The sequence below is a fragment of the Phyllobates terribilis genome, unplaced genomic scaffold (assembly GCF_046119375.1).
Source record: "Phyllobates terribilis strain yellow unplaced genomic scaffold, ASM4611937v1 Scaffold_7__3_contigs__length_470593459, whole genome shotgun sequence".
Classification (NCBI taxonomy): Eukaryota; Metazoa; Chordata; class Amphibia; order Anura; family Dendrobatidae; genus Phyllobates; species Phyllobates terribilis.
Window position 1 is genome coordinate 141655572 of NW_027362767.1, and position 576716 is coordinate 142232287.

Below are 576716 nucleotides of genomic sequence, written 5' to 3' on the forward strand. Positions count from 1 at the left end.
TGCCCAGGTAACTGGAAGTATTATCTGCTATCCAATTAATAACCTGTTCACACTGATCAGTTCGCAATACTGGTGTTGTTCTGTGCTTCCCTAGTAATTCGGTCAAGAAGTGGGAGCGAGAAGATGTGGCTGTTGGTTGTGGCACATTTTCACCTTGGCCACGGCCCCGTCCTCTGCACGCACCATCACCAGAACGTCCAGTTCCACGTCCCTTGCCACGCGCCTTGCCCATTGTAAAGGAAGTAAAATAGCTTACACTCGCACTGTCAATGGAATAAGGGTAATAAAAAGTAGATTAAAACCGTGGAAGAAGAAAACCACAGTTCTATTTCTCTGGCCTACACCCGACTCTTTTAAACAATCAGAACAATCAAGGAGAAACTATTACTGTTTTTCTTTGCGGAAAAAATACCAAAACCTGAATAATAGAGATTTTTTACCGTGGAACAGCAAAACCACAGCTGTTGTTTACTGGGGTATACCACACTTTTTAAAATATATAGATTTGCGGCTGAACAGTGAGCGACACACTCAAACTGTTTTTTTTTTAGATACCAAAGGCCCAAAACTGGATACTACAGAGATTTTACCCATAGAACTGGAAAACCACACTGGGATTTGTCAGGCGTACACCAGACTATTTTCAACAAATATATTTTTGTGTCAGAACACTCAGGAGACACTACTGTTTTTTTTACTGCAAAAAATGCGAAAAGCAGGATAATAGAGATTTTTTACCGTGGAACAGCAAAACCACAGTTTTAATTTACTGGTGTATATACCAGACTTTTTTAAATATATATATTTGCAGCTGAACAGTGAGCGACACACTCAAACTGTTTTTTTTAGATACAAATGGCCCAAAAGTGGATAATAGAGAGGTCTGAACCGTGGAACTGAAAAACCACACTTCTGTTTCTCTGGCCTACACCAGACTATTTTCAACAGATATATTTGTGTCTGAACTGTCACAGACACACTTTTTTTTTTTGGGGGTGGGACACCAAAAGGTTAATAAGACAGGTATTTGTACAGTGTGAAGGAGGAAAAAAAAAGAGGATTTAGATGAAAAAAAAAGGATTTTTCCTGGCCCCCGGGACCTGGAGCTTAGTCCAGCAATTTCAGCAACAGGAGCACACAGGACTGTAATGCAGCGTTTGCTGGTATAACCACTGCGTCTCCTATACAGCCTACCTGCCTGCCTTCCTGATATCTGGGATGGATATTAGTCCTGAGAAGGACTGTTTGTTTGATCTGGCAGCCTTTACAGACCCTACACTAACTATTTCGCAGGATATATCTCTCCCTAAATCAGCAGCGCTGTCCCTACACTGTCTGATCCGGAGCGACTGTGTCCAAGATGGCGGCGCCCAGTTTTAAATACTCGAGGTGACGCTGTGCGGCCAGCCAATCACTGTAATGCCCACAAACAACATGGCTGCGGCATTACAGTGACTGGCTGGCAATCCCTGCATGTTCATTGGCTCTGTAAAGAGCGCCAAACATGTAGGGTGGAGACCCGAGCTCCCGCCCGAGTAACCCGGAAATGCTCGGTGCTCGCCGAACATCCCGAGTAGCGTGATGCTCGGGCGAGTACCGAGCAGTGTCGAGCATGTTCGCTCAACACTAGTTGGCACCTTTCAAATTGTTTCAGAAAAATTTTCCCAGAAAATTATGGCAATGACATATGTTTTGCTATACACGTGTTTGTTCCATTTGTTTGTGTTTGACTAACACAAAAAAACAGTGTAAAAAAGGAAAATTGGACAGAATTTCACACAAAGCCCCCAAAAAGTACTGGACAAAATTGTTTGCAACTTTCCAAAATTGTGGGTAAACAACTTTGTTTCAAGCATGTGATGCTCGTTCAAACTCACCTGTGGCAAGTAACAGGTGTGGGCAATATGAGAATCACACCTGAAACCAGATAAAAAAGGGAGCAGTTGACTCCATCTTTGCATTGTGTGTCTGTGTGCCACACAAAGCATGGAGAACACAAAGAAAAGAAGAGAACTGTCTGTGGACTTGAGAACCAAAATTGTTAAAAAAATCAGCAATCTCATGGTTAAAAGTCCATCTTCAGAGATCTTGATATTCCTTTGTCCACGGTGCGCAACATAATCAAGAAGTTTACAACCCATGGCATTGTAGCTAATCTCCCTGGATGTGGATGGCAGAGAAAAATTAATGAAAGGTTGCAACACAGGATAGTTTGCATTGTGGATAAGCAGCCCCAATTAAGTTCCAAAGAAATTCAAGCTGTCCTGCAGGCTCAGGTTGCATCAGTGTCAGCGTGAACTATGCATCTGTAGCACCCTGAGGATTCGGCTGCTACAGGGGTATTGCACCTCAACCCAGAGGTGTGATATTCCACTCCCGGGTAAGGATGGAGTGTGGAACTGAGCTCGGTAGGCTGCATGCACTACACACATCCCATTTCCGAGGAGCAGACCGACGGTACTCCCACTTAGAAATGTGCAGGTACGACCGAGTCTGTTCCTGGCTGGAGTGGGAGGGGGGTGGTACATCCCAAGTAGTGTAGGGGCAGATAGGGGGAGCAGCCTGGGTAAAGATAGGAGCTCATTGGGTGCTGGTCACCTGAGCTCACACATAGAGGGTGTATATAAGGTGGGCACCAACTAAGAACAGGGTCAGTTGCAGAGAGGAAGTCAGCGAGCAGAGGAGAAGAGAGACCCAGAGTGAGAGAGGAGAGAGAGAGACCCAGAGGGGGCAACAGAAGAAAAGGACTCCAAGACCCCAAACTAAATCCCCGGGTGAAGAGTCGGCACAGGGTACCGGAACCCAAGCTGGTGGGGGCAAAAACACTCCCCAGCCAGAGACCGGAGACCGTGGGCAGCGTTTGCCACGGTCACCCACCACATCCACCACGAAGGCATACCACGAGGAGGGTCAGGGAACCCAAGGCCAAGGGTCTCCCAACAGAAGGCCCGAGGGAGCTGGACCTGGGTGGATCAATAGTGGGGACGGCCAGAGAAAGGACAGAAGGAGAGCTCAGGGTCACGCTCCGGACTTATTTGGGAGTTGGCTGGATCCAGAACCTGGTGGACGCAGCACGGCTCGGGAGGTCACTCGAAGCTGGAGTGACCAGAACATCAGCAGTGAGTAAACATCCTAAACTGCATAACCCGACTCTGTCTCTGATTGCCGTCTACACTGCATCACCACAACTCCCATCCTCTGCACCTGATCCCCCTGAGGCTATACCCCACCCGTTGGGGGTGATATCACCAAAGCTGCACCTACACCACCAGCCTCAGCGGACCCTGCTGCAGCGGCGGCCACAGTGACCGCAACACAACGGGTGGCGTAGTCGACATTAAGAACTTAGTAACATCTGTAGGACTGCCACATACAACTGAGTTTGACACCCTGGGCACGGACCGGGTCACAGCCACTCGGAGACTACAACCCCCATCTGATCCGGCTCCGGATATTCCCATAAAGAATATGGCCCAGGGGGCGCGTCAACTTTGGCGTAGTCGGCAGGATTACGTGCCCGCAACACCCGGGTACTGCGTGCCTGAAGGAAAGTGCAAGTTTACCTCAAGAAGAAGTCTCCTGCCGGTTCCGGAGGGTCCCCGCCATCGGACCCCATCACCAGTCGATTCCAGCTGGTTGTCCACCATTAACAGCTTTTTCCCGCCATCTGCAGAGTTTCCCGCCACTGGGAAGCGATTCCCGCCATTTCCTAAGGTTTCCCGCCTTGGAAGAGCGGACGCCATTATGGGCGTGCCAGAGGGTGGCGAGAGGCCACCTCCCATCGTGGGCCAGGACCGAAAATGGCGCCAAAAGTGGAAACCGCCCCCACCAACAGAGACTGTGATTCTAGAGGTGTCTGTCAGCGTGAAAGAACCGCCCCTGGAGCTGACAGTCACCCAGTGGCCCCGGGACCGCCCTCGAAGTGGGAGGAGACGAGAGAAAAGAACGAAGATGGGTGCCGCCTGGAGCAGTCTGGAGCGAGCGCACCCGGAGGCAGGAAGCCTGGAGAAGAGTAGCAGAGAAGCTCACCCGGAGATGGCGAGAGAGCAGAGCAGCACCGGCCCGCTGGCCAGGAGCCTGCTGGAAGAAGAGCAGAGCAGCACCGACCCGCTGGTCAGGAGCCTGCTGGAAACCACGACCCCACTAGGCTTAGTGGAGGTCCTCGCACAGCTCCCCCGAGACCGGGAGTGTGCACAGACTGCCCTGGAGGGCCTCGCACGGAGGATGGCCCGGGTACAGCGAGAGACATTGGCGGAGTGGAGCCGAGAGATGGCCCAGCAAACCAAGACCCGGAGCACGCCAGCCAAGATGAGGAGACAGACCGCCTCTGAGGACGGCGCGGGAGGACCCAAGGCCGGAGACGGCGCCGAGAAGGGAGCCGAACACATGGAGGCAGGTAAAGGGGACGTCTATACCCCAAACCAGGACACCGCTTACCTGCCCCAGCTCCCCGTCGCAGAGCCCGAAAGTCCCCCTGCTGTGCCCGAAAACGCCATGTCACCGACGCAGACTAGGCCCCAACCGGAAGCCGCCGCCGCGACCCCTGTGACGCCATGCGCACCGACCCCGAGCGTGGCAAAACAGGAAGTAACACCAGCCTGGTCGCAGGGCCTAGAATTCCCGGGCGTCGCAGTACCAACAGCGCCCCCTACCTCCGCGGAGCCTCCGGCCTGGCCGCAAGGCCAGGTAGCCCAGGGCGCCGCCGTCCTAACGGTGCCCTTCACCTTCCAGGTGCCTCAGGCCTGGCCGCAAGGCCTGGGCAACCCGGGCGCCACCACCACCGCGCCCGCACCCGTAAAACCAAGGGTGCCGCGTCTGGGAGAGGACTTGTTTGCCCAGCACACGTGGCCGGACGGGCAGCCTTTCATCTGGCCCCAGAGATATTATGAACTGGAGCACCAGAGGAGAGTTGGGGCCATGTGTGCACCCCTGATTCCGGCTCCGAAGCCCGTGATAAGGATCTCGCCCCCGCTTGAAGAGACCCAATTTAAGTGGGACCCCACCGGAGAAGACCTAATGGGGTTCACTCAGGAAACCAGGGCAGCTGCAGCGGAGCGTGCTGAGTGTTGCCGACAGCAGCTCGAGGAGTTTGCGAGGGAGCGGAGAGAGAGGCGGGTCCGGGAACAACAGGCCCAAATAACGAGCGCCGAGCAGAAGAGCCGAACCAGGAGGGATCCCCGTGCAGCGCACAGTCCCCGCACCACCGGGACTGTAATTAAGTTCAATATGCAGCATGGGTGGGGCTTCATCAGAGACCACAACACCCCCGGCGACGTCTTTGTCACGCGCAGAGATGTGGAGTCCCATCTGCCGGAGGGGCACAGAGGTCGTGACCTTTATATCGGGGACGAGGTCACCTTTACCCGGCACAAGTGTGCCAAAGGACCTTACGCCCTCCATGTGCATCGCCTGACAGAGGAGGAGCTGCGATGTGAGGAGGAAGAGCAAGAGGATCCGGACGGGTCTGAAGCTGAGATCCCCAAAGAAGGAGCAGGAGGAAGACGCTGTTGAGTACAGCGGAGCAGGTGCTGTAAATAGTTACCCGATCGGGGTATAAAGAAACTGTTACTGCAAATATAGTCCCCGTTGGGACCAGCTGATGTGAACTGTTCACCCGTTTACCCTTAATCCCACAGGCTGAGGACTGTGAGCAGCCATTCCCTTTCCCTCCTTACCTGGCCGAGGACTGAGAGCGGCCATACCCTTGTATATAGTTGCGCTTCCTAAAGCGCCCCCTACCGGTTTTATAGGAAAACCATTTTTCTAGAAAGACTGTCGCACTGTACCCGGTCACACGTTGCACAGTGACCGGAGGAGGAGCCAGAGGCGACGAGAAAGTTTTATATATATAATGTTTTATATATTTTATATGTTTATGAAAAATTTTGTATGTTATGTGATGTTTTTGTCTTACAGCCCGAGGACGTGCTGTGATTTACCAGGGGGGAATGTAGCACCCTGAGGATTCGGCTGCTACAGGGGTATTGCACCTCAACCCAGAGGTGTGATATTCCACTCCCGGGTAAGGATGGAGTGTGGAACTGAGCTCGGTAGGCTGCATGCACTACACACATCCCATTTCCGAGGAGCAGACCGACGGTACTCCCACTTAGAAATGTGCAGGTACGACCGAGTCTGTTCCTGGCTGGAGTGGGAGGGGGGTGGTACATCCCAAGTAGTGTAGGGGCAGATAGGGGGAGCAGCCTGGGTAAAGATAGGAGCTCATTGGGTGCTGGTCACCTGAGCTCACACATAGAGGGTGTATATAAGGTGGGCACCAACTAAGAACAGGGTCAGTTGCAGAGAGGAAGTCAGCGAGCAGAGGAGAAGAGAGACCCAGAGTGAGAGAGGAGAGAGAGAGACCCAGAGGGGGCAACAGAAGAAAAGGACTCCAAGACCCCAAACTAAATCCCCGGGTGAAGAGTCGGCACAGGGTACCGGAACCCAAGCTGGTGGGGGCAAAAACACTCCCCAGCCAGAGACCGGAGACCGTGGGCAGCGTTTGCCACGGTCACCCACCACATCCACCACGAAGGCATACCACGAGGAGGGTCAGGGAACCCAAGGCCAAGGGTCTCCCAACAGAAGGCCCGAGGGAGCTGGACCTGGGTGGATCAATAGTGGGGACGGCCAGAGAAAGGACAGAAGGAGAGCTCAGGGTCACGCTCCGGACTTATTTGGGAGTTGGCTGGATCCAGAACCTGGTGGACGCAGCACGGCTCGGGAGGTCACTCGAAGCTGGAGTGACCAGAACATCAGCAGTGAGTAAACATCCTAAACTGCATAACCCGACTCTGTCTCTGATTGCCGTCTACACTGCATCACCACAACTCCCATCCTCTGCACCTGATCCCCCTGAGGCTATACCCCACCCGTTGGGGGTGATATCACCAAAGCTGCACCTACACCACCAGCCTCAGCGGACCCTGCTGCAGCGGCGGCCACAGTGACCGCAACACAACGGGTGGCGTAGTCGACATTAAGAACTTAGTAACATCTGTAGGACTGCCACATACAACTGAGTTTGACACCCTGGGCACGGACCGGGTCACAGCCACTCGGAGACTACAACCCCCATCTGATCCGGCTCCGGATATTCCCATAAAGAATATGGCCCAGGGGGCGCGTCAACTTTGGCGTAGTCGGCAGGATTACGTGCCCGCAACACCCGGGTACTGCGTGCCTGAAGGAAAGTGCAAATTTACCTCAAGAAGAAGTCTCCTGCCGGTTCCGGAGGGTCCCCGCCATCGGACCCCATCACCAGTCGATTCCAGCTGGTTGTCCACCATTAACAGCTTTTTCCCGCCATCTGCAGAGTTTCCCGCCACTGGGAAGCGATTCCCGCCATTTCCTAAGGTTTCCCGCCTTGGAAGAGCGGACGCCATTATGGGCGTGCCAGAGGGTGGCGAGAGGCCACCTCCCATCGTGGGCCAGGACCGAAAATGGCGCCAAAAGTGGAAACCGCCCCCACCAACAGAGACTGTGATTCTAGAGGTGTCTGTCAGCGTGAAAGAACCGCCCCTGGAGCTGACAGTCACCCAGTGGCCCCGGGACCGCCCTCGAAGTGGGAGGAGACGAGAGAAAAGAACGAAGATGGGTGCCGCCTGGAGCAGTCTGGAGCGAGCGCACCCGGAGGCAGGAAGCCTGGAGAAGAGTAGCAGAGAAGCTCACCCGGAGATGGCGAGAGAGCAGAGCAGCACCGGCCCGCTGGCCAGGAGCCTGCTGGAAGAAGAGCAGAGCAGCACCGACCCGCTGGTCAGGAGCCTGCTGGAAACCACGACCCCACTAGGCTTAGTGGAGGTCCTCGCACAGCTCCCCCGAGACCGGGAGTGTGCACAGACTGCCCTGGAGGGCCTCGCACGGAGGATGGCCCGGGTACAGCGAGAGACATTGGCGGAGTGGAGCCGAGAGATGGCCCAGCAAACCAAGACCCGGAGCACGCCAGCCAAGATGAGGAGACAGACCGCCTCTGAGGACGGCGCGGGAGGACCCAAGGCCGGAGACGGCGCCGAGAAGGGAGCCGAACACATGGAGGCAGGTAAAGGGGACGTCTATACCCCAAACCAGGACACCGCTTACCTGCCCCAGCTCCCCGTCGCAGAGCCCGAAAGTCCCCCTGCTGTGCCCGAAAACGCCATGTCACCGACGCAGACTAGGCCCCAACCGGAAGCCGCCGCCGCGACCCCTGTGACGCCATGCGCACCGACCCCGAGCGTGGCAAAACAGGAAGTAACACCAGCCTGGTCGCAGGGCCTAGAATTCCCGGGCGTCGCAGTACCAACAGCGCCCCCTACCTCCGCGGAGCCTCCGGCCTGGCCGCAAGGCCAGGTAGCCCAGGGCGCCGCCGTCCTAACGGTGCCCTTCACCTTCCAGGTGCCTCAGGCCTGGCCGCAAGGCCTGGGCAACCCGGGCGCCACCACCACCGCGCCCGCACCCGTAAAACCAAGGGTGCCGCGTCTGGGAGAGGACTTGTTTGCCCAGCACACGTGGCCGGACGGGCAGCCTTTCATCTGGCCCCAGAGATATTATGAACTGGAGCACCAGAGGAGAGTTGGGGCCATGTGTGCACCCCTGATTCCGGCTCCGAAGCCCGTGATAAGGATCTCGCCCCCGCTTGAAGAGACCCAATTTAAGTGGGACCCCACCGGAGAAGACCTAATGGGGTTCACTCAGGAAACCAGGGCAGCTGCAGCGGAGCGTGCTGAGTGTTGCCGACAGCAGCTCGAGGAGTTTGCGAGGGAGCGGAGAGAGAGGCGGGTCCGGGAACAACAGGCCCAAATAAGGAGCGCCGAGCAGAAGAGCCGAACCAGGAGGGATCCCCGTGCAGCGCACAGTCCCCGCACCACCGGGACTGTAATTAAGTTCAATATGCAGCATGGGTGGGGCTTCATCAGAGACCACAACACCCCCGGCGACGTCTTTGTCACGCGCAGAGATGTGGAGTCCCATCTGCCGGAGGGGCACAGAGGTCGTGACCTTTATATCGGGGACGAGGTCACCTTTACCCGGCACAAGTGTGCCAAAGGACCTTACGCCCTCCATGTGCATCGCCTGACAGAGGAGGAGCTGCGATGTGAGGAGGAAGAGCAAGAGGATCCGGACGGGTCTGAAGCTGAGATCCCCAAAGAAGGAGCAGGAGGAAGACGCTGTTGAGTACAGCGGAGCAGGTGCTGTAAATAGTTACCCGATCGGGGTATAAAGAAACTGTTACTGCAAATATAGTCCCCGTTGGGACCAGCTGATGTGAACTGTTCACCCGTTTACCCTTAATCCCACAGGCTGAGGACTGTGAGCAGCCATTCCCTTTCCCTCCTTACCTGGCCGAGGACTGAGAGCGGCCATACCCTTGTATATAGTTGCGCTTCCTAAAGCGCCCCCTACCGGTTTTATAGGAAAACCATTTTTCTAGAAAGACTGTCGCACTGTACCCGGTCACACGTTGCACAGTGACCGGAGGAGGAGCCAGAGGCGACGAGAAAGTTTTATATATATAATGTTTTATATATTTTATATGTTTATGAAAAATTTTGTATGTTATGTGATGTTTTTGTCTTACAGCCCGAGGACGTGCTGTGATTTACCAGGGGGGAATGTAGCACCCTGAGGATTCGGCTGCTACAGGGGTATTGCACCTCAACCCAGAGGTGTGATATTCCACTCCCGGGTAAGGATGGAGTGTGGAACTGAGCTCGGTAGGCTGCATGCACTACACACATCCCATTTCCGAGGAGCAGACCGACGGTACTCCCACTTAGAAATGTGCAGGTACGACCGAGTCTGTTCCTGGCTGGAGTGGGAGGGGGGTGGTACATCCCAAGTAGTGTAGGGGCAGATAGGGGGAGCAGCCTGGGTAAAGATAGGAGCTCATTGGGTGCTGGTCACCTGAGCTCACACATAGAGGGTGTATATAAGGTGGGCACCAACTAAGAACAGGGTCAGTTGCAGAGAGGAAGTCAGCGAGCAGAGGAGAAGAGAGACCCAGAGTGAGAGAGGAGAGAGAGAGACCCAGAGGGGGCAACAGAAGAAAAGGACTCCAAGACCCCAAACTAAATCCCCGGGTGAAGAGTCGGCACAGGGTACCGGAACCCAAGCTGGTGGGGGCAAAAACACTCCCCAGCCAGAGACCGGAGACCGTGGGCAGCGTTTGCCACGGTCACCCACCACATCCACCACGAAGGCATACCACGAGGAGGGTCAGGGAACCCAAGGCCAAGGGTCTCCCAACAGAAGGCCCGAGGGAGCTGGACCTGGGTGGATCAATAGTGGGGACGGCCAGAGAAAGGACAGAAGGAGAGCTCAGGGTCACGCTCCGGACTTATTTGGGAGTTGGCTGGATCCAGAACCTGGTGGACGCAGCACGGCTCGGGAGGTCACTCGAAGCTGGAGTGACCAGAACATCAGCAGTGAGTAAACATCCTAAACTGCATAACCCGACTCTGTCTCTGATTGCCGTCTACACTGCATCACCACAACTCCCATCCTCTGCACCTGATCCCCCTGAGGCTATACCCCACCCGTTGGGGGTGATATCACCAAAGCTGCACCTACACCACCAGCCTCAGCGGACCCTGCTGCAGCGGCGGCCACAGTGACCGCAACACAACGGGTGGCGTAGTCGACATTAAGAACTTAGTAACATCTGTAGGACTGCCACATACAACTGAGTTTGACACCCTGGGCACGGACCGGGTCACAGCCACTCGGAGACTACAACCCCCATCTGATCCGGCTCCGGATATTCCCATAAAGAATATGGCCCAGGGGGCGCGTCACATCGACATTTGAATAAAATAAAAAGCTATGGCAGGAAATCCAGGAGGACCCCACTGCTGACACAGAGACATAAAAAATCTGGACTGCAGTTTGCCAAAATGAACATAAAGTAAGCCAAAATCCTTCTAGGAAAGCATCTTGCGGACAGATGAGACCAAGACAGAGCTTATTTGTAAAGCATATCATTTTACTATTTACCGAAAACAGAATAAGGCCTACAAAAAAAAGAACACAGTACCTACAGTCAAATATGGTGGAAGTTCAAATATGTTTTGGCTTTTTTTTCTGCCTCTGGCACTGGGTGCCTTGACTGTGTGCAAAGCATAATGAAATCTGAAGATTACCAAAAAAAGCGCTGGACAATTCTGAAGTGGCCAGCAATGAGTCCGGATCTAAATCCCATTGAACACCTGTGGAGAGAATTTAAAATTGCTGTTGGGAGAAGTCGCCTTCAAATATGAGAGACCTGGAGCAAAAGTTTGCAAAAGAAGAGTGCAAGATTCCAGTTGAGCGGTGTAAGAAGCTCGTTGATGGTTATAGGAAGCGATTGATTGCAGTTATTATTCCAAAGTGTGTGCAACCAAATATTAAGTTGAGGGTGTCAACAATTTTGTCCGGCCCATTTTTGGGGTTTTGTGTGAAATTATGTCCAATTTGCCTTTTTGTCTGTTATTTTTTGTTTTGTTCCAAAGCACAGAAAGGAAACAAACATGTGTATAACAAAACACGTGTAACTGCAATAATTTTCTGGGAGAAATAATTCATTTTCTGGAACACTTTAAAGGGTGCCAACACTTTCGGCATGACTGTAATGTTAATGCCGTTATTGAAGGACCGGCATTAACGGAATTGTCCAAGGTTGAAGGTGTTTTCGACTACCTAGTTACCCCCCACCAATCTGATGCTGATGACTAAGCTAAAGAAAATATGATCGATATCATAGTAGTGCCCATTGTTATGTCAGAGCTCTGGTTCTTCTGGATGCTGCTGTGTTCAAGTGCACAAGTTTTTGGAACAGAAACTTATGAAAACTCTCCAATTACTTCCCCAAATCTCAAAACTTTGAGTCTCCACTCAGTATCCGCTTGGAAAATTCAGCAAAAGACTCAGTGTGCACATAGCCTTAGTAAATTTTAATTTTAAGATTTTCAGAATGTGAAAATAATTATCTATCAATAAACATAAAACCTGATCATTTAATAAAAAGGTTGTCATTAATTATTTGGCCCTCAAACTGTGAACAGGTCGCACGTGTGTAGAAGGAATGGGACTCTACTCATAATAAGACCAATAATTTACCGATATGTAAAAGCAAACTGGTTTCCTTCGAGCTCATTCACACGTCGTTTTTTCTCAAATGAGTACTATCACTATTTTTCACTGATAGAACTCATACCTATGAAAGTCTATGGGGCTGTCATGATTTTTCTGAGGACTTAGAGGGCTCTTTCTTGACCCGATCTAGGAAATCTTCTGGCAGGTTACTTTCCTGGTAGCATTTACTTCCAATAGACCGGTCCCCGGCTGGGCGCTCTCTCCAGTTACTCTCCATTTCTTGTACCTCTCCAGGACAAGGTGGTCTTCATCCAGTACCTTCCTTCTCCCTAAGGTAACTTCCAACCTTAATGAGATCATTCTACGTTCCTTCTGTCTTTCTCTCATCTGTCTGTTAAATCCTTATGGTCTGTGCACCCATTAAGGATTTGGTGAAGAAATTTCTCCACCATTTCTGCATCTCTTGGCAGAAAACCACAGCGGCAAAAATTGCATGTTTTTGCTGCGTTTTTACTTGCATTTTTGCTGAAGATTTTCCCCCACTCATTAGTATGGAAGAAATCTGCAGCAACAACGCTGAAAGAATTGACATGCGGCAGATTTATATGCGCCAAATCTGCAAGTCACAAATAAGCAAATTCAGGCGTCTCATTCATTTTGCTGCCATCAGGAATCCATTCAGGTTTTGTAACAAATCTGCACTATAAAAACGCAGAAAAAATGCAATGTGTGCACACAGTCTTAATCAAATTGGACTTACTCAGAGCAGTGTGTCAGTACCTGTCAGTGATGGTCTCATTCAGATGTTCATACTGTCTGATTGTTCTTCTAGAAGGATCTTGTCAAGGGCTCTCTATCTCCAAGCTTCCATCTCTCGGTTATTTTGGAAGTTTATAAGGTTTAGGACAGAGTGCCTCTGCCAGGGGTTAAGGCTCACTGCACCCAGGCAATGGGGGACTTCTGGATTGTTCGACCATCAGGCTTCTGTTCTGCAGCTCTGTAAGTCTGTGACCTGGTCCTCCATCCGTGCATTCTCAAACTTTTACAGAATTGTTACCTTTGCATCCGCTGCCTTGAGTCAGGGTAGATAAGTGCTGCAAGAGTCAAGCACCCAGATTACGGCCTGAGGGATCTGTCTGACTATCCCATTACCTTGTTGGTCTGGCATTTTTTTCTGTTTCCTATCCTAAAACAGCTTTGTGGCATCCCATGGCTTCCTGTGTCCAGGGCCGGCTCCAAGTTTTTGTGGGACGTGGGCGAAAGAGTCTCAGTGGGCCCCTTTAACACATACCACGATTCATGATGCCCAGATACCACAGAGAAATATATATATATATATATATATTTATATATGTAACACCTGCACAGGGAACTGTCAAAGCAGCTACTGGTATACTGAGACTTACAGTCACTAAGAAGAGCTTTGCAGCTGCTGTTAAACAGGGACCTACAGACATTAACAGTTTTTCCCCTGAGCTGCAGTTGACTACAATTCCCAGGGACCCTTGTTTCAGTCAGATGACACAGCCTGGAAGGATAGAAGGAGAGAGAGTGGAGTGGATGAGGAGGGACTTGGGGGAAGGAGCTGGGGAGGAAGTGAAAGCGAAAGTGCAGAGGGAGAGGAGTGTGCCAACTTGCTGTGAAGGACTGAGCACTGCAGATCTGCATTCCTCTATGCTGCAGAGTGTCGCTGTCCCGTCTGATATAACCACGCTGCTGGAGAGAGCGCAGTCTTGTCACCCTCTGAAGCAAGTTACATCAAGGATTCGGAGGGTTCTACCGGCACTCCCACCGTATAAAGGCCTGAATCCTGCCACCCCCAGCTGGTGTCCAGAGAACCATCTGACCGTTTGAGACACACAGTGAGCGCTCTTCTGAGACTTGTGGTTCTACCAGCGCTATTTACAGTGAGTACACTACAACCTAGACTATTGACATTAATATTCATCTAAGTGCACCAACAGTTCTAACTTACGCGCCAACATCCGTGGCAACTGGGCCCCAACGTTTGGACTGAGTTAAAACAAAAAGGAAAACCTGCTATGTTTTCTTTGCAGGGTCGGAGTAGAAATAGATTGTGATGTGTATAGGACTTTTACAGAGCATAGTTACTTGTATTGTATGTTATTCCTTTTAAACCCACCTAAGTTTTGCTGCATAGCAATAAACCTGTTAAACGGTTCTACTCCTGTTCCCTGTGAGTGTGTACTGAGCTGTGGCAGGGGCTTCCTGAATCAGCCCCTGGCAGAAGATAACAATCCTTCTGCAGTCCCACAGAGAGAGCTCCAATCAAGATTCGGGTGGAGGCACTTCACCCTAGAGAGGTGAGACCCCCCCCCCCATAACACCCAGTGTACCGTGGTAGCTCTAAAGGGGTGTTAAAAAAATATATATATATATTAGTACAATGCCAAAGATTTCACTTCTTACCTTACATGAGTGATATCTATTGTAAATTCTACAATAGCTCAGAAACTGGTGAATCCTCGCAGTGCACAGTGCACAGTATAGTCCTCCATACACTATCATGGGCCCCATATATTGCTCCATACAGAATAATGGCCCCACATAGTCTTCCATACAGAATAATGACCCCACATAGTCCTCCATGAATGGAATGACATTTTGACGGGATGTTCCCTTAATCTTATGGAGCTCCTTATAGATTATGAACAAAAAAAAGTGAAAGAGCTGGATCTAAAAATCAAAGAAATAGAAAATTCTTTGACATAATTTTTAGACAATGCCACATATAAGAAGCTGAGGTCTGACATTATGGACAGAATGGAAAAATTAGAGGATACTATTGTTGAGAATAAACAAAAAAAATATGAAAGAGAAGTTAAAGATTATGAGACCGGACATGTGTATGACTGGCGACCCCCGCAAAGACCCTATAGAAATCCTAGATCTCCAAAGAAACCAAAATCCATTTTAAAAGGTGAAAGTGGCAATAAGATCTCAGGAGGTGGAGGGACACCACGAGTCACTTTTAGCTCCTCTGAACCTGAAACGACAGATGGGGACACGGAAGAAGATGAAAATGATTGTTATGGTTTAGGAGAAGGATCTAGTGGGGCAAAAACTGGTGTAGCTCCAAATCCGGATCCAAACCAAAATCCTGCAGGAGAGCGGGGCGTAAGCACAGATCTAAAACACAGGAAACACAATTACAGGACGAGATACCGCAAATAAATCAGTTTACAGTCCTAAATCAATCTGCATGTATCCTTACGAACAATGAATTGAAAATATTGCGCAAAGGGCTTAACTTTGTGCCAAAGGACAATGGTGACTTTTTTTCTACAATCTTGGATGTCAACAAATTTGTGAGAAGACTGACTATCAGGAAACATTTTTTTGACCAGGATCAATCAGCTGCTGAAACTAATCCTTCTTTTTTGCCAGTTAATGAGTATGCAGGACTTTCGGTTAAAGAACAAGTTACCCTGACAGAACTTAATTCCTTATCTGATTTTTCACAAAGGGACAATCTTCTTGGTGATAACAGTGTTGTTTCTAAAGTGCCAAACATAGATTTTTATCCCTTACAATCAAGAGCCCCCATTATGGATGAGTTTCAGCTTTCTGTGGAACGGGAATTAAAATCTGTATTTTCTAATTGTAATAAGGGGGATAATCTATCTAAGGGAGAAAGACAAGCACTAAAAAATATACAAAACAACCCAAACATTGTAGTGAAGAATGCTGATAAGGGGGGATCAGTGGTAATATTGGATAAGACCCTATATGTAAGAGAGGTTAATAATATTCTAAATGACAGCCACTCATACAGAAAAATTGATGGGGATCCAACCCGAACTATAGAGGAAAAATTGGGGAAAATTCTACAAGAAGGGGTAGCTTTAGGTATTCTTAATTTAAAACAAAAAGAATTCCTATTACCAGAAAATCCCAAAATTCCTATTTTTCATGCCCTACCAAAAACTCATAAAGGGCTTTTTCCTCCTCCATTTAGGCCTATAGTGTCGGGTGTGGATTCACTATTGGAAAGACTAGGTTCCTGGCTAGATGAGAGACTGCAACCATTGGTAGTTATGTCACCCAGCTATCTGGAAGACAGCAAACATGTACTATCAGTAATGCTAAATCAGAACTGGGATGATAATCTCATGTGGATTACCTGTGATGTAAAAACATTATATTCTTGCATTCCACATGGTTTAGCTATGCAAGCATTGACAGATCAACTAAACACATATTCCAATTATTCTGATGTAATGAAAGAATTTATTCTGGATGTCACTCTATTTTTGCTTCAGAACAATTACTTTATATTCTCCCACCAGTTCTATGTCCAGTGTCAGGGATGCTCCATGGGAGCCAAATTCTCCCCGTCCCTGGCTAATCTGTACATGAACTGGTGGGAGTCCAAATTCATCTACTCTCAATCTAACCCTTATTCACACTGCATAGAACAATACCTGCGGTTTATAGATGACATCTTGATAGTGTGGAAAGGATCAGATGATTTAGTCCCTGGTTTTAATGATTACATTAATGATAATGATTTAAATCTGTCTTTTACAGTAGATACCAATAGGGATACGATTTCCTTTCTGGATATACAGCTGAGTGGAGATAGTTTGAATAGGAAAGTAGACTGTCAGCTTTTCCGCAAAAAAATCTCAGGAAATTCTATTTTGCCTCCAGTCAACACCCACAACATGTAATCAGGAATATCCCCACCGGGGAATCTATCAGAGCTCGAGGTGTTGTACTGATGACAGAAAATATAAGGAGGAATGTGACAACATTAAAAAGAGACTCCAGCATAGGGGCTATAATCATAAAACCATTGAAAAAGCTGAAATTAAAGCTAATGAAAAAAGCAGAGATCAGTATCTACTCCAGACAAAAAAATCACAGGAAAGATTTCTCTAAAGAAATGATCTTCTCCACCACATATCATAGCAATTATTATAAAGCAATTAATGTTGTTCGAAAACATCTACCATTATTAACCACTGACAGTACCCTTAGAGAAATTCTAAAAAATGGTTGTAAATTTGTTCCAAAAAAAATCCCTGACAATAGGAAATGTGACCTCCGAGAAAATCCAGGTAAGATAGGTCGCACATGGTTGTCCGCTAAGGGCTCATTCAGATGCGGGCAGAAGTCATGCGGTTTATGCAAATTCATGATAAATAATAACAAGTCTGTCATAAGTAATGAGGGTCAAGTATTTAATCTGAAGACTTTCGTGAACTGTGCTACTGACCACTGTGTCTATATCATTTTTTGCACAATATGCAGAAAACAATATGTGGGATCTACAAGCCGTAGTATAAGAAAAAGACTGTCGGAGCACATTTATGACATTAACAATGTCACTACCCGCCGTCTTTCGGGGGCTTCCAAACATTTTTTGTATGAACACAAGGGGGATTTAAGTAGCCTGCGAGTAAGTGCTTTGGAATTTGTTTCTGCTCCCCGGCGAGGTGGAGATAGGGTTAAATTACTCCAGATGACTGAAGCTCGATGGATCCTAAAACTAAACACCAGACACCCAGCAGGACTAAACCTAAAACATGAATTGATGTATCTATATTAATAAAATTGGGACAAATTGAGGCATTTAATAAATGGAAATAATTTTTTTTATTTTTTTTTTCTCCAAAAAGGAGAGGGAGAAAAGAAGAAAAAAAAAAAAGAACGAGGAAATTTTTTTTTTATTTTTGTTATCAATCTAAGGGACTCTATAATCAATGGTATACAAAACAAAACATGCTTATTACGTTTTGTAATAATTTCCAGCCATTTTCATATGGTTTTAAAGTGGAGAGTTTTTTTTTTTTGGAAAAGTATGCCCTTGAAATCAAATGTTAGAACAATAATTTTTAGAAAATAGGTAATGATATCTTTAGAAGCTCTTATTGTTACATATATATTTAAATAGTACATCAATTGTTTATTCAATGAATTCACATATATAAAAAACTTGGGTAAAAAGTGATCAAATAATTAGTGCATTACTAAGTGACAGTTCACATTGTAATATGTTTGTAGAGGATGGATGTACTATAGGGTTAAACTAGTGTTGGGATCACTGCTAGTCTTGAATTAGTGACTCTGATATCACAGCTGATTTTGGTGGGTGTTACCCTTGGCAGCTTTCCTTGACTGTTTTCCTTGAAAAGTGCAACATTTATTCAGTACTTTATGCTATGACTAAGGGTCAAATATGATCCGAAACGCGTAAGCCTACACACGCTTTTATCTCTGTTGGAATTGTATTTTTTTAACGATGGGTTAAATAAAGACTTTTTGTAATTTTTCTACATCGTGTGCTGGAAAACTATTTTTTACTTTCACATAGTCCTCCATACAGTATTATGGGCACCACATAGTCCTCCATACAGTATTATGGGCACCACATAGTCCTCCATACAGTATTATGGGCCCCATATATTGCGCCATACAGAATACTGGTCCCCATATAACGCTCCATGAAGAATACTGGTCCCCATATAACGCTCCATGCAGAATACTGGTCCCCATATAACGCTCCATGCAGAATACTGGTCCCCATATAACGCTCCATGCAGAATACTGGTCTCCATATAATGCTCCATACAGGATACTGGTCCAATATAACGCTCCATACAGAATACTGGCCCCCACATAATGCCCCATGCAGGCTGTGCCCCCACATAATGCCCCATGCAGGATGTCACTCCCCCCCCATATAATGCCCATGCAGGATGTCACTTCCTCCCCATATAATGCCCCATGCAAGATGTCACCTCTCCCCCATATTTTGCCCCATGCAGGATGTCACCTCTCCCACCCCCATATAATGCCTCATGCAGGATGTCACCTCTCCCCCCCCCCCCATATAATGCCCCATACAGAATACTGGCCCCCACATAATGCCCCATGCAGGCTGTGCCCCCACATAATGCCCCATGCAGGATGTCACTCCCCCCCCATATAATGCCCATGCAGGATGTCACTTCCTCCCCATATAATGCCCCATGCAGGATGTCACCTCTCCCCCATATTTTGCCCCATGCAGGATGTCACCTCTCCCCCCCCCCCCCCGTATAATGCCTCATGCAGGATGTCACCTCTCCCCCCCCATATAATGCCCCATACAGGATGTCACCTCTCCTCCCCATATAATGCCCCTTGCAGGATGTCACCTCTCCTCCCATATAATTCCCCATGCAGGATGCCAGTTGTCCCCCCCCCCCCCCATATAATGCCCCATGCAGGATGTCACCTCTCCCCCCCCTCATATAATGCCCCATGCAGGATGTAACTTGTCCCCCCCATGTAATTCCCCATGCAGGATGTCACCTCTCCCCCCATATAATGCCACATGTAGTATGTCACCTCTCCCCCCATATAATGCCACATGTAGTATGTCACCTCTCCCCCCATATAATGCCCCATGCAGGATGTCACCTCTCCCCACCATGTAATGCCCCATGCAGGATGTCACCTCTCCTCCCATATAATGCGCCATGCAGGATGTCACTTCTCCCCCCCCCCCCCCTTATAATTCCCCATGCAGGATGCCAGCTGTACCTCCCCCCCCATATAATGCCCCATGCAGGATGTCACCTCTCCCCCCCCATATAATGCCCCATGCATGATGTCACTTGTCCCCCTCATATAATGCCCCATGCAGGATGTCACCTCTCCCCCCCCCCCCCCCCCATATAATGCCCCATGCAGGATGTCACTTGTCCCCCCCCATATAATGCCCCATGCAGGATGTCACCTCTCCCCCCATATAATGCCACATGTAGTATGTCACCTCTCCCCCCCCCCCCATATAATGCCCCATGCAGGATGTCGCCTCTCCCCCCCCCCCCCCATATAATGCCCCATGCAGGATGTCGCCTCTCCCCCCCCCCCCCCCATATAATGCCCCATGCAGGATGTCGCCTCTCCCCCCCCCCCATATAATGCCCCATGCAGGATGTCACCTCCCCCCATATAATGCCACATGCAGTATGTCACCTCTCCCCCCCCCCATATAATGCCCCATGCAGGATGTCACCTCTCCCCCCTCATATAATGCCCCATGCAGGATGTCACCTCTCCCCCCCCCCCCCCCCATATAATGCCCCATGCAGGATGTCACCTCCCCCCCTCATATAATGCCCCATGCAGGATGTCACCTCTCCTCCCATATAATGCCCCATGCAGGATGTCACCTCTCCTCCCATATAATGCGCCATGCAGGATGTCACTTCTCCCCCCTTATAATTCCCCATGCAGGATGCCAGTTGTCCCCCCCCCCCCCTCATATAATGCCCCATGCAGGATGTCACCTCTCCCCCCTCATATAATGCCCCATGCAGGATGTCACCTCTCCCCCCCCCCCCCCATATAATGCCCCATGCAGGATGTCACCTCCCCCCCTCATATAATGCCCCATGCAGGATGTCACCTCTCCTCCCATATAATGCCCCATGCAGGATGTCACCTCTCCTCCCATATAATGCGCCATGCAGGATGTCACTTCTCCCCCCTTATAATTCCCCATGCAGGATGCCAGTTGTCCCCCCCCCCCCCCCATATAATGCCCCATGCAGGATGTCACTTGTCCGTCCCCCCATGTAATTCCCCATGCAGGATGTCGCCTCTCCCCCCATATAATGCTCCATGTAGTATGTCACCTCTCCCCCCCATATAATGCCCCATGCAGGATGTCACCTCCCCCCCTCATATAATGCCCCATGCAGGATGTCACCTCTCCCCCCCCATATAATGCCTCATGCAGGATGTCACCTCTCCCTCCCCCCCTCATATAATGCATGCCCCATGCAGGATGTCACCTCTCCATCCTCTCATATAATGCCCCATGCAGGATGTCACTTGTCCCCCCATATAATGCCCCATGCAGGATGTCACCTCTCCCCCCCCCCCCATATAATGCCCCATGCAGGATGTCACCTCCCCCCCTCATATAATGCCCCATGCAGGATGTCACCTCTCCCCCCCATATAATGCCTCATGCAGGATGTCACCTCCCCCCCCCCCCCCCCTCATATAATGCATTCCCCATGCAGGATGTCACCTCTCCATCCTCTCATATAATGCCCCATGCAGGATGTCACTTGTCCCCCCCATATAATGCCCCATGCCTCTATACATATACAGTATATGAATAAAAAAAATCAATACTTACCTCACTTCTCACCTGCTGCCGCTGCTCCAGACTCCTCAGTGTTGCTGGCATCTTCCAGTTCTGCGCTGCCTGTGACAGATCTAGAAAAGAGAGAGCGGTGGAAAGACATCACCGCACCCTCTGACCTGAGACGTCACAGTGCAGCTGCTGCGGAAGAGACCGGAGCTGCTGTGGCGGCTCAAGGAGAGGTGTAACATTCCTGGCGGCGTGCTTGCATGGTGCACCACCTCCCACCACGCAAGACTGCAATCTTACCTGTCAGTCCATGCTGCACTCTTTGTTTCAGTTCCTGCTGTGTCCATGTCTCTTGTTTGATTGCTTAGGGCGTCGGCGCGGCTTTCTGCTTGTTTCTTATAGCTACCTTGTGCACAGTCCTAATGCGTCCCCAGCCTATTGTTGTGAGTCACTGGATACTTAAACCCCCTCCGCCCAGTAGGAGGTGCCTGAGCAACACCTTCACTCAGTTTGTCTTTGCAACTGAATTGCCAGGTCCTGTCCTGTATCTAGTCTGTTTCTGCCACCCTGGGCGCTGTATACCCAGGCCTGTTACCTGTACTTGTGACTTTAGTCAGTTTCCGCCACCCTGGGGGCTGAGTTCCCAGGCTCGTACCTGTATCTTGTTCCTGGTTCAGATCCTGTCTGAACAGTGTCCTAGTCCGTTACCTGTTTGTCTCTGTCTGTACCTTTCCCTTTTCCTGCAGTATCTGAACCTGCACCTAACTCCAACTCGTTGTCTCTGTACTTCTGTTTGTGAGTTTTGAGTCCACTCGCTACTTCATTGCAAGTACTTTGTGTGTATCTGGTTCTGCTCGTTCTGTTTCCCTGCCTCTGTATCTAACTCCTGTATTCCAGCTATCTTCTTGTGTTCTCCAGTCTGTTCCATGTGACCAGAGCCCTGTTCTGTCTACCGCATCTGCGGGTTTTGCTTTGCTGTGCTTGCTCACCCCACCTGCGTTTTTGCTCTGCTTTGCTTGTTCACCGCATCTGCGGGTTTTGCTCTGCTTTGCTTGTTCACCGCATCTGCGGGTTCTGCTCTGCTTTGCTTGTTCACCGCATCTGCGGGTTCTGCTCTGCTTTGCTTGTTCACCGCATCTGCGGGTTCTGCTCTGCTTTGCTTGTTCACCGCATCTGCGGGTTCTGCTCTGCTTTGCTTGTTCACCGCATCTGCGGGTTCTGCTCTGCTTTGCTTGTTCACCGCATCTGCGGGTTCTGCTCTGCTTTGCTTGTTCACCGCATCTGCGGTTTTACTCTGCTTTGCTTGTTCACCACATCTGCGGTTATGCTCTGCTTTGCTTGTTCACCACATCTGCGGGTTTTGCTCTGCTTTGCTTGTTCACCGCATCTGCGGGTTTTGCTCTGCTTTGCTTGTTCACCACATCTGCGGTTTTGCTCTGCTTTGCTTGTTCACCGCATCTGCGGATTTTGCTTCGCTCTGCTTGTCTACCGCACCTGCGGCTGTGTTCCTGTATCCCAGTCTGTACTGGTCCCTATCCTGCCTGCGTTTCTACCTGCCAGTACCCGCCTCTCTGCATGTCAGCCGTGCCTGCCTGTGTCCACCTGTCTGCACGCCAGGCGTGCCTGCCAGTGCCCACCTGTCTGCATACCAGCTGTGCCTGTCAATATCCACCTGTCTGCATGCCAGCCGTGTTTGCCAGTACCCACCTGCCTACATGCCAGTCTAACCTGCCTGTTCCTGCATTCCCCGGTGTGGGTCAACAGCTGTTACCGGGGTCTGACCTGGAGTAGCACCAGGTCCCTCTGCTCGTTTCCTCCCTGGTTCATGGAGTCGACTGAGCCGCCGTGCTACCTTGGATGGGTTGATACTTAGTTACGCCCCTCCAGGCACTCCTCGGTTCATGGTACAGTGGGATCACTAATTACGCTCACGCCAGTCAGTCCGGGCGCGAGCGTAACAAGAGGTAAGTATTGTGCCGGGGGTGGAGGGCGCTGGCACCGGCACCGCACCGCTCATGGGTCCCATAGCACACCAGGGTGCCCGATGGTGAGTGGGCTCCCCCCCCTCCTGCTCAGGGCCCCGGCACTTGCCCGGGTGCTGACGCCAGGCCTGCCTGTGTCATCCAGTAAAACAACCAAGAAAAGAGGATTTTTGTACTTACCTAAAATCCCTTCTCTTAGCCTTCATTGGGGCACACAGCACCCACCCTTATTTCTTTTTGGGATCCCTTTCTCTGTTTTACTGCTCCATTCTTAGTTAATCTATAGCTTGTCCTATGGATTTCTCACTAACTGGTTTAGTCCGGTGTCTGCAGGTTTTTGTAGTCTACAGGAGAGAGGCCGACTTCTTCTTAAAGTGTAATTCTTAGTCTCAGCCTCCAGGTGGCAGCAGTGAACACAAATGGATTCCTATTTCCCCCAGTGAGTGATGGCTTAAAGAAAAGGATTTCATGGTGAGAACCAAAAATCCTCTCTTAATAATAATAATAATAATAATAATATTTTTATTTATATAGCACTAACATATTCCGCAGCACTTTACAATTCAGACAATTTACAGACATTATGGGCACTCTCCCCATTGGGGCTCACAATCCTATCCTAATTCCCTATCAAAATGTTTTTGGAGTGTGGGAGGAAACCGGAGGACCCGGGGGCAACCCACGCAAATACGGGGAGAACATACAAACTCCTTGCAGATGTTGTCCTTGGTGGGATTTGATCCCAGGACCATAGCGCTGCAAGGCTGCAGTGCTAACCACTTTTGTGGTTTCTTATCCGAGAAAAACTGATGAAATATTGATCAAACGCTGATTAAAAACTAAGAATCCATACGTATTTGACATGCATAATTAAGACTTTTTACGCAACAAAACCTAAAAACTGATAGTAAAATTAAAGTATTTTTCACTTGTTCAAAGTCTTGGCTTTAGCAGCACTAGAGTAGTTTCTGTTAGTATTTTTGCTCATGTTACACATTTTATTGTTCTATGGTAGTGTCAGGGATTCACAGGGACGACACCGAGGAGATCACACCATATCCCAGCGCTGCCGTCACTCTGTCAGGATTGAGCAGGAATTCGCACGCACACGAGCTCGATTACTCACTACGTAGGTATCGGCAAGCGCACACTGAGGGTATGGCGTACACACCTCCTGATTCCAACGCATGGAATATGTGTATACGCCCCAGTACGGTCACTGCCAGCTTCACGATAGCCCACTTATTATTATTCGCATCTACCACCAACCAAATTTGAAATATAATACAGGCCTGGTCGGACGCCTGCGTTCTGGTAGCGTACGGCTTCAGGGGAGGAAACAATTACAGAGCTAAAGAAACAGAACTATTAAATTTTATAGTTAATCCAAAATGGAGGAAGTGTTTATGAAAAACATACGAAAGGTTTCACAAAATGAGGCATTACAATACAGAATATACAGTTACACATATAAAATAAACAGGGATTAAAGAAGACTTGCTATAAAAGATCACAGAGACGATTCAGTATAGCTGGAGGGGAGGCACTCCAATTTGATTTGACCGTTATCGAACGTGATCCTTTGCTTATAGAATCTATACCCCCTGCAATGAATGCTGACCCCCCCCCTTCGGCTGTGTCTTTTATGCCGAAGGGGGAGACCTACCCACACACCCTCTGTGATGACATCACGTGGGCTGGGCTCCAGCCTTCATATTTTTATTAGAATCTCTAACTTCTGGGATAACTTATTGCTGGTTGATCGCAGAAGTTGGCAAGTGACGCCATATTTTCCATAATAAATTTACCTTTTTTTAGAGACCACACATGACATACCTGTGGTCTGTTATTTTGTACTTTTGCATTACCGCTCACTGGGGGGAGCATACAGCTATGGAAAATTGTGCATATTGTTCCTCAGCTGACCCTGCCACTAAAAATATGGGTCCCATTATTATCGGAAGTATAGAACTTTAGATATTCCATATTTCGTTTCGGTGCTGGACAGACTACAGATTTCTGTTAAGCACAAAGATTTTGCAAATGAGAGTGACCCTGCTATAGTGTGGAGTGTGACAGAGTTCCTTTGAAGCCCAAGAGCTGTATTCTCTGTCTTTCAATCTCTGGCCCATCTGCTCAAAGGTGTTTATTTATCACAGGTCAGTGCTAAGAGGAACTGCATTCCTATGTTAAGTAGAATGGCCTATTGAGCTTTTTATACTGCTATTTGCATACAGACAGCCCAGTAGATTTTCAGCTCTTCTCCTGTGACAAATGGTAGATTGGAGGGGGAATGCGGGGTTTCAGGGGGAGAGAGAAATCCTTAATATTTTCTTAATATTTTTATGGCAACTCCCCCTCTTTGAGGCAGCGTAGGGGCCAATTTACAGATCACCCCTTAAGCCTACCTCCCGGCCCACCTTTCCTGCTGATCCAACAAGCCGTGGACCCAACTCGCCAACCACTCTGACCGACTGGGGACCCAGCTTTCTGATTACCCTGACCCATTCGGGGTACATTCTACCCCCCCCCCCCATTGTTACCTGGGGAGCTGAGCTAACTATGGGGCAGCCATGACCGGCCATGTCACAGTCCGTCGTGACACTGGTCGGCAGAACGGGACCACGTTCCCTATGATCCCCGTGTATCTCCCCATCCTTTTTCCTTACCTCTGGAGCCGTGCTAGTCATGGGGCAGCTACCACCAACCATATTACCATCTGGCGAGACACTTGTCACCTGCACGGGGCGACCTACTTCCTGGTGTCCATGCCTGCTCCCATCACCCATAGCACTTATACTGGCTCTCTTTAGGGGATCCTCAGCAGCATCACCCCACGGTGTGAGGTGGCTGAGTTCCCCTTTACCACAACACACATTTTTATTATACATGACATTGACATGATTGACAGTGGCATTACATGACATGTCATATCTGGGAGGGTTGTCAGGAATGTATTTGGCAACCAACCGTCCCAGATCAATTCCCAATAGCATATTAGTGGGGAGATTCTCTGATACCCCCACTTCCCTTAACCCCCTCCATGCACCCCAGTCAAGGACACCTCGGGCCATCGGTATGGGACAGCGAACACCCCAAACCTGGTGACAGTCAGGGTCTTCCCAGGAATGAGTTCTTCTGGTAACACAAACTCAGGGCGGATGAGGGTACGTTCTGAGCCAGTGTCCTTAAGGCCAACAGTAACGGTGTTGCCCACAGTAACTGGTTGTAAGCTCTCATTGGCCCTTCCAATCGCCCCACCCGCAAAAAGAATGGCTGCAGTATGCCCTGAGGTCTCAGGTGTGGTGTTCATCTTCTGCCTCTCTGGGCAGACATGGCTGATGTGACCCGTTTGGTCACAAATATAACATGGGAGTCAAATGCAGGCCGGGTGTTGGAAGATGAGGCAGAACCCGCTGAGGGCCGGCTGGCTAGAGCACTGGGGGTGGTTGTAGGCTTAACCCCGCTCCAGTGGGCGACGGCTTACTTCCACACCTCCGGGGTGTGGATGGCATCATAGGCATCCGCGATCTGGGCAGCTTTGGCGGCTTCCTTCGGCTCCCGGTCCAGCACAAACTGTTGCACTTACACTGGGCAAAGACAAACAAACTGGTCCTTCACCATTAGATCCTTCAGGTCCTCGAAGGTGGTGACTGACAGTCCTTGGACCCACTGCTCAAAGTTGGTTCTGAGCCCATCCACCACATCACTGTAGCTATAATGTGGTCCACGTTGGAAGGGCTCTGAACATTTTCTGGTAAACCTCTGGAGTCAGCTGGTACTTTTTATCAGGGCCTGCTTAATGGCCTCATAGTCATTATGGTTTCGAGGGAGAGAAGCAAAGACCTCCAGAGCTTTTCCTCTGAGCCCTGGAGTTAAGTATCTGGCCCACTGTTCCGCGGGCAGCTTGTACTGTCTGCAGGCTTTTTCAAATCCTCGCAGAAATATGTCCAAGTCCCCATCCTTTTCCCTCACAGGAAAATGCTCAAGATGGGTTTAAAGCAGTTGGCACTGTTGGACTCATGGATCTGCAGGGTGGATCGCTCCTTTTGAATCCGGGCTATGTCCAGCTGGTACAGACACTCGTCTTGCCACTCTCGCCTGGCTCGGTCCGCTAGGGCCCGTTGCTCTGCTCACTCCTGGAATTTTAGGATCAGCTGCAGTCGTGTGTCATGATCGTCATCAGCGAGCTGCTCCAAGGCCATCTGCAGGTGGGGGTCCACACTACCCTGGCTGCGGGTCTGGCTGGCAGTCACAGGTGGGACCCCTGCAGCAGCGCTATCCGGGCCTTGGCTAGTCGCTCCATCATTGGGGCTCTGCTGTCGGACAGGCTCTGCAGCATCTTGCAACTGTTCAGCAATCAGTTGGGCCTTGGTTTTGCCCTTGGGGTCGATCTGTCTCAGCTCACAGAGGGCAGTGATAGTGTCCTTTGACTGCTGGTGATACCATGGCTCTCCACGTGTAGCCATCATTGCCAAACAAAAGATAGGACAGTAAAACAAGAGAAGGGGGGGATGCAACTGCTACACATACAGTAATGTCCCAGATAAAAAAATATTAAAACACTGAGTCTGATTTTTTAAAACTCTGCACAGAATTCTCGCAAGAACCATGCAAGTTTTCAGTGACGGGAGTGATTGCCCAATCCGGCCACTGATGTACTGTGGTATCCCAATGCTTGCCCCCAATTTGTCAAGGAATCACAGGGATGACACCGGAGAGATCACACAATATCTCACCGCTACCATTACTCTGTCAAGATTGAGCAGGGATTTGCGTGCACACGACCCCGATTACTCACTACGTAGGTATCGGCAAGCACACAGTGAGGGTACGACGTACACACCTCCGGATTTCAACAAATCGAATTCAACGTATGCACATGTATACGCCCAAGTACGGTCACTGCCAGCTTCACGATAGCCCACTTATTCGCTGCCATTTCCGACCAAATTTGAAATATAATACAGGCCTGGTCGGACGCCTGCGTTCTGGTAGCATATGGCTTCGGGGGAGGGAACGATTACAGAGCTAAAGAAACCGAACTATTAAATTTTATAGTTAATCCAAAAGGGAGGAAGTGTTTATGAAACATATACAAAATGTTTTACAAAAGGAGACGTTACACATACAGTATAAAATAAACAGGGATTAAAGAAGACTTACTATAAAGATCACAGAGACGATTCAGTACAGCTGGAGGGGAGGCGCTCCAATTTGATTTGACCGTTATCGAACGTGATCCTTTGGTTATAGAATCTATACCCACTGGCAATGAATACTGACCCCCCTTCAGCTGTGTCTTTTATACCGAAGGGGGAAACCTGCCCACACACCCCCTGTGATGACCTCATGAGGGCTTGGCTCCATCCTTCATATTTTTATTAGAATCTCTAACTTCTGGGATAACTTATTGCTGATTGATCGCAGAAGTTTCCAAGTGACGCCATATTTTCCTTTATGAATTTACCTTCTTTTAGAGACCACACATGACAAAGCGGCGGTCTGTTATTTTGTACTTTTGCATTGCCACTCACTGGGGGGGCATACAGCTATGGAAGATTATGCATATTGTTCCTCAGCTGACCCTGCCATTAAAAATATGGGTCCCATTATTATTGGAAGTATAGAACTTTAGATATTCCATATTTCGTGTCGGTGCCGGACAAACTACAGATTTCTGTTTCGCACAAGGATTTTTTTCAATGAGGGTGACCCTGCTATTGTGTGGAGTGTGACAGCGTTCCTTTGAAGCCCAAGAGTTGTATCCTCTGTCTTTCAATCTCTGGCCCATCCGCTCAAAGGTGTCCATTTATCACAGGTTGGTGCTAAGAGGAACTGCATTCGTATGTTAAGGAGAATGGCTTATTGAGCTTCTTGTACTGCTATTTGCATACAGACAGCTCAGTAGATTGTCAGCTCTTCTCCTGTGACAAATGGTAGATTGGAGGGGGAATGCGGGGTTTCAGGGGGAGAGAGAAATCTTTAATATTTTCTTAATATTTTTATGACAGGTAGGTTATCTGTTTTTTTTTTCTAGGGACATAAAAGTTTTCTGCTTTGTCTCATAACATTATTCCATCAAGCCTAGAGATGAGCAGCGGTATTTAAATGGAACCCGCACCTGTGCCTGTGTGCATCTGGTCACACCGGCCCTCTGCGACACTATTGTGGTGGGCTGATGGTTTACTATGACAGCCAGAGGTCTGCTGTCATCTTGGTCCTCCGATGAAGCTTAGCTGTAGGCTAAGATTTTCACTATATATAATACTAAGTAGTAAGTAAGTAAGGTAAGTAAGGGATACTAAGTAGTAAGGAGTAGGGGGACCCGCATCTCTAACTATAGCCCTATCCATATCTCCATTCACATTATTCTTATTCTTAATTCTAGTCCTATCTTTATTAGTGTTGAGCCACCCCCGTAGTGTTCGGGTTCGGTTCGGTTCGTCGAACACCGGGATGTTCGAGGAACTGTTCGTCGACCTGTTCGTCGAACACCTTAGAACACCGTCGAACACCGTTAAAACCAATGGCAGGCAAACAAAAACACATAGAAACACATAGAAAACACCTGCAAAGGTGTCCAAAAGCTGACAAAATGCTCAGAAGACACTCTCTTTAAAAAAGCCGGCCGGCAAATTCAGCAGCGGCATACACCGGTACCCGACAATTTAGACAAGAAGGAATAGAGCATCACACATAGATTAGATAGATAGAAACATGTCAGTCACACATATAAGAAGCACAGTGACAGTGTTGGTTACTGCACTTGTCATTTAGTGTAAAGGATTTATTAAAAAAAATATTAGTGTTTTCATGCACCGTCTCTTTAAAAAAGCCGGCCGGCAATTCAGCATCTGTACCCGACAATTTAGAACAGAAAGATAGAGCATCACACATAGATTAGATAGATAAAAACATGTCAGTCACATATATATGAAGTACAGTGATAGTGTTGGTTACTGTACTTGTCATTTAGTATTAAAATAAAGGATTTATTATTAAAAAAATTGGCGTAGGGTTCCCCTTAATTTTAGGCTCTAGCGGAGGTTAAGCAGACGGCTGGGGCAGATGTTTGAAGCCTGGGAAGGGGGTAATACCCACGGAGCTTCCCAGGCTACTAATATCAGCCCCCAGCTGAATACATAGCCTTTACTAGCTATTAAAATGGGGGACCCCCCAAAAAAAATGACGTGGGGTCCCCCCTAATTTAATAGCTAGCAAAGGCTAGGCAGACAGCTGGGGGCTGATATTAATAGCCCAGGAAGGGAGCCATGAATATTGGCCCCCTCCCAGGCTAGAAACACCAGCCGTCAGCCGCCCCAGAAATGGCGCATTCATAGGATGCGCCAATTCTGGCACTTAGCCTCGCTCTTCCACGCTGCCATGGTGCGGTGGCAGGGGGTAATAGGGTTGGGGTTGATGTCAGCTTATAATGCCAGCTGACATCAAGCCCAGGTTAGTAATGGAGAGGCGTCTATAAGACACCCCCATTACTAACCCCATAGTCAAAGTTAAAAAAAACACAAACACCCAGAATAAAGTCCTTTAATTGAAATAAAGACACAATCCTTTATTGTTCTAAATTAAACCATACTTACCATCACGCCCATTCCAGCTGAAGCCAACGATCTCCTGCAATAAAAGAAAAATAATAAAGCAACCTCATCCTTACCTTTCCATGGTTCCCACGACAGCTTCAGCTCTGCTACATCGAGATGACAGGCTGGACCGCAGCAGAACGCTGCCATCCAGCCTGTCATCCCGCAGACACTGAGAAGCGCAGGCTTGCTTGCGCTGCTCAGCGTCTCTCTGTGACGACATCCAGATGAGCCGAGTTCATGTCCAATGAACTCGGCTCACCTCATGCACGTCACTGACAGCGTGGGAAAATTCTCCTGCACTCAGCGCTTCAGCGTGGGAGAATTCTCACACTGAAGCGCTGAGTGCAGGAGAATTCTCCCACGCTGTCAGTGACGTGCAGGAGGTGAGCTGAGTTCATTGGACATGAGCTCACCTTATGCACGTCACTGACAGCGTGGGAAAATTCTCCTGCACTCAGCGCTTCAGCGTGGGAGAATTCTCACGCTGAAGCGCTGAGTGCAGGAGAATTTTCCCACGCTGTCAGTGACGTGCAGGAGGTGAGCTGAGTTCATTGGACATGAGCTCACCTTATGCACGTCACTGACAGCGTGGGAGAATTCTCCTGCACTCACTGCTTCAGCGTGAGAATTTTCCCACGCTGTCAGTGACGTGCATGAGGTGAGCCGAGTTCATTGGACATGAACTCGGCTCATCTGGATGTCGTCACAGAGAGACGCTGAGCAGCGCAAGCAAGCCTGCGCTTCTCAGTGTCTGCGGGATGACAGGCTGGATGGCAGCGTTCTGCTGCGGTCCAGCCTGTCATCTCGATGTAGCAGAGCTGAAGCTGTCGTGGGAACCATGGAAAGGTAAGGATGAGGTTGCTTTATTATTTTTCTTTTATTGCAGGAGATTGTTGGCTTCAGCTGGAATGGGCGTGACGGTAAGTATGGTTTAATTTAGAACAATAAAGGATTGTGTCTTTATTTCAATTAAAGGACTTTATTCTGGTTGTTTGTGTTTTTTTTTAACTTTGACTATGGGGTTAGTAATGGGGGTGTCTTATAGACGCCTCTCCATTACTAACCTGGGCTTGATGTCAGCTGGCATTATAAGCTGACATCAACCCCAACCCTATTACCCCCTGCCACCGCACCAGGGCAGCGTGGAAGAGCGAGGCTAAGTGCCAGAATTGGCGCATCCTATGAATGCGCCATTTCTGGGGCGGCTGACGGCTGGTGTTTCTAGCCTGGGAGGGGGCCAATATTCATGGCTCCCTTCCTGGGCTATTAATATCAGCCCCCAGCTGTCTGCCTAGCCTTTGCTAGCTATTAAATTAGGGGGGACCCCACGTCATTTTTTTGGGGGGGTCCCCCATTTTAATAGCTAGTAAAGGCTATGTATTCAGCTGGGGGCTGATATTAGTAGCCTGGGAAGCTCCGTGGGTATTACCCCCTTCCCAGGCTTCAAACATCTGCCCCAGCTGTCTGCTTAACCTCCGCTAGAGACTAAAATTAAGGGGAACCCCACGCCAATTTTTTTAATAATAAATCCTTTATTTTAATACTAAATGACAAGTACAGTAACCAACACTATCACTGTACTTCATATATATGTGACTGACATGTTTCTATCTATCTAATCTATGTGTGAAGCTCTATTCTGTCTGTTATAAATTGTCGGGTACCGCTGCTGAATTGCCGGCCGGCTTTTTTAAAGAGACGGTGCATGAAAACACTAATATTTGTTTTAATAAATCCTTTACGCTAAATGACAAGTACAGTAAGCAACACTGTCACTGTACTTCATATATATGTGACTGACATGTTTATATCTATCTAATCTATGTGTGAAGCTCTATTCTTTCGGTTCTAAATTGCCGGGTACAGGTGTATGCCGCTGCTGAATTGCCGGCTTTTCATGTTTCACTGTTGGCACTGTTCCCATCGATTTCGGCAATCACTGTAATGCCACAACCACCATGGCTGTGGCATTACAGTGAGTGGCAGACAATCCCTGCATGATTGGTGCTCTAAATAGCACCAGACATGCAGGACACGCTTTTGGTGCACGAACAGTTATCGAACATAACCTCGAACAGCCGAATTTTTTGCAAATCGTTCGGGTTCGTCGAACAACTCGAACACCGCCCAAAACAGCTCGAATTTGAGATTGGCGAACAGTTCTAGTCGAACACCGCTCATCTCTAATCTTTATACCCTCTATCCAGAACCACTGTCCCAAACCTTTCCTAACCCCTATCCCTAACCTTAGTTCTAACCATATCATTAACCTAGTCCTAAAACTATTTCTCACAACAGCCCAGTTTTTAAGCTGTATCCATAATCGTATACCATTCTCTGTCCCTCACCATAGACCTATCATTAAGCGTATATATAATGTTGCTGCTAACCCTATCTCTCAACATAGCTATATCCCTAGCCAAAGTAAAAATATGCCAAATCCTATTCCTAACCTAGCCTGTAAAAAAAGGAGATACTATTTAGCCCTTTAAACAGAATAAATCTTCTATTATTAGTGCAGACTATACCTCACAGCTAACGCTTCTGTCTGCCACGCTACAGGTCATGAGTTTAAATCCTGCGACTGACTAAATTTCACAAAAGGATGACAATTAATTAAATTCTTATGAAAACACTTTCTCCCAAAATTCATGACAAAGAAAAAATGTACAGAAGAATAAAATCATTACTGGAGCATCTGACAAACCTATAGTATAGCTTGTCTCTAATTTGGCATGGGACCCTATCCTAATAGTATCATTTTATACTAACCCTATTCTTAAACCTAACCTTTAATAGTAGCCAACTAGCCATGAAACTAGACGGCTTTAGTGAGAGGTTTGATGATTGTATCTTTTCAATAGGTAGCACTTTGCTTCATTCTGTGAAGGTCTTCTCTCAACAATTTACAGATTAAAAGGTGTCAATCTGAAAGCAGGCCAATAATTACATGAATTAAAATATATACAGTTGTGCTCAAAAGTTTATGTACCCCGGTAGAATTTTTGCTTTCTTGGCCTTGTTTCAGAGAATAAATTTTTCTCCACTCATGGTTATTGGTTGGGTGAAGCCATTTATTGTCAAACTACTGTGTTTTCTCTTTTTAAATCTTAACCAAAAACATCCAAATGACCATGATCAAAAGTTCACATACCCTGGTGATTTTGGCCGGATAACATGCACAGAATTTGACACAAATGGGTTTGAATGGCTACTAAAGGTAACATCCTCCCCTGTGACCTGTTTGCTTGTAATCAGTATGTGTGTGAACCGCCCCTTGGGCCGTGGGGTACCCGGTGCCGGGCCGGTCGTTGCTGGGGGATGTCACAGTGGCGGTGATCTGGTCCGTGACCCAGGGCAGTCAATAAAAAGGGGAATATTTACAGGGGATTATAGTTTATAAAGTTCGTGACGCCACCTGTGGTATGCGGCCAAAGGAGCCGCCGCTGCGGAGCAGGTCCTCTGGAGCTGTTGTTGCTGCAGCAGGGATGGTGTGGCTCTCCACAGGTAGAGCTAGCTCCAGGGCAGAGTAGATGTTATAGGTTGTGCTGGGCGTTGTAGTGCAGGGTTTGATGGCGCAGACAATAATCACAGAGTGCAGTCTTCCGAGTTTACTCACAGTTGTTAAGTTCCTCAGGTTGCACTGGCCAGCTTACAGCCTCCCACGTCACGCTGTGTTCACCAAGCAGGGGTTCAGCAATCCCCCAGATAATTCAGGAGCACTTAACGAGACCCCTTTCTGTGTGCCTTTCTCAGTCGTCTTCCTGCGCTGGCTCTCACCCTCCTGCCCTGTGCCTCGCAACCAGTGTCCCAATCCAGTAGCCTCGGGTCTTGTCGGGCGACCTGCAGTCCCCTGGACCCTCTGTGGCCACCTTCTCGGCGATATACAGTACAGACCAAAAGTTTGGACACACCTTCTCATTTAAAGATTTTTCTGTATTTTCATGACTATAAAAATTGTACATTCACACTGAAGGCATCAAAACTATGAATTAACACATGTGGAATTATATACTTAACAAAAAAGTGTGAAACAACTGAAAATATGTCTTATATTCTAGGTTCTTCAAAGTAGCCACCTTTTGCTTTGATGAGTGCTTTGCACACTCTTGGCATTCTCTTGATGAGCTTCAAGAGGTAGTCACCGGAAATGGTTTTCACCTCACAGGTGTGCCCTGTCAGGTTTAATAAGTGGGATTTCTTGCCTTATAAATGGGGTTGGGACCATCAGTTGTGTTGTGCAGAAGTCTGGTGGATACACAGCTGATAGTCCTACTGAATAGACTGTTAGAATTTGTATTATGGCAAGAAAAAAGCAGGTAAGTAAAGAAAAACGATTGGCCATCATTACTTTAAGAAATGAAGGTCAGTCAGTGCGAAGAATTGGGCAAACTTTGAAAGTGTCCCCAAGTACAGTTGCAAAAACCATCAAGCGCTACAAAGAAACTGGCTCACATGAGGACCGCCCCAGGAAAGGAAGACCAAGAGTCACCTCTGCTTCTGAGGATAAGTTTATCAGAGTAACCAGCCTCAGAAATCGCAGGTTAACAGCAGCTCAGATTAGAGACCAGGTCAATGCCACACAGAGTTCGAGCAGCAGACACATCTCTTCAACAACTGTTAAGAGGAGACTTTGTGCAGCAGGCCTTCATGGTAAAATAGCTGCTAGGAAACCACTGCTAAGGACAGGCAACAAGCAGAAGAGACTTGTTTGGGCTAAAGAACACAAGGAATGAACATTAGACCAGTAGAAATCTGTGCTTTGGTCTGATGAGTCCAAATTTGAGATCTTTGGTTCCAACCACCGTGTCTTTGTGCGACGCAGAAAAGGTGAACGGATGGACTCTACATGCCTGGTTCCCACTGTGAAGCATGGAGGAGGAGGTGTGATGGTGTGGGGGTGCTTTGCTGGTGACACTGTTGGGGATTTATTCAAAATTGAAGGCATACTGAACCAGCATGGCTACCACAGCATCTTGCAGCGGCATGCTATTCCATCCAGTTTGCGTTTAGTTGGACCATCATTTAATTTTCAACAGGTCAATGACCCCAAACACACCTCCAGGCTGTGTAAGGGCTATTTGACCAAGAAGGAGAGTGATGGGGTGCTACGTCAGATGACCTGGCCTCCACAGTCACCAGACCTGAACCCAATCGAGATGGTTTGGGGTGAGCTGGACCGCAGAGTGAAGGCAAAAGGGCCAACAAGTGCAAAGCATCTCTGGGAACTCCTTCAAGGTTGTTGGAAGACCATTTCCAGTGACTACCTCTTGAAACTCATCAAGAGAATGCCAAGAGTGTGCAAAGCAGTCATCAAAGCAAAAGGTGGCTACTTTGAAGAACCTAGAATATAAGACATATTTTCAGTTGTTTCACACTTTTTTGTTAAGTATATAATTCCACGTGTGTTAATTCATAGTTTTGATGCCTTCAGTGTGAATGTACAATTTTCATAGTTATGAAAATACAGAAAAATCTTTAAATGAGAAGGTGTGTCCAAACTTTTGGTCTGTACTGTAGTTGCAGATGTGGCCACTGCACCTTGCAAGTACAGCAGCCTCCGGTTTCTAGCTGAGCCTTGTAGTTCTCCACTAGTTAAGGGGCCGGTCCCCTCTGCGGCTTGATCCCTCCACCTCCTGGCAGATTCGGGCGTACGAGTGGCCTCCAGCACTTCCCGTACCCCTGGGATCCCTTCTATTCCTGGAGCCCTTCTCCTGCTCCCTCTCCTCTTTCAGTCCTGGGCCTCTCACTAGGCCCGCCTCCAGAGCAGAGCTCCTGCAGAGCCCCTGCTCCCCTCACTTTCCTCCTCTGACTGGCTTGTCTTTCTAAGATGGCTCCCCTTTTTATACAGCTACTGAAGTGCTCCCCTGATCTACGTCCTCCACCCACACCCACTACATGGTTCCCCCTCACTAGGTTCCCCCCCACTCCAGCCAGGGAAGGGGCTCAGCAGGACCAGAGGCACGCTGGCCTGGAGTGGTGTGTTGGATGCAGGTGTTAGGGTCCCGGGCAGTACTCCATCCTTACCTGAGAGTGAGATACCACACCTCTGGGTGAGATGCAGTACCTCTGTGGCGACTGAACCCTCAGGGGCGCCACATACCCCCTTGGTAAAACACAGCACGTCTGCAGGCTGGAACAGAGTAAAAAACAGGGTATGTTAGTCATGCAAATTTTTAGATGCATCACATATAAGATCATAAACATAACATCTTTTCTTCCCTTTATGGGAGGCACTTTTCTTGAACGTTACTGCTTGCATTTTTTTTTTCAAAACATTACAAGACTTTAAAGAACATTTTTCTTCATACATATAAAACATTTCTTCATATAAAACATTTTTCAAGCAAATAGGACATTTCTCATCTCAAACATTTTTAATCAACTGCAGTGAAATTTATAGCCAGATGTCCGTTTCACTGGTAAAGATGCAACATGAGCAGCATGAGGGACCCGTCTGAAAACCCTCAACGTAGGCCCTGGTCGTGGCTGCAGGGCATAGGTGATCCAGGTGTTGGACCACGTCTTTGGCCACGCCAAACGGGTTTTTGTTCTGAGGTCATTCGTTGCATAAAACCAATAAGGGGCACTTTAAGAAGTGCAACTATTTACAAGGTCAGTTCTTGGCTGCTCACAGTCCTCAGCCTGTCAGTCTTTGGTACCCTTACCGGGTAATTATGGAAACACACTCATAACTTTTTCCAGTTCACACCAACATTGCTGTAACCTTACGGGTAACTAACTATATACAGTACAGTTCAAAGGAAGCAGTTCAATAGTGGTGCTCCCTCCTGGGAAGCACCTGTCCACAATAGGCTGGCCCAGCCGGGTCTTCAGCTCTAGATGGCGAGGGTTCACTCTCCTCCACCACCCTGTGGACGTTCAGGGCATACCAACCCCGCTCACCTCTGTGCCTGGTGTAGGTGACTCGGTCACCAGGGTACAGTTCTCGGTCAGGATGTCCTTGCTGAAGGTGGGACTCCACGTCCCTCCAATTAACAAATAAATCCGTCGCGACCTGTGGCTCTAGCAGGGGGCCCAGGAGCAGGTCTGCCTCACCAGCGCCCGGGGTTAATGGTTCCAGGCCCAGGAGCAGATCTGAGGCGTGAGCTCCTGGGGACAGAGGTTCCTGCAGGGGGACCAGGGATGGAGCAGCGCCAGCCGCGTCCGGGACAGGGACTTCACTCCTACCTGCTCCCGCGACCGCTTCAGTTCGGCCTGACACCTCCCGGTCCATGAGCAGCTCCGCTGGGGCTGGGGCGCAAACGGTAGCATGCAGCACTGGCTGCTGCCTGGTCACCATCTTCTCCAGCATCTCCTCCTTCCAGCTGGCGATGGCTGCCTGCTGGGCCTTCTCCATCCACCGACCCAGTTCTTGCATCTTGGAGTGGATGAACTCCGCATCCTCCAGAGATAACTTGGAAACTACCTCCTCCAAGGTGAGGGGTGTCTCTGGCTGCTGCAGGCTACGGGCGGGAGCTCAGTCCTGACTCCCGTTCACGCTGCCTGTCGGGTGCTTTCTGTCTGGACTCCTGGAGACTCCGCACTGTCTCCCAGGTTTCTTTTCTCCTCTCCCCTTTCGGGGGCGGTTCCATGGCAACTTGCTGTCGGACACAATTTGGGGCGGCCCCCCCAGCTTGACAGACACATCCACATACATGGTTACTGTTGCTCGGGGTGGGCCTTGCTTTTGGCGCCATTCTGGAACCCGGCCCACGATGGGAGGCGGTCTCTGGTTGTCTTTTGGTTCGCACATAATGGCGCCCGTTCTTCTGGGGCGGGCGCCACATTTAGTAGAAAACACAGTCTTTAGGCGCACAATACCCGATGATAACGGGTGGGTTCATATCCTGTTCGTGACGCCAAGTATGACGCGCCCCCTGGGCCGTGGGGTAACCATTGCCGGGCCGGTCATTGCTGGGGGATGTCACAGTTGCGGTGATCCGGTCTGTGACCCAGGGCGGTCAATAAAAAGGGGAATATTTACAGGGGATTATAGTTTATAAAGTTCGTGACGCCACCTGTGGTATGCGGCCAAGGGAGCCACCGCTGCGGAGCAGATCCTCTGGAGCTGATGTTACTGCAGCAGGGATGGTGTGGCTCTCCACAGGTAGAGCTTAGCTCCAGAGCAGTGTATATGTTACAGGTTGTGCTGGGAGTTGTAGTGCAGGAGGTGATGGCGCAGACAATAATCACAGAGACAGTGGGGTGCAGTCTTCCGAGTTTACTCACAGTTGTTAATGACGCACCCCCTGGGCCGTGGGGTACCCAGAGCCGGGCCGGTAGACGCTGGGGGTTGTAATCACCGTGGCGGTGACCCGGTCCGTGACCCAGGGCGGTCAATCCAAGGGTTAGTATTTGTATATGAATGTAAATGTCCGACTACGCCACCTGTGGAATGTGGTCAATAGGAACCGCCACTGCGGAACAGTCCTCTGAAGCTGATGTTTTGCAGTAAGGGTGGTATAACTCCCCACAGGTAGAGTGTAGCTTCAGGGCAGTGTGGATGATGGTGGTTGTGCAGGGTGTCGCGGTGCAGAAATAATCACAAAGTCCGTATAGTGCAATCCCAGGGTCTTTACTGGTGGCAATGATATAGGCCCAAATGGGAGTACTGGCTAGTGATGAGGGCCTGGTCAGTCTGGGAGCAATCATAGAGCCCTTCTGGCCAGGTGGAGTTGTAGGCCTGCCGTTCTGACTATACTCTTTTGGCTATTCTGCTTGCAGCTGTGTTGTAGCCCACTTCCCTGAGTGTAACGTGCTGTGCTCACCCGTATGGCTGGCAACTCAGGCCTTGTGGATTCCTCGCTCCTCTGTGGCGGTACTGGTCCCTTGGTGCTGCTGAGCCTCCGGGCTTCTGATGGGGCCAGGAGACCTGCAATCTCCTGCCCTACGGTATCTGCTGCTGGGTATGCAATCCCCACAGCCTCGGACTCCGGTGTCCGGTTCTCCGTGTATGCTCTGGCTAGGACGAGCTATCTTCAGCTCCAGTCCTCAGCCCTTGCTCCTGGGTGTCTACTCCTCGACTCTGACACTAGACTCTGACTAACCTAACCCCGCCTCCGGACCCAGTTATAAAGGGCAGGATCTTCCCCTTTCTGGTCTGGAGCAGGAGGTGTTGCATGCACTGTGTCCCTGACCAGGAAACCCCTGTTTGCTCTCAGACATGGCATTACTACCACTGTGGCAACCAGACCCTCTGGGGTGCCACATTCCCCCCTAGTAAATTTCAGTACTCCGGGACTGAACACATTTTTCAAAATAACAGGTAACAACAACAATAAGGATACATTAGAAATATTTACAAGGCATTATAGTCATTAGAGGTCACGGCATAATCCGTAACCAGGTGTCCATTCCACTGAAATGAGGTGTAATTTGAGGGACCCGTCCCAAACCCTCCACGGAGGCCCTGGGGTGGCTGCAGGGCATTGATGATCCTGATGCTGGACCACGTCTTCAGCCACCTCCACGGGTTTTTGTTCTGTGGTCTGTCACAAAAGGGGGCACTTTAACAAGTGCAACTATTTACAGGGTAAGTTTTTGGTTATCCACTGTCCATAACCTGAAAGTCTTTGAACCCTGTCGGGTAACTGGAAAAATATATTTAGTACGCACATGTAAACATTTCAACATTTGCAATAATACAGTTATACATTACACTTTAAATACTCCATCGAGCAGGGATCTGACCTCTGGTAATTTTGGTAGACCACACTGTCTGTCTGTGTTCTACCTTGGTCCCCTGTATCTACCCCTGGTGTGGCGGGTTCAGCGTGAACTGCGCTACAGGTACTTTGAGGTGACACTGGTAGGTTGAGCAACTTCCTACGGATTCTTTGGCTTACCATGGGTACGACAGGTGCACTACTAGCAGAGGGTGGATTCTCCTGGTCTGCTGATGAGGAATCTTCTGCCTCCGGGGCCAACTGTTCATCCAACTCTACTGGGACATCTGCAGTTTCCTGAGGGGCTGGTTGGAGAAATGTAAGGACTGGCACAACTATTGCATTATTCACTTGTGTCCATGACCGGGGAAATTCTCCGAGTACCGTGCTGACCATTTCTTCCACTTCCTCTGCGGGTTGAGGGCTATCTTGGTCTTCTTTAGGATGTTGCAGCTGCTCGGGACATTTCTTCAGGTGGTTTCTGGAAACTGTTGTTGATGTTTCCCCTCCATCCTTACTAATGAGGCACACCTTGGTGTTATCATGGCTGGAGGGTAGAATGGTGTATGGCTCTTCCTCCCACTGGTCATCCAACTTGTGGAGTCGCCTTTTCCTCTTTAGGACTTGCTCTCCAGGTGACAAGGGGACAGCAGGCGCGTGTTGATTGTAAGTCTTCTCTTGTCTTTGTCTTGCTTGAGACAGACTTCTTTCAACACTTTCCTGTACCTTGTGGTATTGTACTTGCCACTCAGTATCCCAATCTGCGTCTGGTGAGGCCGTCTCTGGTGTTAGGACTCCCATATCCAGGTCGATGGGCAGCTTACCAGGTCTGGCTCGCATCAGGTAAGCAGGTGTGCAGTTGGTGGAATTCACTGGGATGTGGTTGTATAGGTCCACCAGGTCTGGCAACTTCTCTGGCCACAGGCTGAGTTCTTCCAGGGGCAACGTCTTCAACAGGTCTATCACCACCTGGTTCATCTTCTCACACAGCCTGTTGGTCTGGGGTGATAAGGCGTTGTCCTGATTTTCTTGCAGCCGTACAGGTTGCAGAATTCCTGGAACACCTCCACTTCGAAGGCTGGACCTTGGTCAGTTAACACACGTTCTGGGTAACCATGCGGGCGGCAGAAGTGCTGCTGGAAAGCTCTGGCTGCTGTCAGAGCCATCTGGTCCTTTACTGGCACTACTACCAGGAACCGGGAATAGTGGTCTACGATGGTGAGGGCGTAGACATAGGCTGACCTACTTGGGGCTAGCTTCACGTGGTCCAAGGCTACCAGTTTGAGTGGCTGTTTGGTGGTGATGGGCTGCAGGGGAGCCCTCTGGCTGTCACGGTCTTTTCTTCTCAGGTTGCATGGTCCGCATTCTCAACACCACCTCTCGACTGCTTTCCTCATGCCAGCCCAATAGAACCGTTCACGTAGCAGGACTTCCAGCTTCTTCCATCCGAAATGTCCTGCTCCATCGTGGTACGCTTCCAAGACCATTGACGCATCCCGCCTCTGGACTACCACCTGCCAGACCAGCTCATGTGTCCGAGAGTTGATGGCTCTTCGACACAGCTGCTTGGTCTCCTCAGGAGCATCTGGATCAGGGTGCACATCAGCTTGTGTCAGCAACTCTTTAACTAGGCGGACAGCCGGGTCACTATCTTGTGTTTCTGCCCATCCATGGTGGGGCAATGGATTAAATGTGGCCTCCCTGTTGGCAGAGCACCTGTTCTTCACACAATGGGAGCACTGAGTTATCCCATGGCGGTGGAAAGCGGGGATCTCTATCTCTTCCAGCTCCTCCGGGTCTTCTGCCCCATCTGGCAAGTTAGGCATCCTGGACAGCGCATCTGCGTTTGCATTCTTGTGCCCAGCCCAGTACTTGATGGTGAATTCATAATTAGACAGGTGGGCCATCCATCTTTGCTCCAGGGCACCAAGTTTTGCAGTGTCCAGGTGTGTCAGCGGGTTGTTATCTGTGAAGACGGTGAATTTGGAGGAGGCAAGATAATGCTTGAAGCGCTCTGTCACAGCCCAGACTATGGCGAGGAATTCCAACTTAAAGGAGCTGTAGTTCTCGGGGTTTCTTTCTGTAGGCCAGAGCTTCCTGCTGGCGTAGGCAATTACTCTCTCCCTGCCTTGCTGGATCTGGGACAGCACCGCTCCTAGTCCCATGTTGCTCGTGTCCGTATGGAGGATGAAGAGTTGACCATAGTCGGGGTAGGCCAGGATCTCTTCTCCTGTGAGGGCCATCTTCAGTCTGGTAAAGGATTCATCTTCTAGCTTGTCCCACTTGAATGGAGGCTTCAGGTTTTTAGCCTTCCTGGACTGTCCTACTATGAGGTCCTGCATGTGTGCTGCCATCTTGGTGAAGCCTGGGATAAATCTTCGGTAGTAGCCCACCAACCCGAGGAACTGCCGCACTTCCTTGATAGTGGAGGGTCTTGGCCAGTCCTTTATTACTGTGACCTTGTCAGGGTCTGGTGCTACACCTTCAGCGCTTACCACATGACCTAGGTACTGTACCTTGGGCTTCAACAGGTGGCATTTTGACGGCTTCACCTTTAGGCCAAAACCAGCTAGGGCTTCAAACACCTCTGCCAGGTGCTTCAGGTGATCTTCATAGGACTTGGAGTATACTATGACGTCATCCAGGTACAGCAGGACTGTCTCGAAGTTCTTATGTCCTAGACAGCACTCCATCAACCGCTGGAAGGTTCCTGGGGCGTTGCAAAGCCCGAATGGTATGCAGTTGAACTCGCTGAGGCCCATCGGGGTTGTGAATGCGGTCTTTTCTTTTTCCGCCTCTGCCACAGGATCCTGCCAATACCCACTAGTGAGATCCAAAGTAGAGAAATAATTAGCAGATTTTAATGCAGCTAGTGACTCCTCAATCCTGGGTAGCGGGTATGCATGTTTGTGTGTGATGCGGTTAATTTGCCTGTAGTCTACACACATTCTCATTGTGCCATCCTTTTTCTTTACAAGAACTAATGGAGCTGCCCAGGGGCTACAACTGTCTCTTATTACCCCAGCCTCCTTCATCTCTCGTAACATCCCTTTGGCATTTTGGTAGTGTGCAGGGGGTACAGGCCGGTATCGCTCTTTAATGGGTGGATGGTCTCCCGTGGGGTTATGGTGTTGAACCCCTTTCACCTGCCCGAAATCGAGCGGGTGTTTGCTGAAGACCCTTTCATACTCCTGGACCACCCGGTATACTCCATGTTTTTGGTGTTGAGGGGTGGAGTCAGTGCCCACTTGTAGCTTCTGACACCAGTCCTCCATCTGTCCCTTGGAGCCATTATCCTCCGCCTGTTTGTATGGAGGCAAGGGTTCCACTGTCTTTATAGAATTGTTGCTGATGGTGAATAGCTTGGCTAGGGTGGCATACCGGGGCAAATGGACTTCTTTTTCCCCAATATTCAGGATGCGGACGGGCACCCTCCCATGGCGAACATCAACTACCCCCCTGGCTGTCAAAATGGTGGGCCTACTGTCAGAGTAGACGGTCTCTACCAGGGCCTGGTAATCTCTACCCCTGAGACCGATTGCTGCCCGGCACCATATCAGCATTTCACTTCTTGGGGGCATAGCAATAGGGAATGGGTCACTCATCCTGACACTGCCAATTTCACCACCAGACAGTTCTACCTGTTGTTGTCTCATCAGTGCTCTGATCTCTCTCTGCAGAACCCGCTGCTGACTGGAACTGGCGGTTTCCGCAACCTGCTGTAACAAGACAATAATTTCTGAAAGACAATTTTCAATGACATTAGTGCCTAAGGTTATCATGGGATGACTTTCTCGGCGATCAATGTCAACAATTATCATTCCCTGCGCCGGCAATTTCACTTGGCCAACCTTGATGGTCACTTCTTTATACCCCACTTGAGGTACTGACCATTGCTGGCGTAAATGCTCAAATGTTCATCTGGACGGCGGGTAATGTCTGAGTCAGTCCAGTATCACTTGTAAAGAATGTAGGGGATAGTGGTCACCTGTGATCCAGTGTCCAGCAATGTTTTCATTGGGATGCCATCAAGCACGACTGGTAGGACCGGTCGTCCTCCCACGTACTTGTCTCGCCAGCTGCGTGGGCCTGGTGATCTTATGCCTGGGGGTTGGCCCTCTGCCCCAGGTTTTGCTCGTTTAAATTACAGTACCTTGCATAATGTCCTGGCTGGCTGGTTACAGCGGCGGCAGATGGGATGTCCGTCCTGGTCATAGCGGTCGCTGTTCCTCCCTCTGGATGGTGGAATCCTCTTCTGTCGGTGCCACGGGACATCCTCTGGACTGGAAGCCAGCTGGATCTTTCCTTTGGGAGACACCTGCAAGGACTGCACAGTTTTGGTTAGCGCAGCTACACTTTTAGTCAGTTCTTGGACCTGATGGTGTAGGTTTGTAGACGGGGCATTGTCCAGAGTCTGTTCATCAGCTCCTATAGGCTCTGGGGAAAAGGGTGCCACCTCCTGGTGGTAGGTGATAGCTGGGCACCGGTGAGATATGGCGCCTCCTGGTGTTGATTCCCGCAGCACCCGGATGGCTCTGTCCTTGAATTATGCAAAGTCCAGATCAGGGTTTTGCAGAGCCATTATGCGCAGCTGTGTCCGGTGAGCGCTGGACAGGAGCCCCTCAATAAACTGCTCAGTTAACAGTCTGTTCTTATCATGCACACTGTCGGGGTCTACCTGTTTTGATGGCCCTCAGCACCTCCTGCAGGTTTAAAGCATAGTCCCGTACACTGTCCTGCACCCGTTGTTTGCGCCCGTAAAACTTCATTTTTATCTCAGCTGTAGTGCGGGTGTCAAAAGTGTCCTTTAGGCGGGCCAGTATCTCTTTCACAGTCCCTTTTGTCCTTTGTTGACCAGGACTTTACTTCTCTCTGGGCTGCACCAATCAACTGGCCTATAAGGATGCTCACTTTCTGCTCCTCGGACAGGGGATACACCTTTAAATAAGCTTCTCAGTCTTTCTTTAAAGTCACTCAGGATGTGTGACTCTCCTGAGTACTGGGGCAACCACGCCGCCCCCGGTAAATATGGCATGGAGAATGGCATTACCGCGGCAGCGGCCGCGCCTGCGGCTGAAGCTCCCTCCATATTGGGCGTCTGCTTCCCCCTTAGTGAACCGTGGCCTACCTTCTTTCACTTTTCTTCCGTAGGCCACAGTTCCGCAGCTGATGGTCTCCTTGTAGGACCTGGCGTCGCACGCGTCTGACGTCAGCGCTCGCTGGGGCTCCTTCCAGGACCTGGCGCTGCGTCGGTGCGTGAGGCGGGGCTTGGGCTTCGCGCGCTTCCAGCGGTTACGCCCCTCTTCTTCCCGCGCGGCGACCCGAAAATGGCGGACAATGGCGGGAAACAGCGGCAATTGGCGGGAAAACTTCACCACGGTAAGCGACAAAGTTCTTTAAGGCGCACAGTACCCGGTGGCAGCGGGCACGAAATCCTGCCAACTACGCCAAATTTGACGCACCCCCTGGGCCGTGGGGTACCCGGAGCCGGGCCGGTAGACGCTGGGGGTTGTAGTCACCGTGGCGGTGACCCGGTCCATGACCCAGGGCGGTCAATCCAAGGGGTAGTATTTGTATATGAATGTAAATGTACGACTACACCACCTGTGGAATGCAGTCAATAGGAACCGCCACTGTGGAACAGTCCTCTGAAGCTGATGTTTTGCAGTAAGGGTGGTATAACTCCCCACAGGTAGAGTGTAGCTTCAGGGCAGTGTGGATGATGGTGGTTGTGCAGGGTGTCGCGGTGCAGAAATAATCACAAAGTCCGTATAGTGCAATCCCAGGGTCTTTACTGGTGGCAATGATATAGGCCCAAATGGGAGTACTGGCTAATGATGAGGGCCTGGTCAGTCTGGGAGCAATCATAGAGCCCTTCTGGCCAGGTGGAGTTGTAGGCCTGCCGTTCTGACTATACTCTTTTGGCTATTCTGCTTGCAGCTGTGTTGTAGCCCACTTCCCTGAGTGTAACGTGCTGTGCTCACCCGTATGGCTGGCAACTCAGGCCTTGTGGATTCCTCGCTCCTCTGTGGCGGTACTGGTCCCTTGGTGCTGCTGAGCCTCCGGGCTTCTGATGGGGCCAGGAGACCTGCAATCTCCTGCCCTACTGTATCTGCTGCTGGGTATGCAATCCCCACAGCCTCAGCCTCCGGTGTCTGGTTCTCCGTGTATGCTCTGGCTAGGACAAGCTATCTCCAGCTCCAGTTCTCAGCTACCTTGCTCCTGGGTGTCTACTCCTCGACTCTGACACTAGACTCTGACTAACCTAACCCCGCCTCCGGACCCAGTTATAAAAGGCAGGATCCTCCTCTTTCTGGTCTGGAGCAGGAGGTGTTGCATGCACTGTGTCCCTGACCAGGAAACCCCTGTTTGCTCTCAGACATGGCATTACTACCACTGTGGCAACCAGACCCTCTGGGGTGCCACATTAAGTTCCTCAGGTTGCACTGTCCAGCTTACAGCATCCCACATCGCGCTGCGTTCACCAAGCAAGGGTTCAGCAATCCCCCAGATAATTCAGGAGCACTTAACGGGACCCCTTTCTGTGTGCCTTTCTCAGTCATCCTCCTGCGCTGGCTCTCACCCTCCTGCCCTGCGCCTCGCAACCAGTGTCCCAATCCGGTAGCTTTGGGTCTTGTCGGGCGACCTGCAATCCCTTGGACCCTCTGTGGCCACCTTCTCGGCGATATAGTTGCGGATGTGGCCACTGCACCTTGCAAGTACAGCAGCCTCCGGTTCCTAGCTGAGCCTTGTAGTTCTCCACTAGTTAAGGGGCCGGTCCCCTCTGCGGCTTGATCCCTCCACCTCCTTGCAGATTCGGGTGTACGGGTGGCCTCCAGCACTTCCCGTACCCCTGGGATCCCTTCTGTTCCTGGAGCCCTTCCCCTGCTCCCTCTCCTCTTTCAGCCCTGGGCCTCTCACTAGGCCCGCCTCCGGAGCAGAGCTCCTGCAGAGCCCCTGCTCCCCTCACTTTCCTCCTCTGACTGGCTTGTCTTTCTAAGATGGCTCCCCTTTTTATGCAGCTACTGAAGTGCTCCCCTGATCTACGTCCTCCACCCACACTCACTACATGGTTCCCCCTCACTAGGTTCCCCCCACTCCAGCCAGGGAAGGGGCTCAGCAGGACCAGAGGCATCTTGCCCCCCCCCCCCCTGCTGGCCTGGAGTGGTGTGTTGGATGAAGGTGTTAGGGTCCCGGGCAGTACTCCATCCTTACCTGAGAGTGAGATACCACACCTCTGGGTGAGATGCAGTACCTCTGTGGCGACTGAACCCTCAGGGGCGCCACATGTGCATAAAAGCTGAGTGAGTTTCTGGGATCCAGACAGACTCTTCCATCTTTCATCCCGCCACTGATATTTCTGGATTGAGAGTCATGCGGAAAGCAAAAGAATTGTCAACGGATCTACGGGAAAAGGTAGTTGAACTGTATTACACAGGAAAGGGATACAAAAAGATATCCAAGGAATTGATAATGCCAGTCAGTAGCGTTCAAACTGTGATTAACAAATGGAAAATCAGGGGTTCTGTAAAAACCAAACCACGGTCAGGTAGACCAACAAAAATTTTGGCCACAGCTGCCAAGAAAATTGTTCCGCATGCAAAGAAAAACCCACAAATAACATCAGCTGAAATTCAGGACTCTCTGAAAACTAGCAGTGTGGCTGTTTCAAGATGCACAATAAGGAGGCACTTAAAGCCAGAAGAAAGCCATTACTGCGCAAATGCCACAAAGTATTTTGCCTACAATACGCCAAACAGCACAGAGACAAGCCTCAAAAATTCTGGAACAAGGTAATTTGGAGTGATGAGACCAAAATTGAACTTTTTGGCCACAACCATAAACGTTACATTTTGGAGAGAGGTCAAGAATGCCTATGATGAAAGGAACACCATTCCTACAGTAAAGCATGGAGGTGGATCGCTGATGTTTTGGGGATGTGTGAGCTACAAAGGCACAGGAAACTTGGTAAAAGTTGAAGGAAAGATGAATGCAGCACGTTATCAGCAAATATTGGAGGCAAATTTGCACTCATCAGCCCGGAAGCTGCGCATGGGACGTACTTGGACGTTCCAACATGACGATTCAAAACACAAGGCCAAGTTGACCTGTCATTGATTACAGCAGAACAAAGTGAAGGTTCTGGAGTGGCCATCTCAGTCTCCTGATCTAAATATCATTGAGTCACTCTGGGGAGATCTCATGCTAGACAGCCTAGGAATTTACAGGAACTGGAGACTTTTTGCCAAGAAGAATGGGCAGCTTTACCATATGAGAAAATTAAGAACCTCATCCACAACTACCACAAAAGACTTCAAGCTGTCATTGATGTTAGAGGGGGCAATACACGGTATTAAGAACTGGGGTATGTGAACTTTTGATCAGGGACATTTGGATGTTTTTGGTTGTCATTAAGATTTAAAAAGAGAAAACACAGTAGTTTGACAATAAATGGCTTCACCCAACCAATAACCATGAGTGGAGAAAAAGTTTTTTTTGTTATCATTCATATTCTCTGAAACAAGGCCAAGAAAGCAAAAATTCCGCCGGGGTATGTAAACTTTTGAGCACAACTGTATATTTGTTTGCAGACATTAAGGACAGTCATTTTATTAACGTTTCAAATATTTCCATATTATTTACACTCATTTAACATGGAGACTTCGTAGATGAGTAGTATATTTGTGGCTTTCCTGTGCTTAGATTCTGGATTCAAATCCCACGAAGAACAGATCTGAAACTTTTCTTCCCTTATCCGCAGGATCGGAGAACTCTGCAAAAAGATCAGTGTCCCTTTATAGTGAAAGAGATTTGAGAATTATAATGGAGATCAGGGAGTGTTAATTCAAATAAAGTGTTTTTTTCTGTGTGTGTTTTTTATTTTTGATTACTGGGTTAGTAATGGGGGTGTCTGATAGACATCTGACCTCTCCATTACTAACATCAGGGCTTGATGTCAGCTGTGTTTTTGGACAATTGACATTAGACCTCAACCCCAAGCCCCATTACCCTGATTGCTAACACACCAAAGCAATCATGAAGAGCGAAGGCGAATTGCCAGAATTCTGGCATCTCATGTGATGCGCCACTTCTGGGGTGGCTGCAGGCTGGTATTTTTAGGCTTAGAAGGGCCCAATAACCAGGGACGTTCCCAGCCTGATAATATCAGCTCACAGCTGTATGCTTTATCTTTGCTGGATCCATAAAATAGGGGGTGATCCCCATTTAACTTATTTATTAGGCTAAACAATGCTAAAAGCTGTAGAATACACTCCACTTGAAAAGCACTAAAGGGTGAAAGTTTTTAATATGTAGGGGGCTTGTGAATTTATATATCTGCAGAATATCTATTTTATCTATCTATCATCTATTCTCAGGGTTCTGGCTGTGAACTTCATTTGCTTGGCTAATGATTTTTGTGGTTCCTTTGAAATGTCTGCATAAAACTCAGAAAGCATACGCATGGTGCGTATACCGTAAGATTTTTTTTTCGCACTTATTGACTTGCATAAGCGAGTTACGTCCAATATACGCGGCCATACGCAGCATGCTGCGATTTTTTTCTCAGCCCGATTACAGCTGAGGAAAAAGTTGCAGATCAGCACTGACTTAATAAATAACATTGGTCAGAGTGCAATGTGATTTTTTTTTTTTTCTCACATTGCACTCGTCCAATTTATATGCTAATGTGAGCGAGCCCTAAGTCAGCCTCGTTCTGAATCTCATAAGATTGCATTGAAAAAAACACAAGTGACCTCAGCTATGCACAGCAGACTCTGGGAGATCAGGTCACAAATGTAGTCATGTGACTCAGGAGGGCTTCTGAAAATGGCAATAGATTGTCAGCGGTGAATATGTTATTGTTATTATACATACATGGGGGATAAATGAAATCCCCAGAGCAGTCCTTTTACTCACTTATGGCTCTTTCACACGTCCTGATATTTCTGGTACCGGAATAACCAGTCCTGGAGATATCCGTGTTCCGTGTGCACCTGTGTGGCATATGTGTGCGGTTAGTGCTGTTCCCAAGCGCCGGGTGCTGAATGCTGCCCTCATAATTCTTCCCTGCTGGTGATGCGATCAGCACCATCAGGGGACAATATTGAAAGTAGTATTCTGCTTCCGGTTTCTCCACCTGTAAAAATAAGAATAAAATTAAAAAATCTTTATACTCTCCTGTCCTAAGTGTTCCCCGCTGTAATCTATGCGACTGTTCACACGAAGGACCCGGGGGGAATGACTGCTGCAGCGAGCGGCCTTGGACCTGCGCTATGCTCAGTGAGTGACAGGGCACAGCTCGTTGAGCGCAGCTCTGGGGCCCGCTCGCTGGAGCGAGTCATTCTCCCTGGCTCCACTGCGTGAGCAGTTGCATGGATTACAGCGGGGAACACTTAGGACAAGTGAGTATAAGGATTTTTTGTTTTATTCTTATTTTTACATGTGCAGACTACTACTCTCATCACTGTTCCTACTGGTGCTGATCACAGTGCCGGCAGGGGACTATGATGAGGGCAGCGTTCAGCACCCAGCGCTTGGGAATAGCGCTAACTGTACCGCTGATTCCCAGGCACCAGTACGTGTCACACGGATGGCATCCATTTGCGGTATGTGTTTACACGGACCCATTGACTTGAATGGGTCCGTGTGATCCATGCTGCCGGACAAAAATGGACATTTCTACGTGTGGATCCCACGGACACACGGTCCATGAAAACACACTGACATGTGCGCAGACCCATTCATTTGAATGGGCCTGCGCATGTGTCAGTGTCTCCGGTACGTGTGGAAACTGTCACCACATGTACCGGAAATACTGACGTGTGAAAGAGCCCTTATATAGCATCATTAATTCCACAGCGCTTTACAAACACAATCACTGTCGCCATTGGGGCTCAAAATATACAATTCCTATCAGTATGTCTTTGGAGTGTGGGAGGAGATTGGAGAACCCGGAGGAAACTCGCGCAGTCACTGGGAGAACATAAAAAGTCCTTGCAGGCATTGCCCTTGGAATTTGAACCCAGGACACCAGCGTTGCAAAATTACAGTGATAACTACTGACCATTAATGGCCAAGATGGTAAATATATCTTCTAGGTTCTAGCACCAAAGTCGAGATTATGAAAACAGCTGTTAGCAGCTACACTGCCCTTTTATAGTAACTCTCAAATTGCAGAAAAAGCATAGCTCACTCTGCTACACTCTTTCTGAAATTCCCTAATAATTTATATGTATGTGATGTGGGCATAAAGCCATATGTCTGCCACAAACTCATGACATCCTGTCGAGGGGGCAGAGCAGTAAACTGGAGGATGCCAGGACCTTCTGTGTCTGGTTGATGTGGTGTATTCACAAAAGGGATTTTAAGGACAAGTGACTTCATTCCATAAGACCCGAAGAAGGAGACATTTACACAAATGTAAGTGTGATACAAATTTGAAGAAGGGATATTATGTTTGCGTAACTCCCATAGAAATGACAAGGGAATTAAAGAAATAACATAGCAGAGATAGCTATAAATTATCATTTAAAGGCGCCCTATGCACATTACATTCATAAACCAAGCAACGGAAGATGCTGCTGTGGTCACTGCTTTCTGGTTCTTCTATCCTTTAGTATACAGGCCCGGAGAGAATAAGACACAAGACAGGTAGTATGTGTCAACAGACTCTAACTTTATTACAAAGCATAGGGTTTATATACACCCTGGAGGCACAAACGGATTTACCATATATGGTCCGATCATACAATTTAGCTGTGCAAACAAAAGCTGATTTCTGTTCTCGTGACGCCTAGGTTTGTAGTTGAAACATTTAATCAGACACATTTAATCAGACACTTCTGATGACTAGCAAGGACACGTTAGTCTCTATTGATACAAGGAAGGAACATTTAGTTGTTGTTTTTGACCTAAGGTAACCGTCAGACTTATACAGCATAGATGGGATCTTTGCCTTGAGGGACCTCATCTTCTGCTATAACATTCCGTCCTTTTGTTCCTTCATTTATCAATATGAATCTCTATTTTTTCTTTTTCTTTTAGTACAACGCTGAATACACATTAAAAAAAGCTTAAAAATCAAATAAACCGCAGACACATTAGCAAAACCTGAAAAATAGCTTGCACTATACCAGCCAACCACCCACCGATACCTTTAAACCAATTGGCGGGATTCAGAAAGGGAATTATTGGTCCAAGTATCTGAACAGTTCACCCAAAAGTTTATCTCTTCCCATGAGACTGGGACAGCGAGAAAGGGTATGTTAGTGGACGTCACAGGGGCATGTGTACATATCCAACAATTAGCAATAGTCTGGTTTCGCTCCTTTAGTCCATCGATTAGAGCAAGATGGTGTTTAATGAATCTATTGTCATCTCCATCTGTGGTGCCTAACGTAGTCCATGCACCTGTAGTCGCAAGGATGCAGGTAAGTATAAACAATGTCTTCATTCTTTGTCCTCTGGGTCGCGTGGATCCAGGCCTCTTTTCCCTCTAGCTTAACGGCTGTGCTTGTGGTCAGCAGAACTTGAAAGGGTCCGTCAAACCGTGGATCTAGGCTTTTCCTCACGTGTCTTTTTATAACCACCCAGTCTCCAGGTTGCAGCATATGGCTGCTAGAGTCTTGATCTGGATCTGGAAGAGAACTGAAAACATTATCATGTATTTGCTTGATCTTTTTGTGTAAAGCCCTCACATAGGAACTTAGCACATGGTTGTTCATTTCTAATGCTTGCGGATAGAAACACCCTAGGCTGGGTACGTTGCCAAACAATATCTCATATGGAGAGAGTCCAGTCTTTTTATTGGGCGTGTATCTTACTGAAAACAGAGCAAGCGGTAAACAATCCGGCCATGGTTTTCCTGTCTCAGGCATGGCTTTCTGAATTTTTAATTTCAATGTCCCATTCAGTCTTTCCACTTTACCACTACTTTGTGGGTGATATGGGGTATGAGATCACATAGTCTTGATTCCATGTAAAAAGGGAATAATTATACCGGCTAACACAAAAAACCCTTTGTCTATTTATCTTAAAAGGTAATCTTTAATAGTCATACTTGACACATATAACATAAAACAAGTGCCCATAAAGTGCCCATAAAAAGTGACCTAGTGCAGGTAGAACTGTTCATTTATCATGATTATTTTTATGATTATTTTTTCTCTTTTTACACACCTTATTGCTGACGACGATAGTCTTCCACTACTGGATATATAATTTTATAAGTGTGAACTTGAGCAAAAACAGCCTATACACAACAAGTCACTAAACTTAAAAATAGCAGGAGAAGGTTGTTGTAGATGGGGCTTATGAATGCATATCTATTATTTCCCAAGCTACATCAATATATCACATATATATATCAAGGGTGCAACCTTATACCAGTAGTCCTTAATCAGATATATTCACATATTCTAGTATAATATTCCTATAGTTAGCAATGCTAAACCCACTCACAATTTGCATTTATGTGGTAAACTGATATTCCATTCCAAATACTTTTTCATGATAATAACATGATCAAAAAATAGGACTTATCTTATATAAGTATTCAGGTTGCCCCCATCATTCCTCCAAACTCCTCGAAGCGTTTCCCCGTTGTTTGATGGTTCATCAGGAGAAGATCATCCTACAGAGAGCGATAAATGAACAGTTCTACCTGCACTAGGTCACTTTTTATGGGCACTTTATGGGCACTTGTTGTATGTTATACTGTATGTGTCAAGTATGACTATTAAAGATTACCTTTTAAGATAAATAGACAAAGGTTTTTTTGTGTTAGCCGTGATATGGGGTATGGAATGCTTGTTGAATTCCTAGAGCTGACATGACTTCATTCATTATTTCACCCGTGAAGTGTGTACCTCTGTCACTCTCAATTACCTCTGGTACCCCATACCTGCAGACCACCTCCGCAAGCAGTTTCTTTGCGGTTGCCACAGCCGTGGCTTTGGCAATCGGGAAAGCCTCTGGCCATCCTGAGGACAAATCAATACAGACCAACACATATTCCCATGATCCTGACTTCGGCAGCTGAATATAATAAATTTGCAGTCTCTGGAATGGATCGAGGGGCCGGGGGGTGTGTTTGGGTGGTGTTTTAACTACTCTACCCTGATTATGTGTAGCACATATCATGCACACTTGTATCAGGCTTTCTATACAGGTGAAGAATCCTGGTGCCACCCAATATTTCTGCATCACATTCATCACAGCCGTTTTAGATTGGTGTAGTGGCCCATGTAGCATCTGGGCAGCCGCTGGGTACAGTGCCCTTGAAAGGCATCGTCGTGTCCCTTTCCCCCATACCCCATTTGCTTCATTCAGGCATGCACCTTCCTTTAACCACTTAACAACCTCCTCTTTCAGAGCCTGAGCCTGCATTTGGGATAAGATGTCCTCCGACACAAAGGGGTTTTTAGGGGCACTTAACTGACGTACTGTTGGCCCTTGTTGCGGCTTGCAGGCTGCTGTTTTTGCCGCTGCATGTGCCATTGCATTACCTCTGCTTACCTGGTCGGTGCGTCTGGTATGTGCTCTTAACTTTATGATAGCTGGGTAATTGTAGCGCATCAATTAACTGCGGGACCGCATCAGCATTCTTTATGGGGTGTCCTGCTGCCATCAGGAAACCTCTTGATTTCCATATTGGACCAAAATCATGCATTATACCGAATGCGTACCTAGAATCCATGTAAATGTTAACAACACTACCATCTGCTAATGTGATGCCTCTCAAGCCCTGCCCTGGGAAGATGGGGTACTTGGATCCGGGTCAGATGTTGAGAACGGGGGATGCAGTCATGGCCTCGACCCGTTCCGTGCCCAGGGCCGTCACATTAAAAATGATGTTAGGGCTATCCGGGTTGAGTGGTAATTGTCGACTACGCCACCTGTGGTGTCTGGTGATGCGCCACCAGCACCGCTACAGTCCGCTGAGGCCCGATGTCATGGCGGCTAAAGTTCTCGCTGCTCCCCACAGACGGAGCGCGGCCTCAGGGCAGGCAAGGCGGGATGAAGGGAGTAGTAGTGTGGGAGAGGGGACGTGGCGTCGCACTGTATGGCGCGTAATGAACAGTCCGAAGGACATAGGAATGAGTTTCCAAGGCTTTACTCACAGTTCTCATAAGCAGCGCAAGGCTTCTCCCTGCTCCTCGCGGAGTCCTGCGGCCACCAGGGACGGGGGTCCGACTACCTCCGAGGAAGTCCAGTGTTCGGTAGCGTCCCTACACAAGAGTGTTCCTGCACTACAGACTTTACCCTTTCCCGTCTGTGCGTGTGTAGATAGGCCGGGTCTCCCTCTGAGCTCCTCTCAGTTATGGGGCTCGGGTGGCAATTCCTTTCCAGCCGAGGCCCGCTGGGATTCTCAGGGCCTAACCGGGCTTTCCCGTCCTGGACATGGAGTACGAGGTCGGGTGTTGGGGGCCGGTACCCCTCTTGCAGCCGGAATCCCTCTGAATAGATCAGGTAGAAGAGGACAGGTGGCGAGCTCCGCTCCGTCTGCATCCTCCCCGGGACCGATTTGCTAGGGAGCCAGACTCTAAAGCTCCCGGGCCTTCTTGATCCTGGTCCTTGGTCGGGTTGAGACATTCCTTGTCTGCAACCTCCCTCTCGTCCCATGGATTGGGGAACGAGGGCTGTGTCCCATGCCGGTGCAGGCCCACACAGGATCTGCGCTCCCGGAGGGAAGTCACTTAACACACAGTATTTTGACAGCACAGTACGACCACTTGACAGACACACTGTCCGAGACCACACAGGTCTAAAGGGCTGAACAGGTCCACACAGGACCAGAGCAGAACCAAGATCAAAGGACTGAAGGACCAAGATCAAAGATGGCATTCTAATATATATCAAATTAGAAGTGTCACTGACTAACTGTTCCTCCACCCACACCCACTAACTGGTTCCTACCACTCTGTGTTCCCCTGTCTCCCTGTAACCAGGGGAGCAGCACTAGTGCATACTAGCTCCCTCTGGTGGAAATGTGTGGTGTTGGATGCGAAAGCAGGTAGCTACCATAGCACCGGACTTACCTCAGAGGAGGAACACCACACTCCATTAAAGAAGTGCAACATTCCTGTGGCGGCCGAACCCTCAGGGGCGCCACACTAATTTACAGGCCTCGGTTAGGGCCCTAAGTTCGGCCTCTTGAGCCGATTGGTGTGGGAGCATTGGTTCTGCCTTGATTACTGCATTGAGGGAGACAACTGCATATCCAGTATGGAAAGTACCTGAATCGTCCTGATGACGGGATCCATCTACAAAAAATTCAAAATCTGCATTTTCTAATTCATGTTCAAATACAGTAGGTAAACCTGCCGTTTCTTGTGCCATCTTTTGTACACAGTCATGAGGAACATCCTCTCTTGGACCTTCTTTAGGGTATGTGCACACGATGCTGAAATGAAGCAGAAAATTTCTGCAGCATTTCTGCATCTCCCTGGCAGAAAAAACGCATGCGGATTGTACATGCGTTTTTCCTGCGGAATACATGCGGATTCACATGCGTTTCCGCATGCGGATTGACAAGTGCTTTCCAGGCGATTTTAGCATCACCTGGAAAGTGCTTGACAACTAGGTCACACTATATAAATCCATGCAAACAGCATGGATTTATATAGTGTGACCCGAGAGAGTGGTAAAAATAAAAAATAAATGTATACTTTACCCTCCGATGGTCCGCGCTGTCCTGCTCACTCCGTTCTCCCTTGCTGGCAACTTTGAATTGAAAGACCTGCCGACGTCAGCATCATGTGACCCGTCACATGACTCTGACGTCAGCGCAGGTCCTTCAACTCACTGCAAAGTGCCGGGAACCAAGCAGGAGCGCTGCGCGGGCCGACAGAAGGTAAGTATACATTTATTTTTTATTTTATTCTTTTTTTACAGATTTTTTAATGGTACCTGGGTGTGGATGAGACTCTCCTCTCCTCCACACCCGGGTACCATCCGCACATTAGAACGCGCCAATTACGCAAGTACAGATGCAGGCTTGCGGAATTGGCGCGTTCTAATGCAAGTCAATGGCGGCGAAAACGCAGCGTTTCCACAAAATTAATGGACATGCTGCGGATTTTTGAGTGCAGCTTTTACGCTGCGGAAAAATCCGCATCATGGGCACAGCACATGCGGATTTCAATTGGGGAACATTGCTGCCCTTCTACCATGCGTTTTTAATGCGTTTCCGCGGCGTTTACGCAGCTTCAAAAACGCAGCGGAAGCGCATTAAAAACGCATCGTGTGAACTCAGCCTTAAAAAGCACAGTACCTGACCCCTCCTTCAGATCCGAGAGAGGTAACAAAGTTGCTGGGTTCAAAGTAGTACACCTCTGTAAAGAAACATTGGGAGGCATTAACAGTGCACATTGTAACCTGAGATGACGTGCTGCTGAGAGGTGAGCGGGTTGCACCTGATTCAATATAGTATATGTGGCACCCCAGGGGTCCGGTTGCCACAGTAATAGAAATATTATGTCTGAGAGCAAGTGGGAGGTTTCTCTGGTCAGGAGCCCTAAGCATGCAACACGGCCCACCCAGACCTGGGAGGGGAGGAATCTGCCCTTATAAACTGGGTCTGGGGCGGGATTAGGAGTGAAGTCCCAGACAGAGACGCAGTCTGGTCTGGAGGACAGCAGACACAGGGAAAGCAAGAACTAGGAGCTCTGTAGGAGCAGGAGCAGAAGACCAGGGGCTGGAAGCAGAGATATAGCTCGCCCTGGGAGAGCAACTTAGTAACCGGACACCGGAGTCCGAGGCTGTGGGGACTGATATACACCCAGCAGCAGAAACCAGCCGGCAGGGGATTCCAGGTCCTCTGGCCATAGAAGCCCAGAGGCTCAGTCACAAAGAAGGGACCAGCGCCGCCATCCAGGAGCGGAGGCTAACAGAAGGCCCCAAGTCACCAGCCATACGGGTGAGCACCACACGGTATACTCAGGGACGTGGGCTACTTGTAACCGCTTACAGCAAGGTAGCCAGGAAGAGTGCAGATAGACGGGGAGGCCTACAACTCCGCCTGGCCAGGGGAGATCCTGCTTGCTCACAGACTGTCCAGGCCCCTTATACTAGCCAGTACTCCTGGGAGGGTCTGCCTTTTAACATCAGTAAAGACCCTGAACTGCAACCACACGTCTCTGTGTTTCATCGCCGCACCAGCACCATTAGTACTGGGACGCTCCCACCATCACTACCATTATTCACTCTAGCTGCCCTGAGGCAATACTTCTCCCATGGGGAGTCATCCCATTCTTGGCTCCGCATATAACATCAGCCTCGGCGGTCTGCAGCGCAGCGGCGGTCCCCACTGACCGCAATCCACGGGTGGCGTAGTCGGACAATTACAATACCAATAGACTGCCACTGGTTTGACCACCCTGAGCCACGGACCGGGTCACCGCCACACGGAGACTACAACCCCCAGCATCCTACAACAGGCCCGGTTCCGGGATCCCAGCACAGGCCCAGGGGGCGAGTCAACTTTGGCGTAGTCGGCAGGATTTCGTGCCCGCAACCACCGGGTACTGCGTGCCTGAAAAAGACTTTTGTAACTTACCTGTGGCGAACTTTCCCACCGTCCGGAGCCGATTCCCGCCATCAGACGCCATCTTGGACCGTTTCCCGCCGTCTTCTGCCGTCTTCCCGCCATCCGCAGCTGCTTCCCACCATCGGACGCCATCTTCAGGACGCCGAGCAGGAAGAAGAGGGGCGTGGACGCCGAAAGCGCGTGAGACCCAAAGCTCCGCCCCACGCACCGACGCTGCGCAAGGTCCTGGAAGGTAGGAAGAGTGACGCTGACGTCATCGGAGCGCGACGCCAGGTCCTCTACCCCGACGATTGACTGCGGAGCTGCGGCCTACGGAGGAAGAACATCGCAAGGTAGGCCACGGTCCACTAGGGGGGAGGAGGATGCCGGATACCGAGGGGAGCTCCACTGCCACAGCCACCGCCAGCGCAACCGCTGCAGCAGTCATGCCATTCACCATGCCCTATATCCCGAGGGCAACCTGGCTACCCCAGTACTCAGGGGAGTCACATACGCTAAGTGACTTTAGGGAAAGACTGGATAGCCTCTTCCAGGTATACCCCCTCACGGAAGAGCAAAAAGTGAGCATCCTGGTGGCCCAGTTAATTGGGGCAGCCCAAAGGGAGGTAAAGTCCTGGTCACCTGGGAAGAAGAGAACTGTCAGAGAAATACTAACCCGGCTGAAAGACACATTTGACACCCGCACCTCAGCCGAAATAAAGCTCAGATTTTACGGGTGCAAACAGCGGGCACATGAAAGTATAAGGGACTATGCTCTAAACTTACAAGAGGCCCGGAGAGCCATTAAACAGGCAGACCCTGACAGCGTGGGAAATGAAGACAAGCTGTTGACCGAACAATTTATTGAGGGTCTACTGTGCAATGCCCACCGAACCCAGTTGCGCGCAATGGCCTTACAGGACCCTGACCTGGACTTTGCACATTTCAAGGACAGAGCCATCTGGGTGCTCCGAGAACCGGCACCAGGTGGCGCTGTGACCCACAGGCGCCCTGCTATCACTTATCACCAGGAGACGGCGCCCTTGGCTGCAGGGCCTGTGGGAGCTGATGCGCAGGCTTTGAACAATAACCCGGCTACAGACCTGCACCATCAGGTCCAAGAGCTGACTAAGAGCGTTGCCGCACTAACCAGAACTGTGCAGTCTTTGCAGGTCTCTTCTCCAGGAAAGATCCAGCTGGCATCCGGACCAGAGGACGTCCCGTGGCATCGACAGAGGAGGACCCCACCGGCCAGAGGAAGACCCAGCGACAGATACAACGAGGACGGACGACCCATCTGCCGCCGCTGCAATCAACCCGGACATATGGCAAGGTACTGTCATTTAAACGGGCACAACCTGGGGTAGAGGGCCAACCCCCAGGCTTAAGATCATCAGGCCCATCGAACTGGCGTGACAAATACGTAGGGGGACGTCCGGTCTTGCCTGTGGTACTGGACGGCATTCCTATGAGTGCCCTACTGGACACCGGGTCACAGGTCACCACCATCCCGTACGTGCTCTTCCAGCAGTACTGGAATGACTCGGACATAACCCGCTACCCAGATGACGACCTGAGCATTATCGCCAGCAATGGTCAGCCCGTGCCACAGATTGGATTTAAGGAGGTGACCATCAAGGTCGGTAAAGTTGAACTGCCGGCACAAGGACTGATCATTGTGGACATTGACCGTCGCGAGAGTCACCCAAAAATAACCCTAGGTACTAACGTAATAGAAAACTGTCTTGCAGAGGTGATTCTTATTTTGCAACAGGTTGCCAAGAACGCCAGTTCCAGCCAGCAGCGTGTGCTCCAAAAAGAGATCCGGGCACTGATGAAGCGGCAACAAGTGGAACTATCTGGTGGTGAGATAGGTAGCGTGAGAATGTGTGACCTGTTCCCTATTGCCATGCCCCCGAAAAGTGAAATGATGATTTGGTGCCGGGCAGCTATTGGTCTAAAAGGTAGAGACTACCAAGCAATGGTAGAACCCGTCTACTCAGACAGTAGGCCCACCATTTTGACAGCACGGGGGGTGGTCGATGTACGCCATGGGAGGGTGCCCATCCGCATCATAAATATCGGGGAGAGAGAAGTATACCTGCCCCGGTATGCCACGTTAGCCAAATTGTTCACCATCAACCAGAACTCCGTACAGGCCGTAGAACCCTTGCCTCCATCTCAACCAGAGGAAGGTAACGGCTCTAAGAAACCAATGGAGGACTGGTGTCAGCAACTACATTTGGGTACTGACTCCACTCTCACACCAAAAACAGGGAGTCTATCGGGTGGTTCAAGAGTACGAGAGAGTGTTAAGTAAACACTCGCTGGACTTCGGCGAGTAAAGGGGGTAGAACATCACATCCCCACGGGAGACCATCCTCCCATAAAGGAGAGATACCGACCCGTACCCCCGGCACACTACCAACACGCCAAGGGGATGCTTAGAGACATGAAGGAGGCTGGGGTAATCAGGGACAGCTGTAGCCCCTGGGCAGCTCCACTAGTCTTAGTAAAAAAGAAAGACAACACCATGAGAATGTGTGTAGACTACAGGAAGGTCAACCGTATCTCACACACAGATGCGTACCCGTTACCAAGGATAGAAGAGTCCTTAGCTGCATTAAAATCTGCTAACTTCTTCTCTACTTTGGATCTCACTAGCGGGTACTGGCAGGTTCCTGTAGCAGAGGCGGACCGGGAGAAGACCGCATTCACCACCCCAATGGGACTCAGCGAATTTAACTGTATGCGGTTCGGGCTCTGCAACGCACCAGGAACCTTCCAACGGTTGATGGAATGCTGTCTGGGACACCGGAACTTCGAGACGGTCCTGTTATACCTGGACGATGTCATTGTCTATTCCAAGACCTACGAGGACCACCTGAAACACCTGGCAGAAGTGTTTGAAGCTCTGGCAAACTACGGCTTAAAGGTGAAACCATCAAAGTGTCATCTACTGAAACCAAAGGTGCAGTACCTGGGACACGTGGTGAGTACTGACGGAGTGGCTCCCGACCCTGATAAGATCACCGTGATTAAGGACTGGCCAAGACCCTCCAGCATAAAGGAAGTGCGGCAGTTCCTCGGGTTGGTGGGCTACTACCGAAGATTCATTCCCGGTTTCAACAAAATGGCAGCCCCTATGCAGGACCTCCTGATAGGTCAATCTCGGAAAGCCAAAAACCAGAAGCCGCCCTTCAGGTGGGAAAGGCTAGAAGAGGAGTCCTTCTGCCAGCTGAAGATGGCCCTCACGGGGGATGAAATCCTGGCATATCCAGAGTACAGCCAGCCCTTTATCCTCCACACGGACGCAAGCAACATCGGGCTAGGAGCCGTACTGTCACAGATCCAGCAGGGGAAAGAACGGGTAATCGCTTACGCCACCAGAAAGCTACGGCCTACGGAGAGGAACCCTGAGAATTATAGCTCATTCAAGCTGGAGTTCCTGGCAGTAGTGTGGGCAGTGACCGAACGTTTCAAGCATTACCTTGCCTCCTCCAAATTCACCGTGTACACGGATAACAACCCATTGACACACCTGGACACTGCAAGGCTCGGTGCTCTGGAACAGAGATGGATGGCCCGCCTGTCCAACTTTGAATTTACCATCAAATACCGGGCGGGACGCTCCAATGCCAACGCGGATGCCCTGTCTAGAATGCCGAACTTACCGGACGTAGGGGAAGATCCAGAAGATCTGGAAGAAGTCGAGCTCCCTGCGTTCCACCGTCATGGGATTACCCTGTATTCCCACCGTGTGAAGGACAGGCGCTCCGTGACGTTCAATCCCTTGCCCCACTACAACTGGGCGGAAACACAAGACAGTGATCCCGCAGTCCGTTTGGTGAAGGAAATGCTGACCCAGGCCGATGCCCGTCTTGACCCAGATGCTCCGGAGGAGACCAAGCAACTGTGGAAGGAGAAAAGTAAGCTGTTCCTCTACAGGGAGAAGCTGTGCCGGAGAATGGTTAACTCTCGAACACATGAGGTGACCTGGCAGGTAGTGGTCCCAAGACGAGACGCGGCTATGGTTCTGGAGGCATACCACAACGGAGCAGGGCATTTCAGATGGAAGAAGCTGGAGTTCTTGTTGCGTGAACGGCTCTACTGGGTAGGCATGAGAGGAGCCATCGAGAGGTGGTGCAGAGACTGTGGCCCGTGCCACCTGAGAAGAAAAGACCGTGCCAGCCAGAAGACTCCCCTGCAGCCCATCATCACCAGACAACCACTGGAACTGGTAGCCCTGGACCATGTGAAACTGGCTCCGAGCAGATCTGGGTATGTCTACGCCCTCACAATCGTAGATCATTACTCCCGGTTCCTGGTGGTGGTCCCGGTCAAGGACTTAACGGCTCAAACAGCAGCTAGAGCCTTCCAGCAGCACTTCTGCCGTACACACGGGTACCCGGACCAAGTGTTGACAGACCAAGGACCAGCCTTCGAAGCGGAGGTCTTCCAGGAGTTCTGCAACCTATATGGCTGCAAGAAGATAAGAACAACACCCTATCACCCTCAAACCAATGGACTCTGCGAGAAGATGAGCCAGGTGGTGATAGATCTGCTAAAAACATTGCCCCTGGAAGAACGCAGTTTGTGGCCTGAGAAACTGCCCGATCTGGTGGACCTGTATAACCACATCCCTGCAGGTTCCACCAACTGTACCTCGGCTTACCTAATGAGAGCAAGACCTGGTAAGCTGCCTGTTGACCTGGATATGGGAGTCCTGACACCTGAGGACACCTCGCCAGAGGCAGACTGGGATACAGAACGGCAGCAGCAGTATCGGAAAGTACAGGAGAGCATCGAGCGAAGTCTGTCTCAAGCTAGAGAAAGGCAAGAGAAGGCTTATAACCAGTATGCTCCCGCTGTTCCCCTGGTACCTGGAGAGCAGGTCTTGAAGAGGAAGAGGCGGCTCCACAAGTTGGACGACCAGTGGGATAAGGACCCGTACACCGTACTGCCCTCAAGCCATGAGAACCCAAAAATCTGTGTAATCAGTAAGGATGGAGGAGAAACCACAGCCATTGTCTCCAGAGACCACCTGAAGAAGTGTCCCGAGCAGCTGCAAAGCCCTGAAGAAGATCAAGAAAACCCTCAACCCGCAGAGGAAAGGGAAGAAATGATCAGTACCGTACTCGGAGACTTCCCCCGGTCTTGGACACAAGTAAACGGCGCTGTCGTGGTGCCCGTCCTCACCTTTCTCCAGCCAGCCCCGCAAGTGCCTACAGAGGAACCGGTAGAGCTGGGAGAGCAGCCGGCCCAAGAGGCAGAAGAGTCCACACCAGCAGTCCAGGAGGATCAACCCTCTGCTAGTAGTGAGCCTGCCGTGCCCCTAGTGAGCCAAAGAGTGCGCAGACAGCTGCCCAGCTTACCTACAACCTCCCCTACACCCTGTAGTGCAGAACCAGTTGGTGAGCTCCGTAGGTCCACTAGGGTCACTAGAGGTCAGATGCCCGCTCGCTGGAGAATATAACTAATGCACTGCGAATTTATCTGTTAACTGTTTATGGTTTTTGTTGTTGCCTGATACTAATTATGTTTCTCAGCTACCCTGCAGATTTATTTGGACTAACAGGTTATGGACGCTGGATAACCGGAACAGTTTTGTAGATAGTTGCACTTTGGTGACTCTTGCGAAGACGACCGCGGAAGAGAGAACCTGTCTGGCGTGGCCTCCTTGCAGCCCAAGGCAAGGGGTTTGCTTTGGACAGGCCCCCTACTTCGCTTAAAGTCTCACCTTGGGTGACATGGACACCCCCTTGTTTCACAAACTTCACTTTGGGTGATAAGGACACCCGGTTACGGACACGCCGTGACCTTTCAAGAACTAAAGCTTCTTGTAAATATGTTGTCTTGTTATTGTTTATACCCTTGTATTTATGTTTCTTTAAAAATGTGTTTAGTCCCGGAGTACTAAAATTTACTAGGGGGGAATGTGGCACCCCAGGGGTCTGGTTGCCACAGTAATAGAAATATTATGTCTGAGAGCAAGTGGGAGGTTTCTCTGGTCAGGAGCCCTAAGCATGCAACACGGCCCACCCAGACCTGGGAGGGGAGGAATCTGCCCTTATAAACTGGGTCTGGGGCGGGATTAGGAGTGAAGTCCCAGACAGAGACGCAGTCTGGTCTGGAGGACAGCAGACACAGGGAAAGCAAGAACTAGGAGCTATGCAGGAGCAGGAGCAGAAAACCAGGGGCTGGAAGCAGAGATATAGCTCGCCCTGGGAGAGCAACTTAGTAACCGGACACCGGAGTCCGAGGCTGTGGGGACTGATATACACCCAGCAGCAGAAACCAGCCAGCAGGGGATTCCAGGTCCTCTGGCCATAGAAGCCCGGAGGCTCAGTCACAAAGAAGGGACCAGCGCCGCCATCCAGGAGCGGAGGCTAACAGAAGGCCCCAAGTCACCAGCCATACGGGTGAGCACCACACGGTATACTCAGGGACGTGGGCTACTTGTAACCGCTTACAGCAAGGTAGCCAGGAAGAGTGCAGATAGACGGGGAGGCCTACAACTCCGCCTGGCCAGGGGAGATCCTGCTTGCTCACAGACTGTCCAGGCCCCTTATACTAGCCAGTACTCCCGGGAGGGTCTGCCTTTTAACATCAGTAAAGACCCTGAACTGCAACCACACGTCTCTGTGTTTCATCGCCGCACCAGCACCATTAGTGCTGGGATGCTCCCACCATCACTACCATTATTCACTCTAGCTGCCCTGAGGCAATACTTCTCCCATGGGGAGTCATCCCATTCTTGGCTCCGCATATAACATCAGCCTCGGCGGTCTGCAGCGCAGCAGCGGTCCCCACTGACCGCAATCCACGGGTGGCGTAGTCGGACAATTACAATACCAATAGACTGCCACTGGTTTGACCACCCTGAGCCACGGACCGGGTCACCGCCACACAGTACTACAACCCCCAGCATCCTACAACAGGCCCGGTTCCGGGTTCCCAGCACAGGCCCAGGGGGCGAGTCATATAGACATCATGAGGTGTTAGCACGGTGAGCGGATGATCTAGAACAATGTCTGCAGATTTGTGGAGTAGCAGTCCAACAGCATGCAGAGCACGTACACAGGATGGTGCACCTCTGGCTACCGCGTCTAATCTGCCACTAAAATAGGCAACAGGTCTCTGATTGTCACCGTGTGTTTGAGTTAAAACTCCTGCTACATGTCCAGCTTGCTCGTGAAGGTATAGAGTAAATGGGAGCTCATAGTTAGGTGTACCCAAAGCTGGAGCGGCCAAAATACGGTTTTTGAGAGAATAAAAACAGTCTATTGCCTCTGGTGTTAGTACAAAAGGTGTTGGAGTAAGACAGTCATAGAGGGGCTGCATCAAAACAGAGACGGCATGAATCCACTGTCTGCAATAGGAGACCAGTCCAAGAAAAGTTCTGAGGGCTGCAACATTAATGGGGACGGTGAATGCCTGTACTGCTAGTTTACGTGCATTTGTCAAATGGCGGGCCCTGGTGTAATGCAATGTCCCAAAAAGGTGACTGAAGATTTACAAAACTGAAGCTTATCTTTCGATGCCTTGCAGCCAGCGTGATAGAGAAACAACATAAGTGATATAGTTGCGTTATGACATTGTTTCCTGGAGGGGGCACAAATGAGCAGGTCATCGACATATTGCAGAACAACGATATGTGGTTCAGACCATCCCTCCAGTATTTCCTGCAGACTGGCAGTGTACATTGTGGGTGAATTCTGGTCACCCTGTGGCAGTACTGTCCATGTATATTGACTGCCCTGGAACGTGAAAGCAAACAGGTACTGGCAGTCAGGATGTAATGGTACACTGAAAAATGCATTTGCCAAATCGACCACTGAAAAACAAAGAGAGTTAGAAGGTATCTGTGACAGAAGAGTATGAGGGTTGGGCACAACTGGTGTTAGAAGTTCTGTGGCTTTGTTAACCAACCGGAGGTCATGGACCATTCTATATGCGGCTGGTTGTCCTGGCACGCTCTCTTTCTTTACTGGGAACAGGGGAGTGTTGCAAGGGGACTGGGTTTTGACTAGGACTCACCTGTGTAGTAATTTTTGGACTTGCTGGGCTATGGCATTCTCCTGAGCCGAGCTAAGGGGATACTGCTTCTGTTGAGGCAAGATGGCTCCTGGTTTTAGATTCACAATTACTGGTTGAACTCTTAATCTACCAACATCTGTGTTATCTGAGGCCCAAAAGTTGTAGGGCACAGCATGCTCCAATATCAGGGGAAAATCGTTTGTCTCTTCTATGCTGGCAATATCTAGTGACATAATTTTGCAAAGGGTGCTTGGTTTTAAACCTGGGGTCATGGTGACGGTGCCATCAGGATGATATTCGATATGTGCTTGTAATTGAGACAATACATCGTTTCCCAAAAGGTTACATTGGCCTCGGGGCGATACCATGAGCTGGCTATGTACAGTAGCTCCTTGAATTTGCAGGGGAATTTTTTTAGTGACAGGGAGCAGGACAGACGGGGAATTGAAAGGGGTGGCAATGACATGATGTGAAAAATCAGTGTCAGTGTATGGCCAATCACCTCGCGTAATTAATGAATTGTCGGCCCCCGTATCTACTTGGAAATCGATTTCATGTCCCCCTGGTAGGTTCACCTGCACTATACAACTGGGAGTTGGGGGTAAGGAGATGAGGGTGTTCATGTGCAAGCTACCCTCATCCTATGGCGGCGTTGTTTGGTTGGCTGGAGGACCCGTACTCTGAGCATCTGGATACGGGTTGGTCCTACAGTCCTTTCTAAAATGTCCTGGCTTTTTACATCCGTAGCATAGTCTCTGTTCCCCTCCTGCAGTCCGTCCTTTGCCTCTGTTGTTTCTGAGGGTCGTCTCTACTATATTTATTCTGGCAGCTCTCTTTGCCTGTATTATGTCATGCTGTGCCCCCTGAGCTATCCTGGCCAAATCCTCTGCCTTCACTGATCTCCAGTCTGGTCTACTTGCTTTTACATTTTCTGCAATCTCTTTCTTTAGTCCGTTCATGAAAGCACTTGCTAATACCCTCTCACTAGTCTTATTTTCAAGAATGATCCCCATTTCCGACCAAGTCTTCCTTAGAGCCCAAAAGTAGTCTTTGGGGTCCTCTTCCTTACCCTGAACTCGGTCTTCTAGTGTAACTTGCCTTTCTCCCTGCCTGTCTCTACATGCCTTTACCAATGCTGTTGTGAACAGGACTCCGGCCGCTGCATTATTGGGTTCTGCGGCTTCGGGTCCGGTCCTATTGTCATACTGCTTGTACGTTTCGTCTGTCAGCCTATCGTAGCGGGCTTCATCTGCCAATTTTCCCTTAATTACCCCTTGTAAATCCAACCTAGTTGCATTGTACGTATCCTGTATGGTTCTTATCATTCTGGCAAAACCCATCGGGGACTGGGATGGATCTGGCAACTGGGAAATCAACGCCAATTGTTCTGAGGGACTCCATGGTCTATACATTAACATTGTACGGGCTTCTTGACCTGGAACAACTGCGTCCCCCCCCCGCTGCTGCTGCTGCTGCTGCTCCCGGTGCTCCTGGCACAACTACCGTCCTCATTGGGAATAGTCTAGCTGGGTGGGGTCTTGGTCCTCCGCATGTCACACAGATATCTACAGTCAAGGGATTCTGCTGTCCACATCTGGGGCAAACCCAGCAATTGGGTTCCTGGGAATTCTGGTACTGGGGTGGGGGTGACGTCGGGGGGCAGATAGGGAGGAAAATCTGTCATTCCGGTTTTTGTCAGTCTGTAACATCCGTTTCCTAATTCTTCAATTCTTCCTTCAAAATGAGCGCATGCATTCATCCATACATCCACTGTCTCCAACAGACCCTTATCTTTCAGCCATCCATGATAGGAGTTAAAAAAGGATTTCCATTTCTCTCCGTTCATCTCTCCATTTTCATTCATTCCCGCCTTACACAATATTTTGTCAATTCCAATCAGTGCCTGTTTCCCTTCTCTGCGTACTACTAAGTCTTTGGCTGTAATGCCTTCTTTGGCATTTTGGTTCCCCATTCTTTCGGTTCTTCTCACTCAGAGTAGACTCCTCAGTCACTTAGACAATGGGCCACAAAGATTTCTGAACCACACCACTACTTGCCCTTCAGGACTTATACGCCAACCAGAAAAACAGACCAAAAACACCGATCCCGAGACACACCCACAACACAATCATCGGATCCATACTGTCATTCTTAATTCTCCAAAGGATAGAAGGCAGGACTGACAATTTATCTGAGGGGATTCTACTGGTTCAAAGGGACCTGAGCCAGACAACAATCTGTGAATTACCTGGGAGCCGACCGCTCGGGGGTGAGGGAGTCTCTTCTATGTAGTGATATAATTTAGGTAGAATATAACAGTTATTGTTACCTCAGCGCTTTATATATCACTAACAGAGAGCTTCGCTCGTCCCACGTCTCGGACCGGTCGAGCACCCCTGGGCAGATTAACTCAGGTCCCTGTTCGGGCGCCAGCTGTGGTCACTGCTTTCTGGTTCTTCTATCCTTTAGTATACAGGCCCAGAGAGAATAAGACACAAGACAGGTAGTATGTGTCAACAGACTCTAACTTTATTACAAAGCATAGGGTTTATATACACCCTGGAGGCAGAAACGGATTTACCATATATGGTCCGATCATACAATTTAGCTGTGCAAACAAAAGCTGATTTCTGTTCTCGTGACGCCTAGGTTTGTAGTTGAAACATTTAATCAGACACTTCTGATGACTAGCAAGGACACGTTAGTCTCTATTGATACAAGGAAGGAACATTTAGTTGTTGTTGTTGTTGTTTTTGACCTAAGGTAACCGTCAGACTTATACAGCATAGATGGGGTCTTTGCCTTTAGGGACCTCATCTTCTGCTATAACACTGCTGTGCATGCAATCTGTAAGGAATTGCCCTCAGTACCTTCCCACATCCACCTTTTATCTAACAGTGAACCCACCTGCAGCCAAAAGTGTATGTTCTCCAATGCAAGGTGAGCTGAGTAGGCAATATGGGTAATATTAACATTTTTATTTTTAGACATTTTTACCAAAACAGAGTCCCTTTAATTGTTCACTTAACTGTAAGTCTAATAATTCTACTAATAATGCTTTAATGAGAAATTACAGGCAGGGGTATTCTCAAGTTGTTCCTTGAGCTTCTCACAACTCTCCAGTTTCCTTATTGCCTGGTTGCTCGAGGCTGGGTGGGGAGGAAAGAGGGTGTTACTCCTTGTTGACAGTTCTCGTTAGTAGATTCCTCCTGCTGCAACACTTTTATGGTCTGAAATTGTTCTGAAGTCTACAGTATTATCATTATATTTACACATGGAGATTTTGGTGCCGTTGAACCAGCAAACGGCTAAGGAAAGAGAAAGCTGTTATAAAGATAACTCATTTTCTCATCTGAGCAATATTATAGAAATACTGAAAACATGACCTATGAGGGGCCGTGAGGACTGGAGTTTGGGAAACATAGGTATAGAGACTGGGAAGTAAAGGGGGGCACAATGTATGTGGACAGTGTGAAGAGGGGGCCCAGTATGGAAATCATTGGCATACCTCTAATAGAGGCAAACCACAAAGTCACTATGGGGCCTGGTTCTGGCAATGCTAGTCCTCCTCCCCTGGCTCACACTCTCAACGGTATGAGCATTATAGATGCAGATACAGTTGAACAACACTATGGAGCAGGGAACCAACAGCTCCCTGTCCCATTATTCTCCCTGTGAATGTGAACAAAGGACGCAATAAAGTCATTACTTTTGCACCCACTGTGTGGAAGTTGAGACCACATGTTGTAGAGATCGGTGGAAAAGGGCTCTGTGAGTAGTTTTATTTTTATCAATGAGTACTTGTATTGAGCTGTCATTTATTCTGTGTGTGGGAAGCTTTGGGGGCCATCATCTGTGTGTGAGGGGCACTAATTCCATGTAAATTGGAGCGGCTGTCTGGGAGCTGCCATATCATGTAGGGGGCTATTGTTAGAACCCTCCTGTTTGTTTTTTTTTCCATCTTGTGTTTTGCGGTCACGTGACCATCTGGCTTTATATTCCAGCTCCGCCCTTTTGGCTATGCTGGATTTCAGTGCTTGACTGTTTCTCTAGTCAGGTGCTTCGTTGCCTTTCTCTATCAGTTCACTTGGTCCTTCTGGGACCTCTAGTACCTTTTTGTCAGTTAGTCTTTTTGTGTTCTGCAACAACTTCTCTGTTTAGGAGGTGTCCCTTTTTTGTCCCAGTCCTTAGTTCTTTTAGGGACCCCTCCCCTTATGCTATAGGTCTTCGTTCAGACTAGCCGAGGACACAGGTGGGTCTCTTCGCTAAGAACAGGCAGCCCGCTACATCGTAGGGATACAGCTTAGTCTTACTGTAGGGACAGCTTTCCCCCTTCTTTCCTTAGTATATGTTGCAGATCATAACAGTAAGTCCAGCCCAAAAAACTAAAAGGAAAGAAATTCGGGGATCAGTATGGTTTCCGTCCAGGATTTGGCTCAACGCCTGCAGGGATTGTCTCTGGAGGTGGCCGAGCTACAGCAACACGTGAGTAGCTGTTCTGGAGCGCATTTTGTGGAACCCAAGGTAGGACAGCCTGATGTTTTTTTATGATAAACAGCAAGATTTTTTTTCCTTTAAAAATGCTTGTTTGTTATATTTTCATTTGAGACCAAGATCCTCTGGGAATGAATCACAGCTCATTGGTTTTATTATGTCACTTTTGCGCAATGAACCACATGGGTGGGCCTTTTCTCTCCAACCTAATGATCCATGCTTAAGGTCTGTAGAAGAATTTTTTTCTGCTATGGGTCTATTATATGACGATCCTGATCGAATCTCATCTGCTGAGGCAGAACTCAGGTGTTTGAATCAGGGGTCAGGTGATGTTGAAAATTATTGCACACACTTCAGAAGATGGGCTTCAGAAGTCTTATGGAATGATCCTACTTTGAAATGTTTATTTCTTGCTGGTCTGAGTGAAAGGGTTAGGGATCTACTAATTTCATTCCATGCACCTGAGACTCCGCAGGATGCCATGCAATTAGCTGTTCATGTGGACAGGAGGCTGAGGTTCAGGCTGAATGAGGTAAAGACTCCTGTAATGTCAGGTCCTAGTCCCCAGAAAATCTGCTCAGATGGCGGAGAACCTATGGAGGTTGGGGCGATGTCACTCTGCTCTCAGGAAAGAGACCGGAGGTTCGCTGAGGGATTGTGTAAATAAAGATTCCGGCACACCAAATAATATGGAAAAAGTCTCATATAGGTGATGAAATAATAGATGCTTTATTTCTCCAACATCAACTGGTTCAAATAATAATCAGTGTACAGTTGCCTGCCCAACGTTTCAACCTCAACGGGGTTTTCCTCAGGGGCATCAAAGGAGCTTGAAAACCAGAAAATAAACAAAATAAAGACATAAGTGTGACATAAAATAAAAGACAATACAATGAGTAATATACAACAAAATAGGCATATGTGAACGGAACAAGGCAAAGGGGAGAGAAGAGGAGTAGGGGGGGAAAAAAAGCGAGGGAAGAAAAAAGCGGGGGGGGGGGAATAGGGGAGAACAATGGGAGCAAAAGGAAGAGGGAACAATATACATACAGAGCAAAAGAACGGATCGATGTAAAAATAAAAGGAAAAAGGATACCTAGTTGCTATGCGCTGATTGATATCTGGGAGAAAATCCTAGTGGTAGTAGAGAAACTCAGGGGAAAAATAAAGAGAACCAGTCTTGGTAGTGGTAAGGGAAAAAAGGGGATCAGCCGGCAAAATAGCTGTAAACAGACGGCAAAGGGAAAATGAGACACCAGTAACAGACTAAAACCAGTATCCAACCAGAAGAGATGACTTGCCTTAAGTGAAAGAAGGTCAAAATGCAGAAGTCTGAGGGAATAGCCAAGGAGACCTGCCCACGGGGTAAGGTAGGTAGACCTGAGGGTAAAGAAAGGGGGTAAAAAACCGGAGAATATGGGGACATATAGGATGCCAAGCATAGAGGGCTCTTACCTATGTGTGGTAAAGGAACAAAAGTCCGGCCGTTGGTGGTGTAGTGTCTAGAGCGTTGGCGGTGTTATAAGCGCTATGAGGCTTCCTGCTTCCGGAGTGCGAGGACGCAACTTCCGGTTTGGTGGAACGCAACATCCGGTAGCGTGGAACGCATAAACGCGCATGCGCGCGGCCAAAAGGGAGAGAAATACAGAAAGGAATAAAGGCACAGCGGTTCGTGCGCGGGATATGTATAAAGGAGCTAGGGGACCACAAGGAGGAAATAAGAGACAGGGGGAGCAGAGGCACCAAAAGGATGGGGGTAAAATGGATAAGGGGGAGGAGAAAAATAAGGGAAGAGAAGACCAAAACTATGTAAAGAAAAGGGGCAAGACAGATGAATAAAAGTAATAATAAGAAATAAAAAATAATAAGAGGGGAAGGCAGGGGAGACTATGACGGTACCTGTAGGGAGAAGGGGAAAGAGAAAGGGGGGAGGGGGGAATGGATATATAGAATTATAGAAATATATACATATCGCAATGTGAAAGGAAGACAGGGGAAATGTATGTTATACAAAGTACATGTCATATAACATCTGAAATATCATAAGTGATCCGGTGCAATATGGAAATTATTATATACGGTGACAAAAAGGATATATCCGGTTCAAATATGTAGGGTCTGTGAAAGAAGTAAAAATATAATATAAGAAATACAGACAAAGCGAAAATCATGGGCAATAAATAAAATTAACCCAATCTACCTGTATAAACCTCAGGAAGAGCAAAGGAACCACATTGGTAAGATAATAAAAGAGAAGGTATCTCAAACGTGAACCTCATATTCTCGGTTGAGGCCATGAGGTTCCAATGTCTTAAGGGTAAAGATCCAGAATGCCTCCCTTTCTTTGAGCCTCTGGATCCTATTGCCCCCTGAGGGATTGTGTCTTTATTGTGGTAAAGCTGACCATTTGATTAAGTATTGTGAGCTTCGTTTAAGTAAAGAAAAAAAAAAGGTCAGGTATGCCCGTATAGCTTGTTTACGCTCTGCAGGAGTATTTCTTTCTGGGAGTACTACTTTGCAGGGAGATTTGATTGAATTTCAGGTATTTGTGGATTGTGGTTCAACACTTAATGTGATTGATAAAGGGTTTTTGGAAAACCTTAAATTGAAATCCAAACCTTTGTCATCACCTATTTCTGTGATTGCAATTGATAACACTCCCTTGAAATGTATTACTCACAAGGTTGCTGCATTTCCCCTCACTATCAATGAAGTTCACCAAGAAATTTTGGACTTGGTTGTATTAGATAATTTACCCTCTCCGGTTGTTCTAGGATTGCCTTGGTTAAAACTGCACAATCCTTTACTGGACTGGTCTACTAATGTGATTAAGTCTTGGAGTCCGAAGTGCTATGATAAATGTTGTAATGGTCGCATTGCGGCTGTGGAAAATGGGGAATTACCGGTACCTATTCAAGATTTTTGGAGGTTTTTTTCGGAGGAGGAGTCGCAAGTTTTACCTCCTCATAGGGATTATGATTGTGCCATTGAGTTCGTTCCGGGAGCTACTCTTCCCAAGAGTCGCTTGTTTAATCTGACTATCCCTAAAAGAAAGGCCTTGGAGGAATACATACAGACTAGCCTGGCTGCTGGTCACATTAGACCTTCTAAGTCGCCTGTGGCAGTTGGATTTTTCTTTGTTAAAAAAAAGGACGGGCGTTTACGTCCAAGTCTGGATTTTCGTGAAATTAATAAGATTACCGTACGCAATTCCTACCCATTGCTGTTAATTCCTGACTTGTTTAACCACTTAGTGGGGGCCAAGTGGTTCTCTAAAATTGATCTCCGGGGGCATGCAATTTGTTACGAGTGAAGGAGGGTGATGAATGGAAAACTGCTTTTAACACTCCGGTAGGTCATTTTGAGAATCTGGTGATGCCTTTTGGTCTTACCAATGCACCTGCATTTATTCATAACCTTATTAATGACATCCTGAGACCTTTGATTGGTAAGAATATGGTTGTGTGTTTGGATGACATTTTGATTTATTCATCAGATCTAGAGTCCCATTGGCAGAGTGTACGTGAAGTTTTGCAGTTATTGAGTGAAAATTCACTCTTTGCTAAGCTGGAGAAATGTGAGTTCGCTGTGCAGAAAATTAGTTTTTTGGGCTACATTGTATCCAGCAAGGGCTTTGAGATGGACCATGTGAAGGTTCAGGCTGTGCAGGAAAGGCCTAGGCCTATTGGTTTGAAATCTATACAGAGATTTTGGGGTTTTGCCAATTATTACAGGAAATTCATTAAGAATTTTTCTGTAATTGTTAAACCTCTAACCGATCTCACCAGGAAAGGTATGAATATGGCCCAGTGGACTACTGAGGCCATTGAAGCGTTTAAGTATCTCAAAGAGAGGTTCAGTTCTGCCCCTATCCTTATGCAGCCTGATGAGACCAAGCCTTTTTTGGTCGAGGTTGATGCTTCATCGGTGGGGGTCAGAGCAGTTTTGTCTCAGGAGAACAGGGATGGAGTACATCCTTGCGCCTTCTTTTCGAAAAAAATTTCGGAAACCGAACTGAATTATGATGTTGGAAATCGGGAGTTGCTGGCTATTAAGCTTGTGTTTGAACACTGGCGTCATTTTTTGGAAGGCGCTAGATTTCCTATTTAGGTTTTCACAGATCATAAGAATTTGATCTATCTGGATGCTGCCAAGCGCTTGAATGCCCGTTAAGCTAGGTGGGCACGTTTTTTTTCTCGGTTTCATTTTTCTGTTACCTATATCCCTGGTACTAAGAATGTTAAAGCCGATGCTTTATCGCGCAGCTTCTCTCCTACGGTCGGTGCCGAGGAGGAGAGTATTTTAGGAGGAGTTGTGGTGGCGACATTGCACTCCGTTTTGGAGGATGGGATTCTGAGAGCTCAAGATGATGCCCCATCTAACACTCCCCATGGGAGGTTGTTCGTGCCTAGAACCTTTAGGAGAGATTTGTTTGTGGAGTGTCATGAGTCTCGGTTGGCAGGTCATCCAGGAATTTCTGAGACTAAGACTTATCAGTCGCAGTTTTTGGTGGCCTGGATGGCAGAAAGTTATCAAGTGGGTGCGTCAATGTACTGTGTGTGCTAGGTCAAAGGCTTCACATACTCCTGCTGCGGAGTTGCTTTGCCCTCTGGAAGTTCCTATAGCGCCTTGGACGCATCTCACAATGGATTTTATTACTGATCTTCCTGTGTCCGAGGGTTTTACTGTCACCTGGGTGGTCGTGGACCATTTTAGTAAGATGTGTCATTTGGTTCCATTCATTAAGTTTCCTTGCGCCAAGACACTCGCTAAGGCATTTGTTAAGGAGATTGTCAAGCTTCATGGCATTCCCACGGACATTGTTTCTGATAGAGGACCTCAGTTTATGGCTCGCTTTTGGCGTGCTTTTTGTAACAGGTTGGGAGTCCCATTTGTCATTTTCGTCTGGGTATCATCCTGAGTCTAATGGACAGATTGAAAGAAAGAACCAGGATGTAGAACAGTTTTTGCATTGTTTTGTGGCGGACAATCAAGAGGTGTGGTCTGAGTTTCTGCCTCTCGCGGAATTTGCTCTTAACAATCATACATCCTCCTCTACTGGGTGTTCTCCTTTTTTTGTTGTACTGGGAGACATCCGTCTTTTGGTTCGTTCTCCAAATTGGGGTCGGCGGTGCCGGAGGAGGAGGATTTTTACGGTGATTTGGAGAGAGTTTGGACTAATGTACGTTGCAACCTTCAAGAGGCTAACAAGAAGTCCAAAAAGTATTTTGACAGGAAACGTTAAGAGGTTTTGTTTACTGTGGGTGACATGGTTTGGTTGTCCTCAAAGAACCTGCGGTTGAGGATTCCCTCTAAAAAACTGGGTCCTAAGTTTGTGTGTCCATTTAAAGTACTTCAGGTTGTTAACCCATCTGCTGTTAGGTTGGATGTCCCTACTTCCTGGAAGATTAATCCTGTGTTTCATGTTTCCTTGTTGGAAAAGGCTGATATGTCAGATAGGGATTCCACTGTCACAGTTCCTCCTGTGGTGGAAGACAGCGAATATGAAATTTCTTGTATTTTGAATTCTAGATGGCATAGAGGGAGATTACAGTATCTTGTCTCCTGGAAGGGTTTCGGTCCTGGAAGGGTTTCGGTCCCGAAGACAACTCCTGGGTAAGGACGGATGATGTCTCTGCTCCTAGGCTTGTTAAAGCTTTCCATAAGAGGTTTCCGGATAGGCCTGGGCCTGGAGGATCCGGAGGATTCTCATAAAAGAGGGGGTACTGTTGGAACCCTCCTGTTTGTTTTTTTTTCCATCTTGTGTTTTGCGGTCACATGACCATCTGCCTGTATATTCCAGCTCCGCCCTTTTGGCTGTGCTGGACTTCAGTGTTTGACTGTTTCTCTAGCCACTTGCTTCGGTGCCTTTCTCTGTCAGTTCGCTTGGTCCTTCTGGGACCTCTAGTACCTTTTTTGTCAGTTAGTCTTTTTGTGTTCTGCAACAACTTCTCTGTTTAGGAGGTGTCCCTTTTTTGTCTCAGTCCTTAGTTCTTATAGAGACCCCTCCCCTTATGCTATAGGTCTTTGTTCACACTAGCCGAGGACAAAGGCGGGTCTGTTCGCTAGGAACAGGCAGCCCGCTACATCGTAGGGATTCAGCTTAGTGCAGGCACTGGCACCACCCCCTGTGCTTTAAACTGTTTGCAATATTCAATATTTACCTCTCCTTATATATGGGGACTATACTGTATGGAGCATTATATGGGGCCCATACTGTATGGAACAATATATGGGACTCATTCTGTATGGAGCATTATATGAGGCCCATACTGTACGGAGCAATATATGAGGCTAATTATACTGTATGACACTATATATGGGGCCAATTATTCTGTATGGAGCAATATATGGGGCCCATTATACTGTATGGAGCAATATATGGGGCTCATTTTAATGTATAGAGAAATATATGGGGCTCATTATACTGGATGGAGTAATATATGGGGCCCATTATTCTGCATATGTGGCCTATTATACAGTATGGAACAATATATGGGGCTCATTATACTGTATGGAACAATATATGGGGCCTATTATACTGTATGGAGCAATGTATGGGCAGCATGGTGGCTCAGTGGTTAGCACTGTAGCCTTGCAGCGCTGGGGTCCTGGGTTCAAATCCCACCAAGGATAACATCTGCAAGGAGTTTGTATGTTCTCCCTGTGTTTGCGTGGGCAATATATGGGATCCATTGTTCTGTATGAAGCAATATATGGGGCTCATTGTACTGTATGGAGGACAATGTGATGCCCATAATACTGTATGGAGGACTATGTGGTGCCCATTATACTGTATGGAGGAGTATGTGGTGCCCATTATACTGTATGGAGGACTATATTGTCCCGTCTGCACGGTGCGCCGCGAGGATTCGCCGGTTTCTGAGCTATTGTAGAATTTACAATAGATATCACTCATGTAATGACAATATAACAACAGCTTGAAAAATGTTTTTAAAATCCGAAATGTTGGCCTACTGTATGTTCAGTAAATCCCCTCAATACTTGGTTGGGCTCCTATGGCATCAATTACTGCATCAGTGGCAATGTGGCATGGAGGCGATCAGCCTGTGGCACTGCTGAAGTGTTAAGGAAGCCCAGGTTGCTTTGATAGCAGCCTTCAGCTCGTCTGCATTGTTGGGTCTGGTGTCTCTCCTCTTCCTCTTGACAATACCCCATAGATTCTCTATAATAGATTCTCTATGGGGTTAAGGTCAGGCGAGTTTGCTGCCAATCAAACACAGTAATGCTGTTGTTTTTACACCAGGTATTGGTACTTTTGGCAGTGTGGACAGGTGCCAAGTCCTGCTGGAGAATGACAATTCCATCTCCAAAAAGCTTGTCGGCAGAGGGAAGCATGAAGTGCTGTAAAATGTCCTGGTAGATGGCTGTGCTGACTTTGGTCTTGATAAAACACAGTGGACCTGCACCAGCAGACGACATGGCTCCCCAAACCATCACTGATTGTGGAAACTTCACACTAGACCTCAAGCTGCTTGAATTGTGGCCTCTCCACTCTTCCTCCAGACTCTGGGACCTTGTGGAGTGTGTCAATGACTGCCTTCTGGACATCTGTCAAGTCAGCAGGATTCCCCATGATTGTGGAGCTTACTGAAACAGACTAAAGGACCTTTTTAAATGCTTAGGAAGCCTTTGCAGGTGTTTTTTGTTATTATTTTAATTTACTGAGATAATGACTTTTGTGTTTTCATTGACTGTAAGCCATAATCATCAACATTAACAGAAATAAACACTTGAAATAGATCACTCTGTGTGTAATGACTCTATATAATATATGAGTTTCACTTTTTGTATTGAAGAACTGAAATAAATTAACTTTTTGATGATATTCTAATTTAATGAGATGCACCTGTACATGACACTCCAATACTTATTACTGGTACTGTTATTTTTTATCTTTTACCTAACATTTTTTGATCAATTCATTTCAGAAAGGATTTAATTGTGTTATTAAAATACAAAAGACAAGTACGTAAAATAATACTCATTTAACTCTGACTGCCTCACAAAGTGTGCGAACCACACAAACAGTACTGATGTTTTTGAACATATGTTTATTAGTTTAATTTAATGTATGTACATTCCACACCAATAGTTTTGCCTAAGGCTTGTTGCCCCAATTTCTTTTGGAATGGGACATTTATCTAGCTCGTTTTTTTGGTGTAATTCTCCTCATCCTTGTATTCTTCTAACTGTAATGAAGGTGTTTCACCTTTCAGGGATTTTACTTTTCCAATGGACTTGAAAATGAGTGCGAGATACATGGCTGGTAAGGATCTCTTCTCCTCTTCCTTCTTAACAATAAACCATTTTTTACTGTATTTGGTAAATGATTCTAAAATTTACTGTATGCACAATTCATATTCTTGATAAGGAACAGATCTAATTACGTATGGTCTTATTAGTGAATGCTGAGATAATGCTGTTTTCTTTTCCTAGGTTATTTGAGTCATTACATTTATAACCAAATCTAAGACAGTAAACCTGTTGGCTATTTGCAACAAAAGATTTGTGGGTTCTGTGTTCGCAATTAGCTATTTCAGGAGTTCTGCATCCCTTTGTAAGACTTCTAATAATTTTTTACTTTTCAGAATCAATAGTGATTGGTGCATTCAGAAGGCTAGGAAGGCAATCCCTCTCTCACACCATTGGCACCCTTGTGACACAATCGCAGGGAGCTGATGGTTGTCATAGTACTGGAGATCTAACAATGATGGTGGCCTATTAAACCTTGCCATAAGCAGAGTATTAAAGGCGTTCTGCCAGACTGTCACTGACATTGCAGTGCATTACATCAGCAATCAAGCTACTTGGTATTCAATACCCACAGAGGGACTCAGTAAAAAAAGTGAAAAAAAGTGAAAAAAAAACCCCTCAAATTAGGAAACTTAAAAAAAAATAGCAGAAAAATATTTCGCCTTAAGAAATGCATTTCTTAGATAAAAGCAAAAATGAAAAGAAGAAAAGTACACATATTTGGTATTGCCATGTCCATAATGACTAGTGATGAGTAGTGTTGAGCGATACCTTCCGATATCGGGAAATATCGGATCGGATTGGATCGGACCGATACCGAAAAAGTATCGGATATCGCCGATTCCGATACCGGAAACCAATGCAAGTCAATGGGACATAAATATCGGAATTAAAATAAACCCTTTCTTTCCTTGTAGATTAATTCTACATGAAGGAAAACAACTAAGAATAATGTAGAATGTATTGGGGGAGGTGGGGGAGACAATAAAGGCATAGAGGTTTAGCCCAATCAAATGGAATAGCAGGAATTACTATTTTTTTAAGATGTTCTGAGTTACGGAAATATTAACTATGTTAAGTATTTTTATATTTTGTCAGATATTTGTTTCACTACTTCCATGCTCTTCACCTTCTTTTTTACTTCTCCCACACTTTCTCCTTCATCATCCTCAGCATCTTTTTCATCCACTTCTTCTTCACCTTCTTCTTCTTCACCTTCTTCGTATTATTCTTTTTTTTACATTCTTCATATTCTACTTCTTCATCTTCTTCATATTCTTCTTCTTCATCATATTCTTATTTGTGACAGGCATTCCTGTAGTTGTTATCTATAAAAGGTTGGACATTACACCTTTCGTTCTGCCCGTCACAAAAGATTCACAACAGGATTTGTCCACGTTCAGTTTGGCCTGCAGCAGCAGGTCTTTTCCAGGGGCACCACGAGGAGGAACGGACTCACCCCCATACACTGCTTTGTCATATTCTGCTTATAATTTAGATATTATCTTTTGCTCTGAATTTTAATCTTATGCTTAATGTTCTTCCGCTTTTTGTTCTGCAGCTTCTTGTATTTCTGCTTCTTGCTTTTCTGTCTCTTGTTCTTCTGTATCTTGGTACTTGTCTTCTCTTCTTTGTCCTCTTGGTCAACTTCTTCAGGGTCATCTTCTTGGTCTTCTTCAGGGTGGTCTTCAGGGTGGTCGTCTTCCGGGTCCTCGTCTTCGGGGTCCTCGTCTTCTTCGGGTTGGTCTTCTGGGTCCTCGTCTTCGGGGTCCTCGTCTTCTTCGGGGTGGTCTTCAGGGTCCTCGTCTTCTTCGGGGTGGTCTTCAGGGTCCTCGTCTTCAGGGTCCTCGTCTTCAGGGTCCTCGTCTTCAGGGTCCTCGTCTTCAGGGTCCTCGTCTTCAGGGTCCTCGTCTTCAGGGTCCTCGTCTTCAGGGTCCTCGTCTTCAGGGTCCTCGTCTTCAGGGTCCTCGTCTTCTTCGGGGTGGTCTTCAGGGTCCTCGTCTTCTTCGGGTTGGTCTTCAGGGTCCTCGTCTTCAGGGTCCTCGTCAGGGAGATCCAGAGTGATTACCAAGAACCATTTCAAAAAGCTTGAACTTGGAAATGTAGCAGAAAGTACAAGAAGACTGAGGAGCTACCGAGGACCAGCTGACGGTACTGGAACCCGGATGGGTAGCAGAAGGTACAAGAGCCAATGGAACTACCGAGGACCAGCTGATGTTACTGGAACTCGGTTACTAAGCAGGAGGTACCTGTGCCAGAAAGCACTACCAAGGACCAGCAGACGTTGGTGGAACTTGGATACCGAGAAGGAGGCACCTAATCCAAAGGCACTGCCAAGAACCAGCTGACGGTACTGGAACCCGGATGGGTAGCAGAAGGTACCCATGTAAAAAAAAGTTCAAGTCCGCGAGCCGGCCGCAGTTACCAAAACCCACAGTCCTAGAGGGGGTGCTTGTCCTATTGGCACTATGGAACCAGCCTTCATTGCCAGATCCCGCAGCCCACATAGGAGTCACCTAAACTGCAGGCACCATAGAGTCGGCTAACCCGACCGCAACACGACAGGACAACGCATTGGAGGCAAAGTGACGTTGACACTACCCGGAAACAGCTGGCGTGCTGGAACCAGGCTGGGCAGGAGGGAGTACCCGTGCCAAAGACACTGCCGAGAACCAGCTGGCTGTGCTGGAACCCAGGGTAAATAATAAAAACAGAGTGGAGTCAGAGGCCTAATTGGAGCAAGTTTTAAATAAGTAGCACAGTGAATGTGGACAGAGCAGGAGAAATTGCCGTGAACGCAGCAGGGGAACAGCTGACGTTACTGAACCCCAATAACACCGCAGCAAGTGTTGACTGTGCAGACGGCACTTCTGAGCGCCAACTGGCGGTGCTGGAGCCCAGGGATAAGAATAAAAACAGAGGAGCCAGAGGTGTAATTGGAGCAACTTTAAAATGTGTAGTACAGTGGATGTGGACAAAGCAGGAGAAATTGCCGTGAACACAGCAGGGGAACAGCTGACGTTACTGAACCCCAATAACACGGCAGCAAGTGTTGACTGTGCAGACGGCACTTCCGAGCGCCAACTGGCGGTGTTGTAGCTCAGGGATAATACTGAAAACAGAGGAGCCAGAGGTGTAATTGGAGAAACTTTCAAATCTGTAGTAGTGAGAATGTGGACAGAGCAGGAGAAATTGCCGTCCGCACAGCAGGGGAACAGCTGACGTTACTGAACCCCAATAACACGGCAGCAAGTGTTGACTGTGCAGACGGCACTTCCGAGCGCCAACTGGCTGTGTTGTAGCTCAGGGATAATACTGAAAACAGAGGAGCCAGAGGTGTAATTGGAGAAACTTTCAAATCTGTAGTAGTGAGAATGTGGACAGAGCAGGAGAAATTGCCGTCCGCACAGCAGGGGAACAGCTGACGTTACTGAACCCCAATAACAAGGCAGCAAGTGTTGACTGTGCAGACAGCACTTCCGAGCGCCAACTGGCGGTGTTGGATCTCAGGGATTACAGTTCAGGTGGTAGAAACATGAACACAACAGGAGACCTGGATACTGTTGCCAATCAATTATTTATTCTGGAAGAGGACTGGCAAATTCATGAGAGATCCAGGCCTTGTTCATTTTGAGAAAAGTAAGCCGGTCAACGTTATCGGAGGATAGTCGCATGCGACGGTCTGTTAGTACACCACCTGCGGCACTAAAGACGCGTTCCGATAATACACTAGCAGCAGGGCAAGCTAGCACCTCCAATGCATACTGACTAAGCTCTGGCCATGTATCCAGCTTACAGACCCAAAACTTGAAAGGAGAAGAGCCGTCTGGGAGTACACTAAGAGGGCAAGACATATAGTCTGTCACCATCTGACGGAAACGTTGCCTCCTGCTGACTGGAGCCGTCTGTGATGGTGTAGACATTTGTGGCGGCGGGGACACAAAACTTTGCCACATTTCGGCCATACTGGTCTTGCCTTGTGCTGAGGCGCTGCTTCTGCTCCCTCTTTGTGCAGAGCTTCCTCCACTGCCTCGACGCACTGAGCTGCTTTGTAAAGCACTAGCATCACTGCTCTCGGTTGGAATGGAGAACATGATGGAATGCACCAGTGCGTCTTGGTACTCCCGCATTTTACGCTCCCGGTTCAACGGTGTTATGAGGCTTTGTAAGTTGTCCCGGTAGCGAGGATCTAGGAGGGTGGACACCCAATAATCAGCCGTGTTGAGAATGTGGGCGATGCGGCGGTCGTTTCTCAGGCACTGCAGCATGAAATCAACCATGTGCTGCAGACTGCCAACTGGCCAAGAAACGCTGTCCCCTGCTTGAGGCGTGATCTCTGCCTGCTCTGCATCACCCCACCCTCGCTCTAGATACTGACTACTAGAGCATTGTGTACCTCCCTCCTCTGGACAGATGTCTTCCTCATCCATTGACTCCTCCTCATCCTCCTCACAAAGTGTCCCCTGCCTAGGCCTTTGTGAGGAACCACGTTGCGCAGACTGTAGAGAAGCAGATGGCATTTGTGACTCCTCATCCTCCACCTCTTCCAAAACCTCGTCCCTTAGTGCTTGCAGTGTTTTTTCAAGCAGGCAGATAAGGGGGATAGTCATGCTGACTAGTGCATCATCTGCACTCGCCATCCGCGTGGAATAATCGAAGGCACGCAAAACGTGGCAAATGTCCTTCATAGAGGCCCACTCAGTGGTGGTGAAGTGTGAACGGCGCGCACTGCGACTTGTTTGCGCCTGCTGCAGCTGGTACTCCATTACTGCTGCCTGCTGCTCACACAACCTCTCCAACATATGTAACGTTGAATTCCACCTAGTGGGTAGGTCACATATGATGCGATGTTCCGGAAGACGTAATCGGCGCTGCAGAGCTGCAATGCGTGATCTTGCATTGCTGGAACGCCGCAAGTGAGCGCACTATGCATGCGGACCTTGTGAAGCAGTGCATCAAGATCCGGTTAGTCCCTCAAAAAACTCTGCACGACCAAGTTGAGCACATGTGCCAGACATGGGATGTGAGTGAGGTTGCCTAGGCCCAGAGCTGCCACCAGATTTCGGCCATTGTCACACACTACCATGCCTGGCTGGAGATTCGCTGGCACAAACCACACGTCGCTCTGCTGCTTGATGGCATTCCAGAGCTCCTGCGCTGTGTGGCTTCGATTCCCCAAAGAAATTAATTTTAATACGGCCTGTTGACGTTTGGCCACGGCTGTGCTCATATCGGTCATCATAACAGGTAACCGTTCACGGGTCGATGTGGAGGTAGACCGTGACAGCTCCTGCAGCGCTGATTCAGAGGAACTGGAGCATGAGGAGGAGTCAATGTGTACAGACTGGATTCCTGCAATCCTTGGAGTTGGCAGAACACGTACAGCGCCACTCTCAAGATTTGTACCCGGCTCCACAACATTTACCCAATGGGCAGTGAGGGAAAGGTATCGTCCCTGTCCATGCTTACTGGTCCACGCATCGGTGGTCAGGTGGACCTTGCTACTGACGGCGTTTTGTAGCGCATGTTTAATTTTTCCCTCCACATGATGTTGCAGGGCAGGGACGGCTTGCCTGCTGAAATAAAAGCGGCTGGGCACGTTGTATTGTGGGACTGCCAATGCCATAAAGTTACGGAATGTGTCAGTCTCCACCAGCCTGAATGATAGCATTTCAAGGGCCAGTAGTTTAGCAATGCCAGCATTCAGAGCCTGTGCTCGGGGGTGGTTTGCCGAGTATGGGCGCCTTTTCTCCCATGCCTGTGCTAACGATGGCTGTAGACTGGCCTGGGAGTGTGAGGATGACTGGGAAAGTGGTGCTGTGGGTGGAATTACACTGTGTCTCTGTACAACAGTGCCAGAGATTCTTCCATGGCGATCCTGTGAGGAAGCCGAACCAGCTGTGTGTGAGCTGGAGGAAGAGGCTACAACACGAGCTGAAGAGGTGGTAGGTGGCGCTGTAGGTTGGCCTAGGTCTTCAGTGTGTTTTTGTAACTCCACCACGTGCTTGGTCCGCACATGTTTCCACATATTTGTGGTATTGAGGTTGCTGACACTTTTCCCTCTTTTCACCTTCTGATTACACAGCTTGCATTTGACAAAGCAAATGTCATCTGCAACTGTGTCAAAAAAGGACCAGGCACTGCAAGTCTTGGGAGCGCCCGCTTTGGATTTTGGAAGAGCCATGCTCCTAATGGGTGCCGAAGTGGAGGCTACAGGCAACCAAGTCTGCCCCCTCCCTCTCCCTCCTTTTTGGGCCGTTCGGGGAATCTCTTCCTCAGAGCTGCTCCCACCACCTTCCTGTCCCTCACGCCATGATGGGTCAAGGACCTCATCATCTACACCACCCTCTTCAAACAACTGCTTCTCCTGGGTAGTCTCGACAGCACAGTACGCACCAGAAAGTGGCACCTGAGTCTCATCATCAGATGCGTACTGAGGTGTGCTGCTGACTAGAGATGAGCGGTGTTCGACTAGAACTGTTCGCCAATCTCAAATTCGAGCTGTTTTGGGTGGTGTTCGAGTTGTTCGACGAACCCGAACGATTTGCAAAAAATTCGGCTGTTCGAGGTTATGTTCGATAACTGTTCGTGCACCAAAAGCGTGTCCTGCATGTCTGGTGCTATTTAGAGCACCAATCATGCAGGGATTGTCTGACACTCACTGTAATGCCACAGCCATGGTGGTTGTGGCATTACAGTGATTGCCGAAATCGATGGGAACAGTGCCAACAGTGAAACATGAAAAGCCGGCAATTCAGCAGCGGCATACACCGGTACCCGACAATTTAGAACCGAAAGAATAGAGCTTCACACATAGATTAGATAGATATAAACATGTCAGCCACATATATACGAAGTACAGTGAAAGTGCTGCTTACTGTACTTGTCATTTAGTGTAAAGGATTTATTAAAAAAAATAATAGTGTTTTCATGCACCGTCTCTTTAAGAAAGCCGGCCGGCAATTCAGCATCTATACCCGACAATTTAGAATAGAAGGAATAGAGAATCACACATAGATTAGATAGATAGAAACATGTCAGTCACATATATATGAAGTACAGTGACAGTGTTGCTTACTGTACTTGTCATTTAGTATTAAAATAAAGGATTTATTATTAAAAATATTGGCGTGGGGTTCCCCTTAATTTTAGGCTCTAGCGGAGGTTAAGCAGACAGCTGGGGCAGATGTTTGAAGCCTGGGAAGGGGGTAATACCCACGGAGCTTCCCAGGCTACTAATATCAGCCCCCAGCTGAATACATAGCCTTTACTAGCTATTAAAATGGGGGACCCCCCCAAAAAAATGACGTGGGGTCCCCCCTAATTTAATAGCTAGCAAAGGCTAGGCAGACAGCTGGGGGCTGATATTAATAGTCCAGGAAGGGAGCCATGAATATTGGCCCCCTCCCAGGCTAGAAACACCAGCCGTCAGCCGCCCCAGAAATGACGCATCCATAGGATGCGCCAACTCTGGCACTTAGCCTCGCTCTTCCACGCTGCCCTGGTGCGGTGGCAGGGGGTAATAGGGCTGGGGTTGATGTCAGCTTATAATGCCAGATGACATCAAGCCCAGGTTAGTAATGGAGAGGCGTCTATAAGACACCCCCATTACTAACCCCATAGTCAAAGTTAAAAAAAACACAAACACCCAGAATAAAGTCCTTTAATTGAAATAAAGACACAATTCTTTATTGTTCTAAATTAAACCATACTTACCATCACACCCATTCCAGCTGAAGCCAACGATCTCCTGTAATAAAAATAAAATAATAAAGCAACCTCATCCTTACCTTTCCATGGTTCCCACGACAGCTTCAGCTCTGCTACATCGAGATGACAGGCTGGACCGCAGCAGAACGCCGCCATCCAGCCTGTCATCCCGCAGACGCTGAGAAGCGCAGGCTTGCTTGCGCTCTGCAGTGTCTGGCTGTGACGGCATAAAGATGAGACGAGTTCATGTCCAATGAACTCAGCTCACCTCCTGCACGTCACTGACAGCGTGGGAGAATTCTCCTGCACTCAGCGCTTCAGCGTGGGAGAATTCTCACACTGAAGCGCTGAGTGCAGGAGAATTCTCCCACGCTGTCAGTGACGTGCAGGAGGTGAGCTGAGTTCATTGGACATGAGCTCACCTTATGCACGTCACTGACAGCGTGGGAAAATTCTCCTGCACTCAGCGCTTCAGCGTGGGAGAATTCTCACGCTGAAGCGCTGAGTGCAGGAGAATTCTCCCACGCTGTCTGTGACGTGCAGGAGGTGAGCTGAGTTCATTGGACATGAACTCGTCTCATCTTTATGCCGTCACAGCCAGACACTGCAGAGCGCAAGCAAGCCTGCGCTTCTCAGTGTCTGCGGGATGACAGGCTGGATGGCGGCGTTCTGCTGCGGTCCAGCCTGTCATCTCGATGTAGCAGAGCTGAAGCTGTCGTGGGAACCATGGAAAGGTAAGGATGAGGTTGCTTTATTATTTTTCTTTTATTGCAGGAGATCGTTGGCTTCAGCTGGAATGGGCGTGATGGTAAGTATGGTTTAATTTAGAACAATAAAGGATTGTGTCTTTATTTCAATTAAAGGACTTTATTCTGGGTGTTTGTGTTTTCTTTTAACTTTGACTATGGGGTTAGTAATGGGGGTGTCTTATAGACGCCTCTCCATTACTAACCTGGGCTTGATGTCAGCTGGCATTATAAGCTGACATCAACCCCAGCCCTATTACCCCCTGCCACCGCTACAGGGCAGCGTGGAAGAGCGAGGCTAAGTGCCAGAATTGGCGCATCCTATGAATGCGCCATTTCTGGGGCGGCTGACGGCTGGTGTTTCTAGCCTGGGAGGGGGCCAATATTCATGGCACCCTTCCTGGGCTATTAATATCAGCCCCCAGCTGTCTGCCTAGCCTTTGCTAGCTATTAAATTAGGGGGGACCCCACGTCATTTTTTTGGGGGGGTCCCCCATTTTAATAGCTAGTAAAGGCTATGTATTCAGCTGGGGGCTCATATTAGTAGCCTGGGAAGCTCCGTGGGTATTACCCCCTTCCCAGGCTTCAAACATCTGCCCCAGCTGTCTGCTTAACCTCCGCTAGAGACTAAAATTAAGGGGAACCCCACGCCAATTTTCTTTTAATAATAAATCCTTTATTTTAATACTAAATGACAAGTACAGTAATTAACACTATCACTGTACTTCATATATATGTGACTGACATGTTTCTATCTATCTAATCTATGTGTGAAGCTCTATTCTGTCTGTTATAAATTGTCGGGTACAGATGCTGAATTGCCGGCCGGCTTTTTTAAAGGGACGGTGCATGAAAACACTATTTTTTTTTTAATAAATCCTTTACACTAAATGACAAGTACAGTAAGCAACATTGTCACTGTACTTCATATATATGTGACTGACATGTTTCTATCTATCTAATCTATGTGTGAAGCTCTATTCTGTCTGTTATAAATTGTCGGGTACAGATGCTGAATTGCCGGCCGGCTTTTTTAAAGGGACGGTGCATGAAAACACTATTATTTTTTTTAATAAATCCTTTACACTAAATGACAAGTACAGTAAGCAACATTGTCACTGTACTTCATATATATGTGACTGACATGTTTCTATCTATCTAATCTATGTGTGAAGCTCTATTCTGTCTGTTATAAATTGTCGGGTACAGATGCTGAATTGCCGGCCGGCTTTTTTAAAGGGACGGTGCATGAAAACACTATTATTTTTTTTAATAAATCCTTTACACTAAATGACAAGTACAGTAAGCAACATTGTCACTGTACTTCATATATATGTGACTGACATGTTTCTATCTATCTAATCTATGTGTGAGGCTCTATTCCTTCTTGTCTAAATTGTCGGGTACCGGTGTATGCCGCTGCTGAATTGCCAGCCGGCTTTTTAAAGAAAGCGTCTTCTGAGCAGTTTGTCAGCTTTTGGACACCTTTGAAGGTGTTTTCTATGTGTTTCTATGTGTTTTTGTTTGCCTGCCATTGGTTTTAACGGTGTTCGACGGTGTTCTAAGGTGTTCGACGAACAGTTCGACGAACAGTTCCTCGAACATCCCGGTGTTCGACGAACCAAACCGAACCCGAACACTACGGGGGTGGCTCAACACTACTGCTGACCATAGGTACTGGCCCACCCGCCTCTTCAGATTCAGAGAGACAAAATAGTTGCGCATCACTGCATACTACCTCTTCTTCAAATTCTAGAATTCTGCTTGGCTGGCCCCCTCTTTCCAAGCCAAGAGATTCAGAGAACAGAAGTAGAGATGGCTCCTGTCCAGGGCTCTCTGACTGCCTGGGCAATTTGGCAGGTGGTGAAGAAACAGATGGGTGCTCTTCAGTGCTCAGGACCTGAGAGGATCTGTAACTAATTGAAGTCGATGCGTTAGCTGCCATCCATCCGACAACGGCTTCAATTTGGTCCTCGCGCAGCAGTGGGGTACGGCTAGCTCCTACAAAGCTGCGCATAAAGGACTGTTCCCTGGTAAAACTGGGGGATGCTGAGTCACTGGTGCCCGCAGCAGGCACAGAATCCTCACGTCCTCTCCCTGCAGAAACTCCACGCCCACGCACACGCCCACGACCACATGCCTTACTCCCTGCCTTCTTCATCTTGGTAGACTGATAAAGATAGGCAGAAAAGTACTAAGGGCTTAGTGTGCTTATTCCTGAACAGCTGCTAACAGGTATAAGAAACACTAATTTTATAAAGTGTGGACTAGACTTTAATATGAGCTAATGTGGCCTACACAACTGTAAAGTGGAGTGTTTGGTGAACTTTATTTAGGTTTTTTTTTGTCACAAAAAGACACTGGATGTGCCTAAAGATGTAATAACTATAGTATCACAAACTTTTTGTAGCTATTACAATGTAGGAAGGTAACCTACAATGCAATAGATGAGGCTGCAAAAAATAGGCTAATACTAATCTGGCTGGGGCTGCAGGGCCCAATGCTGCAGAAAGGCTCCTCTATCTACTCCTATATAGTGTGTTTGGAACCAATTTAGCTGAATACGGATGGAACCACCACACTAATAGGAGATATCAGGAAAAATTATGAATTGGCAATAAAGGACAATGTATGAGGCAGTGACACACACTGAGTGCACTACAACCAGACGGGGTTGAAGCACACACTACAGGGTGAGCTGCACTCACACACCAGACCTTGCAGACAGCGGTGAACAGTGCAGATGCAGAGCACTGTGCACTAGCGCTGCAAGACGGAAAAAAATTTCTCTTGCAGACAGCGGTGAACAGCACAGGGAACTGTGCACTAGCGCTGCAAGGCACAGTGATTTAGAAAGTAGCTTGGGTAAAGCAGTATAGAGCAAATAGGTAGCTAAAACTGTCCCTCAGAACAACAGCGTCCTATCCCTAACTGAATTCACAGCAGAGTGAGCTCAAAATGGCGGCGGCGGCTTTTATAGTGCATCATGACATCATTTCAGCAGCCAATCACAGCCATGCCATTAGTTAAGATGCCTACATGCCTAACAGGATGTGCCCACACTTGTTAGGATCCTCATTGGCTGAATAAAATGAAAATGGCTCATTGCATTATGGGAACTTCCGATTCCGGTATACGATATTGCAAAAGTATCGGAATTCCGATACCGCGAATATCGGCCGATACCCGATATTTCAGTATCGGAATGCTCAACACTAGTGATGAGCGAACGTGCTCGCCACTACTCGGTACTCGCCCGAGCATCATGGTGCTTGACCAGCTCGGCGCTCGACGAGTATTTCCGGATTGCTCAGGCGGGAACTCGGGTCCCCTCTCTGCATATTTGGTGCTCTTTAGAGAGCCAATGAACATGCAGGGATTGCCTGCCATGCACTGTAATGCCGTAGCCATGTTGGTTGTGGGCATTACAGTGATTGGCTGGCCGCACAGCGTCATCAGTAGAGATGAGCGGTGTTCGACTCGAACTGTTCGCCAATCTCAAATTCGAGCTGTTTTGGGCGGTGTTCGAGCCGTTCGACGAACCCGAACGATTTGCAAAAAATCCGGCTGTTCGAGGTTATGTTCGATAACTGTTCGTGCACCAAAATCGTAACTGGATTTTTTCACAGTAATACTGTTAATCAATGTTAATAGACAGTTTCAGTGTAGAGTGGGCGGGGGGAGGGGCAGGGGATGGATCTCTGCAGAAATAATGCCGATCTCCATTTCTTTTTTCTTTCCCGCATTTACAGTGGGGAGGTGCAGTCTGTCAGCCTATCAGCAGCGCACACACGCAGCGAAGTGCTTTTTTTTCACACAAGCAAGGGCATGTGTCATTGGCTGTGTATGTCACATGTCCTTGCCCTATAAGACCCAGCTATTTTCCCCGTCACCACTATTTTCTCACTGCTGCAGCTGAGTGTTAGACGGCACCGCTGCTGCTGTGGGAGCTATACTTCGTAACTGTGTGAATTGCAAGCGAATTTGCTCTTAAATAGACAGGTTTAGGGAGTAGGGACTAGTTGTAATTGCAGCCCTTTTGAGGGCTAGGTTACATCAGTTCCTAGCACTTTTTGCCAGGCAGGTCTGTGCCAGTGCTGTGCAAGTGTTTTTCACAGCATTTGGCTAAATCTAGCTAAGCCAATCCTTTTGGGCCTCTAGCAGTGTGTGTTAGTCAGCGGAGTAGCCTATCTGTGTTGCAAGCTACACCACCTGTGTATCTAATACCAATTTTTTACTGCATCTAGCCAAGTAAAACTTTTTGGGCATAGTAGCAGTGTCTGTTACTCATTGTAGTGGCCCATCTGTACCAAGCTACACCACCTTTGTATTTAATAACAATTTTTTACTGCATCTAGCCCAGTAAATCCTTTTGGGCCTGTAGCAGTGTCTGTTACTCATTGGAGTAGCCCATCTGTACCAAGCTACACCACTTTTGTATTTAATAACAATTTTTTACTGCATCTAGCCAAGTAAATACTTTTGGGCATAGTAGCAGTGTCTGTTACTCATTGTAGTGGCCCATCTGTACCAAGCTACACCACCTTTGTATTTAATAACAATTTTTTACTGCTTCTAGCCAAGTAAAACCTTTTGGGCATAGTAGCAGTGTCTGTTACTTATTGGAGTAGCCCATCTGTACCAAGCTACACCGCCTGTGTATCTAATAAAATTGTTTTACTGCATGTAACCCAGCCAATCCTTTTGGGCTAGTACCACAGTTTGGCCACTCAGCTCTGCTCGGTTTCCATCCATTGTTTTTTGTGCAAACAACTACAGAGCTGTCAATTAGTTAACCACCAAAATGAGTGGAAAAAGGCCTACTGCTGGTGGAAAGGGGAATAGGCATGTTGGAAAGGGAAAAAAAGGTTGTGTCCGTGGGGTAGGTGTTAAAGCAACAGTAACATCTGCAGAAGAAAGACCATCTTCCAGCCAAACTAAGATGTCTACTTCTTTTCGTGGACAATGTGATACGATCCCTTTCTTACGGACATGCCCATCGCTACAAATTCCAGATGAGGCACAAAGACAGCCGGTACTTCAACGGATATCAAGTGCTCCTTTAAGTGGGCTCTCCTCCACCTCAACTTAAACATCACAAATAGTCCTCAGAGGTGTCACCTCAATCGCACTTGCTTCATCACAGCTCCCAAGTCTCCAGCTGCCCGTCTGTGTATGGGGTAGAACAGATGGTTGAGTCTGCAGAGCTGTTTACTCATACTATAGCCTGGGAAACGGAGGTCTGCTCCAGAGCTACTGTTAATCCAGACGAGGAAATAATCTGCACTGATGCCCAGAATGTTTGAGTCGGATCCAGGACCAGATAAAGAAGGTTCTGAGCATAATGTAGACCCTCGTTCCCAAACTGTAACTCCTGTTGGTGGAGACAATGATGAAGACTATGATGAGACTAAAATACCTGATTGGAGTGACAACTTGACTTTTCGGTCAGGCAGGAAGAGGTTGGCTCTGAGGACGACGGGTGTGAAACACACACAGTGATGATGACGAGGTTGGAGATCCCACTTACTGTCAACGCACAGTCAGACAGTCGATGAGGTCAGCAGAGGAGGTGGAGGAGGATGCTATTGACGACGAGGTTAGGTTGCGCCTTCCTGGACAGAGACGGAGTACTGGAAGCACGTCAACAGCTGCATCCTCAACCACAACTCTGCCTCTGACCACAAGTCGTGGTGGCTCTTCAGGTAGCATGGGCTCTAAGCCTTGCATAGCCTGGGCATTTTTTCAGATCGATAAGGATGACCCAACTCGTGTTATCTGTAATATTTGTCACCAAAAGCTAAGTAGAGGCCAAAAAATCCATAGTTTGAGTACTTCATGCATGAACCGTCACATGGATATGAAGCATAAGTTGCAGTGGGCAGCTCACTGTGCTACAATGCGGCCTAGCGGGCCAGGCCAACCACCGTCTGCCCCATCTTGTGCATCCGCGGCCTCTTCATCCTCTGTGACTGGGGAGACAGCAGTCACACATGTTTTTGGACGCAGACCTGCCACCTCTTTACCCGCTACAGCCAGTGTGATTGGCAGGTCATCATTTCATTTGGAAGTGGAAACACCAGCTGGTGTTGAGCGCTCTCCGACATTGAGAGCACCACCTTTGGATCAAGGCAGCCTAACTATTCTGCCTGCATCTTCCTCACAGACCGGCAGTTTGCCGGGGACACCCTACTCAACCCCGTCTAAGCACAACAGCCAGCCCTTGGTCCCTCAGATGTGGACAAGTAAAAGACCATTTCCTCCTAGCCATGACAAAGCTAAGAAGTGCTGCCTTTCCGCCTGGTGGACACAGAGGATTTTCGAGACCTTATGTCCGTCGCAGTGCCCCAGTACCAGATGCCCAGTCGGCACTACTTCTCAAAGAAAGGTGTGCCTGCGCTACACCAGCATGTCACACACAACATCACCGCTTCTTTGAGAAACTCTGTGTGTGACAGGGTGCATTTCACCACAGACACTTGGACGAGTAGGCATGGACAGGGGCGTTACATGTCGCTGACTGGGCACTGGGTAACTATTGTGACAGCGGGACAAGGGGCTGCTGTCCAAGTCTTGCCGTCCCCATGAGTTGTGCGTCAATCCTCTTTATCTAGAAGTTCCTCAACTGCTTCTGCCTCCTCAACCTCCTCTCGGTCCTCCTCTCGTTCCTCCACCTGCACCCAAGCCTGTCTGGTAATGCCACCCGCTTTCTAACTGCGCAGAAGGAATCCTGCACACCACCTTACTATGCTGGCAGCAGGGCTCAACGGCATCAGGCGGTGTTTACTTTGAAATGTCTGGGAAATGTGAGTCACACAGCTGAGGAGTTGTGGTCAGCTCTGGAGACCCAGTTTCATGAATGGTTGTCTCCACTGGACCTGAAACCAGGGAAGGCCATGTGCGACAATGCTGCAAACCTGGGTGTGGCCCTTCGCCGGGGCAATGTCACACACGTACCTTGTATGGCTCACATGTTGAACCTGGTTGAACCACTATCCCTGACTAGATGGCCTTCTGCAGAGGGCACGGTCGCTGTGTGCTCACTTCCGCCGTTCGCATCCCGCAGCTCAACGACTTCCATCTCTACAGAAGTCGTTGGGCCTGCCAGTTCACCGGCTGAAATGCGATGTGCCGATGCGGTGGAATTCAGCTCTGCACATGTTGCAGCGACTGTGGCAGCACCAACAAGCCCTGGTGCAATACGTTCTGACGTATAGCCTGGGCCAACGAGATCCAGAGGTGGGGCAAATCACGCTGGAGGAGTGGTCTCAGACCATGGACCTATGCACCCTTCTGCACAGTTTTGAAATGGCGACGAAGATGTTTAGTGCTGACGATGCCATTATCAGCATGACTATTCCGGTGATTTACATGCTGGAGCACACGTTAAACAGAATTTGGAGTCAGGTGGTGGGACAAGAGGAGGTGGAGGAAGTAGAGGAGGAGTCTTATGCGGAAGGGATAACATCTCCAAGGTCCAGACGGTCGGCAGCACCAAGGCGGCAGGCATAGGAGGGTAGGGGAGAAGAATTAACCAGGGCGCATAGTAGCAGCCAAACTGTTGAGGAAGGTGCAGGAGCCGAGGAAGAAGTGGAGGACGAAGTGGCGATGGGCATGGAAGACTCATCAGATGAGGGAGACCTTGATCACATTTCTGTTGTGCGAGGTTGGGGGGAGAGGGCAGAGGACGGAAGCATGATTCGTACCTCGCTACCAACACAACAAGGACTTGGTCCTCCTGGATGCGCGAGACACATGAGTGCCTTCTTGCTGCACTTTCTGCAACATGACCCTCGGATTGTCAAAATTCGAAGTAATCCCGACTACTGGGTTGCCACACTCTTAGATCCCTGGTACAAAAGTAAATTTGCCGAAATAATTCCTGCCATAGAAAGGGATTCACGCATGCAGGAGTATCAGCAGAGGCTGTTGCAGAATCTTACATGTGCTTTTCCACAAAACACCAGTGGTGCACGTAGTGAATCTCACAGTTCTACCTTGCCAACCGTGGGACTGTCGAGTCTTCTTCACTCAAACCGTAACAGTAACACAGTATCTGCTGGTAACAGCAATTTTGTGGAATCGTTTCACCACTTTTTTAGACCATCCTTTGCAAGGCCACAGGAGACAAGAAATCTGATACATAATCAACGCCTAGAGAGAATGGTACAGGAGTATCTCCAAGTGAACATCGAAGCCATGACTGTGTCACTGGACCCTTGCTCATTTTGGGCTTCCAATCTGGAAAAATGGCAGGAGCTCGCCACTCACGCCTTGGAGATCTTGTCATGCCCTGCAGCCAGCATTCTCTCTGAACGTGTGTTCAGCGCTGCTGGTGGTGTGCTGACAGATAAGCGCACGCGGCTGTCCACTGAGAATGTAGACAGACTCACTTTCCTAAAGATGATCAAATCATGGATTCGCAAGGACTTTTCTACCCCTGTGTCATCCTGGGGAGACTAAAAGCTTGCGGATTTGGTAAAATCACCTCACCAACTGTTTTAAGCAACTCTGGGGCAATTGATGCCACTTAAGTGGTGTCTGTGCCACAATTTTTGGAAAAAATGGAGACTCTTTTTGGAGTCCCCTTGCTGTGTTTTACGTGACTTTGGCATCGTCAATTCCAGGTGGGTTGGGTCGCTCCCCCCCACCTTTTAACCTTAAGAAACTACATACACTATGGCTTGGGGTATCACAGATGGTTGAGTCTGAAGAGCTGTTTACTCAGAGGTCTGCTCCAAAGCTTCAGTGTCTGCTAGTCAGCGTAGTAGCCCAGCTCTGAAGCAAGCTACACCGCCTGTGTATCTAATAAGAATTTTTAACTGCATCTAGCCTAGGCAATACTTTGGGCGTAGTAGCCCAGCTGCGAAGCAAGCTGCACCGCCTGTGTATCTAATAAGAATTTTTAAATGCATATAGCCTAGGCAGACTGTGGGGACCCCCAACCAAACCCAGACGCTCAGCCCCCCTACCACCGGAAAGTTGGCCAACAAGTGTAACTCTCCAACATGTCCTTTCTATTTCCAGGCCACGGAGGATCCTGCGTACTCGTATGCAGGACTCTGACCCCCATCCATCACTCTTAACACTTGTTCCACTCCGTCCTGGAGTCCTGACAGGAATATGTCCAGTCCAATATCCATTAAGTGAACACCGTCGGGCCGTATGAGGCCTGCTTTATCTCCTTCCAGTTGTCGGTGTCGTATCACTACACCGCCTCTGTCTCTTCTAAATTTTGCCATCCGAATATTTATTACCCGCCTTGTCCGTTCGATGGCCGTGATGTCTCGCGCACCTTGCCATACCGCTATTGGCACAATCTCTGACCATACTAAAGTTAGTTTTGTGAAAAATTCTCTGAAGCGCTCAGTGTCTAGTTTCATTATTGCCATTAGTTATGCGCTCTTGTGATGACCTAGGTCGTTTCCCCCGGCCTGTATAACTAAGATGACTGGACCTCTTGCCTCTCTCCCTACCTTGATTTCCTCCATTAGTACCTGTGACCATTGCAGGCTTCTAATACCTCTCCAGTTGAAATATGTGTTATGAAACTCTAATTTCCTCCCGCCTGGGCGGACTTTCGCCCTTTTTTCTGCCCAATATATATACGAGTGGCCTATCACCCACACTGTTGGCTTAGCGTCACCTGTAAAAGAAACAAACCACATTAGGATAACAAGTCCGGTCTTATGTATCTCGCCAAACACGTGGATCACCATCTCCCTATCCTCTGAACTTCCGTTTCTGACAGTCCTGCTCTTGCTGCTTCCGTGGCAGCTCCTATGCGGAATGAGTGTGTCCCGTAATCTTTGGGGTGGTTCCCTGCCGATGTTAGGCATTTATTAAATATACCTTGGAACTGGTATCTTGATAATGGCGTTCCATCAATGTGTGATAGGAAGAAATTACTTTGTGATCTGATGGTTATATATGTTTTTACTATTGTTACCCGACTCAGTGTACCATTTGTGGGTTGTAGAAGTACCCAAGTGCCCCTGCCCGCTGGAACCGTTTTCAATTTGCGTATGGGTAGATGTATTGCATTATTGGCTATGACTACGTCCTGGTGTAATAAGCCTCCACTGGTGTTAATTTTGGATTGAGGGACTAATTCGCTTATGCATAGCGCCCCAAAGAAGGCAATCGCAAATGCAGTAGACAGTAGTGTAGCTTCAAATTGTGAGTGTCATGTTAATGGTGTTAGGGATATGATGTGAGAAATCAGATTTAGTGACATGGAACGGGACGTCTACACTCCTGACTTGGCTGACCCCTTTTCCACCCTTTTATGGATTGTCTGATGATGAATCTCTTTGTCACATCTCCCCAATTCAGTAGTTGGAAGTGAAATGCTACTCCGGTCAGACACCACTGCGCTGACGCCCCTGATATGCCCCTCATCATTAGCTGGTGGAGAAATTCTATGGTGACTTGTAATCTGGCTTGTTCACATTGGTCAACCCGTCTGCCTGCTACTAGTCGTGTTCACTCTTCCCATGCCTTACCGTATGCTTGCCACGTCGACGGGGCAACTGACGCTCTGATTAATGGCATCAACTATTCGCCACTAGATCCCATAGGGAGGGTGGGCAGCTGTTTCCCGATGGGTGGGCGTTGGGGAGGAGCTCTGTGAAAATATGGCAATTGAATTGTGATAAAGCGTTAGCAGCAGCGTTAGACCCCTCAGCATCGTGGCTAGCGCGGACGCATACATTGTGTTTTAGGCACAGGAATGCTAGCCGGCGTAGTATGCCTAGCACTGGGAGAGACGATGATGCCATCTTATTAATGCAGTGCGCTAGGCTGGTGTTTTTTGTTATGAAGTGTATATTTTTGTTAGCCAGGCGCGCGCCCCATATTTCTATTGCTACCACTATTGGGAAGAGTTCCAGGAGTGTCTGTTTTTTTGTCAGCACTTGTTCTGCCCAATACGGAGGCCATAAGCTTGTGCACCATTGGTTATTTAGTATCGCTGCATATCCGCCTGATTCTGCCGCCCCGGTGAATAATCTCAGTTCAATGTTGGACTGTTCTGCTGACATAAATAACGTGTGACCGTTGAATGATAAGAGGGTTTTCCACACCTCTAAGTCTGCCCGTAGCTGTCTGCTGATTCTGATTCTATGACTCGGTTTTGATGCCCCTTTTGTTGCGGGCGATAAATGATGAGAAAAAACCCTTCCGACTGGCATCACCCGGCTCGCAAACACGAGGAGACCTAGTAATACTTGCATCTGCTGTAGTGTTACTTTCCATACTGCGCAAAAACCCTCGATCAGGTGTAATGTTTTGGTATTTTTTCCCATGGGAGGCGGAACAACCTTGCTGTGGTGTCGATTTCGATGCCTAAGAACGATAGCTTTGTTGTGGGGCCTATGGTTTTTGTTGGGCATAATGGGACTCCAAACCAACGGGAGATGTTTGTGAATTCGTTGAGTAAGGGGCAGCGAAAGGGGATGACCAATCGCCACGGCCCGCGGAGGGGCCACCACAGTCAGTGACTCCTTCCTTATTTAGTATAGAGTCTACCAATACGTTGGGCGTAGTAGCCCAGCTGTGATGCAAGCTACACCGCCTGTGTATCTAATAAGATTTTTTAACTGCATCTAGCCCAGGCAATATTTTGGGCGTAGTAGCCCAGCTGTGAAGCAAGCTGCACGGCCTGTGTATCTAATAACAATTTTTTACTGCATCTAACCCAGCCAATCATTTGCTAGTATTGCTAGTATCAGTGTCGCATGGGCTCTAAACCTTGCATAGCCTGGACCCAACTCATGTTATCTGTAACATTTGTCACCAAAAGCTAAGTAGAGGCCAAAAAAACAATAGTTTGAGTACTTTGTGCTTGAACCGTCACATGGATATGAAGCATAAGTTGCAGTGCGAAGGTCACTGTGCTACAATGCGGCCTAGCGGGCCGGGCCAACCACCATCTACCCCACCTGTGTCATCCTGGGGAGATTAAAGCTTGAGGATTTTGGAAAATCACCTCACCAACCATTTTAAGCAACTCTAGGTCAATTGATGCCACTTAAGTGGTGTCTGTGCCACAATTTTTGGAAAAAAATGGAGACTCTTTTTGGAGTCCCCTTGCTGTGTTTTACATGATGTTGCCATCATCAATTCCAGGTGGGTTGGGTCACTCCCCCCCACCCCCCGCCCCTTTAACCGTAAGAAACTACATACACTATGGTTTGGGGTAACACAGATGGTTGAGTCTGAAGAGCTGTTTACTCATACTATAGCCTGGGAATCAGAGGTCTGCTCCAAAGCTTCAGTGTCTGCTAGTCAACGGAGTAGTCACCGCCTGTAGATCTAATTACAAATTTTTAACTGCATCTAGCCCAGGCAATACTTTGGGCCTAGTAGCAGTGTCTGCTAGTCAGCGGAGTATCCCAGCTGTTAAGCAAGCTACACCACTTGTGGTTTGGACACTTAATTTTTTCAAAGGAAATGCCTTGGGCCCCCGGGACACTCAGTGAAGAGCATTGGGGAGGGACCCCAAGGCAAATGGGCTGGGACTGGCGGTAGCATGCCTTGCGGTGGACCGCCAAGCTCGATCCTTATAAAAGCTTTTTAACTGCAGCAGCTTTAGTGGACGCTACTGGAGCTGGAATTACCACGGCTGCTGGCATCAGACTTGCCCTCCAATAGATCCTTGTAAAAGGATTTAAAGTGTATTCATTCAAATTACAGAGCCAATTTAAATTACAGAGCTTAGACCTGCCTCCACCGCGGGGGGGCTCGACCCACCAGCGGACAGGCACCAGTATTGGGAGAGGGGGGCTGGCCGTCAGGGTCCACCGCGGCTCTGGCACAAACCCGGCGACACGGAGGTCGCACGGGCAGGAACGGACTGGCCGTGTCGGCTTCGCACTCCAGCGTAGTCCCTCTGCCTGCTCGCGCCCGTAACCTCAAAGGGATGCGCAAGCGGCTTTTCTTCCCAGGGCTGTTCCCCGCCCAGCAGGAACGTGGGAGAGCTCAGGTCGGCCTTCCACTGTACTCCCTTACCTCCTTTGCCCTCTTTCCTTCTTCCGTTCTCCATCTAACCCCTCGGCTCTGTGGTGTCCGCTCTCCATCCAGCTCTCTCCTTCTCACAGGTGGACTACCGCGTGTATTCACACTGTGGCGAATCTTTTGGGCCCAGGCATAAGAAGTTGTCGAGGTAATGGATAATATGTGCCCCCTTAGAAACGTCCATTACAACCCATTCGAGGAAGCAACTAAACCTCTCAAATAGTGAGCAAGATCTGGACCACCCCATGGGCAAACAGCGATCTATATAGTATGCTCCTTCCCAGAAGCAGCCCAATAGGTGGACACTATTCGGAGGCACAGGTAGTAAGTAACCGGAATGCCGCATCAATGTCTGTTTTGGCCATTAGAGTGACCCTTCCCAACTTCTTGATCCGCCTGATTGCCTTGTCAAAGGATGTACAGTATATACTACTGTACTTGGTTCCGCGTCGATGTTGTCGTTTACTGACCTGCCCCTTGAATATGACAAATGGTGGATTAGTCCGAATGTATTGGGTTCCATTTTTGGCACAACTCACAACGGGGATACCACTACTTCTTGTAAGGAAAGTGTTCTGAATGGAACCGCCATTCTACCTAAAGATATTTCTTTTTTTAATTTTCTTGTCACGACGTATGGGTGTTGGTAGGCTGATTTTAGATTTTTACTCCAGCCTTTCTTGATTTTAGAAAGGCATGACATTCCTATATCTGTGTCTCCCCCTCCTTTTACTCCTCCACCTCTTTTCTTTTCGCATGACTATATGTACTTGTCACTTTTCCATGTGTTAGTTGTGTCTTCTGAGCAGTTTGCCAGCTTTTGGACACCTTTGAAGGTGTTTTCTATGTGTTTCTATGTGTTTTTGTTTGTCTGCCATTGGTTTTAATGGTGTTCGACGAACAGTTCAACGAACAGTTCGGCGAACACACAGGTGTTTGACGAACCGAACCGAACCCGAACACTACGGGGGTGGCTCAACTCTAGTCATCAGGTCTATATCAGACCTGGCGCTGCCATGCTCGTCACAGTCACTCCGGATCAGACAGTGTAGGGATAGCTGCTGCTGTGTCAGGGAGAGATTTGCTTGTGTATTAGGTAGTGTAGGGAGAAAAACCGTACATTACACATATCCATCTTAACAAACAGTCCTTTTGAGGACTAACTAATCCATCTGCAGAGATATCAGGCAGGCAGGGTGTATAGGCAGGCAGTGTATATAGCAGACTGCAGTGCACATAGCACAAGAGGCTCCATTCCAGTTCTGTCGGCTGCTGCTGTTAGATATTTCTGGAAATAGGCCCAGGTCTCAGGGGCCAGGAATATTTTTTTTTGCATCTTAATCCTCATTATTTGCTTAAAAAGCAATCCAGAGAGCACGGTTTTTCTGCGCCATTTGTTTGTTGGCCCTGCAGAATACAGCCAGGTCCTTTCCATATTACAACGCTTAAAAACCAGTTATTTAAAATGTCAGGGTAAAAGAGAATATATATATTTTTGTAACTTTTATACTTTTGTAACTTTTATATGCTTTTTTGCTAATGTACTAACCACCATTTTGTGTCTTATAACAATAAGCTTTCCTTGCTACGTATTACTCAAATCGAAACTTAAACTAAGACAGTTCCAGTGTTGCCAAGACTTATTTCAGAGAAACGAAACAAGATTTTAAGCTGACGGCTGCAATATCTGCCCAGAGACTGAGATAAGGAGATGTGGACCAATCAGGAGTGGCCAGACACTGGACTTTCATGGCTTACCCCGCCCCGGACAACCCCTTTCCCCTCCCCATTATGTAGTGTATTTAGGTTTGTGTATGTAGGAATAAACACAGAACATTGCTGAGAACGTTGTCTGTAGTAGTCTTTTGAGCGTGCTCTGAGTTTGAACCAGCTTGTTGTCTGACTCATTCTTTGAATGGTTGACCCATGCTCATAGCCTTAATTTGGAGTGACTGGAGGACGAGTGGAATGTCATCACGACCCCGACAAATGGCGCTCAACGTGCGGCGTGGCTAGCGGTACGCCGCCCTCCCGGACCCATATTGCTGATTTCCCTGGTGGTGACCGCGGTGGCTGAATTTGAGGCCTGATCAACCTCCATCGAACACTGTAAGTTGAGATGTATTTTATATGTCTCACTTGCCTGTGTGTCAGCCGCAGCGGTTCCTGTTGGGTTGTCAGGTTGGATCTGGGTGGGTGATCGGTCGAGTGGTGAGACCTCAGGCGTCCCGCACCACGTCCTGAACCAGCAAGTGTTAAAACGAGTGACGTCGCATGCCTGCGCGTGCTCGTGTGAACACCATCTCCTCCTCCTCCGGTCACTGAACTCTCTTTAGATAGCTGCCTCCCGTAACTGATAGTCGAGGTTTCAAAGCATTCCTGAATTGTAGTGTAAGGGAGAAAGAATCTGTGACGAATTGAGGTGTACTCTTCGTCTTATACAGAGAAACCTCATAAGGAGGTGTTGTGCTGTCAGAATCTGTGACGAATTGAGGAGTGCTCTTCGTCTAACACAGAGACTGCTGTAAAGTCAAGGTTAGGAAACAGTGTATTGAGGTGTCTCTACACTGTCGGGTGGTGCCGTGGTAGGAAAGGAGATAGATTGAGGCGTCTCTCTATCTCATCAGTGTATTGAGGTGTCTCTACACTGACGGGTGGTGACCTGTAGTCAGGGTGCCGTGGTGAGTCGCACTGTAAAGTCGCCATTCAAGGCTAGGAAAGGAGTTAGATTGAGGTGTCTCTCTATCTCATCAGTGTATTGAGGTGTGCTCTACACTGAGGAGTGGCGACCTGTGGACTGCACCAGTGATCTGAGTCGCGACAGATCATTGCATTCTATAAGAAAATGTTGCGTATATTCAAATTTGAAAGATCTCGTAAGTTGCGGAATGCTGCTGTGGGAGTTAAGCCAATTAGTGGAGTTACGGGAAGGCAAGAAGGCAAGAAGAATGTTAGGAATTTGTATAACATGATAAGCTTATCCAGTACAGGCAGGCTTTAGTTTTCAGTGTAGAAAGAATATGTTACACAGAAATTGGGAAAGCTGGGTGAGGACTTCTGCACCAGGCTCAAGCACATCTTAAAGTAGCGAGTGATTTGAAGTCTGAAGGCTGGAAAGAGGTAGATGGTGTGGGGGGGAAAGAGAATGCCGAGCCTTTGTTCGGATACATGAAAGCTGCAGACTGTGATTTGTTATGTGCCCCCAAAATGGCCGTTGCACCTTTGATGCCTGTCACTACACCGAGCCCTCAGCCACCGCCCTATAATGGTGCCAACAACAAATCACCGGAGGGGTGGACGTGTCGGGTGTGTGGAGAGCAAAACCCACCTTGGGCGGAGTTCTGCTGTGTCTCTGGGGCGGGCCGCCCATGGCACGATGCCCAGCCTGCCTCCAAGAACAATCCCACTTCCACTCTAACTCCTCCCTCCCACGGCCATCTTGCTACACCTCTTACTTGTTGTGAGAGGCCCGGAAAGCCCCAATCCGGCCTATATCCACTACTAGATCCGTCCGGTGCATATTACCAGCCACCAGCACAGGTGGAAAAGCCCGCAGTCCCAGAGCACCCATCTGAAACTAATGTGACACCCTCTGCTCCAGTCCACGATGCTGAGACGCTTCCCCTGTTTCCTATGGGAGTCACCCACAACCCTGGGGATATCCTCCTCAACTCCCCAGAATTTCAGGCCAGACTGCTCTCCCTCCGCCAACATACTGTTACTCAAGACGATACGGAGCCAGATGAGGGATGGGCTCAAGATACTCCAGCGCCCCCCCCCCTTTACCCCATACGTCTCCTATGGCATCCTCCACCCCACATTCATTGCCCATACTCCGGCCCTTGCTCCAAGCAACTGCTGAAAGAGCACCACCCCCCAGCCCCTCAGAAGTCTGTGACCCCTGCCGCTCCCGGAACCTAGTAGACCCATCAGGACGCCCCGTCACTCTGTCAATAGGCTATGGTGACATCCTTACACATCGGGTGGGGGCCATAATCAACCCTGCAAACACCCATATGAGCCATGCTGGAGGATTGGCTCATAAAATTGCCCTTGCTGCTGGTTCCACTCTGGCTGCAGAATGCCAGGCTCACTTAGCCGAAAACAGAGAGCTTTCAAAAGGCCATGGATTCCACAAAAGCAGGATCCCTTAGTACGTATGAATCCGGCCTAGAATACATGAAACAGTTAAAAGCCTGGGCTCAGAATCGCTTGTCAGATCAAGCTGGGTCTGTACAAGATGTTCAACAAGACCCTGATGAATCTGTGGAAAGATATGCTGCAAGACTCAGCATGCATTTTGAGGATCTCGGATACAGTCCTCACGTCAAGACGCAGGCCGCCCTGTTGGTTCAGGCCCTAGTAGATGGCCTACAAGACGCCCTCAGAGATGAGGTTCTGAGGGTACGCCCTGAGATCCGTTCTTCTTCTTTTAACGACGCGGTGGACATTGTCAAAGCTTTCCAAAAAGCCATGCTAAAAATGGAAAAGGATACTAAGCCAAAGAAGAAAGCCGCTCCTGCCATGGTATATCAAGCTCAAGAAAGCTACCCACCCCCTGGCAACCAACATGGAATCAAGTGGGTAATGGTTAAAGGCACAGGTGATGATACTCCTCCCACATATAGAAAACAAGACAGAAGAAATGACAGGGGGCCACCTAGAGACAAGAGATAATCTCGTGATTCTGAAGGACGCATACTGTGTTGGGAATGTGGTAGCCCTAATCACATTCTCAGAGACTGTCCAACCCGCAGACAGTACCATGACCGCTCGTTTCATGACGGTCCACACAACCATGGACCTTCCCGTGAACCATCTCATCCACGCCAATGACGGCTCGGTCAACCAGTGTCCACTTTCCCGGCTACGCATCTCACGGCCGCCTGTGGGACTGTCACTTTACAGGTGGACCATCAACCACTGGAGTTCCTGGTGGACACTGGGGCGGCCACATCTGTCATTTCCTCTGCACAGCTCCCTCCTTCTGTATCCCTATCACCGGATACCCTCACCTGTGTTGGGGTGGAAGGCCAACATATTTCCTCTCCACTCACAGTCCCTGTGTCTGCAGGACCGTTCACCGGAGTACTCACAAGATTCTTGGTCTCTGAAACTTGCCCTGTCAATCTGTTGGGAGCCGATCTCTTAGAGCGGATGAAGGCAACAATTACCTTCGGAAACCATGGTATGGAGCTTCTTTTGCGGGACCCTCATTCCGAACAAGGGACTGAAGACCGCTGTGTTCTTAAAGCCTTCCCTCTCATGATGATGACCATACAACCTCACACTCTTCTTGATATCTCACAGTTCCCTCACTCTCTGTGGTCCAGTGGGCCAGAGGACGTCGGCCTCCTGCAGGTTCCCCCGGTCCGAGTACACCTCAAGCCTGGACACAGGTACCCACGGTTGCCACAATACCCCCTCAAGGCTGCACAAGAACAAAGCTTGGGTACCCAAATCGCTTCCCTCCTGGAGTCAGGAGTCCTTGTCAGATGTGTATCTCCATGCAATACACCCCTCTTTCCTGTAAAAAAAAAAAAAGAAAACCGCTCCGGGAGAGTCTCCAAGATACCGGTTGGTTCAGGATCTCAGAGCCGTCAATGCAGCTACCATTTTAGAAACTCCGGTGGTACCCAACCCAAACACCCTCTTGTCTCAGGTGCCTCCAACGGCCACCTTGTTTACGGTGTTAGATCTGGCCAACGCCTTCTTCAGTATACCCTTACATGAAGATTCGTGGTTTCTTTCTGCCTTCACCTTTCAAGGAGCACAGCTTACATGGACCAGGACTCCGCAAAGAGCCCACAACTCTCCTAACCAATTCACTCATTCTATGAAGTCTATTCTGGAGCCATGGGTTCAAGAGAACCCTCAGGTCACCCTTCTACAGTATGTGGATAATCTTTTACTCTGTGGCACTGAAGAAAATTTGCCGGAGATGTCAGCATCCCTATTCTGGTTTCTTCACTCAGCTAACTGTAAAGTCTTGAAAGGCGAAGTCCAATGGTGTCTGCCCAAGGTCATTTTCCTCGGACATTGTATATCACAAGGTGCTAGACATCTGACTGAAGAAAGAAAACAAGCCATCATGGATATCACCTTCCCAACCACCTACTCCGCTATGCAGACTTTCCTTGGCCTCATCACTTACTGCAGGCAATGGATCCCTGATGCCTCAAAGCTCATGCAACCTCTATACGACTGTCTCAAGGATGAAGGCTCAGTTTGGCTTCATGCTGAAGATCCACGTGTTTCTCATCAACACAGACTATGTTTTGACCGCCTTAAACAGGCTGTTGTCTCTGCCCAGGCCTTGGGCTTACCAGACTATACTCAGCCATTTCACCTCTTTGTCTCTGAATCGGAAGGTCATGCCTCTGGAGTTCTAGCACAACGCTATGATCATAAGTATCGGCCTTTGGGCTACTACTCAGCCCGCCTGGACCCTGTCGCCCGAACTGCCCCCCACGTGCCTTAAGGCGGTCCACGCTGCTCACATCCTCCTTGACAAGTCAGCTGATATCGTCCTTGGACATGATCTAGTTACACAGGCCGGCCATGATCTCTCAGCTGTTCTGCAACAAACATCTCCGAAACATCTAACAAACCAAAGACACCTGCGGCTGCAGTGTTTCCTATTGTTGCCCTCCAATATAACATCTACCAGATGTCTGACTTTCAATCCTGCCACTTTGCTTCCACCTTCTAGGGGGGAAGGTGAAGAGGGTGAAGGTCCATTGGTGGAACCTCATGATTGTATAAAAAATTTTCAGGAAGAGACTTCTGCTCCAGAGAATATGGTGGCACATCCGCTCGCAGACCCTGCCTTGCACCTATGGACTGATGGATCCCGTCTCGCAGACCCTCAAGGGAAGTTCCACACGGGATATGCTGTCACAACGGACCTAACAGTCCTCAAGGCTGAAGCTCTACCACCATACATGTCTGCACAAGAAGCTGAACTTGTGGCTCTCACAGAGGCCTGCCACCTGGCAGCAGGAACAAAGGCGAATATATATATACCGATTCCAGGTATGGACATGGAATTTGCAATGATTCTGGACTCTTGTGGAAGTCTAGAGGATTCATCACAGCTGCAGGTACACCAGTGAAACATGTCTCATGGATTAAGGCCCTAATGAAGGCCCTGGAACTACCCATTCAGGTTGCTGTTATCAAGGTCAAGGCTCATGGAAGACTAGAATCCAGAGAAGCCAGGGGCAACCACCTAGCTGACCAAGCAGCCAAGACTGCAGCAGTGGAGAATGTGTCATCAAAGTGGCAGGAAAAGGAAGAAGAGATGGGGGAGACCCTGCAAACCGTAGCTGTGGCGCTCACTAGAGCAAGAGCCAAAGAACAGCCGGCGGAAGACCATACAAGTCCAGCGGAGACACGAGTGGAATCCAGGGGGTCAGGATGCCTGAAGAAAAATTGTGTGAGGAACAAAGGAAGACCCCCACTGAAGAAGTCAAGCAATGGAAAGCGGCGGGAGCCGTGCTGGCAGGTCGCAAAGATTTAAAGGTCGACTCAGCTCTTTATCAAGTGGACGGAAAACCTTGCTTGCCCAGGCACATGTACTCAGCCGTGGCAGCATGGGCTCACGGGCCTACACACAGAGGAAAGAATCAAGCCTTGGCATGTATCAAGAAACTGTACTTTGCACCTGGAATCTCTTCCACTGTGACTGCATACTCAAAATCCTGCTCTGTCTGCGCTACCTGTAACCCAACGTGTACGGCACGGGTCCCTCTCCAACACCTGGCTAAACCAGACTACCCTTGGCAGAGAATACAAGTCAACCATATCCAAAAGCAGGAAAATATGAGTACGTTTTGGTAGCCGTGGATATGTTCTCAGCCTGGCCCGAGGCCTACCCGGTTGTCAACATGACTGCTAAAGTCACAGCCAAGAAACTGATCACTGAAATTGCCTGCAGATTTGGAGTTCCCCAAGTCATAGAATCGGATCAAGGACCAGCTTTCACAGTAAATATCTACGAAGAACTCTGGAACATGTTGGGAACAGATTTGGGCCTCCACACTCCATACCATCCTGCCAGTTCAGGCAAAGTGGAGAGAATGAATTCCACACTCAAGACCCAGCTCTTGAAAATGACCTAAGATCATCCCCTCCCCTGGCCCGACCTACTCCCCATAGTATTGTATCATATCACACACACTCCTCAGGCCAAACATGGGCTGACTCCCTATAAAATTTTGTTTGGGACCCCACCCAAGATAGGAGAGATTAGGCCCCAAGAGTTGTCTGAAACACATGATAGAGTGGTAAAATTTGTGATTGCCTTGTCTAGAGAATTGACTAACACCCGCTCTCCAGTATCTGCTTCTCTCCCAGAATCTACAGGTGATGCAGTACATGATTTCATCCCAGGCGATCTAGTGTATGTGAAGAAGTTTGTCCGGAAAGACTGCCTCCAGCCGCGGTTCGAGGGACCGTACACTGTGCTTCTCACCACCCCGACGGCTCTGAAGCTTGAGGGCAAGAGAACCTGGATTCACGCCTCCCACTGCAAGAGAGACAGAACGAGTCTATAAAAGATGACTACCTTCTTCTATATCCTTTCCATATGCTTACTGTCTGTCCCAGGGTGGACAGCTACCACACAGGGGTAGATACCTCCTTCTTCTCAGGTTGGTTGGGAGGGCTCAAGGGATTCCTCCAACAAGTTTGTCTAGTAATGGGAGGTCTACTAGTATTGGGCCTGGTGGTCCTGTGCTGCATAGTCCCCTTATACAGGAAAGCTATAACCAATGCTGTCCCAACCTCCGGGACCTTTCTGAATCAAGAGAAGATATGGAGAAATACACTCCTTTGAACAAGCCTGACCAGCCCCCCCATGACAAAGTCCAATTGAGAGATTTAGTTTAGGGACAGTTGGGAGAACTCCATGTGTCACCCAGGATAGGGCTCGATTGTCTGGGGGCGTCCCATAAGGGGGCAGCTTCTAAGATGATTGGGTGAAGAAATCCACCTCCCCTCTCCCCACACATGGACAGTCTCAAAGGCCCCGAAGCAAAGGAAAGCTTAGTGTTTAGGGGGGAATGTCGGGGTAAAAGAGAATATATATATTTTTGTAACTTTTATACTTTTGTAACTTTTATACGCTTTTTTGCTAATGTACTAACCACCATTTTGTGTCTTATAACAATAAGCTTTCCTTGCTACGTATTACTCAAATCGAAACTTAAACTAAGACAGTTCCAGTGTTGCCAAGACTTATTTCAGAGAAACGAAACAAGATTTTAAGCTGACGGCTGCAATATCTGCCCAGAGACTGAGATAAGGAGATGTGGACCAATCAGGAGTGGCCAGACACTGGACTTTCATGGCTTACCCCGCCCCGGACAACCCCTTTCCCCTCCCCATTATGTAGTGTATTTAGGTTTGTGTATGTAGGAATAAACACAGAACATTGCTGAGAACGTTGTCTGTAGTAGTCTTTTGAGCGTGCTCTGAGTTTGAACCAGCTTGTTGTCTGACTCATTCTTTGAATGGTTGACCCATGCTCATAGCCTTAATTTGGAGTGACTGGAGGACGAGTGGAATGTCATCACGACCCTGACAAAAATGTGTTTTCTCCGTCACACGGATCACATATATGTTTTTAGAAAATACTCCATTAATTTTTTTTTCAGTGTGTCAGCAAAGTTTTTGCCACTGGTTTGCTGTTCAAAACAGTTACCTATAGGCCAGGTATCTAAAACTGTGTTTTCTCCGTCACACAGATTACATATATGTTTTCAGAAAATACTGCCATTTCTGGCCTCCATTAAAAATTTTTTTTTTCAGTGTGTCAGTGAAGCAAGTCACAGCAGTTTGCTGTTCAAACTACTTACCTACAGGCCAGGTATTTAAAACTCTGTTTTCTCCGTCACACGGATCTCATATAAATTCGCTCCAAACTCAGTCATTTGTAGTGAGCGTGGAAGATACTGTCCTCCATTTAAAATGGGTAAGGCATGTGGCAAGGGACGGGGAACTGGACGTGATGGAAATGGTGCATGCAGAGGCCGAGGACAAGGCCGTGGGCAAGCCGAAATTGTGCCACAACAAACACCCACATCTTCTCGCCTGACCTTCCTGTCCCAATTTCTAGGGGACCGCAGCACACCATTATTGAACCCAGACCAGTGTCAAAAGGTTGTTGGTTGGATAGCGGATAATGCTTCCAGTCACTTAGCCACCACCACCCTGTCTTCCACACGGTCAAGTCTCAGTAGCCGTGAGTCTGGAATGCATATTCCTCACCCTGATCCTCCTTCCTCCCACCATGCCGAGTACCCAGAGACAACTGATCCCACACTTGGACACTCTGAAGAGCTGTTCACTTTTCCATTTATAGATTCGGGCCTCTCGCCCGGTCCACTTGAAGCGGGGCAAGAGGAGATCGCTTGTAGCGATGCCCAACTATTTGAGCAGCCACGGTCACACGAAGGAGACGGTGGGAAAGTGTCACAAGAGGTGGACGATGATGAGACACAATTGCCAGAAAGTCAGGAGGAGGACCAGGGTGTGGAAGTGGAAGACTAGGTGGTGGATGATATAGTAACTGACCCAACCTGGCAGGAGGACATGCAGAGCGAGGACAGCAGAACACAGGGGGAGGGAGGCAGAGCACCCCAACAGGCAGGAAGAAGCAGTGTGGTGGCCGCAGACAGAAGGCAGGCAACCATTCCCCGTAACACCAACACGAAGGAAGTTACCAGTACAACTGTTAGGTCTTCCCGAGTCTGGTTGTTTTATAAATACTCTGCCGATAACCCCAAAAAAGGCCATTTGCAACACCTGCCAGGCCAGCATCAGCAGGGGTGGCAAAACTACCAGCCTGACCACCACCAGCATGATCAGGCACATGGCAGCAAAGCACCCGACTTTGTGGGCCGAACCCCAGGGTCCAGGAACAGCATCTGCGGGTGGCACCATTGCTTCTTCTGCTGTTGTGCATGCAAGCCAATCCCCTGTCCATGGTGCATGCGAAGATGCCTCCTGCCCTGCACCTGTCATTGCACACTCTCAAGTAGCAGCATCAGGAAGCACGTCCATGTCCTTGTCCCAGTGCAGCGTTCAGTTGTCCATACCCGGGTCCTTGGAACTCAAGCGCAAATATGCAGCCAACGCCCCACAGGCCACACTACTAAATTCTCACATTTCACGACTGCTTGCGCTCGAAATGTTGCCTTTTAGGCTCGTGGAGACTGAAGCATTCCGCAACCTGATGGCGGCGGCCGTCCCTTGGTACTCGGTCCCCAGCCACTACTATTTCAAGTGTCAAGTGTCCCAAAACATTAGCCGTGCTCTCAACAACCCAGTTACCGGTAAAGTTCACCTAACCACGGACACGTAGAAAAGTGCTTGTGGGCAGGGACGGTACATCTCGCTGACGGCACACTGGGTTAATATATTGGAATCCGGGACCCAGTCGGACCTTGGGACGGAACACGTCCTCCCGACGCCAAGGATTGCGGGCCTAGGTCAATCAGGGTTGCCCCCACGGTCTACAGCTCCTGCACCTCATCCTCCTCAGCCTCCTCCTCCTCTTCAGCCTCTATCTCCGAAATGACCACATCAGTCACAAGCTGGAAGCACTGCAGCACTGCCTTGGCCAAGCGGCAACAGGCTGTGCTGAAGCTAATATGCTTAGGTGAAAAACCACACAATGCTGAAGAGTTGTGGACAGCTCTGAAAGAGCAGACAGATCTGTGGCTCACACTGCTGAACCTACAGCCAGGCATGGTCGTGTGTGACAATGGCCGGAACCTGGTGGCGGCTCTGATCCGAGGCGAGCTCACACACGTACCATGCTTGCCCCATGTGCTTAACCTCATGGTTCAGTGGTTTCTCAAATCCTACCCGGAGCTGCCGGATCTGCTTGTTAAAGTACGCCGCCTGTGTGCCCATTTTAGAAAGTCAGCTACAGCTTTCGCCGCCCTTGCCGTGTTTCAGCAGCGTTTGCAGCTTCTGGCTTACAGACTGGTGTGTGATGTCCCCACGCGTTGGAACTCTACACTGCAGATGTTAGGAAGGATTTGTGAGCAGAAGAGGGCAGTTGTTGAGTACCAGCATCAACAAGGCCGTCGGTATTCAGTTCAGACTCCACACATAATACCTCAGGAGTGGACATGGATGTCAGACATATGTACCATCCTCCAAAACTTTGAGGACTCCACCAAGATGGTGAGTGGCGATGACCCCATAATTAGCATCACCATCCCGCTTCTCTGTCTTCTGAAACGCTCTCTGCTCACAATCAAAGAGAGTGCATTGCAGGCGGAGCACGATGAGATGGAGCAAGAAACCATACAGGGTGATTACACATAGCCAAGCCTCATCTCATCCCAACGTGGATTGGGTGACAATGAGGAAGAGGAGGAGGAGGAGGAAGGACAGGAGCTAGTTTCATGCACTTTAGACGGTACTACCTGCACAACTGTCATACCGTCTGTTTAGCGTGGATGGCCAGAGGACAGAGAGGAGGAGGAGGAGGAGAGCATGGTTAGTCATCCTCTTGGTGAGGACACGGAAGTCTTGCCTGTTAGTAGTCTGGCACGCATGGCCGAGTTTATGTTACGCTGCCTTTCCCATGACCCTCGCGTTCTCAAAATTTTGGGTGACAGTCATTACTGGTTGGTGACACTTCCAGACCCATGCTACAAGGAGAACTTTATATCTCTTATTCCTGAGGCGGACAGGTCTACAAAAATGGGGCTGTACCAGAAGGCCCTTGTTGCGGAACTATTAAAAAAATTCCCATCTGAAAACGCTGGCGGTAGAGGGCACACTTCAGTGGACAACCAAGGAGTACAGGCGAGAGAGACACAACTTCAATCCAGCAGAGGCAGGGGAACACTGTCAAAGTTCTGGGAGAGTTTTCTCAGACCCTCCCATCAGACAGGCCCTGAGGCGCGGGGTACTCTCACAAGGAGTACAAAGTTTGGGAAGATACTGAGGGAGTACCTTGCCGACTGTACCAACGTCCTCCGTGATTCCTTTGTGCCTTATAATTATTGGGTATCCAAGCTGGATACATGGAATGAACTGGCTCTCTATGCCTTGGAGGTCCTGGCCTGCCCTGCCACCAGTGTTTTATCAGAGCGGGTTTTTAGTGCCGCTGGTGGAATTATAACTGATAAGCACATCCGCCTGTCAACTGAAAATGCTGACAGGCTGACTCTTATAAAAATGAACAAGGGCTGGATTGGGCCAGACTTCTCAACACCACCGAATGATAGCAGTGTAACATAAACTCCAGTCCAGTGTCTTTTCTTGGGAGGTGTATTCCCATGCACCTTTTCACACCCACACATGGGTATTGTTAGAACTCTCCTGTTAGGTTTTTTTCTATTTTGCTGGTCACATGACCTTTTTGCCTATTTAATCCTGCTCCGCCCTTCTGGCCTTGCTGGACTTCATTGTAATTTCTACTCTTAAGCTAGCCAGGTGCTTTGTTACCTTTCTCAGTCAGTTTAGCTTGGTCTTTTGACCTCTATGTTCTATGTTGTTTGTTTGTCTTTTCTGCTACAATTTCTGCTAGGAGGTGTCCATCTTTCTCCCAGTCCCTAGTTCTTGTAGGGATCCCTCCCTCACATCTATAGGTCTTCGTTCAGACTAGCTGAGGACTTTAGCGGGTCTGATCGCAGGATCAGGTTCCCCGTTACATCGTAGGGATCTAGCGTAGTTCTATTGTAGGGACAGATCTCCTGTCTTTCCTTAGTGCTTGTAGCAGATCATAACAGTAAGTCCAGCCCAAAAATATCTCTAAGGAAAGACCTCCAGTTTCTATCATGGTGTCGGTTCAGGATTTGGCTCAACGCCTGCAGGGACTCTCTCTGGAGGTGGCCGAGCTCCAACAACACGTGAGTAGCTGTTCTGGAGCGCATTTTGTGGAGCCAAAGGTACGATTGCCTGATTTATTTTTTGATGAACAACAAGATTTTTTTTCCTTTAAAAATGCTTGTTTATTGTATTTTCGTTTGAGACCGAGATCCTCTGGTGATGAATCACAGCGCATAGGGTTCATAATGTCACTTTTGCGCAAAGAACCTCAGGGATGGGCCTTTTCTCTCCAACCTAGTAATCCGTGCTTTAGATCAGTGGATAGTTTTTTTCTGCTTTGAGGTTGTTGTATGATGATCCTGATCGTGTCTCATCAGCTGAGACGGAATTGAGACTTTTGAGGCAGGGATCAGGTAATGTGGAAAATTATTGTACTCACTTCCGTCGGTGGTCTGCTCAGGTGGGGTGGAACGATTCCGCTCTGAAAAGTTTGTTTCTTGCTGGATTAGGTGAAAGGGTTAAGGATCTGCTGATTGCTTATCCTACACCTGGAAACTTGCAGGAGGCAATGCAATTAGCTATACGGGTGGACAGGAGACTGCGTGCAAGGGTTAATGAGAGTAAATCCTTTGCCATGTCAGCTCCGAGTCTTGAGAGGGTCTGTACTGACATTGGAGAGCCGATGGAGATTGGGGCGATGTCACCCCGTTCTCAGGAAAAAGACCACAGGTTTTCTGAAGGTTTGTGCTTTTATTGCGGAAAATCTGACCATTTCATTAAGAACTGTGTGCTTCGTATGAACAAAGAAAAAAAAAAAGGTCAGTTACGCCCGTATAGCCTGTTTAAACACTAAGGGGGTATTTCTTTCTGCTACTACTGCAGCTCAGGAAGAATTAATTGAATTTCGGGTATTTGTGGATTGTGGTTCAACTCTGAATGTGATTGATGGGGGATTCTTGGGAAAACTTAAACTAATACCCAAACCTTTGTCATCCCCTATTGCCGTGGTTTCTGTCGATGGCTCTCCCTTGAAATGTGTTACTCACAAGGTTTATGAATTTCCCCTCACTATTAATGGTATTCACCAAGAAAATTTGGATTTGATGGTATTAAATAATTTGCCTTCTCCAGTAGTTTTGGGGTTACCCTGGTTAAAATTGCACAATCCTGTACTGGATTGGTCTACTAATGAAATTAAGTCCTGGAGCCCTAAGTGTTATGACAAGTGTTGTAACGGGCGCATTGCTGCTGTGGATAAAGGGGAATTACCTGTACCTATTCAGGATTTTTGGAGAGTTTTTTCTGAGGAGGAGTCGCAAATTTTGCCTCCCCATAGAGACTATGATTGTACCATTGAATTTGTCCCTGGAGTGACTCTTCCTAAAAGTCGTTTATTTAATCTTACTATTCCTGAGAGAAAGGCTTTGGAGGAATACATACACACGAGCTTGGCCGCCGGTCATATCAGACCCTCTAAGTCACCTGTGGCTGTTGGATTTTTTTTTTGTTAAAAAAAAAGGACGGCGGTTTACGTCCTTGTCTGGACTTTCGCGAAATTACTAAAATTACCTTACGCAATTCCTACCCACTGCCATTAATTCCTGACTTGTTCAACCAGTTAGTGGGGGCCAAGTGGTTCTCTAAAATTGATCTCCGGGGGGCATACAATTTGTTACGAATGAAGGAAGGTGATGAATGGAAAACTGCTTTTAACACACCTGTGGGTCATTTTGAGAATCTGGTTATGCCTTTTGGTCTTACCAATGCACCTGCATTTTTTCAGAATCTTATTAATGACATCCTTAGACCTTTGATCGGCAAAAATGTGGTTGTGTATTTGGATGACATTTTGATTTATTCGCCTGATCTGGAGTCTCATTGGCGGAGCGTACGTGAGGTATTACAGTTATTAATTGACAATTCGCTTTTTGCTAAGCTAGAGAAATGTGAGTTCGCTGTACAGAGAATTCGTTTTTTGGGCTACATTATCTCCAGCGAGGGTTTTGAGATGCACCCGGTTAAAAGTTCAAGCTGTGCAGGAATGGCCTAGGCCTATTGGTTTGAAATCGATACAGAGGTTTTTGGGTTTCGCCAATTATTACAGAAAATTCATTAAAAAATGTTCTATTATTGTTAAACCACTGACCGATCTCACCAGGAAAGGTGCTAATACGGTTCAGTGGACTACTGAGGCCATTGAAGCTTTTGTGTTTCTAAAGGAGAGGTTCAGCTCTGCCCCCATCCTTATGCAGCCTGATGTGACTAAGCCGTTTTTGGTTGAGGTTGATGCTTCTTCTGTGGGGGTCGGTGCGGTGTTGTCTCAAGAAAACAAGGATGGAGCACATCCCTGTGCCTTTTTTTCAAAAAAATTTTCTGAGACTGAACTTAATTACGATATTGGTAATCGGGAATTGCTGGCTATTAAACTCGCATTTGAACACTGGCGTCATCTCTTGGAAGGTGCTGAATTTCCCATTCAGGTTTTCACTGATCATAACAATTTGATCTATCTTGATGCTGCCAAGCGCTTGAATGCCCGTCAGGCTAGGTGGGCACTTTTTTTTCGTGGTTTAATTTTTCCGTTACTTACATCCCGGGTACCAAGAATGTTAAAGCTGATGCTTTGTCTCGCAGCTTTTCTCCCATGGTCGGTGCTGAGCAGGAGGAGAGCATTTTACAAGAAGGTGTTGTGATTGCTGCATTGGACTCCGTTTTGGAAGATGAGATTCTTAAAGCACAGGAGAATGCCCCATCTAACACTCCCCATGGGAGGTTGTTTGTGCCTAGGACCTTTAGGAGAGATTTGTTTGTTGAGTGTCATGAGTCTCGGTTGGCAGGTCATCCAGGAATTTCTGAGACCAAGAGACTTGTGGGTCGCAGTTTTTGGTGGCCTGGATGGCAGAAGGAAGTCATTAAGTGGGTATGTCAATGTACTGTGTGTGCTAGATCGAAGTCTTCTCATACTCCTGCTGCGGGGTTGCTTTGCCCTCTGGAGGTTCCTAGTGCTCCTTGGACACATCTGGCTATGGACTTTATTACTGACCTTCCCTCCTCTGAGGGTTTCACGGTTATCTGGGTAGTCGTGGACCGTTTTAGCAAGATGTGTCACTTGGTTCCCTTCATCAAACTGCCCTGCGCTAAGACACTCGCTAAGGCCTTTGTTAAGGAAATTGTCAGACTCCATGGTGTTCCTACTGACATTGTTTCTGATAGGGGACCTCAGTTCGTGGCTCGTTTTTGGCGTGCCTTTTGTGACAGGTTGGGAGTTCATTTGTCGTTTTCATCTGGATATCATCCTGAGTCTAATGGCCAGACAGAAAGGAAGAATCAGGATGTTGAGCAGTTCTTGCGTTGTTTTGTGGAAGACAATCAAGAGGGGTGGTCTGAGTTTCTGCTGCTTGCTGAATTTGCTCTTGACAACCATACATCCTCTTCTGCTGGGTGTTCGACTTTTTTTTGTTGTTCTGGGAGACATCCGTCTTTTGGGTCATTCTCCAAATTGGTATCGGCTGTGCCTGAGGAGGAGAGTTTTTCCGGTGATTTGGAGAGAGTTTGGGCGGATGTGCGTGGTAATCTTCAGGAGGCTAACAAAAAATCTAAGAGGTACTTTGACAGGAAACGTCAAGAGGTTTTGTTTACGGTTGGTGACATGGTTTGGTTGTCCTCTAAGAATCTGCGGTTGAGGATTCCTTCTAAAAAATTGGGTCCCAAGTTTGTAGGGCCCTTTAAGGTGCTTCAGGTTGTTAACCAATGTGCTGTTAGGTTGGAGATTCCCACCTCCTGGAAGATTAATCCGGTGTTTCATATTTCTCTTTTGAAAAAAGCTGATGTATCAGATAGAGACGCCACTGCCACTGTTCCTCCGGTGGTGGAGGATGGGGAATATGAGATTTCCCGCATCCTTAATTCTAGACGGTATAGGGGGAGTTTGCAGTATCTCGTCGCTTGGAAGGGTTTCGGTCCCGAGGATAACTCATGGGTGAGGGCGGATGATGTTTCTGCTTCCAGACTTGTCAGAGCATTTCACAAGAGGTTTCCTGATGAGCCTGGGCCTAGGGGATCCAGAGGATCCTCATAGAAGAGGGGGTACTGTTAGAACTCTCCTGTTAGGTTTTTTCTATTTTGCTGGTCACATGACCTTTTTGCCTATTTAATCCTGCTCTGCCCATCTGGCCTTGCTGGACTTCATTGTAATTTCTACTCTTAAGCTAGCCAGGTGCTTTGTTACCTTTCTCAGTCAGTTTAGCTTGGTCTTTTGACCTCTATGTTCTATGTTGTTTGTTTGTCTTTTCTGCTACAATTTCTGCTAGGAGGTGTCCATCTTTCTCCCAGTCCCTAGTTCTTGTAGGGATCCCTCCCTCACATCTATAGGTCTTCGTTCAGACTAGCTGAGGACTTTAGCGGGTCTGACCGCAGGATCAGGTTCCCCGTTACATCGTAGGGATCTAGCGTAGTTCTATTGTAGGGACAGATCTCCTGTCTTTCCTTAGTGCTTGTAGCAGATCATAACAGGTATGCGCTTCCTGATGTTGGCTATTTGCTCTTGGCCTCCTCCTTCTCCTCATCCTTCACCACCATATCACCAGGGTGACCGTGGTCTGTGATGCAACAACCACCTAATTTTTTTAAAGGGTGTTTATGATGCCCGTAAAAAAAAATTTTTGATACAGTATGTTCATGTATACCCCCAGGGGTAAATGTTTGTCAGCCCATACACTTAGTGCATGGGCATTACAAGTATAGGAGGCCCCCTCCTTTCTAATGGGAACATTTTTTTATGAGGCCCTCCTCCACGTCTCTTCCAAGGGTCATTGGAGTGCCTCCAAATTTTTGGCAGCCCTTGCATTCACTGCATAGGCCAACACTATGGGAGACTCTCTCCTTTCTAATGGGAATTTGTTGTTACTGTGGCCCTGCTCTGTGTTTCTTTAAATTCTTAGTGGGGTTTTTCCTAAAATTGGTCAGCCGTTGGACTCACTGCATACCCTATAACTGTATAGCAGACCCTCTCCTTTCTAATAGGAACTTGTTGTACCTTGTTACTGTGACCCTGCTCTGTGTGTCTTTAAATTCTTAGTGGGGTTTTTCCTAAAATTGTCAGCCGTTGGACTCCCTGCATACCCTATAACTGTATAGCAGACTCTCTCCTTTCTAATGGGAACATGTCGTACTTGTTACTGTGGCCCTGCTTCCATGTGTCTTTAAATTCTTAGTGGTGTTTTTACTAAAATTGGTCAGCCGTTGGACTCACTACATACTCTAACTGTATAGCAGACTCTCTCCTTTCTAAATGAAATTTGTCGCTACTGTGGCCCTGCTCTATGTGTCTTTAAATTCTTAGTGGGGTTTTTCCCAAATTTGGGCAGCCCTTGCAGTCACAGCATGGGCATTACCACTATAGGAGACCCGCTCCTTTATAATGGGAACATTTTTTTTACTGAGACCCTCCTCTATGTCTCTTCAAAGGGGTATTGGGTTGCATCCAAATTTTTGGCAGCCCTTGCAGTCACTGGATACGCAATAACAGTATAGGAGACCCACTTGTAAATAATGGGAACAACAAATCATAACCGGCTGATGGCTCTCTAACAATAGCTAGGGCCGACTGCTGGTCTTTTAAGAATAGTAAGGGCCGTCTGATGTCCCTATAAAAATAGGCTTCATGACTTTCAGAGTCCCTCCATCATAAATAAAACAGGATGTGTCTGATGATGTGTCACACACCACATTGCCAGATAAGGTTGTAAAATGTTAAAATGACATTTCCCGGTGAATGCATTTGTCTTAAAAAAAAAAAACGTAAAAAAAACAAAACAATAGGATCTTTCTTTAGTATAAAAAACAGCGTCACCAATTTAACAACAATGTAATCACATTGTTCAGCTCATGCACCTCCTCCTCCATCTCCGAAATGACTATGTTACGCTCGCGCCCGAACTGACTGGTGTGAGCTTGATTAGTGATCCCACTGTACCATGAACCGAGGAGTGCCTGGAGGGGCGTAACTAAGTATCAACCCGATCCGACCAAGGTCACACGGCGGCTCAGTCGACTCCGTGAACCAGGGAGGAATCGAGCAGAGGGACCAGGTGCTACTCCAGGGTAGACCCCGGTCACAACTGTTGACCCACACCGGGGAATGCAGGAACCGGCAGGTTAGCTGGCATGCAGACAGGTGGGCACTGGCAGGCATGGCTGGTATGAAGGCAGGTGGGTACTAGCAGGCACGGCTGGTATGAAGGCAGGCAGATAATGGCAGGTATGAACGCAGGCTGGATAGGGATCAGTACAGACTGGGATACAGGAACAGAGCCGCAGGTGCGGTGGACTAGCAGAGCAAAACCGCAGGTGCGGTGAACAAGCAGAGCGGAGCAAAACCGCAGGTGCGGTGAACAAGCAGAGCGGAGCAAAACCGCAGGTGCGGTGAACAAGCAGAGCGGAGCAAAACCGCAGGTGCGGTGAACAAGCAGAGCGGCGCAAAACCGCAGGTGCGGTGAACAAGCAGAGCGGCGCAAAACCGCAGGTGCGGTGAACAAGCAGAGCGGCGCAAAACTGCAGGTGCGGTGAACAAGCAGAGCAGAGCGGAACCGCAGGTGCGGTAAACAAGCAGAGCAGAGCGGAACCGCCGGAGCGGTGAGCAAGCAGAGCAGAACAGAGCAGAAGGTGAAGGCAGACAGGACAGGGCTCTGTTCACATGGAACAGACTGGAAGATACAGGAAGATAGCTAGAACACAGGAGGTAAATACGGAGGCAGGGAAACAGAACGAGCAGAACCAGATACACACAAGGTACTTACAATGAAGTAGCGAGTGGACACAAAACTCACAAACAGAAGTACAGAGACATCGAGTTGGAGTTAGGTGCAGGTTCAGACACTGCAGGAAAAGGGAAGGTACAAACATGGAAACAAACAAGACACGGGCTAGGACACTGTTCAGACAGGAACTGAGACAGAAACAAGATACAGAAACGAGCCTGGGAACTCAGCCCGCGGGGTGGCGAAAACAGACAGGTAACAGGCCTGGGTATACAGCCCCCAGGGTGGCAGAACAGACAGGTAACAGGCCTGGGTATACAGCCCCCAGGGTGGCGGAACAGACTAGATACAGGACAGGACCTGGCAATTCAGTTGCAAAGGACAAACTGAGAGAAAGTTTTGCTCAGGCACCTCCTACTGGGTGGAGGGGATTTAAGTATCCAGTGACTCACAGCAATAGGCTGGGGACGCATTAGGACTATGCACACAGTAGCTGTAAGAAACAAGCAGAAAGCCGCACCGACGCCCTAAGCAATCAGGCAAGAGACATGGACAGAGCAGGTACTGGAGCAAAGAGTGCAACATGGACTGACAGGTAAGATTGCGGTCTTGCATGGTGGGAGGTGGTGCACCATGCAAGCACGCCGCCAGGGATGTTACAGTACCCCCTCCTTTAGGCCCCCTCTTCTTCCAGCCAGCAAAGATTTTCTGCAGAGAATTTGGAGGCCGATCCTTCTCCTCAAGAAGATTTCCTCTTCTGTCCACTAGAGGGAACAAAGCTGGTCTCATCATCTTGGTAACTAGGATGCTTCCTTCCATTGGGCCATCCTCAGCAACAGATGAAGTGGGCGAGGTACCAGGAACAGGACACAGGAAAGTCTCTCTCCACTTATTAATATCGGGTAGCACCCCAAAGGATTCACGGGACAACTGGAGATCCTCCACCGGGTTGGAGGGGTGCAAAGACTCGGGGGAAACCACCGCTTTAACGTACACTTTGCCAAGCTTACTGGATGAAGTAGGCAAAGTACCAGGTACAGGGTGCAGAAAAGTCTCTCTCCATTTGTTATCGGGTAGCACCCCGGAGGATTCAGGAGACAACTGGAAGTCCTCCGCCTGGTTGGAGGGGTGCAGAGACTCGGGGGTAACCACCGCCTTGACAGACACTTTGCCGCTTACTGGATGAAGTGGGCGAAGTACCAGGTACAGGGTGCTGAAAAGTCTCTCTCCATTTGTTATCAGGTAGCACCCCGGAGGATTCAGGAGACAACTGGAGGTCCTCCGCCTGGTTGGAGGGGTGCAGAGACTTGGAGGTAGCCACCGCCTTGATGGACTTATTGCCATATTTGTTAGAGATGGAGGATCCTTGCTTAGGGACCAACTTCAGTCTGGTTTCTGAGATGACACGTCTGCGAGGCGGGGCGGTACCTGAAGTCAGATCATTGGTACAATCGTCGAGACTGTGTGGGGACAATGCCTCCGCTTCCCTTCCTTCGGAGACTTCAGTTCACGGCGAGTCAGCGAATAGCAGATCTGGTGAAGAAGAAACTGCTGACTGTCCTGCAGATATGGGGACTGGACACCCCTTGCACCTCAGCAGTCCCCCAGGAAATACCATGCAGGATCTCCAGACCTGAGCGGGCACTAGATCTCTCGGCTCTGGACAACCTGTGGGTAAACAAGACAGCACCTGGAATGTGAACTTCATGTGTAATGCTCCAATCTGGAGCTTAATTTGTATAGACATATTTTGACTGTTTTTGAGTAGGGCTCGTCCTTCCACAGAAAATGTTATGATCTGCTACAGAGACTAAGGAAAGACAGGAGATCTGTCCCTACAATAGAACTAAACTAGATCCCTACGATGTAACGGGGAACCTGATCCTGCGATCAGACCCGCTAAAGTCCTCGGCTAGTCTGTACGAAGACCTATAGATGTGAGGGAGGTATCCCTACAAGAACTAGGGACTGGGATAAGTTGGACACCTCCTAGCAGAAATAGTAGCAGTCAAAGACAAACACACAACAAAAAGCATAGAGGTCAGAAGACCTAGCAAAACTAACAGAGAACGGCAACAGAGCACCAAGCTAGCTCAAGAGTAGTAAATACAATGAAGTCCAGCAAGGCAAGGAGGGCGGAGCCGGATTAAATAGGCAAAAATGGTCATGTGACCAGCAAACTCAAAAAAACCTAACAGGAGAGTTCTAACAGTACCCCCTCTTCTAAGAGGATCCTCCGGATCCCCTAGGCCCAGGCTTACCAGGAAACCTCCTGTGAAACGCTCTGACAAGTCTGGAAGCAGAAACATCATCCGCCCTCACCCATGAGTTATCCTCAGGTCCGAAACCCTTCCAAGCGACGAGATACTGCAAACTCCCTCTATACCGTCTAGAATTTAGGATGCGGGAAATTTCATATTCCCCGTCCTCCACCACCGGAGGAACAGTGGCAGAGGCGTCACCATCCGACACATCAGCTTTTTTCAATAGAGAAACATGAAACACCGGGTTAATCTTCCAGGACGTAGGAACCTCCAACCTAACAGCAGATTGGTTAACTATCTGAAGCACCTTAAAGGGCCCTACGAACTTGGGACCCAATTTTTTAGAAGGAATCCTCAATCGCAGATTCTTAGAGGACAACCAAACCATGTCACCAACAGCAAACAAAACCTCTTGCCATTTCCTATCAAAGTACCTCTTAGATTTTTTGTTAGCCTCCTGAAGATTACCACGCACATCCGTCCAAACTCTCTCCAAATCACCGGAAAAACTCTCCTCCTCAGGCACAGCCAAAACCAATTTGGAGAATGACCCAAAAGACGGATGTCTCCCAGAACAACAAAAAAAAGTCGAACACCCAGCAGAAGAGGATGTATGGTTGTTAAGAGCAAATTCAGCAAGTGGCAGAAACTCAGACCACCCCTCTTGATTGTCTGCCACAAAACAACGCAAGAACTGCTCAACATCCTGGTTCTTCCTTTCTGTCTGGCCATTAGACTCAGGATGATATCCGGATGAAAACGACAAATGAACTCCCAACCTGTCACAAAAGGCACGCCAAAAACGAGCCACGAACTGAGGTCCCCTATCAGAAACAATGTCAGTAGGAACACCATGTAGTCTGACAATTTCCTTGACAAAGGCCTTAACGAGTGTCTTAGCGCAGGGCAGTTTGATGAAGGGAACCAAGTGACACATCTTGCTAAAACGGTCCACGACCACCCAGATGACCGTGAAACCTTCAGAGGGGGGAAGGTCAGTAATAAAGTCCATAGCCAGATGTGTCCAAGGTGCACTAGGAACCTCCAGAGGGCAAAGCAACCCCGCAGCAGGAGCATGCGAAGACTTGGATCTTGCACACACAGTACATTGACGCACCCACTTAATGACTTCCTTCTGCCATCCAGGCCACCAAAAACTGCGACCCACAAGTCTCTTGGTCTCAGAATTTCCTGGATGACCTGCCAACCGAGACTCATGACACTCAACAAACAAATCTCTCCTAAAGGTCTTAGGCACAAACAACCTCCCATGGGGAGTGTTAGATGGGGCATTCTCCTGAGCTTTAAGAATCTCATCCTCCAAAACGGAGTCCAAAGCAGCAATCACAACACCTTCTTGTAAAATGGTCTCCTCTTCCTCCTCAACACCGACCATGGGAGAAAAGCTGCGAGACAAAGCATCCGCTTTAACATTCTTGGTACCCGGGATGTAAGTAACGGAAAAATTAAACCGCGAGAAAAAAAGTGCCCACCTAGCCTGACGGGCATTCAAGCGCTTGGCAGCATCAAGATAGATCAGATTGTTATGATCAGTGAAAACCTGAATGGGAAATTCAACACCTTCCAAGAGGTGACGCCAGTGTTCAAATGCGAGTTTAATCGCCAGCAATTCCCGATTACCAATATCGTAATTAAGTTCAGTCTCAGAAAATTTCTTTGAAAAAAAGGCACAGGGATGTGCTCCATCCTTGTTTTCCTGAGACAACACCGCACCGACCCCACCGAAGAAGCATCAACCTCAACCAAAAACGGCTTAGTCACATCAGGCTGCATAAGGATGGGAGCAGAGGTGAACCTCTCCTTTAGAAACACAAAAGCTTCAATGTCCTCAGAAGTCCACTGAACCGCATTAGCACCTTTCCTGGTGAGATCGGTCAGCGGTTTGACAATAATAGAAAAATTCTTTATGAATTTTCTGTAATAATTGGCGAAACCCAAAAACCTCTGTATCGATTTCAAACCAATAGGCCTAGGCCATTCCTGCACAGCTTGAACTTTTAACCGGGTCCATCTCAAAACCCTCACTGGAGACAATGTAGCCCAAAAAACTAATTCTCTGTACAGCGAACTCACATTTCTCCAGCTTAGCAAAAAGCGAATTGTCCATTAATAACTGTAATACCTCACGTACGCTCCGCCAATGAGACTCCAGATCAGGCGAATAAATCAGAATGTCATCCAAATACACAACCACATTTTTGCCGATCAAAGGTCTAAGGATGTCATTAATAAGATTCTGAAAAAATGCTGGAGCATTGGTAAGACCACAAGGCATCACCAGATTCTCAAAATGACCCACAGGAGTGTTAAAAGCAGTCTTCCATTCATCACCCTCCTTCATGCGCAACAAATTGTATGCCCCCCGGAGATCAATTTTAGAGAACCACTTGGCCCCCACTAACTGGTTAAATAAATCAGGAATCAATGGCAGTGGGTAAGGATTGCGTACAGTAATTTCATTAATCTCACGAAAGTCCAGACAAGGACGTAAACCGCCATCTTTCTTTTTTACAAAAAAAAATCCAACAGCCACAGGAGACTTGGAAGGCCTAATGTGACCGACGGCCAAGCTTGTCTGTATGTATTCCTCCAAAGCCTTTCTCTCAGGAATAGTCAGATTAAATAAACGACTTTTAGGAAGAGTCGCTCCAGGGGCAAACTCAATGGTACAATCATAGTCTCTATGGGGAGGCAAAATTTGCGACTCCTCCTCAGAAAAAACTCTCCAAAAATCCTGAATAGGTACAGGTAATTCCCCTTTTTCCACAGCAGCAATGCGCCCGTTACAACACTTGTCATAACACTTAGGGCTCCAGGACTTAATTTCATTGGTGGACCAATCCAATACAGGATTGTGCAATTTTAACCAGGGTAACCCCAATATTACTGGAGAAGGCAAATTATCCAATACCACCAAATCCAAATTCTCTTGATGAATACCATTAATAATGAGGGGAAATTCACAGACCTTGTGAGTAACACTCTTCAAGGGAGAGCCATCAACAGAAACCACAGAAATAGGGGATGACAACGTTTTAGGTTCTAATCTAAGTTTTTCCAAGAATCCCCCATCAATCACATTCAGAGTAGAACCACAATCCAAAAATACCCGAAATTCAATTAATTCATCCTGAGCAGCAGTAGTGGCAGATAGGAATACTCCCTTAGAATTTAAACAGGCAATACGGGCATGACTGACCATTTTTTTTTTTTCTTCATACGAAGCACACAGCTCTTAATAAAATGACCAGAATTTCCGCAATAGAAGCACAAGCCTTCAGAAAGACTGCGGTCTTTTTCCTGAGAGCGGGGTGCCATCGCCCCAATCTCCATCGGCTCTCCATTGTCAGCACAGACCCTCTCAAGACTCGGAGCTGACATAGCAGAGGATTTGCTCTCATTAATCCTTGCACGCAGTCTCCTGTCCACCCGTATAGCTAATTGCATTGCCTCCTGCAAGTTTCCAGGTGTGGGATAAGCAATCAGTAAATCCTTAACCCTTTCACCTAGCCCTGCAAGAAACAACCTTTTCAAAGCTGAATCGTTCCACCCCACCTGGGCAGACCACCGACGGAAGTGAGTACAATATTTTTCCACATTACCCGATCCCTGCCTCAAACGTCTTAATTCAGACTCAGCAGATGAGACACGATCAGGATCATCGTACAACAAACCCAAAGCAGAAAAAAAAAACTATCCACTGATATAAAGCACGGATCACTAGGTTGGAGAGAGAAGGCCCATCCCTGAGGATATTTGTGCAAAAGTGACATTATGAACCCTATGCGCTGTGATTCATCACCAGAGGATCCGGGTCTCAAACGAAAATACAATAAACAAGCATTTTTAAAAGAAAAAAAATCTTGTTCGCCAAAAAATAAATCAGGCAGACGTACCTTTGGTTCAACAAAATGTGCTCCAGGACAGCTACTCACGTGTTGTTGGAGCTTGACCACCTCCAGAGAGAGTCCCTGCAAGTGTTGAGCCAAATATTGAACCGAGACTATGATGGAAAACTGGAGGTCTTTCCTTAGAGAAATTTTTTTTTTTTTTTCTTTTAGGGCTGGACTTACTGTTATGATCTGCTACAGAGACTAAGGAAAGACAGGAGATCTGTCCCTACAATAGAACTAAACTAGATCCCTACGATGTAACGGGGAACCTGATCCTGCGATCAGACCCGCTAAAGTCCTCGGCTAGTCTGTACGAAGACCTATAGATGTGAGGGAGGTATCCCTACAAGAACTAGGGACTGGGATAAGTTGGACACCTCCTAGCAGAAATAGTAGCAGTCAAAGACAAACACACAACAAAAAGCATAGAGGTCAGAAGACCTAGCAAAACTAACAGAGAACGGCAACAGAGCACCAAGCTAGCTCAAGAGTAGTAAATACAATGAAGTCCAGCAAGGCAAGGAGGGTGGAGCCGGATTAAATAGGCAAAAATGGTCATGTGACCAGCAAACTCAAAAAAACCTAACAGGAGAGTTCTAACAGAAAATGCCCAAACCGGCTTCTGGAGTTGTCGGACGGGAATCAGACACTGACTCTTCAAGGCTTTACGCCCGAAACTTCCGGTTAATCCGAGGCCTTCACTTGCCACGGAGATAGTCATGGTCATCTGTGGAGAGGAAACACTAACGCCAAGGGCATTCTCCAACCTTCGCTGGACAAAGACCATCAGGGGGTCCCAAACAACCGCAGCGGGACCGCAATCCGATTTTGTGACTGAGTTCTGGCCTCTGCTTTGCTTGACGAACATAGTCATACTTCAAGGATTCCGTGCGGAGAGCTGCCTCTACAGGCTGGGGAACAGGAGGTCTTTGGGAGGACAGAACCTGGCTTGACGGTTTACCTCTATGCCTTGCACGTCTGGAATGCCTCTTGAGGTTGGGAAGGGAAGTATTCTGTGGAGCATTGTCATCCTGTGTGGATTCTGTGTGGGCAGCAGTCTCTTCAGGCTGGAGAACTGGTAGGCTACCTACACACATTACCCATCGGGGATGCGCAAGGATATTGGAAAGGGAAGCTTTAGCAGAAGCTTCAGGATTAGGGTCATCGAAGACCATTAGAAGGCCACCAGGAAGGCATGCAGGTCAGAGACAATAGGATCCCATGCTTCCCTTAGGGGAATGATCCATTTCAAGGCATCACCCGCTAGGTAGGACATCATGAATGCTACTTTAACCCGATCAGTAGGAAAATAGTGAGCATAGAACTTGAAATGCAGCATGCATTGCTCCATAAATGCACGGCTTCATTTTGGATCCCCATAGTACCGTGCTGGATCCGCAGGAACGAGTGCTGATAGATCCATTTGGGCTGGTGCGTATATCGCCTGGGCCACACCTTGAGAAAAAATTTTTTCTTGGTGCACGTATTCACCAGACAAGGATTCAAAATGTCTCTGAGAGTGAAGGGCCGTGGGGCTCAACGGGAACCATGGCCTGAGCAAACTGTTATGCTCGCGCCCGGACTGACTGGTGTGAGCGTGATTAGTGATCCCGCTCTACCATGAACCGAGGAGTGCCTGGAGGGGCGTAACTAAGTATCAACCCAATCCGACCAAGGTCACACTGTGGCTCATCGACTCCGTGAACCAGGGAAGAACCAAGCAGAGGGACCAGGTGCTACTACAGGTCAGACTCCGGTCACAGCTGTTGACCCACACCGGGGAATGCAGGAACAGGCAGGTTAGCTGGCATGCAGACAGGTGGGCACTGGCAGGCACGGCTAGTATGAAGGCACGTGGGTACTAGCAGGCACGGCTGGTATGAAGGCAGGCGGGTGCTGACAGGCACGGCTGGAATGCAGACAGGCAGATACTGGCAGGTATGAACGCAGGCTGGATAAGGACCAGTACAGACTGGGATACAGGAACAGAGCCGCAGGTGCGGTGGACTAGCAGAGCAAAACAGCAGGAGCGGTGAACAAGCAGAGTGGAGCAAAACCGCAGGTGCGGTGAACAAGAAGAGCGGAGCAAAATCGCAGGGGCGGTGAACAAGAAGAGCGGAGCAAAACTGCAGGTGCGGTGAACAAGCAGAGCGGAGCGGAACCGCAGGTGCGGTAAACAAGCGGAGCAGTGCGGAACCGCCGGAGCGGTGAACAAGCAGAGCAGAGCGGAACCGCAGGTGTGGTAACCAAGCAGAGCAGAGCGGAACCGCAGGTGTGGTAAACAAGCAGAGCAGAGCGGAACCGCAGGTGCGGTAAACAAGAGCAGAGCAGAACCGCAGGTGCGGTAAACAAGCAGAGCAGGGCGGAACCGCAGGGGCGGTAAACAAGCAGAGCAGAGGTGCGGTAAACAAGCGGAGCAGAGCGGAACCACCGGAGCGGTAAACAAGCAGAGCAGAGCGGAACCGCAGGTGCGGTGAACAAGCAGAGCGGAGCAAAACTGCTGGTGCGGTGAACAAGCAGAGCGGAGCAAAATCGCAGGTGCGGTGAACAAGCAGAGCAGAGCGGAACCGCAGGTGTGGTAAACAAGCGGAGCAGTGCGCAACCACCGGAGCGGTGAAGAAGCAGAGCAGAGCGGAACCGCAGGGGCGGTAAACAAGCAGAGCAGAGGTGCGGTAAACAAACGGAGCGGAGCTAAACCGCCGAAGCGGTGAGCAAGCAGAGCAGAAGGTGAAGGCAGACAGGACAGGGCTCTGTTCACATGGAACAGACTGGGATTGTAGGGAGAGAAAATAGGAAGCGCAGGCTTCTAAGTGTAGTAGTTAGATTCCAAGGGTATATACTCGGTATAAATCCACTCACCTATTTGGTATCTTGAGGTAAAGCATGTAAATCCAATCAGTGGATCACTCCATTCCTCTTTCCATTCAGTTTGCTGCAGAAATCTGGGAGCTGATGAGAGCACTGGACAGAGCTTTCATAGGCAATACCACTTTGTAAATGTTTTTTCCCAGCAATATTCGGATTCAAAGAATTTTTATTTCAAAATAAAGTATTTTAGTTTGAAATAAAAATTCTTTGAATCCGAATATCAAGTTCCATCATCATCCTTCAGGAGCGCATATTGCTGGGAAAAAACATTTACAAAATGGAACAGACTGGAAGATACAGGAAGATAGCTAGAACACAGGAGGTAAATACGGAGGCAGGGAAACAGAACGAGCAGAACCAGATACACACAAGGTACTTACAATGAAGTAGCGAGTGGACACAAAACTCACAAACAGAAGTACAGAGACAACGAGTTGGAGTTAGGTGCAGGTTCAGACACTGCAGGAAAAGGGAAGGAACAAACAAGAAACGGGCTAGGACACTGTTCAGACAGGAACTGAAACTGAAACAGGATACAGAAATGAGCCTGGGAACTCAGCCCCCAGGGTGGCGGAAACAGACAGGTAACAGGCCTGGGTATACAGCCCCCAGGGTGGCGGAACAGACTAGATACAGGACAGGACCTGGCAATTCAGTTGCAAAGGACAAACTGAGAGAAAGTGTTGCTCAGGCACCTCCTACTGGGTGGAGGGGATTTAAGTATCCAGTGACTCACAGCAATAGGCTGGGGACGCATTAGGACTGTGCACACAGTAGCTATAAGAAACAAGCAGAAAGCCGCGCTGACGCCCTAAGCAATCAGGCAAGAGACATGGACAGAGCAGGTACTGGAGCAAAGAGTGCAGCATGGACTGACAGGTAAGATTGCGGTCTTGCATGGTGGGAGGTGGTGCACCATGCAAGCACGCCGCCAGGGATGTTACAGACCACATCATTCACAAGCTGACAGCACTGCAGAACTGCCTTGGCCAAGCGGCAACAGACTGTGCTGAAGATAACATGCTTAATTGACAAACCGCCCAGCGCTGCAGAGTTGTTGTAAGCTGTAACACAGCAGCCTGATCTGTGGCTCTCACCGCTGAACATACAGCTAGGCATGGTCATGTGTGACAATGGGCGGAACCTGGTGACGGAGAAATGACAGCCGGGGTAGATACGGTTTCCCTCTATGCCAGTCCTTTCACCAAGCTAAAGAATATGGCTGTGGTGAAATACATCTCCCACTGAAAAGCTGTTTCAGAATGAAAAGCATTGTGCCCACCAGAGGATTTGATTCTGAGGGCTAACCTTTCTCCCCCGCTCAAGAGCACCATAGCAGCTGCAAAGTTAGCGCTATCATGAACGCTCCTGGGGTAGAAGCCAAGGCACACCAGAGGATTCTCTGGTGGGACCGTCCAACCCTGCCAAGAAGCAGTCCTGGCTAAGAAAAGTGTGTGGAAAGGTTCCCGGACACTCTATGGCTGCTTTTTTACTGAGGAGGAAACACACGAAAACACGGGGAGAACATACAAAGTCCTTGCAGATGTTGTTCTTGCTGGGATTTGAACCCAGGATCCCAGCACTGCAAGTCTTCAGTGCTAACCACTGATCCAATGTGCTGCTGTTCACCTTCTAATATCTATCAGGCTGGAGAAACTTGTACCTACTGCCACTCTATCTTCAGCTCCTTTGTGAGAAAATGTATTTGGGCAGCCACTCAGTCTACCAAATAAAATTCCTGAGAAGGAAATTGGGGATGGCTTCGCTACTGGTATTGGGGGCAGTGCTAATACCATGGCGTCGTACCATAGTTTGCTGGAAATATTCCAGTCTGGTAGGAGGCAAGCAAATTCCCAAAGAAAAGTACCAGCAGTAATGTTCAGGGACCCGTGCTTGTAGAAGATGGAGACAACACCGGGAGAAATAGTGACGGCTGGGGACCGAGTATGGACAGGAGGCATGAGGCATGTGGTTGTGAAAAGCTTCCACCTCCACGAGCCTAAAAGGCCACATTTCAAGTGAAAGCAGCTTTGCAGGACTTCCTGTGAGAAATGACACGCAGGGTATATAGGGTTTCTCTTTATGCCAGTCCTTTCACCAAGCTAAATACAACTGTCAGCAAAAAAAGTTGTGGACTGGCTCCGTACCGTCCCTGGCCACATTCACCTGTCCACGTGTTTGTGGTTAGGCGGTCCTTCCCAGTAAGTGCAATGGGGAGTGCACGGGTAATGTTGTGGGACCCGTGCTTGTGGAAGGCGGAGGCGATACCGGGAAATATAGTGGCGGCTGGGGACCGAGTATGGACACCCGGCTGCCACCGGCATGAGGTTATGAAAAGCTTCCGCCTCCACGAGCCTAAAAGGTCACATTTCAAGTGCAAGCAGCTGTCAAAAATTTGGCAGTATAGTATTGCAGCCTGTGGGTCGGTGGCTGCCTACATACTTGCACTTGCATTCCAAGGAATGGGGTAGGGACAACTGAACGCTGCAGTGGGACAAGGACATGGACGGTGATTGTTGCAAGTCTGCAACGACAGGTTCATGGCGGGAGGCATCTTCGCATGCGCAAAGGATCAATTATGCTTATGATGGGCACACTTTTAGGCAGTGACCTGGGAGTCAGAGATGCTTCCAGAGGTCTTCCTCATGCTGTTCCCATGTCTTTTCAGCATTGTATGCATGTGTCTGATGATGGTCAGATAAGGTTGTAAAATGTTAAAATGAAATTTCCTGGTGAATGCATTTGTCTTGGTTGAAAGCAATGCAAAAGTGCAAAAACGCATCAAAAACGCTACGTGTGAACATAGCCCAAGGTGTGGAGGAGTATTTTTGCTTTTGGTTATTTATTTTGCTTTATATACAAGTCATTATCCTGGAAAGGATGTTCCTTAACATATTTCCCAGGAAAATCCATTTTGGTTTCGTTTTGGTATGTTTTATTGTGAGTCTGTAAAAGTGGCGTAATACCTCTGACAATGTTGTTGACAGAAGTGACTTGGGAGACAGAGATGCTTCCAGGGGTCTTCCCCATGCTGTTCCCATGTCATTTGAGCACTGTTCCCATCGATTTGGGCAATTTTTAGGCTCTCTGCAGACCACCGGGGGGAGCCGCCTGAAAAATGCTCGGGTTTCCCATAGACTTACATTGGGCTCGTTGCTTGGGTCGAGCACTCGAGTGTTCCAATTTGCTCGACCCGAGCAACGAGTACCCAAGCATTTTAGTGCTCGCTCATCACTAATTATGACCTGATCTAATCTAAAACTGGCACTTTATTTAACCCCTACAGTAAAAACCATTAACAAAATATACAAAAACCATGGCAAAAGCTGTCTTTTTCATCATACTTCCACACATAAAAATGGAATAACAGTAGATCAAAAAGTTAAATACAGAAAACAATGGTATCACTGAAAACATCATCTGTAAAAATACAAGCCCTCACCTTACTCTGTTGGTGAAAAAATAAAAAAGTTGCAGCTCTCAAAATATGGTGAGGCAAAAAATAGTTTTTTTTGTAAGTAATATTGTTGAAGTGTGCAAAACAAAAAAAGTATATGAATTTGGTATTGCTGTAATCATACTCTATGTGACTGCAGACTGGTGAATCCTCAGATCGCGCACTGCCCAGTATAAGGATTTTCTGGTACCGGCACCAGGCACGTGAGCACCAGGCACGTGACTGTAAGTATGTGATTTGCATACACTGAGTCATGTGCCGACTAGATGGGCACAGCCTCGCTCAATGCTAGTGAATTTAGTGAGGCCGGATACAGTCTAGTGGGAATGTGGCCGTACGTATGCAAATCATATACCTGCAGTCACGCACCCGGCTTTCCTCCTCTAACATCAGAGAATCATGGCCTTCCTCTGTCCATATTATAGTAACAAACAGCAAGAATTTCTTTACACAACAAGACAGAAAAACGAAATGACATAATTTGGTTGAGAAACTTTTTGAGAAACTTTATGTTAGAAGAGAACCGAGGATTCTACCTTAAGTAGTTATTGATACTACCCCAGTGCCACAAAGCCAGATCTTACAGTTGTGCTTCATTGTGTGCGAGTGTATGTATGTGTGCATACAGCGAGTGAAATAAGTATTAAACAAGTCACCAGTTTCTAAGTAAATCTATTTCTAAAGGTGCTATTGACATGAAATTCTCACCAGATGTCGATGACAACCCATCCAATCCACGCAGGCAAAGAAATCCCCATAGATATCCATAAATTAAGTTATGTGTAATAATGAGAAATGACACAGGAAAAGAAAAATTGAACACGCTTGCTGAAATTTATTTAATTTTTCATGCAAATGCCTTTGTTGGTAATGACAGCTTCAAGATGCCTCCTGTATGGAGAAACTAGTCACAGACATTGCTCAGGTGTGATTTTGGCCCATTCTTCCACACAAACACTCTTCTCATCCTGAAGGTCCCGTGGGCTCCTTCTATGGACTCTGAGCTTTAGTTGGTGATTGTCTGGGATATTCTAAAAGCTTTATTTTCTTTCTCTGATATCCCATGCCCTGTAAAAAAATGTTTTTATGAAACCAGACAGGAGTATTCTACATGAAATACTGATTTCATTCTTGTGTCTTTTTCATTTCCCAGGTGATGATGATTATACTGTGTGTGATCTTGAGGATCTTGCTCCTATTGTTCTCAATGATCATTTTCATGATGATCATCATGATTATACCGATACTGTTAAGACCCAGGAGTTTCACCGGCAGCTTTGTCAGTATGAAGACCATGCAGTGAGGATGATGTATGAGTATTTCCGGGACGATCTGCTCCACATTGTGGAAAACCTGAATGCTCAATTACTTCTCAGTGAGCTGCATTCCCAAAATATCCCAGATGTTCAGGTAAGAGACATGGAACATAATAAGATTGAAATTGGCACACCCGAGGTTACAAAATTTATATAGGCCTTTATATAATACTAAATGTAAATACCAATGTAACCAACATTCTGGTAATTTTATGTGACCTACAGGAATCATCCCATAATATACAGATGAAATTCTCAATTCCCACCTAAGGCTAGTGCCATTTCCTATTATAAGTTGAATGTAGAATATTCAGAGCACAATAAAAAGAGCTGTCATTGAGCCGAGATCTCATTCGGCGCATGCGACACCTCCGGAGCCATTGTTCTGAAGACCGTCAGACGTCGATCTGCTCTTGCGCCGGCGCCATTTTCATGAAGACAGCCACCAGTGAGAGCGATGCCCACAGCTATAACGGCACCAGACTAAAATTTAAACGAATGCAACAGATGGGCTATGGCTGAGCCCTCTGAGCCGAAGAGCCTATCCACAGTCCCACCCCAAAGCACGAAGCAACGAGGAAAACTAAATTTATTATGATTTAACGAAAACCAGGCTGCAGATTTTTACACTAAAGGTATGTATTAAATCAGTATGACAGCGCCATACTGCCCATACCTTTAGTTTAACACAGATGATCCTGCTGACAGGTTTCCTTTAAGTAGGAGTAGAAAGTCTACAAAGAACTCCTCAATAGATAATCACAGTCTGAATGGTCATAAAAAAGCTGTTGGTCTATAGGTGTTTTATAACATCATTCAGACTATGATAGTGTTGAGTGGCCATAATCCCATTATTTTATTTTGCGTATTGTAGTTGCCTGTAATGACAAAATTACAGTAATAAATACAACTGAGTAGTAACAGATACCAAGGAGATAACCTTAAGTATTAAATATACATGTGCCAACACATGATGTTCATGACGAATAAAGTGATTCCAACAAGAAAATATCAACAGTGTGTGGCACCCCAGGGGTCTGGTTGCCACAGTAATTGAAATATTACGTCTGAGAGCAAGTGGGAGGTTTCCTCATCAGGGGCTCTTAAACATGCAACATCTCCTGCCCAGACCTGGGAGGGGAGGAATCTGCCCTTATAAACTAGGTCTGGGGCGGGGTTAGGAGAGAACAAGCAGACACAGGGAAAGAAACAGCAGGAGCTCTGTAGGAGCAGGAGCTGAAGACCAGGGGCTGGAGCTGAGCAGAGCTCGCCCTGGCAGAAGAATCTAAGAACCGGACACCGGAGTCCGAGGCTGCAAGGATCTTTTAAGTCCAGCAGCAGAACCCAGCTGGCAGGGGATTCCAGGTCCTCTGGCCATAGAAGCCCGGAGGCTCAGTCACAAGCAAGGGACCAGCACCGCCATCAAGGAGCAGAGGCTAACAGAAGGCCCCAAGTCACCAGCCATACGGGTGAGCACTACACGGTACACTCAGGGACGTGGGCTACTATCACCCGCTTATAGCAAGGTAGCCAGGAAGAGTGCAGACAGACGGGGAGGCCTACAACTCCACCTGGCCATGGGAGCTCCCGCTTGGTCACAGACTGACCAGGCCTCTTATGCTAGCCAGTACTCCCGGGAGGGTCTGCCTTATTATCATCAGTAAAGACCCTGAACTGCACTGCAAAGACTCTGAATCGTTCCTGTTGCGCTCGTGCACCATCACTCCCATCATCCACACTCATTGCCCTGAGGCTATACTCCTCCCGTGGGGAGTCATCCCATTCTCTGCTGCGCATACAACACCAGCCTCAGTGGTCTGCCTCGCAGCGGCGGTACACCCTGACCGCAATCCACGGTGGCGTAGTCGGACAATTAACCTAAAACCTATAAAGGACTGCCACTGGCTTGACAACCCTGAGCCACGGGACCGGGTCGCCGCCACGGAGACTACAACCCCCAGAGACCCGGCTCTGGGTAACCCACACACGTGCACACACTCGGCCCAGGGGGCGCGTCAAGTGCAACAATACATAAATCAGTGGTCAGTGCAGGAGTAGGCTGACCATTTAACTTGGCTGTCCCTTGCTTTCCATAACATTAAATCTCTGTCCTTATAGTGAAGGATCTGAATGAGGACCAGTCTTGGAGGTCTACACACTAGGCCTAGTGTTGCGGGGATGCTGGAGGCATTTTTCAATGCGGATGTCAGGGCATTCTTCCACTTTTTTGCCCACTTTGCGTAAACGTTTTCGACTCTGCTGATTCTTGAAGTTATCCGCCTTTGCCCAGAGGGCCGTGTCTGTCTGTGGGTGAGCCTGTATGTTTCGACCCACTGGTGTGGAAGCATCTTAGAGGTCACAAAGTCTGCCCTCTACATCCATAATAGGTTTGGCAAGTTTTTGTAGATCATGGTGCATTGTAGAAATTACCTCTTGCACGTGCTTAACCAGACCAGTGAGAGTAGTCAGTGTGGTGTTGTATTTTTTATTTATTTTTTTTAACGCTTTCAGTACAGTGAGTAGGGAAGACCTTTCTATTGAGAAGACCACTTTAGCTTCTTGCTCTCTTCTACAGGCCTAATTTTCCTCTTCTAGGGGGCTGTGCATGTAATTTATTTCATTTGCTTCTTGACCCCCCTTATCTTGTCTAAACACTATGATGCCGGACCCCAATGACTCAGGTGACATGGGGAGTAACCTTCCCTGAGAAGCACTTGGTGCATTCAACCGTGGCCATCTCTAGATTTATTTCTTTGCTTTTTACCTCTTCCATCCATGCAGGCATCATCTTAGATTTCTGCAGTTTTCTCATACTCACCTCTACTTGTCTTTCTGCTAAGTTTCATAGTCCTCCGACTCCTTTTCCTGTAGTCTTCTGCTGGTAGTCTCCCTAAGGAAAGCTTGGTGTCTGCTCTGGAGCACATACATGTGGTCTCTATTTTCTGCTTTTTAAGATACTTTCAGGATGAGTGGAGTGGAAGCTCAACATGTCTATATATATATATATACATATACATACAATTAGGCCATTCCCCCAATGTTTTCTAGCATTTCCCTTATGTTTCTACTTAAAAGTCACTTGCCTTTCAAAATATGTCTAATTATGTGAGAAGTTTTTGTTTTCTCAACCTAAAACATCAATGATTGCCTGGCTATTTAGTTAGCTGACAATGGTTAGATCATTGTCAATTGTAGCTATAGTTTGGTGGTATGTGCCTTGTTCTCTGGTGCTCTGCTATTCTGATGTTTTGCTGCCCGACCTTAGACCTTGCCTTGGACTATCCATTTGCCTAGACCCCTTCGTCTCGATCCACTACCTCTCCGGAATTCTGACCTTGGACTGTGAACTGTTTAATCCTTTGTCTTGCCTCTCTATTTATGACAAACTTTTTTGGTATTTGACCCTGAACCTACCGACTTCCCTGCCTGATGGCTTGTCCATGAGAAGTGACATTTACAAGTGTCACAGTAAGTCGTTCTTTCATGATCCAAAAGCTTATTAATGATAACTTTTTGTGACATGCAGAAGTAGTGCTGTTGCAGAGTGTGACATGCAGAAGTAGTGCTGTTGCAGAGTGTGACATGCAGAAGTAGTGCTGTTGCAGAGTGTGACATGCAGAAGTAGTGCTGTTGCAGAGTGTGACATGCAGAAGTAGTGCTGTTGCTTTAAAAACATTCAGCAACTATTAGAAATAGCACAAGCACATGAGACAGAAAGTGTTGTGCTCCAGAAGCATCCAGCAACTAGAGGGGTTAACACAGTCACAGGAAAAGGGGAGTGTTTTAGCAGAGCCCCTGGGGGATTGTGGGGAAGTTGTTTACTGTCTGGCTGGAGCCAAAGAGAAAGGTGGTGTGTGTGTTCTGTATCTCACAGAAGCGCCCCTGCAAGTGAAAAGGATTCATGTCAGGAGTAAAACTAAGCACAGGTCAGGTAGAGTTCCTGAACTAGCAGTGAAGAGTATTGTCAGGCAGAAAGATAAGGACTGGAAGAAATTGTGTCACAGGGATCATCTCCCTCAGCAAACCCTCCCCCCTCCTCCATCTCACTGTGCTGTAAAGAATGCTATGTTCATTAATATGCCTTTGCATTAGAACGATGCTGTCCTGTACTACTGTGAAGACTGTGAACAGCTGTGCTGCTAAGGAAACTGCACTGTTTGTCACTTTAGCCTGTTGCTCATAAGACCTAACTTGCACTGGCTGTGCGGCTTCTTATTAAATGATAATGTTCTACCGTTTATGAGGACTCTTTTCAAGTGTGACTGGTCAGCAAGTAAAACAACCTACGTGTATGTGCCTGAGGGTCAATGCCCCTATGTGCCTGAGAGAAGCTGCAGCATATGGTCTATGGTCACCCTGAGTAACGGTTCCCCCAGGATTCCAAAGAATTCATGTAACCTGTCTCGCCCCTATCTGAACCTATCAGCGTGCGTGTAACATTGGTGGCCCGTACGGGGAATCCTGAGTGGGAATTAGCGTGTAGAGGGAGAAGAGTTAAAGTGTCTGGAAAAACACAGCAGCACAGCACCTCAACTCAACTCTGCTACACCAGTTAATGGGGACCAGCCCTAAAGAAAACTCACTAGCAGCAATGGATGTGAAAATAAAAATGGACAGAATTAGTGAGCTGCTTCTTCAGTTAACCTGTGAAGAATTGAGAACAGTAGCAGAACATATAGATATGTCAGAAGAACAGATTTCTAAAGCGCACAACCGCAGGCAACTGTTAGCTGCCATTAATGTAAAAATGGATAAGCTGGGGGAGATAGAAGCTGAAGACATCATGGGGACATTCCTCTAGGAGCTAACACAGTTTCTAAACAGGTTGAAGTTGGAGGATGGAGAGGCGGCACCAGTTACCAAAAGCGGGAATCTCTGTCTGCAGACAGAACTACAGGAATTGAAAGAACAATTCAAAGCCCTAACAACAGCCCTGCAGGAATCAACCAAAACCTCTGAACGAGTGACAGACTCAGACAAAACATTTACCCTGCTCAGGTTAGATAAATCAGGAAGACAGTCCTCTCGAACACCACAAATCACCATAAGGAAAGAGTTCAAGATCCTGAGACAGATTGGAAAGTGTGAACAGAAAGAGAGACTGTCTTATATGAACTTGTTGCACCAGATCGATGCAGGCTTACAGAAAGGCTACCAGTCAGATGATATCGTTGAGGGGGTGGTGAAAGCGATTAGCACAGGACTGAACCTCCTTAGTATGCTAGAAATGAAGAGTCAATTGACCTTTCAACAGCTGAAGATGATTTTCAAAGGGTACTTTAAAGAAGAGAGTACTTCAGAATTGTTCCACCGACTTATTAACCGCTCACAGAAAAATAATGACTCACCCCAAAGTTTCTTGTTCAGAGCAATTGAACTGAAGGATAGACTGTTGTTTGCATCCAGAGATGTAGAAGTGGAAGAGATGTTTGATGCTAGACTAGTCCAGAAGAAGTTCTTGACGACATTGGGAACGGGGTTAATCAGCAAAGACATCAAGTTGCAGCTGAAACTACCTAGAAGATCCTGGAATTCTGGACGAAGTCCTAATTTAAAAAATTAATGAGGCAAATAGTTTAGAGTCGGAGAGCAAACAGAAGTTAAAGAAAGGCTCTGCTCTTAAAATCACCAAAATGAGTAAGCTGAAGTTGGAGACTCCCAATGGCCAGTCCGAAGATCATCATGGAGACCCTCCAGTGTCACCTCCAAGAGGTTTACCTTAAATCACCAACAAAAGAGAGGAACGCCAGTGCTGATTGGGAGGAAGTAATAGGAGAACTGAGAGCGGAGTTGATTGAGAGGAAAACGTTGATTCGTACCAGGGCAGAACCTGTCTCCCTCAGAACAAGGAGTGGGTTCCAAAACAAGATACCCAGCTTGTGTGCTGTTCATCAAATCAGAGTACGGTGTGTGTCCACTGTCTAAGATGTGGTGAGGAAGGACATTATGCCAAGGAATGCCAATGGTTACGGTCATTTGGGTTAAAAGACAGGAGGTTGCCAGTGCAACGCGACTGGTAAGCGTGACACGGAGGAGGCCCCAGAAGCAAATCAAAATCTCACCAAACCCCAGAACGGCGCATGAGGTAAAACGGCTGCGTCAGTACTATCCCCAGATGTGTTCCCATCTACAACATCTGCAAGACAGGCAGGAGCATCAGTTACTTAATGCCCAGTGCGGAGGTCAAACGATGTACTCCGGGGAGGAGAATTGCTGGGGCAGTAAAGATAACATCATCAGCCTAATCGGTGAAAGGTGCTTTATACAGTGCCAGCTAGATGGACTCCTGGTAAAAGCACTGTGGGACACAGGAACCCAAGCTAACCTTTTAAATGAAGAATGGAGAAGGCGCTACCTGCCACATACCTGCCTTCAGTCGCTAAAAGAACTCTTAGGACCAGTGGAACTCCACGGCAAAGCTGTCAACCAGACCGAAATCCCTTTAATAGGTTGGGTGGAATTAACTTTCCGACTGAGGGCCATGAATAACAGCAACACCATTGAGCTCTTGGTAGCTTTTCTCGTGACCAGTGATCAGAACGTGGCAGAGGATCCTATCCTGGGTTATAATGTAATCAGTGAGGTCATCACGAAACTCAAGTCAGGGACACTGGTGGTAGATGCAATAGCCACATCGCCTGCCATATCCAACGCCGTGGCGGAATTCATAGAGTAAAGAAAGCACAGAATACAATGGACCTAAAATAAGTCAAAGGTAGGCTGATGACAACCATCATCCCTGCAAACCAAATGGTGGGCGTTGTTACGGGTCCGGGTGGTGGAATCTCTGTGCTTCGGTGCAAGGAGGGACCAGAGGGGCGTGACTAAGTGCCTACTCGGACTGACCAAGGTCGCATGGCGGCTCAATCGACTCCGTGAACCAGGGTGGGACCGAGCAGGTGGACCAGGTGCCACTCTGGGACCGACCTTGTGTGAGAGCAGGTGACTCCCACGGGTCAGATGGAAGGAAATGACTGGTACATCGGATGAGCATGGCAGGAAGGCTGACGGGTGGTCCGGGTGGATAAGCAGGCAGATTAGGCTGATAGCCAGATGGGTGCTTCGGGTAGGCAAGCTGGTGGGCACAACAGGTAACAGGCAGGTGCTCCAGGTAGGTAGGCTGGCGGGCACGGCAGGTAACTGGCAGGTGCTCCAGGTAGGCAAGCTGGTGGGCATGGCAGGTAACAGGCAGGTGCTTCCAGGTAAGTAGGCTGGCAGGCAGAACAATAGACATACTGGCGGGCTGGACTGTAGACAGACTGGTGGGCTGGAGTGACAGGCAGCGGGACCTGGGGGCTGAAGCAAGTGTTAGCACACGGAACAACCACCTTGCACAGGCACCTCCATTTTGGAGGAGGTGCCTTATATAGGGGAAGTCCTCCGGCCATTGGCCGGGGACTCTATAGGACGGCGAGCGTGGCCCCTTTAAGAGGGAGGGAGCGCGAGCGCGCCCTAAGCACAGAGCCTGGGAAGCTGCGCGTGGCGTGCGCCACAGCAGCAGGGCAGCGGGAGGACGCTGGACCAGGACCACTGCGGTGAGGGGAACGGCGTCTCTGCCCAGCAGGAGGCAGAGACGCAGATGCTACAGGGGTAAGGTAGGGAGTCCGAGTAGAACCGGGAAGAAAAGTCCAGAAAAGACTGTTTGTGCCAAAAGACTCCTCAGAACTTCCAGAAGGCCTAGTTCAAGGTGAGACTGTGTTTACGATTTCTACTGGTGGGTTTGCTCGAGTGACAGTACCTGTGATGAATACAATGAGACACGAAATTAGACTGGATCCAAATACGGTATTTCCAGCCAGTGTGAGACCCGCCCAGGGGTCTACAGTGAATTCAGCCTCCCCAACAAGGAACAGGAGTTGCGCAGAGGAAGAAATTGCACAACCTACCTCGGGGTCTTGGGATCCCCCAGGACCCCTTGAACACTTGTGTGCTGAAGATCGAGCAGCAGCAAAACAGATGCTGAGAGAAGAGTGTCATGCATTCTCCAAAGATGACTCTGATATAGGCTGTATCCTGTCATTGCAGTTGAAAATCAATTTGAAAGACACGACCCCAGTAACCAGAAGTTACATGTCTGTGCCGAAACCATTACACCGTGAAGTGAAAAAGTATTTACAAGACTTAATCAACAGAGGTTGGGTCCAAAAGTCGAAGTCATCTTATTCCACTCCTATTGTTTGTGTTAGGAAGAAGGACGGTACGTTGAGACTCTGCTGTGATTACCGGGAACTAAACCGAAAGTCAGTACCTGATCGACACCCGATACCAAGGATCCAAGATATGCTGGATAGCCTATCAGGAAGTACCTGGTTCTCTGTCCTCGATCAGGGTAAAGCATACCATCAAGGGTTTGTTGAAGAGTCCAGTAGACCTTTGACAGCATTCATCACACCGTGGGGGTTATACGAGTGGATCCACAATACCGTTTGGGCTCAGTTCAGCTCCAGCAGAATTCCAGAGGAGCATGGAGACATGTTTAGATGGATTGAGGGACGATATCTGCTAGCCGTACTTGGATGACAATGTGGTACACAGCAAAACCATCCGGGAGCATGTTGAACACGTGAGGACCGTACTCCAGCGGGATCAACAACATGACGTTAAGTTGACCCCAAAGAAGTGTGAACTGTTCAAAAGGCAAGTCTGATTCCTAGGGAAAATTGTGTCTGGAGAAGCCATGGACCCAGCAGAAATCGCTCCGGTACTGGCCTTAAAAAAATAAGCGGCCCTCTACTGTCGGGGAGTTGAGTCAGATCTTGGGATTCCTCTCCTACTATCATACTTACGTATGGAACTTCTCTAGGATTGCCGCCCCACTATACCTCCTCTTGGGGTGGACCACAGAGTCAACAACACCCATGGAGATAAAGAAGAACACGGGCAGGACCGGGCTGAAAAGAAACTATGCCGTTTCGTCCCAACAGTCCATTCTCTGGACAGCAGATCATCAGGAGGTATTGGAAGAACTAGTAGATTACCTGGTTAAACCACCCATTTTGGGATATCCTGATTTCAATTTACCATTTGTTCTTCATTGTGATGCTTCTCAAGTTGGACTGGGAGATGCCGTGTATCAGCAAAAAGATGGAAAATTGAGAGTCATCGGATATGGTTCTAGAACGTTGACAGACGCCGAGAAGAATTACCATCTACATTCCGGAAAATTGGAGTTACTGGCATTGAAATGGGCTATCTGTGAACGATTTAGAGAATATCTCTATTACAGCAAAGAGTTTGAGATATACACTGACAACAACCCTGAGACCTATGTCCTCACTACAGCCAAACTGAATGCAACGGGTCAGAGATGGGTCATTGAACTAGCTGACTTCAATTTCAGTATCAAGTACAGGCCAGGAAAATGCAATGTAGATACTGACGGATTGTCAAGAATGCCACTAGAGCCTGAGGAGTTCATGCAAGAATGCTCGGAGGAAGTCAGTGTGGAAGCAATTGAGAGCACTAGCCAAGCAGTACAAGCTTAATAGGAGGAAGACACACCATTGTGGTGTCCGTTGACGGTGGAAACCACCATAAGAGCAAGAGAACAAGATCACCCCCTGTCTATTCAACAACTACCAAAAGGGAAAATTCATAGAGCACAGCGGGAAGATCAGATAATTGGTAGAATACTACTTTATTTGGACCAAAATTGGTTTCCAAGTAAACGGGAGAGAGACAAAGAGTCACCAGCAGTATCTATTTTAATTAAAGAATGGATGAAGCTCTACCTCAGTGAAGACTGTATCCTGTATTGTAAAGGAGGACAAAACCAGCAGTTGTTACTACCCAGAGTATTCCATAGGTTGGACTTCAAAGAACTCCATGAAAACATAGGATACCTGGGAGTGGAAGATGTTGCCTGGTGGAAAGACTTGTTTTCATGCTTTGATTTTCCTTAAAAGACTTTGTAGAAACAAAGAACTGTTAAAGCATAGAGAGAGAGCTGGTTGAAGACTTACGAAAAGCTCCAGCTGAAGACATGCTGATTGTTTTGTGTTAATTGTTTATTTCTTATAGGCTTCCTACAAGAAAAAGGTTGTAAGATTAGGTTGTTAACAATGTTTATGAACGTTTTACCAATTTGACAATGCCAATTTTTATATAAAATTATCCAACTTTCACTACTGTCTCAGAATTGGTCAGATTGAACAATTAAGACGAATGTCGAGGACAACATTCAAAAAAGAGGGAAGAATGTGACATGCAGAAGTAGTGCTGTTGCTTTAAAAGCATTTGGCAACTATTAGAAGTAACACAAGCACAGGAGACAGGAAGTGTTGTGCTCCAGAAGCATCCAGCAACTAGAATGGTTTACACAGTCACAGGAGAAGGGGAGTGTTTTAGCAGAGCCCCAGGGGGATTGTGGGGAAGTTGTTTACTGTCTGGCTGGAGCCGAAGAGAAAGGTGGTGTGTGTGTTCTGTGCAAGGCGGAGCAGAGAGGTACCGCCGGAGCGGTGAGCAAGGCAGAGCAGGCAGGAACTGCCGGAGCGGTGAGCAAGGCAGAGCAGGCAGGAACCGCCGGAGCGGTGAGCAAGGCAGAGCAGGCAGGAACCGCCGGAGCGGTAAGCAAGTCAGAGCAGGCAGGAACCGCCGGAGCGGTGAGCAAGGCAGAGCAGGCAGGAACCGCCGGAGCGGTGAGCAAGGCAGAGTCGGCAGAAACCGCCGGAGCGGTGAGCAAGGCAGAGCCGGCAGAAACCGCCGGAGCGGTGAGCAAGGCAGAGTGGGCAGAAACAGTCGGAGCAGTGAGCAAGACAGAGCAGAGGGGACAGGGCTCTGTTCACATGGAACAGACTGGAAGGGAAAGGCCGAACCAGATACACACAAGATACTTGCAATGAAGTAGCGAGTGGACTCTAAACTCACAAACGGAAGTATAGCGACAACGAGTAGGAGTTAGGTGCAGGTTCAGACTCTGCAGAAAAAGGGAAGGTACGGACATAGAGAAAAACAGGTAACAGACTAGGAGAGTGTTCAGACAGGAACTGAGTGTTCAAACAGGAACTGACACTGCAGCGAGATACAGGAGACGAACAGGCTAGGAGCGTGTTCAGGCTGGCCTGGAAATACAGCCTCCAGGAAGGCGGACAGACAACAGGCTAGGAGATAGTTCAGACAGACCTGGGAATACAGCCCCCAGGTTGGCAGACAGGCAAGAACAGAACAGGACCTGGCACATTCAGAGTCAAGGAGCACACTGAATGTTAGAGTTGCTCAGGCACCAGCTTCCAGGTGGAGCTGGTTTAAATATCCAGTGACAGACAGCAATAGGCTGAGGACGCATTAGTGGTGTGCCCACAGCAGCTACAAGAAACAGGAAGTAACCGGGCCGCCTCCCTAAGCAGTCAGAACAGAGACAAACAGACAGCATGAATAGAAGCCAGGCTAGCAGACTGGACTGAAGATCAAGTTTGCGATCTTGCATAGTGAGAGATGGTGCACCATGCAAGCCCGTCACCAGGTATGTTACAATGTCCCTCAGTAAACTCTCCCCCCCGTCCTCCATCTCACTGTGCTGTAATGAATTCTGTTTTCATTAATGTGCCTTTGCATTAGAACTGTGCATTCCTGCAACCTAAGAGGAATGATCTGCCGGTGTTATGAACAGGTTACCCAAGTCACTACACTGTGAGGAGCTGTGGTGCTCCAGCTGTAAAAAAAATATTTCTTTCTGTATAATTTTTTCTATCGAGGACTTCTCAAAGTATCAATATCAAGATATTCTTATAAAAAAATATATCTATTTATTCTCGGGTTGTCCATTAAAAAGAATGATTGCAGAAGGTACATACAATAATTAGTTACAAAGTGATTGTCCATTTGTCCGTAATTAGCTTAATTGTTGAGATTCACCATCTTTCCCTGGGATACTGCATGGTAGATTGCATCTGTCTGTGTCTAGCACGTGTGTCAGGATGACACCATGTGTCCCTTGGGCCTACATCAGCAGCTGTTTCACACACAGATCCTTGTCCTGTGTCCTGTGGAATAGCAAGCGCCCCCCTGTCTCTAACATGGGCTTTTATAGCACCTGTTATTCCGCATATGGTAGTGAACTAAAATACACACACAAATAGCTCATGTCATCTAGAAACCCTAGCATGAGGCTGATGCAATCTTATGCAATGTATGGTACAGAATTCAGAATTAAGAATAAAATGAATATCCATAATTAGTATTTAATACCAGCTCCATGGACTATGTACTGTACTTCCAACTGCTTTGGGACAAGGAATCAGTTGATTAATGTTTTTTTGGATCCCCACTGATCTGACTTTGATTACTTATCTTAAATGTAGGCCATCGGTATCATCCCTACACAAGTCCAATGAGCAACAACAAGTAGCTCCCAGATGACTGGTCGGTTAAAGGCCCTTGTGATGAGATAGAAAAGGCAAGGTCTGAGGAGAGTGGTCATTGGGCGCTCAGATACTACAGATACTACTCCTTTATGTAATCTCAGTTTATGTGTCTATATAATTACATATTAGGTAGTTTGTTAACAATAAATGATGCTATGCTGTGTATTACTTCTGTCTATGTTCCCATAGTGCATCAAGTGTACTGTGTCAAGGATTGCTCATGTACGGGGAATGAGGCCCATTCTTACACAGGGGGCCCATTGGGGAAGTCATCTGTTCGCATGTGGGCCAGTATGAGCCTAAATATCTTGGCACAATGACCCTTGTGTTCACGTTCTTGTTTTTTTAGAAATACCAGAGTCTTAAAGCTGACAGAAAGACCTTAGCCCGGACTTTACTGCGGGATATTTTTGACAAAGGAAGAAAAGCCGTGATCGGATTGTGGATCAGCCTTTATGTCTTACAGTGGAGACATAATTTCTCTGGCCTGAACGCTGTACTGGAGGAGCTCCGTCAAAGAGGTAACATTATGTATGAGATGTGTCAGTCACGCGCCACCAAATAGTGGTTTTCATACCTTACATTGATCATAATAAACTCAGTGGTTACGATTTCTCACTATGGAGGCTACCAGCTAGCATAGGCAATACTTCTGATCTGGCAATACTCCATGGAGAAAAAAGTAAGCAAATTGCCTCATCTCTCCATCTTGGGGTACATTGTAGGTTTCTTGTCCCTCATCAGTACTGATTGTCTAGGTGATGGGCCTATGATGTAAGTCAAAGGGTTACTACTTAAAGACACCACCAATCGACATAGCAGATATTAAAATTAGCTTTACTCCAAAACTGTTTTTCCTTAAAATAGTTCAGGTGTTACTTTTTTAGCTTGTGGTGGCTTCCACAAATAAGTACCTAAACAAAGACTTACACTAAAGGCCTCTCACCTAGCCAACCAGTACCCTACTTTGTACTGTTTAGGGGCAAGAAGCTTGAAACAGCTGTCAGCAGATAAGACTCTGGTTTAACTAATATCTTTATTTTTATTGCAAGGGCTATGTTTACACGTAGCGTTTTTGATGCGTTTTTGCACTTTTACATTGCTTTCAACGGTGAAAAATATATTCACCGGTAAATGTAATTTTAACATTTTACTACCTTATCTGGCCATGTGGTGTGTGAGATATGATCAAGACACATTATTTTTATTATTATTTATTCTTATAGTGCCATTTATTCCATGGAGCTTTACATGTGAAAAAGGGGTATAATACAAGGACAATTACAATAATCTTGAACAAAATGAGTCAGCGACTGGTACAGGAGAAGCGAGGACCCTGCCCAAAAGGGCTCACAATCTACAAGGGATGGGCGAGGATACAGTAGGTGAGGGTAGAGCTGGTTGTGCAGTGGTATAGTGGAGCGGTGGTTACTGCAGGTTGTCGGCTTGTCAGAAGAGGTGGGTCTTTTGAAGGTTTCCACGGTAGGGGAGAGTCTGATATGTTGGGGTAGAAAGTTCCAGAGTAGGGGGGATGCACAGGAGAAATCTTGTACGCGATTGTGGGAAGAGGAGATAAGACGGGACACATCCTGTTTCATTTATGAAGGAGGGACTCTGAAAGTCATAAGCCTATTTTTACAAGACCATCAGGTGGCCCTTTTTAGAGGGCCAGCAGTCGTCCCTCACTATTGTTAGAGGGCCATCAGCTGGCTATGCTTTGTTGTTCCCAATATAAAGGAGTGGGTCTCCTATACCGTTATTGGGTATGCAGTGACTGCAAGGGCTGCCCAAAATTAGGACACACTCCAATACCCTTTGAAAAGATGTAGAGGAGGGCCTTATTAAAAAAAAAACGTTCCCATCATAAAGGAGTGGGTCTCTGCCTGCTCTGTTACAGATCTGCTTGCTCTGTTACAGCTGTCCACAACTCTGCAGGGGTGTGCGGTTTGTCCCTTAATCATATTACCTTCAGCACAGCCTGTTGCCGCTTGGCCGAGGCAGTGCTGCAGTGCTTCCAGCTTCCCAGTGATGTGGTCATTTCGGAAATGTGGCTGAAGGGGAGGAGGAGGTGCAGCAGCTGTAGATTGTGGGGGCAACCCTGACTGACCCAGGGACTGCAATCCTCTGCGTCAGGAGGACGTGTTCCGTCCCAGAGTCCGACTGGGTCCCGGCTTCTACTATATTAACCCAGCGTGCCATCAGTGAGATGTACCGTCCCAGGCCACAAGCACTTGTTCATGTGTCCGTGGTTAGGTGGACCTTCCCAGTAACTGCGTTGCTTAGGGCACTGGTAATGTTCTGGGACACATGCTTTGGTAAGGCGGGGACGGCACACTGGGAGAAATCGTGGTGGTGGGGGCTGAGTTCTGAGGGACGGCCACCGCAATGAGGTTGTGGAAAGATTCCATCTCCACAAGCCTTAAAAGCAAGATTTCAAGTGCAAACAGTTAAATAATGTGGAAGTTTAGTGCTGTGGCCTGTGGGGCGCTGGCTGTGCATTTGCGCTTGTGTTAAAAGGACTCGAGTAGGGACAACTGAATGCAGCGCTGGGACAAGAATGGGGTTGGTTGCTGATGGTGGTGGTTGCAAGTGTGCAATGACACGTGCAGGGCGGGAGGCATCTATTCCTGTATCATGGACAGGGGATTGGCGTGCATGCAAAACATCAGAAGAGGCAGTGGTATCACCCGCAGACACTGTTTCTGGACCCTGCAGTTTGACCTAACTAGTCGGGTGCTTTGCTGTCATGTGCCTGAGAATGCTGGTGGTGGTCAGGTTGGTAGTTTTGCTGACTCTGCTGATGCTGGCATGGCAGATGTTGCAAATGGCCTTTTTGGGGTTAACTGGACAGTCTAAAAGAGAGCCAGACTCTGGTAGACCTAACAGTTGGACTGGCAACTTCCCTCGTGTTGGTGTACAGGGGAACAGTTGCCCGACTTGTGTCTGTGGCCACCACACTGCTTGTTCCTGCCTGTTGTGGTGCTACGACTCCCTCGCCCTTTGTACTGCTGTCCTCGCTATGCATGTCACCATGCCAGGTTGGGTCAGTGGGTGACTTCACCGTCCACCACCTCGTCTTCCACGTAAGCACCCTGGGCCTCCTCCTGACTTGCTGGCAATTATGTCTCATCATCATCATCCACCTCTTGCAACAGTAATTGCACTTTCCCACCTTCATGTGACCGTGGCTGCTGAAATATTTGGGCATCGCTCACTGGAAGCATACTGACTGCAAGCATTATCTGCTATCCAACCAAACCAACAACCTTTTGAAACTGCTCTGGCTTCAAGAGTGGTGTTCTGCAGCCCCCTAGAAATTGGGACAGTAAGGTAGTTCGACATGATGTGGGTGTTTATTGTGCTCCCTCAGCAGGCATAGTTTCATCTTGCCCATGGCCTCGGCCTCTGCGTGGACCATCAGCATCACGTCCACTTCCCCGTCCCATGCCATGCGCCTTGCCCATTTTAAATGGAGTGTAATATTTGCCACACTCCAAAAATTGTGACAATAATTACTGCAGTAATATCGTATCACGTCTGATGACCATGTGTAACGGGTCTGGGAGGCGGAACCTCTGAGCTACTATACAAGGGGGCGGTCCTTGTAAGGGAGCGGGTGGCGACCAGGGAAGACGGGCAGGCAGTCACAGCAGGTGACCGGGGCAGTCTCTGGATGACCGGGCAGGAGGTCACGGCAAGTGACCGGGGCAGTCTCTGGATGAACGGGCAGGAGGTCACGGCAAGTGACCGGGGCAGTCTCTGGATAAAGGGTAGGTACGACCTGTGATGGCTGAGCCTCCAGGTAGGCTAGCAGGCAGATGGTAGATGTGTGCTCCCAGGTGAGCAAGCGAGAGTCTCTGGATAAACGGGTGGTCACAGCATGTGACGGCGGATCCTCCAGGTAGGCTAACAGGCAGGTAGCAGATGAGCGCTCCCAGGTGAGCGGGCAAGAGTCTCTGGAATAGCAGGTGGTCACAGCACGTGACGGCGGAGCCTCCAGGTAGGCCAACAGGCAGGTAGCAGATGAGCGCTCCCAGGTGAGCGGGCAGGAGTCTCTGGAATGGCAGGTGGTCACAGCACGTGACGGTGGAGCCTCCAGGTAGGCCAACAGGCAGGCAACAGATGAGCGCTCCCAGGTGAGCGGGCAGGAGTCTCTGGAATGGCAGGTGGTCACAGCACGTGACGGCAGAGCCTCCAGGTAGGCTAGCAGGCAGGTAGCAGATGTGTGCTCCCAGGTGAGCGGGCAAGCTGGTCCATAGACAGACTGACAGGAGTAGGAAGGCAGACCGTCGGACCTCAGGCTAGCAAGCAGGTAGGAGGAATATCAGGCAGGAATCAGACAGCAAACTGGCAGGAATCTGGCAGGTAACTGGCAGGTAACTGGCAACGGGACCTGAGGGCTGAAGCAGAGTAGTGAACAGTGCAACAACATTGCTCGGGCACCTCCATTTTGGAGGAGGTGCCTTATATATGGTGAAGTCCTCCGGCCATTGGCCGGGGACTCCTTAGGACGGCGCGCGCGGCCCCTTTAAGAGGGAGGGAGCGCGCGCGCCCTAAGCACAGTGGCCGGGAAGGAGCGCGCGCTGCCAGCAGAGCGGGAGGAGGACGCCGGGCTCGGAGCAGAGGGGTGAGGGGAACAGCGTCCCTGCCTAGCAGAGGGCAGGGACGCCGGCGCTACAGTACCCCCCCCTTTAGGCCCCCCCTTTTTTAGGCCAGAGAGAAATTTAGCTAGGATGAGAGGGGCATGGATGTTCTACCGGGGCTCCCACGTTCTCTCTTCAGGACCAAACCCCTTCCAATCTACTAGAAAAAAGGTCTTCCCTCTTACCCTTTTGGTGGCCAGAATGTTCTCTACCTCAAATTCGTTTTCAGCGGAAACCGGGGCAGGAGGCGTACCTGTAGACTTGGAAAAAGAGTTAAGTACCACAGGTTTGAGGAGAGAAACATGGAAGGAGTTAGGGATCCGCAAGTTGGCCGGGAGTTTCAATTTATAGGCCACCGGGTTGATCTGACGGATGACCTCCAGAGGACCGATGAACCGAGGCCCTAACTTATAGGAAGGAATCTTGAGCCGGACATACTTGGACGAGAGCCAGACCTTATCCCCTGGACGGAATTGAGGAGGATCCAGACGTTTTTTGTCAGCATGTCTTTTCATACGCTCGGATGACAGAAGGAGTGCGGACCGGGTACTCTCCCATATGGAGGAAAATTTGTTAACAAGAGATTCCGCAGCCGGATTGTCCACCGAAGTGGAGACGGGAAATGGGATCCGAGGATGCTGACCGAAGACTACAAAAAACGGGGATTTGGAGGAAGATTCGCTCTCGTGATTGTTGTAAGAAAATTCGGCCCATGGCAGGAGATCCACCCAGTCTGAATGGTGGGCATTAACGAAGTGCCGGAGGTAACTGGTCAGGTTCTGATTGATCCGCTCCACTTGACCATTAGACTGTGGGTGGTAAGCGGAGGAGAAGTCCAGGGTGACGTCTAGCAGTTTACAAGTGGCTCTCCAGAAGCGTGAGGTGAACTGTACCCCATGATCCGACACTATGTGGAGGGGCAGTCCATGAAGACGGAAGATGTGGCGGATAAAGTCTTTAGCCAGCTCGGGTGCAGACGGGAGGCCTGGCAGGGGAACGAAATGAGCCATCTTGGAAAAGCGGTCAGCGACCACCCAAATGACCGTACAACCGGCAGAGACGGGGAGATCAGTTATAAAGTCCATTGCTATATGCTGCCAGGGGGCAGCAGGTACTGGAAGCGGAAGGAGGCGACCGGCTGGCAGATGTCTCGGAACCTTGTTGCGGGCGCAGGACACACAGGCAGAAACAAAGTCTATTACGTCCTTGTGCAGGGTAGGCCACCAGTAGTGCCGGGTAATAAGCTGGAGGGTCTTTTTCTGACCGGCGTGGCCAGCTAGTTTAGACGAGTGACCCCAGTGTACGATCTTCTCCCGATCAGGTACTGATACGAACGTCTTACCGGGAGGGATACGATTTAGACTCACGGGAGCCACCTGCATTACTCTGGCGGGATCGATGATGTGTTTCGGTTCTTCCTCGAGATCAGACACCAGAAAGGATCGGGACAAGGCGTCCGCCTTGATGTTTTTGTCAGCCGGGCGAAAATGAAGAATAAAATCAAAGCGAGCAAAAAACAAGGACCACCGAGCTTGGCGCAGGTTAAGTCTCTGGGCATGCTGGAGGTAAGCCAAGTTCTTGTGGTCAGTGTAAATTATTACCGGGTGAAGAGCCCCTTCGAGCAGGTAACGCCACTCCTCCAATGCCAGCTTGATGGCCAATAACTCTCGATCTCCTATGGAATAGTTGCGCTCAGAAGAGGAGAAGAGTTTGGAGAAGAAGCCACAAGGTACCATTCTCCCGGAAGATGATTTTTGGGTAAGTACCGCTCCGGCTCCAGAGGAGGAGGCGTCAACCTCCAGGAAGAACTGCTTGTTGCCATCTGGGCGATGCAGCACCGGGGCGGAAGAGCAGGCCTGTTTTAAGGAAAGAAAGGCCTCCTCTGCTTCAGGCGGCCACTCTCTGGGATTAGTGCCCTTACGGGTGAGCGCGGAAATTGGGGAAGTCCGGGAAGAGAAGTGCGGTATGAAGAGACGGTAGTAGTTGGCTAAGCCCAGGAACCGCTGAATGACCTTCAACCCCTCCGGTCGGGGCCATTTCTCGATGGCAGACAGTTTCTCTGGATCCATTCGTAGGCCGGTCTGAGAAATAATGTAGCCCAAAAACGGAAGCGAGGTCTGCTCAAAGAGGCACTTCTCATATTTAGCGAAGAGGTGATTCTGCCTGAGCCTGAGCAGGACCTGAGGAACGTCCCTCCGGTGAGTCTGGAGATCCGGAGAGAAGACCAAAATGTCGTCCAGGTACACCACTACGCAGGAGTAGAGAAGGTCCCGGAAGATGTCATTGACCAACTCTTGAAAGACGGCAGGAGCGTTACAGAGACCAAAGGGCATTACCAGATATTCATAGTGGCCGTTCCGGGTGTTGAATGCAGTCTTCCATTCATCCCCTTGACGGATACGGACCAGGTTGTACTCCCCACGGAGGTCCAGTTTGGTGAAGATTCTAGCCCCCCTCAGACGATCAAATAATTCTGGAATGAGCGGAAGGGGGTACTTATTCTTCACCGTGATCTGGTTAAGGCCTCTATAGTCTATACAGGGACGGAGAGAGCCGTCCTTCTTTTTTACGAAAAAGAAGCCTGCTCCCGCCGGGGAGGTAGATTTCCGGATGAATCCCCTGGCCAAATTCTCCTCAATATATTCGGACATCGACCGGGTCTCAGCAGCGGACAATGGGTAAATACGCCCACGGGGAGGCGTAGTACCGGGTAACAGGTCGATAGGACAGTCGTATGGTCTATGAGGGGGTAATGTCTCTGCCTCCTTTTTATTAAAGACATCAGCAAATGACCAATAGGGGATCGGAAGTCCAGGTAGATTAGTTGGGGTAGGAGAAGGACGGGCGGGATGAACAGGAACCAAACAAGTCTTATGACAGTCCTGTCCCCAGCGAAGGACTTCTCCGGTCTGCCAGTCAAGCACGGGTGCATGTCTCTGGAGCCAAGGTAGACCTAGTAAGAGGGCGTGAGAGAGTCCAGGCAGAACATGAAAAGAGATGCTCTCAGAATGCAGCATTCCCACCTGCAGAGTTATGGATTCGGTGATGAGTTGGATGGGACGTGGTAAGAGGCCCCCATCCACAGCAGCGACAGATAATGGTATAGCCAGAGGTTTGGTGGGAATGCGGTATTTTTCTACCAGGGCCTGTGAAATAAGATTCCCGGCCGCTCCAGAGTCAAGTTGGGCTAGTTCAAAATAACGATTCTCCCCGCAGATAATTGAGACTGACAGCAGCAGAGATGGAGAGGATTTATTCTTGTCTAGGTCGACCTCTCTGAGCGAACCTAGACACAGGCGTTTCCCGACCTCTCCGGGCAGGTACGGATCCGGTGCTCCTTACTGCCACAGTAGAAGCAGCTCCCCTCGGCACGGCATAAGTCCTGACGGGTTTTGACCATCTTGGTCTGGTCGACCTGCATAGGCTCAGGAGAGTGTACCTGGGGAGAAACGGAGTTAGTGACTGGTTTCTGAAAAGTAGGAGCTAGACGTGGAAACCTCCTCTCACGGGTGACTTCTTTGGCACGCTCTTGGAACCGTAGGTCAATCCGGGTGGCAAGAGTTATTAGGTCATCGAGAGTGGTAGGAATGTCTCGACCGGCGAGTTCATCTTTAATACGGCCGGACAGACCCTCCCAGAAGACAGATACCAGAGCGTCGTTATCCCAGGCCAGCTCCGAGGCAAGGGTACGGAACCGTATGGCATATTGGCCCACGGTGAGACTTCCCTGACGGAGGCGTAGCAGAGATGATGCGGATGAGGTCTTCCGTCCGGGTTCGTCGAAGACTTTCCGGAAAGCTATGAGAAAGGCAGGCAAGTCGGACACCAGGGGGTCTCCTCTCTCCCATAGAGGATTTAGCCAGGCCAGGACCTCCCCGGTGAGATGGGACATGATGAAGGCAATTTTGGCCCGGTCGGAGTTAAACTGGTGGGACAGGAGTTCAAAGTGCAGGGTGCACTGATTTATAAAGCCCCGAGCCTGAGCGGAGTCGCCTCCGAAGCGAGGAGGTGCAGAAAGCCGGGGTCCGGGGTAGGATACCATAGTATTGGTGGGCAGCGGAGCTGCCGGATTGCGAGTCATGGCACTGGCCGTGGTTGCTGGTGGAGCAGTCAGAGTGTCCAGGCGAGAATTGACATTCCGCAAGTGACCCAGGATGGACTCCTGTTGGGACCTCTGACGGGACAGTTCATGACACAGGTCCGAGAGTGAGGGAGCTTGGGTGCCACCGGGTTCCATGGCCCGAGCAAACTGTAAAGGGTCTGGGAGGCGGAACCTCTGAGGTACTATACAAGGGGGCGGTCCTTGTAAGGGAGCGGGTGGCGACCAGGGAAGACGGGCAGGCAGTCACAGCAGGTGACCGGGACAGTCTCTGGGTGAACGGGCTGGAGGTCACGGCAAGTGACCGGGGCAGTCTCTGGATGAATGGGCAGGAGGTCACGGCAAGTGACCGGGGCAGTCTCTGGATGAATGGGCAGGAGGTCACGGCAAGTGACCGGGGCAGTCTCTGGATGAACGGGCAGGAGGTCACGGCAAGTGACCGGGGCAGTCTCTGGATAAAGGGTAGGTACGGCCTGTGATGGCTGAGCCTCCAGGTAGGCTAGCAGGCAGATGGTAGATGTGTGCTCCCAGGTGAGCAAGCGAGAGTCTCTGGATAAACGGGTGGTCACAGCATGTGACGGCGGATCCTCCAGGTAGGCTAACAGGCAGGTAGCAGATGAGCGCTCCCAGGTGAGCGGGCAAGCTGGTCCATAGACAGACTGACAGGAGTAGGAAGGCAGACCGTTGGACCTCAGGCTAGCAAGCAGGTAGGAGGAATATCAGGCAGGAATCAGACAGCAAACTGTCAGGAATCTGGCAGGTAACTGGCAACGGGACCTGAGGGCTGAAGCAGAGTAGTGAACAGTGCAACAACATTGCTCGGGCACCTCCATTTTGGAGGAGGTGCCTTATATATGGTGAAGTCCTCCGGCCATTGGCCGGGGACTCCTTAGGACGGCGCGCGCGGCCCCTTTAAGAGGGAGGGAGCGCGCGCGCCCTAAGCACAGTGGCCGGGAAGGAGCGCGCGCTGCCAGCAGAGCGGGAGGAGGACGCCGGGCTCGGAGCAGAGGGGTGAGGGGAACAGCGTCCCTGCCTAGCAGAGGGCAGGGACGCCGGCGCTACACCATGGTTTTAGGCAGTGGCGTTAGAGATATGCTATTGGTCAGCGACCAAGTGTGAATAGGTTGAACAACACACACCTGGCAGACTTTAACTGGAATGTAATATTTTTCACGCTCCAAAAAATGTCACGATTATTACAGCAGTAATATCAGATTATGTCTGATGATGGACAAGTTTCTCTGCTTCCACAATACAGCAATGCGAATAAAATCAACCAAATTTGGCTGTATTCTGCTAACAAGCAAATAGAGCAGTAAAGTTTGGGTATTATGTTGCTTTTTAAGCAAATAATCAGAATTAAGAGCAAAAAAAAATTAGCCCTGATATGTAGGGCTATGGGTATCAGTAACCGCAGCAGACAGAATGTGCAATGGACCCTATTCTGCTCTGTACACTCTCCACAAACTCTGCCTGCCTAGTTATCACCAGGTATAATAGATATAGCTGGATTAGTACTTAGAAGGACTGTTAGTTCAGATGTATATACTGTATATAGCTGTGGAATACCTAATACCTAACTAATAAATCGCCAATTCTCTCCAACACTCAGCAGCATCTCTCCCTACTCTGCCTGTCTGAAGGGTAGACTGTGATGAGCATAGGGTCACCGGGTGTGATAAAGACCCGATGACGCTATGCGGACAGCCAATTACTGTAATGCCACAACCAACATGGCTGCGGCATAACAATGAGTGGCAGGCAAACAAACAGGCAAACAGCGCCAAACATGCAGATCGGGGACTCACATCCCGAAGTACACGTAGAGCGTCTCGAACAGTGAGATACTTGGGCGAGTATCCAGCAGTAGCGAGCAGACTCGCTCATCACTAATTCTCACCATTCTTAGGCAACAATGGTTATAATGAGGAAGCGAGATCGCTCCAAATAATTATATATATCTTCTCAACATTCAGGAGTCCTTTAGGACTATAAGACGTTCCCCTTTCATTGTATACTGTAATCTTATATTGTGATTCGCAATTTTCCTAATAGGTGACACTCTGGTGGAGCAAATCATACTGGATAAAGAGGGACACCAACTTCTCCCAGAACTAAAAAGTAAGTTATGGAGGGTGTGAGTGATTGTGGACTTTATTTCACTGGTTCCCCATATTCACAGAAGCCTTAACATCTAAGTACACTACACTGTGAGCACAGTTATCAGGCAGTCAGTACTGTGACCAGATCATCAGTTTTATGCAGATTTTCCTATTTTGAGCTCTATAAACTTGAATCCTGATTGGATGAAGCAGATCATGTGATGTGTATTTGTGTAATGAGGGGTGTGGCCTAAGGAAACCCTTCCCTTTATCAGGGTATGCAGAATTATTAAGCAGCTTGTTTTCCTCAAGCAAAATTGGCCAAAAAAGAGATTTAACTGACTCTGCAAAGTGAAAAAAAAATATTACATGTCTTACCAAGGAGACAGCAATCCTTAAATTGCTAAGATTACAAAAAAATCTAAAGTTTTGTTGCAATTAGTCAACAGAGTTGACTCCCAAACCTCCTGCCAGTGTTTAGAAGAACTTTCTTCCAGCAGTGGTAAATCCCAATAATTGTGCACGCAGAGATATTTTTCCTAAATATACAGGCTTATTAACTTTTTGGGTTGACCGACAGCACTGGTGATGTTCAATAATAAAATTAATCATCAAAAATAAAAATTGCCTAATAATTATGCACTCAGTGTATCTTTTAAATATTTTTCCTCTATTTTCCATTAATGTAACTTCCGTTCTTTTTGGGAAGCCTGTTTTCAGTTTTTTAGGAAGAGAACACGTAGCACTACTGAACCAGGGTGCACGGGAGGACTCCAAGACCATAAAGTTAGTAGTAAAAATCTCGGCACACCATTAGCTGAATAATAGGTAATATTTTATTTAACCCCTTAACAACATCTGACGTACTAATACGCGTCTGTGCCCTGGGACTTAAGAGCCAGACCCGTATTAGTACGTCATCGCGATCGCGCGCGCACACAGGCTGGCGGACGCGATCGCCGCCGGGTGTCAGCTGATTGTCACAGCTGACACCCGGTACTATGTGCAGGGAGTGGTCCTGCACCGCTCCCAGCACATTAACCCCTGCGATGCTGCGATCGAAGTCGATCGCGGCATTGCGGGGGCAAGGGGAGGTGATCGCCGATACTCACCTCCTCTTCCGGCTTCCAGCGCAGTCTGCAAAGGCTTCCCGGGTGTTGCCATGACGACCCGATGTCGTCATGACAACATCCAGGTCACCAGACAGCAGGAAGATTGTTTGGACATGCGCAGTGCATCTCCAAACAATCTTCACACTGTGCACCGCTGACGGCCTGCATGGCATAGGGATGGTGCTCCATTCCTATGCCATGCAGGCGATCAGAGAAAAAAAAGTGAAAGTCCCAGAGTGGGACAAAGTAATAAAGTGTATAAACTGTCTGAAAGTGGAAAAAAAATAAATAAATAAATTGCAAAAATATAAAAAAAAAATAATCCACCAAAAATAAAAATATAATGTACCCATCAATAAATATTATTATAAAAAAAACAAACAATAAAAGTACACATATTTGGTATCGCCGCGTCCGGAACAACCTGACCTATAAAACTGTCCCACTAGTTAACCCCTTCAGTGAACACGGTAAAAAAAAAAAAAAAAAAACGAAGCAAAAAACAATGCTTTATCACCATACTGCCAAACAAAAAGTGGAATAACACGCGATCAAAAAGACGCATATAAATAAAAATGGTACCGCTGAAAACGTCATCTCGTCCCGCAAAAAACAAGCTGCCATACAGCTCCATCAGCCGAAAAATAAAAAAGTTATAGCTCTCAGAATAAAGCGATGCTAAAAAATATTTTTTTCTATAAAATAGCTTTTATTGTGTATAAGCGCCAAAACATAGAAAAATGATACAAGTGTGGTACCGCTGTAAACGTACTGACCCGAAGAATAAAGCTACCTCATCAATTTTACCACACGCGGAACAAAATAAAAAAAAACAAAAAAAAAACAATTCCTGAATTGTTGGTTTTTGTTTATTCTGCCTCCCAAAAATCGGAATAGAAAGCAATCAAAAAATGTCACGTGCCTGAAAATGGCACCAATACCAACGTCAAGTCATCCTGCAAAAAACGAGCCGTCACATGACTGTCTGCCAAAATCTGGAAAAATTATAGCTCTCAAAATATGGCGATGCAAAAACTAGATTTTACAAAAAATGCGTCTTTTAGTGTGTGACAGCTGTCAGTCATAAAAACCCCATATGATTCTGGCATTGCTGTAATCACACCGACCTGAAGAATAAAGTTGTCTAATCACTTATACCGCACAAGGAACAGCGTCAAAAATAAACTCTTGGGTGAGGATTGGGCTAGGGTTAGGGCTGGGTTTGGGGCTAGGGTTGTGCTGGGGCTAGGGTTGTGCTGGGGCTAGGGTTGTGCTGGGGCTAGGGTTGTGCTGGGGCTAGGGTTGTGCTAGGGCTAGGGTTGTGCTGGGGCTAGGGTTGTGCTATGGTTAGGGTTGTGCTAGGGTTAGGGCTGGGGTTGGGATTTTTTTCAAAAGTAAGAAAAAAAGATGACGATATGGCGACTAGTGTTGTGCGCAAGTGCTCGCTACTTGAGTTTGCATCGGGTGCTCTGGTATGCATTGAGTATCGTGGGTATTTGAGTGACATGCTCGAGTCTCTGCCCCATAAGCTTCGCGGCCAAAAAAACTTTACGGGGATTGCCTGCCATGCACGAGCGATCCCCGCATGTTTTTTTTTGGGTGTCTAATAACCGTGAAACATGCGGAGCAGGGACTCGAGCATGTCACTCGAGCACACGCTGTACATGGTACATACCTGAGTACCCGATGCAAACTCAAGTAGCGAGCACTTGCGCTCAAGAATAATGACAACTTATTCAATATGATGACCTAATGTAAACAAATTCTGTGCCGTACCTCTGGGTTCAAAATGTTCACTATACACCTTAATAAAATCCTTGAGGGGTATAGTTTCCAAAATGGGGACACTTGTGGGGGAGCTCCACTGTTTAGACACATCACGGGCTCTCCAAACTAGAGATGAGCGTTGTTCTACTCGAACTGTTCGCCAATCTCAAATTCGAGCTGTTTTGGGCGGTGTTCGAGCCGTTCGGCGAACACGAACAATTTGAGAAAAATTCGGCTGTTCAAGGTTATGTTCGATAACTGTTCGTGCACCAAAATCATAACTGGATTTTTTCTCAGTAATGATGAAAATTAATGTTAATACGCAGTTTGAGTGTACAGCGGGGTGGGGGGAGGGGCAGGGGATGGATCTCTGCAGGAACAATGAAGATCTCCATTTTGTTTTCTCTTTCCCGCATTTACAGTGGGGAGGTGCAATCTGTCAGCCTATCAGCAGCGCACACACGGAGCGAAGTGCTTTTTTTCACACAAGCAAGGGCATGTGTCATTGGCAGTGTATGTCACATGTCCTTGCCCTATAAGACCAAGCCATTTTCCCCGTCGCCACCATTTTCTCACTGCTGCAGCTGCGTGTTAGACTGCACCGCTGTTGCTGTGTGCGCTATACCTTGTTAATTTCAAGCCAATTTGCGCACAAATCTACAGATAGCTTGGGAGTAGGGAATAGTTGTGATTGCAGTCCTTTTAAGGACTAGGTTACAGCATTTCCTATGACTTTTATCAGGCAGGTCTGTGCTCTTAAATAGATAGGTTGTGGGAGTAAAGACTAATTGTAATTGCAGTCCTTTTCAGGACTAGGTTACATCAGTTCCTATCAGTTTTTGCCAGGCAGGTCTGTGCCAGTGCTGTGCAAGTTTTTTTTCACAGCATTTGGCTGAATCTAGCAAAGCTAATCCTTTTTGGCCTATTGCAGAGTGTGTTAGTCAATGGAGTAGCCTATCTGTGCTGCAAGATATACCACCTGTGTATAGAATACCAATTTTTTTACTGCACCTAGTGAAGTAAAATCTTTTGGGCATAGCATCATTCTATTAGTCCATCTATACTGACCTCCATCAGGTTGCAAATTGAATATAATTTTTTTCTGCATCTAGCTCTGAAAAAATATTGGTCTTCTAGCTGTGTGTGGGACTTGTTCTATTAATCCATCTATACAGACCTCCATCAGGTTGCAAACTGAATATATTTTTTTCTGCATCTACCTCTGAAAAAATATTTGGGCCTCTAGCTGTGTGTGGGACTTGTTCTATTAGTCCATCTATACTGACCTCCATCAGGTTGCAAATTGAATATAATTTTTATCTGCATCTAGCTCTGAAAAAATGTTTGGCCTTCTAGCAGTGTGTGGGACTTTCTCTATTAGTCCATCTATACTGACCTCCATCAGGTTGCAAATTAAAAATAATTTTTATCTGCATCTACCTCTGAAAAAATATTTGGGCTTCTAGCTGTGTGTGGGACTTGTTCTATTAATCCATCTATACAGACCTCCATCAGGTTGCAAACTGAATATATTTTTTTCTGCATCTACCTCTGAAAAAATATTGGGCTTCTAGCAGTGTGTGGGACTTGTTCTATTAGTCCATATATACTGACCTCCATCAGGTTGCAAACTGAATATAATTTTTTTCTGCATCTACCTCTGAAAAAATGTGGCCTTCTAGCAGTGTGTGGGACTTTCTCTATTAGTCCATCTATACTGACCTCCATCAGGTTGCAAATTCAAAATAATTTTTTGTCTGCATCTAGCTCTGAAAAAATATTGGGCTTCTAGCTGTGTGTGGGACTTGTTGTATTAGTCCATCTATACTGACCTCCATCAGGTTGCAAATTGAATATAATTTTTATCTGCATCTAGCTCTGAAAAAATATTTGGCCTTCTAGCAGTGTGTGGGACTTTCTCTATTAGTCCATCTATACTGACCTCCATCAGGTTGCAAATTAAAAATAATTTTTATCTGCATCTACCTCTGAAAAAATATTTGGGCTTCTAGCAGTGTGTGGGACTCATTGTATTAGGCCATCTATACCAAGCTCCACCAGCTTTGAAATTAGTAATAATTTTTAGCTGCATCTAGCCCTGAAAATAATTTTTCCCAATAGTGGTAGCAATAGAAATATGGGGCGCGCGCCTGGCTAACAAAAATATACGCTTCATAACACAAAACACCAGCCTAGCGCACTGCATTAATAAGATGGCATCATCGTCTCTCCCAGTGCTAGGCCTACTACGCAGGCTAGTATTCCTGTGCCTAAAACACAATGTATGGGTCCGCGCTAGCCACTATGCTGAGGGGTATAATGCTGCTGCTAACGCTTTATAACAATTCAATTGGCAGATTTTCACAGAGCTCTTCCACAACGCCCACCCATCGGGCAACAGTTGCCCACCCTCCCTATGGGATCTAGTGGCGAATAGTTGATGCCATTAATCAGAGCGTCAGTTGCCCCGTCAACGAGGCAAGCATACGGTAAGGCATGGGAAGAGTGGACACGACTAGTAGCAGGCAGACGGGTTGACCAATGTGAACAAGCCAGATCACAAGTCACCATAGAATTTCTCCACCAGCTAATGATGAGGGGCATATCAGGGGCGTCAGCACAGCGGTGTCTGACCGGAGTAGCATTTCACTTCCAACTACTGAATTGGGGAGATGTGACAAAGATTCATCATCAGACAATCCATAAAAGGGTGGAAAAGGGGTCAGCCAAGTCAGGAATGTAGACGTCCCGTCCCGTGTCACTAAAACTGATTTCTCACATCTTATCCCTAACAGCATTAACATGACACTCACAATTTGAAGCAACACTAATGTCTACTGCATTTGTGATCGCCTTCTTCGAGGCGCTATGTATAAGCGAATTAGTCCCTCAATCCAAAATTACCACCAGTGGACGCTTATTACACCAGGAAGTAGTCATAGCCAATAATGCAATACGTGTACGCATACACCAATCGAAAACGGTTCCAGCAGGCAGGGGTACTTGGGTACTTCTACAACCCACAAACGGTACACTGAGTCGGGTAACAATAGTAAAAACATATCTAACCATCAGATCACAAAGTAATTTCTTCGTATCACACATTGATGGAACGCCATTATCAAGATACCTGTTCCAAGCTATATTTAATAAATGCATAACATCGGCAGGGAACCACCCCAAAGATTACGGGACACACTCATTCCGCATAGGTGCGGCCACGGAAGCAGCAAGAGCAGGACTGTCAGAAACGGAAGTTCAGAGGATAGGGAGATGGCGATCCACGTGTTTGGCGAGATACATAAGACCGGACTTGTTATCCTAACGTGGTTTGTTTCTTTTACAGGTGACGCTAAGCCAACAGTGTGAGTGATAGGCCACTCGTATATATATTGGGCACAAAAAAGGGCGAAAGTCCGCCCAGGCGGGAGGAAATTAGAGTTTCATAACACATATTTCAACTGGAGAGGTATTAGAGGCCTGCTTTGGCCACAGGTACTAATGGAGGTAATCAAGGTAGGGAGAGAGGCAAGAGGTCCGGTCATCTTAGTTATACAGGCCGGGGGAAACAACCTAGGTCATCACAAGAGCGCATAACTAATGGCAAAAATGAAACTAGACACTGAGCGCTTCAGAGAATTTTTCACAAAATTAGCTATAGTATGGTCAGAGATTGTGCCGATAGCGGTATGGCAAGGTGCGCGAGACATCACGGCCATCGAATGGACAAGGCGGGTAATAAATATTCGGATGGCAAAATTTAGAAGAGACAGAGGCGGTGTAGTGATACGACACCGACAACTGGAAGGAGATAAAGCAGGCCTCATACGGCCCGACGGTGTTCACTTAATAGATATTGGACTGGACATATTCCTGTCAGGACTCCAGGACGGAGTGGAACAAGCGTTAAGAGTGATGGGTGGGGGTCAGAGTCCTGCATACGAGTACGCTGGATCCTCCGTGGCCTGGAAATAGAAAGGACATGTTGGAGAGTTACACTTGTTGGCCAACTTGCCGGAGTGGGGACCCAAGGCATGCTGCAACAAGCTGAATTATTTTAGAAATAAAATGCCTTTCTAATGGAATGAGTATAAAGAGTTAATAAAGCTGTGACCGATCCTCACCCATCCAGTTGTAAGAGTTACATTATTGGGTTGTCCATGAAAGGGGGGCGGTAGGGGGGCTGAGCATCTGGGTTTGGTTGGGGGTCCCCACAGTCTGCCTAGGCTAGATTAATTTAAAAATTCTTATTAGATACACAGGCGGTGCAGCTTGCTTCGCAGCTGGGCTACTACGCCCAAAGTATTGCCTAGGCTAGATGCAGTTAAAAATTCTACGCTGACTAGCAGACACTGAAGATTTGGAGCAGACCTCTGAGTAAACAGCTCTTCAGACTCAACCATCTGTGTTACCCCAAGCCATAGTGTATGTAGTTTCTTACAGTTAAAAGGGGGGGGTGCGACCCAACCCACCTGGAATTGACGATGCCAACGTCACGTAAGACACAGCAAGGGGACTCCCAAAATTGTGGCACAGACACCACTTAACCCTAGAACGCATACCTGTGGCCTTGCAGGCCCGCCCAGTTAATTGTTTTCTATTTTCTGCAAGATTGCTTTAGTTAGAATTTTGAAACTCTAGGTATTCTTCATGTATATAGTTGTTTGTCATTTGAGTTTGAGTTATTCCATGTTATTTGCACACGGGCCTAAAGGGCCCCAGGTATGTGAAAGTGTAGATTTTTATGGTCATGCGTTCTAGGGTTAAGTGGCATCAATTGCCCCACTGTTGCTTAAAACGGTTGGTGAGGTGATTTTACCAAATCCCCAAGCTTTTAGTCTCCCAAGGATGACACAGGGGTAGAAATGTCCTTGCGAATCCATGATTTGATCATCTTTATGAACGTGAGTCTGTCTACATTCTCAGTGGACAGCCGCGTGCGCTTATCTGTCAGCACACCACCAGCAGCGCTGAACACACGTTCAGAGAGAACGCTGGCTGCATGGCATGACAAGATCTCCAAGGCGTGAGTGGCGAGCTCCGGCGATTTTTCAAGATTGGAATACCAAAATGAGCAAGGGTCCAGTGACACAGTCATGGCTTCGATGTTCACTTGGAGATTCTCCTGTACCATCCTCTCTAGGCATTGACTATGTGTCAGACTTCTTGTCTCCTGTGGCCTTGCAAAGGATGGTCTAAAAAAGTGGTGAAACGATTCCACAAAATTGCTGTTACCAGCAGATACTGTGTTACTGTTACGGTTTGAGTGATGAAGACTCGACAGTCCCACCGTTGGCAAGTTAGAACTGTGAGATTCACTACGTGCACCACTGGTGTTTTGTGGAAAAGCACATGTAAGATTCTGCAACAGATACTCCTGCATTCGTCAATACCTTTTTATGGCAGGAATTATTTCGGCAAATATACTTTTGTACCGGGGATCTAAGAGTGTGGCAACCCAGTAGTCGGGATTACTTTGAATTCTGACAATCCGGGGGTCATGTTGCAGGTAGTGCAGCAAGAAGGCACTCATGTGTCTTGCGCATCCAGAAGGACCAAGTCCTTGTTGTGTTGGTAGCGAGGTAAGAATCATGCTTCCTTCCTCTGCCCTCTCCCTCCAACCTCGCACAACAGAAATGTGATCAAGGTCTCCCTCATCTGATGAGTCTTCCATGCCCATTGCCAGTTCGTCCTCCACTTCTTCCTCGGCTCCTGCACCTTCCTCAACAGTTTGGCTGCTACCATGCGCCCTGGTTAATCCCTCTCCCCCACCCTCCCATGCCTGCCGCCTTGGTGCTGCCAACCGTCTGGACCTTGGAGATGTTATCCCTTCCGCATACGACTCCTCCTCTACTTCCTCCACCTCCTCTTGTCCCACCACCTGACTCCGAATTCTGTTTAACATGTGCTCCAGCATGTAAATCACCGGAATAGTCATGCTGATAATGGCATCGTCAGCACTAAACATCTTCGTCGCCATTTCAAGACTGTGCAGAAGGGTGCATAGGTCCCTGATCTGAGACCACTCCTCCAGCGTGATTTGCCCCACCTCTGGATCTCGTTGGCCCAGGCTATACGTCAGAACGTATTGCACCAGGGCTTGTCGGTGCTGCCACAGTCGCTGCAACATGTGCAGAGTTGAATTCCACCGTGTCGGCACATCGCATTTCAGCCGGTGAACTGGCAGGCCCAACGACTTCTGTAGAAATGTAAGTCGTTGAACTGCGGGATGCGAACGGCGGAAGTGAGCACACAGCGACCGTGCACTCTGCAGAAGGCCATCTAGTCCGGGATAGTGGGCTAAAAATTGCTGGACAACCAGGTTCAACACGTGAGCCATACAAGGCACGTGTGTGACATTGCCCCGGCGAAGTGCCGCACCCAGGTTTGCAGCATTGTCGCACATGGCCTTCCCTGGTTGCAGGTCCAGTGGAGACAACCTTTCATGAAACTGGGTCTCCAGAGCTGACCAAAACTCCTCAGCTGTGTGACTCACATTTCCCAGACATTTCAAAGTAAACACTGATGCGTTGAGCCCTGCTGCCAGCATAGTAAGGAGGTGTGCAGGATTCCTTCTGCTCAGTTAGAAAGCAGGTGGCATTACCAGACAGGCTTTGGGTGCAGGTGGAGGACCGAGAGGAGGTTGAGGAGGCAGAAGCAGTGGAGGAAGTTCGAGATAAAGAGAATTAACACACAACTCGTGGGGACGGTAAGACTTGGACAGCAGCCCCTTGTCCTGCTGTCACCATAGTTACCCAGTGCCCAGTCAGCGACATGTAACGCCCCTGTCCATGCCTTCTCGTCCAAGTGTCTGTGGTGAAGTGCACCCTGTCACACACAGAGTTTCTCAAAGAAGCGGTGATGTTGTGTGCGACATGCTAGTGGAGAGCAGGCACACCTTTCTTTGAGAAGTAGTGCCGACTGGGCATCTGGTACTGGGGCACTGTGACGGACATAAGGGCTTGAAAATCCTCTGTGTCCTCCAGGTGGAAAGGCAGCATTTCTGTAGCCAACAGCTTGCAGATGGTGAAATTCAACCTCTTAGCTTTCTCATGGCTAGGAGGAAATGGTCTTTTACTTTTCCACATCTGAGGGACCGAGGGCTGGCTGTTGTGCTTAGACGGTGTTGAGTAGGGTGTCCCCGGCAACTGCCGGTCTGTGAGGAAGATGCAGACGGACATGTTAGGTTGCCTTGATCCAAAGGTGGTGCTCTCGATGTCGGAGAGCGCTCAACACTAGCAGGTGTTTCCACTTCCCAATGAACTGACGACCTGCCAATCACACTGGCTGTTGCGGGTAAAGAGGTGGCAGGTCTGCGTCCAAAAACATGTGTGACTGCTGTCCCCCCAGTCACAGAGGATGAAGAGGCTGCAGATGCACAAGATGGGGCAGACGGTGGTTGGCCCAGCCGGCTAGGCCGCATTGTAGCACAGTGAGCTTCCCACTGCAACTTATGCTTCATATCCATGTGACGGTACATGCATGAAGTACTCAAACTATGTATTTTTTGGCCTCTACTTAGCTTTTGCTGACAAATATTACAGATAACACGAGTTGGGTCATCCTTATCGATCTGAATAAATGCCCAGGCTATGCAAGGCTTAGAGCCCATGTGACCTGAAGAGCCACTACGACTTGTGGTCAGAGGCAGAGTTGTGGTTGAGGATGCAGTTCTTGACGTGCTTCCAGTACTCCGTCTCTGTTCAGGAAGGCGCAACCTAACCTCGTCGTCAATAGCATCTGTGATGCCCCGCTGCGCTTGGTATCACAGATCCTACAAGAGTGCATTGATGGAATCCTCCACAAGAGGCCCCCATAAACATTCACACATCTCCACCTTCCACCTCAGACCAGCAGAGGGAGCCCGTTAGGGATATAAATAGGGAAGGTGGAGCTAGGCAGTTCAGTTCCTCTGAAGAGTTCCTGCAGTAGAGAAGCCTAAGAGAGGTCAGTCTGCAGTGGAGCTCAGTCTAGTCTAGAGAACGCAGTTAATAGTTCAGCAGTGGAGCACGAGGATCCTGCTTGCTAGATTCAGGGAGCCCAGATAGAGCTTAAGGTGTGCCGGTGCCGTAAGATCAGTGAAGCGCGGCAAGCTGCCGTTAGTGTGTATAGCCTAGTGAGGGCCCGAGTAAGCCGAAGGCGAGTGGCGAGTTAGTACATAAGGGGCAGAGGAGCTTAACCAGCTCACCCCGAAGCATTTACCGGACACAGGATCCGAGCTTACCGGTATCTCTATGACCCAGTAAGGCATAACCGGAATCCCTGGAGAACTACAAGTCCCAGGATCGCTAAGGTGCTGATATGTAACAGAGCCAGGAGACGCTTAGGCCCCGCATACTGGGAGCGTGAACTCCAAGAGAAGGCCCTACCACAAGGTCAGCCAGCGCAGGACAGAGACAAAGTTAGGCCTAGCTCCAGGCAGGTCAGAAACTTACTACGCAGAGGCAAGAAACAGGAGGCCCTACACCCGCTCATTGGGGAGGATCCTGATATGCACCCTTCACCCTACAGTGCTCCGGGATGTGCCTGAATTTCCACCAGTAAAAGGTACTGAAGTGACTACCGTGTCCGTTCCCGTTCTTGCTCTGACCCAGCTGGGTCTCGCCTGTCCTGCATTCCCCCTGCATACGCTGCCCTGAGACCTAGCTCCACCTGTGGGGAGCTATACCATCGAGCTGCCTTATCACCGGCCTCAGTGGACTGCTGCAGCGCTGGTGCTTGTCACCAGATACCACAGGTGGCATCATGAACTCTTATAAAATTAACAATTATCCACCCTTTTAAAGAGAGACCCCAGGGTACGGGCCAGGGAGCCGACCACCGCGACATCCCCAAGGCCAGGCAAATGCCCGGGTACCGAGTCATCCCCATCCCCAGGGCTAGTCACATCCTCCTCCACCTCCTCTGCTGACCTCATCGACTGTCTGACTGTGGGTTGACAGTAAGTGGGATCTCCAACCTCGTCATCATCACCCTGTGTGTTATCACACCCGTCGCCCTCAGAGCCAACCTCTTCCTGCCCTGACCGAAAAGTCAAGTTGTCGCTCCAATCAGGTATTTGAGTCTCATCATCGTCTTCATCATTGTCTCCACCAACAGGAGTTACAGTTTGGGAACAAGGGTCTACATTATGCTCAGAACCTTCTTCATCTGGTCCTGGATCCAACTTATAAAGATTCTGGGCATCGGATCACATCATTTCCTCATCTGGATTAACAGAAGCTCTGGAGCAGACCTCTGTTTCCCAGGCTATAGTATGAGTAAACAGCTGGGCAGACTCAGCCATCTGTGTTACCCCATACTCAGACGGGCAGCTGGAGACTTGGGAGCTGTGAGGAAGCAAGTGCGATTGGGGTGACACCTCTGAGGACTGGAGTATTTGTGATGTTGAAATTGAGGTGATGGAGAGCCCACTTGAAGAAGCACTTGATATCCGTTGAAGCACCTGCTGTTTTTGTGCCTCGACCCACCGGCGGACAGGCACCAGTATTGGGATAGGGGGGCTGGCCGTCAGGGTCCACCGTGGCTCTGGCACAAACCCGGCGACACAGAGGTGGCACAGGCAGGAACGGACTGGCCGTGTCGGCTTCTCACTTTTTGGATTTTAGAAGGGCATGACATGCCTATATCTGTGTCTCCCCCTCCTTTTACTCCTCCACCTCTTTTCTTTTCGCATGACTATATGTACTTGTCACTTTTCCATGTGTTAGTTGTGTCTTCTGAGCAGTTTGTCAGCTTTTGGACACCTTTGAAGGTGTTTTCTATGTGTTTCTATGTGTTTTTGTTTGCCTGCCATTGGTTTTAACGGTGTTCGACGAACAGTTCGGCGAACACACGGGTGTTCGACGAACCGAACCGAAGTCGAACACTACGGGGGTGGCTCAACACTACTCCAAACGCGACATGGTGTCCGCTAACGAATTGAATGGAAAATCGGCTCAAATTGTTAGCGGACGCCATGCTGCGTTTGGAGAGCCCCTGTGTGCCCAAACTTTAGAGCTCCCCCACAAGTGACCCCATTTTGGAAACTAGACCCCCCAAGGCACCTATCTAGATGCATAGTGAGCACTTGGAACCCCAGGTGCTTCACAAATTGATTCATAAAAATGAAAAAGTGTTTTTTTTTTCACTTTTTCATTTTTACGAATCAATTTGTGAAGCAAACACTGTGAGCTTCTTTGTCCATGCTAAATCTGCATACAAATATAGGCACTTGTTTGACCCAATGTTATATCTCATGTCTTATGTCTATTCTGTGATCTATGTATACTAATGAATTTATGTTATACTTATCTCTTTACCTGCAGTACACTGACGAAGGTCCGTAAAAGGGGCCGAAACGTTTGATGCAGACTGCTTAAATAAAATATTACCTATTATTCAGCTAATGGTGTGCCGAGATTTTTACTACTAACTTTGTTTTCAGTTTTTTGACCTGAATATGTGGTATCATGTACATTACATGGCAGGTGCGAGTATCTACAAGTCATTTATCCTGCATGGTAAACACCATAAAAAAATACAAAAGACACAAATGTTTTTTTTTTTTTCAGTTATTTCATTCCTTCAAAATAATGGAATAAAAATTGCTAAAAAAAAAAAGCCATACAGCAGGCGAAATAAGTATTGAACACGTTACCAATTGTCTAAGTAAATATATTTCTAAAGGTGCTATTGACATGAAATTCTCACCAGATGTCACTAACAACCCATCTAATTAAGTTATGCATAATATTGAAAAATGAGACAGAGAAAAAGTATTGAATACATGAAGAAAGAGGTTCAGCCATGGAAATTCATGACACCAGCTGAAATCTATCAGTAATTAGATAACAATTAATGTCTCAAGGCATTTGCAACCTTATTGTTGCAAAACATACTGATGGTATTGGTTACAAAAGAATTGGTTCCAGTGATGACTGTTAAGTCGATAATCCGGAAGTAGAAAGAACATCATTTCACTATAAACCGGCCAGGACCAGGTGCTCCCCACAAGATTTCAGACAGAAGAGTGAAAAGAATATCAGAAAGAGTTGTTCAATAGCCAAGGACCACCTGTGGAGAGCTACAGAAAGACCTGGAATCAGCAGGTACAATTGTTTCAAAGAAAACTATAAGTAATGCACTCAACCTCCATAGCCTGTACGCACGCTCACCACGCAAGACTCCATTGCTGAACAAAAAGCATGTTCCAGTTCATCTAAAGTTTGCTCAACAATATTTAGACAAGCCTGTGAAATACTGGGAGGATATACTCTGGTCTGATAAGACCAAAATTGAACTCTTTAGATGCCATAATACACACTGTGTTTGGAGGCCAAAAGGCACTGCATATCACCCTAAAATTCCATAATAGCAGTGAAGTCTGGAGGTAGGAACATCAAGGTGTGGGGTTGTTTTTCAGCAAACAGCACTGGCAAACTTCATGTAGTTGAAGGAAGGATGAATGGTCAAATTTAACGAGACATTCTTGATTAAAATCTTCTGCCATCTACCAGGATGATGAAGATACAATGAGGATGGACATTTCAGAAACACAATGATCCTAAACACACAGCCAAGGAAACTCTCAATTGGTTTCAGAGAAAGAATATAAAGCTGCTAGAATGGCCCAGCTAATCACCTGACCTGAATCCAACAGAAGATTTATGGAAGGAACTAAAGCTCAGAGCTCATCGAAGGAGCCCACGTAACCTTCAGGATTTGAGAAGTGTTTGTGTGGAAGAATGGGCCAAAATCACACCTGAGCAATGCATGCGACTAGTTTCTCCATTCAGGAGGTGTCTATAGAACCTTTCATCACCAACAAAGGCGTTTGCACAAAGTATTAAATACATTTCAGTAAGTGTGTGTGTTAATTTTTTACCAATGTCATTTCCTATTATTACACATAATTTATAGACATCTATGGTTTGATTTCTTTGCCTGTGTGGATTGGATGGGTTGTTACTGACATCTGGTAAGAATTTCATGTCAATATCGCTATTAGAAATACATTTACTTAGAATATTGGTGACGTGTTCAATACTTATTTCACCCTGTGTATGTACCAATGAAAGCAACAGTTTGTCCTGCAAAAAATCAAGCTCTTACACCAGGGGTTTGGAAACTTTTTTCTGCCAGGGGCCGTTTGGATGTTTATACCATAATTTGAAGCTGTATAAAATTATCAACTTGATATTTATCGTGCTATATAAACATTTAATTAACTCACCCCTAATGGGTCTCCTTCTCTTTGGTGCGGCTGTGATGTTAGGAGGAATTGATGGTGCTTCTCGCAACTGATTTTTCAGATTTGCATTGGTCTGGAGCGCAGTCAACTCTTTGCAATTAATTTTGAAAAGAACACTCTGGATGCATATACATCACAGGAGGGGCTGGGGGCATATACATCACAGGAGGGGCTGGGGGCATATACATCACAGGAAGGGCTGGGGGCATATACATCACAGGAGGGGCAGGGGGCATACATATGACAGGAGGGGCTGGGGGCATACACATCACAGGAGATATAAAGGCATATACATCACAGGTGGGGCTGGGGATATATACATCACAGGAGGGACTGGGGCATATACATCACAGGAGGGGCTGGGGCACATACATCACAGGAGGGACTGGGACATATATATCACAGGAGGGGCTGGGGCATATACTTCACAGGATGGGCTGGGGCACATACATCACAGGAGGGGCTGGGACATATATATCACAGGAGGGGCTGGGGCATATACTTCACAGGATGGGCTGGGGCACATACATCACAGGAGGGGCTGGGACATATATATCACAGGAGGGGCTGGGGCATATACTTCACAGGATGGGCTGGGGCACATACATCACAGGAGGGGCTGGGACATATATATCACAGGAGGGGCTGGGGCACATACATCACAGGAGGGGCTGGGACATATATATCACAGGGGGGGCTGAGGCATGTACATGACAGGAGGGGCTGGGGCATACACATAACAGGAGGGGCTGGGGGCATACACATTGCAGGAGGGGCTGGAGGCATACACATCACAGGAGACATGGGGGCATATACATCACAGGAGGGGCTGGTGGCATATACATCACAGGAGACATGGGGCATACACATCACAGGAAGGATTCATGGCATACACATCACAGGAGGGGCTGGGGGCATACACATTGCAGGAGGGGCTGGGGGCATACACATCACAGAAGGGGCTAAGAGCATACACATCACAGGAGGGGCAGTGGGCATACACATGATAGGAGGGGCTGGTGGCATATACATCACAGGAGATATGGGGGCATACACATCACAGGAGACAAAGGCATGTACATCACAGGTGGGGCTGGGGACATATACATCACAGGAGGGACTGGGGCATATACATCACAGGAGGGGCTGGGGCACATACATCACAGAAGGGACTGGGAGCATACATATGACAGGAGGGGCTGGAGGCATACACATCACAGGAAGGATTGATGGCATGCACATCACAGGTGGGGCTGGGGGCATACACATTGCAGGAGGGGCTGGGGGCATACACATCACAGAAGGGGCTAAGGGCATACACATCACAGGAGGGGCAGTGGGCATACACATCACAGGAGGGGCTGGTGGCATATACATCACAGGAGACATGGGGGCATACACATCACAGGAAGGATTGATGGCATACACATCACAGGAGGAGCTGGGGGCATACACATTGCAGGAGGGGCTGGGGGCATACACATCACAGAAGGGGCTAAGGGGATACACATCACAGGAGGGGCTGGTAGCATATATATCACAGGAGGGGCGGGGGAATACACATCACAGGACGGTCTGGGGCTTTGACATCACAATTTACATCACAGGAAGGGTGGTGATCATACACGTCACAGGAAGGTCTGGGGGCATACACATGACAGAATGGTCTGGGGGCATACACATGACCGGAGACATGGAGCATACATATCACAGGAGGGGCTGGTGGCATATGTATCACAGGAGGTGCTGGAGGCACACACATCACAGGAGGGGCTGGGGGCATACACATCACAGGAGACATTGAGGCATACAAATCACAAAAAGGGTTGATGGCATATGACGCGCCCCCTGGGCTGTGTGTGTAGGAATACCTGGAGCCGGGTCTCTGTATAATGCTGGGGGTTGTAGCCTCCGTGGCGGCGACCCGGTCCCATGGCTCAGGGTGGTCAAACCAGTGGCGGATCTGTTTCTTTGGTTTTGTAATGTTTAAATGTCCGACTACGCCACCCGTGGATTGCGGTCACTGAGAACCGCCGCTGCAGGGCAGACCGCTGAGGCCGATGTTGTGTGCGCAGCAGAGGGTAGTATAACTCCCCACGGGAGGAGTATAGCCTCAGGGCAGTGTCTATAGATGGTGAGGGTTGTGGTGCACGGGCGCAGCAGAAATGACTCAGAGTTCGTGCAGTGCAGTTCAGGGTCTTTACTGTTGGTAATGAAGAAGGCCCTGCCGGGAGTACTGGCTAATATTAGAGGCCTGGTCAGTCTGTGAGCGAACAAGAGTCCCCCTGGCCAGGTGGAGGTATAGGCCTTCCCGTCTGACTGCACTCTTGCTGGCTACCCTGCTGTAGTCGTGTATTAGCCCACGTCCCTGAGTGTACCGGGTGGTGCTCACCCGTATGGCTGGTGACTTGGGTCCTTTGGTGCCTTCCGCTCCTCGATGGCGGTGCCAGTCCCTTGCTTGTGACTGAGCCTCCGGGCTTTCTATGGCCAGAGGACCTGAAATCCCCTGCCAGGTGGTTTCTGCTGCTGGATGTAGAAATCCTCACAGCCTCGGACTCCAGTGTCCGGTTCTCTCCGTCTTTCTGCCAGGACGAGCTCTGCTAGCTTCCAGTCCCTGGTCTTCAGCTCCTGGCTCCTACAGAGCCCCTTGCTGCTGCTCTGTCCCTTCTCTGGAACTAGACTCTTCTCTGCTCTGACTCTAACTCTGACTAACTAACCCCGCCCCAGATCCAGTTTATAATCGCAGGTTCCTCCCCTCCCTGGACTGGGGCAGGACGTGTGGCATGCAATAATTCTCCTGACCAGGAAGACCCATGCTTACTCTCAGACTTGGTATTTCTACCACTGTGGCAACCAGACCCCTGGGGTGCCACACATACACATCACAGGATGGACTGGGGGCATACACATCACAGGAGGGGCTGTGGGAATACATATCACAGGAGGGGCTAGGGAAATACATATCATAGGAGGGGCTGGGGGCATACACATCACAGAAGACATGGGGCATACACATCACAGGAATGGTTGATGGCATACACATCACAGGAGGGGCTGGGGGCATACATGTCACAGGAGGGGCTGGGGCATACACCTCACAGGAGAGGCTGGGAGCATACACACCACAGCAGACATGAGGCATATACATCACAGGAGGGGCTGATGACATACACATCACAGGAGGGGCTGGGGGCATAGACGTCAGAGGAGGGCCTGGGGTTATAGACATTAGAGGAGGGCCTGGAGGCATACACATCACAGGAGGGGCTAGGGCTGCTCCTGGGCCATATATAATACAGGAGATGCTGGGGCTGTTACTGCAGTCTTCCTTGGTGGGATGGGAGTGCACAGCATGCTGACTACACCCACAAAGTACTTCCTCAGGCTGCCACTGGACAGTGAGAGGACGTAATCTTTATTGTATATGCCGCAGCGTTCAGTAGTGAACACAGCATGCGCGTGCTTGCGCTGCAAAAAGTAATTAAAGGGCCGCCAGCCCGAGCAACTGACTGGGGGCTGGAGGAAAGGACTTTGCTGGCCATTTACAGCCCGCTAGCTGGAGGTCCCAAAAAAGTTTGTCGGACAAACTGTAGTTCTATCGACATAACAATAAAAGTTATGGGTCTCAAATGAGGTGTTTTTTATTTTTTTGGAAAGGAGTAAAACATAAAGATATTTGGATTATGGATCAAATAAAAATAATGGTGGAATTGCTGTTGTTTTTTTCTTCACTCCACCACCACAAAAATGTATTCCCATTTTCCAATAGATTTAACTATAAATTACATTGAGTCCTTAAAAGCGATTTGTTTCACAAAAAGCAGTCCCTAATTTGGCTGTCGATGGAAAAATAAGGAAGTCTCCACAAGGGTAGTCAGTAGTGTTGAGCCACCCCCGTAGTGTTCGAGTTCGGTTCGGTTCGTCGAACACCTGTGTGTTCGCCAAACTGTTCGTCGAACACCTTCGAACACCGTTAAAACCAATGGCAGGCAAACAAAAACACATAGAAACACATAGAAAACACCTTCAAAGGTGTCCAAAAGCTGACAAACTGCTCAGAAGACACAACTAACACATGGAAAAGTGACAAGTACATATAGTCATGCGAAAAGAAAAGAGGTGGAGGAGTAAAAGGAGGGGGAGACACAGATATAGACATGTCATGCCCTTCTAAAATCCAAAAAGTGAGAAGCCGACACGTTCAGTCCGCTCCTGCCCGTGCCACCTCCGTGTCGCCGGGTTTGTGCCAGAGCCGCGGTGAACCCTGACGGCCAGTCCCCCTCTCCCAATACTGGTGCCTGTCCGCTGGTGGGTCGAGCGAGCCCCCCTGTGGTGGAGGCAGCTCTAAGCTTTTTAATTTAAATTGTCTCTCTAATTTGAATGAATACACTTTAAATCCATTTACAAGGATCTATTGGAGGGCAAGTCTCATGCCAGCAGCCGCGTAATTCCAGCTCCAGTAGCGTCTACTAAAGCTGCTGCAGTTAAAAAGCTTTTATAAGGATCGAGCTCGGCTGTCCACCGCAAGGCATCCTACTGCCAGTCCCAGCCCCTATGCCTTGGGGTGCCTCCTGATGCTCTTCACTGAGTATCCCGTGGTCCCGAAGCATTTCCTTTGAAAAAATTAAGTGTCCAAACTACAGGTGGTGTAGCTTGCTTAACAGCCGGGATAATCCGCTGACTAGCAGACACTGCTACTAGGCACAAAGTATTTCCTGGGCTAGATGCAGTTAAAAATTTGTAATTAGATACTCTCGTTGGATGCTGAGAAAGCATTCCATAGAGTCTCCTGGCACGCCATATATGATTCTCTTAAAAAGCTTGGGGTAGGGGTCTAGGGGACCCTTTTATAGCCAAAATCACGGCCCTGTATCACAATACGTCACCTAGGCTGAAGATAAATGGAACTGTAGCACCCTGAGGGCTCCGTTGCTACAGAGGTATTGCACCTCACCCAGAGGTGTGATATCTCACTCTCAGGTAAGGATGGAGTGTGGATCAGGACCTGACACCTGCATGCATTACACCACATTGCCGTGGGGCAGGGCGACCAATATGCCTCTGAGATGGGCACGACAGTCCCTGTCCCTGGCTGGAGTGGGGGGAGGGAACACTGAGGAAGGGGAACCCTGTAGTGCAGGAGCAGGGAGGAAGCAGTTCCTGGGTGCATTGAGAAGGGAGTATAAAAGGTGGGCACCATCTTAGTTCAGTGCAGAGAAGTCTGAGCAGAAGTGGCAGGGAGCAGGGGCTCTGCATGAGCTCTGCTCCGGAGGCGGGCCTAGTAACAGAGGCCCAGGCCTGGAAGAGGGAGAAGGAAGGAAGAGGAGCGGAGAAGGCTCCAGGAACGAGGAATGAAGGGATCCCAGGGGTGCGGACGGGCGAGTCGCCACCGCACGCCTGAATCCACCTGCGTGGAGGGGTCAGGCCAAAGGGGGAGACCGGTCCCCGAAACTAGTGGAGGCAGGAAACGACCCTCAGCTAGAAACCGGAGGCTGTGACATTTTATGTGGCGCAGCCCCTCGCTACACCCGCTAGGAAGGCACCACATAGGGTCAGGGAAACTGGCGCCAAGTTTACCAAGAGGAGGCCCGAGGCAGCCGGACAGAAGGGTTGGTAAGAAAGGCCAGACAAAGGACACACAAAGGGGGTCCTGTGAAGCGCTCCAAAGTTATCTGGGAGTTGTCTGAGCCCCTCACCTGGTGAGCACAGTACGACGTGGGCAGCCGTTACCTGCAGACGTGGTCTGGATAATAAGAACTGTGAGTAAAGGCCCTGGACTGCATCACTGACTCCGTGTCGTTACTGCTGCTGCCCTGCACCATCACCCCCATCCTCCGCATACACTGCCCTGAGGCTATACTCCTCCCGTAGGGAGTTATGCTACGCTCTGCTGCACCCACAACACCAGCCTCAGCGGTCTGCCCTGCAGCGGCGGTCCACTCTGACCGCAATCCACGGGTGGTGTAGTCGGACATTTAAACATCAAAACCACATAAATAGTTCCGCCACTGGTTTGACCACCCTGAGCCACGGAACCGGGTCGCCGCCACGAAGACTACAACCACCAGCATCCACCAAAAAGGGTCCGGCTCTGGGTGTCCCAAGGCCCAGGGGGTGCATCAGAACATTTTCATCACCTTTCACAATCACCAATGGGACAAGGCAGTGATGTCCTCTGTCCCCTCTCTTATACATCCTAGTGACGGAGCACCTGCTCTCATCAATTCGCCATAACCCCAATATTAGGTGGATAGAGGTGGGAGGCACCGAGTACAAGTGCTCTCTATTTGCTGATGATGTCCTAGTATATATCACTCAATCACATATATCCATCCATGCTGTTATGGCTGAAATAGATCACTTTGTTACATGGTCATATTTTAAAATCAATGCAGCGAAGTCTGAGGCCCTCGATGTCTCCCTCCCCAAATCCATATAGGATTCCATCCAGTCCAACTTTCCCTTTGCCTGGCCCTCACAGGGTATCAAATACTTAGGAATTCCTATTCATAGAGACCTCTCCCATCTATGTTATCTTAATTTTGGGCCCTTTATTGAACAACTCCATACAGACCACGGTTGGCAGGTTAGAACTGTAAGATTCACTACGTGAACCACTGGTGTTTTGTGGAAAAGCACATGTACACTGTGTTCCAAATTATTATGCAAAAAGTGTTGAGGAGTGATCAGGGAAGAATTTGTTTGTTTGTCAGTTAAACTCATTGATGGTGATGTGTGTCAGGGCTCTTTATATCACTGTAAGCAATTGCAGACACCTGTGCTAATTAGTTTGGCAGGTGTGTCCAATGAAAGGCAAGACTACTTAAGAAGGCTGTCTCACATTATTAAGCAGCCTACATTTTCTGCCAAAATGGGAAAGAAAAAGGATGTGTCGGCTGCTGAGAAGCAACAAATTGTGGAGTGTTTAGGTCAAGGCATGACTACAATCAACATTGTGCGATGATCAGGATGAAGTGTCTTGGCAATCAAGAAGTATGTAGCTGATTCACAGTACACACGTGTGCGTGCTGATAAGGGCAAATTGAGGACTCTTTCCTACAGGCAATTACGTCAGGTTAAAAGAGCAGCGGCAAAAAAGCCTTGTCATAGCAGCAGACAAGTTTTTGAAGCTGCTGGTGCCTCCAACGTCCCCCGAACAACAAGATGCAGGGTCCTTCAGAGGTTTGCAGCTGTGCATACGCCATCCTGTCGACCTCCTCTATCCACTTCACACAAGCAGAAACGGCTCCAGTGGGCCAAACATTACATGAAGACTGATTTCAAAACTGTTTTGTTCACGGATGAGTGCCGTGCAGCGCTCGATGGTCCAGATGGATGGAGTGGAGGATGGCTGGTTGATAGACACCCCACGCAAACACGGCTACAGCGCCAACAAGGAGGAGGTGGAGTAATGTTTTGGGCTGGAATCATGGGGAGAGTGATTGTCGGCCCCTTTAGGATCCCTGAAGGCGCTAAAGATGAACTCCATAATGTATGTGGATTTTCTCAAACAGCACTTCCTGCCATGGTTCAAGAAGAAGAACCGTGTATTTCACAGCAAGATCATTTTTTTGCATGATAATGCACCATCTCATGCTGCACATAAAACATCTGCATCTCTGGCTGATATGGGCATAAAAGGGGACAAACTTATGGTGTGACCCCCATGCTCCCCTGACCTCTACCCCATTCAGAACCTCTGGAGCATCATCAAAAGGAGTGTCTATGATGGCGGGAGGCAGTTCACATCTAAGCAACAGCTCTGGGAGGGTATTCTGTCCTCATGCAAAACAATTGAAGCAGAAACCATCCAAAACCTGACAAATTCAATGGGTGAGAGAGTTCAGAAGCTCCTTTCGAACAAGGGGTCCTATGTGAAAATGTAACATCACCTAGAATAAAGTTTTGAGTTGAAAACTGTTTGATTTCAGTTTCTAATAACCTGCTAATGCTTATAATTTCAAAAATGACCATTTTTTTGTTCTTTATTAAAATGAAAAGGTTGATCGAAAAGTTTGGGGGATCTAAGAGTGTGGCAACCCAGTAGTCATGATTACTTCGAATTCTGACAATATGAGGGTCATGTTGCAGGTAGTGCAGCAAGAAGGCACTCATGTGTGTTGCGCATCCAGGAGCACCAAGTCCCTGTTGTGTGGGTGGCGAGGTAACAATCATGCTTCCTTCCTCTGTCCTCTCCCCCCAACCTCGCACAACAGAAATGTGATCAAGGTCTCCCTCATCTGATGAGGCTTCCATCAGTTCGTCCTCCACTTCTTCCTGGGCTCCTGCACCTTCCTCACTAGTTTGGCTGCTACCATGCGCCCTGGTAAAACCATCTCCCCCACCCTCACATGCCTGCCGCCTTGGTGCTGCCGACCGTCTGGACCTTGCAGATGTTAGCCCTTCCGCATTCAACTCCTCCTCCTCTACTTCCTCCACCTCCTCTTGTGCCACCACCTGACTCCGAATTCTGTTTAACATGTGCTCCAGCATGTAAATCACCGGAATAGTCATGCTGATAATGGCATCGTCAGCACTAAACATCTTCGTCGCCATTTCAAAACTGTGCAGAAGGGTGCATAGGTCCCTGATCTGAGACCACTCCTCCAGCGTGATTTGCCCCACCTCTGGATCTCGTTGCCCCAGGCTATACGTCAGCACGTATTGCACCAGGGCTTGTCAGTGCTGCCACAGTCGCTGCAACATGTGCAGAGTTGAATTCCACCGGGTAGGCACATCGCATTTTAGCCAGTGAAGTGGCAGGCCCAACAACTTCTGTAGAGATGTAAGTCGCTGAGCTGCGGGATGCGAACGGCGGAAGTGAGCACACAGCGACCGTGCCCTCTGCAGAAGGCCATCTAGTCTGGGATAGTGGGCTAAAAATTGCTGGACAACCAGGTTCAACACGTGAGCCATACAAGGCATGTGTGTGACATTGCCCCGGCGAAGGGCCGCACCCAGGTTTGCAGCATTGTCGCACACGGCCTTCCCTGGTTTCAGGTCCAGTGGAGACAACCATTCATGAAATTGGTTCTCCAGAGCTGACCACAACTCCTCAGCTGTGTGACTCACATTTCCCAGACATTTCAAAGTAAAAACCGCCTGATGACTTTGAGCCCTACTGCCAGCATAGTAAGGAGGTGTGCAGGATCCCTTCTGCGCAGTTAGAAAGCTTGTGGCATGACCAGACAGGCTTTGGGTGCAGGTGGAAGACCGAGAGGAGGTTGAGGAGGCAGAAGCAGTGGAGGAACTTTGACATAAAGAGGATAGACGCACGACTCGTGGGGACGGCAAGACTTGGACAGCAGCCCCTTGTCCTGCTGTCACCATAGTTACCCAGTGCCCAGTCAGCGACATGTAACGCCCCTGTCCATGCCTACTCGTCCAAGTGTCTGTGGTGAAATGCACCCTGTCACACACAGAGTTTCTCAAAGAAGCGGTGATGTTGTGTGCGACATGCTGGTGGAGCGCAGGCACACCTTTCTTTGAGAAGTAGTGCCGACTGGGCATCTGGTACTGGGGCACTGCGACGGACATAAGGTCTCGAAAATCCTCTGTGTCCACCAGGCGGAAAGGCAGCATTTCTGTAGCCAAGAGCTTGCAGATGGTGAAATTCAACCTCTTAGCTTTCTAATGGCTTGGAGGAAATGGTCTTTTACTTGTCCACATCTGAGGGACCGAGGGCTGGCTATTGTGCTTAGACGGGGTTGATAAGGGTGTCCCCGGCAAACTGCCGGTCTGTGAGGAAGATGCAGACGGACATGTTAGGTTGCCTTGATCCAAAGGTGGTGCTATCGATGTCGGACAGCGCTCAACACCAGCTGGTGTTACCACCTCCAAAGAAAATGATGACCTGCCAATCACGCTGGCTGTTGCGGGTAAAGAGGTGGCAGGTCTGCGCCCCAAAACAGGTGTGACTGCTGTCCCCCCAGTCACAGAGGATGAAGAGGCTGCGGATGCACAAGATATGGCAGACGGTGGTTGGCCCGGCCGGCTAGGCCGCATTGTAGCACACTGAGCTTCCCACTGCAACTTATGCTTCATGTCCATGTGCCGGTTCATGCATGAAGTACTCAAACTATGTATTTTTTGGCCTCTACTTAGCTTTTGCTGACAAATGTTACAGATAACACGAGTTGGGTCATCTTTATCGATCTGAAAAAATGCCCAGGCTATGCAAGGCTTAGCACCCATGCGACCTGAAGAGCCACCACGACTTGTGGTGAGAGGCAGAGTTGTGTTTGAGGATGCAGTTGTTGACGTGCTTCCAGTACTACGTCTCTGTCCAGGAAGGCGCAACCTGACCTCGTCGTCACTAGCATCTTCCTCCACCTCCTCTGCTGACCTCATCTCTTGGCTGACTGTGGGTTGACAGTAAGTGGGATCTCCAACCTCATCATCATCACCCTGTGCGTTATCACACCCGTCGTCCTCAGAGCCAACCTGTTCCTGCCCTGACAAAAAACTAAAGTTGTCGCTCCAATCAGGTATTTGAGTCTCATCATCGTCTTCCTCATTGTCTCCACCAACAGGAGTTACAGTTTGGGAATGAGGGTCTACATTATGGTCAGAACCTTCTGCGTCTGGTCCTGGATCCGACTCATAAAGATTCTGGGCATCAGTGCAGATCATTTTCTCGTCATAATTCACAGAAGCGCTGGAGTCGACCTCTGATTCCCAGGCTATAGTATGAGTAAACAGCTCTGCAGACTCAACCATCTGTTCTACCTCATACTCAGACGGGCAGCTGGAGATTTGGGAGCTGTGAGGAAGCAAGTGCGATTGGGGTGACACCTTTGAGGACTGGAGTATTTGTGATGTTGAAGTTGATGTGGAGGAGAGCCCACTTAAAGGAGCACTTGATATCCGTTGAAGCACCTGCTGTTTTTGTGCCTCATCTGGAATTTGTAGCGATTGGCGTGGCCGTAAGAAAGGGATCTTATCACATTGTCCGCTAAAATAAGTAGACATTTTAGTTTGGCTGGAAGATGGTCTTTCTTCTGCAGATGGTACTGTTGCTTTAACACCTACCCCACGGACACAACCTTTTTTCCCCTTCCCAACACGCCTATTCCCCTTTCCACCAGCAGCAGGCCTTTTTCGACTCATTTTGGTGGTTAACTAATTCACAACTCTGGAGTTGTTTGCACAAAAAAACAATGGATGGGAACCGAGCATAGCTGAGTGGCCAAACTGTGGTATTAGGCCAAAACTATTGGCTGGGTTAGATGCAGAAAAAAATTATATTCAATTTGCAACCTGATGGAGGTCTGTATAGATGGATTAATAGAACAAGTCCCACACACAGCTAGAAGCCCAATATTTTTTCAGAGGTAGATGCAGAAAAAAAATATATTCAGTTTGCAACCTGATGGAGGTCAGTATAGATGGACTAATAGAGAAAGTCCCACACACTGCTAGAAGGCCAAATATTTTTTCAGAGCTAGATGCAGAAAAAATTATATTCAGTTTGCAACCTGATTGAGGTCAGTATAGATGGACTAATAGAACAAGTCCCACACACAGCTAGAAGCCCAAATATTTTTTCAGAGGTAGATGCAGATAAAAATTATTTTTAATTTGCAACCTGATGGAGGTCAGTATAGATGGACTAATAGAGAAAGTCCCACACACTGCTAGAAGGCCAAATATTTTTTCAGAGCTAGATGCAGATAAAAATTATTTTTAATTTGCAACCTGATGGAGGTCAGTATAGATGGACTAATAGAGAAAGTCCCACACACTGCTAGAAGGCCAAATATTTTTTCAGAGCTAGATGCAGAAAAAAATTATATTCAGTTTGCAACCTGATGGAGGTCAGTATAGATGGACTAATAGAACAAGTCCCACACACAGCTAGAAGCCCAAATATTTTTTCAGAGGTAGATGCAGATAAAAATTATTTTTAATTTGCAACCTGATGGAGGTCAGTATAGATGGACTGATAGAGAAAGTCCCACACACTGCTAGAAGGCCAAATATTTTTTCAGAGCTAGATGCAGATAAAAATTATTTTTAATTTGCAACCTGATGGAGGTCAGTATAGATGGACTAATAGAGAAAGTCCCACACACTGCTAGAAGGGCAAATATTTTTTCAGAGCTAGATGCAGAAAAAAATTATATTCAGTTTGCAACCTGATGGAGGTCAGTATAGATGGACTAATAGAACAAGTCCCACACACAGCTAGAAGCCCAAATATGTTTTCAGAGGTAGATGCAGATAAAAATTATTTTTAATTTGCAACCTGATGGAGGTCAGTATAGATGGACTAATAGAGAAAGTCCCACACACTGCTAGAAGGCCAAATATTTTTTCAGAGCTAGATGCAGAAAAAAATTATATTCAGTTTGCAACCTGATGGAGGTCAGTATAGATGGACTAATAGAACAAGTCCCACACACTGCTAGAAGCCCAAATATTTTTTCAGAGCTAGATGCAGAAAAAAATTATATTCAATTTGCAACCTGATGGAGGTCAGTATAGATGGACTAATAGAATGATGCTATGCCCAAAAGATTTTACTTCACTAGGTGCAGTAAAAAAATTGGTATTCTATACACAGGTGGTATATCTTGCAACACAGATAGGCTACTCCACTGACTAACACACTCTGCAATAGGCCAAAAAGGATTAGCTTTGCTAGATTCAGCCAAATGCTGTGAAAAAAACTTGCACAGCACTGGCACAGACCTGCCTGGCAAAAACTGATAGGAACTGATGTAACCTAGTCCTGAAAAGGACTGCAATTACAATTAGTCTTTACTCCCACAATCTATCTATTTAAGAGCACAGACCTGCCTGATAAAAGTCGTAGGAAATGCTGTAACCTAGTCCTTAAAAGGACTGCAATCACAACTATTCCCTACTCCCAAGCTATCTGTAGATTTGTGCGAAAATTGGCTTGAAATTAACAAGGTATAGCGCACACAGCAACAGCGGTGCCGTCTAACACGCAGCTGCAGCAGTGAGAAAATGGTGGCGACGGGGAAAATGGCTTGGTCTTATAGGGCAAGGACATGTGACATACACTGCCAATGACACATGCCCTTGCTTGTGTGAAAAACAGCAGTTCGCTCCGTGTGTGCGCTGCTGATAGGCTGACAGACTGCACCTCCCCACTGCAAATGCGGGAAAGAGAAAAAAAAATGGAGATCTTCATTATTCCTGCAGAGATCCATCCCCTGCCCCTCCCCCCACCCCGCTGTACACTCAAACTGCGTATTAACATTAATTTTCATCATTACTGAGAAAAAATCCAGTTATGATTTTGGTGCACGAACAGTTATCGAACATAACCTCGAACAGCCGAACTTTTCTCAAATCGTTCGTGTTCGCCGAACGGCTCGAACACCGTCCAAAACAGCTCGAATTTGAGATTGGCGAACAGTTCGAGTAGAACAACGCTCATCTCTAGTAGTCAGTTCACTTTTTTATCCGCTTTATAGCTCATGAACCATGAAGCAGTTAAAAGAAGTTGCAAAAAGACGAAGCATACGCACAACAAGTCGTTTTGATATTGCAGTGCATATGTTCTTTATTATTGGCGGTTTTTAGCATTTTTTAGGTGGGCTTTAGGCAGAATCCACCCGAAAACATTTTCTTAAGTAGGTATCAAAAGAGGTCATGTGATAGGCTACATGATAAACACAAAGGTGCTCTAGTGCATATCTACAGATGTAAGGAGACAATGACAGAGACGCCCCAAATTTTTTTCCTTAACGTACAATGCTAAACAACAATAGAGGATAGTGTGTAATAAGAGATGGCACTGACTAGCCCATGGGGGTGGGGATGACTCGGTACCCGGGCCTTTGCCTTTAGGAATGTCACGGTGGTCGGCTCCCGGGCCTGTACCCTGGGGTCGCTCCTTTAAAAGGGTTGGTGATTTAGGAAGTTTATAAAAGTTTGTGATGCCACCCGTGGTTTCTGGTGAGAATCACCAGCGCTGCGGCAGTCCACTGAGGCCGGTGATAAGGCAGCTGGATTGTATGGCTCCCCACAGGTGGAGCTAGGCCTCAGGGCAGTGTATGAAGGGGCATGCAGGACAGATGAGACCCAGCCGGGTCAGAACAAGAACAGGGACAGACACGATAGTCACTTCAGTACCTTTTACTGATGGAAATTCAGGCACGTCCCGGAGCACTGTAGGGTGAAGGGTGCATGTCAGGATCCTCTCCAATGAGCGGGTGTAGGGCCTCCTGTTACTTGCCTCTGCGTAGTAAGTTTCTGACCTGCCTGGAGCTAGGCCTAACTCTGTCTCTGGCCTGCGCTGGCTGACCTTGTGGTAGGGCCTTTTCTTGGATTACACGCTCCCAGCTTACGGGGCCTATGTGTCTCCTGGCTCTGGTACGTATCAGCACTTTAGCGATCCTGGGACTTATAGTTCTCCAGGGATTCCAGTTATGTCTTACTGAGTCATAGAGATCCCAGTAGGCTTCGGACCCGGTGTCTGGTAACTGCTTCTTTGGGGTGAGCTAGTTAAGCTCCTCTGCCCCCTATGTACTAACTCTCCACTCGCCTTTGGCCTACTTCGGGCCCTCACTAGGCTACTCACATTAACGGCAGCTTGCCGCGCTTCACTGATCTTATGGCGCCGGCACACCTAAAGCTCACTACTCTGAGCTACAACTGAGTCTGGACTGTGCTCCACTGCAGACTAACCTCACTCAGGCTTCTTTACTGCAGGAACTCTCTCAACAGGTTTGCTCTCTGTCGACTCCAGTCTAGACTAACTGCTGCCTGGCTCCACGTTCCCTATTTATCTATCCCTAACGGGCTCCCTCTGGTGGTCTGAGGTGGAAGGTGGAGATGTGTGAATGGTTATGGGGGCCTCTTTTGGAGGAATCCATCAATGCACCCTAACAGGATCTGTGATACCAAGCGCAGCTGGGCGTCACATTCCCCCCTAGTTAAACTCAGCACAACCAGACTGAAGTACATTTTATAAAACAATAACAATAGGAATCATAAGCAATACAAAAACAATCTTCCCTTTATGGGAGGCACAAATCTTAAACGTTACATAACAGTATAACAAATACAGAGTGTTCTCAGAACTCAAGTCTCCTATGGTGAGGTTCCCAGGAAGGATGTCCATCTCACAGGGCAGAGTACTTGGTGGTTTTGAGGAACCTGTCCTAAACCCTCAACGTAGGCCCTGGGGTGGCTGCAGGGCATGAACATCCCGAATTGGACCTCCCAGAGAGCCACTCCAGACAGGTTTTTCTTCTGAGGTCACCTAAAGGGCACTCCAGGGAGCACAATTATATACAAGAGCAGTTTTTGGGCTGCACACAGTCCTCAGCCACGAAGTTCATTATGTAGGCAATAAAGAAATTCATAAGGTGAAGTACGAATCAATAATCATATGCACAAAAATAGACAATTAATTCCGTACAATACAATTTAATACAATTCAATTTAATACCCCAGGGGTAACTATATATATTTTCAGCAATTTTTTAACTATTTACTGAGTGTACCTAACAGGAGGTTTATCTCTCGTGCTACGTACTGATCTGCGTAGTACCGGTATGAGTAAAGTACTAGTAGTTGCACTATTTCCCAATGTGTCAGTACTAGGTGTGGAGGGGCTATATGACTGTATTGACCTCACTACTGGACTAGCAAGCATACCATTGGCTGGGCCTTCTTGCTCTGTTCCTACCGGGGATCCTTCATCCGGGGATACTTCTTGAGCTGGCACTTCTGCAGCACTTATAGGTTCCTCTTGCTGTGTGTACAAGGTAATTACAGGGATGACTACTAGAGATGAGCGTTGTTCTACTCGAACTGTTCGCCAATCTCAAATTCGAGCTGTTTTGGGCGGTGTTCGAGCCGTTCGGCGAACGCGAACGATTTGAGAAAAATTCGGCTGTTCAAGGTTATGTTCGATAACTGTTCGTGCACCAAAATCATAACTGGATTTTTTCTCAGTAATGATGAAAATTAATGTTAATACGCAGTTTGAGTGTACAGCGGGGTGGGGGGAGGGGCAGGGGATTGGATCTCTGCAGGAATAATGAAGATCTCCATTTTTTTTTCTCTTTCCCGCATTTACAGTGGGGAGGTGCAATCTGTCAGCCTATCAGCAGCGCACACACGGAGCGAACTGCTGTTTTTCACACAAGCAAGGGCATGTGTCATTGGCAGTGTATGTCACATGTCCTTGCCCTATAAGACCAAGCCATTTTCCCCGTCGCCACCATTTTCTCACTGCTGCAGCTGCGTGTTAGACGGCACCGCTGTTGCTGTGTGCGCTATACCTTGTTAATTTCAAGCCAATTTTCGCACAAATCTACAGATAGCTTGGGAGTAGGGAATAGTTGTGATTGCAGTCCTTTTAAGGACTAGGCTACAGCATTTCCTACGACTTTTATCAGGCAGGTCTGTGCTCTTAAATAGATTGTGGGAGTAAAGACTAATTGTAATTGCAGTCCTTTTCAGGACTAGGTTACATCAGTTCCTATCAGTTTTTGCCAGGCAGGTCTGTGCCAGTGCTGTGCAAGTTTTTTTCACAGCATTTGGCTGAATCTAGCAAAGCTAATTCTTTTTGGCCTATTGCAGAGTGTGTTAGTCAGTGGAGTAGCCTATCTATGTTGCAAGATATACCACCTGTGTATAGAATACCAATTTTTTTACTGCACCTAGTGAAGTAAAATCTTTTGGGCATAGCATCATTCTATTAGTCCATCTATACTGACCTCCATCAGGTTGCAAATTGAATATAATTTTTTTCTGCATCTAGCTCTGAAAAAATATTTGGGCTTCTAGCAGTGTGTGGGACTTGTTCTATTAGTCCATCTATACTGACCTCCATCAGGTTGCAAACTGAATATAATTTTTTTCTGCATCTACCTCTGAAAAAATATTTGGCCTTCTAGCAGTGTGTGGGACTTTCTCTATTAGTCCATCTATACTGACCTCCATCAGGTTGCAAATTAAAAATCATTTTTATCTGCATCTACCTCTGAAAAAATATTTGGGCTTCTAGCTGTGTGTGGGACTTGTTCTATTAGTCCATCTATACTGACCTCCATCAGGTTGCAAACTGAATATAATTTTTTTCTGCATCTACCTCTGAAAAAATATTTGGCCTTCTAGCAGTGTGTGGGACTTTCTCTATTAGTCCATCTATACTGACCTCCATCAGGTTGCAAATTAAAAATCATTTTTATCTGCATCTACCTCTGAAAAAATATTTGGGCTTCTAGCTGTGTGTGGGACTTGTTCTATTAGTCCATCTATACTGACCTCCATCAGGTTGCAAACTGAATATAATTTTTTTCTGCATCTACCTCTAAAAAAATATTTGGCCTTCTAGCAGTGTGTGGGACTTTCTCTATTAGTCCATCTATACTGACCTCCATCAGGTTGCAAATTAAAAATAATTTTTATCTGCATCTACTGTTAGAACCTTGCTCTTAGGTTTTTTCCTTTGCTGGTCACATGACCTTGTTGGCCTATTTAATCCTGATCCGCCCTTCTGGCTTTGCTGGACTTCATTGTATAACTACTTTCTAGCTAGCCTGTGCTCTGTATCTAACTCTGTTAGTTTGCTTGGTCTTCGGACCTCTATGTTCTATATATTTTGTTTGTTCGTCTGTCTGCTACTATTTCTGTTAGGAGGTGTCCCATTTTCCTCCCAGTCCTTAGTACTTGTAGTGATTCCTTCCCCACATCTATAGGTCTCCGTACAGACTAGCTTAGGACTTTAGCAGCTCTGATCGCAGGATCAGGTTCCCTGTTACATCGTAGGGATTCAGCTGAGTTCTATCGTAGGGACAGATCTCCTCTCTTTCCTTAGCTCTGGTAGCAGAACATAACAGTAAGTCCAGCCAAGCCAGAAGGGTGGAGCAGGATTAAATAGGCCAACAAGGTCATGTGACCAGCAAAGGAAAAAACCTAAGAGCAAGGTTCTAACAGTTGGTCTGAGTTTCTGCCACTTGCTGAATTTGCTCTGAACAATCATACATCTTCTTCTGCTGGTTGTTCGCCTTTTTTTTGTTGTTCTGGGAGACATCCGTCGTTTGGGTCGTTCTCCAAGTTGGGATCTGCCGTGCCTGAGGAGGAGAATTTTTCCGGTGATTTGGAGAGAGTTTGGACGGATGTGCGTGGTAATCTTCAGGAGGCCAACAGAAAATCTAAAGACTACTTTGATAAGAAACGACAGGAGGTTTTGTTCGCTGTTGGTGACATGGTTTGGTTGTCCTCTAGGAATCTGCGGTTGAGGATTCCTTCTAAGAAATTGGGTCCCAAGTTTGTAGGGCCCTTTAAGGTGCTTCAGGTTGTCAACCAATCTGCTGTTAGGTTGGAGGTTCCTACCTCCTGGAGAATTAATCCGGTATTTCAGGTCTCTCTGTTAAAAAAAGCTGTTGTGTCGGATGGTGACGCCTCTGCCTCTGTTCCTCCGGTGGTGGAGGACGGGGAATATGAAATTTCTCGCATCCTTAACTCTAGACGGTATAGAGGTAGTTTGCAGTATCTTGTGGCCTGGAAAGGTTTCGGACCCGAGGATAACTCTTGGGTGAGGTCAGATGATGTTTCCGCGTCCAGACTTATCAGAGCGTTTCACAGGAGATTTCCTGATAAGCCTGGTCCTAGGGGATCCGGAGAATCCTCTTAGAAGGGGGGGTACTGTTAGAACCTTGCTCTTAGGTTTTTTCCTTTGCTGGTCACATGACCTTGTTGGCCTATTTAATCCTGCTCCGCCCTTCTGGCTTTGCTGGACTTCATTGTATAACTACTTTCTAGCTAGCCTGTGCTCTGTATCTAACTCTGTTAGTTTGCTTGGTCTTCGGACCTCTATGTTCTATATATTTTGTTTGTTCATCTGTCTGCTACTATTTCTGTTAGGAGGTGTCCCATTTTCCTCCCAGTCCTTAGTACTTGTAGGGATTCCTTCCCCACATCTATAGGTCTCCGTACAGACTAGCTTAGGACTTTAGCAGGTCTGATCGCAGGATCAGGTCCCCTGTTACATCGTAGGGATTCAGCTGAGTTCTATTGTAGGGACAGATCTCCTCTCTTTCCTTAGCTCTGGTAGCAGAACATAACATCTACCTCTGAAAAAATATTTGGGCTTCTAGCTGTGTGTGAGACTTGTTCTATTAGTCCATCTATACTGACCTCCATCAGGTTGCAAACTGAATATAATTTTTTTCTGCATCTAGCTCTGAAAAAATATTTGGCCTTCTAGCAGTGTGTGGGACTTTCTCTATTAGTCCATCTATACTGACCTCCATCAGGTTGCAAATTAAAAATAATTTTTATCTGCATCTACCTCTGAAAAAATATTTGGGCTTCTAGCTGTGTGTGGGACTTGTTCTATTAGTCCATCTATACTGACCTCCATCAGGTTGCAAACTGAATATAATTTTTTTCTGCATCTAGCTCTGAAAAAATATTTGGCCTTCTAGCAGTGTGTGGGACTTTCTCTATTAGTCCATCTATACTGACCTCCATCAGGTTGCAAATTAAAAATAATTTTTATCTGCATGTAGCTCTGAAAAAATATTTGGCCTTCTAGCAGTGTGTGGGACTTTCTCTATTAGTCCATCTATACTGACCTCCATCAGGTTGCAAATTAAAAATAATTTTTATCTGCATCTACCTCTGAAAAAATATTTGGCCTTCTAGCAGTGTGTGGGACTTTCTCTATTAGTCCATCTATACTGACCTCCATCAGGTTGCAAATTAAAAATAATTTTTATCTGCATCTACCTCTGAAAAAATATTTGGGCTTCTAGCTGTGTGTGGGACTTGTTCTATTAGTCCATCTATACTGACCTCCATCAGGTTGCAAACTGAATATAATTTTTTGCTGCATCTAGCTCTGAAAAAATATTTGGCCTTCTAGCAGTGTGTGGGACTTTCTCTATTAGTCCATCCATACTGACCTCCATCAGGTTGCAAACTGAATATATATTTTTTCTGCATCTACCTCTGAAAAAATATTGGGCTTCTAGCTGTGTGTGGGACTTGTTCTATTAATCTATCTATACAGACCTCCATCAGGTTGCAAACTGAATATAATTTTTTTCTGCATCTACCTCTGAAAAAATATTTGGGCTTCTAGCTGTGTGTGGGACTTGTTCTATTAGTCCATCTATACTGACCTCCATCAGGTTGCAAACTGAATATAATTTTTTTCTGCATCTAGCTCTGAAAAAATATTTGGCCTTCTAGCAGTGTGTGGGACTTTCTCTATTAGTCCATCTATACTGACCTCCATCAGGTTGCAAATCGAATATAATTTTTTTCTGCATCTAACCCAGCCAATAGTTTTGACCTAATACCACAGTTTGGCCACTCAGCTCTGCTCGGTTCCCATCCATTGTTTTTTTGTGCAAACAACTCCAGAGTTGTGAATTAGTTAACCACCAAAATGAGTGGAAAAAGGCCTGCTGCTGGTGGAAAGGGGAATAGGCGTGTTGGGAAGGGGAAAAAAGGTTGTGTCCGTGGGGTAGGTGTTAAAGCAACAGTAACATCTGCAGAAGAAAGACCATCTTCCAGCCAAACTAAAATGTCTACTTCTTTTAGCGGACAATGTGATAAGATCCCTTTCTTACGGCCACGCCAATCGCTACAAATTCCAGATGAGGCACAAAAACAGCAGGTGCTTCAACGGATATCAAGTGCTCCTTTAAGTGGGCTCTCCTCCACATCAACTTCAACATCACAAATACTCCAGTCCTCAAAGGTGTCACCCCAATCGCACTTGCTTCCTCACAGCTCCCAAATCTCCAGCTGCCCGTCTGAGTATGAGGTAGAACAGATGGTTGAGTCTGCAGAGCTGTTTACTCATACTATAGCCTGGGAATCAGAGGTCGACTCCAGCGCTTCTGTGAATCCAGACGAGGAAATGATCTGCACTGATGCCCAGAATCTTTATGAGTCGGATCCAGGACCAGACGCAGAAGGTTCTGACCATAATGTAGACCCTCATTCCCAAACTGTAACTCCTGTTGGTGGAGACAATGAGGAAGACGATGATGAGACTCAAATACCTGATTGGAGCGACAACTTTAGTTTTTTGTCAGGGCAGGAACAGGTTGGCTCTGAGGACGACGGGTGTGATAACGCACAGGGTGATGATGATGAGGTTGGAGATCCCACTTACTGTCAACCCACAGTCACCCAAGAGATGAGGTCAGCAGAGGAGGTGGAGAAAGATGCTAGTGACGACGAGGTCAGGTTGCGCCTTCCTGGACAGAGACGTAGTACTGGAAGCACGTCAACAACTGCATCCTCAAACACAACTCTGCCTCTCACCACAAGTCGTGGTGGCTCTTCAGGTCGCATGGGTGCTAAGCCTTGCATAGCCTGGGCATTTTTTCAGATCGATAAAGATGACCCAACTCGTGTTATCTGTAACATTTGTCAGCAAAAGCTAAGTAGAGGCCAAAAAATACATAGTTTGAGTACTTCATGCATGAACCGGCACATGGACGTGAAGCATAAGTTGCAGTGGGAAGCTCAGTGTGCTACAATGCGGCCTAGCCGGCCGGGCCAACCACCGTCTGCCATATCTTGTGCATCCGCGGCCTCTTCATCCTCTGTGACTGGGGGGACAGCAGTCACACCTGTTTTGGGGCGCAGACCTGCCACCTCTTTACCCGCAACAGCCAGCGTGATTAGCAGGTCATCATTTTCTTTGGAGGTGGTAACACCAGCTGGTGTTGAGCGCTGTCCGACATCGATAGCAGCACCTTTGGATCAAGGCAACCTAACATGTCCGCCTGCATCTTCCTCACAGACCGGCAGTTTGCCGGGGACACCCTTATCAACCCCGTCTATGCACAACAGCCAGCCCTCGGTCCCTCAGATGTGGACAAGTAAAAGACCATTTCCTCTTAGCCATGAGAAAGCTAAGAGGTTGAATTTCACCATCTGCAAGCTCTTGGCTACAGAAATGCTGCCTTTCCGCCGGGTGGACACAGAGGATTTTCGAGACCTTATGTCCGTCGCAGTGCCCCAGTACCAGATGCCCAGTCGGCACTACTTCTCAAAGAAAGGTGTGCCTGCGCTCCACCAGCATGTCGCACACAACATCACCGCTTCTTTGAGAAACTCTGTGTGTGACAGGGTGCATTTCACCACAGACACTTGGACGAGTAGGCATGGACAGGGGCGTTACATGTCGCTGACTGGGCACTGGGTAACTATGGTGACAGCAGGACAAGGGGCTGCTGTCCAAGTCTTGCCGTCCCCACGAGTTGTGCGTCAATCCTCTTTATGTCAAAGTTCCTCCACTGCTTCTGCCTCCTCAACCTCCTCTCGGTCTTCCACCTGCACCCAAAGCCTGTCTGGTCATGCTACAAGCTTTCTAACTGCGCAGAAGGGATCCTGCACCCCTCCTTACTATGCTGGCAGTAGGGCTCAACGTCATCAGACAGTTTTTACTTTGAAATGTCTGGGAAATGTGAGTCACACAGCTGAGGAGTTGTGGTCAGCTCTGGAGAACCAATTTCATGAATGGTTGTCTCCACTGGACCTGAAACCAGGGAAGGCCGTGTGCGACAATGCTGCAAACCTGGGTGCGGCCCTTCGCCGGGGCAATGTCACACACGTGCCTTGTATGGCTCACGTGTTGAACCTGGTTGTCCTGCAATTTTTAGCCCACTATCCCAGACTAGATGGCCTTCTGCAGAGGGCACGGTCGCTGTGTGCTCACTTCCGCCGTTCGCATCCCGCAGCTCAGCGACTTACATCTCTACAGAAGTCGTTGGGCCTGCCACTTCACCGGCTAAAATGCGATGTGCCTACCCGGTGGAATTCAACTCTGCACATGTTGCAGCGACTGTGGCAGCACCGACAAGCCCTGGTGCAATACGTTCTGACGTATAGCCTGGGCCAACGAGATCCAGAGGTGGGGCAAATCACGCTGTAGGAGTGGTCTCAGATCAGGGACCTATGCACCCTTCTGCACAGTTTTGAAATGGCGACGAAGATGTTTAGTGCTGACGATGCCATTATCAGCATGACTATTCCGGTGATTTACATGCTGGAGCACATGTTAAACAGAATTCGGAGTCAGGTGGTGGCACAAGAGGAGGTGGAGGAAGTAGAGGAGGAGGAGTTGTATGCGGAAGGGCTAACATCTGCAAGGTCCAGACGGTCGGCAGCACCAAGGCGGCAGGCATGTGAGGGTGGGGGAGATGGTTTTACCAGGGCGCATGGTAGCAGCCAAACTAGTGAGGAAGGTGCAGGAGCCCAGGAAGAAGTGGAGGACGAACTGATGGAAGCCTCATCAGATGAGGGAGACCTTGATCACATTTCTGTTGTGCGAGGTTGGGGGGAGAGGACAGAGGAAGGAAGCATGATTGTTACCTCGCCACCAACACAACAGGGACTTGGTGCTCCTGGATGCGCAACACACATGAGTGCCTTCTTGCTGCACTACCTGCAACATGACCCTCGAATTGTGAGAATTAGAAATAATCCTGACTACTGGGTTGCCACACTGTTAGATCCCCGGTACAAAAGTAAATTTGCAGAAATTATTCCTGCCATAGAAAGGGATGCACGCATGCAGGAGTATCAGCAGAGACTGTTGCAGAATCTTACATGTGCTTTTCCACAAAACACCAGTGGTGCACGTAGTGAATCTCACAGTTCCAACTTGCCAACCGTGGGACCGTCAAGTGTTCAGCACTCAAACCGTAACAGAACCACAGTATCTGCTGGTAACATCAATTTTGCGGAATCATTTCACCACTTTTTTAGCCCATCCTTTGCAAGGCCACAGGAGACAAGAAGTCTGACACATAGTCAACGCCTAGAGACGATGGTACAGGAGTATCTCCAAGTAAACATTGAAGCCATGACTGTGTCACTGGACCCTTGCTCTTTTTGGGCTTCCAATCTGGATAAATGGCCGGAGCTAGCCACTTACGCCTTGGAGATCTTGTCATGCCCCGCAGCCAGCGTTCTGTCTGAACGTGTGTTAAGCGCTGCTGGTGGTGTGCTGACAGATAAGCGCACGCCGCTCTCCACTGATAATGTAGACAGACTCACGTTCATAAAGATGAACAAATCATGGATCCGAAATGACTTTTCTACCCCTGTGTCATCCTGGGGAGAGTAAAAGCTTGATGATTGGTTAAAATCACCCTACCAACCGTTTTAAGCTTTCAAATTACTAATCATGTTTATCTGTATCTTGGCTGGAAAATAATTTGGGCTTTGTAGCAGTGTGCATCACTGATTCTATTAGGCCATCTATAATAAGCTCCACCAGATTTAAAATTACTAATCATGTTTATCTGTATCTTGACTGGAAAATAATTTGGGCTTTGTAGCAGTGTGCAGCACTGATCCTATTAGGCCATCTATACTAAGCTCCACCAGATTTAAAATTAATAATAATTTTTAGCTGCATCTAGCCCGGAAAATAAATTTGGGGCTCCGAGATGCGCAAGACACATAAGTGCCTTCTTGCTGCACTACCTGCAACATGACCCTCATATTGTCAGAATTCGAAGTAATCATGACTACTGGGTTGCCACACTCTTAGATCCCCCAAACTTTTCGATCAACCTTTTCATTTTAATAAAGAACAAAAAAATGGTCATTTTTGAAATTGTAAGCATTAGCAGGTTATTAGAAACTGAAATCAAACAATTTTCAACTCAAAACTTTATTCTAGGTGATGCTACATTTTCACATAGGACCCCTTGTTCGAAAGGAGCTTCTGAACTCTCTCGTCCATTGAATTTGTCAGGTTTTGGATGGTTTCTGCTTCAATTGTTTTGCATGAGGACAGAATACCCTCCCAGAGCTGTTGCTTAGATGTGAACTGCCTCCCGCCATCATAGACACTCCTTTTGATGATGCTCCAGAGGTTCTGAATGGGGTAGAGGTCAGGGGAGCATGGGGGTCACACCATAAGTTTGTCCCCTTTTATGCCCATATCAGCCAGAGATGCAGATGTTTTATGTGCAGCATGAGATGGTGCATTATCATGCAAAAAAATGATCTTGCTGTGAAATACACGGTTCTTCTTCTTGAACCATGGCAGGAAGTGCTGTTTGAGAAAATCCACATACATTATGGAGTTCATCTTTAGCGCCTTCAGGGATCCTAAAGGGGCCGACAATCACTCTCCCCATGATTCCAGCCCAAAACATTACTCCACCTCCTCCTTGTTGGCGCTGTAGCCGTGTTTGCGTGGGGTGTCCATCAACCAGTCATCCTCCACTCCATCCATCTGGACCATCGAGCGCTGCACGGCACTCATCCGTGAACAAAACAGTTTTGAAATCAGTCTTCATGTAATGTTTGGCCCACTGGAGCCGTTTCTGCTTGTGTGAAGTGGATAGAGGAGGTCGACAGGATGGCGTATGCACAGCTGCAAACCTCTGAAGGACCCTGCATCTTGTTGTTCGGGGGACGTTGGAGGCACCAGCAGCTTCAAAAACTTGTCTGCTGCTATGACAAGGCTTTTTTGCCGCTGCTCTTTTAACCTGACGTAATTGCCTGTAGGAAAGAGTCCTCAATTTGCCCTTATCAGCACGCACACGTGTGTACTGTGAATCAGCTACATACTTCTTGATTGCCAAGACACTTCATCCTGATCATCGCACAATGTTGATTGTAGTCATGCCTTGACCTAAACACTCCACAATTTGTTGCTTCTCAGCAGCCGACACATCCTTTTTCTTTCCCATTTTGGCAGCAAATGTAGGCTGCTTAATAATGTGAGACAGCCTTCTTAAGTAGTCTTGCCTTTCATTGGACACACCTGCCAAACTAATTAGCACAGGTGTCTGCAATTGCTTACAGTGATATAAAGAGCCCTGACACACATCACCATCAATGAGTTTAACTGACAAACAAACAAATTCTTCCCTTATCACTCCTAAACACTTTTTGCATAATAATTTGGAACACAGTGTACATGTGCTTTTCCACAAAACACCAGTGGTTCACGTAGTGAATCTTACAGTTCTAACTTGCCAACCGTGGTCTGTATGGAGTTGTTCAATAAAGGGCCCAAAATTAAGATAACATAGATGGGAGTGGTCTCTATGAATAGGAATTCCTAAGTATGTGATACCCTGTGAGGGCCAGGCAAAGGGAAAGTTGGACTGGATGGAATCCTATATGGATTTGGGGAGGGAGACATCGAGGGCCTCAGACTTCGCTGCATTGATTTTAAAATTTGACCATGTAACAAAGTGATCTATTTCAGCCATAACAGCATGGATGGATATATGTGATTGAGTGATATATACTAGGACATCATCAGCAAATAGAGAGCACTTGTACTCGGTGCCTCCCACCTCAATCCACCTAATATTGGGGTTATGGCGAATTGATGAGAGCAGGTGCTCCGTCACTAGGATGTATAAGAGAGGGGACAGAGGACATCCCTGCCTTGTCCCATTGGTGATTGTGAAAGGTGATGAAAATGTTCTGATGCACCCCCTGGGCCTTGGGACACCCGGAGCCGGACCATTTTTGGTGGATGCTGGTGGTTGTAGTCTTCGTGGCGGCGACCCGGTTCCGTGGCTCAGGGTGGTCAAACCAGTGGTGGAACTATTTATGTGGTTTTGATGTTTAAATGTCCGACTACGCCACCCGTGGATTGCGGTCAGAGTGAACCGCCGCTACAGGGCAGACCGCTGAGGCTGGTGTTGTGGGTGCAGCAGAGCGTAGCATAACTCCCCACGGGAGGAGTATAGCCTCAGGGCAGTGTATGCGGAGGATGGGGGTGATGGTGCAGGGCAGCAGCAGTAACGACACGGAGTCAGTGATGCAGTCCAGGGCCTTTACTCACAGTTCTTATTATCCAGACCACGTCTGCAGGTAACGGCTGCCCACGTCGTACTGTGCTCACCAGGTGAGGGGCTCAGACAACTCCCAGATAACTTTGGAGCGCTTCACAGGACCCCCTTTGTGTGTCCTTTGTCTGGCCTTTCTTACCAATCCTTCTGTCCGGCTGCCTCGGGCCTCCTCTTGGTAAACTTGGCGCCAGTTTCCCTGACCCTTTGTGGTGCCTTCCTAGCGGGTGTAGCGAGGGGCTGCGCCACATAAAATGTCACAGCCTCCGGTTTCTAGCTGAGGGTCGTTTCCTGCCTCCACTAGTTTCGGGGACCGGTCTCCCCCTTTGGCCTGACCCCTCTACGCAGGTGGATTCGGGCGTGCGGTGGCGACTCGCCCGTCCGCACCCCTGGGATCCCTTCATTCCTCGTTCCTGGAGCCTTCTCCGCTCCTCTTCCTTCCTTCTCCCTCTTCCAGGCCTGGGCCTCTGTTACTAGGCCCGCCTCCGGAGCAGAGCTCATGCAGAGCCCCTGCTCCCTGCCACTTCTGCTCAGACTTCTCTGCACTGAACTAAGATGGTGCCCACCTTTTATACTCCCTTCTCAATGCACCCAGGAACTGCTTCCTCCCTGCTCCTGCACTACAGGGTTCCCCTTCCTCAGTGTTCCCTCCCCCCACTCCAGCCAGGGACAGGGACTGTCGTGCCCATCTCAGGGGCATATTGGTCGCCCTGCCCCACGGCAATGTGGTGTAATGCATGCAGGTGTCGGGTCCTGATCCACACTCCATCCTTACCTGAGAGTGAGATATCACACCTCTGGGTGAGGTGCAATACCTCTGTAGCAACCGAGCCCTCAGGGTTCTACAGTTCCATTTATCTTCAGCCTAGGTGACGTATTGTGATACAGGGCCGTGATTTTGGCTATAAAAGGGTCCCCTAGACCCCTACCCCAAGCTTTTTAAGAGAATCATATATGGCGTGCCAGGAGACTCTATGGAATGCTTTCTCAGCATCCAACGAGAGTATCTAATTACAAATTTTTAACTGCATCTAGCCCAGGAAATACTTTGTGCCTAGTAGCAGTGTCTGCTAGTCAGCGGATTATCCCGGCTGTTAAGCAAGCTACACCACCTGTAGTTTGGACACTTAATTTTTTCAAAGGAAATGCTTCGGGACCACGGGATACTCAGTGAAGAGCATCAGGAGGCACCCCAAGGCATAGGGGCTGGGACTGGCAGTAGGGTGCCTTGCGGTGGACAGCCGAGCTCGATCCTTATAAAAGCTTTTTAACTGCAGCAGCTTTAGTGGACGCTACTGGAGCTGGAATTACGCGGCTGCTGGCATGAGACTTGCCCTCCAATAGATCCTTGTAAATGGATTTAAAGTGTATTCATTCAAATTAGAGAGACAATTTAAATTAAAAAGCTTAGAGCTGCCTCCACCACAGGGGGGCTCGCTCGACCCACCAGCGGACAGGCACCAGTATTGGGAGAGGGGGGCTGGCCGTCAGGGTTCACCGCGGCTCTGGCACAAACCCGGCGACACGGAGGTGGCACGGGCAGGAGCGGACTGAACGTGTCGGCTTCTCACTTTTTGGATTTTAGAAGTGCATGACATGCCTATATCTGTGTCTCCCCCTCCTTTTACTCCTCCACCTCTTTTCTTTTCGCATGACTATATGTACTTGTCGCTTTTCCATGTGTTAGTTGTGTCTTCTGAGCAGTTTGTCAGCTTTTGGACACCTTTGAAGGTGTTTTCTATGTGTTTCTATGTGTTTTTGTTTGCCTGCCATTGGTTTTAACGGTGTTCGAAAGTGTTCGATGAACAGTTCGACGAACAGTTCGGCGAACACACGGGTGTTCGACGAACCGAACTGAACTCTAACACTACGGGGGTGGCTCAACACTAATGACTACTGCTCCTCCTAGTTGGGGCCAATCTGCTGGGAAGTCTCCTAAGTCAGTGTGTATCACTGCTTCTTTAGGTTCTTCCTGGATTGTGGGAGGCACTTTTTCTTGGGGTTTCAGTAAGTCTCGACACAACTTTAGGTGGTCCCTGGACACTGTAGCAGATGTTCTCCCTCCATCTCGACTGATTATGCAGGTCTTCTTATTGTCAAATCTTGACGGTAACACAGTGTAGGGTTCTCTTTCCCACTGGTCATCAAGTTTATGGTTGCGTCTTTTCCTTTTCAATACTGTTTCACCAGGTGTGAAAGGTTCTGCTGGTGCATTTTTGTTGTAGTGCGCCTCCTGCTTTTCTCTCACCCGAGTAAGACTGTCCTTGACACAAGCTTGTACTCTTCTGTACTGCTCTTGTCTGGTGGTGTCCCAGTCCTCAGTGGTCATATCAGCTTCAGGTTCAACAACACCAAGCTCCAAATCCATGGGCAGCTTTCCTGGCCTTGCCCGCATGAGATATGTCGGAGTGCAGTTGGTGGAACTTACTGGTATATGATTATACAGATCCACTAGGTCAGGTAGTAGGTCTGGCCACTGGTTTCTCTCCTCAAGTGGTATGGTCTTTAGCAGGTCAATGATGACCTTTTCGCAGAGACCATTGGTTTGTGGGTGGTAAGGTGTAGTTCTTATCTTCTTCCAACCGTACAAATGGCAGAACTCCTTGAACAACTCAGCCTCAAAGGCCGGGCCTTGGTCCGTCAGCACCTGCTCAGGATAACCATGGGGTCTACAGAAATACGCTTGGAATGTCTTTGCTGCTGTGTCTGCCGTCAGGTCTTTGATGGGGGCGACCAACAGGAAACGTGAGTAGTGATCCACCATGGTCCGAGCATAGGAGTACCCTGACCTGCTGGGGGAGAGCTTGACATGGTCCAGGGCCCCGATCTCTAGGGGACGAGTCGTTTTGATAGGTTGCAGGGGTGCCTTCTGGCTGCTGAAGTCTTTTCTTCTTAGGCCACAGAGTCCACAGTCCCGGCACCACCTCTCAATGGAGCTACGCATTCCTACCCAGTAGAATCGACATTTCAGCAGGGTCTCTAGCTTTTTCCAGCCAAAGTGCCCCGCCTGATCATGGTAAGCTTCTAATACCATCTGGATGTCTGTCTTAGGGACCACTATCTGCCATACCATCTCATGAGTTTTTGGATTGACGTACAGTACAGACCAAAAGTTTGGACACACCTTCTCATTTAAAGATTTTTCTGTATTTTCATGACTATGAAAATTGTACATTCACACTGAAGGGATCAAAACTATGAACATATTTTCACTTGTTTCACACTTTTTTGTTAAGTATATAATTCCACATGTGTTAATTCATAGTTTTGATGCCTTCAGTGTGAATGTACAATTTTCAAAGTCATGAAAATACAGAAAAATCTTTAAATGAGAAGGTGTGTCCAAACTTTTGGTCAGTACTGTAACTCCGGCACAGCTTCTCACGGTAGATAAACAGCCGGCTTCTCTCATTCCACAGCTGCTTTGCTTGGAGAGACGCATCCTTCTCCAGGGAGGCACCTTCTTGGGTTATCAGCTGTTTGATGCGGCTGACAACCGGGTCGATGTCCTGGGTCTCTTTCCTGCTGTGGTGAGGCAGGGGGTTTAACGTCTTACCACGCTGTTTCCGGGAGGCTCGTTGCTCGTGGATCACCCCACTCCGATGAAAGGCAGGTAGCTCAATCACTTCCAGTCATCCACTTCTTCTTCTGTGTCTGACTGGTGAGGCATCCTGGACAGGGCATCGGCGTTGGCGTTCTTGCGGCCCGCCCGGTATATAATTGTAAATTGGTAATTTGACAGCCGAGCCATCCATCGTTGTTCTAGCTGTTTCAAGATGGGTCAAGGGGTTGTTATCAGTGAAGGCAGTGAACTTGCTGGAGGCTAGGTAGTGCTTAAACTTTTCAGTGATGGCCAAAACCAAGGCCAGGGACTCCAACTTAAAGCTGCTATAGTTCTCTGGATTCCTCTCAGTCGGGCGGAGCTTGCTGCTTGCGTATGCGATCACCTTCTCTTGGCCATTCTGCTTCTGACTTAAGACAGCGCCCAGTTCTTCGTTGCTGGCATCGGTATACAGCAGGAACGGTTGGCTGTAGTTAGGGTAGGCTAGGATCTCATCACCTGTCAGGATCTCCTTCATCTCCTGAAATGACTCGGCTTGCTCCTTACCCCAGTGGAATTGGGGATCTCTGCCTTTGGGGGACTGCCCTACCAGGAGGTCTTGCAGAGGAGCTGCTTTCTAAGTGTAGTCCTTTACGAACCTCCGGTAGTATCCTACTAGTCCCAAGAACTGACGCACCTCCTTGAGGTTCTTCGGCTCCGGCCACTTCTGGATGGCTGTGACTTTCTCTGGGTCTGGTGCTACCCCTTCCGGACTGACAATGTGCCCCAGGTACTGTACCTTTCTCTTGAGCAGGTGGCACTTTGAAGGTTTCAACTTCATCCCGTACCGGGACAGTGACTCAAATACCTCTGCCAGGTGTTTCAAGTGGTCCTCGTGCATTCTGGAGTACACTATTACATCGTCCAGGTAAAGTAACGTAGTCTCGAAGTTGCGGTGTCCCAGGCAGCACTCCATCAATCTCTGGAACGTTCTGGGGGCATTGCAGAGTCCAAACGGCATACTGTTGAACTCGCAGAGTCCCATCGGGGTGGTAAAGGCCGTCTTCTCCCGATCCTCCTCAGTCACAGCTACTTGCAATTACCCACTAGTGAGGTCAAGGGTGGAAAAGTAATTTGCAGACTTTAAGGCAGCTAGGGACTCTATGCGTGGTAAAGGGTATGCATCTTTATGTGTAATGCGATTTACTTAACGGTAATCTACACACATTCTCATGCTCCCGTCCTTTTTCCTAACCAGCACTAGGGGAGCTGCCCAGGGACTACAACTATCCCTTATTACTCCTGCCTTCCTCATGTCATGCAGCATTTCTTTTGCCTTCTGGTAGTGAGCTGGGGGTATAGGCCTATAACGTTCTTTGATTGGGGAATGGTTGCCTGTGAGGATATGATGTTGAACCCCCTTAACCCTCCCGAAGTCAAGTGGATGTTCTTGAACCACCCGGTGTACACCTTGTTTTTTATGGGCAGGAGTGGTGCCTGTCCCAACATGGAGCTGTTGACACCAATCCTCCACTTGGGTTGCAGGGTCATTATCCTCCACTTCATCTGGTGAGGTTAAGGACTCCGCCTTGTGAATGCAGTTGTTATTTACAGCATGTATGGCAACAGTGGCATAACGTGGCAGTCTGACCTCGTCTTCCCCACAATTGAGAAGACGGACGGGGACCCTCCCATTGCGTACATCTACCACTCCTCTGGCGGTTAAGAGCGTGGGTCTATGCTCGGAGCAAAGGGGTTCTACTACCGCCTGGTAGCTCTGTCCTCTAAGACCTATAGCAGCTGTACACCAGATGAGCATTTCACTCATTCGGGGGATGACATTGGGTATGGGGTCTGTTACCCGTACATTACCGATTTCACCGTCTGTTAACCTTACTTGCTGTTGATACATCAGGACTCGGATCTCCCTCTGCAGTGCCCTCCTCTGTCTCGGCCTGGCAGTGTCGGCAATCTGTTGGAGCAAGAACACAACCTCTCCCAAACAGTTACCAACAATGTTAGTGCCTAGGACCATATACGGGTTGGTGTCATCAGGATTAGTCTCTACTACAATTAGTCCCTGGTCCTTCAGCTCCACTCTCCCCACCTTTACAGTCACGTTCTTAACCCCGAGTAGGTTAAGGGGGAGTCCATTTGAGGCGTATACAGATAGATTTGGAGCTGGCGGACGTAGGTCGTTCATGGACGAGAACCTCTTGTAGAAGACGTCAGGCATGATGGTTACCTGAGATCCTGTGTCCAGCAGGGCATGCGTCGAGATCCCATCCAACACAATGGACAGGAAAGGTCTTCCTCCGACGAACCTGTTATACCAGTCTGATGGGCCTGGTGAGTTTACTCCTGGGTGTCGGCCCTCGGACCCAGGGTTTTCTCGTTTAAAGGACAATTCTGGGCGAGGTGTCCGGTCTTGCGGCATCGGTAGCAGGTTGGGTCCTTTTGTGGACGGCTCTGGTCACTGGTCCTCGGCGAGGGTGGTGTTGGCCTCCTCCTCCTTCGCATCCAGGGGACATTCTCAGGGCTATCGGCTAGCAGGATCTTCCCTCCTTCCTCGGGCTCTGTCTGCAGCTGCAGAGCACTCAGCACGGTGGTCTGGGTTTTGCTCAACTGACGCATCTCAGAGCGCAGACTGTCCAGTTCTTTAGGGGACCTTGCTGGAACCTTAGCTTCAGCAGCCACTGAGGAAAAGGTGGGTGTAGCAGGCACTGGGGTCATCCCACCCTGGTAACATTGGATGGCATTTGTTTCCAGGGGCTGCAGTCCTTTTATAGCCATGTCCTTAAGATTGTCAAAGGTGGCATCTGGATTATCCAGGGACCACCAACTCACAGTCCTGCTCTCCTCTGGAGACCTCAGTCCCCGGACAAACTGTTCCTTCAGCATTTTGTTCTCATTCTCAACGCTGGTTGGACTAACCTGGTTCAGAGCCCGCAGGGCCCCTTGAAGACGCCAGGCGTAGTCCCGAACATTGTCCTCCGGTTGTTGGGAGCAGCTATAGAACCTCATCCGGAGGTCCGCCTCAGTAAGGTCCTCAAAGACAGTCTGTAGTTTTTGGAATATTGCGGAAACTGACTCCTGGTCTGCGGCCGACCATGTTTCCACTTCCCGTTCCGCAGCACCGGTCAGTCTTAATACAACTTTGGCTCTTTGTTTGCCTGTCATAGAGTACATGTCCAAGATACCACATATCTTCCGTTTGAATCCAGACAGGGTATCTGGTTTGCCGTTGTACTGGGGGAGCCACTTTGCTCCAGGAATGTACGGTAAAGTCATAGGAATGACGGGTGTTACAGGCGCTGCTGGTGGAGCTTCGGCCTGCTCATCCTCGGGCGCGGGTTGAATTTCAGGGATGTTGGCCGGCATGTCGGCGTTCTGCTGTTGCTCATCGGACATCTTGGCGCCCCCCTAGTTAACCGTGGCCTACCTTCTGGTTTTTCTTCCGGTAGGCCGCAGCTCTGCAGGTGACGGTCGCCTTCAGGACCTTGCGTCGCTTGCGGCTTTCGTCAGAGCGTTCAGCGATGCCCCTTACAGGACCTGGCGCTTGTTGGTTTGACGTCGAGGCGTGGGGCGTGTCTGAGGCTTCGCGCTCTTTTGCAGGTACGTCCCTTATTTTCCCGCGGTTACGCCCTTCTTCTCGCTCAACGGCCCAACAATGGTGGCTAGCTTCACCACAACTTTACAGTTCAGAATAAAGGCGCACAGTACCCGGTGGCAATGGGCACAACACTCCGTCGTTGCAGCAGGCACGTGATCCTGTTCATGACGCCAAGTTGGAGATGACTAGCCCAGGGGGATGGGGATGACTCGGTACCTGGGCCTTTGCCTTTAGGAATGTCGCGGTGGTCGGCTCCCGGGCCTGTACCCTGGGGTCGCTCCTTTAAAAGGGTTGGTGATTTAGGAAGTTTATAAAAGTTCGTGACTCCACCCGTGGTTTCTGGTGAGAATCACCAGCGCTGCAGCAGTCCACTGAGGCCGGTGATAAGGCAGCTGGATGGTATGGCTCCCCACAGGTGGAGCTAGGCCTCAGGGCAGTGTATGAAGGGGCATGCAGGACAGACGAGACCCAGCCGGGTCAGAGCAAGAACAGGGACAGACACGATAGTCACTTCAGTACCTTTTACTGATGGAAATTCAGGCACGTCCCGGAGCACTGTAGGGTGAAGGGTGCATGTCAGGATCCTCCCCAATGAGCGGGTTTTGGGCCTCCTGTTTCTTGCCTCTGCGTAGTAAGTTTCTGACCTGCCTGGAACTAGGCCTAACTTTGTCTCTGTCCTGCGCTGGCTGACCTTGTGGTAGGGCCTTTTCTTGGATTACACGCTCCCGGCTTACGGGGCCTATGTGTCTCCTGGCTCTGGTACGTATCAGCACTTTAGCGATCCTGGGACTTATAGTTCTCCAGGGATTCCAGTTATGTCTTACTGGGTCATAGAGATCCCGGTAAGCTTCGGACCCGGTGTCTGGTAACTGCTTCTTCGGGGTGAGCTAGTTAAGCTCCTCTGCCCCCTATGTACTAACTCTCCACTCGCCTTCGGCCTACTTCGGGCCCTCACTAGGCTACTCACATTAACGGCAGCTTGCCGCGCTTCACCGATCTTATGGCGCCGGCACACCTAAAGTTCACTGCTCTGAGCTACAACTGAGTCTGGACTGTGCTCCACTGCAGACTAACCTCACTCAGGCTTCTTTACTGCAGGAACTCTCTCAACAGGTTTGCTCTCTGTCGACTAACTGCTGCCTTGCTCCACCTTCCCTATTTATTTATCCCTAACGGGCTCCCTCTGGTGGTCTGAGGTGGAAGGTGGAGATGTGTGAATGGTTATGGGGGCCTCTTGTGGAGGAATCCATCAATACACCCTTCTAGGATCTGTGATACCAAGCGCAGCTGGGCGTCACAGCGTTATACATAACAAGAGAAGACCCTATATGCTAAGGGACAGCGCTTTACACAAAAAGGGTAGGTGCACACGACCATTTTCTCTCCATCCAAGAAAAATAGTTCTATTATTTTGATTGGAGGTGGAGAGAAAAAAAAAAGTTTCTCTACCTTCTCCATTATTGGAAAATCGGACTGCACTCGGAAATCATTCAAGAGCCGTCCGATGTTTTCCATGGACCCATAGACTTGCCTTTCCAATTTTCTTCCGACATTCATATAAATATGTCATGTCACCGATTTCTTTTCCTCAGGCCCCTCAGTCCGAGGAAAAAATTGGACATGTGCACAGCCTCGTAGAATATCATTGGTACGAGTGCTATCCGTGAAAACCACAGATAGGACGCATCCCATATAATCAGTCGTGAGGTCTAAGGAATTACTTTTGTAAACAAGACTATTACTCCCTTCATCTCTCTACAAATAAAGCTGCATTTACACTGAAAGATAATTGTTGAACAAGCGTTCTTAAGATATATTCTTTCAATGTTAACAAGCTGCTGATAGTGATTACCCAATGAATGTTCAAAACGCTCCTTTATCGGGTGAATTGATATTTTGTGCAGCAAAAAAGATCACCCTTCTCTGCGGTGCTTTATCCTCTGTAAACAAGACTCGCATTGCAGATCTCTTAGTGTACATCATTTAATGTGGTCTGTCTGTGTAAACAGGCTATTAACCCCTTTAAAGCCCAGGACGTACTAATACGTCATGACAACATCCGGGTCACCAGACAGCATGAAGATACTTTGGTCATGCGCAGTGCATGACCAAAGTATCTTGTGCATCTGCAGCACTGACAGCATGTATAGCACAGGGATGGTGCTCCATCCCTATGCTATACAGGCGATCAGAGTAAAAAAAAGTGAAAGTCCCATAGTGGGACAAAGTATAAAAGTAAAAAAAAGTGTTAGAAAATGAAAAAAAAAAAAAAAAATTGTAAAAATATTTTTTAAAAAATCAAAAAAATAATCCACCAAAAATAAAAATATATGTTATGTACCCATCAATAAATATTATGGGGGAAAAAAAAACAAAACAATAAAAGTACACATATTTGGTATTGCCATGTCCGGAACAACCTGACCTATAAAACTGTTCCACTAGTTAACCCCTTTATTGAACACGGTAAAAAAAAAACGAAGCAAAAAACAATGCTTTATCATCATACTGCCAAACAAAAAATGGAATAACACGTGATCAAAAAGATGAATATAAATAAAAATGGTACCGCTGAAAACGCCATCTTGTCCCGCAAAAAACAAGCTGCCATACAGCTCCATCAGCTGAAAAATAAAAAAGTTATAGCTCTCAGAATAAAGCTATGCAAAAAAAATAATTTTTTCTATAAAATAACTTTTATTGTGTAAAAGCGCCAAAACATAGAAAAACTATATAAATGTGCTACCGCTGTAAGCGTACTGACCCGAAGAATAAAGCTAACTTATCAATTTTACCACACGCGGAACAGCATAAAAAATATAAAAAAAAAAACAATTCTTGAATTGTTGGTTTTTGTTTATTCTGCCTCCGAAAAATCAGAATAGAAAGCGATCAAAAAATTTCACGTGCCTGAAAATGGCACCAATAAAAACATCAATTTTTCCCGCAAAAAACAAGCCATGACATGACTCTGTCGGCCAAAATATGGAAAACTTATAGCTCTCAAAATATGGAGATGCAAAAACTAGATTTTGCAAATAAATGCGTCTTTTAGTGTGTGACAGCTGTCAATCATAAAAACCCGATATGATTCTGGTATCACTGTAGTCTCACTGACCCGAAGAATAAAGCCGTCTAATCAGGTGCTCAAGTGACATGCTCAAGTCTCCGCCCCGTATGCTTCGCGGCCAAAAAAAACCTTGCGGGGATTGCCTGCCATACACGAGTGATCCCCGTATGGTTTTTTTGGGGTGTCTTATAACCTTGAAACATGTGGGAGGGGACTCAAGCATGTCACACGAGCACCCGCGATACTTGGTGCATACCCGAGTACCCGATGCAAACTCAAATAGCGAGCACTTGCACTCAAGACTAATGACAACTTATTCAATATGATGACCTAATGTTATCAAATTCTGTCGTACCTCTGGGTTCAAAATGTTCACTATACCACTTGATAAAATCCTTGAGGGGTGTAGTTTCCAAAATGGGGTCACTTGTGGGGGGTTCCACTATTTAGGCACATCAGGGGCTCTCCAAACGCGACATGGCGTCCGCTCTTGATTCCAGCCAATTTTGCGTTCAAAAAGTCATACAGTGCTCCATTCCTTCAGAACTCTGCCGTGCGCCCAAACACTGTATTTTCCCCACATATGGGGTATTGGTGTACTCAGGAGAAATTGCACAAAAGTTTTTGGGGTCCATTTTCTCCTCTTAGGCTATGTGCCCACGATGCAGAAATGCTCTGGATTTTTCCTGAGCGTTTCTGCATCTCCCTGGCAGAAAAAAACGCATGCAGATTAAACATGCGTTTTTCCTGCCAGGGACAAGCGGATGTGAAGCGTTCTTCACATGCATTTCCGCATGCGGGTTGTCAAGCGCTTTCCAAGCGATTTTAGCATCACTTGGAAAAGTACTTGACAACTTGGTCACTCTATATAAATCCATGCAAATGGCATGGATTTATATAGTGTGACCGAAAGAATGTTAAAAAATAAATATATACTTATCTTCTGATGGCCCCCGGTGTCCTCGTCTCGGCTTGCCGGCAGCTCGCGGTAGATTTAAGGACCTGCCGACGTCAGCGGTTGCGTGACCCGTCACATGACTAAATGATGTCACTGCAGGTCCTTGAGTCCACCGCGAGCAGCCGGCAAGCCGAGACAAGGACACCGGGGGCCATTGGAAGGTGAGTATAATATTTCTTTTTTATTTTATTCTTTTTTTTTTTACAGGTTCTATGGTAACCGGGTCCGGAGAAGAGTCTCCTCTTCTCCAAACCCGGGTACTATCCGCACATTGAAACGCATGGATTCTGCATGTACAGATGTAGTGATGCGGATTCCATGCGTTCGAATGCAAGTCAATGGCGGCGAAATATGCTGCGCTTCCACAAAATAATTGGTAGTGCTGCGGATTTTTCCCCAATGATAATCCGCAGCGGAAATTTCCACAGCATGTGCACAGCACATGCGGATTATCATTGGGGAACATGGCAGACCTTCTACCAAGCGTTTCTACAGTGGAATTGCCGCTGCGGAAGCACTTTAAAAATGCATAGTGGGCACACAGCCTTACCCTTGTGAAAATAAAAAAATGGGGCTAAAACATAATTTTTGTGGAAAAAGTTAAATGTTTTTTATTTTCACAGCTCCTTGTTATAAACTTCTATAAAGCACTTGGTGGTTCAGGGTGCTCACCACACATCTAGATAAGTTTCCTAAGGGGTCTAGTTTCCAAAATGGTGTCACTTGTGGGGGGTTTCCACTGTTTAGGCACATCTGGGGCACATCCTCTAATTATTCAAGCAAATTTTACATTCAAAAAGTCATATGGCGCTCCTTCCCTTCCGAACCTTGCCGTATGCCAAAGCAGAGGTTTTCCCCCACATATGGTGTATCGGCTTACTCAGGAGAGATTGCACAACAAGTTGCATGGTGCAATTTCTCCTGTTACCCTTATGAAAATGCAAAACTGGGGGCGGAAAAACATTTTTGTGAGAAAAATGTGAAAATTTTATTTTTACGGCTCAATGTTCTAAACTTCTGTGAAGCACCTGGGGATTCACAGTGCTCACCACACATCTAAATAAGTTTCCTGAGGGGTCTAGTTTCCAAAATGGTGTCACTTGTGGGGGGTTGCCAGTGTTTAGGCACATCAGGGGCTCTCCAAACGCAACATGGCGTCTGCAAATTATTCAAGCAAATTTTACAATCAAAAAGTCAAATGGCGCTCCTTCCCTTCCGAGCACTGCCGTGCGCCCATACAGTGGTTTTCCCCCACATATGGGGTATCTGCTTACTCAGGAGAAATTGCACAACAAACTGCATGGTTCAATTTCTCCTGTTACCCTTATGAAAATGCAAAATTGGGGGCTGAAAACATTCTTGTGGGAAAAATGTGAAAATATTATTTTTGCGGCTCAATGTTATAAACTTCTGTGAAGCACCTGGGGGTTCAAGATGCTCACAACACATCTAGATAATTTCCCTGAGGGGTCTAGTTTCCAAAATGGTTTCACTTGTGGGGGATTTCCACTGTTTATCCACATCAGGGGCTTCCCAAACGCAACATGGCGTCTGCTAATTATTCAAGCAAATTTTACATTCAAAAAGTCAAATGGTGCTCTTTCCTTTCCGAGCCCTGCCGTGCACCCAAACAGTGGTTTTCCCCCACATATGGGGTACCTGTGTGCTCAGGGGAAATTGCACAACAAATTTTGGGGTCCATTTTTTCCTGTTACCCCTGCGAAAATAAAAAAAATTGAGTCTAAAGTAAAAGTTAAATGTTAATTTTTTTCTTCCACATTACAAAAATTCCTGTGAAGCATCTGAAAGGTTAATAAAGTTCTTGAATGTGGTTTTGAGCACCTTGAGGGGTGCAGTTTTTAGAATGGTGTCACTTTTGGGTATTTTCTGTCATAAAGACCCCTCAAAGTGACTTCAAATGTGATGTGGTCCCTAAAAAAATGGTTTTGTAAATTTTGTTGGAAAAATGAGAAATCGCTGGTCAACTTTTAACCCTTATAGCTCCCTAATAAAAAAAACATTTTGGTTCCAAAATTGTGCTGATGTAAAGTAGACATGTGGGAAATGTTATTTATTAACTCTTTTGTGTGACATATCTCTCTGATTTAAAGGCATAAAAATTCAAATTTTAAAAATTGCAAAATTTTTCAAAATTTTTGACAAATTTTCCATTTTTTTTTCACAAATAAACGCAAGTGATATCAAATAAATTTTACCACAATCATGAAGTACAATATGTCACGAAAAAACAGTCTCAGAATCAGGGGGATCGGTTGAAGCGTTCCAGAGTAATTACCTCATAAAGTGACAGTGGTCAGAATTGTAAAAATTGGCCCGGTCATTAACGTGCAAACCACCCTCGGGGGTAAAGGGGTTAAACCACCACCGATCGCTAATGATTTGCCGATCAGCAGTCGTTTAGTGCCGCCTGTCATCTGTATAAACAGACCTTTGTATGTTGCAGATACAGAATAAATGTTTGCAGCCTGTAACTTACCGCCTGTGTCTCATCTGATTACAGCCATTTTCTTTGTTTCTTCTCCACCTTTTTAAACCTCCTTGATCACCACATCCCTGATAATAATAATATATATATTATAATAAATATAAATGTCCACCAAACAATACAAATATGGCACTTCTCACAACAATATATCAACCCTTCCCAGGATTAATGAAAATGAGCAGCAAGGTTTTCAGTTGCTGCTCATTAGTTCTGTTAATGCTGAGCTATAGTGCACAGCGCCCTCTTGAGGCATTCCTATCCTTTAAAGGGAATCTGTCACCCATTTGGAGTTATCAGACCTCTACTATCGCCATACAGGTTATTGAAATGTAAATCTATACTTACCTGTATGGCCCATATTACAGGTCTGATTGCAGAGAAATCTCTTTTCATTCAATCCGTTATTCTAGGTTTGGCGTCCGGGGGACACCAAGAAATGCCCCCCTATATGTTTAATTTAAATATTCCCAGCCTCCCCTGCCCTCCCCTGCCCTGTGACGTACAGTCTAGGGCTGCACATCCCTTGCATGCGCAATGCGCCTATAGCTGACGGCGCTTTTTTTTTTCTCCCTGCACTATTTTACTGCAGTGGTCTAGTGCACAGGCACCGGGGAGTCACTGTGACTTCCGCTCCAGTGACCCCCCGCGTGTGCAACAATGAGGTTTGGTCCCCACTTCCTCCCGGATAACAGAATGCAGCTATTTGCGCAATCACGGGATGTGCAGCCCTAGACTGCGTGTCACAGGGCCCTGTGACGTGCAAAGGAGGGCGGGAGGGGGAATGTTTAAATTAAGCGTATAGGCCGGACGCCAAGCCGGTTTGAATAAAAAGAGATTTCTCTGCAATCAGACCTGTAATATGGGCCATAGATAAGTATAGATTTGCATTTCTGTAACCTGTATGCCCATATTAGAGGTCTAATAACTAGTGTTGAGCCACCCCCGTAGTGTTCGGGTTCGGTTCGGTTCGTCGAACACCGGGATGTTCGAGGAACTGTTCGTCGAACTGTTCGTCGAACACCTTAGAACACCGTCGAACACCGTTAAAACCAATGGCAGGCAAACAAAAACACATAGAAACACATAGAAAACACCTGCAAAGGTGTCCAAAAGCTGACAAACTGCTCAGAAGACACTCTCTTTAAAAAAGCCGGCCGGCAAATTCAGCAGCGGCATACACCGGTACCCGACAATTTAGACAAGAAGGAATAGAGCATCACACATAGATTAGATAGATAGAAACATGTCAGTCACACATATAAGAAGCACAGTGACAGTGTTGGTTACTGCACTTGTCATTTAGTGTAAAGGATTTATTAAAAAAAATATTAGTGTTTTCATGCACTGTCTCTTTAAAAAAGCCGGCCGGCAATTCAGCAGCGGTACCCGACAATTTAGAACAGAAAGATAGAGCATCACACATAGATTAGATAGATAGAAACATGTCAGTCACATATATATGAAGTACAGTGATAGTGTTGGTTACTGTACTTGTCATTTAGTATTAAAATAAAGGATTTATTATTAAAAAAATTGGCGTGGGGTTCCCCTTAATTTTAGGCTCTAGCGGAGGTTAAGCAGACGGCTGGGGCAGATGTTTGAAGCCTGGGAAGGGGGTAATACCCACGGAGCTTCCAAGGCTACTAATATCAGCCCCCAGCTGAATACATAGCCTTTACTAGCTATTAAAATGGGGGACCCCGCAAAAAAAATGACGTGGGGTCCCCCCTAATTTAATAGCTAGCAAAGGCTAGGCAGACAGCTGGCGGCTGATATTAATAGCCCAGGAAGGGAGCCATGAATATTGGCCCCCTCCCAGGCTAGAAACACCAGCCGTCAGCCGCCCCAGAAATGGCGCATTCATAGGATGCGCCAATTCTGGCACTTAGCCTCGCTCTTCCACGCTGCCCTGGTGCGGTGGCAGGGGGTAATAGGGTTGGGGTTGATGTCAGCTTATAATGCCAGCTGACATCAAGCCCAGGTTAGTAATGGAGAGGCGTCTATAAGACACCCCCATTACTAACCCCATAGTCAAAGTTAAAAGAAAACACAAACACCCAGAATAAAGTCCTTTAATTGAAATAAAGACACAGTCCTTTATTGTTCTAAATTAAACCATACTTACCGTCACGCCCATTCCAGCTGAAGCCAACGATCTCCTGCAATAAAAGAAAAATAATAAAGCAACCTCATCCTTACCTTTCCATGGTTCCCACGACAGCTTCAGCTCTGCTACATCGAGATGACAGGCTGGACCGCAGCAGAACGCTGCCATCCAGCCTGTCATCCCGCAGACACTGAGAAGCGCAGGCTTGCTTGCGCTGCTCAGCGTCTCTCTGTGACGACATCCAGATGAGCCGAGTTCATGTCCAATGAACTCGGCTCACCTCATGCACGTCACTGACAGCGTGGGAAAATTCTCACGCTGAAGCGCTGATTGCAGGAGAATTTTCCCACGCTGTCAGTGACGTGCAGGAGGTGAGCTGAGTTCATTGGACATGAGCTCACCTCATGCACATCACTGACAGCGTGGGAGAATTTTTTTAAATTATTTCAGGAAATTCATGAAATAATTTTAAAAAAATTGACGTGGGGCTTCGCACTATATTTGTGTCCAGCCAGGTACAGCAGGCAGGAACGGGCTGCCCCCAACCACCAGCTGCCTATTTGTACCTGGCCGGACACAACAATATAGGGAAGCCCTTTTTTCTTAATTATTTCATGAAATAATTTAAAGAAAATTGACGTGGGGCTTCGCCCTGTTTTTGTGTCCAGCCAGGTACAACTAGGCAGCTGGGGGCTGGAATCCGCAGCGCAGGGAGGCCCAAGCTTTCTGGGCCACCCCCGCTGCAAATTGCAGTCCGCAGCCACCCCGGAAAATGGCGCGTTCATAGAAGCGCCATCTTCTGGCGCTGTACCCAACTCATCCAGGGCCCTGATGCGGTGGCTCACTGGGTAATAAAGGGGTTAGGGCCAGCTTGGCATTATCAGCTGGCCCTAAGCCCAAAATTCATGGGGTCACGCCAATATTAGACATGACCACCATGAATTTCTAGTAAAGAATTTAAAAAAAACACAACACCCAGAAAAAACACCCCCATTACTAACCCCATAGTCAAAGTTAAAAAAAACACAAACACCCAGAAAAAAGTCCTTTAATTGAAATAAACACACAATTCTTTATTGTTCTAAATTAAACCATACTTACCATCACGCCCATTCCAGCTGAAGCCAACGATATCCTGAAATAAAAGAAAAATAATAAAGCAACATCATCCTTACCTTTCCATGGTTCCCATGACAGCTTCAGCTCTGCTACATCGAGATGACAGGCTGGACCGCAGCAGAACGCTGCCATCCAGTATGTCATCCCGCAGACACTGAGAAGCGCAGGCTTGCTTGCGCTCCACAGTGTCTCTCTGTGAGGGCATCCAGATGAGCCGAGTTAATGTCCAATGAACTCGGCTCACCTCATGCACGTCACTGACAGCGTGGGAAAATTCTCCTGCACTCAGCGCTTCAGCGTGGGAGAATTCTCACACTGAAGCGCTGAGTGCAGGAGAATTCTCCCACGCTGTCAGGAGGTGAGCTGAGTTCATTGGACATGAGCTCACCTTATGCACGTCACTGACAGCGTGGGAAAATTCTCCTGCACTCAGCGCTTCAGCTTGAGAATTTTCCCACGCTGTCAGTGACGTGCATGAGGTGAGCCGAGTTCATTGGACATGAACTCGGCTCATCTGGATGTCGTCACAGAGAGACGCTGAGCAGCGCAAGCAAGCCTGCGCTTCTCAGTGTCTGCGGGATGAGAGGCTGGATGGCAGCGTTCTGCTGCGGTCCAGCCTGTCATCTCGATGTAGCAGAGCTGAAGCTGTCGTGGGAACCATGGAAAGGTAAGGATGAGGTTGCTTTATTATTTTTCTTTTATTGCAGGAGATCGTTGGCTTCAGCTGGAATGGGCGTGACGGTAAGTATGGTTTAATTTAGAACAATAAAGGATTGTGTCTTTATTTCAATTAAAGGACTTTATTCTGGGTGTTTGTGTTTTTTTTAACTTTGACTATGGGGTTAGTAATGGGGGTGTCTTATAGACGCCTCTCCATTACTAACCTGGGCTTGATGTCAGCTGGCATTATAAGCTGACATCAACCCCAACCCTATTACCCCCTGCCACCGCACCAGGGCAGCGTGGAAGAGCGAGGCTAAGTGCCAGAATTGGCGCATCCTATGAATGCGCCATTTCTGGGGCGGCTGACGGCTGGTGTTTCTAGCCTGGGAGGGGGCCAATATTCATGGCTCCCTTCCTGGGCTATTAATATCAGCCGCCAGCTGTCTGCCTAGCCTTTGCTAGCTATTAAATTAGGGGGGACCCCACGTCATTTTTTTTGGGGGGTCCCCCATTTTAATAGCTAGTAAAGGCTATGTATTCAGCTGGGGGCTGATATTAGTAGCCTGGGAAGCTCCGTGGGTATTACCCCCTTCCCAGGCTTCAAACATCTGCCCCAGCCGTCTGCTTAACCTCCGCTAGAGCCTAAAATTAAGGGGAACCCCACGCCAATTTTTTTAATAATAAATCCTTTATTTTAATACTAAATGACAAGTACAGTAACCAACACTATCACTGTACTTCATATATATGTGACTGACATGTTTCTATCTATCTAATCTATGTGTGAAGCTCTATTCTGTCTGTTATAAATTGTCGGGTACCGCTGCTGAATTGCCGGCCGGCTTTTTTAAAGAGACGGTGCATGAAAACACTATTATTTTTTTTGATAAATCCTTTACGCTAAATGACAAGTACAGTAAGCAGCACTTTCACTGTACTTCGTATATATGTGGCTGACATGTTTATATCTATCTAATCTATGTGTGAAGCTCTATTCTTTCGGTTCTAAATTGTCGGGTACAGGTGTATGCCGCTGCTGAATTGCCGGCTTTTCATGTTTCACTGTTGGCACTGTTCCCATCGATTTGGGCAATCACTGTAATGCCACAACCACCATGGCTGTGGCATTACAGTGAGTGGCAGACAATCCATGCAGGACACGCTTTTGGTGCACGAACAGTTATCGAACATAACCTCGAACAGCCGAATTTTTTGCAAATCGTTCGGGTTCGTCGAACAACTCGAACACCGCCCAAAACAGCTCGAATTTGAGATTGGCGAACAGTTCTAGTCGAACACCGCTCATCTCTACTAATAACTCCAAACGGGGTGACGGATTCCCTTTAATGTTGATTATTGTAATAAATGTTTTCAAGGGGAAGGATTCCCCAGTTTTGGAAGACCCAAAGGTTTGCATATTATGTAGAATAACTTCAACAGAGACATTTTCTTGCGGAACATTTAAAACGTCCAGGGAGTTGATTGTGGAATTTGGGCCATTTCACCAGACTTTAACAGGCTAGGAGCTAGAATGTTTCTCGGGCTGAAAGTCACCCTCGGGTGGTTTGGAATGAGGGAGCTCAGAATGAGATCCCTTTTGTAGGACTTGCCACTGTTTGTGTATAATTTTTTCTTAGGGACAGGTGAGCAGAATTATACAAAGAAATAAAACGACTCCCTAAGTCATTTGTTTCTGTTGTTAGGTTTTTGACTTTTTGTACCAAGTACTGTTGCTGGGTAAGTGTACTTGTTTTTTGATAGGCACATGTAATTAAGTTTCTAGGGTATTTTTTTGTTTCAAAGCACTCCCCGAGAATATCAACAATTGCTCTTACTGTGGGGAATGCTTAATTGTAAGGAATGTTTGGTAGCCATTTTGGGAAGTGATTACTGGAGTAATGGATGTAGCTGTTCGTGTCTTCCAACATGAAATAGATTTTATTAATGATTGAACCCTCATGCCATCATGATGGAAAATGGTTAAGTCTAGGAAATTGATGGAATCCTTGCCTACAGTAGATGTAAAGGTAATACCTCAACTATTGGAGTTAAGTTATGTTATAAAAGGGGATTTCATTAGTATCCCCTCTCCAGATGAAAATAACTAATCAATGTATATTTTATAGATCAGGATATTCATGAAATACTTAGACTTGTATATATGGAAATTTTCAAATACCCCCATGAACAAATTGGCTCAATTTGGGGTTACTGTCGTCCCCATTGCTGTTCCATATTTTTCATGATAGATATGATCCTGGAAATTAAAGAAATTAGTGTGTAAAATAAAATGGAGGTTTTCTAGAATGAAGATACAGTGTTGTGGACTAACTCTTGGGTCCTTCTTTAAGAATACATCAGTACACCGTAAGCCAGTGTTATGCTTCATGTTTGTATAAAGAGCAGAGACATCTAGAGAGAAAGTGTCTCATCCAAAAGGAAGTTCTTTAGGATACCAATAAGGTGAATGGAGTCTTATAAATCAATCTGTAATTTTTTAACATGTCTGGATAATAATTGGATAATATCTTCCAGACATATGTTAATGCAGGATCTTACAGTCCATCATAGCTGGGTGACCATGTAGCGATTATTTGGCTTGGGCTTACCATGATGGCCATCAGCAGGCACACGATGATTGCATTTAGTCGGTGCCAATGGGGACACAGAAGTAGCCCTCTCCCTTAAATAAGCAAATAGATGACATTGTCACTATAGATAGTGACATCATAGGGGTTAAACTTCCATGACTGTTACTGCATTTTGTCAGCTAATACAAAACAGATTTTGTCACATGTACCATTTTTGCAGTCTCGTAAATTTGTGCTTCTATTATTACTAATAGTACAGTTGTTGAATCCAATCTACTGATTTGTCCACATCTATTATATCCCACTGAATGAAATGTAATGTTTAAACAAATGTTAAAAACATATTGTCGAATATAGTAGAATATTATCACTTTTTTCAGCTTCCTATCTTACCATTCATATTCTATTATTTTTATAGATGTCCAGAAAGGGCACAAGAAACATTTACACGAAAAAACGGAGAAATTTGTAGAGAACCAGCCTCCAAAATGTAACCAGGGAGAAGAAAGTTTTCCATTCTGTACACGTTATGTGAACCTCATCATTGTCTCCACTAATCACTTCAGAGAACGGTCTGAGAATGAGCTCATAGAGACCGGAGTAAAACATGAAAGATATTTAAAGAAAAAACAGAATAAATTAGAGCGCATTTCCCCCAACAAGTTATTTCGCTGGTGTCACCGATCCAGACTTGTGCCACATATGGTAATGGTGAGCGGAGTGCCCGGTGTAGGGAAGACCACCCTGATACAGAAGTTTGTCTATGATTGGGTGAGGGACGATCTCTATCAAAGATTCTCGTTTGTCTTTTTCTTCAAAATCCGGGAACTGAACAGACTGGGTAATGTTAGTCTGGAGACCCTGATTCTTCATCAGTACCCATATCTAGAGGAGCAGCTTGGAGACATCTTACAGGATCCAGAGAAACTTCTCTTTATATTTGATGGCTTAGATGAAAGTCTTCATACAATGGATTTCACATCCCATCACTTGTGTTCTCATCCTAAACTGCCCGAACCTTGTGGTCAGATTGTTGTTAGTTTGGTGAGAAAGTCTCTTCTGAATGGATGTTCTGTTCTGATGACCAGTCGCCCAACCAGACTGGCATCTATAGATTGTAGTGTTTTCGAACGTATAGTAGAAATCACTGGATTTTTTCCAGAAGAACGACAGATGTACTTTGAAAATTTCTTCTCTAACCCTGAACTGGCAGAAAAGGCTTTTAGTTACGTGAAGCAGAATGAGATATTGTACACATTCTGTTACCTCCCGTCCTACTGCTGGATCATCTGTACAGTGTTATCCAGGAGCTTCCAGCCCACAAGTAGTGATCAGCCCACGTCATTGATACCCAAAACTGTGACACAACTGTTTGCAATATTTATTGCAAACATCCTAGCCAATCACAGCCTGCACAAAAGAGATGCTCAGAAGCTCCTGCGCTCCATCGGATGGATGGCAGAACATGGGGTAATGAATCACTTGATTATTTTTGATGATCGAGATCTGGAATCTTTCCATGTGGACAATAAGTTAAAGCTTTTATCAAGTTTTCTGATGGAATCGGATGAACCTGTGTCCTATTCCTTCTTACATCTCATGGTGCAGGAATTCTTCTCCGCCTTGGTGCATTATGCCGATTATTCTCCTGAAAAGTTACAGGAATCACTAAAGAAAGCCAAATCCTTTTCTGATGGACGCAGTGAAATGTTCTTCCGGTTCCTGTGTGGTCTGTCAGACAGCTCCACCAGGTCATTACTAGCTGGATATCTGGATCTACAAGAAGCTCAGGTCTCCAGAGAGGCAATTACTTGGCTGAATACCCTAATTGAAGAACATGGATTAGGTGAAAGTGCCGACAACAAGCAACATCTTCCCAGTACACTCTTCTATCTGTATGAAACCCGAAATAAAGCTCTAGTGAAAGAATCATTAAAGTCACATAGAAGTTTTGACTTTTCTAAAGTTCACATGTCATCTCTAGACTGCTCAGTGTTGGCATTTATTCTGAAAACCTGCACAAATATAGAAGAACTGAATCTAAGACATTGTATGTTGGACACTGTAGGATTTGATAGACTTGCACCAGCTTTACATCAGTTAACATTTCTGACGTAAGTACTAATTACAATTTATGTTATTAAAGTGATCTTTCAGGTTTTATACATTGTACATTACCCTTTTGGTGAACCTCAAAGGATGAGGGTGGAGAAAACCTGGAGATTTTCAATCAAGCTGACAGGTTTCCTTTTCCATATTTTCCTGTGTGTAGAATGGACATTTACAGTGTTGTAGACGGTGTACCAGAGTGGGCTCCCCAGGATAGAGCGAAGCTGTGAACAAGGAAAGCTGTCAAGACCAAACTTGCCAGATGAACTTTTAATGACAAATTTAGATAGAATACTTTTCCAACAAAAAATAAGAAAGTGAACCAAGTTAACTCACACCCCCCCAGCCAAGACTGACTTGGACCACTGTGCTGCACAACTCTGTAGGCCCAGAAGTAGTAACTTCGATGCTATAATTTACCTAATCGTGCATCCGCCTAGTGCGTTCACCGAACATTTACCTGAGTCTCTGGAACAATCAAATGAATGTCAGGGATGTCTTATTGGTGATGCAGCACACTGTCACGCCAGGTGTGGGAAAGGCTTAGTGCAACAGAGAGGGAAAAGGGAAAGGGAGCCCAGTCACTAGGGAAAGGGGGGAAGTGGAGACCTCTGTCTGGTCTAGCATCACCCTGTCTCAACTACCGTTCCTATATTGCCTCCTCAGCAATCGTAGCACGCGTGCCTCACCCTACTCTCCCTGGCGTATGGCTATAGCTAGGGATGGAAGGAGATGAGCACTAGTCAACCTCCACTAAACTCTGTAGACAACAAGGGTGGACAAAACAGAGGAAATGGCTTAGCTTTAGATAAACTCCAAATAAACACACGGCCTCAAGCTCCAGAGAGGACGAAGTTCTGCTCCTGCTAAGCTTCACAAGTAGGAATGGATGTAGCCGGCGACTCCCTCACAGACACACCAGGTTTATATACACCCAGGCCAGAGAGCTAATTAGCAAGAGAGAGGTAGCCGCTCGATCCTAAAGACAGCCTCTTATCTAAGAAGCTGTCTGCAATGCCCAACTTAGAGATCTCCTGCAACCCACTGCAGGGCGACTGTCTGTCACCTCTGATACACCCGTGACACACACAAACTCAACGAAATCAAAATAAACTCACTTCTCCCGTAGGTGGGTAAACGACTAATCCTCTGCCTGAGTTGTCATGCGTGTTGGTGGGGGGAAAACCCTCCTAGGTAGAATCCAGTTATTGATTTAGATCTGCACTGAACCGTGAATCCCAATGTCATGTTAAGTGCGGGTAAAATCACATCAAGAATGATTTATGTACCATAGTGTTCACTTTAAGAACCACATTAGCATAATAATAATAATCTTTATTTTTATATAGCACTAACATATTCCGCAGCGCTTAACATACATTATCATCTCTGTCCCTATTGGGGCTCACAATCTAAATTCAGTATGTCTTTGGAATGTGGGAGGAAACCGAAGAAACCGGAGGAAACCCACGCAAACACGGGGAGAACATACAAACTCCTTGCAGATGTTGTCCTTGGTGGGATGCTTTTCCTTCTTCCCGATACATCTATGTAATACTCCGGTAGATTCCAATTTATGGCTGTGGTATCTATAAGGCACTACTGGCTCAGGAAGCTGAGTCTGCTGTACATAGGAGACAGATCAGTGAATAATCAGTGAGCTGCCACAAGAGCATACAGATGAATATGTAACCAGAGCACCAGATAGAGCACCCCCCACAGGCCGCCCCGAGGTACGAGCATTTCATTATCTCCAAACTGAAAGTAAACATTACACAAGAAACACAGGACAGATTTCATCAACCAAGGTATCATTTTAATCAGTGGAATGTCGCCAATCAGACAGTGTATGTAGTTTACTGAGCAAAATCCTTCTGACAGGTGCACTTTAATGTCCATTTAGTGCACTGCCATATATTTTGTTATTGAAACAGAACAGCATCTGTAAATAGAATGTTAGTGTCATGCAAAGGCTAATGGTGGGTGACGGTCAGCGACATATTGCCCATCACCTCAAACTGTAAATGTGATGGGAGAATGACTTACAGCCCTGATACAATATTAAATCAAACAATAAGAAGTGTTACATCACAAAGCTCAGTTTCCCTTCTTCTATGTTACGCTGTCATCAGATACCAGAGATCATAACAAAATGTTGCTACTCATTGCATTTCTACTTCATGCCTGTTAGTGTGGCTCCTCTTATGAAGTAGACAGGGGTCGGGTGTCTCATAGGCAATAACACAATGGGAATTAGTGATGTGTCGGTCTTGAACGATCCGAGACAAAGATTCGGCTCCCTGCTGTGAATGATGGGATCATGACTGGCTCTCACTGGGCTTAAAATTGCAGTGTTCCGCGATCGTAACTCCACACACCCAAACATAACCCAGCCCACTCTTCAATTTAATTGGCTAATTGTGAGTGGGTGGTGTTTCTGCCATGGTTGGGCGGAGTTTTGGTGGCATCAACGTCATCTTAAATATGTATTCACCTATAGTGAACACATATTTAATAGGGTTCCATTTAAAATTCACAAGAGCCGGCTCTGTTTGGTGAGCGGTGCCAGAAGAGCCAGATCACCAAAAAGAGCCGGACTGCCCATCACTAATGGGAATGAGAAGCAGGAGTGGAGGGTGCTGTGCTTATGGCGGCCTAAGTGATTATTGTAATCAGGAAGTTGGTTGGCAAATTAAGGATCTTGTCTAATCAATGGAAAATCACAACATTGATGAATGTGTTTTTATTTGAAAATTTGACCATGTTCCCCTTTCAACTTTTTATAGTTTTATTATTTAATGATTTCTGAACACCATGCATCAATAACGTCATCCACATTTCATTTTCTTATTGTTAGATTGGCTGACAATAAATTACCACATACTTCCTGTATCCAATTGACGTCTGTAATTCGGAATAACAAGTCCCTGAAGACTTTTACCCTATCTTTTAACCATCTGTATGGTTCTCACTTCGATGACATGTTGAAAGCTCTGTACAGTCCAGCTGGCAAGCTCGAGTTATTAGAGTAAGTATGAGAGACGTGTACAGGATGGCGACATGTGATTATAAGAGAAATGTACAGGATGGAGACGTGCGAGTATAAGAGACGTGTACAGGATGGAGACGTGCGAGTATAAGAGACGTGTACAGGATGGAGACGTGCGAGTATAAGAGACGTGTACAGGATGGAGACGTGCGAGTATAAGAGACGTGTACAGGATGGAGACGTGCGGGTATAAGAGACGTGTACAGGATGGAGACGTGCGAGTATAAGAGACGTGTACAGGACGGAGACATGTGAGTATAAGAGACGTGTACAGGATGGAGACGTGCGAGTATAAGAGACGTGTACAGGACGGAGACGTGCGAGTATAAGAGATGTGTACAGGATGGAGACGTGCGAGTGTAAGAGACGTGTACAGGACGGAGACATGTGAGTATAAGGTATAAGAGACGTGTACAGGATGGAGACGTGCGAGTGTAAGAGACGTGTACAGGACGGAGACGTGCGAGTGTAAGAGACGTGTACAGGATGGAGACGTGCGATTATAAGAGACGTGTACAGGACGGAGACGTGCGAGTATAAGAGACGTGTACAGGATGGAGACGTGCGAGTATAAGAGACGTGTACAGGACGGAGACGTGCGAGTATAAGAGACGTGTACAGGATGGAGACGTGCGGGTATAAGAGACGTGTACAGGATGGAGACGTGCAAGTATAAGAGACGTGTACAGGATGGAGACGTGCGAGTATAAGAGACATATACAGGATGGAGACGTGCGAGTATAAGAGACGTGTACAGGATGGAGACGTGCGAGTATAAGAGAAATGTACAGGATGGAGATGTGCGAGTATAAGAGACGTGTACAGGATGGAGACGTGCGAGTATAAGAGACGTGTACAGGACGGAGACGTGCGAGTATAAGAGACATGTACAGGAGGGAGACGTGCGAGTATAAGAGACGTGTACAGGATGGAGACGTGCCGGTATAAGAGACGTGTACGGGATGGAGACGTGCGGGTATAAGAGACGTGTACGGGATGGAGACGTGCGGGTATAAGAGACGTGTACAGGATGGAGACGTGCGAATATAAGAGACGTGTACAGGATGGAGACGTGCGAGTATAAGAGACGTGTACAGGACGGAGACATGCGAGTATAAGAGACGTGTACATGACGGAGACGTGCCGGTATAAGAGACGTGTACAGGACGGAGACGTGCCGGTATAAGAGACGTGTACAGGACGGAGACGTGCCGGTATAAGAGACGTGTACAGGACGGAGACGTGCGAGTATAAGAGACGTGTACAGGACGGAGAAGTGCGAGTATAAGAGACGTGTACAGGATGGAGACGTGTGAGTATAATAGACGTGTACAGGACGGAGACGTGCGAGTATAAGAGACGTGTACAGGACGGAGACGTGCGAGTATAAGAGACGTGTACAGGACGGAGACGTGCGAGTATAAGAGACGTGTACAGGACGGAGACGTGCGAGTATAAGAGACGTGTACAGGACGGAGACGTGCGAGTATAAGAGACGTGTACAGGACGGAGACGTGCGAGTATAAGAGACGTGTACAGGACGGAGACGTGCGAGTATAAGAGACGTGTACATGACGGAGACGTGCCGGTATAAGAGACGTGTACAGGATGGAGACGTGCCGGTATAAGAGACGTGTACAGGACGGAGACGTGCCGGTATAAGAGACGTGTACAGGACGGAGACGTGCGGGTATAAGAGACGTGTACAGGACGGAGATGTGCGGGTATAAGAGACGTGTACAGGATGGAGACGTGCCAGTATAAGAGACGTGTACAGGACGGAGACGTGCCAGTATAAGAGACGTGTACAGGACGGAGACGTGCGGGTATAAGAGACGTGTACAGGATGGAGACGTGCCAGTATAAGAGACGTGTACAGGACGGAGACGTGCGGGTATAAGAGACGTGTATGTAGCACCCCGAGGGCTCGGCTGCTACAGGGGTATTGCACCTCGAACCAGAGGTGTGGTATTCCACTCCCGGGTAAGGATGGAGTGTGGACTAGAACTCAGTTAGCTGCATGCACCACATACATCCCATTTCCGGGGGACAGATCAATGGTACTCCCACCAGATAGATGTGCAGGTATGACAGCGTCTGTCCCTGGCTGGAGTGGGAGGGGGGGAGGAATATCCCAGTGGTGCAGGAGCAGAGAGGGGAGGGACTCTGGGCATAGGAAGGAGCCCATTGGTGGCTAGTCACCTGGGCTCGGGTGTCAGAGGGAGTATAAAAGGTGGGCACCATCTTAGGAGTTGGGTTCAGTCAGACAGAAGAAGAGGAGAAGAGTAGTGACAGGGAGCAGCAGCCCTGTCTGGGTGCTGCTCCTGAAGGGAGCAAGAGAGAGAAAGACAAGAGGAAAGGAACATGGAACAAGGAAGGAATGGAACCTGGAGAAAGGCCCAGAGACATGAAGGAAGAGGGAACCCGAACACGCTAGGAGTCAGCGGGTGAAGGGTTGGCAGATCAGGGTACCGGATCCCGAACTGGTGGAGGCCACTTATCCTCAGCCAGGAACCGGAGGTCGTGGCCACGTCTTGGCGCGACCACTCACTACACTCACCACGAAGGCACGCCACATAGGGTCAGGGAAACCGGAGATAGGTTTCGCCACCAGAAGGCCCGAGGAAGCTGGACATGGGTGGGTCCCTAGTGGGGACGGCCAGAGAAAAGAACGGAGAAAGGAGTTCAAGGTCACACTCTGGAACTGCCTGGGGGTTGGTCGAGCCCCGTACCTGGTGGACGCAGCACGGCTCGGGTCGTCATCACCTGCAGGACTGACACTGATAACATCTGTGAGTAAAGCATTGAAAACTGCAATCAGTCTCTGTGTTCCATCGCACTAACAGCACTAAAGGTACCGGGACGCCCTTTCTATCACTCCCTTCACCCGCACCAGCTGCCCTGAGGCCATACCTCTCCCGTTGGGGGTTATACCACCATTGCTGCACACATACCACCGGCCTCAGCGGACTGTTCTGCAGCGGCGGCCTTGCGACCGCAAATCAACGGGTGGCGTAGTCGACACTTAAACAACATCTACAAAGACTGCCACACACTTAGTTTGACCACCCTGGGCACGGACCGGGTCCCCGCCACTCGGAGACTACTACCCCCATCGGATCCGGCTCCGGGTATTCCCCCGCGCACACGTGCGCCGCACTACAGCGCTGGCCCAGGGGGCGCGTCAACTTTGGCGTAGTCGGCAGGATCTCGTGCCCGTAACCACCGGGTACTGCGTGCCTGAAAAAGAGACTTTTTACTTACCTGTGGTGAAGTTTCCCGCCGTCCGGAGTCGTTTCCCGCCATCCGGAGCCGATTCCCGCCATCCGACGCCATCTTCTGCCTTCTTCCCGCCATCCGTGGAGTTTTCCCGCCATTGGGCGCCATCTTGAGGACGCCGCGCGGGAAGAAGAGGGGTGTGGACTCCGAAAGCCCGCGAGAACTGAAGCCCCGCCTCACGTCCGGACGTTGCGTAAGGTCCTGGAAGGAGCCCAGTGACGCCGACGTCACAGGAGCGCGACGGAAGGTCCTCAACCCTGACGATCCACTGCGGAGCCGCGGCCTACGGAAGAGGATCATCGCAAGGTAGGCCACGGTCCACTAGGGGGGAGGAGGATGTCGGATACGGAGGAGAGCTTCACCGCCACAGCCGCCATACCAGATTGCAGAGCTGCTAGCGGTGCTCCAGAAGGAAGAACCGGAGTACGCGCAGGCCGCGCTGGAAGAGCTGAACAGGAGGATGATCTGGGCGCAACGAGACGTGCTCGCCGGGTGGAAGGAGGAGTTGACCCGGCGCACGCTGACCTGCCAACCGGAGGTGCAGCCACCATCCAGCACCGCGTCGATCCCGAGAGGCAGCAGAAGCGGACCGGAGGCCGGGGACGACGCCGCGGGGGAGGCCGCAACGACAAGTAAGGGGAACGCCGTTACTCCGGGCCCTGAGGCCGCGGACCTGCCCCTACCTCCCGCCGCGGGACCCGAAGCTCTGGGTGCCGCACCGCCCACCATACCTCCACCACCAGTAGTCAGCCCTCCAGCAGCAAGCTCTGCAGCGGAGCCTCGCCCTGAACCGTGCTCCCCAACACCGGGCACGATCAGAAAGTCACCAGCCTGGTTAAAAGGCCGAGTGCCCGCGGGCGCTGCACCCCAGCCGGGGCCCCCAGTCGTGCCATCATTGGGGAAAGACCTGTATGAGCAGCACACCTGCCCGGATGGGACACCATTCGTCTGGCCGCCTGAGTACACCAACCCCCGCTCCAGGAAGAGTCATCCCGTAGGAGCAAGGGCCCCAGATGAACCGCTAATCCCAGCTCCGGAGCCCGTGGACCTCTCTTCACCCCGCTGGAGGACGCCCAATTCGAGGGGGACCCCACTGGAGAAGACCTGATGGGGTTCACTCAGGAGACCCGGGCGGGCGCCGCCCGGCGCTATGAGACCTGCCGCCAACAACTGGCAATGTTTGAGCGGGAGCGGAGAGAGAGGAAAGTGAAGGAGGAGTGGCTCCACATTAAAAAAAACATGGAGCAGAAGACAAGGACCCGCCAGGACCCCCCCCGTACAGCTCACGGTCCCCGAGTCACCGGGACTGTTGTTAAGTTTCACATGGCATGTGGCTGGGGCATCATCCAAGACCCGAAGACCATAAGCCAGGTGTTTGTAAACAGGAGCGACGTAGAGTCTCACCTACCGGAGGGGCACAGTGGACGGGACCTGGTGCCTGGAGATACCGTCACCTATACCAGGCATAAGGGAGTGAAGGGGTGGTACGCCCTTCATGTCCACCGGGTCAAGGAAGAAGAGGAGCAATCGTACCAGGAGGAGGAGGAGAAAGAGGGCCCGGACGGGTCTGAACCTGAGGAAGAGAAAGGAGCGTGTGGAGCACACCGTTAATCGCAAACGGTAAAAGAGGAGATGTAAATAGTTACCCGACCGGGTATAAGGACTGTTGTGGGACTGTTTCCACTAAGAGTGTGGTCCCCGTTGGGACAGAAAGAGAACTGTTGCCTATTTTTGCCCTAATCCCTAACCTGACCGAGGACTGAGAGCGGTCATCCCTTCCCTCTACCTGGCCGAAGACTGTGAGCGGCCAGATCCCAAGATCCCAAGAACCCGAGAATTCAAGAATGTTTTATTTGAAAATGCCTTAATGTGAAATTTGATATGATGCCAAAGTTTTACATAGTGTTTTTGTAAAAGAGTTCCGGTGGCATTAGCCAGCTGTTGAGAAAACCTCCCATAAAGGGATGGATGAAAGTTGATGTGTTTTATGTGTACGTACACTTTAAAAATTGTTTTTACTCTATTTCAGCCCGAGGACGTGCTGTGGTTTACCAGGGGGGAATGTAGCACCCCGAGGGCTCGGCTGCTACAGGGGTATTGCACCTCGAACCAGAGGTGTGGTATTCCACTCCCGGGTAAGGATGGAGTGTGGACTAGAACTCAGTTAGCTGCATGCACCACATACATCCCATTTCCGGGGGACAGATCAACGGTACTCCCACCAGATAGATGTGCAGGTACGACAGCGTCTGTCCCTGGCTGGAGTGGGAGGGGGGGGGAGGAATATCCCAGTGGTGCAGGAGCAGAGAGGGGAGGGACTCTGGGCATAGGAAGGAGCCCATTGGTGGCTAGTCACCTGAGCTCGGGTGTCAGAGGGAGTATAAAAGGTGGGCACCATCTTAGGAGTTGGGTTCAGTCAGACAGAAGAAGAGGAGAAGAGTAGTGACAGGGAGCAGCAGCCCTGTCTGGGTGCTGCTCCTGAAGGGAGCAAGAGAGAGAAAGACAAGAGGAAAGGAACAAGGAACAAGGAAGGAATGGAACCTGGAGAAAGGCCCAGAGACATGAAGGAAGAGGGAACCCGAACACGCTAGGAGTCAGCGGGTGAAGGGTTGGCAGATCAGGGTACCGGATCCCGAACTGGTGGAGGCCACTTATCCTCAGCCAGGAACCGGAGGTCGTGGCCACGTCTTGGCGCGACCACTCACTACACTCACCACGAAGGCACGCCACATAGGGTCAGGGAAACCGGAGATAGGTTTCGCCACCAGAAGGCCCGAGGAAGCTGGACATGGGTGGGTCCCTAGTGGGGACGGCCAGAGAAAGGAACGGAGAAAGGAGTTCAAGGTCACACTCTGGAACTGCCTGGGGGTTGGTCGAGCCCCGTACCTGGTGGACGCAGCACGGCTCGGGTCGTCATCACCTGCAGGACTGACACTGATAACATCTGTGAGTAAAGCATTGAAAACTGCAATCAGTCTCTGTGTTCCATCGCACTACCAGCACTAAAGGTACCGGGACGCCCTTTCTATCACTCCCTTCACCCGCACCAGCTGCCCTGAGGCCATACCTCTCCCGTTGGGGGTTATACCACCATTGCTGCACACATACCACCGGCCTCAGCGGACTGTTCTGCAGCGGCGGCCTTGCGACCGCAAATCAACGGGTGGCGTAGTCGACACTTAAACAACATCTACAAAGACTGCCACACACTTAGTTTGACCACCCTGGGCACGGACCGGGTCCCCGCCACTCGGAGACTACTACCCCCATCGGATCTGGCTCCGGGTATTCCCCCGCGCACACGCGCGCCGCACTACAGCGCTGGCCCAGGGGGCGCGTCATGTACAGGATGGAGACGTGCCAGTATAAGAGACGTGTACAGGATGGAGACGTGCCAGTATAAGAGACGTGTACAGGACGGAGACGTGCCAGTATAAGAGACGTGTACAGGATGGAGACGTGCGGGTATAAGAGACGTGTACAGGACGGAGACGTGCGAGTATAAGAGACGTGTACAGGACGGAGACGTGCGAGTATAAGAGACGTGTACAGGATGGAGACGTGCGAGTATAAGAGATGTGTACAGGACGGAGATGTGCGAGTATAAGAGACGTGTACAGGATGGAGACGTGCGAGTATAAGAGATGTGTACAGGATGGAGACGTGCGATTATAAGAGACGTGTACAGGACGGAGACGTGCGGGTATAAGAGACGTGTACAGGACGGAGACGTGCGAGTATAAGAGACGTGTACAGGATGGAGATGTGCGAGTATAAGAGACGTGTACAGGATGGAGACGTGCGAGTATAAGAGACGTGTACAGGACGGAGACGTGCGGGTATAAGAGACGTGTACAGGACGGAGACGTGCGAGTATAAGAGACGTGTACAGGATGGAGATGTGCGAGTATAAGAGACGTGTACAGGATGGAGACGTGCGAGTATAAGAGACGTGTACAGGATGGAGACGTGTGAGTATAAGAGACGTGTACAGGATGGAGACATGCGAGTATAAGAGATGTGTACAGGATGGAGACATGCGAGTATAAGAGACGTGTACAGGATGGAGATGTGCGAGTATAAGAGACGTGTACAGGATGGAGACGTGCGAGTATAAGAGACGTGTACAGGATGGAGACGTGCCAGTATAAGAGACGTGTACAGGACGGAGACGTGCGAGTATAAGAGACGTGTACAGGATGGAGACGTGCCAGTATAAGAGACGTGTACAGGACGGAGACGTGCGAGTATAAGAGACGTGTACAGGAGGAGACGTGCGAGTATAAGAGACGTGTACAGGACGGAGACGTGCGAGTATAAGAGACGTGTACAGGATGGAGACGTGTGAGTATAAGAGACGAGTACAGGACGGAGACGTGCCAGTATAAGAGACGTGTACAGGAGTGAGATGTGCGAGTATAAGAGACGTGTACAGGATGGCGACATGTGATTATAAGAGAAATGTACAGGATGGAGATGTGCGAGTATAACAGATGTGTACAGGACGGAGACATGCGAGTATAAGAGACGTGTACAGGACGGAGACATGCGAGTATAAGAGACGTGTACAGGACGGAGACATGCGAGTATAAGAGACGTGTACAGGACGGAGAAGTGCGAGTATAAGAGACGTGTACAGGACGGAGACGTGCGATTATAAGAGACGTGTACAGGATGGAGACGTGTGAGTATAAGAGACGTGTACAGGATGGAGACGTGCGAGTATAAGAGACGTGTACAGGACGGAGACGTGCGAGTATAAGAGACGCTTACAAGATGGAGACGTGCGAGTATAAGAGACGTGTACAGGACGGAGACGTGCGAGTATAAGAGACGTGTACAGGACGGAGACGTGCGAGTATAAGAGACGTGTACAGGACGGAGACATGCGAGTATAAGAGACGTGTACAGGACGGAGACGTGCGAATATAAGAGACGTGTACAGGATGGAGACGTGAGAGTATAAGAGACGTGTACAGGACGGAGACATGCGAGTATAAGAGACGTGTACAGGACGGAGACATGCGAGTATAAGAGACGTGTACAGGACGGAGACATGCGAGTATAAGAGACGTGTACAGGACGGAGACGTGCGAGTATAAGAGACGTGTACAGGATGGAGATGTGCGAGTATAAGAGACGTGTACAGGATGGAGATGTGCGAGTATAAGAGACGTGTACAGGATGGCGACGTGATTATAAGATGGAGACGTGCGGGTATATGAGACGTGTACAGGATGGAGACATGTGATTATAAGAGAAATGTACAGGATGGAGACGTGTGAGTATAAGAGACGTGTACAGGACGGAGACGTGCAGGTATAAGAGACGTGAACAGGATGGAGATGTGCGAGTATAAGAGACGTGTACAGGACAGAGACGTGCGAGTATAAGAGACGTGTACAGGATGGAGACGTGCGAGTATAAGAGACATGTACAGGATGGGGACGTGCGAGTATAAGAGACGTGTACAGGATGGAGACGTGCTAGTATAAGAGACGTGTACAGGATGGAGACGTGCGAGTATAAGAGACGTGTACAGGATGGAGACGTGCAGGTATAAGAGACGTGTACAGGATGGAGATGTGCGAGTATAAGAGACATGTACAGGACGGAGACGTAGGAATATAAGAGATGTGTACAGGATGGAAACATGCGGGTATAAGACGTGTACAGGATGGAGACGTGCGAGTATAAGAGACATGTACAGGACGGAGACGTGCGAGTATAAGAGACGTGTACAGGACAGACGTGCGGGTATAAGAGACGTGTACAGGACGGAGACATGCGAGTATAAGAGACGTGTACAGGACGGAGACGTGCGAGTATAAGAGACGTGTACAGGACGGAGACGTGCGAGTATAAGAGACGTGTACAGGACGGAGATGTGCGAGTATAAGAGACGTGTACAGGATGGAGACGTGCGGGTATAAGAGACGTGTACAGGATGGAGACATGCGAGTATAAGAGACGTGTACAGGACGGAGACGTGCGAGTATAAGAGACGTGTACAGGATGGAGACGTGCGAGTATAAGAGACATGTACAGGACGGAGACGTGCGAGTATAAGAGACGTGTACAGGATGGAGAGGTGCGAGTATAAGAGACGTGTACAGGATGGAGACGTGCGAGTATAAGAGACGTGTACAGGATGGAGACGTGCAGGTATAAGAGACGTGTACAGGATGGAGATGTGCGAGTATAAGAGACATGTACAGGACGGAGACGTGCGAGTATAAGAGACGTGTACAGGACAGACGTGCGGGTATAAGAGACGTGTACAGGACGGAGACGTGCGAGTATAAGAGACGTGTACAGGACGGAGACGTGCGAGTATAAGAGACGTGTACAGGACGGAGATGTGCGAGTATAAGAGACGTGTACAGGACGGAGATGTGCGAGTATAAGAGACGTGTACAGGACGGAGACGTGCGAGTATAAGAGACGCTTACAAGATGGAGACGTGCGAGTATAAGAGACGTGTACAGGACGGAGACGTGCGAGTATAAGAGACGTGTACAGGACGGAGACGTGCGAGTATAAGAGACGTGTACAGGACGGAGACATGCGAGTATAAGAGACGTGTACAGGACGGAGACGTGCGAATATAAGAGACGTGTACAGGACGGAGACGTGAGAGTATAAGAGACGTGTACAGGACGGAGACATGCGAGTATAAGAGACGTGTACAGGACGGAGACATGCGAGTATAAGAGACGTGTACAGGACGGAGACGTGCGAGTATAAGAGACGTGTACAGGATGGAGATGTGCGAGTATAAGAGACGTGTACAGGATGGAGATGTGCGAGTATAAGAGACGTGTACAGGATGGCGACGTGATTATAAGATGGAGACGTGCGGGTATATGAGACGTGTACAGGATGGAGACATGTGATTATAAGAGAAATGTACAGGATGGAGACGTGTGAGTATAAGAGACGTGTACAGGACGGAGACGTGCAGGTATAAGAGACGTGAACAGGATGGAGATGTGCGAGTATAAGAGACGTGTACAGGACAGAGACGTGCGAGTATAAGAGACGTGTACAGGATGGAGACGTGCGAGTATAAGAGACATGTACAGGATGGGGACGTGCGAGTATAAGAGACGTGTACAGGATGGAGACGTGCTAGTATAAGAGACGTGTACAGGATGGAGACGTGCGAGTATAAGAGACGTGTACAGGATGGAGACGTGCAGGTATAAGAGACGTGTACAGGATGGAGATGTGCGAGTATAAGAGACATGTACAGGACGGAGACGTAGGAATATAAGAGACGTGTACAGGATGGAAACATGCGGGTATAAGACGTGTACAGGATGGAGACGTGCGAGTATAAGAGACATGTACAGGACGGAGACGTGCGAGTATAAGAGACGTGTACAGGACAGACGTGCGGGTATAAGAGACGTGTACAGGACGGAGACATGCGAGTATAAGAGACGTGTACAGGACGGAGACGTGCGAGTATAAGAGACGTGTACAGGACGGAGATGTGCGAGTATAAGAGACGTGTACAGGATGGAGACGTGCGGGTATAAGAGACGTGTACAGGATGGAGACATGCGAGTATAAGAGACGTGTACAGGACGGAGACGTGCGAGTATAAGAGACGTGTACAGGATGGAGACGTGCGAGTATAAGAGACATGTACAGGACGGAGACGTGCGAGTATAAGAGACGTGTACAGGATGGAGACGTGCGAGTATAAGAGACGTGTACAGGATGGAGACGTGCGAGTATAAGAGACGTGTACAGGATGGAGATGTGCGAGTATAAGAGACATGTACAGGACAGACGTGCGAGTATAAGAGACGTGTACAGGACAGACGTGCGGGTATAAGAGACATGTACAGGACGGAGATGTGCGAGTATAAGAGACGTGTACAGGACGGAGATGTGCGAGTATAAGAGACGTGTACAGGACGGAGACGTGCGAGTATAAGAGACGTGTACAGGACGGAGACATGCGAGTATAAGAGACGTGTACAGGACGGAGACGTGCGAGTATAAGAGACGTGTACAGGACGGAGACGTGCGAGTATAAGAGACATATACAGGATGGAGACGTGCGAGTATAAGAGAAATGTACAGGATGGAGATGTGCGAGTATAAGAGACGTGTACAGGACGGAGACGTGCGAGTATAAGAGACATGTACAGGAGGGAGACGTGCGAGTATAAGAGACGTGTACGGGATGGAGACGTGCCAGTATAAGAGACGTGTACGGGATGGAGACGTGCGGGTATAAGAGACGTGTACAGGATGGAGACGTGCCAGTATAAGAGACGTGTACAGGACGGAGACGTGCCGGTATAAGAGATGTGTACAGGATGGAGACGTGCGGGTATAAGAGACGTGTACAGGATGGAGACGTGCCAGTATAAGAGACGTGTACAGGACGGAGACGTGCGAGTATAAGAGACGTGTACAGGACGGAGACGTGCGAGTATAAGAGACGTGTACAGGACGGAGACGTGCGAGTATAAGAGACGTGTACAGGATGGAGATGTGCGAGTATAAGAGACGTGTACAGGACAGAGACGTGCGAGTATAAGAGACGTGTACAGGATGGAGACGTGCGAGTATAAGAGACATGTACAGGACGGAGACGTGCGAGTATAAGAGACGTGTACAGGATGGAGACGTGCGAGTATAAGAGACGTGTACAGGATGGAGACGTGCGAGTATAAGAGACGTGTACAGGATGGAGACGTGCGAGTATAAGAGACGTGTACAGGATGGAGACGTGCGAGTATAAGAGACATATACAGGATGGAGACGTGCGAGTATAAGAGAAATGTACAGGATGGAGATGTGCGAGTATAAGAGACGTGTACAGGTGGGAGACGTGCGAGTATAAGAGACGTGTACAGGATGGAGACGTGCGGGTATAAGAGACGTGTACAGGATGGAGACGTGCGGGTATAAGAGACGTGTACAGGATGGAGACGTGCCAGTATAAGAGACGTGTACAGGATGGAGACGTGCGAATATAAGAGACGTGTACAGGATGGAGACGTGCGAATATAAGAGACGTGTACAGGATGGAGACGTGCGAATATAAGAGACGTGTACAGGATGGAGACGTGCGAGTATAAGAGACGTGTACAGGACGGAGACGTGTGAGTATAAGAGACGTGTACAGGACGGAGAAGTGCGAGTATAAGAGATGTGTACAGGATGGAGACGTGCGAGTATAAGAGAAATGTACAGGATGGAGATGTGCGAGTATAAGAGACGTGTACAGGTGGGAGACGTGCGAGTATAAGAGACGTGTACAGGATGGAGACGTGCGGGTATAAGAGACGTGTACAGGATGGAGACGTGCGGGTATAAGAGACGTGTACAGGATGGAGACGTGCCAGTATAAGAGACGTGTACAGGATGGAGACGTGCGAATATAAGAGACGTGTACAGGATGGAGACGTGCGAATATAAGAGACGTGTACAGGATGGAGACGTGCGAATATAAGAGACGTGTACAGGATGGAGACGTGCGAGTATAAGAGACGTGTACAGGACGGAGACGTGCGAGTATAAGAGATGTGTACAGGACGGAGAAGTGCGAGTATAAGAGATGTGTACAGGACGGAGAAGTGCGAGTATAATAGACGTGTACAGGACGGAGAAGTGCGAGTATAATAGACGTGTACAGGACGGAGACGTGCGAGTATAAGAGACGTGTACAGGACGGAGACGTGCGAGTATAAGAGACGTGTACAGGACGGAGACGTGCGAGTATAAGAGACGTGTACAGGACGGAGACATGCGAGTATAAGAGACGTGTACATGACGGAGACGTGCCGGTATAAGAGACGTGTACAGGACGGAGACGTGCCGGTATAAGAGACGTGTACAGGACGGAGACGTGCCGGTATAAGAGACGTGTACAGGACGGAGACGTGCGGGTATAAGAGACGTGTACAGGACGGAGACGTGCGGGTATAAGAGACGTGTACAGGATGGAGACGTGCCGGTATAAGAGACGTGTACAGGACGGAGACGTGCCGGTATAAGAGACGTGTACAGGACGGAGACGTGCGGGTATAAGAGACGTGTACAGGATGGAGACGTGCCAGTATAAGAGACGTGTACAGGACGGAGACGTGCGGGTATAAGAGACGTGTATGTAGCACCCCGAGGGCTCGGCTGCTACAGGGGTATTGCACCTCGAACCAGAGGTGTGGTATTCCACTCCCGGGTAAGGATGGAGTGTGGACTAGAACTCAGTTAGCTGCATGCACCACATACATCCCATTTCCGGGGGACAGATCAATGGTACTCCCACCAGATAGATGTGCAGGTACGACAGCGTCTGTCCCTGGCTGGAGTGGGAGGGGGGGAGGAATATCCCAGTGGTGCAGGAGCAGAGAGGGGAGGTACTCTGGGCATAGGAAGGAGCCCATTGGTGGCTAGTCACCTGGGCTCGGGTGTCAGAGGGAGTATAAAAGGTGGGCACCATCTTAGGAGTTGGGTTCAGTCAGACAGAAGAAGAGGAGAAGAGTAGTGACAGGGAGCAGCAGCCCTGTCTGGGTGCTGCTCCTGAAGGGAGCAAGAGAGAGAAAGACAAGAGGAAAGGAACATGGAGCAAGGAAGGAATGGAACCTGGAGAAAGGCCCAGAGACATGAAGGAAGAGGGAACCCGAACACGCTAGGAGTCAGCGGGTGAAGGGTTGGCAGATCAGGGTACCGGATCCCGAACTGGTGGAGGCCACTTATCCTCAGCCAGGAACCGGAGGTCGTGGCCACGTCTTGGCGCGACCACTCACTACACTCACCACGAAGGCACGCCACATAGGGTCAAGGAAACCGGAGATAGGTTTCGCCACCAGAAGGCCCGAGGAAGCTGGACATGGGTGGGTCCCTAGTGGGGACGGCCAGAGAAAGGAACGGAGAAAGGAGTTCAAGGTCACACTCTGGAACTGCCTGGGGGTTGGTCGAGCCCCGTACCTGGTGGACGCAGCACGGCTCGGGTCGTCATCACCTGCAGGACTGACACTTATAACATCTGTGAGTAAAGCATTGAAAACTGCAATCAGTCTCTGTGTTCCATCGCACTACCAGCACTAAAGGTACCGGGACGCCCTTTCTATCACTCCCTTCACCCGCACCAGCTGCCCTGAGGCCATACCTCTCCCGTTGGGGGTTATACCACCATTGCTGCACACATACCACCGGCCTCAGCGGACTGTTCTGCAGCGGCGGCCTTGCGACCGCAAATCAACGGGTGGCGTAGTCGACACTTAAACAACATCTACAAAGACTGCCACACACTTAGTTTGACCACCCTGGGCACGGACCGGGTCCCCACCACTCGGAGACTACTACCCCCATCGGATCTGGCTCCGGGTATTCCCCCGCGCACACGCGCGCCGCACTACAGCGCTGGCCCAGGGGGCGCGTCATGTACAGGATGGAGACGTGCCAGTATAAGAGACGTGTACAGGATGGAGACGTGCCAGTATAAGAGACGTGTACAGGACGGAGACGTGAGAGTATAAGAGACGTGTACAGGATGGAGACGTGCGGGTATAAGAGACGTGTACAGGACGGAGACGTGCGAGTATAAGAGACGTGTACAGGACGGAGACGTGCGAGTATAAGAGACGTGTACAGGATGGAGACGTGCGAGTATAAGAGATGTGTACAGGACGGAGATGTGCGAGTATAAGAGACGTGTACAGGATGGAGACGTGCGAGTATAAGAGATGTGTACAGGATGGAGACGTGCGATTATAAGAGACGTGTACAGGACGGAGACGTGCAGGTATAAGAGACGTGTACAGGATGGAGATGTGCGAGTATAAGAGACATGTACAGGACGGAGACGTAGGAATATAAGAGACGTGTACAGGATGGAGACATGCGGGTATAAGACGTGTACAGGATGGAGACGTGCGAGTATAAGAGACATGTACAGGACGGAGACGTGCGAGTATAAGAGACGTGTACAGGACAGACGTGCGGGTATAAGAGACGTGTACAGGACGGAGACGTGCGAGTATAAGAGACGTGTACAGGACGGAGACGTGCGAGTATAAGAGACGTGTACAGGACGGAGATGTGCGAGTATAAGAGACGTGTACAGGACGGAGATGTGCGAGTATAAGAGACGTGTACAGGACGGAGACGTGCGAGTATAAGAGACATGTACAGGACAGACGTGCGGGTATAAGAGACGTGTAGAGGATGGAGACGTGTGAGTATAAGAGACGTGTACAGGACGGAGACGTGCGAGTGTAAGAGACGTGTACAGGACGGAGGCGTGCGAGTATAAGAGACGTGTACAGGACGGAGACGTGCGAGTATAAGAGACGTGTACAGGACTGAGACGTGCGAGTATAAGAGACGTGTACAGGACGGAGACGTGCGAGTATAAGAGACGTGTACAGGACGGAGACGTGCGAGTATAAGAGACGTGTACAGGACGGAGACGTGCGAGTATAAGAGACGTGTACAGGACGGAGCTGTGCGAGTATAAGAGACGTGTACAGGACGGAGATGTGCGAGTATAAGAGACGTGTACAGGACGGAGACGTGCGAGTATAAGAGACGTGTACAGGACGGAGACGTGCGAGTATAAGAGACGTGTACAGGACGGAGACGTGCGAGTATAAGAGACGTGTACAGGACGGAGACGTGCGGGTATAAGAGACGTATACAGGATGGAGACGTGCGGGTATAAGAGACGTGTACAGGATGGAGACGTGCGGGTATAAGAGACGTGTACAGGACGGAGACGTGCCAGTATAAGAGACGTGTACAGGATGGAGACGTGCGAGTATAAGAGACGTGTACAGGATGGAGACGTGCCAGTATAAGAGACGTGTACAGGACGGAGACGTGCCAGTATAAGAGACGTGTACAGGACGGAGACGTGCGGGTATATGAGACGTGTACAGGATGGCGACATGTGATTATAAGAGAAATGTACAGGATGGAGACGTGTGAGTATACAAGACGTGTACAGGACGGAGACGTGCAGGTATAAGAGACGTGAACAGGATGGAGATGTGCGAGTATAAGAGACGTGTACAGGACAGAGACGTGCGAGTATAAGAGACGTGTACAGGATGGAGACGTGCGAGTATAAGAGACGTGTACAGGATGGAGACGTGCGAGTATAAGAGACGTGTACAGGATGGAGACATGCAGGTATAAGAGACGTGTACAGGATGGAGATGTGCGAGTATAAGAGACATGTACAGGACGGAGACGTAGGAATATAAGAGACGTGTACAGGATGGAGACATGCGGGTATAAGACGTGTACAGGATGGAGACGTGCGAGTATAAGAGACATGTACAGGACGGAGACGTGCGAGTATAAGAGACGTGTACAGGACAGACGTGCGGGTATAAGAGACGTGTACAGGACGGAGACGTTCGCGTATAAGAGACGTGTACAGGACGGAGATGTGCGAGTATAAGAGACGTGTACAGGACGGAGATGTGCGAGTATAAGAGACGTGTACAGGACGGAGACGTGCGAGTATAAGAGACGTGTAGAGGACAGACGTGCGGGTATAAGAGACGTGTACAGGATGGAGACGTGCGAGTATAAGAGACGTGTACAGGACGGAGACGTGCGAGTATAAGAGACGTGTACAGGACGGAGACGTGCGAGTATAAGAGACGTGTACAGGACGGAGACGTGCGAGTATAAGAGACGTGTACAGGACGGAGACGTGCGAGTATAAGAGACGTGTACAGGACGGAGACGTGCGAGTATAAGAGACGTGTACAGGACGGAGACGTGCGAGTATAAGAGACGTGTACAGGACGGAGATGTGCGAGTATAAGAGACGTGTACAGGACGGAGACGTGCGAGTATAAGAGACGTGTACAGGACGGAGATGTGCGAGTATAAGAGACGTGTACAGGACGGAGATGTGCGAGTATAAGAGACGTGTACAGGACGGAGATGTGCGAGTATAAGAGACGTGTACAGGACGGAGACGTGCGAGTATAAGAGACGTGTACAGGACGGAGACGTGCGAGTATAAGAGACGTGTACAGGATGGAGACGTGCGGGTATAAGAGACGTTTACAGGATGGAGACGTGTGGGTATAAGAGACGTGTACAGGATGGAGACGTGCGGGTTTAAGAGACGTGTACAGGACGGAGACGTGCGAGTATAAGAGACGTGTACAGGACTGAGATGTGTTAGTATAAGAGACGTGTACAGGACGGAGACGTGCCAGTATAAGAGACGTGTACAGGATGGAGACGTGCGAGTATAAGAGACGTGTACAGGATGGAGACGTGCGAGTATAAGAGACGTGTACAGGATGGAGACGTGCCAGTATAAGAGACGTGTACAGGACGGAGACGTGCCAGTATAAGAGACGTGTACAGGACGGAGACGTGCCAGTATAAGAGACGTGTACAGGACGGAGACGTGCGAGTATAAGAGACGTGTACAGGACGGAGACGTGCGAGTATAAGAGACGTGTACAGGATGGAGACGTGCCAGTATAAGAGACGTGTACCGGACGGAGACGTGCCAGTATAAGAGATGTGTACAGGAGGAGACGTGCGAGTATAAGAGACGTGTACAGGACGGAGACGTGCGAGTATAAGAGACGTGTACAGGATGGAGATGTGCGAGTATAAGAGACGTGTACAGGATGGAGACGTGCGAGTATAATAGACGTGTACAGGACGGAGACATGCGAGTATAAGAGACGTGTACAGGACGGAGACATGCGAGTATAAGAGACCTATACAGGATGGAGACGTGTGAGTATAAGAGACGTGTACAGGATGGAGACGTGCGAGTATAAGAAACGTGTACAGTACAGAGACGTGCGAGTATAAGAGACGTGTACAGGATGGAGACGTGCGGGTATAAGAGACGTATACAGGATGGAGACGTGCGGGTATAAGAGACGTATACAGGATGGAGACGTGTGAGTATAAGAGACGTGTACAGGATGGAGACGTGCGGGTATAAGAGACGTATACAGGATGGAGACGTGCGAGTATAAGAGACGTGTACAGGACAGAGACGTGCGAGTATAAGAGACGTGTACAGGATGGAGACGTGCGAGTATAAGAGACGTGAACAGGACGGAGACGTGCGGGTATAAGAGACGTATTCAGGATGGAGACGTGCGGGTATAAGAGACGTGTACAGGACGGAGACGTGCGAGTATAAGAGACGTGTACAGGACGGAGACGTGTGAGTATAGGAGACGTGTACAGAACGGAGACGTGCGAGTATAAGAGACGTATAGAGAACGGAGACGTGCGAGTATAAGAGACGTGTACAGAACAGAGACGTGCGAGTATAAGAGACGTGTACAGAACAGAGACGTGCGAGTATAAGAGACGTGTACAGAACAGAGACGTGCGAGTATAAGAGACGTGTACAGAACGGAGACGTGCGAGTATAAGAGACGTGTACAGGACGGAGACGTGCGAGTATAAGAGACGTGTACAGGACGGAGACGTGCGAGTATAAGAGACGTGTACAGGACGGAGACGTGCGAGTATAAGAGACGTGCACAGGACGGAGACGTGCGAGTATAAGAGACGTGTACAGGACGGAGACGTGCGAGTATAAGAGACGTGTACACAACGGAGACGTGCGAGTATAAGAGATGTGTACAAGATGGAGACGTGCGAGTATAAGAGACGTGTACAGGACGGAGACGTGTGAGTATAAGAGATGTGTACAGGATGGAGACGTGCGAGTATAAGAGATGTGTACAAGATGGAGACGTGCGAGTATAAGAGATGTGTACAGGATGGAGATGTGCGAGTATAAGAGACATGTATAGGACAGAGACGTGCGAGTATAAGAGAAATATACAGGATGGAGACGTGTGAGTATAAGAGATGTGTACAGGATGGAGACGTGCGAGTATAAGAGACGTGTACAGGATGGAGACGTGCGAGTATAAGAGACGTGTACAGGATGGAGACGTGCGAGTATAAGAGACGTGTACAGGATGGAGACGTGCGAGTATAAGAGACGTGTACAGGATGGAGACGTGCGGGTATAAGAGACGTGTACAGGATGGAGACGTGCGAGTATAAGAGATGTGTACAGGATGGAGATGTGCGAGTATAAGAGACATGTATAGGACAGAGACGTGCGAGTATAAGAGAAATATACAGGATGGAGACGTGTGAGTATAAGAGACGTGTACAGGATGGAGATGTGTGAGTATAAGAGACGTGTACAGGACGGAGACTTGCGCGTATAAGAGACGTGTACAGGATGGAGACGTGTGAGTATAAGAGATGTGTACAGGACAGAGACGTGCGAGTATAAGAGACGTGTACAGGACGGAGACGTGTGAGTATAAGAGACGTGTACAGGACTGAGACGTACGAGTATAAGAGACGTGTACAGGACGGAGACGTGCGAGTATAAGAGACGTGTACAGGAACGGAGATGTGCGAGTATAAGAGACGTGTACAGGACGGAGACGTGCGGGTATAAGAGACGTGTACAGGACAGAGATGTGCGAGTATAAGAGACGTGTACAGGATGTAGACGTGCGAGTATAAGAGACGTGTACAGGACAGAGACGTGCGAGTATAAGAGACGTGTACAGGATGGAGATAGACGAGTAAAAGAGACATGTACAGGAGAAGACGTGCGAGTCTAAGAGATGTGTACAGGATGGAGACGTGTGGGTATAAGAGATGTGTACAGGACGTGCGAGTCTAAGAGATGTGTACAGGATGGAGACGTGTGAGTATAAGAGACGTGTACAGGATGGAGACGTGCGGGTATAAGAGACGTATACAGGATGGAGACGTGCGAGTATAAGAGACGTGTACAGGACAGAGACGTGCGAGTATAAGAGACGTGTACAGGATGGAGACGTGCGAGTATAAGAGACGTGAACAGGATGGAGACATGCGAGTAGAAGAGACGTGTACAGGATGGAGACGTGCGGGTATAAGAGACGTGTACAGGATGGAGACGTGTGAGTAGAAGAGACGTGTACAGGAAAGAGACGTGCGAGTATAAGAGACGTGTACAGGATGGAGACGTGCGGGTATAAGAGACGTATACAGGATGGAGACGTGTGAGTATAAGAGACGTGTACAGGATGGAGACGTGTGAGTATAAGAGACGTGTACAGGATGGAGACGTGCGGGTATAAGAGACGTGTACAGGATGGAGACGTGTGAGTATAAGAGACGTGTACAGGATGGAGACGTGCGAGTCTAAGAGACGTGTACAGGACGGAGACGTGCGGGTATAAGAGACGTATTCAGGATGGAGACGTGCGGGTATAAGAGACGTGTACAGGACGGAGACGTGCGAGTATAAGAGACGTGTACAGGACGGAGACGTGTGAGTATAGGAGACGTGTACAGAACGGAGACGTGCGAGTATAAGAGACGTGTAGAGAACGGAGACGTGCGAGTATAAGAGACGTGTACAGAACGGAGACGTGCGAGTATAAGAGACGTGTACAGAACAGAGACGTGCGAGTATAAGAGACGTGTACAGAACAGAGACGTGCGAGTATAAGAGACGTGTACAGAACGGAGACGTGCGAGTATAAGAGACGTGTACAGGACGGAGACGTGCGAGTATAAGAGACGTGTACAGGACGGAGACGTGCGAGTATAAGAGACGTGTACAGGACGGAGACGTGCGAGTATAAGAGACGTGCACAGGACGGAGACGTGCGAGTATAAGAGACGTGTACAGGACGGAGACGTGCGAGTATAAGAGACGTGTACAGGACGGAGACGTGCGAGTATAAGAGATGTGTACAGGATGGAGACGTGCGAGTATAAGAGATGTGTACAGGACGGAGACGTGTGAGTATAAGAGATGTGTACAGGATGGAGACGTGCGGGTATAAGAGACGTATTCAGGATGGAGACGTGCGGGTATAAGAGACGTGTACAGGACGGAGACGTGCGAGTATAAGAGACGTGTACAGGACGGAGACGTGTGAGTATAGGAGACGTGTACAGAACGGAGACGTGCGAGTATAAGAGACGTGTAGAGAACGGAGACGTGCGAGTATAAGAGACGTGTACAGAACGGAGACGTGCGAGTATAAGAGACGTGTACAGAACAGAGACGTGCGAGTATAAGAGACGTGTACAGAACAGAGACGTGCGAGTATAAGAGACGTGTACAGAACGGAGACGTGCGAGTATAAGAGACGTGTACAGGACGGAGACGTGCGAGTATAAGAGACGTGTACAGGACGGAGACGTGCGAGTATAAGAGACGTGTACAGGACGGAGACGTGCGAGTATAAGAGACGTGCACAGGACGGAGACGTGCGAGTATAAGAGACGTGTACAGGACGGAGACGTGCGAGTATAAGAGACGTGTACAGGACGGAGACGTGCGAGTATAAGAGATGTGTACAAGATGGAGACGTGCGAGTATAAGAGACGTGTACAGGACGGAGACGTGTGAGTATAAGAGATGTGTACAGGATGGAGACGTGCGAGTATAAGAGATGTGTACAAGATGGAGACGTGCGAGTATAAGAGATGTGTACAGGATGGAGATGTGCGAGTATAAGAGACATGTATAGGACAGAGACGTGCGAGTATAAGAGAAATATACAGGATGGAGACGTGTGAGTATAAGAGATGTGTACAGGATGGAGACGTGCGAGTATAAGAGACGTGTACAGGATGGAGACGTGCGAGTATAAGAGACGTGTACAGGATGGAGACGTGCGAGTATAAGAGACGTGTACAGGATGGAGACGTGCGAGTATAAGAGACGTGTACAGGATGGAGACGTGCGGGTATAAGAGACGTGTACAGGATGGAGACGTGCGAGTATAAGAGATGTGTACAGGATGGAGATGTGCGAGTATAAGAGACATGTATAGGACAGAGACGTGCGAGTATAAGAGAAATATACAGGATGGAGACGTGTGAGTATAAGAGACGTGTACAGGATGGAGATGTGTGAGTATAAGAGACGTGTACAGGACGGAGACTTGCGCGTATAAGAGACGTGTACAGGATGGAGACGTGTGAGTATAAGAGATGTGTACAGGACAGAGACGTGCGAGTATAAGAGACGTGTACAGGACGGAGACGTGTGAGTATAAGAGACGTGTACAGGACTGAGACGTACGAGTATAAGAGACGTGTACAGGACGGAGACGTGCGAGTATAAGAGACGTGTACAGGAACGGAGATGTGCGAGTATAAGAGACGTGTACAGGACGGAGACGTGCGGGTATAAGAGACGTGTACAGGACAGAGATGTGCGAGTATAAGAGACGTGTACAGGATGTAGACGTGCGAGTATAAGAGACGTGTACAGGACAGAGACGTGCGAGTATAAGAGACGTGTACAGGATGGAGATAGACGAGTAAAAGAGACATGTACAGGAGAAGACGTGCGAGTCTAAGAGATGTGTACAGGATGGAGACGTGTGGGTATAAGAGATGTGTACAGGACGTGCGAGTCTAAGAGATGTGTACAGGATGGATACGTGTGGGTATAAGAGATGTGTACAGGATCGAGACATTTGGGGACAAGTTATAAATGGGTTTTATTGTGTTTTATTCACCGTATGATTTTTATGTCTGAGATAATCTCCTGACTGCACCTTAATATTACTATATATCTCTGTTCGTCTGTCTGTCTTATCTGCTCATATTACAACTCTTGAAATACAATTTCCCTGTCTTGAAATTAGTAATTACTTCTTATCCAATTGTTAGTTTTCCTGGAAGTCCTTCATGATCCCACAACCAGAGAGGTAATTTTGACGTTGCTCGAATATTTGGGGCTTGACTGTCCACGACTAGAGTGGGAAGCTCTATTGGTGTCGCTCAGGTCTTTGGGGCTTGACCGTCGACGTCTGGGCTGGGCGGATGAATGGCACTTTTCTTCCTGACAGGAGCTTCGGACGCTGATTTCGCTCCTCCCGTCTCTCTCCTCGGCACCAGAATCACCTCAGAACTTGCGCACGCTCTGTTTTTCTCCTTAGCTGGTTTCCCTGACAACACTGTCCCCAGAGACCTGATCAAACTCCTACCCTATGCCACATCTCTTCGCTGTTCTGGGTCCAGTGTTTTTCTCCTTACATTCCTCCCTTCTTTTATCTCACTTTTTTAAAGGTAGTCCAACTTTTGCCAAGAGCCGCACCCATTCCTGAGCCTTCTGTTGGATTTGCTTCCAGATGAACTCATTTTGTGTCTACCGCCTAGGAGGAATGCCTTCATTGACTCATTCTGTCCTGCACGGTTTTCTTAATAGAGGTTCTTCCGAGGTATCTGAGGTTCCAGTCGGTCCACTGGGCGTCAACTCCAGTAGTTCCATTGGCCCATTGATCCACCCTACATCATGATCAGCCACCGGTTCAGTAACTGTTTCTAGTGGAGTCTTCAGGGGGGACACCTTCTCCCGTTTTTCCGCCTCAGAATGGCATGGGCGAAGCATATTTCTATGCAACACTTGCGTCAGGGCACTAGCTTCACCTTCCGGTCAAACTTCATAAACTGGGCTATTTGGGTGGACTCTCCTCATAATTCGATAGGGCGCTTCCTCCCACCGGTAATCTAACTTATTCCTGGGTCGCTTGGTTTGTATTAACACTCGCTCTCCTGCTTGAACGGGTTCTTCCTCTGTCGGACTTTTGATGGCGGAGAATACTACAATGTCATCCAGATAGATTAAGGTCGCTTCGAAATTGAGATCCCTAAGGCATCTCGCCATCAACTGTTGAAATGTTCCAGGTGCATTAGGTAGGCCAAAGGGCATCCGGTTGAACTCGAATAAACCCTTAGGGAGGATGAAGGCAGTCTTCGACCGATTCTTACCTGCCATAGGAACTTGCCAGTAGCCACTAGCCAGATCAAGGGAGGAGAAATATTTAGCTTTTCCTAAAGCTGACAGGGACTCTTCAAACCACGGCAAGGGATAGGAATCTCGCATCATGCAAGCATTCAACCGATAATCTACGCAGAACCTCAAGGTTCCATCCTTCTTCTGAGCTAGTACATTGGGTGGGGCCCAAGGGCTTAAACTTTCTCCATTTCGTAACATATGGAACAAGAGGTCTTTCACTTCTTGATACATTTGCGGCGCAATCTGACGATATCGCTTTCTAATGTGAGCGGTGTCCCCCGTAGGGATCTCATGCTGGATAGCCTTAGTGCACCCGAAATCATCTTCATGATGAGCGAATGTAGCGCCCCGAGGGTTCGGCCGCTACAGGGGTATTGCACCTCTGCCAGAGGTGTGATATTCCACTCCCGGGTAAGGATGGAGTGTGGACCAGGGCTCAGTTAGCTGCATGCATCACACACACCCCATTTCCGGGGGACAGCTCTTCAGTGCTCCCATTTATATAGTAATGCAGCCACATCTGACCATGTCCCTGGCTGGAGTGGGGAGGGGGAGGAAAACCCAGTGATGTAGGAGCAGAAGGGGACGGTTTCTGAGCATAGGTAGGAGCTCATTGGTTGCTGGTCACCTGAGCTCACACACTAGGGGAAGATATATAAGGTGGGCACCATCTTAGAACAGTGTTCTGTGAGAGAAGGAGTTCAGCCAGAGAGGGCTGACAGGGAGCTGTGGCTCAGCCTGAGCCCAGCTCCACGAGGCAGGCCTAGGGTGAAGGCCGGAGCCAGAAGAAAGGAACAGAAACAGAAAGGAACAGAAAAGGAAGAGAAGTACCCAAAGTGTAGAAGGGCTCAGGAACAAGAAGGCAGAAGGGACCCTAAGGACCAACGTGAAATCGGGTGACGGGTCAGGCAAGAAAAGGGTACCGGATCCCAAATTGGTGGAGGTAAATTATCCCTCAGCCAAGAACCGGAGGTCGTGATCATCACTTGGTGCGACCCCCTGCTAAACCTTGCTAGGAAGGCACCATATAGGATAGCGGGAAACGGGGCCCACGTTTACCGCATAGATCCACGGCAGCTGGACAAAAGCTTAGTCACTGGTGGGGCACGAGCCAGAGGAAGGATAGAAGGGAGTCCTGTGCTATACTCCTGAATTGCCTGGGGGTTGACCGGGCCCCTCACCTGGTGGACGCAGCACGGCTCGGGCAGTCATTACCTGTACAGAAGTGACTTGGACTATACGAACTGTGAGTAAAAGACCCTGGACTGCACCACGTTGTCTTTGCATTTCTTGCCGCGCCAGCACTACCGGTGCTGGGACGCCCTGCACTACAATCCCCACCATCTACGCTCACTGCCCTGAGGCTACACTCTTCCCATGGGGAGTTATACAATCTCAACTGCACACACCATCAACCTCAGTGGACTGCCTTGCAGCGGCGGTTCATAATAGCCGCAATCCACGGGTGGCGTAGTCGGACATTACCTAAAACATATAAAAGACTGCCACTGGTCTGACCACCCTGAGCCATGGGACCGGGTCGCCACTACTACTCCCAGCATTGCCCTGAAGCCCGGTCCCTAGTGCCCCACGGCCCAGGGGGCGAGTCACGAACACCCCGTGATAATGCTGCAGTAGGCCCTCAATTTGTTCTACTTTCTTGGTGGAAAATTCTGTAAGGTCAGCCTTCATCTGTTCATGGAGGGAGAGACCAATCTGTGCTACCCCTTCTTTCACTTTCTTAGCAAGAAACACCGACAGAGTCCATGGATCTCCTTCCAGGGGTGTCAACTCAATGGAATTGGGTTTGGAAAGATAAACTGGCATTATGTTCACCTGGGCGATTTCTTTCCAAGGGTTCAACCGTAAATTTATTTTGTATAAGTTGACGCAGCGAACCGAGAGTTTGGACAACCTGGAGCCCAGGGATTGTTTTGTCTCCTTTTATGGGCTCAATTTGCACCTCCACACCCTCGATTGGTACACAGGTCCATACAGGGAGTGTGAGTATGGTTTGTCTGATGGGTAGAGTCACGGCAGCCACGGGAGGTATAATCGCTTTTTCTATTGTGTTACAGTCCTTATATTGTCGGTACATAACAGCCTGTCGTGCCTCCCCATCAAGAGTCAGTAAGGCTGGCTCCTCCTGCATTGCTGGGGTCAGAGGGTACATCCGGACCAAGTTCTGCAGCCTCTCCACCCTGTAACGGGTCTGGGAGGTGGAACCTCTGAGCAACTATACAAGGGGGCAGTCCTTGTAAGGAAGCGGGTGGCTCCCAGGGAAGGCGGGCAGGTAGTCACGGCTAGTGACGGGGACAGTCTCTGGGTAGAAGGGCAGGAGGTCACGGCAAGTGACGGGGACAGTCTCTGGGTAGAAGGGCAGGAGGTCACGGCAAGTGACGGGGACAGTCTCTTGACAGGCAGGTGGTCACGGCAAGTGACGGCAGAGCCTCCAGGTAGGCTAGCAGGCAGGTAGCAGGTGGACGCTTCCAGGTGAGTGGGCAAGAGTCTCTGGACAGGCAGGTGGTCACAGCACGTGACGGCGGAGCCTCCAGGTAGGCTAGCAGACAGGTAGTAGGTGAGCGCTCCCAGGTGAGCGGGCAGGCTGGTCCATAGACAGACTGACAGGTGTCGGAAGGCAGACCGTCGGACTGCAGGCTTGCAAGCAGGTAAGTGGATATCAGGCAGGTATCAAGCAGGAATCTGGCAGGTGACTGGCAGGTAACAAGCAGGAATCTGGCAGGTGACTGGCAGGTAACAAGCAGGAAACCGGCAGGTGACTGGCAGGTAACTGGTAACGGGACCTGAGGGCTGAAGCAGAGTGAAGGCTTTGCAACAACATTGCTCGGGCACCTCCATTTTGGAGGAGGTGCCTTATATATGGGAGGTCCTCCGGCAATTGGCCGGGGACTCCTTAGAACGGCGCGCGCGCGCGCCCTAAGCACACTGCCGGGGAAGGAGCGCGTGCCGGAAGCAGCGGGGAGAGAAGCGCTGGAGGACGCCGCGCCAGGAGCGGGGAGGTGAGAGGGACGGCGTCTCTGCCTAGTACGGGGCAGAGACGCCGATGCTACACACCCAATCTCACAACTGTAAATTATTCCCCATGAATTTTGGTAGGTTACTGAGCATAGCCCCCAGGGGAATACTTCCCCTGACAAGCCCGCCATCACCCTGTTCCGCCATTTCCGCACTGGAATGTTGCATCCTGCTGACTATGCCAAGTATAAGCAGACACCAGAATGAAACAGCGAAGACAAGATGGAACAGCAGTATATTTCTTTTACTTAACAACCCATATTAATTATAAAACACATTATTTGGTAACAATTTCTTTACAATGTTTGACAGTAAAATAAGCAGGAAATCACATAACAGAATAAATTATCAGAATGCACTAGAATTCAGGGGCTGGTAGTTTAAAATGACCTACTAGAGGGAAGGGGAACTAGATTGTCATTAACTATACCGGGCAATGGTACAGTCTTTTAAAGCCTTGGCAATACTCTGTTCCTATCACAACTCACTGCCTGTTGCCCCCGTCACTCTCTATCCACTTTCGCGATGAAGTTCTGGTGTCAACTGGTCCCCATCTGACTACTGTCTTTCCCTCTATCTGTGCCCGGTAACATATGTCCTTGTCAAAGGTAAAGGCCCATCTCGCACGTCCTCCCTGGTTGCCGGACCGACCGCGAATCTCCGATGTGAGACCTCCGGAGCTTCTATGGCATCCTGACGCTGGTGCACACATTCCACCGCAACCTGCTCCTCTCCTGTCGACAGACATCACCCGGGTGAGGAACCTTGACTGGCGTCGCTCGGATCTTCGGGGCTTGACCGTCTTAGGGTTGAGAACCTTGACTGGTGTTGCTCGTGTCTTCAGGCCTTGACCATCGACGTCTGGGCTGGGCAGATGCGTGGCACTTTTCTTTCTGACAGGAGCTCCGGACGCTGCGCTCGCTTCTACCGTCTCTTTCCTCGGCACTAGAAGCACCTCAGAACTTGCGCATATGCTGTTTTTCTCCTGAGCTGCTTTCCCTGACAACCCTGTACCCAGAGTCCTGATCAAATCCCTCCCCTCTGCCACGCCTCCTCGCTATTCTGGTTCCACAGTGTTTTGTCTCCTTACAGAACAGCTTAAAAAGGTTGTCCCCTTTCAGAAAATCTTGTTCCCAGTGTCACGGTCCTGCCGCACACTGTTTCCTAGGGACGCAGTGAGTGACAGCTCAGTCGTCCTATGGATTACGTAGGCATGCTGGGCTGTCAGTTTTGTGTATGGGATTTCACTGCAGCCCAATTAGGCTATGTGCCCACAATGCAGAAATGAAGCAGAAATTTTCCTGAACATTTCTGCATCTCCTTGGCAGAAAAAATGCATGCGGATTTTACATGCATTTTTTCTGCCAGGGAGAAGTGCTTTTCAAGCGTTTTTGCATGCAGTTCTGCATGCGTTTTTTCAAGTGCTTTTTCAAGTGATTTTGAGCATCACTTGGAAAAGTGCTTGACAAGTTGGTCACACAATATAAATCCATGCAACTGTATGACCAACTTCTGCTGCTTTAAATGCAGCATCAATAGTAAAAAAAAAAAAAAAAGAATTAAATCGTAAAAAATAAAAAAATAAACATTTTACTTACCTCTCTGGGGGCCCCCGGTCTCCTTCTCTGGTGGCGTGTTCTGTCATCGGCGTCCCGCAGTGTTCTGAAAGGACCTGCGTTGATGTCTTTTAGTCAGCTGACAGGTCACGCGAACGCCGACGTCAACGGTCGTGTGACCATCACATGACTAAATGACGTCACCGCAGGTACTTTCAGAACACTGCGGGACGCCGATGACAGAGGAAGCCACCGGAGAGGAGACCAGGGGCCGCCGGAGAGGTAAGTATAATGTTTTTTTTTTTATTTTTTTATTTTTTACTTTTTAATTCTTTTCTTACTAATGGTACCCGGGTTGGAGGAGAGCCTCCTCTTCTCCAGACCCGGGTACCATACGCGCATTGAACCGCATAATATCCGCATGCATACTGCATGCAGATGTTATGCGGTTCAATGCAAGTCAATGGCGGCGATTTTGCAGAGATTGCGCACAAGAATTGGTAATGCTGCGTTTTTTTCCGCAATGATAATCCGCAGTGGAAATTTCCGCAGCATGCGCACAGCACATGCGGATGATCATTGGGAAACATGGCAGACAACTTAACATGCGTTCTTAATGCGTTTTCGTGGCAGAAATGGTGCCGCGGAAATGCATTAAATCCGCATCATGGGCACGGAGCTTTAGGCTGGCCTGCTGGAAGTCCTCCAGGTGTCGCCCATTCAGGGTGATTGCCTAGCTATTTGGCTGACTATGTTTGGACTATTGCCAGTCGTAGCTTTTGCATGGTAGTGCTTTGTGCTCAGTATTCTCTGACTCTTTGTTGGCATCTTTGGATTTAGCCTTTTTGACCATTCGCTCGGATTGGCCCATTGCCTTGACTTTCTCTTACCCTCAGTACTTGACATGCTCTTAACTTTTGGTTTGTCTTATCCCATTGTCTCTGCTGCACTCTCTTGATTTTGATCTCCGACTCCTTGACCTCCCTGCCTCACGGCTTGTCCATGAGAAGAGACTCAGCGTCACACTCAAGGTGCAGTTTGTTATTATTAACCCCTTCACAACATGCGCCGTCACATGATCATGAGCCGCCAATGGGTTGACATGACAACCAGGAGCTGTTGGAGACCCCTGTGGTTGTCACAGTCGATTTGCTATGAGTGCTGCCCGGCGGTCGGCGTTCATAGCAGATGAGCATTCTTGTTACACATTGCAGGGCTAAAGCTGTGCTATGTGTAACACAGGTGATCAGATGATCGCAGCTTCTAGTTTCCCACGGAAAATACTGAAGCAAGTAAAAAGTAGGGAAATTTTTTTTTAAAAATATTAAAAAAAACATAAAAGTTCAAATCACCCCCTTTTGCCCGATTCAACATAAAGCAATAAAAAAACAAAACAAAAATACACATATTTGCTATCACCGTGTTCAGAATTGCCCGATCTATCAATAAATTATAACACCAGAATTATGGTTTTTTTGGTCGCCACAATATTGCAATTGTATCTACACCAAAATGGTATCAATAATTACGTCAGCTCGGCACGCAAAAAAAAAGCCCTCACCCAGCCCCAGATCCTGAAAAATGGAGACGCTACGGGTCTCGGAAAATGGCGTCATTTTTTTTATTTTTTAACAAACTTTGGATTTTTTTTTCACCACTTAGAGAAAAAAGAAACTATACATATTTGGTATCTGTGTACTCGTACTGACCTGAGCAATCATAATGGCAGGTCAGTTTTAACATTTAGTGAACATGGTAAAAAAAAAACCAACTATTGTGGAATTGCACTTTTTTTTGCGATTTCACCGCACTTTGAATATTTTCCCGTTTTCCAGTAGACGATATGGTAAAATGATGTCGTTCAAAAGTACAACTTTTCCCGCAAAAAACAAGCCCTTACACGGCCATATTGACTGAAAGATAAAAAAAAGTTATGGCTCTGGGAAGAAGGGGTGCAAAAAACGAAAGCGGAAAAATGAAAAAGGGCTGCGGCGTGAAGGGGTTAAAAAAAAATTGAGCTTTAATCACTGGTCAGGGGTGCTGAATCTCAGCCACTGTTCCTGGTGTCCTGTACCAGCTACTGCGTTGATGTCACATCAACAGGGCTGCATCAAAACGGTGAACTCTGCGATTCTGAGCGGGCCATTCCACCTACATGGGCAGAGACACTGTTCTCACTGATTGGCGCTGTTGACTAGCCCAGGGGATGGGGATGACTCGGTACCCAGGCCTTTGCCTGGCCTTGGGGATGTCGCGATGGTCGGCTCCCGGGCCTGTACCCTGGGGTCACTCTTTAAAAAGGGGCTAATAGATTTCTTAGTTTTATGAAAGTTTGTGATGCCACCTGTGGCTTCTGGTGAGAATCACCAGCGCTGTGCAGTCCACTGAGGCCGATGATAAGGAAGCTCGATGATATAGCTCCCCACAGGTGGAGCTGGGCCTCAGGGCAGCGTACGGAGAGGGGAATGCAGGACAGGTGAGACCCAGCTGGGTCTGAGCAAGAACAGGGACAGACACGATAGTCACTTCAGTACCTTTTACTGATGGAAATTCAGGCACGTCCCGGAGCACTGTAGGGTGAAGGGCGCATGTCAGGATCGTCCCCAATGAGCGGGTTTTGGGCCTCCTGTTTCTTGCCTCTGCGTAGTAAGTTTCTGACCTGCCTGGAGCTAGGCCTAACTTTGTCTCTGTCCTGCGCTGGCTGACCTTGTGGTAGGGCCTTTTCTTGGATTACACGCTCCCAGCTTACGGGGCCTATGTGTCTCCTGGCTCTGGTACGTATCAGCACTTTAGCGATCCTGGGACTTATAGTTCTCCAGGGATTCCGGTTATGTCTTACTGGGTCATAGAGATCCCGGTAAGCTTTGGACCCGGTGTCCGGTAACTGCTTCTTCGGGGTGAGCTAGTTAAGCTCCTCTGCCCCCTATGTACTAACTCTCCACTCGCCTTCGGCCTACTCGGGCCCTCACTAGGCTAATTACATTAACGGCAGCTTGCCGCGCTTCACCGATCTTATGGTGCCGGCACACCTAAAGCTCACTACTCTGAGCGTCAACTGAGTCTGGACTGTGCTCCTCTCCAGACTAACCTCACTCAGGCTTCTTTACTGCAGGAACTCTCTCAACAGGTTTGCTCTCTGTCGACTCCAGTCTAGACTAACTGCTGACTGGCTCCACCTTCCCTATTTATCTATCACTAACGGGCTCCCTCTGGTGGTCTGAGGTGGAAGGTGGGGATGTGTGAATGGTTATGGGGGCCTCTTGTGGAGGAATCCATCAATACACCCTGACAGGATCTGTGATACCAAGCGCAGCTGGGCGTCACATTCCCCCCTAGTTAAACTCGGCACTCCCGGGCTGAAGTACATTTTATAAAACAATAACAATAGGAATCATAAGCAATACAAAAACAATCTTCCCTTTATGGGAGGCACGAATCTTAAACGTTACATAACAGTATAACAAATACAGAGTGTCCTCAGAACTCAAGTCTCCTATGGTGAGGTTCCCAGGAAGGATGTCCATCTCACAGGGCAGAGTACTTGGTGGTTTTGAGGGACCTGTCCTAAACCCTCAACGTAGGCCCTGGGGTGGTTGCAGGGCATGAAGATCCCGAATTGGACCTCCCAGAGAGCCACTCCAGACAGATTTTTCTTCTGAGGTCACCTAAAGGGCACTGCAGGGAGCGCAATTATATACAAGAGCAGTTTTTGGGCTGCACACATTCCTCAGCCACGAAGTTCATTATGTAGGCAATAAAGAAATTAATAAGGTGAAGCACGAATCAATAATCATATGCACAAAAATAGACAATTAATTCAGTACAATACAATTTAATACAATTCAATTTAATACCCCAGGGGTAACTATATATATTTTCAGCAATTTTTTAACTATTTACTGAGTGTACCTAACAGGAGGTTTATCTCTCGTGCTACGTACTGATCTGCGTAGTACCGGTATGCGTGAAGTACTAGTAGGTGCACTACTTCCCAATGTGTCAGTACTAGGTGTGGAGGGGCTATATGACTGTATTGACCTCACTACTGGACTAGCAAGCATACCATTGGCTGGGCCTTCTTGCTATGTTCCTACCGGGGATCTTCATCCGGGGATACTTCTTGAGCTGGCACTTCTGCAGCACTTATAGGTTCCTCTTGCTGTCGGTAGAAGGTAATTACATTGATGACTACTGCTCCTCCTAGTTGGGGCCAATCTGCTGGGAAATCTCCTAAGTCAGTGTGAATCACTGCTTCTTTAGTTTCTTCCTGGATTGTGAGAGGCACTTTTTCTTGGGGTTTCAGTAAGTCTGGACACAACTTTAGGTGGTCCCTGGACACTGTAGCAGATGTTCTCCCTCCATCTCGACTGATTATGCAGGTCTTGTTATTCTCAAATCTTGACGGTAACACAGTGTAGGGTTCTCTTTCCCACTGGTCATCAAGTTTATGGTTGCGTCTTTTCCTTTTCAATACTGTTTCACCAGGTGTGAAAGGTTCTGCTTGTGTGTTTTTGTTGTAGTGTGCCTCCTGCTTTTCTCTCACCCGAGTAAGACTGTCCTTGACACAAGCTTGTACTCTTCTGTACTGCTCTTGTCTGGTGGTGTCCCAGTCCTCAGTGGTCATATCAGCTTCAGGTTCAACAACACCAAGCTCCAAATCCATGGGCAGCTTTCCTGGCCTTGCCCGCATGAGATATGCCGGAGTGCAGTTGGTGGAACTTACTGGTATATGATTATACAGATCCACTAGGTCAGGTAGTAGGTCTGGCCACTGGTTTGTCTCCTCAAGTGGTATGGTCTTTAGCAGGTCAATGATGATGATGTTCATCTTTTCGCAGAGACCATTGGTTTGTGGGTGGTAAGGTGTAGTTCTTATCTTCTTACAACCGTACAAATGGCAGAACTCCTTGAACAACTCAGCCTCAAAGGCCGGGCCTTGGTCCGTCAGCACCTGCTCAGGGTAACCATGGGGTCTACAGAAATACGCTTGGAACGTCTTTGCTGCTGTCTCTGCCGTCAGGTCTTTGACGGGGGCGACCACCAGGAAACGTGAGTAGTGATCCACCATGGTCAGAGCATAGGAATACCCTAACCTGCTGGGGGAGAGCTTGACATGGTCCAGGGCCACGATCTCTAGGGGACGAGTTGTCTTGATAGGTTGCAGGGGTGCCTTCTGGCTGCTGAAGTCTTTCCTTCTTAGGCCACAGTGTCCACAGTCCTGGCACCACCTCTCAATGGAGCTACGCATTCCTACCCAGTAGAATCGACATTTCAGCAGGGTCTCTAGCTTTTTCCAGCCAAAGTGCCCCGCCTGATCGTGGTAAGCTTCTAATACCATCTGGATGTCTGTCTTAGGGACCACTATCTGCCATACCGTCTCATGAGTTTTTGGATTGACGCATCTCCGGCACAGCTTCTCACGGTAGATAAACAGCCGGCTTCTCTCATTCCACAGCTGCTTTGCTTGCAGAGACGCTTCCTTCTCCAGGGAGGCACCCTCTTGGGTTATCAGCTCCTTGATGTGGCTGACAACCGGGTCGCTGTCCTGGGTCTCCTTCCAGCTGTGGTGAGGCAGGGGGTTTAACGTCTTTTCACGCTGCCTCCTGGAGGCTCGTTGCTCGTGGATCATCCCATTCCGGTGAAAGGCAGGTAGCTCTATCCCTTCCAGGTCATCCACTTCTTCTTCTGTGTCTGACTGGTGAGGCATCCTGGACAGGGCATCGGCGTTGGCGTTCTTGCGGCCCGCCCGGTATATAATTGTAAATTGGTAATTTGACAGCCGAGCCATCCATCGTTGTTCTAGCTGTTTCAAGATGGGTCAAGGGGTTGTTATCAGTGAAGGTAGTGAACTTGCTGGAGGCTAGGTAGTGCTTAAACCTTTCAGTGATGGCCAAAACCAAGGCCAGGAACTCCAACTTAAAGCTGCTATAGTTCTCTGGATTCCTCTGTCGGGCGGAGCTTCCTGCTTGCGTATGCGATCACCTTCTCTTGGCCATTCTGCTTCTGACTTAAGATAGCGCCCAGTTCTTCGTTGCTGGCATCTGTATACAGCAGGAACGGTTGGCTGTAGTCAAGGTAGGCTAGAATCTCATCACCTGTCAGGATCTCCTTCATTTCCTGAAACGACTCGGCTTGCTACTTACCCCAGTGGAATTGGGGATTTCTGCCTTTGGGGGACTGCCCTACCAGGAGGTCTTGCAGAGGAGCTTCTTTCTTTGTGTAGTCTTTTACAAACCTCCGGTAGTTTCCTACTAGTCCCAAAAACTGATGCACCTCCTTGAGGTTCTTCGGCTCCGGCCACTTCTGGATGGCTGTGACCTTCTCCGGGTCTGGTGCTACCCCTTCCGGACTGACAATGTGCCCCAGGTACTGTACCTTTCTCTTGAGCAGGTGGCACTTTGAAGGCTTCAACTTCATCCCGTACTGGGGCAGTGACTCAAATACCTCTGCCAGGTGTTTCAAGTGGTCCTCATACGTTCTGGAGTACACTATTACATCGTTCAGGTAAAGTAACACAGTCTCGAAGTTGCGGTGTCCCAGGCAGCACTTCATCAACCTCTGGAACGTTCCGGGGGCATTGTAGAGTCCAAACGGCATACTGTTGAACTCGCAGAGTCCCATAGGGGTGATGAAGGCCGTTTTCTCCTGATCCTCCTCAGCCACAGCTACTTGCCAGTACCCACTAGTGAGGTCAAGGGTGGAAAAGTAATTTGCAGACTAGGGACTCCTCTCTGCTTGGTAAAGGGTATGCATTCTTATGTGTAATGCAATTTACTTGACGGTAATCTACACACATTCTCATGCTCCCGTCCTTTTTCCTAACTAGCACTAGGTGAGCTGCCCAGGGACTGCAACTATCCCTTATTACCCCCGCCTTCCTCATGTCTTGCAACATCTCCTTTGCCTTCTGGTAGTGAGCTGGTGGTATAGGCCTGTAACGTTCTTTGATTGGGGAATGGTCGCCTGTGGGGATATGGTGTTGAACCCCCTTAACCCTCCCGAAGTCAAGTGGATGTTTACTGAACACCTGCGAGTATTCTTGAACCACCCGGTGTACACCCTGTTTCTGATGGGCAGGAGTGGTGTCTGTCCCAACATGGAGCTGTTGACATCAATCCTCCACGGGGGTTGCAGGGTCATTATCCTCCACTTCATCTGGTGAGGTTAAGGACGCCTTGTGAATGCAGTTATTATTTACAGCATGTAATTTGGCAACAGTGGCATAACGGGGCAATCTGACCCCATCTTCCCCACAATTGAGAAGACGGACGGGCACCCTCCCATTGCGTACATCTACCACCCCCCTGGCGGTTAAGAGCATGGGTCTGTGCTCGGACCAAAGGGGTTCTACTACCGCCTGGTAGCTCTGTCCTCTAAGACCTATAGCAGCTCTATACCAGATCAGCATTTCACTCATTGGGGGGATGACAATGGGTATTGGGTCCGTCACCCGCACGTTACCGATTTCACCGTCTGTTAACCTTACTTGCTGTTGATACATCAGGACTCAGATCTCCTTTTGCAGTGCCCTCCTCTGTCTTGATCTGGCAGTGTCGGCTATCTGTTGGAGCAAGAACACAACTTCTCCCAAACAGTTACCAACAATGTTAGTGCCTAGTACCATATACGAATTGGTGTCATCAGGATTAGTCTCTACTACAATTAGCCCCTGGTCCTTCAGCTCCACTCTCCTCACCTTTACAGTCATATTCTTAACCCCAATTAGGTTAACGGGGGGTCCGTTTGAGGCGTAAACAGAAAGATTTGGAGCTGGTGGACGTAGGTCGTCCATGGACCAGAACCTCTTGTAGAGGACGTCAGGCATGATGGTTACCTGAGATCCTGTGTCCAGCAGAGCGTGCATCGGGATCCCATCCATCACAATGGACAGGAAAGGTCTTCCTCCGACGAACCTGTTGTACCAGTCTGATGGGCCTGGGGAATTTACTCCTGGGTGTCAGCCCTCGGCCCCAGGGTTTTCTCATTTAAAGGACAATTCTGGGCGGTGTGTCCGGTCTTACGGCAGCGGTAGCAGGTAGGGTCCCTCGTTGGACGGCGCTGGTCACTGGTCCTCGTAGAGGGTGGTGTTGGCCTCCTCCTCCTTCGCATCCAGGGGACATCCTCAGGGCTATCGGCTAACAGGATTTTCCCTCCTTCCTCGGGCTCCGTCCGCAGCTGCAGGGCACTCAGCACAGTGGTCAGGGTTTAGCTCAACTGACGCACTTCAGAGCGCAGACTGTCCTGTTCTCTAGGGGACGTTGCTGGAACCTTAGCTTCAGCAGCCACTGGGAAAAAGGTGGGTGTAGTAGGTACTGGGGTAGCCCCACCCTGGTAACATTGGATGGCATTTGTCTCCAGGGGCTGCAGTCCTTTTATTGCCATGTCCTTGAGATTGTCAAAGGTGACATCTGGATGATCCAGGGACCACCAACGCACAGTCCTGCTCTCCTCTGGAGGCCTCAGTCCCCGGACAAACTGGTCCTTCAGCATTTTGTTTTCATTTTCTATGCTGGTCGGACTAACCTGTTTCAGAGCCCGCAGGGCCCCTTGTAGACACCAGGCATAGCTCCGAACATTGTCCTCCGACTGTTGAGAACAGTTGTAGAACCTCATCCGGAGGTCCGCCTCAGTAAGATCCTCAAAGACAGTCTGTAGCTTTTGAAATATTGCGGACACTGACTCCTGGTCTGCGGCCGACCATGTTTCCACTTCCCGCTCCGCAGCACCGGTCAGTTGTCCCAATACAACAGCGGCTCTTTGTTTGCCTGTCTTCCGCTTGAATCCAGACAGGGTATCTGGTTTGCCGTTGTACTGGGGGACCCACTTTACTCCAGGAATGTATGGTAAAGTTATAGGAATGACAGGGGTTACAGGCGCTGCTGGTGGAGCGGCTGCCTCGGCCTGCCCAGCGTCGGGCGTGGGTTGAACATCAGGGACGTTGGCCGGTATCCCGGCGATGTGCTGTTCGTCGGACATTCTGGCGCCCCCCTAGCTAACCGTGGCCTACCTTCTAGTTTTTCTTCCGGTAGGCCGCAGCTCCGCAGGTGACGGTCGTCTTCAGAACCTTGCGTCGCTTGCGTCCTACGTCAGAGCGTTCAGCGACACTCCTTAGAGGACCTGGCGCTTCACAGCAGCTCCGTCAAACCTAAAATGGAGGCGGCCACCATGGGCCATCAATCAAAAAGCAGTGTCCAACCTCTTTAACTCACTTAATGTTCCTTACTTGTAGATTTCGATTCGGTTAGACTGGAACTTTGTTATGAAATTTATCTTCTCAAATTTGCAAAACTTCTTGGATAGTTACAAAAGTAGTCTGTTTTGTAGGCCCTGTGATCATAGAAGCAACACGATTGTGAAACTAAATCAATTTGAGTAATCAGTAAGGTAGGTGGCACACCCTAAAAGGATGGTATGAATTTGTATAGTGTGCTAATTAATTTGGAACCAACCACTGAGCTCCTGTAGATCTGTAGTGAATGGAAGAAAGAAAGGAACAGCACACCATAAGACAGATGGAGATGCTTAATAAGGATTTATTCAGAATATCTCATATCTCACTCACTGCTCACTTAGTACATAATACTTGGCCCTGGTTTACCTTTTTGCTCTCGGGAAGCCTAACCCAAATCCTGGACCTTTCTAATTTTGAGAGCATTTACGGCAACAGACATGTCTGATGAAGGGTAGTAACCTGAAACTTTCTATACTGACAGCGGTGTAATATATATGGGCATTAAATATTCAGAGTAGATCCTAATTAAGCATCTCCACGTGCCTTATGGTGTCCAGTTCCTTCCTTACACAAATTACTGAATACATTTGGACTGTTTTCTTCCCAGTAGGACAGTTGCCTCATTAAGGGTCTTTTAGATTGCCTGCATTTCTCTTTAATTTGAATACCTCAGATCCCCAGATTCATTAAAGACTTCACTAAGATTGCGATCCCGCTCAATGAATTGCTGAGAGGAACGGCTGGGGGAGCCAAGCTTCAGCCCATTCAGTGGGGCCCACGACAAGAAGAGGCATTCCGAGCATTGAAAATGGCGTTAACGGATGCCACAATTCTGGCCTACGCTGACTTTTCACAGCCTTTTATGTTGTACACTGATGGAAGCTTGCATGGACTAGGAGCAGTGCTGGCTCAAGTTCAAAGAGGAAAAGAGCGGGTGATCGCATATGCCAGCAGGTCGCTCCGAGATACGGAGAAGAATCCGGACAACTACAGTTCGTTTAAGCTGGAGCTACTGGCACTGGTGTGGGCCATAACCGAGAAATTTGCTGAGTACTTGTCAGGGTCAGAAGTGCAAGTGCGGACAGATAACAACCCTTTGGCCCACTTGGAGAACGCCAAACTGGGCGCGTTAGAGCAGCGGTGGGTCGCAAGGATGTCCAAATACCAGTATAAAATTGCTTATCGGTCCAAGGCCCTGAACACTCATGCAGATGCCCTGTCCCGGGTCACTCAGACGGGGCCGAAGAGGCACAGAGATGAGGAGTTCGAAGGCGACGAGATTCCGGATTTCAGCCAGTTCGCTGCTGCCGTGGTCGACGCCCAGGAGACCAGAGAGGAGCCAAGGCCGACTCAAATTCTGAGACGCTCAAGAGACGAGTGGATATGTGGCACCCCAGGGGTCTGGTTTCCACAGTAACGGCAATGTTATGTCTGAGAGCAGGTGGGAGGTCTCTTGGTCAGGAATCCTATGCATGCCACACCTCCTGCCCAGTCCTGGGAGGGGAAGAACTTCCCCTATATAAACCTGGGGCTGAGGCAGGGTTAGGGAGTTCAGAGGGAGAGTTCAGCCAGGAGGGCTGACAGGGAGCTGTGGCTCCGGCTGGGCCCAGTTCCTGGGCCATGCCAGAAGTAGAGAAGAGAAGCAGCATAGGAAGAAACAACAGGAGCTCTGTGGGAGCAGTGTTACAAAGAGTCAGGGGCTGGCAGCTGCAGAGCTCGCCCTGACTGAGAAGATTTCTTACCGGACCCGGAGTCCGAGGCTGTGGGGACTAACTCCTACCCAGCAGCAGAATCCGTCAGGCAGGGGATTTCAGGTCCTCTGGCCAAGAAACCCAAAGGCACGGTCACACGCATGGGACCAGCACCGCCGTCGTGGAGCGGAAGCTACTAGAAGGCCCCGAGTCACCGGCCATACGGGTGAGCACCACACGGTACACTCAGGGACGTGGGCTACTTATACTCGCTTCTAGCAAGGTAGCCAGAAGAGTATCGTTAGTTTGGGAGGCCTACAACTCCGCCTGGCCAGGGGAGATCCCATCTGCTCAAGGACTGACCAGGCCCCAACCGCTAGCCAGTACTCCGGGAGGGTCTATCTTTGTCACCAGTAAAGACCCTGAACTACACCGTATCGTCTCTGAGTGGTTCCTGCTACCCCCATCATCCACGTCGGCTGCCCTGAGGCCATACCCCTCCCGTTGGGGGTTATACCATCCATGCTGCACCATCCTTCCACCGGCCTCAGCGGTCTGCCCTGCAGCGGCAGCTCCATAGCTGCATTCAACGGGTGGCGTAGTCGTCCATCATCTACCGCTGATACAGCGCCACTTAGTCTGACTCCCTGGGCACGGACCGGATCACCGCCACGAGACTACAACCCTCAAGAGATCCGGCTCCGGGTAAGCTCCCGCGTGCGCAACGCAGCGCGACACAGGCCCAGGGGCACGTCAACTTTTGGCGTAGTCGGCAGGATCTCGTGCCCGCAACCACCGGGTACTGCGTGCCTGAAAAAGACTGTTCAAACTTACCAGTGGTGAAGATTTCCGCCATCCGGCGCCATCTTCAGCCTTCTTCCCGCCATCGGTGAAGATTCCCGCCATCCGGCGCCATTTTCAGCCTTCTTCCCGCCTTCCGTGGAGTTTTCCCGCCGTTGGACGCCATCTTGAAGACGCCGCGCGGGAAGAAGAGGGGCGTGGACTCCAAAAGCGCGCGAGAACTGAAGCCCCGCCTCACGTCCAGACGTCGCGTAAGGTCCTGGAAGGAGCCCAGCAGACGCTGACGTCACAGGAGCGCGACGGAAGGTCCTCAACCCTGACGATCCACTGCGGAGCCGCGGCCTACGGAAGAGGATCATCGCAAGGTAGGCCACGGTCCACTAGGGGGGAGAAGGATGTCGGATACGGAGGAGAGCTTCACCGCTTCAACCCCCGCCAGCGCCACCGCTGTTGCGGTCATGCCTTTCACCATGCCCTATATCCCGGGGGCAGCCTGGCTACCCCAGTACTCAGGGGAGTCACATACCCTGCAAGACTTTAGAGAAAAGCTGGATAGCCTCTTCCAGGTGTACCCCCTCACAGAGGAGCAAAAAGTGAGCATCCTGGTGGCCCAATTAACCGGGGCAGCCCAAAGGGAGGTAAAGTCCTGGCCACCTGGGAGGAGGACTGTCGCAGAGATACTAACCCAGCTAACCGAGGAGGAGCTGCAGTACTACCAATACGAGGAAAGCCAAGAGGACCCGGACGGGTCTGAGGACTACCCTCAGGAGGGAGCACAAAGAGGACATAGCTACTGAAGGGAAGTAGCGTGAATAAAGAGCTGTAAATAGTTACCCGTAAGGGTACAAGGACTGCTGCTAATTAAAATATGGTCCCCGTTGGGATTAGTGAATTGTTCCCCATGTGCCCCTATCTTAAACCAGGCTGAGGACTGTGAGCAGCCATTCCTTATCCCCACTGGCCGAGGACTGAGAGCGGCCATATCCTGTAAATAATTATGTGTTTCTAGTAATTTATGGGAGTCTTTGGTGGATTTACCGGGAATCCTTTGTACATGGTTGGAGCGTAACCCAGGAATGGACTAAAGACTGTTAAGGACTCGGGGCAGGACAGACCCCTACCTGGTTACGTCTCCCTGTTTTGGTGAAATGGACACCTTGCTTTTCTTCAAAAACTGCACCCGGTTGCGGACACGCCGTGACCATCTTTATGTGTTTTTCTTATTGTATTATTATTGTTTATACCTTATGTTTTTCTAAAAATATGTTTAGTCCCGGAGTACTAAATTTCACTAGGGGGGAATGTGGCACCCCAGGGGTCTGGTTTCCACAGTAACGGCAATGTTATGTCTGAGAGCAGGTGGGAGGTCTCTTGGTCAGGAATCCTATGCATGCCACACCTCCTGCCCAGTCCTGGGAGGGGAAGAACTTCCCCTATATAAACCTGGGGCTGAGGCAGGGTTAGGGAGTTCAGAGGGAGAGTTCAGCCAGGAGGGCTGACAGGGAGCTGTGGCTCCGGCTGGGCCCAGCTCCTGGGCCATGCCAGAAGTAGAGAAGAGAAGCAGCATAGGAAGAAACAACAGGAGCTCTGTGGGAGCAGTGTTACAAAGAGTCAGGGGCTGGCAGCTGCAGAGCTCGCCCTGACTGAGAAGATTTCTTACCGGACCCGGAGTCCGAGGCTGTGGGGACTAACTCCTACCCAGCAGCAGAATCCGTCAGGCAGGGGATTTCAGGTCCTCTGGCCAAGAAACCCAAAGGCACGGTCACACGCATGGGACCAGCACCGCCGTCGTGGAGCGGAAGCTACTAGAAGGCCCCGAGTCACCGGCCATACGGGTGAGCACCACACGGTACACTCAGGGACGTAGGCTACTTATACTCGCTTCTAGCAAGGTAGCCAGAAGAGTATCGTTAGTTTGGGAGGCCTACAACTCCGCCTGGCCAGGGGAGATCCCATCTGCTCAAGGACTGACCAGGCCCCAACCGCTAGCCAGTACTCCGGGAGGGTCTATCTTTGTCACCAGTAAAGACCCTGAACTACACCGCATCGTCTCTGAGTGGTTCCTGCTACCCCCATCATCCACGTCGGCTGCCCTGAGGCCATACCCCTCCCGTTGGGGGTTATACCATCCACGCTGCACCATCCTTCCACCGGCCTCAGCGGTCTGCCCTGCAGCGGCAGCTCCATAGCTGCATTCAACGGGTGGCGTAGTCGTCCATCATCTACCGCTGATACAGCGCCACTTAGTCTGACTCCCTGGGCACGGACCGGATCACCGCCACGAGACTACAACCCTCAAGAGATCCGGCTCCGGGTAAGCTCCCGCGTGCGCAACGCAGCGCGACACAGGCCCAGGGGCGCGTCAGATACATCTACAACAATCCGACCCAGAGCTGGCAAAGCTGAGAGAATGGGTCGCCCTTGGTCAAAGACCCGACCAGGAAGCCAGAGCCGCTTCACTTCCAACTACCCTACAAATCCTAGGCCAGTGGGAGAGGCTCTTCCTGAAGGATGGCTTGCTATGCCAAAGAATCCAGCTACCTCCAGAGTTTGATGTTACCTGGCAGGTAGTAGATACAGGAGCGCTGGTAACGCAGCTAGCCCAGGAAGCTCATAGAAGAGGTGCTCACTTCGGCATAGAGAAGACCTTTCGGTGGTTGCAACGGCTGGTGTATTGGCCTCAACTGTGGCAAGAAGTCAAGGGGGTCTGCCGAACATGTCGCCAGTGCGAGTTGAACAAGCCCCTGGAACAAAGAGCTCCCATTCAGACCATCCGAACTTCTGCCCCCTTGGAAGTCCTGATGATTGACTACCTGATGATAGGAACTTCATACAATGGTTATGGACACTGTTTAGTCATGACTGATCACTTCACCAAGTTCGCAGTAGTGACGCCTACCAAAGACCAGACAGCAGAAGCCGCAGCTAAGGCCATCTGTCAGGATTTCATCTGGATTTATGGGTGCCCGAAGCGGATGCATTCTGACCAGGGGGCCTGCTTCCAAGGACGAACTATACTGCATCTATGGGATCGACCAATTCCGAACAACGCCCTATCACCCTCAAGGGAATGGCGCATGCGAGCGCTTCAACCGAACCCTTTTGCAAATGTTGCGAATGCTGGAAGCGGACAAAACGATGAAGTGGCCCGAATTTGTGTCCAAGCTGGTGTAGGTGTATAATAATCGAGTTCATGCGACTACTGGCTACACCCCTTACATGTTGCTGTTTGGAAGAAGTGGGCGAGAAATTACTGAACTGGAGCTAGACTCAGAAGACTCCGGCCCGGGCAGTAGATCAAGTACCTGGATTCGAGAACACCAGCGCCGGCTCCATACAGTGAGAAGATTGGTTGCTCAGAAGTTTCAGGAAGTCGAGCATGCAGATCGGCCCCTGACCTCAGGTGGATCACTCCAGCCAGGAGACCGTGTACTGGTAAGGGTCAAACGATTTGGGAGTAAACTGGACAATCGTTGGGAGGCGATACCATATCGGGTGGTGAAGAAGGTTCACCCAGACAACCCAGTCTACGAGGTTAGGCCCGAAAGGGATGACGCCGCGACACCCAGGGTGTTGCACCGCAATATGCTGTGACCTTGCTCCTCTGAAGCAGAAGCCTGTAATGAGGTTGGGCTCTCAAACGAATTGGCTGGAGTGCCACATACAGGAACCTTGGGGGATGAAGAAGGATGGGCCACAATGCTGTTGGGCCCGTCAGAACCGTCGATGCCAACCCCGAGTGGAGCTCAGAATGAGTCGAGAAGTGACTTGCAATCCCCAGTGGTTGATTCATCGAATATCCCGGAGTCACCTCCGCAGGAGGAGCCCTGCAGAACTGAGCGGGTTAATGCCGGAATTCCTCCTAACCGGTATGCTCAAGAAGAGTTTATCTGGTCTCAGATCCAACAGAAAACGCAGGAGTGTGCTCAACTCCTGTCTGAACTTGCACTGCCTGGAAAGAGACATCAATTCTGCAAGAAATCCACTCGCCCAAGGACTGGCGAACAGAAAAGGAGAGAGGAATGTAGCAGAGGCGAGAGAGCCTTTAAGAGAACTCTTATATGGTGCTTCAAAGATGGAGAGAGACTGCAATCTGCTGGCCAGACACAGTTAAGTGGAACCAAGATATACAAGAGAAGTTGAAGAGAGAGCAGATTTAGATGCTGGACCCGATCAGGTGACTTCCAGGAAGGAGTTCCTGGAGATAAGAGGCCAGCGCGCCAAGCCTGAGGAGTTTTTGGCGCCAAGCAGCAGAGAGGAGGAGACGCGTTCTCTGCGTGCTGAGAAGCCCCATGTGGCAGGCCTAAGCCAGAGGTCTGTGAGGTGCCAGAGCCGGGTGCCGATGGAAGAGCTCCAGATCCCTCACAGATGTGATCCGAGTGCTGTGCCTGCTGAGGAGACTTGGAGCCTGCTTGCGGTGCTGAGTGAGTTCGCGGAACCCGACGTCACCCGCCGACAGATGAGGTCTGGGCACCCTACCCAAAGCTTGAGAGATTTCCTCCAACAGCAAAGAAGAGAGGAGTTGAGAGACTGCTGAGCCAGGAAAGTCACGCCAGTGAAAGCAGAGGAGCTGCATACGTGAACAGGGCCGTCACTTCTACTGTTCACTCACGGTACCGGGGCCAATTGGGTTTAGGTACTCAGGTTGGGAGGGGAACGGTTGGGGTTAAAGGAGCTCAACGTGATCTAATTGAATTTGTCCGGAAAAGACTTTCGGCCTAGCGAGAATAACCGGTGACCCCTGCTAGGGCCATATGCAGAGTTAAAGAACTCACGTGGTGTCTCCCATGACTGAGGGCACCACATTACTTTGAGAGACTTCGTATCTTGCTAATATTTCAAATTACTGTTCATTACCCTTGTTGCCAATCTCTTGTTCAGAATACCTGTTATATATATATATAAACTGTTTATATTCATCTTTAACTGTTCTCGCCTTGTGTCTCTGTGCGTTGCATTCTGGCACCTGCATTACACAATGACAGGCACAGGGCAGGCGGCATCTTCGCATGCACCATGGACGGGATTGGCTTGCATGCACAACAGCGGAAAAAGCAGTGGTGTCACTCGCAGACACTGTTCCTGGACCCTGGGGTTCGGCCCACAAAGTAGGGTGCTTTGCTGCCATGTGCCTGATCATGCTCTGGTCGTGGTCAGGCTGGTAGTTACTACCCCTGCTGATGCTGGCCTGGCAGGTGGTGCAAATGGCCTTTTTGAGGTTATCGGCAGAGTCTTTAAAAAACAACCAGACTCGGAAAGACCTAACAGTTGTACCGTCGTGTTGGTGTTACGGGGAACGGTTGCCCGCCTTCTGTCTGCGGCCACCACACTACTTTTTCCTGCCTGTTGGGGTGCTCTGCCTCCCTCCCCTTGTGTGGTGCTGTACTCGAGCTGCATGTCCTTCTGCCAGGTTGGGTCAGTTACTATATCATCCACCACCTCGTCTTCCACTTTCGCACCCTGATCCTCCTTCTGACTTTCTGGCAATTATGTCTCATCATCGTCCATCTCTTGTGACACTTTCCCACCGTTGCTTTCGTATGACCGTGGCTGCTCAAATATTTGGGCATCGCTACATGCAATCTCCTCTTGCCCTGCTTCAAGTGGACCGGGCGAGAGGCCCGAATGTATAAATGGAAAAGTGAACAGCTCTTCGGAATGTCCAAGTGTGGGATCAGTTGTCTCTGGGCACTCAGCATGGTGGGAGGAAGGAGGATCAGAGTGAGGAATATGCAGTCCAGACTCACGGATACTGAGACGTGACCGTGTGGAAGACAGGGTGGTGGTGGTGGCTGAGTGAATAAGCTTTTGACACTGCTCTGTGTTCAATAGTGGTGTTCTGCGGTCCCCTATTAATTGGGACAGGAATGTGGGTGTTTGTTGTGGCACAATTTCAGCTTGCCCACGGCCTCGGCCTCTGCATGCACCATCACCATCACGTCCAGTTCCCCGTCCCTTGCCACGTGCGTTGCCCATTTTAAATGGAGGACAATATCTTCCAAGCTCACTACAAATGGCTGAATTTGGAGCGAACTTATATGTGATCTGTGTGACAGACAAACTACAGTTTTAAATAGCTAGCCTGTAGGTAACTATTTTAAACAGCAAACTGGTGTCAATATCTTCACTGACACACTGAAACAAAATTTTAATGGAGGCCAGAAATGGCAGAATTTAGAGCGAACTTATATGTGATCTGTGTGACGGATAAACCACAGTTTTAAATAGCTAGCCTGTAGGTAACTATTTTTAACAGCAAACTGGTGTCAATAACTTCCCTGACATACTGAAACAAAATTTAAATGGAGACCAGAAATGGCAGAATTTAGAGTGAACTTATATGTAATCCGTGTGACGGACAAACCACAGTTTTTAAATAGCTGGCCTGTAGCTAACTATTTTTAACAGCGACTTTGTGTCAATAACTTCGCTGACACACTGCAACAAAATTGCAATGTAGGCCTGAAATGGCAGAATATTCAGCAAACTTAGCTTTGATCCGTGTGACGGACAAACCACAGTTTTAAATAGCTGGCTGTAGGTAACTATTTTTAACAGCAAACTGGTGTCAATAACTTCACTGACACACTGAAACAAAATTTTAATGGAGGCCAGAAATTGCAGAATTTTCAGCAAACTTATATGTGATCCGTGTGACGGACAAACCACAGTTTTAAATAATTGGTCTGTAGGTAACTATTTTTAACAGTGACCTCATGTCAATAAGTTCGCTGACACACTACAACAAAATTTCAATGGAGGCAAGAAATGGCAGAATTTCCAGCGGAATTATATGTGATCCGTGTGACAGACAAACCACAGTTTTAAATAGCTGGATTTTTAGCGCTGTAATATGGAAAGGATCTGGCTGTATTCTGAAGTGCCAACAAGCAAATGGCGCAGAAAAACTATGTTCTCTGGATTGCTTTTTAAGCAAATAATCAGGATTAAAATAAAAAAATTATTCCTGGCCCCTGATACATGGGTCTATTTCTACAAATATCTGTAAAGCACCAGCAGACAGAATTGAAATGAACCCTCTTGCTATATGCACTGCAGTCTGACACATACACTGCCTGCCTGCCTAGCACTGATATCTCTGCAGCTGGATTAGTCCTCAGAAGGACTGTTAGTTGAGATGGATATGTGTACCTACACTAATAAACAACCAAATCTCTCCCTAGCTCAGCAGCACCTCTCCTTACACTGACAATCCCTGCATGTTGATTGACACTCTAAAGAGCGCCAAACATGCAGGGAGGGGACCTGAGCATCCGCCCGAGCATCTCGGAAGTACTCGGCGAGCTCCGAGCATCTCGAGTACTGAGTTGCTCGGGCGAGTACCGAGTACTTGTGAGTATGCTCACTCATCACTAGATTCCATCTAAATCTCAGAAAAATGAGATTCAGTTAAAGCCCCCAATGGAACCACTTACTGTATAATATGGCAGAAGAAGTTACTTTGGACTTCATTTGGAGTCTGTTCTGGTGGTATCCGTCTTTTCAGGTGTGCACACATCTGTGGTCAACAACACTTGTGCTCTAAAAACACACCTAAAATGATGAGACACTGTAGGAACAGGGGCCACTCAGAGACCTAAGGACTAGAGATGAGCGTTGTTCTACTCGAACTGTTCGCCAATCTCAAATTCGAGCTGTTTTGGGCGGTGTTCGAGCCGTTCGGCGAACACGAATGTGACACCCCAGGGGTCTGGTTGCCACAGTGATAGAGATATTACGTCTGAGAGCAGGTGGGAGGTCTCTTGGTCAGGGATCCTATGCATGCCACACCTCCTGCCCAGTCCTGGGAGGGGAAGAACTTCCCCTATATAAACCTAGGGCTGAGGCAGGGTTAGTGAGTAGAGAAGAAGTAGAGACAGAGAAGAGCAGCAGATATAGGAGAAGAACATCAGGAGCTCTGTGGGAGCAGTGCTATAAGGAGTCAGGGGCTGGCAGCTGCAGAGCTCGCCCTGACTGAGAAGCTATCACCGGACCCGGAGTCCGAGGCTGTGGGGACTAATCTTTACCCAGCAGCAGAAACCGCCCGGCAGGGGATTTCAGGTCCTCTGGCCAAGAAACCCGAAGGCACGGTCACACGCGTGGGACCAGCACCGCCGTCGTGGAGCGGACGCCACTAGAAGGCCCCGAGTCACCGGCCATACGGGTGAGCACCACACGGTACACTCAGGGACGTGGGCTACTTATACCCGCCTCTAGCAAGGTAGCCAGAAGAGTACAGTCAGTTTGGGAGGCCTACAACTCCGCCTGGCCAGGGGAGATCCCATCTGCTCAAGGACTGACCAGGCCCCGATCGCTAGCCAGTACTCCGGGAGGGTCTATCTTTATCACCAGTAAAGACCCTGAACTACACCGCATCGTCTCTGAGTGATTCCTGCTACCCCCATCATCCACGTCGGCTGCCCCGAGGCCATACCCCTCCCGTTGGGGGTGATACTATCACGCTGCACAATCCTACCACCGGCCTCAGCGGTCTGCCCTGCAGCGGCAGCTCCTTCGCTGCATTCAACGGGTGGCGTATTCGTCCAACATCTACCGCTAATACAACGCCACTTAGTCTGACTCCCTGGGCACGGACCGGGTCACCGCCACGAGACTACAACCCTCAACAGATCCGGCTCCGGGTAAGCTCCTGCATGCGCAACGCTGTGCGACACAGGCCCAGGGGCGCGTCAACTTTTGGCGTAGTCGGCAGGATTTCGTGCCCGCAACCACCGGGTACTGCGTGCCTGAAAAAGACTGTTCAAACTTACCAGTGGTGAAGATTCCCGCCATCCGTGGAGGTTTCCCGCCATCCGGCGCCATCTTCTACCTTCTTCCCGCCATCCGCGAAGTTTTCCCGCCATCCGGCGCCATCTTCTGCCTTCTTCCCGCCATCCGTGGAGTTTTCCCGCCGTTGGACGCCATCTTGAAGATGCCGCGCGGGAAGAAGAGGGGCGTGGACTCCGAAAGCGCGCGAGAACTGAAGCCCCGCCTCACGTCCGGACGTTGCGTAAGGTCCTGGAAGGAGCCCAGCAGACGCCGACGTCACAGGAGCGCGACGGAAGGTCCTCAACCCTGACGATCCACTGCGGAGCCGCGGCCTACGAAGAGGATCATCGCAAGGTAGGCCACGGTCCACTAGGGGGGAGGAAGATGTCGGATACGGAGGAGAGCTTCACTGCCTCAACCCCCGCCAGCGCCACCGCTGCTGCAGTCATGCCTTTCACCATGCCCTATATCCCGGGAGCGGCCTGGCTACCCCAGTACTCAGGGGAGTCACATACCCTGCATGACTTTAGAGAAAAGCTGGATAGCCTCTTCCAGGTGTATCCCCTCACAGAAGAGCAAAAAGTGAGCATCCTGGTGGCCCAATTAACCGGGGCAGCCCAAAGGGAGGTAAAGTCCTGGCCACCTGGGGGGAGGACTGTTGCAGGGATACTAACCCGGCTGAGGGACACCTTTGATACCCGCACCTCAGCCGAGATCAAGCTTAGATTCTACGGGTGCAAGCAGCGAGCACACGAGAGTATAAGGGACTATGCCCTGAACCTACAAGAGGCCCTGAGAGCCATTAAGCAGACCGACCCTGACGGCGTGGGAGACGAGGACAGGCTGTTGACTGAACAATTTATAGAGGGTTTATATTGCAATGCCCACCGAACCCAGTTGCGGGCAATGGCCTTACAGGACCCTCATCTGGGATTTGCACAGTTCAAGGACAGAGCCATCCGGGTGCTCCGAGAACCGGCACCAGGTGGCGTTGTGACCCACAGACGCCCCACTACCACTTACCACCAGGAGGCGGCACCCTTGTCGGCCGGGCCTGTGGGAGCTGATGCGCAGGCTTTGAACAATGACCCGGCTCCAGACCTGCACCATCAGGTCCAAGAGCTAGCTAAAAGCGTTGCCGCGCTAACCCGAACTGTGCAGTCTTTACAGGTTTCCACTCCAGGGAAGATCCAGCTGGCATCCGGACCGGAGGACATCCCGTGGCGTCGACCAAGGAGGACCCCACCGGCCAGAGGAAGACCCAGCGACCGATACAACGAGGACGGACAACCCATCTGCCGCCGCTGCAATCAACCCGGACATATGGCAAGGTACTGTCCTTTAAACTGGCACAACCTGGGGTAGAGGGCCAAACCCCAGGAAAAAGATCATCAGGCCCATCGAACTGGCGCGACAAATATGTGGGAGGACGTCCAGTCTTGCCTGTGGTACTGGATGGCATCCCCATGAGTGCCCTACTGGACACCGGGTCACAGGTTACCACTATCCCGTACGTGCTCTTCAAGCAGTACTGGAATGACTCGGATATCACCCGCTACCCTGACGACGACTTGAGTATCATCGCCAGCAATGGTCAGCCCGTGCCACAGATTGGATTTAAAGAGGTGACCATTAAAATCGGTAGAGTCGAATTGGCGGCACAGGGACTGATCATTGTAGACATTGACAAGCACGAGAGTCACCCAAAGATAACTTTAGGAACTAATGTAATTGAAAATTGTCTTGCAGAGGTGATTTTCCTTTTACAGCAGGTTGCCAAGAACGCCAGCTCCGGCCAGCAGCGAGTGCTCCAGAAAGAGATCCGGGCACTGATGCGACGGCAACAGATAGAACTCTCCGGTGGTGAGATTGGTAGCGTAAGAATGTGTGACCCTTTTCCTATTGCCATGCCCCCAAAAAGTGAAATGATGATTTGGTGCCGGGCAGCTATTGGTCTGAGAGGTAGAGATTACCAGGCAATGGTAGAACCAGTTTACTCAGACAGTAGGCCCACCATTTTGACAGCACGGGGGGTGGTCAATGTACGCCATGGGAGGGTGCCCGTTCGCATAATAAATATCGGGAAGAGGGAAGTGTACCTGCCCCGGTATGCCACGCTAGCCAAATTGTATACCATCAATCAAAATTCCATACAGTCTGTGGAACCCTTGCCTCCATCTTTCCCGGAGGAAAGTAACTGCTCTAAGGAAACAATGGAGGACTGGTGTCAGCAACTACATTTGGGTACTGACTCCACTCCCTCACACCAGAGACAGGGAGTCTATCGGGTGGTTCAAGAGTACGAGAGAGTGTTTAGTAAACACCCGTTAGACTTTGGGCGAGTCAAAGGGGTAGAACACCACATCCCCACGGGAGACCATCTTCCCATAAAAGAGAGGTATCGACCCGTACCCCCTGCACACTACCAACACGCCAAGGGGATGCTTAGGGACATGAAGGAGGCTGGGGTGATCAGGGATAGCTGTAGCCCCTGGGCAGCTCCACTAGTCTTAGTCAAAAAGAAAGACAACACCATGAGGATGTGTGTAGATTACCGGAAAATCAACCGTATCACACACAAGGATGCGTACCCCTTACCAAGGATAGAGGAGTCTTTTGCTGCTTTAAGATCTGCTAACTTCTTCTCTACCTTGGACCTCACTAGCGGGTACTGGCAGGTTCCTGTAGCAGAGGCGGACCGGGAGAAGACCGCATTCACCACCCCGATGGGACTTAGCGAGTTTACCTGCATGCCGTTCGGACTCTGTAACGCACCAGGAACCTTTCAACGATTAATGGAGTGCTGTCTGGGCCACAAAAACTTCGAGACGGTCCTGTTGTACCTGGACGATGTCATCGTATATTCCAAGACTTATGAGGACCACCTGAAACACCTGGCGGAAGTGTTCGAAGCTCTGGCAAACTACGGCCTAAAGGTAAAACCCTCCAAGTGTCACCTCCTAAAACCAAAGGTGCAGTACCTGGGACACGTGGTGAGCGCTGACGGAGTGGCTCCCGACCCTGATAAGATCACCGCAATTAAGGAATGGCCAAGTCCCTCCAGTGTAAAGGAAGTGCGGCAGTTCCTCGGGTTGGTAGGCTATTACCGCAGATTCATCCCCAGTTTCACCAAAAAGGCAGCTCCTATGCAGGACCTCCTGATAGGCCAGTCCCGGAAGGCCAAGAACCAGAAGCCGCCCTTCAAATGGGAGAAGTTAGAAGAAGAGTCCTTCCGCCAGCTGAAGATGGCCCTCACGGGGGATGAAATCCTGGCATACCCTGATTACATCCAGCCCTTTATCCTCTACACCGACGCAAGTAACATCGGGCTAGGAGCCGTACTGTCCCAGATCCAGCAGGGGAAAGAACGAGTAATCGCTTACGCCAGTCGAAAACTGCGACCCACCGAAAGAAACCCTGAGAATTACAGCTCATTTAAGCTAGAGTTCCTGGCAGTGGTGTGGGCAGTCACCGAACGCTTTAAGCACTACCTCGCTTCTTCCCGGTTCACCGTGTACACGGATAACAACCCGTTGACACACCTGGACACGGCAAGACTCGGTGCCCTAGAGCAGAGATGGATGGCCCGTCTGTCCAACTACGAGTTCACAATCAAATACCGGGCAGGACGCTCCAATACCAACGCGGACGCCCTGTCCAGGATGCCAAACCTACCGGACGTAGGAGAAGATCCAGAGGGACTGGAAGAAGTCGAACTCCCCGCGTTCCACCGTCATGGGACTATCCAGTATTCCCATCGGGTAAGGAGTAAGCAAGCCGCTACGTTTAACCCCTTGCCTCACTACAACTGGGAGGAAACGCAAGACAGTGACCCTGCCGTCCGACTGGTGAAGGAGATGCTGACTCGGCCAGAGGCTCGCCTTGACCCAGACGCTCCGGAGGAAGCCAAACAACTGTGGGCTGAGAAGAGTCGACTGTTCCTTTACAAGGGGAAGTTGTGCCGCAGAATGGTTAACTCCCGGACGCATGAACTAATCTGGCAAGTAGTGGTGCCACGAAGAGACGCAGCCATGGTGATGGAGGCATACCACGACGGGGCTGGACACTTCGGATGGAAGAAGCTGGAGTTCCTGCTGCGCGGGCGGTTCCACTGGGTAGGCATGAGGGGAACCATCGAGAGGTGGTGCAGAGACTGTGGCCCGTGCAACCTAAGAAGGAAGGACCGTGCCAGCCAGAAGACCCCCCTTCAGTCCATCGTCACCAAGCAGCCGTTGGAACTGGTAGCCTTGGATCATGTAAAACTGACCCCAAGCAGAAGTGGCTACGTCTACGCGTTAACCATTGTGGATCATTACTCCCGGTTCTTGGTTGTCGTCCCCGTTAAGGACTTAACAGCTCAAACAGCAGCTAGAGCCTTCCAGCAGCACTTCTGCCGTCCACACGGGTACCCGGACCAAGTGCTGACGGACCAGGGACCTGCCTTTGAAGCGGAGGTCTTCCAGGAATTCTGCAATCTGTATGGCTGCCGGAAGATAAGGACGACACCCTATCATCCGCAAACTAATGGACTTTGTGAGAAAATGAACCAGGTGGTAATGGATCTTCTGAAAACGTTGCCCCTGGAAGAACGCAGTCTGTGGCCTGAGAAGCTGCCCGACCTGGTGGACCTATACAACTACATCCCTGTAGGTTCCACCAACTGTACCCCGGCTTACCTAATGAGGGCAAGGCCTGGTAAGCTACCTGTTGACCTGGAGATGGGAGTCCTGACACCCGAGGACACTTCACCGGAAGCAGACTGGGACACAGAGAGGCAGCAGCAGTACCGGAAAGTACAGGAGAGCGTGGAGCGAAGTCTCTGTCTCGCTAGGGAAAGACAAGAGAAAACTTACAACCAGTATGCTCCCGCTGTTCCCCTGGTACCCGGAGAGCAGGTCTTGAAGAGGAAGAGACGGCTCCACAAGTTGGACGACCAGTGGGAGAAGGACCCGTACACCGTACTGCCCTCAAGCCACGACAACCCAAAGGTCTGTACCATCAGTAAAGACGGAGGGGAAACCACAGCCATTGTATCCCGGGATCACCTGAAGAAGTGTCCCGAACAGCTACGGAACCCAGAAGGAGAGCAAGAAGACCCTCGACCCGTAGAGGAAAGGGAAGATATGGTTAGTACTGTGCTCGGAGACTTCCCTCGGTCCTGGACTCAAGTCAATGGTGCAGTTGTGGTACCCGTCCTCACGTTCCTCCAACCAGCATCCCAAGTGCCTACGGAGCAACAGGTAGAGCTGGAAGAGCAGCCGGTCCAGGAGGCAGCAGACTCCACACAAGCAGAACAGGAGGATCAACCCTCTGCTCATAGTGAGCCTGCCGTACCCCTAGTGAGCCAAAGAGCCCGTAGACAGCTGCCCAGTTTACCCTTGACAGCTCCTACACCCTGTAGTTCAGGGCCAGACAGTCAGCTCCGTAGGTCCACTAGGGCCACTAGAGGCCAGTTACCCGCACGTTGGAGGATTTGAAGTGTTTAAATTGTTTTATTTGTGGTCACCTGTCTGTTACTTGTAAATAATTATGTGTTTCTAGTTATTTTTAGGAGTCCTTGGTGGATTTACCGGGAATCCTTGTACAATTGGTTGGAGCGTAACCTAGGAATGGACTAAAGACTGTTAAGGACTCGGGGCAGGACAGACCCCTACCTGGTTACGTCTCCCTGTTTTGGTGATATGGACACCTTGCTTTTCTTCAAAACTGCACCCGGTTGCGGACACGCCGTAACCAACTTTGTGTTTTTCTTATTGTATTATTATTGTTTATACCTTGTTATGTTTTTCTAAAAAAAAATATGTTTAGTCCCGGAGTACTAAATTTCACTAGGGGGGAATGTGACACCCCAGGGGTCTGGTTGCCACAGTGATAGAGATATTACGTCTGAGAGCAGGTGGGAGGTCTCTTGGTCAGGGATCCTATGCATGCCACACCTCCTGCCCAGTCCTGGGAGGGGAAGAACTTCCCCTATATAAACCTAGGGCTGAGGCAGGGTTAGTGAGTAGAGAAGAAGTAGAGACAGAGAAGAGCAGCAGATATAGGAGAAGAACATCAGGAGCTCTGTGGGAGCAGTGCTATAAGGAGTCAGGGGCTGGCAGCTGCAGAGCTCGCCCTGACTGAGAAGCTATCACCGGACCCGGAGTCCGAGGCTGTGGGGACTAATCTTTACCCAGCAGCAGAAACCGCCCGGCAGGGGATTTCAGGTCCTCTGACCAAGAAACCCGAAGGCACAGTCACACGCGTGGGACCAGCACCGCCGTCGTGGAGCGGACGCCACTAGAAGGCCCCGAGTCACCGGCCATACGGGTGAGCACCACACGGTACACTCAGGGACGTGGGCTACTTATACCCGCCTCTAGCAAGGTAGCCAGAAGAGTACAGTCAGTTTGGGAGGCCTACAACTCTGCCTGGCCAGGGGAGATCCCATCTGCTCAAGGACTGACCAGGCCCCGATCGCTAGCCAGTACTCCGGGAGGGTCTATCTTTATCACCAGTAAAGACCCTGAACTACACCGCATCGTCTCTGAGTGATTCCTGCTACCCCCATCATCCACGTCGGCTGCCCTGAGGCCATACCCCTCCCGTTGGGGGTGATACTATCACGCTGCACAATCCTACCACCGGCCTCAGCGGTCTGCCCTGCAGCGGCAGCTCCTTCGCTGCATTCAACGGGTGGCGTAGTCGTCCAACATCTACCGCTAATACAACGCCACTTAGTCTGACTCCCTGGGCACGGACCGGGTCACCGCCACGAGACTACAACCCTCAACAGATCCGGCTCCGGGTAAGCTCCTGCATGCGCAACGCTGTGCGACACAGGCCCAGGGGTGCGTCACGAACAATTTGAGAAAAATTCAGCTGTTCGAGGTTATGTTCGATAACTGTTCGTGCACCAAAATCATAACTGGATTTTTTCTCAGTAATGATGAAAATTAATGTTAATACGCAGTTTGAGTGTACAGCGGGGTGGGGGGAGGGGCAGGGGATGGATCTCTGCAGGAACAATGAAGATCTCCATTTTTTTTTCTCTTTCCCGCATTTACAGTGGGGAGGTGCAATCTGTCAGCCTATCAGCAGCGCACACACGGAGCGAAGTGCTTTTTTTCACACAAGCAAGGGCATGTGTCATTGGCAGTGTATGTCACATGTCCTTGCCCTATAAGACCAAGCCATTTTCCCCATCGCCACCATTTTCTCACTGCTGCAGCTGCGTGTTAGACGGCACCGCTGTTGCTGTGTGCGCTATACCTTGTTAATTTCAAGCCAATTTTCGCACAAATATACAGATAGCTTGGGAGTAGGGAATAGTTGTGATTGCAGTCCTTTTAAGGACTAGGTTACAGCATTTCCTACGACTTTTATCAGGCAGGTCTGTGCTCTTAAATAGATAGGTTGTGGGAGTAAAGACTAATTGTAATTGGAGTCCTTTTCAGGACTAGGTTACATCAGTTCCTATCAGTTTTTGCCAGGCAGGTCTGTGCCAGTGCTGTGCAAGTTTTTTTCACAGCATTTGGCTGAATCTAGCAAAGCTAAACCTTTTTGGCCTATTGCAGAGTGTGTTAGTCAGTGGAGTAGCCTATCTGTGTTGCAAGATATACCACCTGTGTATAGAATACCAATTTTTTTTACTGCACCTAGTGAAGTAGAATCTTTTGGGCATAGCATCATTCTATTAGTCCATCTATACTGACCTCCATCAGGTTGCAAACTGAATCTAATCTTTTTCTGCATCTAGCTCTGAAAAAATATTTGGCCTTCTAGCAGTGTGTGGGACTTGTTCTATTAGTCCACCTATACTGACCTCCATCAGGTTGCAAACTGAATATATTTTTTTCTGCATCTACCTCTGAAAAAATATTGGGCTTCTAGCTGTGTGTGGGACTTGTTGTATTAGTCCATCTATACTGACCTCCATCAGGTTGCAAACTGAATATATTTTTTTCTGCATCTACCTCTGAAAAAATATTGGGCTTCTAGCTGTGTGTGGGACTTGTTCTATTAATCCATCTATACTGACCTCCATCAGGTTGCAAACTGAATATAATTTTTTTCTGCATCTAGCTCTGAAAAAATATTTGGCCTTCTAGTAGTGTGTCGGACTTTCTCTATTAGTCCATCTATACTGACCTCCATCAGGTTGCAAATTAAAAATAATTTTTATCTGCATCTACAGTACCTCTGAAAAAATATTTGGGCTTCTAGCTGTGTGTGGGTCTTGTTCTATTAATCCATCTATACAGACCTCCATCAGGTTGCAAACTGAATATAATTTTTTTCTGCATCTACCTCTGAAAAAATATTGGGCTTCTAGCTGTGTGTGGGACTTGTTGTATTAGTCCATCTATACTGACCTCCATCAGGTTGCAAACTGAATATATTTTTTTCTGCATCTACCTCTGAAAAAATATTGGGCTTCTAGCTGTGTGTGGGACTTGTTGTATTAGTCCATCTATACTGACCTCCATCAGGTTGCAAACTGAATATATTTTTTTCTGCATCTACCTCTGACAAAATATTGGGCTTCTAGCTGTGTGTGGGTCTTGTTCTATTAATCCATCTATACTGACCTCCATCAGGTTGCAAACTGAATATAATTTTTTTCTGCATCTAGCTCTGAAAAAATATTTGGCCTTCTAGTAGTGTGTCGGACTTTCTCTATTAGTCCATCTATACTGACCTCCATCAGGTTGCAAATTAAAATTAATTTTTATCTGCATCTACAGTACCTCTGAAAAAATATTTGGGCTTCTAGCTGTGTGTGGGACTTGTTGTATTAGTCCATCTATACTGACCTCCATCAGGTTGCAAACTGAATATAATTTTTTTCTGCATCTAGCTCTGAAAAAATATTTGGCCTTCTAGTAGTGTGTGGGACTTTCTCTGTTAGTCCATCTATACTGACCTCCATCAGGTTGCAAATTAAAAATAATTTTTATCTGCATCTACAGTACCTCTGAAAAAATATTGGGCTTCTAGCTGTGTGTGGGACTTGTTGTATTAGTCCATCTATACTGACCTCCATCAGGTTGCAAACTGAATATATTTTTTTCTGCATCTACCTCTGAAAAAATATTGGGCTTCTAGCTGTGTGTGGGTCTTGTTCTATTAATCCATCTATACTGACCTCCATCAGGTTGCAAACTGAATATAATTTTTTTCTGCATCTAGCTCTGAAAAAATATTTGGCCTTCTAGTAGTGTGTCGGACTTTCTCTATTAGTCCATCTATACTGACCTCCATCAGGTTGCAAATTAAAAATAATTTTTATCTGCATCTACAGTACCTCTGAAAAAATATTGGGCTTCTAGCAGTGTGTGGGACTTGTTGTATTAGTCCATCTATACTGACCTCCATCAGGTTGCAAACTGAATATATTTTTTTCTGCATCTACCTCTGAAAAAATATTGGGCTTCTAGCTGTGTGTGGGACTTGTTCTATTAATCCATCTATACAGACCTCCATCAGGTTGCAAACTGAATATATTTTTTTCTGCATCTACCTCTGAAAAAATATTGGGCTTCTAGCTGTGTGTGGGACTTGTTGTATTAGTCCATCTATACTGACCTCCATCAGGTTGCAAACTGAATATATTTTTTTCTGCATCTAACCCAGCCAATAGTTTTGGCCTAATACCACAGTTTGGCCACTCAGCTCTGCTCGGTTACCATCCATTGTTTTTTTGTGCAAACAACTCCAGAGTTGTGAATTAGTTAACCACCAAAATGAGTGGAAAAAGGCCTGCTGCTGGTGGAAAGGGGAATAGGCGTGTTGGGAAGGGGAAAAAGGTTGTGTCCGTGGGGTAGGTGTTAAAGCAACAGTAACATCTGCAGAAGAAAGACCATCTTCCAGCCAAACTAAAATGTCTACTTCTTTTAGCGGACAATGTGATAAGATCCCTTCCTTACGGCCACGCCAATCGCTACAAATTCCAGATGAGGCACAAAAACAGCAGGTGCTTCAACGGATATCAAGTGCTCCTTTAAGTGGGCTCTCCTCCACATCAACTTCAACATCACAAATACTCCAGTCCTCAAAGGTGTCACCCAAATCGCACTTGCTTCCTCACAGCTCCCAAATCTCCAGCTGCCCGTCTGAGTATGAGGTAGAACAGATGGTTGAGTCTGCAGAGCTGTTTACTCATACTATAGCATGGGAATCAGAGGTCGACTCCAGCGCTTCTGTGAATCCAGACGAGGAAATGATCTGCACTGATGCCCAGAATCTTTATGAGTCGGATCCAGGACCAGACGCAGAAGGTTCTGACCATAATGTAGACCCTCATTCCCAAACTGTAACTCCTGTTGGTGGAGACAATGAGGAAGACGATGATAAGACTCAAATACCTGATTGGAGCGACAACTTTAGTTTTTTGTCAGGGCAGGAACAGGTTGGCTCTGAGGACGACGGGTGTGATAACACACAGGGTGATGATGATGAGGTTGGAGATCCCACTTACTGTCAACCCACAGTCAGCCAGTCGATGAGGTCAGCAGAGGAGGTGGAGGAAGATGCTAGTGACGACGAGGTCAGGTTGCGCCTTCCTGGACAGAGACGTAGTACTGGAAGCACGTCAACAACTGCATCCTCAAACACAACTCTGCCTCTCACCACAAGTCGTGGTGGCTCTTCAGGTCGCATGGGTGCTAAGCCTTGCATAGCCTGGGCATTTTTTCAGATCGATAAAGATGACCCAACTCGTGTTATCTGTAACATTTGTCAGCAAAAGCTAAGTAGAGGCCAAAAAATACATAGTTTGAGTACTTCATGCATGAACCGGCACATGGACATGAAGCATAAGTTGCAGTGGGAAGCTCAGTGTGCTACAATGCGGCCTAGCCGGCCGGGCCAACCACCGTCTGCCATATCTTGTGCATCCGCGGCCTCTTCATCCTCTGTGACTGGGGGGACAGCAGTCACACCTGTTTTGGGGCGCAGACCTGCCACCTCTTTACCCGCAACAGCCAGCGTGATTGGCAGGTCATCATTTTCTTTGGAGGTGGTAACACCAGCTGGTGTTGAGCGCTGTCCGACATCGATAGCACCACCTTTGGATCAAGGCAACCTAACATGTCCGCCTGCATCTTCCTCACAGACCGGCAGTTTGCCGGGGACACCCTTATCAACCCCGTCTAAGCACAATAGCCAGCCCTCGGTCCCTCAGATGTGGACAAGTAAAAGACCATTTCCTCCTAGCCATGAGAAAGCTAAGAGGTTGAATTTCACCATCTGCAAGCTCTTGGCTACAGAAATGCTGCCTTTCCGCCTGGTGGACACAGAGGATTTTCGAGACCTTATGTCCGTCGCAGTGCCCCAGTACCAGATGCCCAGTCGGCACTACTTCTCAAAGAAAGGTGTGCCTGCGCTCCACCAGCATGTCGCACACAACATCACCGCTTCTTTGAGAAACTCTGTGTGTGACAGGGTGCATTTCACCACAGACACTTGGACGAGTAGGCATGGACATGGGCGTTACATGTCGCTGACTGGGCACTGGGTAACTATGGTGACAGCAGGACAAGGGGCTGCTGTCCAAGTCTTGCCGTCCCCACGAGTTGTGCGTCAATCCTCTTTATGTCAAAGTTCCTCCACTGCTTCTGCCTCCTCAACCTCCTCTCGGTCTTCCACCTGCACCCAAAGCCTGTCTGGTCATGCCACAAGCTTTCTAACTGCGCAGAAGGGATCCTGCACACCTCCTTACTATGCTGGCAGTAGGGCTCAACGTCATCAGGCGGTTTTTACATTGAAATGTCTGGGAAATGTGAGTCACACAGCTGAGGAGTTGTGGTCAGCTCTGGAGAACCAATTTCATGAATGGTTGTCTCCACTGGACCTGAAACCAGGGAAGGCCATGTGCGACAATGCTGCAAACCTGGGTGCGGCCCTTCGCCGGGGCAATGTCACACACGTGCCTTGTATGGCTCACGTGTTGAACCTGGTTGTCCAGCAATTTTTAGCCCACTATCCCAGACTAGATGGCCTTCTGCAGAGGGCACGGTCGCTGTGTGCTCACTTCCGCCGTTCGCATCCCGCAGCTCAGCGACTTACATCTCTACAGAAGTCGTTGGGCCTGCCACTTCACCGGCTAAAATGCGATGTGCCTACCCGGTGGAATTCAACTCTGCACATGTTGCAGCGACTGTGGCAGCACCGACAAGCCCTGGTGCAATACGTTCTGACGTATAGCCTGGGCCAACGAGATTCAGAGGTGGGGCAAATCACGCTGGAGGAGTGGTCTCAGATCAGGGACCTATGCACCCTTCTGCACAGTTTTGAAATGGCGACGAAGATGTTTAGTGCTGACGATGCCATTATCAGCATGACTATTCCGGTGATTTACATGCTGGAGCACATGTTAAACAGAATTCGGAGTCAGGTGGTGGCACAAGAGGAGGTGGAGGAAGTAGAGGAGGAGGAGTTGTATGCGGAAGGGCTAACATCTGCAAGGTCCAGACGGTCGGCAGCACCAAGGCGGCAGGCATGTGAGGGTGGGGGAGATGGTTTTACCAGGGCGCATGGTAGCAGCCAAACTAGTGAGGAAGGTGCAGGAGCCCAGGAAGAAGTGGAGGACGAACTGATGGAAGACTCATCAGATGAGGGAGACCTTGATCACATTTCTGTTGTGCGAGGTTGGGGGGAGAGGACAGAGGAAGGAAGCATGATTGTTACCTCGCCACCAACACAACAGGGACTTGGTGCTCCTGGATGCGCAACACACATGAGTGCCTTCTTGCTGCACTACCTGCAACATGACCCTCGAATTGTGAGAATTAGAAATAATCCTGACTACTGGGTTGCCACACTGTTAGATCCCCGGTACAAAAGTAAATTTGCAGAAATTATTCCTGCCATAGAAAGGGATGCACGCATGCAGGAGTATCAGCAGAGACTGTTGCAGAATCTTACATGTGCTTTTCCACAAAATACCAGTGGTGCACGTAGTGAATCTCACAGTTCCAACTTGCCAACCGTGGGACCGTCAAGTGTTCAGCACTCAAACCGTAACAGAACCACAGTATCTGCTGGTAACATCAATTTTGCGGAATCATTTCACCACTTTTTTAGCCCATCCTTTGCAAGGCCACAGGAGACAAGAAGTCTGACACATAGTCAACGCCTAGAGACGATGGTACAGGAGTATCTCCAAGTAAACATTGAAGCCACGACTGTGTCACTGGACCCTTGCTCTTTTTGGGCTTCCAATCTGGATAAATGGCCGGAGCTAGCCACTTACGCCTTGGAGATCTTGTCATGCCCCGCAGCCAGCGTTCTGTCTGAACGTGTGTTCAGCGCTGCTGGTGGTGTGCTGACAGATAAGCGCACGCGGCTCTCCACTGATAATGTAGACAGACTCACGTTCATAAAGATGAACAAATCATGGATCCGAAACGACTTTTCTACCCCTGTGTCATCCTGGGGAGAGTAAAAGCTTGATGATTGGTTAAAATCACCCTACCAACCGTTTTAAGCTTTCAAATTACTAATCATGTTTATCTGTATCTTGGCTGGAAAATAATTTGGGCTTTGTAGCAGTGTGCAGCACTGATCCTATTAGGCCATCTATACTAAAGCTTCACCAGATTTAAAATTAATAATAATTTTTAGCTGCATCTAGCCCGGAAAATAATTTTGGGGCTCCGAGATGCGCAAGACACATAAGTGCCTTCTTGCTGCACTACCTGCAGCATGACCCTCATATTGTCAGAATTCGAAGTAATCATGACTACTGGGTTGCCACACTCTTAGATCCCCCAAACTTTTCGATCAACCTTTTCATTTTAATAAAGACCAAAAAAATGGTCATTTTTGAAATTATAAGCATTAGCAGGTTGTTAGAAACTGAAATCAAACAGTTTTCAACTCAAAACTTTATTCTAGGTGATGTTACATTTTCACATAGGTCCCCTTGTTCGAAAGGAGCTTCTGAACTCTCTCGTCCATTGAATTTGTCAGGTTTTGGATGGTTTCTGCTTCAATTGTTTTGCATGAGGACAGAATACCCTCCCAGAGCTGTTGCTTAGATGTGAACTGCCTCCCGCCATCATAGACACTCCTTTTAATGATGCTCCAAAGGTTCTGAATGGGGTACAGGTCAGGGGAGCATGGGGGTCACACCATAAGTTTGTCCCCTTTTATGCCCATATCAGCCAGAGATGCAGATGTTTTATGTGCAGCATGAGATGGTGCATTATCATGCAGAAAAATGATCTTGCTGTGAAATACACGGTTCTTCTTCTTGAACCATGGCAGGAAGTGGTGTTTGAGAAAATCCACATACATTATGGAGTTCATCTTTAGCGCCTTCAGGGATCCTAAAGGGGCCGACAATCTCTCTCCCCATGATTCCAGCCCAAAACATTACTCCACCTCCTCCTTGTTGGCGCTGTAGCCGTGTTTGCGTGGGGTGTCCATCAACCAGCCATCCTCCACTCCATCCATCTGGACCATCGAGCGCTACACGGCACTCATCCGTGAACAAAACAGTTTTGAAATCAGTCTTCATGTAATGTTTGGCCCACTGGAGCCGTTTCTGCTTGTGTGAAGTGGATAGAGGAGGTCGACAGGATGGCGTATGCACAGCTGCAAACCTCTTAAGGACCCTGCATCTTGTTGTTCGGGGGACGTTGGAGGCACAAGCAGCTTCAAAAACTTGTCTGCTGCTATGACAAGGCTTTTTTGCCGCTGCTCTTTCAACCTGACGTAATTGCCTGTAGGAAAGAGTCCTCAATTTGCCCTTATCAGCACGCACACGTGTGTACTGTGAATCAGCTACATACTTCTTGATTGCCAAGACACTTCATCCTGATCATCGCACAATGTTGATTGTAGTCATGCCTTGACCTAAACACTCCACAATTTGTTGCTTCTCAGCAGCCGACACATCCTTTTTCTTTCCCATTTTGGCAGAAAATGTAGGCTGCTTAATAATGTGAGACAGCCTTCTTAAGTAGTCTTGCCTTTCATTGGACACACCTGCCAAACTAATTAGCACAGGTGTCTGCAATTGCTTACAGTGATATAAAGAGCCCTGACACACATCACCATCAATGAGTTTAACTGACAAACAAACAAATTCTTCCCTTATCACTCCTAAACACTTTTTGCATAATGATTTGGAACGCAGTGTACATGTGCTTTTCCACAAAACACCAGTGGTTCACGTAGTGAATCTTACAGTTCTAACTTGCCAACCGTGGTCTGTATGGAGTTGTTCAATAAAGGGCCCAAAATTAAGATAACATAGATGGGAGAGGTCTCTATGAATAGGAATTCCTAAGTATTTGATACCCTGTGAGGGCCAGGCAAAGGGAAAGTTGGACTGGATGGAATCCTATATGGATTTGGGGAGGGAGACATCAAGGGCCTCAGACTTCGCTGCATTGATTTTAAAATTTGACCATGTAACAAAGTGATCTATTTCAGCCATAACAGCATAGATGGATATATGTGATTGAGTGATATATACTAGGACATCATCAGCAAATAGAGAGCACTTGTACTCGGTGCCTCCCACCTCAATCCACCTAATATTGGGGTTATGGCGAATTGATGAGAGCAGGTGCTCCGTCACTAGGATGTATAAGAGAGGGGACAGAGGACATCCCTGCCTTGTCCCATTGGTGACTGTGAAAGGTGATGAAAATGTTCTGATGCACCCCCTGGGCCTTGGGACACTCGGAGCCGGACCCTTTTTGGTGGATGCTGGTGGTTGTAGTCTTCGTGGCGGCGACCCGGTTCCGTGGCTCAGGGTGGTCAAACCAGTGGCGGAACTATTTATGTGGTTTTGATGTTTAAATGTCCGACTACGCCACCCGTGGATTGCGGTCAGAGTGAACCGCCGCTGCAGGGCAGACCGCTGAGGCTGGTGTTGTGGGTGCAGCAGAGCGTAGCATAACTCCCCACGGGAGGAGTATAGCCTCAGGGCAGTGTATGCGGAGGATGGGGGTGATGGTGCAGGGCAGCAGCAGTAACGACACGGAGTCAGTGATGCAGTCCAGGGCCTTTACTCACAGTTCTTATTATCCAGACCACGTCTGCAGGTAACGGCTGCCCACGTCGTACTGTGCTCACCAGGTGAGGGGCTCAGACAACTCCCAGATAACTTTGGAGCGCTTCACAGGACCCCCTTTGTGTGTCCTTTGTCTGGCCTTTCTTACCAACCCTTCTGTCCGGCTGCCTTGGGCCTCCTCTTGGTAAACTTGGCGCCAGTTTCCCTGACCCTATGTGGTGCCTTCCTAGCGGGTGTAGCGAGGGGCTGCGCCACATAAAATGTCACAGCCTCCGGTTTCTAGCTGAGGGTCGTTTCCTGCCTCCACTAGTTTCGGGGACCGGTCTCCCCCTTTGGCCTGACCCCTCCACGCAGGTGGATTCGGGCGTGCGGTGGCGACTCGCCCGTCCGCACCCCTGGGATCCCTTCATTCCTCGTTCCTGGAGCCTTCTCCGCTCCTCTTCCTTCCTTCTCCCTCTTCCAGGCCTGGGCCTCTGTTACTAGGCCCGCCTCCGGAGCAGAGCTCATGCAGAGCCCCTGCTCCCTGCCACTTCTGCTCAGACTTCTCTGCACTGAACTAAGATGGTGCCCACCTTTTTTACTCCCTTCTCAATGCACCCAGGAACTACTTCCTCCCTGCTCCTGCACTACAGGGTTCCCCTTCCTCAGTGTTCCCTCCCCCCACTCCAGCCAGGGACAGGGACTGTCGTGCCCATCTCAGAGGCATATTGGTCGCCCTGCCCCATGGCAATGTGGTGTAATGCATGCAGGTGTCGGGTCCTGATCCACACTCCATCCTTACCTGAGAGTGAGATATCACACCTCTGGGTGAGGTGCAATACCTCTGTAGCAACCGAGCACTCAGGGTGCTACAGTTCCATTTATCTTCAGCCTAGGTGACGTATTGTGATACAGGGCCGTGATTTTGGCTATAAAAGGGTCCCCTAGACCCCTACCCCAAGATTTTTAAGAGAATCATATATGGCGTGCCAGGAGACTCTATGGAATGCTTTCTCAGCATCCAACGAGCGTATCTAATTACAAATTTTTAACTGCATCTAGCCCAGGAAATACTTTGTGCCTAGTAGCAGTGTCTGCTAGTCAGCGGATTATCCCGGCTGTTAAGCAAGCTACACCACCTGTAGTTTAGACACTTAATTTTTTCAAAGGAAATGCTTCGGGACCATGGGATACTCAGTGAAGAGCATCAGGAGGCACCCCAAGGCATAGGGGCTGGGACTGGCAGTAGGATGCCTTGCGGTGGACAGCCGAGCTCGATCCTTATAAAAGCTTTTTAACTGCAGCAGCTTTAGTTGACGCTACTGGAGCTGGAATTACGCGGCTGCTGGCATGAGACTTGCCCTCCAATAGATCCTTGTAAATGGATTTAAAGTGTATTCATTCAAATTAAAGAGACAATTTAAATTAAAAAGCTTAGAGCTGCCTCCACCACAGGGGGGCTTGCTCGACCCACCAGCGGACAGGCACCAGTATTGGGAGAGGGGGGCTGGCCATCAGGGTTCACCGCGGCTCTGGCACAAACCCGGCGACACGGAGGTGGCACGGGCAGGAGCGGACTGGCCGTGTCGGCTTCTCACTTTTTGGATTTTAGAAGGGCATGACATGCCTATATCTGTGTCTCCCCCTCCTTTTACTCCTCCACCTCTTTTCTTTTCGCATGACTATATGTACTTGTCACTTTTCCATGTGTTAGTTATGTCTTCTGAGCAGTTTGTCAGCTTTTGGACACCTTTGAAGGTGTTTTCTATGTGTTTCTATGTGTTTTTGTTTGCCTGCCATTGGTTTTAACGGTGTTCGAAGGTGTTCGACGAACAGTTCGACGAACAGTTCGGCGAACACACGGGTGTTCGACGAACCGAACCGAACTCGAACACTACGGGGGTGGCTCAACACTACTAAGGACTCCATCTGCCTCATTATAGTGAGTGGTTCTATTGGGGGTATCATCTGAATTGCATTTTTGTGAGATTTACACAGAAACCCTAATGTAAGTGCTTAGCAGCATAGAACACAAGAATGAGATCCCAGGGGGTTTCATCTGAATCATGTTTCTTGACAATCTACTTGGAAACCTCAACAAAAGTGCTTTGCAGAGAGCACAGGATAAATGTGGACCGAGCCTTATTCCGATTTTTGTGAGGCAGAATGAACAAATAAACAGCATGTAAAAAAAGTGATTTTATTTTTACGCAGTTCATATTAAACATAGTAACTAGAGATGAGCGGTGTTCGACTAGAACTGTTCGCCAATCTCAAATTCGAGCTGTTTTGGGCGGTGTTCGAGTTGTTCGACGAACCCGAACGATTTGCAAAAAATTCGGCTGTTCGAGGTTATGTTCGATAACTGTTCGTGCACCAAAAGCGTGTCCTGCATGTCTGGCGCTATTTAGAGCACCAATCATGCAGGGATTGTCTGCCACTCACTGTAATGCCACAGCCATGGTGGTTGTGGCATTACAGTGATTGCCCAAATCGATGGGAACAGTGCCAACAGTGAAACATGAAAAGCCGGCAATTCAGCAGCGGCATACACCTGTACCCGACAATTTAGAACCGAAAGAATAGAGCTTCACACATAGATTAGATAGATATAAACATGTCAGCCACATATATACGAAGTACAGTGAAAGTGCTGCTTACTGTACTTGTCATTTAGCGTAAAGGATTTATCAAAAAAAATAATAGTGTTTTCATGCACCGTCTCTTTAAAAAAGCCGGCCGGCAATTCAGCATCTATACCCGACAATTTATAACAGACAGAATAGAGCTTCACACATAGATTAGATAGATAGAAACATGTCAGTCACATATATATGAAGTACAGTGATAGTGTTGGTTACTGTACTTGTCATTTAGTATTAAAATAAAGGATTTATTATTAAAAAAATTGGCGTGGGGTTCCCCTTAATTTTAGGCTCTAGCGGAGGTTAAGCAGACGGCTGGGGCAGATGTTTGAAGCCTGGGAAGGGGGTAATACCCACGGAGCTTCCCAGGCTACTAACATCAGCCCCCAGCTGAATACATAGCCTTTACTAGCTATTAAAATGGGGGACCCCCAAAAAAAATGACGTTGGGTCCCCCCTAATTTAATAGCTAGCAAAGGCTAGGCAGACAGCTGGGGGCTGATATTAATAGCCCAGGAAGGGAGCCATGAATATTGGCCCCCTCCCAGGCTAGAAACACCAGCCGTCAGCCGCCCCAGAAATGGCGCATTCATAGGATGCGCCAATTCTGGCACTTAGCCTCGCTCTTCCACTCTGCCCTGGTGCGGTGGCAGGGGGTAATAGGGTTGGGGTTGATGTCAGCTTATAATGCCAGCTGACATCAAGCCCAGGTTAGTAATGGAGAGGCGTCTATAAGACACCCCCATTACTAACCCCATAGTCAAAGTTAAAAAAAACACAAACACCCAGAATAAAGTCCTTTAATTGAAATAAAGACACAATCCTTTATTGTTCTAAATTAAACCATACTTACCGTCACGCCCATTCCAGCTGAAGCCAACGATCTCCTGCAATAAAAGAAAAATAATAAACCAACATCATCCTTACCTTTCCATGGTTCCCACGACAGCTTCAGCTCTGCTACATCGAGATGACAGGCTGGACCGCAGCAGAACGCTGCCATCCAGCCTCTCATCCCGCAGACACTGAGAAGCGCAGGCTTGCTTGCGCTGCTCAGCGTCTCTCTGTGACGACATCCAGATGAGCCGAGTTCATGTCCAATGAACTCGGCTCACCTCATGCACGTCACTGACAGCGTGGGAAAATTCTCACGCTGAAGCGGTGAGTGCAGGAGAATTCTCCCACGCTGTCAGTGACGTGCATAAGGTGAGCTCATGTCCAATGAACTCAGCTCACCTCCTGCACGTCACTGACAGCGTGGGAGAATTCTCCTGCACTCAGCGCTTCAGCGTGAGAATTCTCCCACGCTGAAGCGCTGAGTGCAGGAGAATTTTCCCACGCTGTCAGTGACGTGCATAAGGTGAGCTCATGTCCAATGAACTCAGCTCACCTCCTGCACGTCACTGACAGCGTGGGAGAATTCTCCTGCACTCAGCGCTTCAGTGTGAGAATTCTCTCACGCTGAAGCGCTGAGTGCAGGAGAATTTTCCCACGCTGTCAGTGACGTGCATGAGGTGAGCCGAGTTCATTGGACATTAACTCGGCTCATCTGGATGCCCTCACAGAGAGACACTGTGGAGCGCAAGCAAGCCTGCGCTTCTCAGTGTCTGCGGGATGACAGGCTGGATGGCAGCGTTCTGCTGCGGTCCAGCCTGTCATCTCGATGTAGCAGAGCTGAAGCTGTCATGGGAACCATGGAAAGGTAAGGATGATGTTGCTTTATTATTTTTCTTTTATTTCAGGAGATCGTTGGCTTCAGCTGGAATGGGCGTGATGGTAAGTATGGTTTAATTTAGAACAATAAAGAATTGTGTGTTTATTTCAATTAAAGGACTTTTTTCTGGGTGTTGTGTTTTTTTTAAATACTTTACTAGAAATTCATGGTGGTCATGTCTAATATTGGCGTGACCCCATGAATTTCGGGCTTAGGGCCAGCTGATAATGCCAAGCTGGCCCTAACCCCTTTATTACCCAGTGAGCCACCGCATCAGGGCCCTGGATGAGTTGGGTACAGCGCCAGAAGATGGCGCTTCTATGAACGCGCCATTTTCCGGGGTGGCTGCGGACTGCAATTTGCAGCGGGGGTGGCCCAGAAAGCTTGGGCCTCCCTGCGCTGCGGATTCCAGCCCCCAGCTGCCTAGTTGTACCTGGCTGGACACAAAAACAGGGCGAAGCCCCACGTCAATTTTCTTTAAATTATTTCATGAAATAATTAAGAAAAAAAGGGCTTCCCTATATTGTTGTGTCCGGCCAGGTACAAATGGGCAGCTGGTGGTTGGGGGCAGCCCGTTCCTGCCTGCTGTACCTGGCTGGACACAAATATAGTGCGAAGCCCCACGTCAATTTTTTTTTAATTATTTCATGAATTTCCTGAAATAATTAAAAAAAATTGAAGTGGGGCTTCGCACTATATTTGTGTCCAGCCAGGTACAGCAGGCAGGAACGGGCTGCCCCCAACCACCAGCTGCCTATTTGTACCTGGCCGGACACAACAATATAGGGAAGGCCTTTTTTTCTTAATTATTTCATGAATTTCATGAAATAATTAAAAAAAAAATACGTGGGGCTTCGCCCTATTTTTGTGTCCAGCCAGGTACAACTAGGCAGCTGGGGGCTGGAATCTGCAGCGCAGGGAGGCCCAAGCTTTCTGGGCCCCCCCCCCGCTACAAATTGCAGTCCGCAGCCACCCCGGAAAATGGCGCGTTCATAGAAGCGCCATCTTCTGGCGCTGTACCCAACTCATCCAGGGCCCTGGTGCGGTGGCTCACTGGGTAATAAAGGGGTTAGGGCCAGCTTGGTATTATCAGCTGGCCCCAAGCCCAAAATTCATGGGGTCACGCCAGTATTAGACATGACCGCCATGAATTTCTAGTAAAGTATTTAAAAAAAACACAACACCCAGAATAAAGTCCTTTAATTGAAATAAAGACACAATTCTTTATTGTTCTAAATTAAACCATACTTACCATCACACCCATTCCAGCTGAAGCCAACGATCTCCTGCAATAAAAGAAAAATAATAAACCAACCTCATCCTTACCTTTCCATGGTTCCCACGACAGCTTCAGCTCTGCTACATCGAGATGACAGGCTGGACCGCAGCAGAACGCTGCCATCCAGTCTGTCATCCCGCAGACACTGAGAAGCGCAGGCATGCTTGCGCTCCTCACTGTCTCGCTGTGACGGCATCCAGATGAGCCGAGGTCATGTCCAATGAACTCAGCTCACCTCATGCACATCACTGACAGCGTGGGAGAATTCTCCTGCACTCAGCACTTCAGCGTGAGAATTTTCCCACGCTGTCAGTGACGTGCATGAGGTGAGCTGAGTTCATTGGACATGACCTCGGCTCATCTGGATGCCGTCACAGCGAGACAGTGAGGAGCGCAAGCATGCCTGCGCTTCTCAGTGTCTGCGGGATGACAGACTGGATGGCAGCGTTCTGCTGCGGTCCAGCCTGTCATCTCGATGTAGCAGAGCTGAAGCTGTCGTGGGAACCATGGAAAGGTAAGGATGAGGTTGCTTTATTATTTTTCTTTTATTGCAGGAGATCGTTGGCTTCAGCTGGAATGGGTGTGATGGTAAGTATGGTTTAATTTAGAACAATAAAGGATTGTGTCTTTATTTCAATTAAAGGACTTTATTCTGGGTGTTTGTGTTTTTTTTAACTTTGACTATGGGGTTAGTAATGGGGGTGTCTTATAGACGCCTCTCCATTACTAACCTGGGTTTGATGTCAGCTGGCATTATAAGCTGACATCAACCCCAACCCTATTACCCCCTGCCACCGCACCAGGGCAGCGTGGAAGAGCGAGGCTAAGTGCCAGAATTGGCGCATCCTATGAATGCGCCATTTCTGGGGCGGCTGACGGCTGGTGTTTCTAGCCTGGGAGGGGGCCAATATTCATGGCTCCCTTCCTGGGCTATTAATATCAGCCCCCAGCTGTCTGCCTAGCCTTTGCTAGCTATTAAATTAGGGGGGACCCCACGTCATTTTTTTTGGGGGGTCCCCCATTTTAATAGCTAGTAAAGGCTATGTATTCAGCTGGGGGCTGATATTAGTAGCCTGGGAAGCTCCGTGGGTATTACCCCCTTCCCAGGCTTCAAACATCTGCCCCAGCCGTCTGCTTAACCTCCGCTAGAGCCTAAAATTAAGGGGAACCCCACGCCAATTTTTTTAATAATAAATCCTTTATTTTAATACTAAATGACAAGTACAGTAACCAACACTATCACTGTACTTCATATATATGTGACTGACATGTTTCTATCTATCTAATCTATGTGTGATGCTCTATCTTTCTGTTCTAAATTGTCGGGTACCGCTGCTGAATTGCCGACCGGCTTTTTTAAAGAGACAGTGCATGAAAACACTATTATTTTTTTAAATAAATCCTTTACACTAAATGACAAGTACAGTAAGCAACACTATCACTGTACTTATTATATATGTGACTGACATGTTTCTATCTATCTAATCTATGTGTGAAGCTCTATTCTTTCTGTTCTAAATTGTCGGGTACCGCTGCTGAATTGCCGGCCGGCTTTTTTAAAGAGACGGTGCATGAAAACGCTAATATTTTTTTTAATAAATCCTTTACACTAAATGACAAGTGCAGTAACCAACACTGTCACTGTGCTTCTTATATGTGTGACTGACATGTTTCTATCTATCTAATCTATGTGTGATGCTCTATTCCTTCTTGTCTAATTGTCGGGTACCGGTGTATGCCGCTGCTGAATTTGCCGGCCGGCTTTTTTAAAGAGAGTGTCTTCTGAGCAGTTTGTCAGCTTTTGGACACCTTTGCAGGTGTTTTCTATGTGTTTCTATGTGTTTTTGTTTGCCTGCCATTGGTTTTAACGGTGTTCGACGGTGTTCTAAGGTGTTCGACGAACAGTTCAACGAACAGTTCCTCGAACATCCCGGTGTTCGACGAACCGAACCGAACCCGAACACTACGGGGGTGGCTCAACACTAATAGTAACATAGTAACATAGTTTGTAAAGCCGAATAAAGACTTGCGTCCATCAAGTTCGACCTGTTAGTTCTGTAATTGCTAAAGTTGATCCAGAGGAGGGCAAAAACCCCAAATGATTTAGCCAATCTTCACCTGAGGAAAAATTCCCTCCCGACTCTGAAACCAGCAGTCAGAATAAATCCCTGTATCAACCTACTGTAGCGCCGGCGTCCCTGCCCTCTGCTAGGCAGGGACGCTGTTCCCCTCACCTCCCTGCTCCGTGCCCGGCGTCCTCCTCCCGCTCTGCTGGCAGCGCGCGCTCCTTCCCGTCCACTGTGCTTAGGGCGCGCGCGCTCTCCCTCCCTCTTAAAGGGGCCGCGCGCGCCGTCCTAAGGAGTCCCCGGCCAATGGCCGGAGGACTTCACCATATATAAAGCACCTCCTCCAAAATGGAGGTGCCCGAGCAATGTTGTTGCACTGTTTACTACTCTGCTTCAGCCCTCAGGTCCCGTTGCCAGTTACCTGCCAGTTACCTGCCAGATTCCTGCCTGATTATCCGCTACCTGCCTGCTAGTCTGAGGTCCGACGGTCTGCCTTACTACTCCTGTCAGTCTGTCTAAGGACCAGTCTGCCCGCTCACCTGGGAGCGCACATCAGCCACCTGCCTGCTTGCCCGAGGTCCGACGGTCTGCCTTCCAACTCCTGTCAGTCTGTCTATGGACCAGCTTGCCCGCTCACCTGGGAGCACACATCTGCTACCTGCCTGCTAGTCTACCTGGAGGCTCCGCTGTCACGTGCTGTGACCACCTGCCTGTCCAGTGACTCCTGCTCGCTCACCTGGGAGCGCTCATCTGCTGCCTGTCTGCTAGCCTACCTGGTGGCTCTGCCGTCACGTGCTGTGACCACCCGCCTGTCCAGAGACTTCTGCCCGCTCACCTGGGAGCGCTCATCTGCCACCTGTCTGTTGGTCTTACTGGAGGCTCCGCCGTCACGTGCTGTGACCACCCGTTCATCCAGAGACTCTCGCCTGCTCACCTGGGAGCTCACGTCTATCATCAGCCGCCACAGGTCGTACCAACCCTTTACCTAGAGACTGCCCCGGTCACTTGCCGTGACCATCTGCCCGTTCATTCAGAGACTGCCCCGGTCACTTGCCGTGACCATCTGCCCGTTCATTCAGAGACTGCCCCGGTCACTTGCCGTGACCATCTGCCCGTTCATTCAGAGACTGCCCCGGTCACTTGCCGTGACCATCAGCCCGTTCATCCAGAGACTGTCCCGGTCACCTGCTGTGACCTCCTGCCCGTCTTCCCTGGTCGCCACCCGCTCCCTTACAAGGACTGCCCCCTTGTATAGTAGCTCAGAGGTTCCGCCTCCCAGACCCGTTACAGTTTGCTCGGGCCATGGAACCCGGTGGCACCCAAGCTCCCTCGCTCTCGGACCTGTGTCATGAACTGTCCCGTCAAAGGTCCCAACAGGAGTCCATCCTGGGTCACCTGCGGAATGTCAATACTCGCCTAGACACTCTGACTGCTCCACCAGCAACCTCCGCCAGTGCCATGTCTCGCAATCCGGCAGCTCCGCTGCCCACTAATACCATGGTATCCTACCCCGGACCCCGGCTTTCTGCACCTCCTCGCTTCGGAGGCGACTCCGCCCAGGCTCGGGGCTTCATAAATCAGTGCACCCTGCACTTTGAACTATTGTCCCACCAGTTTAACTCCGACCGGGCCAAAATTGCATTCATCATGTCCCATCTCACCGGGGAGGCCCTGGCCTGGCTAAATCCTCTATGGGAGAGAGGAGACCCCCTGGTGTCCAACTTGCCTGCTTTTCTCACGGCTTTCCGGAAAGTCTTCGACGAACCCGGACGGAAGACCTCATCCGCATCATCACTGCTACGCCTCCGTCAGGGAAGTCTCACCGTGGGCCAATATGCCATACGGTTCTGTACCCTTGCCTCGGAGCTGGCCTGGGATAACGACGCTCTGGTATCCGTCTTCTGGGAGGGTCTGTCCGGCCGTATTAAAGATGAACTTGCCGGTCGGGACATTCCTACCACTCTCGATGACCTAATAACTCTTGCCACCCGGATTGACCTACGGTTCCAGGAGCGTGCCAAAGAGGTCACCTGTGAGAGGAGGTTACCATGTCTAGCTCCTACTTTTCAGAAACCCGTCACTCCCTCCGTCTCTACCCAGGTACACTCTCCTGAGTCTATGCAGGTCGACCAGACCAAGATGGTCAAAACCCGTCAGGACTTACGCCGTGCCGAGGGGAGCTGCTTCTACTGTGGCAGTAAGGAGCACCGGATCCGTGCCTGCCCGGAGAGGTCGGGAAACGCCTGTGTCTAGGTTCGCTCAGAGAGGTCAACCTAGACAAGAATAAATCCTCTCCATCTCTGCTGCTGTCAGTCTCAATCGTCTGCGGGGAGAACCGTTATTTCGAACTAGCCCAACTTGACTCTGGAGCAGCCGGGAATCTTATTTCACAGTCCCTGGTAGAGAAATACCGCATCCCCACCAAACCTCTGGCTGTACCCTTGTCTGTTGCTGCCGTGGATGGGGGCCTCTTACCACGCCCCATCCAACTAATCACCGAATCCATTACTCTGCAGGTGGGAATGCTGCATTCTGAGAGTATCTCCTTTCATGTTCTGCCTGGACTCTCTCACGCCCTCTTGCTAGGCTTACCTTGGCTCCAGAGACATGCACCCGTGCTTGACTGGCAGACCGGAGAAGTCCTTCGCTGGGGACAGGACTGCCATAAGACCTGTCTGGTTCCCGTCCATCCCGTCCGTCCTTCTCCTACCCCAGCTAATCTACCTGGACTTCCGATTCCTTATTGGTCTTATGCTGATGTCTTTAATAAAAAGGAAGCAGAGACACTACCTCCTCATAGACCATACGACTGCCCTATCGACCTGTTACCTGGTACTACTCCTCCCCGTGGGCGTATTTATCCTTTATCCGCTGCTGAGACCCGGTCGATGTCCGAATATATTGAGGAGAATCTGGCCAGGGGATTCATCCGGAAATCTACCTCCCCGGCGGGAGCAGGCTTCTTTTTCGTCAAAAAGAAGGACGGCTCTCTCCGTCCCTGTATAGACTATAGAGGCCTTAACCAGATCACGGTGAAGAATAAGTACCCCCTTCCGCTCATTCCGGAGTTATTTGATCGTCTGAGGGGGGCTAGAATCTTCACCAAACTGGACCTCCGTGGGGCGTACAACCTGGTTCGTATCCGTCAGGGGGATGAATGGAAGACGGCATTCAACACCCGGGACGGCCACTATGAATATCTGGTAATGCCCTTTGGTCTCTGTAACGCTCCTGCCGTCTTTCAAGAGTTGGTCAATGACATCTTCCGGGACCTTCTCTACTCCTGCGTAGTGGTGTACCTGGACGACATCTTGGTCTTCTCTCCGGATCTCCAGACTCACCGGAGGGACGTTCGTCAGGTCCTGCTCAGGCTCAGGCAGAATCACCTCTTCGCTAAATACGAGAAGTGCCTCTTTGAGCAGTCCTCGCTTCCGTTTTTGGGCTACATTATTTCTCAGACCGGCCTACGAATGGATCGAGAGAAACTGTCTGCCATCGAGAAATGGCCTCGACCGGAGGGGTTGAAGGCCATTCAGCGATTCCTGGGCTTCGCCAACTACTACCGCCTCTTCATACCACACTTCTCTTCCCGGACTGCCCCAATTTCCGCGCTCACCCGTAAGGGTATTAATCCCAAAGAGTGGCCGCCCGAAGCAGAGGAGGCCTTTCTTTCCCTAAAACAGGCCTTCTCTTCCGCCCCGGTGCTGCATCGCCCGGACGGCAACAAGCAGTTCTTCCTGGAAGTTGACGCCTCCTCCTCTGGAGCCGGAGCGGTACTTACTCAAAAATCATCTTCCGGGAGAATGGTAACTTGTGGCTTCTTCTCCAAACTCTTCTCCTCTTCTGAGCGCAACTATTCCATAGGAGACCGAGAGTTATTGGCCATCAAACTGGCATTGGAGGAGTGGCGTTACCTACTCGAGGGGGCTCTTCACCCGGTAATAATTTACACTGACCACAAGAACTTGGCTTACCTCCAGCATGCCCAGAGACTTAACCCGCGCCAAGCCCGGTGGTCCTTGTTTTTTGCTCGCTTTGATTTTGTTCTTCATTTTTGCCCGGCTGACAAAAACGTCAAAGCAGATGCCTTGTCCCGATCCTTTCTGGTGTCCGATCTCGAGGAAGAACCTAAACATATCATCGATCCCGCCAGAGTAATGCAGGTGGCTCCCGTGAGCCTAAATCGTCTCCCTCCCGGTAAGACGTTCGTATCAGTACCTGATCGGGAGAAGATCCTACACTGGGGTCACTCGTCTAAACTAGCTGGCCACGCCGGTCAGAAAAAGACCCTCCAGCTTATTGCCCGGCACTACTGGTGGCCTACCCTGCACAAGGACGTAATAGACTTTGTTTCTGCCTGTGTGTCCTGCGCCCGCAACAAAGTCCCGAGACACCTGCCAGCCGGACGCCTTCTTCCGCTTCCTGTGCCTGCTGCCCCCTGGCAGCATATTGCTATGGACTTCTTAACTGATCTCCCCGTCTCTGCCGGTTGTACGGTCATTTGGGTGGTCGCTGACCGCTTTTCCAAGATGGCTCACTTTATTCCCCTGCCTGGCCTTCCGTCTGCACCCGAGCTGGCTAAAGACTTTATCCGCCACATCTTCCGTCTTCATGGCCTGCCCCTCCACATCGTGTCGGATCGTGGGGTACAGTTCACCTCACGTTTCTGGAGAGCCACTTGTAAACTGCTAGACGTCACCCTGGACTTCTCTTCCGCTTACCACCCACAGTCCAATGGTCAAGTGGAGCGGATCAATCAGAACCTGACCAGTTACCTCCGGCACTTCGTTAATGCCCATCATTCTGACTGGGTGGATCTCCTACCATGGGCCGAGTTCTCCTATAACAATCACGAGAGCGAATCCTCCTCCAAATCCCCGTTTTTTGTAGTCTTCGGTCAGCATCCTCGGATTCCTTTTCCTGTCTCCACCTCTGTGGACAACCCGGCTGCGGAATCTCTCGTTAGCAAATTTTCTTCCATTTGGGAGAGTACCCGATCCGCACTCCTCCAGTCGTCCGAACGGATGAAAAGACACGCTGACAAAAAACGCCTGGATCCTCCACAATTTCGTCCTGGAGATAAAGTCTGGCTCTCGTCTAAATATGTCCGACTCAAGATACCTTCTTACAAGTTAGGGCCTCGGTTCATTGGTCCTCTGGAGGTCATCAGTCAGATCAACCCGGTGGCCTATAAATTAAAACTCCCGGCCAACTTACGGATCCCTAACTCCTTCCATGTATCTCTCCTCAAACCTGTGGTACTTAACTCTTTTTCCAAGTCTACAGGTACGCCTCCTGCTCCGGTTTCTGCTGAGGACGAGTTTGAGGTAGAGAACATTCTTGCCACCAAAAGGGTAAGAGGAAAGACCTTTTTTCTAGTAGATTGGAGGGGGTTTGGTCCTGAGGAGAGAACGTGGTAGCCCCGGGAGAACATCCATGCCCCTCTTATCCTAGCTAAATTTCTGTCTGGCCTAAAAAAGGGGGGGCCTAAAGGTGGGGGTACTGTAGCGCCGGCGTCCCTGCCCTCTGCTAGGCAGGGACGCTGTTCCCCTCACCTCCCTGCTCCGTGCCCGGCGTCCTCCTCCCGCTCTGCTGGCAGCGCGCGCTCCTTCCCGTCCACTGTGCTTAGGGCGCGCGCGCGCGCTCTCCCTCCCTCTTAAAGGGGCCGCGCGCGCCGTCCTAAGGAGTCCCCGGCCAATGGCCGGAGGACTTCACCATATATAAAGCACCTCCTCCAAAATGGAGGTGCCCGAGCAATGTTGTTGCAGTGTTTACTACTCTGCTTCAGCCCTCAGGTCCCGTTGCCAGTTACCTGCCAGTTACCTGCCAGATTCCTGCCTGATTATCCGCTACCTGCCTGCTAGTCTGAGGTCCGACGGTCTGCCTTACTACTCCTGTCAGTCTGTCTAAGGACCAGTCTGCCCGCTCACCTGGGAGCGCACATCAGCCACCTGCCTGCTTGCCCGAGGTCCGACGGTCTGCCTTCCAACTCCTGTCAGTCTGTCTATGGACCAGCTTGCTCGCTCACCTGGGAGCGCTCATCTGCCGCCTGTCTGTTGGTCTTCCTGAAGGCTCCGCCGTCACATGCTGTGACCACCCGTTCATCCAGAGACTCTCGCCTGCTCACCTGGGAGCTCACGTCTATCATCAGCCGCCACAGGTCGTACCAACCCTTTACCTAGAGACTGCCCCGGTCACTTGCCGTGACCATCTGCCCGTTCATTCAGAGACTGCCCCGGTCACTTGCCGTGACCATCTGCCCGTTCATTCAGAGACTGCCCCGGTCACTTGCCGTGACCATCTGCCCGTTCATTCAGAGACTGCCCCGGTCACTTGCCGTGACCATCAGCCCGTTCATCCAGAGACTGTCCCGGTCACCTGCTGTGACCTCCTGCCCGTCTTCCCTGGTCGCCACCCGCTCCCTTACAAGGACTGCCCCCTTGTATAGTAGCTCAGAGGTTCCGCCTCCCAGACCCGTTACACCTACTATTTTATTTTATTTTTAAGTATACGCTGAAATCTGCCTGGTATCTAGAAATGCATCCAGTCCCCGCTTGAACTGGTGTAGTGAATCTGACATTACCGTCTCCTCACTCAGTGAATTCCATATTCTCACTGCTCTTAACGTAAAGAACCCCTTCCTATGCTGGTGCTGAAACCTTTTCTCTTCCAGTCTTAGTGAGTGCCCTCTTGTTACCGTAATATCCCTCCTTTTGAACAAATCCCGGGCAAGGTCTCTATACTGTCCCCTAACATATTTGTACACATTTATTATGTCCCCCCCTCAACCTTCTCTTTTCCAGGCTGAATAGTCCTAGTTTTGCCAACCTCTCTGGGTATTGCAGTCCCTCCATTCCCTTTATTAATTTTGTTGCCCTCCTTTGTACCTTTTCAAACTCATTTATATCCTTTCTATATATTGTGGCCCATAACTGAGTTTGGGTCAATACAATTTACAGCGGTATCAGGTTTATTTTTTTATATTTATTATGTTTTTAAAGTTTTGCTACTTTTACACACTAAAAATCCTTCCTTATAAAAATAGTTTTTTCTTTGCCATATACTTAGAGCTGTAACTTTTTAATTTTTTGACCAACAGAGCTGTATAAGGCCATATTTTACGTTGGTTGTGCCGAAGGATTTTTCTGTACCATTATATGGTACATAACATTTTCTATCGCTTTTTTTATTCAGATTTTTCAGACGCAGAATGAACAAAAATCAGCAATTTAGTTATTGTTTTTATATATGTTTTTCGCCGTAAACCATGCGGTATAAATGATAAGACCCAATTATTTTCTAAGTCAGTACAATTACAGCGATACCAGATTTGTTTTCTATGCTCTCCTACTTTTGTACACTAAAAACAATATTTTACAAAAATAAATTTGGTTTTCCATCACCATAGCTGTAACTTTATAGTTTATTTTTGCCAAAAGAGCAATATTATTGCTCTTTTTCTGCAGGACTTTAGAAAAGTCGTGCAAAAAGTTTTGCAGGACAGGATTTTACGTTGTTATTTGTATTATGTTTGTTTACATATGACTTTTTGATCACTTTTTGTTCAGTTTTTCATGTGTCATTATGATGACATAGTGTGAAGCCCAGCTGTGCTTGGTATCACAGATCTTAGAAGGGTGTATTGATGGATTCCTCCACAAGAGGCCCCCATAACCATTCACACATCTCCACCTTCCACCTCAGACCACCAGAGGGAGCCCTTTAGGGAGATATATAAGGGAAGGTGGAGCCAGGCAGCAGTTAGTCTAAGTGAGAGTCTGGTTTAACAGTGAGTCCAGTACAGTCTGAGAGGAGTTACCTCAGAGGACAAAAGCCTGTTCCAGCTCCTGCAATTGCTATCCTGCAGTGGAGCTTATCCAGATCAAGACTCGGTGTAGCTCAGAGAGGTGAGCTTTAGGTGTGCCGGCGCCATAAGATCGGTGAAGTGCGGCACGCTGCCGTTAGTGTGAGTAGCCTATTGAGGGTCCGAGTAGGCCGAAGGCAAAGGGAGTAGAGAGTTAGTTCATAGGGGGGGCAGAGGAGCTTAACTAGCTCACCCCGAAGAAGAAGTAGTTACCGGACACCGGGTCCGAAGCTTGCCGGGATCTCCACGAACCAGTAAGATAAACCGGAATCCTTGGAGAACTACAGGTCCCAGGATCGCTAAAGTGCTGATACGTACCAGAGCCAGGAGACACATAGGCCCCGTAGGTCGGGAGCGTGCACTCCAAGAGAAGGCCCTACCACAAGGTCAGCCAGCGCAGGACAGAGACAAAGTTAGGCCTAGCTCCAGGCAGGTCAGAAACTTATTACGCAGCAGCAAGAACCAGGAGGCCCAAAACCTGCTCATTGGGGAGGATCCGGACATACACCCTTCACCCTACAGTGCTTTGGGGAGCGCCTGAATTTCCATCAGTAAAAGGTACTGAAGTGACTTTTGTGTCCGTCCCTGTTCTTGCTCCGACTCGGCTGAGTCTCCTTGTCCTGCATCCCCGTTCTAATACTGCCCTGAGGCCCAGCTCCACCTGTGGGGAGCTATACCATCAAGCTGCCTTATCACCGGCCTCAGTGGACTGTGCAGCGCCGGTGATCCTCACCAGAAGCCACAGGTGGCGTCACGAACTCTTTTATAAACTTGACATCTATCAACGCCTTTTTAAAGAGTGACCCCAGAGTACGGGCCCGGGAGCCGACCACCGCGACCTCCTTAAGGCTAAAGACCCGGGTAACAGAGTCATCCCCCATCCCCTGGGCTAGTCATCTCTTCTGGCGTCACGAACAGGATTGCGTGCCCACGGCAACGATGAAGTGTTTTGCCCGTTGCCACCGGGTACTGTGCGCATTTATTTTGAACTGTGTACGTAAAGTTGTGGTGAAGATAACCGCCATTGTTGGGTCGCCGAGCGAGAAGAAGGGCGTAACCGCGGGAAAATTAGGGGCGTACCTGCAAAAGAGCGCGAAGTCCCGGACACGCCCCACGCCTCGACGTCAAATCAGGAAGCGACAGGTCCTGGAAGGAGCAATGCTGAACGCTCTGATGTAGGACGCAAGCGACGCAAGGTCCTGAAGACAACCGTCACCTGCGGAGCTGCGGCCTACCGGAAGAAAAACCAGAAGGTAGGCCACGGTTAACTAGGGGGGCGCTAAGATGTCCGTCGAACAGCAGAACGCCGACCTACCGGTCAACATCCCTGAAATTCAGCCCGCACCCGATAACGGGCAGGCCGAAGCCGCCGCTCCACCAGCAGTGCCTGTAACACCTGTAATTCCTATGACTTTACCGTACATTCCAGGAGCAAAGTGGCTCCCCCAGTACAACGGCAAACCAGATACCCTGTCTGGATTCAAGCGGAAAATATGTGGTATTTTGGACATGTAATCTATGACCGGCAAACAAAGAGCCGCCGTTGTATTAGGACTAGTGTTGAGCCACCCCCGTAGTGTTCGGGTTCGGTTCGGTTCGTCGAACACCCGTGTGTTCGTCGAACTGTTCGTCGAACACCGTTAAAACCAATGGCAGGCAAACAAAAACACATAGAAACACATAGAAAACACCTTCAAAGGTGTCCAAAAGCTGACAAACTGCTCAGAAGACACAACTAACACATGGAAAAGTGACAAGTACATATAGTCATGCGAAAAGAAAAGAGGTGGAGGAGTAAAAGGAGGGGGAGACACAGATATAGGCATGTCATGCCCTTCTAAAATCCAAAAAGTGAGAAGCCGACACGGCCAGTACGCTCCTGCCCGTGCCACCTCCGTGTCGCCGGGTTTGTGCCAGAGCCGCGGTGAACCCTGACGGCCAGCCCCCCTCTCCCAATACTGGTGCCTGTCCGCTGGTGGGTCGAGCGAGCCCCCCTGTGGTGGAGGCAGCTCTAAGCTTTTTAATTTAAATTGTCTCTCTAATTTGAATGAATACACTTTAAATCCATTTACAAGGATCTATTGGAGGGCAAGTCTCATGCCAGCAGCCGCGTAATTCCAGCTCCAGTAGCGTCCACTAAAGCTGCTGCAGTTAAAAATCTTTTATAAGGATCGAGCTCGGCTGTCCACCGCAAGGCATCCTACTGCCAGTCCCAGCCCCTATGCCTTGGGGTGCCTCCTGATGCTCTTCACTGAGTATCCCGTGGTCCCGAAGCATTTCCTTTGAAAAAATTAAGTGTCCAAACTACAGGTGGTGTAGCTTGCTTAACAGCCGGGATAATCCGCTGACTAGCAGACACTGCTACTAGGCACAAAGTATTTCCTGGGCTAGATGCAGTTAAAAATTTGTAATTAGATACTCTCGTTGGATGCTGAGAAAGCATTCCATAGAGTCTCCTGGCACGCCATATATGATTCTCTTAAAAAGCTTGGGGTAGGGGTCTAGGGGACCCTTTAATAGCCAAAATCACGGCCATGTATCGCAATACGTCACCTAGGCTGAAGATAAATGGAACTGTAGCACCCTGAGGGCTCGGTTGCTACAGAGGTATTGCACCTCACCCAGAGGTGTGATATCTCACTCTCAGGTAAGGATGGAGTGTGGATCAGGACCCGACACCTGCATGCATTACACCACATTGCCGTGGGGCAGGGCGACCAATATGCCCCTGAGATGGGCACGACAGTCCCTGTCCCTGGCTGGAGTGGGGGGAGGGAACACTGAGGAAGGGGAACCCTGTAGTGCAGGAGCAGGGAGGAAGCAGTTCCTGGGTGCATTGAGAAGGGAGTATAAAAGGTGGGCACCATCTTAGTTCAGTGCAGAGAAGTCTGAGCAGAAGTGACAGGGAGCAGGGGCTCTGCATGAGCTCTGCTCCGGAGGCGGGCCTAGTAACAGAGGCCCAGGCCTGGAAGAGGGAGAAGGAAGGAAGAGGAGCGGAGAAGGCTCCAGGAACGAGGAACGAAGGGATCCCAGGGGTGCGGACGGGCGAGTCGCCACCGCACGCCCGAATCCTCCTGTGTGGAGGCATCAGGCCAAAGGGGGAGACCGGTCCCCGAAACTAGTGGAGGCAGGAAACGACCCTCAGCTAGAAACCGGAGGCTGTGACATTTTATGTGGCGCAGCCCCTCGCTACACCCGCTAGGAAGGCACCACATAGGGTCAGGGAAACTGGCGCCAAGTTTACCAAGAGGAGGCCCGAGGCAGCCGGACAGAAGGGTTGGTAAGAAAGGCCAGACAAAGGACACACAAAGGGGGTCCTGTGAAGCGCTCCAAAGTTATCTGGGAGTTGTCTGAGCCCCTCACCTGGTGAGCACAGTACGACGTGGGCAGCCGTTACCTGCAGACGTGGTCTGGATAATAAGAACTGTGAGTAAAGGCCCTGGACTGCATCACTGACTCCGTGTCGTTACTGCTGCTGCCCTGCACCATCACCCCCATCCTCCGCATACACTGCCCTGAGGCTATACTCCTCCCGTGGGGAGTTATGCTACTCTCTGCTGCACCCACAACACCAGCCTCAGCGGTCTGCCCTGCAGCGGCGGTTCACTCTGACCGCAATCCACGGGTGGCGTAGTCGGACATTTAAACATCAAAACCACATAAATAGTTCATCCACTGGTTTGACCGACCTGAGCCACGGAACCGGGTCGCCGCCACGGAGACTACAACCACCAGCATCCACCAAAAAGGGTCCGGCTCCGGGTGTCCCAAGGCCCAGGGGGTGCATCAGAACATTTTCATCACCTTTCACAATCACCAATGGGACAAGGCAGGGATGTCCTCTGTCCCCTCTCTTATACATCCTAGTGACGGAGCACCTGCTCTCATCAATTCGCCATAACCCCAATATTAGGTGGATTGAGGTGGGAGGCACCGAGTACAAGTGCTTTCTATTTGCTGATGATGTCCTAGTATATATCACTCAATCACATATATCCATCCATGCTGTTATGGCTGAAATAGATCACTTTGTTACATGGTCAAATTTTAAAATCAATGCAGCGAAGTCTGAGGCCCTCGATGTCTCCCTCCCCAAATCCATATAGGATTCCATCCAGTCCAACTTTCCCTTTGCCTGGCCCTCACAGGGTATCAAATACTTAGGAATTCCTATTCATAGAGACCTCTCCCATCTATGTTATCTTAATTTTGGGCCCTTTATTGAACAACTCCATACAGACCACGGTTGGCAAGTTAGAACTGTAAGATTCACTACGTGAACCGCTGGTGTTTTGTGGAAAAGCACATGTACACTGTGTTCCAAATTATTATGCAAAAAGTGTTTAGGAGTGATAAGGGAAGAATTTGTTTGTTTGTCAGTTAAACTCATTGATGGTGATGTGTGTCAGGGCTCTTTATATCACTAGAGACACAAAAACTGCCACAAAATTAGTGCAGCTTCAGCAGGAAAGCATAAAACTCATGACTTAAAAGTATAATTTTATTTAGATGTACACATAAAAAGACTAACAAAAATAAAAAGTACTAAAAAAGCAGGAACCCTTGAGTTCCCTACAAAATAGCTCACTCAACCATGCAATAATAACATTAAATCCAATGTTTGGGTAAGAATATATCCCCTTACAAGTAATGATCATAAACAATGAAGGTACATGTACTAAAAAATAACACTAGTAAGAGATCATTAGTTGTGTAAGGTGCTAGTGCATATAGAGGATACTCATACCTAATATAAACACATGAACAGTAGGTAAGATAAGCAGGTAATAGGATAAGCATAGACAAAGTAGTAAGTCTTAATGCTTCCAAGGAAAAAGTAGTGGTGTATATAAAAATACAAGTGTATATAAAGTGTATATGGAGATCCAAGGATTAGGGTATAGTACTTGCCAAAGGAGAGAGCTTGTAGGGAACCAACCCCGACGACGCCGTTTCGCGAGTGCTTCTTCTGAGGGGGATCTCCATATACACTTTATATACACTTGTATTTTTATATACACCACTACTTTTTCCTTGGAAGCATTAAGACTTACTACTTTGTCTATGCTTATCCTATTACCTGCTTATCTTACCTACTGTTCATGTGTTTATATTAGGTATGAGTATCCTCTATATGCACTAGCACCTTACACAACTAATGATCTCTTACTAGTGTTATTTTTTAGTACATGTACCTTCATTGTTTATGATCATTACTTGTAAGGGGATATATTCTTACCCAAACATTGGATTTAATGTTATTATTGCATGGTTGAGTGATCTATTTTGTAGGGAACTCAAGGGTTCCTGCTTTTTTAGTACTTTTTATTTTTGTTAGTCCTTTTATGTGTACATCTAAATAAAATTATACTTTTAAGTCATGAGTTTTATGCTTTCCTGCTGAAGCTGCACTAATTTTGTGGCAGTTTTTGTGTCTCTAGTGTATTATTAGGAAATTATACTTGGACCGTTGTGGTTTATACTCTTTATATCACTGTAAGCAATTGCAGACACCTGTGCTAATTAGTTTGGCAAGTGTGTCCAATGAAAGGCAAGACTACTTAAGAAGGCTGTCCCACATTATTAAGCAGCCTACATTTTCTGCCAAAATGGGAAAGAAAAAGGATGTGTCGGCTGCTGAGAAGCAACAAATTGTGGAGTGTTTAGGTCAAGGCATGACTACAATCAACATTGTGCGATGATCAGGATGAAGTGTCTTGGCAATCAAGAAGTATGTAGCTGATTCACAGTACACACGTGTGCGTGCTGATAAGGGCAAATTGAGGACTCTTTCCTACAGGCAATTACGTCAGGTTAAAAGAGCAGCGGCAAAAAAGCCTTGTCATAGCAGCAGACAAGTTATTGAAGCTGCTGGTGCCTCCAACGTCCCCCGAACAACAAGATGCAGGGTCCTTCAGAGGTTTGCAGCTGTGCATACGCCATCCTGTCGACCTCTTCTATCCACTTCACACAAGCAGAAACGGCTCCAGTGGGCCAAACATTACATGAAGACTGATTTCAAAACTGTTTTGTTCACGGATGAGTGCCGTGCAACGCTCGATGGTCCAGATGGATGGAGTGGAGGATGGCTGGTTGATGGACACCCCCCGCAAACACGGCTACAGCGCCAACAAGGAGGAGGTGGAGTAATGTTTTGGGCTGGAATCATGGGGAGAGAGATTGTCTGCACCTTTAGGATCCCTGAAGGGGTAAAGATGAACTCCATAATGTATGTGGAGTTTCTCAAACAGCACTTCCTGCCATGGTTCAAGAAGAAGAACCGTGTATTCCACAGCAAGATCATTTTTATGCATGATAATGCACCATCTCATGCTGCACATAAAACATCTGCATCTCTGGCTGATATGGGCATAAAAGGGGACAAACTTATGGTGTGACCCCCATGCTCCCCTGACCTCTACCCCATTCAGAACCTCTGGAGCATCATCAAAAGGAGTGTCTATGATGGCGGGAGGCAGTTCACATCTAAGCAACAGCTCTGGGAGGGTATTCTGTCCTCATGCAAAACAATTGAAGCAGAAACCATCCAAAACCTGACAAATTCAATGGACGAGAGAGTTCAGAAGCTCCTTTCGAACAAGGGGTCCTATGTGAAAATGTAACATCACCTAGAATAAAGTTTTGAGTTGAAAACTGTTTGATTTCAGTTTCTAATAACCTGCTAATGCTTATAATTTCAAAAATGACCATTTTTTTGGTCTTTATTAAAATGAAAAGGTTGATCGAAAAGTTTGGGGGATCTAAGAGTGTGGCAACCCAGTAGTCAGTATTACTTCGAATTCTGACAATATGAGGGTCATGTTGCAGGTAGTGCAGCAAGAAGGCACTTATGTGTCTTGCGCATCTCGGAGCCCCAAAATTATTTTCCGGGCTAGATGCAGCTAAAAATTATTATTAATTTTAAATCTGGTGGAGCTTAGTATAGATGGCCTAATAGAATCAGTGCTGCACACTGCTACAAAGCCCAAATTATTTTCCAGCCAAGGTACAGATAAACATGATTAGTAATTTTAAATCTGGTGGAGCTTAATATAGATGGCCTAATAGAATCAGTACTGCACACTGCAACAAAGCCCAAATTATTTTCCAGCCAAGATACAGATAAACATGATTAGTAATTTTAAATCTGGTGGAGCTTATTATAGATGGCCTAATAGAATCAGTGCTGCACACTGCTACAAAGCCCAAATTATTTTCCAGCCAAGATACAAATAAACATGATTAGTAATTTGAAAGCTTAAAACGGTTGGTGAGGTGATTTTAACCAATCATCAAGCTTTTACTCTCCCCAGGATGACACAGGGGTAGAAAAGTCGTTTCGGATCCATGATTTGTTCATCTTTATGAACGTGAGTCTGTCTACATTATCAGTGGAGAGCCGCGTGCGCTTATCTGTCAGCACACCACCAGCAGCACTGAACACACGTTCAGACAGAACGCTGGCTGCGGGGCATGACAAGATCTCCAAGGCGTAAGTGGCTAGCTCTGGCCATTTATCCAGATTGGAAGCCCAAAAAGAGCAAGGGTCCAGTGACACAGTCATGGCTTCAATGTACCATCGTCTCTAGGCGTTGACTATGTGTCAGACTTCTTGTCTCCTGTGGCCTTGCAAAGGATGGGCTAAAAAAGTGGGGAAATGATTCCGCAAAATTGATGCGACCAGCAGATACTGTGGTTCTGTTACGGTTTGAGTGCTGAACACTCGACGGTCCCACGGTTGGCAAGTTGGAACTGTGAGATTCACTACGTGCACCACTGGTGTTTTGTGGAAAAGCACATGTAAGATTCTGCAACAGTCTCTGCTGATACTCCTGCATGCGTGCATCCCTTTCTATGGCAGGAATAATTTCTGCAAATTTACTTTTGTACCGGGGATCTAACAGTGTGGCAACCCAGTAGTCAGGATTATTTCTAGTTCTCACAATTCGAGGGTCATGTTGCAGGTAGTGCAGCAAGAAGGCACTCATGTGTGTTGCGCATCCAGGAGCACCAAGTCCCTGTTGTGTTGGTGGCGAGGTAACAATCATGCTTCCTTCTTCTGTCCTCTCCCCCCAACCTCGCACAACAGAAATGTGATCAAGGTCTCCCTCATCTGATGAGTCTTCCATCAGTTCGTCCTCCACTTCTTCCTGGGCTCCTGCACCTTCCTCACTAGTTTGGCTGCTACCATGCGCCCTGGTAAAACCATCTCCCCCACCCTCACATGCCTGCCGCCTTGGTGCTGCCGACCGTCTGGACCTTGCAGATGTTAGCCCTTCCGCATACAACTCCTCCTCTACTTCCTCCACCTCCTCTTGTGCCACCACATGACTCTGAATTCTGTTTAACATGTGCTCCAGCATGTAAATCACCGGAATAGTCATGCTGATAATGGCATCGTCAGCACTAAACATCTTCGTCGCCATTTCAAAACTGTGCAGAAGGGTGCATAGGTCCCTGATCTGAGACCACTCCTCCAGCGTGATTTGCCCCACCTCTGGATCTCGTTGGCCCAGGCTATACGTCAGAACGTATTGCACCAGGGCTTGTCGGTGCTGCCACAGTCGCTGCAACATGTGCAGAGTTGAATTCCACCGGGTAGGCACATCGCATTTTAGCCGGTGAAGTGGCAGGCCCAATGACTTCTGTAGAGATGTAAGTCGCTGAGCTGCGGGATGCGAACGGCAGAAGTGAGCACACAGCGACCGTGCCCTCTGCAGAAGGCCATCTAGTCCGGGATAGTGGGCTAAAAATTGCTGGACAACCAGGTTCAACACGTGAGCCATACAAGGCACGTGTGTGACATTGCCCCGGCGAAGGGCCGCACCCAGGTTTGCAGCATTGTCGCACATGGCCTTCCCTGGTTTCAGGTCCAGTGGAGACAACCATTCATGAAATTGGTTCTCCAGAGCTGACCACAACTCCTCAGCTGTGTGACTCACATTTCCCAGACATTTCAAAGTAAAAACCGCCTGATGACGTTGAGCCCTACTGCCAGCATAGTAAGGAGGTGTGCAGGATCCCTTCTGCGCAGTTAGAAAGCTTGTGGCATGACCAGACAGGCTTTGGGTGCAGGTGGAGGACCGAGAGGAGGATGAGGAGGCAGAAGCAGTGGAGGAACTTTGACATAAAGAGGATTGACGCACAACTCGTGGGGACGGCAAGACTTGGACAGCAGCCCCTTGTCCTGCTGTCACCATAGTTACCCAGTGCCCAGTCAGCGACATGTAACGCCCCTGTCCATGCCTACTCGTCCAAGTGTCTGTGGTGAAATGCACCCTGTCACACACAGAGTTTCTCAAAGAAGCGGTGATGTTGTGTGCGACATGCTGGTGGAGCGCAGGCACACCTTTCTTTGAGAAGTAGTGCCGACTGGGCATCTGGTACTGGGGCACTGCGACGGACATAAGGTCTCGAAAACCCTGTGTCCACCAGGCGGAAAGGCAGCATTTCTGTAGCCAAGAGCTTGCAGATGGTGAAATTCAACCTCTTAGCTTTCTCATGGCTAGGAGGAAATGGTCTTTTACTTGTCCACATCTAAGGGACCGAGGGCTGGCTGTTGTGCTTAGACGGGGTTGATAAGGGTGTCCCCGGCAAACTGCCGGTCTGTGAGGAAGATGCAGGCGGACATGTTAGGTTGCCTTGATCCAAAGGTGGTGCTATCGATGTCGGACAGCGCTCAACACCAGCTGGTGTTACCACCTCCAAAGAAAATGATGACCTGCCAATCACGCTGGCTGTTGCGGGTAAAGAGGTGGCAGGTCTGCGCCCCAAAACAGGTGTGACTGCTGTCCCCCCAGTCACAGAGGATGAAGAGGCCGCGGATGCACAAGATATGGCAGATGGTGGTTGGCCGCATTGTAGCACAGTGAGCTTCCCACTGCAACTTATGCTTCATGTCCATGTGCCGGTTCGTGCATGAAGTACTCAAACTATGTATTTTTTGGCCTCTACTTAGCTTTTGCTGACAAATGTTACAGATAACACGAGTTGGGTCATCTTTATCAATCTGAAAAAATGCCCAGGCTATGCAAGGCTTAGCACCCATGCGACCTGAAGAGCCACCACGACTTGTGGTGAGAGGCAGAGTTGTGTTTGAGGATGCAGTTGTTGACGTGCTTCCAGTACTACGTCTCTGTCCAGGAAGGCGCAACCTGACCTCGTCGTCACTAGCATCCTCCTCCACCCCCTCTGCTGACCTCATCGACTGGCTGACTGTGGGTTGACAGTAAGTGGGATCTCCAACCTCATCATCATCACCCTGTGCGTTATCACACCCGTCGTCCTCAGAGCCAACCTGTTCCTGCCCTGACAAAAAACTAAAGTTGTCGCTCCAATCAGGTATTTGAGTCTCATCATCGTCTTCCTCATTGTCTCCACCAACAGGAGTTACAGTTTGAGAATGAGGGTCTACATTATGGTCAGAACCTTCTGCGTCTGGTCCTGGATCCGACTCATAAAGATTCTGGGCATCAGTGCAGATCATTTCCTCGTCTGGATTCACAGAAGCGCTGGAGTCGACCTCTGATTCCCAGGCTATAGTATGAGTAAACAGCTCTGCAGACTCAACCATCTGTTCTACCTCATACTCAGACGGGCAGCTGGAGATATGGAAGCTGTGAGGAAGCAAGTGCGATTGGGGTGATACCTTTGAGGACTGGAGTATTTGTGATGTTGAAGTTGATGTGGAGGAGAGCCCACTTAAAGGAACACTTGATATCCGTTGAAGCACCTGCTGTTTTTGTGCCTCATCTGGAATTTGTAGCGATTGGCGTGGCCGTAAGAAAGGGATCTTATCACATTGTCCGCTAAAAGAAGTAGACATTTTAGTTTGGCTGGAAGATGGTCTTTCTTCTGCAGATGTTACTGTTGCTTTAACACCTACCCCACGGACACAACCTTTTTTCCCCTTCCCAACATGCCTATTCCCCTTTCCACCAGCAGCAGGCCTTTTTCCACTCATTTTGGTGGTTAACTAATTCACAACTCTGGAGTTGTTTGCACAAAAAAACAATGGATGGGAACCGAGCAGAGCTGAGTGGCCAAACTGTGGTATTAGGCCAAAACTATTGGCTGGGTTAGATGCAGAAAAAAATTATATTCAATTTGCAACCTGATGGAGGTCAGTATAGATGGACTAATAGAACAAGTCCCACACACTGCTAGAAGCCCAAATATTTTTTCAGAGGTAGATGCAGAAAAAATATATATTCAGTTTGCAACCTGATGGAGGTCAGTATAGATGGACTAATAGAGAAAGTCCCACACACTGCTAGAAGGCCAAATATTTTTTCAGAGCTACATGCAGGCAAAAAATTATTTTTAATTTGCAACCTGATGGAGGTCAGTATAGATGGACTAATAGAACAAGTCCCACACACTGCTAGAAGGCCAAATATTGTTTCAGAGCTAGATGCAGATAAAAATTATTTTTAATATGCAACCTGATGGAGGTCAGTATAGATGGACTAATAGAGAAAGTCCCACACACTGTTAGAAGGCCAAATATTATTTCAGAGCTAGATGCAGAAAAAAATTATCTTCAGTTTGCATTCTGATGGAGGTCAGTGTAGATGGACTAATAGAACAAGTCCCACACACAGCTAGAAGCCCAAATATTTTTTCAGAGCTAGATGCAGACAAAAAATTATTTTTAATTTGAACCTGATGGAGGTCAGTATAGATGGACTAATAGAGAAAGTCCCACACACTGCTAGAAGGCCAAATATTTTTTCAGAGCTAGATGCAGAAAAAAATTATTTTTAATTTGCAACCTGATGGAGGTCAGTATAGATGGACTAATAGAACAAGTCCCACACACAGCTAGAAGCCCAAATATTTTTTCAGAGGTAGATGCAGAAAAAAAATATATTCAGTTTGCAACCTGATGGAGGTCAGTATAGATGGACTAATAGAGAAAGTCCCACGCACTGCTAGAAGGCCAAATATTTTTTCAGAGCTAGATGCAGGTAAAAGTTATTTTTAATTTGCAACCTGATGGAGGTCAGTATAGATGGACTAATAGAGAAAGTCCCACACACTGCTAGAAGGCCAAATATTTTTTCAGAGCTAGATACGGACAAAAAATTATTTTTAATTTGCAACCTGATGGAGGTCAGTATAGATGGAGTAACAGAGAAAGTCCCACGCACTGCTAGAAGGCCAAATATTTTTTCAGAGCTAGATGCAGACAAAAAAGTATATTTGGAATTTGCAACCTGATGGAGGTCAGTATAGATGGACTAATAGAGAAAGTCCCACACACTGCTAGAAGCCCAAATGTTTTTTCAGAGGTAGATGCAGAAAAAAATTATTTTTAATTTGCAACCTGATGGAGGTCAGTATAGATGGACTAATAGAACAAGTCCCACACAATGCTAGAAGGCCAAATATTTTTTCAGAGCTAGATGCAGATAAATATTATTTTTAATTTGCAACCTGATGGAGGTCAGTATAGATGGACTAATAGAGAAAGTCCCACACACTGCTAGAAGGCCAAATATTTTTTCAGAGGTAGATGCAGAAAAAAATTATATTCAGTTTGCAACCTGATGGAGGTCAGTATAGATGGACTAATAGAGAAAGTCCCACACACTGCTAGAAGGCCAAATATTTTTTCAGAGCTAGATGCGGACAAAAAATTATTTTTAATTTGCAAACTGATGGAGGTCAGTATAGATGGAGTAATAGAGAAAGTCCCACACACTGCTAGAAGGCCAAATATTTTTTCAGGTCTAGATGCAGACAAAAAATTATTTTGAATTTGCAACCTGATGGAGGTCAGTATAGATGGACTAATAGAACAAGTCCCACACACAGCTAGAAGGCCAAATATTTTTTCAGAGCTAGATGCAGAAAAAAAATATATTCAGTTTGCAACCTGATGGAGGTCAGTATAGATGGACTAATAGAACAAGTCCCACACACTGCTAGAAGCCCAAATATTTTTTCAGAGCTAGATGCAGATAAAAATTATTTTTAATTTGCAACCTGATGGAGGTCAGTATAGATGGACTAATAGAGAAAGTCCCACACACTGCTAGAAGGGCAAATATTTTTTCAGAGCTAGATGCAGACAAAAAATTAATTTTAATTTGCAACCTGATGGAGGTCAGTATAGATGGACTAATAGAGAAAGTCCCACACACTGCTAGAAGGCCAAATATTTTTTCAGAGCTAGATGCGGAAAAAAACTATATTCAGTTTGCAACCTGATGGAGGTCAGTATAGATGGACTAATAGAACAAGTCCCACACACAGCTAGAAGCCCAAATATTTTTTCAGAGCTAGATGCAGACAAAAAATTATTTTTAATTTGCAACCTGATGGAGGTCAGTATAGATGGACTAATAGAGAAAGTCCCACACACTGCTAGAAGGCCAAATATTTTTTCAGAGCTAGATGCAGAAAAAAATTATATTCAGTTTGCAACCTGATGGAGGTCAGTATAGATGGACTAATAGACCAAGTCCCACACACAGCTAGAAGCCCAAATATTTTTTCAGAGGTAGATGCAGAAAAAAAATATATTCAGTTTGCAACCTGATGGAGGTCAGTATAGATGGACTAATAGAAAAAGTCCCACACACAGCTAGAAGCCCAAATATTTTTTCAGAGGTAGATGCAGAAAAAAAATATATTCAGTTTGCAACCTGATGGAGGTCAGTATAGATGGACTAATAGAGAAAGTCCCACGCACTGCTAGAAGGCCAAATATTTTTTCAGAGCTAGATGCAGATAAAAATTATTTTTAATTTGCAACCTGATGGAGGTCAGTATAGATGGACTAATAGAGAAAGTCCCACACACTGCTAGAAGGCCAAATATTTTTTCAGAGCTAGATGCAGATAAAAATTATTTTTGATTTGCAACCTGATGGAGGTCAGTATAGATGGACTAATAGAACAAGTCCCACACACTGCTAGAAGGCCAAATATTTTTTCAGAGCTAGATGCGGACAAAAAATTATTTTTAATTTTCAACCTGATGGAGGTCAGTATAGATGGAGTAATAGAGAAAGTCCCACGCACTGCTAGAAGGCCAAATATTTTTTCAGAGCTAGATGCGGACAAAAAATTATTTTGAATTTGCAACCTGATGGAGGTCAGTATAGATGGACTAATAGAGAAAGTCCCACACACTGCTAGAAGGCCAAATATTTTTTCAGAGCTAGATGCGGACAAAAAATTATTTTTAATTTGCAACCTGATGGAGGTCAGTATAGATGGAGTAATAGAGAAAGTCCCACGCACTGCTAGAAGGCCAAATGTTTTTTCAGAGGTAGATGCAGAAAAAAAATATTTTTAATTTGCAACCTGATGGAGGTCAGTATAGATGGAGTAATAGAGAAAGTCCCACACACTGCTAGAAGCCCAAATGTTTTTTCAGAGGTAGATGCAGAAAAAAAATATTTTTAATTTGCAACCTGATGGAGGTCAGTATAGATGGACTAATAGAACAAGTCCCACACACTGCTAGAAGGCCAAATATTTTTTCAGAGCTAGATGCAGATAAAAATTATTTTTAATTTGCAACCTGATGGAGGTCAGTATAGATGGACTAATAGAGAAAGTCCCACACACTGCTAGAAGGCCAAATATTTTTTCAGAGGTAGATGCAGAAAAAAATTATATTCAGTTTGCAACCTGATGGAGGTCAGTATAGATGGTCTAATAGAGAAAGTCCCACACACTGCTAGAAGGCCAAATATTTTTTCAGAGCTAGATGCAGAAAAAAATGATATTCAGTTTGCAACCTGATGGAGGTCAGTATAGATGGACTAATAGACCAAGTCCCACACACAGCTAGAAGCCCAAATATTTTTTCAGAGGTAGATGCAGAAAAAAAATATATTCAGTATGCAACCTGATGGAGGTCAGTATAGATGGACTAATAGAACAAGTCCCACACACAGCTAGAAGCCCAAATATTTTTTCAGAGGTAGATGCAGAAAAAAATTATATTCAGTTTGCAACCTGATGGAGGTCAGTATAGATGGACTAATAGAGAAAGTCCCACACACTGCTAGAAGGCCAAATATTTTTTCAGAGCTAGATGCGGACAAAAAATTATTTTTAATTTGCAACCTGATGGAGGTCAGTATAGATGGAGTAATATAGAAAGTCCCACACACTGCTAGAAGGCCAAATATTTTTTCAGAGCTAGATGCAGACAAAAAATTATTTTGAATTTGCAACCTGATGGAGGTCAGTATAGATGGACTAATAGAACAAGTCCCACACACAGCTAGAAGGCCAAATATTTTTTCAGAGCTAGATGCAGAAAAAAAATATATTCAGTTTGCAACCTGATGGAGGTCAGTATAGATGGACTAATAGAACAAGTCCCACACACTGCTAGAAGCCCAAATATTTTTTCAGAGCTAGATGCAGATAAAAATTATTTTTAATTTGCAACCTGATGGAGGTCAGTATAGGTGGACTAATAGAGAAAGTCCCACACACTGCTAGAAGGCCAAATATTTTTTCAGAGCTAGATGCGGACAAAAAATTATTTTTAATTTGCAACCTGATGGAGGTCAGTATAGATGGACTAATAGAACAAGTCCCACACACAGCTAGATGGCCAAATATTTTTTCAGAGCTAGATGCAGACAATAAATTATTTTTAATTTGCAACCTGATGGAGGTCAGTATGGATGGACTAATAGAGAAAGTCCCACACACTGCTAGAAGGCCAAATATTTTTTCAGAGCTAGATGCAGAAAAAAATTATATTCAGTTTGCAACCTGATGGAGGTCAGTATAGATGGACTAATAGACCAAGTCCCACACACAGCTAGAAGCCCAAATATTTTTTCAGAGGTAGATGCAGAAAAAAAATATATTCAGTTTGCAACCTGATGGAGGTCAGTATAGATGGACTAATAGAACAAGTCCCACACACAGCTAGAAGCCCAAATATTTTTTCAGAGGTAGATGCAGAAAAAAAATATATTCAGTTTGCAACCTGATGGAGGTCAGTATAGATGGACTAATAGAGAAAGTCCCACGCACTGCTAGAAGGCCAAATATTTTTTCAGAGCTAGATGCAGATAAAAATTATTTTTAATTTGCAACCTGATGGAGGTCACTATAGATGGACTAATAGAGAAAGTCCCACACACTGCTAGAAGGCCAAATATTTTTTCAGAGCTAGATGCGGACAAAAAATTATTTTTAATTTGCAACCTGATGGAGGTCAGTATAGATGGAGTAATAGAGAAAGTCCCACGCACTGCTAGAAGGCCAAATATTTTTTCAGAGCTAGATGCAGACAAAAAATTATTTTTAATTTGCAACCTGATGGAGGTCAGTATAGATGGAGTAATAGAGAAAGTCCCACACACTGCTAGAAGGCCAAATATTTTTTCAGAGCTAGATGCAGACAAAAAATTAATTTTAATTTGCAACCTGATGGAGGTCAGTATAGATGGACTAATAGAGAAAGTCCCACACACTGCTAGAAGGCCAAATATTTTTTCAGAGCTAGATGCGGAAAAAAACTATATTCAGTTTGCAACCTGATGGAGGTCAGTATAGATGGACTAATAGAACAAGTCCCACACACAGCTAGAAGCCCAAATATTTTTTCAGAGCTAGATGCAGACAAAAAATTATTTTTAATTTGCAACCTGATGGAGGTCAGTATAGATGGACTAATAGAGAAAGTCCCACACACTGCTAGAAGGCCAAATATTTTTTCAGAGCTAGATGCAGAAAAAAATTATATTCAGTTTGCAACCTGATGGAGGTCAGTATAGATGGACTAATAGACCAAGTCCCACACACAGCTAGAAGCCCAAATATTTTTTCAGAGGTAGATGCAGAAAAAAAATATATTCAGTTTGCAACCTGATGGAGGTCAGTATAGATGGACTAATAGAAAAAGTCCCACACACAGCTAGAAGCCCAAATATTTTTTCAGAGGTAGATGCAGAAAAAAAATATATTCAGTTTGCAACCTGATGGAGGTCAGTATAGATGGACTAATAGAGAAAGTCCCACGCACTGCTAGAAGGCCAAATATTTTTTCAGAGCTAGATGCAGATAAAAATTATTTTTAATTTGCAACCTGATGGAGGTCAGTATAGATGGACTAATAGAGAAAGTCCCACGCACTGCTAGAAGGCCAAATATTTTTTCAGAGCTAGATGCAGATAAAAATTATTTTTGATTTGCAACCTGATGGAGGTCAGTATAGATGGACTAATAGAACAAGTCCCACACACTGCTAGAAGGCCAAATATTTTTTCAGAGCTAGATGCGGACAAAAAATTATTTTTAATTTTCAACCTGATGGAGGTCAGTATAGATGGAGTAATAGAGAAAGTCCCACGCACTGCTAGAAGGCCAAATATTTTTTCAGAGCTAGATGCGGACAAAAAATTATTTTGAATTTGCAACCTGATGGAGGTCAGTATAGATGGACTAATAGAGAAAGTCCCACACACTGCTAGAAGGCCAAATATTTTTTCAGAGCTAGATGCGGACAAAAAATTATTTTTAATTTGCAACCTGATGGAGGTCAGTATAGATGGAGTAATAGAGAAAGTCCCACGCACTGCTAGAAGGCCAAATGTTTTTTCAGAGGTAGATGCAGAAAAAAAATATTTTTAATTTGCAACCTGATGGAGGTCAGTATAGATGGAGTAATAGAGAAAGTCCCACACACTGCTAGAAGCCCAAATGTTTTTTCAGAGGTAGATGCAGAAAAAAAATATTTTTAATTTGCAACCTGATGGAGGTCAGTATAGATGGACTAATAGAACAAGTCCCACACACTGCTAGAAGGCCAAATATTTTTTCAGAGCTAGATGCAGATAAAAATTATTTTTAATTTGCAACCTGATGGAGGTCAGTATAGATGGACTAATAGAGAAAGTCCCACACACTGCTAGAAGGCCAAATATTTTTTCAGAGGTAGATGCAGAAAAAAATTATATTCAGTTTGCAACCTGATGGAGGTCAGTATAGATGGTCTAATAGAGAAAGTCCCACACACTGCTAGAAGGCCAAATATTTTTTCAGAGCTAGATGCAGAAAAAAATGATATTCAGTTTGCAACCTGATGGAGGTCAGTATAGATGGACTAATAGACCAAGTCCCACACACAGCTAGAAGCCCAAATATTTTTTCAGAGGTAGATGCAGAAAAAAAATATATTCAGTATGCAACCTGATGGAGGTCAGTATAGATGGACTAATAGAACAAGTCCCACACACAGCTAGAAGCCCAAATATTTTTTCAGAGGTAGATGCAGAAAAAAATTATATTCAGTTTGCAACCTGATGGAGGTCAGTATAGATGGACTAATAGAGAAAGTCCCACACACTGCTAGAAGGCCAAATATTTTTTCAGAGCTAGATGCGGACAAAAAATTATTTTTAATTTGCAACCTGATGGAGGTCAGTATAGATGGAGTAATATAGAAAGTCCCACACACTGCTAGAAGGCCAAATATTTTTTCAGAGCTAGATGCAGACAAAAAATTATTTTGAATTTGCAACCTGATGGAGGTCAGTATAGATGGACTAATAGAACAAGTCCCACACACAGCTAGAAGGCCAAATATTTTTTCAGAGCTAGATGCAGAAAAAAAATATATTCAGTTTGCAACCTGATGGAGGTCAGTATAGATGGACTAATAGAACAAGTCCCACACACTGCTAGAAGCCCAAATATTTTTTCAGAGCTAGATGCAGATAAAAATTATTTTTAATTTGCAACCTGATGGAGGTCAGTATAGGTGGACTAATAGAGAAAGTCCCACACACTGCTAGAAGGCCAAATATTTTTTCAGAGCTAGATGCGGACAAAAAATTATTTTTAATTTGCAACCTGATGGAGGTCAGTATAGATGGACTAATAGAACAAGTCCCACACACAGCTAGATGGCCAAATATTTTTTCAGAGCTAGATGCAGACAATAAATTATTTTTAATTTGCAACCTGATGGAGGTCAGTATGGATGGACTAATAGAGAAAGTCCCACACACTGCTAGAAGGCCAAATATTTTTTCAGAGCTAGATGCAGAAAAAAATTATATTCAGTTTGCAACCTGATGGAGGTCAGTATAGATGGACTAATAGACCAAGTCCCACACACAGCTAGAAGCCCAAATATTTTTTCAGAGGTAGATGCAGAAAAAAAATATATTCAGTTTGCAACCTGATGGAGGTCAGTATAGATGGACTAATAGAACAAGTCCCACACACAGCTAGAAGCCCAAATATTTTTTCAGAGGTAGATGCAGAAAAAAAATATATTCAGTTTGCAACCTGATGGAGGTCAGTATAGATGGACTAATAGAGAAAGTCCCACGCACTGCTAGAAGGCCAAATATTTTTTCAGAGCTAGATGCAGATAAAAATTATTTTTAATTTGCAACCTGATGGAGGTCACTATAGATGGACTAATAGAGAAAGTCCCACACACTGCTAGAAGGCCAAATATTTTTTCAGAGCTAGATGCGGACAAAAAATTATTTTTAATTTGCAACCTGATGGAGGTCAGTATAGATGGAGTAATAGAGAAAGTCCCACGCACTGCTAGAAGGCCAAATATTTTTTCAGAGCTAGATGCAGACAAAAAATTATTTTTAATTTGCAACCTGATGGAGGTCAGTATAGATGGAGTAATAGAGAAAGTCCCACACACTGCTAGAAGGCCAAATATTTTTTCAGAGCTAGATGCAGACAAAAATTATTTTGAATTTGCAACCTGATGGAGGTCAGTATAGATGGACTAATAGAACAAGTCCCACACACAGCTAGGAGCCCAAATATTTTTTCAGAGGTAGATGCAGAAAAAAAATATATTCAGTTTGCAACCTGATGGAGGTCAGTATAGATGGACTAATAGAGAAAGTCCCACGCACTGCTAGAAGGCCAAATATTTTTTCAGAGCTAGATGCAGGTAAAAATTATTTTTAATTTGCAACCTGATGGAGGTCAGTATAGATGGACTAATAGAGAAAGTCCCACACACTGCTAGAAGGCCAAATATTTTTTCAGAGCTAGATACGGACAAAAAATTATTTTTAATTTGCAACCTGATGGAGGTCAGTATAGATGGAGTAATAGAACAAGTCCCACACAATGCTAGAAGGCCAAATATTTTTTCAGAGCTAGATGCAGACAAAAAATTATTTTGAATTTTCAACCTGATGGAGGTCAGTATAGATGGACTAATAGAGAAAGTCCCACACACTGCTAGAAGCCCAAATGTTTTTTCAGAGGTAGATGCAGAAAAAAATTATTTTTAATTTGCAACCTGATGGAGGTCAGTATAGATGGACTAATAGAACAAGTCCCACACAATGCTAGAAGGCCAAATATTTTTTCAGAGCTAGATGCAGAAAAAAATTATTTTTAATTTGCAACCTGATGGAGGTCAGTATAGATGGACTAATAGAGAAAGTCGCACACACTGCTAGAAGGCCAAATATTTTTCAGAGCTAGATGCAGAAAAAAATTATATTCAGTTTGCAACCTGATGGAGGTCAGTATAGATGGACTAATAGAGAAAGTCCCACACACTGCTAGAAGGCCAAATATTTTTTCAGAGCTAGATGCGGACAAAAAATTATTTTTAATTTGCAACCTGATGGAGGTCAGTATAGATGGACTAATAGAACAAGTCCCACACACAGCTAGAAGGCCAAATATTTTTTCAGAGCTAGATGCAGAAAAAAAATATATTCAGTTTGCAACCTGATGGAGGTCAGTATAGATGGACTAATAGAACAAGTCCCACACACTGCTAGAAGCCCAAATATTTTTTCAGAGCTAGATGCAGATAAAAATTATTTTTAATTTGCAACCTGATGGAGGTCAGTATAGATGGACTAATAGAGAAAGTCCCACACACTGCTAGAAGGCCAAATATTTTTTCAGAGCTAGATGCGGACAAAAAATTATTTTTAATTTGCAACCTGATGGAGGTCAGTATAGATGGACTAATAGAACAAGTCCCACACACAGCTAGAAGGCCAAATATTTTTTCAGAGCTAGATGCAGACAAAAAATTATTTTTAATTTGCAACCTGATGGAGGTCAGTATAGATGGACTAATAGAGAAAGTCCCACACACTGCTAGAAGGCCAAATATTTTTTCAGAGCTAGATGCAGAAAAAAATTATATTCAGTTTGCAACCTGATGGAGGTCAGTATAGATGGACTAATAAACCAAGTCCCACACACAGCTAGAAGCCCAAATATTTTTTCAGAGGTAGATGCAGAAAAAAAATATATTCAGCTTGCAACCTGATGGAGGTCAGTATAGATGGACTAATAGAACAAGTCCCACACACAGCTAGAAGCCCAAATATTTTTTCAGAGGTAGATGCAGAAAAAAAATATATTCAGTTTGCAACCTGATGGAGGTCAGTATAGATGGAGTAATAGAGAAAGTCCCACACACTGCTAGAAGCCCAAATGTTTTTTCAGAGGTAGATGCAGAAAAAAAATATTTTTAATTTGCAACCTGATGGAGGTCAGTATAGAAGGACTAGTAGAACAAGTCCCACACACAGCTAGAAGCCCAAATATTTTTTCAGAGGTAGATGCAGAAAAAAAATATATTCAGTTTGCAACCTGATGGAGGTCAGTATAGATGGACTAATAGAGAAAGTCCCACGCACTGCTAGAAGGCAAAATATTTTTTCAGAGCTAGATGCAGATAAAAATTATTTTTAATTTGCAACCTGATGGAGGTCAGTATAGATGGACTAATAGAGAAAGTCCCACACACTGCTAGAAGGCCAAATATTTTTTCAGAGCTAGATGCAGATAAAAATTATTTTTAATTTGCAACCTGATGGAGGTCAGTATAGATGGACTAATAGAACAAGTCCCACACACTGCTAGAAGGCCAAATATTTTTTCAGAGCTAGATGCGGACAAAAATTATTTTTAATTTGCAACCTGATGGAGGTCAGTATAGATGGAGTAATAGAGAAAGTCCCACGCACTGCTAGAAGGCCAAATATTTTTTCAGAGCTAGATGCGGACAAAAAATTATTTTGAATTTGCAACCTGATGGAGGTCAGTATAGATGGAGTAATAGAGAAAGTCCCACGCACTGCTAGAAGGCCAAATGTTTTTTCAGAGGTAGATGCAGAAAAAAAATATTTTTAATTTGCAACCTGATGGAGGTCAGTATAGATGGAGTAATAGAGAAAGTCCCACACACTGCTAGAAGCCCAAATGTTTTTTCAGAGGTAGATGCAGAAAAAAAATATTTTTAATTTGCAACCTGATGGAGGACAGTATAGATGGACTAATAGAACAAGTCCCACACACAGCTAGAAGCCCAAATATTTTTTCAGAGGTAGATGCAGAAAAAAAATATATTCAGTTTGCAACCTGATGGAGGTCAGTATAGATGGACTAATAGAGAAAGTCCCACGCACTGCTAGAAGGCCAAATATTTTTTCAGAGCTCGATGCAGATAAAAATTATTTTTAATTTGCAACCTGATGGAGGTCAGTATAGATGGAGTAATAGAGAAAGTCCCACGCACTGCTAGAAAGCCAAATATTTTTTCAGAGCTAGATGCGGACAAAAAATTATTTTGAATTTGCAACCTGATGGAGGTCAGTATAGATGGACTAATAGAGAAAGTCCCACACACTGCTAGAAGGCCAAATATTTTTTCAGAGCTAGATGCGGACAAAAAATTATTTTTAATTTGCAACCTGATGGAGGTCAGTATAGATGGAGTAATAGAGAAAGTCCCACGCACTGCTAGAAGGCCAAATGTTTTTTCAGAGGTAGATGCAGAAAAAAAATATTTTTAATTTGCAACCTGATGGAGGTCAGTATAGATGGAGTAATAGAGAAAGTCCCACACACTGCTAGAAGCCCAAATGTTTTTTCAGAGGTAGATGCAGAAAAAAAATATTTTTAATTTGCAACCTGATGGAGGTCAGTATAGATGGACTAATAGAACAAGTCCCACACACTGCTAGAAGGCCAAATATTTTTTCAGAGCTAGATGCAGATAAAAATTATTTTTAATTTGCAACCTGATGGAGGTCAGTATAGATGGACTAATAGAGAAAGTCCCACACACTGCTAGAAGGCCAAATATTTTTTCAGAGGTAGATGCAGAAAAAAATTATATTCAGTTTGCAACCTGATGGAGGTCAGTATAGATGGTCTAATAGAGAAAGTCCCACACACTGCTAGAAGGCCAAATATTTTTTCAGAGCTAGATGCAGAAAAAAATGATATTCAGTTTGCAACCTGATGGAGGTCAGTATAGATGGACTAATAGACCAAGTCCCACACACAGCTAGAAGCCCAAATATTTTTTCAGAGGTAGATGCAGAAAAAAAATATATTCAGTATGCAACCTGATGGAGGTCAGTATAGATGGACTAATAGAACAAGTCCCACACACAGCTAGAAGCCCAAATATTTTTTCAGAGGTAGATGCAGAAAAAAATTATATTCAGTTTGCAACCTGATGGAGGTCAGTATAGATGGACTAATAGAGAAAGTCCCACACACTGCTAGAAGGCCAAATATTTTTTCAGAGCTAGATGCGGACAAAAAATTATTTTTAATTTGCAACCTGATGGAGGTCAGTATAGATGGAGTAATATAGAAAGTCCCACACACTGCTAGAAGGCCAAATATTTTTTCAGAGCTAGATGCAGACAAAAAATTATTTTGAATTTGCAACCTGATGGAGGTCAGTATAGATGGACTAATAGAACAAGTCCCACACACAGCTAGAAGGCCAAATATTTTTTCAGAGCTAGATGCAGAAAAAAAATATATTCAGTTTGCAACCTGATGGAGGTCAGTATAGATGGACTAATAGAACAAGTCCCACACACTGCTAGAAGCCCAAATATTTTTTCAGAGCTAGATGCAGATAAAAATTATTTTTAATTTGCAACCTGATGGAGGTCAGTATAGGTGGACTAATAGAGAAAGTCCCACACACTGCTAGAAGGCCAAATATTTTTTCAGAGCTAGATGCGGACAAAAAATTATTTTTAATTTGCAACCTGATGGAGGTCAGTATAGATGGACTAATAGAACAAGTCCCACACACAGCTAGATGGCCAAATATTTTTTCAGAGCTAGATGCAGACAATAAATTATTTTTAATTTGCAACCTGATGGAGGTCAGTATGGATGGACTAATAGAGAAAGTCCCACACACTGCTAGAAGGCCAAATATTTTTTCAGAGCTAGATGCAGAAAAAAATTATATTCAGTTTGCAACCTGATGGAGGTCAGTATAGATGGACTAATAGACCAAGTCCCACACACAGCTAGAAGCCCAAATATTTTTTCAGAGGTAGATGCAGAAAAAAAATATATTCAGTTTGCAACCTGATGGAGGTCAGTATAGATGGACTAATAGAACAAGTCCCACACACAGCTAGAAGCCCAAATATTTTTTCAGAGGTAGATGCAGAAAAAAAATATATTCAGTTTGCAACCTGATGGAGGTCAGTATAGATGGACTAATAGAGAAAGTCCCACGCACTGCTAGAAGGCCAAATATTTTTTCAGAGCTAGATGCAGATAAAAATTATTTTTAATTTGCAACCTGATGGAGGTCACTATAGATGGACTAATAGAGAAAGTCCCACACACTGCTAGAAGGCCAAATATTTTTTCAGAGCTAGATGCGGACAAAAAATTATTTTTAATTTGCAACCTGATGGAGGTCAGTATAGATGGAGTAATAGAGAAAGTCCCACGCACTGCTAGAAGGCCAAATATTTTTTCAGAGCTAGATGCAGACAAAAAATTATTTTTAATTTGCAACCTGATGGAGGTCAGTATAGATGGAGTAATAGAGAAAGTCCCACACACTGCTAGAAGGCCAAATATTTTTTCAGAGCTAGATGCAGACAAAAATTATTTTGAATTTGCAACCTGATGGAGGTCAGTATAGATGGACTAATAGAACAAGTCCCACACACAGCTAGGAGCCCAAATATTTTTTCAGAGGTAGATGCAGAAAAAAAATATATTCAGTTTGCAACCTGATGGAGGTCAGTATAGATGGACTAATAGAGAAAGTCCCACGCACTGCTAGAAGGCCAAATATTTTTTCAGAGCTAGATGCAGGTAAAAATTATTTTTAATTTGCAACCTGATGGAGGTCAGTATAGATGGACTAATAGAGAAAGTCCCACACACTGCTAGAAGGCCAAATATTTTTTCAGAGCTAGATACGGACAAAAAATTATTTTTAATTTGCAACCTGATGGAGGTCAGTATAGATGGAGTAATAGAACAAGTCCCACACAATGCTAGAAGGCCAAATATTTTTTCAGAGCTAGATGCAGACAAAAAATTATTTTGAATTTTCAACCTGATGGAGGTCAGTATAGATGGACTAATAGAGAAAGTCCCACACACTGCTAGAAGCCCAAATGTTTTTTCAGAGGTAGATGCAGAAAAAAATTATTTTTAATTTGCAACCTGATGGAGGTCAGTATAGATGGACTAATAGAACAAGTCCCACACAATGCTAGAAGGCCAAATATTTTTTCAGAGCTAGATGCAGAAAAAAATTATTTTTAATTTGCAACCTGATGGAGGTCAGTATAGATGGACTAATAGAGAAAGTCGCACACACTGCTAGAAGGCCAAATATTTTTCAGAGCTAGATGCAGAAAAAAATTATATTCAGTTTGCAACCTGATGGAGGTCAGTATAGATGGACTAATAGAGAAAGTCCCACACACTGCTAGAAGGCCAAATATTTTTTCAGAGCTAGATGCGGACAAAAAATTATTTTTAATTTGCAACCTGATGGAGGTCAGTATAGATGGACTAATAGAACAAGTCCCACACACAGCTAGAAGGCCAAATATTTTTTCAGAGCTAGATGCAGAAAAAAAATATATTCAGTTTGCAACCTGATGGAGGTCAGTATAGATGGACTAATAGAACAAGTCCCACACACTGCTAGAAGCCCAAATATTTTTTCAGAGCTAGATGCAGATAAAAATTATTTTTAATTTGCAACCTGATGGAGGTCAGTATAGATGGACTAATAGAGAAAGTCCCACACACTGCTAGAAGGCCAAATATTTTTTCAGAGCTAGATGCGGACAAAAAATTATTTTTAATTTGCAACCTGATGGAGGTCAGTATAGATGGACTAATAGAACAAGTCCCACACACAGCTAGAAGGCCAAATATTTTTTCAGAGCTAGATGCAGACAAAAAATTATTTTTAATTTGCAACCTGATGGAGGTCAGTATAGATGGACTAATAGAGAAAGTCCCACACACTGCTAGAAGGCCAAATATTTTTTCAGAGCTAGATGCAGAAAAAAATTATATTCAGTTTGCAACCTGATGGAGGTCAGTATAGATGGACTAATAAACCAAGTCCCACACACAGCTAGAAGCCCAAATATTTTTTCAGAGGTAGATGCAGAAAAAAAATATATTCAGCTTGCAACCTGATGGAGGTCAGTATAGATGGACTAATAGAACAAGTCCCACACACAGCTAGAAGCCCAAATATTTTTTCAGAGGTAGATGCAGAAAAAAAATATATTCAGTTTGCAACCTGATGGAGGTCAGTATAGATGGAGTAATAGAGAAAGTCCCACACACTGCTAGAAGCCCAAATGTTTTTTCAGAGGTAGATGCAGAAAAAAAATATTTTTAATTTGCAACCTGATGGAGGTCAGTATAGAAGGACTAGTAGAACAAGTCCCACACACAGCTAGAAGCCCAAATATTTTTTCAGAGGTAGATGCAGAAAAAAAATATATTCAGTTTGCAACCTGATGGAGGTCAGTATAGATGGACTAATAGAGAAAGTCCCACGCACTGCTAGAAGGCAAAATATTTTTTCAGAGCTAGATGCAGATAAAAATTATTTTTAATTTGCAACCTGATGGAGGTCAGTATAGATGGACTAATAGAGAAAGTCCCACACACTGCTAGAAGGCCAAATATTTTTTCAGAGCTAGATGCAGATAAAAATTATTTTTAATTTGCAACCTGATGGAGGTCAGTATAGATGGACTAATAGAACAAGTCCCACACACTGCTAGAAGGCCAAATATTTTTTCAGAGCTAGATGCGGACAAAAATTATTTTTAATTTGCAACCTGATGGAGGTCAGTATAGATGGAGTAATAGAGAAAGTCCCACGCACTGCTAGAAGGCCAAATATTTTTTCAGAGCTAGATGCGGACAAAAAATTATTTTGAATTTGCAACCTGATGGAGGTCAGTATAGATGGAGTAATAGAGAAAGTCCCACGCACTGCTAGAAGGCCAAATGTTTTTTCAGAGGTAGATGCAGAAAAAAAATATTTTTAATTTGCAACCTGATGGAGGTCAGTATAGATGGAGTAATAGAGAAAGTCCCACACACTGCTAGAAGCCCAAATGTTTTTTCAGAGGTAGATGCAGAAAAAAAATATTTTTAATTTGCAACCTGATGGAGGACAGTATAGATGGACTAATAGAACAAGTCCCACACACAGCTAGAAGCCCAAATATTTTTTCAGAGGTAGATGCAGAAAAAAAATATATTCAGTTTGCAACCTGATGGAGGTCAGTATAGATGGACTAATAGAGAAAGTCCCACGCACTGCTAGAAGGCCAAATATTTTTTCAGAGCTCGATGCAGATAAAAATTATTTTTAATTTGCAACCTGATGGAGGTCAGTATAGATGGAGTAATAGAGAAAGTCCCACGCACTGCTAGAAAGCCAAATATTTTTTCAGAGCTAGATGCGGACAAAAAATTATTTTGAATTTGCAACCTGATGGAGGTCAGTATAGATGGACTAATAGAGAAAGTCCCACACACTGCTAGAAGGCCAAATATTTTTTCAGAGCTAGATGCGGACAAAAAATTATTTTTAATTTGCAACCTGATGGAGGTCAGTATAGATGGAGTAATAGAGAAAGTCCCACGCACTGCTAGAAGGCCAAATGTTTTTTCAGAGGTAGATGCAGAAAAAAAATATTTTTAATTTGCAACCTGATGGAGGTCAGTATAGATGGAGTAATAGAGAAAGTCCCACACACTGCTAGAAGCCCAAATGTTTTTTCAGAGGTAGATGCAGAAAAAAAATATTTTTAATTTGCAACCTGATGGAGGTCAGTATAGAAGGACTAGTAGAACAAGTCCCACACACAGCTAGAAGCCCAAATATTTTTTCAGAGGTAGATGCAGAAAAAAAATATATTCAGTTTGCAACCTGATGGAGGTCAGTATAGATGGACTAATAGAGAAAGTCCCACGCACTGTTAGAAGGCCAAATATTTTTTCAGAGCTAGATGCAGATAAAAATTATTTTTAATTTGCAACCTTATGGAGGTCAGTATAGATGGACTAATAGAGAAAGTCCCACACACTGCTAGAAGGCCAAATATTTTTTCAGAGCTAGATGCAGACAAAAAATTATTTTTAATTTGCAACCTGATGGAGGTCAGTATAGATGGACTAATAGAGAAAGTCCCACACACTGCTAGAAGGCCAAATATTTTTTCAGAGCTAGATGCAGAAAAAAATTATATTCAGTTTGCAACCTGATGGAGGTCAGTATAGATGGACTAATAGACCAAGTCCCACACACAGCTAGAAGCCCAAATATTTTTTCAGTGGTAGATGCAGAAAAAAAATATATTCAGTTTGCAACCTGATGGAGGTCAGTATAGATGGACTAATAGAACAAGTCCCACACACAGCTAGAAGCCCAAATATTTTTTCAGAGGTAGATGCAGAAAAAAAATATATTCAGTTTGCAACCTGATGGAGGTCAGTATAGATGGACTAATAGAGAAAGTCCCACGCACTGCTAGAAGGCCAAATATTTTTTCAGAGCTAGATGCAGATAAAAATTATTTTTAATTTGCAACCTGATGGAGGTCAGTATAGATGGACTAATAGATAAAGTCCCACACACTGCTAGAAGGCCAAATATTTTTTCAGAGGTAGATGCAGAAAAAAAATATATTCAGTTTGCAACCTGATGGAGGTCAGTATAGATGGACTAATAGAACAAGACCCACACACAGCTAGAAGCCCAAATATTTTTTCAGAGGTAGATGCAGAAAAAAAATATATTCAGTTTGCAACCTGATGGAGGTCAGTATAGATGGACTAATAGAGAAAGTCCCACGCACTGCTAGAAGGCCAAATATTTTTTCAGAGCTAGATGCAGATAAAAATTATTTTTAATTTGCAACCTGATGGAGGTCAGTATAGATGGACTAATAGATAAAGTCCCACACACTGCTAGAAGGCCAAATATTTTTTCAGAGCTAGATGTAGATAAAAATTATATTTAATTTGCAACCTGATGGAGGTCAGTATAGATGGACTAATAGAACAAGTCCCACACACTGCTAGAAGGCCAAATATTTTTTCAGAGCTAGATGCGGACAAAAAATTATTTTTAATTTGCAACCTGATGGAGGTCAGTATAGATGGAGTAATAGAGAAAGTCCCACGCACTGCTAGAAGGCCAAATATTTTTTCAGAGCTAGATGCGGACAAAAAATTATTTTGAATTTGCAACCTGATGGTGGTCAGTATAGATGGACTAATAGAGAAAGTCCCACACACTGCTAGAAGGCCAAATATTTTTTCAGAGCTAGATGCGGACAAGAAATTATTTTTAATTTGCAACGTGATGGAGGTCAGTATAGATGGAGTAATAGAGAAAGTCCCACGCACTGCTAGAAGGCCAAATGTTTTTTCAGAGGTAGATGCAGAAAAAAAAAATTTTAATTTGCAACCTGATGGAGGTCAGTATAGATGGAGTAATAGAGAAAGTCCCACGCACTGCTAGAAGGCCAAATATTTTTTCAGAGCTAGATGCGGACAAAAAATTATTTTGAATTTGCAACCTGATGGAGGTCAGTATAGATGGACTAATAGAGAAAGTCCCACACACTGCTAGAAGGCCAAATATTTTTTCAGAGCTAGATGCGGACAAAAAATTATTTTTAATTTGCAACCTGATGGAGGTCAGTATAGATGGAGTAATAGAGAAAGTCCCTCGCACTGCTAGAAGGCCAAATGTTTTTTCAGAGGTAGATGCAGAAAAAAAATATTTTTAATTTGCAACCTGATGGAGGTCAGTATAGATGGAGTAATAGAGAAAGTCCCACACACTGCTAGAAGCCCAAATGTTTTTTCAGAGGTAGATGCAGAAAAAAAATATTTTTAATTTGCAACCTGATGGAGGTCAGTATAGATGGACTAATAGAACAAGTCCCACACACAGCTAGAAGCCCAAATATTTTTTCAGAGCTAGATGCAGACAAAAAATTATTTTTAATTTGCAACCTGATGGAGGTCAGTATAGATGGACTAATAGAGAAAGTCCCACACACTGCTAGAAGGCCAAATATTTTTTCAGAGCTAGATGCAGAAAAAAATTATATTCAGTTTGCAACCTGATGGAGGTCAGTATAGATGGACTAATAGACCAAGTCCCACACACAGCTAGAAGCCCAAATATTTTTTCAGAGGTAGATGCAGAAAAAAAATATATTCAGTTTGCAACCTGATGGAGGTCAGTATAGATGGACTAATAGAAAAAGTCCCACACACAGCTAGAAGCCCAAATATTTTTTCAGAGGTAGATGCAGAAAAAAAATATATTCAGTTTGCAACCTGATGGAGGTCAGTATAGATGGACTAATAGAGAAAGTCCCACGCACTGCTAGAAGGCCAAATATTTTTTCAGAGCTAGATGCAGATAAAAATTATTTTTAATTTGCAACCTGATGGAGGTCAGTATAGATGGACTAATAGAGAAAGTCCCACACACTGCTAGAAGGCCAAATATTTTTTCAGAGCTAGATGCAGATAAAAATTATTTTTTATTTGCAACCTGATGGAGGTCAGTATAGATGGACTAATAGAACAAGTCCCACACACTGCTAGAAGGCCAAATATTTTTTCAGAGCTAGATGCGGACAGAAAATTATTTTTAATTTGCAACCTGATGGAGGTCAGTATAGATGGAGTAATAGAGAAAGTCCCACGCACTGCTAGAAGGCCAAATATTTTTTCAGAGCTAGATGCGGACAAAAAATTATTTTGAATTTGCAACCTGATGGAGGTCAGTATAGATGGACTAATAGAGAAAGTCCCACACACTGCTAGAAGGCCAAATATTTTTTCAGAGGTAGATGCAGAAAAAAAATATATTCAGCTTGCAACCTGATGGAGGTCAGTATAGATGGACTAATAGAACAAGTCCCACACACAGCTAGAAGCCCAAATATTTTTTCAGAGGTAGATGCAGAAAAAAAATATATTCAGTTTGCAACCTGATGGAGGTCAGTATAGATGGACTAATAGAGAAAGTCCCACGCACTGCTAGAAGGCAAAATATTTTTTCAGAGCTAGATGCAGATAAAAATTATTTTTAATTTGCAACCTGATGGAGGTCAGTATAGATGGACTAATAGAGAAAGTCCCACACACTGCTAGAAGGCCAAATATTTTTTCAGAGCTAGATGCAGATAAAAATTATTTTTAATTTGCAACCTGATGGAGGTCAGTATAGATGGACTAATAGAACAAGTCCCACACACTGCTAGAAGGCCAAATATTTTTTCAGAGCTAGATGCGGACAAAAATTATTTTTAATTTGCAACCTGATGGAGGTCAGTATAGATGGAGTAATAGAGAAAGTCCCACGCACTGCTAGAAGGCCAAATATTTTTTCAGAGCTAGATGCGGACAAAAAATTATTTTGAATTTGCAACCTGATGGAGGTCAGTATAGATGGACTAATAAAGAAAGTCCCACACACTGCTAGAAGGCCAAATATTTTTTCAGAGCTAGATGCGGACAAAAAATTATTTTTAATTTGCAACCTGATGGAGGTCAGTATAGATGGAGTAATAGAGAAAGTCCCACGCACTGCTAGAAGGCCAAATGTTTTTTCAGAGGTAGATGCAGAAAAAAAATATTTTTAATTTGCAACCTGATGGAGGTCAGTATAGATGGAGTAATAGAGAAAGTCCCACACACTGCTAGAAGCCCAAATGTTTTTTCAGAGGTAGATGCAGAAAAAAAATATTTTTAATTTGCAACCTGATGGAGGTCAGTATAGAAGGACTAGTAGAACAAGTCCCACACACAGCTAGAAGCCCAAATATTTTTTCAGAGGTAGATGCAGAAAAAAAATATATTCAGTTTGCAACCTGATGGAGGTCAGTATAGATGGACTAATAGAGAAAGTCCCACGCACTGTTAGAAGGCCAAATATTTTTTCAGAGCTAGATGCAGATAAAAATTATTTTTAATTTGCAACCTTATGGAGGTCAGTATAGATGGACTAATAGAGAAAGTCCCACACACTGCTAGAAGGCCAAATATTTTTTCAGAGCTAGATGCAGACAAAAAATTATTTTTAATTTGCAACCTGATGGAGGTCAGTATAGATGGACTAATAGAGAAAGTCCCACACACTGCTAGAAGGCCAAATATTTTTTCAGAGCTAGATGCAGAAAAAAATTATATTCAGTTTGCAACCTGATGGAGGTCAGTATAGATGGACTAATAGACCAAGTCCCACACACAGCTAGAAGCCCAAATATTTTTTCAGTGGTAGATGCAGAAAAAAAATATATTCAGTTTGCAACCTGATGGAGGTCAGTATAGATGGACTAATAGAACAAGTCCCACACACAGCTAGAAGCCCAAATATTTTTTCAGAGGTAGATGCAGAAAAAAAATATATTCAGTTTGCAACCTGATGGAGGTCAGTATAGATGGACTAATAGAGAAAGTCCCACGCACTGCTAGAAGGCCAAATATTTTTTCAGAGCTAGATGCAGATAAAAATTATTTTTAATTTGCAACCTGATGGAGGTCAGTATAGATGGACTAATAGATAAAGTCCCACACACTGCTAGAAGGCCAAATATTTTTTCAGAGGTAGATGCAGAAAAAAAATATATTCAGTTTGCAACCTGATGGAGGTCAGTATAGATGGACTAATAGAACAAGACCCACACACAGCTAGAAGCCCAAATATTTTTTCAGAGGTAGATGCAGAAAAAAAATATATTCAGTTTGCAACCTGATGGAGGTCAGTATAGATGGACTAATAGAGAAAGTCCCACGCACTGCTAGAAGGCCAAATATTTTTTCAGAGCTAGATGCAGATAAAAATTATTTTTAATTTGCAACCTGATGGAGGTCAGTATAGATGGACTAATAGAGAAAGTCCCACGCACTGCTAGAAGGCCAAATATTTTTTCAGAGCTAGATGCGGACAAAAAATTATTTTGAATTTGCAACCTGATGGTGGTCAGTATAGATGGACTAATAGAGAAAGTCCCACACACTGCTAGAAGGCCAAATATTTTTTCAGAGCTAGATGCGGACAAGAAATTATTTTTAATTTGCAACGTGATGGAGGTCAGTATAGATGGAGTAATAGAGAAAGTCCCACGCACTGCTAGAAGGCCAAATGTTTTTTCAGAGGTAGATGCAGAAAAAAAAAATTTTAATTTGCAACCTGATGGAGGTCAGTATAGATGGAGTAATAGAGAAAGTCCCACGCACTGCTAGAAGGCCAAATATTTTTTCAGAGCTAGATGCGGACAAAAAATTATTTTGAATTTGCAACCTGATGGAGGTCAGTATAGATGGACTAATAGAGAAAGTCCCACACACTGCTAGAAGGCCAAATATTTTTTCAGAGCTAGATGCGGACAAAAAATTATTTTTAATTTGCAACCTGATGGAGGTCAGTATAGATGGAGTAATAGAGAAAGTCCCTCGCACTGCTAGAAGGCCAAATGTTTTTTCAGAGGTAGATGCAGAAAAAAAATATTTTTAATTTGCAACCTGATGGAGGTCAGTATAGATGGAGTAATAGAGAAAGTCCCACACACTGCTAGAAGCCCAAATGTTTTTTCAGAGGTAGATGCAGAAAAAAAATATTTTTAATTTGCAACCTGATGGAGGTCAGTATAGATGGACTAATAGAACAAGTCCCACACACAGCTAGAAGCCCAAATATTTTTTCAGAGCTAGATGCAGACAAAAAATTATTTTTAATTTGCAACCTGATGGAGGTCAGTATAGATGGACTAATAGAGAAAGTCCCACACACTGCTAGAAGGCCAAATATTTTTTCAGAGCTAGATGCAGAAAAAAATTATATTCAGTTTGCAACCTGATGGAGGTCAGTATAGATGGACTAATAGACCAAGTCCCACACACAGCTAGAAGCCCAAATATTTTTTCAGAGGTAGATGCAGAAAAAAAATATATTCAGTTTGCAACCTGATGGAGGTCAGTATAGATGGACTAATAGAAAAAGTCCCACACACAGCTAGAAGCCCAAATATTTTTTCAGAGGTAGATGCAGAAAAAAAATATATTCAGTTTGCAACCTGATGGAGGTCAGTATAGATGGACTAATAGAGAAAGTCCCACGCACTGCTAGAAGGCCAAATATTTTTTCAGAGCTAGATGCAGATAAAAATTATTTTTAATTTGCAACCTGATGGAGGTCAGTATAGATGGACTAATAGAGAAAGTCCCACACACTGCTAGAAGGCCAAATATTTTTTCAGAGCTAGATGCAGATAAAAATTATTTTTTATTTGCAACCTGATGGAGGTCAGTATAGATGGACTAATAGAACAAGTCCCACACACTGCTAGAAGGCCAAATATTTTTTCAGAGCTAGATGCGGACAAAAAATTATTTTTAATTTGCAACCTGATGGAGGTCAGTATAGATGGAGTAATAGAGAAAGTCCCACGCACTGCTAGAAGGCCAAATATTTTTTCAGAGCTAGATGCGGACAAAAAATTATTTTGAATTTGCAACCTGATGGAGGTCAGTATAGATGGACTAATAGAGAAAGTCCCACACACTGCTAGAAGGCCAAATATTTTTTCAGAGCTAGATGCGGACAAAAAATTATTTTTAATTTGCAACCTGATGGAGGTCAGTATAGATGGAGTAATAGAGAAAGTCCCACGCACTGCTAGAAGGCCAAATGTTTTTTCAGAGGTAGATGCAGAAAAAAAATATTTTTAATTTGCAACCTGATGGAGGTCAGTATAGATGGAGTAATAGAGAAAGTCCCACACACTGCTAGAAGCCCAAATGTTTTTTCAGAGGTAGATGCAGAAAAAAAATATTTTTAATTTGCAACCTGATGGAGGTCAGTATAGATGGACTAATAGAACAAGTCCCACACACTGCTAGAAGGCCAAATATTTTTTCAGAGCTAGATGCAGATAAAAATTATTTTTAATTTGCAACCTGATGGAGGTCAGTATAGATGGACTAATAGAGAAAGTCCCACACACTGCTAGAAGGCCAAATATTTTTTCAGAGGTAGATGCAGAAAAAAATTATATTCAGTTTGCAACCTGATGGAGGTCAGTATAGATGGTCTAATAGAGAAAGTCCCACACACTGCTAGAAGGCCAAATATTTTTTCAGAGCTAGATGCAGAAAAAAATGATATTCAGTTTGCAACCTGATGGAGGTCAGTATAGATGGACTAATAGACCAAGTCCCACACACAGCTAGAAGCCCAAATATTTTTTCAGAGGTAGATGCAGAAAAAAAATATATTCAGTATGCAACCTGATGGAGGTCAGTATAGATGGACTAATAGAACAAGTCCCACACACAGCTAGAAGCCCAAATATTTTTTCAGAGGTAAATGCAGAAAAAAATTATATTCAGTTTGCAACCTGATGGAGGTCAGTATAGATGGACTGATAGAGAAAGTCCCACACACTGCTAGAAGCCCAAATATTTTTTCAGAGGTAGATGCAGAAAAAAAATATATTCAGTATGCAACCTGATGGAGGTCAGTATAGATGGACTAATAGAACAAGTCCCACACACAGCTAGAAGCCCAAATATTTTTTCAGAGGTAAATGCAGAAAAAAATTATATTCAGTTTGCAACCTGATGGAGGTCAGTATAGATGGACTAATAGAGAAAGTCCCACACACTGCTAGAAGGCCAAATATTTTTTCAGAGCTAGATGCGGACAAAAAATTATTTTTAATTTGCAACCTGATGGAGGTCAGTATAGATGGAGTAATATAGAAAGTCCCACACACTGCTAGAAGGCCAAATATTTTTTCAGAGCTAGATGCAGACAAAAAATTATTTTGAATTTGCAACCTGATGGAGGTCAGTATAGATGGACTAATAGAACAAGTCCCACACACAGCTAGAAGGCCAAATATTTTTTCAGAGCTAGATGCAGAAAAAAAAAATATTCAGTTTGCAACCTGATGGAGGTCAGTATAGATGGACTAATAGAACAAGTCCCACACACTGCTAGAAGCCCAAATATTTTTTCAGAGCTAGATGCAGATAAAAATTATTTTTAATTTGCAACCTGATGGAGGTCAGTATAGGTGGACTAATAGAGAAAGTCCCACACACTGCTAGAAGGCCAAATATTTTTTCAGAGCTAGATGCGGACAAAAAATTATTTTTAATTTGCAACCTGATGGAGGTCAGTATAGATGGACTAATAGAACAAGTCCCACACACAGCTAGATGGCCAAATATTTTTTCAGAGCTAGATGCAGACAATAAATTATTTTTAATTTGCAACCTGATGGAGGTCAGTATGGATGGACTAATAGAGAAAGTCCCACACACTGCTAGAAGGCCAAATATTTTTTCAGAGCTAGATGCAGAAAAAAATTATATTCAGTTTGCAACCTGATGGAGGTCAGTATAGATGGACTAATAGACCAAGTCCCACACACAGCTAGAAGCCCAAATATTTTTTCAGAGGTAGATGCAGAAAAAAAATATATTCAGTTTGCAACCTGATGGAGGTCAGTGTAGATGGACTAATAGAACAAGTCCCACACACAGCTAGAAGCCCAAATATTTTTTCAGAGGTAGATGCAGAAAAAAAATATATTCAGTTTGCAACCTGATGGAGGTCAGTATAGATGGACTAATAGAGAAAGTCCCACGCACTGCTAGAAGGCCAAATATTTTTTCAGAGCTAGATGCAGATAAAAATTATTTTTAATTTGCAACCTGATGGAGGTCAGTATAGATGGAGTAATAGAGAAAGTCCCACGCACTGCTAGAAGGCCAAATATTTTTTCAGAGCTAGATGCGGACAAAAAATTATTTTGAATTTGCAACCTGATGGAGGTCAGTATAGATGGACTAATAGAGAAAGTCCCACACACTGCTAGAAGGCCAAATATTTTTTCAGAGCTAGATGCGGACAAAAAATTATTTTTAATTTGCAACCTGATGGAGGTCAGTATAGATGGAGTAATAGAGAAAGTCCCACGCACTGCTAGAAGGCCAAATGTTTTTTCAGAGGTAGATGCAGAAAAAAAATATTTTTAATTTGCAACCTGATGGAGGTCAGTATAGATGGAGTAATAGAGAAAGTCCCACACACTGCTAGAAGCCCAAATGTTTTTTCAGAGGTAGATGCAGAAAAAAAATATTTTTAATTTGCAACCTGATGGAGGTCAGTATAGATGGACTAATAGAACAAGTCCCACACACTGCTAGAAGGCCAAATATTTTTTCAGAGCTAGATGCAGATAAAAATTATTTTTAATTTGCAACCTGATGGAGGTCAGTATAGATGGACTAATAGAGAAAGTCCCACACACTGCTAGAAGGCCAAATATTTTTTCAGAGCTAGATGCAGAAAAAAATTATATTCAGTTTGCAACCTGATGGAGGTCAGTATAGATGGACTAATAGACCAAGTCCCACACACAGCTAGAAGCCCAAATATTTTTTCAGAGGTAGATGCAGAAAAAAAATATATTCAGTTTGCAACCTGATGGAGGTCAGTGTAGATGGACTAATAGAACAAGTCCCACACACAGCTAGAAGCCCAAATATTTTTTCAGAGGTAGATGCAGAAAAAAAATATATTCAGTTTGCAACCTGATGGAGGTCAGTATAGATGGACTAATAGAGAAAGTCCCACGCACTGCTAGAAGGCCAAATATTTTTTCAGAGCTAGATGCAGATAAAAATTATTTTTAATTTGCAACCTGATGGAGGTCAGTATAGATGGAGTAATAGAGAAAGTCCCACGCACTGCTAGAAGGCCAAATATTTTTTCAGAGCTAGATGCGGACAAAAAATTATTTTGAATTTGCAACCTGATGGAGGTCAGTATAGATGGACTAATAGAGAAAGTCCCACACACTGCTAGAAGGCCAAATATTTTTTCAGAGCTAGATGCGGACAAAAAATTATTTTTAATTTGCAACCTGATGGAGGTCAGTATAGATGGAGTAATAGAGAAAGTCCCACGCACTGCTAGAAGGCCAAATGTTTTTTCAGAGGTAGATGCAGAAAAAAAATATTTTTAATTTGCAACCTGATGGAGGTCAGTATAGATGGAGTAATAGAGAAAGTCCCACACACTGCTAGAAGCCCAAATGTTTTTTCAGAGGTAGATGCAGAAAAAAAATATTTTTAATTTGCAACCTGATGGAGGTCAGTATAGATGGACTAATAGAACAAGTCCCACACACTGCTAGAAGGCCAAATATTTTTTCAGAGCTAGATGCAGATAAAAATTATTTTTAATTTGCAACCTGATGGAGGTCAGTATAGATGGACTAATAGAGAAAGTCCCACACACTGCTAGAAGGCCAAATATTTTTTCAGAGGTAGATGCAGAAAAAAATTATATTCAGTTTGCAACCTGATGGAGGTCAGTATAGATGGTCTAATAGAGAAAGTCCCACACACTGCTAGAAGGCCAAATATTTTTTCAGAGCTAGATGCAGAAAAAAATGATATTCAGTTTGCAACCTGATGGAGGTCAGTATAGATGGACTAATAGACCAAGTCCCACACACAGCTAGAAGCCCAAATATTTTTTCAGAGGTAGATGCAGAAAAAAAATATATTCAGTATGCAACCTGATGGAGGTCAGTATAGATGGACTAATAGAACAAGTCCAACACACAGCTAGAAGCCCAAATATTTTTTCAGAGGTAAATGCAGAAAAAAATTATATTCAGTTTGCAACCTGATGGAGGTCAGTATAGATGGACTAATAGAGAAAGTCCCACACACTGCTAGAAGGCCAAATATTTTTTCAGAGCTAGATGCGGACAAAAAATTATTTTTAATTTGCAACCTGATGGAGGTCAGTATAGATGGAGTAATATAGAAAGTCCCACACACTGCTAGAAGGCCAAATATTTTTTCAGAGCTAGATGCAGACAAAAAATTATTTTGAATTTGCAACCTGATGGAGGTCAGTATAGATGGACTAATAGAACAAGTCCCACACACAGCTAGAAGGCCAAATATTTTTTCAGAGCTAGATGCAGAAAAAAAATATATTCAGTTTGCAACCTGATGGAGGTCAGTATAGATGGACTAATAGAACAAGTCCCACACACTGCTAGAAGCCCAAATATTTTTTCAGAGCTAGATGCAGATAAAAATTATTTTTAATTTGCAACCTGATGGAGGTCAGTATAGGTGGACTAATAGAGAAAGTCCCACACACTGCTAGAAGGCCAAATATTTTTTCAGAGCTAGATGCGGACAAAAAATTATTTTTAATTTGCAACCTGATGGAGGTCAGTATAGATGGACTAATAGAACAAGTCCCACACACAGCTAGATGGCCAAATATTTTTTCAGAGCTAGATGCAGACAATAAATTATTTTTAATTTGCAACCTGATGGAGGTCAGTGTAGATGGACTAATAGAACAAGTCCCACACACAGCTAGAAGCCCAAATATTTTTTCAGAGGTAGATGCAGAAAAAAAATATATTCAGTTTGCAACCTGATGGAGGTCAGTATAGATGGACTAATAGAGAAAGTCCCACGCACTGCTAGAAGGCCAAATATTTTTTCAGAGCTAGATGCGGACAAAAAATTATTTTTAATTTGCAACCTGATGGAGGTCAGTATAGATGGAGTAATAGAGAAAGTCCCACGCACTGCTAGAAGGCCAAATATTTTTTCAGAGCTAGATGCAGACAAAAAATTATTTTTAATTTGCAACCTGATGGAGGTCAGTATAGATGGAGTAATAGAGAAAGTCCCACACACTGCTAGAAGGCCAAATATTTTTTCAGAGCTAGATGCAGACAAAAATTATTTTGAATTTGCAACCTGATGGAGGTCAGTATAGATGGACTAATAGAACAAGTCCCACACACAGCTAGGAGCCCAAATATTTTTTCAGAGGTAGATGCAGAAAAAAAATATATTCAGTTTGCAACCTGATGGAGGTCAGTATAGATGGACTAATAGAGAAAGTCCCACGCACTGCTAGAAGGCCAAATATTTTTTCAGAGCTAGATGCAGGTAAAAATTATTTTTAATTTGCAACCTGATGGAGGTCAGTATAGATGGACTAATAGAGAAAGTCCCACACACTGCTAGAAGGCCAAATATTTTTTCAGAGCTAGATACGGACAAAAAATTATTTTTAATTTGCAACCTGATGGAGGTCAGTATAGATGGAGTAATAGAACAAGTCCCACACAATGCTAGAAGGCCAAATATTTTTTCAGAGCTAGATGCAGACAAAAAATTATTTTGAATTTTCAACCTGATGGAGGTCAGTATAGATGGACTAATAGAGAAAGTCCCACACACTGCTAGAAGCCCAAATGTTTTTTCAGAGGTAGATGCAGAAAAAAATTATTTTTAATTTGCAACCTGATGGAGGTCAGTATAGATGGACTAATAGAACAAGTCCCACACAATGCTAGAAGGCCAAATATTTTTTCAGAGCTAGATGCAGATAAAAATTATTTTTAATTTGCAACCTGATGGAGGTCAGAATAGATGGACTAATAGAGAAAGTCGCACACACTGCTAGAAGGCCAAATATTTTTCAGAGCTAGATGCAGAAAAAAATTATATTCAGTTTGCAACCTGATGCAGGTCAGTATTGATGGACTAATAGAGAAAGTCCCACACACTGCTAGAAGGCCAAATATTTTTTCAGAGCTAGATGCGGACAAAAAATTATTTTTAATTTGCAACCTGATGGAGGTCAGTATAGATGGACTAATAGAACAAGTCCCACACACAGCTAGAAGGCCAAATATTTTTTCAGAGCTAGATGCAGAAAAAAAATATATTCAGTTTGCAACCTGATGGAGGTCAGTATAGATGGACTAATAGAACAAGTCCCACACACTGCTAGAAGCCCAAATATTTTTTCAGAGCTAGATGCAGATAAAAATTATTTTTAATTTGCAACCTGATGGAGGTCAGTATAGATGGACTAATAGAGAAAGTCCCACACACTGCTAGAAGGCCAAATATTTTTTCAGAGCTAGATGCGGACAAAAAATTATTTTTAATTTGCAACCTGATGGAGGTCAGTATAGATGGACTAATAGAACAAGTCCCACACACAGCTAGAAGGCCAAATATTTTTTCAGAGCTAGATGCAGACAAAAAATTATTTTTAATTTGCAACCTGATGGAGGTCAGTATAGATGGACTAATAGAGAAAGTCCCACACACTGCTAGAAGGCCAAATATTTTTTCAGAGCTAGATGCAGAAAAAAATTATATTCAGTTTGCAACCTGATGGAGGTCAGTATAGATGGACTAATAGACCAAGTCCCACACACAGCTAGAAGCCCAAATATTTTTTCAGAGGTAGATGCAGAAGAAAAATATATTCAGCTTGCAACCTGATGGAGGTCAGTATAGATGGACTAATAGAACAAGTCCCACACACAGCTAGAAGCCCAAATATTTTTTCAGAGGTAGATGCAGAAAAAAAATATATTCAGTTTGCAACCTGATGGAGGTCAGTATAGATGGACTAATAGAGAAAGTCCCACGCACTGCTAGAAGGCAAAATATTTTTTCAGAGCTAGATGCAGATAAAAATTATTTTTAATTTTCAACCTGATGGAGGTCAGTATAGATGGACTAATAGAGAAAGTCCCACACACTGCTAGAAGGCCAAATATTTTTTCAGAGCTAGATGCAGATAAAAATTATTTTTAATTTGCAACCTGATGGAGGTCAGTATAGATGGACTAATAGAACAAGTCCCACACACTGCTAGAAGGCCAAATATTTTTTCAGAGCTAGATGCGGACAAAAATTATTTTTAATTTGCAACCTGATGGAGGTCAGTATAGATGGAGTAATAGAGAAAGTCCCACGCACTGCTAGAAGGCCAAATATTTTTTCAGAGCTAGATGCGGACAAAAAATTATTTTGAATTTGCAACCTGATGGAGGTCAGTATAGATGGACTAATAGAGAAAGTCCCACACACTGCTAGAAGGCCAAATATTTTTTCAGAGCTAGATGCGGACAAAAAATTATTTTTAATTTGCAACCTGATGGAGGTCAGTATAGATGGAGTAATAGAGAAAGTCCCACGCACTGCTAGAAGGCCAAATGTTTTTTCAGAGGTAGATGCAGAAAAAAAATATTTTTAATTTGCAACCTGATGGAGGTCAGTATAGATGGAGTAATAGAGAAAGTCCCACACACTGCTAGAAGCCCAAATGTTTTTTCAGAGGTAGATGCAGAAAAAAAATATTTTTAATTTGCAACCTGATGGAGGTCAGTATAGATGGACTAATAGAACAAGTCCCACACACAGCTAGAAGCCCAAATATTTTTTCAGAGGTAGATGCAGAAAAAAAATATATTCAGTTTGCAACCTGATGGAGGTCAGTATAGATGGACTAATAGAGAAAGTCCAACGCACTGCTAGAAGGCCAAATATTTTTTCAGAGCTCGATGCAGATAAAAATTATTTTTAATTTGCAACCTGATGGAGGTCAGTATAGATGGAGTAATAGAGAAAGTCCCACGCACTGCTAGAAAGCCAAATATTTTTTCAGAGCTAGATGCGGACAAAAAATTATTTTGAATTTGCAACCTGATGGAGGTCAGTATAGATGGACTAATAGAGAAAGTCCCACACACTGCTAGAAGGCCAAATATTTTTTCAGAGCTAGATGCGGACAAAAAAATATTTTTAATTTGCAACCTGATGGAGGTCAGTATAGATGGAGTAATAGAGAAAGTCCCACGCACTGCTAGAAGGCCAAATGTTTTTTCAGAGGTAGATGCAGAAAAAAAATATTTTTAATTTGCAACCTGATGGAGGTCAGTATAGATGGAGTAATAGAGAAAGTCCCACACACTGCTAGAAGCCCAAATGTTTTTTGAGAGGTAGATGCAGAAAAAAAATATTTTTAATTTGCAACCTGATGGAGGTCAGTATAGAAGGACTAGTAGAACAAGTCCCACACACAGCTAGAAGCCCAAATATTTTTTCAGAGGTAGATGCAGAAAAAAAATATATTCAGTTTGCAACCTGATGGAGGTCAGTATAGATGGACTAATAGAGAAAGTCCCACGCACTGTTAGAAGGCCAAATATTTTTTCAGAGCTAGATGCAGATAAAAATTATTTTTAATTTGCAACCTTATGGAGGTCAGTATAGATGGACTAATAGAGAAAGTCCCACACACTGCTAGAAGGCCAAATATTTTTTCAGAGCTAGATGCAGACAAAAAATTATTTTTAATTTGCAACCTGATGGAGGTCAGTATAGATGGACTAATAGAGAAAGTCCCACACACTGCTAGAAGGCCAAATATTTTTTCAGAGCTAGATGCAGAAAAAAATTATATTCAGTTTGCAACCTGATGGAGGTCAGTATAGATGGACTAATAGACCAAGTCCCACACACAGCTAGAAGCCCAAATATTTTTTCAGTGGTAGATGCAGAAAAAAAATATATTCAGTTTGCAACCTGATGGAGGTCAGTATAGATGGACTAATAGAACAAGTCCCACACACAGCTAGAAGCCCAAATATTTTTTCAGAGGTAGATGCAGAAAAAAAATATATTCAGTTTGCAACCTGATGGAGGTCAGTATAGATGGACTAATAGAGAAAGTCCCACGCACTGCTAGAAGGCCAAATATTTTTTCAGAGCTAGATGCAGATAAAAATTATTTTTAATTTGCAACCTGATGGAGGTCAGTATAGATGGACTAATAGATAAAGTCCCACACACTGCTAGAAGGCCAAATATTTTTTCAGAGGTAGATGCAGAAAAAAAATATATTCAGTTTGCAACCTGATGGAGGTCAGTATAGATGGACTAATAGAACAAGACCCACACACAGCTAGAAGCCCAAATATTTTTTCAGAGGTAGATGCAGAAAAAAAATATATTCAGTTTGCAACCTGATGGAGGTCAGTATAGATGGACTAATAGAGAAAGTCCCACGCACTGCTAGAAGGCCAAATATTTTTTCAGAGCTAGATGCAGATAAAAATTATTTTTAATTTGCAACCTGATGGAGGTCAGTATAGATGGACTAATAGATAAAGTCCCACACACTGCTAGAAGGCCAAATATTTTTTCAGAGCTAGATGTAGATAAAAATTATTTTTAATTTGCAACCTGATGGAGGTCAGTATAGATGGACTAATAGAACAAGTCCCACACACTGCTAGAAGGCCAAATATTTTTTCAGAGCTAGATGCGGACAAAAAATTATTTTTAATTTGCAACCTGATGGAGGTCAGTATAGATGGAGTAATAGAGAAAGTCCCACGCACTGCTAGAAGGCCAAATATTTTTTCAGAGCTAGATGCGGACAAAAAATTATTTTGAATTTGCAACCTGATGGAGGTCAGTATAGATGGACTAATAGAGAAAGTCCCACACACTGCTAGAAGGCCAAATATTTTTTCAGAGCTAGATGCGGACAAAAAATTATTTTTAATTTGCAACCTGATGGAGGTCAGTATAGATGGAGTAATAGAGAAAGTCCCTCGCACTGCTAGAAGGCCAAATGTTTTTTCAGAGGTAGATGCAGAAAAAAAATATTTTTAATTTGCAACCTGATGGAGGTCAGTATAGATGGAGTAATAGAGAAAGTCCCACACACTGCTAGAAGCCCAAATGTTTTTTCAGAGGTAGATGCAGAAAAAAAATATTTTTAATTTGCAACCTGATGGAGATCAGTATAGATGGACTAATAGAACAAGTCGCACACACAGCTAGAAGCCCAAATATTTTTTCAGAGGTAGATGCAGAAAAAAAATATATTCAGTTTGCAACCTGATGGAGGTCAGTATAGATGGACTAATAGAGAAAGTCCCACGCACTGCTAGAAGGCCAAATATTTTTTCAGAGCTCGATGCAGATAAAAATTATTTTTAATTTGCAACCTGATGGAGGTCAGTATAGATGGAGTAATAGAGAAAGTCCCACGCACTGCTAGAAAGCCAAATATTTTTTCAGAGCTAGATGCAGACAAAAAATTATTTTGAATTTGCAACCTGATGGAGGTCAGTATAGATGGACTAATAGAGAAAGTCCCACACACTGCTAGAAGGCCAAATATTTTTTCAGAGCTAGATGCGGACAAAAAATTATTTTTAATTTGCAACCTGATGGAGGTCAGTATAGATGGAGTAATAGAGAAAGTCCCACGCACTGCTAGAAGGCCAAATGTTTTTTCAGAGGTAGATGCAGAAAAAAAATATTTTTAATTTGCAACCTGATGGAGGTCAGTATAGATGGAGTAATAGAGAAAGTCCCACACACTGCTAGAAGCCCAAATGTTTTTTCAGAGGTAGATGCAGAAAAAAAATATTTTTAATTTGCAACCTGATGGAGGTCAGTATAGAAGGACTAATAGAACAAGTCCCACACACAGCTAGAAGCCCAAATATTTTTTCAGAGGTAGATGCAGAAAAAAAATATATTCAGTTTGCAACCTGATGGAGGTCAGTATAGATGGACTAATAGAGAAAGTCCCACGCACTGTTAGAAGGCCAAATATTTTTTCAGAGCTAGATGCAGATAAAAATTATTTTTAATTTGCAACCTTATGGAGGTCAGTATAGATGGACTAATAGAGAAAGTCCCACACACTGCTAGAAGGCCAAATATTTTTTCAGAGCTAGATGCAGACAAAAAATTATTTTTAATTTGCAACCTGATGGAGGTCAGTATAGATGGACTAATAGAGAAAGTCCCACACACTGCTAGAAGGCCAAATATTTTTTCAGAGCTAGATGCAGAAAAAAATTATATTCAGTTTGCAACCTGATGGAGGTCAGTATAGATGGACTAATTGACCAAGTCCCACACACAGCTAGAAGCCCAAATATTTTTTCAGTGGTAGATGCAGAAAAAAAATATATTCAGTTTGCAACCTGATGGAGGTCAGTATAGATGGACTAATAGAACAAGTCCCACACACAGCTAGAAGCCCAAATATTTTTTCAGAGGTAGATGCAGAAAAAAAATATATTCAGTTTGCAACCTAATGGAGGTCAGTATAGATGGACTAATAGAGAAAGTCCCACGCACTGCTAGAAGGCCAAATATTTTTTCAGAGCTAGATGCAGATAAAAATTATTTTTAATTTGCAACCTGATGGAGGTCAGTGTAGATGGACTAATAGATAAAGTCCCACACACTGCTAGAAGGCCAAATATTTTTTCAGAGCTAGATGTAGATAAAAATTATTTTTAATTTGCAACCTGATGGAGGTCAGTATAGATGGACTAATAGAACAAGTCCCACACACTGCTAGAAGGCCAAATATTTTTTCAGAGCTAGATGCGGACAAAAAATTATTTTTAATTTGCAACCTGATGGAGGTCAGTATAGATGGAGTAATAGAGAAAGTCCCACGCACTGCTAGAAGGCCAAATATTTTTTCAGAGCTAGATGCGGACAAAAAATTATTTTGAATTTGCAACCTGATGGTGGTCAGTATAGATGGACTAATAGAGAAAGTCCCACACACTGCTAGAAGGCCAAATATTTTTTCAGAGCTAGATGCGGACAAGAAATTATTTTTAATTTGCAACCTGATGGAGGTCAGTATAGATGGAGTAATAGAGAAAGTCCCACGCACTGCTAGAAGGCCAAATGTTTTTTCAGAGGTAGATGCAGAAAAAAAATATTTTTAATTTGCAACCTGATGGAGGTCAGTATAGATGGAGTAATAGAGAAAGTCCCACACACTGCTAGAAGCCCAAATGTTTTTTCAGAGGTAGATGCAGAAAAAAAATATTTTTAATTTGCAACCTGATGGAGGTCAGTATAGATGGACTAATATAACAAGTCCCACGCACTGTTAGAAGGCCAAATATTTTTTCAGAGCTAGATGCAGATAAAAATTATTTTTAATTTGCAACCTGATGGAGGTCAGTATAGATGGACTAATAGAGAAAGTCCCACACACTGCTAGAAGGCCAAATATTTTTTCAGAGCTAGATGCAGACAAAAAATTATTTTTAATTTGCAACCTGATGGAGGTCAGTATAGATGGACTAATAGAGAAAGTCCCACACACTGCTAGAAGGCCAAATATTTTTTCAGAGCTAGATGCAGAAAAAAATTATATTCAGTTTGCAACCTGATGGAGGTCAGTATAGATGGACTAATAGACCAAGTCCCACACACAGCTAGAAGACCAAATATTTTTTCAGAGGTAGATGCAGAAAAAAAATATATTCACTTTGCAACCTGATGGAGGTCAGTATAGATGGACTAATAGAGAAAGTCCCACACACTGCTAGAAGGCCAAATATTTTTCAGAGCTAGATGCAGATAAAAATTATTTTTAATTTGCAACCTGATGGAGGTCAGTATAGATGGACTAATAGAGAAAGTCCCACACACTGCTAGAAGGCCAAATATTTTTTCAGAGCTAGATGCGGACAAAAAATTATTTTTAATTTGCAACCTGATGGAGGTCAGTATAGATGGACTAATAGAGAAAGTCCCACACACTGCTAGAAGGCCAAATATTTTTTCAGAGCTAGATGCAGAAAAAAATTATATTCAGTTTGCAACCTGATGGAGGTCAGTATAGATGGACTAATAGAACAAGTCCCACACACAGCTAGAAGCCCAAATATTTTTTCAGAGGTAGATGCAGAAAAAAAATATATTCAGTTTGCAACCTGATGGAGGTCAGTATAGATGGACTAATAGAACAAGTCCCACACACTGCTAGAAGCCCAAATATTTTTTCAGAGCTAGATGCAGATAAAAATTATTTTTAATTTGCAACCTGATGTAGATCAGTATAGATGGAGTAATAGAGAAAGTCCCACACACTGCTAGAAGGCCAAATATTTTTTCAGAGCTAGATGCAGACAACAAATTATTTTGAATTTGCAACCTGATGGAGGTCAGTATAGATGGACTAATAGAACAAGTCCTACACACTGCTAGAAGGCCAAATATTTTTTCAGAGCTAGATGCGGACAAAAAATTATTTTTAATTTGCAACCTGATGGAGGTCAGTATAGATGGACTAATAGAACAAGTCCCACACACAGCTAGAAGCCCAAATATTTTTTCAGAGCTAGATGCAGATAAAAATTATTTTTAATTTGCAACCTGATGGAGGTCAGTATAGATGGACTAATGGAGAAAGTCCCACACACTGCTAGAAGGCCAAATATTTTTTCAGAGCTAGATGCAGACAAAAAATTATTTTTAATTTGCAACCTGATGGAGGTCAGTATAGATGGTCTAATAGAGAAAGTCCCACACACTGCTAGAAGGCCAAATATTTTTTCAGAGCTAGATGCAGAAAAAAATTATATTCAGTTTGCAACCTGATGGAGGTCAGTATAGATGGACTAATAGACCAAGTCCCACACACAGCTAGAAGCCCAAATATTTTTTCAGAGGTAGATGCAGAAAAAAAATATATTCAGTTTGCAACCTGATGGAGGTCAGTATAGATGGACTAATAGAGAAAGTCCCACACACTGCTAGAAGGCCAAACATTTTTTCAGAGCTAGATGCGGACAAAAAATTATTTTTAATTTGCAACCTGATGGAGGTCAGTATAGATGGAGTAATAGAGAAAGTCCCACGCACTGCTAGAAGGCCAAATATTTTTTCAGAGCTAGATGCAGACAAAAAATTATTTTGAATTTGCAACCTGATGGAGGTCAGTATAGATGGACTAATAGAGAAAGTCCCACACACTGCTAGAAGCCCAAATGTTTTTTCAGAGGTAGATGCAGAAAAAAATTATTTTTAATTTGCAACCTGATGGAGGTCAGTATAGATGGACTAATAGAACAAGTCCCACACACTGCTAGAAGGCCAAATATTTTTTCAGAGCTAGATGCAGATAAAAATTATTTTTAATTTGCAACCTGATGGAGGTCAGTATAGATGGTCTAATAGAGAAAGTCCCACACACTGCTAGAAGGCCAAATATTTTTTCAGAGCTAGATGCGGACAAAAAATTATTTTTAATTTGCAACCTTATGGAGGTCAGTATAGATGGACTAATAGAGAAAGTCCCACACACTGCTAGAAGGCCAAATATTTTTTCAGAGCTAGATGCAGACAAAAAATTATTTTGAATTTGCAACCTGATGGAGGTCAGTATAGATGGACTAATAGAACAAGTCACACACACAGCTAGAAGGCCAAATATTTTTTCAGAGCTAGATGCAGAAAAAAAATATATTCAGTTTGCAACCTGATGGAGGTCAGTATAGATGGACTAATAGAACAAGTCCCACACACTGCTAGAAGCCCAAATATTTTTTCAGAGCTAGATGCAGATAAAAATTATTTTTAATTTGCAACCTGATGGACGTCAGTATAGATGGACTAATAGAGAAAGTCCCACACACTGCTAGAAGGCCAAATATTTTTTCAGAGCTAGATGCAGAAACAAATTATATTCAGTTTGCAACCTGATGGAGGTCAGTATAGATGGACTAATAGACCAAGTCCCACACACAGCTAGAAGCCCAAATATTTTTTCTGAGGTAGATGCAGAAAAAAATTATATTCAGTTTGCAACCAGATGGAGGTCAGTATAGATGGACTAATAGAGAAAGTCCCACGCACTGCTAGAAGGCCAAATATTTTTTCAGAGCTAGATGCAGATAAAAATTATTTTTAATTTGCAACCTGATGGAGGTCAGTATAGATGGACTAATAGAGAAAGTCCCACACACTGCTAGAAGGCCAAATATTTTTTCAGAGCTAGATGCAGACAAAAAATTATTTTTAATTTGCAACCTGATGGAGGTCAGTATAGATGGACTAATAGAGAAAGTCCCACACACTGCTAGAAGGCTAAATATTATTTCAGAGCTAGATGCAGAAAAAAATTATCTTCAGTTTGCAATCTGATGGAGGTCAGTATAGATGGACTAATAGAACAAGTCCCACAAACAGCTAGAAGCCCAAATATTTTTTCAGAGCTAGATGCAGACAAAATTTTTTTAATTTGAACCTGATGGAGGTCAATATATATGGACTAATATAGAAAGTCCCACACACTGCTAGAAGCCCAAATATTTTTTCAGAGCTAGATGCAGACAAAAAATTATTTTGAATTTGCAACCTGATGGAGGTCAGTATAGATGGACTAATAGAGAAAGTCCCACACACTGCTAGAAGGCCAAATATTTTTTCAGAGCTAGATGCAGACAAAAAATTATTTTTAATTTGAACCTGATGGAGGTCAGTATAGATGGAATAATAGAGAATGTCACACACACTGCTAGAAGGCCAAATATTTTTTCAGAGCTAGATGCAGATAAAAATTATTTTTAATTTGCAACCTGATGGAGGTCAGTATAGATGGACTAATAGAGAAAGTCCCACACACTGCTAGAAGGCCAAATATTTTTTCAGAGCTAGATGCGGACAAAAAATTATTTTTAATTTGCAACCTGATGGAGGTCAGTATAGATGGAGTAATAGAGAAAGTCCCACGCACTGCTAGAAGGCCAAATGTTTTTTCAGAGGTAGATGCAGAAAAAAAATATTTTTAATTTGCAACCTGATGGAGGTCAGTATAGATGGAGTAATAGAGAAAGTCCCACACACTGCTAGAAGCCCAAATGTTTTTTCAGAGGTAGATGCAGAAAAAAAATATTTTTAATTTGCAACCTGATGGAGGTCAGTATAGATGGACTAATATAACAAGTCCCACACACTGCTAGAAGGCCAAATATTTTTTCAGAGCTACATGCAGATAAAAATTATTTTTAATTTGCAACCTGATGGAGGTCAGTATAGATGGACTAATAGAGAAAGTCCCACACACTGCTAGAAGGCCAAATATTTTTTCAGAGGTAGATGCAGAAAAAAATTATATTCAGTTTGCAACCTGATGGAGGTCAGTATAGATGGACTAATAGAGAAAGTCGCACGCACTGTTAGAAGGCCAAATATTTTTTCAGCGCTAGATGCAGATAAAAATTATTTTTAATTTGCAACCTGATGGAGGTCAGTATAGATGGACTAATAGAGAAAGTCTCACACACTGCTAGAAGGCCAAATATTTTTTCAGAGCTAGATGCAGACAAAAAATTATTTTTAATTTGCAACCTGATGGAGGTCAGTATAGATGGACTAATATAGAAAGTCCCACACACTGCTAGAAGGCCAAATATTTTTTCAGAGCTAGATGCAGAAAAAAATTATATTCAGTTTGCAACCTGATGGAGGTCAGTATAGATGGACTAATAGACCAAGTCCCACACACAGCTAGAAGCCCAAATATTTTTTCAGAGGTAGATGCAGAAAAAAAATATATTCAGTTTGCAACCTGATGGAGGTCAGTATAGATGGACTAATAGAACAAGTCCCACACACAGCTAGAAGCCCAAATATTTTTTCAGAGGTAGATGCAGAAAAAAATATATTCAGTTTGCAACCTGATGGAGATCAGTATAGATGGACTAATAGAGAAAGTCCCACGCACTGCTAGAAGGCCAAATATTTTTTCAGAGCTAGATGCAGATAAAAATTATTTTTAATTTGCAACCTGATGGAGGTCAGTATAGATGGACTAATAGATAAAGTCCCACACACTGCTAGAAGGCCAAATATTTTTTCAGAGGTAGATGCAGAAAAAAAATATATTCAGTTTGCAACCTGATGGAGGTCAGTATAGATGGACTAATAGAACAAGACCCACACACAGCTAGAAGCCCAAATATTTTTTCAGAGGTAGATGCAGAAAAAAAATATATTCAGTTTGCAACCTGATGGAGGTCAGTATAGATGGACTAATAGAGAAAGTCCCACGCACTGCTAGAAGGCCAAATATTTTTTCAGAGCTAGATGCAGATAAAAATTATTTTTAATTTGCAACCTGATGGAGGTCAGTATAGATGGACTAATAGATAAAGTCCCACACACTGCTAGAAGGCCAAATATTTTTTCAGAGCTAGATGTAGATAAAAATTATTTTTAATTTGCAACCTGATGGAGGTCAGTATAGATGGACTAATAGAACAAGTCCCACACACTGCTAGAAGGCCAAATATTTTTTCAGAGCTAGATGCGGACAAAAAATTGTTTTTAATTTGCAATCTGATGGAGGTCAGTATAGATGGAGTAAAAGAGAAAGTCCCACGCACTGCTAGAAGGCCAAATATTTTTTCAGAGCTAGATGCGGACAAAAAATAATTTTGAATTTGCAACCTGATGGAGGTCAGTATAGATGGACTAATAGAGAAAGTCCCACACACTGCTAGAAGGCCAAATATTTTTTCAGAGCTAGATGCGGACAAGAAATTATTTTTAATTTGCAACCTGATGGAGGTCAGTATAGATGGAGTAATAGAGAAAGTCCCACGCACTGCTAGAAGGCCAAATATTTTTTCAGAGCTAGATGCAGATAAAAATTATTTTTAATTTGCAACCTGATGGAGGTCAGTATAGATGGACTAATAGAGAAAGTCCCACACACTGCTAGAAGGCCAAATATTTTTTCAGAGCTAGATGCAGACAAAAAATTGTTTTTAATTTGCAACCTGATGGAGGTCAGTATAGATGGACTAATAGAGAAAGTCCCACACACTGCTAGAAGGCCAAATATTTTTTCAGAGCTAGATGCAGAAAAAAATTATATTCAGTTTGCAACCTGATGGAGGTCAGTATAGATGGACTAATAGACCAAGTCCCACACACAGCTAGAAGACCAAATATTTTTTCAGAGGTAGATGCAGAAAAAAAATATATTCAGTTTGCAACCTGATGGAGGTCAGTATAGATGGACTAATAGAACAAGTCCCACACACAGCTAGAAGCCCAAATATTTTTTCAGAGGTAGATGCAGAAAAAATATATATTCAGTTTGCAACCTGATGGAGGTCAGTATAGATGGACTAATAGAGAAAGTCCCACACACTGCTAGAAGGCCAAATATTTTTTCAGAGCTAGATGCAGATAAAAATTATTTTTAATTTGCAACCTGATGGAGGTCAGTATAGATGGACTAATAGAGAAAGTCCCACACACTGCTAGAAGGCCAAATATTTTTTCAGAGCTAGATGCGGACAAAAAATTATTTTTAATTTGCAACCTGATGGAGGTCAGTATAGATGGAGTAATAGAGAAAGTCCCACGCACTGCTAGAAGGCCAAATATTTTTTCAGAGCTAGATGCAGACAAAAAATTATTTTTAATTTGCAACCTGATGGAGGTCAGTATAGATGGAGTAATAGAGAAAATCCCACACACTGCTAGAAGGCCAAATATTTTTTCAGAGCTAGATGCAGACAAAAAATTATTTTTAATTTGCAACCTGATGGAGGTCAGTATAGATGGACTAATAGAACAAGTCCCACACACAGCTAGAAGGCCAAATATTTTTTCAGAGCTAGATGCAGGAAAAAAATATATTCAGTTTGCAACCTGATGGAGGTCAGTATAGATGGACTAATAGAACAAGTCCCACACACTGCTAGAAGCCCAAATATTTTTTCAGAGCTAGATGCAGATAAAAATTATTTTTAATTTGCAACCTGATGGAGATTAGTATAGATGGAGTAATAGAGAAAGTCCCACACACTGCTTGAAGGCCAAATATTTTTTCAGAGCTAGATGCAGACAAAAAATTATTTTGAATTTGCAACCTGACGGAGGTCAGTATAGATGGACTAATAGAACAAGTCCTACACACTGCTAGAAGGCCAAATATTTTTTCAGAGCTAGATGCGGACAACAAATTATTTTTAATTTGCAACCTGATGGAGGTCAGTATAGATGGACTAATAGAACAAGCCCCACACACAGCTAGAAGCCCAAATATTTTTTCAGAGCTAGATGCAGATAAAAATTATTTTTAATTTGCAACCTGATGGAGGTCAGTATAGATGGACTAATGGAGAAAGTCCCACACACTGCTAGAAGGCCAAATATTTTTTCAGAGCTAGATGCAGACAAAAAATTATTTTTAATTTGCAACCTGATGGAGGTCAGTATAGATGGACTAATAGAGAAAGTCCCACACACTGCTAGAAGGCCAAATATTTTTTCAGAGCTAGATGCAGAAAAAAATTATATTCAGTTTGCAACCTGATGGAGGTCAGTATAGATGGACTAATAGACCAAGTCCCACACACAGCTAGAAGCCCAAATATTTTTTCAGAGGTAGATGCAGAAAAAAAATATATTCAGTTTGCAACCTGATGGAGGTCAGTATAGATGGACTAATAGAGAATGTCCCACACACTGCTAGAAGGCCAAATATTTTTTCAGAGCTAGATGCGGACAAAAAATTATTTTTAATTTGCAACCTGATGGAGGTCAGTATAGATGGAGTAATAGAGAAAGTCCCACGCACTGCTAGAAGGCCAAATATTTTTTCAGAGCTAGATGCAGACAAAAAATTATTTTGAATTTGCAACCTGATGGAGGTCAGTATAGATGGACTAATAGAGAAAGTCCCACACACTGCTAGAAGCCCAAATGTTTTTTCAGAGGTAGATGCAGAAAAAAATTATTTTTAATTTGCAACCTGATGGAGGTCAGTATAGATGGACTAATAGAACAAGTCCCACACACTGCTAGAAGGCCAAATATTTTTTCAGAGCTAGATGCAGATAAAAATTATTTTTAATTTGCAACCTGATGGAGGTCAGTATAGATGGACTAATAGAGAAAGTCCCACACACTGCTAGAAGGCCAAATATTTTTTCAGAGGTAGATGCAGAAAAAAATTATATTCAGTTTTTTCAACCTGATGGAGGTCAGTATAGATGGACTAATAGAGAAAGTCCCACGCACTGCTAGAAGGCCAAATATTTTTTTCAGAGCTAGATGCAGATAAAAATTATTTTTAATTTGCAACCTGATGGAGGTCAGTATAGATGGTCTAATAGAGAAAGTCCCACACACTGCTAGAAGGCCAAATATTTTTTCAGAGCTAGATGCGGACAAAAAATTATTTTTAATTTGCAACCTGATGGAGGTCAGTATAGATGGACTAATAGAGAAAGTCCCACACACTGCTAGAAGGCCAAATATTTTTTCAGAGCTAGATGCAGACAAAAAATTATTTTGAATTTGCAACCTGATGGAGGTCAGTATAGATGGACTAATAGAGAAAGTCCCACACACTGCTAGAAGGCCAAATATTTTTTCAGAGCTAGATGCAGAAACAAATTATATTCAGTTTGCAACCTGATGGAGGTCAGTATAGATGGACTAATAAACCAAGTCCCACACACAGCTAGAAGCCCAAATATTTTTTCAGAGGTAGATGCAGAAAAAAATTATATTCAGTTTGCAACCTGATGGAGGTCAGTATAGGTGGACTAATAGAGAAAGTCCCACGCACTGCTAGAAGGCCAAATATTTTTTCAGAGCTAGATGCAGATAAAAATTATTTTTAATTTGCAACCTGATGGAGGTCAGTATAGATGGACTAATAGAGAAAGTCCCACACACTGCTAGAAGGCCAAATATTTTTTCAGAGCTAGATGCAGACAAAAAATAATTTTTAATTTGCAACCTGATGGAGGTCAGTATAGATGGACTAATAGAGAAAGTCCCACACACTGCTAGAAGGCTAAATATTATTTCAGAGCTAGATGCAGAAAAAAATTATCTTCAGTTTGCAATCTGATGGAGGTCAGTATAGATGGACTAATAGAACAAGTCCCACACACAGCTAGAAGCCCAAATATTTTTTCAGAGCTAGATGCAGACAAAATTTTTTTAATTTGAACCTGATGGAGGTCAGTATATATGGACTAATATAGAAAGTCCCACACACTGCTAGAAGCCCAAATATTTTTTCAGAGCTAGATGCAGACAAAAAATTATTTTGAATTTGCAACCTGATGGAGGTCAGTATAGATGGACTAATAGAGAAAGTCCCACACACTGCTAGAAGGCCAAATATTTTTTCAGAGCTAGATGCAGACAAAAAATTATTTTTAATTTGAACCTGATGGAGGTCAGTATAGATGGACTAATAGAGAAAGTCACACACACTGCTGGAAGGCCAAATATTTTTTCAGAGCTAGATGCAGATAAATATTATTTTTAATTTGCAACCTGATGGAGGTCAGTATAGATGGACTAATAGAGAGAGTCCCACACACTGCTAGAAGGCCAAATATTTTTTCAGAGCTGGATGCAGACAAAAAATTATATTCAGTTTGCAACCTGATGGAGGTCAGTATAGATGGACTAATAGAACAAGTCCCACACACTGCTAGAAGCCCAAATATTTTTTCAGAACTAGATGCAGATAAAAATTATTTTTAATTTGCAACCTGATGGAGGTCAGTATAGATGGACTAATAGAGAAAGTCCCACACACTGCTAGAAGGCCAAATATTTTGTCAGAGGTGGATGCAGAAAAAATATATATTCAGTTTGCAACCTGATGGAGGTCAGTATAGATGGACTAATAGAGAAAGTCCCACACACTGCTAGAAGGCCAAGTATTTTTTCAGAGCTAGATGCGGACAAAAAATTATTTTTAATTTGCAACCTGATGGAGGTCAGTATAGATGGACTAATAGAGAAAGTCCCATGCACTGCTAGAAGGCCAAATATTTTTTCAGAGCTAGATGCAGATAAAAATTATTTTTAATTTGCAACCTGATGGAGGTCAGTATAGATGGACTAATAGAGAAAGTCCCACACAGTGCTAGAAGGCCAAATATTTTTTCAGAGCTAGATGCAGACAAAAAATTATTTTTAATTTGCAACCTGATGGAGGTCAGTATAGATGGACTAATAGAGAAAGTCCCACACACTGCAAGAAGGCCAAATATTTTTTCAGAGCTAGATGCAGACAAAAAATTATTTTTAATTTGCAACCTGATGGAGGTCAGTATAGATGGACTAATAGACCAAGTCCCACACACAGCTAGAAGCCCAAATATTTTTTCAGAGGTAGATGCAGAAAAAAAATATATTCAGTTTGCAACCTGATGGAGGTCAGTATAGTTGGACTAATAGAACAAGTCCCACACACAGCTAGAAGCCCAAATATTTTTTCAGAGGTAGATGCAGAAAAAAAATATATTCAGTTTGCAACCTGATGGAGGTCAGTATAGATGGACTAATAGAGAAAGTCCCACGCACTGCTAGAAGGCCAAATATTTTTTCAGAGCTAGATGCAGATAAAAATTATTTTTAATTTGCAACCTGATGGAGGTCCCTATAGATGGACTAATAGAGAAAGTCCCACACACTGCTGGAAGGCCAAATGTTTTTTCAGAGCTAGATGCGGACAAAAAATTATTTTTAATTTGCAACCTGATGGAGGTCAGTATAAATGGACTAATAGAACAAGTCCCACACACAGCTAGAAGCCCAAATATTTTTTCAGAGGTAGATGCAGAAAAAAAATATATTCAGTTTGCAACCTGATGGAGGTGAGTATAGATGGAGTAATAGAACAAGTCCCACACACTGCTAGAAGCCCAAATATTTTTTCAGAGCTAGATGCAGAAAAAAATTATACTCAGTTTGCAACCTGATGGAGGTCAGTATAGATGGACTAATAGAATGATGCTATGCCCAAAAGATTTTACTTCACTAGGTGCAGTAAAAAAATGGGTATTCTATACACAGGTGTTGTAGCTTGCCAAACAGATAGGCTACTCCACTGACTAACACACTCTGCAATAGGCCAAAAAGGATTAGCTTTGCTAGATTCAGCCAAATGCTGTGAAAAAAACTTGCACAGCACTGGCACAGACCTGCCTGGCAAAAACTGAGAGGAACTGATGTAACCTAGTCCTGAAAAGGACTGCAATTACAATTAGTCTTTACTCCCACAACCTATCTATTTAAGAGCACAGACCTGCCTGATAAAAGTCATAGGAAATGCTGTAACCTAGTCCTTAAAAGGACTGCAATCACAACTATTCCCTACTCCCAAGCTATCTGTAGATTTGTGCGAAAATTGGCTTGAAATTAACAAGGTATAGCGCACACAGCAACAGCGGTGCCGTCTAACACGCAGCTGCAGCAGTGAGAAAATGGTGGCGATGGGGAAAATGGCTTGGTCTTATAGGGCAAGGACATGTGACATACACTGCCAATGACACATGCCCTTGCTTGTGTGAAAAAAAGCACTTCGCTCCGTGTGTGCGCTGCTGATAGGCTGACAGATTGCACCTCCCCACTGTAAATGCGGGAAAGAGAAAAAAAATGGAGATCTTCATTATTCCTGCAGAGATCCATCACCTGCCCCTCCCCCCGTCACTGCGTATTAACATTAATTTTCATCATTACTGAGAAAAAATCCAGTTATGATTTTGGTGCACGAACAGTTATCGAACATAACCTTGAACAGCCGAATTTTTCTCAAATCATTCGTGTTCGCCGAACGGCTCGAACACCGCCCAAAACAGCTCGAATTTGAAATTGCCTTACAGTTCGAGTCGAACAACGCTCATCTCTAATTAGGACAACTGACCGGTGCTGCGGAGCGGGAAGTGGAAACATGGTCGGCCGCAGACCGGGAGTCAGTGTCCGCAATATTCCAAAAACTACAGACTGTATTTGAGGACCTTACTGAGGCGGACCTCCGGATGAGGTTCTACAGCTGCTCCCAACAACCAGAGGACAATGTTCGGGACTACGCCTGGCGTCTTCAAGGGGCCCTGTGGGCTCTGAACCAGGTTAGTCCAGCCAGCGTTGAGAGTGAGAACAAAATGCTGAAGGACCAGTTTGTCCGGGGACTGAGGTCTCCAGAAGAGAGCAGGACTGTGCGTTGGTGGTCCCTGGATCATCCAGATGCCATCTTTGACAATCTCAAGGACATGGCTATAAAAGGCTGCAGCCCCTGGAAACTAATGTCATCCAACGTTACCAGGGGGGGTTGCCCCAGAGCCTGCTACACCTACCTTTTCCCCAGTGACTGCTGAAGCTAAGGTTCCAGCAACATCCCCTAAAGAACTGGACAGTCTGCGCTCTGAGGTGCGTCAGTTGAGCAAAACCCTGACCACTGTGCTGAGTGCTCTGCAGTTGCGGACGGAGCCTGAGGAAGGAGGGAAAATCCTGCTAGCCGACAGCCCTGAGGATGTCCCCTGGATGCGGAGGAGGAGGAGACCAACACCACCCTCGCCGAGGATCAGTGACCAACGCCGTCCACCGAGGGAACCAACCTGCTACCGATGCCGCAAGACCGGACACCTCGCCCAGAAGTGTCCTTTAAACGAGAAAACCCTGGGTCCAAGGGTCCAGGAGTAGACTCACCAGGCCCATCAGACTGGTACAACAGGTTTGTCGGAGGAAGACCTTTCCTGTCCATTGTACTGGACGGGATCCCGACGCATGCCCTGCTGGACACAGGATCGCAGGTAACCATCATGCCTGAGGTCCTCTACAAGAGGTTCTGGTCCATGGACGATCTACGTCCGCCAGCTCCAAATTTGTCTCTATATGCTTCAAATGGACTCCCTCTTAACCTACTTGGGGTTAAGAATGTGACTGTAAAGGTGGGGAGAGTGGAGCTGTAGGACCAGGGACTAATTGTAGTGGAGACTAACCCTGATGACAGCAACCCGTATATGGTACTAAGCACTAATGTTGTTGGTAACTGTTTGGGGGAGGTTGTGTTCTTACTCCAATAGATCGCTGACACTGCCAGGCCGAGACAGATGAGGGCACTGCAGAAGGAGATCCGCGTCCTGATGTATCAACAGCAAGTAAGGTTGACAGATGGTGAAATCGGTAACGTGAGGGTAACAGACCCCATACCCATTGTCATCCCCCCAATGAGTGAAATGCTCATCTGGTGTAGAGCTGCCATAGGTCTTAGAGGACAGAGCTACCAGGCGGTAGTAGAACCCCTTTGCTCCGAGCATAGACCCACGCTCTTAACCGCCAGGGGAGTGGTAGATGTACGCAATGGGAGGGTGCCTGTCCGTCTTCTTAACCTCGGGGAAGATGAGGTGAAACTGCCACGTTATGCCACTGTTGCCAAATTACATGCTGTCAATAATAACTGCATCCATGAGGCGGAGTCCTTAACCTCACCAGATGAAGTAGAGGATAATGACCCTGCAACCCAGGTGGAGGATTGGTGTCAACAGCTCCATGCTGGGACAAACACCACTCCTGCCCATCAAAAACAGGGTGTACACCGGGTGGTTCAAGAGTACTCGCAGGTGTTCAGTAAACATCCACTAGACTTCGGGAGGGTTAAGGGGGTTCAACATCATATCCCCACAGGCAACCATTCCCCAATCAAAGAACGTTATAGGCCTATACCCCCAGCTCACTACTAGAAGGCAAAAGAAATGCTGCATGACATGAGGAAGGCGAGAGTGATAAGGGATAGTTGTAGTCCCTGGGCGGCTCCCCTAGTGCTGGTTAGGAAAAAGGACAGGAGCTTGAGAATGTGTGTAGATTACCGTCAAGTAAATCGCATTACACATAAAGATGCATACCCTTTACCACGCTTAGAGGAGTCCCTAGCTGTCTTGAAGTCTGCAAATTACTTTTCCACCCTTGACCTCACTAGTGGATACTGGCAAGTAGCTGTGGCTGAGGAGGATCGGGAGAAGACGGCCTTCACCACCCCGATGGGACTCTGCGAGTTCAACAGCATGCCGTTTGGACTTTGCAATGCCCCAGGAACGTTCCAGAGATTGATGGAGTGCTGCCTGGGACACCGCAACTTCGAGACTGTGTTACTTTACCTGGATGACATAATTGTGTTCTCCAGAACGTACGAGGACCACTTGAAACACCTGGCAGAGGTATTTGAGTCACTGTCCCGGTACGGGATGAAGTTGAAGCCCTCAAAGTGCCACCCGCTCAAGAGGAAGGTACAGTACCTGGGGCACATTGTCTGTCCGGAAGGGGTAGCACCAGACCCGGAGAAAGTTACAGCCATCCAGAAGTGGCCGGAGCGGAAGAACCTCAAGGAGGTGCGTCAGTTCTTGGGACTAGTAGGATACTACCGGAGGTTCGTAAAGGACTACACAAAGAAAGCAGCTCCTCTGCAAGACCTCCTGGTAGGGCAGTCCCCCAAAGGCAAAAACCCTCCATTCCACTGGGGTAAGGAGCAAGCAGAGTCGTTTCAGGAGATGAAGGAGATCCTGACAGGTGATGAGATCCTAGCCTACCCTGACTACAGCCAACCGTTCCTGTTGTATACGGATGCCAGCAACGAAGGCCTGGGCGCTGTCTTAAGTCAGAAGCAGAATGGGCAAGAGAAAGTCATCGCATACGCAAGCAGGAAGCTCCGTCCGACTGAGAGGAACCCAGTGAACTATAGCAGCTTCAAGTTGGAGTTCCTGGCCTTAGTCTGGGCCATCACCGAAAGATTCAAGCACTATCTGGCTTCCAGCAAATTCACTGCCTTTACTGATAACAACCCCTTGACCCATCTTGAAACAGCTAAGTTGGGGGCTCTGGAACAACGATGGATGGCTCAGCTGTCAAACTACCAATTTACAATTAAATACCGGGCGGGCCGCAAGAACGCCAACGCCGATGCCGTGTCTAGGATGCCTCACCAGTCAGACACAGAAGAAGTGGATGACCTGGAAGAGATAGAGCTACCTGCCTTTCACCGGAGTGGGATGATCCATGAGCAATGAGCCTCCAGGAAGCTGCGTGAAAAGACGTTAAACCCCCTTCCTCACCATAGCTGGAAAGAGACCCAGGACAGCGACCCAGTTGTCAGCCGCATCAAACCGCTGATAACCCAAGAAGGTGCCTCCCTGGAGAAAGATTTGGGAGCTGTGAGGAAGCAAGTGCGATTGGGGTGACACCTTTGAGGACTGGAGTATTTGTGATGTTGAAGTTGATGTGGAGGAGAGCCCATTTAAAGGAACACTTGATATCCGTTGAAGCACCTGCTGTTTTTGTGCCTCATCTGGAATTTGTAGCGATTGGCGTGGCCATAAGAAAGGGATCTTATCACATTGTCCGCTAAAAGAAGTAGACATTTTAGTTTGGCTGGAAGATGGTCTTTCTTCTGCAGATGTTACTGTTGCTTTAACACCTACCCCACGGACACAACCTTTTTTCCCCTTCCCAACATGCCTATTCCCCTTTCCACCAGCAGCAGGCCTTTTTCCACTCATTTTGGTGGTTAACTAATTCACAACTCTGGAGTTGTTTGCACAAAAAAACAATGGATGGTAACCGAGCAGAGCTGAGTGGCCAAACTGTGGTATTAGGCCAAAACTATTGGCTGGGTTAGATGCAGAAAAAAATTATATTCAATTTGCAACCTGATGGAGGTCAGTATAGATGGACTAATAGAACAAGTCCTACACACAGCTAGAAGCCCAAATATTTTTTCAGAGCTAGATGCAGAAAAAAATTATATTCAGTTTGCAACCTGATGGAGGTCAGAATAGATGGACTAATAGAGAAAGTCCCACACACTGCTAGAAGGCCAAATATTTTTTCAGAGCTAGATGCAGACAAAAAATTATTTTTAATTTGCAACCTGATGGAGGTCAGTATAGATGGACTAATAGAGAAAGTCCCACACACTGCTAGAAGCCCAAATATTTTTTCAGAGCTAGATGCAGAAAAAATTTATATTCAGTTTGCAACCTGATGGAGGTCAGTATAGATGGACTAATAGAACAAGTCCCACACACTGCTAGAAGGCCAAATATTTTTTCAGAGCTAGATGCAGAAAAAAAATATATTCAGTTTGCAACCTGATGGAGGTCAGTATAGATGGACTAATAGAGAAAGTCCCACACACTGCTAGAAGGCCAAATATTTTTTCAGAGCTAGATGCAGACAAAAAATTATTTTTAATTTGCAACCTGATGGAGGTCAGTATAGATGGACTAATAGAGAAAGTCCCACACACTGCTAGAAGGCCAAATATTTTTTCAGAGCTAGATGCAGATAAAAAATATTTTTAATTTGCAACCTGATGGAGGTCAGTATAGATGGACTAATAGAGAAAGTCCCACACACTGCTAGAAGGCCAAATATATTTTCAGAGCTAGATGCAGACAAAAAATTATTTTTAATTTGCAACCTGATGGAGGTCAGTATAGATGGACTAATAGAAAAAGTCCCACACACTGCTAGAAGCCCAAATATTTTTTCAGAGCTAGATGCAGAAAAAAATTATATTCAGTTTGCAACCTGATGGAGGTCAGTATAGATGGACTAATAGAGAAAGTCCCACACACTGCTAAAAGGCCAAATATTTTTTCAGAGCTAGATGCAGACAAAAAATTATTTTTAATTTGCAAACTTATGGAGGTCAGTATAGATGGACTAATAGAGAAAGTCCCACATACTGCTAGAAGGCCAAATATTTTTTCAGAGCTAGATGCAGAAAAAAATTATATTCAGTTTGCAACCTGATGGAGGTCAGTATAGATGGACTAATAGAACAAGTCCCACACACAGCTAGAAGCCCAAATATTTTTTCAGAGCTAGATGCAGACAAAAAAATATTATTAATTTGCAACCTGATGGAGGTCAGTATAGATGGACTAATAGAGAAAGTCCCACACACTGCTAGAAGGCCAAATATTTTTTCAGAGCTAGATGCAGACAAAAAATTATTTTTGATTTGCAACCTGATCGAGGTCAGTATAGATGGACTAATAGAACAAGTCCCACACACTGCTAGAAGCCCAAATATTTTTTCAGAGCTAGATGCAGACAAAAAATTATTTTTAATTTGCAACCCGATAGAGGTCAGTATAGATGGACTAATAGAGAAAGTCCCACACACTGCTAGAAGGCCAAATATTTTTTCAGAGCTAGATGCAGACAAAAAATTATTTTTAATTTGCAACCTGATGGAGGTCAGTATAGATGGACTAATAGAGAAAGTCCCACACACTGCTAGAAGGCCAAATAATTTTTCAGAGCTAGGTGCAGAAAAAAATTATATTCAGTTTGCAACCTGATGGAGGTCAGTATAGATGGACTAATAGAACAAGTCCCACACACTGCTAGAAGGCCAAATATTTTTTCAGAGGTAGATGCAGAAAAAAATTATATTCAGCTTGCAACCTGATGGAGGTCAGTATAGATGGACTAATAGAACAAGTCCCACACACAGCTAGAAGCCCAAATATTTTTTCAGAGCTAGATGCAGACAAAAAATATATTCAGTTTGCAACCTGATGGAGGTCAGTATAGATGGACTTATAGAGAAAGTCCCACACACTGCTAGAAGGCCAAATATTTTTTCAGAGCTAGATGCAGATAAAAATTATTTTTAATTTGCAACCTGATGGAGGTCAGTATAGATGGACTAAAAGAGAAAGTCCCACACACTGCTAGAAGGCCAAATATTTTTTCAGAGCTAGATGCAGAAAAAAATTATATTCAATTTGCAACCTGATGGAGGTCAGTATAGATGGAATAATAGAACAAGTCCCACACACTGCCAGAAGGCCAAATAATTTTTCAGAGCTAGATGCGGTAAAAAAATTAGTTTTAATTTGCAACCTGATGGAGGTCAGTATAGATGGACTAATAGAGAAAGTCCAACACACTGCTAGAAGGCCAAATATTTTTTCAGAGCTAGATGCGGAAAAAAAAATATTTTTAATTTGTAACCTGATGGAGGTCAGTATAGATGGACTAATAGATTAAGTCCCATACACTGCTAGAAGGCCAAATATTTTTTCAGAGCTAGATGCAGAAAAAAATTATATTCAGTTTGCAACCTGATGGAGGTCAGTATAGATGGACTAATAGAACAAGTCCCACACACTGCTAGAAGCCCAAATATTTTTCAGAGGTAGATGCAGAAAAAAAATATATTCAGTTTGCAACCTGATGGAGGTCAGTATAGATGGACTAATAGAGAAAGTCCCACACACTGCTAGAAGGCCAAATATTTTTTCAGAGCTAGATGCAGACAAAAAATTATTTTTAATTTGCAACCTGATGGAGGTCAGTATAGATGGACTAATAGAGAAAGTCCCACACACTGCTAGAAGGTCAAATATTTTTCAGAGATAGATGCAGATAAAAATTATTTTTAATTTGCAACCTGATGGAGGTCAGTATAGATGGACTAATAGAGAAAGTCCCACACACTGCTAGAAGGCCAAATATTTTTTCAGAGCTAGATGCAGAAAAAATTTATATTCAATTTGCAACCTGATGGAGGTCAGTATAGATGGACTAATAGAGAAAGTCCCACACACTGCTAGAAGCCCAAATATTTTTTCAGAGCTAGATGCAGACAAAAAATTATTTTTAATTTGCAACCTGATGGAGGTCAGTATAGATGGACTAATAGAGAAAGTCCCACACACTGCTAGAAGGCCAAATATTTTTTCAGAGCTAGATGCAGACAAAAAATTATTTTTAATTTGCAACCTGATGGAGGTCAGTATAGATGGACTAATAGAGAAAGTCCCACACACTGCTAGAAGGCCAAATATTTTTTGAGAGCTAGATGCAGATAAAAAATATTTTTAATTTGCAACCTGATGGAGGTCAGTATAGATGGACTAATAGAGAAAGTCCCACACACTGCTAGAAGGCCAAATATATTTTCAGAGCTAGATGCAGACAAAAAATTATTTTTAATTTGCAACCTGATGGAGGTCAGTATAGATGGACTAATAGAAAAAGTCCCACACACTGCTAGAAGCCCAAATATTTTTTCAGAGCTAGATGCAGAAAAAAATTATATTCAGTTTGCAACCTGATGGAGGTCAGTATAGATGGACTAATAGAGAAAGTCCCACACACTGCTAAAAGGCCAAATATTTTTTCAGAGCTAGATGCAGACAAAAAATTATTTTTAATTTGCAAACTTATGGAGGTCAGTATAGATGGACTAATAGAGAAAGTCCCACACACTACTAGAAGGCCAAATATTTTTTCAGAGCTAGATGCAGAAAAAAATTATATTCAGTTTGCAACCTGATGGAGGTCAGTATAGATGGACTAATAGAACAAGTCCCACACACAGCTAGAAGCCCAAATATTTTTTCAGAGCTAGATGCAGACAAAAAAATATTATTAATTTGCAACCTGATGGAGGTCAGTATAGATGGACTAATAGAGAAAGTCCCACACACTGCTAGAAGGCCAAATATTTTTTCAGAGCTAGATGCAGACAAAAAATTATTTTTAATTTGCAACCTGATGGAGGTCAGTATAGATGGACTAATAGAATAAGTCCCACACACTGCTAGAAGCCCAAATATTTTTTCAGAGCTAGATGCAGACAAAAAATTATTTTTAATTTGCAACCTGATGGAGGTCAGTATAGATGGACTAATAGAGAAAGTCCCACACACTGCTAGAAGGCCAAATATTTTTTCAGAGCTAGATGCAGACAAAAAATTATTTTTAATTTGCAACCTGATGGAGGTCAGTATAGATGGACTAATAGAGAAAGTCCCACACACTGCTAGAAGGCCAAATATTTTTTCAGAGCTAGATGCAGAAAAAAATTATATTCAGTTTGCAACCTGATGGAGGTCAGTATAGATGGACTAATAGAACAAGTCCCACACACAGCTAGAAGCCCAAATATTTTTTCAGAGCTAGATGCAGACAAAAAATATATTCAGTTTGCAACCTGATGGAGGTCAGTATAGATGGACTAATAGAGAAAGTCCCACACACTGCTAGAAGGCCAAATATTTTTTCAGAGCAAGATGCAGATAAAAATTATTTTTAATTTGCAACCTGATGGAGGTCAGTATAGATGGACTAAAAGAGAAAGTCCCACACACTGCTAGAAGGCCAAATATTTTTTCAGAGCTAGATGCAGAAAAAAATTATATTCAATTTGCAACCTGATGGAGGTCAGTATAGATGGACTAATAGAACAAGTCCCACACACTGCCAGAAGGCCAAATAATTTTTCAGAGCTAGATGCGGTAAAAAAATTAGTTTTAATTTGCAACCTGATGGAGGTCAGTATAGATGGACTAATAGAGAAAGTCCAACACACTGCTAGAAGGCCAAATATTTTTTCAGAGCTAGATGCGGAAAAAAAAATATTTTTAATTTGTAACCTGATGGAGGTCAGTATAGATGGACTAATAGATTAAGTCCCATACACTGCTAGAAGGCCAAATATTTTTTCAGAGCTAGATGCAGAAAAAAATTATATTCAGTTTGCAACCTGATGGAGGTCAGTATAGATGGACTAATAGAACAAGTCCCACACACTGCTAGAAGCCCAAATATTTTTTCAGAGGTAGATGCAGAAAAAAAATATATTCAGTTTGCAACCTGATGGAGGTCAGTATAGATGGACTAATAGAGAAAGTCCCACACACTGCTAGAATGCCAAATATTTTTTCAGAGCTAGATGCAGACAAAAAATTATTTTTAATTTGCAACCTGATGGAGGTCAGTATAGATGGACTAATAGAGAAAGTCCCACACACTGCTAGAAGGCCAAATATTTTTTCAGAGCTAGATGTAGACAAAAAATTATTTTTAATTTGCAACCTGATGGAGGTCAGTATAGATGGACTAATAGAGAAAGTCCCACACACTGCTAGAAGGTCAAATATTTTTCAGAGATAGATGCAGATAAAAATTATTTTTAATTTGCAACCTGATGGAGGTCAGTATAGATGGACTAATAGAGAAAGTCCCACACACTGCTAGAAGGCCAAATATTTTTTCAGAGCTAGATGCAGACAAAAAATTATTTTTAATTTGCAACCTGATGGAGGTCAGTATAGATGGACTAATAGAGAAAGTCCCACACACTGCTAGAAGGCCAAATATTTTTTCAGAGCTAGATGCAGACAAAAAATTATTTTTAATTTGCAACCTGATGGAGGTCAGTATAGATGGACTAATAGAGAAAGTCCCACACACTGCTAGAAGGCCAAATAATTTTTCAGAGCTAGATGCAGAAAAAAATTATATTCAGTTTGCAACCTGATGGAGGTCAGTATAGATGGACTAATAGAACAAGTCCCACACACTGCTAGAAGCCCAAATATTTTTTCAGAGCTAGATGCAGAAAAAAATTATATTCAGTTTGCAACCTGATGGAGGTCAGTATAGATGGACTAATAGAACAAGTCCCACACACTGCTAGAAGCCCAAATATTTTTTCAGAGCTAGATGCAGAAAAAAATTATTTTCAATTTGCAACCTGATGGAGGTCAGTATAGATGGACTAATAGAATGATGCTATGCCCAAAAGATTTTACTTCACTAGGTGCAGTAAAAAAATTGGTATTCTATACACAGGTGGTGTAGCTTGCCACACAGATAGGCTACTCCACTGACTAACACACTCTGCAATAGGCCAAAAAGGATTAGCTTTGCTAGATTCAGCCAAATGCTGTGAAAAAAACTTGCACAGCACTGGCACAGACCTGCCTGGCAAAAACTGATAGGAACTGATGTAACCTAGTCCTGAAAAGGACTGCAATTACAATTAGTCTTTACTCCCACAATCTATCTATTTAAGAGCACAGACCTGCCTGATAAAAGTCATAGGAAATGCTGTAACCTAGTCCTTAAAAGGACTGCAATCACAACTATTCCCTACTCCCAAGCTATCTGTAGATTTGTGCGAAAATTGGCTTGAAATTAACAAAGTATAGCGCACACAGCAACAGCGGTGCCGTCTATCACGCAGCTGCAGCAGTGAGAAAATGGTGGCGATGGGGAAAATGGCTTGGTCTTATAGGGCAAGGACATTAGAGATGAGCGGTGTTCGACTAGAACTGTTCGCCAATCTCAAATTCGAGCTGTTTTGGGCGGTGTTCGAGTTGTTCGACGAACCCGAACGATTTGCAAAAAATTCGGCTGTTCGAGGTTATGTTCGATAACTGTTCGTGCACCAAAAGCGTGTCCTGCATGTCTGGCGCTATTTAGAGCACCAATCATGCAGGGATTGTCTGCCACTCACTGTAATGCCACAGCCATGGTGGTTGTGGCATTACAGTGATTGCCCAAATCGATGGGAACAGTGCCAACAGTGAAACATGAAAAGCCGGCAATTCAGCAGCGGCATACACCTGTACCCGACAATTTAGAACCGAAAGAATAGAGCTTCACACATAGATTAGATAGATATAAACATGTCAGCCACATATATACGAAGTACAGTGAAAGTGCTGCTTACTGTACTTGTCATTTAGCGTAAAGGATTTATCAAAAAAAATAATAGTGTTTTCATGCACCGTCTCTTTAAAAAAGCCGGCCGGCAATTCAGCAGCGGTACCCGACAGTTTATAACAGACAGAATAGAGCTTCACACATAGATTAGATAGATAGAAACATGTCAGTCACATATATATGAAGTACAGTGATAGTGTTGGTTACTGTACTTGTCATTTAGTATTAAAATAAAGGATTTATTATTAAAAAAATTGGCGTGGGGTTCCCCTTAATTTTAGTCTCTAGCGGAGGTTAAGCAGACGGCTGGGGCAGATGTTTGAAGCCTGGGAAGGGGGTAATACCCACGGAGCTTCCCAGGCTACTAATATCAGCCCCCAGCTGAATACATAGCCTTTACTAGCTATTAAAATGGGGGACCCCCCAAAAAAAATGACGTGGGGTCCCCCCTAATTTAATAGCTAGCAAAGGCTAGGCAGACAGCTGGGGGCTGATATTAATAGCCCAGGAAGGGAGCCATGAATATTGGCCCCCTCCCAGGCTAGAAACACCAGCCGTCAGCCGCCCCAGAAATGGCGCATTCATAGGATGCGCCAATTCTGGCACTTAGCCTCGCTCTTCCACGCTGCCCTGGTGTGGTGGCAGGGGGTAATAGGGTTGGGGTTGATGTCAGCTTATAATGCCAGCTGACATCAAGCCCAGGTTAGTAATGGAGAGGCGTCTATAAGACACCCCCATTACTAACCCCATAGTCAAAGTTAAAAAAAACACAAACACCCAGAATAAAGTCCTTTAATTGAAATAAAGACACAATCCTTTATTGTTCTAAATGAAACCATACTTACCATCACGCCCATTCCAGCTGAAGCCAACGATCTCCTGCAATAAAAGAAAAATAATAAAGCAACCTCATCCTTACCTTTCCATGGTTCCCACGACAGCTTCAGCTCTGCTACATCGAGATGACAGGCTGGACCGCAGCAGAACGCTGCCATCCAGCCTCTCATCCCGCAGACACTGAGAAGCGCAGGCTTGCTTGCGCTGCTCAGCGTCTCTCCGTGACTACATCCAGATGAGCCGAGTTCATGTCCAATGAACTCGGCTCACCTCATGCACGTCACTGACAGCGTGGGAAAATTCTCACGCTGAAGCGGTGAGTGCAGGAGAATTCTCCCACGCTGTCAGTGACGTGCATAAGGTGAGCTCATGTCCAATGAACTCAGCTCACCTCCTGCACGTCACTGACAGCGTGGGAGAATTCTCCTGCACTCAGCGCTTCAGCGTGAGAATTCTCCCACTCTGAAGCGCTGAGTGCAGGAGAATTTTCCCACGCTGTCAGTGACGTGCATAAGGTGAGCTCATGTCCAATGAACTCAGCTCACCTCCTGCACGTCACTGACAGCGTGGGAGAATTCTCCTGCACTCAGCGCTTCAGTGTGAGAATTCTCCCACGCTGAAGCGCTGAGTGCAGGAGAATTTTCCCACGCTGTCAGTGACGTGCATGAGGTGAGCCGAGTTCATTGGACATTAACTCGGCTCATCTGGATGCCCTCACAGAGAGACACTGTGGAGCGCAAGCAAGCCTGCGCTTCTCAGTGTCTGCGGGATGACAGGCTGGATGGCAGCGTTCTGCTGCGGTCCAGCCTGTCATCTCGATGTAGCAGAGGTGAAGCTGTCATGGGAACCATGGAAAGGTAAGGATGATGTTGCTTTATTATTTTTCTTTTATTTCAGGAGATCGTTGGCTTCAGCTGGAATGGGCGTGATGGTAAGTATGGTTTAATTTAGAACAATAAAGAATTGTGTGTTTATTTCAATTAAAGGACTTTTTTCTGGGTGTTGTGTTTTTTTTAAATACTTTACTAGAAATTCATGGTGGTCATGTCTAATATTGGCGTGACCCCATGAATTTCGGGCTTAGGGCCAGCTGATAATGCCAAGCTGGCCCTAACCCCTTTATTACCCAGTGAGCCACCGCATCAGGGCCCTGGATGAGTTGGGTACAGCGCCAGAAGATGGCGCTTCTATGAACGCGCCATTTTCCGGGGTGGCTGCAGACTGCAATTTGCAGCGGGGGTGGCCCAGAAAGCTTGGGCCTCCCTGCGCTGCGGATTCCAGCCCCCAGCTGCCTAGTTGTACCTGGCTGGACACAAAAACAGGGCGAAGCCCCACGTCAATTTTCTTTAAATTATTTCATGAAATAATTAAGAAAAAAAGGGCTTCCCTATATTGTTGTGTCCGGCCAGGTACAAATAGGCAGCTGGTGGTTGGGGGCAGCCCGTTCCTGCCTGCTGTACCTGGCTGGACACAAATATAGTGCGAAGCCCCACGTCAATTTTTTTTAAATTATTTCATGAATTTCCTGAAATAATTTAAAAAAATTGAAGTGGGGCTTCCCACTATATTTGTGTCCAGCCAGGTACAGCAGGCAGGAACGGGCTGCCCCCATCCACCAGCTGCCTATTTGTACCTGGCCGGACACAACAATATAGGGAAGGCCTTTTTTTCTTAATTATTTCATGAATTTCATGAAATAATTAAAAAAAAAGTACGTGGGGCTTCGCCCTATTTTTGTGTCCAGCCAGGTACAACTAGGCAGCTGGGGGCTGGAATCTGCAGCGCAGGGAGGCCCAAGCTTTCTGGGCCCCAACCGCTACAAATTGCAGTCCGCAGCCACCCCGGAAAATGGCGCGTTCATAGAAGCGCCATCTTCTGGCGCTGTACCCAACTCATCCAGGGCCCTGGTGCGGTGGCTCACTGGGTAATAAAGGGGTTAGGGCCAGCTTGGTATTATCAGCTGGCCCCAAGCCCAAAATTCATGGGGTCACGCCAGTATTAGACATGACCGCCATGAATTTCTAGTAAAGTATTTAAAAAAAACACAACACCCAGAATAAAGTCCTTTAATTGAAATAAAGACACAATTCTTGTTCTAAATTAAACCATACTTACCATCACACCCATTCCAGCTGAAGCCAACGATCTCCTGCAATAAAAGAAAAATAATAAACCAACCTCATCCTTACCTTTCCATGGTTCCCACGACAGCTTCAGCTCTGCTACATCGAGATGACTGGCTGGACCGCAGCAGAACGCTGCCATCCAGCCTCTCATCCCGCAGACACTGAGAAGCGCAGGCATGCTTGCGCTCCTCACTGTCTCGCTGTGACGGCATCCAGATGAGCCGAGGTCATGTCCAATGAACTCGGCTCACCTCATGCACGTCACTGACAGCGTGGGAAAATTCTCACGCTGAAGTGCTGAGTGCAGGAGAATTCTCCCACGCTGTCAGTGATGTGCATGAGGTGAGCTCATGTCCAATGAACTCAGCTCACCTCCTGCACGTCACTGACAGCGTGGGAAAATTCTCCTGCAATCAGCGCTTCAGCGTGAGAATTTTCCCACGCTGTCAGTGACGTGCATGAGGTGAGCCGAGTTCATTGGACATGAACTCGGCTCATCTGGATGTCGTCACAGAGAGACGCTGAGCAGCGCAAGCAAGCCTGCGCTTCTCAGTGTCTGCGGGATGACAGGCTGGATGGCAGCGTTCTGCTGCGGTCCAGCCTGTCATCTCGATGTAGCAGAGCTGAAGCTGTCGTGGGAACCTTGGAAAGGTAAGGATGAGGTTGCTTTATTATTTTTCTTTTATTGCAGGAGATCGTTGGCTTCAGCTGGAATGGGTGTGATGGTAAGTATGGTTTAATTTAGAACAATAAAGAATTGTGTCTTTATTTCAATTAAAGGACTTTATTCTGGGTGTTTGTGTTTTTTTTAACTTTGACTATGGGGTTAGTAATGGGGGTGTCTTATAGACGCCTCTCCATTACTAACCTGGGCTTGATGTCAGCTGGCATTATAAGCTGACATCAACCCCAACCCTATTACCCCCTGCCACCGCACCAGGGCAGCGTGGAAGAGCGAGGCTAAGTGCCAGAATTGGCGCATCCTATGAATTCGCCATTTCTGGGGCGGCTGACGGCTGGTGTTTCTAGCCTGGGAGGGGGCCAATATTCATGGCTCCCTTCCTGGGCTATTAATATCAGCCCCCAGCTGTCTGCCTAGCCTTTGCTAGCTATTAAATTAGGGGGGACCCCACGTCATTTTTTTGGGGGGGTCCCCCATTTTAATAGCTAGTAAAGGCTATGTATTCAGCTGGGGGCTGATATTAGTAGCCTGGGAAGCTCCGTGGGTATTACCCCCTTCCCAGGCTTCAAACATCTGCCCCAGCCGTCTGCTTAACCTCCGCTAGAGCCTAAAATTAAGGGGAACCCCACGCCAATTTTTTTAATAATAAATCCTTTATTTTAATACTAAATGACAAGTACAGTAACCAACACTATCACTGTACTTCATATATATGTGACTGACATGTTTCTATCTATCTAATCTATGTGTGATGCTCTATCTTTCTGTTCTAAATTGTCGGGTACCGCTGCTGAATTGCCGGCCGGCTTTTTTAAAGAGACAGTGCATGAAAACACTATTATTTTTTTAAATAAATCCTTTACACTAAATGACAAGTATAGTAAGCAACACTATCACTGTACTTATTATATATGTGACTGACATGTTTCTATCTATCTAATCTATGTGTGAAGCTCTATTCTTTCTGTTCTAAATTGTCGGGTACAGATGCTGAATTGCCGGCCGGCTTTTTTAAAGAGACGGTGCATGAAAACACTAATATTTTTTTTAATAAATCCTTTACACTAAATGACAAGTGCAGTAACCAACACTGTCACTGTGCTTCTTATATGTGTGACTGACATGTTTCTATCTATCTAATCTATGTGTGATGCTCTATTCCTTCTTGTCTAAATTGTCGGGTACCGGTGTATGCCGCTGCTGAATTTGCCGGCCGGCTTTTTTAAAGAGAGTGTCTTCTGAGCAGTTTGTCAGCTTTTGGACACCTTTGCAGGTGTTTTCTATGTGTTTCTATGTGTTTTTGTTTGCCTGCCATTGGTTTTAACGGTGTTCGACGGTGTTCTAAGGTGTTCGACGAACAGTTCGACGAACAGTTCCTCGAACATCCCGGTGTTCGACGAACCGAACCCGAACACTACGGGGGTGGCTCAACACTAAAGGACATGTGATATACACTGCCAATGACACATGCCCTTGCTTGTGTGAAAAAAAGCACTTCACTCCGTGTGTGCGCTGCTGATAGGCTGACAGATTGCACCTCCCCACTGTAAATGCGAGAAAGAGAAAAAAAAATGGAGATCTTCATTATTCCTGCAGAGATCCATCACCTGCCCCTCCCCCCGTCACTGCGTATTAACATTAATTTTCATCATTACTGAGAAATAATCCAGTTATGATTTTGGTGCACGAACAGTTATCGAACATAACCTCGAACAGCCGAATTTTTCTCAAATCATTCGTGTTCGCCGAACGGCTCGAACACCGCCCAAAACAGCTCGAATTTGAGATTGGCGAACAGTTCGAGTCGAACAACGCTCATCTCTAATTAGGACAACTGACCGGTGCAGCGGAGCTGGAAGTGGAAACATGGTTGGCCGCAGACCGGGAGTCAGTGTCCGCAATATTCCAAAAACTACAGACTGTATTTGAGGACCTTACTGAGGTGGACCTCCGGATGAGGTTCTACAGCTGCTCCCAACAACCAGAGGACAATGTTCGGGACTACGCCTGGCGTCTTCAAGGGGCCCTGCGGGCTCTGAACCAGGTTAGTCCAGCCAGCGTTGAGAGTGAGAACAAAATGCTGAAGGACCAGTTTGTCCGGGGACTGAGGTCTCCAGAAGAGAGCAGGACTGTGCGTTGGTGGTCCCTGGATCATCCAGATGCCACCTTTGACAATCTCAAGGACATGGCTATAAAAGGGCTGCAGCCCCTGGAAACTAATGTCATCCAACGTTACCAGGGGGGGTTGCCCCAGAGCCTGCTACACCTACCTTTTCCCCAGTGACTGCTGAAGCTAAGGTTCCAGCAACGTCCCCTAAAGAACTGGACAGTCTGCGCTCTGAGGTGCATCAGTTGAGCAAAACCCTGACCACTGTCCTGAGTGCTCTGCAGCTGCGGACGGAGCCTGAGGAAGGAGGGAAAATCCTGCTAGCCGACAGCCCTGAGGATGTCCCCTGGATGCGGAGGAGGAGGAGACCAACACCACCCTCGCCGAGGACCAGTGACCAACGCCGTCCACCGAGGGAACCAACCTGCTACCGATGCCGCAAGACCGGACACCTCGCCCAGAAGTGTCCTTTAAACGAGAAAACCCTGGGTCCAAGGGTCCAGGAGTAGACTCACCAGGCCCATCAGACTGGTACAACAGGTTTGTCGGAGGAAGACCTTTCCTGTCCATTGTACTGGACGGGATCCCGATGCATGCCCTGCTGGACACAGGATCGCAGGTAACCATCATGCCTGAGGTCCTCTACAAGAGGTTCTGGTCCATGGACGATCTACGTCCGCCAGCTCCAAATTTGTCTCTATATGCTTCAAATGGACTCCCTCTTAACCTACTTGGGGTTAAGAATGTGACTGTAAAGGTGGGGAGAGTGGAGCTGAAGGACCAGGGACTAATTGTAGTGGAGACTAACCCTGATGACAGCAACCCGTATATGGTACTAGGCACTAATGTTGTTGGTAACTGTTTGGGGGAGGTTGTGTTCTTACTCCAATAGATCGCTGACACTGCCAGGCCGAGACAGATGAGGGCACTGCAGAAGGAGATCCGCGTCCTGATGTATCAACAGCAAGTAAGGTTGACAGATGGTGAAATCGGTAACGTGAGGGTAACAGACCCCATACCCATTGTCATCCCCCCAATGAGTGAAATGCTCATCTGGTGTAGAGCTGCCATAGGTCTTAGAGGACAGAGCTACCAGGCGGTAGTAGAACCCCTTTGCTCCGAGCATAGACCCACGCTCTTAACCGCCAGGGGAGTGGTAGATGTACGCAATGGGAGGGTGCCTGTCCGTCTTCTTAACCTCGGGGAAGATGAGGTGAAACTGCCACGTTATGCCACTGTTGCCAAATTACATGCTGTCAATAATAACTGCATCCATGAGGCGGAGTCCTTAACCTCACCAGATGAAGTAGAGGATAATGACCCTGCAACCCAGGTGGAGGATTGGTGTCAACAGCTCCATGTTGGGACAAACACCACTCCTGCCCATCAAAAACAGGGTGTACACTGGGTGGTTCAAAAGTACTCGCAGGTGTTCAGTAAACATCCACTAGACTTCGGGAGGGTTAAGGGGGTTCAACATCATATCCCCACAGGCAACCATTCCCCAATCAAAGAACGTTATAGGCCTATACCCCCAGCTCACTACTAGAAGGCAAAAGAAATGCTGCATGACATGAGGAAGGCGAAAGTGATAAGGGATAGTTGTAGTCCCTGGGCGGCTCCCCTAGTGCTGGTTAGGAAAAAGGACAGGAGCTTGAGAATGTGTGTAGATTACCGTCAAGTAAATCGCATTACACATAAAGATGCATACCCTTTACCATGCATAGAGTCCCTAGCTGCCTTGAAGTCTGCAAATTACTTTTCCACCCTTGACCTCACTAGTGGATACTGGCAAGTAGCTGTGGCTGAGGAGGATCGGGAGAAGAAGGCCTTCACCACCCCGATGGGACTCTGCGAGTTCAACAGCATGCCGTTTGGACTCTGCAATGCCCCAGGAACGTTCCAGAGATTGATGGAGTGCTGCCTGGGACACCGCAACTTCGAGACTGTGTTACTTTACCTGGATGACGTAATTGTGTTCTCCAGAACGTACGAGGACCACTTGAAACACCTGGCAGAGGTATTTGAGTCACTGTCCCGGTACGGGATGAAGTTGAAGCCCTCAAAGTGCTACCTGCTCAAGAGGAAGGTACAGTACCTGGGGCACATTGTCAGTCCGGAAGGGGTAGCACCAGACCCGGAGAAAGTCACAGCCATCCAGAAGTGGCCGGAGCCGAAGAACCTCAAGGAGGTTCGTCAGTTCTTGGGACTAGTAGGATACTACCGGAGGTTCGTAAAGGACTACACAAAGAAAGCAGCTCCTCTTCAAGACCTCCTGGTAGGGCAGTCCCCCAAAGGCAAAAACCCTCCATTCCACTGGGGTAAGGAGCAAGCAGAGTCGTTTCAGGAGATGAAGGAGTTCCGACAGGTGATGAGATCCTAGCCTACCCTGACTACAGCCAACCGTTCCTGCTGTATACGGATGCCAGCAACGAAGGCCTGGGCGCTGTCTTAAGTCAGAAGCAGAATGGCCAAGAGAAAGTCATCGCATACACAAGCAGGAAGCTCCGTCCGACTGAGAGGAACCCAGTGAACTATAGCAGCTTCAAGTTGGAGTTCCTGGCCTTAGTCTGGGCCATCACCGAAAGATTCAAGCACTATCTGGCTTCCAGCAAATTCACTGCCTTTACTGATAACAACCCCTTGACCCATCTTGAAACAGCTAAGTTGGGGGCTCTGGAACAACGATGGATGGCTCGGCTGTCAAACTACCAATTTACAATTAAATACCGGGCGGGCCGCAAGAACGCCAACGCCGATGCCCTGTCTAGGATGCCTCACCAGTCAGACACAGAAGAAGAAGTGGATGACCTGGAAGAGATAGAGCTACCTGCCTTTCACCGGAGTGGGATGATCCATGAGCAATGAGCCTCCAGGAAGCTGCGTGAAAAGACGTTAAACCCCCTTCCTCACCATAGCTGGAAAGAGACCCAGGACAGCGACCCGGTTGTCAGCCACATCAAACCGCTGATAACCCAAGAAGGTGCCTCCCTGGAGAAAGATGTGTCTCTGCAAGCAAAGCAGCTGTGGAACGAGAGAAGCCGGCTGTTTATCTACCGTGAGAAGCTGTGCCGGAGGTACATAATCCAAGAACCCATGAGATGGTATGGCAGATAGTGGTCCCGAAGACAGACATCCAAATGGTATTAGAGGCCTACCACGATCAGGCGGGGCACTTTGGCTGGAAAAAGCTAGAGACCCTGTTGAAGTTTTGATTCTACTGGGTAGGAATGCACAGCTCCATTGAAAGGTGGTGCCGGGACTGTGGACCCTGCGGCCTAAGAAGGAAAGACTTCAGCAGCCTGAAGGCACCCCTGCAACCCATCAAGACGACTCGACCCCTGGAGATCGTGGCCCTGGACCATGTCAAGTTGTCACCCATCAGGTCAGGGTACTCCTATGCTCTGACTATGGTGGATCATTACTCACGTTTCCTGGTGGTCGCCCCTGTCAAAGACCTGACAGCAGAGACAGCAGCAAAGACGTTCCAAGCATACTTCTGCAGACCCCATGGATATCCTGAGCAAGTATTGACTGACCAAGGCCCGGCCTTTGAGGCTGAATTGTTCAAGGAGTTCTGCCATCTCTACGGATGTAAAAAGATCAGGACTACACCGTACCACCCACAAACCAACGGTCTCTGCGAAAAGATGAACAACATCATCATCGACCTGCTAAAGACCATACTACTTGAGGATAGAAACCAGTGGCCAGACCTACTACCAGACCTAGTGGATCATATACCAGTCAGTTCCACCAATTGCACTCCGGCATATCTCATGCGGGCAAGGCCAGGAAAGCTGCCCATGGATTTGGAGCTTGGTGTTGTTGAACCTGAAGGTGATATGACCACTGAGGACTGGAACACCACCAGGCAAGAGCAGTACAGAAGGGTACAAGCTTGTGTCAAGGACAGTCTTACTCGGGTGAGAGAAAAACAGGAAATTCACTACAACAAAAACGCACCAGCAGAACCTTTTACACCAGGTGAAACAGGAAAAGACGTAACCACAAACTTGATGACCAGTGGGAAAAAGAACCCTACACTGTGTTACCGTCAAGATTAGACAACAAAAAGACATGCATAATTAGTCGTGAAGGAGGAAGAACATCTGCTACAGTGTCCAGGGACCATCTAAAATTGTGTCCACATCTACTACGAACTCAGGAAGAATTGTCTCTCACAACCCAGGAAGAACCTAAAGAAGCGGTGATACACACTGACCTAGGAGACTTCCCAGCGGATTGGCCTCAGATAGGAGGTGCAGTAATCATTCCAGTACTCCAATTCTATGAACAGCCAGAAAACCCTCCACAGCAAGTTGTACCTGTAAGTGCTGCAGAAGAGCCAGCTCAAGAAGTATCCCCGGATGAAGGATCCCCGGCAGAAGCAGAGCAAGAGGGCCCAGCCAATGGTAGACTTGCCAGTCCAAGAAAGAGGTTAAGGCAGTTTTACAATGTGGTTACATGTAGAACTGGTAGAGTAACTGAGGATACAGATACTGACACTCCACCAACCACAGCACTACGCAGATCAGTACGCAGCACAAGAGGTAAACCTCTTGCTAGGTACACTGAGTAAATAGCAAAATTTCAGAGAGTGTAGATAGTTACCCCTGGGATATTGAGTATTGAATTGTAATGTACTGCATAATCGTGTATTTTCCATGCATATGTACATTATTTTGAGTTTTGCTTATTTTTGAACAGTTTAAGTGATATGGACACTTTGCCTATTTACTTCTTTATTTATCAAAGGACTGCGTGGCTGAGGACTGTGTGCAGCCAAAAATTTTTATTGTATATAATTGCCCTCCCTGGAGTGCCCTTTAGGTGACCTCAGAAGGAAAACCTGTCTGGAGTGGCACGTGTGGAGGTCCGATTCGGGATCTTCATGCCCTGCAGCCACCCCAGGGCCTACGTAGAGGGTTTAGGACAGGTCCCTCAAAACTACCAAAGTACTCTACCTTGTGAGATGGACATCCTTGTTGGGAACCTCACCACCAGAGACTTGGATTCTGAGGACACTCTGCTTTGTTATTGTTATGTAGCGTTTAAGATTCGTGCCTCCCATAAAGGGAAGAATGTTTTAGTATTGCTTATATTCCTATTGTTACTGTTTTTATAAAATGTACTTCAGCCCGGGAGTGCTGAGTTTAACTAGGGGGGGATGTGAAGCCCAGCTGTGCTTGGTATCACAGATCCTAGAAGGGTGTATTGATGGATTCCTCCACAAGAGGCCCCCATAACCATTCACACATCTCCACCTCAGACCACCAGAGGGAGCCCGTTAGGGAGATATATAAGGGAAGGTGGAGACAGGCAGCAGTTAGTCTAAGTGAGAGTCTGGTTTAACAGTGAGTCCAGTACAGCCTGAGAGGAGTTACCTCAGAGGACAATAGCCTGTTCCAGCTCCTGCAATTGCTATCATGCTGTGGAGCTTATCCAGATCAAGACTCGGTGTAGCTCAGAGAGGTGAGCTTTAGGTGTGCCGGCGCCATAATATCAGTGAAGTGCGGCACGCTGCCGTTTGTGTGAGTAGCCTATTGAGGGTCCGAGTAGGCCGAAGGCAAAAGGAGTAGAGAGTTAGTTCATAGGGGGGGCATAGGAGCTTATCTAGCTCACCCCGAAGAAGAAGTAGTTACCGGACACCGGGTTCGAAGCTTGCCGGGATCTCCACGACCCAGTAAGATAAACCGGAATCCCTGGAGAACTACAGGTCCCAGGATCGCTAAAGTGCTGATACGTAACAGAGCCAGGAGGCCCCGTAGGTCGGGAGCGTGCACTCCAAGAGAAGGCCCTACCACAAGGTCAGCCAGCGCAGGACAGAGACAAAGTTAGGCCTAGCTCCAGGCAGGTCAGAAACTTATTACGCAGCAGCAAGAACCAGGAGGCCCAAAACCCGCTCATTGGGGAGGATCCGGACATACACCCTTCACCCTACAGTGCTCCGGGGAGTGCCTGAATTTCCATCAGTAAAAGGTACTGAAGTGACTTTTGTGTCCGTCCCTGTTCTTGCTCCGACTCGGCTGAGTCTCCTTGTCCTGCATCCCCATTCTAATACTGCCCTGAGGCCCAGCTCCACCTGTGGGGAGCTATACCATCAAGCTGCCTTATCACCGGCCTCAGTGGACTGTGCAGCGCTGGTGATCCTCACCAGAAGCCACAGGTGGCGTCACGAACTCTTTTATAAACTTGACATCTATCAACGCCTTTTTAAAGAGTGACCCCAGAGTACGGGCCATGGAGCCGACCACCGCGACCTCCTTAAGGCTAAAGGCCCGGGTAACCGAGTCATCCCCCATCCCCTGGGCTAGTCAATACTATACATTTTTGGTGTGTTTTTTTTATATATTTTTTTACTGTGTTCACCTTACGGAATAAATTATGTGACAGTTTTGTAGTTTGGCACAAAAATAGAGGTGGCTCGAAGCACTTCAACATTGGACAATGACAAAGGGCACATAAGCACAAAAGGACGCACAGTCAAAGAAGTTCCAGGGAGTCCACTTGGAAAAAATGCTATAGAAGAAAGAGACAGCGTCCAATTTAGATGAAAAAAACTTCAAGGTTCCATTTATTCTGCCATAGAAGATGCTTAGTTTTGACCAGTCTACACGCTTGAAAAAGACCTATGGTTGGTCGAAACATTGCATCTATGGCAGAATAAATAGAACCTTGAAGTTTTTTTTCACTTAAATTGGACTCTGTCTCTTTCTTCTATACTTTTATAGTTTGGTTCATTCCAGACATTACAATACCAGAAGAAAATGCGGAAAAGCTGTATTTTTAGTTTTGAAACTGCTTTTTGTGATTTGTGTGCACTTTTTTTTGTGTTTTTTTTTTTACACATTTTTCATCAGATGACCCCAAGTTACAATGGCAACTATCAGCACCTCTGATTACAATTACAGGGATCTGACTGTGTAAAACAAGGACTCATCTCCCTCTTTTAACCATTTAGATGCTGCTGTCACGATTGACAGCAACATCTAATTGGTTAATCAGCCCAATCGATTACAAAACTGATCAAGACCAATGCTGCAGGGTGTCAGCTGTCATATACAGCCGACACCCGCAGCATTTTTGCTCACTGGGGAGTGCCATAGTCCAATGTTCCCCTTTGCAAATTTTGGACCTGGGCCCCCAACCGCATGTTGGACAGATGTATGGGCTCTTGAAGCATTCTAGATCTTATAAAGCATATGTGTTTCCCCCATGTAACAATGGCCCCCATTCTGTAATAATTTCCTCTATTATCGGCCCCTTACTTTAACAATGTCCCTCATCATGGGCCCTTTCCAATACTAATATTCCCGATCTTTGGCTCCTTCCAGTAATAATGTCACCCATCCTGATTTCCCTTCCTGATGTAATGTCCTCCTATCTGTTGTCCTGGACCCCTTCTTGGTATGTTCCCCATCCTGTAATAATGTCCCCCATCATGTACCCCTTCCAGTAATAATGTTCTCTATCCTGGACCCCTTTCAGTAATAATATCCCCCATTTTGTGCCCCTTTCAGTAATAATGTCCCCTATCCTGGACTCCTTCCTGGAATAATGTCCCTCATTCTGGGCCTATTCCTTGTATAATGTCCTCCATTCTGGTCCCCTTTGTGGTATATTCTCACCCATCCTGGGCCTCTCCCTGGAATAATGACCCCCATCTTGGTCCTCTTCTTGCTTTATTGCTTCCCATCTTGGGCCATTTCCTGAAATAATGTCCTCCATTCTGGGCCCTTCCAGTAATAGTGCCCCACATGCTGAGCCCCTTCCTGGCATAATGTTTCGTATAATGACCCCTATTTTGGGCCCTTTCTTGGTATATTGTCACAAAATTCTGGGTCCCTTCCTGTAATTAGGTTTCCTGCTCTTCTCCAACAAATTTAAAAAAACACAAAATGATTTTTCTTACTTTCCCCTGCTCCCATGATGTGCGAAGGTTTCAAGAAAAATGCACACCAGGACACGGCCGGCCCCCTTTTGTTAGAAGGAGGTAACACAGGTGCAGAATGCTAATGAACAATCACCCTCACCCACTCTCACTGGAGGGGCGATTTCCCAGCACTAAAACTGCACACAGATGAAACTTGCAGTAGGGTGCACCCTATCCGTGCATCGCAGAGTTGCGAAGCCCCAATTCACAAGGTCACCATTACTGGGCCTGGCCGTGCCCTGGCAGATAAAAAAAAGTGCAAAAAATATCATATGAGGTATTAGTTAATATTTTGGCCAAAATACGTAAGCTCGCAACCCATCATCAAGGGTCCTCACGGTTTTACGAGTCCCTACTCTAACATTAAAAACAGACAGCATAGCCAGAACAATAAGCAGAATTTTTTTTAAAAATAGCAAAAGGCAATGAGTTGGGGCTTCCCAACTCTGCGATGCACGGATAGGGTGCAGGGCATCCCGCCTAGTCGAATAGTAGGGGCGTGTAATAGGATGCTGGCTAGGCACGGTGCCACGAGTGTGTGAATTGCACCCTACTGCAAGTTTCATCTGTGTGCAGTTTTAGTGCTGGGCAATCGCCCCTCCAGTGAGAGTGGGTGAGGGCGATTGTTAGCATTAGCATTCTGCACCTGTGTTACCTCCTTCTAACAAAAGGGGGCCGGCCGTGTCCTGGTGTGCATTTTTCTTGAAACCTTGGCTGGTGAGTACCATTGCCTTTTGCTATTTTTAAAAAAAATTCTGCTTATTGTTCTGGCTATGCTGTCTGTTTTTTCCCATGATGTGCCGCGTCCTCTTCTCTAGCCAGCACAGAGGCCGGCCGCTGACTTCACTGTGCCAGCCATGGGCGGTACATAACATTACTGCCATGCACTGTCCGTGACTAGCACGCTGGCTGCTGGCCTCTGATTGCCTGGCTGTGTGTATTACAGTGCAGGGAGCCGCAAGGTCTCTGCACCTCAATATGTTTCAGCTGAATGTGCATCCGTGGATACTCATCCAGCTTAAATAAGAGCTTATGTCAGTGGACTCCCTTCCTGCATTGGCCTTGTCTTGGTCGCATGTTCCCTGTCCATAATCGTTACGCTCTTGGATAGATCTAAAACCTTTATGTCTCTACATGTAATTATAGACAGTGGACACATCATACAGCTGCTGCCAGTCCTGATATCCACCACACACAAGAAGCGGCTTCTAGTGATGACAATTATGAATTTTACTAACAGCCGAGGACATTTTCTCTTCACATTCACAATCTACAGGTTTTATATTAACGCTCTGTGGATGCATCACTAACATTTATTTTATTTATTTAACTCACGTATACAGCCCCATTAGTTCCACTGTGATTTACAGACATCATCTCATCTTCTTATTCTTACAGTGTGGCTGAGAATGGTTTATCAGACACTTCCTGCAGTCATTTCCCAACTATAGCGAGGAATAACAGATCCCTTAAGATACTTTACCTTGCTTGTGACAGTCTATATGGACCACACTTCAATGAGTTGATGGAGGCTCTGTCCAGTCCGGACTGCAGGATAGAGGAATTACGGTAAGTATAAGAGACGTGTACAGGACGGAGACGTGCGAGTATAAGAGACGTGTACAGGACGGAGACGTGCGAGTATAAGAGACGTGTACAGGATGGAGACGTGCGAGTATAAGAGACGTGTACAGGATGGAGACGTGTGAGTATAAGAGACGTGTACAGGACGGAGACGTGCGAGTATAAGAGACGTGTACAGGATGGAGACGTGCGAGTATAAGAGACGTGTACAGGATGGAGACGTGCGAGTATAAGAGACGTGTACAGGACGGAGACGTGCGAGTATAAGAGACGTGTACAGGATGGAGACGTGCGGGAATAAGAGACGTGTACAGGACGGAGACGTGCGGGAATAAGAGACGTGTACAGGACGGAGACGTGCGAGTATAAGAGACGTGTACAGGACGGAGACGTGCGAGTATAAGAGACGTGTACAGGATGGAGACGTGCGAGTATAAGAGACGTGTACAGGATGGAGACGTGCGAGTATAAGAGACGTGTACAGGACGGAGACGTGCGAGTATAAGAGACGTGTACAGGACGGAGACGTGCGAGTATAAGAGACGTGTACAGGACGGAGACGTGCGAGTATAAGAGACGTGTACAGGACGGAGACGTGCGAGTATAAGAGACGTGTACAGGACGGAGACGTGCGAGTATAAGAGACGTGTACAGGATGGAGACGTGCGAGTATAAGAGACGTGTACAGGATGGAGACGTGCGAGTATAAGAGACGTGTACAGGACGGAGACGTGCGAGTATAAGAGACGTGTACAGGACGGAGACGTGCGAGTATAAGAGACGTGTACAGGACGGAGACGTGCGAGTATAAGAGACGTGTACAGGATGGAGACGTGCGAGTATAAGAGACGTGTACAGGATGGAGACGTGCGAGTATAAGAGACGTGTACAGGACGGAGACGTGCGAGTATAAGAGACGTGTACAGGACGGAGACGTGCGAGTATAAGAGACGTGTACAGGACGGAGACGTGCGAGTATAAGAGACGTGTACAGGACGGAGACGTGCGAGTATAAGAGACGTGTACAGGACGGAGACGTGCGGGAATAAGAGACGTGTACAGGACGGAGACGTGCGAGTATAAGAGACGTGTACAGGATGGAGACGTGCGAGTATAATAGACGTGTACAGGATGGAGACGGGTATAAGAGACGTGTACAGGATAGAGACGTGCGAGTATAAGAGACGAGTACAGGATGGAGACGTGCGAGTATAAGAGACGTGTACAGGATGGAGACGTGCGAGTATAAGAGACGTGTACAGGACGGAGACGTGCGAGTATAAGAGACGTGTACAGGACGGAGACGTGCGGGAATAAGAGACGTGTACAGGACGGAGACGTGCGAGTATAAGAGACGTGTACAGGATGGAGACGTGCGAGTATAATAGACGTGTACAGGATGGAGACGGGTATAAGAGACGTGTACAGGACAGAGACGTGCGAGTATAAGAGACGAGTACAGGATGGAGACGTGCGAGTATAAGAGACGTGTACAGGATGGAGACGTGCGAGTATAAGAGACGTGTACAGGATGGAGACGTGCGAGTAAAATAGACGTGTACAGGATGGAGACGGGTATAAGAGACGTGTACAGGACAGAGACGTGCGAGTATAAGAGACGTGTACAGGACGGAGACGTGCGAGTATAAGAGACGTGTACAGGATGGAGACGTGTGAGTATAAGAGACATGTACAGGATGGAGACGTGCGAGTATAAGAGACGTGTACAGGACGGAGACGTGCGAGTATAAGAGACGTGTACAGGACGGAGACGTGCGAGTATAAGAGACGTGTACAGGACGTAGACGTGCGAGTATAAGAGACGTGTACAGGATGGAGACGTGCGAGTATAAGAGACGTGTACAGGATGGAGACGTGCGAGTATAAGAGACGTGTACAGGATGGAGACATGCGAGTATAAGAGACGTGTACAGGACGGAGACGTGCGAGTATAAGAGACGTGTACAGGACGGAGACGTGCGAGTATAAGAGACATGTACAGGATGGAGACGTGCGAGTATAAGAGACGTGTACAGGATGGAGACGTGCGAGTATAAGAGACATGTACAGGACGGAGACGTGCGAGTATAAGAGACGTGTACAGGACGGAGACGTGCGAGTATAAGAGACGTGTACAGGACGGAGACGTGCGAGTATAAGAGACGTGTACAGGACGGAGACGTGCGAGTATAAGAGACGTGTACAGGATGGAGACGGGTATAAGAGACGTGTACAGGACAGAGACGTGCGAGTATAAGAGACGAGTACAGGATGGAGACGTGCGAGTATAAGAGACGTGTACAGGATGGAGACGTGCGAGTATAAGAGACGTGTACAGGATGGAGACGTGCGAGTATAATAGACGTGTACAGGATGGAGACGGGTATTAGAGACGTGTACAGGACAGAGACGTGCGAGTATAAGAGACGTGTACAGGACGGAGACGTGCGAGTATAAGAGACGTGTACAGGATGGAGACGTGTGAGTATAAGAGACATGTACAGGATGGAGACGTGCGAGTGTAAGAGACGTGTACAGGACGGAGACTTGCGAGTATAAGAGACGTGTACAGGACGGAGACGTGCGAGTATAAGAGACGTGTACAGGACGTAGACGTGCGAGTATAAGAGACGTGTACAGGACGGAGACGTGCGAGTATAAGAGACGTGTACAGGATGGAGACGTGCGAGTATAAGAGATGTGTACAGGACGGAGACGTGAGAGTATAAGAGACGTGTACAGGACGGATACATGCGAGTATAAGAGACATGTACAGGACGGAGACGTGCGAGTATAAGAGACGTGTACAGGACGGAGACGTGCGAGTATAAGAGATGTGTACAGGACGGAGACGTGAGAGTATAAGAGACGTGTACAGGACGGATACATGCGAGAATAAGAGACGTGTACAGGACGGAGACGTGCGAGTATAAGAGACGTGTACAGGACGGAGACGTGCGAGTATAAGAGACGTGTACAGGACGGAGACGTGCGAGTATAAGAGACGTGTACAGGATGGAGACGTGCGAGTATAAGAGATGTGTACAGGACGGAGACGTGAGAGTATAAGAGACGTGTACAGGACGGATACATGCGAGTATAAGAGACATGTACAGGACGGAGACGTGCGAGTATAAGAGACGTGTACAGGACGGAGACGTGCGAGTATAAGAGACGTGTACAGGACGGAGACGTGCGAGTATAAGAGACGTGTACAGGATGGAGACGTGCGAGTATAAGAGACGTGTACAGGACGGAGACGTGCGAGTATAAGAGACGTGTACAGGACGGAGACGTGCGGGAATAAGAGACGTGTACAGGACGGAGACGTGCGGGAATAAGAGACATGTACAGGATGGAGACGTGCGAGTATAAGAGACGTGTACAGGACGGAGACGTGCGAGCATAAGAGACATGTACAGGACGGATACATGCGAGTATAAGAGACGTGTACAGGACGGATACATGCGAGTATAAGAGACGTGTACAGGACGGAGACGTGCGAGTATAAGAGACATGTACAGGATGGAGACGTGCGAGTATAAGAGATGTGTACAGGACGGAGACGTGAGAGTATAAGAGACGTGTACAGGACGGATACATGCGAGTATAAGAGACATGTACAGGACGGAGACGTGCGAGTATAAGAGACGTGTACAGGACGGAGACGTGAGAGTATAAGAGACGTGTACAGGACGGATACATGCGAGTATAAGAGACATGTACAGGACGGAGACGTGAGAGTATAAGAGACGTGTACAGGACGGATACATGCGAGTATAAGAGACATGTATGAGAAGAGACGTGCGAGTATAAGAGACGTGTACAGGACGGAGACGTGCGAGCATAAGAGACGTGTACAGGACGGATACATGCGAGTATAAGAGACGTGTACAGGACGGAGACGTGCGAGTATAAGAGACGTGTACAGGACGGAGACGTGCGAGTATAAGAGACGTGTACAGGACGGATACATGCGAGTATAAGAGACGTGTACAGGATGGAGACGTGCGAGTATAAGAGACGTGTATAGGATGGAGACGTGCGAGTATAAGAGACGTGTACAGGAGGGAGACGTGCGAGTATAAGAGACGTGTACAGGATGGAGACGTGCGAGTATAAGAGACATGTACAGGAGGGAGACGTGCGAGTATAAGAGACGTGTACAGGACGGAGACGTGCGAGTATAAGAGACGTGTACAGGACGGAGACGTGTGAGTATAAGAGACATGTACAGGAGGGAGACGTGCGAGTATAAGAGATGTGTACAGGATGGAGAGGTGCGAGTATAAGAGACGTGTACAGGATGGATAAGTGCGAGTATAAGAGACGTGTACAGGACGGAGACGTGCGAGTATAAGAGACGTGTACAGGATGGAGACGTGCGGGTATAAGAGACGTGTACAGGACGGAGACGTGCGAGTATAAGAGACGTGTACAGGACGGAGACGTGCGAGTATAAGAGACGTGTACAGGACGGAGACGTGCGAGTATAAGAGACGTGTACAGGACGGAGACGTGCGAGTATAAGAGACGTGTACAGGATGGAGAGGTGCGAGTATAAGAGACGTGTACAGGCTGGATAAGTGCGAGTATAAGAGACGTGTACAGGACGGAGACGTGCGAGTATAAGAGACGTGTACAGGATGGAGACGTGCGGGTATAAGAGACGTGTACAGGACGGAGACGTGCGAGTATAAGAGACGTGTACAGGACGGAGACGTGCGAGTATAAGAGATATGTATGAGAAGAGACGTGCGAGTATAAGAGATGTGTACAGGACGGAGACGTGCGAGCATAAGAGACGTGTACAGAACAGAGACGTGTGAGTATAAGAGACGTGTACAGGATGGAGACGTTCGAGTATAAGAGACGTGTACAGGACGGAGACGTGCGAGTACAAGAGACGTGTACAGGATGGAGACGTGCGAGTATAAGAGACGTGTACAGGACAGAGACATGCGAGTATAAGAGACGTGTACAGGATGGAGTCGTGCGAATATAAGAGATGTGTACAGGACAGAGATGTGCGAATATAAGAGACGTGTACAGGATGGAGACATGCGAGTATAAGAGACGTGTACAGGACGGAGACGTGTGAGTATAAGAGACGTGTACAGGATGGAGACGTGCGAGTATAAGAGACGTGTACAGGATGGAGACGTGCGAGTATAAGAGACGTGTACAGGACGGAGACGTGCGAGTATAAGAGACGTGTACAGGATGGAGACGTGCGAGTATAAGAGACGTGTACAGGACGGAGACGTGCGAGTATAAGAGACGTGTACAGGATGGAGACGTGCGAGTATAAGAGACGTGTACAGGATGGAGACGTGTGAGTATAAGAGACGTGTACAGGATGGAGACGTGCGAGTATAAGAGACGTGTACAGGACGGAGACGTGCGAGTATAAGAGACGTGTACAGGATGGAGACGTGCGAGTATAAGGGACATGTACAGGACGGAGACGTGCGGGTATAAGAGACATGTACAGGACGGAGACGTGCGAGTATAAGAGACGTGTACAGGATGGAGACGTGTGAGTATAAGAGACGTGTACAGGATGGAGACATGCGAGTATAAGAGACATGTACAGGACGGAGACGTGCAAGTATAAGAGACGTGTACAGGACGGAGACGTGCGAGTATAAGAGACGTGTACAGGACGGAGACGTGCGAGTATAAGAGACGTGTACAGGATGGAGACGTGCGAGTATAAGGGACATGTACAGGACGAAGACGTGCGAGTATAAGAGACATGTACAGGACGGAGACGTGCGAGTATAAGAGACGTGTACAGGATGGAGACGTGCGAGTATAAGAGACGTGTACAGGATGGAGACGTGCGAGTATAAGAGACGTGTACAGGACAGAGACATGCAAGTATAAGAGACGTGTACAGGATGGAGTCGTGCGAATATAAGAGACGTGTACAGGATGGAGACGTGCGAGTATAAGAGACGTGTACAGGACGGAGACGTGCGAGTATAAGAGACGTGTACAGGACGGAGACGTGCGAGTATAAGAGATGTGTACAGGACGGAGACGTGCGAGTATAAGAGACGTGTACAGGATGGAGACATGCGAGTATAAGAGACGTGTACAGGACGGAGACGTCTGAGTATAAGAGACGTGTACAGGACGGAGACGTGCGAGTATAAGAGACGTGTACAGGATGGAGACGTGCGAGTATAAGAGACGTGTACAGGATGGAGACGTGCGAGTATAAGAGACGTGTACAGGATGGAGACGTGTGAGTATAAGAGACGTGTACAGGATGGAGACGTGCGAGTATAAGAGACGTGTACAGGACGGAGACGTGCGAGTATAAGAGACGTGTACAGGATGGAGACGTGCGAGTATAAGGGACATGTACAGGACGGAGACGTGCGGGTATAAGAGACATGTACAGGACGGAGACGTGCGAGTATAAGAGACGTGTACAGGATGGAGACGTGTGAGTATAAGAGACGTGTACAGGATGGAGACATGCGAGTATAAGAGACATGTACAGGACGGAGACGTGCGAGTATAAGAGACGTGTACAGGACGGAGACGTGCGAGTATAAGAGACGTGTACAGGACGGAGACGTGCGAGTATAAGAGACGTGTACAGGACGAAGACGTGCGAGTATAAGAGACATGTACAGGACGGAGACGTGCGAGTATAAGAGACGTGTACAGGATGGAGACGTGCGAGTATAAGAGACGTGTACAGGATGGAGACGTGCGAGTATAAGAGACGTGTACAGGACAGAGACATGCAAGTATAAGAGACGTGTACAGGATGGAGTCGTGCGAATATAAGAGACGTGTACAGGATGGAGACATGCGAGTATAAGAGACGTGTACAGGATGGAGACGTGTGAGTATAAGAGACGTGTACAGGATGAAGACGTGCGAGTATAAGAGACGTGTACAGGACGGAGACGTGCGAGTATAAGAGACGTGTACAGGATGGAGACGTGCGAGTATAAGGGACATGTACAGGACGAAGACGTGCGAGTATAAGAGACATGTACAGGACGGAGACGTGCGAGTATAAGAGACGTGTACAGGATGGAGACGTGCGAGTATAAGAGACGTGTACAGGACGGAGACGTGCGAGTATAAGAGACGTGTACAGGACGGAGACGTGCGAGTATAAGAGACGTGTACAGGACGGAGACGTGCGAGTATAAGAGACGTGTACAGGACGGAGACGTGCGAGTATAAGAGACGTGTACAGGACGGAGACGTGCGAGTATAAGAGATGTGTACAGGACGGAGACGTGCGAGTATAAGAGACGTGTACAGGATGGAGACATGCGAGTATAAGAGACGTGTACAGGACGGAGACGTCTGAGTATAAGAGATGTGTACAGGACGGAGACGTGCGAGTATAAGAGACGTGTACAGGACGGAGACGTGCGAGTATAAGAGACGTGTACAGGATGGAGACGTGCGAGTATAAGAGACGTGTACAGGATGGAGTCGTGCGAGTATAAGGGACATGTACAGGACGGAGACGTGCGCGTATAAGAGACGTGTACAGGACGGAGACGTGCGGGTATAAGAGACGTGTACAGGATGGAGACTTGTGGGGACAAGTTATAATTGAATTAATCATATTTTCTGCTCCGCACTGTTGTTATGACTATGAGATAATCTTCTGACTGCTCCTTGTTATGTGACGTCTCTACTAATGTCTTGACTGTCTCGTCTCCTCGCATCAGTTCTCTGACATGTAAAGGAGATGTAAGAAAAGTTGTTTCCATCTATTATTACTATTGCGCTATTATGGAACGATTATTATCTTACAGGCTGAATACAGAGCTATTTTAATAGCCACATATCATATTAGCAATAAACTTTTCCATTTAGCCTTAGTTCCCCTCAAGATTCAAAGTAAGGTGTTAAAGGATGTATTACCAAAAAATTACCTATTGTTTCAATGAGATTTTGTGATATATTTATTTTTTACAATTTCTTGGAAAATATTTTTTAATATCACAATCTTTATTGATAAAAAGAAGTCTTACAATTCTTAATCAACTATGGGCCACAACGCATAATCGAATGCTTCTCTTTTTGTCCTCCATGTTTTATTTGCCTCACTGCTTTTTTAAGAAGATTTAAATAAACATAAACTTACATATACTTTATTGATCTCTAGGGAAATTGTAGTATCATTTGATAATTTCCTGCATCATTAATTTTATTCCATTTTGGACGCTGATGTCACTTCCCTTCCTTTTGTATTGGCTCCTGGCCATGCGGTCCTTGTTCCCAGAGTGAGCTGACTGCATTTTTCATACATTTGTTGCTGTTATATGCTATTGCTATTACATGTGGATTTCCTGAAATAACAGAAAGTATTCAGTTGAATTTTTCACAGATAGCACTCGTACCTATAATAGTGAATGGGACTGTTCACATTTTGGTGATTTTTGGCGGACCGAGCAGTCTGGGCAAAATAGTGGCGACTTGTCCAATATTGATCCAAGGTCCGGATCAAAATGGACCATGCAAGTTTATAGGTCTGTGAAAAGATCGGACCGCACTTTTTTTTTTCAACAAAAATTGATGACATTCGGACCACACTCTGATCAAACTATAATCCCAAAAAATCGGGCCATTTTTCTCACTTATACTATATACAATACAATTTTTGTTTTACTTATTGAAGCGGCTTCAATGAACATTGACTATACTTATTGCATCATCTCTATGAATTTATCGGTTGCTATTGTTTTTACTGTTGTGTTATTGTGTTAAAATGAAAAATAAAGCCTTAAGAAAAGGTCTCAAAACAGTTCAGCAATAATCACCGGGAAGTTAATGAAAACATAAAGCATCTAAGGGCGGTGAATCATATTAATGTAGGCCAATCAGTGTGCGAAATTAAATTGACTTTGTGCCAAGTTCCTCTTTTTTCCCTTAGTTTGATTATCATAACATTCAATTTTTCAAAATCTCCCAAATTCTTCAAAATACGAATCTTTAAATGTTTATATCGTTCCTTATAAAGTGTAAACTCCAAACCAGTAGCATATTGCACAGAGGCAATGCTGATTTTTCTTTATGCTATTCCTCAATAGATTACCAAACTGGTTCAGAATTGTTTTGGCCGAGCACACAGAGCTTTCCATATCACCAACAAAAACAAATGTGGCGCCCCTGAGGGTTCAGTCGCCACAGGGGTACTGCACCTCAGTAGAGGTGTGGTGTCTCCTCTTCCAGGTAAGGATGGAGCATCTCTCAGGACACCACTTCACCACTCAACACTACACCACTCCTGTCCTGAAGGGGGCCTAAATGCACCAGGGTGCTGTCCCGGGCCGGAATAGAGGAGATGGGGGGAACCAAAGTTAGGGGGAACCATGTAGTGGGTGAGGGTGGAGGACACACTTTTATGCAACACTTACTAAATCATATTTAATCTACGGCCATTTTAAGTTCAAGGTCTTTTGATTGTGATCTTCGCCTGTGATTGTGGTCCTCTGCTAGCGTCTGCATCCGGCCTATATACACGGTCCTCGTACTCTGGCCTTGAGACGAGGAGCGGGTCAGAGTTAACCACTGTCTCTACCCGGTCAAGGTCCCTACCTAAGAAGGCCTGGAGGGGAGCAGAGGAGACAAGCTCCACAGGCAAAAGGATCCCAGGGGGATACGGACGGAGCGGCCTACGCCACCTGTATTCTTTATTCCGGCCTAGTCAGAGGGATTCCTGCTGCAAGAGGGGTGACCGGCCCCCGATATCTGACTTTGTCACTTCACGTCTCAGTCAGAAAAGCCCAGAGGCTTAGTGGATCCCAGGAGGGATATGGACGGAGCGGCATACGCCACCTGTATCTCTCTACCTGAGTTTATCCAGTGGGACCCGGCCTTACACCTTGTTCTAACCACACAAACAGTCAGGAGAAGACTTAGTGGGAGAACTCACCAAGGAGAGGAACACACACCAGAGGGGTCTCGACAGGTGCTCCTGATCTACCTGGGAAGTGCTGGACCCCCTTCCTGGTGGCCGCAGCACGCCGTGAGGAGCAGAGGGAAGCTTTGCGGCTATAATTCATCTGAATGTGAGTAAAAAAAACCTGGATGACTTCACACCCCGCTTCAGCCTGTTATTTCCTGCGCGGCACTGCACCCACCACTATTCCTCGCACTGCCCTGAGGCCTGCTCCGCCTGTGGGGAGCCGTCCCATCTTAGCTGCCCGTAACACCGGCCTCAGTGGACTGAAGCAGCGCTGGTGCCCATCACCGGAAACCGCAGGTGGCGTAGTCGAAAAATACCACTCATACTTGAAAGCCCATTATTTTTATGTGATAGCCCTGGGCACGAAATGGGTCCAGGCCACGACTGCATTCCCCCATACACCGACCCGGGTCCGAGTAACCCCGCAGCTCAGGGAGGGCGTCGCACAAACACATCGCTTGCATTTACTTTTCACTGTGATCTTTACATTAAAAATCCTAATTTCCCTACACCTGCAGACCATCTCAGTCAGAGGTTCTGCTAACAAGGAAAAAAGGAAAAGTGACAGCAGACAACTCTGTCTCCTTCCTCTTTTGAGCCGGTGACATCGGCAGCAAACATACACTGTTGTTACACACTCTAGCACTTTCTCGACCAGCTTATAAGCCCATAGGGTTTCATTGATCCATATGCACATCTATTTTAAAACCTATGGCAGAGCCAGGTAGGCGTTAAATCCCAGCACTGCAGGTCTTGGCTAAATTTGACTAAGAACCAGAGCCTGTGTCAGTCTGCTGAATGAAGCAGAATCGAGTGTGCTGAAGCTGGTGAGTGACCAGCCAAAATGTGAGCTGTAGCTGCGAGAGAGAGACATGCTGGGATCTCTCTCTTAATGGAGACTGCAATGGGGTCTGCTAGGAAAGCAACAACCTACAAACCGTATCTGGGTCTCTGGTCCTTGATACTGAGAGCATGACCTATGCTCACCTGTTTTGGGGATCAAACCTGGCCATTAAATTTTATGGACATCTGTCTGTATAAAGCAAATAAAATTCTGAAAATTGTCTTTGTACTTCATGGTTCCATCCAATCAATGCTTTATCACCATCGCGTTCAGAACCAGTTGGGGTGTTGACAATCGGCTTTCTGATGTTAATCCAGTGCAGTTTTACCCGAAATAAAGGCTGCTTGGTCATTGCTTATCAATTTCCTAAAACTCTAGAGCGTCGATTTGCCAAATTTTGCAAGGAATCAGACAAACTAAAGGTGATCGAATCTTTTTAAAATCAAATTTTCCAGCTTTGGAAAAAGTTTTCAATAAATTTGATTTGTGGCTAATTGCTGGTACTTCAATTACCGAAAAGACCACTCTGAGGTCTCCAAGGACTGTATCCAACCTCTTTTGTGCAAAGACAGCCTTAGTAGTAAAGAGTGACCTCCACATTGTATGGATGGCAGCCATTTTTCACTACCGTTTTCTCATATAATATATACTGTAGTTTATTTGCATTTTCTCTCCATTTAGCCCTTTCTTGCAATGGCCAATGTTCTTTTGTTTGCTTTTTTGTTTTTTTTCTCTTTTTCCAAGAGGCATATCTTTTTTACCTTTCCGTCCACATAGCCATAAGTTTTGTACTTTTGAATGACTTCATCCCTTTTACCACACAATGTACTGGAAAATAGAGAAAAAAAATACAAGTGAGGTGAAATTGCATAAAAAACACAATTCCGACATTGTTTTTTTGGGTCTTGTTTTATGGTGTTCATTATACAGTACAAATGACCTAGCATCATGATTCTCCAGGTCAGTAAAATTACTGCTAAACCAAGCACATCTGGTTTTTATATTATTATTATTTTCACGGCAAAAAAAAAGGAATGCATTTGTGGTACAATTTTCCAAGACTTGTGGCGGTTTCATTTTTGGTTTATAGAGCTGTGTGAGGGCTGGCTTTTTGCGGGGTAAGAGGACGTTTCTATTGATACCATTTTATGATAGATATTGCATTTTAAATGCTTTTTAATTAATTTATATATTTATTTTACTCGATTTATATAGTGCTATTAATTCCATAGCACTTTAAAGACTTTTATGGCTGTGGTGATACTACATGTATTATTTTATTTTTTAAATACTTTTATTATTAATAAAGGAAAAGTAATTTGATTCAAAATTTTTCTATATACTGTATCTTTTTTTTATTTTCTCTATTTTTATTAGTCCCCTTAGGGGACTTGAACCTTTGATTATCTAAACGCTCGTACTATACGCAGCGATACTACAGCATTGCTCTATATAGTAAAAATCACAGTCGTCTTTGAAATCCAGCCACAAGCAGGGTTTAAACAGCACACCATGATGGCAGAGATGGGGGTCTTCAGCCGATCACCAGTTGTCATAGTAATCGGTGCTCCACGATCATGTCGCAGGAGGGCCAATGGGCGCATGGAACAGCGATGACACACTGTAAATGCTGCTGACATAGATTGACAGGTTTAACAGGTTAACAGCCATTGGTAGAGCCCTTCTCCACCTGCAGCTGTTAAAGCAAACCCTGACTGTGTGTCACAGATTTTATAAGCTGAGTATGGAATGGGCTCAGCCTCTGAGTAGTTTCCATATGCCCCTGCTCCTGACTTAAATATTTGGTGAATGTTGGGGGGGAGTTAATATTGATAAGTGGCGACATCCTCTTACTAAACAGATTCACCCAAAAAATTTTCTCATACGAGCGCTCTCCATGTTTTCACAGATAACGCTCGAACAGTGCCTATAATGGTGAATGGGGCCTGTGACGACACAGCATTTTATCTTAATTATCCAGATGTCTAAATTCAGTAGGCCAGGAGAAATAAACTATTATGTTTATGCTGACTTTTGAATTTATGTGTTTTTCTTTGGTTGGTCAAGAAGGACAGACTATTATTTGTATAAGCCTGGGTGTTGACACTTGAGTTGATATTTACTGCAACTTATTGTCTGTTATCTCTGGAGGACAACGACTCAGGGTCATGGAGCAATGATGTTTGCTAATATGCTAATTACATATTGAACCAGGCCAGCTAGTTTGTTCATCTGCAGAGCAATAGAATGCAAATTATGCAAATTGATTAAATGCTCAAACAATGAGACATGAGCCCCTACCACCTTTCCCCCTGCCCTGTGAATTATGAGAAACACCTTTACAAAATCACAGCCAAGAGTGACTCTTCAGATGCAGAGTAACTCTTCAGAACAGCAGCTAGGACACATGGCTCCATACAGAGGGACACAGATTTGGATTCTACAGGGTGCCAACCTAAGAGACCACGGCTCTGGCTAGAGAGATACAGATCTGCTCCATTGACTATCACAGAACCCACGGAAACATTTGGGGAAAACCAGGTTGGGACAATCAGGTCATCTGATCTCATGGAGATGTTTGGCAGGTTGGGACCCACCGGTCACATAGAACCCATGGATACACTCAGAGAAAGTCAGGTTGAGACCCACCGGTCACCTGATTCCATGGATATGTTCGGAGAAGACAGGTTGGGACCCCCAGGTGTCCTGGACATGTACCTCAATGGACTGTCCACTTCCTAAGCTTGCGCTACCTCCTCTCTGTGGGTGTCCACCCAAAGCAGAGTGCCACTGGTTGAGGTAGTTGGCCCTGGAAGTCCCAAAGTCGCAGCTGTTCTATCCCAGGCGGGCGGAGCGGAAGGATGAGACTGTGTAATTTTGCACCATCTTGGGTATTTGCTGGGACTGTTCTATATGTTTATTGTTTGTTTAGCGGTTCAATAAAGTATTGCCACACTGTTTATCCCTCACCCTGTGTTTTCTGAGCAGTTTATGTGTAGCGCCCCGAGGACTTGGTCGCTACAGAGGTATTGCACCTCATCCAGAGGTGTGATATCCCACTCCCGGGTAAGGATGGAGTATGGATCAAGGCTCAGTAGGCTGCATACAGCACACACACCCCATTTCCGAGGGACAGCTCCCACTAGAAAGAAGTGCAGGCACGACCGACTATGTCCCTGGCTGGAGTGGGGAGGGGGGTGGAATACCCAGTGCTGTAGGGGCAGATAGGGGTTGGTTCCTGAGCATAGGTAGGAGCCCATTGGTTGCTAGTCACCTGGGCTCATGGTCAGAGGGAGGTATAAAAGGTGGGCACCATCTTAGAACAGAGTTCAGTTCAGTGGAGTTCAGTTCGTTCAGTCTGTGAGGAGAAGTGGAGAAGACAGGGAGCAGAGGCTCTGTAGGAGCACTGCTCAAAGGCGGGCCTGAGAAGAGGCCGGGGCCAGAAAGAGAGAGAGAGGAGAAGGAACAGTGGAAAGGAAAAGGGAACAAGACCAGAACAGAAGTAACAAGTGAAACAGAAAGGCTCAGGAACGAGAAGGAAGAGAGAACCCTAAGGACCCAGGAGACTGCGGGTGACGGGTTGGCAGAACAGGGTACCGGATCCCAAATTGGTGGAAGCAAATCATCTTCAGCCAAGAACCGGAGGTCGTGACCAGCCCTTGGTGCGACCCCTCACTACACCTTGCTAGGAAGGCATACCATATAGGGTCAGGGACGTGGGCACGTAGCCCTCCCAAGAGAAGGCCCGTGGGAGCTGGACATAAGCTTGGTCACTGGTGGGGCACGAGCCGGAGGAAGGACGGAAAGGAGCTTTGAGACATACTCCAGAAAGACCTGGGAGTTGACCGAGTCCCCTGCCTGGTGGACGCAGCACGGCTTGGGTGGTCACTGCTTCGCGAGAGTGGCCTGGAGAATACAAACTGTGAGTAAAAGACATTGGATTGCAACACGTTGTCTGTGACTTCTTGCTCCTCCGGAACTGTTGGTATTGGGACTATCTGCACTATCACCCCCACCATCCACGACACTGCCCTGGGGCTGTACTCTTCCCATGGGGAGTCACACTACCTAAGCTGCATACACCATCTGCTCCAGCGGTCTGCCTTGCAGCGCCGGTCCGCACTGACCGCATTCCACGGGTGGCGTAGTCGGACATTAAACCACAAAAACCCCACAAAATACCGCCATTGGCCTGACCACCCTGAGCCACGGGACCGGGTCACCGCCACATGGAGACTACAACCCCCAGCATCCTACGAAAAGCCCGGTTCCGGGTGCCCCGTGGCCCAGGGGGCGAGTCAGATTCCCACGGGAGACCCCCATGTCTCCATTGGGCAATTCATGTGTTCGATATTTTTCCTTGGACCAAGCAGTCTTCTTAAATTAACAGAGATATGTTTGATATTGATCCCAGAGTTGAATCAAAATTGGCAATAAAAGTCTATTGGTCAGAGAAAATATTGGACATCACTCGAATGACATCTGAATGAGGTCTGATATTCATGGACTGTCAGAAAGGAGAGAAGATGGAGAAACATTTTTCTTTTCTCCATTTGCAAAAAAAACTAATGACACTCGGACCTCACTCTGATCAAAGTCTGATACAAAAAAAATCAGTTCCATTTTTCTTGAATGGGGAAAATACTGATGTCTGAATGAGGTCTAATTCTACTATTAATATTTAGTGATCTGATCTTCCATGGCCCTTCTATCCTGGCTATTCACATTAGATGGTCGCCCGCTAAACCCACCAATAATGAAGGGTCTGGCTAACAGTCAAAACTAAGTGCAAAACAATGCCCATATATTATCTTTAAGAGTACATTATGTATGGCAACGAACAATATTTTTATAATGTGATTGTTTGCACTCAACACTCAGTTCATTTTGCTTACAAATAGAAGATAATATATATCAGTATAATACAAAAAACAGCGCTTAAGCTATAAAAATAGTACACAAGGGGTGCATAGAGGTACCTTGGGATAAGGTACAGAATTGTTGCAACCCTAACAAAAATACATAGAAATTTCAAATTAATTGAAAAACGTCTTGCACGATGTACTTTCTCACCTTTAATAACTGCTTTACAATTTTGGCACGGTTAAGAAGGAAATGTTTCACTCTTCCTTGTTTGTAAAAACATTTGTTTAGACCCTTTATTTTTCTGTATGTCAGCTTTTATCCGTTGATTAGCTGATAAATGCCTCTTATAGAAAATGAATTTAGGTGGATCCCGAAGCTTCATATCGTATTTAAGATCTCTTTTTAATAACGGTCAGTATTTCGTATCATTTTATATGCTTTGTAGACATATAGAACTGTGCTAAAGTTTTAGGCAGGTGTGGAAAATGCTGCAGAGGAAGGAGGCTTTCAAAACAGAAGTCTTCTTAGTTTATTTTATCAACTATCAAAATTTAAATTGAATTAATAAAAGAGAAATATAGCATAATGCTAGAAGATGAAACTTCTACCAGATTGCTAGAGTGGATTAGTATTCTGTGTAAAGTAAAACACCCAGTGAATATCGGACAACATTACGATACAAAAGGATCTGCACAAGTCTCATGCACAGAAGATTTGGGGTCAGTTTTCCAAGATGTTAGGAACAACCTACTGTCAAGATCCTTCAAAATCTGTTTGCAAAAGTACATAGAAATAATTTTTTTTAAAGGAAAGAGGTGGTAACTAATGATGAGCGATCGAGCTTGCCACTGCTTCATAGTCAATCGAGCATCGTGGTGCTCGGGCACACTCATTACTTGATCAAGTGTCACCAGTGCTCTAGTGCCATGCTCGAGTCCCTGTCCCGCATGTTTGGTACCTGTTGGACAGCCAATGAACATACAAGGATTGCCCGCTATACACGGTAATGCCTTAGCCTTGTTGGATACTGACATTTACTGTGATTGGCCGGCCGCATCGCATCATGGAATCTTACATAAGAACCAGTGACGCGATGCTTGGCATACTTTGTTGAGGAAGCAGTACAGGATGAGTTATTGTAGGAGGAAGAGTGTAGTTTAGAGCAGGGATATAGTCAGGGTTTAATAGTATTGTCGCAGAGTGCATCTTCTTACAGTCACCACTGTACTTACGAGAGCTTCAATCAGCAAGATATCTTGAGTAAACAGTATTTACTTCATACTGGTTAAACATGAGATACAATTCAGTGTCACACAGTCCGTGTGCTGCTGACATAACACATTCAGGAAAGAGAAAGAAAAAACACAGGAAGTAAGAACAACCAACAATTGAGAGCTTTCCTCCCACATTTACAGCAAGCATATAACTTTACACACTATCGCCATCAGCTGTCTGGTTAGTATAAAGTCCTCCTTTCACTTATAATAAGTTCTAATCTGTTGCATATGCCAACACCCTTTCTCAACAGTAAGGACTTATTCAATCAAACCCAACTTTTTTATTAGTCTCTGGTGTTTATCAGCATTCAACGCCTTCGTGAAGATGTCTGCTGTCATTTCTTCAGTAGGACAATACTCTAACTTCAAGACTCCTTGTTCCTGATGATCTCTCAAGAAATGATATTTCACATCAATATGCTTGGTTCTTGGATTGACTCTTTCCATCTGAGCAAGAACAAGACAGCCTTGATTGTCCTCTTTCAGTTTTGTTGGTTCCAACTGTGGTTGTCCTAATTCTGTCAACAATTGTCTTAACCACAGTACTTCTTGACTCGCATGTGCTGCGGCAACATATTCTGCTTCTGTTGAAGACAGTGTCACAATTGACTGTTTCTTACTTGTCCAACTTACTGGTCCACCTGAGAGAAAAAAATATGTCCACTGGTAGATCTTCTGTCAGTTGGATCTCCAGCCTAATCTGCATCAACATATCCTGTTAAAATGCAATTATCACTTGTGGGTAATTTCATCTTAACATTGCTAGTTCCTTTCAAATAACGCATTACTCTCTTCACGGCATTCCAATCAGCTTTATTTGGTTTTGATACCTTTCTACTCAGGATTGCTACTGCTGCTGCGATGTCTGGTCTTGTAACGGTCGCTAGATACAGTAGTTTTCCTATTGCTGTTCTGTATTCTTCATTATTTGGTAGAATATTTTTTTCACTGTTCATCTCTTTGAGATAATTAGTTTCCATTGGAGACTTTACTGTGTTTGCATCCTTTAATCCAAATTTTTCTGTTATGTCTTGAATCATGTGATTTTGATTCAGTAGGAAACTTCCGTCTTCTTCTCTTTCTACCTGTATTCCTAGGTACTGTTTTACATTTCCCAAGTCTTTGATTTCGAAATGTTGCTTCAGGATTTTTAGAATGTTTTCTTTATCCCTTTCTTGTTTAAAACAAATCAAAATGTCGTCTACATATATCAGTACATAAATCCATCTATTAATCAGCCTTTTTGTGTACAAGCATGGATCAGCTTTGCTTCTTTGAAATTTTTCATTTGTAAGTACTTCCTTGATTTTGTCATTCCATGCTTTAGCTGCTTGTTTTAAACCATATATGCTTTTCTGTAGTTTGCAAACTTTGTTTGGATTTCTTTCATCTTTGAATCCTGGAGGTTGTTCCATGTAAATGTCTTCTGTTAAATCTCCATTCAGAAAAGCTGTCTTTACATCCAGATGTCTCAGTTCCATCTGTTTCATTGCTGCAACTGTAAGTAAAGTTCTTATTGTAGTGTGTTTGACAACTGGAGCAAATGTCTCATCATAGTCTTCTCCATATTTTTGAGAATTCCCTTTAGCTACGAGTCTTGCTCGGTATCTTTCAGCTGTGCCATCTGTTTGGTATTTTACTTTAAAAATCCATTTACATCCTATGGCTTTTCTTCCTTCTGGCAAATCTGTTAGTGTCCATGTATTGGAATCATGCATGGATTTAATTTCTGTTTCTGTTGCTTCCATCCATTTATTAGCTTCTTCTTCAGGAAGTTTAGATATGTCTTCCCAAGAGGTAGGCTCATAGATTTTTCTTATGCTTGTCTTGTATGAGAGACGTTTTGGTGGTTTTCCTTTGTTCTCTCTCATTGAACGTCTTGGTTCTGTGTTTGTTTGTAGTTGTGATTCTTCACTTTCAGTATTTTTTTCTTCATTGATTTCTACTTCTTTCTCATCAGGTATTTCTTCAGTTATGTCACTATTGTTTTTCTCATTTTTTGTTTCAACTGAAATCATAATGTCTTCATTTAAATCTTCAATGAATGTCACACTGTTACTCACCGTAACTCTGTCTGTTTTGGGATCTAGGATTCTATATCATTTGCAATTTTCACTATATCCAACGAATATTCCTTCCATGGATCTGTTTTGAAGTTTGGAACGTTTTTCTGTTGGAATGAATATAAAAACTTTACATCCAAAAACTTTTAAATGATTGACATTTGGTTTCATACCTTGCCACAGTTCATATGGAGTTTTCGTCAGTTTTCTGGAAAAAAGTCGGTTCTGTAGATATGTAGCTGTCATTGCTGCCTCACCCCAATGTTTCTCTGGTAGTTTGGAATCCGACAGCATACATCTTATCATTTCTGTTAGAGTTCTGTTTTTCCTTTCTGCTACTCCATTTTGTTCAGGTGTGTATGGAACAGTTTTCTGGTGTTCTATTCCATTTTGTCTTAAGTAGTCTTCTATTCTGTGACCTGTAAATTCACCTCCATTATCACTTCTGATGACAATTGGCTTCCTTTGAAATTTGTTACTTGATCTTGTTACATAGTCTACAAGTTTATCAGAAACTTCACTTTTGTTCTTAATTATGTGACTGTGTATCTTGAGTAGTCGTCTATAAAAGTCAACATGTATCTATTGCCTCCTGATGTAGTCACTTTCATGGGTCCACATACGTCAGTATGCACCAAATCAAGTGGTCTTTCACTTTTCATCTCAGTTTCTTTTGGAATAGATATCCTTGTGGTTTTGGATTTTATACAACATTCACATCTTACGGTAATTGAGCAATCTCTGATATCTTTAAATCTTTTGTCAATTCTTTTCTCTGTAGTTCCCTTATACTGTCAGGGTGTCTATGTCCTAGACGTCTATGCCACATGTGAATACAGTTTTTGTGATCATGTGTACATACCTTCATCTGTTCCTTTGGTGTGTCAAAATGATATAATTGTTCATCTGCCTTGACTTTGGTTATCACCTTGTTTCCTGCAATAATTGCACACTCATTGTCTTTGAATTTTACTGTAAGTCCTTTTGCTGTTAAACGTTTCACAGATAATAATCCGCCTTCCAATTTTGGAACATACAACACATCCTGTACAAGTATCTTTGAATCTTGTCCGAACTTGTTTGAACAATTTAGCATACCTTGTCCGATACCTTCTGTGGTTATTTTGCTTCCATCTGCAAGATAAATGGCTTCTTTCTTATCTAAATCAAGATCAGTAAAGAAATTCTTGTCACTTGTCATATGACTCGTTGCTCCTGAATCAATAAACCAACCAAGTGATGATTTCTAGTTTGTTACTTTAAATGTGCCATTCCAATTATTCTCACATGAATCGGAAATTGTGTTTTTTACTTTCTGTGTATGCTTTTTATGTTGTAATTTTTGTTGTTCTGCTTTCCATATGGTACAGTCTTTTTTTAAATTACCTTTTTTCTTACATCTGAAGCATTCTCTTGTCTCTTTATTATAGGGTTTTTTAAATTCTGTAGCTTTAAGAGCATTTTCACTGTCCTTTTCAGTAGAAGAATCATTTCTTTGTTCTTTTCTTCTCTGATATTCATCTATTAGTCTTGTTTTCACAAAATCTAATGTAATGTCAGTTTCTGATCTCGTCTCAAGAGCATTTATCAAGGCTGTATACGAATCTGGTAAACTGCACAATAATATATCTGCCACATGACTATCTTTAATGTCTTCACCAATAGATCTTAGCTGTGATATCACTTCCATCATTGAGAATATGTGCTTCTGCATGTCGTCATTTGCACTCAATCTCATACTGTAAAGCTTTCTTAAGAAAAATAACTTGTGATTCAAGCTAGGTCTTTCATACAGTTTTCTTAATTCTTCCCACATTCCTTTAGCTGTTTCTTCATTTCTTATATGTATTAATTGAGCATCATCCACTAATAAGCTAATGGTGGCTCTCGCTTGTCTATTCTTCTTATCCCATGTCTGATTATCTTGATCTAGTCTTTCTGTAACAATTACTTCCCATAAATCATCCTTAGATAGCAAAATCTCTACTTTGAATTCCCATAACTGATAATTTTCACTATTCAGTTTAGCTACTGTGAATTTCAGTTCTGTGTTACTCATCATCTTTATATAGTCTTACTTGTTTGGAGAGTTGTATTGAAGATATTCTCCTGTTTTTTCTTCTTCTTGCTGATAGTTCCTGTATGTCCTGCCTGTGTTGAATTCTCTGTAATTATATCCAGCTACTGGGATCATGAATTCCTCTGTCACTCTGTATCTGGATTTAATTCCTTCTGTTTACAAAGCTTATCTGTGTGCTCCGTTATCTGGGGTTATAAACCAGGATCCTCTTGTAGTGCGGGCCTGTAGTGTCTGGGCTTTAGTGTCTGGGTTCCGGCCTGGGCCCATAACCTGTCGCAGAGTGCATCTTCTTACAGTCACCACTGTACTTACGGGAGCTTCAATCAGCAAGATATCTTGAGTAAACAGTATTTACTTCATACTGGTTAAACATGAGATACAATTCAGTGTCACACAGTCCGTGTGCTGCTGACATAACACATTCAGGAAAGAGAAAGGAAAAAACACAGGAAGTAAGAACAACCAACAATTGAGAGCTTTCCTCCCACATTTACAGCAAGCATATAACTTTACACACTATCGCCATCTGCTGTCTGGTTAGTATAAAGTCCTCCTTTCACTTATAATAAGTTCTAATCTGTTGCATATGCCAACATGTATTGCTATTGCAGTACTTGTATACTGCTGCTGCAGCATTAAAGCAACAGTCCTTTTCAGGGCTAAACATTTTCCTTTCTGTAGTAAAACCGCTGTTATCTTCATTTAGTGGAGGGAAAGTTCAGGATTAGAGGCATCTAGGCAGGGTTTAATATTACTATTGCAGTGCTTGTCTAACCCTGTTCCTGCACAGTTAAAAGAACAATCCTTCTCATGGCTTAACCTACCTACCTAATTTGAAATGTGCATGCGGTAAGGGATTGGGAAGAGGACGTACCACTGCAGGTGCACGTCGAGGCTGTGGTCCAGGTGAAACTGTGCCTACTGCAGGAGCACAGCAAACATGCTCATCCACGAGACCTAGCTTCCTTTCCCACTTTGCAGGGGGGCACGGGGCGCCACTCTTGAAGCTAGAACAGTGCAAACAGGTGGTCGGTTGGACAGCAGATAATGCTTCCAGTATGTTTCCCAGAACCACCCTGTCTTGCACATGGTCCAGTCTCACTAGCCAAGAGTCTGGATGACATAGTCCTCACCTCACCCTGATTCTCCTTCCTTCCACCATTGCGAGTCCCAGGAGACAAGTGATCTCAAATTCGGACACTCCGAGGAGCTCTTTATATTTCCATATATTGATTCTGGCCTCTTGCCCTGCATGTTTCAAGTGGGACATGAGGAGCTCATGTGTAGTGATGCCCAAATATTTGAGCAGCCACGGTCAGAAAAAGACGGCGGTGGGGAATGACAATTAGTGTCTCAAGAGGTAGATGATGATGAGATACAGTTGCCAACAAGCGATGTTATTAAGTCAACAAGTCAGGAGGACCATAGTGCGGAAGTGGAAGACAAGTTGGTGGACAATGAAGTCACTGACCCAACCTGGGAAGTTGCCATGAGGAGCGAGGTCAGCAGCACAGAGGGGGAGGGATCCACAAAACTGCAACAAGCAGGAAGAGGCACTGGAATGGCCAGATGGAGAAGGCAGGCAACTGTTCCCCAGAGCACCCATACATGTCAAGTTCCCAGACCAAGGGCAAAGTGTTCTCCAGTCTTGCGCTTTTGTAAAGAAAGTGCGGACAATAAAAGAATCGTCATTTGCAACCTGTGCCGTACCAAGATTATCAGGGGTCTGGCAACTTCCAGCCTGACCACCATCAGCATGCTCAGGCACAAGTCATCAAAGCACCCTAAAAGGTGAGCCGATGCCTGTGTCGACCATCAGCCACGGTCAAAAGAAGATGATGATGCGGAACGGCAATTAGTGCTTCAAAAGGTAGATGATGATGAGACACAGTTGCCAACAAGTAATGTTATTACGTGAACAAGTCAGGAGGACCAGAGTGCGGAAGTGGAAGACGAGGTGGTGGATGATGAAATCACTGACACCACCTGGGAAGTTGCCATGCAGAGCGAGGATCGCAGTGCAGAGGGGAATGGATCCGCAGCACCATAACAGGCAGGAAAAGTCAGTGAGGTGGCCAAGGGAGAGAAGGCTAGAAACTGTTCCCCAGAGTACCCACATATGGCAAGCTCCCTGGAAAAAGGTTAGGTGTTCCCCAGTCTGGCGCTTTTTTAAAAAACAGTGCAGATAATAAAAGAACAGTCATTTGCAATCTGTGCCTTGCCAGGATCAGCAGGGGTCTGGCCATTACCAGCCTGTCCACCACCAGCACGCTCAGGCTCATGTCATCAAAGCACCCGACTATGTGGTCTGAGCGCCTGGGTCCACAATCAGTGTCTGCGGGTGACTCCACTGCCTCTTCCCCGTGCTACGTGCTTGCCAATCCCCTGTCCAGGTCACAGGCGTAGATGCCTCTCGCCCTCCACTTGTCGTTGCACATTTGCAAGCACCATCAACAACCACGCAAACATAAAGCCAATTTAAATGTTCCTTTTCCTGGTGTATTTCCATGCAGCCCTTCCCACCCAAAAAGGGTATATGGTTCATGGTTTCTTTTTTTTCTTGTCCTCCTCCTCCTGTTCCTCCACCACTATGTAAACAGTGTATGAAAAAAAATACACCAGGATCGTATATACCAGAAAAAGGTATATCAAATTTTATTGATTACAACACTACAAAAACATTTTTTAAAAATTAAAAACATGTTCAAAAAATGGGTAACCACAAGATGGCACCACAATCCCAAAGGTTGAGCCCAGAAGAAGGCATTACGGTGAAACGTATGTCAAGACAGGCACAATGTCCCATCCCATCACAGGTAACAACATGTGCTTGAGAACGCTGTCCTTGTTATGATTTAATAAGTGCACCTCCTGCTGCTGATTGTTTCCATGTCATGTTAGTTTTTCTATATGATGTTATGCTTAACTAGTATGGCACCAGCAGGATACAGATATATCAGACTCATATGGGTTTCAGAGATAATAGAGATCATTTCATTCAATGTCTATTGTTACATACCACCTTTGGGATTGTGGCGCCATTTTATGGTTTCCCACTTTTTAACATGTTTTTAATTTGTAAAAAATGTTTTTGGAATGTTGTAATCAATAAAATTTGATATATATGTTTTTCTGATATATACGGTTCTGGTGTCCTTTTTTCTGTATGATTGTATGCTTCTAATTTGTACTGAACCTGTTACTCTGTCCATGCAGAGAATATAGTTTGGCACATTAATTCCTATTTTTTTGTATTGTGTTGTTACTGTGGACATATATGTTAATTATGTCATCTATTGTAGTCATAGACGGCTGGAAATATGGTGAGAGATAGCCCGGCTATTAAGCGGTGGAGGAGGCTTTTTTTCTCTTTTTATTTTGCTGTATATACAAGTTATTATGCAGGAAAGAATGTTTCCTGATATTTTTTCATGTAAAATCCATTTTTTCTTCGGTTTTGTATGTTTTATTGTAACTCCGTAAAAGAAAAGTAATACTCTGACAACATTTTTCACAGCAGTGATCTGGGATTCAGAGATGAATCCAGGTGTCTTCCCCAGGCTCTTCCCATGCCATTTAAGTGTTGTTTCCATCAATTTCAGCGATTTTCCTGCCCCCAAACATTCTGTAATGGTCTTCGGGAAAAATGCTCAAGTTTCCCATTGACTTCAGTGACTACACAACTTTTCTTCTTAATTATGCCAGACATACCGGTACATTCCGTAGGCCAGGAGCAATACACCTTTATTTTTATGTTGAATTTTGAACTCGTGTTCTTCTTTGGTTGGTCAACACAGACTATTGTTCTTAATGTTGATCACTTGAGTTGATATTTGGTAATTGATGAATGGCTGTTATCTACATCTTATATCAGCTCCTACAACGTATTGTCTGCCAGTTTTGCAATACAGCGACTCAGGGTCGTTAGAACAATGGATGTTTGCTAGATGTTAAATACCATTGTAGGGTGTTTGTCAGTCAACATTGGGGGATGAGCTGTGGTATACTCGAGCATTGTGAATTATTATCATGACCCTTGACCTGTGAATGATGGCTTGAAAGGACAAATGCGAACTATAAAAAGGGGGTCTCTGTGTCTGTTCTGAGAGACTCTACAGGATGTCAGACTAAGGGACCACAGCCCTGGCTGGAAAAATACAGATCTGCTCTAATGATGAGCGAGCATGCACACTACTGCTCGGTGCTCGCCCGAGCATCTCACTGTTTGAGATGCTCAGTGCTCACCGAGTATTCCCGGAGTTACTCGGCGGGAGCTCCCTGCATGTTTGGCTCTCTTTACAGAGCCAAAGAACATGCAAGGATTGCCTGCCACTCACTGTAATGCCGCAGCCATGTTGGCTGTGGCATTACAGTGATTGGCTGGCCGCACAGTGTCATCAGGTCTATATCAGACCTGTCGCCGCCATGCTCGTCACAGTCACTCCGGAATCAGACAGTGTAGGGAGAGGTGCTGCTGAGCTAGAGAGAGATTTGCTTGTTTATTAGGTAGTGTAGGTAGAAGAGAAGTATATTACTCATATCCATCTCAACAAACAGTCATTCTGAAGACTAATCCATCTGCAGAGATATCAGGCAGGCAGTGTATATAGGCTGGCAGGCAGGGTATATAGCAGACTGCAGTGCATATATTACAAGAGGCTCCATTACAGTTCTGTCTGCTGCTGCTGTTAGACATTTCTAGAAAGAGGCTAAGGTCTCAGGGGCCAGGATTAATTTTTTTGGGATCTTAATCCTCATTATCTGGTTAAAAAGCAATCCAGAGAACATCGTTTATCTGCACCATTTGCTTGTTGGCACTGCAGAATACAGCCAGGTGCTTTCCATATTACAGCGCTAACAATCCAGCTATTTAAAACTGTGGTTTGTCCGTCACACGGATCACATATAATTACGCTGAAAATATTGCCATTTCTGGCCTCCATTAAAATTTGTTTCAGTGTGTCATTGAAGCTATTGACACCAGTTTGCTGTTCACAATAGTTACCTACAGGCCAGGTATTTAAAACTATGTTTTCTCTGTCACACAGATCACATATGCATTTTAAGAAAATACTGCAATTTATGGCCTCCATTAAAATTTGTGTCAGTGTGTCAGTGAAGCTATTGACACCAGTTTGCTGTTCACAATAGTTATGTCAGAACCCTTTAGTAACATAATAGTTTGTTTTTTCCATCTTGTGTTTTGCGGTCACGTGACCATCTGCCTTTATATTCCAGCTCTGCCCTTCTGGCTGTGCTTGACTTCAGTGTTTGACTGTTTCTCTAGCCAGGTGCTTCTGTGCCTTTCTCTGTCAGTTCACTTGGTCCTTCTGGGACCTCTAGTACTTTTTGTCAGTTTGTCTTTTTGTGTTCTGCAACTACTTTTCTGCTTAGGAGGTGTCCCATTTTTTGTCCCAGTCCTTAGTTCTTTTAGGGACCCCTCCCGTTATACTATAGGTCTTCGTTCAGACTAGCCGAGGACTTAGGCGGGTCTGTTCGCTAGGAACAGGCAGCCCGCTACATCGTAGGGATTCAGCTTAGTCTTACTGTAGGGACAGCTTTTCCCTATCTTTCCTTAGTTCATGTTGCAGATCATAACAGTAAGTCCAGCCAAAAAAACTAAATGGAAAGAAATTCGGGGATCAGTATGGTTTCCGTCCAGGATTTGGCTCAACGCCTGCAGGGATTGTCTCTGGAGGTGGCCGAGCTTCAGCAACACGTGAGTAGCTGCTCTGGAGCGCATTTTGTCGAACCCAAGGTAGGACTGCCTGATGTTTTTTATGGTAGACAGCAAGATTTTTTTTCCTTTAAAAATGCTTGTTTGTTATATTTTCGTTTGAGGCCAAGGTCCTCTGGGAATGAATCACAGCGCATTGGTTTTATTATGTCACTTTTGCGCAATGAACCACAGGGGTGGGCCTTTTCTCTCCAACCTAATGATCTGTGTTTAAGGTCTGTTGAAGAATTTTTTTCTGCTATGGGGCTGTTATATGACAATCCTGATCGAATCTCATCTGCTGAGGCAGAACTCAGGAGTTTGAATCAGGGGTCAGGTGATGTTGAAAATTATTGCACACACTTCTTGGGATGGGCCTCAGAAGTTAAATGGAATGATCCTGCGCTGAAATGTTTATTTCTTGCTGGTCTGAGTGAACAGGTTAAGACTCCTGTAATGTCAGTTCCAAGTCCCCAGAAAATCTGCTCAGACGGTGGAGAACCAATGGAGGCTGGGGCGATGTCACTCCGCTCTCAGGAAAGAGACCGGAGGTTCGCCGAGGGATTGTGTCTTTATTGTGGTAAAGCTGACCATTTGATTAAGTATTGTGAGCGTCGTTTAAGTAAAGAAAAAAAAAAGGTCAGTTACGCCTGTATAGCTTGTTTACGCTCTGAAGTAGTATTTCTTTCTGGGAGTACTACTTTGCAGGGAGATTTGATTGAATTTCAGGTATTTGTGGATTGTGGTTCAACACTTAATGTGATTGATAAAGGGTTTTTGGAAAACCTTAAATTGAAATCCAACTTTTGTCATCACCTATTTCTGTGATTGCTATTGATAACACTCCCTTGAAATGTATTACTCACAAGGTTGCTGCATTTCCCCTCACTATCAATGAAGTTCACAAAGAAATTTTGGACTTGGTTGTTTTAGATAATTTACCCTCTCCGGTTGTTCTAGGATTGCCTTGGTTAAAACTGCACAATCCTTTACTGGACTGGTCTACTAATGTGATTAAGTCTTGGAGTCCGAAGTGCTATGATAAATGTTGTAATGGTCGCATTGCGGCTGTGGAAAAAGGGTAATTACATGTACCTAGGGGGGCCAAGTGGTTCTCTAAAATTGATCTCCGGGGGGCATACAATTTGTTACGAGTGAAGGAGGGTGATGAATGGAAAACTACTTTTAACACCCCGGTAGGTCATTTTGAGAATCTGGTGATGCCTTTTGGTATTACCAATGCACCTGCATTTTTTCAGAACCTTATTAATGACATCCTGAGTAGTGTTGAGTAGTGTTGAGCCACCCCCGTAGTGTTCGAGTTCGGTTCGGTTCGTCGAACACCCGTGTGTTCGCCGAACTGTTCGTCGAACTGTTCGTCGAACACCTTCGAACACCGTTAAAACCAATGGCAGGCAAACAAAAACACATAGAAACACATAGAAAACACCTTCAAAGGTGTCCAAAAGCTGACAAACTGCTCAGAAGACACAACTAACACATGGAAAAGTGACAAGTACATATAGTCATGCGAAAATAAAAGAGGTGGAGGAGTAAAAGGAGGGGGAGACACAGATATAGGCATGTCATGCCCTTCTAAAATCCAAAAAGTGAGAAGCCGACACGGCCAGTCCGCTCCTGCCCGTGCCACCTCCGTGTCGCCGGGTTTGTGCCAGAGCCGCGGTGAACCCTGATGGCCAGCCCCCCTCTCCCAATACTGGTGCCTGTCCGCTGGTGGGTCGAGCGAGCCCCCCTGTGGTGGAGGCAGCTCTAAGCTTTTTAATTTAAATTGTCTCTCTAATTTGAATGAATACACTTTAAATCCATTTACAAGGATCTATTGGAGGGCAAGTCTCATGCCAGCAGCCGCGTAATTCCAGCTCCAGTAGCGTCCACTAAAGCTGCTGCAGTTAAAAAGCTTTTATAAGGATCGAGCTCGGCTGTCCACCGCAAGGCATCCTACTGCCAGTCCCAGCCCCTATGCCTTGGGGTGCCTCCTGATGCTCTTCACTGAGTATCCCATGGTCCCGAAGCATTTCCTTTGAAAAAATTAAGTGTCTAAACTACAGGTGGTGTAGCTTGCTTAACAGCCGGGATAATCCGCTGACTAGCAGACACTGCTACTAGGCACAAAGTATTTCCTGGGCTAGATGCAGTTAAAAATTTGTAATTAGATACTCTCGTTGGATGCTGAGAAAGCATTCCATAGAGTCTCCTGGCACGCCATATATGATTCTCTTAAAAAGCTTGGGGTAGGGGTCTAGGGGACCCTTTTATAGCCAAAATCACGGCCCTGTATCGCAATACGTCACCTAGGCTGAAGATAAATGGAACTGTAGCACCCTGAGGGCTCGGTTGCTACAGACGTATTGCACCTCACCCAGAGGTGTGATATCTCACTCTCAGGTAAGGATGGAGTGTGGATCAGGACCCGACACCTGCATGCATTACACCACATTGCCGTGGGGCAGGGCGACCAATATGCCCCTGAGATGGGCACGACAGTCCCTGTCCCTGGCTGGAGTGGGGGGAGGGAACACTGAGGAAGGGGAACCCTGTAGTGCAGGAGCAGGGAGGAAGCAGTTCCTGGGTGCATTGAGAAGGGAGTATAAAAGGTGGGCACCATCTTAGTTCAGTGCAGAGAAGTCTGAGCAGAAGTGGCAGGGAGCAGGGGCTCTGCATGAGCTCTGCTCCGGAGGCGGGCCTAGTAACAGAGGCCCAGGCCTGGAAGAGGGAGAAGGAAGGAAGAGGAGCGGAGAAGGCTCCAGGAACGAGGAATGAAGGGATCCCAGGGGTGCGGACGGGCGAGTCGCCACCGCACGCCCGAATCCACCTGCGTGGAGGGGTCAGGCCAAAGGGGGAGACCGGTCCCCGAACTAGTGGAGGCAGGAAACGACCCTCAGCTAGAAACCGGAGGCTCTGACATTTTATGTGGCGCAGCCCCTCGCTACACCCGCTAGGAAGGCACCACATAGGGTCAGGGAAACTGGCGCCAAGTTTACCAAGAGGAGGCCCGAGGCAGCCGGACAGAAGTGTTGGTAAGAAAGGCCAGACAAAGGACACACAAAGGGGGTCCTGTGAAGTGGTCCAAAGTTATCTGGGAGTTGTCTGAGCCCCTCACCTGGTGAGCACAGTACGACGTGGGCAGCCGTTACCTGCAGACGTGGTCTGGATAATAAGAACTGTGAGTAAAGGCCCTGGACTGCATCACTGACTCCGTGTCGTTACTGCTGCTGCCCTGCACCATCACCCCCATCCTCCGCATACACTGCCCTGAGGCTATACTCCTCCCGTGGGGAGTTATGCTACGCTCTGCTGCACCCACAACACCAGCCTCAGCGGTCTGCCCTGTAGCGGCGGTTCACTCTGACCGCAATCCACGGGTGGCGTAGTCGGACATTTAAACATCAAAACCACATAAATAGTTCCGCCACTGGTTTGACCGCCCTGAGCCACGGAACCGGGTCGCCGCCACGAAGACTACAACCACCAGCATCCACCAAAAAGGGTCCGGCTCCGGGTGTCCCAAGGCCCAGGGGGTGCGTCAGAACATTTTCATCACCTTTCACAATCACCAATGGGACAAGGCAGGGATGTCCTCTGTCCCCTCTCTTATACATCCTAGTGACGGAGCACCTGCTCTCATCAATTCGCCATAACCCCAATATTAGGTGGATTGAGGTGGGAGGCACCGAGTACAAGTGCTCTCTATTTGCTGATGATGTCCTAGTATATATCACTCAATCACATATATCCATCCATGCTGTTATGGCTGAAATAGATCACTTTGTTACATGGTAAAATTTTAAAATCAATGCAGCGAAGTCTGAGGCCCTCGATGTCTCCCTCCCCAAATCCATATAGGATTCCATCCAGTCCAACTTTCCCTTTGCCTGGCCCTCACAGGGTATCAAATACTTAGGAATTCCTATTCATAGAGACCTCTCCCATCTATGTTATCTTAATTTTGGGCCCTTTATTGAACAATTCCATACAGACCACGGTTGGCAAGTTAGAACTGTAAGATTCACTACGTGAACCGCTGGTGTTTTGTGGAAAAGCACATGTACACCGCGTTCCAAATTATTATGCAAAAAGTGTTTAGGAGTGATAAGGGAAGAATTTGTTTGTTTGTCAGTTAAACTCATTGATGGTGATGTGTGTCAGGGCTCTTTATATCACTGTAAGCAATTGCAGACACCTGTGCTAATTAGTTTGGCAGGTGTGTCCAATGAAAGGCAAGACTACTTAAGAAGGCTCTCTCACATTATTAAGCAGCCTACATTTTCTGCCAAAATGGGAAAGAAAAAGGATGTGTCGGCTGCTGAGAAGCAACAAATTGTGGAGTGTTTAGGTCAAGGCATGACTACAATCAACATTGTGCGATGATCAGGATGAAGTGTCTTGGCAATCAAGAAGTATGTAGCTGATTCACAGTACACACGTGTGCGTGCTGATAAGGGCAAATTGAGGACTCTTTCCTACAGGCAATTACGTCAGGTTGAAAGAGCAGCGGCAAAAAAGCCTTGTCATAGCAGCAGACAAGTTTTTGAAGCTGCTTGTGCCTCCAACGTCCCCCGAACAACAAGATGCAGGGTCCTTCAGAGGTTTGCAGCTGTGCATACGCCATCCTGTCGACCTCCTCTATCCACTTCACACAAGCAGAAACGGCTCCAGTGGGCCAAACATTACATGAAGACTGATTTCAAAACTGTTTTGTTCACGGATGAGTGCCGTGCAGCGCTCGATGGTCCAGATGGATGGAGTGGAGGATGGCTGGTTGATGGACACCCCACGCAAACACGGCTACAGCGCCAACAAGGAGGAGGTGGAGTAATGTTTTGGGCTGGAATCATGGGGAGAGAGATTGTCGGCCCCTTTAGGATCCCTGAAGGCGCTAAAGATGAATTCCATAATGTATGTGGATTTTCTCAAACAGCACTTCCTGCCATGGTTCAAGAAGAAGAACCGTGTATTTCACAGCAAGATCATTTTTCTGCATGATAATGCACCATCTCATGCTGCACATAAAACATCTGCATCTCTGGCTGATATGGGCATAAAAGGGGACAAACTTATGGTGTGACCCCCATGCTCCCCTGACCTCTACCCCATTCAGAACCTTTGGAGCATCATTAAAAGGAGTGTCTATGATGGCGGGAGGCAGTTCACATCTAAGCAACAGCTCTGGGAGGGTATTCTGTCCTCATGCAAAACAATTGAAGCAGAAACCATCCAAAACCTGACAAATTCAATGGACGAGAGAGTTCAGAAGCTCCTTTCGAACAAGGGGTCCTATGTGAAAATGTAACATCACCTAGAATAAAGTTTTGAGTTGAAAACTGTTTGATTTCAGTTTCTAACAACCTGCTAATGCTTATAATTTCAAAAATGACCATTTTTTTGGTCTTTATTAAAATGAAAAGGTTGATCGAAAAGTTTGGGGGATCTAAGAGTGTGGCAACCCAGTAGTCATGATTACTTCGAATTCTGACAATATGAGGGTCATGCTGCAGGTAGTGCAGCAAGAAGGCACTTATGTGTCTTGCGCATCTCGGAGCCCCAAAATTATTTTCCGGGCTAGATGCAGCTAAAAATTATTTTTAATTTTAAATCTGGTGGAGCTTATTATAGATGGCCTAATAGGATCAGTGCTGCACACTGCTACAAAGCCCAAATTATTTTCCAGTCAAGATACAGATAAACATGATTAGTAATTTGAAAGCTTAAAACGTTTGGTAGGGTGATTTTAACCAATCATCAAGCTTTTACTCTCCCCAGGATGACACAGGGGTAGAAAAGTTGTTTCGGATCCATGATTTGTTCATCTTTATGAACGTGAGTCTGTCTACATTATCAGTGGAGAGCCGCGTGCGCTTATCTGTCAGCACACCACCAGCAGCGCTGAACACACGTTCAGACAGAACGCTGGCTGCGGGGCATGACAAGATCTCCAAGGCGTAAGTGGCTAGCTCCGGCCATTTATCCAGATTGGAAGCCCAAAAAGAGCAAGGGTCCAGTGACACAGTCGTGGCTTCAATGTTTACTTGGAGATACTCCTGTACCATCGTCTCTAGGCGTTGACTATGTGTCAGACTTCTTGTCTCCTGTGGCCTTGCAAAGGATGGGCTAAAAAAGTGGTGAAATGATTCCGCAAAATTGATGTTACCAGCAGATACTGTGGTTCTGTTACGGTTTGAGTGCTGAACACTTGACGGTCCCACGGTTGGCAAGTTGGAACTGTGAGATTCACTACGTGCACCACTGGTATTTTGTGGAAAATCACATGTAAGATTCTGCAACAGTCTCTGCTGATACTCCTGCATGCGTGCATCCCTTTCTATGGCAGGAATAATTTCTGCAAATTTACTTTTGTACCGGGGATCTAACAGTGTGGCAACCCAGTAGTCAGGATTATTTCTAATTCTCACAATTCGAGGGTCATGTTGCAGGTAGTGCAGCAAGAAGGCACTCATGTGTGTTGCGCATCCAGGAGCACCAAGTCCCTGTTGTGTTGGTGGCGAGGTAACAATCATGCTTCCTTCCTCTGTCCTCTCCCCCCAACCTCGCACAACAGAAATGTGATCAAGGTCTCCCTCATCTGATGAGTCTTCCATCAGTTCGTCCTCCACTTCTTCCTGGGCTCCTGCACCTTCCTCACTAGTTTGGCTGCTACCATGCGCCCTGGTAAAACCATCTCCCCCACCCTCACATGCCTGCCGCCTTGGTGCTGCCGACCTTCTGGACCTTGCAGATGTTAGCCCTTCCGCATACAACTCCTCCTCCTCTACTTCCTCCACCTCCTCTTGTGCCACCACCTGACTCCGAATTCTGTTTAACATGTGCTCCAGCATGTAAATCACCGGAATAGTCATGCTGATAATGGCATCGTCAGCACTAAACATCTTCGTCGCCATTTCAAAACTGTGCAGAAGGGTGCATAGGTCCCTGATCTGAGACCACTCCTCCAGCGTGATTTGCCCCACCTCTGAATCTCGTTGGCCCAGGCTATACGTCAGAACGTATTGCACCAGGGCTTGTCGGTGCTGCCACAGTCGCTGCAACATGTGCAGAGTTGAATTCCACCGGGTAGGCACATCGCATTTTAGCCGGTGAAGTGGCAGGCCCAACAACTTCTGTAGAGATGTAAGTCGCTGAGCTGCGGGATGCGAACGGCGGAAGTGAGCACACAGCGACCGTGCCCTCTGCAGAAGGCCATCTAGTCTGGGATAGTGGGCTAAAATTGCTGGACAACCAGGTTCAACACGTGAGCCATACAAGGCACGTGTGTGACATTGCCCCGGCGAAGGGCCGCACCCAGGTTTGCAGCATTGTCGCACACGGCCTTCCCTGGTTTCAGGTCCAGTGGAGACAACCATTCATGAAATTGGTTCTCCAGAGCTGACCACAACTCCTCAGCTGTGTGACTCACATTTCCCAGACATTTCAAAGTAAAAACCGCCTGATGACGTTGAGCCCTACTGCCAGCATAGTAAGGAGGTGTGCAGGATCCCTTCTGCGCAGTTAGAAAGCTTGTGGCATGACCAGACAGGCTTTGGGTGCAGGTGGAAGACCGAGAGGAGGTTGAGGAGGCAGAAGCAGTGGAGGAACTTTGACATAAAGAGGATTGACGCACAACTCGTGGGGACGGCAAGACTTGGACAGCAGCCCCTTGTCCTGCTGTCACCATAGTTACCCAGTGCCCAGTCAGCGACATGTAACGCCCCTGTCCATGCCTACTCGTCCAAGTGTCTGTGGTGAAATGCACCCTGTCACACACAGAGTTTCTCAAAGAAGCGGTGATGTTGTGTGCGACATGCTGGTGGAGCGCAGGCACACCTTTCTTTGAGAAGTAGTGCCGACTGGGCATCTGGTACTGGGGCACTGCGACGGACATAAGGTCTCGAAAATCCTCTGTGTCCACCAGGCGGAAAGGCAGCATTTCTGTAGCCAAGAGCTTGCAGATGGTGAAATTCAACCTCTTAGCTTTCTCATGGCTAGGAGGAAATGGTCTTTTACTTGTCCACATCTGAGGGACCGAGGGCTGGCTATTGTGCTTAGACGGGGTTGATAAGGGTGTCCCCGGCAAACTGCCGGTCTGTGAGGAAGATGCAGGCGGACATGTTAGGTTGCCTTGATCCAAAGGTGGTGCTATCGATGTCGGACAGCGCTCAACACCAGCTGGTGTTACCACCTCCAAAGAAAATGATGACCTGCCAATCACGCTGGCTGTTGCGGGTAAAGAGGTGGCAGGTCTGCGCCCCAAAACAGGTGTGACTGCTGTCCCCCCAGTCACAGAGGATGAAGAGGTCGCGGATGCACAAGATATGGCAGACGGTGGTTGGCCCGGCCGGCTAGGCCGCATTGTAGCACACTGAGCTTCCCACTGCAACTTATGCTTCATGTCCATGTGCCAGTTCATGCATGAAGTACTCAAACTATGTATTTTTTGGCCTCTACTTAGCTTTTGCTGACAAATGTTACAGATAACACGAGTTGGGTCATCTTTATCGATCTGAAAAAATGCCCAGGCTATGCAAGGCTTAGCACCCATGCGACCTGAAGAGCCACCACGACTTGTGGTGAGAGGCAGAGTTGTGTTTGAGGATGCAGTTGTTGACGTGCTTCCAGTACTACGTCTCTGTCCAGGAAGGCGCAACCTGACCTCGTCGTCACTAGCATCTTCCTCCACCTCCTCTGCTGACCTCATCTCTTGGCTGACTGTGGGTTGACAGTAAGTGGGATCTCCGACCTCATCATCATCACCCTGTGCGTTATCACACCCGTCGTCCTCAGAGCCAACCTGTTCCTGCCCTGACAAAAAACTAAAGTTGTCGCTCCAATCAGGTATTTGAGTCTTATCATCGTCTTCCTCATTGTCTCCACCAACAGGAGTTACAGTTTGGGAATGAGGGTCTACATTATGGTCAGAACCTTCTGCGTCTGGTCCTGGATCCGACTCATAAAGATTCTGGGCATCAGTGCAGATCATTTCCTCGTCTGGATTCACAGAAGCGCTGGAGTCGACCTCTGATTCCCAGGCTATAGTATGAGTAAACAGCTCTGCAGACTCAACCATCTGTTCTACCTCATACTCAGACGGGCAGCTGGAGATTTGGGAGCTGTGAGGAAGCAAGTGCGATTTGGGTGACACCTTTGAGGACTGGAGTATTTGTGATGTTGAAGTTGATGTGGAGGAGAGCCCACTTAAAGGAGCACTTGATATCCGTTGAAGCACCTGCTGTTTTTGTGCCTCATCTGGAATTTGTAGCGATTGGCGTGGCCGTAAGAAAGGGATCTTATCACATTGTCCGCTAAAAGAAGTAGACATTTTAGTTTGGCTGGAAGATGGTCTTTCTTCTGCAGATGTTACTGTTGCTTTAACACCTACCCCACGGACACAACCTTTTTTCCCCTTCCCAACACGCCTATTCCCCTTTCCACCAGCAGCAGGCCTTTTTCCACTCATTTTGGTGGTTAACTAATTCACAACTCTGGAGTTGTTTGCACAAAAAAACAATGGATGGTAACCGAGCAGAGCTGAGTGACCAAACTGTGGTATTAGGCCAAAACTATTGGCTGGGTTAGATGCAGAAAAAAATTATTTTGAATTTGCAACCTGATGGAGGTCAGTATAGATGGACTAATAGAGAAAGTCCGACACACTACTAGAAGGCCAAATATTTTTTCAGAGGTAGATGCAGAAAAAAATATATTCAGTTTGCAACCTGATGGAGGTCAGTATAGATGGATTAATAGAACAAGACCCACACACAGCTAGAAGCCCAATATTTTTTCAGAGGTAGATGCAGAAAAAACTATATTCAGTTTGCAACCTGATGGAGGTCAGTATAGATGGACTAATAGAACAAGTCCCACACACTGCTAGAAGCCCAAATATTTTTTCAGAGGTACTGTAGATGCAGATAAAAATTAGTTTTAATTTGCAACCTGATGGAGGTCAGTATAGATGGACTAATAGAGAAAGTCCGACACACTACTAGAAGGCCAAATATTTTTTCAGAGGTAGATGCAGAAAAAAATATATTCAGTTTGCAACCTGATGGAGGTCAGTATAGATGGACTAATACAACAAGTCCCGCACACAGCTAGAAGCCCAAATATTTTTTCAGAGGTACTGTAGATGCAGATAAAAATTATTTTTAATTTGTAACCTGATGGAGGTCAGTATAGATGGACTAATAGAGAAAGTCCGACACACTACTAGAAGGCCAAATATTTTTTCAGAGGTAGATGCAGAAAAAAATATATTCAGTTTGCAACCTGATGGAGGTCAGTATAGATGGACTAATACAACAAGTCCCACACACTGCTAGAAGCCCAAATATTTTTTCAGAGGTACTGTAGATGCAGATAAAAAATAGTTTTAATTTGCAACCTGATGGATGTCAGTATAGATGGACTAATAGAGAAAGTCCGACACACTACTAGAAGGCCAAATATTTTTTCAGAGCTAGATGCAGAAAAAAATTATATTCAGTTTGCAACCTGATGGAGGTCTGTATAGATGGATTAATAGAACAAGACCCACACACAGCTAGAAGCCCAATATTTTTTCAGAGGTAGATGCAGAAAAAACTATATTCAGTTTGCAACCTGATGGAGGTCAGTATAGATGGACTAATAGAACAAGTCCCACACACTGCTAGAAGCCCAAATATTTTTTCAGAGGTACTGTAGATGCAGATAAAAATTAGTTTTAATTTGCAACCTGATGGAGGTCAGTATAGATGGACTAATAGAGAAAGTCCGACACACTACTAGAAGGCCAAATATTTTTTCAGAGCTAGATGCAGAAAAAAATTATATTCAGTTTGCAACCTGATGGAGGTCAGTATAGATGGACTAATAGAGAAAGTCCGATACACTACTAGAAGGCCAAATATTTTTTCAGAGGTAGATGCAGAAAAAAATATATTCAGTTTGCAACCTGATGGAGGTCAGTATAGATGGATTAATAGAACAAGACCCACACACAGCTAGAAGCCCAATATTTTTTCAGAGGTAGATGCAGAAAAAAATATATTCAGTTTGCAACCTGATGGAGGTCAGTATAGATGGACTAATAGAACAAGTCCCACACACTGCTAGAAGCCCAAATATTTTTTCAGAGGTACTGTAGATGCAGATAAAAATTAGTTTTAATTTGCAACCTGATGGAGGTCAGTATAGATGGACTAATAGAATGATGCTATGCCGAAAAGATTTTACTTCACTAGGTGCAGTAAAAAAATTGGTATTCTATACACAGGTGGTATATCTTGCAACACAGATAGGCTACTCCACTGACTAACACACTCTGCAATAGGCCAAAAAGGATTAGCTTTGCTAGATTCAGCCAAATGCTGTGAAAAAAACTTGCACAGCACTGGCACAGACCTGCCTGGCAAAAACTGATAGGAACTCATGTAACCTAGTCCTGAAAAGGACTCCAATTACAATTAGTCTTTACTCCCACAACCTATCTATTTAAGAGCACAGACCTGCCTGATAAAAGTCGTAGGAAATGCTGTAACCTAGTCCTTAAAAGGACTGCAATCACAACTATTCCCTACTCCCAAGCTATCTGTATATTTGTGCGAAAATTGGCTTGAAATTAACAAGGTATAGCGCACACAGCAACAGCGGTGCCGTCTAACACGCAGCTGCAGCAGTGAGAAAATGGTGGCGACGGGGAAAATGGCTTGGTCTTATAGGGCAAGGACATGTGACATACACTGCCAATGACACATGCCCTTGCTTGTGTGAAAAAAAGCACTTCGCTCCGTGTGTGCGCTGCTGATAGGCTGACAGATTGCACCTCCCCACTGTAAATGTGGGAAAGAGAAAAAAAAATGGAGATCTTCATTGTTCCTGCAGAGATCCATCCCCTGCCCCTCCCCCCACCCCGCTGTACACTCAAACTGCGTATTAACATTAATTTTCATCATTACTGAGAAAAAATCCAGTTATGATTTTGGTGCACGAACAGTTATCGAACATAACCTCGAACAGCCGAATTTTTCTCAAATTGTTCGTGTTCGCCGAACGGCTCGAACACCGCCCAAAACAGCTCGAATTTGAGATTGGCGAACAGTTCGAGTAGAACAACGCTCATCTCTAGTGTTGAGCCACCCCCGTAGTGTTCGGGTTCGGTTCGGTTCATCGAACACCGGGATGTTCGAGGAACTGTTCGTCGAACTGTTCGTCGAACACCTTAGAACACCGTCGAACACCGTTAAAACCAATGGCAGGCAAACAAAAACACATAGGAACACATAGAAAACACCTTCAAAGGTGTCCAAAAGCTGACAAACTGCTCAGAAGACGCTTTCTTTAAAAAAGCCGGCCGGCAATTCAGCAGCGGAGTACACCGGTACCCGACAATTTAGACAAGAAGGAATAGAGCATCACACATAGATTAGATAGATAGAAACATGTCAGTCATATATATATGAAGTACAGTGACAGTGTTGCTTACTGTACTTGTCATTTAGTGTAAAGGATTTATTAAAAAATATAATAGTGTTTTCGTGCACCGTCTCTTTAAAAAAGCCGGCCGGCAATTCAGCAGCGGTTCCCGACAATATATAACAGACAGAATAGAGCTTCACACATAGATTAGATAGATAGAAACATGTCAGTCACATATATATGAAGTACTGTGACAGTGTTGCTTACTGTACTTGTCATTTACTGCAAAGGATTTATTAAAAAAAATAATAGTGTTTTCATGCACCGTCTCTTTAAAAAAGCCGGCCGGCAATTCAGCATCTGTACCCGACAATTTATAACAGACAGAATAGAGCTTCACACATAGATTAGATAGATAGAAACATGTCAGTCACATATATAATAAGTACAGTGACAGTGTTGGTTACTGTACTTGTCATTTAGTATTAAAATAAAGGATTTATTATTAAAAAAAATTGGCGTGGAGTTCCCCGTAATTTTAGTCTCTAGCGGAGGTTAAGCAGACAGCTGGGGCAGATGTTTGAAGCCTGGGAAGGGGGTAATACCCACGGAGCTTCCCAGGCTACTAATATCAGCCCCCAGCTGAATTTCTAGCCTTTACTAGCTATTAAAATGGAGGACCCCCCCAAAAAAAATAACGTGGGGTCCCCCCTAATTTAATAACTAGCAAAGGCTAGGCAGACAGCTGGGGGCTGATATTAATAGCCCAGGAAGGGAGCCATGAATATTGGCCCCCTCCCAGGCTAGAAACACCAGCCGTCAGCCGCCCCAGAAATGGCGCATCCATAGGATGCGCCAATTCTGGCACTTAGCCTCGCTCTTCCACGCTGCCCTGGTGCGGTGGCAGGGGGTAATAGGGTTGGGGTTGATGTCAGCTTATAATGCCAGCTGACATCAAGCCCAGGTTAGTAATGGAGAGGCGTCTATAAGACACCCCCATTACTAACCCCATAGTCAAAGTTAAAAGAAAACACAAACACCCAGAATAAAGTCCTTTAATTGAAATAAAGACACATTCCTTTATTGTTCTAAATTAAACCATACTTACCATCACGCCCATTCCAGCTGAAGCCAACGATCTCCTGCAATAAAAGAAAAATAATAAAGCAACCTCATCCTTACCTTTCCATGGTTCCCAGGACAGCTTCAGCTCTGCTACATCGAGATGACAGGCTGGACCGCAGCAGAACGCTGCCATCCAGCCTGTCATCCCGCAGACACTGAGAAGCGCATGCATGCTTGCGCTCCTCAGTGTTTGACTGTGACGGCATCCAGATGAGCCGACAATGAACTTGGCTCACCTCATGTACGTCACTGACAGCGTGGGAAAATTCTCCTGCACTCAGCGCTTCAGCGTGAGAATTTTCCCACGCTGTCAGTGACATGCATGAGGTGAGCCGAGTTCATTGGACATGACCTCGGCTCATCTGGATGCCGTCACAGCCAGACACTGAGTAGCGCAAGCAAGCCTGCGCTTCTCAGTGTCTGCGGGATGACAGGCTGGATGGCAGCGTTCTGCTGCGGTCCAGCCTGTCATCTCGATGTAGCAGAGCTGAAGCTGTCGTGGGAGCCATGGAAAGGTAAGGATGATGTTGCTTTATAATTTTACTTTTATTGCAGGAGATCATTGGCTTCAGCTGGAATGGGCGTGGCGGTAAGTATGGTTTAATTTAGAACAATAAAGAATTGTGTGTTTATTTCAATTAAAGGACTTTTTTCTGGGTGTTTGTGTTTTTTTTAAATACTTTACTAGAAATTCATGGTGGTCATGTCTAATATTGGCGTGACCCCATGAATTTCGGGCTTAGGGCCAGCTGATAATGCCAAGCTGGCCTTAACCCCTTTATTACCCAGTGAGCCACCGCACCAGGGCCCTGGATGAGTTGGGTACAGCGCCAGAAGATGGCGCTTCTATGAACGCGCCATTTTCCGGGGCGGCTGCGGACTGCAATTTGCAGCGGGTGGGGCCCAGAAAGCTTGGGCCTCCCTGCGCTGCAGATTCCAGCCCCCAGCTGCCTAGTTGTACCTGGCTGGACACAAAAATAGGGCGAAGCTCCACGTATTTTTTTTTTAAATTCATGAAATTCATGGAATAATTAAGAAAAAAAGGGCTTCCCTATATTGTTGTGTCCGGCTAGGTACAAATAGGCAGCTGGTGGTTGGGAGCAGCCCGTTCCTGCCTGCTGTACCTGACTGGACACAAATATAGGGCGAAGCCCCACATCAATTTTTTTTTCATTATTTCATGAATTTCCTGAAATAATTTAAAAAAAATTGACGTGGGGCTTCGCCCTATATTTGTGTCCAGTCAGGTACATCAGGCAGGAACGGGCTGCCCCCAACCACCAGCTGCCTATTTGTACCTGGCCAGACACAACAATATAGGGAAACCCTTTTCTAAAAAAATTATTTCATGAAATAATTAAAAAAAAATTGACGTGGGGCTTCGCACTATATTTGTGTCCAGCCAGGTACAGCAGGCAGGGACGGGCTGCCCCCAACCACCAGCTGCCTATTTGTACCTGGTTGGACACAACAATATAGGGAAGCCCTTTTTTTCTTAATTATTCCATGAATTTCATGAAATAATTTAAAAAAAAAATGCGTGGGGCTTCGCCCTATTTTTGTGCCCAGCCAGGTACAACTAGGCAGCTGGGAGCTGGAATCCGCAGCGCAGGGAGGCCCAAGCTTTCTGGGCCCCAACCGCTGCAAATTTCAGTCCGCAGCCGCCCCAGAAAATGGCGCGTTCATAGAAGCGCCATCTTCTGGCGCTGTACCCAACTCATCCAGGGCCCTGGTGCGGTGGCTCACTGGGTAATAAAGGGGTTAAGGCCAGCTTGGCATTATCAGCTGGCCCTAAGCCCGAAATTCATGGGGTCACTCCAATATTAGACATGACCACCATGAATTTCTAGTAAAGTATTTAAAAAAACACAACACCCAGAATAAAGTCCTTTAATTGAAATAAACACACAATTCTTTATTGTTCTAAATTAAACCATACTTACCGTCACGCCCATTCCAGCTGAAGCCAATGTCTTCTGCAGTAAAAGTAAAATAATTAAGCAACCTCATCCTTACCTTTCCATGGTTCCCACGATAGCTTCAGCTCTGCTACATCGAGATGACAGGCTGGACCGCAGCAGAACGCTGCCATCCAGCCTGTCATCCCGCGGACACTCAGAAGCGCAGGCATGCTTGCGCTCCTCAGTGTCTCGCTGTGACGGCATAAAGATGAGACAAGCTCATGTCCAATGAACTCGGCGCACCTCATGCACGTCACTGACAGCGTGGGAGAATTCTCCTGCAGTCAGCACTTCAGCGTGAAAATTCTCCCACGCTGTCAGTGACGTACATGAGGTCAGCTGAGTTCATTGGACATGAATGAGCTCACCTCATGCACGTCACTGACAGCGTGGGAAAATTCTCACGCTGAAGCGCTGAGTGCAGGAGAATTTTCCCACGCTGTCAGTGACGTGCATGAGGTGAGCTCATTCATGTCCAATGAACTCAGCTGACCTCATGCACGTCACTGACAGTGTGGGAGAATTCTCACGCTGAAGTGCTGAGTGCAGGAGAATTCTCCCACGCTGTCAGTGACGTGCATGAGGTGCGCCGAGTTCATTGGACATGAACTCGTCTCATCTTTATGCCGTCACAGCCAGACACTGCAGAGCGCAAGCATGCCTGCGCTTCTCAGTGTCTGCGGGATGACAGGCTGGATGGCAGCGTTCTGCTGCGGTCCAGCCTGTTATCTCGATGTAGCAGAGCTGAAGCTGTCGTGGGAACCATGGAAAGGTAAGGATGAGGTTGCTTTATTATTTTTCTTTTATTGCAGGAGATCGTTGGCTTCAGCTGGAATGGGCGTGACGGTAAGTATGGTTTAATTTAGAACAATAAAGGAATGTGTCTTTATTTCAATTAAAGGACTTTATTCTGGGTGTTTGTGTTTTCTTTTAACTTTGACTATGGGGTTAGTAATGGGGGTGTCTTATAGACGCCTCTCCATTACTAACCTGGGCTTGATGTCAGCTGGCATTATAAGCTGACATCAACCCCAACCCTATTACCCCCTGCCACCGCACCAGGGCAGCGTGGAAGAGCGAGGCTAAGTGCCAGAATTGGCGCATCCTATGGATGCGCCATTTCTGGGGCGGCTGACGGCTGGTGTTTCTAGCCTGGGAGGGGGCCAATATTCATGGCTTCCTTCCTGGGCTATTAATATCAGCCCCCACCTGTCTGCCTAGCCTTTGCTAGCTATTAAATTAGGGGGGACCCCACGTCATTTTTTTGGGGGGGGTCCTCCATTTTAATAGCTAGTAAAGGCTAGGTATTCAGCTGGGGGCTGATATTAGTAGCCTGGGAAGCTCCGTGGGTATTACCCCCTTCCCAGGCTTCAAACATCTGCCCCAGCTGTCTGCTTAACCTCCGCTAGAGACTAAAATTACGGGGAACCCCACGCCAATTTTTTTGAACAATAAATCCTTTATTTTAATACTAAATGACAAGTACAGTAACCAACACTGTCACTGTACTTATTATATATGTGACTGACATGTTTCTATCTATCTAATCTATGTGTGAAGCTCTATTCTGTCTGTTATAAATTGTCGGGTACAGATGCTGAAATGCCGGCCGGCTTTTTTAAAGAGACGGTGCATGAAAACACTATTATTTTTTTTAATAAATCCTTTGCAGTAAATGACAAGTACAGTAAGCAACACTGTCACAGTACTTCATATATATGTGACTGACATGTTTCTATCTATCTAATCTATGTGTGAAGCTCTATTCTGTCTGTTATAAATTGTCGGGTACCGCTGCTGAATTGCCGGCCGGCTTTTTTAAAGAGACTGTGCACGAAAACACTATTATATTTTTTAATAAATCCTTTACACTAAATGACAAGTACAGTAAGCAACACTGTCACTGTACTTCGTATATATGTGGCTGACATGTTTCTATCTATCTAATCTATGTGTGATTCTCTATTCCTTCTATTCTAAATTGTCGGGTACAGATGCTGAATTGCCGGCCGGCTTTTTTAAAGAGACGGTGCATGAAAACACTAATATTTTTTTTGATAAATCCTTTACACTAAATGACAAGTACAGTAAGCAACACTGTCACTGTGCTTCTTATATGTGTGACTGACATGTTTCTATCTATCTAATCTATGTGTGATTCTCTATTCTTTCGGTTCTAAATTGTCGGGTACCGGTATATGCCGCTGCTGAATTGCCGGCTTTTCATGTTTCACTGTGAGCACTGTTCCCATCGATTTGGGCAACCACTGTAATGCCACAACCACCATGGCTGTGGCATTACAGTGAGTGGCAGACAATCCCTGCATGATTGGTGCTCTAAATAGCGCCAGACATGCAGGACACGCTTTTGGTGCACGAACAGTTATGGAACATAACCTCGAACAGCCGAATTTTTTGCAAATCGTTCGGGTTCGTCGAACAACTCGAACACCACCCAAAACAGCTCGAATTTGAGATTGGCGAACAGTTCTAGTCGAACACCGCTCATCTCTAATCCTGAGACCTTTGATTGGTAAGAATGTGGTTGTGTATTTGGATGACATTTTGATTTTTCACCAGATCTAGAGTAGTGTTGAGCCACCCCCGTAGTGTTCGGGTTCGGTTCGTCGAACACCAGGATGTTCGTGGAACTGTTCGTCGAACACCTTAGAACACTGTCGAACACCGTTAAAACCAATGGCAGGTAAATAAAAACACATAGAAAACACCTTCAAAGGTGTCCAAAAGCTGACAAACTGCTCAGAAGACACTCTCTTTAAAAAAGCCGGCCGGCAATTCAGCATCTTTACCCAACAATTTAGAATAGAAAGAATAGAGCATCACACATAGATTAGATAGATAGAAACATGTCAGTCACATATATAATAAGTACAGTGATAGTGTTGATTACTGTACTTGTCATTTAGTGTTAAAATAAAGGATTTATTAAAAAAAAAATTGGCGTGGGGTTCCCCGTAATTTTAGTCTCTAGCGGAGGTTAAACAGACGGCTGGGGCAGATGTTTGAAGCCTGGGAAGGGGGTAATACCCATGGAGCTTCCCAGGCTACTAATATCAGCCCCCAGCTGAATACCTAGACTTTACTAGCTATTAAAATGGGGGACCCCCCAAAAAAATGACGTGGGGTCCCCCCTATTTTAATAGATAGCAAAGGCTAGGCAGACAGCTGGGTGCTGATATTAATAGCCCAGGAAGGGTGTCATGAATATTGGCCCCCTCCCAGGCTAGAAACACCAGCCGTCAGCCGTCCCAGAAATGGTGCATCAATAGGATGCGCCAATTCTAGCACTTAGCCTCGCTCTTCCCACTGCCCTGTAGCGGTGGCTGTGGGGTAATAGGGCTGGGTTTGATGTCAGCTTATAATGCCAGCTGACATCAAGCCCAGGTTAGTAATGGAGAGGCGTCTATAAGACACCCCCATTACTAACCCCATAGTCAAAGTTAAAAAAAAACCCACAAACACCCAGAATAAAGTCCTTTAATTGAAATAAACACACATTTCTTTAATGTTCTAAATTAAACCATACTTACCATCACGCCCATTCCAGCTGAAGCCAACGATCTCCTGCAATTAAAATAAAATAATAAACCAACATCATCCTTACCTTTCCATGGTTCCCAGGACAGCTTCAGCTCTGCTACATTCACATGACAGGCTGGATCGCAGCCAAAAGCTGCCATCCAGCTTGCCATGCCGCAGACACAGAGAAGCGCAGGCATGCTTGCGCTCCTCAGTGTCTGGCTGTGACGGCATCCAGATGAGCCAAGGTCATGTCCAATGAACTCAGCTCACCTCATGCACGTCACTGACAGCGTGGGAGAATTCTCCTGCGCATGTGGTGAGCGTGAGAGAATTCTCCTGCGCTCATGGCAAGCGCAAGCACAGGAGAATTTTCCCACATTGAACTCAGCTCACCTCATGCACGTCACTGACAGTGTGGGAAAATTCTCCTTTGCTTGCCATGAGCGCAGGAGAATTCTCTCAAGCTCACGGCAAGCGCAGGAGAATTTTCCCACTCTGTCAGTGACGTGCATGAGGTGAGCTGAGTTCATTGGACATGACCTTGGCTCATCTGGATGCCGTCACAGCAGAGACTAAGAGACTTATTAGTCGCAGTTTTTGGTGGCCTGGATGGCAGAAGGAAGTCATCAAGTGGGTGCGTCAGTGTACTGTGTGTGCTAGGTCAAAGGCTTCACATACTCCTGCTGCGGGGTTGCTTTGCCCTCTGGAGGTTCCTAGTGCGCCTTGGACGCATCTCACAATGGATTTTATTACTGATCTTCCTGTGTCCGAGGGTTTTACTGTCATCTGGGTGGTCGTGGACCATTTTAGTAAGATGTGTCATTTGGTTCCATTCATTAAGTTGCCCTGCCCAAGACACTCGCTAAGGCATTTGTTAAGGAGATTGTCAAGCTCCATGGCATTCCCACGGATATTGTTTCTGATAGAGGACCTCAGCTTGTGGCTCGTTTTTGGCGTGCTTTTTGTGACAAGTTGGGAGTGCATTTCTCATTTTCGTCTGGTTATCATCCTGAGTCTAATGGACAGACTGAAAGAAAGAACCAGGATGTTGAACAGTTTTTGCGTTGTTTTGTGGCGGACAATCTAGAGGTGTGGTCTGAGTTTCTGCCTCTCAGAGAATTTGCTCTTAACAATCATACATCCTCCTCTGCTGGGTGTTCTCCTTTTTTTTGTTGTACTGGGAGACATCCGTCTTTTGGTTCGTTCTCCAAATTGGGGTCGGCGGTGCCGGAGGAGGAGAATTTTTCCGGTGATTTGGAGAGAGTTTGGACTAATGTACGTTACAACCTTCAAGAGGCTAACAAGAAGTCCAAGAAGTATTTTGACAGGAAACGTAAGGAGGTTTTGTTTACTGTGGGTGACATGGTTTGGTTGTCCTCGAAAAACCTGCGGTTGAGGATTCCCTCTAAAAAACTGGGTCCTAAGTTTGTGGGTCCATTTAAAGTGCTTCAGGTTGTTAACCCATCTGCTGTTAGGTTGGATGTCCCTTCTTCCTGGAAGATTAATCCTGTGTTTCATGTTTCCTTGTTGAAAAAGGCTGATGTATCTGATAGGGACGCCACTGTCACATTTCCTCCTGTGGTGGAAGATGGCGAATATGAAATTTCTTGTATCTTGAATTCTAGATGTCATAGAGGGAGATTACAGTATCTTGTCTCCTGGAAGGGTTTCGGTCCCGAAGACAACTCCTGGGTAAGGACTGATGATGTCTCTGCTCCTAGGCTTGTTAAAGCTTTCCACAGGAGGTTTCTGGATAGGCCTGGGCCTGGAGGATCTGGAGGATCCTCATAAAAGAGGGAGTACTGTTAGAACCGTCCTGTTTGTTTTTTCCATCTTCTGTTTTGCGGTCACGGTCATCTGCCTTTATATTCCAGCTCCGCCCTTCTGGCTGTGCTGGACTTCAGTGTTTGACTGTTTTTCTAGCCAGGTGCTTCTGTGCCTTTCTCTGTCAGTTCTCTTGATCCTTCTGGGACCTCTAGTACTTTTTGTCAGTTTGTCTTTTTGTGTTCTGCAACTACTTTTCTGTTTAGGAGGTGTCCCATTTTTTGTCCCAGTCCTTAGTTCTTTTAGGGACCCCTCCCGTTATGCTATAGGTCTTCGCTCAGACTAGCCGGGGACTAAGGTGGTTCTGTTTGCTAGTAACAGGCAGCCCGCTACATCGTAGGGATTCAGCTTAGTCTTACTGTAGGGACAGCTTTCGCCTATCTTCCCTTAGTTCATGTTGCAGATCATAACAAGTTAACTACAGGCCAGGTATTTAAAACTGTAGTTTGTCCGTCACACGGAATACATATAAGTTCGCTCCAAATTCAGCCATTTGTAGTGAGCATGAAATATATTGTCCTCCATTTAAAATGGGCAAAGCACGTGGCAAAGGATGGGGAACTGGACATGATGGTGATGGTGTATGCTGAGGCTGAGGCCGTGGGCAAGCTGAAATTGTGCCACAACAAAAACCCACATCTTCTTGCTCGACCTTCCTGTCCCAATTAATATGGGACCGCAGAACACCACTATTGAACACAGAGCAGCGTGAAAATGTTATTGGTTGGATAGCAGATAATGCTTCCAGTTGCTTAGCCACCACCACCACCACCCTGTCTTCCACACGGTCAAGTCTCAGTAGCCGTGAGTCTGGACCACATATTCCTCACCCCGAACCTCCTTCCTCCCACTGAGTGCCCAGGGACAACAGATCCCACACTTGGACACTCCGAAGAGCTGTTCACTTTTCCATTTATAGATTCAGGCCTCTCGCCCAGTCCACTTAAAGTGGGGCAAGAGGAGATCACATGTAGCGATGCCCAAATATTTGAGTACCCACGGTCACACAAAGGCGATGGTGGGAAAGTGTCACAAGAGGTGGATGATGATGAGACACAATTGCCAGAAAGTCAGGAGGAAGACCAGGGTGCGGAAGTGGAAGACGAGGTTGTGGATGATATAGGAACTGAACCAACTTGGCAGTAGGAGATTCAGAGGGAGGACAGCAGCACACAGGGGGAGAGAACCAGACTCGGGAAGACCTAACAGTTGTACCGGCAACTTCCTTCGTGTTGGTGTTACGGGGAATGGTTGCCTGCCTTCTATTTGCGGCCACCACACTGCTTCTTCACCTCCTCCTCCGCCTCCTCCTCCTCTTCAACCTCCATCTCTGAAATGAACACATCAGTCACAAGCTGGAAGCACTGCAGCACTGCCTCGGCCAAGCGGCAACAGGCTGTGCTGAAGCTAATCTGTTTAGGTGACACACCACACAATCCTGAAGAGTTGTGGACAGCTCTGAAAGATCAGACAGATCTGTGGCTCACACCGCTAAACCTAGAGCCAGGTATGGTCGTGTGTGACAATGGCCGGAACCTGGTGTCGGCTCTGAGGTGAGGCGAGCTCACACACATACCATGCCTGGCCCATGTGCTTAACCTAGTGGTTCAGCGGTTTCTCAAATCCTACCCGGAGCTGCCGGATCTGCTTGTTAAAGTACGCCGCCTGTGTGCCCATTTTAGAAAGTCACCTACAGTTTACGCTGCCCTTGCCAGGTTTCAGCAGTGTTTGTTGCTTCCGGCTCACAGACTGGTATGTGATGTCCCCACGTGTTGAAACTCTACACTGCAGATGTTGGGAAGGATTTGTGAGCAGAAGAGGGCAGTTGTTGCGTACCAGCGTCAACAAGGCCGTCGGTATTCAGTTTAGACTCCACACATAAGACCTCAGTAGTGGACATGGATGTCAGACATATGTACCATCCTCCAAAGCTTTGAGGACTCCACTAAGATGGTGAGCAGCGATGACGCCATAATTAGCGTCACCATTCCACTTCTCAGTCTTCTGAAATAAAAATGAACAAGGGCTGGATTGGCCCAGACTTCTCAACACTACAAGATGACAGCAGCGGAACATGAAAAAAAACAACTAGATTTGAGTTTTTTTTCTGATCTATTCCCATGCACCCCTTCACACCCAGACATGGGTATACGCGTCAGGATTTTGTCTATTTTATGTCATCCTCCGCCTTCTCCTTCTCCTCATCCTCCACTACTATATCAACAGGATGACCATCATGCAACACACCCAATACATTTTTAAGGGTGTTTATGATGCCTGGAACATTCTATAAAATAGATATGTATACACACCAGGGGTAAATGTTTTGCAGCCCATGCACTTAGTGCAAGGACATTACCAGTCTAGGAGACCCACTCCTTAATAATGGATTTTTTTTTTACTGAGGCCCTCCACTACATCTCTTCAAAGGGGTATTTTTAGTGCGTCCTAATTTTTTGGCAGCCCTTGAGCTTACTGCATACGGATTAACAGGATAGGAGACCTACTCCTTAATAATGGGAAGGACAATTCAAATCGATTCGATATTCTACAATTTTACCTCTCTTATCTGCAATTCATGTGCGGATGAGAGAGCACACTAAGGATAGCGTATTACATGCATCCAACCAGGGATTATTGCCTTATACTCCATACTCCATGCTGCTGCAACTGGAAAAAAAAAGAAAAAAACATATATTCTATTCCCTATTGCTAACTCTGTTAGCTGCATTTAGAATAGGGAAAGGTGCTAGGTATCATCAGCTGGAAATGAATGTTCATTCTGGTAGCATACATCTCTTCTACAGTCCATTACTTGAATCTGTCAATGATTTTTTGAAAAAAGCAATCATGTTTTTTTAATATAGTCTGCACTCAGAAATTCATCAAAGCAGGCAGGGTTGATTGCATTCCTCCACAGTTTGCTGCTGCCATGTACCAAAAAAAAAAATCCCTTCAAGGCCGGTTAAAATCTATTCTATATTCTACAATATTACCTCTCTTATCTGCAATTTATGTACGGTGAGCTATAGCACTAGGGATAGCGTATTACAGACATCTAGTCAGGGATTATTGCCTTATACTCCGTGCTGCGGCAACCAAAAAAACCCAAAACTATTCTATTCCCTATTGATACCGCTGTTAGCTCCATTTACAATAGGGACAGATGCTAGGTGGTAACATCTGCTGGAAATGAGTGTTCATTCTGGTCACATACATCTCTTCCACAGTCCATAACTTGATTGATCTCGTCCATGCACTCGTTGACCGATTCGTAATTTTTACAGTGATCTGTACTCAGAAATTTATCAAAGTTGACAGAAATGTATCATAGTTGACATAAATTAATCACATTTAACAAAATGTAATGATTTAATATGTCCATTCACAGTTTCTTTATAGCTTCTGTATGTAAGAGGTAGTGGTGGGAGACTTGACGCTACTGGAGCTGGAATTACCACTTCAGAACTCACCAGTGCTTTGTTTCCATCCATTTCTGGCTGCTTCTTGAAGTATGTTTGGGGTCATTGTCCTGCTGGAAGACCCAGGACCTAGGATGCAAATCCAGCTTTATGGCACTGGGCACTACATTGCGACCCAAAATCCTTTGGTAATCTTCACATTTCATGATGCCTTGCACACAGTCAAGGCATTCAGTGCCAGAGGCAGCAAAACAAACCCTAAATATCTTTGAACCTCCACCATATTTGACTGTAAGTACTGTGTTCTTTTATTGGTAGAAAACTCACTGACTGAGGTGGAAAAGCATATTTTATTATAAATATTTAAAATACTATGAACAAAACCACCGTACTGAATGCAGTCTATCCTGTATGTCCCCTATTTTATCACACGGGTCTCATAACAGCTGGGAGCAGAGACTCCTGCAAATGCATTATCAAATAATATACACTGTGTTCCAAATTATTATGCAAATAATATTTTCTCAGATTTTCCCAAATTACCTATATGAATTGCAGTCATTGTAATTTTCCAGTTAAATAACTATTAGAGTACAATTGAAAGGTTTTTGTACAAACTGCCTATGATAGTATATTTTTAAAAAAATAAAAAACTCAAACTGCACTCAAAATGCATGTTCCAAATTATTATGCACAGCAGAGTTTTCAACCTTTTCATTTTAATAAAGAACAAAAAAATGGTCATTTTTGAAATTATAAGCATTAACCACTTCGCACCAGAGCCTGTTTTTGCCTTTGTGACCGGGCCAATTTTTTCAATTCTGACCACTGTCACTTTATGAGGTAATTACTCTGGAACGCTTCAACGGATTCCCCTGATTCTGAGATTGTTTTTTCATGACATACTGTACTTCATGATAGTGGTAAAATTTCTTCGATATCACTTGCGTTTATTTGTGAAAAAATCGGAAATTTGGTGAAAATTTTGCAATTTTCAAACTTTGAATTTTCATGCCCTTAAATCAGAGAGATACAGTACAGACCAAAAGTTTGGACACACCTTCTCATTTAAAGATTTTTCTGTATTTTCATGACTATGAAAATTGTACATTCACCCTGAAGGCATCAAAACTATGAATTAACACATGTGGAATTATATGCTTAACAAAAAAGTGTGAAACAACTGAAAATATGTCTTATATTCTAGGTTCTTCAAAGTAGCTACCTTTTGCTTTGATGACTGCTTTGCACAGTCTTGGCATTCTCTTGATGAGCTTCAAGAGGTAGTCACTGGAAATGGTTTTCACTTCACAGGTGTGCCCTTTCAGGTTTAATAAGTGGGCTTTCTTGCCTTATAAATGGTGTTGGGACCATTAGGTGTGCTGTGCAGAAGTCTGGTGGATACACAGCTGATAGTTCTACTCAATAGACTGTTAGCTGCTTTTTTCTTGCCATAATAAAAATTCTAAGTAAAGAAAAACGAGTGGCCATCATTACTTTAAGAAATGAAGGTCAGTCAGTGCGAAAAATTGGGCAAACTTTGAAAGTGTCCCCAAGTGCAGTTGCAAAAACCATCAAGCGCTACAAAGAAACTGACTCACATGAGGACCGCCCCAGGAAAGGAAGACCAAGAGTCACCTCTGCTTCTGAGGATAAGTTTATCCGAGTCACCAGCCTCAGAAATCGCAGGTTAACAGCAGCTCAGATTAGAGACCAGGTCAATGCCACACAGAGTTCTACCAGCAGACACATCTCTTCAACAACTGTTAAGAGGAGACTTTGTGCAGCAGGCCTTCATGGTAAAATAGCTGTTAGGAAACCACTGCTAAGGACAGGCAACAAGCAGAAGAGACTTGTTTGGGCTAAAGAACACAAGCAATGGACATTAGACCAGTGGAAATCTGTGCTTTGGTCTGATGAGTCCAAATTTGAGATCTTTGGTTCCAACCACCGTGTCTTTGTGCGAAGCAGAAAAGGTGAACGGATGGACTCTACATGCCTGGTTCCCACTGTGAAGCATGGAGGAGGAGGTGTGATGATGTGGGGGTGCTTGCTGGTGACACTGTTGGGGATATATTCAAAATTGAAGGCATACTGAACCAGCATGGCTACCACAGCATCTTGCAGCGACATGCTATTCCATCCGGTTTGCGTTTAGTTGGACCATCATTTATTTTTCAACAGGACAATGACCCCAAACACACCTCCAGGCTGTGTAAGGGCTATTTGACCAAGAGGCAGAGTGATGGGGTGCTAAGTTAGATGACCTGGCCTCCACAGTCACCAGACCTGAACCCAATCGAGATGGTTTGGGGTGAGCTGGACTGCAGTGTGAAGGCAAAAGGGCCAACAAGTGCTAAGCATCTCTGGGAACTCCTTCAACATTGTTGGAAGACCATTTCGGATGATTACCTCTTGAAGGTCATCAAGAGAATGCCAAGAATGTGCAAAGCAGTCATCAAAGCAAAAGGTGGCTACTTTGAAGAGCCTAGAATATAAGACATATTTTCAGTTGTTTCACACTTTTTTGTTAAGTATATAATTCCACATGTGTTAATTCATAGTTTTGATGCCTTCAGTGTGAATGTAGAATTTTCATAGCCATGAAAATACAGAAAAATCTTTAAATGAGAAGGTGTGTCCAAACTTTTAGTCTGTACTGTATGTCACACAAAATAGTTAATAAATAACATTTCCCACATGTCTACTTCACATCAGCACAATTTTGGAACCAAAATTTTTTTTTGTTAGGAAGCTATAAGGGTTAAAAGTTGACCAGCGATTTCTCATTTTTACAACAAAATTTACAAAAACATTTTTTTAGGGACCACATCTTATTTGAAGTGACTTTGAGGGGCCTTTATGACAGAAAATACCCCAAAGTGATACCATTCTAAAAACTTCACCCCTCAAGGTGCTCAAAACCACATTCAAGAAGTTTATTAACCCTTCAGGTGCTTCACAGGAATTTTTGGAATGTGGAAGAAAACAATGAACATTTAACTTTTTTTCACAAAACTGCTACTTTAACCTCAAATTTTTAATTTTCACAAGGGCAGCCAGAAAAAATGGACCCCAAAATGTGTTGTTCAATTTCTCCTGAGCACGCTGATACCCCATATGTGGTGCAAAACCACTGTTTGGGCGCACGGCATGGCTTGGAAGGTAAGGAGCGCCATTTGACTTTTGGAATGGAAATTTGTCTGGAATCGATAGCGGACGCCATGTTGCATTTGGAGAGCCCCTGAGGTGCCTAAACAGGTGAAACCCCCAACAAGTGACCCCATTTTGGAAATTACACCACTCTGGGAATTCATCTATGGGTTTAGTGACCATTTTAACTCAATGGATGATTTCCAGAAACAAGCACGCAATGGAAGGTTTAGATTCTGGAGAACCCCCCCTGGAAATTAAGTGAGCTCTACTCGAATGTGTCATTCACTAAATGAACCAAATGTTTGAATGACATAATGAGATACATTTTTACAGTTTAAAAACGTGGTTCTGTGTGGAAGATTTTAAAGCAGTCAGTGACGCATAAGGCTGGCAATGATGGGCATTGTGGGCAATAGTAGCGGGTATCACGCCTCATTCCTCTCTTAGTACATACACGACATCTTTTCTGGGGGTTCCTTCTTGTTTCCGTTGCTGGAATAAGTGCAATAAAATGTCGCTCAGTGAGTCTTTTCACATCCTCAGATTCTAATGGATGAGCGGGGCTAACACTTTGAAAGACAAGATTTTCAATTATCTTTTCTTGATAATCAAGAAAAGGATCTGAATTTCCTGCTTTTTTGTACCACACAAAAGAATTGTATGTGGCCACCTGAAACAAATAAATAACCAACTTTTTATACCAGGTATAGGACTTTCTTGATACCTGGTATGGCTGTAGAACCTGGTCTGCAAGGTCCACACCCCCCATGCGTTTGTTGTAGTCAATGACTGACACAGGTTTTTGCTTCGGAGTGGTGGATCCTAGTGCTATAATGGCCCTTGTGGCATCTGTGTGGATCGAGCTGAGGACAAAAATATCCCTCTTATCCCTATATTTCAGGGCAAGCAGCTCTCCGTTGCGTACAGCCCCTGACTGCCCCTTTTGGAACTTTTGGTTGACCAATGGCTGTGGAAACCCCTGACGTTTTTTACGAATGGTCCGACAAGCCCCGATGTTGTGTTCAACCAGACTTTTAAATAGGGGTATGCTGGTGTAATAATTGTCCACATATAGATTGTAGCCTTTTTGAAAAAATGGACTTATCAGCTCCCAAACAATTTTTCCTGATGTCCCCAGATAAGTAGGGCATCCTGGTGGGTTTAGTTGGCTATCTTTCCCCTCGTATATGCGAAAAGCGGATGTGTATCTGGTTGAACTTTCGCACATTTTATAGATCTTTATTCCAAACCTTGCCCTTTTAGATGGGATAAATTGCTTGAGGTGCAGTCTTCCTTTGAATTTTACAAGGGACTCATCTATAGAAATATTTTGTGTTGGGGTGTAGAGCCTTAAGAATTTTTCTGAAAAATTTTCAATGATGGGTCTAATTTTATATAACCTGTCATGTTCTGGGGCATTTCTGGGCAGGCATTGACTATTGTCGTTAAAATGCCAAAACCGCATGAGCATTTCATAACGGGTCCTAGGCAGAACGACTGAAAACATAGGGGTGGCTTGAACAGGGTGGTTGGACCAGTAGGATCGAATGCTCGGTTTTTTAACAAGCCCCATGGCAAATGTAAGTCCTAAAAAAAAATTATTTCTGGGACATTAGTTGGTGTCCATAAATTTGCCCTAGCATAGTAAGATCGGGGATTCTGGCTTATAAATTGGGATGCATATAAATTTGTTTGCACGACAATATGCTCTAGCAAGCTGTCTGTGAAAAACAAATTAAAAAAATGAATTGGTCCAAAATCTTCCACCTCCACATTTATACCAGGAATGGCGTTGAAATCAGGGCTGAATGGAGCAGCCGAATCCGAAGCCTCCCATCTGGGAAATGCTAGATCATGTGGCAAAACCCCTTGTACACTGGCGTGCTCCAATTCACTAGTAGCAGGGACAGCGCTTGTACTGGGCAGTGTTCCCTGATTTGGAGACTTTTCTCCAGTAGCGCTATTTGCCCCTATTGCTGTACTGGTCCTTGGGCTTGAGGATGGACCAGAATCACTGCTCATTTCTGAGCTCTCAGTGTCACTGCTACTAAAGCCCTCAAAATCCATATCTCCATCTGAGATTGCACTGTCATCACTATCAGAACACAGCAGGGCATACACCTCTTCTGCAGTATAAGTCTGACGGGCCATTTTATTTTTAGATTTTTTGACTGGACTGAACGGACCAGACTGAACGGACGGGACCGGACTCACTGACTGACCGGACTCACTGACTGACCGGACTCACTGATCTGACAGGACTGACTGATCTGACAGGACTGACTGACTGATCTGACAGGACTGACTGATATGACAGGACTGACTGACTGACTGACAGGACTGACTGACTGACAGGACTGCCTGACTGACTGACAGGACTGCCTGATCTGACAGGACTGACTGACTGACAGGACTGACTGATCTGACAGGACTGACTAATCTGACAGACTCACTAACCCTAACCTTACTTTCTTTTTGATTTTTTTTTTTCACTTTCCCAGTGGCAAGGCTGACACAGCTCTTGTCAGTGTTTCTCCTCTGCTCTCTCACTGAGATCGGAGGAGAAACAATGTATTTATCAGCCAGATCGCCTGGGAAAGTTTGTTGCTAAAACAAACTTCCCTGGTGATCTCTCTGATTGGCTGGTGTGACGCTGACATCATCGAGACCTGAGCCAATCAGGTCTCGATGATGTCAGAGGTCACAGCACCGGGATCCCTGCCGCTGCTGAGGTATGTGGGGGGTCCCGATCGCCGACCACCGGCTGTCACTATCTTTTAAATGCCGCAATCGCTATGGATCGCGGCATCTAGAAGATAGGAACTGATCCAATCAGGTCCCCATGATGCCACATGTCAGAGCTATCGCTCTGAACCGGTACCGCAGCGCTAGCAGGACCCTGGGGGTCCTGAGCGCTGCGGGACCACCCACCGTTTTTAAACGTCGGCGCTGCACAGAGGCCAGCAAGCGCCGACATTTATGTACAGTGGGCGGTCGGGAACCGGTTAACAGGTTATTACAAACTGAAATCAAACAGTTTTCAACTCAAAACTTTATTCTAGGTGATGTTACATTTGCATATAGTCCTCATGCAAAACAATTAAAGCAGAAACCATCCAAAAGCTGACAAATTCAATGGGCGAGAGAGTTCAGAAGCTCCTTTCGAACAAGGGGTCCTATGTGCAAATGTAACATCACCTAGAATAAAGTTTTGAGTTGAAAACTGTTTGATTTCAGCTTGTAATAACCTGCTAATGCTTATAATTTCAAAAATGACCATTTTTTTGTTCTTTATTAAAATGAAAAGGCTGAAAACTCTGCTGTGCATAATAATTTGGAACATGCATTTTGAGTGCAGTTTGAGTTTTTTATTTTTTTTTTAAATATACTGTTATCATAGGCAGTTTGTACAAAAACCTTTCAATTGTACTCTAATAGTTATTTGACTGGAAAATTACAATGACTGCAATTCATATAGGTAATTTGGGAAAATCTGAGAAAATATTATTTGCATAATAATTTGGAACACAGTGTAGTGTCTTAGCCTCCTGATGTGCCTATATAAATATTAGATAGGTGAAACGCGTAGAGGCGTACTTGTATGTTTTGGGGCATGTATGTGGAGATAGGGACGTACATGCTAAGAGGCTGCTGTGATACCCTGAGTTATAAATAAAGGGGCAGCAATTCTTAAAGGGACAGTGTAATGACAGACGATTCATTAGGTCTGTAAGTGAAATAAAAAGAGCTGTGTGCTATGTAGATGTAGAGCTGCGTCCTATGTAGATGTAGAGCTGCGTCCTATGTAGATGTAGAGCTGCGTCCTATGTAGATGTAGAGCTGCGTCCTATGTAGATGTAGAGCTGCGTCCTATGTAGATGTAGAGCTGCGTCCTATGTAGATGTAGAGCTGCGTCCTATGTAGATGTAGAGCAGTGTCCTATGTAGATGTAGAGCAGTGTCCTATGTAGATGTAGAGCAGTGTCCTATGTAGATGTAGAGCAGTGTCCTATGTAGATGTAGAGCAGTGTCCTATGTAGATGTAGAGCAGTGTCCTATGTAGATGTAGAGCAGTGTCCTATGTAGATGTAGAGCAGTGTCCTATGTAGATGTAGAGCAGTGTCCTATGTAGATGTAGAGCAGTGTCCTATGTAGATGTAGAGCAGTGTCCTATGTAGATGTAGAGCTGCGTCCTATGTAGATGTAGAGCAGTGTCCTATGTAGATGTAGAGCTGCGTCCTATGTAGATGTAGAGCTGCGTCCTATGTAGATGTAGAGCTGCGTCCTATGTAGATGTAGAGCTGCGTCCTATGTAGATGTAGAGCTGCGTCCTATGTAGATGTAGAGCTGCGTCCTATGTAGATGTAGAGCTGCGTCCTATGTAGATGTAGAGCTGCGTCCTATGTAGATGTAGAGCTGCGTCCTATGTAGACGTAGAGCTGCGTCCTATGTAGACGTAGAGCTGCGTCCTATGTAGACGTAGAGCTGCGTCCTATGTAGACGTAGAGCTGCGTCCTATGTAGACGTAGAGCTGCGTCCTATGTAGACGTAGAGCTGCGTCCTATGTAGACGTAGAGCTGCGTCCTATGTAGACGTAGAGCTGCGTCCTATGTAGACGTAGAGCTGCGTCCTATGTAGACGTAGAGCTGCGTCCTATGTAGACGTAGAGCTGCGTCCTATGTAGACGTAGAGCTGCGTCCTATGTAGACGTAGAGCTGCGTCCTATGTAGACGTAGAGCTGCGTCCTATGTAGACGTAGAGCAGCGTCCTATGTAGACGTAGAGCTGCGTCCTATGTAGACGTAGAGCTGCGTCCTATGTAGACGTAGAGCTGCGTCCTATGTAGACGTAGAGCTGCGTCCTATGTAGACGTAGAGCTGCGTCCTATGTAGACGTAGAGCTGCGTCCTATGTAGACGTAGAGCTGCGTCCTATGTAGACGTAGAGCTGCGTCCTATGTAGACGTAGAGCTGCGTCCTATGTAGACGTAGAGCTGCGTCCTATGTAGACGTAGAGCTGCGTCCTATGTAGACGTAGAGCTGCGTCCTATGTAGACGTAGAGCTGCGTCCTATGTAGACGTAGAGCTGCGTCCTATGTAGACGTAGAGCTGCGTCCTATGTAGACGTAGAGCTGCGTCCTATGTAGACGTAGAGCTGCGTCCTATGTAGATGTAGAGCAGCGTCCTATGTAGATGTAGAGCTGCGTCCTATGTAGATGTAGAGCAGTGTCCTATGTAGATGTAGAGCAGTGTCCTATGTAGATGTAGAGCAGTGTCCTATGTAGATGTAGAGCAGTGTCCTATGTAGATGTAGAGCTGCGTCCTATGTAGATGTAGAGCTGCGTCCTATGTAGATGTAGAGCTGCGTCCTATGTAGATGTAGAGCTGCGTCCTATGTAGATGTAGAGCTGCGTCCTATGTAGATGTAGAGCAGTGTCCTATGTAGATGTAGAGCAGTGTCCTATGTAGATGTAGAGCAGTGTCCTATGTAGATGAAGAGCAGTGTCCTATGTAGATGTAGAGCAGTGTCCTATGTAGATGTAGAGCTGCGTCCTATGTAGATGTAGAGCTGCGTCCTATGTAGATGTAGAGCTGCGTCCTATGTAGATGTAGAGCTGCGTCCTATGTAGATGTAGAGCTGCGTCCTATGTAGATGTAGAGCTGCGTCCTATGTAGATGTAGAGCTGCGTCCTATGTAGATGTAGAGCTGCGTCCTATGTAGATGTAGAGCAGTGTCCTATGTAGATGTAGAGCAGTGTCCTATGTAGATGTAGAGCAGGGTCCTATGTAGATGTAGAGCAGGGTCCTATGTAGATGTAGAGCAGGGTCCTATGTAGATGTAGAGCAGTGTCCTATGTAGATGTAGAGCAGTGTCCTATGTAGATGTAGAGCAGTGTCCTATGTAGATGTAGAGCAGTGTCCTATGTAGATGTAGAGCAGTGTCCTATGTAGATGTAGAGCAGTGTCCTATGCAGATGTAGAGCAGTGTCCTATGTAGATGTAGAGCAGTGTCCTATGTAGATGTAGAGCAGTGTCCTATGTAGATGTAGAGCAGTGTCCTATGTAGATGTAGAGCTGTGTCCTATGTAGATGTAGAGCTGTGTCCTATGTAGATGTAGAGCTGTGTCCTATGTAGATGTAGAGCAGTGTCCTATGTAGATGTAGAGCAGTGTCCTATGTAGATGTAGAGCAGTGTCCTATGTAGATGTAGAGCAGTGTCCTATGTAGATGTAGAGCAGTGTCCTATGTAGATGTAGAGCTGCGTCCTATGTAGATGTAGAGCTGCGTCCTATGTAGATGTAGAGCTGCGTCCTATGTAGATGTAGAGCTGCGTCCTATGTAGATGTAGAGCTGCGTCCTATGTAGATGTAGAGCTGCGTCCTATGTAGATGTAGAGCTGCGTCCTTTGTAGATGTAGAGCTGCGTCCTTTGTAGATGTAGAGCTGCGTCCTTTGTAGATGTAGAGCTGCGTCCTATGTAGATGTAGAGCTGCGTCCTATGTAGATGTAGAGCTGCGTCCTATGTAGATGTAGAGCTGCGTCCTATGTAGATGTAGAGCTGCGTCCTATGTAGATGTAGAGCTGCGTCCTATGTAGATGTAGAGCTGCGTCCCATGTAGATGTAGAGCTGCGTCCCATGTAGATGTAGAGCTGCGTCCCATGTAGATGTAGAGCTGCGTCCCATGTAGATGTAGAGCTGCGTCCCATGTAGATGTAGAGCTGCGTCCCATGTAGATGTAGAGCTGCGTCCCATGTAGATGTAGAGCTGCGTCCCTTGTAGATGTAGAGCTGCGTCCCTTGTAGATGTAGAGCTGCGTCCTATGTAGATGTAGAGCTGCGTCCTATGTAGATGTAGAGCTGCGTCCTATGTAGATGTAGAGCTGCGTCCTATGTAGATGTAGAGCTGCGTCCTATGTAGATGTAGAGCTGCGTCCTATGTAGACGTAGAGCTGCGTCCTATGTAGACGTAGAGCTGCGTCCTTTGTAGACGTAGAGCTGCGTCCTTTGTAGACGTAGAGCTGCGTCCTTTGTAGACGTAGAGCTGCGTCCTTTGTAGACGTAGAGCTGCGTCCTATGTAGACGTAGAGCTGCGTCCTATGTAGATGTAGAGCTGCGTCCCATGTAGATGTAGAGCTGCGTCCCATGTAGATGTAGAGCTGCGTCCCATGTAGATGTAGAGCTGCGTCCCATGTAGATGTAGAGCTGCGTCCCATGTAGATGTAGAGCTGCGTCCCATGTAGATGTAGAGCTGCGTCCCATGTAGATGTAGAGCTGCGTCCCATGTAGATGTAGAGCTGCGTCCCATGTAGATGTAGAGCTGCGTCCCATGTAGATGTAGAGCTGCGTCCCATGTAGATGTAGAGCTGCGTCCCATGTAGATGTAGAGCTGAGTCCTATGTAGATGTAGAGCTGCGTCCTATGTAGATGTAGAGCTGCGTCCTATGTAGATGTAGAGCTGCGTCCTATGTAGATGTAGAGCTGCGTCCTATGTAGATGTAGAGCAGTGTCCTATGTAGATGTAGAGCTGTGTCCTATGTAGATGTAGAGCTGTGTCCTATGTAGATGTAGAGCAGTGTCCTATGTAGATGTAGAGCTGCGTCCTATGTAGATGTAGAGCTGCGTCCTATGTAGATGTAGAGCTGCGTCCTATGTAGATGTAGAGCTGCGTCCTATGTAGATGTAGAGCTGCGTCCTATGTAGATGTAGAGCTGCGTCCTATGTAGATGTAGAGCTGCGTCCTATGTAGATGTAGAGCTGCGTCCTATGTAGATGTAGAGCTGCGTCCTATGTAGATGTAGAGCTGCGTCCCATGTAGATGTAGAGCTGCGTCCCATGTAGATGTAGAGCTGCGTCCCATGTAGATGTAGAGCTGCGTCCCATGTAGATGTAGAGCTGCGTCCCATGTAGATGTAGAGCTGCGTCCCATGTAGATGTAGAGCTGCGTCCCATGTAGATGTAGAGCTGCGTCCCATGTAGATGTAGAGCAGTGTCCCATGTAGATGTAGAGCAGGGTCCTATGTAGATGTAGAGCAGGGTCCTATGTAGATGTAGAGCAGTGTCCTATGTAGATGTAGAGCAGTGTCCTATGTAGATGTAGAGCAGTGTCCTATGTAGATGTAGAGCAGTGTCCTATGTAGATGTAGAGCAGTGTCCTATGCAGATGTAGAGCAGTGTCCTATGCAGATGTAGAGCAGTGTCCTATGTAGATGTAGAGCAGTGTCCTATGTAGATGTAGAGCAGTGTCCTATGTAGATGTAGAGCAGTGTCCTATGTAGATGTAGAGCTGTGTCCTATGTAGATGTAGAGCTGTGTCCTATGTAGATGTAGAGCTGTGTCCTATGTAGATGTAGAGCAGTGTCCTATGTAGATGTAGAGCAGTGTCCTATGTAGATGTAGAGCAGTGTCCTATGTAGATGTAGAGCAGTGTCCTATGTAGATGTAGAGCTGCGTCCTATGTAGATGTAGAGCTGCGTCCTATGTAGATGTAGAGCTGCGTCCTATGTAGATGTAGAGCTGCGTCCTATGTAGATGTAGAGCTGCGTCCTATGTAGATGTAGAGCTGCGTCCTTTGTAGATGTAGAGCTGCGTCCTTTGTAGATGTAGAGCTGCGTCCTTTGTAGATGTAGAGCTGCGTCCTATGTAGATGTAGAGCTGCGTCCTATGTAGATGTAGAGCTGCGTCCTATGTAGATGTAGAGCTGCGTCCTATGTAGATGTAGAGCTGCGTCCTATGTAGATGTAGAGCTGCGTCCCATGTAGATGTAGAGCTGCGTCCCATGTAGATGTAGAGCTGCGTCCCATGTAGATGTAGAGCTGCGTCCCATGTAGATGTAGAGCTGCGTCCCATGTAGATGTAGAGCTGCGTCCCATGTAGATGTAGAGCTGCGTCCCATGTAGATGTAGAGCTGCGTCCCTTGTAGATGTAGAGCTGCGTCCCATGTAGATGTAGAGCTGCGTCCCATGTAGATGTAGAGCTGCGTCCTATGTAGATGTAGAGCTGCGTCCTATGTAGATGTAGAGCTGCGTCCTATGTAGATGTAGAGCTGCGTCCTATGTAGACGTAGAGCTGCGTCCTATGTAGACGTAGAGCTGCGTCCTTTGTAGACGTAGAGCTGCGTCCTTTGTAGACGTAGAGCTGCGTCCTTTGTAGACGTAGAGCTGCGTCCTTTGTAGACGTAGAGCTGCGTCCTATGTAGACGTAGAGCTGCGTCCTATGTAGACGTAGAGCTGCGTCCCATGTAGACGTAGAGCTGCGTCCCATGTAGATGTAGAGCTGCGTCCCATGTAGATGTAGAGCTGCGTCCCATGTAGATGTAGAGCTGCGTCCCATGTAGATGTAGAGCTGCGTCCCATGTAGATGTAGAGCTGCGTCCCATGTAGATGTAGAGCTGCGTCCCATGTAGATGTAGAGCTGCGTCCCATGTAGATGTAGAGCTGAGTCCCATGTAGATGTAGAGCTGCGTCCTATGTAGATGTAGAGCTGCGTCCTATGTAGATGTAGAGCTGCGTCCTATGTAGATGTAGAGCTGCGTCCTATGTAGATGTAGAGCTGCGTCCTATGTAGATGTAGAGCAGTGTCCTATGTAGATGTAGAGCAGTGTCCTATGTAGATGTAGAGCTGTGTCCTATGTAGATGTAGAGCAGTGTCCTATGTAGATGTAGAGCTGCGTCCTATGTAGATGTAGAGCTGCGTCCTATGTAGATGTAGAGCTGCGTCCTATGTAGATGTAGAGCTGCGTCCTATGTAGATGTAGAGCTGCGTCCTATGTAGATGTAGAGCTGCGTCCCATGTAGATGTAGAGCTGCGTCCCATGTAGATGTAGAGCTGCGTCCCATGTAGATGTAGAGCTGCGTCCCATGTAGATGTAGAGCTGCGTCCCATGTAGATGTAGAGCTGCGTCCCATGTAGATGTAGAGCTGCGTCCCATGTAGATGTAGAGCTGCGTCCCATGTAGATGTAGAGATGCGTCCTTTGTAGATGTAGAGATGCGTCCTTTGTAGATGTAGAGCTGCGTCCTATGTAGATGTAGAGCTGCGTCCTATGTAGATGTAGAGCTGCGTCCTATGTAGATGTAGAGCTGCGTCCTATGTAGACGTAGAGCTGCGTCCTATGTAGACGTAGAGCTGCGTCCTATGTAGACGTAGAGCTGCGTCCTATGTAGACGTAGAGCTGCGTCCTATGTAGATGTAGAGCTGCGTCCTATGTAGATGTAGAGCTGCGTCCTTTGTAGACGTAGAGCAGTGTCCTATGTAGACGTAGAGCTGCGTCCTTTGTAGATGTAGAGCTGCGTCCTTTGTAGATGTAGAGCTGCGTCCTTTGTAGATGTAGAGCAGTGTCCTATGTAGATGTAGAGCTGTGTCCTATGTAGATGTAGAGCTGTGTCCTATGTAGATGTAGAGCTGTGTCCTATGTAGATGTAGAGCTGTGTCCTATGTAGATGTAGAGCAGTGTCCTATGTAGATGTAGAGCAGTGTCCTATGTAGATGTAGAGCTGCGTCCTATGTAGATGTAGAGCAGTGTCCTATGTAGATGTAGAGCAGTGTCCTATGTAGATGTAGAGCTGCGTCCTATGTAGATGTAGAGCTGCGTCCTATGTAGATGTAGAGCTGCGTCCTATGTAGATGTAGAGCTGCGTCCTTTGTAGATGTAGAGCTGCGTCCTTTGTAGATGTAGAGCTGCGTCCTATGTAGATGTAGAGCTGCGTCCTATGTAGATGTAGAGCTGCGTCCTTTGTAGATGTAGAGCTGCGTCCTATGTAGATGTAGAGCTGCGTCCTATGTAGATGTAGAGCTGTGTCCTATGTAGATGTAGAGCTGTGTCCTATGTAGATGCCATCGAGTCATCTGTGATTCAACAGAAAGTTACAGGCAGTAAACCGATATTGCAGACCAATTGATTTTAGACAATAGCACAATATAGATAGAATTGTGTTATCTGTATCCTCTATTAGTGGATTGTAGTTTATAAAAAGGATTAGGGGGGAAAAATGTGTCCTTCTTTGTAGAACTACGACAATGCATAAGATGTGAGGGGTCTATAGTTCTATTTTCTGCAGAGGGCAAAGTGCAATAATAATCTTATGCTCCCCCTGTGGAAATAATTGAAACCTCTCCTTTTTCATATAACCCCGATCATATACAGGACAAGAAGGGGTTTGTAGTTTTATATTCCACAGTGGGCAAAGTGCAATAATAATCCGATGTTCCCCCTGTGGAAAAAGCTTATATTTGTCAAAGGGTTGGCAACTTAGGATACAGATGTATTGAGAATAGTCTAGACATCAGTTATTACACATTGGATGATTGGTTTTAGGGAGTATCAATATCCTGAGTATGACCCGTGTGATAAAATAGGGGGCATACAGGATAGACTGCATTCAGTACGGTGGTTTTGTTCATAGTATTTTAAATATTTATAATAAAATATCATTTTTTACGTATTCCTATTCCACCTCAGTCAGTGAGTTTTGTGTTTTTGGGTGGTTATAATATATTTTGAGTTGTTGGTCCTCAGTCAGTGAATCTTTTATTGGTAGGCCTCATTCCATTTACAGTAAACAGTTGAATGATGTGCTTTACCAAAAAGCTCTATCTTGGTCTCATCTGTCCCCAAGACGCCTGCTGGTCGTCTAAAAATAGTGGAGGCCAGCTGCCGGCACCCGAGCATTACGATTTGCTCGACCTGAGTAATGAGTACCTGAGCATTTTAGTGCTCGATCACCACTAGTGGTAACACCAAATATTGATTTGATTTCGATTTTTCTTTTGTTCATCCACTTTGCATTTTAATCTCAATTGCTGATGACCCCTGCCTTACAATAGCAGTAATTTCTTCTTCAGCTACAATAGATGGTGTAGGAAAGAGCGTTTTCAGCCGCTGATGACCGTTCACAAGTTCCTCCATTGGATTTATGTCTATTGTATATTCCATGTGCTGCAATAATCACTGATTTACAACACGTCATAAAGTGAGTACATTACACAGGGATTCTGAATTTCTACAACATGGATTTGTTGAAAGGAAACTTTACACAGCTGCCGGCATTTCTGACATACACCACAAGAGGCGACTTCTAGTGATGATATTTATGGATTTTACTAACAGCCGGGAACATTTTCTCTCCACATTCACAATATACAGAATTTATACTAATGTTCTGTGGCCATATTACTCACATATCATCTTCATATTTTTACAGATTGGCTTATTGCTCTCTGCCAAACACTGCCTGCACTCAGTTGGCATCTCTAGTAAGAAATAACCGGTCCCTGAAGATACTTGACTTGTATGATAACTATCTGTCCGGTCCTCAATTCTGTGATTTGATGGAGGCTCTGTCTAGTTCTGACTGCAGAATAGAGGAATTACGGTGAGTATAAGAGACATGTACATGATGGAGACTTGTGGGTATAAGAGACGTGTACAGGATGGAGACTTGTGGGTATAAGAGACGTGTACAGGACAGAGACGTGCAGGTATAAGAGACGTGTACAGGACAGAGACGTGCGAGTATAAGAGACATGTACAGGATGGAAATGTGTGAGAATAAGAGACGTGTACAGGACAGAGGAGACGTGCGAGTATAAGAGACGTGTACAGGATGGAGACGTGCGAGTATAAGAGACGTGTACAGGATGGAGACGTGCGAGTATAAGAGACGTGTACAGGATGGAGACGTGCGGGTATAAGAGACGTGTACAGGACAGAGACGTGCGGGTATAAGGGACGTGTACAGGACAGAGGAGACGTGCGAGTATAAGAGACGTGTACAAGATGGAGACATGCGAGTATAAGAGACGTGTACAGGACAGAGACATGCGAGTATAAGAGACGTGTACAGGATGGAGACGTGCAAGTATAAGAGACGTGTACAGGATGGAGACATGCGAGTATAAGAGACGTGTACAGGATGGAGACGTGCGAGTATAAGAGACATGTACAGGACGGAGACGTGCGAGTATAAGAGACGTGTACAGGACAGAGACGTGCGATTATAAGAGACATGTACAGGACAGAGACGTGCGTGTATAAGAGACATGTACAGGATGGAGACATGCAAATATAAGAGACGTGTACAGGATTGTTATGTCTATGAGATAACCTGCTGACTTCTCCTTGTTATATGAAGAGGGTAGATTGACCTGCACTCAGTCTGTGGTGCAAGGTGTTGATGGACGGGATGTGGAAGAATATGTGGAGTAATTCACCGCACACTCTTCGCTTCAAGAATGCAAATATTTTTATTTATGCAGATGTGTAGTAAATTGACATAGCGGTGCAGGGAGAAATGTGACAATACTGTTATAATGTTTTGACCCTTCCTGGGTCTTGTTCATGTGACACCCCTTTAAGCCGCCTCCGTTGGCAGGGCGTTTGGTAGTTCTCACCTCAATATAGCGCAGTGCTTCCACGCGAATCTTGCTGGGAGTTTTAATGGGACATAGGAGGGTCTTCATCTTCTGCCAGTGGTCGACTCGGGAAACCCCTGTACACACTCCGTATACACTCAAGGTTGAAAACTAACAGTTTTATTGTGGAGGAACCTAAACGGTAAATATGGTAAGAGGGATGACAAGTAATAATAGAACAAACAGTAGTCACAATACAAAGAATCAGTTAAGGCTTTGCAGTTAACCTGAAAGATATGGATGACACTTTCCCTTTAAATAGCAACAAACACACTCCTAACTAACACAGTTTAACTATAAAAGGCTGGAGCCAGAGAAAGCAACAAAGTTCAATGTTGGGGCCCCGTTGCCACGGGAGGAAGGAGCTCTTGAAGACTGTGTTGGTGCACATAATGCCAAAGAAGCAAGATATCCTTCACAGATAATCCTCTTATAGCTTCAAGTGAGTGGAACCACAAGACTGATGATAGCTCAGTAACAGTTCTCTTATTAACTCAACAGTGGAACCACAAGTCCTATAATAGCTACTCACTTCATGATGTAGCAGGTTCGGGGTCACACAGAGATCAAACTTAGGGCTTCAGGGAATTGGATGGATTGTAGAATCAGTCCCTTGGTTAGGCCAGGTGGTGACAGTTTTCTCCTGGTAAGCTGACTGGCCTGTAGATGTGGTTTGGCTGCAGAATCATCTTCTCCCTTCACACACTGAGGTGCTGGACGTTTAGCACTCACTCTGTGCCTCTGTTCCCTGCTCTCTAGGATCAGACTCTCACATGTCTGACATGGTGGATTCCAGACTTCTCCCTCACGGTTCTTAGCTCCACTCTTCTTCTACAAACCTGCTCAACCAATCCATATCTTCCTTTGCTGCTCCTACTCCCCTATGATGCCGAGAGGAGCAGTTAAGGTGACCATACGACATTTAGAAAATAAAACATTTGTGTCCCACAGCACTAGGGGTATATATAGCTAGTACATACAGCTTAAATATGGCAAAGCAGGAGCTTTACACAAGGTAGTTTGGGACATTGACAACATATATGTTGTCTGTAGTATAAGGAGCATAGAGACGGCAAAGCAGGAGCCCCACATACAGTGACCATACAAGATTTAGCAAACAAATATAATACTTGTGTCTTACAGCTCTAGGGGCATATATTGCTGGTACATACAGCTTAAACAGCTTAAACGTGGCAAAATAGGAGCTTTACACAAGATACCTGGGGAAATTGACAGTGTACAATGTCACAGTGGTTAAGGAGAGTGTATGGGAAGCAAGAACATGGTTTATATAAAGCATCACTTACGTAGATAGATTCTAGAGGGTTAGAAGGGGGAGGGATGTGCTGGATTATGTTAACGAAGGAATACTCTGGGTGCCCAAAGAGAGGAGTGTAAAGAATGTACGGTGAATTACTACATATATGCTCCTTGTAATGTGACATCTCTACTAATGTCTGACTGTCTCGTCTCCTCACGTCACTTCTCTGTGACATGTAATGGAGAGGTAAGAAATGTCATCTCCCACTATTATTATTATTTGTCGGGGAGTTCGGGAAGACATCCCACCATTGCCACCAATTTTCAGGACAATCACAGAATGGACTGAAGATTGATGGACGACACGACTACTGTTGCTGCTTGGAAAGTTATTGGACTCTTTCACATTGAACGTATAGCATATACACATCCCGTTTCACCCTTGACCAGCAACTGTCCGAGGAGAATTTAACACGTAGGTATACACTGTATATATAATTCAGTACGGTCACCGCCAAGCTTCCCAATAAGCAATAACCAAAGAAAAACAAGATGACACCACCAATCATTTATTAAAGGCTGATTGGACACCCGTTACTGGTAACGTTGAAATTCACAAAGCTTCAGGGGTGCAGTTTATAGAGCAAGAGGAGCTAAGCTATTACATTTTATATATTTAATCCAAAAATTAGACCGTGCTTATAAAAATTTACAAGAGATGTTACAAAGAGGGCAAGACAATACAGTATATACAGTTCCATGAAAATAAAAGGAATAAACAAATAAAATTTACTAGACCGGTTGTCATAGGAATAGCATAGATCTTGTGAAAGGGAGTACTCTTTAGAAAATGGCTCAGTCCTTACAGCACACTGTATCTTCAGCACTGAATATGGGTTCTCAGCCAGAACATGATTTTACCAGGAACCAGCCGCTCCCACCTACCTCTCCTTGTGAGCTAAGAAGGGAGACGGTAAATAGGGAACAGGCTCTGGTACCAAAAATTATGAGATCCCCAAACTTAAGGACATCTGCCTTCCTGGAGGTCCCAGGCGGGAGATATTAATGCCATATTACTTATCACAGTTTCCGCTTTCTATACATATGAGACTTGACATATAAATCTTTATCCACTTGGCCAGTATTAATTCTGACCTAATTGGCAGTCTACACAGCAATGCAAGTGAATCCGTTGTGTTCGGCACTGCACCACAATGTCGAAAATATGTCTCTTATATCTATTGAACCTACACTTATATATCAAAAGACTTTCTGTCACTTCTGAACAGAAAGACAAATGTGAACAGATGAAAGCTAAGAGCCTCTGTTAGCTTGCACTTGTTCACATTTATCTTTCTGTTTGGAAATGATGGTCAATCTTTTGATATTTGTAATACATACCTTCTAACCGAGCACTCCGCTCATCAGCCTATGGTGCTTTTAAATAGAGCTTGATCCTACCTGCCCATATAATTGAAGTCTTTTAGCCCGGTAGAGGCATCATGCTAGGTTTAGGGTCCCAACAAAGGTTCTCAGTAATTGGCCAATTTATGAGTCGAGTACCTTCATTTTTTAACTTATTTTCTACAGCAGTAATGTAGTTCCAATTTCATATATTCAATATTTCATATTCAAATTCCAATTTCATATATTCAATGTTTACATACTATAATGATTCAGAGTACTGGATGAGCTCACCGTTGTAGGCATCGACCATCCCATAGGTTTTGGAGATCCAGCAAGCACCTTGGCCTGGGCAAATGAATCCAGTATACCAGAAAAAAAGCTGGTGTCTGAAACGCTGCACTCTGAAACGCTATCCAATATACCAGAAGAAAAGCTGGCGTCTCCAGGAAAATCTTGGCAATTTTATTACATTTACATTAAAATCAGGTCACAAATGATTATTATGATTAAGACTGCTAAAGTCGAAATGCATCAACACCGGAGCACTGTCCTGTTTATGACCTGATTTTATTGTAAATGTAATAAAGTTGCCAAGATTTTACTGGAGACGCCAGCTTTTCTTCTGGTATATTGGATAGCGTTTCAGAGTGCAGCTTTAATTTGTTAGTTACAGAACCTAAACCTGTCAGTAAAAAAACAATATTCATATCTTTTAACGTGGCCCAGCAAAGTCTGAAATACTGGCCACGTGGCTCTACCATTGCTTAGACGTCAGGAAGAGCCTAATTACACAATCACTAATACTGTGGGTCTGTTTCTGTTCTAGCATGGAGGATAATCGATTGTCTGAAAATAATAAAGAAGAAGTCAGAAGACTGGGAAGTCTCAAACCAAACATGAAGATTTACTATGAGGACACAAGAATTTGGACATGATGACATTTAAGGAGGGTTTTACAACATCCAATACTAACTTCATTTACATTAAGGCTATGTTCACACTTTGCTTTTGTGCTGCGTTTTTTTCTGCAGCTAAAACCTGATCTCTTGGCATTAATAAAGCAAAAACCAAAATGCAGGTTTTGCTGCCTTTTTTGCTGCTTTTCTTGCTGTGTTTTTTGCTGCATTTTTTAGGATACCAAAATTCAGCTTTGCTGCCACCTTGGCAGCATAAAGAATGCAAGGTGTTAGGCCACCAATTCATAGACGTATGTGAAACCATAAAACATTTAGGGGAAAAAGGGCAATATGATCAAATTATTTAAAGGAAAAAGTTTTTTATCTCTGAAAAAAATTGTGACTATTCTGAACAAAAAGATGGATTCATGTTATATGAGTTCAAGAAAAAAATACACACTTGCAAATGTAAAAACAGAGGGTTGTTGATTTGGCCAGGCATTGCTTACTTAACACATTGGTAGGGCAGTGATTTGGTCGAGCATTAATTACTTTACACATTGATAGGGCATTGAATTGGTAGGGCATTGCTTACTTAACACATTGGTAGGGCATTGAATTGGTAGAAAATTGCTTACTTGACACATTGATCAGAGGTTGTTTACTTTTAATATACAGGTGCATCTCACTAAACTAGAATATCATCAAAAAGTTAATTTATTTCAGTTCTTCAATACAAAAAGTGAAACTCCTATATTATATAGAGTCATTACACACAGAGTGATCTATTTCACGTGTTTATTTCATGTTAATGTTGATGATTATGGCTTACAGCCAATGAAAACACAAAAGTCATTATCTCAGAAAATTAAAATAATTAACAAAAAATACCTGCAAAGGCCTCCTAAGTGTTTAAATAGGCGCCTTAGTCTGTTTCAGTAGGCTCCACAATCATGGGGAAGACTGCTGACTTGACAGATGTCCAGAAGGCAGTCATTGACACACTCCACAAGGTCCCAGAGTCTGGAGGAAGAGTGGAGAGGCCACAATCCAAGCTGCTTGAGGTCTAGTGTGAAGTTTCCACAATCAGTGATGGTTTGGGGAGCCATGTCATCTGCTGGTGTAGGTCCACTGTGTTTTATCAAGACCAAAGTCAGCGCAGCTGTCTACCAGGAAATTTTAGAGCCCTTCATGCTTCCCTCTGCCGACAAGCTTTTTGGAGATGGAAATTTCATTCTCTAGCAGGACTCGGCACCTGTCCACACTGCCAAAAGTACCAGTACCTGGTTTACTAACAACAGTATCACTGTGCTTTATTGGCCAGCAAACTCGCCTGACCTTAACCCCATAGAGAATCTATTATAGAGAATCTAGGGGTATTGTCAAGAGGAAGATGAGAGACACCAGACCCAACAATGCAGATGAGCTGAAGGCTGCTATCAAAGCAACCTGGGCTTCCATAACCCCTCAGCAGTGCCACAGGCTGATCGCCTCCATGCCACGCCGCATTGATGCAGGAATTGATGTAAAAGGAGCCCTGACCAAGTATTGAGGGCATTTACTGAACATACATTTCAGGAGGACAACATTTCGGATTTTAAAAACATTTTTCAAGCTGTTGTTATAAAGTATTCTAATTTACTGAGATAATGACTTTTGTGTTTTCATTGGCTGTAAGCCATAATCATCGACATTAACAGAAATAAACACTTGAAATAGATCACTCTGTGTGTAATGACTCTGTATATCAATAATTTAATTACACTATACTTGGACCTAGGACAAACAAGATCACAAAAATAAAAAGGTTTCACATCCTGCAGTACCGGCATTTTCTTCACCAAAAATTATGGAAAAACTGAGAGCAGCATTTTTGCTACGTTTTTGCACTTACCCATTGGTTTTTATGGCTATGTTCCCATTATGAGCTTTTTCTGAGTTTTTGATGTTGCAGGGTTTCTGCACCATTTCTGCAAGCATTAACCACTTCGTGCCAGAGCCTGTTTTTGCCTTCGTGACCAGGCCAATTTTTTAAATTCTGACCACTGTCACTTTATGAGGTAATTACTCTGGAACGCTTCAATGGATTCCCCTGATTCTGAGACTGTTTTTTCGTGACATATTGTACTTCATGATTGTGGTAAAATTTCTTCGATATCACTTGCGTTTATTTGTGAAAAAAACGGAAATTTAGCGAAAATTTTGAAAATTTTGCAATTTTCAAACTTTGAATTTTCATGCCCTTAAATCAGAGAGATATGTCACACAAAAGAGTTAATAAATAACATTTCCCACATGTCTACTTTACATCAGCACAATTTTGGAACCAAAATTTTTTTTTGTTAGGAAGTTATAAGGGTTAAAAGTTGACCAGCGATTTCTCATTTTTCCAACAAAATTTACAAAAACATTTTTTTAGGGACCACATCTTATTTGAAGTGACTTTGAGGGGTCTTTATGACAGAAAATACCAAAAAGTGACACCATTCTAAAAACTTCACCCCTCAGGGTGCTCAAAACCACATTCAAGAAGTTTATTAACCCTTCAGGTGTTTCACGGGAATTTTTGGAATGTGGAAGAAAACAATGAACATTTAACTTTTTTTCACAAAAATGTTTCTTTAGACCCAATTTTTTTATTTTCACAAGGGTAACAGGAAAAAATGGAATACACAATTTGTAGTGCAATTTCTCATTAGTGCGCTGATACCCCATATGTGAGGGAAAACCACTGTTTGGGCGCACGGCAGGGTTCGGAAGGGAAGGAGCGCCATTAGACTTTTTGAATGTAAAATTTGCTTGAATAATTAGCGGATGCCATGTTGCGTTTGGGGAGCCCCTGATGTGCCTAAACAGTGAAAAAAAAACACAAGTGACACCATTTTGGAAACTTGACCCCTTAGGGAACTTATCTAGATGTGTGGTGAGCACCTTGAACCCCCAGGTGCTTCACAGAAGTTTATAATATTGAGCCGTAAAAATAACATTTTCACATTTTTCCCACAAAAACATTTTTCATCCCTTAATTTTGCATTATCATAAGGATAACAGGAGAAATTGCACCATGAAATTTGTTGTGCAATTTCTCCTGAGTACGCCGATGCCCCATATGTGGGGGAAAACAACTGCTTTGGTGTACGGCAGGGTTCGGAAGAGAAAGGAGCGCTATGTTCGCTGGGATAGGTTGCAGACACCATGTCACATTTTAAGAGAGCTGAAGTGACCCCATTTTGTAAACTACACCTCTCAAGGAATTCATCTAGGGAAGTAGTGAGTATTTTTTAATTTTTTAATTTATACCATTGGGCAGTGAAGAAAACATAATTATATTTTTACCACAAAAAAATGATTTACCCTCAGATTTTACATTTTCACACAGGGCAATGGGTAAAAATGGTGCCAAAATGTGTCACACAATTTCTTCTAAAAGTGGCAATACCCCATATGTGGCTGTATCGTACCGCTCAGCCATACGGCGAGATCTGGGGGGGACGGAGCGCTATTTGATAATTGGAGAACAAATTATTGTAGATTAGGCATTTGGATTTGGGAGCACAAAATTTTCTGAATTTCTTTTGGGGGGCAAGGGCCATTTCGCTTTTCCAGAGCCTTTCTGCTACCAGTAACTTGGAAGTCCCTTATATTTTTAACAGATGACGGACCTGAGTGGGGACTAGCTTTTTTTGAGGAACGAGTTGAAGCCTTTATTGGAAACATTTTACGTAACATTTATCCGGCGCTCTAGGCTGAGCACTTACATCGGGGTTTCCATCTAAATTTCCAAGTGATGTAATTCAGATGAAACCCCTGCAGGATCTGTTCACTATAATGAGGCAGCTGAGTTACTCTGGACTCCATCTGGCCTCTGTTTAGCGGTGTCCTTTTTTCAGAAGTGCACAAAACTGTGGCCAACCGCACTTTTATGCACGCCTAAAAATACTGACACTGTGGGATCACAGGCCAGATGGCGTCCACAGTGGCCTATATCTGCCTCATTACAGGTAATCTACCGTCATGGGTTCCGTCTGAATCACGTATTTCAGAGATTTACACGGAAACTCTGGTGTAAGCGCTCAGCGCAGAGCGCAGGATAAATGTGAGCAGAGCCTTACTGTGATCTTTGGGAGACATAATAAACAAATCAGTAGCAGGTGAAGAATTGGTTTTATTTATTTTTTACGCCGTTCCTCGTGCGGTATAAGTGATGAGATTACTTTATTCTTCGGGTCGGTGCGATTACAGAGATACCAGATTTATATCAGGTTTTTATGACTAACAGCTGTCACACACTAAGAGACACTTTTCTTTTCTTAGTTTTTGCATCGCCATATTTTGAGAGCTATAATTTTTCCATATTTCGGCCGACAGAGTCATGTGACAGCTTGCTTTTTGCGGGACGAGTTGACATTTTTATTGGTACCATTTTTAGGTACGTGACATTTTTTGATCGCTTTCTATTCCGTTTTTTGGGAGGTAAAATTAACAAAAACCAACAATTTAGGAATTGTTTTTTGAGGTTTTTTTTTATGCCGTTCTGCGTGTGGTAAAAGTGATCAGGCAGCGTTATTCTTCGGGTCAGTACGTTTACAGTGATACTACACGTACTGTATATTTTTTTATGTTTTGGCGCTTTTACACAATAAAATAATTTTATAGTAAAATATTTTTTTTGTATCGCTTTATTCTGAGAGCTATAACTTTTTTATTTTTCGGCTGATGGAGCTGTATGGCGGCTTTTTTTTGCGGAACAAGATGACGTTTTCAGCGGTACCATTTTTATTTACATTTTGCTTTTTGATCGCATTTTTTTCCACTTTTTGTTTGGCGATATGATGAAAAAGCATAGTTTTTTGCTCCGTTTTTTTTATTTATTTTTATTACAGTCTGCACAGAAGGATTTAATTAGTGTGACAATTTTATAGGTCAGGTTGTTTCAGATGCGGCGATACCAAATATGTGTACTCTTTTTGTTTTTGCATAAATATACAGATTTATTGGTTTAATACTTTATTTATTTTTATTTATTTTGTGATTTTTTTTTAACAGTTTGAAAACATTTTTTAGACTCTTTTTTACATTTTTACTTAGTCCCTGTATGGGACATTAATTTTTATTTTTCTAATCACTGTTCTCATGCAATGTAATAGACATGTATTACATTGCATGAGAAGTTTGCTGACAGTTTCACACTGTCTGTCTCCTGCTGGACTCAGCTGCAGCCTGAGCTCAGCAGGACACCATACATGGCAGATCTGGAGGCGGTCATGTGACCTCCAGCTGCCATAACAACGGCAGGTCCTGGAAGGCATCAGGGGGCCGTCGGAGAGGTAAGTGGACGACCCCCTCTCCTCTCACTATCTTCTATATGCCGCGATCACTATACATCGCGGCATATAGAAGGTAGCAAAGGGTTAACATCATTCCAATCAGGTCAAATGATGTCCCCTGTCAGAGCTGTCGCTCTGAACCGCAGCCGCAGCACTTGCAGGACCCTGGGGGTCCTGAGGGCTACGGGACCACCGAGCGTTCATAAATGTCGGCATTGCACAGAGCCCAGACAGCGCCGACGTTTATGTACAGTGGGCGGTCGGGAAGCGGTTAAGTAAAATATGTCACTGAATTTTTTCAAAAATAGGTAGCATAAAAAATCACCAAAAACTCATCATGGGAACGTAGTCTATGGATGAAAAAACGCTACGAAAACGCTGAAACAATTGACATGTTGCAGTATTTAAAAAACTCAGCAGTCTTCCAATTCAGTCAGAAAAAAAGTGTGCATGAAATTTATGAAATTTCATAGCTTTTGCTTATACTGTAAAAGCAGCTTTTCATTTGCATAAAAACACAGCAAAAATGCAATGTGTGAACATAGCCTAAAGGGTTGTACTCAATTTATTACATTGCTTTAGTCAGTTAGCATGAAAAGAAGCAAGTTTGCATTGACCTGCTTTTTTTGTCTGCTGTCATTCTCCTGCAATAACAGCTTTTATCTTTCATAGTGTTCAGCTTGTTTCTATAGAGCTCGGCTACTGGTGCCTGCCCAGACCCTGGAGAATGTGAGCAGTAGTTACAATCCATGAGAGGTCTTAACTCTAAATATACCAGCCCATTGATTTCTATACATAAGTTATCTGTCTGTTGAGATACCTCCACCTTCCTCTCGACTGCTGTTATAAAACATACTGTCAGACAGTCTTTATGCCAAAGTATTTACAGTGTGTCAGTTTGCCATCTGGGAGTGGAGACTCCCATTGACAGCTTCCTAATTCGGGGGGATATCTAGATCTTTTAGGTCACACTGTCCCCATTGGCTTAAAGAGATGTTTCAGTACTCAGATCCTCAGGATAGGTCCTCAATATAACGTAGGTGGAGATCTAACATCTACCAGTCCCAGTGACCAGCTATGACAAGGTCCTGCAGTGCACATATGAAAACCGTGTACAAAGCAGGTAGAACATGGCATTTCCATACATTAGAAGCAATTTGAGTGCAGCAGCTGAGAAGCAGTACCTGAGAATCTTAATTGTTGATGACCTATTCTAAGTACTAAAAAAAACCTTTAACCTCTTCCCGCACATGGACATAGCCGTACTTCCAGATTGCAAGTATTCTACTGCAATTAGGTGTACAATACATATCAGAGTTGGCATGGGCACAGCAGTTGTGCTATCCGCAGAATGATGCAGTTGTAATACACAGCTGTGTTCCTGTGGTGTGTTCTGGGACTACAACTAGCTCTGATGCCAGCACTATGACCCCTCACATGCCACTGTCAATAGTACCAGTGGCATTTGAAAAGCTTGACAGAGGGAGATTGCTCCCTCTGCCAGCACAGAGGGAGATTGTTATCTCCGCCATCACATTTGCAGAGTGCCGATGGGTTTCCGTGGCAAATGGAGGCCTAACAACAATCTGTATGTCTGCCTATCAGTAAAGGTCTGGTAGGCTGTCAAACACTGATTACATTAAATAATGCACTGTACTCGATAAGTAGTACAGTGTATTGTAATTCGATCAAAAGAACGCATGTTCAAGTCCCCTTGTGGTACTAATAAATAATGAAAGAGAAAAAGTTTTTCAATGCAAAAAAATAATAATTTAATAAAAAATGCCAAATCCCATAAAAGAAAAGTTTAAAGAGTGAAAAAAAGAAAACAAATCCCAGAACAAATGAGATGACTGTAATGACCCATACTATGAAACTATTATTTGGTTTTACATCCTGCACTAATGTCCCCCATCCTTTAATATTGTTCCCCGTTGTGGCCCCCATCCTGTAATATTGTCCCCCGTCGTGGCCCCCATCCTGTAATATTGTCCCCCGTCCTGGCCCCCATCTGGTAATACTGTTGTCCGTCCTTGCGCTCTTCTCCATGACATTAAAAACAAATAAACAATTCTTCTTACTTTTCCCCCCTCCCACGGTGCACAATGTCGTCTTCATCCTCCATTATAGCCAGTGGTATATGGCAGTGACATCATGCACCACCTGTGACATCAGATGCCTGCCTCTGATTGGCCAGCAGCTTTCTGCCCCACAATACAGTTCCGCTGAATGTGCGTATTGTCTTGCACACATAAACCAAACCTCTTAGGGCATTAATCCTTTCGCACAGTATATATTTTTGTAGGACACATATTATATTTCTGTTTGCTATATTATATTCACATCTACTGTATCAGCTGTTTTGTCAGTTTTGGTTTCCAATAAATCATTTTTCCTTCATTATTGCTTTTGCAGCCTTTTTTTTCTCCAGCTAATGCGGCTGTTTTCATGCAATGTGGTTGTGCTTCCAACTCGTTTTCAATGATCTTGTTATTTAAAGGCTCATTCAGATGTTTGTGATTCTTGTACTCACAGATAGAACTCGTACTCCTTATAGTCTATGGACATGCTCATATGTTGAACTATTTCACGACTTGAGAATCATACAGACAGTATTGCATTATCATTGTATTGTTGTTATTGTACTGCTATGCAATGAGGTTTCCCCCTGTCCCTCCAGCTCTGATGTAAGATCTGATGTCAGTATTCCCTCCCTTCTTCCTCATGTCTCAGTGTCTATGTCAGCCATCTTCATGTGAGCATAATCTCTATATAAGCTCTGGTTCAGAATAGCCTTTTTTACCTAATGTAAGTGCACATATCTACAAGAATTCTGTTAGTAAATAAACATTCTTCTGGAATATTCATACATGCCTCCGCAGTCAAGTCAAGCTATCTGGTGACATCTCTGCATGCGAGTACTGGTTCATATAGACAACCATAGATATTGTGTCTCAGGTGCCCCAGAATTGCAGTCAAGCTATGGAGTCAGCACAATTTCTGCTGACTAGAGATGAGCGTTGTTCGACTCGAACTGTTCGCCAATCTCAAATTCGAGCTGTTTTGGGCGGTGTTCGAGCCGTTCGGCGAACACGAACAATTTGAAAAAAATTCGGCTGTTCTAGGTTATGTTCGATAACTGTTCATGCACCAAAATCATAACTGGATTTTTTCTCAGTAATGCTGAAAATTAATATTAATACGCAGTTTGAGTGTACACTCTTTCCCGCATTTACAGTGGGGAGGTGCAATCTGTCAGCCTATCAGCAGCGCACACACGGAGCGAAATGCTTTTTTTCACACAAGCAAGGGCATGTGTCATTGGCAGTGTATGGCAGTGTATGTCACATGTCCTTGCCCTATAAGACCCAGCCATTTTCCACGTAGCCACCATTTTCTCACTGCTGCAGCTGCGTTTTAGACGGCACCGCTGTTGCTGTGTGCGCTATACTTTGTTAATTTCAAGCCAATTTTCGCACAAATCTACAGATAGCTTGGGAGTAGGAAATAGTTGTGATTGCAGTCCTTTTGAGGACTAGGTTACATCATTTCCTACGACTTTTATCAGGCAGGTCTGTGCTCTTAAATAGATAGGTTGGGAGTAAAGACTAATTGTAATTGCAGTCCTTTTGAGGGCTAGGTTACATCAGTTCCTATCACTTTTATCAGGCAGGTCTGTGCTCTTAAATAGATAGGTTGGGAGTAAAGACTAATTGTAATTGCAGTCCTTTTGAGGGCTAGGTTACATCAGTTCCTATCACTTTTATCAGGCAGGTCTGTGCTCTTAAATAGATAGGTTGGGAGTAAAGACTAATTGTAATTGCAGTCCTTTTGAGGGCTAGGTTACATCAGTTCCTATCACTTTTTGCCAGGCAGGTCTGTGCCAGTGCTATGCAAGTTTTTTTCACAGCATTTGGCTAAATCTAGCAAAGCAAATCATTTTTGGCCTCTTGCAGTGTGTGTTAGTCAGTGGAGTAGCCTATCTGTGTTGCAAGCTACACCACCTGTGTATAGAATACAATTTTTTTTACTGCACCTAGTGAAGTAAAACCTTTTGGGCATAGCATCATTATATTAGTCCATCTATACTAACCTCCACCAGGTTGCAAATTCAAAATAATTTTTATCTGCATCTAGCTCTGAAAAAATATTTGGGCTTGGGCTTGTAGCAGTGTGTGGGACTTGTTCTATTAGTCCATCTATACTAACCTCCACCAGGTTGCAAATTCAAAATAATTTTTATCTGCATCTAGCTCTGAAAAAATATTTGGGCTTGGACTTGTAGCAGTGTGTGGGACTTGTTCTATTAGTCCATCTATACTAACCTCCACCAGGTTGCAAATTCAAAATAATTTTTATCTGCATCTAGCTCTGAAAAAATATTTGGGCTTGGGCTTGTAGCAGTGTGTGGGACTTGTTCTATTAGTCCATCTATACTAACCTCCACCAGGTTGCAAATTCAAAATAATTTTTATCTGCATCTAGCTCTGAAAAAATATTTGGGCTTGGACTTGTAGCAGTGTGTGGGACTTGTTCTATTGGTCCATCTATACTAACCTCCACCAGGTTGCAAATTCAAAATAATTTTTATCTGCCTCTAGCTCTGAAAAAATATTTGGGCTTGGGCTTGTAGCAGTGTGTGGGACTTGTTCTATTAGTCCATCTATACTAACCTCCACCAGGTTGCAAATTCAAAATAATTTTTATCTGCATCTAGCTCTGAAAAAATATTTGGGCTTGGGCTTGTAGCAGTGTGTGGGACTTGTTCTATTAGTCCATCTATACTAACCTCCACCACCTGTGTATGTAATAAAATTGTTTTACTGCATCTAACCCAGCCAATACTTTTGGGCTAATACCACACTTTGGCCACTCAGCTCTGCTCGGTTCCCATCCATTGTTTTTTGTGCAAACAACTCCAGAGTTGTGAATTAGTTAACCACCAAAATGAGTGGAAAAAGGCCTGCTGATGGTGGAAAGGGGAATAGGCGTGCTGGGAAGGGAAAAAAAGGTTGTGTCCGTGGGGTAGGTGTTAAAGCAACAGTAACATCTGCAGAACAAAGACCATCTTCCAGCCAAACTAAGATGTCTACTTCTTTTAGCGGACAATGTGATAAGATCCCTTTCTTACGGCCACGCCAATCGCTACATATTCCAGATGAGGCACAAAAACAGCAGGTGCTTCAACGGATATCAAGTGCTCCTTTAAGTGGCCTCTCCTCCACCTCAACTTCAACATCACAAATACTCCAGTCCTCAGAGGTGTCACCCCAATTGCACTTGCTTCCTCACAGCTCCCAAGTCTCCAGCTGCCCGTCTGAGTATGGGGTAGAACAGATGGTTGCGTCTGCAGAGCTGTTTACTCATACTATAGCCTGGGAATCAGAGGTTGGCTTCAGAGCTTCTGTGAATCCAGAAGAGGAAATGATCTCCACTGATGCCCAGAATCTTTATGAGTCGGATCCAGGACCAGACGCAGAAGGTTATGACCATAATGTAGACCCTCATTCCCAAGCTGTAACTCCTGTTGGTGGAGACAATGAGGAAGACGATGATGAGACTCAAATACCTGATTGGAGCGACAACTTTAGTTTTTTGTCAGGGCAGGAAGAGGTTGGCTCTGAGGACCACGGGTGTGATAGCACACAGGGTGATGATGACGATGTTGGAGATCCCACTTACTGTCAACACACAGTCAGCCAGTCGATGAGGTCAGCAGAGGAGGTGGAGGAGGATGCTAGTGACGACGAGGTCAGGTTGCACCTTCCTGGACAGAGACGTAGTACTGGAAGCACGTCAACAACTGCATCCTCAAACACAACTCTGCCTCTCACCACAAGTCGTGGTGGCTCTTCAGGTCGCATGGGTGCTAAGCCTTGCATAGCCTGGGCATTTTTTCAGATTGATAAGGATGACTCAACTCGTGTTATCTGTAACATTTGTCAGCAAAAGCTAAGTAGAGGCCAAAAAATACATAGTTTGAGTACTTCATGCATGAACCGGCACATGGACATGAAGCATAAGTTGCAGTGGGAAGCTCACTGTGCTACAATGCGGCCTAGCGGGCGGGCCAATCCACGGTCTGCCACATCTTGTGCATCCGCGGCCTCTTCATCCTCTGTGACTGGGGGGACAGCAGTCACACCTGTTTTGGGACACAGACCAGCCACCTCTTTACCCGCAACAGCCAGCGTGATTGGCAGGTCATCATTTTCATTGGAGGTGGAAACACCAGCTGGTGTTGAGCGGTGTCCGACATCGATAGCACCACCTTTGGATCAAGGCAACCTAACATGTCCGCCTGCATCTTCCTCACAGACCGGCAGTTTGCCGGGGACACCCTTCTCAACCCCGTCTAAGCCCAACAGCCAGCCCTCGGTCCCTCAGATGTGGACAAGTAAAAGACCATTTCCTCCTAGCCATGAGAAAGCTAAAAGGTTGAATTTCACCATCTGCAAGCTGTTGGCTACAGAAATGCTGCTTTTCCGCCTGGTGGACACAGAGGATTTTTGAGACCTTATGTCTGTCGCAGTGCCCCAGTACCAGATGCCCAGTCGCCACTACCTCTCAAAGAAAGCTGTGCCTGCGCTACACCAGCATGTCGCACACAACATCACCGCTTCTTTGAGAAACTCTGTGTGTGACAGGGTGCATTTCACCACAGACACTTGGACGAGTAGGCATGGACAGGGGCGTTACATGTCGCTGACTGGGCACTGGGTAACTATGGTGACAGCAGGACAAGGGGCTGCTGTCCAAGTCTTGCCGTCCCCACGAGTTGTGTGTCAATCCTCTTTATGTCAAAGTTCCTCCACTGCTTCTGCCTCCTCAACCTCCTCTCGGTCCTCCACCTGCACCCAAAGCCTGTCTGGTCATGCCACAAGCTTTCTTACTGCGCAGAAAGGATCCTGCACACCTCCTTACTATGCTGGCAGCAGGGCTCAATGTCATCAGGCGGTTTTTACTTTGAAATGTCTGGGAAATGTGAGTCACACAGCTGAGGAGTTGTGGTCAGCTCTGGAGAACCAGTTTCATGAATGGTTGTCTCCACTGGACCTGAAACCAGGGAAGGCCGTGTGCGACAATGCTGCAAACCTGGGTGCGGCCCTTCGCCGGGGCAATGTCACACACATGCCTTGTATGACTCACGTGTTGAACCTGGTTGTCCAGCAATTTTTAGCCCACTATCCCGGACTAGATGGCCTTCTGCAGAGGGCACAGTCGCTGTGTGCCCTCACTTCCGCCGTTCGCATCCCGCAGCTCAGCGACTTACATCTCTACAGAAGTCGTTGGGCCTGCCACTTCACCGGCTAAAATGCGATGTGCCTACCCGGTGGAATTCAACTCTGCACATGTTGCAGCGACTGTGGCAGCACCAACAAGCCCTGATGCAATACGTTGTGACGTATAGCCTGGGCCAACGAGATCCAGAGGTGGGGCAAATCACGCTGGAGGAGTGGTCTCAGACCAGGGACCTATGCACCCTTCTGCACAGTTTTGAAATGGCGACGAAGATGTTTAGTGCTGGCGATGCCATTATCAGCATGACTATTCCGGTGATTTACATGCTGGAGCACATGTTAAACAGAATTCAGAGTCAGGTGGTGGCACAAGAGGAGGTGGAGGAAGTAGAGGAGGAGGAGTTGTATGCGGAAAGGCTAACATCTGCAAGGTCCAGACGGTCGGCAGCACCAAGGCGGCAGGCATGTGAGGGTGGGGGAGATGGTTTTACCAGGGTGCATGGTAGCAGCCAAACTAGTGAGGAAGGTGCAGGAGCCCAGGAAGAAGTGGAGGACGAACTGATGGAAGACTCATCAGATGAGGGAGACCTTGATCACATTTCTGTTGTGCGAGGTTGGGGGAAGAGGGCAGAGGAAGGAAGCATGATTGTTACCTCGCCACCAACACAACAGGGACTTGGTGCTCCTGGATGCGCAAGACACATGAGTGCCTTCTTGCTGCACTACCTGGAACATGACCCTCGAATTGTGAAAATTAGAAATAATCCTGACTACTGGGTTGCCACACTGTTAGATCCCCGGTACAAAAGTAAATTTTCAGAAATTATTCCTGCCATAGAAAGGGATGCACGCATGCAGGAGCATCAGCAGAGACTGTTGCAGAATCTTACATGTTCTTTTCCACAAAACACTAGTGGTGCACGTAGTGAATCTCACAGTTCCAACTTGCCAACCGTGGGACCGTCGAATGTTCAGCACTCAAAACGTAACAGAAACACAGTATCTGCTGGTAACATCAATTTTGCGGAATCATTTCCCCACTTTTTTAGCCCATCCTTTGCAAGGCCACAGGACACAAGAAGTCTGACACATAGTCAACGCCTAGAGACGATGGTACAGGAGTATCTCCAAGTAAACATTGAAGCCATGACTGTGTCACTGGACCCTTGCTCTTTTTGGGCTTCCAATCTGTATAAATGGCCGGAGCTCGCCACTTATGCCTTGGAGATCTTGTCATGCCCCGCAGCCAGCGTTCTGTCTGAACGTGTGTTCAGCGCTGCTGGTGGTGTGCTGACAGATAAGCGCACGCGGCTCTCCACTGATAATGTAGACAGACTCACGTTCATAAAGATGAACAAATCATGGATCCGAAAGGACTTTTCTACCCCTTTGTCATCCTGGGGAGAGTAAAAGCTTGATGATTTGTTAAAATCACCTCACCAACCGTTTTAAGCTTTCAAATTACTAATTATGTTTATCTGTATCTTGGCTGGAAAATAATTTGGGCCTTGTAGCAGTGTGCAGTACTGATTCTATTAGGCCATCTATACTAAACTCCACCTGATTTAAAATTACTAATCATGTTTATCTGTATCTTGGCAGGAAAATAATTTGGGCTTTGTAGCAGTGTGCAGTACTGATTCTATTAGGCCATCTATACTAAACTCCACCAGATTTAAAATTACTAATCATGTTTATGTGTATCTTGGCTGGAAAATAATTTGGGCCTTGTAGCAGTGTGCAGTACTGAGTCTATTAGGCCATCTATACTAAACTCCACCAGATTTAAAATTACTAATCATGATTATCTGTATCTTGGCTGGAAAATAATTTGGGCCTTGTAGCAGTGTGCAGTACTGATTCTATTAGTGCCATCTATACTAAACTCCACCAGATTTAAAATTACTAATCATGTTTATCTGTATCTTGGCTGGAAAATAATTTGGGCCTTGTAGCAGTTTGCAGTACTGATTCTATTAGGCCATCTATCCTAAGCTCCACCAGCTTTCAAATTAATAATAATTTTTAGCTGCATCTAGCCCGGAAAATAATTTTGGGGCTCCTAGATGCGCAAGACACATGAGTGCCTTCTTGTTACACTATCTGCAACATGACCCTCAGATTGTCAGAATTCGAAATAATCCTGACTACTGGGTTGCCACACTCTTAGATCCCTCACACTCTTCGATCAACCTTTTCATTTTAATAAAGAACAAAAAAATGGTCATTTTTGAAATTATAAGCATTAGCAGGTTATTAGAAACTGAAATCAAACAGTTTTCAACTCAAAACTTTATTCTAGGTGATGTTACATTTTCACATAGGACCCCTTGTTCGAAAGGAGCTTCTGAACTCTCTCGTCCATTGAATTTGTCAGGTTTTGGATGGTTTCTGCTTCAATTGTTTTGCATGAGGACAGAATACCCTCCCAGAGCTGTTGCTTAGATGTGAACTGCCTCCCGCCATCATAGACACTCCTTTTGATGATGCTCCAGAGGTTCTCAATGGGGTTGAGGTCAAGGGAGCATGGAGGTCACACCATAAGTTTGTACCCTTTTATGCCCATATCAGTCAGAGATGCAGATGTGTTATGTGCAGCATGAGACGGTGCATTATCATGCATGAAAATGATCTTGCTGCGGAATACACGGTTCTTCTTCTTGAACCATGGCAGGAAGTGCTGTTTGTGAAACTCCACATACATTATAGAGTTCATCTTTACCCCTTCAGGGATCCTAAAGGGGCCGACAATCTCTCTCCCCATGATTCCAGCCCAAAACATTACTACACCTCCTCCTTGTTGGCGCCGTAGCCGTGTTTGCATGGGGTGTCCATCAACCAGCCATCCTCCACTCCATCCATCTGGACCATCGAGCGTTGCACGGCACTCATCGGTGAACAAAACAGTTTTGAAGTCAGTCTTCATGCATTGTTTGGCCCACTGGAGCCGTTTCTGCTTGTGTACAGTGGATAGAGGAGGTCGACAGGATGGCTTACTCACAGCTGCAAACCTCTGAAGGACCCTGCATCTTGTTGTTCGGGGGACGTTGGAGGCACCAGCAGCTTCAAAAACTTGTCTGCTGCTATGACAAGGCTTTTTGCCGCTGCTCTTTTAACCTGACATAATTGCCTGTAGGAAAGAGTCCTCAATTTTCCCTTATCAGCACGCACACGTGTGTACTGTGAATCAGCTACATACTTCTTGATTGTGCGATGATCAGGATGAAGTGTCTTGGCAATGTTGATTGTAGTCATGCCTTGACCTAAACACTCCACAATTTGTTGCTTCTCAGAAGCCGACACATCCTTTTTCTTTCCCATTTTGGCAGAAAATGTAGGCTGCTTAATAATGTGGGACAGCCTTCTTAAGTAGTCTTGCCTTTCATTGGACACACCTGCCAAACTAATTAGCACAGGTGACTGCAATTGCTTACAGTGATATAAAGAGCCCTGACACACATCACCATCAATGAGTTTAACTGACAAACAAAAACATTCTTACCTTATCACTCCTAAACACTTTTTGCATAATAATTTGGAACACAGTGTACATGTGCTTTTCCACAAAACACAAGTGGTTCACTTAGTGATCTTACAGTTCTAACTTGCCAACCGTGGTCTGTATGGAGTTGTTCAATAAAGGGCCCAAAATTAAGATAACATAGACAGGAGAGGTCTCTATGAATAGGAATTCCTAAGTATTTGATACCCTGTGAGGGCCAGGCAAAGGGAGAGTTGGACTGGATGGAATCCTGTATGGATTTGGGGAGGGAGACATCGAGGGCCTCAGACTTCGCTGCATTGATTTAAAAATTTGACCATGTAACAAAGTGATCTATTTCAGCCATAACAGCATGGATGGATATATGTGATTGAGTGATATATACTAGGACATCATCAGCAAATGCAGAGCACTTGTACTCGGTGCCTCCCACCTCAATCCACCTAATATTGGGGTTATGGCGAATTGATGAGAGCAGGTGCTCCTTCACTAGGATGTATAAGAGAGGGGACAGAGGACATCCCTGCCTTGTCCCATTGGTGATTATGAAAGGTGATGAAAATGTTCCATTTATCTTCAGCCTAGGTGACGTATTGCGATACAGGGCCGTGATTTTGCCTATAAAAGTGTCCCCTAGACCCCTACCCCAAGCTTTTTAAGAGAATAATATATGGCGTGCCAGGAGACTCTATGGAATGCTTTTTCCGCATCCAATGAGAGTATCTAATTACAAATTTTTAACTGCATCTAGCCCAGGAAATACTTTGTGCCTAGTAGCAGTGTCTGCTAGTCAGCGGATTATCCCAGCTGTTAAGCAAGCTACACCACCTGTAGTTTGGACACTTAATTTTTTCAAAGGAAATGGCTCGGGCCACGGGACACTCAGGGAAGAGCATCGGGGAGGCACCCCAAGGCACAGGGGCTGGGACTGGCGGTAGGACGCGGAGAGGACAGGCACCAGTATTGGGAAAGGGGGGCTGGCCGTCAGGGTCCACCGCGGCTCTGGCACAAACCCGGCGACACGGAGGTCGCACGGGCAGGAACGGACTGGCCGTGTCGGCTTCGCACTTTTTTGGTTTTAGAAGGGCATGACATGCCTATATCTGTGGCTCCCCCTCCTTTTACTCCTCCACCTCTTTTCTTTTCGCATGACTATATGTACTTGTCATTTTTCCATGTGTTAGTTGTGTCTTCTGAGCAGTTTGTCAGCTTTTGGACACCTTTGAAGGTGTTTTCTATGTGTTTCTATGTGTTTCTATGTGATTTTGTTTGCCTGCCATTGGTTTTAACGGTGTTCGAAGGTGTTCGACGAACAGTTCAGCGAACATACGGGTGTTCGACGAACCGAACCAAACTCGAACACTACGGGGGTGGCTCAACACTACTGCTGACTTAATGGTCTGGAGAAAAAAAATATTTGTTCAGTTTTCAATCCTAGTCTTGGATCAAACTCACCAATATAAGTATATGGGTCTGAAAAAATAAAAAACACGGCAGTAGGATACTGTCCTAATTATAGCCAAGTGCAGTCCCATTTTTTGGTTTATTTGATGCCAGAAGCTTGAGATACTTTCTTGTATGGAAAAGGGGCCTTGTTCCTGCCACGGCACATTATAGGGCAATGTGGGGGAGATTGTGAAAGGGGCACAGCAAAGCAAGGGGCAGTAAGGTGGGGGGAATTTATGCAGAGGGTCAGTGTATGAGGTATATTATGGAAAGGGGCAATTTGGGGGGATATTTTAGTGAGGGGCTGTGTGTATGGGGTGGGGGGTGATATTATTTTAGGGGGTGTAAGATGTCAGAGGGACAGGACCTGTATCGGATATATGTGACGCCTCTACTCGTAAAGCCCGTGTTTTACCCTGGGTGTTGGGGGACTCGGTGTCAGGCCCTGTGATGGAGAGATGGGATGCAGCCGTGGCCCGGGCCCGACCCGTGCTCAGGGCCGTCACATTAGAAAGAGATGGTGTGGGCTTGTCCGGGGTGAGTGGCTGATTAACGACTATGCCACCTGTGGTGACTGGTGAAGGGTCACCAGCGCCGCTACAGTCCGCTGAGGCCTGGTGTCATGGCGGCCAAAGTTCTCACTGCTCCCCACAGGCGGAGCAAGGCCTCAGGGCAGGCAAACAGGAAAGAGAGGGGGTAGTAGTGCGGGGAGTACGTGCACCGTGTCGCATGGTATGGCGCGTAATGAACAGTCCGGAGGCCATAGGGGTGAACTTCCAAGGCTTTTACTCACTTAGAGATGACAGCGGGAAGGCGACTCCCTGCTCCCCGCGGAGTCCTGCGGCCACCAGGGACGGGGGTCCGACTACCTCCGAGGAAGTCCAGTGTTCGGTAGCGACCCTGCACCAGAGTGTTCCTGCACTACAGACTTCACCCTTTCCCGTCTGTGCGTGTGTGGATAGGCCGGGTCTCCCTCTGAGCTCCTCTCAGGACTAGGGCATGGGTGGCAATTCCTCTCCATCCGCTGCCCGGTGGGATCCTCAGGGCCTAACCGGGCTTTCCCGTCCAGGACATGAAGTACAAGGTCGGGTGTCGGGGGCCGGTACCCCTCTTGCAGCCGGGATCCCTCTTAATAGATCAGGTAGGCGAGGACAGGTGGCGAGCTCCGCTCCGTCTGCATCCTCCCCGGGACCCATTTGCTAGGGAGCCACACTCTAAAGATCCCGGGGCCTTCTTGATCCTGGTCCTTGGCCGGGTTGAGACATTCCTTGTCTACAACCTACCTCTCGTCCCAAGGCCAGGGTACGAGGGCTGTGTCCCTTGCCGGTGCAGGCCCACACAGGATCTGCGCTCCCGGAGGTAAGTCACATTACACACAGTATTTTGACAGCACAGTAAGACCAACTAATTCGCTAGGAGAACTAGCAGAAGGACCAGCGAAGAACCAAGATCAAAGATGGCATTCTATTAAATATGAAATCTAAAGTGTAACTTACTGGTAAGTCCTCCACCCTCACCCACTAACTGGTTCCTACCACTTTGTGTTCCCCAGTCTCCCTGTAACCAGGGGAGCAGCACCTAGTGCATACTAGCTCCCTCTGGTGGAGAAGTGTGGTGCTGGATGTAAAAGGTTAGGTCACAACCATCGCACTGGGCTTACCTCAGAGGAGGAACACCACACTCCATTAGAGAAGTGCAGCATTCCTGTGGCGGTCGAACCCTCAGGGGCGCCACATATACAGTACAGACCAAAAGTTTAGACACACCTTCTCATTTAAAGATTTTTCTTTATTTTCATGACTATTAAAATTGTACATTCACACTGAAGGCATCAGAACTATGAATTAACACATGTGGAATTATATACTTAACAAAAAAGTGTGAAACAACTGAAAATATGTCTTATATTGTAGGTTCTTCGAATTAGCCATCTTTTGCTTTGATGACTGCTTTGCACACTCTTGGCATTCTCTTGATGAGCTTCAAGAGGTAGTCACTGGAAATGGTTTTCACTTCACAGGTGTGCCCTGTCAGGTTTAATAAGTGGGATTTCTTGCCTTATAAATGGGGTTGGGACCATCAGTTGTGTTGTGCAGAAGTCAGGTGGATACACAGCTGATAGTGCTACTGAATAGACTGTTAGAATTTGTGTTATGGCAAGAAAAAAGCAGCTAAGTAAAGAAAAACGAGTGGCCATCATTACTTTAAGAAATGAAGGTCAGTCAGTCCGAAAAATTGGGAAAACTTTGAAAGTGTCCCCAAGTGCAGTTGCAAAAACCATCAAGAGCTACAAAGAAACAGGCTCACATGAGGACTTCCCCAGGAAAGGAAGACCAAGAGTCACCTCTGCTTCTGAGGATAAGTTTATCCGAGTCACCAGCCTCAGAAATCGCAGGTTAACAGCAGCTCAGATTAGAGACCAGGTCAATGCCACACAGAGTTCTAGCAGCAGACACATCTCTTCAACAACTGTTAAGAGGAGACTTTGTGCAGCAGGCCTTCATGGTAAAGTAGCTGCTAGGAAACCACTGCTAAGGACAGGCAACAAGCAAAAGAGACTTGTTTGGGCTAAAGAACACAAGGAATGGACATTAGACCAGTGGAAATCTGTGCTTTGGTCTGATGAGTCCAAATTTGAGATCTTTGGTTCCAACCACCGTGTCTTTGTGCGACGCAGAAAAAGTTAACAGATGGACTCTACATGCCTGGTTCCCACCGTGAAGCATGGAGGAGGAGGTGTGATGATGTGGGGGTGCTTTGCTGGTGACACTGTTGGGGATTTATTCAAAATTGAAGGCATACTGAACCAGCATGGCTACCACAGCATCTTGCAGTGGCATTCTATTCCATCCGGTTTGCGTTTAGTTGGACCATCATTTATTTTTCAACAGGACAATGACCCCAAACACACCTCCAGGCTGTGTAAAGGCTATTTGACCAAGAATGAGAGTGATGGGGTGCTACGCCAGATGACTGGCCTCCACAGTCACCAGACCTGAACCCAATCGAGATGGTTTGGGGTGAGCTGGACCGCAGAGTGAAGGGAAAAGGGCCAACAAATGCTAAGCATCTCTGGCAACTCCTTCAAGATTGTTGGAAGACCATTTCCAGTGACTACCTCTTGAAACTCATCAATAGAATGCCAAGAGTGTGCAAAGCAGTCATCAAAGCAAAAGTTGGCTACTTTGAAGAACCTAGAATATAAGACATATTTTCAGTTGTTTCACACTTTTTTTGTTAAGTATATAATTCCACATGTGTTAATTCATAGTTTTGATGCCTTAAGTGTGAATGTACAATTTTCATAGTCAAGAAAATACTGAAAAATGTTTAAATGAGAAGGTGTGTCCAAACTTTTGGTCTGTACTGTATGCGTGACCAAGGTGCTTAGACTGGGTGATGTGAAGCCCGGAAAAGGAGGCTCCATCAAGATAAATGCTGAAATATTTTTTTAATGGGTCTAGGTTTCAGGAATGGCCAGAAAGAGCTCAGTGGAACTAATTGTTCCTGTGGCTCAGCTTCAGGCTTTGAAGAGCCTATTTGAGGCAGCTCAGTTGCTAAGAGATGAAAAGACCTCTTAGTGCTGGTCTCTGACAAGGCTTGAGAGACAGCTTGACATTTGATCTGAATGGGCGAGCCCTGCACGTGTATGTACATGGACTGTTTCCCTTTTGTTTTCTGTTTTTGCCAAGAGTAGGTTGTTTCATTTTCATCACCTTAGAAAGTTTATGGACTTTAATAAACCTTACTGTTTTGGTTACAATAACTTGCTGCCTGTGAGAACGATACCAGCTACCAAAGAGTGAAAAGGGGGGACATTATAAAAAGGGTTATATTATGGAGAGGGGCAGTGTTCGGGGTCATATTATAGAGAGGGGCAGCATGGGGGGATATTTTGTGCAGGAAGAACAGAGGGGGGTAATTATTTATTCAGCATGCAATCCAACATTTCACAAGCACCCATAGACTTGTATGGGTGCATGCAATTCGATTCTCGGATGCACTCGCGGCATGCTGTGATTGTTTTCTCATGCCGAATTGGCATGATAAAATAATCGCAGATCTGCCCTGCCCCATAGTATAACATTGGGCCGAGTGCTATCTGATAAAACATTGGAAAGCACTCCGCCATGTTATACGGCAGTATGAGCAAGTCCTAAGATAGCGTGTGTTTACACTGATTTTTTTGGGAGCAGAAACTACGAAGAAAGTCTCCAAATCCTCCTCAAATGCCTAAAACTTGGTTCTGATGAAGTCTTAATGTACTGATGATGATTCTGGTGATGTACTCATGTAAGTACCCTTTTACATTTTTTTGCAGCCCTTGGGATTAGTTCAATATGGCAATGTAGGCCTTGGACTAGAAAAGATTATGTACCCCTGCCCTAAGCAAACAACTAATTGTGGCTGTATGTGTAGCAGTAGTTTGCACAGAAGCCAAAAACTGCATGTTTTATCTCTAGCTACCAAAGTTTCGCTACTCAGTTTTTGGTCTAATTGTAAAGGGGAAACATTTGGTTTACCCACCATTTATTGCTATAGTAACAGTTATCACAAAATCCAGAAAGTCTAATAATCCAGCACTTGTGTCTCTCACAGACATGCAATATAATGTGGACTTAACGGAGATCCAAAAGTAAAAAAGTTAACAGAAAAATACCTCTGATTCAACAGCAAACTAAGCATATTTTCATACCATGTGTTTTGACTGCTTTATTGTGCTTTTCCTATAGTCAAAAATTATGGCAAAAATTCAGTATTATGACATTTCTTCAGCCCTGGCAGTGACCACAGAAGCAGTCTCCAGTGAGATGAGTGGCCTACACTCAGCCATCCATTTAATGTAAAAAAAAGAAAAAACACAGCATCCAGAATGACCTGATCTATAAAACTGTCATGCTATTTAACCCCTTCAGTGAAAAAAAAAATGTGGCAAAAGCTATTCCTTTTCATCATTCAGCTGAAATTATTTGCCGAACGTTGCCGATTTTTCCCGAATTTAAAAAATTTTGCTCGCATTTCCAATCACGAATCCTAATATGCCATATTCGTGTCAAATGTAAGTTGTAAGTTTGGATTTCGAACAAATTCGCTCATCACTAGCAATAACCAATGGAAAAATCCCTTTTCTGTGACTACTTAAACAGTCGCTGCTCACAATTAAACATGAAGCTTTGCATGTTGACCAGGTGGAGATGGGGGAAGACAAGAGGCAGGGAGATACTACCCAGGCCAGCCTTATTTCATCTGCTCAGCGCGGATTTGGTAACAATGAGGAGGAACAGGAGCTGGTTGCTAGTGTAACAGAGGCTTGTACCCACACAAGCTTCATCCCATCTCTCCTACGTGGATGGGCTGAGGTGAGGACTGAAGAGGAAGAGCGGGAGGAGGATATGGAGAGTCGTCATCATGGTGGAGACAGGGAAGTGTTGGCTGTAGGGAGCTGGCACATATAGCCAACTTTATGTACCGCTGCCTTTCCAGTGACTTTCGGATTATATTCTTCTTAGCCAAGAAAGAGTACTGGTTGTTCACCCTGCTACACCCACGGTACTGTAAGGATATGGACAAGCTGCCATGTTCCCCCTCAGGGGCGGGCTGGGCGGGGACAGGAGGGCAGATGCCCCCTGGGCTGGTCCCCCAGCAGCAGTTTCAGGCCGCTGGCTGTCTGACGCTATGGAAGCCGGGTGCCGGTGACACGCCCCCTGGGCCATGTTGTTAGGGATACCCGGAGCCGGATCAGATGGGGGTTGTAGTCTCCGAGTGGCTGTGACCCGGTCCGTGCCCAGGGTGTCAAACTCAGTGTGCGGCAGTCCTTATAGATGTTATTAGTGTCGACTACGCCACCCGTTGATTTGCGGTCAAAAGGCCGCCGCTGCAAGATGGTCCGCTGAGGCTGGTGGTGTGTGTGCAGCTGCGGTAGTATAACCCCCAACGGGAGGGGTATAGCCTCAGGGGGTCAGCCGTGGAGGATGGTGGTTGTGAAGGTGCAGCAAGGAGACTCAGAGGCATAAAATGCAGTTCCAGGGTTTTACTTACTGGTGTTGCTCGGGTCACTGTGTACAGCAGTGACCACCCAAGCCGTGCTGCGTCCACCAGGTCCTGGACTCGGTCAACTCCCAGGCAACTCCGGAGTGTGGTCCTGAGCTCCCTTTCTGACTTGTCCTCCTCTCCGGCCTTCCCCACCAGGGATCCACCTAAGTCCGGCTCCCTCGGGCCTCTTGTTGGTAAACCCTTGTCTCTGGGTTCCCTGACCCTATTCTTGGTTTGCCTTCCGGGTGGATTTAGTGGGTGGTCGTGGCAGATCCTGCCCACGACCTCCGGTCTCTGGCTAAGGATTAGGGCCCTCCACCAGCTTGGGATCCGGTACCCTTGTGCCAACTCTTCACCCTCTGATCTAATTTTGGGTTCTTGGAGTTCCCTCTTCTCCCCCTCTGGGTCCTTCTTTCTCCTCTCTCTCTCTCTTGGCCTTGGAGCTGGCTGAGCTGCTCTGCTTCTCTGACTCAACTCTGACAGACTGACCCTGATCTAAGATGGTTCCCACCTTATATACTCCCTCTATGTGTGAGCTCAGGTGACCAGCACCCAATGAGCTCCTAGCTTTACCCAGGCTGCTCCCCCTATCTGCCCCTACACTACTGGGATGTTCCACCCCCCTCCCACTCCAGCCAGGAACAGACACTGTCGTACCTGCACATTTCTCTAGTGGGAGTACCGTCGGTCTGTTCCTCGGAAATGGGATGTGTGTAGTGCATGCAGCTAACTGAGCTCAGTTCCACACTCCATCCTTACCCGGGAGTGGAATATCACACCTCTGGGTTGAGGTGCAATACCCCTGTAGCAGCCGAATCCTCAGGGTGCTACATTCCCCCCTGGTAAATCACAGCACGTCCTCGGGCTGTAAAATAACAAAACATCCAAAAACATACAATTTTTTTTTTTTTTCATAAACATCATAAACATATAAAACAATATATATATATCATAAAACTTTTCATATAAAACTCCTCATTAGAAACATTCTTGTTCCTCCGGCCACGGTGCAACTTGTGACCGGGTAAAGTGCGACAGTCTCTCTTGGAAGAAAACAGTTTCCTATAAAACCGGTAGGGGGCGCTTTAGGAAGCGCAACTATATACAAGGGAAATATGGCCGCTCTCAGTCCTCGGCCAAGTATTAGGGAGGATTGACCGCTCTCAGTCCTCGGTCAGTGGGAATAGGGACACACGGTTTTCAGTTCAATCTGCTGGTCCCAACGGGGACTATATTTTAACTAGAACAGTTCTTATACCCTGACGGGTAACTATGTACAGTCTCTCTCTACCGTACTTCAACGACGGCGTCCTCCTGCTCCTTCTTTAGATTCTTCAGACCCGTCCGGGTCCTCTTGCTCCTCCTCACACCGCAGCTCCTCCTCCGTCAGGCGATGCACATGGAGGGCGTAGGGTCCTTTGGCACACTTGTGCCGGGTGAAGGTGACCTCGTCCCCTACATACAGGTCACGACCTCTGTGTCCCTCCGGCAGATGGCTTTCTACGTCTCTGCGGGTGACAAAGACGTCGCCGGGGGTGTGATGATCCCTGATGAAACCCCAACCGTGCTGCAGTTGGAATTTAATTACAGTCCCGGTGGCACGGGGACCGTGGGCTGCACGGGGGTTCCTCCGGGTCCGGCTCTTCTGCTCTGCGCTCTGGATTTGCAGCCGCTGCTCTCGGACCCGCCTCTCTCTCCTCTCCCGGTCGAAGACCTCTAACTGCTGCCGGCAGCACTCCGCACGTTCAGCTGCGGCCGCCCGCGTTTCTTGGGTGAATCCCATGAGGTCTCCTCCGGTGGGGTCCCACGCAAACTGCGCTTCCTCCAACGAGAGTGGGGTGATCTTAACGGGCTTCGGAACCGGAATCAGGGGCTCATCTAGGGGTCTTTCTTTTTGGAGCTCAAGTTGGTAATACTCCGGTGGCCATATAAAGGGCTGCCCATCCAGGCACGTATGCTGGGCGAACAGGTCTTCACCCAGGTGCGGCACTCTAGATGTTGAGGGCGCGGAGGTGGTAGCGGCGCCCAGGTTTACCAGGCCTTGCGACCAGGCTTGGGGCACCCTGAAGGTGAAGGGCACCGTAAAGACGGCGGCGCCCGGGTGTTCCTGGCCTTGCGACCAGGCCGGTGGTTCGGCAGAGGTAGGGGGCGCTGTTGGTACTGCGGCGCCCGGGGGCACTCGGCCTTGCGACCAGGCCGGTGGCGTCTCCTGCTTGGCCGCGCTCTGGATTGAGGCGCGTGACGTAGCAGGGGGCGTGGCCGCGGCTCCGGCCGCTTGAGGCCTAGCTTGGAGCGATGACGCAGCGGCTACGGGAACGGTGAGTGGGGCTTCAGGCTCTGCGACGGGGAGCTGGGGCAGGTTTACGGCTTCTGGGCACGGGATGCTGTCGTCCCCATTACCTGCCTTTATCTCTTCGGCTCCCTCCGCGGCGTCGTCTCCGGCCGTCGTCCCTCCTTCGCCGTCCTCAGAGGTGGACTTGCTCCTCGCTGCGGGTGGCATGCTTCGCTGGCGGGCTCCAGCCTGCTGGGCCATCTCTCGAGTCCACTCCGCCAGTGTTTCCTGCTGCACCCGGGCCATCCTCCGTGCGAGGCCCTCCAACGCGGTCTGTGCACGCTCCCGATCTCCGGGGAGCTGCGCCAGGATCTCCAGCAGGCCTTCTGGAGTGGCGACCTGCAACAGGCTCCTGACCACTGGGTCGGTGCTGCCTGACTCTCCCTCCATCTCCGGGTGTGTTCTCTCTGGACTCTCCTCCAGACTCCCCCAAGCTGCTCCCATCTTCTTTCTTTTGTTCTGTCTACGCCCATCCCGAGGGCGGTCCTGGGGCAACTTTGTGATTGCCAGTTCCAGGGGCAGTTCTCTCACGCTGATGGACATATCAATCATCACAGTCTCTGCTGGTGGGGGCGGTTTCCACTTTTGGCGCCATTTTCGGTCCTGGCCCACGATGGGAGGTGGCCTCTTGCCATCCTTTGGCACGCCCATAATGGCGTCCGCTCTGCCAAGGCGGGAAACCTTCTCAGATGGCGGGAACCGCTTCCCAGTGGCGGGAAACTCTGTGGATGGAGGGAAAAGACTGCAGATGACGGGCAAATGGCGGGAACTGATCCGAGATGGCGTCCGATGGCGGGGACCCTCTGGAATTGGCGGGAGACTTCTTTTTGAGGTAAATGCGATCTTTTCTTCAGGCACGCAGTACCCGGTTGTTGCGGGCACGTGATCCTGCCGACTACGCCAAAATTGACGCACCCCCTGGGCCATGTTGTTAGGGATACCCGGAGCCGGATCAGATGGGGGTTGTAGTCTCCGAGTGGCTGTGACCCGGTCCGTGCCCAGGGTGCCAAGCTCAGTGTGCGGCAGTCCTTATAGATGTTATTAGTGTCGACTACGCCACCCGTTGATTTGCGGTCAAAAGGCCGCCGCTGCAAGATGGTCCGCTGAGGCTGGTGGTGTGTGTGCAGCTGCGGTAGTATAACCCCCAACGGGAGGGGTATAGCCTCAGGGGGTCAGCCGTGGAGGATGGTGGTTGTGAAGGTGCAGCAAGGAGACTCAGAGGCATAAAATGCAGTTCCAGGGTTTTACTTACTGGTGTTGCTCGGGTCACTGTGTACAGCAGTGACCACCCAAGCCGTGCTGCGTCCACCAGGTCCTGGACTCGGTCAACTCCCAGGCAACTCCGGAGTGTGGTCCTGAGCTCCCTTTCTGACTTGTCCTCCTCTCCGGCCTTCCCCACCAGGGATCCACCTAAGTCCGGCTCCCTCGGGCCTCTTGTTGGTAAACCCTTGTCTCTGGGTTCCTTGACCCTATTCTTGGTTTGCCTTCCGGGTGGATTTAGTGGGTGGTCGTGGCAGATCCTGCCCACGACCTCCGGTCTCTGGCTAAGGATTAGGGCCCTCCACCAGCTTGGGATCCGGTACCCTTGTGCCAACTCTTCACCCTCTGATCTAATTTTGGGTTCTTGGAGTTCCCTCTTCTCCCCCTCTGGGTCCTTCTTTCTCCTCTCTCTCTCTCTTGGCCTTGGAGCTGGCTGAGCTGCTCTGCTTCTCTGACTCAACTCTGACAGACTGACCCTGATCTAAGATGGTTCCCACCTTATATACTCCCTCTATGTGTGAGCTCAGGTGACCAGCACCCAATGAGCTCCTAGCTTTACCCAGGCTGCTCCCCCTATCTGCCCCTACACTACTGGGATGTTCCACCCCCCTCCCACTCCAGCCAGGAACAGACACTGTCGTACCTGCACATTTCTCTAGTGGGAGTACCGTTGGTCTGTTCCTCGGAAATGGGATGTGTGTAGTGCATGCAGCTAACTGAGCTCAGTTCCACACTCCATCCTTACCCGGGAGTGGAATATCACACCTCTGGGTTGAGGTGCAATACCCCTGTAGCAGCCGAATCCTCAGGGTGCTACACCGGTACTGTACATACAGAATGTTACAAAAGTCCTGCTGGCAGTCGCATCCCAGCAATGCAGACACACCTACACTGTGAGCAGTGCCTGCTGAACTCACCTCACCAGTGCTGGGCTGCTTGTTCTGGCTGGAGAGGAGCTGGGGAGCAAGATGGAGAAGGTCAGCATGGGGCCGAGGCAGGAGGTGAAGAATGAGGAGGTGACAGGAAAATATTCATGGCACTATCTGCAGTCACCTTGTCTGTGGCTCAGGCTGATTTATTGCAGCTGCCTGAAACCTCACTCAGATCAAGTCAGTGGCTCCAGCGTCACCGGATCTGTATGGAAGTTCAGTCTGCAGCAATAACTCAGTGAGAGTCAGATACAGACTGCAGGCAATGTATACAGCACCCTGCACTGACTGATCATCAGCCTACAGGACATCATATAGTATATATGTAGCACCCCGAGGGTTCGGTTGCTACAGAGGTATTGCATCTCACCCAGATGTGCGATATCTCACTTCCAGGTAAGGATGGAGTGTGGCTCAGGACCCTAACACCCACATGCACTACACCACATTTCCGGGGGACAGCTCGACGGTGCTCCCATTAGTTATGCAGGCACGAGTGAGCATGTCCCTGGCTGGAGTGGGGGGAGGGAACACCTAGAGAAGGGAACCCGGTAGTGTGTGCGTGGGGGAAGTAGATCCTGGGTGCACTCTGTACAGGAGTATAAAGGGAGGCACCATCTTGGAAAGGGAGTGAGTTGAGAGAGGAGAAGACAGGGAGCAGAGCTGCTTTATGGGCTCTGCTCCACAGGCAGGCCCTGTCAGGAGGCCTGAGCCTGGAGGAGGGAAGAAGGAGGAAGAGGAGCAGACTGGGCTCCAGGAAGGACAGAGGGGACCCCAGGGGTGTGGACTGGCTGGTAGCCACCACACGCCCGCCGCTACCTGAGTAGGGGGGTCAGGTCAAGAAGATGGGAACCGGATCCCAAATTAGTGGAGGAGAGAAACTACCCTCAACTAAGAACCGGAGGCTGCGACATTACATGTGGAGCAGCCCCTCGCCACACCCACTAGAAAGGCACCACATAGGACCTGGGAAATGCAGGCCAACGTTTGCCCACCAAGAAGGTCCGAGGCAGCTGGACATAAGCGTGGTCACTAGTGGGGTTGAAGACCAGAAACAGGGGACATAAAGGGGGTCCTGCAAAGCACTCCAGAAAGACCTGGGAGTTAACCGAGCCCCTCACCTGGTGAGCACAGCGCGACGCAGGCGGCCACCTCTGCAGCGGTGGCCTGGAGCAGTAACCAAGTAACCGTGAGTAAAGACCCTGAACTGCACCACCAAGACTCCGAGTTGTCTTTGTTGCGCTCGTGTACCACCATCACCCCCATCATCTATCCCTGCTGCCCTGAGGCCATACCCCTCCCGTTGGGGGTTATACCACCACGCTGCACATCCTTATACACCTGGCCTCAGTGGACTGTTCTGCAGCGGCGGCTTCAAAGCCGCACTCAACGGGTGGCGTAGTCGATCAAGTTAACATCTACTGCCATAGACATCGCCGCTCAGTTTGACTCCCTGGGCACGGACCGGGTCACCGCCACGAGACTACAACCCTCAACAGATCCGGCTCCGGGTAAGCTCTCGCGTGCGCAACGCAGCGCGACACAGGCCCAGGGGCGCGTCAACTTTTGGCGTAGTCGGCAGGATTTCGTGCCCGCAACCACCGGGTACTGCGTGCCTGGAAAAGACTGTTCAAACTTACCTGTGGTGAAGATTCCCGCCATCCGGCGCCATTTTCAGCCTTCTTCCCGCCTTCCGTGGAGTTTTCCCGCCGTTGGACGCCATCTTGAAGACGTCGCGCGGGAAGAAGAGGGGCGTGGACTCCGAAAGCGCGCGAGAACTGAAGCCCCGCCTCACATCCGGACGTTGCGTAAGGTCCTGGAAGGAGCCCAGCAGACGCCGACGTCACAGGAGCGCGACGGAAGGTCCTCGACCCTGATGATCAACTGCGGAGCCGCGGCCTACGGAAGAGGATCATCGCCAGGTAGGCCACGGTCCACCAGGGGGGAGGAGGACACCAGGAACGGACAGCAAGATGGCGGACCGGCAGCAGACTAAGCTGCCCAGCATCGGCAGCGCCCCAGCCATCGCGGGCCCCGACCAGCACCAGGAGAAGACGCGTGACGCAGGAGCGGTCGCGGGAGCAGGTAAGAGGAGTCTCCCTGTCCCGGACGCTGCCAGCGTCAGCCTGCTCCCGGGCCACCCGGTGGAGCCGCCGATCCCGGGCGCTGCAGACGCAGACCTGCTCCAGACCTGGGCACTGCCACCACCAGCCCGCGCCCAGGCCCAAAGTCGCACCCCCTGACCCCGGGCGTCATTAATAGTACCACTCAGACCCCGAGTACCAAGAGGGCCCGGACGGGTCTGAACCTGAGAAAGAGAAAGGAGCGTGTGGAGCACACCGTTAATCGTAAACGGTAAAAGAGGAGATGTGAATAGTTACCCGACCGGGTATAAGGACTGTTGTGGGACTGTTTCCACTAAGAGTGTGGTCCCCGTTGGGACAGAAAGAGAACTGTTCCCCTTATCCCCTATCTGGCTGGGGACTGAGAACAGCCACCCCTTTTTCCCTCTCACTGGCTGGGGACTGAGAACAGCCACCCCTACCTGGCCGAGGACTGAGAGCGGCCATATCCTGTAAATAATTATGTGTTTCTAGTAATGTATAGGAGTCCTTGGTGGATTTACCGGGAATCCTGTGTACATAGTTGGAGCGTAACCCAGGACGGACTAAAGACTGTTAAGGACTCGGGGCAGGACAGACCCCTACCTGGTTACGTCTCCCTGTTTTAGGAAAATGGACACCTGGTTGCAGAATAAACTGTGACCTGTTATAAAGAGACTTCTTCGTGGATCTGCTGCTAGAAATGTTTTATATGAAAAATTTATATGCTAGAATGTGTTACTATGAAAAAGAGTTCCAGAACAGTACATATGCACTTATACCGTTTAAGAGAGAGCCGTTCCCATAAAGGGAAACTGAATGTTGATACCTGTTGTACTTGTTGTTTATGAAAAATTTGCATGTTCTAATGTATACCCTGTCTTTTGCTCAGTTCCAGCCCGCGGACGTGCTGGGTTTTGCCAGGGGGGAATGTAGCACCCCGAGGGTTCGGTTGCTACAGAGGTATTGCATCTCACCCAGATGTGCGATATCTCACTTCCAGGTAAGGATGGAGTGTGGCTCAGGACCCTAACACCCACATGCACTACACCACATTTCCGGGGGACAGCTCGACGGTGCTCCCATTAGTTATGCAGGCACGAGTGAGCATGTCCCTGGCTGGAGTGGGGGGAGGGAACACCTAGAGAAGGGAACCCGGTAGTGTGTGCGTGGGGGAAGTAGATCCTGGGTGCACTCTGTACAGGAGTATAAAGGGAGGCACCATCTTGGAAAGGGAGTGAGTTGAGAGAGGAGAAGACAGGGAGCAGAGCTGCTTTATGGGCTCTGCTCCACAGGCAGGCCCTGTCAGGAGGCCTGAGCCTGGAGGAGGGAAGAAGGAGGAAGAGGAGCAGACTGGGCTCCAGGAAGGACAGAGGGGACCCCAGGGGTGTGGACTGGCTGGTAGCCACCACACGCCCGCCGCTACCTGAGTAGGGGGGTCAGGTCAAGAAGATGGGAACCGGATCCCAAATTAGTGGAGGAGAGAAACTACCCTCAACTAAGAACCGGAGGCTGCGACATTACATGTGGAGCAGCCCCTCGCCACACCCGCTAGAAAGGCACCACATAGGACCTGGGAAACGCAGGCCAACGTTTGCCCACCAAGAAGGTCCGAGGCAGCTGGACATAAGCGTGGTCACTAGTGGGGTTGAAGACCAGAAACAGGGGACATAAAGGGGGTCCTGCAAAGCACTCCAGAAAGACCTGGGAGTTAACCGAGCCCCTCACCTGGTGAGCACAGCGCGACGCAGGCGGCCACCTCTGCAGCGGTGGCCTGGAGCAGTAACCAAGTAACCGTGAGTAAAGACCCTGAACTGCACCACCAAGACTCCGAGTTGTCTTTGTTGCGCTCGTGTACCACCATCACCCCCATCATCTATCCCTGCTGCCCTGAGGCCATACCCCTCCCGTTGGGGGTTATACCACCACGCTGCACATCCTTATACACCTGGCCTCAGTGGACTGTTCTGCAGCGGCGGCTTCAAAGCCGCACTCAACGGGTGGCGTAGTCGATCAAGTTAACATCTACTGCCATAGACATCGCCGCTCAGTTTGACTCCCTGGGCACGGACCGGGTCACCGCCACAAGACTACAACCCTCAACAGATCCGGCTCCGGGTAAGCTCTCGCGTGCGCAACGCAGCGCGACACAGGCCCAGGGGCGCGTCATATACAGGACCATATATTATAGCATGCGAAGCCTTGTAGGCTGAGGATCAGTCAGTGCATATTGTTTATCTGTGCAGCACACCCAAAATTGTTACATGTCACCTGATGTCTGTAGCCACTGTGTAGCATATACTAATCTGTATAATGGCTGTGCTGTACTGTGTGTACAGACAACAGATGGTCAGAGGCATAACTAGAGTCCTACAGGCCCCGCTGCAAAATTTGGACCGAGACCCCACCAGTATGTTGGTCAGATCTATAGGCCTGGCCCCTGTAATAACATCCCCCATCCTGCAATAACGTCCCCGTCCTGCAATAATGTCCCCCGTCCTGCAAAAACGTCCCCGTCCTGCAATGTTTCCCGTCCTACAATATCGTCTCCCGTCCTGCAATAACGTCCCCCGTCCTGCAATAACGTCCCCGTCCTGCAATATTGTTCCCGTCCTGCAATAACGTCCCCCGTCCTGCAATAACGTCCCCCATCCTGCAATATTGTTCCCGTCCTGTAATAACATCCCCCATCCTGAAATAATGTCCCCGTCCTGCAATAACGTCCGCCATCCTGCAAAAACGTCTCCCGTCCTACAAAAACGTCCCCCGTCCTGCAATAACGTCTCCCGTCCTGCAATAACGTCCCCGTCCGGCAATATTTCCCATCCTGCAATAACGTCTCCTGTCCTGCAATAACGTCCACGTCCTGCAATAACGTCCCCCGTCCTACAATAACGTCTCCCATCGTGTAATAACATCTCCCATGCTGTAATAACATCCCCCATCCTGCAATAACTTCCCCGTCCAGCAAAAACGTCCCCTGTCCTGCAATAACGTCCCCATCCTGCAATAACCTTCCTGTCCTGTAACAACATCCCCCGTGCTGTAATAACGTCCCCCGTCCTGCAATAACGTCCCCATCCTGCAATAACGTCCCCCGTCCTGCAATAACGTCCCCTGTCCTGCAATAACGCCAAGCGTGCTTGCTTGCAAGGGGAAAAATAATGGTAAATGGGCGGGGATTGGGGTGTGGCCAGGGGCGTGGCCAAAATTTGCCGTGGCGCATTATTTGTCCCTCTTTCTCTTCTTCTAAAGTTGGGAAGTACGCATCAGTGCTGCTGTAGTATAGAATGTGAATAATGTTTTGCTCCTGATATTTTTCCTTGTGGGCTGTAGTATTAACCAGCTGTTACAAGATGTCACTGTCTAGAATGTAGGTGAAAGGTGAAGTTTTTCGAGCAACACAGCCTGCATAGACACAGTTTGAGAGTTACCTATGTGTTAAGACAGCCCATAGTGGATGGGGACTTTGGGAATCTCTGGTTAGAGTGAGGAATAGGAAGTAGAGGTCAGTAAGTGTTGTGCAGTTCAGCAGAAAGCATCAGGCTCTGTAGAGGCTGCTAGGGTAGACATGGGCCTAGTATCCCAGACAGTGGATCATCAGAGACTCCCTCCCTAAGAGTCCCCTTAGCCGACCTGGGAACGTTGAGAAAGTTGTCAGGGGCCTGGGGGCACATTGTGTCTGCGAGGCTGCAGAAGAAGTCAAGACTCACATACTCAGAGGTGGAGAGAAATTGGATCCAGATATACTGTCTGTAGCATCGGCATCTCTGCCCCCTGCTAGGCAGAGACGCCGTCCCTCTCACCTTCCCGCTCCTGGCGCGGGTCCTCCAGCGTTCCTCTCCTCGCTGCTGCCGGCCAATAGCCGGAGGACCTCCCATATATAAGGCACCTCCTCCAAAATGGAGGTGCCCGAGCAAAGTTGTTGCACAGTTACTTATATCTGCTTCAGCCCTCAGGTTCCGCTGCTAGCCTGACTCCTCGTCCTGCCTGCCAGCCTGTTATCTGCCCGTTACCTGCCGAGCCTGCCAGCCTGCTCACCTGGAGCGCTCACCTGTCACCTGCCTGTTACCTGACTTGTCTGACAGCCCGCTCACCTGGGAGCACCTGCCTGTTACCTGCTGTGTCCATCAGCCCGCTCACCTGGGAGCACCCGTCCGTTACCTGCTTGCCTACCTGGATGCTCCGCCGTCACTTGCTGTGACCACCTGCCTGGTAAACCTAGAGACTACTACTTGCTCTGCTGTCACGTACCGTGATCACCTGTCAGCCAACCAGAGACTTCTGCCTACTTGCTGTGCCCATCCGTCATACCGGTCAGTCCCAGCCATCTGACCTGTGGGAGCCACCTGCTCTCTTACAAGGTCGTCCCCAGAGTAGCACCTGGTCCCTCTGCCCGGATCCTCCCTGGTCACGGAGTCGTTAGCCGCTGTCCGATCAGGGTCGGTTCGGGTTGATAATTAGTCACGCCCCTCTGGGTGTCTCCTTGCACCACGGCACAGAGGTTCTGACGCGCCCCTGGGCCTGAGTCGTGCGGCATCGCGCGCACGGGGGCTTACCCGGAGCCGGATCAGATAGGGGTAGTAGTCTCGTGGCGGTGACCCGGTCCGTGCCCAGGGAGTCAAACTGAGTGGCAGTATTTAGCAGTAGATGTTAGAATGTTCGACTACGCCACCCGTGGATTGCGGTTATGAAACCGCCGCTGCAGGGCAGACCGCTGAGGCTGGTGTTGTTTGTGCAGCTGAAGATGGGATGACTCCCCACGGGAGGAGTATTGCCTCAGGGCAGCTATTGCAGAGTTGATGATGGGGGTGATGGTGCGGATGTCCCAGTGCTGGTGGTGCAGGTGCGGCGAAGAAACACGGAGTCTGGTAGTGCAGTTTCAAAAGCTTTACTCACAGTTGTTGCTCCGGTCACTTTGGCCAGCAGTGACCACCCGAGCCGTGCTGCGTCCACCAGGTACGGGACTCGGCCAACTCCCAGGCAGTTCCGGAGCGTGGTCCTGAGCTCCCCTCTCCTCCTTCCTACTGGCCGTCCCCACCAGGGATCCACCTTTGTCCGGCTCCCTCGGGCCTTCTGGTGGTGAAACCTTTCCCGGCTTCCCTGACCCTATACGTGGTGTGCCTTCCTGGTGGATGTGGTGAGGGGTCGTGCCAAGACTTGACCACGACCTCCGGTTCCTGGCTAAGGATAATTGGCCTCCACCAGTTTGGGATCCGGTACCCTGTTCTGCCAACCCTTCACCCGTTTTCGTTCTCTTGTGGGATCTCAGGGTTCCCTCTATGCTTGCGTCTCTGGGCCTTTCTTTGTGTTCCTGCTCCTTTCTGTTCCTTCTTCTTCTTCCTTCTCTCTCTCCCTCTCTCAGCTTCAGGCCTCCACTCCAGGCCTGGCTCTGGAGCTGGGCCCAGACTGAGCCACAGCTCCCTGTCAGCCCTCTCTGGCTGAGCTCCTCTCTGAACTCTCCTCGGACTGAACTTCCCTGTTCCAAGATGGTGCCCACCTTTATACTCCCTCTGACACCCGAGCCCTGGTGACAATGCAACCAATGGGCTCCTACCTATGCCCAGAGTCCCTCCCCTGTCTGCTCCTACACCACTGAGATATTCCTCCCCCCCTCCCACTCCAGCCAGGGACAGACGCTGTCGTACCTGCACAACTATCTGGTGGGAGTACCGTTGTTCTGTCCCCCGGAAATGGGGTGAGTGTAGTGCATGCAGCCAACTGAGCTCAGTTCCACACTCCATCCTTACCCGGGAGTGGAATACCACACCTCTGGTTCGAGGTGCAATACCCCTGTAGCAGCCGAGTCCTCGGGGTGCTACATTCCCCCCTGGTAAATCACAGCACGTCCTCGGGCTGGAAAAGAGCAAAAGCAAATTAACACATACAAAAATTTTTAAAATGTACACTCACATGTAAGACATATTAACTAAGAACTCATCCCTTTATGGGAGGTACTCTGTTCTTCTTTTAACGTTACAGGTATAAACATTCCGGAAACATTATTAGACTTTCTTCACACTTATAAAATACTATAAACTCTGTTAGCATAATATAAAACTTTTTCATATAAAACATTCTTGACCAACACGTTCTTGATCTCTGGTCACCGTGCAACTTATGACCAGGTAAAGGGCAACAGTCACTAATCTTGTAGTAGAAAAAACAGTTCCTTATAAAACCAGTAGGGGGCGCTTCAAGAAGCGCAACTATTTACAGGGTGACCGCTCTCAGTCCTCGGCCAGTGGGGATAAGGAAGTGGCTGCTCACAGTCCTCAGCCTGATTAGGAATAGGGGCACACAGGTAACAGTTCCTTTTGATAACTCCACACTAGTCCCAACGGGGACCACACTTCAATTAGCAGCAGTTCACATAACAGTTCTTGTAACAGTTCTGGTACCCTGACGGGTAACTATATACAGCTCCTTTGTTTATGCTACTTCCCTTCAGTAGCGGTGTCCTCTCCTTGTCTCCTCCTGAGGGTAGTCTTCAGACCCGTCCGGGTCCTCTTGATTTTCCTCATACCGTATCTCCTCCTCAGTCAGCCGGTGTACGTGGAGGGCGTACGGTCCTTTGGCACACTGATGCCGGGTGAAGGCGACCACATCACCCGGGTAGAGGTCACGTCCACGGTGTCCCTCCGGCAGGTGGCTCTCGACATCCCTGCGGGTAACAAAGACGTCGCCGGGGGTCCGGTGGTCTCGTATAAAGCCCCAGCCGTGCTCCAACTGGAACTTTATTACGGTCCCGTTGGCGCGTGGACCGTGGGCCGCACGGGGGTTTCGTCGGGCCCGGCGTTTCTGCTCCGCGCTTTGGACCTGCAGCCGTTCCTCGCGGATCCGCCTCTCTCGCCGTTCTCTCCCAAAGACCTCTAGCTGTTGACGGCAGCATTCCTCACGCTGGGCTGCGGCCGCCCGGGTCTCTTGGGTGAATCCCATGAGGTTTTCACCGGTGGGATCCCATGCAAATTGGGCCTCCTCCAACGGGAGCGGGACAATTTTGGCGGGTGCCGGTGCCGGGATCAAAGGCTCGCACAGGGGTCGTTCCTTCCGGAGTCGGGGGTTGACGTACTCCGGTGGCCACACGAAGGGCAGCCCGTCCGGGCTGGTATGTTGCGCAAACAAATCTTCGCCCAGGGGCAGCACTGTGGAGGTCGAGGGCGCTGTGGGGGCAGCGGCGCCCGGAGGTACTTGGCCTTGCGTCCAGGCCGGAGGCATCCTCTTTGGATCCAGGTATGGCACCTTTGGGGAGGAGGGCGCTGGAGGGGCAGCGGCGCCCGGATTCACCAGGCCTTGCGACCAGGCCGGTGGCGCTGTGGAGGTAGAGGGCGCTGTGGAGACGGCGGCGCCCGGGGGTACTCGGCCCTGAGACCAGGCCGGTGGTACTTCCTGCTTCGCCGCGCTCAGGGTTGAGGCGCGTGACGTGACAGGGGGCGTGGCCGCGGCTCCTGCCGCTTGAGGCCTAGTTAGGAGCGGTGGCGGTGCGGCAACGGGCGCGGTGAGTGGGACTTCGGGCTCTGCGATGGGGAGCTGGGGCAGGCTTTCGGCTACTGGGCTCGGGGTGATGACGTCCCCATTACCTGCTTCCATCCCTGCGGCTCCCTCCGCGGCGTCGTCTCCGGCCTTCGTCCCTCCTGCACCATCCTCAGGGGCAGACATGCTCCTCGTTGCGGGTGGCGTCCTCTGCTGGCGGGTTCCAGCCTGCTGGACCATCTCCCTTCTCCACTCGGCCAGTGCTTCTTGCTGCACTCGGGCCATCTTCCGGGCCAAGGCCTCCAGCGCGGTCTGTGCACGCTCCCGATCTCTGGGGAGCTGTGCCAGGATCTCCACCAGGCCTTCTGGGGTGGCAGCCTGCAACAGGTTCCGGACCACAGGGTCGGTGCTGCTCGACTCTCCCTCCATCTCCGGGTGCGATCTGTCCAGACTCCTCCAGGCCGCACCCATCTTCTCTGTTTTGTTCCCTATCCGCCCCCATTGAGGGTGGTCCCGGGGCAACTTAGTGACAGTCAGTTCCAGGGGCAGCCCTCCCACGCTGATCGACATTTCCATTCTCACAGTCTCTGCTGATGGGGGCGGTCCCTGCTTTTGGCGCCATTCCTGGACCTGGCCCACGATGGGAGGTGGCCTCTTGCCACCCTCTGGCACGCCCATAATGGCGTCCGCTCTGCCAGGGCAGGAAATCGTCTCAGATGGCGGGAATCGTCTCTTTATGGCGGGAAACTCCGTGGATGGCGGGCAAAGGCTGCAGATGGCGGGCAAACGGCGGGAAATTACCCGAGATGGCGTCCGATGGCGGGGACCCTCTGGAATTGGCGGGAGACTTCTTCTTACGGTACATGTGAATTTTTCCTCAGGCACGCAGTACCCGGTGGTTGCGGGCACGTAATCCTGCCGACTACGCCAAAGTTGACGCGCCCCTGGGCCTGAGTCGCGCAGCGTTGCGCACGCGGGAGCCTACCCGGAGCCGGATCTGATAGGGGTAGTAGTCTCGTGGCGGTGACCCGGTCCGTGCCCAGGGAGTCAAGCTGAGTGGCAGAGTTTAGCAGAAGATGGTACAGTGTTCGACTACGCCACCCGTTGAATGCGGCTATGAGGCCGCCGCTGCAGGGCAGACCGCTGAGGCCGGTGGTACGATTGTGCAGCGTAGATGGTATAACCCCCAACGGGAGGGGTATGGCCTCAGGGCAGCCGACGTGTTTGAAGGGGGTAGCAGAATAGCATGCAGGTAGCAGGAACCACTCAGAGACGGTGCGGTGTAGTTCAGGGTCTTTACTGATGACAAAGGTAGACCCTCCCGGAGTACTGGCTAGCGATCGGGGCCTGGTCAGTCCGTGAGCAGATGGGATCTCCCCTGGCCAGGCGGAGTTGTAGGCCTCCCCAACTAATTGTACTCTTCTGGCTACCTTGCTAGAGGCGGGTAAAAGTAGCCCACGTCCCTGAGTGTACCATGTGGTGCTCACCCGTATGGCCGGTGACTCGGGGCCTTCTGGTAGCTTCCGCTCCACGACGGCGGTGCTGGTCCCTTGCGTGTGACCGTGCCTTCGGGTTTCTTGGCCAGAGGACCTGAAATCCCCTGCCGGTCGGTTTCTGCTGCTGGGTAAGGATTAGTCCCCACAGCCTCGGACTCCGGGTCCGGTGAGAACTCTTCAATCAGGGCGAGCTCTACAGCTTCCAGCCTCTGACTCCTTTTAGCACTGCTCCCACTGAGCTCCTGATCTTTCTTTCCTATAGCTGCTCCTCTCCAGACCAGACTATGTCTCTGTCTGGGACTCTTCTTCTCCTCTTTCTCTCCTAACCCTGCCTCAGCCCCAGTTTTATATAGGGGAAGTTCTTCCCCTCCCAGGACTGGGCAGGAGGTGTGGCATGCATAGGATTCCTGACCAGAAGACCTCCCACCTGCTCTCAGACGTAATATTGCTATTACTGTGGAAACCAGACCCCTGGGGTGCCACAGTTCCACCACCCGGACCCGTAACAGTTTGCTCGGGCCATGGAACCCGGTGGCACCCAAGCCCCCTCGCTCTCTGACCTATACCACGAAGTCTCCCGTCAGAGATCCCAACAGGAATCCATCCTGAACCACCTGCGGAATGTCAACTCCCGCCTGGACACACTGACTGCTCACCAGGACCCGCTTCTAGTTGCACGACTCGCACCCCGGCAGCTCCGCTGCCCACCAATCCCATGGTATCCGGCCCCGGTCCCCAGCTTTCTGCACCGCCTCGTTTTGGCGGAGACCCCGCCTTGGCTAGAGGTTTCATAAACCAGTGCACCCTGCACTTTGAACTCTTGGCACATCACTTTATCTCCGACTGGGCCAAAGTGGAATTCATCATGTCCCATCTCACTGGGGAGGCACTGGCTTGGCTAAATCCCCTGTGGGAGAGAGGGGATCCCCTGGTGTCCGACCTGTCGTCTTTCCTCACTGCTTTCCGGAAAGTCTTCGATGAACCGGGACGTAAGACCTCATTAGCCTCCTCTCTGCTACTTCTCCGCCAAGGGAGTCTCACCGTGGGCCAATATGCCATACGGTTCCGCACCCTCGATACTGAGCTTGCCTGGGATAACGAGGCCCTGGTGTCCATCTTCTGGGAGGGCCTTTCCGGTCGGATTAAAGATGAGCTCACCGGTCGGGACATTCCTACCACCCTGGATGATCTGGCCTCGCTGGCTACCCAGATTGACATCCGGTTTCAAGAGCGCACCAAGGAGACCACCCTACCTTGCTCCTACTTTCCAGAGACCTGTCTCCTCATCTGTCACTCCCCGGGCGCACTCTCCCGAGCCCATGCAGATTGACCAGACCAAGATGGTCAAATCTCGCCAAGAGTCACGCCGAGCCGAGGGGAGCTGTTTCTATTGTGGCAGTAAGGAGCTCGGAGAGGTCGCCCTAGACAGAAGTAAGCCCTCTCCATCCCTGACTTTGTCTGTCTCTTTCTCCTGGGGAGAGAACCGCCATTTTGAACTCGCCCACCTGGATTCTGGAGCTGCTGGAAACCTCATTTCCCAGTCCTTGGTTGAGAAATACCGTATTCCCATTAAGTCTCTGGCTGAACCATTGTCAGTCGCCTCCGTGGATGGAAGACTCCTTCCGGTGACCATCCTGCTCGTCACAGAACCCATAACCCTGCAGGTGGGAATGCTGTACTCTGAGAAAATCTTCTTCCATGTGCTACCTGGACTCTCTCACTCCCTATTGCTAGACTTACCTTGGCTCCAGACACATGAACCCGTGTTGAACTGGCAATCCGGTGAAGTACTCCGGTGGGGGCCGGACTGCCACAAGACCTGCCTGGTTCCGGTTCGTCCGGTCTGTCCACCACCTACCCCAGATAATTTACCCGGTCTTCCGGCTCCATATTGGCCCTATGCTGACGTCTTCGGTAGAAAGGAAGCAGAGACAGTGCCACCTCATAGGCCATATGATTGCCCGATCGACCTGGTACCTGGCGCCACTCCACCCCGTGGCCGTATTTACCCATTGTCTGCGGCTGAAATCCGGGCCATGTCTGAGTACATTGAAGAGAATCTGGCTAGGGGATTCATCCGGAAGTCTACCTCCCCGGCTGGAGCCGGATTCTTCTTTGTAAAAAAAAAAGGATAGCTCGCTATGCCCCTGTATTGACTATAGAGGACTTAATCAGATCATGGTAAAGAATAAATACCCCCCTGCCATTCATCTCCAAATTGTTTGACCGCCTTAAAGGCGCCAGGATCTTTTCCAAGCTGGATCTTCGTGGAGCATATAACCTGGTTCGTATCCGGCAAGGAGACGAGTGGAAAACGGCATTCAATACCCGGGACGGTCACTATGAGTACCGTGTGATGCCCTTCGGTCTCTGCAATGCTCCCGCCGTCTTCCAAGAACTGGTCAACGACATCTTCCGGGATCTTCTTTACTCCTGCGTGGTGGTATACCTGGACGATATCTTGGTCTTCTCTCCGGATCTCCCCACACACCGGAGTGATGTTCGTCAGGTCCTGCTTAGGCTCAGGCAGAACCACCTCTCTGCTAAATACGAGAAGTGCCTTTTCGAGCAGACCTCTCTTCCATTCCTGGGCTATGTTATCTCCCAGACAGGCTTGCGAATGGATCCCGAGAAGCTCTCTGCTGTCCTTAAGTGGCCCCGTCCGGAGGGGGTGAAGGCGATACAGCGATTCCTGGGCTTCGCCAATTACTATCGTCTCTTCATTCCACACTTCTCGTCCCGGACTGTTCCCATATCTGCGCTCACCCGCAAGGGGGCAAATCCCAAGGTATGGTCGCTCGAAGCCGAGGAGGCCTTCCTTTCCTTAAAGCAAGCCTTCTCCTCTGCCCCAGTTCTGCACCGTCCAGACTGCAATAGACAATTCTACCTGGAAGTTGATGCCTCCTCTTCTGGAGTCGGAGCAGTACTTACCCAAAAATCTTCTTCCGGCAGAATGGTAACCTGCGGCTTCTTCTCCAAAATCTTCTCCTCTTCTGAGCGCAACTACTCCATAGGAGACCGAGAATTGCTAGCTGTCAAATTGGCGCTGGAGGAGTGGCGCTACCTGCCTGAAGGGGCTCTATACCCGGTGATCATTTACACAGATCACAAAAATCTGGCATATCTCCAAAATGCCAAGAGACTTAATCCGCGTCAGGCCCGATGGTCTTTGTTTTTTGCCCGCTTCGACTTCATCCTGCATTTCCGCCCGGCGGATAAGAGTGTCAAAGCTGATGCCTTGTCCCGATCCTTCCTGTCCTCTGATCAAGAGGAGGAGCCTATGCACATCATCGACCCCTCCAAGGTGATGAATGTGGCCCCCTTGGATTTGACTCGTCTTCCACCCGGCAAGACGTTTGTAGCGGTTCCAGACCGTGAGAAGGTTCTTCGCTGGGGTCATTCTTCTAAACTAGCTGGCCATGCTGGCCAAAAGAAGACCTTCCTGCTCATTACCCGGCATTACTGGTGGCCTACCCTGCGTAAGGATGTGGTAGACTTCGTCTCTGCCTGTTCATCTTGTGCCCGCAACAAAGTTCCCAGACACTTACCAGCCGGTCATCTCCTGCCGCTTTCCGTACCTGTTGCCCCGTGGCAACACATCGCTATGGACTTCATTACCGATCTCCCTGTTTCTGCCGGGTGTACAGTCATTTGGGTGGTCGCGGATCGCTTTTCTAAAATGGCCAACTTCATTCCCCTGCCTGGTCTCCCGTCTGCATCTGAGCTGGCTAAAGACTTTATCCGCCACATCTTCCGTCTCCATGGCCTACCCCTCCATATCGTGTCGGATCGAGGGGTTAATTTTACATCACGCTTCTGGAGAGCCACATGTAAACTGCTGGATGTCACCCTGGATTTCTCCTCCGCTTACCATCCTCAGTCCAATGGTCAAGTGGAGCGGATCAATCAGATCCTTACCAGTTACCTCCGGCACTTCGTTAATGCCCACCATTCTGATTGGGTGGACCTCCTACCATGGGCAGAATTCTCATATAATAACCACGAGAGTGAATCCTCTTCCAAGTCCCCGTTCTTCATAGTCTATGGCCAACATCCCCGGATTCCATTTCCCGTCTCCGCTTCTGTGGACAGCCCTGCCGCAGAGTCTCTTGTCAGCGAATTTTACACCATTTGGGAGAGTACTAAGTCCGCACTTCTTCAGTCCTCTGAGCGGATGAAGAGATATGCTGATAAGAGGCGTCTGGATCCGCCTCAATTCTGTCCGGGAGACAAGGTTTGGCTCTCCTCCAAACATGTGCGGCTCAAGATATCCTCCTACAAGTTGGGTCCTCGTTTCATCGGCCCTTTCGAAATCCTCAAGCAAATTAATCCCGTGGCCTACAAGTTGGAAGTCCCGGCCACCTTACAGATTCCCAGCTCCTTCCATGTATCTCTCCTCAAACCCGTTGTCTTTAACTCTTTTTCCAACAATCCAGGTACTCCCCCTGCTCCGGTTTCTGCTGAGGACGTCTTTGAGGTAGAGAGTAGTCTGGCCACCAAGAGGGTAAGAGGAAAGACCTTTTTTCTGGTAGATTGGAGGGGGTTTTGTCCTGAGGAGAGAACTTGGGAACCCAGGGAGAACATCAACACCCCGCTTCTCCTTGAAAAATTTCTTTCAGGCCTATAAAAGAGGGGGCCTAAAAGGGGGGGTACTGTAGCATCGGCGTCTCTGCCCCCTGCTAGGCAGAGACGTCGTCCCTCTCACCTTCCCGCTCCTGGCGCGGCGTCCTCCAGCGCTCCTCTACCCGCTGCTGCCCCCTCTCTTAAAGGGACCGCGCGTGCTGTCCTAAGGGGTCCCCGGCCAATAGCCGGAGGACCTCCCATATATAAGGCACCTCCTCCAAAATGGAGGTGCCCGAGCAAAGTTGTTGCACAGTTACTTATCTCTGCTTCAGCCCTCAGGTTCTGCTGCTAGTCTGACTCCTCGTCCTGCCTGCCAGCCTGTTATCTGCCCGTTACCTGCCGAGCCTGCCAGCCTGCTCACCTGGAGCGCTCACCTGTCACCTGCCTGTTACCTGCCTTGTCTGACAGACCGCTCACCTGGGAGCACCCGCCTGTTTCCTGCTGTGCCCGTCAGCCCGCTCACCTGGGAGCGCTCACCTGTTACCGGTCTGTTACCTGCCTGGCCTGTCAGCCCGCTCACCTGGGAGCACCTGCCTGTTACCTGCTGTGTCCATCAGCCCGCTCACCTGGGAGCAACTGTCCGTTACCTGCTTGCCTACCTGGAGGCTCCGCCGTCACTTGCTGTGACCACCTGCCTGGTAAACCTAGAGACTACTACTTGCTCTGCTGTCACGTACCGTGATCACCTGTCAGCCAACCAGAGACTTCTGCCTGCTTGCTGTGCTCATCCGTCATACCGGTCAGTCCCAGCCATCTGACCCGTGGGAGTCACCTGCTCTCTTACAAGGTCGTCCCCAGAGTAGCACCTGGTCCCTCTGCCCGGATCCTCCCTGGTCACGGAGTCGTTAGCCGCCGTCCGATCAGGGTCGGTTTGGGTTGATACTTAGTCACGCCCCTCTGGGTCCCTCCTTGCACCACGGCACAGAGGTTCCACCACCTGGACCCGTAACACTGTCATTGGTGAGGAAGAGTCTCTAGGGCTAGAGAAGAAAGCAACATAGATGCTTCACCTAGATTGGGAACCAGGGCTGAAGTTGTATCAGGTACCTGCAGGAAAGATGACAACCCATTGGGCTTTATCATTTATACCTGCCTGTAAATACTGCCAGTTACCAAGTAAAATTCTGGTTGTTTTTATGAACTCTGTGTCCTCTGAATTGATTGCTGCCCTGGTTCCAGAAGAGGAATTCCTGGAGTCAGAAGAGGCTGGCTGGCCAGAAGTAAGTGGGAAACACCACATACACAGCATCACACCAGAGCGAGGACACACTTTGTCTGTAGTGTGCCAAACGAGCAGGTGCTACAGCTCTCTCACGACTACCTCATTTGGGCACCTTACACTACAAGGAAAATCTTGCATCTCTCCTTCCTGAGGTGGAGAGGTCTACTAAAATGGTGCTACACCAGAAGGCCTTTGTGGAAAGTATGTTGAAAAAAATTCCCATCAGACAACGCTAACTACAGAGAGCAAGCTTCCTTGCCCAACCAAGGAGGGGAGGCGAGGGAGACACACACCAGGTATAGCGGAGGCAGGGGTACACTGTCAAAGTCCTGGGCTAATTTCATGACACCCTCCCAGCATCCAAGACCTGATGAACAGGTATTTTTGACAAGGAGGGAAAAGTTTTTAAAGATGGTCAAGCAATACCTTGATGACCAAACCAGCATACTCCCTAATTCTTCTGCGACCTTCAACTATTGGGTCTAAAAGCTGGACACTTGGCATGAGATGTCCCTCCATGCCTTGGAGGTGTTGTGCTGCACTGCCACTAGCATCTTGTCTTTTTAGTGCCGCCGAAGGGATCATAACAGACAGGCGCATTTGCCTGTCAACAGAAAATACTGGCAGGCTTACTCTGATAACAATGAACAAAGCCTTGATTAGCCCTGACTTTTCCACACCACCGGATGACAGCAGAACATAAAGTGTTTTTAGTGTTCTATATTTGAATGAGGCCCTCCTTTAAGGGTCTGTGGATGACCCTGCTTGTAATTTTTGTCTGGCCTTGACCTGTATGCAGAGTCTTTATGAGTGTAGGAGTACCACAACTACACATTCTTAATATTTGAATGAGGCACTACAGTTGGTGCCTTTAAGGGTGTATGAATAATTTTTTTTCTGGCTTTGCACTGAGTGCAGAGCCTTTATGAGTGTAGCAGTATCACAGCTACACTTTGTTCACAATATTTGAATGAAGCACTACAGTTGGTGCCTTCATGGGTGTATGGATGACCCTGCTTGTAATTTTTGGCAGGCTTTGCACTGTGTGCAGAGTTTTTATGAGTCTAGGAGTACCACTACATGAGAATTTGAACAGAATGAGTATGAGGCCCTTCTTTATGTCTAATACAGGGTGTATCCGAGTCCCTCTTCCATCTAATTTTTTCAGTTCTTGTTTCCTTCATAAATTACACTGAAATTTCCAATTTTTTAAGAAAAATTTCAATTTTGGTTTACTTAATTATTATTTTTAAATCCTTTTTAAATTTTGCCTTATATACAAGTCATACAGGAAAGAATGTTTCTTAACCTTTTCTTTCCTGTAAACACCAATTTCTCTTCGATTTTGAATGTTTTATTGTCAGTCCCTAAAGTGGAGTAAAAGTGTGACACCATTGTTCTCAGCAGCGATCTGGGAGTCAGAGATGCTTCCAGGGGTCTTCCCCATGCTGTTCTCCTTCTAATTACACTTTTTGCATCCATTTCAACATTTTCACTGTCCCCCCAGACTTCCTTGTACGGTCTGCTGGAAAAATGCCCTGATTTCCATTGACTCCCATTATACTCATTACTCGAAACGAGCATCCGAGCATTAGGAATTAGGTCGAGTGACGAGCATCCGAGCATTTTAGTGCTTGCTCATCACTAGTCATCAGTGCTGGCCATATTGGTGGAATATTTGAACCAGCGCAAGATGGCACACATGTCCCTCATTTGCTCTTTGATCCCTGTTCACAGCTCCTGCGCCTTGTGGGATTTGTCCCCCAAACAGAGAAATTTAAAAACAGCCTGCTATTGTTTCCCCAAGGCTGTGCTGAAGTTGGTGGTGCAGGACTTACTGTGACTGGTGGAGGAAGTAAAGTAGGAGGAGGAGGCATCCTGAACAGATAAACATCCAGCAATCCTCAGTGGTGATAGAACATGAGCTACAATGCCTTCTGTATCCATCTCATCCACCACTACATTTACCCAATGGGCAGTTAGGGAGATGTAACGTCCCTGGCCATGCTTACTGGTCAACTTATCAGTGGTTATGTGGACCCTGCCTCTCTCTGGGTTGAGCAGTGCACACCTGATTTGGTCTGCAATATGTTTGTGCAGGGCAGGGATGGCCCGTCTGGAAAAATAGCAGCAGCTGGGAACAACATATTGCAGGACAGCCATCGCCATCAGTTCCATGGGACGGTGTGGAGATGCTCTGTGACACTAGTGGTGGTGATGATGCTGTCCCATACTCTCTTTGTGAGGAGGCAGGGGGCCCTGTTGATCGTGAGCGGGAGGAAGATGCAGAAGAGGGAGCAAGAGGAGGCTCAGATCTGTTATCCTTTTTAAGGTGTGTACTCCACTGCACTTCGTGCTTGGAATTCAGATGCCTCGTCATACAGGTGGTGCTCATGTTCAGAACATTTATGCCTCGCTCCAGGGTCTGATGGTACAGCATGCAAACCACATGTTGCTTGTCGGCATCACATTACCTGAAGAAATGCCACGGCAGGGAGCTCTTTTGAGCTGTCTTTGATGTGCTTATTTCAGCAGCACGGTGGGCAGTGGCAGCCGACCTACTGGCTAGGGGCCGCCCGCTGTGCCTTTGCACCCTGCTCCCTCCCTTGCTGTTGCAACTTTTCCTCCAAACTGACCACATCACTAGCATGGCCCCTGCTCCATGTGGAGTCTAGGACCTCATCATCCCCCCGCATCATCTTCTCTGAGATTCGTCATCATCTGACACGTCTTGCAGTGGTCCACTGACCGTGTGCACCAGCCCTCCCACGTACTTATCCTCCAACTTCTGGGGCAGGGCCAGTTTGATGTGTTATGGAACGACAGCCAGCGTAGTCATCAAAAAGCAAAAGAGACTGCTGCATGATTTGGTGCTCAGACTTCTTGGCTGATTTGCAAGTGGGTGAGGTGGAAGCCTGATGATGATGGTCTTCAGGTGCCAACTGTGTACTTTCTGCAGTGGATCGGGTGTAAGATAATGCAAAGGACCTGGAGCCACTCTCAGCCATCCAATCTAACACCTTTTAATATCTTGTGGCCTCACCATTCATGCAGTGGTATTCGGGCCTATGTCTTGTCGCATGCATGCCCCAGAGAAAGGTGTTGTATTTGGGCACTTAGCAGGTACAGAACGACCACGTCTTCTCCCTGCATTAGCTACACCACCACCACCATCAACAGCTACACCAGAAACACTATGGCCATGTCCACATCCCCTATTTTATACTCTACTCATTTTTGGAAGTGGTTTTTCTAAACGATACTCGCAAAGAGATGGCAGAATAGTAGATTTATTTATTTGCAACTCTACCAGAAAACACAGTGGTCCTGAAAAAATATTTCTTTGGCCTGTAAATGGCAATGACATGACTGATGCCAATTATTTGTTTGCAACACTACTAGAAAACACACAGTGGTCCTGAAAATTTCTTTCTTTGGCTTTTAAATGGCAACGACATGGCTGATGCCATCAAAATTTGTATCCTATCCAAAATAATGCAAAGGAAGGCAGCTTTGGCATCAGCATGCAGTGTGGACCAGAACACGGAGTCTGTATGAAACTTCCTTTCTATGCAGTTTCTTTATTGGGGTGGAAATGGGTTTCCCTGTCTCATGCTTCTGCCTTAAAGAAGCCCTCCTCCTCCTTCTCCCATCAAAGTTTTTGTACTCTAAATATATTGCAATCATCATATTATATAGCACAGTGTACTTACAATTGCGCGTTTTGCCTTTCTATCCTGTTAATTCTTCTGTTTTCCATTTGGTCTATTGACGTGCCCCCCGGGCCGTGGGGTACTCGGTAGCCGGACCTCGGTCGGTGCTGGGGGATGTCACAGTGGCAATGACCCGCTCCGTGACCCAGGGCAGTCAATAAAAAGGGGAATGAAGTAAAGGGGATAAAGTTTTTATGTAAAATGTTCGTGACGCCACCTGTGGTATGCGGCTATATGGAGCTGACGGTGACGCAGCAGAGTTGGTTCAGCTCTCCACAGTCAGAGCTAAGGTCCAGAGCAGTGTAGATGTCATAGATGAATGAGGTAGATGTTGTCTGTGCAGTGTCGTGCAGGCAGGTGATGGCGCAGCAATTATTCAAGAACACGGTGGGGTGCAATCTTCAGATTTTACTCCAGGTTACAGTTACCGGTGTGTAACCTCCCACGTCGTCCTGTGTCCACCAGGGAAGGGGGTTCAGCCACTCTCAAGTCTCTCAGGAGTACTTAAACAGGACCCCATTCTGTGTACCTTCCTCAGTCGTCTTCCTGCCCTGGCTCTCACCCTCCTGCCCTGTGCCTCACAGTCAGTGTCCCAAGCCAGTGACCTCGGCCTTGTCGGGTGACCTGTAGTCCCCTGGGTCCTCTATGGCCACCTTTTTGGTGATATAACTGTGGCTGTGAGCAACTACACCTTGAAAGTGCAGAAGCCTCCTGTTTGTAGCTGAGCCCGGTTGTTCTCCACTAGTTAGGGGCTGGTCCCCTCTGCGGCCTGATCCCTCCATGCCGGTGTATATTCGGGTGCACGGGTGCCTTCCTGAACTCACCATGCCCCTGGGATCCCCTCTCTCTCTGGAGCCTTCCTCTGCTCCCGTCCTCTCTCCTTCTTTCCTTCTCCTGGGCCTTTCTCACTAGGCCCTGCTCTTCTCTCCTGCTCCCCTGAGCAGAGCTCATGCTGAGCTCCTGCTCTGAGCTCTCCCTCCTCTGAACTCTCCTCCGAACTGTACTCCACTGAACTCAACTCCTTCTAGATCGTTCCACCCTTTCTTTTATACTCCTTCTGAAGTGATCCCCTAAACTACCTCCTCCACCCACACCCACTACATGGTTCCACCCTCCAGCCAGGGACAGGGACTGTGCTCTCCCTCAGGAGCAATCTCGCCCTTCCCTCTGAAATGGGATGCAATGGATGTGAGTGTGTGGGTCCCGGGAAGAGCTCCATCCTTACCTGAGAGTGGGGTACCACACGTCTGGGTGAGATGCAGTACCTCTGTGGCAACTGAACCCGCAGGGGCGCCACACTATAGTATCAAGTGATTAAAAACTGACTACCTGAATTCTTCTAAGCTCTATATAGAAACAGAAGGTAAATTTTCCCTGTAGGAGTCATGAATCACTGCAAATTTCCTTAGGGGGGGGGAGGGAGCAGCTGGGTCAGAAGTTGAAGAGGGGAATAATAAATGCAGGGAAAAGAGACTTCCTGTTTTACGTAGAGTATGTCGCAGAGTGCATCTTCTTACAGTCACCACTGTACTTACGAGAGCTTCAATCAGCAAGATATCTTGAGTAAACAGTATTTACTTCATACTGGATAAACATGAGATACAACTCAGTGTCACACAGTCCATGTGCTGCTGACATAACACATTCAGAAAAAAAAGAAAAACAGGAAGTAAAAACAACCAACAATTGAGAGCTTCCCTCCCCACATTACAGCAAGCATATGACTTTACACACTATCGCCATCTGCTGTCTGGTTAGTATAAAGTCCTCCTTTCACTTATAATAAGTTCTAATCTGTTGCATATGCCAACATCCTTTCTCAACAGTAAGGAATTATTCAATCAAACACAACTTTTTTTTTAGTCTCTGGTGTTTATCAGCATTCAACGCCTTTGTGAAGATGTCTGTTGTCATTTCTTCAGTAGAACAATACTCTAACTTCAAGACTCCTTGTTACTGATGATCTCTCAAGAAATGATATTTCACATCAATATGCTTGGTTCTTGGATTGACTCTTTCCATCTGAGCAAGAGCAAGACATCCTTGATTGTCTTCTTTCAGTTTTGTTGGTTCCAACTGTGGTTGTCCTAATTCTGTCAACAATTGTCTTAACCACAGTACTTCTTGACTCGCATGTGCTGCGGCAACTTATTCTGCTTCTGTTGAAGACAGTGTCACAATTGACTGTTTCTTACTTGTCCAACTTATTGGTCCACCTGAGAGAAAAAAAATATGTCCACTGGTAGATCTTCTGTCAGTTGGATCTCCAGCCCAACCTGCATCAACATATCCTGTTAAAATGCAATTATCACTTGTGGGTAATTTCAGCTTAACATTGCTAGTTCCTTTCAATTAACGCATTACTGTCTTCACGGCATTCCAATCAGCTTTATTTGGTTTTGATACCTTTCTACTCAGGATTCCTACTGCGGCTGCGACGTCTGGTCTTGTAACGGTCGCTAGATACAGTAGTTTTCCTATTGCTGTTCTGCATTCTTCATTATTTGGTAGCATATTTTTTCACAGTTCATCTCTTTGAGATAATTAGTTTCCATTGGAGACTTTACTGTTTTTGCATCCTTTAATCCAAATTTTTCTGTTATGTCTTGAATCATATGATTTTGATTCAGTAGGAAACTTCCGTCTTCTTCTCTTTCTACCTGTATTCCTAGGTACTGTTTCACATTTCCCAAGTCTTTGATTTCGAAATGTTGCTTCAGGATTTTTAGAATGTTTTCTTTATCCCTTTCTTGTTTAAAACAAATCAAAATGTCGTCTACCTATAGTACAGACCAAAAGTTTGGACACACCTTCTCATTTAAAGATTTTTCTGTATTTTCATGACTATGAAAATTGTACATTCACACTGAAGGCATCAAAACTATGAATTAACACATGTATAATTATATACTTAACAAAAAAGTGTGAAACAACTGAAAATATGTTTTATATTCTAGGTTCTTCAAAGTAGCCACCTTTTGCTTTGATGACTGCTTTGCACACTCTTGGCATTCTCTTCATGAGCTTCAAGAGGTAGTCACCAGAAATGGTCTTCCAACAATCTTAAAGGAGTTCCCATAATGCTTAGCACTTGTTGGCCCTTTTGCCTTCACTCTGCAGTCCAGCTCACCCCAAACCATCTCGATTGGGTTCAGGTCTGGTGACTGTGGAGGCCAGGTCATCTGGCGTAGCACCCCATCACTCTCCTTCTTTGTCAAATAGCCCTTACACAGCCTGGAGCTGTGTTTGGGGTCATTGTCCTGTTGAAAAATAAATGATGGTCCAACTAAACGCAAACCGGATGGAATAGCATATCGCTGCAAGATGCTGTGGTAGCCATGCTTGTTCAGTATGCCTTCAATTTTGAATAAATCCCCAACAGTGTCACCAGCAAAGCACCCCCACACCATCACACCTTCTCCTCCATGCTTCACGGTGGGAACCAGGCAAGTAGAGTCCATCCGTTCACCTTTTCTGCGTCGCACAAAGACACAGTGGTTGGAACCAAAGATCTCAAATTTGGACTCATCAGACCAAAGCACAGATTTCCACTGGTCTAATGTCCATTCCTTGTGTTCTTTAGCCCAAACAAGTCTCTTCTGCTTGTTGCCTGTCCTTAGCAGTGGTTTCCTAGCAGCTATTTTACCATGAAGGCCTGCTGCACAAAGTCTCCTCTTAACAGTTGTTGGAGAGATGTCTCTGCTGCTAGAACTCTGTGTGGCATTGACATGGTCTCTAATCTGAGCTGCTGTTAACCTGCGATTTGTGAGGCTGGTGACTCGGATAAACTTATCCTCAGAAGCAGAGGTGACTCTTGGTCTTCCTTTCCTGGGGCGGTCCTCATATGAGCCAGTTTCTTTGTAGCGCTTGATGGTTTTTGCAACTGCACTTGGGGACACTTTCAAATTTTGCCCAATTTTTCAGACTGACTGATCTTCATTTCTTAAAGTAATGATGGCCACTCGTTTTTATTTACTTAGCTGCTTTTTTCTTGCCATAATACAAATTCTAACAGTCTATTCAGTAGGACAATCAGATGTGTATCCACCTGACTTCTGCACAACACAACTGATGGTCCCAACCCCATTTATAAGGCAAGAAATTCAACTTATTAAACCTGACAAGGCACACCTGTGAAGTGAAAACCATTTCCGGTGACTACCTCTTGAAGCTCATCAAGAGAATACCAAGAGTGTGCAAAGCAGTCATCAAAGCAAAAGGTGGCTACTTTGAGGAGCCTAGAATATAAGACATATTTTCAGTTGTTTTACACTTTTTTGTTAAGTATATAATTCCACATGTGTTAATCCATAGTTTTGATGCCTTCAGTGTGAATGTACAATTTTCAAAGTCATGAAAATACAGAAAAATCTTTAAATGAGAAGGTGTGTCCAAACTTTTGGTCTGTACTGTATATGAGTACATAAATCCATCTATTAATCAGCCTTTTTGTGTACAAGCATGGATCAGCTTTGCTTCTTTGAAATTTTTCATTTGTAAGTACTTCCGTGATTTTGTCATTCCACGCTTTAGCTGCTTGCTTTAAACCATATATGCTTTTCTTTAGTTTGCAAACTTTGTTTGGATTTCTTTCATCTTTGAATCCTGGAGGTTGTTCCATGTAAATGTCTTCTGTTAAATCTCCATTCAAAAAAGCTGTCTTTACATCCAGATGTCTCAGTTCCATCTGTTTCATTGCTGCAACTGTAAGTAAAGTTCTTATTGTAGTGTGTTTGACAACTGGAGCAAATGTCTCATCATAGTCTTCTCCATATTTTTGAGAATACACTTTAGCTACGAGTCTAGCTCGGTATCTTTCAGCTGTGCCATCTGTTTGGTATTTTACTTTAAAAATCCATTTACATCCTATGGCTTTTCTTCCTTCTGGCAAATCTGTTAGTGTCCATGTATTTGAATCATGCATGGATTTAATTTCTGTTTCTGTTGCTTCTATCCATTTATTAGCTTCTTCTTCAGGAAGTTTAGATATGTCTTCCCAAGAGGTAGGCTCATAGATTTTTCTTATGCTTGTCTTGTATGAGAGACGTTTTAGTGGTTTCCTTTGTTCTCTCTCATTGAACGTCTTGGTTCTGTGTCTGTTTGTAGTTGTGATTCTTCACTTTCAGTATTTTGTTCTTCATTAATTTCTACTTCTTTCTCATCAGATATTTCTTCAGTTATGTCACTATTGTTTTTCTTATTTTTTGTTTCAACTGAAATCATAATGTCTTCATTTAAATCTTCAATGAATGTCACACTGTTACTCACCGTGACTCAGTCTGTTTTGGGATCTAGGATTCTATATCCTTTGCAATTTTCACTATATCCAACGAATATTCCTTCCATGTACCTGTTTTGAAGTTTGGAACGTTTTTCTGTTGGAATGAATATAAAAACTTTACATCCAAAAACTTTTAAATGATTGACACTTGGTTTCATACCTTGCCACAGTTCATATGGAGTTTCGTCAGTTTTCTGGAAAAAAGTCGGTTCTGTAGATATGTAGCTGTCATTGCTGCCTCACCCCAATATTTCTCTTGTAGTTTGGAATCCGTCAGCATACATCTTATCATTTCTGTTAGAGTTCTGTTTTTCCTTTCTTCTACTCCATTTTGTTCAGGTGTGTATGGAACAGTTTTCTGGTGTTCTATTCCATTTTGTCTTAAGTAGTCTTCTATTCTGTGACCTGTAAATTCACCTCCATTATCACTTCTGATGACAATTGGCTTCCTTTGAAATTTGTTACTTGATCTTGTTACATAGTCTACAAGTTTATCAGAAACTTCACTTTTGTTCTTAATTATGTGACTGTGTATCTTGAGTAGTCGTCTATAAAAGTCAACATGTATCTATTGCCTCCTGATGTAGTCACTTTCATGGGTCCACATACGTCAGTATGCACCAAATCAAGAGATCTTTCGCTTTTCATCTCACTTTCTTTTGGAATAGATATCCTTGTGGCTTTGGATTTTATACAACATTCACATCTTACGGTAATTGAGCAATCCGATATCTTTAAATCTTTTGTCAATTCTTTTCTCTGTAGTTCCCTTATACTGTCAGGGTGTCTATGTCCTAGACTTCTATGCCACATGTGAATACAGTTTTTGTGATCATGTGTACATACCTTGATCTGTTCCTTTGGTGTGTCAAAATGATATAATTGTTCATCTGCCTTGACTTTGGTTATCACCTTGTTTCCTGCAATAATTGCACACTCATTGTCTTTGAATTTTACTGTAAGTTCTTTTGCTGTTAAACGTTTCACAGATAATAATCCGCCTTCCAATTTTGGAACATACAACACATCCTGTACAAGTATCTTTGAATCTTGTCCGAACTTGTTTGAACAATTTAGCATACCTGGTCCGATACCTTCTGCAGTTATTTTGCTTCCATCTGCAAGATAAATGGCTTCTTTCTTATCTAAATCAAGATCAGTAAAGAAACTTGTCACTTGTCATATGACTCGTTGCTCCTGAATCAATAAACCAACCAATTGATGATTTCTTGTCTGTTACTTTAAATGTGCCATTCCAATTATTCTCACATGAATCGGAAATTGTGTTTTTTACTTTCTGTGTATGCTTTTTATGTTGTAATTTTTGTTGTTCTGCTTTCCATATGGTACAGTCTTTCTTTAAATTACCCTTTTTCTTACATCTGATGCATTCTCTTGTCTCTTTATTATAGGGTTTTTTAAATTCTGTAGCTTTAAGAGCGTTTTCACTGTCCTTTTCAGTAGAAGAATCATTTCTTTGTTCTTTTCTTCTCTGATATTCATCTATTAGTCTTGTTTTCACAAAATCTAATGTAATGTCAGTTTCTTGTCTCGTCTCAAGGGCATTTATCAAGGCTGTATACGAATCTGGTAAACTGCACAATAATATAGCTGCTACATGACTTTCTTTAATGTCTTCACCAATAGATCTTAGCTGTGATATCACTTCCATCATTGAGAATATGGGCTTCTGCATGTCGTCATTTGCACTCAATCTCATACTGTAAAGCTTTCTTAATAAAAATAACTTGTGATTCAAGCTAGGTCTTTCATACAGTTTTCTTAATGCTTCCCACATTCCTTTCGCTGTTTCTTCATTTCTTATATGTATTAATTGAGCATCATCCACTAATAAGCTAAAGGTGGCTCTCCCTTGTCTATTCTTCTTATCCCATGTCTGATTATCTTGATCTGGTCTTTCTGTAACAATTACTTCCCATAAATGATCCTTAGATAACAACATCTCTACTTTGAATTTCCATAACTGATAATTTTCACTATTCAGTTTAGCTACTGTGAATTTCAGTTCTGTGTTACTCATCATCTTTATATAGTCTTACATGTTTAGAGAGTTGTACTGAAGATATTCTCCTGTTTTTTCTTCTTCTTGCTGATAGTTCCTGTATGTCCTGCCTGTGTTGAATTCTCTGTAATTATATCCAGCTCCTGGGATCATGAATTCCTTTGTCACTCTGTATTTGGATTTATTTATTTCTGTTTACAGAGCTTATCTGTGTGCTCCGTTATCTGGGGTTATAAACTGGGATCCTGCTGCCTGTGCTTGTAGTGCGGGCCTGTAGTGTCTGGGCCCATAACCTGTCGCAGAGTGCATCTTCTTACAGTCACCACTGTACTTACGAGAGCTTCAATCAGCAAGATATCTTGAGTAAACAGTATTTACTTCATACTGGATAAACATGAGATACAATTCAGTGTCACACAGTCCGTGTGCTGCTGACATAACACATTCAGAAAAAAAAGAAAAACAGGAAGTAAAAACAACCAACAATTGAGAGCTTCCCTCCCCACATTACAGCAAGCATATGACTTTACACACTATCGCCATCTGCTTTCTGGTTAGTATAAAGTCCTCCTTTCACTTATAATAAGTCCTAATCTGTTGCATATGCCAACAGAGTAGAGAAAAGACTAGGCTGGGTAGAAAGGCAAAATGAACAATTGTAGGAACACTGTGCTATATAATATGATTAAGCTGAAAAAGAGAATGGACAGCACCTCCAAAAACATTGATCTAATGCCTCTCGGCAAAAATATATAAATCTGAACATGAGGTTCTTATTTTAACATTCTGATCAGACTGTATGAAGCCCACTGCCACGTCACGGGAAACCTTGTAGTGGGTCCTAACATTTCCTGCCTGAACGGGAGCAGAGCCGTACGCCAACCACCGCCGCAGTGACAATGCACCACAGGGCGGACGGCCTGGTGCCTCACAGCACCCATGCTGCAAGACCGAGTACCCATGACTCCAGACCGTGCCGCCCCACAAGCACAAAACCACAGCAACAATGACCGACACACTGCACCAACACTGCTCCCATTCAGGCAGTAAATGTTAGTGTGGTGCCCCTGAGGGTTCAGTCACCACAGAGGTACTGCATCTCACCCAGCGGTTTGGTATCTCACTCTCTGGTAAGGAAGAAGTACTGCCTGGACCCTAACACCTGCATCCAACACTACACTACTCCAGAGCGGCAGGAGGGGCAAGATGTGTCACTCTCCTGCTGAGCCCTGTCCCTGGCTGGAGTGGGGGGAACCAAAGTAGGGGGAACCATGTAGTGGGTGTGGGTGGAGGAAGAAGTTCAGGGGAGCTCAGGAAGAAGCGATATAAAAGAGAGGGTGGAACATTCTAGAGGAGTTCTGAGGAGATTGAGTCAGAGGACAAGTTGGGAGCAGGAGCTCTGCAGGAGCTCTGCTCAGTGAAGCGTGGGCCTGAGTGAGGAGGCCCAGGAGTAGGAGAGGAGGAAGGATCGGGAGCAGAGAGAAGGCTCAAAGAGTGAAGAAAGGATCCCAGGGGTATGGGCAGTGCTGGAGGCCACCCGTACACCCGAGTCTAGCAGGCGGTGGAGGGATCGGGTCGCAAAGGGGACCGGTCCCTAACTAGTGAGAATTGCAATATTCAACTAGGTAACCGGAGGCTGCAGCATTTCAGGTGCTGCAGCCACAAGCCACATCTATCTAACCGAGAAGGTGGCCATAGAGGACCCAGGGGACAGAGAAGACGTCGCCCGACAAGTCTGCGGTCACTGGATTGGGACACTGGGTGTGAGGTGCAGGGAGACGGCCAGAAGGAACACACAGAAGGGGGTCCCGTTATGTACTCCGGAGTTACCTGAGGTTTGGCTGAACCCCTCCCTGAGTAAGCACAGGATGACGTGGGAAGTTATGATCTGCAATTGTAACCAGGAGCAAAGTGAGAACTGTGAGTAAATCCGGAAGACTGCACCCCACTGTCTGTGAATTATTACTACTGTGCCATCATCCGTTGCACTACACTGCACAGCAACCTCTATAACATCTACACTGCCCTGGAGCTAAGCTCTACCTGTGGAGAGTCACACCATCCCTGCTGCAGTAACATCAGCTTCAGAGGAACTGCTTCGCAGCTGCGGCTCCATTTAGCCGCATACCACAGGTGGGCTTGCGAACATTAAAAGAACTTTAAATCCCCTGTAAATAACCCCTTTTATTGACCGCCCTGGATCACGGACCTGGTCACCACCACTGTGACATCTCCCCTAGCAACGATCAGCCCGGCAACCGAGTACCCCACGGCCCGGGTGGGCGAGTCATTAGGACACACTACGAGGTTTGCCTTGAGGCGGCAGTGGGCTTCATACAGTCTGATCAGAATGTCAAACTAAGAACTAGTGTTGAGCGAGCACTAAAATGCTCGGGTGCTCGAAGCTCGGGCCAAGCTCGCCGTGAAACTCGGGTGCTCGACCCGAGCAATGAGCCCAATGTTAGTCTATGGGAGACCCAAGCATTTTTGCGGCGGCACCCCCGGCAGTCTTTTAAAAGCCTAACAAGTGCCCAAAATGATAGTGACAGTGCTCAAATGACATGGGGACAGCATGAGGATCGCCCCAGGAAGCTGTCAACAACGTGGTCAGAGGTATTAAGCCACTTTTAAGGGCTCACAATAAAACGTTCAAAAACAAAACTGCTTTCCTGTGAAATATGTTAAGTAAGTTCCTTTCCAGGGTAAAGACTTGTGTATAAGGTAAAATAAATACCCCCCCCCAAAAAAATACTCCTCCACACCTTGGGCTATGTTCACAAGTAGCATTTTTTATACGTTTTTTGCACTTTTGTATTGCTTTCAACCGTGACAAATGCATTCACCGGGAAATGTCATTTTAACATTTTACAACCTTATCTGGCCATGTGCTGTGTGACACATGCATACAGTGCTGAAAAGACATGGGAACAGCATGGGGAAGAACCCTGGAAGCATCTCTGACTCCGAGGTCACTGCCTAAAAGTGTGCCCATCAGAAGTCATCCTTGCAGCATCAGAAGATGCAGACTTGCAACTATCCCCGTGCAATTTCTTGTCCCAGGGCAGTGTTCAATTGTACCTCCCCAATTCCTTGCAATGCAAGCGCAAATATGCAGCCAACCACCCACCCACCCCCAGGCTGCAATACCATACTGCTTGCTTGCACTTAAAATTGGTCCTTTTAGGCATGTGGAGGCGGAATCTGGCCACCACGTCATGGCTGCATTGGCGGCCTGAAATCCATACTCAGTTCCCAGCCGCCAGGGGGCGGCCGGGTGTCCATACTCGGTCCCCAGCCGCCCCTCGGCCGGGTGTCCACACACGGTCCCCAGACACCTGGGGGCAGCCGGGTGTCCATAAACAGTCCCCAGCCGCCCCTATTTGTCCTTGGAACATCCCCCCACACACTTTTCTTAGCCCGGCCTGCTTTAAGGCAGCATTGGACGAGCCCACAAGAGAACCAGACTCCTCCGGTGGGTCCTGGCTTCTCCATCAGGGGAGTTGAGAGTGCCAAGGTGAGGACCATGATGATAATGATACAAGTTAGCATCTGCTTTGTTTTCTTGGAATGCAAGCGCATGTATGTAGTAGCGGCTATGCCTGAGGTGGTCAGTGTTTTGGCGCATATCCTACCTCCTCCGAGGATTGCTGGATGTTTTCCTGCTACTATCCCAGTTCTATGACTCCCATTAAAACAAAACTTCAGGTGATGAATGATGGATGAAGTGGTGGCAAAGGAGAAAGAGCAGGAGGAACAGGGACCATTCACATCAATATCAGGCCAGTCAACCACATATGTCTTGTAGGATATGTTTCTGTAACAAAAGGAGCGGTTCGGCTGCACAGTTATAGGGCATACAGTGAGTGCAATGCCTACCAAACATTTTGAGGCACTCCAATGCCCCTTGGAAATGACATGGAGGTCAGAGGGCCTTAACTAAACCATTTTTTCCATTTATAGCAACTGAGTCTCCTGTACACTGTTGGCCTAAGCAGTAAATGGAAGGCTTTCCAAAAATTATGAGGAACTGCAATGCCCCTTGAAGCAGACGTGGATTACAGAGTACTAAAAACCTTCTACCCATTATTGGGGAGTGGGTCTCCCTTAGTTTTCGACTTTGCATTGAAAAGCAAAAGCTGACTAAAATCAGGTGGAAATGCAATGTCCGTTGGAAGAGTCATGGAGGTTAAAAACAACATTTCAATGCCCCTTGGAAGAGCTGTGGAGTTCAAAGTGGCTAAAGAAGACACTTTTAATGCCCCTTTGAATAGACGTGGAGGTCCCACTAGCTTAACAAGACACTTTTAATGCCCCTCGGAAAAGTGGTGGAGGTCCCAGTAGCTTAACAAGACGCTTTTAATGCCCCTCGGAAAAGTGGTGGAGGTCGCAGTAGCTTAACAAGACGCTTTTAATGCCCCTCGGAAAAGTGGTGGAGGTTGCAGTAGCTTAATGCCCCTTACAAGAGCCATACAGTGCAGCATCTTAAAAACATTATTCCCATTATTGGGGAGTGTGTCTCCCATAGTCTTTGCTTATGCCTTCCAAGCAAAAGCTGCCAAAAATTAGGACGGAGGAACTCGCAATGCCCCTTACAAGAACCATGCAGTACAGCATATTACAAACATTATTCCCATTATTGGGGAGTGGGTCTCCCATAGTATTTGCTTATGCCTTCCAAGCAAAAGCTGCCAAAAATTAGGAGGAAATGCAATGCCCGTTCGAAGAGTCATGGAGGTTAGAGTTAATTAAAAACAACATTTCAATGCCCCTTGGAATAGCTGTGGAGTTCAGAGTGGTTTAACAAGACGCTTTTAATGCCCCTCAGAAAAGTGGTGGAGGTCCCAGTAGCTTAACAAGACCCTTTTAATGCCCCTCGGAAAAGTGCTGGAGGTCCCAGTAGCTTAACAATACGCTTTTAATGCTCCTCGGAAAAGTGGTGGAGGTCTCAGTAGCTTAACAAGACGCTTTCAATGCCCCTCGGAAAAGTGGTGGAGGTCCCAGTAGCTTAACAAGATGCTTTTAATGCCCCTTACAAGAGCCATACAGTACAGCATCTTAAAAATATTATTCTCATTATTGGGGAGTGGGTCTCCCAAAGTCTTTTCTTATGCCTTCCAAGCAAATGCTGACAAAAATTAGGACGGAGGAACTTTCAATAATGGCAACATGGACCACGGTCACCCTGGTGGTATAGTAGTGGTGGAGGCTGAGTATAAGGAGAAGAACATAAAACAGCCAAAATGAGGAAGCTTATACCCATGTGTGGGTGTGAACTGGTGCATGTTAATACACCTCCCGAAATAACACAGTGGATTTGACTTTATGTTACTCTGCTGTCATTTGGTGGTGATGAAAAGTCTGGCCCAATCCAGCCCTTGTTCATTTTGATAAGGGTCAGCTTGTCAGCATTGTCAGTTGACAGGTGAGTGCGCTTATCAGTTATAATTCCCCCAGCGGCACTAAAAACACGCTCCGATAACACGCTAGCGGCAGGGCAGGCCAGGACCTCCAAGGCGTACAGAGCGAGTTTATTCCAAGTGTCCAGCTTGGATACCCAATAATTAAAAGGCACAGAGGTATCATGGAGGATGCTGGTACGGTCGGCAAAGTACTCCCTCACCATCTTTTGAAACTTTCCACTCCTTGTGAGAGTACCCCGCGCCTCAGGGCCTGTAAGGTGGGCACGTCTCAGAAAACTGTCCCAGAACGTTGACAGTGTTCCCCTGCCTCTGCTGGATTGGAGTTGCCTCTCTCTCGCTTGTACGCCTTGGTTGGTCAACGAACTGTGACCTCTGCCGCTAGCGTGTTCAGATGGGAATTTTTTTAACAGTTCTGCAGCAAGGGCCTTCTGGTACTGCCTCATTTTTGTAGACCTCTCCACCTCAGGAATAAGAGAGTGAAAGTTCCCCTTGTAGCCGGGGTCTAAAAGTGTCACCAACCAGTAATGACTGTCACCCAACATTTTGACAACGCAAGGGTCACGGTTAAGGCAGCGTAACATAAAGTCAGCCATGCGTGCCAGACTGGTAACGGACAAGTCTTCCGTGTCCTCACCAAGATGACGACTGACCATGCTCTCCTCCTCCTCCTCTCCCTCCTTCCCCCTGTCCTCAGGCCACCCACGCTGAACCGACGGTATGACAGTTGTTCAGGTACTACCATCTACAGCGCATGATACCAGCTCCTGTTCTTCCTCCTCCTCCTCCTCCTCTCCCTCATTGTCCCCCAATGCACGTTGGGATGAGATGAGGCTGGGCTGTGTGTAATCGACCGTTGCAGCTTCTTCATCCATCTCATCATACTCTGGCTGCAATGCCTCCTCTTTAATTCTCTGCAGAGAGCGTTGCAAAAGACAGACAAGTGGAATGCTGATGTTAATTATGGTGTCATCGCCACTCACCATCTTGGTGGACTCCTCAAAGTTTGTCAAGATGGTACATATGTCAGACATCCAGGTCCACTCCTGAGGTCTTATGTGTGGAGTCTGACCTGAATATCGACGGCCTTGTTGCAGCTGATACTCCACAACTGCTCTCAAATCCTTTGCAACATGTGGAGGGTAGAGTTCCAACGTGTGGGGACGCCACACACCAGTCGGTGTGACGGAAGCTGCAAACGCTGCTGCAACACAGCAAGGGCTGCTGAAGCTGTAGCCGACTTCCAAAAATGAGCTGACAGGCGGATCTGACGAGCAGATCTGGCAACTCGGGGTACGATTTAAGAAACCGCTGAACCATGAGGTTAAGCACATGAGTCAGACATGGTATGTGTGTGAACTCGCCTCGCCTCAGAGCCACCACCAGGTTACGGCCATTGTCACACACGACCATGCCTGGATGTAGGTTCAGTGGTCTCAGCCACAGATCTGCCTGCTCTTTCACAGCTGTCCACAACTCACAAGCAGTGTGAGGTTTCTCACCTAAGCTTATGAGTTTCAGCACAGCCTGTTGCCGCTTGGCTGAGGCAGTACTGTAGTGCTTCCAGCTTGTAACTGATGTGATATCTGAGATGGAGGCTGAACATGAGGAGGAGGAGGATGATGCGCAGGAGCTGTACACTGTGGGGGCAACTCTGACTGACATATGGCCCGCAATCCTCGGTGTGGGGAGGATGTGTTCCATCCCATGGTCCGACTGGCTCCCGGCTTCCACTATGTTTACCCAGTGTTCCGTCAGGGAGATGTACCGTCCCTGGCCACAAGCAATTGTCCACGTGGCCGTTGTCAGGTGGACTCTCCCAGTAACTGCATTGTTGAGGGCACAGCAGATGTTTTGGGACACGTGCTTGTGTAGTGCGGGGATGGCACACCGGGTAAAATAGTGTCGGCTGGGACCGTGTACCGAGGGACGGCCACCGCCATAAGGTTGCGGAAGGATTCCGTCTCCAACAGCCTAAAAGGCAGCATTTCCAACGCAAGCAGTCATGAAATGTGTGAATTTAGGACTGTGGCCTGTGGGGCATTGGCTGCGAATTTGCGCTTTCGTTCAAAGGTCTGGGATATGGACAATTGAACGCTGCGGTGGGACGTGGACGTTGATGCTGTTTCTTGAGAAACTGCCATAACAAGTGAAGACTGAGAGGAGGGGGCATCTTTACATGCAGTATGGACAGGGGATTGCCTTGCACACACAACAGGGAGTTCTATTGCATGCACAACAGCGGAAGAAGCAGTGGTGACACCCGCTGACACTGGTCGTGGACCCTAGGGTTCGCCCCACAAAGTCGGGTGCTTTGCTGCCATGTGCCTGATTATGCTGGTGGTGGTCAGGCTGGTAGTTTTGTCACCCCTGCTGATGCTGGCATGGCAGGTGGTACAAATGGCCTTTTTGGGGTTACCAGTAAGTCTTTAAAAAAATTCCAGACTCTGATAGACCTACAGGTTGTACTGGCAACGTCCCTCGTGTTGGTGTTACGGGGAACTGTTGCCCGCCTTCTGTGTGCGGCCACCACACTGCTTCTTCCTGCCTGTTGGGGTACTCTGCCTCCCTCACCCTGTGTGCTGCTAGCCTCACTCTGCATGTCCTCCTTCCACGTTGGGTCAGTTACTAGATCATCCACCACCTCCTCCTCTTCCACTTGCACACCACGATCCTCCTCCTCACTTCCTGGCAATTGTGTCTCGTCATCGTCCACCTCTTGTGACAAATTGCCAGCGTCGACTTCTTGTGGCCGTGGCTGTTCAAATATTTGGGCATTGCTACATGGGATCTCCTCTTCCACCACTTCAAGCAGAGCAGGCGAGGGGCACAAATCTGGAAATGGACCAGTGAACAGCTCTTCAGAGTGTCCAAGTGTGGGATCAGTTGCTGTCTGACGACACTCGGCATGGTGGGAGAAAGGAGCATCAGAGTGAGGAGGAGTATGCGGTCGAGACTCACGGCTACTAAGAGTTGACCGTGTGGAAGACAGACCGGAGGTGGTGGTGCCCAGGTAACTGGAATTATTATCGACTATCCAATTAATAACCTGTTCACACTGATCAGTTCGCTATACTGGTGTTGTTCTGTGCTTCCCTAGTAATTCGGTCAAGAAGTGGGAGCGAGAAGATGTGGCTGTTGGTTGTGGTACATCTTCACCTTGGCCACGGCCCCGTCCTCTGCACGCACCATCACCAGAACGTCCAGTTCCACGTCCCTTGCCACGCGCCTTGCCCATTGTAAAGGAAGTAAAATAGCTTACACTCACACTATCAATGGAAAAAGGGTAATAAAAAATAGATTAGAACCGTGGAAGAGGAAAACCACAGTTCTGTTTCTCTGGCCTACACCCGACTCATTTAAACAATCTGAACAATCAGGGAGAAACTATTACTGTTTTTCTTTACAGAAAAAAATACCAAAAGCTGGATAATAGAGATTTTTTACCGTGGAAGTGCAAAACCACAGTTATAATTTACTGGTGTATACCAGACTCTTTTAAACAGATATATTGGTGTCTGAACAATCAGGAGACACTATTACTGTTTTTCTTTACAGAAAAAATACCAAAAGCTGGATAATAGAGATTTTTTACCGTGGAAGTGCAAAACCACAGTTATAATTTACTGGTGTATACCAGACTCTTTTAAACAGATATATTGGTGTCTGAACAATCACGAGACACTATTACTGTTTTTCTTTACGGCTAAAAATGCCAAAAGCAGGATAATACAGAGATTTTTTACCGTGGAACAGCAAAACCACCGTTATAATTTACTCGTGTAGTATACAAGACTTTTTAAAATATATATATTTGCGACTGAACAGTGAGCGACACACTCAAACTGTTTTTTTTTAGGTACAAATGGCCCAAAAGTGGATAATACAGAGGTTTGAACCGTGGAACTACAAAACCACACTTCTATTTCTCTGGCCTTCACCAGACTATTTTCAACAGATATATTTGTGTCTGAACAATTAGGAGACACTATTACTGTTTTTCTTTACGGCAAAAAATGCCAAAAGCAGGATAATACAGAGATTTGACCCGTGGAACTGCAAAACCGCACTTCTATTTCTCGGGCCTACACCAGACTATTTTCAACAGATATATTTGTGTCTGAACAATCAGGGAGACACTATTACAGTTTTTTTTTACGGAAAATATGCCAAAAGCAGGATAATAGAGATTTTTTACCGTGGGACTGCAAAACCACAGTTATAATTTACTGGTGTATACCAGACTCTTTTAAACAGATATATTGATGTCTGAACAATCAGGAGACACTATTACTGTTTTTCTTTACGGAAAAAATACCAAAAGCTGGATAATAGAGATTTTTTACTGTGGGATGGCAAAACCACAGTTATAATTTACTGGTGTATACCAGACTCTTTTAAACAGATATATTGGTGTCTGAACAATCGGGAGACACTATTACTGTTTTTCTTTACTGAAAAAATACCAAAAGCAGGATAATAGAGATTTTTTACTGTGAAACGGCAAAACCACAGTTATAATTTACTGGTGTATACCAGACTCTTTTAAACAGATATATTGGTGTCTGAACAATCAGGAGACACTATTACTGTTTTTCTTTACAGAAAAAATACCAAAAGCTGGATAATAGAGATTTTTTACCGTGGAAGTGCAAAACCACAGTTATAATTTACTGGTGTGTACCAGACTTTTTTAAATATATATATTTGCGGCTGAACAGTGAGCGACACACTCGAACTGTTTTTATTTTAGGTACAAATGGCCCAAAAGTGGATAATACAGAGGTTTGAACCGTGGAACTGCAAAACCACACTTCTGTTTCTCTGGCCTACACCAGACTATTTTAAACAGATATATTTGTGTCTGAACTGTCACAGGCACACTGTTTTTTTGGGGGGGGGACACCAAAAGGTTAATAAGACGGTTATTTGTACAGTGTGAAGGAGGAAAAAAAAAAGAGGATTTAGATTAAAAAAAAAGTATTTTTCCTGGCCCCCCAGGACCTGGAGCTAAGTCCAGAAATTTCAGCAACAGGAGCACACAGGACTGTAATGCAGCGTTTGCTGGTATAACCACTGTGTCTCCTATACAGCCTGCCTGCCTGCCTGCCTGGTATCTGGGATGGATATTAGTCCTGAGAAGGACTGTTTGTTTGTTCTGGCAGCCTTTACAGACCCTACACTAACTATTTCGCAGTATAAATCTCTCCCTAGCTCAGCAGCGCTTTCCCTACACTAGCTGATCCGGAGTGACTGTGTCCAAGATGGCGGCGCCCGGTTTTAAATACTCGAGGTGACTCTGTGCGGCCAGCCAATCAATGTAATGCCCACAACCAACATGGCTGCGGCATTACAGTGACTGGCTGGCAATCCCTGCATGTTCATTGGCTCTGTAAAGAGTGCCAAACATGCAGGGCGGAGACCCGAGCTCCCGCCCGAGTAACCCGGAAATGTTCGGTGCTCGCCGAACATCCCGAGTAGTGAGATGCTCGGGCGAGTACCGAGCAGTGTCGAGCATGTTCGCTCAACACTAGAAATTACATATTATATAGAAACCACCAACCAATAAAAAAAGGCACTGAATGAGGTCACAGTACCCCTTATATGCTGGCAGGGGGCCATCAGAAAAATAAACAAGATATAAAATTAATAAAGTAAAAAACATGTGAAATTAAGTCATAAAATCTATACATCAAAAAACAATATATATAGTATAATAATAATGATGATGATGATGATGAAATAACAATAACTTTTGAAAAATAAAAAAAATATATCAAACATGAAAATTATGAAAACTGGAAAAGGAAAAAACTAAAAACCATAAAAAATGCCCTAATTAACCACATTACCTATAGTAAAATTGAATCCCTCTGGAGTTAGTGTGCCAAGCTTGAAGATCACTTTCCTTATTAATGAGGCAACTATATCGGTCTGGGACAGTGTCAACTACCTGATCTATTATGGTAAGTCTCAAAAAACTTGGATCCTTCTGATGGAAAGCACTAAAATGTTTTGAGATACTATGCAATTGATAACCAATACGTATGTTGTGACGATGCTTATTGAGCCGAGCATGCATCGTTTGCATTGTGCAGCCTACATATTGAAGACTGCACATACATTGTAGTAAATATACAACATACGTGGATTGGCAACTCACCTGACAGTTAATAGAAAAGGTTTCACCCATTGTCTGTGAACAAAAGGTAGTAACCCCGTCAGGGGCGGACACAGACTGTAGTGGGCCCCTGTGCAAGAAATTTTGGGGGGCCCCCCCTGCCCTTCATAAGGCAACAAAGTTATGTAAACATAACCCCCCATGTGCATCTCTCACCCCCCCATGTGCAGCTCTCATCCCACCCATGTGCAGCTCTCATCCCACCCATGTGCAGCTCTCACCCCCCGTGCATCTCTCATCCCCCCCATGTGCATCTCTCATCCCCCCCATGTGCATCTCTCATCCCCCCCATGTGCATCTCTCATCCCCCCCATGTGCATCTCTCATCCCCCCCATGTGCATCTCTCATCCCCCCCATGTGCATCTCTCACCCCCCCATGTGCATCTCTCACCCCCCCATGTGCATCTCTCACCCCCCCATGTGCATCTCTCACCCCCCCCATGTGCATCTCTCACCCCCCCATGTGCATCTCTCACCCCCCCCATGTGCATCTCTCACCCCCCCCATGTGCATCTCTCATCCCCCCCGTGCATCTCTGATTCCCCCCACTCCTAGTTAATTAATTGTATTTAAAAAAAATAAAACTTGTTATACTTACCCCCATGCAATCCCTGCAGAATCCTGGCGCTCGTCCACGTCGCTGCCACCAGGTTCTCCTGACGTTCGGCCATGTGACGGCGCCACATACATAGCCATCAGCTTTTGTTTTGGCCAAAAGATGTTTAAAGCCGCCACCACGATAAGGTAGACTCTTCTGGGCGGGCCCTACTCTAACCTATTAAAATTTTCTTAAAATATCCAATACTCTTTTTAGATATATTTTTATTTAGTTTTCTTTAAGGGAATGAGTCATATACATTTTTTTTTAAAATGACCAATAATACCACATACAGGGAATACCGCCACACCATGACCAGACCACATATTACCACAACATAGTGACCGAATAATACCACACAGAAGGGAGAAAAACTGCCACACCATGACCAGACCACATATTACCACTACATTACTAATATTACCACCACATTACTAATATTACCATAAGTGTCATTATACACGGGAGCTCTATACATGGTATGTATAACGTAAGTGTCCAGGTAATCTAGTGATCACCAGTGAAATTATACACAGGAGCTCTGTATATAGTGTCAGTGTACAGGTAATACAGTGACATTATACACAGGAGCTCTGTATATAGTGTACAGGTAATACAGTGATCATCAGTGACATTATACACAGGAGCTCTGTATATAGTGTCAGTGTAGAGGTAATACAGGGATCACCAGTGACATTATACACAGGAGCTCTGTATATAGTGTCAGTGTACAGGTAATACAGTGATCACCAGTGAAATTATACACAGGAGCTCTGTATATAGTGTCAGTGTACAGGTAATACAGTGATCACCAGTGACATTATACACAGGAGCTCTGTATATAGTGTCAGTGTACAGGTAATACAGTGATCACCAGTGACATTATACACAGTGTACATGTAATAGACTGACTCACCGGTGACGTCTCTAGGTGAAGTCCTTCATCTTCGCTTTTCTCCTTCATCCAGCACAGACCGCCATCACGTCTTCCAGCCAGGACTCGTCTCTGCATAAAATAACACAGTTATCTAGAGCACATTCCCCAACTTCTACATTACGCAGCTGAATACAGACATGCATCCACCATCAATATATGGTTAGTTATTAGGCAACCTACCATTCCAAATATAAATTGTAATCCACCACTGTGCCCCCATTAACTGTAAATAGGCACTTAATATATAATTTAATTAGAACCTCTACTCTTTCCGCCAATTTGTTACCAGTCACACTCCTGCATCCGCAACGCCCCCTACTCTATACTTCCTGCTCCCTGCATTCAATATTTACATGCACCCCCTGCCCCAATTCATTATATCATGTCTGTGCTCTCCCCACCCCATCATCATTTATCATTTACTCTCCCCCACCCCACATTCGTTATGTGCAGCTCATTATCCCCCTACTCCCAATTCCCCCATGTGCAGCTCTCAAACCCCCCCATGTGCAGCTCTCATCCCCCTCCATGTGCCCCTCTCTCACCCCCTCCCCCCCACATGTGCCCCTCTCTCATCCCCCTCCCCCACATGTGCCCCTCTCTCATCCCCCTCCCCCACATGTGCCCCTCTCTCATCCCCCTCCCCCACATGTGCCCCTCTCTCATCCCCCTCCCCCACATGTGCCCCTCTCTCATCCCCCTCCACCACATGTGCACCTCTCTCATCCCCCTCCACCACATGTGCACCTCTCTCATCCCCCTCCACCACATGTGCACCTCTCTCATCTCCCCCCACATGTGCATCTCCCATCTCCCCCCCCACACATGTGCATCTCCCATCTCCCCCCCCACACACGTGCATCTCCCATCTCCCCCCCCCACACACATGTGCATCTCCCATCCCCCCCCCACATGTGCATCTCCCATCCCCCCCCACACACATGTGCATCTCCCATCCCCCCCACACACACATGTGCATCTCCCATCTCCCCCCCTACACACATGTGCATCTCCCATCTCCCCCCCCCCACACACATGTGCATCTCCCATCTCCCCCCCCACATACATGTGCATCTCCCATCTCCCCCCCCACACACATGTGCATCTCCCATCTCCCCCCCCACACACGTGCATCTCCCATCTCCCCCCCCCACACACATGTGCATCTCCCATCTCCCCCCCCACACACATGTGCATCTCCCATCTCCCCCCCCACACACACACATGTGCATCTCCCATCTCCCCCCCCACACACACACATGTGCATCTCCCATCTCCCCCCCCCACACACATGTGCATCTCCCATCTCCCCCCCCCACACACACACATGTGCATCTCCCATCTCCCCCCCCCACACACACACATGTGCATCTCCCATCTCCCCCCCCACACACACACATGTGCATCTCCCATCTCCCCCCCCACACACACATATATATACACACACACACACACACACACACACACACACACATGTGCTTCTCCCATCTCTCCACTCCTAGTTAATTGTATTTTAAAAAAAATAAAACTTGTTATACTTACCCCCATGCGATCCCTGCAGAATCCTGGCGCTCGTCCAAATCGCTGACAGCAGGTTCTCCTGACTTCCGGCCATGTGACGGCACCGTCACATGACCGGAAGTCGGGGGAATCATGAAGGCGCTGCTGCAACAGCGCAGCTCAGCGCTGAAATGTCCCGGACCCGGCGCATAGCATGGGGCCGGGGGCCCCATGAGGAGAGAGGCGCACAAGAGGGGGGCCCCCGAGGGGGCCCCTACCGGCCGGGCCCCATACTAGAGTCAGGGCAGCCCTGATGGCGGCCCTGCTGGAGGCTGGAGGGGCCCCCTCTCCCTCGGGGCCCCCGTTCAATGAACCGGCTGCACGGGCGGTAGTTCCGCCCCTGAACCCCGTTCATAATCGTCCTACAGCATAGGCACTTTGGAGTGTTGCATGAAAAACAACCATTGTTATGTGTAGATAGTTCTTTACTGAATTTGGGTTTTAAAGAGATGTTACTAGTAGAGATGAGCGTTGTTCTACTCGAACTGTTCGCCAATCTCAAATTCGAGCTGTTTTGGGCGGTGTTCGAGCCGTTCGGCGAACACGAACAATTTGAGAAAAATTCGGCTGTTCGAGGTTATGTTCGATAACTGTTCGTGCACCAAAATCATAACTGGATTTTTTCTCAGTAATTATGAAAATTAATGTTAATACGCAGTTTGAGTGTACAGCGGGGCGGGGGGAGGGGCAGGGAATGGATCTCTGCAGGAACAATGAAGATCTCCAATTTTTTTTCTCTTTCCCGCATTTGCAGTCGGGAGGTGCAATCTGTCAGCCTATCAGCAGCGCACACACGGAGCGAAGTGCTTTTTTTCACACAAGCAAGGGCATGTGTCATTGGCAGTGTATGTCACATGTCCTTGCCCTATAAGACCAAGCCATTTTCCCCGTCGCCACCATTTTCTCACTGCTGCAGCTGCGTGTTAGACGGCACCGCTGTTGCTGTGTGCGCTATACCTTGTTAATTTCAAGCCAATTTTCGCACAAATCTACAGATAGCTTGGGAGTAGGGAATAGTTGTGATTGCAGTCCTTTTAAGGACTAGGTTACAGCATTTCCTACGACTTTTATCAGGCAGGTCTGTGCTCTTAAATAGATAGATTGTGGGAGTAAAGACTAAATGTAATTGCAGTCCTTTTCAGGACTAGGTTACATCAGTTCCTATCAGTTTTTGCCAGGCAGGTCTGTGCCAGTGCTGTGCAAGTTTTTTTCACAGCATTTGGCTGAATCTAGCAAAGCTAATCCTTTTTGGCCTATTGCAGAGTGTGTTAGTCAGTGGAGTAGCCTATCTGTGTTGCAAGATATACCACCTGTGTATAGAATACCAATTTTTTTACTGCACCTAGTGAAGTAAAATCTTTTGGGCATAGCATCATTCTATTAGTCCATCTATACTGACCTCCATCAGGTTGCAAATTAAAACTAATTTTTATCTGCATCTACAGTACCTCTGAAAAAATATTTGGGCTTCTAGCAGTGTGTGGGACTTGTTCTATTAGTCCATCTATACTGACCTCCATCAGGTTGCAAACTGAATATATTTTTTTCTGCATCTACCTCTGAAAAAATATTGGGCTTCTAGCTGTGTGTGGGACTTGTTCTATTAATCCATCTATACAGACCTCCATCAGGTTGCAAACTGAATATATTTTTTTCTGCATCTACCTCTGAAAAAATATTGGGCTTCTAGCTGTGTGTGGGACTTGTTGTATTAGTCCATCTATACTGACCTCCATCAGGTTGCAAACTGAATATATTTTTTTCTGCATCTACCTCTGAAAAAATATTGGGCTTCTAGCTGTGTGTGGGACTTGTTTTATTAGTCCATCTATACTGACCTCCATCAGGTTGCAAACTGAATATATTTTTTTCTGCATCTACCTCTGAAAAAATATTGGGCTTCTAGCTGTGTGTGGGACTTGTTCTATTAATCCATCTATACAGACCTCCATCAGGTTGCAAACTGAATATATTTTTTTCTGCATCTAGCTCTGAAAAAATATTGGGCTTCTAGCTGTGTGTGGGACTTGTTCTATTAATCCATCTATACAGACCTCCATCAGGTTGCAAACTGAATATAATTTTTTTCTGCATCTAACCCAGCCAATAGTTTTGGCCTAATACCACAGTTTGGCCACTCAGCTCTGCTCGGTTCCCATCCATTGTTTTTTTGTGCAAACAACTCCAGAGTTGTGAATTAGTTAATAGAGATGAGCGTTGTTCTACTCGAACTGTTCGCCAATCTCAAATTCGAGCTGTTTTGGGCGGTGTTCGAGCCGGTCGGCGAACACGAACAATTTGAGAAAAATTCGGCTGTTCGAGGTTATGTTCGATAACTGTTCGTGCACCAAAATCATAACTGGATTTTTTCTCAGTAATGATGAAAATTAATGTTAATTCGCAGTTTAAGTGTACAGCGGGGCGGGGGGAGGGGCAGGGGATGGATCTCTGCAGGAACAATGAAGATCTCCATTTTTTTTTCTCTTTCCCGCATTTGCAGTGGGGAGGTGCAATCTGTCAGCCTATCAGCAGCGCACACACGGAGCGAAGTGCTTTTTTTCACACAAGCAAGGGCATGTGTGATTGGCAGTGTATGTCACATGTCCTTGCCCTATAAGACCAAGCCATTTTCCCCGTCGCCACCATTTTCTCACTGCTGCAGCTGCGTGTTAGACGGCACCGCTGTTGCTGTGTGCGCTATACTTTGTTAATTTCAAGCCAATTTTCGCACAAATATACAGATAGCTTGGGAGTAGGGAATAGTTGTGATTGCAGTCCTTTTAAGGACTAGGTTACAGCATTTCCTACGACTTTTATCAGGCAGGTCTGTGCTCTTAAATAGATAGATTGTGGGAGTAAAGACTAATTGTAATTGGAGTCCTTTTCAGGACTAGGTTACATCAGTTCCTATCAGTTTTTGCCAGGCAGGTCTGTGCCAGTGCTGTGCAAGTTTTTTTCACAGCATTTGGCTGAATCTAGCAAAGCTAATCCTTTTTGGCCTATTGCAGAGTGTGTTAGTCAGTGGAGTAGCCTATCTGTGTTGCAAGATATACCACCTGTGTATAGAATACCAATTTTTTTACTGCACCTAGTGAAGTAAAATCTTTTGGGCATAGCATCATTCTATTAGTCCATCTATACTGACCTCCATCAGGTTGCAAACTGAATATAATTTTTTTCTGCATCTAGCTCTGAAAAAATATTTGGGCTTCTAGCAGTGTGTGGGACTTGGTCTATTAGTCCATCTATACTGACCTCCATCAGGTTGCAAATTAAAAATATTTTTTTTCTTCATTTAGCTCTGAAAAAATATTTGGGCTTCTAGCAGTGTGTGGGACTTGTTCTATTAGTCCTTCTATACTGACCTCCAGCAGGTTGCAAATTGAACATAATTTTTTTCTGCATCTAGCTCTGAAAAAATATTTGGACTTCTAGGGGTGTGTGGGACTTGGTCTATTAGTCCATCTATACTGACCTCCATCAGGTTGCAAATTAAAAATAATTTTTTTCTGCATCTAGCTCTGAAAAAATATTTGGGCTTCTAGCAGTGTGTGGGACTTGGTCTATTAGTCCATCTATACTGACCTCCATCAGGTTGCAAATTAAAAATAATTTTTTTCTTCATTTATCTCTGAAAAAATATTTGGGCTTCTAGCAGCGTGTGGGACTTGTTCTATTAGTCCATCTATACTGACCTCCATCAGGTTGCAAATTAAAAATAATTTTTTTCTGCATCTAGCTCTGAAAAAATATTTGGGCTTCTAGCAGTGTGTGGGACTTGGTCTATTAGTCCATCTATACTGACCTCCATCAGGTTGCAAATTAAAAATAATTTTTTTCTGCATCTAGCTCTGAAAAAATATTTGGGCTTCTAGCAGTGTGTGGGACTTGGTCCATTAGTCCATCTATACTGACCTCCATCAGGTTGCAAATTGAATAAAAAAATTTTCTGCATCTAGCTCTGAAAAAATATTTGGGCTTCTAGCGGTGTGTGGGACTTGGTCTATTAGTCCATCTATACTGACCTCCATCAGGTTGCAAATTAAAAATAATTTTTTTCTGCATCTAGCTCTGAAAAAATATTTGGACTTCTAGCAGTGTGTGGGACTTGGTCTATTAGTCCATCTATACTGACCTCCATCAGGTTGCAAATTAAAAATAATTTTTTTCTGCATCTAGCTCTGAAAAAATATTTGGGCTTCTAGCAGTGTGTGGGACTTGGTCTATTAGTCCATCTATACTGACCTCCATCAGGTTGCAAATTAAAAATAATTTTTTTCTTCATTTAGCTCTGAAAAAATATTTGGGCTTCTAGCAGTGTGTGGGACTTGTTCTATTAGTCCTTCTATACTGACCTCCAGCAGGTTGCAAATTGAATATAATTTTTTTCTGCATCTAGCTCTGAAAAAATATTTGGGCTTCTAGCGGTGTGTGGGACTTGGTCTATTAGTCCATCTATACTGACCTCCATCAGGTTGCAAATTAAAAATAATTTTTTTCTGCATCTAACCCAGCCAATAGTTTTGGCCTAATACCACAGTTTGGCCACTCAGCTCTGCTCGGTTACCATCCATTGTTTTTTTGTGCAAACAACTCCAGAGTTGTGAATTAGTTAACCACCAAAATGAGTGGAAAAAGGCCTGCTGCTGGTGGAAAGGGGAATAGGCGTGTTGGTAAGGGGAAAAAAGGTTGTGTCCGTGGGGTGCAGAAGAAAGACCATCTTCCAGCCAAACTAAAATGTCTACTTCTTTTAGCGGACAATGTGATAAGATCCCTTTCTTACGGCCACGCCAATCGCTACAAATTCCAGATGAGGCACAAAAACAGCAGGTGCTTCAACGGATATCAAGTGCTCCTTTAAGTGGGCTCTCCTCCACATCAACTTCAACATCACAAATACTCCAGTCCTCAAAGGTGTCACCCAAATCGCACTTGCTTCCTCACAGCTCCCAAATCTCCAGCTGCCCGTCTGAGTATGAGGTAGAACAGATGGTTGAGTCTGCAGAGCTGTTTACTCATACTATAGCCTGGGAATCAGAGGTCGACTCCAGCGCTTCTGTGAATCCAGACGAGGAAATGATCTGCACTGATGCCCAGAATCTTTATGAGTCGGATCCAGGACCAGACGCAGAAGGTTCTGACCATAATGTAGACCCTCATTCCCAAACTGTAACTCCTGTTGGTGGAGACAATGAGGAAGACGATGATAAGACTCAAATACCTGATTGGAGCGACAACTTTAGTTTTTTGTCAGGGCAGGAACAGGTTGGCTCTGAGGACGACGGGTGTGATAACGCACAGGGTGATGATGATGAGGTCGGAGATCCCACTTACTGTCAACCCACAGTCAGCCAAGAGATGAGGTCAGCAGAGGAGGTGGAGGAAGATGCTAGTGACGACGAGGTCAGGTTGCGCCTTCCTGGACAGAGACGTAGTACTGGAAGCACGTCAACAACTGCATCCTCAAACACAACTCTGCCTCTCACCACAAGTCGTGGTGGCTCTTCAGGTCGCATGGGTGCTAAGCCTTGCATAGCCTGGGCATTTTTTCAGATCGATAAAGATGACCCAACTCGTGTTATCTGTAACATTTGTCAGCAAAAGCTAAGTAGAGGCCAAAAAATACATAGTTTGAGTACTTCATGCATGAACCGGCACATGGACATGAAGCATAAGTTGCAGTGGGAAGCTCAGTGTGCTACAATGCGGTCTAGCCGGCCGGGCCAACCACCGTCTGCCATATCTTGTGCATCCGCGGCCTCTTCATCCTCTGTGACTGGGGGGACAGCAGTCACACCTGTTTTGGGGCGCAGACCTGCCACCTCTTTACCCGCAACAGCCAGCGTGATTGGCAGGTCATCATTTTCTTTGGAGGTGGTAACACCAGCTGGTCTTGAGCGCTGTCCGACATCGATAGCACCACCTTTGGATCAAGGCAACCTAACATGTCCGCCTGCATCTTCCTCACAGACCGGCAGTTTGCCGGGGACACCCTTATCAACCCCGTCTAAGCACAATAGCCAGCCCTCGGTCCCTCAGATGTGGACAAGTAAAAGACCATTTCCTCCTAGCCATGAGAAAGCTAAGAGGTTGAATTTCACCATCTGCAAGCTCTTGGCTACAGAAATGCTGCCTTTCCGCCTGGTGGACACAGAGGATTTTCGAGACCTTATGTCCGTCGCAGTGCCCCAGTACCAGATGCCCAGTCGGCACTACTTCTCAAAGAAAGGTGTGCCTGCGCTCCACCAGCATGTCGCACACAACATCACCGCTTCTTTGAGAAACTCTGTGTGTGACAGGGTGCATTTCACCACAGACACTTGGACGAGTAGGCATGGACAGGGGCGTTACATGTCGCTGACTGGGCACTGGGTAACTATGGTGACAGCAGGACAAGGGGCTGCTGTCCAAGTCTTGCCGTCCCCACGAGTGGTGCGTCAATCCTCTTTATGTCATTTTTCCTCCACTGCTTCTGCCTCCTCAACCTCCTCTCGGTCTTCCACCTGCACCCAAAGCCTGTCTGGTCATGCCACAAGCTTTCTAACTGCGCAGAAGGAATCCTGCACACCTCCTTACTATGCTGGCAGTAGGGCTCAACGTCATCAGGCGGTTTTTACATTGAAATGTCTGGGAAATGTGAGTCACACAGCTGAGGAGTTGTGGTCAGCTCTGGAGAACCAATTTCATGAATGGTTGTCTCCACTGGACCTGAAACCAGGGAAGGCCGTGTGCGACAATGCTGCAAACCTGGGTGCGGCCCTTCGCCGGGGCAATGTCACACACGTGCCTTGCATGGCTCACGTGTTGAACCTGGTTGTCCAGCAATTTTTAGCCCACTATCCCAGACTAGATGGCCTTCTGCAGAGGGCACGGTCGCTGTGTGCTCACTTCCGCCGTTCGCATCCCGCAGCTCAGTGACTTACATCTCTACAGAAGTCGTTGGGCCTGCCACTTCACCGGCTAAAATGCGATGTGCCTACCCGGTGGAATTCAACTCTGCACATGTTGCAGCGACTGTGGCAGCACCGACAAGCCCTGGTGCAATACGTTCTGACGTATAGCCTGGGCCAACAAGATTCAGAGGTGGGGCAAATCACGCTGGAGGAGTGGTCTCAGATCAGGGACCTATGCACCCTTCTGCACAGTTTTGAAATGGCGACGAAGATGTTTAGTGCTGACGATGCCATTATCAGCATGACTATTCCGGTGATTTACATGCTGGAGCACATGTTAAACAGAATTCGGAGTCAGGTGGTGGCACAAGAGGAGGTGGAGGAAGTAGAGGAGGAGGAGTTGTATGCGGAAGGGCTAACATCTGCAAGGTCCAGACGGTCGGCAGCACCAAGGCGGCAGGCATGTGAGGGTGGGGGAGATGGTTTTACCATGGCGCATGGTAGCAGCCAAACTAGTGAGGAAGGTGCAGGAGCCCAGGAAGAAGTGGAGGACGAACTGATGGAAGACTCATCAGATGAGGGAGACCTTGATCACATTTCTGTTGTGCGAGGTTGGGGGGAGAGGACAGAGGAAGGAAGCATGATTGTTACCTCGCCACCAACACAACAGGGACTTGGTGCTCCTGGATGCGCAACACACATGAGTGCCTTCTTGCTGCACTACCTGCAACATGACCCTCGAATTGTGAGAATTAGAAATAATCCTGACTACTGGGTTGCCACACTGTTAGATCCCCAGTACAAAAGTAAATTTGCAGAAATTATTCCTGCCATAGAAAGGGATGCACGCATGCAGGAGTATCAGCAGAGACTGTTGCAGAATCTTACATGTGCTTTTCCACAAAATACCAGTGGTGCACGTAGTGAATCTCACAGTTCCAACTTGCCAACCATGGTCTGTATGGAATTGTTCAATAAAGGGCCCAAAATTAAGATAACATAGATGGGAGAGGTCTCTATGAATAGGAATTCCTAAGTATTTGATACCCTGTGAGGGCCAGGCAAAGGGAAAGTTGGACTGGATGGAATCCTATATGGATTTGGGGAGGGAGACATCGAGGGCCTCAGACTTCGCTGCATTGATTTTAAAATTTTACCATGTAACAAAGTGATCTATTTCAGCCATAACAGCAGGGATGGATATATGTGATTGAGTGATATATACTAGGACATCATCAGCAAATAGAGAGCACTTGTACTCGGTGCCTCCCACCTCAATCCACCTAATATTGGGGTTATGGCGAATTGATGAGAGCAGGTGCTCCGTCACTAGGATGTATAAGAGAGGGGACAGAGGACATCCCTGCCTTGTCCCATTGGTGATTGTGAAAGGTGATGAAAATGTTCTGACGCACCCCCTGGGCCTTGGGACACCCGGAGCCGGACCCTTTTTGGTGGATGCTGGTGGTTGTAGTCTTCGTGGCGGCGATCCGGTTCCGTGGCTCAGGACGGTCAAACCAGTGGCGGAACTATTTATGTGGTTTTGATGTTTAAATGTCCGACTACGCCACCCGTGGATTGCGGTCAGAGTGAACCGCCGCTACAGGGCAGACCGCTAAGGCTGGTGTTGTGGGTGCAGCAGAGCGTAGCATAACTCCCCACGGGAGGAGTATAGCCTCAGGGCAGTGTATGCGGAGGATGGGGGTGATGGTGCAGGGCAGCAGCAGTAACGACACGGAGTCAGTGATGCAGTTCAGGGCCTTTACTCACAGTTCTTATTATCCAGACCACGTCTGCAGGTAACGGCTGCCCACGTCGTACTGTGCTCACCAGGTGAGGGGCTCAGACAACTCCCAGATAACTTTGGAGCGCTTCACAGGACCCCCTTTGTGTGTCCTTTGTCTGGCCTTTCTTACCAACACTTCTGTCCGGCTGCCTCGGGCCTCCTCTTGGTAAACTTGGCGCCAGTTTCCCTGACCCTATGTGGTGCCTTCCTAGCGGGTGGAGCAAGGGGCTGCGCCACATAAAATGTCAGAGCCTCCGGTTTCTAGCTGAGGGTCGTTTCCTGCCTCCACTAGTTCGGGGACCGGTCTCCCCCTTTGGCCTGACCCCTCCACGCAGGTGGATTCGGGCGTGCGGTGGCGACTCGCCCGTCCGCACCCCTGGGATCCCTTCATTCCTCGTTCCTGGAGCCTTCTCCGCTTCTCTTCCTTCCTTCTCCCTCTTGCAGGCCTGGGCCTCTGTTACTAGGCCCGCCTCCGGAGCAGAGCTCATGCAGAGCCCCTGCTCCCTGCCATTTCTGCTCAGACTTCTCTGCACTGAACTAAGATGGTGCCCACCTTTTATACTCCCTTCTCAATGCACCCAGGAACTGCTTCCTCCCTGCTCCTGCACTGCAGGGTTCCCCTTCCTCAGTGTTCCCTCCCCCCACTCCAGCCAGGGACAGGGACTGTCGTGCCCATCTCAGGGGCATATTGGTCGCCCTGCCCCACGGCAATGTGGTGTAATGCATGCAGGTGTCGGGTCCTGATCCACACTCCATCCTTATCTGAGAGTGAAATATCACACCTCTGGGTGAGGTGCAATACGTCTGTAGCAACCGAGCCCTCGGTGCTACAGTTCCATTTATCTTCAGCCTAGGTGACGTATTGTGATACCTGGCCGTGATTTTGGCTATAAAAGGGTCCCCTAGACCCCTACCCCAAGCTTTTTAAGAGAATCATATATGGCGTGCCAGGAGACTCTATGGAATGCTTTCTCAGCATCCAACGAGAGTATCTACTTACAAATTTTTAACTGCATCTAGCCCAGGAAATACTTTGTGCCTAGTAGCAGTGTCTGCTAGTCAGCGGATTATCCCGGCTGTTAAGCAAGCTACACCACCTGTAGTTTGGACACTTAATTTTTTCAAAGGAAATGCTTCGGGACCACGGGATACTTAGTGAAGAGCATCAGGAGGCACCCCAAGGCATAGGGGCTGGGACTGGCACTAGGATGCCTTGCGGTGGACAGCCGAGCTCGATCCTTATAAAAGCTTTTTAACTGCAGCAGCTTTAGTGGACGCTACTGGAGCTGGAATTACGCGGCTGCTGGCATGAGACTTGCCCTCCAATAGATCCTTGTAAATGGATTTAAAGTGTATTCATTCAAATTAGAGGGACAATTTAAATTAAAAAGTTTAGAGCTGCCTCCACCACAGGGGGGCTCTCTCGACCCACCAGCGGACAGGCACCAGTATTGGGAGAGGGGGGCTGGCCGTCAGGGTTCACCGCGGCTCTGGCACAAACCCGGCGACACGGAGGTGGCACGGGCAGGAGCGGACTGGCCGTCTCGGCTTCTCACTTTTTGGATTTTAGAAGGGCATGACATGCCTATATCTGTGTCTCCCCCTCCTTTTACTCCTCCACCTCTTTTCTTTTCGCATGACTATATGTACTTGTCACTTTTCCATGTGTTAGTTGTGTCTTCTGAGCAGTTTGTCAGCTTTTGGACACCTTTGAAGGTGTTTTCTATGTGTTTCTATGTGTTTTTGTTTGCCTGCCATTGGTTTTAACGGTGTTCGAAGGTGTTCGACGAACAGTTCGACGAACAGTTCGGCGAACACACGGGTGTTCGACGAACCGAACCGAACTCGAACACTACGGGGGTGGCTCAACACTATTAGTTAACCACCAAAATGAGTGGAAAAAGGCCTGCTGCTGGTGGAAAGGGGAATAGGCGTGTTGGGAAGGGGAAAAAAGGTTGTGTCCGTGGGGTAGGTGTTAAAGCAACAGTAACATCTGCAGAAGAAAGACCATCTTCCAGCCAAACTAAAATGTCTACTTCTTTTAGCGGACAATGTGATAAGATCCCTTTCTTACGGCCACGCCAATCGCTACAAATTCCAGATGAGGCACAAAAACAGCAGGTGCTTCAACGGATATCAAGTGCTCCTTTAAGTGGGCTCTCCTCCACATCAACTTCAACATCACAAATACTCCAGTCCTCAAAGGTGTCACCCCAATCGCACTTGCTTCCTCACAGCTCCCAAATCTCCAGCTGCCCGTCTGAGTATGAGGTAGAACAGATGGTTGAGTCTGCAGAGCTGTTTACTCATACTATAGCCTGGGAATCAGAGGTCGACTCCAGCGCTTCTGTGAATCCAGACGAGGAAATGATCTGCACTGATGCCCAGAATCTTTATGAGTCGGATCCAGGACCAGACGCAGAAGGTTCTGACCATAATGTAAACCCTCATTCCCAAACTGTAACTCCTGTTGGTGGAGACAATGAGGAAGACGATGATAAGACTCAAATACCTGATTGGAGCGACAACTTTAGTTTTTTGTCAGGGCAGGAACAGGTTGGCTCTGAGGACGACGGGTGTGATAACGCACAGGGTGATGATGATGAGGTTGGAGATCCCACTTACTGTCAACCCACAGTCAGCCAAGAGATGAGGTCAGCAGAGGAGGTGGAGGAAGATGCTAGTGACGACGAGGTCAGGTTGCGCCTTCCTGGACAGAGACGTAGTACTGGAAGCACGTCAACAACTGCATCCTCAAACACAACTCTGCCTCTCACCACAAGTCGTGGTGGCTCTTCAGGTCGCATTGGGTGCTAAGCCTTGCATAGCCTGGGCATTTTTTCAGATCGATAAAGATGACCCAACTCGTGTTATCTGTAACATTTGTCAGCAAAAGCTAAGTAGAGGCCAAAAAATACATAGTTTGGGTACTTCATGCATGAACCGGCACATGGACATGAAGCATAAGTTGCAGTGGGAAGCTCAGTGTGCTACAATGCGGCCTAGCCGGCCGGGCCAACCACCGTCTGCCATATCTTGTGCATCCGTTGCCTCTTCATCCTCTGTGACTGGGGGGACAGCAGTCACACCTGTTTTGGGGCGCAGACCTGCCACCTCTTTACCTGCAACAGCCAGCGTGATTGGCAGGTCATCATTTTCTTTGGAGGTGGTAACACCAGCTGGTGTTGAGCGCTGTCCGACATCGATAGCACCACCTTTGGATCAAGGCAACCTAACATGTCCGCCTGCATCTTCCTCACAGACCGGCAGTTTGCCGGGGACACCCTTATCAACCCCGTCTAAGCACAATAGCCAGCCCTCGGTCCCTCAGATGTGGACAAGTAAAAGACCATTTCCTCCTAGCCATGAGAAAGCTAAGAGGTTGAATTTCACCATCTGCAAGCTCTTGGCTACAGAAATGCTGCCTTTCCGCCTGGTGGACACAGAGGATTTTCGAGACCTTATGTCCATCGCAGTGCCCCAGTACCAGATGCCCAGTCGGCACTACTTCTCAAAGAAAGGTGTGCCTGCGCTCCACCAGCATGTCGCACACAACATCACCGCTTCTTTGAGAAACTCTGTGTGTGACAGGGTGCATTTCACCACAGACACTTGGACGAGTAGGCATGGACAGGGGCGTTACATGTCACTGACTGGGCACTGGGTAACTATGGTGACAGCAGGACAAGGGGCTGCTGTCCAAGTCTTGCCGTCCCCACGAGTTGTGCGTCAATCCTCTTTATGTCAAAGTTCCTCCACTGCTTCTGCCTCCTCAACCTCCTCTCGGTCTTCCACCTGCACCCAAAGCCTGTCTGGTCATGCCACAAGCTTTCTAACTGCGCAGAAGGGATCCTGCACACCTCCTTACTATGCTGGCAGTAGGGCTCAACGTCATCAGGCGGTTTTTACATTGAAATGTCTGGGAAATGTGAGTCACACAGCTGAGGAGTTGTGGTCAGCTCTGGAGAACCAATTTCATGAATGGTTGTCTCCACTGGACCTGAAACCAGGGAAGGCCGTGTGCGACAATGCTGCAAACCTGGGTGCGGCCCTTCGGCAATGTCACACACGTGCCTTGTATGGCTCACGTGTTGAACCTGGTTGTCCAGCAATTTTTAGCCCACTATCCCAGACTAGATGGCCTTCTGCAGAGGGCACGGTCGCTGTGTGCTCACTTCCGCCGTTCGCATCCCGCAGCTCAGCGACTTACATCTCTACAGAAGTCGTTGGGCCTGCCACTTCACCGGCTAAAATGCGATGTGCCTACCCGGTGGAATTCAACTCTGCACATGTTGCAGCGACTGTGGCAGCACCGACAAGCCCTGGTGCAATACGTTCTGACATATAGCCTGGGCCAACGAGATTCAGAGGTGGGGCAAATCACGCTGGAGGAGTGGTCTCAGATCAGGGACCTATGCACCCTTCTGCACAGTTTTGAAATGGCGACGAAGATGTTTAGTGCTGACGATGCCATTATCAGCATGACTATTCCGGTGATTTACATGCTGGAGCACATGTTAAACAGAATTCGGAGTCAGGTGGTGGCACAAGAGGAGGTGGAGGAAGTAGAGGAGGAGGAGTTGTATGCGGAAGGGCTAACATCTGCAAGGTCCAGACGGTCGGCAGCACCAAGGCGGCAGGCATGTGAGGGTGGGGGAGATGGTTTTACCAGGGCACATGGTAGCAGCCAAACTAGTGAGGAAGGTGCAGGAGCCCAGGAAGAAGTGGAGGACGAACTGATGGAAGACTCATCAGATGAGGGAGACCTTGATCACATTTCTGTTGTGCGAGGTTGGGGGGAGAGGACAGAGGAAGGAAGCATGATTGTTACCTCGCCACCAACACAACAGGGACTTGGTGCTCCTGGATGCGCAACACACATGAGTGCCTTCTTGCTGCACTACCTGCAACATGACCCTCGAATTGTGAGAATTAGAAATAATCCTGACTACTGGGTTGCCACACTGTTAGATCCCCGGTACAAAAGTAAATTTGCAGAAATTATTCCTGCCATAGAAAGGGATGCACGCATGCAGGAGTATCAGCAGAGACTGTTGCAGAATCTTACATGTGCTTTTCCACAAAATACCAGTGGTGCACGTAGTGAATCTCACAGTTCCAACTTGCCAACCGTGGGACCGTCAAGTGTTCAGCACTCAAACCATTACAACATTTATCATAGCACTTCGGACTCCAAGACTTAATCACATTAGTAGACCAGTCCAATAAAGGATTGTGCAGTTTTAACCAAGGCAATCCTAGAACAACTGGAGAGGGTAAATTATCTAAAACAACCAAGTCCAAAATTTCTTGGTGAACTCCATTGATAGTGAGGGGAAATGCAGCAACCTTGTGAGTAATACAAGGAAAACAAACAGGAGGGTTCTAACAAAATCTCGTCCCCATTGCACAGCCCCTTATCTGACGATAAACAGTAATCTCAAAAGTAAAAACATTATTATTTAAAATAAAACTGATAGCCTCTAAAAGGAACTCTTTCTGCTCCTTGGACATGGAGGCATCAGAACTAAAGTAATGGTCAACCGCTTGTAAGCCTAAATCATGAGTGATGTTACTATAAAGTGCACTCACATCCAAAGTAAGCAGCAAACAATCTGTTTGGGGGGGCAATTCCCTAAGAAATGTAATCAACTCCGAGGAATCCTTTAAATAAGAATCAAGGGTCAAAACATATTTTTGTAAAAAAGATCAACATAATGGGACAAATTCAAGGTTATTGAATTAATATCAGAGATAATAGAACGGCCCGAGGGATTGTCTGCGTCCTTATGTATCTTGGGGAGGAAATAAAAGAATGGAACCAGAAAATGAGATATATCCAGGAAAGGTCTTTCTTTCTTATTAAGAATCCCCTTTATATGTGCTTTTTTGATCAATTCCTTATAATTCAAGAATATAAGCGTAGATTGATCTGAATCCAATCTCTGATAATATTCCTGATCCCCCAAGATACGTATATCTTCACCAAGGTACCATTCTCTATCCATAATTACTACCCCTCCACCCTTGTCCACACTCTTAATTATAATTCCATGATTGTCACGTAGAGATATAATAGCCTGTCTTTCTTCTGGGTTCAGATTATACATTTTTTTAGAATGTTCAATAGAACAAAGATCTTTTAACACCAATTGTTGAAATGTTTCAATAGGAGCACCCTTATGGTGTAAAGGGTAAAAACTTTTAGAACCCCTCTTAACAGGTACATGTAAAAAACCCTTATCCGGGGTAGTCTGATCCAAGTTCAAATTAGATATAATGTTAGAAGAGGGCTGAATTGATGTAGGAAATTTGCTTTTATCCTCAATAAAAAAATGGCGTTTAATAGTTATTTTCCTAAAAAATTAATTTAGGTCCAGGTATAGAGTAAAGGTATTCAATGGGAAATTCGGACAGTAAGAAAGGCCCCATTTAAGCATAGAAATCTCTCCATTATTTAAAACAGAGCTGGAGAGATTGAAAATCCCATTGGATTTTAAAGTGATATCCATATTACTCTGAATAGATGGCTTGGTCGCCCACCAGATTTATAATCCCGGAGGGCTCCACCACTCCCTCTACATTCCCGTTTTCTCTTTTTCTTTTCGGATGGCGTCCTGGTTCCACCCGAAAAAATTGAGTGATCTTAGAATCTCTTAAACTACAAGGAGGTTTGTTCAAGGGTACTGTAGCTTTAGAGGGAGATAAGGAATTATATGCATTATTTACCTGTTCACGTACTGGTAAAGCAAAATCAAGAAACAAGAAAATACTTGGCATAGGTGGTAGAAAGCTCTGTGGGTCAGCAACGTCATCTGCAGAAACCAAAGTTTCCTGGAAAAATATTACAGAGTTCAATTGCTCATTGACAGAAGGTGACACTCTCATTTATTCAATTGAATCCATAGAAACTACATCCGTTATATATTTTGATGTTTGTGAGCAACTAATTTGAGACTCGGGGACAGGGTGAACTGTTAAAAGGGATAAATTTGTAAATGTATTTTGCTGCGTGGAAAAGATTAAAGTCAAATCCCCAACTCCAAAATCTAATGGAGAATTAGTATCAATGGGACCTATCTCTTTTGTACAAAGATCAGTCACAACATTTGTTACAAAATTTCGTGATACAGATTGTAGGGAATTGGAAGCTTGTACATTAAATGGTTCCGGGGGCGAAACTTTTTCAACCAATAGACTAGATGTTTTATTAGGATTGGTATCCCCAGTTATTATCCTTAGTGGTGCAGGAATGGAAGATTCCACATTCACTGGTTTTAGCGTACTTTTATATCCATATGTTCCACCCTGTAAGGTTTTTTATGTTTTTCATATATCACCCTTTGTTCAGTGGTTTTCAACCAATTAATAGATCCCTGCTGGTGCCCAGATTTAGTTTTTTTAGATGTCGTATTCAAAATATCCTTATCATTACTACTAATTTGGTCTACAGAGGAAGATGCTGCAGTTTCCATAGGATCATCTAAAACTACCACCTCTCTTTTATCACGTATAAATTTGGTTGCTTTCTTTTTAATAATTTCATCCTCAAATTTATGCAATCTGAGCTTGAGGTGAAAGTCAAAATCTTTAAAATCCCTAGAGAAGGAATATGAATCCAACTTCACTTTAAGGACTTTCATTTCCTCAAGGGCTTTATTAGCCAAGGAATTTCTTTTGTTAATCAATAATTCCATCATCCCTAATGAGCATTGCAGTGAATAATCATTCCTTTCCTTAGTAAAAATGGGGTCCTGGGGAAAAGAAGACTTTTGGGATAGCCACAAACCTCTAGGTGCTAATCTACTAACAATATAATGTACCTATAAGGGGTGCTGTGACCCCATTCAATGCCTTTTTTTTATTGGTTGGTGGTTTCTATATAATATGTAATTTCCCCTTCCTATTGTTATACTGCCTGAGAAAGATAGCAATTCGCTACCGAAACGCGTTGCAATAAAAGGTTTGTTTCTTACTGCCCTTGCCCCTGTGGATTCTGTGCCCTAGCGCTCTAACCAGACCGCTTTTCCATTTCTGCATCTTCACGTCCCTGGTCTGAGGGTATGCGGCAGGAACTGCTCTGAGACGTTTTTTTCCACTTGCCATTCATCTTTGAGGACCTGCGGTGACACTTCCTTGGACAGCCCCATCACATGACCGACTGACCGATCACGTGACCGGACACAACCTTGCAGGACCTGCGGTGATACACCCCCGGATTGTTCACATGACAGGTCTGTGGATCACGGTGTTAGAACTCTCCTGTTAGTTTTTTTTCTATTTTGGTCACGTGACCTGCTGCCTATTTATTCCAGCTCCGCCCTTCTAGCTTTGCTGGACTTCAGTGTTATTTGACTCTCTATCTAGCCAGGTGCCCTTGTACCTATCTCTCTAGTTCGTTTGGTCCTTTGGACCTCTAAGTACTTTTTGTCTGTTTGTCTTTTTGCTCCGCTACAACATCTGCTAGGAGGTGTCCAATTTTGTCCCAGTCCTTAGTTCTTTTAGGGACCCCTCCCTTTATTCTATAGGTCTGTGTTCAGACTAGCTGAGGACGAAGGCGGGTCTGTTCACAAGGAACAGGTCGCCCGCTGCAACGTAGGAAATCAGCTTAGTCTTATTGTAGGGACAGATTCCCCTTCTTTCCTTAGTTCTTGTAGCAGATCATAACAGTAAGTCCAGCCCAAACTAAACTTGGAAATAAATCCTGGGATCAGTATGGTGTCTGTTCAAGAGTTTGCTCAACGCCTGCAGGGATTGTCTCTAGAGGTGGTCGATCTCCAGCAACATGTGAGTAGTAGTGTTGAGCGAACATGCTCGACACTTCTCGGTACTCGCCCGAGCATCACGCTACTCGGGATGTTCGGCGAGCACTGAGCATTTCCGGGTTACTCGGGCGGGAGCTCGGGTCTCCGCCCTGCATGTTTGGCGCTCTTTACAGAGCCAATGAACATGCAGGGATTGCCAGCCAGTCACTGTAATGCCGCAGCCATGTTGTTTGTGGGCATTACAGTGATTGGCTGGCCGCACAGCATCACCTCGAGTATTTAAAACCGGGCGCCACCATCTTGGACACAGTCGCTCCGGATCAGACAGTGTAGGGACAGCGCTGCTGATTTAGGGAGAGATATATCCTGCAAAATAGTTAGTGTAGGGTCTGTAAAGGCTGCCAGATCAAACAAACAGTCCTTCTCAGGACTAATATCCATCCCAGGTATATCAGGCAGGCAGGCAGGCTGTATAGGAGACGCAGTGGTTATACCAGCAAACGCTGCATTACAGTCCTGTGTGCTGCTCCTGTTGCTGAAATTGCTGGACTTAGCTCCAGGTCCCGGGGGCCAGGAAAAATCCTTTTTTTTTATCTAAATCCTCTTTTTTTTTTCCTACTTCACAATGTACAAATACTCATCTTATTAACCTTTTGGTGTCCCCCCCCCCCAAAAAAATAAAAAAGTGTGCCTCTGATTTTTCAGACACAAATATATCTGTTGAAATTAGTCTGGTGTAGGCCAGAGAAATAGAAGTGTGGTTTTGCAGTTCTATGGGCCATTTGTATCTAAAAAAAACAGTTTGCGTGTGTCGCTCACTGTTCAGCCGCAAATATATATATTTTAAAAAGTCTGGTATACACCAGTAAATTATTACTGTGGTTTTGATGTTCCACGGTAAAACATCTCTATTATCCTATTTTTGGCATTTTTTGCTGTATAAAAATAATAATAGTGTCTCCTGATTGTTCAGACACAAATATATCTGTTGAAAATAGTCTGGTGTAGGCTCGAGAAATACAAGTGTGGTTTTGCAGTTCCACGGTTCAAACCTCTGTATTATCCACTTTTGGGCCATTTGTATCTAAAAAAAACAGTTTGAGTGTGTCGCTCACTGTTCAGCCGCAAATATATATATATTCAAAAAAGTCTGGTATACACCAGTAAATTATAACTGTGGTTTTGCTGTTCCACGGTAAAACATCTCTATCATCCTGCTTTTGGCATTTTTTGGCGTAAAAAATAAATAGTGTCTCCTGATTGTTCAGACACAAATATATCTGTTGAAAATAGTCTGGTGTAGGCCCGAGAAATACAAGTGTGGCTTTGCAGTTTCACGGTTCAAACCTCTGTATTATCCACTTTTGGGCCATTTGTATCTAAAAAAAACAGTTTGAGTGTGTCGCTCACTGTTCAGCCGCAAATATATATATATTCAAAAAAGTCTGGTATACACCAGTAAATTATAACTGTGGTTTTGCTGTTCCACGGTAAAAAATCTCTATTATTCAGGTTTTGGTAGTTTTTTCCGTAAAGAAAAACAGTAGTGTCTCCTGACTGTTGTGACACAAAAATATATCTGTTGAAAATAGTCTTGTGTAGGCCCGACATCCCAGTGTGGTTTCGCAGTTCCACGGGTCAAATCGCTGTACTATCCAGTTTTGGGCCTTTGGTATCTAAAAAAAGAGCAGTTTGAGTGTGTCGCTCACTGTTCAGCCGCAAATATCTCTATTTAAAAAAGTGTGGTATACCCCAGTAAACAATAACTGTGGTTTTGCCATCCCACGGTAAAAAATCTCTATTATTCAGCTTTTGGTAGTTTTTTCCGTAAAGAAAAACAGTAGTGTCTCCTGACTGTTGTGACACAAAAATATATCTGTTGAAAATAGTCTTGTATAGGCCCGACATCCCAGTGTGGTTTCGCAGTTCCACGGGTCAAATCGCTGTACTATCCAGTTTTGGGCCTTTGGTATCTAAAAAAAAAGCAGTTTGATTGTGTCGCTCACTGTTCAGCCGCAAATATCTCTATTTAAAAAAGTGTGGTATACCCCAGTAAACAATAACTGTGGTTTTCCTCTTCCACGGTTCTAATCTACTCTTTATTACCCTTTTTCCATTGATAGTGCAAGTGTAAGCTATTTTACTTCATTTACAACGGGCAAGGCGCGTGGCAAGGGACGTGGAAGTGGACGTTCTGGTGATGGTTCGTGCAGAGGACGGGGCCGTGGCCAAGGTGAAAATGTGCCACAACCAACAGCCACATCTTCTCGCTCCCACTTCTTGACCGAATTACTAGGGAAGCACAGAACAACACCAGTATTGAGAACTGATCAGTGTGAACTGGTTATTAATTGGATAGCAGACAATACTTCCAGTTACCTGGGCACCACCACCTCCGGTCTGTCTTCCACACGGTCAACTCTTAGTAGCCGTGAGTCTCGACCGCATACTCCTCCTCACCCTGATGCTCCTTCCTCCCACCATGCCGAGTGTCGTCAGACAGCAAGTGATCCCACACTTGGACACTCTGAAGAGCTTTTCACTGGTCCATTTCCATATTTGGGCCCCTCGCCTGATACGCTTGAAGTGGTGGAGGAGGAGATCCCAAATATTTGAACAACCACGGCCACAGGAAGTCGACGTTGGCAATCTGTCACAAGAGGTGGACAATGACGAGACACAATTGCCAGGAAGTGAGGAGGAGGATCGTGGTGCGCAAGTGGAAGAGGAGGAGGTGGTGGATGATCTAGTAACTGACCCAACGTGGAAGGAGCACATGCAGAGTGAGGCCAGCAGCACACAGGGGGAGGGAGGCAGAGTACCCCAACAGGCAGGAAGAAGCAGTGTGGTGGCCGCAGACAGAAGGCAGGCAACAGTTCCCCGTAACACCAACACGAGGGACGTTGCCAGTACAAGCGGTAGGTCTTCCAGAGTCTGGAATTTTTTTAAAGACTCTGCTGATAACCCCAAAAAGGGCATATGTTCCACCTGCCATGCCAGCATCAGCAGGGGTGACAAAACTACCAGCCTGACCACCACCAGCATGATCAGGCACATGGCAGCAAAGCACCCGACTTTGAGGGGCGAAACCCAGGGTCCACGACCAGTGTCAGCGGGTGTCACCACTGCTTCTTCCACTGTTGTGCGTGCAATAGAACCCCCTGTTGTGTGTGCAAGGCCATCCCCTGTCCATACTGCATGTAAAGATGCCCCCTCCTCTCAGTCTTCACTTGTTATGGCAGTTTCTCAAGAAACAGCATCAACGTCCACGTCCACGTCCCACCGCAGCGTTCAATTGTCCATATCCCAGACCTTTGAACGAAAGCGGAAATTCGCAGCTAACGCCCCACAGGCCACAGTCCTAAATTCGCACATTTCACGACTGCTTGCATTGGAAATGCTGCCTTTTAGGCTGGTGGAGACGGAATCCTTCCGCAATCTTATGGCGGTGGCGGTCCCTCGGTACTCGGTCCCCAGCCGACACTATTTTGCCCGGTGTGTCATCCCCGCACTACACAAGCACGTGTCCCAAAGCATCTGCCGTGCCCTCAACAACGCAGTTACTGGGAGAGTCCACCTGACAACGGACACGTGGACAAGTGCTTGTGGCCAGGGACGGTACATCTCTCTGACGGCAGACTGGGTAAACATAGTGGAAGCCGGGACCCAGTCGGACCTTGGGACGGAACACATCCTCCCCACACCGAGGATTGCGGGCCCTATGTCAGTCAGAGTTGCCCCCACAGTGTACAGCTCCTGCGCATCCTCCTCCTCCTCCTCCTCCTCATGTTCAGCCTCCATCTCAGATATCACCACATCAGTTACAAGCTGGAAGCATTGCAGTACTGCCTCCGCCAAGCGGCAACAGGCTGTGCTGAAACTCATAAGCTTAGGTGATAAACCTCACACTGCTTGTGAGTTGTGGACAGCTGTGAAAGAGCAGGCAGATCTGTGGCTGAGACCGCTGAACCTACATCCCGGCATGGTCGTGTGTGACAATGGCCGTAACCTGGTGGCGGCTCTGAGGCGAGGTGAGATCACACACGTACCATGCCTGGCTCATGTGCTTAACCTCGTGGTTCAGCGGTTTCTTAAATCGTACCCCGAGTTGCCAGATCTGCTCGTGAAAGTACGCCGCCTGTCAGCTCATTTTCGCAAGTCGGCTACAGCTTCCGCCGCCCTTGCTGTGTTGCAGCAGCGTTTGCAGCTTCCGGCACACCGACTGGTGTGTGATGTCCCCACACGTTGGAACTCTACCCTCCACATGTTGCAAAGGATTTGTGAGCAGAAGAGAGCAGTTGTGGAGTACCAGCTGCAACAAGGCCGTCGATATTCAGTTCAGACTCCACACATAAGACCTCAGGAGTGGACCTGGATGTCTGACATATGTACCATCCTGACAAACTTTGAGGAGGCCACCAAGATGGTGAGTGGCGATGACGCCATCATTAGTGTCAGCATCCCACTTGTCTGTCTTTTGCAACGCTCTCTGCAGAGAATTAAAGAGGAGGCATTGCAGCCAGAGTATGATGAGATGGATCAAGAAGCCGTAGCGGGCGATTACACACAGCCCAGCCTCATCTCATCCCAACGTGCATTGGGGGACAATGAGGGAGAGGAGGAGGAAGAACAGGAGCTGCTATCATGCGTTGTAGACGGTAGTACCTGTACAAGTGTCATACCGTCCGTTCAGCGTGGGTGGCCTGAGGACAGGGGGGAGGAGGAAGAGGAGGAGGAGGAGAAGAGCATGGTCAGTCGTCATCTTGGTGAGGACACGGAAATCTTGCCTGTTACCAGTCTGGCACGCATGGCTGACTTTATGTTACGCTGCCTTAACCGTGACCCTCGCGTTGTCAAAATGTTGGGTGACAGTCATTACTGGTTGGTGACACTTGTAGACCCCCGCTACAAGGAGAACTTTCACTCTCTTATTCCTGAGGTGGAGAGGTCTACAAAAATGGGGCAATACCAGAAGGCCCTTGCTGCAGAACTCTTAAAAAAATTCCCATCTGAACACGCTAGCGGCAGAGCTCACAGTTCGTTGCCCAACCAAGGCGTACAGGCGAGAGAGATGCAACTCCAATCCAGCAGAGGCAGGGGAACACTGTCAACGTTCTGGGACTGTTTTCTGACACCCGCCCAGCTTACAGGCCCTGAGGCGCGGGGTACTCTCACAAGGAGTGGAAAGTTTCAAAAGATGGTGAGGGAGTACCTTGCCGATCGTACCAGCGTCCTCCGTGATTCCTCTGTGCCTTTTAATTATTGGGTATCCAAGCTGGACACTTGGAATGAACTCGCTCTGTACGCCTTGGAGGTCCTGGCCTGCCCTGTTGCTAGCGTGTTATCGGAGCGTGTTTTTAGTGCCGCTGGGGGAATTATAACTGATAAGCGCACTCGCCTGTCAACTGACAATGCTGACAAGCTGACTCTTATCAAAATGAACAAGGGCTGGATTGGGCCAGACTTCTCATCACCACCAGATGACAGCAGAGTAACATAAAGTCAAATCCACTGTGTTATTTCGGGAGGTGTATTCACATGCACCGCTTCACACCCACACATGGGTATACGCTTCCTCGTTTCGGCTGTTTAATCTTCTTCTCCTTATCCTCAGCCTCCACCACCACTATACCACCAGGTTGCCAGCATTGCAAGTTCCTCCGTCCTAATTTTTGGCAGCTTTTGCTGAGAAAGCATAAGCAAATACCAAGGGACACCCACTCCTCAATAATGGGACTTATGTTTGTAATATGCTGTACTGCATGGCTCTTGTAAGGGGCATTGCAAGTTGCTCCGTCCTAATTTTTGGCAGCTTTTGCTGGGAAAGCATAAGCAAATACTATGGGAGACCCACTCCCCAATAATGGAACTTATGTTTGTAATATGCTGTACTGCATGGCTCTTGTAAGGGGCATTGCAAGTTGCTCCGTCCTAATTTTTGGCAGCTTTTGCTTGCAAGGCATAAGCAAATACTATGGGACACCCACTCCCCAATAATGGGACTTATGTTTGTAATATGCTGTACTGCATGGCTCTTGTAAGGGGCATTGCAAGTTGCTCCGTCCTAATTTTTGGCAGCTTTTGCTGGGAAAGCATAAGCAAATACTATGGAAGACCCACTCCCCAATAATGGGACTTATGTTTGTAATATGCTGTACTGCATGGCTCTTGTAAGGGGCATTGCAAGTTGCTCCGTCCTAATTTTTGGCAGCTTTTGCTGGGAAAGCAAAAGCAAATACTATGGGAGACCCACTCCCCAATAATGGAACTTATGTTTGTAATATGCTGTACTGCATGGCTCTTGTAAGGGGCATTGCAAGTTGCTCCGTCCTAATTTTTGGCAGCTTTTGCTTGCAAGGCATAAGCAAATACTATGGGACACCCACTCCCCAATAATGGGACTTATGTTTGTAATATGCTGTACTGCATGGCTCTTGTAAGGGGCATTGCAAGTTGCTCCGTCCTAATTTTTGGCAGCTTTTGCTGGGAAAGCATAAGCAAATACTATGGGAGACCCACTCCCCAATAATGGGACTTATGTTTGTAATATGCTGTACTGCATGGCTCTTGTAAGGGGCATTGCAAGTTGCTCTGTCCTAATTTTTGGCAGCTTTTGCTTGCAAGGCATAAGCAAATACTATGGGAGACCCACTCCCCAATAATGGGACTTATGTTTGTAATATGCTGTACTGCATGGCTCTTGTAAGGGGCATTGCAAGTTGCTCCGTCCTAATTTTTGGCAGCTTTTGCTTGCAAGGCATAAGCAAATACTAAGGGACACCCACTCCCCAATAATGGGACTTATGTTTGTAATATGCTGTACTGCATGTGACGCGCCCCCTGGGCCGTGTGTGGGATACCCGGTGCCGGGTCTCTGGTGTCTGTAGTCTCCGTGGCGGTGACCCGGTCCCGTGGCTCAGGCTGGTCAAACCAGTGGCAGTCTTTCTTAGGTTTTGAGGTTAATTGTCCGACTGCGCCACCCGTGGATTACGGTCAGGGAGTACCACCGCTGCGAGGCAGACCGCTGAGGCTGGTGTTGTGTGCGCAGCATAGAATGGGATAACTCCCCTCGGGAGGAGTATAGCCTCAGGGCAGTGAGTGTGGATGATGGGAGTACTGGCTAGCATAAGAGGCCTGGTCAGTCTGTGAGCAAGCAGGAGTTCCCCTGGCCAGGTGGAGTTGTAGGCCTCCCCGTCTGTCTGCACTCGTCCTGGCTACCTTGCTGTAAGCGGGTAGAAGTAGCCCACGTCCCTGAGTGTACCGTGTAGTGCTCACCCGTATGGCTGGTGACTTGGGGCCTTCTGTTAGCCTCCACTCCACGACGGCGGTGCTGGTCCCTTGCTTGTGACTGAGCCTCCGGGCTTCTATGGCCAGAGGACCTGAAATCCCCTGCCGGCTGGATTCTGCTGCTGGATATATAAGTCCTCACAGCTTCGGACTCCTGTGTCCGGTTCCTATTGTTTTCTACCAGGGCGAGCTCTGCTCAGCTTCCAACCCCTGGTCTTTAACTCCTAGCTCCTACAGAGCTCCTTGCTGTTACTTTCCCTTGCTCTCACTCTGACTCTGACTATTCTCTGACTCACTCAACCCCGCCCCAGATCCAGTTTATAATGGCAGAATTCTCCCCTCCCAGGACTGGGGCAGGAGGATGTTGCATGTTTAAGGGATCCTGACCAGGAAACCTCCCACTTGCTCTCCGACGTAATATCTCTATTACTGTGGTGACCAGACCCCTGGGGTGCCACACATGGCTCTTGTAAGGGGCATTACAGTTCCTCATAATTTTTGGAAAGCCTTCCATTCACTGCTTAGGCCAACAGTGCACGGGAGACCCAGTTGCTATAAATCGAAAAAAAGGTTTAGTTAACGCCCTCTGACCTCCATGTCATTTCCAAGGGGCATTGGAGTGGCTCGAAATTTTTGGTAGGCATTGCACTCACTGTATGCCCTATAACTGTGTAGCCGAACCGCTCCTTTTGTTACAGAAACATATCCTACAAGACATATCTGGTTGACTGGCCTGATATTGATGTGAATGGTCCCTGTTCCTCCTGCTCTTTCTCCTTTGCCACCACCTCATCCATCATTTATCACCTGAAGCTTTGTTTTAACGGGAGTCATAGAACTTGGATAGTAGCAGGAAAACATCCAGCAATCCTCGGAGGAGGTAGGATATGCGCCAAAACGCGGACCACCTCAGGCCTAGCCGCTACTACATACATGCGCTTGCATTCCAAGAAAACAAAGCAGATGCTAACTTCTATCATCATCATCATGCTTCTCACCTAGGCACTCTCAACTCCCCTGATGGAGAAGCCAGGGCCCACCGGAGGAGTCTGGTTCTCTGGTGGGCTCGTCCAATGCTGCCCTAAAGCAGGCCAGGCTAAGAAAAGTGTGGGGGAAGGTGACAGGAGAAATCAGGGCGGCTGGGGACCGAGTATGGACACCTGGCCGCCACCTGGTGGCTGGGGACCGAGCGTGGACACCCGGCCGCCGGGCGGCTGGGGACAGAGTATGGATACCTCGCTGCCGAAGCGGCCATGAGGTAGTGGCCAGCTTCGGCCTCCTCCAAACTAAAAGGCCCCATTTCAAGTGAAAGCTAGCAGTATGGTATTGCAGCCTGCGGGTGGGTGGGTGGTTGGCTGCATATTTTCGCTTGCATTGCAAGGAATGGGGGAGGTACAATTGAACACTGCCCTGGGACAAGGACTTGCACGGGGATAGTTGCAAGTCTGCATCTTCTGATGCGGCAAGGATCACTTCTGATGGGCACAGTTTTAGACAGTGACCTGGGGGTCAGAGATGCTTCCAGGGGTCTTCCCCATGCTGATCCCTTGTCTTTTCAGCACTGTATGCATGTGTCACACAGCACATGGCCAGATAAGGTTGTAAAATGTTAAAATGACATTTCCCGGTGAACGCATTTGTCACGGTTGAAAGCAATACAAAAGCGCAAAAACGCATGAAAAATGCTACTTGTGAACATAGCCCAAGGTGTGGAGGAGTATTTTTGTTTTTGGTTATTTATTTTACCTTATACACAAGTTTTTACCCTGGAAAGGAAATTCCTTAACATATTTCACAGGAAAATAGTTTCAGTTTCGTTTTTGAACGTTTTATTGTGAGCCCGCAAAAGTGGCTTAATACCTCTGACCACGTTGTTGACAGCAGTGACCTGGAGGTCAGAAATGCGTCCAGGGGCGATCCCCATGCTGCCCCCATGTCTTTTGAGCACTGTCACTATCGTTTGGGGCACTTTTTAGGGTTTCTACAGACTGCCGCGTCGAGCACCCGAGTATCACGGTAAGCTCGGCCCGAGCTTCGAGCACCCGAGCATTTTAGTGATCGCTCAACACTATCAGTCGTCATCTTGGTGAGGACACGGAAGTCTTGCCCGTTACCAGTCTGGCACCCATGGCTGACTTTATGTTATGCTGTCTTAACCGTGACCCTCGCATTGTCAAAATGTTGGGTGACAGTCATTACTGGTTGATGACACTTTTAGACCCCCTCTACAAGGAGAACTTTCACTCTCTTATTCCTGAGTTGGAGAGGTCTACAAAAATGGGGCAGTACCAGAAGGCCCTTGCTGCAGAACTATTAAAAAAATTCCCATCTGAACACGGTAGCGGCAGAGGTCACAGTTCGCTGCCCAACTAAGGCATACAGACGAGAGAGACGCAACTCCAATCCAGCAGAGGCAGGGGAACACTGTCAATGTTCTAGGACAGTTTTCTGAGACCTGCCCAGCTTACAGGCCCTGAGGCTCAGGGTACTCTCACAAGGAGTGGAAAGTTTCAAAAGATGGTGAGGGAGTAATAGCGTCCTCCGTGATTCCTCTGTGCCTTTTATTTATTGGGTATCCAAGCTGGACACTTGGAATGAACTCACTCTGTATGCCTTGGAGGTCCTGGCCTGCCCTGCCGCTAGCGTGTTATCGGAGCGTGTTTTTAGTGCCGCTGGGGGAATTATAACTGATAAGCGCACTCGCCTGTCAACTGACAATGCTGACAAGCTGACCCTTATCAAAATGAACAAGGTCTGGATTGGGCCAAACTTCTCATCACCACCAAATGACAGCAGAGTAACATAAAGTCAAATCCACTGTGTTATTTCGGGAGGTGTATTCCCATGCATCGCTTCACACCCACACATGGGTATATGCTTCCTCATTTCGGCTGTTTTTTGCTCTTCTCCTTATCCTCAGCCTCCACGACCACTATTCCACCCGGGTGACCGTGGTCCATGTTGCCAGAATTGCAAGTTCCTCTGTCCTAATTTTTGGCAGATTTTGCTTGGAAGGCATAGGCAAAGACTATGGGAGGCCCACTCCCCAATAATGGGAATAATGTTTTTAATATGCTCTACTGCATGGCTCTTGTAAGGGGCTTTAAAATCGTCTTGTTAAGCTACTGTGACCTCCACGTCTCTTCCAAGGGTCGTTGATATTGTCTTTTTATTCCACTGTAACCTCCACCACTCTTCCAAGGTGTTAGAACCTTGCTCTTAGGTTTTTTCCTTTGCTGGTCACATGACCTTGTTGGCCTATTTAATCCTGCTCCGCCCTTCTGGCTTTGCTGGACTTCATTGTATAACTACTTTCTAGCTAGCCTGTGCTCTGTATCTACTCTGTTAGTTTGCTTGGTCTACAGACCTCTGTGTTCTTTATATTTTGTTTGTTCGTCTGTCTGCTACTATTTCTGTTAGGAGGTGTCCCATTTTCCTCCCAGTCCTTAGTACTTGTAGGGATTCCTTCCCCACATCTATAGGTCTCCGTACAGACTAGCTTAGGACTTTAGCAGGTCTGATCGCAGGATCAGGTCCCCTGTTACATCGTAGGGATCAAGCTGAGTTCTATCGTAGGGACAGATCTCCTCTCTTTCCTTAGCTCTGGTAGCAGAACATAACAGTAAGTCCAGCCTGCAAATTCTCTAAGGAAAGATTTTTCTGTTCCATCATGGTGTCGGTTCAGGATTTGGCTCATCGCCTGCAGGGACTCTCTCTGGAGGTGGCCGAGCTCCGTCAGCACGTGAGTAACTGTCCTGGAGCACATTTCTTGGAGCCTAAGGTATGTTTGCCGGATTTATTTTTTGGTGAACACCGAGAATTTTTTTCATTTAAAAATGCTTGCTTATTGTATTTTCGGTTGAGACCCAAGTCCTCTGGGGATGAATCCCAGTGCATAGGGTTCATAATGTCACTTTTGCGCAAAGAGCCTCAGGAGTGGGCCTTTTCTTTGCAACCTAGTGATACATGCTTCAGATCAGTGGATAGTTTTTTTTCTGCTTTGGGGCTATTATATGATGATCCTGACCGTGTCGCATCAGCTGAGACTGAGTTAAGACGTTTGAGACAGGGATCAGGTAATGTGGAAAAATATTGTACTCATTTCCGTCGTTGGTCTACTCAAACAGGGTGGAACGATTCTGCTCTGAAAAGTCTATTTCTTGCTGGGCTCAATGAAAGGGTTAAAGACCTGCTAATTGCTTATCCTACACCTGAAGATTTGCAACAGGCTATGCAATTAGCTATACGGGTGGATAGGAGACTGCGTGCAAGGGTTAATGAGAGCAAATCCTCTGCTATGTCAGTTTCTGGTTATGAGAATGTGTGTACTAACAGTGGTGAACCGATGGAGATTGGATCGGTGGCACCTCGCTCTCAAGAAAAAGACCGTAGATTTTCTGAAGGCTTGTGTTTCTATTGCGGAAAATCTGGTCATTTGATTAAAGGCTGTGAGCTTCGTATGAAGAAAGAAAAAAAAATGGTCAGTCATGCCCGTATTGCCTGTTTAAATTCCAAGGGTATATTTTTAGCTGCTTCCACGATTGCTCAGGAAAAATTAATGGAATTTCGGGTGTTTGTTGATTGTGGGTCTACTCTGAATGTAATTGATGGGGGATTCTTGGAAAGACTCAATTTAAAACCCGAACCTTTATCATCCCCCATTGCTGTGGTTTCTGTGGATGGTTCCCCTTTGAAGAATATTACTCTCAAGGTCTGTGAATTTCCTCTCACTATTAATGGTGTTCACCATGAGAAATTGGATTTGGTAGTTTTGAATAACTTGCCTTCTCCAGTAATACTGGGATTGCCCTGGTTAAAATTTCACAATCCTGTACTGGATTGGTCTACCAGTGAAATTAAATCCTGGAGCCATAAATGTTATGACAAGTGTTGTAACGGGCGTATTGCAGCTTTGGATAGGGGAGAATTGCCTGTTCCTATTCAGGATTTTTGGAGAGTTTTTTCTGAGAAGGAATCGCAGGTTTTGCCTCCCCATAGAGACTATGATTGTTCTATTGAATTTGTCCCTGGAGCGACTCTTCCTAAAAGTCGTTTATTTAACCTTACTATTCCTGAGAGGAAGGCTTTGGAGGAATACATACAGACAAGTTTGGCCGCCGGTCACATTAGGCCCTCTAAGTCTCCTGTGGCGGTTGGATTTTTTTTTTGTAAAAAAAAAGGACGGCGGTTTACGTCCTTGTCTGGATTTTCGTGAGATTAACAAAATTACTGTACGCAATCCTTACCCACTGCCATTGATTCCTGATCTGTTTAACCAGTTAATGGGGGCCAAGTGGTTCTCTAAAATTGACCTTAAGGGGGCATACAATCTGTTGCGCATGAAGGAGGGTGACGAATGGAAGACTGCTTTTAACACTCCTGTGGGTCATTTTGAGAATCTGGTTATGCCTTTTGGTCTTACTAATGCTCCTGCATTGTTTCAGAATCTTATTAATGACATCCTTAGACCTTTGATCGGCAAAAATGTGGTTGTGTATTTTGATGACATTTTGATTTATTCGCCGGATCTGGAGTCTCATTGGCGGAGCGTACGTGAGGTATTACAGTTATTAATGGACAATTCGCTTTTTGCTAAGCTGGAGAAATGTGAGTTCGCTGTACAGAGAATTAGTTTTTTGGGTTACATTATCTCCAGCGAAGGTTTTGAGATGGACCCGGTTAAAGTTCAAGCTGTACAGGAATGGCCTAGGCCTATTGGTTTGAAATCGATACAGAGGTTTTTAGGTTTCGCCAATTATTACAGAAAATTCATAAAAAATTTTTCTAGTATTGTCAAACCTCTGACCGATCTCACCAGGAAAGGTGCTGATGCGGTTCAGTGGTCTTCTGAGGCCATTGAAGCTTTTGTGTATCTCAAGGAGAGGTTCACCTCTGCTCCCATCCTTATGCAGCCTGATGTGACTAAGCCGTTTTTGGTTGAGGTTGATGCTTCCTCTGTGGGGGTTGGCGCAGTATTGTCTCAGGATAACGGGGATGGATTACATCCCTGTGCCTTTTTTTCAAAAAAATTTTCGGAGACTGAACTGAATTACGATATTGGTAATCGGGAATTATTGGCTATTAAACTCGCATTTGAACACTGGCGCCACTTCTTGGAAGGTGCGGAATTTCCCGTTCAGGTTCTTACGGATCATAAAAATCTGATATATCTTGATGCTGCCAAGCGCCTTGTAGCGCTGGCGTCCCTGCCCTCTGCTAGGCAGGGACGCTGCTCCCCTCACCGCTCTGCTCCGTGCCCGGCGTCCTCTCCCCGCTCTGCTGTCAGCGCGTGCTCCTTCCCGGCGTCCTCCTCCCGCTCTGCTCTCAGCGCGCGCTCCTTCCCGGCCCCTGTGCTTAGGGCGCGCGCGCGCGCGCTCCCCTCCTCTTAAAGGGGCCGCGCGCGCCGTCCTAAGGAGTCCCCGGCCAATGGCCGGAGGACTTCATCATATATAAGGCACCTCCTCCAAAATGGAGGTGCCCGAGCAATGTTGTTTGCACCTGTGTCTCACCTGTGCTTCAGCCCTCAGGTCCCGCTGCCAGTTACCTGCCAGTTTCCTGCCAGTTACCTGCCTGATTCCTGCCTGAATACTTGTTACCTGTCTGCCAGTCTGAGGTCCGACGGTCTGCCTTACTACTCCTGTCAGTCTGTCTAAAGGACCAGCCTGCCCGCTCACCTGGGAGCGCACATCAGCTACCTGCCTGCTTCCCTGAGGTCCGACGGTCTGCCTTACAACTCCGGTCAGTCTGTCTATGGACCAGCTTGCCCGCTCACCTGGGAGCGCTTCTCCGTTACCTGCCTGCTTGCCAGCCCAGAGGCTCCGTTGTCACGTGCTGTGACCACCAGCTATTCCAGACTCTTGCCCGCTCACCTGGGAGCGCTTCTCCGTTACCTGCCTGCTTGCCTACCTGGAGGCTCCGCCGTCACGTGCTGTGACCACCAGCTATTCCAGACTCTTGCCCGCTCACCTGGGAGCGCTTCTCCGTTACCTGCCTGCTTGCCTGCCCGGAGGCTCCGTTGTCACGTGCTGTGACCATCAGCTACTTCAGACTCTTGTCCGCTCACCTGGGAGCGCTTCTCCGTTACCTGCCTGCTTGCCAGCCCGGAGGTTCCGCCGTCACGTGCCGTGACCACCTGCTATTCCAGAGACTCTCGCTTGCTCACCTGGGAGCACACATCTACCATCTGCCTGCTAGCCTACCCGGAGGCTCTGCCATCACAGGTCGTACCTACCCTTTACCCAGAGACTGCCCTGATCACTTGCCGTATCTCCCTGTCCGTTCATCCAGAGACTGCCACCCGCTCCCTTACAAGGGCCGCCCCCTTGTATAGTAGCTCAGAGGTTCCGTCTCCCAGACCCGTTACAGTTTGCTCGGGCCATGGAACCCGGTGGCACCCAAGCTCCCTCGCTCTCGGACCTCTGTCTTGAACTGTCCCGTCAGAGGTCCCAACAGGAGTCCATCCTGGGTCACCTGCGGAATGTTAATACTCGCCTGAACACTCTGTCTGATCCACCAACAACCTCCGCCAGTGCCATATCTTGCAATCCGGCAGCTCCGCTGCCCACTAATACCATGGTATCCTACCCCGGACCCCGGCTTTCTGCACCTCCTCGCTTCGGAGGCGACTCCGTCCAGGCTCGGGGCTTCTTAAATCAGTGCACCCTGCATTTCGAACTTTTGTCCTACCAGTTTAACTCCGACCGGGCCAAAATTGCCTTCATCATGTCCCATCTCACCGGGGAGGCCCTGGCCTGGCTAAATCCTCTATGGGAGAGAGGAGACCCCTGGTGTCCAACTTGCCTGCTTTTCTCACGGCTTTCCGGAAAGTCTTCGACGAACCCGGACGGAAGACCTCATCTGCATCATCGTTGCTACGCCTCCGTCAGGGGAGTCTCACCGTGGGCCAATATGCCATACGGTTCCGTACCCTTGCCTCGGAGCTGGCCTGGGATAACGACGCTCTGGTTTCCGTCTTCTGGGAGGGTCTGTCCGGCCGTATTAAAGATGAACTTGCCGGTCGGGACATTCCTACCACTCTCGATGACTTAATAACTCTTGCCACCCGGATTGACCTACGGTTCCAGGAGCGTGCCAGAGAGGTCACCCGTGAGAGGAGGTTACCACGTCTAGCTCCTACTTTTCAGGAACCCGTCACTCCTTCTGTCTCTAACCAGGTACACCCTCCTGAGCCTATGCAGGTCGACCAGACCAAGATGGTCAAGACCCATCAGGACTTACGCCGTGCCGAGGGGACCTGCTTCTACTATGGCAGTAAGGAGCACCGGATCCGTGCCTGCCCGGAGAGGTCGGGAAACGCCTGTGTCTAGGTTCGCTCAGAGAGGTCCACCTAGACAAGAATAAATCCTCTCCATCCCTGCTGTTGTCAGTTTCAATCGTCTACGGGGAGAACCGTTATTTCGAACTAGCCCAACTGGACTCTGGAGCAGCCGGGAATCTTATTTCACAGTCCCTGGTAGAGAAATACCGCATCCCCACCAAACCTGTGGCTGTACCCTTGTCTGTGGCTGCCGTGGATGGGGGTCTCTTACCACGCCCCATCCAACTCATCACCGAATCCATTACTCTGCAGGTGGGAATGCTGCATTCTGAGAGTATCTCCTTTCATGTTCTGCCTGGACTCTCTCACGCCCTCTTGCTAGGTCTGCCTTGGCTCCAGAAACATGCACCCGTGCTTGACTGGCAAACCGGAGAAGTCCTTCGCTGGGGACAAGACTGTCATAAGACCTGCCTGGTTCCCGTCCATCCCGTCCGTCCCTCTCCTACCCCAGCTAATCTACCTGGACTTCCAATTCCTTATTGGTCTTATGCTGATGTCTTTAATAAAAAGGAGGCAGAGACATTACCCCCTCATAGACCATACGACTGTCCCATCGACCTGTTACCCGGTACTACTCCTCCCCGTGGGCGTATTTATCCTTTATCCGCTGCTGAGACCCGGTCGATGTCCGAATATATTGAGGAGAATCTGGCCAGGGGATTCATCCGGAAATCTACCTCCCCGGCGGGAGCAGGCTTCTTTTTCGTCAAAAAGAAGGACGGCTCTCTCCGTCCCTGTATAGACTATAGAGGCCTAAACCAGATCACGGTGAAGAATAAGTATCCCCTTCCGCTCATTCCAGAATTATTTGATCGTCTGAGGGGGGCTAGAATCTTCACCAAACTAGACCTCCGTGGGGCGTACAACCTGGTTCGTATCCGTCAAGGGGATGAATGGAAGACGGCATTCAACACCCGGGACGGCCACTATGAATACCTGGTAATGCCCTTTGGTCTCTGTAACGCTCCTGCCGTCTTTCAAGAGTTGGTCAATGACATCTTCCGGGACCTTCTCTACTCCTGCGTAGTGGTGTACCTGGACGACATCTTGGTCTTCTCTCCGGATCTCCAGACTCACCGGAGGGACGTTCGTCAGGTCCTGCTCAGGCTCAGGCAGAATCACCTCTTCGCTAAATACGAGAAGTGCCTCTTTGAGCAGACCTCGCTTCCATTTCTGGGGTACATTATTTCTCAGACCGGCCTACGAATGGATCCAGAGAAACTGTCTGCCATCGAGAAATGGCCCCGACCGGAGGGGTTGAAGGCCATTCAGCGGTTCCTGGGCTTCGCCAACTACTACCGCCTCTTCATACCACACTTCTCTTCCCGGACTGCCCCAATTTCCGCGCTCACCCGTAAGGGTACTAATCCCAAAGAGTGGCCGCCCGAAGCAGAAGAAGCCTTTCTTTCCTTAAAACAGGCCTTCTCTTCCGCCCCGGTGCTGCATCGCCCGGACGGCAACAAGCAGTTCTTCCTGGAAGTGGACGCCTCCTCCTCTGGAGCTGGAGCGGTACTTACTCAAAAATCTTCTTCCGGGAGGATGGTAACTTGCGGCTTCTTCTCTAAACTCTTCTCCTCCTCAGAGCGCAATTATTCTATAGGAGATCGAGAGTTATTGGCCATCAAACTGGCATTGGAGGAGTGGCGTTACCTGCTTGAGGGGGCTCTTCACCCGGTAATAATTTACACTGACCACAAGAACTTGGCTTACCTCCAGCATGCCCAGAGACTTAACCCGCGCCAAGCCCGGTGGTCCTTGTTTTTTGCTCGTTTTGATTTTGTCCTTCATTTTCGCCCGGCTGACAAAAACGTCAAGGCGGACGCCTTGTCTCGATCCTTTCTGGTATCTGATCTCGAGGAAGATCTGAAACACATCATCGATCCCGCCAGAGTAATGCAGGTGGCTCCCGTGAGTCTAAATCGTCTCCCTCCCGGAAAGACGTTCGTATCAGTACCTGATCGGGAGAAGATCCTTCACTGGGGTCACTCGTCTAAACTGGCTGGCCACGCTGGTCAGAAGAAGACCCTCCAGCTTATTTCCCGGCACTACTGGTGGCCTACCCTGCACAAGGATGTAATAGACTTTGTTTCTGCCTGTGTGTCCTGCGCCCGCAACAAGGTTCCGAGACATCTGCCAGCCGGTCGCCTCCTTCCGCTCCCAGTACCTGCTGCCCCCTGGCAGCATATTGCAATGGACTTCATAACTGACCTCCCACTCTCTGCCAGTTGTACAGTCATTTGGGTGGTCGCTGACCGCTTCTCCAAGATGGCTCATTTCGTTCCCCTGCCAGGCCTCCCGTCTGCACCCGAGCTAGCTAGAGACTTTATTCGTCACATCTTCCGTCTTCATGGCCTGCCCCTCCACATCGTGTCGGATCGTGGGGTACAGTTCACCTCACGCTTCTGGAGAGCCACTTGTAAACTACTAGACGTCACCCTGGACTTCTCTTCCGCTTACCACCCACAGTCCAATGGTCAAGTGGAGCGGATCAATCAGAACCTGACCAGTTACCTCCGGCACTTCGTTAATGCCCACCATTCTGACTGGGTGGATCTCCTACCATGGGCCGAGTTCTCTTACAATAATCACGAGAGCGAATCCTCCTCCAAATCCCCGTTTTTTGTAGTCTTTGGTCAGCATCCTCGGATTCCTTTTCCTGTCTCCACCTCGGTGGACAACCCGGCTGCGGAATCTCTCGTTAGCAAATTTTCCTCCATTTGGGAGAGTACCCGATCCGCACTCCTTCAGTCTTCCGAGCGTATGAAAAGACACGCTGACAAAAAACGTCTGGACCCTCCTCAATTCCGTCCTGGGGATAAAGTCTGGCTCTCGTCCAAATATGTCCGGCTCAAGATCCCTTCCTATAAGTTAGGGCCTCGGTTCATCGGCCCACTGGAGGTCATCAGTCAGATCAACCCGGTGGCCTATAAATTGAAACTCCCGGCCAACTTACGGATCCCTAACTCCTTCCATGTATCTCTCCTCAAACCTGTGGTACTTAACTCTTTTTCCAAGTCTACAGGTACGCCTCCTGCTCTGGTTTCTGCTGAGGACGAGTTTGAGGTAGAGAACATTCTTGCCACCAAAAGGGTAAGAGGAAAGACCTTTTTTCTGGTAGATTGGAAGGGGTTTGGTCCTGAGGAGAGAACGTGGGAGCCCCGGGAGAACATCCATGCCCCTCTCATCCTAGCTAAATTTCTGTCTGGCCTAAAAAAGGGGGGCCTAAAGGGGGGGGGTACTGTAGCGCTGGCGTCCCTGCCCTCTGCTAGGCAGGGACGCTGCTCCCCTCACCGCTCTGCTCCGTGCCCGGCGTCCTCTCCCCGCTCTGCTGTCAGCGCGCGCTCCTTCCCGGCGTCCTCCTCCCGCTCTGCTCTCAGCGCGCGCTCCTTCCCGGCCCCTGTGCTTAGGGCGCGCGCGCGCTCCCCTCCTCTTAAAGGGGCCGCGCGCGCCGTCCTAAGGAGTCCCCGGCCAATGGCCAGAGGACTTCATCATATATAAGGCACCTCCTCCAAAATGGAGGTGCCCGAGCAATGTTGTTTGCACCTGTGTCTCACCTGTGCTTCAGCCCTCAGGTCCCGCTGCCAGTTACCTGCCAGTTTCCTGCCAGTTACCTGCCTGATTCCTGCCTGAATACTTGTTACCTGTCTGCCAGTCTGAGGTCCGACGGTCTGCCTTACTACTCCTGTCAGTCTGTCTAAAGGACCAGCCTGCCCGCTCACCTGGGAGCGCACATCAGCTACCTGTCTGCTTCCCTGAGGTCCGACGGTCTGCCTTACAACTCCGGTCAGTCTGTCTATGGACCAGCTTGCCCGCTCATCTGGGAGCGCTTCTCCGTTACCTGCCTGCTTGCCAGCCCGGAGGCTCCGTTGTCACGTGCTGTGACCACCAGCTATTCCAGACTCTTGCCCGCTCACCTGGGAGCGCTTCTCCGTTACCTGCCTGCTTGCCTACCTGGAGGCTCCGCCGTCACGTGCTGTGACCACCAGCTATTCCAGACTCTTGCCCGCTCACCTGGGAGCGCTTCTCCGTTACCTGCCTGCTTGCCTGCCCGGAGGCTCCGTTGTCACGTGCTGTGACCATCAGCTACTTCAGACTCTTGTCCGCTCACCTGGGAGCGCTTCTCCGTTACCTGCCTGCTTGCCAGCCCGGAGGTTCCGCCGTCACGTGCCGTGACCACCTGCTATTCCAGAGACTCTCGCTTGCTCACCTGGGAGCACACATCTACCATCTGCCTGCTAGCCTACCCGGAGGCTCTGCCATCACAGGTCGTACCTACCCTTTACCCAGAGACTGCCCTGATCACTTGCCGTATCTCCCTGTCCGTTCATCCAGAGACTGCCACCCGCTCCCTTACAAGGGCCGCCCCCTTGTATAGTAGCTCAGAGGTTCCGTCTCCCAGACCCGTTACACGCCTGAATGCCCGTCAGGCTAGGTGGGCACTGTTTTTCTCGCGGTTTAATTTCTCCGTTACTTACATCCCTGGTACTAAGAATGTTAAGGCGGATGCCTTGTCTCGCAGTTTTTCTCCCATAGTCGGTGCTGAGAAAGAGGAGAACATTTTACAAGAAGGTGTTGTGATAGCTGCTTTGGACTCCGTTTTGGAAGATGAGATTCTTAAAGCACAGGAGAATGCCCCATCTAACACTCCTCATGGGAGGTTGTTTGTGCCTGGGACCTTTAGGAGAGATTTGTTTGTTGAGTGTCACGAATCTCGGTTGGCAGGTCATCCCGGAATCTCTGAGACCAAGAGACTGGTGGGTCGCAGTTTTTGGTGGCCTGGATGGCAGAAGGAAGTCATTAAGTGGGTGCGTCAATGTACTATATGTGCTAGATCTAAGTCCTCACATACTCCTGCTGCGGGGTTGCTTTGTCCTTTGGAGGTTCCCAGTGCTCCTTGGACACATTTGGCTATGGACTTTATAACTGACCTTCCCCCCTCTGAGGGTTTTACTGTCATCTGGGTGGTCGTGGACCGTTTTAGCAAGATGTGTCACTTGGTTCCCTTCGTCAAACTGCCCTGCGCTAAAACTCTCGCTAAGGCCTTTGTCAAGGATATTGTCAGACTTCATGGCGTTCCTATTGACATTGTTTCTGATAGGGGTCCTCAGTTCGTGGCTCGTTTTTGGCGTGCCTTTTGTGACAGGTTGGGAGTTCATTTGTCGTTCTCGTCCGGATATCATCCTGAATCTAATGGCCAGACAGAAAGGAAAAACCAGGATTTTGAGCAGTTCTTGCGTTGTTTTGTGGCAGACAATCAAGAGGGGTGGTCTGAGTTTCTGCCACTTGCTGAATTTGCTCTTAACAACCATACATCTTCTTCTGCTGGTTGTTCGCCTTTTTTTTGTTGTTCTGGGAGACATCCGTCGTTTGGGTCGTTCTCCAAGTTGGGATCTGCCGTGCCTGAGGAGGAGAATTTTTCCGGTGATTTAGAGAGAGTTTGGACGGATGTGCGTGGTAATCTTCAGGAGGCCAACAGAAAATCTAAAGACTACTTTGATAGGAAACGACAGGAGGTTTTGTTCGCTGTTGGTGACATGGTTTGGTTGTCCTCTAGGAATCTGCGGTTGAGGATTCCTTCTAAGAAATTGGGTCCCAAGTTTGTAGGGCCCTTTAAGGTGCTTCAGGTTGTCAACCAATCTGCTGTTAGGTTGGAGGTTCCTACCTCCTGGAGAATTAATCCGGTATTTCATGTCTCTCTGTTGAAAAAAGCGGTTGTATCGGATTGTGACGCCTCTGCCTCTGTTCCTCCGGTGGTGGAGGACGGGGAATATGAAATTTCTCGCATCCTTAAATCTAGACGGTATAGAGGTAGTTTGCAGTATCTTGTGGCCTGGAAAGGTTTCGGACCCGAGGATAACTCTTGGGTGAGGTCAGATGATGTTTCCGCGTCCAGACTTATCAGAGCGTTTCACAGGAGATTTCCTGATAAGCCTGGTCCTAGGGGATCCGGAGGATCCTCTTAGAAGGGGGGGGTACTGTTAGAACCTTGCTCTTAGGTTTTTTCCTTTGCTGGTCACATGACCTTGTTGGCCTATTTAATCCTGCTCCGCCCTTCTGGCTTTGCTGGACTTCATTGTATAACTACTTTCTAGCTAGCCTGTGCTCTGTATCTACTCTGTTAGTTTGCTTGGTCTACGGACCTCTGTGTTCTTTATATTTTGTTTGTTCGTCTGTCTGCTACTATTTCTGTTAGGAGGTGTCCCATTTTCCTCCCAGTCCTTAGTACTTGTAGGGATTCTTTCCCCACATCTATAGGTCTCCGTACAGACTAGCTTAGGACTTTAGCAGGTCTGATCGCAGGATCAGGTCCCCTGTTACATCGTAGGGATCAAGCTGAGTTCTATCGTAGGGACAGATCTCCTCTCTTTCCTTAGCTCTGGTAGCAGAACATAACACAAGGGGCATTGATATTGTCTTTTTATTCCACTGCGACCTCCACCACTCTTCCAAGGGGCATTAAAACCATCTTGTTAAGCTACTGCGACCTCCACATCTCTTCCAAGGGGCATTAAAACTGTCTTGTTAAACCACTCTGAACTCCACGTCTCTTCTAAGGGGCATTAAAACCGTCTTGTTAAACCACTCTGAACTCCACAGCTCTTCCAAGGGGCATTGACATGTTGTTTTTAATTACCTCTAACCTCCACGACTCTTGCAACGGGCATTGCATTTCCTCCTAATTTTTGTCAGCTTTTGCTTTTCAATGCATAGGCGAACACTAAGGGAGACCCACTCCCCAATAATGGGTAGAAGGTTTTTAATACGCTGTAATCCACGTCTGTTTCAAGGGGCATTGCAGTGCCTAATAATTTTTGGAAAGCCTTCCATTGCCTGCTTAGGCCAACAGTGTACAGGAGACCCAGTTGCTATAAATGGAAAAAACGGTTTAGTTAAGGCCCTCTGACCTCCATGTCACTTCCAAGGGGCATTGGAGTGCCTCGAAATTTTTGGTAGGCATTGCATTCACTGTATGCCCTATAACTGTGTAGCTGAACCGCTCCTTTTGGTACAGAAACATATCCTACAAGACATGTGTGGTTGGCTGGCCTGATATTGATGTGAATGATCCCTGTTCCTCCTGCTCTTTCTCCTTTGCCACCACCTTATCCATCATTCATCACCTGAAGCTTTGTTTTAACGGGAGTCATAGAACTGGGATAGTAGCAGGAAACATCCAGCAATCCTCGAAGGAGGTAGAATATGCGCCAAAACGCTGACCACCTCAGGCCTAGCTGCTACTACATACATGCACTTGCATTCCAAGGAACAGAAAGCTAAGGAGGTGGATGGCCTCATGATCATGAATAATTTACTCGTTGTGTAGGAGGCCGACCACTGCTGCTGTCTACCTTCTGAACTTTGTGTTGAAGCCTGATTGACCCAGGACCCGCAATCCTCTATGTCTGGAGGACGTGTTGCATCCCAGTGTCCAACTGTGTCCCGGCTTGCACAATATTAACCCAGTGTGAAGGCATCAGTGAGATGGACCCTTCCTGGCCACATTCACTTGTCCACGTGTTTGTGGTTAGGCTGTCCTTCCCACTAAATGCACTGGGGAGGGCACAGGTAATGTTTTGGTATGCGCGCTTGTGTATAAGGCGCACCGGGACAAATAGGGGTGGCTGGGGACCGTTTATGGACACCCGGCAGGGGACTGTGTATGGGCACCTGGCCGCGGGGCGGCTGGGGACTGAGTGTGGACACCCGGCCGCCCCCTGGCGGCTGGGGACCAAGCGTGGACACCCGGCCACCGGGCGGCTGGGGACTGAGTATGAATACCAGGCTACCGACGCAGCCATGACGTGGTGGCCAGATTCCACCTCCACATGCCTAAAAGGCCCAATTTCAAGTGCAAGCAAGCTAGCAGTATAGTATTGCAGCCTGGGGGTTGGTGGGTGGCAGGCTGCATACTTGCGCTTGTATTGCAAGTTATGGGGGAGGCACAATTGAACACTGCCCTGGGACAAGGACTTGCACGGGGATAGTTGCAAGTCTGCATCTTCTGATGCGGCAAGGATCACTTCTGATGGGCACACTTTTAGGCAGTGACTTGGGTGTCAGAGATGCTTCCAGGGGTCTTCCCTATGCTGTTCCCATGTCTTTTTAGCACTGTATGCATGTGTCACACAGCACATGGCCAGATAAGGTTGTAAAATGTTAAAATGACATTTCCCGGTGAATGCATTTGTCACGGTTGAAAGCAATACAAACGCGCAAAAACGCATAAAAAATGCTACTTGTGAACATAGCCCAAGGTGTGGAGGAGTATTTTTGTTTTTGGTTATTTATTTTACCTTATACACAAGTCTTTACCCTGGAAAGGATGCTCCTTAACCCCTTTCCGACCTGGTCAGTAATAGTACGCACCAGGTCGGGAAGGCCGGTTCAGCGGGGGCCCCGGCGGTGAGCCCGCACTGAAGCGAGCACATGTCAGCTGATTATTGGAATCGCAATCCACCCGCGGCTGTTAACATGTTAAATCTCTGACAGTGGCATTTAACTCGCGCTTCCGGGAGTCCTAAGCCCCGCCCATCAGTGACCCCGTCACGTGATTGCGGGTCACCAATGGGTGGGCATGACAACTCAGGGTCTGCAGCAGACGCCTGTGGTTGTCATGTCTCAATTGCTATGAGCGCCACCTAGTGGTCAGCGCTCATAGCAAGTGAGCATTTCTCCTGCATACAAGCGATCTGCTCATCGCTTGTATGCAGTAGAAGCAATCAGACAACTGCTGCTTCTAGTCTCCTCTGGAGACTATAGAAGCAAGCAGAAAGTGTAAAAAAAAGTTTTTAAAAAAATAAAAAATATATAAAAGTTTGTCACCCCCCTTTCGCCCCATTCAAAATAAAATATATATATATATATATAAAAAAAAAAACACATACACATATTTGGTATCGCCGCGTTCAGAATCGCCCGATCTATCAATATAAATGAAGAAATAATACAATCAGTAAACGGCGTAACGAGAAAAAAATTTTAAACGCCAGAATTAAGTTTTTTTGGTCGCTACAACTTTGCAATAAAATGCAATAACGGTCGATCAAAACATCGGATCTACCCCAAAATGGTATCAATAAAAACGTCAGCCCGGTACGCAAAAAATAAGCCCTCACCTGGCCCCAGATTCCGAAAAATGGAGAAGCTAAGGGTCTCGGAAAATGGCGTCATTTTTTTTGTTTTTTTTAGCAAGCTTTGGATTTTTTTTTCACCACTTAAAAAAGAACCTATACATGTTTGGTGTCTATGAACTCATAACGACCTGGAAAATAATGATGGCAGGTCAGTTTTAGCAATCTGTGAACGTGGTAAAAAAAGGACCCAAAAAACAACTGTGGAATTGCATTTTTTTTGCAGTTTCACTGCACTTGGAATTTTTTTCCCATTTTCCAGCACACGATATGGTAAAACCAGTGATGGTGTTTAAAAGTACAACTCGTCCCGCAAAAAATAAGCCCTCACATGGCCATATTGAACAAAAATTAAAAAAGTTCTGGCTCTGGGAAGAAGGGGAGCAAAAAAGGAAAACACAAAAACAGAAAGACCCATGGTCGTTAAGGCGTTAACATATTTCACAGGAAAGCACTTTCACTTTCATTTTTGAACGTTTTATTGTGAGCCTGTAAAAGTGGCTTAATACCTCTGACCACGTTGTTGACAGCAGTGACCTGGGGGTCAGAAATGCTTCCAGGGGCGATCCCCATGCTGTCCCCATGTCATTTGAGCACTGTCACTATGGTTTTGGGCACTTTTTAGGCTTCTACAGACTGCCGGGGGAGCCGCCGCAAAAATGTTCGGGTCTCCCATAGACTAACATTGGGCTCGTTGCTCGGGTCGAGCACCCGAGTATCACAGTGAGCTTGGCCCGAGCTTCGAGCACCCGAGCATTTTAGTGCTCGCTCAACACTAATCCTCACCCATCCCTTATAGATTGTGAGCCCTCGCGGGCAGGGTCCTCGCTCCTCCTGTACCAGTCGCTGTCACATTGTGTTCAAGATTATTGTACCTGTTTTTGATATGTATACCCCTTTTCACATGTAAAGCGCCATGGAATAAATGGCGCTAAAATAATAAATAATAATAATAATAACTGTCATACCGTCAGTTCAGCATGGGTGGCCTGAGGACAGGGTGGGGGAGTAGGAGGAGGAGGAGGAGGAGAGCATGGTCAGTCGTCATCTTGGTGAGGACACGGAAGTCTTGCCCGTTACCAGTCTGGCACGCATGGCTGACTTTATGTTACGCTGCCTTAACCGTGACCCTCACGTTGTCAAAATGTTGGGTGACAGTCATTACTGGTTGGTGACACTTTTAGACCCCCACTACAAGTAGAACTTTCACTCTCTTATTCCTGAGGTG

General features: G+C 47.0%; 1 protein-coding gene across 2 annotated transcripts; it reads left to right on the forward strand.

The window, feature by feature from the left end:
• The first annotated feature begins 13628 nt into the window (after positions 1 to 13628).
• On the forward strand, positions 13629 to 464143 carry LOC141153992 (NACHT, LRR and PYD domains-containing protein 12-like). Of its 2 annotated transcripts, XM_073639348.1 has the most exons (10): positions 13629 to 13955; positions 79727 to 79776; positions 135448 to 135704; positions 148322 to 148493; positions 158770 to 158835; positions 221303 to 222998; positions 225851 to 226021; positions 391190 to 391360; positions 457819 to 457989; positions 462522 to 464143. In XM_073639348.1, exons 2-10 carry the CDS (start codon positions 79743 to 79745, stop codon positions 462628 to 462630), a joined length of 2847 nt encoding a protein of 948 aa, XP_073495449.1. In that variant the 5' UTR covers positions 13629 to 13955; positions 79727 to 79742; the 3' UTR covers positions 462631 to 464143. The 2 variants fall into 2 exon arrangements, with proteins under 2 accessions (XP_073495449.1, XP_073495450.1); XM_073639349.1 differs by lacking the exon at positions 158770 to 158835.
• Positions 464144 to 576716: the final 112573 nt, after the last annotated feature.

Coding starts and splice junctions, on each gene's coding strand:
- LOC141153992 (XM_073639348.1), top strand. CDS start 79,743: ATGGACTTGAAAATGAGTGCGAGATACATGGCTG. Junction 79,777..135,447: donor GAGTGCGAGATACATGGCTG/GTAAGGATCTCT, acceptor TTCATTTCCCAG/GTGATGATGATTATACTGTG. Junction 226,022..391,189: donor GGCAAGCTCGAGTTATTAGA/GTAAGTATGAGA, acceptor TTATTCTTACAG/TGTGGCTGAGAATGGTTTAT.